The 575,645-nt window shown below is 42.6% G+C and overlaps 3 protein-coding genes across 7 annotated transcripts; 1 reads left to right on the top strand and 2 right to left on the bottom strand.

Annotated features, from left to right (window-relative positions):
* The first annotated feature begins 128,184 nt into the window (after window positions 1–128,184).
* Window positions 128,185–379,366, top strand: ARHGAP6 (Rho GTPase activating protein 6). The gene is given in 15 exon segments (XM_032880204.1): window positions 128,185–129,102; window positions 129,105–129,329; window positions 129,331–129,402; window positions 306,018–306,177; window positions 323,772–323,843; window positions 330,513–330,769; window positions 332,887–333,082; window positions 337,968–338,023; window positions 340,576–340,726; window positions 341,766–341,914; window positions 348,222–348,401; window positions 361,232–361,329; window positions 372,280–372,548; window positions 375,428–375,508; window positions 377,356–379,366. Coding segments are annotated over 15 exon segments (3,582 nt in total). The 5' UTR covers window positions 128,185–128,199; the 3' UTR covers window positions 378,069–379,366.
* AMELX (amelogenin X-linked) lies at window positions 256,599–263,959 on the bottom strand. 2 transcript variants are annotated; one of them, XM_032880206.1, is made up of 6 exons: window positions 263,916–263,959; window positions 262,483–262,548; window positions 260,485–260,532; window positions 259,064–259,108; window positions 258,369–258,794; window positions 256,599–256,764 (listed from the first exon to the last, which is right to left on the bottom strand). In XM_032880206.1, exons 2-6 carry the CDS (start codon window positions 262,534–262,536, stop codon window positions 256,759–256,761), a joined length of 579 nt encoding a protein of 192 aa, XP_032736097.1. In that variant the 5' UTR covers window positions 262,537–262,548; window positions 263,916–263,959; the 3' UTR covers window positions 256,599–256,758. The 2 variants fall into 2 exon arrangements, with proteins under 2 accessions (XP_032736097.1, XP_032736096.1); XM_032880205.1 differs by lacking the exons at window positions 256,599–256,764; window positions 263,916–263,959 and having other exon boundaries at window positions 258,354–258,794; window positions 262,483–262,551.
* A 10,822-nt stretch (window positions 379,367–390,188) lies between the features above and the next one.
* Window positions 390,189–400,724, bottom strand: LOC116880807 (cytochrome c-type heme lyase). Of its 4 annotated transcripts, none has more exons than XM_032880207.1 (7): window positions 400,595–400,723; window positions 399,895–400,038; window positions 397,411–397,562; window positions 394,708–394,856; window positions 393,797–393,916; window positions 390,987–391,073; window positions 390,189–390,464 (listed from the first exon to the last, which is right to left on the bottom strand). In XM_032880207.1, exons 2-7 carry the CDS (start codon window positions 400,004–400,006, stop codon window positions 390,266–390,268), a joined length of 819 nt encoding a protein of 272 aa, XP_032736098.1. In that variant the 5' UTR covers window positions 400,007–400,038; window positions 400,595–400,723; the 3' UTR covers window positions 390,189–390,265. The 4 variants fall into 4 exon arrangements, with proteins under 4 accessions (XP_032736098.1, XP_032736099.1, XP_032736101.1 ...); XM_032880208.1 differs by having other exon boundaries at window positions 400,567–400,702; XM_032880210.1 differs by having other exon boundaries at window positions 400,537–400,702.
* Between the last annotated feature and the right edge of the window lie 174,921 nt (window positions 400,725–575,645).

Here is a 575,645-nt window from a genome sequence, read left to right on the forward strand (position 1 = left end):
AAAATTGTATTAATATGTGGTCTTAAGGAACAATGTATCCCAAGTTCTCAGTAATCATTGTGCTTTTCTAAATAACTTTTATTTGTGGTGGGTTTCCTCCCAAAGCAGAAATTAGTCCAAATACACATCGCCTTGAAATTGAACAATTAGGCCATTAAATTAGAAATATGACAACTGGCATGTGTTCAAAGTAATAAAGTTCCAAAAATAGAAAGTAAATCAAATTAACATAAAGGTGTTAACTTTTTCTGGGTGGCGTGAGTTTGCAAAAGTCTTGAGTAATTAGATTTGCTTATTCTCAAACTAGTCCTCAAACCTTGAGTGACATTGCATTTCAAAGGTGGGAGCCAGAGGGAAGGTCGCTGTTGGTATTGGAGTGGCAAAAAAGGAGAGGCTTCACTTTGAAGTCACCTCAACTAGTACATGCTACTCTACTGTGAAGTTTTTACCCAGTACCCTAAAGAAATTATTTTGTGATTTATAAAATAATCCCTGGATTTGGAACTTTACACAGCTTTTAGAACTTTATCTTTGCATAGTTGTCCTTTTTTTCCAAGAGATTTTGTTTATTAGAGAGAGTGCAAGAGAGCGAGAGTGAGAGAAAACGTGTGTGAGAGTGTGGTGGGGGAAGACTGTGGGGGGGTTGGGGGGAGGGACAGAGGGAAAGGACGACGCAGACTCCTGGCTAAGCAGGGAACCTGACTTGGGGCTCCATCCCAGAACCCTGGGCTCATGACCTGAGCTGAAGGCAGAAGCTTAACCAACTAAACCATCCAGGTGCCCCTTATCTTTGTATAGTTTTCTATGTCATTTATATTCTCCTAATATTCAAGTAATAATAAGGTTGTTTTCATTTTGAAAAGAAACAATTCCAGAGAGCAATCCCATTATGTGCGATCATTGGCTCTAAGCTTTGTGTTTTCTCGATATATTAGTTATATGATTATGGGCTTTTAAAATTTTGTACATAAGTGTTTTAAGAATGTATGAATGAATGAATGATCATGCCATTTCCAATACAAGCTGTGAGACTTGGTGTTTCATGCTGCAAGATTTGTTTCAAATCCAAAGATTTGGAGATCTGTGGGCAGTTCCCCAAAGTACTACAGTAGTTCCACTATTTTGAAAGACAGTTTTCATTTTACATAATTTCTGGCATGTTCTGACAAAGGATTACATACACCCTTTTTTGTTGACTGCCCCAGTGTGGCTGTTTTCCATTTTGTTGTTGGCGTTGTTGTGCAGGTCCAGACCAGTTCTGGGATGACGTATTACCCCTGTTGCCCTTGCTTCCTGACCTTCTGTCAGAGCTCCTGGTCCTTCTCTGGTCCTTAGGGTAGGCAGCATATTTCATGTTGCCCAGAGGTAGCCATGCTGAGTCCCCTGGGCCAGCACCTTTCACGGGAGCTCTTTCCTAGTGCTTCCTTCTTCAGATGGCTCTTGCCACTGGCCTTCATCTGAGTTTGTCTCACCACCCTGGCCATGCGTAGACATCCACATGTTGTGTTCTTGGTTTTCATGTGGGACAACTGGTACTTCTTGATTCCGAGGAGGCTGAGGTCTCTCCTACAGCTTCCTTTCTTTGACATGAAAAATGGATGTGGATGGGGAAGGTTGAAATGGCTAGTCTATTTTTGTCCAGAGCTGGTAGAAAATTTGGGTTGGCCGAGTATAACTATTTCCTTGGGGGCAATAGCTAGCCTTGATTTTATTTAGTGTATTAATTTTGAAAAATACAATTTCAGGGGTGTGTGACTGGCTCAGTTGGTAGAACGTGTGACTCTTTTTTTTTTTTTTTTTTAAGATTTTATTTACTTATTTGACAGACAAGTATGCAGAGAGGCAGGCAGAGACAGAGAGAGGAGGAAGCAGGCTCCCCCCGAGCAGAGAGCCCGATGCGGGGCTCGATCCCAGGACCCTGGGACCACGACCTGAGCCGAAGGCAGAGGCTTTAACCCACTGAGCCACTCAGGCGCCCCGAACGTGTGACTCTTGATCGCAAGGTTGTGAATTCAAGACCCATGTTGGGTATAGAGATTACTTAAAAATAAAATCTTAAAAAAATTATTTCATTTTTGTATACTTATTAATGTTAAACATATCATAAGTGCACATGGTTAAAAAGTTCAGATGGTTCAAAACAGATGTGCCTCCCATCTCAGTCTAAAGTCTAACATTTTACTTACCCTGAGTCAACCACCAAGACTGATTTCTTGCATATATTTTTGTTCTTCCTGTGATATCATATGCATTTGTAAGCAGGCATTTCTCTCTTCCTTTCTCTCCCTCTCACCAACCCCCTACACATGCAGACAAATTGTAGTACACTATTTGCACACAATTTCTTACACGTAACATAGCATGGAGATTCATACCTCTGAGTGTACATATGATTTCTTGTTTTTTAAGGGCTTCCTAGTATTCCATAAGATAAAAATTAATTATAGAACAGCAGTCCCTTATTTTATTTAACCCGCACCCTCCTGATGAACATTTATGTTGTTTTGGGTCCTTTACATTGGATCAGGGGTTGACAGACATTTCTGTAAAGGTCAAATCATAAATCTGTTAGGCTTTGTAGGCCTTGTACTCCCTGTCAGAAGTGCCCGACCATGTCCTTGTATCACAGGAGCAGCCACAGACTGTATGTAAATGAACGGGTGTGGCTGTGTTCCAATAACATTTTATTTATCAGAACAGGCAGCAAGCCAGATTTGGCCCCTGCCTGGATGATTGGACAATTTTGAGAAGTACTGTCATCACACCTAACACTCTGACTGGCCTGTAGTAAGTGTTTGATAGATATTTGTTGATTGATAGGTGGGTTGTGTGGAAATTTGTGTTAGAAATAAGGAGAATGCTGAAGAATGAAAGACCTGAACTGGACGTATTGATACTGGAAACGAGTTAAAAAGAAAATTCATGACCTTCAGAGCCTTCTACTTTTTGGTGTTTAAAAAGATTTTTTTAATGTGGTGCTTTGACTTCTTTTTTAAGTGTGATAAACACAAATGTGAAAATTATGTAATGGAGGAAGGATTGATCGGACTCTTCCTAGCAGTGTTAATTACCCACTGAAATTTTGCTTCTTGCCATATGGGGCCTCAGTCTCATCAGTAAACTCAGAATCACCCATAGAACTGGGTACAGTGACATAGCTCATGGTCATTAAAACCACTTGGTTTTGGACAAAGAGTGTATCTTCTTGAAAATGAGTATCATTTCCATAATATTCCCTTCTGAGTGGCTTTCCTGGCTTTTTCATCTTTGTGACTCTTGATAGGAGTCGGAGATATCACATGACAGGACTTCTCCTTTTATTAGACGCTTAATTCAATACTTTTGAATTATTTGAAGTTGTAGATCATGGATCAGGCCAAATCCAACCTGCTGCTTGTTTTTGGAAATAAAGTTTTATTAGAACACAGCTGTACCCACTTGTTTATGTACTGCCTGGGGCATCCTTCCCATTACAACAGCAGACCTGAACAGTTGAGACAGCAACCATAAAATTCACATGGCCAAAGTATTTACCATGTGGCCCTTTATAGAAAAAAGTTTGCTAATCCCTCTTAGATTGTACTGTTCTTTTCCCAACTTTGAGAATTTGGTGTTCTCTGCTCTGAAGTTACGGGGGTCTATTCCTATTTTTCAAGAGAGACCTTGCAATAGGCCTGTTTCTTGGCTTTTAAGGAGCAGGCATGGTTGTTGTTGTTGTTTTTGATTTGTCTTTATAATACACTGAACTCCTAGTTTTTTGAGCAGACAATTATTGAATACCTGTTCTGTTCAAGCCTGGGCATACAAAGGCAGATATGATTGATTTCCTGTCCTAAAATGCTGGGGCTAATGGTAGGCACAAATAGATCAGTGGTTATAGTGAGTGACAGAGGTTTGAAGAGACTCCTGTGGGAGGAGGAGCTCTCTTTATTATCCTTGAGGACAGTGAAATCTTCTTTATGCAGGGAAGTGAAGCTTGAGCTAAGTTTTGAAGGCTGAGTAGGAGTTGGACAAAGAAAGAAGCAGAGGCGTAGAGGGCAGATCGAGGGTACACGTAACGTGTACAAAGGTGCTGGGGCCTTAAGCCACTTTAAATCACCTGAGATAATGAAAGAGCTGGTGACAGAGGAGGAAAAGAGCCTCATCCTAAAGGACCAAGGATATGGATGCTATAAGAGTAAGGTGAAAGCACTGCCTCCCCTTTCATAGCATGATTCCCACTAGGGGATCATGACCTTGAAAATTGCTGGAAAAGGAAGGACTCTGAAATTCTGGAGGAGCTGTTGTTGTCTCTGACTTCTTCAAAGGAAGGGAGGACGAGGATTTGTCGCTTCAGCTGAAAAGAGACTATGGCCAAAGCAAACAAGTCGCCAGAGGCCGAACAACGGGTCCCAGTAAATGCCCAAAATAGTTCATCTGGAGGTAGAGGGAGTTTTACGTGACTTCACTCTAGAGTTTTCCATGGGGAGGGACATCTTTTTGGGAGTAACAAGTCTCCTTTTCAAACTCTAGCTGAAGCTCTTTATATTGGAGAACAACTAGAGTTGATAAAGTCTTCATGACCCTCTGCAGACCAGTTCAAGTTAAAAGCAAGAGAGGAAAACAAAAGCAAATTAAGCCCTTTCTTTTGCCAAGAAGAAGTGTTATTTGATTTTTATTTGCATCCTGAATGTTCTTTGGAAAAGAACATGCCATTTGGCAATGTCCAAAGGCCTGTTGACAATCCTCCGACATCATTTTCTGTTTCCATTGCCTCACTCGGCACGAGGGCTCTCATAAGCTTTCCAGTCAACGATGAAGCCCAGATGTTGTGGATAAACCACAGCCTTTGGGGGGAAAATAAGCAAATCCTAATAATAAATAATGCCTCAAGGTCGTGCTGTGGCTCTCTCTAAAGTGGCCTGATGATCAGGCTTCATCATTCCCCAGGCAGATTACTTGGATTTTAATCTTGGCAGCAAATAACGTGGAGCATATGGCCTTACGAATGGTAGCTCCATCCCAGTAATTCCTGGTGATGGTTCCATTCCAGCTTTCTTTAACTTGGTGATTTGAGTGTGTATTGTGGTGGGTCAACAAGCCATTTCTGTCTAGAACGATTTAGACAGGCTGCTCCCAATCTGGGCCCTTTTTCATCCAGATAAGTCACTGGAGGCCATATTAGCCTTATGTATAACTTGGGAGTTAAAATTTGCTCAAAAGCAAGCCTGGGTTTGATTAGCAGGTTGGAGGTTAGAAACATCCTTTCTTGTGATTTGACCCCAAATTCCCAAGTTATATTGTGGCACCTGGGGCATTTTTCTAATTAAGGATGACTTGATGGTACCACCATGGGGATGGTTTTTGGATGAAGTTCAGTGTGCTAACAGGTTATTCCATGATAAGTAACACTGGAACAAATCACAAGGCCCATCTTTGGATAAGAGCAGCATCTCTCCAGTTTGTTTGTTTGTTTGTTTGTTTTTTAAAGGATTACCCTGAAATGATGTTGCTTGTGCCTGGGCTTCTTAATGCTATCTCTGTTCGTTTCTTTTGTGAATTGTTTTCTTTGCGTCTTTTTCCATATACTTTTCGCATTGCAGTAAAAGCAAAGAAGAAGCTTAAAATTCAAGAGGTTCTCGGGGCTGTGGGCTAAAACTTGCAGTCTCTCGGTGCCGCTTGTAACCTCTGCAGACTCCTAGAGTTTTACTCCTGTTTCAGCGTTGGGTCTGCTGTCTTCCTCATTGTGAGTAATCTAGCATTCATGCTGCATTCTATTCATAGTTGTCAGTACTATCTCTGACAGCATGATTTCAGAACTTCTGATCTGCTTCCAGAAAGAACTTTTACATGAGTGATAGGATTTAGAGAGGGAACTGTCAACTGAATAACAGGTACTAACTTCCTGGAAGGAGCAAAACACAACGCACTGTCTCCTCCCCCTCTTCTTCCTTTTCTTTCTTCTTCTTTTCTATTAGAGAAGATTGGTGTACAATAACTTGATGTTTCCTTTTTATAACAGTGTCTTTGTATTCTTCAATAGCAATGTCCTAGGGTAGAAAATGTGATTGTTGTGGGGGAAGAAGCAGGAAAAACAACTTACTTCGACAAAGATTTAATGAGTTCTTGCTGTGTGCCAGACTCTGAGCGACTTACTGGAGTACAGCTACAGATAAGACAGCTTCTCTCTCTTTGGGACTTCTAGGACTTAGTAGGGCTACAGTTGCATAAATATTGTACAATATAGGAAGTGATGAGCAGATATTCTAGAAGCACTAAAGACTCTGAAAGCCGAGGCCTTGTCATTTCTTGGAGAAGAAATATAGGTTCTGAGATTAAATTCCTGAAAATAAGGGCAACCCCGGAATCACTGTGGCATGGTTAGCTATAGTTTGTTATCCTGATAGTAACTGAACTCCTTTTCTTTAGTTCTCGAGGAGCCCCACCTTCATGGGAGACCCAAAACAAGGGGTTTTGGGGGTGGGAGGGCGGTGTTAGCTTTGTGAAAAACTCTATTGTTTACAAAGAATGGATCTGTTGCCAGAAGTTGGCCAACTGAGTGTTGGCTAGTCGGATAGCAGCCTTGCTGTGGTGTGGCACAGGCTGGCCAGTTCCACTGGCGCATGGCCTGGCACCTTGGCTCTGCCTTGCAACTCAGATCACCTTGTGAGCTCTGAGAACTATAGGGAAGTCAGACATACCTCTCACTGACCCCATGCACCCAGCTCTCCTACAGAGAAAGGTGTTGTGTCTTGGCCTTTTATGTGGGAAAGCATCCCAAGCAATGGTTGTATAAGAAGTAACATAATTTGGAGGGGGATGAGGAGGAGCAGGGGGAGGGGGAAGAGGAGGAGCATGGTGATGATAGTGATGTCGATGATTCTGGTGCTGAGGATAATGGTGTTGATGGTGCATGCTGCTGCCAATCTGGGTGATAAGGATGTGCAATTGCAATAATAGGCAGGGACTGGTTCTTTTTTTTTTTAAGATTTTGTTTATTTATTAAAGAGAGAGAGAGAATGTACAAGCAGGGGGAGTGTCATGCAGAGGCAGAGGGAGAAACAGGTTTCCTGCGAAGCAAGGAGCCCAAAGTGGGGCTGGATCCCAGGAGCCTGGGATGACGACCTGAGCAGAAGGCAGAAGCTTAACTGACTGAGCCACCCAGGTGCCCCCATTCTTACTTATTATATGCCTATATTTGGTACAGAGTAGGGATTTCAAAATATTTTTTGAAGGATGGGGTGAGGGCTTAGTTTTCCTCCTAAGAGGTGATGCAGAGGGGTGCCCGGCTGGTTCGGGTCGTTGGAGTGTGCCCCTCTAGATCTCAGGGTTGTGAGTTCAAGCCCCATGTCGACTGCAGACATTACTTTTAAAAGAATCTTAAAAGAAAAAAAGGTAATGCAGGGCATGCTACCCCCTTGTTCAACATCCCGCAATGGACTTCCATTTCACCGGCATATACCCTGTTTGTTGCCTTGGCCTCTCTGCACTCTGGCCCTCCTCTGATGTCACTCTAACCTCTACTGTTATCACTACCTAGGCACACTGGGTTCTTCCCTTTTCTTCAAATATTGGTACGTATTTCCATCTCAGACTCTTCCGTCTGCCTGGAATGCATTTCTTCCAAATATGAATGTGGCTCACTCCTTTACTTCCTTAAATGTCTTCTTCTGAGAGAGGTCTCCCTGACTACCATGTATAAAAAAGCATTTCCTCTCTCTCTCTCCCATGTCACTTTATCCGGCATCAAGGGCTGAATGTTTGTGACTGCCCCCAAATTCATATGTCGAAGCCCTAATCCCCCAGTGTGATGATATTTGGAGGTGGGGACTTTGCAGGAGAGTTAGGTCATAAGGTGGAGCCCTCATCGATGGGATTAGTGCCCTTATAAGAAGAGGTGTGAGCAAACCTTTCTCCCTGCCACGGGATGGGGGTGGGGGTAAGTTACAGTAAGAAGGCAGTTGCACACAAACCAGGAAAAGTGCTCTCACACTGAATTCGGTCCTGGAATTCTCAGCCTCCAGAATATGAGAAATAAATGTGTATTGTTTAAGCCCCCCCCCAGTCTATTGTATGTGCTATAGCAGCCCAAAGTGACTAAGATATCCAGCTTTATTTTTCTTTGTCACATTTACGTACGATGCATTATTTATGTTTTTTCATCACCTGCCTTTCTTCTCCCGCACTGTCTCCACGGAATCAAACTGTATGAGGGCAACTGCTTTGTTTCCTTAAAACCATTTCCCCAGAACCGAGAACCGTGCATGGTACATAGGCAAAGAGCCATAAATACTGGTGACTGAATTTGAAATGAGTTGATGAATCATTTATACCATCAAAGGACAGATATATTTCTAGGTATCTTTCTAGGTTTGTCCATTTCCTTAGCCTCCCGGCTCTATGAGCCCTTTCAGTACAGAGATCCCATCAGAAACTTTCGTTGTCCCAAAGAGAGCCCAGCACAGACTCGTTTGCAGAATATTGTTCAGGGAAGACTTCTCAGTAGGCCATCTAAAAGGCCCAGCTGGGGGCACCTGGGTGGCTCAGTGGGTTAAGCCTCTGCCTTCGGCTCAGGTCATAATCTCAGGGTCTTGGGATCGAGTTCCGCATTGGGCTCTCTGCTCAGCGGAGAACCTGCTTCCTCCTCTGTCTCTCTCTCTGCCTGCCTCTCTGCCTGTCACTCTGCCTGCTTGTGATCTCTCTCTGTGAAATAAATAAATAAAACCTAAAATAAAAGGCCCAGCTGATGGGGCTTGATTGCTCTTCCCTGTGGCACTTTTACCACATTTCCCAGTTTCCTTGTTTTCCTTTTTGTGTTTTCACATGTCCTCATACTTTCTTTCATTGTCGATTTCCATGTATACAAAAAGCGTTTATCCCTCTGCTCTTAAATAAATGCAGTGGGCTCAGGCTTCATTTTGTGTTATTCAGACCCTACACCAAAGACCAACTCCCAGGACAATTATAAGAGTCAGAGTATTGTTTCTATTTTTGATGAAACATAGTTTCTCTGTAAAAAAACCAAATTCCTAACTTTAAAAGATCGAGTAGGATGATTCTTAAAAGGGACTTCTGGGGCACCTGGGTGGCTCAGTGGGTTAAGCTGCTGCCTTTGGCTCAGGTCATGATCTCAGGGTCCTGGGATCGAGTTCCGCATTGGGCTCTCTGCTCATCAGGGAGGCTGCTTTCCTCTCTCTCTCTCTGCCTGTCTCTCTGCCTACTTGTGATCTTTCTCTGTCAAATAAACAAATAAAATCTTTAAAAAAAAAAGGGACTTCTAGCTAATTACATTTAGGCCATGCTATTTAGATTTTGCCTTGGTGTTTAGCATTCTTAGGAGCTTCTGAATAGAGCACGTTGTCACAAACTCAGTGCCCTTGAAATGTCTTTCTGAAATAGTTAAGCTCATGTTGCTATTCACACGGAACTCAGTATCACAGCTTCCCTCACCCAAAGGAGCTTGGCCAGTTCCTTGGCCAATTGAAGCTGGCCTGGTACTTGCTGACACATTTTTCAAGAACTGGTTGTGTAATACATGTTGATATTCTGTGTTCTCCCTTGCCTTATTCATCCATTTGGCTCCTTCCTTCTTCCCTGACTCCCTCTCTGTCCTCCCCCTTGGCTTTTTGGAATCTATTATCTGCTTTAGTGAACTTAATGGTAAATTGCCTCAAGGGTAAAAATGCTCTGCATTTCTAATCGGAAAGGACTGTTTTCCATATTTCTTGAGCATCTCACTCTGTCATAACTCTTATTTTAAACAAGTTTCAAGCAAGTATTTTGTTTGTTCAAGATTGGATTTTCTACTCACTTGAGTCTGATTTGTCACAAATAAAGCTTAAAGAACACTTTCTCACATCCTTCCTCACAGGACATATTCTGAACTAATAGTTTTCATTTTCATTGAGAGTGTTGTCTTAATCTTATAGCAAGTCAACTTTCCCCGGTTTTGATCCTGTCTTTGTTGTCCTCCCTTATGGCTCATTGTATTAGTGGGCCTGGGCTGCTGTAACGAGTAGCACACACTGGCAGGCTAAAACAACTGTATGTGATTGTCTGTCAGTTCTCGAGGTCAGAAGTCTGAGATCCAGCCAGCTCTTGGCCTCTTTTGGTTTGTACATGCATCAACCTGTTCTCTGCCTTCATCTTTACATGATGTTCTCCCTGGAGTGTTTCTGTCTCTGTGTCCAAATTTCCTTATTTTATAAGGCCACTACTCATGTTGGAGTAGAACCCACCCCAGTGACTTCACTTTAACTTCATTACCTCTGTAAAGACCCCATCTCCAAATAAGGTCACATTCTGAGACCCTCGTGGTAAGGATTCCAGTATATCTTTGTACAACCCAATAACATGCATCTTCTGTATATCCAGTATGTCCAGTATATCTTTGTATACTGTATACAGTATATCCTTGTATATACTTTGTATACTGTATCCTGTATATCCAGTATATCTTTGTACAACCCAATAACATGCATCTTCTGAACCCTGAAGCTCTGGGGTTAATGAAAGGAACCTGTTTTCTGCTTTATCAAGTCTTTAATTTTTAAATTTGGATTTATTTATTTACTCAAGAGGAAGGAAGGACAAAGAGAGAGGGAGGGAGAAAGAGTCTTAAGCAGACTCTACGCTAAGCACAGAGCTCAAGGCAGGGCTCTGTCTTATGACCCCGGAGATCGCGACCAGAGCTGAAACCAGGAGTTGGCACTCAACTGACTGCGCCATCCATGTGGCCCTCAAGTCTTTAAGTTTGACTCTAGATACAGTTGAACTCCACCTGATTCAGAAGAAATGCTCTAACAGATGGAATTTTCTAATTTACTTCAGAATTAACATGTAAATGGCTTGGTGAGGTGTAGTCTCTGATTCTCCAGTAGAATATACAAAATTGAAATTGTATTTAAAAAATTTTTTTTTTCCAAATCGAAATTTTCGCGATGAACAGTCTTTCAGTTCAGTTCATAGTTTCCCATCCTGACCTCATTACCCTCCCCTAGGCCCACATTTCATTTCACAAACCCACCTGCTTGCCCATTATAGCAAAAATCACAACCTGATGTTGCCTGTGAGTTTTACCTCAGACCCTTCTTCCTTGTTCCAGTCACTCCTCCACCTCCTAAATCTTGCTTCTCTGTCCTTGCGCTTGGGCATTTGCATTTGTTCTCTGGATTTCAGCACTCACCCTCCCCTAAAGAATTTGTCTTCTATGTGCTCTACTGGCTCTCCCTGACTTAAATCCAGTTGTTGGACGGGCCCCCCTAGCCAGCCCTTTGACGTCAGCCACCACAGTCAAGTCTAATCACTGGCATACGGGGTGGGCCCCCTTAGTTTGTCCACCAAGTAGGGAATGTGACGAGAGTCTATATTGTCATCTCCAAGGTAAGTATTATGGTAGCCTTCTAGGTGACTTTGCCCATGGCTCTTCTCTACCTCGTCTGATTCAACTAAGCTGCAATTCCCTGCATCACCTTTCCAATGCATACTTCTGGAAATGCAATTTGCTGCTCCACATCTCTCCGTTGCCCATTCACTGAGTGCAAATTCCTCAGCCTTACCTTTTACCTTCATATATGGGCTAGAGTTCCAAACCAGTGGTTCTCAGCCCTGACTGCTGCACATTGAAACCACCTGGGCAGATTCACACACTGATACCTGCATCCTACTCTCACAGGTTCTGATTTCATTGCTTTGGGGTCTGGTCTATGTGTCAGGGTTTTTAAAATCTCCCTAAGTGATTCTAATATTCGACCAAGGCTGAGAACCACCTACTGAGAGCAGTAGCTCTCCAATTTTAATGTGTATAGCAGGTGCCTTGTTCAAATACAGACTCTGATGTATGGGTCTGCAGCCAGCCAGGATTCTGCATTTCTAGTAATCAGTGATGCTGCTGGCCCACACATTGAGTAACATGGTGATCAACTGAGCTTTCTGAGGTCCAGGACCCCATTTTGCCCAATTTTGTGTCTGCAAAGTATAGTGCAGAGGTTCTCAGCAAATGTTTGAAACCAAGTTCAATGTCAGCCTACCACCAACTGTCTAGCCTTTTGCTCTGCTTATCAAAGTCCATATAAGCTTGGGCCCATCTCCTTTTGGAACCTATGCCTCGCCACAACCAGAAGGCCAGTATTTCATTCAGTCATTCAACTAACATTTGGTCATTATGACCAGGTACTGGGCACTCAACGGATGATAAAATGTGATTCCTGCCCTCAAGTTTACATGTTGGAGGAGGGGATTATCTTCTAGGCTGGTACTTCATAGATTTCCTGTGCAAGGACCAGCTGTTTTGTTTCAATCTCTTTAATTTTGTAAAATACATTATTAGGCACTTAGATGTCTCAGCAGTGTCCAATTGCTATAAAAGTTTCTAAAGTTTCAAAGAGAAGGGACTGGAGGTCAAACTCCACTTAGAACTACCCCATTATCTTCCTCCAACTGTGGCCCATGGACCAGCAGCATGGGCACCACCTAAGTGATCATTAGAGATGCAGAACCTCAGGCCCCAACCCAGACCTGCAGAATCAGCAAGATTCCCCAGGTGATTCCTATGCACATGAAAGTTGGAGAAGCAAGGGCAGTTTTCTTTCTGTAACCTCTTTGCAATTCCCCTGTTCCTTCTGCCCCCATGGGAGATGGACTCACCACAAAGGGAAGACCATCAAGAGTGCAGGCACATTCTTTGCTTGGGAATTCAAACATCTGTGTTCACACTGCAGTGTGACCATTGTGACATGTTCTATTGGAAAGTCACTTACCTAGATGCCATCCATCATGTAGAGCCATAAGCTATTTTTAACTTTTCTGGACAGGCCAAAGATTCTGCTGCCCAGATAACTCCAGAGAACATGAAGCTGATCCGTCTCAGATTTTCCTGTAACCCTTGCTTTTCAAAAAATATCTTGGGTGTTTACTCTTGAGTTCAACCTTGTTTTACTAACTAAAGAAGCCCACACATTCACTATCCCACTTGTCAGGTTGTCCTTTTCCCCCTCTTCATTTACCAAAACATGTTAAGTTTCCTGGCAGTGCTTTATCAGAGAGATAGAACCAGAAATTGATTTGATACGCATAACATTATATCAGATGGTCATGTCCCTCTCAAATTTTTCTGGGGGTTTGAGATAAGGAATATTGGACGTGGAGCTGGAAAAGAGACAGGGTGGTGGAGGTTCGAGTTTCCTCAGTTTTTGTTAGATGAATTTAGACGTTGCTGGGAAGTGATTAACAAATAAGCAGGCAGCCACCTGAGACAGTCCTTAGAGACTGGAAGAGCAAGTATAAAAAAAAAATGGCTACAGGAGAATGAAGTTACTTAAGCCTAACACAATTAGTCGGAAGTGCTTTTCGAATGTGCGCCATTATACCCTGTTTTGTAACCCTCTGAACACCACCCAACACTCATCATGGAACTTGGGAGAAAACAGATGTGAATTTAGGCTTAAAACTTACTTAATCCTCACACTTATATTTTACAGTCTTTTGAAGATTTGTATTTTAAAAAATTCTTGCTGCTGTCATGAAATTCTTCCCACTATAACAATTTAGAAGGGCTCATTGGATGGAGAAAGACATTTACATACAGTAGTCATCTTTTTTTTTTTTTAATTTTATTTATTTATTTGACAGAGATCACAAGTAGGCAGAGAGGCAGGCAGAGAGAGGAAGGGAAGCAGGCTCCCTGCTGAGCAGAGAGCCCGATGCGGGACTCGATCCCAGGACCCCGAGATCATGACCTGAGCCGAAGGCAGAGGCTTAACCCACTGAGCCACCCAGGCGTCCCCAGTAGTCATCTTTTATCACAGACCCAATAAGTGCCAGGCATTAGGGGTATAAATCTGAATATAAATAAGATAATGTCACTAATGTCGCAGCATAAAAAGCACAAACAATATATAAATCAGGAGTGCCACAGGAGACAATGAAATAACCCTTAAATCATAGTTGATTTCTTAATTCTCCCAGTAGGAACAGGCTCATTTTTCATGTTTTTCTTTATTATTTTGAAGGCAGGACTTCAAAAGAAATAAAAACAGAAGGTCAGCTGCAGGGCAAATCACAGTGGCTCCGTTCTCCGATATCCAGATGGGCGTCACCTGTGTTTACCTTCCCAAACTGAGGATTCTTCCATCCCTTCAAAAAAACGCGATCCGTTATTATTTTGTTACTGGTAGGAAACATGTTTTTGATGGTAAGATAGTTTGTGAGTGAAATAAAATTAACATTTCATAGCTGTATTTCAAGGTGCTACCTCAAGCCAACATCAGCTTCTGCAGTCTTCAGAACAACTTTCTGAACTGAAGACTCTTTAATTCCTGTCATAGGGGTGTTGGGACTAGGATTTGAGTGATAATTTTCTCCAAACCTCTAGAAATGAAGGAGAGAGTCAGGGTGTCCACCTGACCCCCACGCTTAATTTTCTAAATGTTACCTTGCACACTGTGTCTTTTGTAATCTAGAAGTGATAATTAATGGGCCATTTTGAAACCCAAATCTAAAAACAAAACAAACCCCAAAACCCAAAAAACCCCACCAAAGTCCAATAGCCTTATCTGAAAGAATTAGCTCCTTTTGTGCAAAAATTGGAAGGAAATAAATTATATAGCTACGTGAATTATTATATTTTAAACTTAAGGGTTATTGAAATTAACAGAACTGTTATCTAATTTCATATTTCCAGATAAGAAGCACGATATCTACTTGAAATCAACATTGTTGCAAAGCATTATTGTTCGGAGAACTGAACATTGGTTTGCCAAATAAGATTTTTCCTGTTCCCGGGAATTATATAATAGGATCAGGGGCCTTTTGTAGTTGCCAAGAGTCACTTCCTGTTTCATGCAGGGCACTTTCCTCCTCCTTCATTTTATAGATGAGTAATTCAGAAGGAAAAGCATTTGCCCCAGGTCACACAGCTTGCTAGTATCTGAGATTAGTGAAACCTGACAGGCTCTCTGATTCACCTTGGGATGGATCTCTAGCTGAACATTAAATGTGATCATGAGCTATCTACTTTTGTTTATAGGGTGTTTCACAGTGACGAGATCATTTCTTCGAAGGTTTTGCTTGTTTGTTGTTTGTTTGAGATAATGTTCTAACTTCTGCCAAATAGCTTCAGCCCTGTTGGAGGACTGGCATAAAATATTTATCATTTTCTTTATTTGTTGAAATGTTTATCTTGTTACCCTTGCATAGGAACAGTCTGGGGTCAGAAAGGCCGATGGAGAATCAAGGTGTTCACAAGACAGAAACCGTACTATTCAAATGGCCAAGATGTCAGTGTAAAATGAAGTTCCACCACAGAACTGATGATACCGGCCTTGGCCCCTGCTTGAAACAAGTAAATAAGATGGACGATAGAATAAGTCCCATTCCAACAGGGCATCAACAACTATAATGGTGACTTAAAAGACACTTGTCCTTGGTGCCAGAGTTTTCAATCTCAAAAGTAAATTGGTCATGAAGCCGGTTTCAAGACTCAGCTTTTAGCATTGGTTAGAACCTTGGCCATATTCTTAAGGCCACTCAAGTTTTGGCATGGCTTAACCATTTGCCGCTTTGCCCCACATATAGTGAATCTCTGACTTCTAACTCAAGTCTTGCCAGTGGAGCTTTCCCCATATGTAGATTCAAACATTTTGTGTTCTCTTAAATAAACATTGACTAGACGTTGATTATGCCCATTGATTATGGGCAATCGCTGTTGACGCGGATCCTCTAGTCGTACACTCGTTTTTTAAATGGTTTCTCTTCATCTCTTACTGAGCATCATCCCTTGCATGGACTGTGCTCTTTTCACATGTTGTATGTTTTGTGTTTCACTTTATATGCCTCATAATAATCCTGAATATCTAAAAGTCTTTAAACTGGTCTATGTACAAAGAAAGAGTTGTTGGAAGCCCTAAGGCTGAAGTTACCTTCTAAATCACTAATGATTAAATTACCCTTGATATGGTTTTAGCATGAAGGCAATTTCCTTGCAAATTGGTAATCCATCTACCAATGTATGCTGCATTGTTCTGTTTCTTAGGGACTCTTGACTTCAACTAAGATTTCAAAAATTAAGCACATTTCCAAAGTTAGCACTAGAAGTTAAAACTCGCCTCTTCCCCTTTTCTCGACACACATGTAATTATTTGCAGGGTTTCTGGGCCGTGCATGTAATGTACTGTTTAGGAGTACATGCTTTGAAATTAGGCAATCTTGGATACAGACTCAGCTTTGTCACACTCACTTTTGACACTGGCAGGCTGCCATCCTCATGTGAGCAACAAAGTGGGGAGGATAATATTCACCTCTTGGAGTTGGTAAGGTTTAGCAAGATAATTTGAGCAAAATACTTTTCCATCTTCTAAACTAGGGTCTCTTACATTCTGCATTAATGACATTTGGCCTGGATAATTCTTTGTTGTGAGGGGCTGTCTTGTGGACTGTAGGGTATTTCCAGCATCCCTGGTGTCTGCCCCCTAGAAGCTCCCCTCCCTCTCTTGCAACAGCCAAGAATGTTTCAAGACTTTGTCAGATGTCCTCTTTAGAGCAAAATTGCCTCAGGATGAGAACCACTGCTCTAAAATGATATGAAATGCCCCCCCTTCTTGATAAAGCAAAGTAATTGTTAAACATTCTCAGACTCCTAAGAAAAGGAACGTTGAAATGCGTCAAACCACTAAGGCCATTTGAACTGAGACGCTGCAGAGAGCAAGTGTGTTCACAAGTGCCTAAATCTAGGAGGTCTGAGCCTCCGCCTGTCTTCCCTGCCCTGCTGAAGTTCCATTAGTATCTGCAGTGAATTATTATGTAAACACTGCCAACTCCATTTCTCAAGTCACTGTTTCATTTCTCATTTGAAATCCCAGGTAGTAAAAGCTTTTCTTTTAGGTTACCCCCAAATATATGATTTTTTTTCCTACCTAAAAGAGACCCTTCCCATCTCATGTCCTAACGTGTCTGTGCATTGACTCTTAGTAAATAAGGCGGTTGATCAAAAAATTAATGTGAACCAGCTGATCCTCGGGTTTTCCCTCCCGCAAGCCCAGAGGGTTTTCTAACTTTGCATGTTAGGTCCATAGACTCTTGAACCTCAAAGAAAGTCTTTCCATAGCATCCTTGACTTAAGGTCCAGGATGTGACAGATGATGCTTGTGGACAGGTGGAAATGAGAGGGGAGGGGAGCAAACAAACCTGTCTCCAGGGAATGGAGTCAGCTCCATGCCCTTCCATCACACCTTTCTGAAGGTTGAGTCTCAGACTCACACTTGAGATTCGGCACATTGCTTGAACTAGGGGATTGAGAGTGAAGCCTGGACATGATCTATCCATAAACCATAGAAGATTACTCGTATCCCTCCCCTCCACTCTCCCCCATTCTCCTTCCTCTGGTTGCATTGGCATGAGGACGCACTCCTAAGGAATGAGCTGACAGGAACAGGATTTATTTGAGCAGAGCGGTCTTCTCCCTTTGGGAGAGAAAGAAAAAGTAAATTAGTGATTTTCCCAACCATTATTTACAGTTCCAAGAAACAAATACAGTTGAAATCTAATGGGAAAAAAACAAGCAGAACCTTAGAGACAGAAGTTGTTCACAAAAAGCTCGCCATTCCCATTCCAGAGTACAGCACTGATATGCCTTCAGTTGAGGTCAATGGACATTTTGAAAACCGAACAATTACATGGGGCTTACAAGGCTTTTTATACATAGTAACCAATTATTCGATTCTCATATCAGTCATATGTGGTTGGTATTATTATTATGATTTCTTCTTCTCATTACACTGAAACAGAAGGAAAGTGAAGGGCAGAGGTAGAAGTAATTTGCCTGAGGTCGTGAAGCTAATAAATGGTGGCTCCAGGAGTCAGATTTATTAAGCAGTTACCAGATGTACTAAATCCTGGACAACAAGGGAAAAAGTCTAGAGTTTTGTGGGGGAAGCCTCGAAATTGTCAGTCCTGGGATGAAGTGGTGAAGTGCTATTAAGTGCGCTTTTTTTAATCTTCTGTGTTTCTGATGATTTGACCTCTGAAGCCTTGCTGACCCTGCAGAGAAATGCCCCTCCTGGGGTTAGCCAACTCCTAGAGATAGTCAACCAGGGACCTGCACACGGACTTTTCATATGTAAACTAGCCAATCTGCAGTCCCTACCCCAACTACCCATTTTTTTTAATAGGGCTCTCATATTCCAGGCCACTGTTCCCCTGCCCTAATTATCCCAGGGCACCAAAACCAGAAACAGCCCCCTTATCCCTGAGCCTGATGAAATTATTCACACTCCCCGATCTGAAGCCTGCTTACCTGCCTCTCCCATTTTTTCCCATGGAAACCACAATAAAAGCTCTTGCCCACGTGTTTTCCGTTGCCCTCTTTGCCTCCTGATTGACCCTAAGTATTTCCCCCATATGGCCCTGCCTGGCATCGTGTGCTCCCTCCTCTTGGAACTGTCAGTCATAAGCTGCCTTTTCAATGGCAGTTGTCTCCTGCTCTGTCGGCCCCACCATATGTGAATAATAATAAAACCAACATTTGAAAACAGTTGTGTGCTCATGTTGTTCCATACGGGCACTGAGGAGAGGAGCACAGCTGGACGCTGTTCGCAGACCACTCACAGCTACGCCATACTGTGCCACCATATGTAGTTCCTGTGCCCTGGCTAGTCCCCAGCAGCTTTTCGATTCCCCCACAGGCCTGGTTTGTGCAAGTGGAACAGATGACTGCGTACTGTTGAGAAACTGCAGCCCGCGCAAACATCACTTTGCTTTAGCAGGACCACTTAGGAACTGCTTCCATCACCACACGACCGCTTTGTCCACTCCTTAGTTAAAGGAGCAGCGTGCCTCATTTAAAGCAACAGTTTTTTGTAGAATTTTCTATGTACACTCTCAGGGCTGTGTTGGTGTCGGTTAGCTATTTCCTCTCAAGCTGGCCTGGCCATTTGGCCGAGGAAAGACAGTTACATGTCAGGTGGGTAATCTAGCCTTTGGAACCTCACTCCTCCCCCAGAAGGTGACCATTTACCATGATTGTTGAAAAAGAAGATTCTAAAACTGGGAGAAAGAATAGGAGGAAACTTGAGGTCTCTTGTAGCAGAGGGTCCCTTAAAGCTATAGTATTGATCCTCATGGAGGTTTTTCTAATTTAATTCCTTTAAATATTACACTTGTTGATTTTTTTTTTTGCCCCTGGCTAGCCAATAAGCTCAGATCTAACTGGTCTACCCTAGTTAGTTATCTCCCTTAAGCTTAGTGGCTTTCATCCTCATAGGTTTACAAGAACTGCTTATAGACTTATAGACTCAGTGGGGCTCAGTGGAACAGAGTGTGGGGATGCATGAAGATACATGGGTACTGTGACTGCAGGTCTGTGTTTTTCTCCAGAGTGAGGATAAAGTCACATTCCTTTTCGTATCCTCAGCACCCAAAAGTGGACAGTGATTGGGCCCCCCTGCTAACATGTATTGGATGAGGGTATTTCCTGATGTTAGATCACTTAGGCTAGTTTCAAAGTGGGAGTTGTGGTCTGGATCTCTGGGAAACATTTCCTGAGAGGATGAAAGAAAGTGTTAACCCCCAAAGGCCAGGGTCTATGTCCATGTGGATGGCTAAGGGGTCATCTGTTCAGCAGGGCAGGCAGCTCAGCACAGAGAGAAATGAACTTTCTTGGAACGGAGGGAATAACTTTAAGTAGACTTCATTGTAATGAAGCAAAGGTCTGGTGTGGATCCTACCAGGAAAGTGTAGAGTCATATTCCTAATTCTGCGAAATTTGCTATGATGAGTAAGTTAGTTTTCTTAGTAACCAATTTATCGCACAGTTGAGTGGTGAATTGGTGGACCTCCCTCAGTGGTTCTCTACTGAGGACGGTTTTGTGATTTCTGGAGACATTTTTGGCTGTCACAACTCAGGGAGTGCTACTGGCATCTGGAGGGTGGAGGTCAGGGTTATTACTGAATATCCCACAATGCATAGGATGCGCCCCCCCCCCCCCGCAACAAAGAATTGCCTGGCTTCAAATGGCAGTAGTCCCAAGTTGGAGAAATCATGATCTTTATTTACACAGAACAACTGGATTAGTTTTTAGGAATCTAGGCTAAAAATCAAGTGTCCAGAATGTTAAGAAATGGAGAAAATGGGGTGCCTGGGTGGCTCAGTGGGTTAAGTGTTGCCTTCAGCTTGGGTCATGATCTCAGGGTCCTGGGATTGAGCCGTATGTTGGGCTCTCTGCCCAGAGGGGATCCTGCTTCTACCTCTTCCTCTGCCACTCCCCCTGCTTGTCCTCTCTCTCTCTGCCAAGTAAATAAAATCTTTGGAAAAAAAAAAGAAATGGAGAAAATGATTGTTTAAAAATGAATTACTTTAATGTTTTAAAAATGAGAAACATTTTCTGAAAAGTCAACTGCTTTCTGTTTACTGATGTCTAGTACTGAGACCATGCATAGCTCTCTCTGTGGGAAATTCTGTCATTCATTATTATTGTATACATTCTGGGAGTTAATTCTTCATCAAATACAGAAAAAAAGTTACAAAAATTTTGAGTTCTGAAATCTTCATGAAGAAAAAAGCCATTCTGGGTCTCTTCTCTGAGCATTTGACATTTTGGGAGGTACAACTTGTGTTGTTCTTCTCCTAGAGATACATTTTATTGGGAAGTGCTCAACCATGAAGGGCTAGGAAAAAAAGTAAAGAAAAATCTAATTCAAGATCTCAGGGTCCCTTTTGTTACCAGATTTGATTGGGCTTGGACCCTTTAAACAGGAAACCGTGATCTTCTGATATTTCCAGATGTCTCAGATAGGAGGAAATTTAGAACAACAGATTCTTTTTCTCAAATGATCTTTGAGACCAGTGAGCCAGTTTACATGTTCAATATTAAAAATATCAAAGGTCACTCTTATGCTATAGTTATTTTTTCTTTCTTCCTCTCATTTGTATATGCTTTGGGCTTTGGAGAAACTATAAGAAAGAATTATCTTAGCTCAAACTTCCAGAATGTGGAGGTCTGGCTACAATGGGGCCAGAACATCCTTAAGAATGACCACCAGGAGGATTTCTGGAAAGTGAAGGAATTCCTGCAGAGCCAGGGGAAGCCAAAATATACCCTTCTGCTGTACCATGTGATGATGGGTGACAGCAAGGTGGCCTAGACCCTTGCCAAGGAGACCTTCATGTCCACTTCCCCCCAGCTCCACTGCAGTCTTGTCAGCTATGTCCAGCAGATCGTGGTACCCAAGGGCAGTTAAAGTCTCCTAGGCCTGACCTCTGCCCCTTCAGACTTTGCAGGTTTTCAGAATACTGTTCCCAAATTCCAGTTCTCCAATCAAATTCCTGAAGTTTACACATCTTCGGGAAAATCTCTTCTCTGGGTTTGCTATCTCTGACTCTTGGGCCTCTGCTCTGGTGGCAGCTTCTCTGGACCAGTGAGTCCAGAGACCAGAGAACCTTCCATAGCTCTCTCAGTGCAGGCTGCTGGCTTTGGTGAGGGCAGGCAGTCTTTTCCCTCCTCCCCACTCTCCGGGAAGAACAGAGGATTTTCATGTTTCTTTTCTTTTCTGATTCTTTTTTTTTTTAAGATTTATTTATTTATGAGAGAGAGAGCGAGAGAGAGCAGGTGAGGTGGGAGAGGGGCAGAGGGAGAGGAGAGAGAGAATCCTAAGCAGACTCCGCACTGAGCATGGAACCCGATGTGGAGCTTGATCCCGTGACCCATGTGATATGACCTGAGCCAAGACTAGGTGTCAGACGCTTAACTGATTGAGCCAGCCACGCACCCCTCTTTTCTGATTTTTGAAGTATTATGCAAGGGGCTGCCTTCTGATAATTCTTTTTTTCAGGTATAATCTCTATTTTAATAAATATTTTTAAGTGAAAAGTAAAAAAAAAAAAGGAAAACTGTCTGTACCTTTTAGAAATGATGAGCATATATTTTACAAGGGGAAATACCCTCTTCTGTCCCAAAGGAAAATAGAATATTAATATCCCAGGGCACCGGGGTGGCTCAGTGGGTTGGGCCTCTGCCTTCGGCTCAGGTCATAGTCTCAGGGTCCTGGGATTGAGCCCCACGTTGGGCTCTCTGCTCAGCGGGGTGCCTGCTCCCCCCCCCTCACCTGCCTCTCTGCCTACTTGTGATCTCAGTCAAATAAATAAATAAAATATTAAAAAAAATTAATATCCACATCTTTAAAGTGAGTTCTTTAGTCCTATGTTTCTCAAAGTATGGTCTGAGGAACCTTTGTGGTCTTAGGAGTTCCTTGATGTTAAAATTATTTTCATAGTAAACTGAAAACATGGTTTGCGTGTTTTCATTCTCACAGCCTCAGGAATGTCTAATAGAATTTTTTCTGAGAGCACATGGTATATGATGGTATCATCCTGCTGATAGCTAATGAAATACATGCTTATGTTCTACAACTTTCTCAGTTTTCATTATTAATTTGATAAGCATCAATACATAAAAACCATAAATGCAAGCATTTGGAATCCTCAGTGATTTGTGAGAGTTTAAAGCGGTCCTAGGGCCAGAAAGTTAGAAGAGCCACTGTTTTAGTGAATGATGGAGAACATTAATCAGGTTAAACAACAAATCAGGACTCAGAATACTTCAAATACCACGGCTAAGGCCTGGGTCAGCACCATCTCTGATTTCTTTGTAGCTATCAGGGAAGCGAAAGGCATTTGGATTCTGTGCAGTGCTTAAAAGAACCAGAAGCAGTTGTCTCTGAGTTCTTGCTTCAAATTCAAAGTCTAATCCAGAGTTTCAAAATCGCAGTGCTGTTGACATTTTGGGCAGGATCATTCTTTGCTGTGAGGACTGACCTGTTCATTGTAGGATGTTTTAATAGCATCGCTGGTCTCTGCCCATTTGATATCAGTAACAACCTTCAGTGTGATCATTAAAAATGTTTTGAGACATTTCCCAGTGTCTGCTGAGTGACAAATCACCATAGTTGAGGAGGACTGTCTCTTAAGTCAGTTTTCTGTTGCTACAGGACATTTCTGCTTTTATCCCACTGTCCGGAATGTAGTCACCTGGCTATCCCTAACTATAAAGGAGGATGGGTAACATAATATTTGTTCCAGCTGGACATATGCCAGCTATAATTGGATTCTTTATTACTGTGGCAGAAGAGGAGAACAAGTACTAGGGAGCCCCAAGTCTCCATCATGTATGAAAAGTCATGCCTGAAACATTTGTGATTGTAATGGCACATTTTACCAACTTGAGACAAAAACAAGTCATTGGAGGGCGCCTGGGTGGCTCAGTGGGTTAAGCCGCTGCCTTCAGCTCAGGTCATGATCTCGGAGTCCTGGGATCGAGCCCCGCATCGGGCTCTCTGCTCAGCGGGGAGCCTGCTTCCTCCTCTCTCTCTGCCTGCCTCTCTGCCTGCTTGTGATCTCTCTGTCAAATAAATAAATAAATAAATAAAATCTTTAAAAAAAAAAAAAAGTCATTGGATTTTACTGATGGATTTAGGTCTAGAAATTTGGAGGTCATTCTATCGAAAAGCTTCTAACTGGCCATTTTCTTTTATGTAAAAATCCTATTCTATTATCTGGGAGAGTTCAAACATACCATTTATCCTTGATAGTTATGGCACAAGGCAAAATTCAACTACCAGAAGGAAATATGAAAATAATTATATGGGCTCTTTGCTTTCTCCCAGTTACGTTGCAGTCCAGAAATTTTTTTGTGTGTGCAGATTTTCGTACTGTAAAGCTAAATTATTTTTCAGCTTTCATTAAGACTTCATCATCTCCCTCAGTGGTTATTGTTCACAGGCAACACAATATTTATCTCCTAATGAAAATTAGTGTGATTTGGGTGGGGTTCTCTAAGAAGTAGGATCTGAGTCTAGGATTCAGGTTCAAGGGGGTGAACTGAGGAACACCAGTAGAGAAGTAGAAAAGAAGTGGGTGAGACCGAGAAGGAAGGAATCCAATAACAAGAGGATTATCAAACAAATTTCCACCTTAACTACTGGGCCACAATCCCATTAGGAGAAAGCAATGTAGACCCTGCCTCAGAGCTATCCTACCCAAGGGCAAGGCTGCGGGGATATTTATCCTCCAACAGGCTTGGGGCTACATCCTGGAGCATGAGCTCCCCAGCACCATCTGGCCTGTGCCACGTTTCCTGGCCGGGAGAAAGTCTTAGGCCCAGAGCTGCACACGGGTGTAGGAGGATGCCATTGTTGTGGACTGGAACAGTGAATGCTCAGAGGATGTGAGGGGCCACCGGCTGCCATCTGCTTCCGCCTGTAAGCTGGTAAGTTGGCTTAGCTCACCCCGCAGGCTCTGGCCAGCCAGCCTTGGTGTGTATGTTCTATTGTGAGGTGACTGGCATTGACTAAGCAAAGGAAAAGCAGCTGAAGCATGACCTCGAAAGCCTTACATAACGAGTCAGTATGCACATTTCACCAACTTGACGCTCAGGAAGACACAGACTTTAACACATGTGCCAAGGTAGTCTGCAAGAGCCCTGGGGATATAGCGTTCAATTCCAGCCCAAAGGAGAATGCAGAGTGACAATGGGAAATTGAATGTTTTTGCCCTTGTTTGACTGGAACATGTCAGACTCATCCTCTCTAGGATGTTAATCAGGGACATCTTTGCGCCATACTTACTGTCAGATGTAAGCCAGGCCTCTGTTAATGAGTGTCGGGAATGCAGCCCTAGGATCAGTGTCTGTTTCAACACAGATGGGCATGCAAATGAGAGGAGGTGGGTGGTTGTGCAATGTGGAAAAACAATATGGTGACCTAAAGAAGGGCAGATGCCCTCAGAGCTTCTTTTTTTAGAGTACATCAAAGCTGTTGACCAGTGCAGAGAAAAGGCCCAAGGTGGGCCTCTGTGGCCTGGCTTCAGCAGGAATGCTTATTATTTGGAACACAAGTAAACCAAAGGGCGTCGTATAAGGATCCAGAGCTTATCCGCAGATGCCGGTTGAGCCCACATCGTTTGCAGAACACTGCATTAAGCCTGCCACCCATTCCATACAAGATTGATGGAATTTGCTCAAGGAGATGGTATAGTTCAAGTCTACATGTGAGCAGGAACGATTCTAGAAAGCGAGTGTTGGTCAGTGAGCCGAGGGACATAATGAAGGAGGCATCAAGACTTCTCTGGATGGTGGGGGAGGGGAGTGCATCAGAGGTACACCAGAAGGAGAGTATCATAATTCAATTTGTGTTTTAGACCAAGGAGGATAGCAGTGGTCAGATAATGAAGAGGCTAGAGGGGCCACTTGTTCATAATTTTATGTCTGTCACCCTTTATTGCAGTAAAAAAGGAGCCACGTGGGGCACCTGGGTGGTTCAGTCGGTGGAGCAGGTGACTCTTGATCTTGGGGTTGTGAGTTCGATCCCCATGTTGGGTGTAGAGATTACTTAAAAATAATAAAATCTTTTTTGAAAAAGGAGCCATGTGATACTTCCAGAACATCTCCAATATGTGGTTAAAAATATAAAACTAAGTTTGAGGGGGTGGAGGGGAAAAAAAGGTGAAGAAACTAAGAGGCCATCAGTATACAGAACTGCACGCTGTGAGATCCTGTACCTGTATGGTCCAGCAAGGTAGCCTCTAGCCACATGTAGCTATCGGGCACTTGAAAAGTGGTTGAGTCCAAATGGAGATGTGCTATAAGGCTCAAGTGGGCACACTGGATTTCAAATACTAACATGGAAAAAATTGTAAAATATATCATTGATAATTTTTATGTAGGTTAACGTGATAATACCTTGGCTATATTGAGTTAAGTAGAATATAGTTTAAAAATTAATTTCATTTCTTTTTCTTTTTAATATGGCTACTAGAAAATTTTAGATTACATGGTGGACCTCACTTGTGGGTTACATTACATTTCTGTTGGATAGGGCTGTTCTATACTGTGTCTTATACCAGTGCCTCTCAACTGGGAGTGATTCCTGTCCTCCAGGAGACATGTGGCAACGTCTGGAAACATTTTTGGTTGTCACAGCTAGAGGGGAGAGGGTGTTGCTGACATCTGGTGGGTAGAGGCTAGGGATGCTATTAAACATCCTACAATACCGAGGACAGCCCCCCCCCCCAACAAAGAATTCTCCAGCTCTGAATGTCAGTAGTGCTGAATTTGAGTGACCCTAGTTTAGCTGATGCAAAACTGTTTTGCTCTTATTATCTCACTAAATCCCAACAACTCCAAGACGTACTGGACAGCCCCCTACAATAAAGAATGATCCAATCCTAAATGTCATTAGCACCAAGGCTGAGAAATCCTGCCCTATGCCATCAGTACAGGAGTGCTGGGACACCTAACAGTGGACTACAGTATCAACAGACGTGTGAGGGTACGAAGGGTTTTCTCCAGAGCAGAGGCAATGGGACCCATAATAACATTCTTTGCCGCTCATTTGTGAATTGCCAGGCAGTACAGCACGCACTTCTGTTGATGTTATTTAACCCCTATGAGAGCATGAGTGAGGTGGGCAGTATCTCCGTTTTACTGGTCAAATTCCCTGCAGTTCATAGGGTTCAAGGAACTTGGCTGAGCTGTTGCGTTCAGGCAGTGGGGAGGTAGACTTGAATCACAGCCATTTCACTCCAGTGCGGGAGCTTTATCCACCCCAGAGACAAGGTCTCAACTGCTTCAAGTTCAGGTCTTCAGATTCCATTTCTTTCTTCCCATGAAAAGGGCCACTACCCTGGTCTGGGCCACCTAACTGGTTTCTGCTATTGACCACTTTAGTCCCCCAGTTCTTTTCTCCACATCACAGTGATCTTTCCAGAAACCCCAGAACTTTAAATAATTCTTTGGTTATACTTAAGATACAGTCCACACTCTTTGTCATGGCTTAGAAACTGTGATTTGGATTCAATAAATTTTTCTTAAGGATGCACAATATATTTTGGGTTAAGTGGTAAGAATCAAAATATAACTGCACGATATTGTGTTAGTGACTGTCAGTAATAGAAATGTAGCTTGGTGATGTCTCTGTCCTCTGTGAACAAAGATTTGGGGGCAATATTTTGCTCGTGTATAGTGGGACCCATGACCATTTGGGTAAAAACATGCTTAGAAAATTTAAATAACTACCAAATCAGAACAAGTTTATTGGAGTGAGAGGACTACTTTGGGAGTTAGGTAGGATGATTTATGTTTTACTTTGAACATTTTTTACTTTTTTTTTTTTTTTTTTTGTTAAGAGAGGAGGGTGGAGAGGGGCAGAGGGAGAGAGAATCTTAAGCAAGCTCCAGGCCCAGCACAGAGCCTGAAGTGGCACACAGTCTCACAGCCCTGAAATCGTGACCTGGGCCACAGTCAAGGGTCAGTCACTTAACCAACTGAACCACCCAGGTGCCCCAGATATTTTTTACTTTATTTTCTTTTATAAATTTTTGTTTATTTGAGAGAGAAAGAAACAGAGATAGCAAGAGAGAGCATGAGCGGGGAGGAGAAGGAGAAGCAGGCTCCCCATTGAGCTGGGAGCCCCCTCCCAGGACCCTGGGATCCTGAGCCCAAGGCAGACACTTAACTGCTTAACCTAACTGAGCCACCAAGGAGCCCCATATTCTTTACTTTAAATCAGCAAATTTGTTTTACTTTAAATGTACAAATGAACGGTACTTTGGGGGGAGAGGCTCTGATTTATATCTTTTTTTCTGTATCTCCAGCAATAATAATGTACAGTAGGCTTTGCTAAATAGCGGCTCTCAGTTAAATAGAATACCTAATGACAATCCGGAAATAGGTTAGTTTTGAAAATATAAAGGCTCCTAAGTGCCACCTAGTGGTAACGAGATGATACCTCACACAATGTATTTAAAACGGTGTTAGTGTAAACTTGTTCTTTTTATCCTGGCAACCCCAGCATGACTTAAGACCTATGAATATAAAGCACAAAAAATAGTGTCTCCTTAAGAATATGCATTCTTACATTTTCCTCATTCGGCTCACCTGAATTAGCATCACTCATCTGTGTGCCCCACCCTTGACTTAGGCATCAAAAAAGAATTTTTTTTCTTATCTATGTTCTTCTTAATGCTTTTATGTGCATTGAGTTTAAAAGCCAAAAGTCTTAAAGTGGAAATGTTCAGGAACGTGTTTTTGTTATTATAATTCCAAAGAAACATGGCTAAGAAATGACATCAACTAATAAAGAATGAATGAGTGGGGGGGATGTGTTTTTAAAGAAAAAGCATGTGCTTGCCTGATGCTTCTGTAATCCTTACTCACTTCTGCACACTGGCTCAGTGCAGATCGGTGCTTTCGTAGGGTCTGAGAGGGGCAGGGCTTCTCAGAGGTGGATGTGCATACACTCCCTTGGGGGATCTTACCAGCACTTGGAGGGGGCCTGCGTTGCTTCGTCTTTAATATCGGTGTTGCTGGTGCTTCTGGTCCGGGAACCCCACTTTGAGTAGTGAGAGAACTGTGCTAATAAGGGCAGGACCTGCTTGTTTGTTTGTTTGTTTGTTTTCTCATCTCCACAACCTTACATGATTTTGGCTTTAATGGCTAGGACCACAGGCAGCTGTCAGGATTTTGGACAAAGCGGGGATGAATAGGGAGTGGCAATTGATACTCAAAGCTTGGGATAGCTATCATTGCGCTTTTTGCCAGAGAAAAATCAGTCCCTTGTTTAAACCTTCTTCATGCTGCCTTGTAGAGTTTTAAGAGCCCGGCCCAACTTAATGCCACTGAAACAGTCAGACAGAAATAATGAGATGCTTTGCTTTTTCTTGGTGTTGTTAGTCCGGGACATTTGGAAATAAAAATTACTTTGCATTGCACTGTTAGCATACCGTGAAATGAGCGTTTTAAATACTTCTCTTATTTTCACAGTTCATTGGTTACCATGATCTGTAATAGATCTTTTCCAAGAATTCTATGATCCTGTATATTAATTATACTTCAATGAAAAAGTAGCAAAAAATGAATTTTACTCTCTCATTGTCATTTTCTTGCTTCTATAATAATTGACTGGGTCTTTGGGGAGATACTTAGGATATTTTTAGTTTAAATAGAGGCATTTTCAGAAGTGCCGAAGAGCCTAATAAATGTCAAAATCCTAACAATATCCAGAGTTTGTCATCTGTTTTTGGAGAATGGTTTTCTCTTGATATTCATCTAAGTGTCTTTACCAATACCTAATAATATTGATGGAAATTAAAAATAATTTCTAGTCAAAAGCTGGAATACCAAAGTCATACTCTGAGCACACGAATAAAGACACACCTGATCGTAGTGGATATGACTTTTATACGCATATGAGGTGTTGGTACATTGTAGACTTATAACTGAAAGAAAAAATTAATATAAGATTTCTTCCATTTAAAAATAGAGTGAAACAAAAACATACGATATTTTATATATTCAAATAATTTTGGATTAAAGCAACAAATGGCAAACAAATGGGAATTAGCTGTCTGATGCAGTTTAGGTTTAAAAATAAATGTTATGGCACAAAAAAGGAACTCCTTTCAGTAGGTATACTTAACAGACATGAATGAAAAGTATATCTGGGAAAGAAAGGAAACCGAGTGACAGGAATGGTGTGGGGTTCAGGTAGGAGGGATACCCTAGACCAACTAGAGAATGCCCCTTTTTATTTCATGTTATTTTTCATGTTGCCAGGAGAGGGCAGCCAGTCCCCAGACTGGAAACAAGCTAACAAATTAAATTTTTCAAGTTTGCACGTACCATTTTCAGAAAGTATTGTGGTACGCAGAGATTTTTTAAAAGCTTACCCCTACTGCCCATTCTGTTGACTATAATTGGAAGTTTGATGCGCATGGAGGGCACAACACCAGGAGTCTTACAAACAGATCTGAATTTGGAATGTCTTTGCCTTAGATCTTAGCAATTCTGTGCCTGCAAACAAGTTCATGAACATCCTAGAAGACTTTTCATCTGTGAAATTGATGTGATAATACCAAACCTGCCTCCTCGAAGAGTGGCAGTTTGCGAGGTCATGTTTGTGAAAGCCCTGTCATTTGTTCGTTCCTTCATTCATTCGTTCATCTGTTCACTTGCTCAGTTACACATTTGAGCCTTAATATGTTGCGATGCTGGATGCCGAAATACAAAGATGAGCATCTCATGGACTTTGCCTTCAAAGAGTGCGTGGCTACCGGGATAGAAACAGGATGCTGGTGCCATGACAGCCCTGCAAGCAAAGTGGAAGGCCAAGGGCGCTTTCTGGGGGCCGCTCTCTCCTTCAGAATCCTGCCATGTTGTCCTTGTCTCCTGTTGCTCTACTCTTTGCTCACTCTGTTTTAGTGCACAGGTCTCGCAGCCCTCCTTCCGACTCACGTTCCCTACTTCTTTGGGAATTTGTTTGCTATTCCTTGCCTGGAAGGCTCCTCCCTTAGTTACCTACAAGGCTCCCTCTGCGGGATTGTTTTTAGGCCTCGGCTCACATGCACGGTCCTTAGAGAGGCAGCTCCGAGCGCATTCTTGAAAGCGGCGGTTTGGTTCCTCTTTATTTCGGTGTCCCTCAGTCTGAGAATTGAGACCTCCCTCCCTAAGGCATCTATTGAGTACTGCATCAGATTCTCTCCTCTGGATCTAAGTTGGTTATCACAATGCATCATCTTTGGGGAAACTGAGAAAATAGTTTCTCAAATCCCTTTCTGTGTTCTGTTGAGGAAAGCAAGTTGAGTGTGTGTTTTAGCTTCTTCATAAAAACTTCCCACTTCCCAGGTACTATATTATAAATACATTTGCTAATTTGTTTTTCTCTCTTTTTTCCTCACTAAAACACAAGCTCCTAGAAGATAGGAGCTATGGCTTGTTCATTGTTATATCTCTGGCATCTCGAAGGGTGCCTGGCAATATGCCCTCATTGGGTGGATGGCTGGATGATGAACGAATGAATGAAATGTTGAGAAGGCACTTGAGAGAGAACGCTTGATCTGGATCTTATAAGCTACGCAGAATTTTACTTGGCAGGCGGGAGTGGGAAAGCTATTCCAAGTAGTAAAATAGCATGGTTTAATGAAACAGGCTTGTAAATTTGAGAGTGCCATATCCAGGTAAAGTGGTGGCTTTCTGAAGGAGTAAATCCATATGCTTTTTAGCCTTTTCTCAGGTTTATTTTCCTTCTTTGAGGAATATTATAGACTGGATACATATTGTATTATTTGCAGTACATTTTTTAAACAAAAATAAATTGTATTCGCTGGGCAGACACCTCCATCTGTTTACAGTCTTAGGTGCTTAGGAAAATATGGGTTTTAACATTGGCCTAAATACTATATATAATCAGAAATTTAACCTACCAGGGAAAATATTGTTAGATAAAATTTCAAATCTAACACATTACTTTGGCTTATCACAGTTATTCTTCTCTCTTTAATAAAAGAACCAAATGTCAACTCATTGATTAAAACAATAATATTCTTGTAGTGGGAGAGAGTGTCTTTTCAGTAATGAAATGTATATGCAGTCACCATTAGGTCTGTGCTACTCAGAGTATGGTCCCTGGACCAGGGCTTGTCCTTGGACAGTCCTTTAAGGTCTGCAGTGAGATAAATCAAGAGAAAGTACACATCTAGAAACTTTCATAGAAATTTAACAGTATAATTTTATATCCATTGAATCTAATTTTAAAAATTAGGTTTATGTACATGACATGATACTATTTATAGAGAATCCTAAAGATGCTGCCGAAAAACTACTAGAACTGATAAGTGAATTCAGTAAAGTCATAGGATACAAAATTGATATACAGAAATCTGTTGCAATTCTATATGCTAATAATCAAGTAGCAGAAAGAAAAATTAAGGAAACAATCCCACTTATAATTGCACCAAAAAGAATAAAATACCAAGGAATTAACTTAACCAAGGAGGTGAAACACCTGTACTCCAAAAACTATAAAACACTGATGAAAGAAATTAGAGACAACACAAGTAAATGGAAAGATATTCTATACTCATGGATCAGAAGAACCAATATTGGTAAAAAGTTCACACTGCCCAATGAAATCTACAGATTTAATTAATGCAGTCCCTCTCAAAATACCAATAGCATTTTTTGCAGAATTAGAACAAATAATCCTGTAATTTGTATGGAACCACAAAAGACAATGAATAGCCAAAGCAGTCTTGAAAAAGAAGAACAAAGCTGGAGGCATCACAATCCCAGGTTTCAAGATATGTTAGAAAGCTATAATAATCAAAACTGTATGGTACTGGCACAAATATAGACACATAGATCAATGGAATAGAATAGAGAGCCCAGAAATAAACCAATGCTTATATGGTCAACTGATCTACGAACAAGGAGGTAAGAATACACGGTGGGGAAAAGACAATCATCTCTTCAACAAATGGTGTTGGGAAAACTGGGCAGCTACACGCAAAAGAATGAAACTAGACCACTTTCTTGCACCATCCACAAAGATAAACCCCAAATGCACTAAAGACCCACACGTGAGACCATAGATCATACAACTATTAGAAGAAAACAGATACAGTAATTTCTTTGATGTTAGCTGTAGAAACATTTTTCTAGATATGTCTCCTCAGGCAAGGGTAATAAAAGTAAAAATAAACAACTGGGACTATAACAAAATGAAAAGCTCTTGCACAGCAAAGGAAACCATCAAAAAAACAATAAGGACATCTACTGAATGGGAGAAGATATTTGCAAATGATGTATCTAACAAAGGGTCTGTATCCAAAACTTGTAAAGAACTTACACAACTCAACACCAGAAAAACAACCTGATTAAAAATGGGCAGAGGACCCGGATAGACACTTTTTCAAAGGAGACATACAGATGGTAAGTAGACACAAGAACAGTTGCTCAACGTCACTCATCATCAGGGAAATGCAAATGAAAACCACAATGAGATATCACCTTAGACCTGTCAGAATGGCTAGACTCAAAAAGACAGGAAATAACAAGTGTTGGCGAAGATGTGGAGAAAAAGGAACACTCATGCACTGTTAGTGGGAATGCAAATTGGTACAGCCACCCTGGAAAATAGTATGGAGGTTCCTCAAAAAAGTTAAAGATAGAATTACCATATGAGCCAGTAATTTCACTACTGAGTATTTACCCAAAGAAAATGAAAAACCTGATTCAAAAAGATATATGCAAAAAGGTGGAATGCACCTAGATTTGTTGCAGCATTATTTACAGTAGCCAAGATATGGATGCAGCCTAAGTGTCCATCGATAGATGACTATAAAGAAGAGGTGGTGTATGTATAGAATGGAATGTTACTCAGCCACAAAAAGAATGGGATCTTGCCATTTGCAACATGGGTGGACTTAGAGGATATAATGCTAAATGAAGTAAGTCAGGTGGAGAAAGATACCATGTGATTTCACGTATATATAGGATTGAAGAAAACAAACAAATGGACAAAAAAGGAGACCAAAAAACACAGACTTAAAAAAAATTATTTATTTGTTTGGCAGACAGTGAGAGAGGGAACACAAGTACGGGGAATGGGAGAGGGAGAAGCAGTCTTCCTGCCGAGCTCGATGTGGGGCTCAATCCCAGGACCCTGGGATCATGACCTGAGCTGAAGGCAGATGCTTCACAACTGAGCCACACAGGCACCCCCCCCTGCCAAAACCCAGACTCTTAAATACAGAAAACAAACTGGTGGCCAGAGAGGAGGTGGGTGGGGTTGGGGTGGGGGAAGTAGATAAAGCGGATTAAGAGTACAGTCATCATGATGAGCATTGAGTTTTGTATAGGGTCAAACCAGCGAATCATTATACTGTGCACCTGAAACTAACATAACACTGTATGTTAATTATATTTTAATTAAAATAAATAAATTAAAAAATAAACTAAAAAATCGGGTTTGTGTTTTCTATGCCTTTCTTCCATTTTTGAGGAATTTATTTTATATTTATTACATTGTACAAAAGTATGAGCCTGCAATGGATCAGAAACAGAAAACAGAACAAAATCCTCGTCTTTCAGGTCCTTTGAGGAATGTTGCTCCAGAATGTGGTTTGTGCTGCCTTTAGTCCCACAAAATTTGAGCTATAAGTTTGCTGATTGGTACATTCATTCTCTTTAATTACTGGGTGGTTTTAGTAACATTTTGAGAACTGGAACCATTACAGTCATACATGGGTGCCGGAAAGCCTATGAGTTTCTGGTTACTTGTTTGTTTGTTTGTTTGTTTGTGCATGCCTTGGAGACCTGTTGGAAAACTCCGAAGTTTAATAGTGACTTTTGCTCTGGGAAGCCTAGCATACTTGACCTAGAGACAAAGCCATTAGTATCCAGAATATGGGTCCTACTGCATGAAGATCTTGCTGTAACTGGTTCAGTTCTAGGTGGGCTAGGGCAGTCTGTTTTTTAGAAGCCCTAGATTTCACAACCGCATTGTCCATTGTAGTCCTTTCAAGGCATCCAAAGAATCTGCACTGATAACATTCTATAGATTAAAAGGGGAGGCAACTTCTTCTATAGTTTCCTATATTTGGAAACCCTGTGGACCATGCTAGGCAACCTTGCTAGTAAAATGCAGGCAGTGCAATGCGAAGATCAGTGGAGCCTACGTCAGAGGTGCGCCTGAACGGAATGAGAGGATGGGCACTAGAGAAGCTGGATCTCACTAGCAGTGTTTCATCTCACTCTGTGCTGAAAGGTTAGCAAATATTTTATATGAACGCGTCACAGGAAGGCACTATAAACATTGTCTGTCACTAGAATAAATAGCTGAATGGACTGTCTCTTCTCAGAATTCTGGGTCCTGGTTCTTCAGTGATTACTCATACAAGAATGTGAATCTTTAGACGAAGTCTCCTGAAAGAAGTCCAGCCATACGTCTTAAAAATTTTAATAGAAATTGTAAAACTTAAAAAAAAAGAAAAAAGAAATTGTAAAACTGAAATGAAACTCGTATCCACAGATCCTTAAATCTTTTGTGCCCTTGTGATCAGGCATATTCATGTGATATAACATTGCCAGATTTTGTAAATAAAAAATACAGGATACCCAGTCAAACAAATTTCAGCAAAACAGTGAATTTTGGGGTGTAAGTATATCCCAATGCAACATTTGGTATTTAGTGTAAGTGTGTCCTATGCAATACTTTTTTTAAAAGACCATAATGGACAATAAGGTTTGAACTACAGGGCTTCTAGAAAGCACATGGACCCCAGTCCATCTAGAATCATGCTTTATTCGGGACATGCTTATACAGAAAATATTCCTTGATTGTTTGAAATTCAAATTTACCTAGCATCATCAATGAAAAGCTGTGGGAACAGCAGCAGAAGAGTGGTTAAGCTGAGCTAACTATCATGCATTAAGTAGTCACTGCATACCCGGTTCTGAATTGCAAGTTTTATATGTATATCTTGTTTAAATTTCTCAGCACTCATAGATGAAAGGCATATCATTAAAAACCTTATTTCACAGATGTGCAACTCGGGCTTGAAGACATTAAGTCACTTGTCTAGGGTCAAATGGCTAGCAAGTCATAGAGCTAGGATTCAAGCTCACATTGAACTTTGCAACACATCAGTGTAGTCCAAGTGGCATTTAATAGCACTTTGGAAGCAGATGGACTAAAAGAACACCCCACCCCCATAATTAGCAAAGCATCATTGAGATGAATTCTTTAGTCTTCTTTAACCACTGAAGTAATGGTTTCTAAAATTTTCATGTGTGAAGACCTCCTCCCCATTTTTACCTCTCATAGTTCAAATTACTAATTGTGATAGTTTTAGTATTTGTTGTCTAAAAAAATCCCACAATGGCAGAAACTGGTAAATTAGGTTGTCCTTTAAAATATATTCATATGATTTTTCACAGAAGCATCAAACCACAAAAAAAAAAAAACAGTAAAATAAATACTTGGAGATAAATTATTTATTCTGGAACTGATGCTTGGTGTGAGAAGAGATTTAAGGATTCCCCACTTCACCTCCAAGCATCTATGTCCTGCTGGTTGGAAATCTCTAAATTAGAGCAATTGAATCTTAGAGATAGACTCCAAACGAATGAACTTCCTATCCCTGAATGCAGAAGTGAGCTCACAGGAAAAGAGACAGAGACTACTGGAGTTGGGGAGAGATGCAAGGGGCAGGGGAGTGCAGGGTCAGTGATTTAATTCTGGACCATAGCAGGTGCTTCTGGTTCCCTTCCCACATGCTGCCCACATCCACCCAAGGACTTTATACTGTGAACACCTGAAACTCTTTACCAGTAAGCTTCCTCTTCCACCCCTCCCGACTTGTGTGTTCAGCCAATAACAAGGCAATCTGGAAACAGCAGGGAGATCCGCCCCCCCCTCCCCCCGGAAGCAACCCTTGACACAGCCAGCTTCTTTGCCTCTTAAGTGGGAGGACTCTGAGTCAAGCTCTACACAGTCTCCCAGGGGGCCCAGCAGGCTTGAGCCCCAGTTGTCCACAGTAATCACCTGCTCATTAATGTGCTCTGAATTGGCTGCCTTCTCCTCCCTTCCAAATGCTTCTTGGGAGCTCTTCCCAATTGAACTACTTGCGTGCACATTCTCATTATACTGTCTGCTTCTGGGATAACCTAAGGTTAAGATAAGGATGAAGAAGCATTTCTTTTTTATATATATATTTTCAAAATCTACCATGGGTACCAGTACTGGAAAAGATTAACTCTCAGTTCTTTTTTCTAGTATTCAGTGCCTTGAGAATGAGTCTAGTCTTTTGAGAGTTAAATTTGTGATCCTGGTTAATATCAATTCTCGATGGGGAGGGGGTGCTATGTAGCTACTAACAAGATGTATAAATAGAGCTTGGTGTCAGTTAATCATTCTTGCATAGATTCTTTTCCTCTGTAAATTTTGGTCACCGTACATAAAGAATTAACAGATTTTTATATACAGCACATGGTGAATAACTGGTATCCTTCCTTGCCTCCCTCTTAGCATCTTTTTGAGGCATTTTCCTTGAACTAAACTGTGAGGGATAAATTAGATTGTTTTATTTGGTGAGAAAGTTGTGTAAGAAAACAGATGTATCCATTCAGTCTCATGCCTGGCAGGATGGGGTAGTGAAAGTGAAATTAAACTGGGAATTGGGATTCTTGATTTCTGCATCACCTTGGAAAATCCTCTGACATCTCCAGATTTCCCCTTTTCCTTGGGGACCAAATTATCTAAGAATCCATCCACCAGGGGCACCTGGCTGGCTCAGTGGGTTAAAGCCCCCACCTTTGGCTCAGGTCATGGTCTCAGGGTCCTGGGATCGAGCCCCACATCGGGCTCTCTGCTTGGCAGGGAGCCTGCTTTCCACGCCTTCCCACCTCTCTGCCTGCCTCTCTGCCTACTTGTGATCTCTGTCTGTCAAATAAGTAAATAAAATCTTTAAAAAAAAAAAGGAATCCATCCACCAGTAACTGGGTATGATCTTTTCCACCAACAAAATCCCTGGTGTAAATTGCAAAATCGAAAGGGATGCTGGATTAAGGACAGACTTCAGCATCTCAGACTTTTTTCTGCTCAACCACCCTTGGAAGGAGGCCATGCCTGCAGCATCTTGAATACCTGTGAAGATGGGTATATGGTTAGGATAGGCTAGAGGAGTGGTTCTTAGCCAGGGCTATTTATTCTCCCCAGGGTACATTTGGCAAAATCTGGAGACAATTTAGGTTGTCACAGCTGGGGAGGCGGAGTGCTTTTGGCTCCTAGTAGGGGTGCAAGACAGCCCTCCACAACCAAGAATTATTCAGCTCCAAGTATCATTGGTACCAAAGTTGAGAAATCCTTGGCTAGAATAAGGCAGCAAATAGACCAAAGCATCTAATGGCTCCAAACAATAGAAATTACTTTTTTTTCTTCTGTGACCACGTAGGATGCTTCAAGCTAGACAGTTGGAGTTGTGAGAGTCGAGGGGGATAGAATCAGCTCTTCTCCATGCACAGATAACCGTCTGATGGTGCTCTTCTCATTTTCATGTATTATCTCCAGGGCCACTCTAGGGTCCCTCCATTCCAGCTGCTGGAATAGCAAGACCATATGGACCAGCATGTGTGGGAGGTTTATATGCGCCAAATCTGGCAGCAACACAGAACTCTTACTGTCATAGTCCATTGGCTAGAAACCAATCAATGGCCACTCCTAACTGCAAGGAAAGTTGGGAAATGTGAACTAGTCATTTACTCAGAAAAAAGAGGAAAAGATATTGCTGACGACTTATCCCTCTTTGCCCTAATTGGGTAGCTGCATCACTTTCTTTATTCTAAAAACGAGAGTGGTAATAATACCTTAGGTGTTGAATACCACTCATATGCTTTATGAATTTGCATACATTTTGCATGGGTTAATTCATTTAATTCTCCCAGTTGCCTAATGGGATACATCCTGTTATTATTTTTGTTTTGCGTTTCAGGCAGCAGAGGCATGAGAGGTTAAATAATTTCTCCAAAGTCTGCAACTAGTAATGTCCATGCCCAGCTATGAACCCGGGCTATCTGATGCTAAAACCCGAACTCTACTCACTGTACTATCATTCGTTATTTTCTCCTTGAGTGTTCCTATTCCTTCTACTAAATCCAAATCCGCCTTTCTGTCCATCTCCCCCGCCCCCACCTCCGCCGCCCAACACACACACTTGCTGGTTGTTCTTTTGTCATTGGAGAGAAATAGACCAATCATTTTTTTTAAGTTTTTAATTTTAATTCCAATATAGTTACCATGGAGTGTTCTATTAGTTTCAGGTATACAATATAGTGATTCAGTGATTCTGTACATTACTCAGTGCTCATCACGATAAATGTACTCGTTAATCCCCATCATGTATTTCACTTATGCCCCTTCCCCCCTCCCCTCTGGTAACTAACACAGGGAAGTAGAGATGTGAAGGTAAGAGATGTAGGGCCAGGGTGATATAGCAGCAGGGATGGGAAAGAAGCAGACAGGCTAAGAGATGCAGCATTCACAGGAGAGCACCTCACCCAGAGAGTGTTAGATCTGAGACACAGTAGGTACTCCGTAGCTGTTGTCTTTGCAAATGAAAATGTGAGTGTGGAGAGAGTTCAGAGTTCCCCAGAAACAGGTTTAGAAATAGTCATATAAGATTGACAGGAAACCTGGGTGGTCTGTGTCTCCTCACAAACGACCAACTTGAATAGGGAAGACATTTCCTTTCCACTGGAGGTTCCATGTTTGGGGGTGGTTTGGCAGTGCAGAGGCTCGAGTGGTCGTTTGACTCTGTCTCTGTAGTTTAGTTTTCATTTCTTATTTTGGAACTACCAGTAAAATTTCATCAGTCATATGAAATATTGAGATAAAGCTCAACTAAATTTTAGAGAAGGTTTTGAGCAAATAAATTGTTTACTGCTCCTGGAACAGGACGGATTTCTTCCATTACTAATTTGTATGAATCACTTTTTACTAAACAAGATGATTTTGTGCTCTCAACAATGGAACATTTGGTTCTTTTAATACAAAATATGTTTTAAAAGAAAAATAACAGTGAAACATGTAGAAGGCAAATGTCCCCAAAATATCCGAAAAGGTATGCATTTTCCTGGCTTAAGAGCTGTTATCCAGGTTCAGATACTTGGCCAAGATTGAGAGGAAGCTTTGGTTATCAAAAAAAAAAAAAAAAAAAAAGAGGAGGTATACTTTTAATGCCCCAGCAAGTATATGGTATATAGCTACTACTCAAACTGATAATTTGAAGAAGTCATAATAGAGCTCCCTAATATGACAGTGTGATTAACACAGACCCTAGGGAATGGCTGCAGCAGGATACAACTTTTCCTTCTTGATTAATATATTAGTAAAAGGTTTAGGAATAACTTCAAAAGTTCTCTGTACCCTTAGGGACCTATAAACTAACATTTTCTTGTCCGAGTATCTGAGAGAGTTTTTCTTCCTGTATAAAGCATGGGTCCTGTGTTTAAGGAAATGATAATGGAAGAAGGAAAAGTCAACCGAGCACCATGTAAACCAGACTCTCTGGGATGGCGTGGGCACCACCGTTCTGTTCCAGGTCCTCGGCAGACCTTAGTAGTTCACAACACGCTGCTGCTGAGCCTGGATGACAGCTTCGCCTTCTTATTGCCATGCTGTAAGCAGCCACTGTGAATTAGTTATTGTTTACCCACGAGATAAAACTCATTGTTTACTTCATACCTATGCACCTATGGGAGTTTTCAGAGGAGAGAGATCTGTGACGGTGGGATTGAAAGTCTCATGGGAATGGGCCATAGGAACAAATACACGGAAATGGAAGTGCATGTGGTGAGCGTGTGAGTGTGTGCCGTGCGTGCACAAAGGAGAAGAAAGCAGCATTACAGAGACTCAGCTGATGTGTTGGGTGGTAAATGTCAAGAGCTTTAATGGAGAGGAGTATGGAGGTTTCTCAAGAAATTAAAAATAGAACTACCATATTATCCCAGCAATCCCACTTCTGGGTACTTATCCAAAGGAAATGAAACGGATATCTCAAAGAGATAGCTGTACTCCCATTTTCATTGGAACAGTATTCACAAAGTCAAGGTATGGAAACAACCTAAGTACCCACAAATAGATAAATGGATCAAGAACTTGTGTTTATATATATATAAACTACACACACACACACACACACACACACACACACACACAGGAATATTATTTGGCCTTTAAAAAGAAGGAGATTCTTCAGTTGTGACAGCATGGATGAACCTAGAGGGCATTATGCTAAGGAAAATAAGCCATACAGAGAAGGACGATACTGCATGTATCACTTATATGGAATCTTACAAAAAAATAATTTCGGAAAATAGGTTTGACTTGGTCAAATTAAGAAGTTAATGAAAATCACACAGAGGACTTCGGATTTCCAGTGATAAGAATGAAGAACTGTTTGATATACTAAAAAAGAGAAGCCTGGGACGTCTGGGTGGCTCAGTTGGTTAAGTGGCTGCCTTCGGCTCAGGTCATGATCCCAGCATCCTGGGATCGAGTCCCACATCGGGCTCCTTGCTCAGAGGGGAGCCTGCTTCTCCCTCTGCCTCTGCTGCCACTCTGCCTGCCTGTGCTCACTCACTCACTCTCTCTCTCTCTCTCTCTATCTCAAATAAATAAATAAATAAATAATCTTTTAAAAAAAAAATAAGTAAAATGAAAAAGAGAAGCCTGTGCACACCGGATAGGTCAGAAATAGGGTATATCCAGCATATCAGATAGTGGGTCTCAAATGGAGGCAATTTGGCCATGCAGGGGACATTTGTCATTTCTGAACACATTGTTGGGTTGTCCCAATTAGTGGAGGAGGTGGTTCTACTGGTTTTTGGTGGTAGAGGCCAGAGATGCTGCTAAACATCGTACAATGCATAGTATGATTCCCCCACAACAATGAATTTTCCAGCCCAAAATGTCAGTAGTTGTGCTGAGGTTGGAAACACTGGTAGAAGCTAATTGCAATGAGAAATAACCCCACATCTCAGAGACTTAACTCAGCAAATATCTGTCTTGCTCATGCAAAGACCAAAGTAATGTTAGCTGGAAATCCTGGGAGTTCTCCTTGAAGTAGTCATTTGGATCCTGGCACCTTCCATCATGTAAACCCGCCATCTTTAATACATAGGTGCCAAGGTAGCCATGGAAGGGAGAGGAGACTGTGTTTGTAGAGAAGTCACACTTGCTCTTATGTGCCTTGGACCAGAGGTGACCCATCATTTCTATTTGCATCTCTTTGGTAAGAACTAGTCCTATGCCCCAGCTAAGTGCGTGGCGGCTGCAAAATATCATTTGGTGCTGTGCCTAAGTCAGTCTCCTTGAAGGTGGTCTTGAGTCTTAATCTTTTTTGAAGTCTGAACTCACTTGGGCAGTTCATGTTCCGCATTTCCTGCATGAAAGAATGGACGTGTAGAGATAAAGGAGATGGGAACAAAATCTTTGTTGTTGTCATTGTTGGTTTGTTTGGTTTTTGTTTGCTGGGGGATCCTGGGGTAGAGAAAAATGATTTAAGATTTAGAACATGATGAGTTTTCAGTGATGATAAAACATTCTGATAGAACTGGCCCCTAAAACATTAGGTAAGAATACAGCATTAGAGGGGCACCTGGGTGGCTCAGTCGGTTAAGCGTCTGCCTTTAGCTCAGGTCATGATCCCAGGGTCCTGGGATCAAGCCCCACAGGGGGCTCCCTGCTCAGCAGGGAGCCTGCTTCTCCTTCTCCCACCAACTGTCCCCGCTTGTATTCCCTCTCTCGCTGTCTCACTCTCTGTCAGATAAATAAAATCTTTTAAAAAAGAAAAAAAAGAGCACAGCATTAGAGATGTGGTTGCAGGAACAGTGATCAGGGGAGTGGATTTCATGGTTATATCCCTGGAACCCAGTTCAGAAGCTGATACAAAATAGATAACTAATCATATTTTGTTGAATGCATAGATCAGTGTATATTTGAATATTAGAAATGAGGACAAGAATAATTTCCCCTTTCATTAGAATGGAAGAAACCTGATGCTAATATATCTGTGTATCAGCTATTGCTGCATAACAAACCACCCCAAACCTTAGTGTCTTCCAACGCTAAACATTCATTATGGGTCAGATACCTATGAGTCCGCTCAGTGGTCTTTCTGGTCTTGCCTAGGCAACCTCATGCCTCTGTAGTCAGCTGTGGGTCCTGAAGATGGCTCTGCTGATGGCTGCCTCTCTCCCATGTTTGGAAGTTGGCTGGTCTAGGGTGAGAAAACTGGGCTCATTTTTTATCATCTTGGATCTCCCATCACACTCTCCTGGGCTTTTCTCATGATGTGGGCAAGGATCTGAGAGGGAATGGAAGCATTCAAGACGTCTTAAGGTCTAGGCTCAAAACGGAAGTCCATTACTTCTGCCACCGCTGAGGAAGCAAAGCAGTGTATGGGGCCAGCTTATATTCAAAGGTGGGGAGATGGAGCCAACTCTTGATGGGTGTAGTTGCCAAGTCACATTTGAAAGGGTGTGGATTTGGAGAGATGATTAGTTGGTTTCATCAAATAAAATCAGTCCATCACAGTCTGGAAGGAGGTTATTACATAGCATGGAAAGAGAGAACATTAAGCTTGATTTATTCACTTCTGGGCATCCTGATCTCTAGAGTAATTAATGCGATCTTTAGGATAATTTCAAGGTCATTTTTATACTCTTGATTAGTGAAGAATCAACTAGGAAAGCCCAGCATATTCCCTGCAGTTGAAAAATAAATAGTTGTCAGACTAAACGGATCTCCTGATATGTTAAATCCTGGCTCAATTTGCCTTGAGTGTAACCGAACCGTTTTCATGTTCTGGTATATGGAGGAAACAATTCTAATTTTGTGGCACTCTAGGGTTAAAAGAGCAAGGCCGCTTGTAGTCAGGGCACTTGGTTTGTGGACTCTGACTCCCCCCAGGTCTCATCTGGCTGGCCTGAGGGCTTCCCACCTCCATATTCCTATAACCCACCAGCAGGGCGGGTTAGGATGTTGTGCAATGGATTGAATTAATAATGGGTCCAGTGACTCCCACCACTTAGTTGCAGGATCAGGCACAGAAGCCTCTTAACTCAATCCCAGGCTTTCCATGAAGCCCGTATTGTGTTCAAAGATGTGTGGTCAATCAATGCACGTTTATCAAGTACCCACTGTTTGTCTTGAAATCTGCAAAACCCTGAGGATAACGCACAGGACATAGAAGGCCTGGCCTCTGTCCTCCCAGGGGTTAGGGAAGGAACTCTCGTCCACCTCTTTTGATCTCTTCTCTGTGCCAAGTATAAGCCCCTGTAAGGAGGCAAGAGCATCTCTTCTGGAACTACAAGCATTGCATGGTCATCTTCCTAGGTTTCAGTCACTGCGTTGAACACAGCATAATCCACAGAAGTGCAGAAAATAGAATCTGCTTAAAAATCCCTGACCATGTGAAGCAGTATGAGCAATGTGAGGCTTGGAGACCTCATTCTGGTGGATCCTCTGGTTCTGCTACTTAAACGTTATTTTAAATATGATCACTCCCTTTGATACAATTACTACTAATTATTTACTAGTTTATTGTGTGTTGGGGGGGACTCACTTGCATATGTATTGCTACAAAACTCCATGGCTTCAAGTAGGGTCGAAAACCTTTTCCTGGGAAGGGCCAGCTAGTATTTTCAGCCCGTGGGCCACATGGTCTCCATCCCCACTATTCCTTCGCGCTGCTCTAGTCCTGAAGCAGCTACAGGCAATACAGACATGGATGAGAGTGGCTGTGTTCCAAGCAAACTTTATTCACAGACACTGCGTTTTGAATTTCATGTAATTTTTATGTGTGCAAAAATCTTCTTTTTTTTTTTCCTACCCTGGAAAATAGCTGGCTATTTTAATTAATTACTCACTGGCTGGGGGGCGACTTAGGTGGCAGCTGCATTTGGTCTGCGGGCCATAGTGTGTGGTCTCCTGGCTTCAAAGGACCATCATTGTCGCTTGCTGGTCTTCAGGTAGGGGCAGGGCTTTGAAGGGTGGGGGTGGGGTGTGACAGACTGGTGTCAGCTTGGGCCAGGTGACTTTGCTTCAGGCTCTGGATCCAGCTGGTCTTGGCTTTTCACCAGGTGGAGGATAACGCCTTCATATGCATGTTTGTTCTAGGGCTTGGGCTGAGTGGCTGCAGCTCCTGGGGGAGGCTATTTTCATGGCACGAGAGAGCCAGCAAGCCCAGTCACCAAGTGCAGCAGGTGCATCATGCAAGCTAACATCCCATTGGCCAGAGCAAGTCACGCGGTAAACTCCAAAATCATCAGGCAGGAGAATCTACTCTTTAGCGAGAGAAACTCCGTACAGTATGAATTGCGTACAGTAGGAACTGCGAAGAACTGGGGCCGTTATTGCCATTTGCCACACCCACTGTCCCCTTCCTGTACTGAAGAATGCAATGGTCTCCATCTTTCCTTTCCTCCAACCTTCTTCAAGACAGAAAAGAAGGGAATAAGGAATCCATTTTATATTCTTTCTGGAGAGAATCACTTCCTGTGACCATTATTCTTAGTCATTTGCAGGAAAATGCCATGTATAATTTTGCCCTCCTTGCGCTATCTCTTTTACTGGAAAGTACACATTGCATGCTTTTGACAGGGCATTCCACAGCCTAATCTGATACACAAAAGGTCAACCAAATGTCTTCTGTGAGAGCATTTCAAAGCATCACCTTCTGTCTGTGAATAGCCTTTGTTTAGCTTCTGAAGTTTCCGCGTTACCCAAGAGGTCCTGTTGTCCTGCACGCGGGTAGGTGAGAGGACTTTATTCCTGGAAGCGGGGCCTATGAAACCACTGGACCTTTTCCTACAAGGGCTGTACCCACGTCACTGACTGCGGACTGTTTAGCATAGCATTTTTTTTTCTTGCCTTTAGCCACATTCCTTCCACTTTACCATTTGTTCATGCAACTTTTTAACACAGGACAAAGTGTCTTATGTTTTTCTAACCTTTCTTACTTTCTGGATTTCTTTCCTGATAACCTTTTGGGTTTTTAGAGATATGAATTTGAATTCCTGAATAGAACATTTCTCAAAACACCACCACTTTTTTTTAGCATGCACCCTGATTTTTAAAAATAATAAATCAATGAACACAAAGCATCAAGGAGGACGGAGAATGTGGAGTTTCCTTATCAGGCTAGAAGAACCCATGTGGCTTTGCAGGACCTGCTTCTGCATCTCAAAATAAAAGTGACTTGCAACTCGGAAATTACATGATTCTGGGGTGCCACAAAAAGCACAAAACTGGAATCCTGTATAACATTTGAGGTAAAGTTCCAATAAGTTACTTTTATCACCTGGCTATCGGCTATATATTAGACAGAAAAACAGTATTCTTGAGAACCTCAGTTCTCCCTTCCTTTTCCTGACTCTCCCCAACCCTTCCTGGTCCTAGGTACCAAAATCTTAAATTTAATTTTATTTCCCTAGTTAAGATGATAGGAATCTTTAAGGAGTTTCTCGTAGACTGAATGTGTCTCCCCTAGAGTCATACACTGAGGCCCTAACTCTCAGTGGGGCTATAGTTGGAGTATGGAAGTAGTTAAGGTGAAATGAGATTGTGAGGGTGAGACTTGATCTGAGAGGATTAGCATCCTTGTAAGAAGAGACACAAGAGAGGTTGCTCGTTCCCTTCATGCATAAGAACAGAGGACAGGCGACATTCCCCTAACTTGATCATTTCCGCAATTACATTCATACACGTTCACGTACACAAATACCTTCATGAACATTATCCTGGTCTGTCACACTCAGAACAAATCAAGCAGAGAGTATGTAGATAATATTTACAGCTACAACTATGGTAAGACTCCTTGACATACATTAAAAACCTTCAAGAGAGGCAGTACAGTGGTTGAGAAGGGGAAGCCTGGAGCCAGAGCCCAGGGTCGTTAGCTCCCTGATCTCCCTCCCACTGACCACATAATATTGGCAAGCTGTCCTAACTCTCTGTGCCTGGTCTGTAAATATGAAAAGGAGGGAGGAATAATCACACCTACCTCGTAGGGTTGTTATGTGGAGTAAGTGCATTAGTATTTGGAAAGCACCTAGAACAGCATCTGACACACAATGACCGTGATCTCGGTGTTCAAGAAATAGAATAATAGTAAGCATAGAGAGCCATGAAATGCATTCATCAGTACAGACAAAATTAGAAAAAAGTGGGGGCATTTGAGTTTTTGTGGGAACTTGTATATGAGATGGGGGATTCTGTGAAAATCTTGTTATTTCTCCCACAAAGATAGGAACGGTGACACCATAGGAGAGGCAAGGGAGGGGCAGAGTGGGTGGCATAGATGTCTGGGTCTCAGCTCTTCCTTTGCCACTGGATGCCCTTGGACAGCAAGTCGCCTTCCCTCCCAGGGGCCTGTCTCTACATCTGTCTAGAAACAGCTGGACTAGATCTGTATAGTAGTTGATTCCAGGAGTAGAAAGGAAGGATCCTTTGTGATCCCAAAAGCACATTGGGCAATACTGCTAGGTCTCGTTGGCTATGGTTTAAAATAAAGGGGTTAAATGGGAGGCAAAGAATCAAGGATCCCAAATATTTTCAGAGGGAAGGAGAGTGAAAAATGTGAGAAAATGCAGAGATATTGGTAATCAGAAGCTTGACGTATTGGATGGTTTCAGTGCTGAGCGTGAGCACTGAGTGAATAATTTTCAAGTCCTTGAAATTTGTCTAATGACATCTTTATAGCTGCTCTTGGTAGAGAAATATTCCTGACCTTACTCTACCTATTCAAAGATTTGAAGTCTGGGAAGATGGTGGCCATTATCATAGGATGAAAGAATTTGAGAAGCTTTTAGGTTATTATTGGTAAACACCCCTGTTTATTCTGTGCTCTCAGCTTCACGTGGTAGCCAGCATTGGGTGGGGGGCCAGACAGCCTGAAGACTGACTCTGGATTTGTGGGTTTTCCAGGTGACTGTACAGGCTGTGGTTGCAACAGTGGATTGTATTGTGGCCCAGGTGGCTTAGATGATACAGATATCCATTCTGCAGCTGGATTCTGAGTGTGTGTGTGTGTGTGTGTGTGTGTGTGTGTGTGTGTGAGGGAGAGGGAGAGACATTGAGATTGGGATTGAGATCTAGACCAAGGTTGCTGACCATCAATGCTCTTGAATCTCAGGGCCAGATATATCTTTTATGCAGGACTGCTCTGTGCGCTGTAGGGCATTTTGCAGCATCTCTGCCCTCTACCAACAAGATACCAGTAGCACTCCCTCTTCCCATACCAGTTGTGGCAACCCAAACTATCTTTAGACATTGCCACGTGTCTCCGAAGAGCATAATTGCCCCTAGTGGAGACACATTGCCCTCTACTAAGAATCAGATGGCCTGCTCTGTCATTGTCTGAGTGACTTTAGGAAAGTCCTCAAACTTTTATAAGCCTCAGTTTCTCATCTATAAAATGGGTATTCAAATCCCTAACACATGGGCACTCTGAAGGATTGAAAATTCATTTAAGTGCAAGTGTGTACGGAAATAACTATGCTGTGATTTTTAAAGACAGAAATGCAAATTTCCATGTCATAAAAATAGTGGCAACCCATCTGAACAGATATCCCTGGTTTTAGTGATGTGTAGAGTGAGATGTAGAATCCTTCGCACTCAAGTGTGTCCTTTAACTGCTTAGAAGCTGTGCTGCCACGTACATACCGTATGCTATGCTAAAGTCACTTTGTGGAGAGGGTAGGTGAGGCGTTCACCCTGGAAAGAGCAGCTATCACCTCCCTGTCCCTGACCATAAACATTCATGTTCCTTTGTAGTGGGTCACTGAGTCACAGACTTCCAGATATGTCTCAGGAAATCCTTCCCGCTTTAGGATGAGGCTTTTATCCTTTCACTACTAAATAACTTGTAGGGATTCAGGAGTGTATTAATAGATCATGTACAAGTAAACAAATATTTTTGCCTTATATTTTATAAGGCTCTGTGCTCTGTGCTCAGTAAAAAGTAGTGGAGAATACAAAGGTGATTAAGACACAGTACTGAAGTAAGAAAAAAACCTTCAGATAGACAACACTAATAAAGACACAGGCAAAATAGAGGAACTGGATCTTCTGACTGAGGGCTGGGGGGAACCAGGGGAGAGTTATGGGAGGAAGAGCCATTGGATTGGGGTTTTGCAGGTTGCATAAAATTAAATAAGCCCTGCTCAAGCTCTTCTGTATTCTCAATTTCATGACTCTGTGTCATTTATATATTTGACTTACTCAAGTGTAAAGTGAGGGTCATCCAACCTAACCTGTCCGGGCTGCCTAAGCAAGGCAGATGGGACCTTGTAGGAGGGAGTGGAAGGCGCTACACTGGGGGGCAGTGTTCCTGTTGAGCGGCTTGTCACCTCCGTCGATCCTTCGCTCGTATGTTACTCTGGGGGGAAAATTTCAGGGAAACTTCCAGGTTTTTTGAATAAAAGCCATCTGGATTTTCTACTTTGGAAAACAAAAAACACCTTCCTCCAGATATCTTAATTTACCATGGCCAGGGACAGGTACAGAAAGAACACCCACTAACTTTTGGGTTTCCTCTTCCTACTAGGACTGTCCTAGTGTAGCATCTGAAATATCTTTTGAACATTGTCTGTGGCTGTTAACTACTTCCACTCATTTTCATTTCTGTGTGTTTACCTCCAGGAAACCACCATCCTCCATTCCATGACCTTCGCTGAGCTTCTCTTCAGCCTTGTGTTTCCCAAGTAAACCAATGAAGGGGTGTGTCTGTGTGTTTTCCTAATTTGACTAAAGACCTCCTTGTAAAGCACTTAGGGTAGGAGGTGAAAGATGTAGTTGGATTTTAATCAATACTCTGCATTTCATCTTATTTAATAGATACTTGGTGAGAAAGTTTAGATACAAGGACTTAAAAGTGTTCTAGAATATTTATTTATATATAAAACAGTAGTTCTTAACGGAGAGCTGTTTTGTCCAGCAGGGGATATTTGACAATATCTGGAGACATTTTTGGTGGTCACAGCCGCGATGGGGGTGCTATTGTCATGTAGTGGATAGATGTCGTGGGTGCTGCTTAACATCCTACAGTGCCCAGAGCGGCCCCACAACAACTAATTATCTAGCTCCAAACGTACATAGTACTGAGACTGAGAAACCTGATTTAAGACTTATACTCTACCTGGGTTTGTCAAATTAAACATAATAAGGAGCCATTACAAATAAAAGTAGAACTGAAACAAAATAAAAGGAGCAAGAGCATAGATGTCACCAAGGTCCTGAAGTGACTTAAGCATTAAGGTTGAACATTTGATTTGAGTTTGGAATTTCCTGACAAATTTTAAAAAAAGAAGAAGAAAGCATAGGTATAGGTATAGGTATAGGTATATGTATGTTTATTAGTAAAACTACCCTTCCCATCACTGAATTCAAAGAGAACTAGATCTTTCAGGGATTTATATGTGGGAGGGGTGTTGTGTAATAAAATAGACATATTTTCAACTATGGTTTTTGCAAGAGACACAGGTGTGTGTGCACATGCGTGTGCATGCGCCCGCCCGCACGCACACACTCCTGCATGCAAATGGGTATTTCTGGTCTCAACCCTTTACCAAAAAGTAGCAGAGAGTATAACATTAGATCTCGTGAGATTAAAGGCATTTCTTTGAGGAGCTGAACAAATATGATCCGGGTATTGTCTTTGCTTGTGATACAACAAATAAGGAATAGAGTTTCTGAGGATCTGGGAGAGAGGTGGTTGACATTTCCATCAGACTCTGGAACTCTTTCTGGATTAACAATGATTTCAGTGGGTCTTTATCAAGGGCTAAAGAGTAATCAGTTCACAGAGGAGTTGTCTGATGAGCTCCCCAAGTGCTTGCTAAAGCTCATTCTGTAGCATTTACCTCTGCTCTACTTTGGATCATCCGCTGTGTTTGTCTTAGTGCTCCCTGTTCTCAAGCAGCAGAAAGCCTCGCCCTTGCAAGAAGATATATAAATAATCACGAATTAGTACACATAGTAATGTACAGTGTGCCATGGGAACTCAGAGGAGGAAGTGATTAATTCTGTCCCATGGCTACAAGGAAGGATTCAGTGAGGAAGTGAGTTTTGAACTGTGTGGGTTATTAGAGAAGTCTTCACAGGTTTTATCTGTAAGCATTTTATTGGTGTTTAAGATACATGCAGAAAAGTGTTTAAATCATAATGCATCCCTGGCTCTATTTTTACAAAGTGGACCCACCTGTGTAACCAGCACCCAATCAAGAAAATCAAGCACCAGCAGAAATAGAACCTTAAAACCCCCTCATACTCCGTTATCTACCCCCATTTGCCAAAGGTAACCACTGTTCCAACTTCTAACCACGTAGGCTAGTTTTGTGCTCTATAGAGATGTAATCACACATTGTAGGTTATTTTGAGTCTGACTTTACCATTGTTTTTGTGAGATTATCCAGGTTGTCACATGTAGTTGTAATTCATTGGTTTTCCCTGCTGGGTACTATTCCATTGTAGGAATATACCGCAATCTATCTGTTCAACTCTTGAACATTTGTCTTATTTCTGGCTTTTGACTATTTTAAGTTGTGCTTTCATGCACATTTTTTATACATGCCTTTTAGTGAACACATTTTTGTACTTCTGTGTGTATATATCTAGAGATGGAATAGCTGAGGAGTATATAGTATGTATATAGAATCATATATATAGTGTAATATCTAGAAAAAAATTTGTATATGATATAAGATGGAATATGTACATTGTAATATGCAGTATGTATATGTAATATGTATTATACTATTATATGCATGTATATATTCAGCCTTATAGACTGCTTGTACTAATTTACATTTTTTTTTAAATGAATTTTTTAAAAGATTTTTATTATTATTTATTTATTTGACAGAGAGACCTCCAGTAGGCAGAGAGGCAGGCAGAGAGAGAGGAGGAAGCAGGCTCCCTGCGGAGCAGAGAGCCCGATGTGGGCCTCGATCCCAGGACCCTGGGACCATGACCTGAGCTGAAGGCAGAGGCTTTAACCCACTGAGCCACCCAGGCACCCCCAATTTACATTATTGCTGACAATATATTAGAGGAGAATCTACAATCTATGGCCTGAAGGCCTGTTTTTGGAGGTAAACTTATTCACACACAACCTCACTCATTTGTTACATATTGTCTGGGTCCATTTTTGTGTAGTCAGATCAGAGTTGAGTAGTTGTGAAAGAGGCTGCATGGCCCGCAAAGCTGGAAATATTTACTATGTGGCCCTCTATAGAAAAAGTTTTCTAACTCCTATCTTGGATTTCCAAGAGTTTCACAACCTTGCCAACACTTGCACCATCTGTTGTTTCCCGTTAGCTATTCCCGCGAGCGTTCTGGTGGGTATCACGTATCACGTTATGGTATTAACGTGCATTTGCTTGCTCACCCCTCTGTATACATTACACTTCAGGCCTGTAGGAGAGAGCTGCCATTGCGGTTAAATGTTGAGCCCAGCTTGAGGTTCTGTAAATGTCCTCTCCACAAGACCAAAAAAAGACCTGATTATTCTATATGATTTTTCTAAATGATACACTATAAAAATCTGATTTTGAAAAAAAAAATTCTTCTCTTTGCTTCTGGATCTTAAGTTGTGGGATGTCATGAAAAGTGTTTCCCGGTGTGCCTGGGGAAAGACTTTTCTTCTCATGGGGTGCAGCGTGGTAAGCCGTCAGTCAGGTGATGGGGAGAGGCACAGACACAGAGAAGGAGCACCCACAGATGAGGCAGGTTTCGGCTGCAACAGTGATGAGGGAGCCTCTTGGGAAGTACCCTCCAAAGAAAGAAAGGGCCCAATAAATATTTCTTATCTGAATAAAAAGAAAAAAAGGTGGACCAGGTGATTCTTAATGCCCTTTCAAATTCTTTCATTTTATAAAATCATACACAGGGACTTGGCAGTTTTCTCCCTTCTTGAGATATGTTCCTATCTTAAAGACTTTGCTGGAAAAGTGTTACCCTTTCAATGAGAAGATGCAGCAAATAGAACAACTCATGACAACCTAGGTCCGAACCCATCTTTCAGAAGAAGGCCAGTGTGCACCACACACACACAAACTGTGGAATTGTGCTCAGGAAGTCTTCCTGATTCAAGATTGTTTCCGGCTGAAGTCACGCTTGGCAAAGCCTGATGCCTCAGAATGTAAAGATGGCCTTTGTCCAGTGGCAGACCTTCACTGTGCTCCTTCCTCTTCCCGTTTGCACCCAGCGGTGCTTGGGAATGGCTGAGATCAGAGTTCCTTCAGGCAGCAAGAATGAGATGGATGAAAAAAAAAAAAAAGAATGAGATGGATGAAGAATGAGGACGTTAACATTGGGAACCAGAGGTCAGGGAACCTGGAGCCCAGGGCTGCAAGGAGATGTGAGAAAACAAGTCATTTTGTGAATACCTGAACATCAGAGAAACACTTGCTCTCTGGAGAGGGGTTACTGGAAAAAGATTCAGAAGCTCTGTGCTCTTGGAGGACACCCCCCCCCCCCACACACACACCCATGCTCTTGGAAGACATTGAGGAGGAAAATGAGGAGACACCATTTTGTTTAAAAAAGAAAAGAAGTAGAGAAGCACAGGACTACTATTTTGAAGATAAACAGATTAATAGAAAAAGAGAGACCTACGATGTGTTTAGAAGGAATAAAAACTACCAGAGGAGGTTGAGAAAACATTTTCATAAATGTAAATAAACTTCAGAAATGTCTTCAGATCAAATGCGTGACTGACTAGAAGAAAGATGAGTGACCCTGCATTCATCCATAAACGCCAGGGTTATGTCTACACACAGAAGTCGGCTTAACTCAATGCATTAGGGGGAGAAAAGATTAAGTCAATAAAACAACCAATTCTTAAAGTGCCAAGTACCTGCTTTGTGCTTTGCCTGAATGTTTTAGTTTTGGGTTGTTTTGGCATCCTGTAGACACAACCAGAAAATATTACAACAACAGAAATATCTCATTCCAGGATGTTGTTTTAGTTACTGGCACAAGGAAAGGGACAATTGCTTTCCTAGTGTTACTCAGTTGATGGGTGCCCCTGGTTCGTAAAATCATTATCAGAAATTGCTAAGATCCTGAACAAATGTAGCTACGTATGTTCATTTTAAAATGCTTCCAGAAAATGCTCTTTTACCAATTGGCTTTAAAACACAGCCAGAAATAATTGGGGTCACCTTTTCTATGTATATATAGCTTTATTTCAACAACAACACAATGGTCTTTGAAAGCTGGGACAATATATTATCCTTTTTAAAGCTGTACCCTCCCCCAGATGCTTCAGTATAACTTCAGTTCAAACTTTGGTTTACTTTTTACCCTTTATTCGGTGAGGTGACTGTTAACCCACTATATGGTTGTGATGAAATTGAAGTTCAGAGAGGTGAAATGAGTAGTAAGGTCTTGAGGCAGGTCTTGAATTGAGTCTTTTGGTTTTTCTACCCTGACACCCCCACTGGACTTGGAGCCAGTTCTTTGCTTTGATTTCAGTAACACAAATGGAGAAGCTGTCTGTTTGCATAAGAATGCTGTAAAATGATATTAATAACTATAATAATTTTTTTGCTAGTTCAAGATAATCAGAAGGCATTTAACCAAAATGAATCACCCTCAAATGTCAGTGCTAATGAAGAACACATGATAAGTCTGTGAATCTCACTCATTCGTTTGAATATAAAGTTAGCACAGTAGCTTTTTGGAATGTTATAATAGATATAGCATAATAAATCTTATAATAAGCAATCACTTGTTATTATGCTAATGAAATTTAAAAGTGCAAAAAGACAGGATCTGCACAAGAAATTTCCCTGTGCATCAGGCAGGCTGCTTTTGGCCACGTGAAACAGAAGACATGACTGAAAATTGCCGAGGCAGGAAGGATATTTTTTTTTAAATCTCACATAGGCGTTGTATTAGTTATCTATTACTGTATAACCAATCACCACTAATTCAGTGGCCTTATTACCTCACAGTCCAGACACAGCTTAGTCCAGTCCTCTACTATAGGGTCTTTTACGAGGCTGCAGTCAGGGTGAAAGCCTAAGCTAGGGTCTCATCTGAAGGCTCAGACTGGAGAAGGGCCCATTTACAAGCTCCCTCTGACCATTGGCAGAATTCAGTTTCTCAAGGGATGTTGGAGTGAGGGCCTCAGTTTCTCACTGGCAATCGGCCAGAGGTCACCCTCAGTTCCTTAACCTATGGGTCTCTCAGGACACATTCTCAGTGAATAAAAGAGGGCATTCCGTGTTTGTTATTTTTAAAGAAAGACTTTCCCAGAAGTCTCCTGACAGACTTCCCCTGGGGTCTCATTTGTCAGCATGGGGTCACGTGCCCGTATTTACATTGCAAAGGAGGCTGGGAAAGTACGTGTGAGGATCTGGCATTTTGCCCTTAGTAGGAGGCAAGTCTCTGCCAGCAAGGGAAGGCAAACAGAGGGTGGGAGTTGGGAACTTGCTGTTGAGGAAGCAATGCGTATCTATTGCAGGCACATGTGATAAGGGACAGACTCCTTCAGGGCAGGTGTCTGTACTCCCTTACATCACATGATGGCTGAATCTGTTGTCTCTTTTATCTGTTCTCCTTGCTTGAGAGATTTATTCTTATAGTGAGCTATGATGTCATTCAGTTTGTAGTTGACTCAAACATCCTTATACAAACAAATGCAAATACAGGTTCTGAAGCTGCCCAAAGTTCCCTATTATCATTATGCTTATTTTTATTCCAGTGTTTACTAAATAAATTAAAATTACTAAGCTACTTATAAAATCTTTATTCTCAGGTCTCTTACCTGTAAACATTTGTCTATTTTTTCTTTACTTCACACAAAAGTTACTGGTCCTTTAACGGACCATTAACTTGTAATCATTGAAGTCATTTCTTTAGACATGCAAAGATAATTATTAAAAGAAAAATAGTGGTACGAGCCTTTGATCTACCCTCCAACTCCTACCTCTTTAGCACAAGGCCCCAGATAAATACACAAATGGTGGGTTGGTTACAAAACAATCTCTTCTGTAATCACAGCTGGAGACTGTGACCACAGCAGCTTAGGTTACGAAGCTTCCAGACCCTCTCGTGAGTCCCTCAAAGCCTGGTCACTGTCCCCCAACAGGTGAGCCTGTGACCAGCCAACTTAGACAACTGTCAGGAATTTGCACAAAATGACTCCTGAGAACCACTCCTTTGGGTAGTCATGTTAGAGTTTGCTCTAGCAGAACTTCTTTTCACAGTTGCAGAAGCTAAATCATGTCTCTCTCCATCCTATAATTTGCTGTTGGTGGTCTGGACTCAAGTGAATAAGCTTGTATTTATTCTGTTGGAATGGAGTCATATTTATTAGGCCCATTTGCTGTGACCTTTTGAATCCTTCTTCTTTAATCTCCCATAATTACTGTAATGCTCAGTGTTGTGTCATACACGTATTTTAAAAAAAGCATGTCCGGGCATACTAATTGACTGGGCCAGTTTGCAGTTATTTCCTAAATGGTCTGACCATTTTGTGGGATTTTAAAAGAAAAGGTAGAGGGAAAGTGATGATTTTTATTAGTTCACTTAAGGCAGTGGTTCTCAACCTGGGTGGGAGGAATGGATTCCGTGCCCCCCACCAGGGTATATGTGCTAATGTGGGGAGACATTTTCTCATTGTCACAATGGGGGAGGGAGGGCATGCCATTGACGTCTAGTAGATAGATGCCAGGGATGCTGGTAAATATTCTGCAGTCCCTGCCACAAAAGATGATCTGACTCCAGAGGTTTATACCATTGAGAAATTCTGGTTTAATATAAGAAATGCTATATAGTTTTGTATGGGAAAATTTATATAGCCTTTTCTGTCAATTTGATGTGAATTTCTGTTAATTTTTAAAATATTTGAATGTAGAGCCCAGGTCTCACAATATTTGCCCACATCTTTGTCTTGTTTTTCTATTGAACAGTTCTTGCTATGACATCTGGATGCCGCAGCTGAACTCTATCCCAATCTCCCAACCTGTCTGGGGCTCAGACACCCTCAGGAATACGATCCTACTCTTCATACTCCCTGCCATTGGTAGTTTAGAACACAACCAAGGTCACACCAAATGGTCAGGTCAGGAAGCTTCCCTAGGGACGCTTGCCGCCACTCCTGTTAGACTCAGTGCCACTGTCATCAGCATGAATAATCTCTCATTGTCCTGTGACCCTGTGTCACTCTCTACAGATTCAAAGTGTTAGTCAGGTGCATCTAACTGGCTAAGTCCGTGACCAAATCTGAGCTTTTGGGGTGGTCTGTGGACCAGAGGATTCAAATGTATTAATCTTTTTTTTTAAGATTTTATTTATTTATTTGACAGAGAGAAACACAGTGAGAGAGGGAACACAAGCAGGGGGAGAGGGAGAGGAAGAAGCAGGCTTCCCGCTGAGCAGGGAGTCCAAATGTGGGGCTCGATCCCAGAACCTGGGATCATGCCCTGAGCCGAAGGCAGACACCCAATGACTGAGCCACCCAGATGCCCCTAATCTTTTAATCCACTGAGTAATTCTCATTCCTCATCACCATGTTGATTCTCCAGAATCAACTGTTAACAGTTTGTGGAATATCTTTGCAAACATTTTCAGTGCGTATATAGACACATGTCTTGTGTGATGTACTCTTCACATTATAATCTGCACGTAAGTTAGGGTTGGCTAAGATGTGATGAGACTACCCTAGTTAAGCAGTTTAAAGAATAATGAGATTCATTTCTCCTTCATGTCCAGGTTTGATGTCTGTAGTCTAGGTTGGAGGGCAGCTCTAATTAGAGAGTCAGTCATTTGGAAACCCCAGTTACTGTGTCTTTGCCATCTTCAGTGCCTGGTCCTCCAGGTCACTCTGGTGGTCACCATTCCACCTAGTGAGAGAGAATGAGACACAGCATGAAGAAGGCACATACCCCGGCTTAAAGGGCAGGTTTGAGCAAGAACTGAGTTGCATGGCCCTACCTAACGGTCAGAAGGGCCAGGAATTGAAATGTGGGGAGGCAGCCACATACCTTGCTACAATTCTACTCTATGTGGAAGTGGAGAACAAATTTTGATGGATAGCTGCCCAATTGTAGGGAGTCTCTCCTCTCTATCTCAGTTTCTTTCAACATAAATAGGACCACATTAAACAAAAACTGTGCTTCACAATTGTCCATATCCATGAGGCATCCACAAAGATGCCTCTTTTTAAAACAACTATAATAACTTAAATGCATGGATTATATATTCTTGACTCTCATGAGGCAAGTGCATACTTTCTTTCCCCATAAAGTTACTCTTTTGAGCCTTCCCATCTGTTTAACTGGCCTTCCCATCTGTTTAACTGTTAATCGAACGTTCAGCATATATAGAACTTGGCCAATATATATTAGCGCTTTTTTTTTTTTAAAGAGTTTATTTGTTTATTTGACAAAGAGAGAGATCACAAGTAGGCAGAAAAGCAGGCAGAGAGAGAGGGGGAAGTAGGCTCCCTGCTGAGCAGAGAGCCCAATGCAGGGCTCGATCCCAGGACCCTGAGATCATGACCTGAGCCGAAGGCAGACGCTTAACGCACTGAGCCACCCAGGTGCCCCTGTATTAGTGCTTTTTGAGTGACTGGTTAGGGTTTCTTTTTTTTAGCCTTTCTTTTCTAGTACAGAAACTTGGATTCTGATGCACAATGTTTGGTTTGTAATTCTCCAAAATCATAGATGAAGGAACTGTTCATTTGTCCTGTTTTTGTTATGCTGTTAAATAACAAGGGTAATTAGGATGATACACAGTACATTGTATTCCATTTTCCAAGAACTGGAGAAAAGTCTAAATTCCTCTGAAGTCTGTTGCTGGCTTGCTTTTACACTGTTGACATACCTCAGAAGAGAGGGGATGGCTGAAGAATAACATGATACCCATTTCGGTTCTGACCCTGATGGCTTCCTTCTCACACTTCGCTCTTCTTCTTTGGCATTACAGTTTCAACATGAGATATTTTTCTTTTTGAAAAATTGTTGGGGTTTTTCGGTCTGTGGTCTCCATTTTGATAGACTAGAAATAGTCTTCCTGTCCACAGTTAAGTCAAATTTGAGCGTCAGTAAAACAATTTTGCTATGGTTTCTGTCTACCTCCCACCTGTGATTTGAAAAGCAAGAAGAAAATGTAAAAAGCTAGTAATATCTGAGGCATTTCTGCATTGGAGTCTTCTAAAGACTATGAATAGACATAAACTGGTGACCAGTACCAGATCTGGACACGAGCGGCCATCTGAAACACCACCAATGTCTGGGACACCCTGTTCCTAATCATTTATAGTCATTTCCTATCGCTGCATCACATATTAACATGGAGCTAGAGGCTTAACCTGCCACATATTTATTAGTTCACAGTTCTGCTAGGTCAGGAGTTCAGGCACAGCTTGACTGGGTCCCCTGCTCAGGGTTTCACAAGGCTCTAATCAAGGTGTCAGCCTAGCGGTGTTCCTTTCTGGGGCTTTCTTCTAAGTTTTCTTCTAACTCATGTGGCTTTTGGCACAATTCAATTCCATGTAACTCTCTGATTTTTGACTTCAGGTGACTTGAGGAATGGCCAGACCACTGAAATGAGGAGAAAAGCCAGAAGGAGGCGGTATTCACCATAACACTATTGGTTTCATTTCACCCATGTTGCATCTGACTGGACCAGGAGATTTTCCTTTGCTGGCTTTAAAAAAGTTCTGTGGATCAGAGCCCCCAACCAGGGGTCAGCAAACTCTGGCCTATGGGCCAAATCTGACCCACCTGCTCGTTATTATAAATAAAGTTTTATGGGAGCACAGCCATGCCTGTTTTTTTAAGTATAGTGTATGGTTGCTCTTCCAGAACAAAGGCAGAGTTCAGTAGTTGCTATGGAGACTGTCTGACCTACAAAGCTGCAAATATTTATTAGCTGGCTCTTTACAGAAGGCATTTGCTGACCTGTGCTCTAGACTAAAGAGGACCAAGCTTGTTGTTGTTGTTGTTGTTTTTTCCATTTAAACTTCTGGTAGCCTCCATTCTCTCCATTTTATTCCTTCTGCCACTACTCACCCTAGTTGACTCTCTTGTCCTCATACACCTGGATAGACACAGTCATCTCCTAATTGGGACCCAGCAGCTAATTAGGGCTGCTCTCCTTTGAGACTTTTGATTGCTGTTGTTTTTGCATCTTAGGCTCTTCCCTGTCTGGTTTCAAATTCTTTTTTTTCCTCTCTCTTTCCCTATGTTCTTCAGTAGAAACCCATCTTTGCCACGCAAAGTATTTGAAAGCAAATACTAGCTCAAAGACTTTATCCAGTTTTGTCTCTGTCGAGCGTGGGACTCACTTAGCACTGCTCATAAATTGTTTAGATTCGGTAGTTTTCTCTCACCGTGCATGAGCCCTAGATCCTTTGTAGAGGATAAGATCATAGCACACGCACATGGGCTGTGTCATACATTTTGCATCTGATAAAATGATCAAGTGGTAGGTTGAGCTGGACGAAGAGGTATAGAAAGTATGCACTATTGATAGGCCTGTGTGGCAAACTGCTTTACTATTTAAAAAAATAAAGCCTCTGCTTCATTTTATGTTACTTTAGATGGTGGTGACTTTAAAAAAAAAATCCTTTAAATTCAGACGTAAGAACAAGTTGCCAATGTGATGCTCCATCACTCTTAGCACTTTAGTGTGTCATTCCTGCAAACAATGACCACAACATAAGCCCCCAGATTAGGAAATTAGCATTGATACATTACTTCTAGTTAGTCCCCAGGCCCTTTGCAGGTTTTACCAACTGCCCCAATAATCTCCCTTATAGCAAAGATCCCATCCAGACCATGAGATGGATTTAGTTGTCAGGTTTCTTTAATCTCGTTCAATCTAAAACAACTGCTCAGTCTTTTTGACTTGCAAGACCTTGATATTTTCTGAAAATATTTTATTTATTCATTTGAGAGAGAGACTAAGAGAAAGAACACGAGCAGGGGGAGAGGCAGAGAGAGAAGGAGAAGCAGACTCCCCACCGAGCGGGGAGCCTGACATGGGGCTTGATCCCAGGGCTCTGGGATCATGACCTAAGCTGAAGGCAGGCTCTTAACGACTGAGCCACCCAGGTGCCCCCAGGACCTTGATATTTTTGAAGAATATAGGCCAGTTGTTTTGTATGACGTCCCTAAATTTCTATTTGTCTGATGATTCCTCATGACTAGATTCGGGTCATTCATTTTCATCAGGAACATCGCATTTGAGGAGCTGTGAATATCCCATTCCTCATCAAACTTTTACCCACTAGTTTCAGCCTCCATTGACATTCCTTGGCTAAATTATTACTGTGATAATTGCCAGATGATAATTTTCTACTCCATGAAACCTTCAACAAATACTATTTGGTATTCCACCATAGGGAAATGCTTTGTACTCTTACCATTTATTTACATCATGATGGTCTTACGGATTCCCATTCTATTCAGTGGGTTGTAATCCATTACTCTCATTCATTCATTCATTCGTAGAGGAAGAAAGAGAGGGAGAGGAGGGGTAGAGGAAGACGGAGAGAGGAGAGGATCTTAAGCAGGTTCCATGTCTAGTGTGGAGCCCAATGGGGAACTCGATTTCACAACCCTGAGATCATGACCTGAGCCAAAATCAAGAGTCCGACACGTAACCACTTAACCAACTGAGCCACCCAGGCGCCCCCATTACTCTCATTTATTTTGATGCTCAAAGAGTCCCTACACTTAGCAGTAGGATGGGGTTGTCAGATAAGAAACAGCACACTTAGCCAAATTTCTATTTCAGATAAACAATGAATAATTTTTCAATATAAGCATATCTGCAATATTGCATGGGCGTACTAGAATTAGTCACTGTTTAGCTGAATTCAAATTTAACCAGGTGTTCTCTGATTTGATTTGCTGAATCTGACAAACCTATAATGGGAGTCCCTTCAAGACCCTTTTGGTGTCCTTCCAGTAGTCCCCATCATTCTTTGAACACTTACTTGCTTTTTGGCCCAACAAGATGTTCCAGGATCATCATGTACTTTTCCTGCTCTAGCACTCGAATAAGCCCCTGGTTCTATTAGTATAAAATGGTATTTAGAAACCAAGATCTCAGGGGTGCCTGGGTGGCTCAGTCGTTTACACAGCTGCCTTCGGCTCAGGTCATGATCCCAGGGTCCTGGGACCAAGCCCCAAATCAGGCTCCCTGCTCAGTGGAGAGTCTGCTTCTCCCTTTCTCTCTCCCTCTGCCTCTCCCCCGCACGTGTTCTTTCTCCCTCTCTCAAATAAATAAATAAAATCTTTAAAAAAATAAGAAAGAAACCAAGATCTCAACACAAGGTATACTCATTGCTATTAAGAGTCATAACTCCTAGGCCTCTTCAGTGGACAGACCCAGGGGAATATATGTATGATTCTATGTATGTGTATACGTACACCAACTTACATTTACATATGCATTTACTTCTCTGTCTAGTCTTCTCCCAGTTTTATTGAGAAATAATTTACCTACATTACTGGATAAGTTCAAGGCATAGAGCATGATGGTTTGATTTACATATATTGTGAAATGATTACCATAATAGGTTCAGCTAGCATACATCTTTTCATATAGGTACAATAAAAAGAAGAGAGAGAAAAGGCATTTTTTTCCTTATGATGAGAACTCTTAGGATTTAATCCCTTAACAACTTTCCTGTACATCATACAAGTGTTATAGTCATCATTTGTACATTACATTCCTAGTACTTACGTATCTTATAACTGAAAGTCTGTATCTTTTGGCCGTCTTCCTCCAATTCCCTGTCCCTCTCCCTTCCACCTCTGAAAATCACAAGTCTGATCTCTTTTTCTATAACTTTGGAGGGTTTTGTTTGTTTTTATTTTTAGATTATACATAAAAGTGAGAACATACAGTATTTGTCTCTCTGACTTATTTCACTTAGCATAATGCTTTCAGGGTCCATCTATGTTGTCACAAATGGTAGGATTTCCTTTTTTATGGATAAATAATATTCGTGTGTGTGTGTGTGTGTGTGTGTGTGTGTACAAATGCTTTATCCATTCATCCATCAATGGACACTTAAGTCGTTTCCGTGTGTTTGCTGTTGTAAACAATGCTGATATGAACATGAGGGTACAGATATCTTTTTAAGTTAGTGTTTTTGTTTCCTTTGGATATATTCTCAGAAGTGGAATTGTTGGATTAAATGGTAGTTCTGTTTTTAATTTTTTGAGGACCCTCCATTCTGTTTTCCATAATGGCTGTACCAATTTCCAGTCCTACCAATAGTGCACAGGTGTTCCCTTTTCTCCACAACCAAACCAGCATTTGTTATCTCTTATCTTTTGGATGATGATCATTACAACAGGTGTAAGATATCACATTGTGGTTTTAATTTGTATTTTCCTAATGACTATTTACGTTGAGCATATTTTCATGTACCAGTTGGCCTCTCAGAGATCTTTGAGGAAATCTCTGTTTAGGTCCTTTGGCCACTTTTTATTTGGGTTATTATTATCATTTTTCTATTGAGTTGTACAAGTTCTTTATATATATTGGATATTAACCTTCTATCAGATAAAGATTTGCAGATATTTTTTCCTATTCCATAGGTCTTTTTTTCACTTTGCTGATGGGTTCTTCTGCTGTGCAGCAGCTCTCAGTTTAATGTAGTCCCACTTGTTTTTGATTCTGTTGCTTGTGCTTCAGGTGTCATATCCAAAAAATCATTACCAAGACCCATGTCAAAGAGCTTTATTCCTATGTTTTCTTCTAAAAGCTGCATGCTCTCAAGTCTTACATTTAAGTCTTTGATCCATTTGGAGGTAGTTTTTGTGAGTGGTGGTGTAAGAGGAGTCCAGTTGCATTCTTTTACAAGTGACTATTCAATTATCCCAGCACTATTGTTTGAAAAGACTGTCTTTTCTCCATTGAGTGTTCTTAGCTCCCTTGTCAAATAGTAGTTGACCATATATGCTTGGATTTATTTCTGGCCTCCTGATTCTATTCTCTTGGTCTATTTGACTGTTTTTATGGCAATACTATACTGCTTTATGGTATAGCTTGAAATCAGGAAGTGTGATGCCTCTTGCCTTGTTGTTGTTTGTCAGGATTTCTTTGGCTATTTGGGGTCTTTTGTGGTTCCATATGAATTTTAAGAGTGTTTTTTCCTACTTCTCTAAAAAAATGCCATTGGAATCTTGACATTCCTGTCAATCCTTGCATTGAAACTATAAATGGCTTTTGGTAGTATTTATAGATTCTAAAATCCAAAATCCTAAATTTTAATAATATTAGTTCTTCCAATTCCAGAACATAGGATACCTTTTCATTTATTTGTGTCTTTCAGTTTCTTTCATCAATGCGTGGTAGTTTTCAGAGTAGAGATCTTTCTCCTCTTTAGTTACATTTATTCCTAAGTGTTTTATTACTTTTGGTGCTATTGTAAATGGGGGTCAATTTATTTCTTTTTCAGAAAATTTGTTGTTAATGTATACATCAACTTTTTATATTAAAAATCATGGCTACACACCTGTATTTCCAATTCCAATCCAATACTACATGGGTAATTCTAGTTTTCTCCCCTCACTTCTCTGACTGTGAGGAATTTGGTCCTCCCCCCATCAATATAACCATAATGGATCAGTCAGTCCCCCCTGTATGTATCCATTTCTCCACTGTCACCACCAACTCTTACACCTGTATGTGGATATCTTTCTCATTTCTCTTGGGCTCCCACATCCCATGCCGGCCTGCCTTTTTCTGTCTCAGGCTCCAAAACACCACATCAAGCTGCTGCCACTGTCACTTCCTACGTGTGGCACATGGACATTCTATTCGCCCCTTTCAGGTGCCACAGGCCTATACCAGGCTAGTACCATTGCCTCTCTGTGTGGATGCCTTCCTCATGCCACTTGGGCTCTAACCTCCAGCAGCAGGCCACCCTGAGCAATGTCCTTCTTACTGTAACTACTTGTGTTCTGCTGTGCTGGGTTACCACCACTTCCCAGCCCTGTGCAGATTCATCCCTATCCTGCACAGACCACCTCATGGCTCTTGTATTAGATTATTTTGAAAGAAAGAAAGGAGGAAAGGAAGCTCTTCATGCATTTCTCATTATGTGAAATTATAATTGATTTACTTTTCCATTGTTTGTTTCCTGCTCTTAACCTGGTTCGTTCACTGGTATTTTACCAAGACCTAGAAAAATTTCTTCTCTGTAATGGACACTCAAAGATTGTCTATTGAATGGATACATGAGTGAATGAATGAACAATGAATATGTGGAGACCTAAGGTTTGTTCATCCCTCCAAAATAAATCCCAACACCCTTAAAAATTTCTTCGTCTCTTGAACTCACTTGACTTTTGATGTAGAATTCACCCATGGTAACCCACTGATTGTTTTGGGTTTCCTACTTGACCTAACATAACATCTGGGCAAGTTTATTTTCAGGTCACTATAACCCAGCCTTTTTATCCTTGCAAGGGAACGGCCAAAGCATCATTTTTCCTTATTAGGAGGTATCTTGTATGTTTATGTTGGGCTCACATTTCATGCCTCCCAAGACTTCTGCCCGCATCCCCTATGCAGACTTAATAGTATGCCTAATGGTGATTTCAATGTACGGAGATCAAAATCAATTGGTACTTCTGTCTGTGAATCAGAATGCTAACAAATAAGACATCTGCTCAGTAGAGCTACTTCTACTCATAAACAGAAAGAACTGAGGACCGCTTCTGTGATTGGTATGAGTGAGTTGGAGAGAAGAGGCAGTAAGGCACCAACCAGATGCACCTGGGGGGTCAGGAGATGGTATTCTCATCCTTCACCAGCTAGGTATATTCTTGTGGGAAAATCCCTTCCTCTCAAACCTGCAAACTGGAGAGATGTAGCAGCTGGCCCATTGCCTCCACCCTAGGTCATCAGAAGGAACGCGAGCAATGTAAACAGGCATTGCAGTTTATGAAATTCTATTTTCTTTTAGGTTTATCATAACTAGTTTCCTTTAAAATCAGATAAAAATATTACAAAATATTGCACAGTTTCCAAGTTTATTTTACTTATGTACGTGGAAAAGAGAGAAGGTATATGGATCTTTAAAAATAATATTTATTTCATGACTAAGAATTGCCTCAGGGGCTGAGAAGGAAGACTAACATTGCGTAGTCAGAATATTTTTAGAAGTTAAATGGCATTTTGTACAATTTTACTTCTAATGCATTCAGCTGCTCACCTCTTTCAAGACACCTTGTGCCTTGCATGCCTTTTTGGAAGGCTTCATTCTTCTTTCCCCCTTCTTTTCTAAGACCTTTCCCTGATAAATCATCACTCATCCTATAATGAAGAACATTTTCTCTATGAAACTTCCAGTGGCTGTCTCATGAGTTTATTTAGACCAATTACCATGCACTGAAATTATATATATATGTTCTCTCTCCACCATAGCCTGTGAACTTTCAGACAAGGAGATGTTGCATTTCATTTTGTTTTATTTTGTTTATGTTAAGGATTTCAAGTGTACAGAATTGAGGTAAATTTCACTGGCTCACTCGTGCCACTCTAAATGATGTGTTATGTTTCTTTTCATTTTTAGTACCTGGCCTTCAGTGGCATTTAGTGTAAAAATGGCTAAGAGCAGGACTATAGACTTGGATGCACCTGGACTGAATCCCTGTTCACCTACTCCGCTGTGTGACTTTGGGCAATTTACATAATCTTTCTGAGCCTCTGTTTTCTCAAATGTAAAATATAAATAATAAAGAGACACATGAAAAAATGCTCCCCATCACTTGCCGTCAGGGAAATACAAATCAAAACCATAATGAGATCCCACCTTACACCAGTTAGAATGGCTAAAATGAACAAGACGGGGAGCAACAAATGTTGGAGAGGATGCGGAGAAAGGGGAACACTCTTACACCATTGGTGGGAATGCAAACTGGTGCAGCCACTCTAGAAAACACTATGGAGGTCTTGTAAGACGTTAAAAATAGAGCTACCCTGTGACCCAGCGATTGCACTACTGGGTATTTACCCCAAAGATACAGATGTAGTGAAAATAAGGGGCACATGCACCCCAATGTTCATAGCAGCAATGTCCACAAAAACAAAACTGTGGAAGGAGCTGAGGTGTCCTTCAACCGATGAATGGATAAAGAAGGTGCGGTTCCTATATACAATGGACTCTCAGTCAGCCATCAGAAAGGAGGAAAATACCTACCATTTACATCGATGTGGATGGAACTGGAGGGTATTATGCTAAGTGAAATAAGTCAATCAGAGAAAGACAATTATATGGTTTCACTCATATGTGGAGTATAAGGGATAGTGCAGAGGATTATAGGGAGAGAAAAGTGGATGGGAAGAAATCAGAGAGGGAGACAAACCATGATGGACTCTTGACTCCAGGAAACAAATTGAGGGTTGTGGAAAGGGAGGTGGGCAGGGGGATGGGGTGTGTGAGAGAGTGCACACACAGAAGACTGGGTGATGGGCATTAAGGAGGGCACGCGATCTGATAAGCACTGGGTGTTCTATGCAAATAATGAATCATTGAGCACAACATCATAAACTAATGATGTACTATATGTTGGCTAATTGAATTTAAATTTTAAAAAAAGATGTGGAATTTAAGAAAACAAATGAACATGTGGGGAGGAAAAAAAAAGAGAGAGGGAAGTAAACATGTAACTGTTAACAATAGAGAACAAGCAGGGTTGATGGAGGGAGCTGGGCGTGGGGTGGTCTAAATGGGTGTTGGGTGGACACTTGTTATGATGAGCACCGGGTGTTGTATGTAAGGGAAGAATCACTGAATTCTACTCCTGGGACCAGTATTACACTATATGTTAGTTAGCTAGAATTTAAATAACCCAAAACTTCCTATTTAATATTTTTTTCTTTTTGAGTGTTAAATGTAATATAGAAAATTAAATGCTGAAGAAGGTTTATATGATAGGAAGCAGTTATAAATTTTAGCGCTTTTTTTAATGGATTGGAGCCCAACAGATCCTTGAATTAAAGATCTATAAAATTTTTTTGGAATTCTAATCAAGTATACAACTGCCTCCCAACTTGTCCTTCTCCCTATTCTTTTTCTCCCACTTATCTCTTTCTCCTTTCCTTCCTTCTTCCCTCCTCCCCAGCCCTTTTGCCATCTCTGAGCACAGATGCTGCACAAACCAAGGCAAAGTTGGATCAGGTACCAAAGTCTTTTTCAAGGAAAGCCAGTTTTCAAGCTCAGGCACATGGACTTCTAGGATGCAACCCAGACACTATCAAATAACAGTATTAAGCTTCTTTGCAGATAATGCTGGAATACCTCATTATCCAAGGGTTTTAAATTTAGGGAAGTGGAACCAGGCACTTCACAAATGTTAGTTCAAATCATTCTCTTTTAACAGTCCTGCATGGTAGGAATCATTATCTTGCCTTTATGGATAAGGAAGTTGAAGCTAATGTCACTACAAGAATTAACTTTTTTATAATTGCAGTCTTTCAGCTCTGTTTCCTTCCCTGATTGGTCTGCTTTCTCCTACTACAGAAGTCTTTCTCCCTGTAGCCATAGAAAGTGATCATTGGCCAACAGAAACTTCTATGCTTAGAGCTCATAGTCCCAAAGGAAGTGGAGCTCTATGAAAGCATCCGATTTCCTAACCAATCTTATGGGAGGCCCGTGATTGGGTTTCATCTCAGGACTTTTTCATTGGTAAGCTAAAGAGTCATCAGCAGTGGCTTAAGGGGAAACAAAATGTTTGGTTGTTTCACAGATCTAGAAATCTAAAGGTGAGGGGCTCTCAAGTTGCTTTGGTGACTCAGTGAAATCACGAACTGGACAGCATGTTATGAATCTGTTGAGTTTATGCTCCTCGTTGCAGATGGCTGTTGGTGTTTCAGGCATCACTTCTTTACCTCAGTGCCAGAGGGAGACGGGAAGGATAGTAAAGGGGTTTTTCTTTCCACAACACTGTTATTTTTGGGGAGTAAGAAATCTCTACTCTATAAAACCTTAGCAGTACATAGCTGATGAACCACTAAATTCTACCTCTGAGACTAATAAGAAGTAAATTAATAATAATAATTTTAAAAACCTCAGCAGACTTATTTTTATATTCCACTGGCCAGAAATGGGTCACGTGTCCACTCTGAGAGCAGTCACTGGCATGGAAAGTTGGGGTTGCCACGAGTAGCTGGAGCAGTGGTGACTCACATTGTGAGGCTAAGGGAAAGGACAGCTTTCCCTGAGATAAGGGGTCTTGGCTTGCCGCCCAAATACATTGCAGGTTCTGTCGGCGGGGCAGGAGGGGTCATATGTACAGAAGGTTGTTGGTAAGGTGATGGCTGAAGTCTGCCATGGCCCATTTGGGTCACATGTTCATCCCTCAGATCTGTTGAGGACACTGGTAAGTTTTGCTTGTAGTCACATTCCTGAGTTGCGGAGTCCGAGACTAGGACTAGTATGAAAGGGATGGATTGGGAAATATTCTTGGGAAAAAATGGTAAGGGAGGCGAGTCGAAGAAGGGAAGTGGGCTCCACAAGGATTCAAGGTTTCGCCAAGTCCTCTTCAGAGAGTAACTGAAGTTCAGTCCCATAGAGGAACACTGGGGCCAGTGTAGGTCCCACTCAGTGCCGCTCTCCCCATTAGGACTGCCGCCGCTACCTTGTAGGGAAGGAATGTAAATTTCTAGGTGCTTCATGCTCTCCACATGTGCAGGCAGAAATGGTTCTGGAAACCTGAATGTGGTCTTCCAGCCAGGAGATACAAACTGGCTGTTTGGAGTAAGAGCACTCCAGAGCTACCGAGGAAATACTGGGAAAGGGATGGGAGTGGATAAGAGCAGAGCCCAGAGAACATCTCTTACAGGACATTACTTGGTGGTTGCCAAGCAAACTAGGACAGTATGGGTGTGAGGGATAGCTCCAACAGAAGGGTAAGTGCTAGGAGGTGAACTTCTTGCATACCCCCTCGCTGGCCCTCTGCACATTCCCTCAGCTTGTTAGGGCCCCTTCAGGAGGGGTGTTATATGTGAACAGGCATAGTGGTTGCACAGGAACTTTCTGGAGTCAGCCCAACTCTCATCTTGCAACCCAGCAGCTGCTGGCATACCCCCTGTCAGTGATGACCTCTAGTGTGGTTCCTCTCCGCCAAATTTGGTTCCTCCGACTCTCTTTAGCTGAGAGTAGGGTTTCCTTTTTTTTAAATTTATGTATTAGAGAGAGAGAGAGAGTGCATGCACACAGAAGAGTGAGAGAGAGGGAAGGAGCAGGGGGAGAGGGAGAAGCAGACTCCCTGCAGAGCAAGGAGCCTGATGTGGAGCTCGATTCCAGGACTGTGGGACCATGACCTGAGCCAAAGGAAGATGCTTAACTGACCGAGCCACCCAGGCGCCCAGAGAGTAGGGTTTCTCAGCCCCAAGCACTATTGGTAGTTGAGGCCAGACATATCTTCATTGTGGGGATCAGTCCTGTGAAGTGCAGGATAGTTAGCAGCGTTGCTGGCCTCTGCCCACTTGATGCCAGTGCCACCCCTACCTCCTCCCCCATTGTGACAGATGTCTTCCAGACTCTGCCAAAATTGTCCCTAGTTGAGAACTTCTGGCTTAGAACAATGGCCTCCTGGAACTCTGGGTTTTAGGTTTTCACCTGCTAAACTTCAGAAAATGTCTTCCAGGTGGTGGAACTCTATGACCTTTGTGGGAATTTGTCAGATCTAACGCAACAATTCTTTTATTCTAGAATTATTACTTATTGAGTTAATTTAGTATTTGCGTCTCATTTTTCCTGTGCTAGGGGAAGAATACTGTGGCCTATTCAGACTCTCCTCTGCCCTCTCACCCTTATTTGGCATTACTCTAGCTGAGACTTTCTTCCTTTGGAATTAGGGTTGCCAGATTTATCAAGTAAATTTGAATTTCGAGAACAAGTAAAAAAGAAAAAAGGAAAACAATTTTTAAATATAAATATATCCTGTGTAATATTTGGGATATACTTATACTGCCAAAATATGTGTTCTTTATCTGAAATTCAAATCTAAGTAGGCATCTTGTATTTTGTCTGGCAGCTGTACCCGGACCCCACCAAGGAAATGCCCACCGTTACTAATGGCCAGTGCGCTCAGCTTCTGCTTCCACCATGGAATCCCTGCTCTGCTGGCTGATCAGTTTCTACTCTACTCCCCACAGCCCCACCACTCAGACTGTCCCCATCACAGTGCTTTTAGCACTGCTGCTACTCCCACCACCCTCGGAACCTTCTTTTCTCCAGCTTTTGTGTCTTTCCCCAGCTTCATCCTATGGGCATGGACTTTCAAGGCCTGATGCAGTTGCGTGTGGATGTGCCTGGGTGTGAGAACAAAACCGTTACTGTCCCTAAGAGAAGCTCATGGGAATGGAATAATTGAGTAATACAGCCGCAGAGGATCTTGGGGAAGGAATTCTCCAGCATTCCACAGTAGCCCCTGTTCTGAAAGCCTCCAGTCAGCACAGCCATGAAAATATTAGAGGCAGAGGAAAAAAATCCTCTGTAAATAATAACACTCCAGGGGATGTCCTAGTAGTTTGTATTTTTAAAGACCAGATGCAGTTAACCTTTGATATGTTGTTCATTCTTTGGATGATTTTTCTCAGAGTTTGGTCACTAATACTATTGTGGCTTAAAAGAACAGTTGAATCTTGAGTTGTTTGAATAAAGCCAGTCAAAAAATAAAAAAAAATATTGCTTATCATCTTTTGAAAATGTGTTTCCGCTGTGTTAGAAAAGACAGTGGGGAGTGTTAAGTGCCTAGGGGAGCTACAGCTGGGGGCAGAGATGTAGGAGGCAGCATCACGGGAAGCCACTGCTATTCAAGAGACTCGGATAATTCACATTTCTGTTTATGTAATGGCTGAGGGGAGTTTGGGCATGGGTTATAGCGTATGTACTGCTGATTTCTTTTTGAGTGTCCTGCTTCATTTAATTAAAAAATAAAAAGAAGGAAGGAAAAAAAAAGCAGCTGTCATGCTAAAACTTTAATAATTCCTTGACATTATTTTTAAAAAATCAGCTTTGCTGAGACATAACTCACACAACCATTAAATTCACCCATTGAAAATGCACAATTAAATGGGTTTTAGTATATTCACAGAGTAGTACAATCATCACCACAATAAACCGGAACATTTTTATCACACCAAAAAACACCTCACACCCTTAATCATTACTTCCCATGCCCCCCTACCCCTACCCCCACCCCCGCTTTCACCTTGCCTCAGGCAACCTTTAATCTACTGTCTGTCTCTGTGGACTTGCCCATTCTGGATATGTCATATAAATGGAATCACGCAATATATGATTTTTTTGTATCTGGATTCTTTCATTTTGCATAATGTTTTCAAGGTTCACCCGTGCTGTAGCATGTATCAGTACTTCATGATTTTTATTGCTGGGTGATATTTTATTATGTATGCCACAATTTGCTTACACAATCATCAGCTGATGGCCATTTGTGTTGTTTCCACTTCGGGGCTGTTACGAATAATGCTACTGTGAACATTCACAGAAGGGTTTTTGTGTAGGTATCTGTTTTCATTTCTCTTGGGTGGATAGCCAGGAATGGGATTGCTGAATCATGGGGTGACTTTATGTTTACTATTTTCTGAGGAACTATCAAGCCATTTTCCAAAGTGACCGCTCCATTTATGTTCTCATTAGCAGTGTATAAGGGAGGGTTCCAATTTGCCCACCTTCCTACAAACACTTGCTGTTATCTAACTTTTTGATTTTAGCCCTCTTAGTAAGGGTGATATGATATCTCATTGTGGTTTTGATTTGCATTTCCTTGATGGCTAATGATACTGAGAATCTATTCATAAGTTTATTGACCACTTGTACATCTCTGAGGACAAATGTCCATTAGATCCTTTGCACATTTGTAAATTGGGTTGTCTTTATTATAGCATTGCTAGAATTCTTTATATTCTGAACAGAGGTTCTTTATCAGATATATGATTACAGATATTTTTATCCCATTATTTAGGTTGTATTTCTTTCACTTTCTTGATGGTGTCTTCTGAAGCATAGAAGTTTTTAATTTTGTTGAAGTCCAGTATATTTTTTCTTTTGTTTCTTATGCTTTTGGTGTTCTTTTTATTTATTTTAAAGATTTTACATATTTATTTGACAGAGAGAGAGAGATCACAAGTAGGCAGAGAGGCAGGCAGATAGAGAGTGGGAAGCAGGCTCCCCACTGAGCAGAGAGCCCGATGCGGGCCTCGATCCCAGGACCCTGAGATCATGACCTGAGCTGAAGGCAGAGGCTTAACCCACTGAGCCACCCAGGCGCCCTGCTTTTGGTGTTCTATCTAGGATGGCTTTGCCTAACCCAAGGTTATAAAAATTCGCTCTTAGGTTTTCTGCTAAGGGTTTTACAGTTTTAGCTCTTACATTTATGTCTATGATCCCTTTGGTGTTGAATTGCCTTGGGCCCGGCTCAAAATAAAAACACCAGACCCCTTTGGAAGAAATTGTTAAGAATCTCGAGATGGTAACAGCTGAGCGGCATTCAGCCGAGTTCAGAGCCCTTCGGAGTGCGGAGCCCTGTGCACAGGTTGTGCCCCCGGGAAGCTGGCCCTGAATTGAGTTTCTCTAGATTTGAGAATTTATCGATTACGCCTGCTGCTCAGTACCTGCCTATAATCTAAATTACACATCTGCAGATGCTTCCTCAGCAACACAAGTTACCCCTGGACCTGTAGATCTGAGGGACGCTGCCCCGCCCAGACGAGCATGTGACCACGCGTCTCCAGTTTGAGATCTCTTTGGCTGAATCTTCGCGGGGGTGGCATGACGAGCTGGGCTGTGAGGTTGCCCTCGTTTGGGAGGGCCCTTGCTCATTGTGCGGTCACGCAGCTTTGCCTTTCACAACAGAAACAGCCAAACGCCACGGGCGATGCATTGCTTCTTGTGTGGCGAGCACTGTTTGTCCAACGGCGTATGAGAGACCCTCTGACACACAGGGCTCTCCAGCTCGGGACTCCCCAAGTCAGATTAACCGTGACCGCAGAGTGCACGGGTTGTTATGAGTAACTCTGGGAGAAAGCTGCATTTGTTTAAAGTGGGCACTGAGTTGATTCTGAATGCATTTTAAGACCTCTGTGATGGCCAGACTGCTGTGTCAGTAGCCTCATTGCCTGCCTGAAGCTCTTTGCGTGCGTGTGTGTTTCTGCTAGGAAACAGAAAATGTTTGGCTTCTCAATTTAGAATCCCTTCTTCTGTGAGTTCAAAGATTCTGGGCTTCCACATCTCAGCAGCCTTCTGTTTTTGTTTCTTCAGGCCCTCAGAGGACTAGAGCTCCGTGTCACTTTGCTCTCAGAGGAATTTTGTTGTTGGTAAAGACTAGTCTTGAGATGTAGCATCTTGGGAATCTCTAAGAAAACACGAAAATAAGTACAAATGAACATAAGCTCTGAAGAACTCTCCAGACCCCAAATCTTTCTGGCTTTAGATTTTATTTTGGGTTTTTCTTTTCCATGCTTTGTCAAGATATAATTTATATGCAGTAAAATGCACCAATCTTACTCACCTTGATGAATTTTGAGACACGCACACACCCATTTCCCAGATTAAGATAGAAAACATCGTCAACCCAGAAAATGTCCTCGTGCTCTTCTAGTAATTTCCCCTGTCCAAGGGCAATCACCATTCTGATCTATCCATGTAGATTGGTGCTGTGTGTTTTTGCAAATCCATATAAATGGAGTCATAGTATATGTGCTTTTCTGTGCCTTTCACTTAACGCGTGCTTTTGAGATTTGTCCAAGTCGTTGTGAGCAGTGTTAGTTTGTCCCTTTATTGCCAAGGCCTTTTCCATTTTTTTAAAAAATTTTATTTTTTTTTAATTTCTTTTCAGTGTTCCAGAATTCATTGTTTATGCACCACACCCAGTGCTCTGTGTAATACGTGCCCTCCACAATACCCACCACCAGGCTCCCCCAATCGTTTATCACTTCTCCTGTTGATGGATCTTTGGGTAGTTCCCAATATTCGGCTGTTGCAAATAAAGCTTCTGTGAACATTCTTGTACAAATCTTTTTGTGGACATATGCATTCATTGCTTTTGAATATAAAGCTAGGAGTGGAATTGCTGGGTCACAAGCAAGCTGTTTATTTAATTTTAACTGCCAAAAAAGTTTTCCATCAAGGCACAAGAGTTCCAATTGCTTCATATTTTTGTTGACACTTGGTCGTGCCAGCCTGTGTACTGTAAGTCATACTGGTGGGTGTGAAATTGTAGCTTATTCTGTATTTGTCTTAAAATCAACTTTATTGAAGTATGGTTAGTGTTCAAGAAAATATGCCATTTTTAACTGTATACGTTGATGAGATGTGACACACATATATATGTATATATCTATATCTACACACACAGATACACAGATGCCCACCCATGTAGCCACCCCAACAATCAAGATATTAAATATTTCCATCACCACAAAGAGTCCCTTTCTGGCCCTTCTCAGTCAGTGCTCCTCCCCTTGTACCAGGCAACTGCTGATCTATTTTCTGACCCTGTAGACTAGTCTTATTTTGTTCCACAATAGGAACCATATGGTATGTGCACCTTTTTTTGGCCTGGCTTCTTTTGCTTAATGCATTTTTGAGATTTACATATATTCTTTTTTTTTTTTAAGATTTTATTTATTGATTTGACAGAGAGAGATCACAAGTAGACAGAGAGGCAGGCAGAGAGAGAGAGAGGGAAGCAGGCTCCCTGCTGAGCAGAGAGCCCGATGCGGGACTCGATCCCAGGACCCCGAGATCATGACCTGAGCCGAAGGCAGCGGCCTAACCCACTGAGCCACCCAGGCACCCGAGATTCACATATATTCTTGTGTATATCAGTAGTTTGTTTCTTTTTATTGTTGAGTCATATTCAGTTGTGTGGACATATCCCAATAGTCGGTTGATGAACATTTGAGTTGTTTTCAGTTGGGGCTGTTATGAATATAGCTACTATAAACATCGTGTACAATTCTTTTGGGGGCATATTTTTTCATTTCTCTTGGGTAAATATTGAGAAGTAAAATGGCCAGAAGTGTGTATTTGATTTTTTAAGAAACTACCATGCAGTTCTCTAAAAGGTTGTCACATTTTTACACTCCCACTGGCAAAGTATGAGAGTTCCACTTGTTTAAACCGTCTTGTCAACATTTGTTTTTCATACCCCAATCATACAATGTTTCAATTCTAGTAGGTTTATAGTGGTACCTCATTATGGTTTAATGAGCATTTCCCTGATGACTAATGATGATAAATATCTTCTCATGTGCTTACCAATCATTTAAAAATTTAAAAATTGGATAATTTGTCATTTTTATTTTTGAGTTGTAAGAACTCTTGTTATATCCTAGGAACAGATATAAGTACTATGGACATTTCCTTCTAGTCTGTGTCTTGCCTTTTCATTTCTTAACAATACCTTTCAAAGAACTGGGATTTTTAATTTTGATGGAGTCCAATTTTTACTATTTTCGTCTATGCTTGTGACTTTTTATATCCTAAATCTCTTGACCACAAGATCACAGATTGTATTCTGCATTTTCTTCAAAATGTTTTATAGTTTTAACATTTACACTTAGGTCTTTGATTCCATTGCGCACGTGCATGTGTGTGTGTGTGTGGCGTGAAGGGGGCTAGTTTCATTTTTTTTTAAAATGTTGTTCTGCCAACATCTTTTGAAATTCTATTCTTGCCTACTGAATTACCTTTTGATACTTTTGTTGAAAATCAACTGATTATGAGTGTCTGAGAATTTTCTATTCTGATTCATTGTTCTATATATCTTTCTTTATGCAATAGCACTCTGCTTGATTGCTATAGCTTTATGGTAAATCTTTAAATAAGGTAATATAAGCCCTATAATTTTGTTTTTCATTTTCAAAATGTATTAGCTAATTTGTATCCATTCCTACACAATTTTAGAATAAGTTTGTCAGTTTCTGCAAAAACTGATGCTAGAATTTTTATTTGGATTGCACTGAATTTACAGATCGATGTATTATTTCTTTTTTCTTTTCTCCATAATATTTTTTGATTTTCAGTTTTTTGGTTGTACATTATATTTTATTACATTCGTCCCTGAGTGCTTTATGTATCTTGATTAAATTCTAGATTATATTGCTTTTCTAATTTTATGTTTCCCCTTCTTCATTGATAGCAAATAGAAATGTAATTATTTTTGTATATTGACCTTGCGTCCTGAGACTTTGCTAAATCCACTTATAGTTCTAGTAGCTTTGGGGGGTATATTTCTGGATTTTCTTTCCACATAATTAATACATGACTGTGGTTTCTGGGAATAAGTTGAATTTGTCTTCTTTGTTTCCTGTGGATATGTCCTTTATTTCTTTTTCTTGTCTTGTGGCACTGTCTAGGATCTTTTAGTTAATCTCACTATGGCTTTATATGCATTTCCTTGTTGAACACCTTTTTATATGTTCATTGACCATTTGAGTATTTTATTTTGAGACTTTCCTGTTCTTATCTTTTTTTCATTTGTTATTGGGCTGTTTCTTTTCATTATTTATCAGTAGTACTATTAAAACATGTATCTGAATACAAGTCCTCTTTTAGATATATGTTTCATACATATTTCTCCTAGTCTTTGGCTTGTCTTTTTCACTTCCGCAATGGGGTCTTTTCCTTTTTTTTCCAATGTGATGAAATCAAATTTATCAAATTTTATGTCCTAGGAAATGTTTGTCTACTCCCAAATCAGAAACATATTCTCTGATGTTTTCTTCTAGAAGCTTTTAAGTTTTAGTTTTTATAATTAGATCTATCATTCTTTGTGTGTGTGTGTGTGTGTGTGTGTGTGTGTGTAGTTTCTTTCACACAATATACAAATGCTTTGTCACCATTTTTCATTGGTAAATTTGAGAAAGATGAACGATGTGTAATATATGATGTTGGTGATTGGGTAGGGATATGCTGAGATATGCTGCTGGAGGTGCTTATGTATGCAGTCTTTTGGTGTGGGTGGGGGACAGTTCTGTAGTAGAAATCAAAAAAGTTTTAAAAAATGTGAATTCCCAAGACCACATGGGTCCACATCCAGAAATATATTCTGTGGAAATAATCCTGGGTGTGTGCCAAAATTCAGCTTCAAGGATGTGTTTTCACAGATTTTTTTTATTAAGACAAAGGAAGAATCAAAACAGTCTACAATAATAGATTATTTAAATTATATATGCCACTGTTATGGAACACTGTTTAACCAATCAAGATAGTGCTGTAGAATATTTAGTACCATAGATGGTATTCATAAACATTTTCAAGTGAAAGACAAGTCCTAAAATTGAGCTTATGGGTTGATTGCCTTTTGATCTGTGTGCACACACGTAAATGCCTATATTCTTACCCTACGATTTTGTGCTTATTTGTGTTTCTAAAGTTCTTAACAGTGCACACATATTCCAGGAAAAGCTATATATTTAAAATTTTGACTCTGGAAGAGTATAAAGTATGAGGGAGGGGGAGGTGTTGAGGTAAATGATACCTGGAAGGGAATGTGTTACAATGAGAACTTTTATATCATGCTATAAAATGTCTTAAAATGGACATATCTTGACTGGTTTTATGCTATAAATTTTTTCCTTTCAGTCTATGTCTATTCTTCTGTATGACTAAGGAAAGGGGCCTGCCTAGTCCCTTGGCTATGAGTTGAAAGCTTGACAGAGAAGTGTTACTGGCTAAACGTTTCTCTTATGGTCCTGTGTTCTGTCACTGGAGCTACAGTGCCTTGAGTCAGTTATGATTTGGGGAGATGTATCTGTTTAAATTCCCACTGGATGAAGATGGAAATAGACTTAAACAAGAAACACTTACCTGACGTAGGGATAGAGGTATGCAGACCCAGAGAAGCACCAGTAGGTAAGGCTGTAGATAGACTTGGGCAAGAAACCCTGGTATACCTCTGGGCATTTAGCCAAGGCTGACTCAGGGGCGGTGCAAAGGTGACACTTCTAGAAGACTGTGCTCAGGTCTTTTTGGAGAGGTGTGGGACTATGTCAAGCTTATGGCTTGTGGGAAAGAGTAATCAGAATGTGCAAAGGCTTGTCCAACCTTTCCTGAGGCACTTTCACCCACAGTACTAGGGCTTCCGGGCCCTGAGGATACACATCGAATTTCACTGTACAAAGAACCCAGCACGAGAGCCCTGGGCCCCAGGAGCCTGCATCTAGCAAAGCAGTTGTGCAGCTAAAGGCAGTTTAATCAGGCCACAGGTGTACAGAGCCAACCAAACTCTGAAGGTCAAACTCTGCCGGAGTTCTTGATCTCATTAACCTTCATCTTTGAAATACTCTTTACAGCTTTGCAGCAGAAAATTCATTTGTAGACAAAATGCACCTTTTGGCCTAAATTGTCCAAATGAGCATTTTATTAGTTTTTTAGGGCTGCCAAGAAAAATGACCACAAACTGTGTGGTTAAAACAACAGAAATCTATTCTTTTCAGCTCTGGAGTACAGAAGTCAAAAATCAAAGTGTCAGCAGAGCTGTGCTCCCTCTAAAGGCCAGAGGGGAAGATCCTTTCTTGCCTCTACAAGCTTCCAGTGGCTTTCAGCGATCCTTGGTGTTCCTTCGCTTGTGGAACTATCACTCCAGTCTCTGCCTCCTATGTCCCATGGCCGCCTTCCCTGTGTGTATCTGTGTCTGTATAGATCGGTTCCTCTTTTTATAAAAACACTGGTCACTGATTATCTTAACTAATCACACCTGCAAAGACCCTATTTCCAGATAAGGTCACAGTCACAGGCACTGGGGGTCAGGACTTGAATATATTCTTGGCGAGATGGGGGGAGGACACAATGCAACCCATCATCAGCATATGCAGTAGAAAAATCACCATTGAAATCTCCTTCCTTGGCTGCTATGTCTGCTAAGCTGAAAATCATTCCTCTTTTTTTGCATTTCTGACCCCTACCTGTACCATGTCTGTCATTCATAAGATGACTCCGAGAAACTTCTAGGCCCTTCTGTGGCATTCATAATGGACATAGTGGGTTTTTATAGTCACAGAAATAGAATGTTCAGCTTTAGCTTTTTTTTGTATTTTTTAAAATTTATTTTCAGTGTTCCAGAATTCATTGTTTATGCACCAAACCCAGTGCTCCACACTGGCAGTGTTTGGAAGGAAAGTGGGTGTGAGGGAATGGCAGGGAGACTAAGGAACGATGAGGGCCCAGACATGGAGCTGACCTGTGCAGGCGTCAGGGACGACCTGCTAGAAGATGAGGGTAGAGAGAGGGATGAAGAACCAGAGACTGAGCCCAAGCAAACAGAAATGTCACAAGCCTGGCCCAGTTGGACGCAGGGGTGGACTTCCAGGAACATGGAAAATGGGGCACATCTTGGCAGACACACAAAGAGTGAGGGAGCTTATGGTTCCCACGCGGTCCACCCACCACGCCTCTCAGCGCTATACTCCATGTGCCAGATTCGTCCGATGTCTTCTCATTCCCTCCACTAAAACCCTTTTCCAGCCCTTCCTGTCTCTCTCCTAGATAGTTCTCTTCCTTCTCCTGCAATCCCACACTGCTCTCCACAGAGCAACTGCATTTTTAAAACGTGAACCCAAGTGACTGTATGACCCAGGCCCTGCGCACCCATCCTCTGTCATTTCACAGCAGCCGCTCTGCTTTCGCTGCGCTCCTGAGCATAGTATCCTTATACCTCACAGCCTTGGCGCATGCTGTGCCCACTGCCTAGAACTTTCTGTACCCACTTGTCCGCTACTTGGCCACTTCTCCTTGGAATAAGCTTCTGTGACCCTCCAGGATAAAGTGGTGCCTCCCATCACTCTCTAGCCGTCGTCCGATTTGATTTGATTTTACGTATCCTTATTACTACCCGCGAAGTTCGCTGGTTTCAGTACTTCTCAGGCTGGAGCCGTGTGGCCTCCTGGGCACATTCGGCGCCACTGGAGCCGTTTTGGGCGCTCATAGCTTGGGAGTAGGACTGCTGCTACTGCCTTTAGGGACTAGAGGCCGGGGTGCTGCTGAACATCCTGTCGGCACAGGGCAGCCCCCAAAACGAAGCTTTATGGGGCCCTTAAATGCCAAGAGTGCCAAGGTTGAGAAACTGATTTATCTGTTGCTTTTCTGTTCTCTCTCTGTGCTTAACCTCCTCTTCAGATGTCCACTCCGTGAAAGCAGAGACCTGTCCTGGCGTCCGTTTTCTTCCCTGCTCTATCTCTGGTCCCCAGAACAATGCCCAAGCCATGGTTGATGCTCAAAAAAATCACCGATGGAGAAATAAATGAATGAATAAATGGCTTCAAGCCCTGCATCTGCCCTTTGCCAGCTTCTTGAGCCTGGGAACATTGCTTAACTGTTCGAAGCTCCGGTTGCTCCCTCTGTCAAATAGGGACCCCAGGGTGCCGACTTCAGAGTTATGTGTTCTGAAGTCATCGACAAGCACCCTTGGTGAGTAGCAAGCCTGCAGTTCACAGTCGCTCTTCCGGCTGCCACATGCCCCTTGCCCTAAACTTTTGCTCCCATGTTCTTTCTCTTTTTCCATGTTTAGAAAAGAATACGTTCTTCTTCCAGCCAGCTTGGCTTGAGATGGCCATCTCAGCTCTGTACTCTCCCTTTGCCTTACCCCTCTCGCCATGGTCAAATTCTTTCCCCTGCTCAATGTGCACTTCTTGGACACAGGACAGGGAATAATATTCTTGCTGTACGCTGTAACGCCTTTCTTACCGTGTGCTCACACAAGAGACCCTCACATGTTTCTAAGTGAATTAAGCTACTATTGACCTGGTTCAGCCCTAGTCTTAGGTGGGCTCTGTGTCCCTGGATCTCAAGGGTCACACTGTGACCTTTTCCTTCCCCTTGGGGATGCTTTCCTGCCCCACCTTGTGGGGACAGAAAGATTTTTCTTTTCCTTATATTTTCTTTCTTTCTCTTTCTTTCTTGCAGGAAGAATTTATTTTTATGTATTAATTTGGGGAAGACTGATGTCTTTATAAAAAAATTTTAAGATTTTATTTATTTGAGAGTGAGAAAGAGAGAGCATGAGAGGGGAGAGGGTCAGAGGGAGAAGCAGACTTCCTGCCAAGCAGGGAGCTCGATGCCGGACTCGGTCCTGGGACTCCGTCCTGGGACTCCAGGATCATGACCTGAATCGAAGGCAGGCGTTTAACCAGCTGAGCCACCCAGGCATCCCTGATGTCTTTACAAAATTAAATCTTTCCATCCAGAAACAGAAAATGGTTTTTCATTTCTTCCGGTCATCTTTAGCATCCTTTAAGAAAATTTTATAGCCCATTCGCACACATGTATATTACTAATGCAAATGTCTTACTGAATTGATTCATAGCTCTTTTTTAGAAATAAAAAAATGTAAAGCTTTATTGACGTCATAATTTGCATACCATACAATTCACCTGTGGTAAGTGTGCAAATCAATGATGTTTAGTAAGTTTATGCAGTCATTGCCACAAACCAGTTTGGAACACTTCCACCACACCAAGAATTTCCCTCCTACTAGTTTGCTGTTGGTCCCCCCGCCTATGCCCAGACCCAGGCCCTGCACTTACCTGTCTGCCTTCTGTCTCTATAGATTTACCTTTGCTAGGAATTTCATGCAAATCCAGTAGGGTCTTTTTAAATTGTTTTTGTGTGTGTGTGTGTGTGGCAATAGCAAAGAGGATTTTAATTCTTGCTATTATTGCTGGTTTGAAAGTAAACTATTGATAGTTGAACATAGTTTTGCTATGCTAAACATTTTATTTAAATCCTTTAATACTAAAAATAACAGCAGCATTGCATTATCAGGTTTATAATTTGCATTTTTAATTTTTCTTTGATCCAGTAATTTTTTAAGAATGCTGTTTCTGTTTCATTTTTAATTTTCTGGTGTAAGGGGCTTGTTTTTTGTTTTGGATTTTGATTGTTTACTAATTTTAGGGGGACCTGGGTGGCTCAGTTGGTTAAACGTCCAACTCTTGATCTCAGCTCAGGTCTTGATCTCAGGGTCATTGAGTTCAAGCCCCACACTGGGCTGCATGCTGGGCCTGGACCCTGCATGGAACACTGGGTGGGATGCATAAACAATGAATCTTGGAACACTGAAAAAATAAAATTAAATAAAAAAATAAAAAATAAAAATTAAAAAATCAAATAAAATACTGATTTAACTTTGTAAGTTTATGATGACCTGGCCTTTGCCCTTTTGGAATTAGCTTAGATCTACAGAAGAGTTGCGTAGATTGTACAGAGTTCCTGTAGACTTCAGACCCAGCTTCCATCACCTCTGATGCTATCTTTTCCTATTACTGTTCTCTGATCCTTTTTCTCATCCTTCTGGCGGGCCAGACCCTCCAGCTGCTAAAAACTAAAATTTTAATTTAGTATAAACAGCCAGTATCATACGTGCAAACAATAAGGAAGAAAGAGGTCTAGGGAGGGGGTAAAAGTAAGGTCGCACTGCTGTCTCCAGGATTGTCACATACTTTGGGAGGCCCAGCGCAAAATGAAAATGCAGAGCCCCTTGCTCAAGACTTAAGAATTTTGAGACGGCGACAGCAGAGTATTAAACTAATTGTGGGGAAGTTTGTACTCAGCCATGAAGGCCTGGTGACTGCCCAGGTTGCACACCCATGAAGCCAGCACTTGCTGCCTCTACCAATATTTCAACTCTCCCCATGATCCAAATACCTAGTGAGTTAAGGGAAAGTCTTCTGCATGACCTAGCCAGATCTACTCCTGTGTGAGTTTTTCTGGAGCCACACTCAGAGTCACAAGATTTGCAGCTTGCTCACCTCCTAAATCTCAGTTCAAAAGCTTTGAGGTGAGGACAATGGTATTAGCTACTCTGAAATGGCAGCAAAGCTAATTCTAAAATAACATCCACATTAGCTCACACAGGCCAATGTTTTCTTTGCTGAAGATCAGGCAAATGGAGTATTGGTTTTGAGTGCCTTCCAATAGTACTTACAAGTAGCCAAGAATGCCTGGGCTCTTGGAAATCGTACCTTATGCCCAGAGGCTCTTGATGAATATATTTTTTTAACCAGGTTTACTCATTTAACTTGTCCAAATGGGGCACTTTCACAAAGGAACCCATCAGCCAGTCATTTCTGATGAAGTCACAAAAGTACCTGTGAGGAAATGAACTGTGAAAGCTCTCGGTAAGCTGGGGGTTTGAAAGTATCTGGGAAAAACACACGGCTGGAAATTGGGTGAGCCTCATCATTTCTTTATCAACCTTCTGCAGCGTTGTATTTTGGAATCTGAAAGCATGAAGTCCACTTGTAGTATTTGCTTGGCCGAGCTGGTCAGACAGCTGTGTGCCCAGGTTGACCTACAGTGTGAGCTACACACCTGCGGTGTGGCACACGCTCCCTTCTGCCCTCAGGGCCCCTGTTCATCCTGTCAGAGGAGGATTCTGGTTCTGGGGCTGCTTTCTTCGGTTTCTCTAACACAGGCACTGGCTCCCATCACATAGGAGAGATGCTCCCTTCTCTCTCTCCCGTCTCTTGTGAGGCATGGGTGGTGCTGCACTGGCTTCTGGGAACTGACATCCACTGAGAGCAAATGGCAGATGACTGCCGAGAATGACTTTGGGAGAAGCCTTTTGCTCACCGCCATTCCGTTCCCCGTGTGTCTGTGCAGCTGGTGTGCAGACCTCACGTGTTGCATCGTACCACCCTTGGACCTTAATTCCTGGTGTGCTAACAGGTCGCTCGCTCAGAATTTCAGGCTGTGTTCTAGGGGATTAGAATTGCCAGAAGTCTGCAAGAGATTTGAAGCGAGAGACTGCTTCAGAGGCTCTATAACCACTCTATGGAGAGGCTAGGAGCATAAGGTAAATATATATATATCTGTAATTATATATATGATTATGTGACATCATTTTAGTTATATAGCTAAAGATACATAACTATATAAAACTAAATATATGTAATTATATATAGCTATATAAATAAATTTACAGTTGAAATTATATATACTTGGTTCCTGGGTGGCTCAGTCAGTTAAGCGTCTACCTTGGGCTCAGGTCATGATCCCAGGGTCCTGGGATCCAGTCCCGCATTGGGCTCCCTGCTCAGCGGGAAGCCTGCTTCTCCCTTTTCCCCCTGCTCATGCTTTCTTCCTTGCTCTCTCTCTCTCTCTCTAATAAATAAAATCTTAAAAAAAGAAATATATACTCATAATTACTATGTAATATATATAAACACACACGTATCTGAAGAAATGCTACAAGTGGACAGACATCCTGCTCTCACATTTCAAAACACACGCTTGTTTATAGCTTGCTAAGTAGCCGTGGTCTCTAAGCCAGCCTCTCCAAGGGCGGTGGATTGCTTTGACTTCTCTCTCTATAGATGAGCTGCTCTCATCTTTGTACTTTATGTAAATAGAATTACACAGCGTGTGCCTTTTTGTGTCTGATTCTTTTGCTTGTCATTATATGTGAGTTCACCCCGCAATGTTGCATCCATCTGTTGTGTTGTTTCCAGTTGCTCTGTCGCGTGTCCTTCTGTGTATATCCCACAAGGTACCCATTTTCCTGGCAGTGTGCACTGGAGAAACAGCTGGAGTTGTTCCCCCGGTGAAGTCTGAGGCAGGAAATTTTCCTGCTTATGGCTGGAGGGAGGAGTATCCCTCCTTATTGCAAGGATTTATCCTGTTAGAGTTCCAGCTTTATGGGATGTCCTGTTCAACTTGCCAACTTGTTTTCATGACTGCAATTTGCATTTCGTCCCCTAAATCCTATAAGGCCAGAAAACTAGAATTTAGGTTTACCTGGTTCAGCAGATGCCTTCCAAGTAACCCCTGGCTATAGGGCTGCAATGTCCTTTCTGATTATTTTGAGATCTAAGTGTTTCTTACTTTCTTGCCTACTCGTACCTACAGTTAATAGTCTTAAAATATGCTACCCAACATTCCTAGTTGTTTTCCGTGGAAGGTTGTCTGGAGAGTACTCTGACTTTCTGTAAGAAACCTATGTAAATCGGTACTTTCATAATGCCCCTTGCTTTGTGAGATGCATGTGTCTGTTATAAAACTTTCAAAAGATGATGTACGCTAATATTTCTCAACTTATATAAGGACACCAAAGAGACTGTAGTGCTTTACTAAAGTTATTTTCCTCTTTTTTTTTCTTTTTTTTTTTTTTTTTTTGGTGGAGAGTAAATAGGTCCACTGTAGGGATTTAGACTTATTTCTTTTTAATATTTCCTTCACAGTCATTTTGGATGATTCAGGCAAAAAAAATTTTTGAGAAGCTGCTTTTTACGCAATTTTGAGGTAAGCCAAAGATGGTAGTATGAGAAAGGAGCGAAGGGAAGTGCCAGTTAGACAAAGGGAAATGTGAAGGTTGCCATTCAGGAGTTGTCCAAGGTTGGAGGAGGAGTGGAGTTCTGGATGCTTTGTGAGTGCATCAGAGAAGCGTCAGTGTAGGAGGAGGACCTGAGCTGTCCTCGTGGCAGAGGAGCGGATATCCGCAGCACGTGAGCTTGGACGGGGATGTGTAGTTGAGTTGCTCGTGAGGACATTCATTAACCTAGATCTGCACTGTCCCCGTGACAGCCACGGACTCCATGCAGCTCATGAGCACTTGACCCTTGACACATAACATGGCTAGTGCGACTGACAACTGATTTTAATTGTACGTAACTATCATGACATTAAATTTAAACTATACACGAATATTATGTTCAGTTTTTGGAAAACCTTTAAATATGTTCGGGACAATTTGGGTATGTGAGTGTACTTTTCCATCTGTATATTCTGTGAAATCTAAATCCAGATCAAGTAGTTCTAATGAAAATTTGTTGTCCCAACTGAGATATACTATGACAATGTAGAATGTCTCATTAATAATTATTTTTACATTGACCGCCTGTTGACAATGATACTACCTGGGGTATTGGGGTGAGCTAAAATACAGAGTTGGTTATAATCAGTTTTATCTGTTTATTTATTTTTACTTTTTTAATCTGGCTACCAAAACACTGAAGATTACATATGTGGTTGCACCATGTTTCTATTGGGCAGTGGTGCTCTAGGCACAGGAAGCTTAGCGTATCAAGTGGATGTGTCTTGGCAGCTTTAGCAAGTTAACTTCTCCGCAGTTTTGACCTTGTCCAGGTAGTATGAGGGCCAGAGTAGATTTGCTCTGCAGAGCCCATATCAACATAGGAGCACCTGGTTCAGTAATTGGGTGTCCTAATTCTTATCTTTAAAGAGATAAAGAGGAGAGGCGACTGGGTGGCTCAGTCAGTTAAGAGTCTTGATTCCTGATATCGGCTCAGGTTATGATCTCAGGGTCTTGAGGCCGAGCCCCCCATCCGGCTCCCTGCTCAGTGGGGAGTCTGCTTCTCTCCCTCTCCCCCTGTCCATCCCCCTGCCCATGCATGCTCTCTCTCTGTCTCTATAAAATAAATAAATCAATCTTTAAAAAAAAAAGACATAAAATGGCAGAAAACCAAGTTCTGCAGAAAAGGGAGGAAACTCCAAGACTGCCTGCCTTTATAAAAGGTATGATATGATGGCATGAGTGGTTCTAAGGCTCAAAACCCAGCGATCAGTGGGTAACGAAGAGTGCCCTGCAGCAGAATAGCAAAGGGGATTGGGAGCACTGGAAAGAGATGGCAGGTGAGCGGTGCACGTGGTGGAACCTGAAGGTTGTTCTGGCTTTGACTTTGCCATGAACAGCCGGGGGTGAAGGGGGTCAGTGAGACCAGCTCACCTGCCATGGCTCTTTTCAGCATCTGCAGAATGATATTCCTTTTGGGCCAGTTTAATTTGGTGAAAAGGAGGAGAAATAACTTGTTCATGACCGTTGGTTTTGCTTTGCACATGAGGCTCATCGTGGTTAAGTAAAAAGAGGCAATTTATCACAAGCAAGGTCTAAGGAACGTCTGATGAAAGACTGAAGAAAATGAACAGTGTGTGCAAAGGGGAATTAACTTGTGGAAGAAGGGGTTGGCAAATTCTTTAGCTTTGCAGTTGAACTTGCTTGGCAATTACTGGAGATAAAGAAAAGGAAGAGGATTTGGCTAAGATTCATTAACTTTTATAAACAGGTAGGAACATCCTGTGCCTTTTCCCCTCTAATTATAGTTGATGAATAATTTTTTGGGTGTTAGGACACCTGTCTCTTGGCCTTTTAACGTATTGTTGCATGTCCTCCTTGTTTATCTGTGATTTTGTTTCAGTTTTCATGTCTGTGCGCTTTTAGCCTGTCAGTAAAATTAATCACACGGGCTTCAAATGTTGAACGAGAAAAGCTCAGCTGGGAACATTTGAATTGAATGCACAGTGATTTCTTTTAAAATAAAAGTAAATTATCTTGAACTTACCTGGAGGGCAAGCAGTCATTTTGTAAATGTTCCTCTTTGCAAGACGGTTCCCCTGCGGTCTAACCTTGGCCAGGGAGAGGGCGTGATTTTATATCTCAAGGTGGAATTCATTTTACGTGTAAACAGTGTATAAATAAGGATGAGAGATTTAGCTGCATATATGAGAAAATGGGAAAAAAAAAGCTACAGCTTTCAAAGAGAAGAGGTTATGATTTTCTTATTTAAAGGAGGCTGGGATGGCGGCTTCACCTGTGCCTGGGACCCAGGTTCCTCCAGTCTCCCTCCTCCAGCTTCCCAGCACCTGTGTTTCTCCTCAAGGGTGCTTCGTGGTTCAAGATGAGTACCACTGGTCAAAGTCCGAAAACTGAAAAATGCCAGGTGTCGCCGAGGACATCGGGATCTGGGACTCTTCTGCACTGTCGGGACTGAAGCTGGTGCAGCCATTCTGGAAGCAGGTCTTGAACCGCTTGGTCAAATGGAAGCACCCTCATCCAATGACCCAGAGCTTCTGCCCCTGAGCAGATACAGCCCAGAGAAGTTCTTACATGGGTCCATAAAGGGCCACGCAGGAGACATTCATCGCAGCCCCTCGTGGCAGTAGGGAATCACAGGTGGTCAAGGGTCCGTCCCTGGGGGAAAGATAAGCAACGTGCGGTAGATGAGCGCTGTGAGAGGTTGGGGAGGGGAACAGAGGGCGAGGAGAATCCGTATTTAAGTGACGATTGTGCCTTCTTGTGCCTTTTATTCCTTCGTTCTCTCCCTCCTTGGTCTCCACATGCTTCACTCCCATCACGAAGAGCACGCGTAGTTGAACTCAAGGCAAATACACGGGCCTGTGACGTCACTCCTGCTTGTCTCGCCTCCTCCCACACTACCTTCCACGTTGCTCGGGTGTCTCGTGGGCGCTGCAGTCCTGAACTTAGTGTAGGGAGAAAGGAGTCTACCAAGGCCACCGAGGAGAGACACATGAAATGCTGTCATAACGCAGTAGAGGGTTGGCTGCCCAGATCTCTAGCGGCGGCAGACTGAACTTCTGAGTGATGGCACAGACAGGAAGTGAGAGATGGAAGAAGGGTCTTAGATCCTTTAAAAGGTCTCACCACTACATTTAAAAAGCCATTCAGTCAACCATGGTAGTAGAAGCACATGTGAGGCCCAGCTCTTGGCATGGCCGTGTGTTCTCTTATGTTGTGTCACCGTGGGATTCTAGTTAGAGAGTGAATGAAAATGCCTCGTCAGGTGCTCGCCACTCAAAATTGTAACTTTGAATACCATCCTGCCACAGCCTTTATGGGAAGAAGAAATGACTGCTTTCTAAGATTTGGGAGATCAGAATGTCACCATAAATCTCTTAAAAATGTGATGAATCAGTTTGGAATGAATTTCCAAACACAGTGTGGTGAGGATGTTCCTTTCTTTTCTTTTTCTTTCTTTTTTTTTTTTTTTTGACTGAGTCACTAAAACAATACAATTACTGCTATATTCCTATTGTGTTGCTCCTTGACCAGAGCTGAAATGAATTCAGAAGGTGTTTTCAGAGGGTTGGGAAGGAGGAAACACAAGGATACCATTACTGCGCCACACAAATAAAGCGAAAGGTCACTTTCCCACATCATCTTCAGGTTTGATGTTAATCTAAGACAAACATGGTTTGATATATATATATATATATTTTATGGAGAGGGCACTGTTGTGGGTGGAGGAGAGATGGGGCAGTTCCCTTTGACTCAGATGTAACTCAGCTCAGGTCATATCTCTTGGCCTAAATTTCACGGAGAATTAGATGTGTGCGATTTTACAAGTTGGACTCTTTTTCAGCCATTTTTAAAAGCACAAGAAGGACATGTGCAGCCTACCATGTGCTAAAAAGCCAGTAGACACTTCTGCTTTCTGTATGCCTCTGATTCCTTTCGCGTCTCATAAATAAAAGATTTCTACCAAAATATGGAAAATATCCTTGCCCTAAATTAGGAAAGCAGCTTTGCTTTAATTTCCTTCCCTGCAAGTTGGCAACTGGGTAAAAGAAAATATTTTGACTTCCAGAGATGCTGTAGTCCCTCCTCCAGCCTCCCTCCTAGCTCTGGCTTATGGGCAGGGTACAGGGCATCCTATCTGGCCAGTTCCTGGTCAGACTGGTCTGTTTCTCCTTGACAGGGCCCCCTGGTTCTTAGCCACCAGAGCCTTCAGCAGGGAAGCTTCACTGCCTGGAAGGAGTCTGAACTTCAGACATCTCTTTTGGCTCCATCCTTAGCCTCCAAGATAGGAATATATTTTCCTTGATAACGTTCTGCTGAGCTCTCCCCGTACACAAGAAGAATTTTTTTATCCTTCTTGAGATGTGTTTCCAAAGCCTGGTTGTGATGGTTAAGAAAAAACCGCTCTCTCCCCTCCCCTGAACTTCCTCTCTTGCTTTTTCTCAATGGTTTTTTAAACAGCTTTTTTGAGGCAGAACTTGCCTACCATAAAATTTGCTCATTTTAAGTGCACAATTCAACAATTTTTAGTAAAGTTGTAGAATTGTGTAACCATCACCACGTTTCAATTTTAAGAGCATTTCCCTCTGCCCAGTACCACCCCTCATGCTCATCAGCTGTCACTCCCCATTCCCTCCGTCCACCCCTTGCCAGCCGTTGCTACCACTAATCTTTGTCTCTAAATGAGAGAGCTTTGCCTATTCTGGACGTTTTCTATAGAAATGGAATACTACGCCATGTGGTCCTTTTTTGTCTGGCTTCTTCTCCCACTTCCCATAAGTTTTGAGTTTGTATTTTGATTGCTGTAGTTTGTATCAGTACTTCATTCCTTTTTGTTCTTGACTAGAATTTCATTGTATGGATATGATGCATTTTGTTTATCCATTGACCGGTTGGGGGACATTTGGATGTTTCTGTCTTTTGGCTTTTACGAATAATGCTGTTGTGAACATTTGTGTACCAGTCTTTGGGAGGGCATGCATTTTAATTTATCATATAGATACCCAGAAGTGGGATTGCTAGGTGAAACACAGATATTTAAGCAAGTACTTACAACAAAGTGAGTTAAGAGCAGGAAGATTGAATCTAGAAGTCATGCTCTATTTTATTTCCTCTAGTCATGGAGTAGAGGATGAGCACTGATCTGCAGATTTGAAAATCTAAGCTCAAAGTCTTTGTTGTTGTTTTTTTTTTTTCAAATTCTTTTTCTCTCCTTAGTAATTGTATAAACTTGGAGCAAATGGCTTTACCTCTCAAGAGCTCTGTTTCCTTACCTATAGCATGGGGATGGTAATATCTATAGTGAATATTATCATGAGAATGAATTTAAGTAATTTATCAGTCACCCGGCCCATATATAGTATTTAAGGATTTAATGTACTGCATCGTGACTATAGTTAACACTGTGTTGCATATTTGAAAGTAATTAAGAGAATAGATCTTAAAAGTTCTCATCACAAGAAAAAGATTATAACTGTGGTGATGGATGTTAAGTAGACTTACTGTGGTGATCATTTCACAGTATATACAAATATCAAAACATTATGTTGTCTACCTGAAACGAATATGTTATATGTCAGTTATAGCCTAATAAACAAGAAAACCTACTTGAACAAAAATAAAAGTATATGAGAGTTTCAGAAAAAGATTTTTAAAGATATTTAATAAAATATCTTTGGAATATACATATATGTTATTTGACTCCAGGAAAGTGAATGTAAACTAAGGCGATCCTAGGCCACCTGGCTTTATTCCGGCTGCTCTCAGTTTGAAAGGCTTCAGGAGAAGAAAGTTTGGGTTTCCAGATAGTCTAGGGAGTTGGGTCTACTTTTTGTTGAGGGCAGGCCTGCCTGAGGATGGATGTGGCTTCCAGAACTGTTTTCGTCCTCAGAGATCCTCCGTACTACGTATTGTTAGGGACCACTGATAGAAAGAGCGAAGGGACACTCCTATGCAGGCCCGTTTCTTGACCTGGACTGGAAGCACTGTGGTTTTCAGGGGTCAGATGTGGCTGTATTTCCTGCTGTCTGCTCCAATGAGGAACTGATGCTCCTTCTGGTGACTGAGTCTTGCAGGATCTAAATGGAAATTGCTCTTGGAATGGTCTTTGAAGCAGGCAACGCGTGCCTTAACTGAACTCATCAGATCTGGTGTGTAGAAGGAAAGCCAAACACATATTCAATTTGTTCATTCATTCAGTCGGTCAACAAGCGTTTACTAAGTTTATCAGTGCATCTACCATACTAGATGTTGGAGGTACAGTGGGGAAGGTGGGGATTTCTGCCTCTAGTACAGGAGACTGGGGGAGTAATAATACATACACGATACAATTCCATGTAAGTACAATGAGGAAGTTAGAATTGGCTAAGGAGTGGGGGGGTGACTAGAGAAAGGGGGATGCCGTTTTAGATAGGACAGTCAACAAACACTCTTGGAGGTGGAGATTTGCTTCTGAAGCCTGAACGGATCCGTGTGCATCTTGGTGAGACCCTGCCTGATCTCACTCCTTCCTGCCTCTATAGTGGTTTCTTCTGCACTGCTTGTCCTTGGTCACCACACAGCTGCCGCAGTGGCCTTCTTACTCCTTGACTATGTCGGTCATTCCTTCCTCAGAGCCTGTCTCTTCTCTCTACCTGGAAAGATTTCCACATGGTGGGCTTCTTTTTAGGTCAAGTCTCTTCCCGAACAACTGGAGTTAGGTGGGGCTATGACTGGTCTCAACACGTGCACTGTGAGCAGAAGTAATGGGTGTTCCTTCATGGCCAGGGTGGTAAATGCCCTTCAGCTCTCTCTCGGCCGTGGTCAGACGCTGGCATCTCAATTTGGAGGATCTGCCACCTGCTGGAGTCCATGAGTAACGATAAGATGCAGGGCACCTTAAAACCCACGTTGAACACCTAGCATGAGTGAGAAACATGTCCTGATTGCATGAAACCATGTGGGTCCATGGTTAATTTGTGGCCCCAGTGTAACCTAACCTACTCTATCTAATGCAACCCATTCGAATGGAGTAGAAACTATTACCTGCCATTAGAAATGAGGAAACTGAGGCACAAAGAAGTAATAATTTCCCCAAGTTCACAGCCAGCAAGCAGAACTGAGATTTGAGCCAGGGAGTTTGACTCCCAGGACTGTGCTCTAACCCCCAGTGATAAGCTGCATGAGGAACACAGAGAAAAACACCTAAACAGAAATTTCTGGCCGGAGGGAGCTGTTCTGGGGTAATACATGTAGCAGGGGCCCAATACATGTTACATGAATGAGTGAGTCTTTTTAAGGAGCAGTACATTCAGTTTCTGTGACCGGGTCACAAAGTGCTGCGAAGGCGCCATCTTGGAATAGCACTCCTTGGTTGTCTCATCATGAGGTTGCTGGGGGTTGGGGGTCCAGGCACATCTGACAGGAACTGCCACTCGGGATCATACACAGCTGCAGAGAAGATGTCACCTGGACCTCAGGATCCTCTTCCATGCTCATGTTTCTTGGCAGAATCTAGTTTCTTGTTATTGTAGAACAAAGATCCCTCTTTCTTACAGGCTGTAGCCAGGGGCTCCTGTCAGTTTCTAGAGGCTTCCCCACTGTTCCTTGCCATGTGGCCTTGTCACAGGCCCCTTCCCAATATGGCAGCCTACTTCTTTAAAACCAGCAAGGGGATGTCTTTCTCCAGTCAGCTACTCTGGAGTCTTACATCGTGTGATGTAATCACAGGAGTGACATCCTGTCATCTTTGATGGCAAAGCTTACCTTATATTCCACATTTATATTCCTGCCTGCCCCCAAGGAGAGAAGGTTATACAGCATGCAATTACCGGGTGGTACGAGACTCGCGTGCCATCTTAGAATTCTGCCTACCACAGCAAGGAACAAAGAGAAACTGGTAAACTTCTGGGAGGTCAATCAAATCCATTGGCTACTCACTCTTTAAATGTCGAACCCAGTCCTGGAGTCTGTAGAGAGATTCAAAGCTAATAGTACATGTAAGTCATACTTCAAGGAAAAGACAAGAGAGTTAAGAGAAAACACAGAAATCACGCTTAGCCCATACATTAGAGACACGGCTAAATGGAAATGTTCTGTAGGGTAACTGGGGTGAATGGAACTGATGATTTCAAGATATGCAATGCAGATTTTCCAGCGCCCCCCCTTTTTTCAAGGATTTATTTATTTCAGAGAGAGAGCGAGCGAGTGAGCAGGGAGAGGGGCAGAGGGAGAGGGGAGGCAGACTCCCCACTGAGGGGGGAGCCCGACTCAGGGCTTGATCTCACGATCCTGAGATCATGACCTGAGCCGAGACCAAGAGTTGGGTCCTCGACTGACTGAGCCACCCAGGCGGCCCAACCCAATGCTCTTTAAAGCCAATTTTATTGAGGAATAATTTAAGCATAATAAATTGTATGCATTTTCAGTATAAGTTTGATAAGCTTTGACAGTTACTGTGAAACGGCCACCACTGAAAAATAGCAAAATATTTCCATCAGCCCCAAGAGACCCCCTCATGACCCTTTGCAGTCCCAACCTCCCTCTACCCCCTCAACTTTCACCCCAGGCAATCAGTCCAGCACCCCTTAACTGTCCCTTTAGTTGAAGGGCAGTATGGTATAGTGGCTGAGTGCTCAGTATTTCTGTCAGAATACTTGGATTTCCTTCTTCCTCACTTACTTGCTGTGTGACCTTGAAAAGTTTACTAATTTTTCCATGCCTCAGATTTATTAGCTCAAAATAGAAGAGTACCTCTCTCAAAGATGGTGCCTACACCAAGAGTTGCTGTGAGAATCAGTTTAGTTAATGTACGAGAAGCCCAAATAACACTTGGCACACACTAGGTAAATGTTTGTCACGTTTCTTTTATTGTTATTGTCAATATTGTTTAATTCAGTTAAAAAGCCGCTATGAAGATGGCTAGTGGAAGATATTTAATATACACTAAAGTATATTTATGCCTCTGCCTAGGGCACTCTTTCTGTAAATATCAATATTTCAACTTCCTCCTGTCCTTCTAGTATTTTCTCTGATGTCAGCCTCTTGCTGAGAACTCTCACCAACCTTATCTGATACTACACGCTGACCCACCCCACTCCTTCCCTCCTGCTGTTTTTCGACCCTGCTGTACTCTTCATTTTTTTCACTAGCCAAATACCTAGGAAACACCATCTAAGATCCTAAGTGGTTTAGTTGTGTATCATGTTTCCTATTTAGTGTCTATCATTTCTTGCTAGAATGTAAGTTCCTCTAGGACAGGTTTGCTGATGTACCCCAGCCTTTTAGAACAATGCCAGGCACATAAACAACACTTCGTAAATGCTTGCTGAATGAAAGAAATGGGCATGCGTATTGTGAGTTTTATATATATTCACATATAATTATCACGACAGAACTATGAGACGTTGATGTTGTCACCACATTTAATAAATGAAGAAAGCAGACACTAGAGAGGTGTAGTGGCTTGCCAAAAGATGCACAGTTTAGTTGGTACACCTCCCAAATATACTCTTTCAGCCGTAGTATTCCGGATGAAGGAAGGGGCGTGGAGGAGCCCCGAGGGCAGATGTGATGAGTCAGGCATTATGGCCCAGCTCTAGGAACCCACGAGCAATTTGTATGTTTGTACACATTGGGTTTTAGATACACTGGCTTATGCCAAGCCGATTCTTTATCCCTGCCCTGCCACATTTTAAAATACTGGAGTGGCAAGAGGCAGAGGCATATTTCTGAAGGATTAGCTCATACCCTGGCCTGCAACCCTGCCAAAGTTTTCAGTAAATCCATGGCAGAAGGTTGGACTCCATAAAGCTTAGGATTATCTTGCTTTACTACAACTGGGACCTCAGGAAAGTCAATATTTGAGTCATCATGGTAACTCCATGAATCAAAAGCCATCCTATTAGAGGAAAGAATTTGTTTTCATGCTAAGATGTTTCAAGTATGACTTCCTTCCATTTTTGAGGCCATGTCTAGCCATCCCAAAGCAAAGATGTCAGTTATGGACCCAGACATTCACTGTGCATTTATTTCTTTGCTCTGTGTGACTGTGTGCTTTCTAAAACCAGACTCTGAGACCAGGGGTTAAGTGAAAGTAATTTATTTGGGAGGTGATCCTAGGAGCCCAGTGAGGGAGTAGGAAGGTGGTAGAGGGAAAAGAGGCAAGCCAGCAGATGGGGTGTTCGCGAGCTGATTACTGCTGTGGGGACCTGGGGCTGAATTCTGCTGAGACACTGTGGAGAACACACCTGAGAAATGTCCCGGTGGGAGGTGATGGAGCAGAAGTTTGTGTGTCAACATCTGGACTCTTCCCTGGCCCTTCAACCTCTCTGCACTTCCGGTATGCCCTGGACAAGTGATTCAGGACACCTGCATGGCCAGAAACTGCTCTGAGGCAGACACAGGAAGCTACCTGAACGTGGGGAACTGTCGGTCGGTGACCCCTGCTGAACGATGAATCTCTGTGTGTCTGTCACATTCCATAGATTCTGAGTGCACTAAATATTGTCTTACAATTGTAAGTTGTGCATCTCTTAATGTTATAGTTGTTAACTGCTGACTGCAAGCTTATCAAAATGCAATTTGTCTTTGTATGTTGAAATTATCACAGCCACTTTGCTGAACCCACCCATTCATTCTAATTATCTGTAGAGTCTTTGCAGTTACCTATGTAGGCAGCTATGTCATCTGTAGATTATGACAGCAGGCTAGAATGTGCAAACACTTTCATGTGTATTGTGCCAGCTGATTCTCCCAGAGTAAGTTTTACTCTCCCTATCTTAGAAATGAGAAAATAGACCCAAAGATTTCAAGAGACTGACCATAGGTACCGAATGACTGAAGTGGAACATTCTCGACCCTTGTCCTCTTATTTCAGTGTACTAGGATGCGTCCCAATCACTTATCATGAGAAGGCGTTGAAAATTACAATAAGATAGAGGTCACAGATAGTGAAGGTAGATGAGAAAGAGGAAAATAATTTTAGCTACCACGGGGACATCAAAATACCATGAATTTGCCACGTCTTGCTTTATTGACCAGAGAGGGACTTACAAATTCTTCTTCTCCACGCCCCCCCCCACCAGTTTGTAAGGTTTAGTATCACTGCTATCTTTATAAACTTCGACGTCTCCATTCTGTCCCAGCGCTACTGAGGTCATGAAGTCCATGGCTAAAGTCACACAAATGGCGAGGCAAGATGAGGCCTCTCTAGGTTCACATGATCACCTTGTAAATGGTAGGGACTGGGCTCACTAACTGTGCCACCTTTCACAATGCTTTAGACAATGACAAAGATGTCACCAGTGAGTCTACCCATGTTTATACCCTCCTAACCATTATTCCAAGTAAAAGGTCACAGCTTCTTCTTTTGTCTTCCTTCTGCAGAATCTGCAAAAGTACTTTAAAGTCTGGATTCGGTAAGAGTAGATCCCATTTCTTCCCATGGTTTTTTTCAAAAGAGGCCTGGAAAGTAAGTGGAGGAATTTCCATTTGGTAAATATAATAATTTCTTCCACTGTCTTGGAGAATATGTTTCCTCTCCAGTGTCAAGTAGATATATTGGAATCTGCCCATTGAATAATAAGGAAATAGAGTCCGGGAAAACTCACGAAAGATTAAGTATTGGTTTCCATGTTTCTAATAAAGATCTGGCATCTCCCCAAGTTGTGCTTGGAAAAAAAATGTGTTTTGTTATAAAGCCAAATAGCTCCTATCCCAAGGTAGTACAGTATTGGTCCCTAGTCAGCAGTAATTCCAGTCATGAGGCCAAACTCGATTGAGGTGCATGTACCGAATAACAAATATTTTGCATAGTAAATGGCCTGTGTCATAATGTCCTCCCCATGCCAAATGCTATCTGAAGTGCCCAGCGTGGGTCAGGGACTCCATCATAAGTACCCCACATGAACCATGGAAGTGTAAAGTGAGGGTTTGTAAGCGGGACTCGCAGCTGTGACTCATAAAATGCAAGGCTGGACCGGCTGTACAGTCAGTAAGCAGGCCGCAGCGTAAACCTAATCATCTCCAAGACCTTGAAAACCACACTCCTCGGTGCCTGCCAATGCAGCTCCGTATGGAAACTTACTATAGGAAATACTCCAGTGAACTCAAATGCCAGATTGTTGGAAAGCCTCCTGGAGAAACAGTAAGCCCCTCTTAGCCACTTACTTTCTTTACAGAAGATACCCTGGGGTTTATTTCAGGGGCTGCAAATGAGGCATCCTTGCTCTCTTTCTGTACTCTGCATGCTTCAAGGAGAGTATTTTAGGGCTTATTATCTCAGAAGTGTGATTTTCTCAAAAAGGAACTTCACCATGGAGGGTTCTTTGAGAGCCCACTCATTTCAGAAGTGAACCTTCAAGAAACAGCTCACCTATGAGATGGACCCTTTTTCTGGTTTCTGGAATAACATGAGACAAAGCCAAGGAAAGACAGTGAAAAACACGCCTGAAATGCAGAACCTCACTAGATAGCTCTGGAGGAGAGGTTAATAAAGCATATTAATTTGGAATAATACAAAAAAATGAGAGTTGACGTGAATGTTCTACATGCTACTTTGCCTACGTTTCTTTGGGGGGGGATATTAAAACAAAAGTCTAGATTAACGAGCTTTCATGAGCTGAGCAATAATATACCTTCAGAGGCCTGGAATATGTCATGTAACTGATGTTTGGCTTAGCTTTGGAAGAGTCAAAAGAATACTGTTCTTATCACCAGAAATCATTGTGAAATAACCCTGTTAACTTACATGAACTTCTTGGAAATCATCAAATAGTCAGTATTCAGAACTGCTGCTTGCCTCTCCCATCCACCGTCCTCAAGCATGATCGCCAGATCCACACCACTCTCAATTGCTCAAAAGCTCAAGAACCATTTCTGTGAGACTGAGTCCCCTTGGAAGCCAAGGCAGGTGCATACAGAAGCTGGACAAGCCAGAAGATCTTTAGCATGTTGGAGACGGGAGTATATAAGAACAGTCTTAAAATTTTGTAAAACACAAACAGGCAAACGTAGCCTGTCCCAAATACATCCAAAATGAAATTACAGCTTGCCCATTTCTTTGGTTCTGTGTCACCCAAGTGGGTCTGATCATATCTGGGTTTTCAGAGCCCACGCTAGCATTACCTTATTTTGAATCGGGACTTTTTATAAATAAACGCCCATGTAAAGGTGTCTGTAGGTCAACTTTTCTGAGTATCCTGGTGAGGAATAGTTTTGGAAACTTGGCTGTGGCAACTTTCAAGGCTAAGAAAAATTGTAGAAATCATCGAGCTTCGGCTTGATGTCCCTCCGCTATTTATCTTAATAACTAAGTGAGCTTCCTGCCTTTGGACAAAGCCCAGAGGACTTTACCACAGAGAGAGATTCTTGTGTGATGCTGCTGTGGCGGATCTCCTTGGACTAAAACCCTGATTCACTAGTTGAGTGTTGAAATTTGAAGATTGGGAACTTTTAATTATTTGTTTGTTGCGAAGCGTAAAGTTCTTCAGAGGTGTTATTCTCAATGGAGGTGGTCATCAAAAGAGCTCCAAGTGTAATATCGGTCAGGAGAGGTGGATCTCTCATGCATATGATCTTAGGAAAACACAGCCAGTGAGTTTCTGAATATTACTCTGATTCGATTGTGTGGCTTAAACTCTTTATAGACCATAAAGCCTTAGAGCGGTATAAAACCTTATTATTTTCACCTGTCAACCACCTAGCATGTAGTGGACATTCCGTGGATAGTCCTTGAATGAATGACATACTCTCAAGGCATTGATGGAAAATTTAGAATTTTAGATTGCATCCGTACTCCCCCAAAGTCTTCTGCCAGATGCCTTGATCTGGGGTATTTGTTCATAATTGTGCTCTTTCTTAGTTTTCCAAATTATTTTATGAGTTTCTTTTGTTATCCATTGGTTTTCATCTTTTCTTAAGTGCCAAACATAAAAGAGCCCTCTCGATTCAGTAGACATTTATGAAAATCTTTTGTTAAGTGCCAGAGACGATACCATCTCTACCTTCCAGGGGTCTCCAGTCTCACAGTGACTTCAGACATGTCACTAAAATGGAGCAGATTAGGAACAGGTGCTGTGGTGACGGAGAAAGGGCATCATCTCAGCTGGGGAACTGGGGGCGGGGTGACATCTGTGCAGGGTGTGGGAGGCAGTGTGGGCAGAGGTACCAACAAAAGCAGAGCTGGGGGGGTTGGGAGTGGCCAGAATTTTGTACTTCAGATCATTTACTCATGCTCCCCATTTCTGCGTTCACTTAGAAGTGGAGTCAGTAGTCTAGAAGAGCCTTCAGGATTTGTGTTTCCCCTAGGAATATTCTCCAGAAAAAAGCCCCATGACCGCTAGAAGAACCATGTATGTGGATGCTCGTCCTCACTGTGACTGAGGTTCTATTTCTTGAACTGTAACGTGTGAGTGTACCGATTCCTATCTTATCGCAGTTAGAAAATCCAGTCTGTAATGAATGGATAAAGAAGATGCGGGGTGTGTGTGTGTGTGTGTGTGTGTGTGTGTGTGTGTACACAAGAATATTACTCAGCCATCAAGAAGAATGAAATCTTGCCATTTGCAACAGCGCGGGTGGAGTTAGAGTGTATTTATGCTGAGTGAAATAAGTCAGTCAGAAAAAGACAAATGTGATATGATTTCACTCATATGTGGAATTTAGGAAACAAAACAGATGGGCCTATGGGAAGGAGTGGGGGAAGAGAGGGAAACAAACTGTAAGGGACTCTGATGATAGAGAACGAGCTGGGGGCTGCTGGAGGGGAGGTGGGTGGGGCGATACGCTAGATGGGGGATAGGCATTAAGGCAGGCACTGGCTGGGATGAGCACCAGGTGTGATACGTAAGTGATGAATCACTAAATTCTACTCCTGAAACCTGTATTGTACTATATGTTCACTAACTAGAATTTAAATAAAAGTTTGGGAGGAAAAAGAAGACAATGCAGTCAGCTGGCACTGGGAGCCTGCTCTGCGAACTCAAAGGGTTACAGGAAATGCACCTTGGCTCTGTTGCTATGGCAACAAGTAGCTCCAATTTTGGGTTCCAACCAAGCCACACGGATAACATTTTCTCTTGGGGGCAATTACGAAAAAAAGAATTGGAGAAAGATACAAAGGCAATGGCTTGGCATTTGTCTTTGCATTTAGCAGCTGAGATAGGTTCCCGCAACTACTAAAGGTATCAGAATGAACTTTTGAAGAGATGATTACTGTCGATAACTCTCCTGAGGCTCCCTGTGACAGTGGCTTCAGGAAGAATTTTAATGTACCTGGGGCTGAGCTGTGTTGCACAGCTGGGTCTGCAAAGAGGGTGTTGGAACCTGTCACCTGGGGTCCCTACGGACTGCCCCCTTGATTCCCCAGCAAGATGCTGTCCTTTGGACCAGGGGTTCTCCATAGGGGAGGGGGCAGGGGATTCGCCTCCCCCACCAGGAGACATTGGGCAGTGTCCGGAGACATTTTTGATGGTCACATCTTGGGGGCAGGGTGTGCGAATGGCACCTGGGGGGTTGGAAGCCCACGGGTGCTGCTCACCTTCCTGCAATGCACAGGACGGGCCCCGCAAATACCCATGGTACTGAGGCGGAGAAAGCCCGCTTTTGAGCTGAAATTTCAGGATTTGGGAATGGCTGGAGTTCAGGAAGGAGCAGCAGGGTCGGGGTGTAAATCTCATGCCGTGAATCAGATTTCTTCAGGGTGAGTTTTCCGTGGCTTCTCAGAGCACTATCGGCGACGCCCCACCTTGGGAGAACATGCGTTACTCGGGGCGGCCTCGTGAGAGCCTCCCAGTCAAGTGTTCATCTTGAAGCTCACATGACTCAGAAGCCTGGGAGGCTCAGGTGCTCAATTCCAGAAATAAACTCCCTCCCGCCTCACACTGCATTCCTTGTTTAGAATTTCATGTAGGTAGCAGAGCACATGGGAATGACACGTTTGTTGTACTTCGATTGAGCACCATATGTTGAAACGGCTGCAGGAACAGTAAGCTGTTTTCCAGAGAATTTCACTCACCCATCACCCCTCTCATCAATCTAGGATCGAACACCCAGGAGACAGCAAAAGAAAACACACACACACACACACCCACGAACGCTCACACACATACACACCGGCTCGTTCTTTGCTCTAGAAAGGGGATTTCCAGTGAAAATCATGTGTCAAGCTCTGGGTGGATATCAACTCTGTGTTGGCCTACTTCTTGTTCTGGAAACCTTTTCTTAAAGGAGCAAGAACAGACTACCTTGTTGGTATCTGGGGACTGTTCTGATAACAGCTGCGCATATACATGGCTCTGGAAGGTGCTCACTCCTCGGCCATCGCTGTGGGGGTGACTGCCACCCCTGTTGCCGGGAAATAACATCATATTTGTAGAAGCGTCTTCGAGTGTTCCCAGCAGCCCCGTGGAAGTTTACAGCCTGTTACTTTTTTTCCAGGCCAGTACTTTCTACACAGGTCAGTCTGCGAGCCTTTGGGCCTTTGGGCTCACTGAGGGCCGTCAGCTACAAATCGTCCTGGAGTCCTGCTGAATCCTTGGACTTCCTCGTATTAGTTCCTAAGCCTTTATGACCACATTTCCTGCAGCTCCTGCTAGAGCCTGGGCTCGAGGATGCAAATCTAGAAATCAGGGAAGTGTGGCTCGTGCATTCAGGAGAAGTGGGCCTGGGGGGAGGTGCATGTGGGAAGTCGATGATGGCTGCTCAGATGTTTGTCTTCCATTGCTAACAGGAGGTGACTGATCTATCTGGCATTTTAGAAAGGCCATTCTAGAAGTGGAGAGGGGCATGTATGGATTGGGACTTGGGAAAGCCCAGGGAGACCAATGAAGAGACTATTAAATGGACTCAAGAGAGATCTCTGATGTGGAGCCAACTGGCCTGGGAGCCTGTTGGGTTGGTGGTAGGGGGTGGCAGCTCAGCCAGCAGGGGCAAAGAAAGGCTAGTGGAAGATCTGGACTCTCATGATCTTCACAAGCATCCTGTTCCCAACCACCCCACGTCAACATAGAAACCAGGTCAAAACAGCTTGTTCCCAGCTTCCACCCACCCAAACCAAAGTGCTGTGTATAAAATTCTGGAGGCATCACTAGCCCCTGTCTTGGAAAATTGAGTAAACGTAAGGCTTTTACCTGAAACAGACACTTTAAGGTGGGAGAGGGGAGTGAGTCATGTTTGGTGTTTCATGACAAATTTGAGATGCCTGTGGAATGTCCATGTGTGGGTGACCAGGGAACTTTGCGGTAGGTCGCTGGAACTCAGCAGAGAGGGCTAGGATGAACATGTCCATCTTGGAGGAATTACGGTCTACGTCAGTGGTTCCCAGCCCTGATCACATCACCTAGGGAGCTTTGAGAATCCTGATGCCCAGGCCAGCCCCTAGACCAATTATGACAGATTCAGACACGAGTTTACGTTAAGGAAAGGTGGAAGAGTTCCCAGCAACAGGTGAGTTCTCAGTGAGAGGTAACCTCAAGTGATGCAAGTCTGGGGACAAACTGGAGAAAGGGAGTGGATATAGACTGAGAGCTGAAGGGACCAGAGAAGGGAGGAATGCAACAGACTGATGGCCACACATGCTTTGGGTCCCCTGAGAGGAGAACCACAGATTTGTGTCCAGTCTGTACATGGTTTTTAATGGAGGTAGAGACATGCAACGTTATGTTCATTTCAGGTGTACAGCATAATGATTCGGTATTTGTGTACCTTGCAAAATGATCACCACAGTCTGGCTAACACTGGTCACCACACATAGTTACAGAATTGGTTTTTTCCTGTGATGAGAACTTTTAAGATTTACTTTCTTGGCAATTTCAAATATGCAATAAAGTATTATTAACTATAGTTGCCACGCTGTAGATGACATCTCCATAGCTTATTTGTTTCGTAACTGGAAGTTTGCACATTTTGACTATCTTTACCCAGTTCACTCATCCTCCGCCCCCATCCCTGGCCACCACCGATCTGTTCTCACAATCTATGAGCTCAGTTTGGGGTTTCTTAGATTCCACATATAAGTGAGATCATACAGCATTTGTCTTTCTGTCCAACTTTTTGCACTTAGCATGATGCAGTCTGCACATTTGTGCAGTTTTTTTCTCCACGCACTTAATGTCCAGATTGGGGGAGGGGGCGTGGTCCTGCTGATCAGGAGTGGACTTTGCTGAAAGGGCAAGAATTTCTGCAGCCAACCCTGGAATCCAGGCTGGATAAGGAAGATGCTGAAGTTGAGAGGGGGCTGCTTATCTGGAAGCAGCTCAGAAGTGGAGAAAGGATTAGAGGCAGTGCTCAAAGACTAGAGCAGTGCAATTGGGGGGGCATGTGAGAGAGGGTGGCTGGATTTTCTGGGAAGTGGAAGCCATTGAAGTTGAGGTGGAAGTTGTAAGTGTGGAGAAATTTGTGTTCACTCCTCTTGTAATCCTTTCCTCTGTGGTTTCTTCTCCTTCTCCTCCTTCTCCTTGTTCTTTTTTTTCTTCTTCTTCTTGCTTATTGCCAATTTCCTTGACCTAGGGGCTATCTCACAGTGACTGTGGAGTGTTTTAGTACAGCTGTGTTCTACAAAGTAGATATATTATATCTCTGTTACTTAAAAACACCCACCACAACAAATCAAAAACTCTCACCCTTACATCAACCACTGTTTATGTCCATCACTAATCATTTATGGAAATTGCATTGCCTTAAGCAATGCTTTCAGAGTCAGCATCTTTTAGAAACACCTACCTTTTGTTCTTGATTTGTAATTGTTTGCATAGTTTGTTACTTAGTCTGTAGATGATATTCTTTCTTAAAGATTATCAAAGGAGGAGGAGGAGGCTACTCTATTTGGTTGTGTAATTTTGTGGGAAAGTCTATTCAAGTTCATATTTTAATTGGATCAACTTTCCAATTTTGGCTTTCTAAAAACATACCATAGTTTGTTATGACTTTATAGAAATGAAATAACTTGTAAATGATGATGACACATGTAAGGTTTTCTGACTACAGATGGGTTTGTGGAAACCTAATAGGTCATGACAGTCTGATGTAGACAGTCACTGGGTTTGTCATCTTAAGGTACTTCCTAGAACACTCACACATGTCCTGACTGGTCTTGAAGGAACATGGGCATCCCCTTCAACTGGGTAATTGATTGGCACAAGTGAAACTATAATTCAGCATTTGCTGTACTAATGCCTGTCTTCTAAAATATTTCCTCGTGGAAATTCAGTGTCTTCTAGGAAAACTAACACTGGACTGAGAATCTGTTCCTAGCTTCTAGAAACTCTTCATTAATAAGCACCTTTTTTTGGATAGTGAAATATGGCTTGGCCAAAAATATCTCTGACAAAATGTCAAGACTCAATGTTGCTCTTGCGATTTAGAAGACTGACTGACGTGAGAGGATGCTTCTCCACAAATAAGTATTTCTTAGAATCTCAGCCAGAGTTACATGGTTTCATGGTATCATTAAAGGAGTTAAAGACTTGCTATTAAGGCTTGGTAAATATTTATGACTATGGTTGCCACTCTCTAAGGTGGTTTGATGTTTCAGTCATGGCTCAGAAGGGCTGCTTTCCATCAGCCATTCTTTGGAGTTAAATGTGTACATGTTGGTAGGACAGGAAAGGAATAGAATGTCAACTTTCTGCCAATGATTCTTCTGGCCGAAAGGAAATTTCTCAATTTCTTTCTTGTCAGTGTGAGTCACATGGAGAATTTATCTGAGGAGGACATCAAAAGAAGGAGTGAAGGCAATTAAGGAAAAAAAAAAACAAAACCAACTCCTGACATTGATGTTGGTCTTATTCCTATTGGAAAATGGGTACAAAGTAGGATTGCTGTTACCATTTTGTTTTTCTTTTTCAAGCATAATTACTGAATTTCTCATTTGGGTTGTGCCCAGATGGAATAGGCTTTATTCAAACCTCATTCTGAAAGAAGAGATATGGAAATTCTCATTAGAATGGCCAGTTGAAGGGCACCTGCTGGCACAGTCAAATATCCTTCTCCTACTCTTGGTTTCGGCTTGGGTCATGATCTCAGGGTCTTGAGTTCAAGCCCCGGATCGACGTCAGGCTCTGTGCTTGACAGGAAGTCTGCTTGAAATTCTTTCCTCCTGCCCCCTCCCCTCGCTCATTCACTCTTTCAATCTCAAATAAGTGAATCCTAAAAAAAATTCTTAAAAAATTAAAAATAAAAAAAATAATGGCCATTTGAGGCAACTTCAAGGAATGCTATCTGAAGAGATTCTTTTATTTCAGATGGTAGAGCAAAAACAAAGAATTCATTAAGAATGATTAACCTCAGGTGCCTGGGTGGCTCAGTGCGTTAAGCCTCTGCCTTCAGCTCAGGTCATGATCTCAGGGTCCTGGGATCGAGCCCTGCATCGGGCTCTCAACTTAGCAAGGAGCCTGCTTTCTCTCTCTCTCTCTCTCTCTCTCTCTGCCTGTTATATCTCTCTGTCAAATAAATAAATAAAATCTTTTAAAAAAAAGATGGGATGGGATAGATTAGATTTTATTAGATTTTTATTTATATATATATAAATATATATAATATAATAAATATATATATTTATTAGATTATATTAGATTATCCCTGGATAGGATATATTAGATTTACAGTTTATTTAGAAGTGTTGCTTGAACATACACATACGATAACCAGAGTCTGACACTAACTTCCAATCCCTCTGTATGAAGCAGCTAGTGAGCGCATATGGCACTGTGACAGACAGTTAGCTCTGCCCAGCTTGTGACTGATCTCCCTTCTGGACCACTCATTGAGCATAGCAGGTAGTGCATGTGCTTGAAATCTCACACCTGTGTGCTTTGAAATGTCCACGCCCCATCCTAGGTATTGTTCTAGCTTTCACTTGCTTTAACTCAGGGTTTCTCAACCTTAGCACTCTTGTTGTTTCTGGATGATTCTTTGCCATGACAGCTGTCATATGGGTGATGTCCATATGCTGTCAGGATATAGAGGATTCTCAATGGAGGATGTCACCCATCACGTGGTTCCTGGCCTCCACCCATCACGTGGCTCCTCCACTTCTCACATCCTACCCGCTTCCCATTGTGACAACCAAAATGTCTTCAGACATTGCCCAGTGTCCCCTGGGAGGCAAAATTGCCCTGTTTGAATCCCATGGCTCTAATCTGATACTGCCCAGCCCTGGGTTTGACATCAAAGTGATGCTCCAAAAAGCATTGGCTACATCCCCATGCCACCCTGGGTTTCTCTCTGTACATTCGATCCCAGCTTTGCAGTAAATGGTGGAAGAAAGGGGCTACATGGGTAGGGTGTCCACACATCCAGATTTGTCTAGGACAATCAGGTTTTTGTCTGTTGTCTGGACGTAATTATTAAGTAGCACCACCATGAAGAGTGTCGGAGTAGGGTCGAAAGATATCCAGCCCCCTTTCAATCAGGGCATTTTGGCCCTGGAGAGTGGGGAAGAGTTTTAAGGGCTCCTGCAGTCTCAAAAGGCTTTTCTCCTCTGCAGAGGTCTTAGACTCCTTCCTGTCTGTTTTCAGGAGCCTAGAAATTGAACCATTTCATGTCCATGTGGACCGCATACTCAAACCTCGAGTCTTAACTCCCAAGCACTTCAGTTTTTGACCAAGTAGGCAAAGTGAGCTCAGACAATAGGGAAAAGAACAGTGCCCTTATGAAATTGTTCTTTGCCCTATAGAAACAGAGTTTAAGGTTCTAAGTAAGAAGGAGTTGCTACTGAATTTATAATGGCTTTTATATTGGCTTTTGCAATTACACTTTTATTGGGGTCAGGCTTCCTGCTTGGAAAAGTGCTGTGCAGTACTTCAGACAGAAGAGAACAAGTTTCAAACAAACTGGGCTACAATAGAAAAGAGTTGAAATAAAATCAGCGGTGGTTTGAAAAGCAATCATTCCTTTGGTCTTAAGAATAAGGAAAAAAGATTTTTTTTCTCCCTTAGTAAACACTGTCACGTGTAGAGCAGAATTCTTGTTAATGCCTTGAGTGGACGTTCGGATTGTTTGGTTCCTGGCATGTACCTTCGCTAGAACACACACACACACACACACACACACACACACACACACACACACAATCTGCACATGTTAATACGCACTCTAACCTGTAATCAGAATCAGCCTCTTGCCTGGAAATATGAAGACAAGATTTTTAGCCCATAATGAAGGCAAAATAATGATGTGAAACCACTCTGTTGAAAAGGTCAGCATTAATTCGGTCATCTGCAACTCAGTACCAGTTGAGATGTGATTTCTAAAGTGATGCACATTCATGGCATCCTCGAGATATTAGACACACAATCTCCCTTCTTCCCCATACGTTCCTTCTTTGTCAGCCTCCTAGTGCTTTATCTTCTCTTTAACTCAGATAAAATCCAGTAGGTCCGGAGGCCTGAAGCTGCAGGTCTCTGACAAAGAATGGCGAGGCTGGCTGCTTTCACGCACCGAAGACTCTTTGTCCCAATTTCCTTATCTTCACGTTATGATGTTTTCTCTCTGGGTATAGCTGGCATAAAACTTGTAATAGATGCCATCTCTAACACTTTAGCAAAGGTCGTGTCTTTACCTTCATTGGATTTCGGGAGATTTTTTGGTATTTCCTGGGTCTTGTTGCTCTTCCATGTGCCTGGCTGTGAAATAGGAGTGGGCAGATGTGCTGTATTTCTCTGTGGTTCTCAGCCGGGTAGGTGTCCATTGAAACAGTCAACTCCCAAACTGGTTGTTAGCCCCAGATGGTAGCCCCTTGTAAACTAAGGGAAACCAACTATACAGAATATGATAGAAGTGACTGTCTGAAAATTGCTGAATGGGATTTTGCTTTGGAACATGTTTCATAGTTTTCTAATGATACAGAATGCTGTCTTAGGATGTAATATTTTAGGAAGGTGTGAGTGTGCCTCTCTGCAACTACAAGGGGCAGCAGTCTCTACTCTGCCTCGTGAGGAAGTCTTATATGATCACCTGAACCTCAGCTCGAATGCACTCCAAACATAAGAAACGGATCTCTCGCTAGTACGCCTGAAGGCTCAACAGTGCCCCAAAGAGTATAATTTTGATTTGCCTAAAGTTAGAGTGTCAGTATTGCAGAACGGCGTGCCTCCGAAGAGCCTACCCAGCCCTGCCCTTTGACTTTAGAGCCCAAGGTCGCCTTTCTTTCACTGTCTTTTGAACCAAAAATATGATGTCCTTTTGCCGAAAGACGTATGTTCTTCACCATTTGAACATAAACATCATCATCACAAAGAATTGTTTTTTGAAGCTGACTACATGTGATGGAAGTACTACTTACTGTGGACACAGAGTATGAGACGTTTCTTCTCCATCGAAAAAGTATGTGCCCAAGGGGAGCAAACAGGACAGAAACACACAGAGAAAGCCCAAAAAGATAAAAAGGCATGTGCTGTTTCACGACGATGGATGAGATAGCTAAACAATAAAACAAAGCTAAAATTTCAGTCAGGAGTTAGGAGGGATACAAATATAATCCAACAGGATGGGAGTGTTCTTTTATCCATTACAAATTACCCCTGAGTTGCCAGTGACAGAACTAAGAGTGTCTTAAACAGGTGGGTGGGAATTTTCCTTGCACATAGAACACATGAAAGAATTGGGCTAGTATAGCAGTTCAACAGTCACGAGTGTCTCTCGTTCTTTTTGTTTCCATTTTCAGCGCCAGCTTTCATATTCTAGGTTGTCTCATGGTGACAAGATAGCCGCTAGACATCCAGCCATTGTGCACATGTCTTAGACAGAAAAAATAAGGACGAGGGGAGCTCTAAGGGTCATCCTTTCTGAGACAGCTTCCCTGTTACAGTTTCCTAGAAGCGTACACACGCTTGGTCTCTGGCCGCTCCAGTTTCTTTCCGCCAGGTCTTAATGTTGCCCCCTCCAGTGTTACGATACCAGGAAGAACAGTAGATAGCAGATAAACAATAATCAAGCCCTGGGATGTGGCTCAGTTTTTGCTAATATTTAATATTTATTTAAATATTTAAATATTTAAAAATCAAAACCACCTAGGTCTTAAAAAGTAGAGGTGACCAAACCATGCGTGAGCTAAATTCCACCCACTGACTGTTTTAGTCAGTAAAACTTTACTGGGACTCAGTGACACCCTTTCATTAACATACAACCCATGGCTGCTTTTGTGCCGTCACAGCAGAGTTGAGCGAAGCTGTGACAGAAACCGTCTGGCCTGCAAAGTGAAAAATACTTTCCATGTGGCCCTTTACGTGAAAATGTTGCCAACCCCATTCTGGACAGACAACTCAGTGGGAAAATGGGCAACAGACTAGAAACAGACACTTTGCAAAAAGCATATCCAAAGATCAATACACATAGGAAAAGCGCTCCAACTCCTCAGTCCCCAGGAAACGTTATTTTTTTTTTAAGATTTTATTTATTTGACACAGATCACAAGTAGGCAGAGAGAGAGAGGAAGGGAAGCAGGCTCCCCGCTGAGCAGAGAGCCCGATGCGGGGCTCGATCCCAGGACCCTGAGATCATGACCTGAGCCGAAGGCAGAGGCTTTAACCCACTGAGCCACCCAGGCGCACCGCCCCCCAAGGAAACGTTATTAAAGCCGCAGTGCACATCGCCCCTTGCCCATCGGAATGGCTCTCACGAGGCAAGGGAGAACGTGCGGACCTCGCCACGGATGGCACTGAGGTGGGACAGCCGGACTTCTCGAGCATTGCCGGTGGCAGAGAGAACTGCACCCGGGCTTTGGAAGACCGTCAGGTGGCAGCTACTGAAGCAGAGCATGTGTTCCCCGGGAGTGCAGCGCTTCTACTCCCAGGTGTAAACCTGACAGAAATGCCTACCTACGCTTACTAAAAGGCATGTACTAGAAGGTTCCTGTGAGCACTGTTCTGGTAAAATGTCTCTCAGCAGTAGAAGTGGGAGACGATCGTCTTTTATTCCTGCCATGGAATGCTTCTCAGCGAAGAAGACAAAGGGCCACTAACATGCATTAACAGGCAACAGCGATGGAAGAGGCCGGCCGGAAGACTAGATGGTCCACCGTGGGATCGTATGAGGGGAAGTTCAGAAACAGGCAAACGAAACAAAACCTCTAGGGTCACTGGTCAGGCTAGGGGTTCCTTTGGGGGATAAGACGTAGAAGGGGGCTTTTCTTGATCTGGGCAGTCATTATTCAGGGCTCTTCACTGTGGCAAAATGCGCTGAATTGTGCACTTACAAATTCAGTACAGTTTGGCTCATATTTTGTAGTTCGATAAGGAGTCCCCCTCCCCGCCCCAAGAAGGAAAAAGAACACACATCTCTTTAAAGCTGGAAACCTAGCAGTGCTACTCTCAGCCAGTTTTCTATTAAAAACGTTGCCCATTATGCTAAGTGAAATAAGTCAAAGACAAATACCGTATGATTTCACTTATACGTGGAATCTACAAAAGCCAAACGAATGAACCGCAACACCAACACCAACGATCACGACAACAAACCAAAACAGAAGCAGACTTGTAGGTACGGAGAATTATCCGGTGGTCGTTGGGGGGTGGGGTGGGGCAAAATCGGGGCAGGGGACTCAAAGGGACAAACTCCCAGTTATAAAAAAAATAAGACAAGGGGATTCCAGGTACAGCCCAGAGAACATAGTTAATAACACCGGACAACTTTGTACGCTGACAGATTTATTGGGGGATCACTTTATCATGCACACAAATATTGAATCACTATGTTGTATCCCCGAAACTAATGTCATACCGTATGTCAACTACACGTCAGCGAAAAAGATGAAATGTGTATGGAATCAACACTTTGGACCCCTTAAACTTACACAGTGTTGTATGTCAGTTACATGTCAATAAGGCTGGTGAAAGAAAGAAAAATCTTTTTTAGAAAAATGTCTCCTATGGTGATGTGTTCCTCATAAGACGACTGCACAAGGCTCCCCAACTGGCCGTGCCCTTTGTCTGAGACTTTGTCTGCATTCTAGTCTCAGGAACAAATGGAACACATTTCCTCCGCACAGCTTTTCTGCATCAGACGGCAGCCACCCTGACAGCGTGGCCCTCTGGGGGCTCGGAGCTCTGCGGGCCCCGCCACGCAGCGGGGACGGGATGGCTGTGTCTAGCTGCGGTGGCTTGACTGCTTGATGGGCGGAGCGGCCCCCGTGTTCCTGGGCTTGCCGGCCAAAGGAGCAAGCGAAGGCTGAGAGGCCAGGGGAATGTGGAATTTATGGATCCTAAGAAGGCAATTTGGAAGGAGGGATTTTTTTTCATTTATGTTTAGTCTTAACTCTGTGAGGTTGTAAAGAGGCGCTGGAGACGGAGGGAACTGTTTGTATGCTAAGTGTTGTCTGCCTCAACTGCACTCTTGTGTTTGGGCCGGCTGCCCAGTCTTGTGTGGGAGGCTGCTTGAGATATGTGCACGTCTCCAGAACATCAATTTTCGATTTTAAAAAGGATTAAAGTGTTATTTCTCTAAAGCCATGGAGCTGAGGCAGGTTTTAAAGGAGAAGGACAGAAGAGGGGTGCCTGGGTGGCTCAGTTGGTTGGGCATCTGACTCTTGGTTTTGGCTCAGGTCGTGATCTCGGGGTCTTGGGATCGAGCCCCGTGTTGGGCTCTGTGCTCAGTGGAGAGTCAGCTTCTCCTTCCCCTTCTCAAATAAATAAATAAATAAATAAAATCTTGAAAAAATGAAGGAGAAGGTCAGAAGAAAGAGCCAGGTCTTTTTAAAGAATCATCCAAATTTTTGGCTGGTAGATTGTGTTAAATTTGTTTCTCTCCTGGAGGCAAGTGAGGAATTCTAAAAGAAAGAAAAACATTAAATGCTAAGAATGAATAAAAGGGAAATAATAACCCAAGCATTAATTGATGGCCAGACTTAAAAAAAAAAAGGCACTCCTATAAACTAAGTTTAAACAATTGGATAATAGTTAATAGGTGTAGCTGTTCAATCCAGAAGTTCTGGTACATACATCAGATGTACTTCTCACATTTCGTAACTATCCAGGATCTTTAATCTAAAAATATCATGTTTATGGATTTTATACGACTTGTGACTATATATATATATGTGTGTATAAAGATATATATTACCACGTGTGTGTATATATTTGAGTACATATGTGTAGACATTCACGAGATTTTTAAAATTACCATCCTCTAAAAGAAAGAAAACAACTGGCAAGTCATGAGAAGGAACCAGAGCTGACTGTTTATAGGAATCTCAGAAGATTTAGATTATGTTGCTGCGGCCTCCCAGGTCTGGTATAGCACCAGAAAGGACAATTTTTTGAGAAAAAAAAATCCAAATACCAGTTGAAGAGAAGCCACTGAAAACTGCCTGACTTGCATTTTTGTGGAAATGGAGATCTGGCTGTAGAAAGCCAAGTGACGCCCACCGCCTCAGCCTCAGTGTTTGGGTTACTCCTGATCAGGGAGGTAACTTCCCTGTTCCTTCTGTTTTTTCCCTTAGCAGTGTCCGGAGGAGAGCGCAGTTGGGGACTGGGGGCTTTGGAACAAGGGTGCCGTTGCCAAGCTCCTGTGGTCAGAAGCCAAGCGGGCTCCTTGATTTGTGAGCCTAAACATTTGGAGAGCCCCATCTTAGGAGAAGCAAATTGTCCTGCCCCATGGTGGCCCCTCAGTGTTAGCCCATCATGCAGTTCGGTCTCAGTGTCTGATTCCAGAGATGAACAGAGATAAATCTGTCAAGATGGGATGGGCTGTTATCAAAACTCGGCCTTTTGGCAGGATTTGGAGTGGATTCCCCTTGTTGCGTGAGAAACCGAAGCAGAGATCCCTGCCTACTAATCCCTGCGTGGACTGATATGTCCTTAGGAAGCTCTCCTGTTCTGTGAGCCGCATCTGCCTCTTGCTCATGCTGAATTCCTTTATGGGGGGCCCTTGAATGTAGCTACTCTATAACCTAAAATGGTGACCCTGAGGTTGGACAATGTCCCTGGAAGTTCCAGGGGACTCAACTTTTCTAGAGAAGTGGCAAATTCCTTCCTAAAAACCAGGATTATGATTTTAAAGGCTTTTGCTCTTCAGTCACTCGTCACAGTGTCCTAATGATAATTGAGAGCTGTCTGCAGCATGGACCATGAGGGCAGGGGAAGTCCAAACTGGAACCAAGTAAAACAATTGTGTTGGATAAATGACCAGATTACTCCAGAGAGCAGTTACTGCCATCGTAGCGGATTCTGGTTCATGTTCCTTGTAGACTTGCTGGTACTGTCATCACCAAATGCCAATTGTTCTCATCTCGTGGACTCATACATAATAACAGTACTCAACAGATAGTTCTCCAGTGGTTGCTGTATGGTAGGCACAGGACCAGGCTCTGGAGGTAAGAAGATGACAAGGACAGCCCCTGCCTTCAAGGAGAACAGTGTTTTAGGAGGAAACAGACAAGATGAGTGGGCTAGCAGAGGTCCGACCAAAAGGCCTGCAGTGCCTCCTATTGGAGGGTGTTGGGATGGGTCCGTAAGGTCCTGGGGAGCCAGAGAAGCTAGTGGGAGGTGTACAGGCAAAGGGGAAATGGAAAGGTGGGGGGAGGGAGGTGGTGGATGTGATGCGGGCAGAAGGGTGTTACAGGCAGAAGGGTTCACCCCTTGAAAACAAAGGACTCATGTCTAATGTGTGACCTAGAATTTCAAAGGGCACCTCCCCTGGCCAGAAGCCAAGAAGGTGGATGGTCACATCTTGGAATGTTCAGAATGTGAAAAGGGTGCTACTGGCATTGGGCTGGTTGTAAAAAAATTGGTTGGGTTCTAATGACCTTCCAGAATCTTGGCTAGTCTGAAAATTTTATATGCATGCACATTTGTCTTTACGGTATGGCATGACCTAAAAGTCACAGCCTGATACAACGTTTAGGTCATAAAAATAAATAACAATCTGAGGTTACTTCCTGTGAGCGGCCTAGGGTTTTTAAGGCAGGGCAAAACGGCCCGACTCTGAGGGCCAAATATAGACATGTTTGTTTTAGAATCTTCTGCTTTTCTGGTCTCAGAACGCGTGGCATGGCATGTAACTGAATCCAGTGCAGATGGGTGTGAATCCAGTTCAGTTTTGGAGGGAGGGATATCAAGGAGCAGCATGTGTCTAAGATCAGGATTAAACTTGCCAGATGAGGGCACAGGGAAAACTTTCTTTTTGATGAGACCGCAAATCCCAGTCGGTGGGAGGGACAGATGATTGGAGAATAGTAAATACAAATGAAATAAGGGAATGTTTGTTTTTAGTTATGGTGTATATTATTCTAAAAGAAATGGGGGTGGGATGCCTTCTGCAGACTGAACGAATCCCACATACATTTACCTGAGACTTCTAAGAATAGCATCGATGTGTCTCCAAAAGCTCAGATGCGTGGAGAGCAGAATCCAATCTGGAAGTCTGCCTCACCTAAACGGGCTGGCTTATTTTTGGCAATTCTCTGCTTCAAGACTATAAATGAAATAGAATAATCAAAATGTTAATAGAAAGGAATATGTAGAAGATATATTTTTTCTTTGGGCTTGTAAAACTCCAGAAGGGAGAAAATGAAAGCCAAAGTGGACCAAAAAAAATCAAACAAACCAAAGTTCTATTTTAGTTTTCTAAGTCAGAGGTCAGTGAACATTTTGGGGAAAAGACCAGGTATGTTAGGGCATTGAAAGCGGCCATAGACAAATGTGTACATGAGCAGGCGTGACTATGCTCCAGTGAGACCTTATTGATGATGAATGCTGAAATTGGAGATTTTTGTCATTTGCACATGTCATGAAACCTAATACTCCTTTTGATTTTCCTTTCAGAAAAATAAAAACCATTTTTACTGACTCCTATGCCAGATTGGAGACAAACATCTCCCCTCATTTGTTCCTTTCGAACTAACCAAACCAAGGAAAACCAAACCAAACTGAACAAATAACGTTGAAGAGCAACATGCTTTCTCTTCAGGCTTTTGTAAATTCATTGAGTGATAATTTTTCACCTTTGGTATTTTCTGGGATTTTCTGGAATGCTTTATGCTCCTGCTAGAATGGTTTGGGCCCTTGTAACACTTCCTAACATCAGTCATCATGCATTTATTAAGTGCTCACCATCAAGAGAGATGCTGGGGACAGACGTCAGAGGAAAAGAAAATATTAGCAATAGAAAGTGGTCCAGAAGCTCCTCTATTTATGGAATTTCACCTTGTGCACTTTCACAGATACAAACAAAACCAAACTCTGGAGTAAAGCCCTCTGGCTGTCTCCTCACTGCCAAAAATATGCATTAAGAGTTTCTGGGAGCTCGTTTTGTTTCTGCCCTACCCCCCTCCTTTTGTTTTTCAGTCTACCTAATATTTACTCCCTTTCTATTCGGTACTGAGGAGTTTTATCATTAACCCCATCTTGTATGGTAACCTCAGAGGAAGTGGGAGAAGAAAGTGCTAGTAGGAAGTATCAGAGGGGAAGGTGAAACAGAAGCCATTTTTCAAAATTGAAATAGGTAAACAAAATTGTTGCATGTTCTTTGGCAGAAGAACAGTTTTTTAAAAGATTTTATTTATTTATTTGACAGAGAGAGAAAGAGAGAGCACAAGCAGGGAGGAGCGGTCGGCAGAGGGAGAGGGAGAGGGAGAAGCAGACTCCTGCTGAGCAGGGAGAGGGACGCAGGGCTCAATCCTAGGACACTGGGATCATGACCTGAATTGAAGGCAGATGCTCAACCAACCGAACCATCCAGGGACCCCAGCAGAAGGACAATTTTGAGGACAAAGACCTCACCATATAACCTGACTGTACCTGTGTGATGACAGTAAACATTGATATAGAGTTTATATATATGCCTGTTCTAACCTCTCTCTCTCTCTCTCTCTCTTTCTCTGTCTCCACACACATACACATGCACACAGGCACATGCAGGGATGCACACACTCATTCGTATAATCTCCACACACCCCCCACAAAAGATGGTAACCAACCAGTGATGTCATAAAATGATTGATGAAACAGAGAACATCTAACTGTGTTGTTAGGAATCAACAGCTTAAATATGTTTGTGATGATCTATAATTTGGCAAAAGGAAATCAATCCAGTAAGTAAGGTAACCCAGTCCTGGATGGTTCTGTGGACTGGCAGCTTGGGGAATCTGCCCAAACTCAGTAAGTGGCGAAATGACAACTGGGGATAGCGAAGCTGCTGAGAAATTCCCTGGGATGCTTGTGCTTTATGAGCAAGAAAGAGGATGAGCTGGAGTGCCAAGCCTTGGAAAACTGGCTCATACTTCACCTTGCTGGAAATACTTTGGAGGCTACAAGTTTCCACCCTGCTCAGGACCTCTGCGCATAGGAACAGAGTCCTAAACAGCCTTTAGGGCTTAACAAGTTTTCAACCAGCATGTGCAGTGGATACTCGCTCTTGGTGCTTTGCCCAGAATATCACAGATCTGTTATCAGTTTTGTGTGCCTGACCCATCCCCCAGCTTCTTTGTGGTTTGCTTCTAATGACCAACATCTGTGAACTTCAGAGGACATCCCTTGGGATTCTCGAGCAGTTTCCCGCACCCACAAAGAACAGGAAGTGCCTGAGACTTTACATCACCCTGGGGCATCCCATAGCCCATGGCTGGCAGGTGTGAGAATGTTAAAGCTCAGCTCCTTCGGTTTGAGATGAGACGACTCTGAGATGGAATCGACACTCCGGAACTCCCCCTCCCCCTGCCCCCCAGGACCAGGCTGAGATGGGGACTTTGCCAGAAATCACACCGTTACTTGGCTTCCTCCCCTGTCTTACCCTGTTACGCTTGCCCCTTACCCACTTCTTCTGGGAACGTGTCCTTAATAAATCACTTGCACATGAATCCTTATCTTAGTGTCTGTTTCTGGGGAACTCTGCCTCAGGCAAGAAGCAACTCTTACTGAGACAAGTCCCACAAGGCCTTGCGTTCAGTTAGCGTTGAAAGACTGGGTGAGAGAGTGGGCTGAAAAAACTAATAGAAACCCATCTTTAGCTTGGAGCCACTCGTGTCGTAGTCAGGGAAACAGGAAAGGGATGAAATGTCGCAGGTGCAACAGTGAAACTTCTCACGTAGCGCAGCTCTCCAGCTGAGGCTCTCCGGGCTAGGCTTATTAAATGTTGTCCCGGAGAAGAAACCACCACGTCCTGGGATAGCTGCCTGTCTTCTCTGGCACCACTCAATTTATTATGAAGACCTCCTCCTTCCCTCCCTCCTTTCCTTCTTTTTATTAAAAATATTTATTTAGGGGCGCCTGGGTGGCTCAGTGGATTAAGCCGCTGCCTTCGGCTCGGGTCATGATCTCAGGGTCCTGGGATCGAGCCCCGCGTCGGGCTCTTTGCTCAGGGGGGAGCCTGCTTCTCTCTCTCTCTCTGTCTGACTCTCTGCCTACTTGTGATCTCTCTCTCTGTGAAATAAATAAATAAAATATTTAAAAAAAAAGAATTAAAAAAAGTATTTATTTACCTGAGAGTGTGCACACATATACATGCAAGATGGGGGAGGGCGGGGGGTGGGAGAGAGAAAGCGAGTGCCCAGCAGACTCCCCGCTGAGCATGGGGCCTGATGCAGGGCTTGGTGTCATGACGCTGAGATCATGATCTGAGCTGAAATCAAGAGTCAGATACTTAACTGACTGTGCCACCCAGGTGCCCCTTTCTTTCTTTCCAGTAGCTTTATGGAGATCAGATTCACGTTTCATCCAACTGGAGTTCAGTATACTCAAGATTCGTGCAACCATCCGCACAATCAGTTTTAGACCATTTTCCTCACCCTGCAAAGAAACCCTGTACTTCTTGGCTATCGTCTCTTCATCTCCCCATCCTTTCATCTCCCCAGCCCTAGACAACCACAGACCTGCTTTTGGTCTTTGCGGATTTGTCTATTCTGGGGATATTTCTAATAAATGGAATCATGTGATCTATGTGGTCTTTTGTGACTGGCTTCTTTCACTTAGCATCATGTTTTTAAGGTTCATCCATGGTTTATCATATAACAGTATTTCATCCCTTTTTATGGTCAAATAATCTTCCATTGTATGGAATGTGGATAGACCACATTTTGTTTATCCATCAGTCAGTTGATGGACATTTGAATGGTTTCCATTTTAGGCTATTATAAATAATGGCTCTATGAACACAAGTGTACAAGTTTTTGTGCAGACGTATGTTTTAATTCCTTTTTGTTATATACCTGGGAGTGGAATTGCCAGGTTAAATGTAGAAAGTTTTTTCTTATGTTGAGCCAAAATCCAAGTCTTCTTAATTTCCACTCTCGAGCCTTGTCCAGCCTTCTGGAGAAAACTGACAAGGCTTTCCTTTCTTACACATGATGTCCCTTCAAATCATTCATCATTGTCTCCATGGCCTTCTTCAGCTCTCACAGACTGAATTTTCATTGTTCTTTTGATCATTCCACTGTAAAAATGGGAGTTACAGAAATGCAAACTGAGAGCCTTGAAGTTGTCACACAGTCTGTTATGATGTACAAACCAGCTTTCCTTTGGTCCAAATCTCAAACTCTCCCGTCAACCATAGGAGAATAGTGGCTGGCAACTTTATTTAGCTAAGATGGGAAACGGAATTGTTTCTAGGTGGGAAGGTTTTTCAGTAGACTCTGAAGGGATTTTCCCATTGGAAAATCTAAAAGGACTAATAATTTGTGTGATTTATACACATTTGTCATTTTTTTGACATGTTCATCTGAGAAAAAGGAATTCCATGGTTTTGAAAAATTAAAGTTTAATGGAGATCAGTTATCCTAAGAGCTTTGAAAGAAGTCATGTGTAGCATTCTTTTTACTGTTAGTCACAAAGACAGTGGGGAGAAAACTTGACAAAACCACAGGAAAAATGAAGCAACTCACTTAGCAGGCTCTAGGTTGTCGTGAACTGGGCCAAATGTTATGTTCATTTACTCGTTAATAACTACAAATGGATCTGATTCTGGCTTGTTAGTCATGGAGTTAGGAACGTTTTCTACATTCCTCTAACATTCAATCCAGAGGGCTAGATGGGTTCTGATGTTGTCTCGTGCTAGCTGCATGACCTTGAACAAGTCATTTGCCCTTTCTAGGCATTAGTTTCTGCATTTTACTGCCATGGAATCAGTGGCTTTCCAACTGTGTTGTTGTACGTGATAACAGTCAAAGGATCTTGGTAAAAATGTCAGTCCCGAGGTGGTGCTTCGAGAGATTCTGAATCATTGTGTTTTGGGGAGGTCCTCACAATCTTTTTTTTTTTTTTTAAATATCCCCTGCCAAGTGATTTTAATGTATGTAGTCCTAAAGACCATACTCTCAGAAACACTGATTAGCCATTTATTTCTAATCTCTTTTCCTCTTGTCCTGTGTTCTGCTCAAAGGGAGAAGAAATCTTATAATCCCTCCAGGTCATATCTGTCCCTATATGCTGTGTTTATGAACGTGAAGAAGGATGGCAACTAAAATTGAAATAATGAAAAAGCCTTAGTCCAATGCTTAAATTCTGCTGTATTAAAATTATTTTGGCTGGAACAACTTTATCTATAATGTAGGGTTTCCTCAACCTTGGCCCTACCGGTATTGAGGGCCAGGACATTCTTGGCTGTGAATGTGTGTGTTTGCGGGGCGGGAGTCGGTGTGTGTGTGTGTGGGGGGGTGCATCTGGTTTGTTGTGGGATGTCTGGCAGCATCCCTGGCATCTATCCAATAAATACTAGTAGCACGTCATGTCCCTACCCCCACGTGTGACCGCCCCCCCCTCAAAAAAAATCTCCAGACGTTGCCAAGTATGCCCTGAGGGACAAAATTGCCTTGCCCCTAGTTGAGAACCGCTTTTATAAAGCATGGTCCCAAAGAAAACAAATCAAGAAATTAAGCTTGGAACAGCTTTCTTTGGTTGGCTCTGACTGTACAGTAAGGTGGTAAAGGCCCCGTTGAATTGTTGGTGCTCAATCTTTCTGATTCAAGCACTTCTTGGAGATCAGGAACTCTCTGGCCCATCCTCCCTGTTTGGTGGATTAATGGGCTACAAACAGGTTTAGGTGACTTGGCAAGCGAAGGGCATTCTGTCTCCTCATTTTATTACACTTCTGGCAACATATTCTTAATATTTGCCTTATATGTCCCGCTCCCTATGAAAAATGAAAATCATAATCGCAAAATAGGTTAAGGAGGAGGACAGACACTGTTCCATGTGGAATTGCTTTGAAAGTTCTAGGGACGAGAGTAATGCCAGGTGCCATCATTCCTAATATTGCGGAGCCTCTGAAATGAGGGGTTTTTGAGGTTTTAACAATGGTTTCATTGCATGACTCATCAAGTGCTCCAAAGGACCCTGTAGCTGTCTGTTTGGGTCACACAAATAGCCAGTTTTTACTCTACCTGCTAGCCTTTCAACATGCCATGTTGCCTGGAGAGCCACTTGTGGGTAAGTCCCGTTGCTCAGCCCTACTCTTCTGCTCTCCGGATATTTCTTCTTGTTTTCTTGGGGGAAATGTTACCCACTCCACTGAGAGAAAAGTTGTTGGTGGTGTGGGATGCGCTACTAAGTATAAATTATTAAAGGATGGGTTTCTTAGGTCTGTGGAAGGTTTAACAACCTTGGCACTCTTGACATTTTTGGCAAGATAGTTCTTTGTTTGGGGGGAGGGCATTCTACACCTTGTAGGACGGTTGGCAACAGCCCCGGCTTCTCCCCACTGGCCACAAGTGGCAACCCCCACCCACATACACGTTTTGTGACAACCAAAAATCTCTCCAGACATTGCCAAGTGTCCCTTTGGGGGGAAAAAGAACTACTGGCTTCAGAGATATGGCTGGGGCACTGGTGGTGTCCGACCCCGTTTTGCAAGAATCCCCCATAGTAATCTCATAGATGAGTCTGACTTATCAACGAGAGTCTCTACTTGGAAATGTACCGGAATGGTCTGCAAAGAGATATGGACCCATCTTTCATTTACATCTCAACTCCGCCATTTACCAGATGTGCAGAGCAAGTTAATCACCCTCATGAATAAAATGGGGGATAATCATACTTTCCTCATACTGTGATTCCAAGGATCCAGATTTGCTATTTGCAAAGCATCCAGTTGAACAAAGGACCAGTGACGTGTGAGCTCAATAATTAGTGGGATTGTTATCGCTCCAAATAGTAACCCCCACACCTGCAGCCCTGGGGCAGCCAGGAGCGTCCTGCGGGCTTTCCGTGCTGCGGCACCACGCAGGGAGAGGGCATCCTAATGGGTCGAGCAAAGGCAATAGACTAACATTAGATGATGGATATAATGAAAAGCAGTTTCCTTAATCTCACACTCTTTTTTGGGGGAACCCATAACCAGAGGGATTGCAGCCTCCTCTTTTTGCCTACTGACGCTTGAATAGAAAATTCATTTTAGAAATGTCTCTCTGTGGATACTGTTGAAGGGCACTTTCCCTGGCTCCCTGATACCGAATACAGCAGTTCTTCAGGGAAAATGCCAAAATGGCAGGAAAAGGACAAACCAGTCATACCAAGCTGAACCTATTTTAATGATCACTTTATCCTCACCGTCCCTCCCTTGGCTTTCCCCCCTACGTTCACAAATCATCACATTGTCAGTTCTGGCTGATATATAACTTCTTTTTTTTAACTTTTAAAATTTAAATTCAATTGGCCACTACACTCAGTACATCATTAGTTTTTGATGTAATGTTCAATGATTCATCAGTTGCATATAACACCCAGTGCTCATCACGATGTATAACTTCTTTATATTCTTTGTAGGAGGGATCAAGGCTGAACGCAATAGGAGGAGGGGATGCCAGGGCACTCTTCTCTTTCTTCTCTGTCCTTTGTCATCACAGCTCCAGGCACCATTCCCAGCACCCCCAGGAATTCCTCATTCACTGTTCTTCGGACAGGGTGTGTCTTTAGGCTGGGGGTTGTCTCTCTCTAGCTTACCTGGAGCAAGGAATGGGATCCTTTATTCTTCCTTGGATCCCTCCCATCTACACATCCATGTTAGAGTTAAGAAGAAGGGGAGAAATGGTGGCCATGGAACAAAATGGTAATTCTATAAGTGGCACTTATGTTTACAGTTGGGTTGCTGAGATACTGTGCCACCCCTCCCCGCCCCCAGTATACTGAACTTCTGCAAAATAAAATGTCTTTCCCCAAAGGCATAGCTGATGTATCCATCGCTTTAACTGTATGTGTGGACAGAGTCAGCAATGGCATGACGTGAGCAGGGCTAGTAAAGTCTTCACTTATGGGATACATGTGATTTGGGACAAAGAGAACCTTAAGCTTCTTCCCCATCTCTCCTTCCTGGTCCGGGAGTTTGATTTCCTGAATTGTATCTTTGTAGCCCCATGAGAAAACCTAGAAGAGAGACAACTCTAAACTATGTTCAGTCTTTATATAAACTATGTTCAGTCTATTTATACTGTAGTGTAAATAAAGATTCGAATTGGTACAATGAGTTCAGAAAATTATTGGGCACTGTCCAATAAAGTTAAAGACATGCATACCTATGACCTAGCAAGTCCGTTTCTAGATCTGCACCCTATACAAATGCATGTGCTTGTGCCCAAGGAGGTTTGTGGAAGGATATACAAGCAGTATGGTTTTCAGTAGTCCCAGACTGGGAAGGACACAAATGTCCATCACAGTTGGAAAGATGAACAGTGGTAAACACATACAGTGAGATCCTGAACAGCAGTGGGTATGAATCAACTATGTCTACCTACGCCATGGAAGAGCCTTAAAACAATATTGAGTGAAAGAAGCCACATGTAATAAAGTATACATAGGAATCCTTTATATAAAGTAAGAAAACCGGCCACGCTGAGCTCTAATATTTATGGATGCTCAACTTCCTAAGAAGCAGTAGTTCTCAAAACAGGGGTGATCTTGCTCCCCACCCCAGGGAGTATTAGTCAATATCTGGGGACAGTTGTGGTTGTCACAGTTGGTGGAGGGAGATAATGCTGGCGTCTAGTGGGTAGAAGACAGCCTCCACAGTCAAGAACTGTCAGTATAATACCAAAGCTACAAGAAAAAAAAGCAAAAATAAACATGTGGGATAACATCAAAGTAAAAAGCTTCTGCCCAGCAAAAGAAGCAATCAACAAAATGAAAAGGAAGAAGGAATGGGAGAAAATATCTACAAACCATGTATCTGATGAAGGGTTAACAGCGAAATAACTCAAGAACAAAACCAAAACCAAAACAAACCCAAGCAGTCCAGTGTAAAAACAGGCGAAGGACTGGAATAGACATTTTTCCAGGGAAGACGGACCGATGGCCAAGAGACACATGAAAAAGTGGTCAGCATCACTCATCATCAGGGAAACACAAATCAAAACCACACGAAGATACCATGTCACCTGTCAGGGTGGCTTTTATCAAAAAGACACATGATAGCAAGCGTTGGTGAGGATGTGGAGAAAGGGGACCCTAGCACACTGTTGGTAGGAATGGAAATTGCTGTAGCCCCTGTGGAAAATGGATGGAGGTTCGTTAGCTACTGTATGATCCAGCAATCCCACTTCTGGATGTCGACCCAAAAGGATTGGAGTTAGGATCTCAAAGAGATATCTGCCCTCCCATGTTTATTGTAGTATTATTTACAATAGCCAAGATACGAACACAGCCTAAGTATATGTCTGCAGCTAAATGGATAAGGAAAGTGTGACAGCTCTCCCTGACCCCCATCTCTCCCTGTCTCTTTCTCTGTCTCTCTTTCTCTCTCCCTCTCGTGTGTGTGTGTGTGTGTGTGTGTGTGTGTGTGTGTGTACATACACATATTTCGGCCACAGCAAAGGGAAATCCTACCACTGGCAACAACATGGATGGACCTCGAGGCCATTATGCTAAGTGAGATAAGTCAGAGAAAGACAAATACTGGTGATCTCACTTATATGTGGAATCTAAAAAAAGACAAGCAAATTCATACAAACACAGAGTACGAGGAGATGATGGTCAAATGGTACAAATTTCCTTCCAGTTATAAGATGAAGAAGTTCTAGGGATCCAGTGTGTGGTGCGGTGACTGTAATTAACAATACTATGTTGTATACTTGAAAGTTTCTAAGAGAATAGGTCTTAAATGTTCTCAATACACACACAAGATATGGTAACCATGTGAAGTGATAGAAGTATGAACTCCTCTTTTTCTGGTAATTATTTAAATAAATATTTAAACTTAAATAATGTTATATGTTAATTATATCTCAATAAAGCTGGTGGGGGAGTGGAAGATTATTGGTTCCCAAATGTCAACAGTGCTAGGATTGAGAAAACCTGCTGTAAAAGGGAAGCAAAGAAGTCAAGTCCATAAAATATAGGGCAGTGTCTGCCACTGGGGGAGGGTGTTCCAATATAGCTGAGGGACTTGGGACTCTCTGTTGACTTCAGTGATGGTGATGATGGGCATATGTTTTGCAAAAATTCATTAAGCTACACATTGTATGTTATCAATTTTTTTAATTCAAAATTTGGAAAGTACTCTAGCAGGTGGATTGACAAGACAGTAGGATGGAAGAGTATAGGCACTGGGTTTTAGGGAAGGGGTCCCTCCACCCAAGACGGTCTCAGAGCTACTCTGCGACAGGGCTGGGCCTCCAAGGGGGGCCTTATCCTGCTAGCCTACATAGGTTTTAGTGCTCAGATAGCCCTTAGCTCCTCTTAAACTCTGAAGCTGAATTTGCTTCCATGGGTTTGGGTGAAGTTTTCCTGAAAAACTAATCACCCCTGGGCTGGCACCAAGTGTGGAAAATGTCAACTCAGCTTATAGGCAGGCGGAGTAAAGGCAAACAGGGGTTTTAATTTCAATGCTGTGGTGGCAAGGACAGCCCTTAGTCCTGAAAATGCTGTAATGTTCAGGGGGCAGGAAGACAAGGAAATTCCACTGTGAGGATGACACATGTTTATCTTAAAAGTGACGCTGGTAAAGGAAGTCCTAGAGATTATTTCTGAGTCCTCTCTGGGGGAAATGATAAACATCAGAGAAATGTATTATTTTTTGAAAAAGTGACTAACCAAAAGAGAACATTAGCCACACAGGCTCTTAACGTAACGAGCGAGAGGCATGAACTTCAGCCTCCGCTAGGGGAGGGTTCGTGTGCTTGGGGTCATCTCCCATGGTCACCCAACAGACAAAAACCGGAATTTTGAAACCACCTGCCGTGTTAAAATGTAGTTTAAATGACCTAGGACAATACCGGCAAATTGTATGCCCTTAAAAATATTTACTGAATGAGTGACCGAGTGAATAAATAAACACCATGGAGAGGATACTTAGGAGCAGAGATGTGCAAATAAGACTTTTTGATTGGAGCGGTGTTTAAACTATGCCTTGAACTATATTCAAATAGAAATAATGTGTGGAATTCAAATTGTTTAAGACTTAATAGGACTTTTCAAGTTTGGCACAATCTTCTAGGTCCCTTCTTGAGTCTTGAACGAGCAGACTGAGAACTGAAAAGGTGTGGGATTCCCTCTGAGGTGAATTTGGTGTCTTACAGCATGAATCGATCATTTCCTTTCTCAAATGCTTTGTCTTATCTCCCCAGACCTTTCAAACACGGAAAAACAGCCCTGTTGCACTTAAGAATTTAACTCTGACTTAGCAATGACAATTTAGCAAGAAATATGCCAGCAGGCAGAAGTCATTCCTAGAATGTAAGCACACAGTTCGGGAATGATGGATTTTTTTCTGGCTTACGATAATGCTGTTTCGTGACAACACATTTTTCAAAGGTGGCACACCAACAATGTGAGGTGAGCCAATTTAACATGGGGGTGGCTTACTGAGGGGTAATGATCAAAGCACTGTTGTTAAGGTGATTTTAAAAATTTTATTTATTTCTTTGAAAGAGAGCATGCACGAGTTGGGGGAGGGGCAGAGAAAGAGAAAAGCAGACTCCCTGCTGAGCAGGGAGCCCCATGCAGGGCTCAATCGATTCCAGAACCCCAGGATCATGATCTGAGCTGAAGGCAGAGGCTTAACTGATTGAGCCACCCAGGTGTCCCACGGTTCAGGTTTTTAAATCCAGGGACACACCTTGTGTTGTTTATGTATATTAATAATGAACCCGTTTCTGTAGGGCAAAGGATTTTTTGCTTTGGAGGTTCGATGGCCAGTATGACAGAGAGAGAAATCCTAAAGCTGGAGAGTTCAGCTTTCTAAATGGACCACGGTGAAGCGAAGGTCCCTAAATGGGTCCGGGCTTCATTCTCTGAAAGATGCCTCGTGGCGAAGCCGATGCTAGTTCTCTGCCTTATCCTACGGGTCTTCCCTGCCAGAGCTCTAACGGCTGCTTTCTGCAGCAGAGCAGAGCCGAAGTGAAGAGGGGACTTGAGCATATCGTTTTTCCAGCTCTGCCTGGAGGTGTGAGGAAGCAGGGAGGGCCTCCAAGGTGAGCAGGCGAGCTCTGGTCTCCCAGGCAGCAGAGGGGTAGGAGACCTGTGCAGCGCAGGCTGCAGGGGGACCGGGGTGAATGGTGACGTGGACTTTCTCTCAAGACAGGTGGCAACACGCTGGTCATAAGTTCCCGTTTGGGACAGGGCACTGGTTTTAAGCTTATTTTTATGTTACTGCAGTATAAAATACACATAGCAAAGGGTGTAAATTACAGGAATCTGAACTGGAGTGCTCAATGAGATTTTCCATGTGGGTGTCCTCGGGTAAGGTGTCTAACCGATCAAGATACAGAACGTCTCCAGCACCCCATAAGGTTCCCTTGTGCCCCCTTCCCAGTCAGTACCAACTCCCTATCTTGGTAATAGATACTCATTTGTTTATATTTATTTCCTTGTTTATTTATCCCTGTTGTGGCTTCTGTAACCATAAGTTGGTCACAGCTGCCTATTTCAGTTCAACATTTGAATTTCAATTCTGGAATAAGTAAGTAGAATCATACATTGTGTCCTATTTTGTGTATGATTTCTTTCAACATTTGTGAGAATAATCCATGTCATTGTGTGTGTGTCAGTATTCTCTTCTGTTCATTGCTGAGTAATATCCCATTGTTGAACAGACCACCATTGGTCCATTGAGAAGCTGTTGATGGGCATCTCGATTGTTTTCATTTTAGCGAATCTACCTAAAGATTTTAAATATCCTCCTACGTGAGGAAGCTGTTGGTACCCACTTTTCTCTACGCATCTGGGAGTGGAATTCCTGGATCAGAGGGCAAGCGTGTAATCAGCTTTAGCGAATGTAATCTTAGAGCTTTCCAGAAAGATGAATGGTCATGGGATTATCTATTCCTCAGGATACCTGTGCCCCTGGCTTCACATTCCCGGTTGTTGTTGTTGTTTTTACAATGTCCATATTTACAATTATGATGCCATTGTTTTCAAAATATTATTAGTTGGGTGGTTCATCCAACTGAATTGTAAGGGTTCAAACACGGGGGACACGTGTTATTTCCCTTATTCCCACCCGGTGCACCCACACAGAGTGCAGGAAGTGCTCCTGGCCAAGTGCAGTACCGTGGGAACCCTGAAGAATGGAGACAGGCCACCCAGAAACCCGCCTTCCCCTGGGTAGCTCCCCGTCTTGGGCTTTGATTGATGGATTTCACCGGGTCTGGAGACTCCACACTGGCCCCAGACCCTGCCTTTGTCTGGACTTAGCTTGTGGGAAACCTCAGGTAAATCACAGAATGCCAGGCCGAGGGAGGGACCTCTCGGGTGTTTCCAAGTGCACACTTCCACAAAGGATTGTACAGCGGAGGCCAGTTTTCAGTGGTGTTGTGAACCTCCAGTGTGTGCTAAAAATTATTTGGTTCATCTGGCAGCATTTGCAAGGAGTATACGTTTCTTCTGTTTCCAGATTCTTGCTGTGCCCTCTTCTGATGCGCCCCTCAGAACTAAGGCACAGAAAGCAGCGACCCCAGCCCCCAACTCCGATGCAACCTGGCACCAACACCAGCCGTTGCGTGGTGGCAGATTCTTACGCGACTCCCGCTTCCAGCTGGGTTCCTCAGACGTGCCCAGGTCCCGCAAGCTCTCTGGGACTCAGTTTACCCAAAGTGGCGCGGTCAGGCCGGCATCCGGCCGGGCCTTCCTCAGGCCTTCCTCAGCTCCCCCGGGCTGCACTACTTGGCCCCTCTCAGGCCTGCCCTCTCCCGGGGTTCCCGCCGTCGAGACTCTCGAAAAGGAGGGCTTTCCGAACACCAAAACTCCGCCCTCGCCGGAGCGGGTTCCGAATCGCCTTCCAGCGTCAGGCCCACACCCCTTTCAAAGTTAGCGAAAGTCGCTCTTTCTTGGAAACCCAAGCTCGCCCTCTCGCTGGTGTTGAGGGCTTCAGCAGCCCCAGCGCTGGCAGCGCGGCTCCCACGGGCCTGGCAGGGGTGGAGGGGCAGGAGGTAGGAGCGCCGGCCGCCCTGACACCTGTCGTGGGCGCGCTCCGTCGCTGCAGCCCCCAGCAGCTGGCGGCGGCGGCAGCAGCGACAGGAGCCCGCCAGGAGCGGAAGGAATTAAGCACCCGCCCATCCCATCTGACTCGGCCGCTCCCCTCTCCTCCTCCCCCACCTCCTCCCCCTCCTCTCCTCCTCCTCCTCCTCCTCTCCTCCTCCTCGCCCTCCTCCTCCTCCACCTCCCTCTCCTTCCTCTACGCCGCGGCCGCCACCTCCTCCCGGCCCCTGTCAGCCTCTCGGCGGGACGCTGGTGCCTGCGGGCTTTGCGGCGCGCTGGGGGCGCGGGGCGCGGGGCTCGCGTCTGGGGGCTGGCCCGGGATGGCGGTGAAATAGGGGGACCTCGGAGAGGCGCCGCGACCCCAAGCTGTGCTCAGGGGCCTGTCACTCCTTCTCAGTGGCGACATGGGGGACCCGGTACACCGCCAGAAACCACAGCTGCACTACGCGGTGAGTGTCCCGGCGCGCACACGGGCGACAGGGGGCGCCACTTGGCCGGCCTGGGAGGGGACAGCTTGGGGTTTACGGGACCAGTGTCTCCCCAGAGGTCCTCGGTCGGGGGTTAGGGTGTTGGAAGGCGTCCTGGGCGTCACCCCCGAGTGTCACCTGCTTAGAAACTCGGCTGCACCCTAGAATGGGAGCCCCCAGCCCTGAAGCCCGCGTTCCTTTGCCCCGCGCGGTGGACACCGCGTTCGCGGCCAGAGGCTGAGTCCTGCCGCCGCCTCGCCGGCCAGGTCTGAGAAACGGGGCTCCTGGGGCCCAGGTTCGCCCGCTCAACCTTCGGTCAGATATGCGGCAAGAAGGAGAATGGAACTGGCCGGGAGGCAGGGCTGCTCCGCGATCTGAGCGTGGGGCTAGTGGATTCTCATGAGAAAACGCTGCAGGGCACTTTGGGGTGCAGCCGGTTTGCTTCTGGAAAAGAGGGTGTGCATCTCCCTCAGAGTTTGTGGCGGGACAGAATGTCGCACATTATCCGATTAACACAAGGTGACGCCAGGGGGTCTTCTGCCAGTGGCTTCTCTCCTCCCTGTTGACTCAAATACTCCTCAGATATTTACCGGGGACTTTGGGCAAACTGAGCGCCAGGCACTGCGTGGACTCTGCACGGGGGTCGGCAGGACACCACAGACTAAAAGCTCAAGGGCTTTTCCTCTTTTAAAGTAGGAGTCAAGGTTTCAAGGTGAATGACGGACCGGCAAATCCAGATTCCAGATTGAGTTTATTTTTGAGAGAGAGAGAGAGAGAGAGAGAAAAGAGGTGTTTTTGAGGAATGAGTACTACTCCTGGAGGTTCTGAATGCCGCCTGCGGCAGGCAGCCGCCTTAGCTCACCGCGGTCTTCGGACATTTATTTTCCAGTTGTAAGATGCGGTGTTTTGAGATGGGCCATTGCAGCCGTCCTGCCATCTGCTACTTTACTGAGTTGTCTTTGACGTGATGTTCACTGCTGAAATTACACATGCTACTTTAAAATCGGAGAGAAGCAGGCACAAAGTTAAGAATCATCAGTATTTATAATTAGTCTGACAGTTACCTGTCTGGAATTCCTGTCCTCCAAAATGCACTCTCCACGTTAAAAAAAAAAAAAAAAACTAAAAAAATATATTTTATTTAAAGAAAGGAGTGGAGAGTGGACAGGAATTGTAAATACAGAGGTCCTGGTTCTTGTTGCCAGGGTGGGTCCTGGATCAGCTGGGGGCCACTGGGCTAATCTGGAAGCCCTACCCTTTCATGCTGATGCGTTGGGAGGAAAAAAAAAATGAGGACCTGAATTAGAAAATCATCAGGGTCCCTACCGGTGAACATTCTAGGAATCTTATGATGGCTTTCTCTAGTTTTGCCATTAACTTGCCTTGAAATGACAACTGAAACACTAGTAAGTTACTAATGCTCGTTTTTGGAGACACGCGTGGCACAGTGATTTTCCTTTTAAAGTGATATTAAGGGTAACCCAGTTTTGGCAGAGGTTTCCTTGCACTGAAGGTTCTGGAGTCTGTGCTCATTACTCCCAGTCGACATTTTACCCCACCACCTTTTCCAGATTTTGAACTGTGTGCTGATGCCCTTTGATTTGCAATCTGAGGTCTCTATGCCATTTCCAAGGTGGAGGAGGAAAGGTGAGAACTGCTTCCTTACTTAAAAAAGAAAAATCTATCCATTCCATGAATGATTATTGCCTCAGTTAGGCAGATGCATCCCCAAACAATTTAAAAACTATTTTCATTCAGCTGTCTCATCCTGCTAAAAGCATAAACTTAGAGTCAAGCTAATGCTGACATTTCCTCTTGTGCTCTGAAGATTCGCTGATGAACTAGCCTTTTATTCAAGCACAGACCACCACATGCCTATTTTCTGATTTAGGGCTATAAAAAAGAAGATTCCAGAGGGAATTTGTTGGCTTTCAGGTTGGAAGAAATCACCCGGGGTCCTCTAGAAGTTTCTCATGCATACTTAAGGGTGATAAAGCAGCAGCATTCAGCAGCTCTGTATCAGTCACAAGTCAAAAGAATGTTCTTTATTAAGTGTGACCCATTGCTTTTCATATCAACATAACCCTCTAAGGCTTAACATCTCTTCTAACACTGCTCTCTTCGTCTGCTTCCCCCATCCTGGTTTAAGTAATTCCAAAAGCTCATTTTGCCTTTTAGCACGAAGAATCCACTTCCTTTGCGCCACGTGGTTCTGCCCCACTATGTATTACCGTATCTTAGTACCTCCTGTCTACCCTGAGACGTAATCCAGGGGGCAAGTATTTAATGTTCTTCCTTCGGTTCTTTTTCATTTGCCCAAGGCGAGACTTCCCGTGAGAAATCAGTGGCTCACATTTTATTCATTCAACAAACATTTGTGAAGTGCCTATCGTGCGCCTGCCATTTGGTCTGTTTTCTAAAGGGACGATTGAGTAGTGAAAATGCTAAGAGTTGCCACAACACTTGCTCATGTTTTTACACGGTCATAATGGTCTTAAGTAGACAAGAGCATTCTCCATTTGTATAATGTGACAGTTTTCCAAAGTATAGCACCACGGTCTTCTTGTTTTTATCATCAGAACAAAAATGTCCTGTAGCAGCTAATGCTCTCCTCCCAACCTTTCCTCCCACGGTTTTCCCACATTTGGTTTATGGTGTGACTCCATCCTTCCAGCTGGGTGTTGTCCTTAACGCCTTCTGGTGACTTGGTCGGATTTGCATTCCATCTATGTGGAGCCCAGGATGGAGTTGAGGGTGAGCAGGAGGCAGAGTGCATCCTGGTGGTGGGGCCAGGGAGAGATGAGAGAAGAATGACCTGCATATGATGGCAGCTGGACCGGAGGTGGAGAGCAGTTAGCGTGTTCAAGAGATACTCAAGGTAGCGAACCAGCCGGTCTTCGTTTGGATGGGCTATCAAGATGCTGGAGTATGATGGTCACGGACGGTGTGCATGAATCCGTGATTGCCTGACAACACTTTCAGAGAAACGGCAGGTCATAATAAATACCTCCTTATTATCGTCTTATACAACTTGTGAAGTGTTTGGGTACGGTCTCTGTCAAATCCAACTGGTGGGTTAGACAGGAGTTCTATTTTGTGTTCCTTGGAAACCCAAGCCTCAGTCGTGGGGTTCAAGGTGGCACAGCTGTAGCTGGTGACAGAGTGGAGTGCTCTCTCCCAAGTGCCCTGATTTCGCACAGCTCATCTGACTTCATTTAGACGGTCGAGATAGATGAGCCGAGTTGTCCTTCCTCCTCCCTGTTCTGTCACTGTAATAAACCAACAATCAAATATTGTACCTTCGTTGACTTCCTGTGACCATCTGTGTTGTTGAATTGCATGGCCAAATGGCTCTTTAATTGGACAGGCATAGACAAAAATCCCAATTTTAAGATACCTGTTGAGTTCAGTGCTGTGTCTTTATGTCTTTCTTGGGGTTTCTTAGCCTCAGCAAAGTGAACATTTGGGGCAGGATGATTTTTTGTGGTAGGAGCTGCCCTGCACACTGTAAGATGGTGAGTGGCCTCCCCGGGTTCTAGTCATTAGATGCCAGTAGCACTCCTCCCCCCAAGCTATGACAACCAGAAATGTCTCCAGACATTGCCACATGTCCCCTGGGGGACAAAATCGCTCCCACTTGAGACCCACTGGTGTGTGTGATTTTCATGCATGCTTTTGAGAAGAGGTGACAATTACCACATAATAAGAAGATCTGAAAAGAGGAAACCTGGTAAATGTTATGAGTCTTATGTATGTTCTTCAGGGAACATCCAGAACTTGAGTGACAGGCTGACACAGAGGCTCAGAGAGAGGCTCAGACCCTGGGGGCAGAGTAATGGGTCACCTAGTTTCAGCAATCATGGCTTTAACAGTGTCCTCCTGCTCTTGCTGACCCTGAAAAGTTAGGTTGCTTGGCCTGGGTTAAAGAGTAGGTTGATCTGCGTTCGTCCGTTAAACACAAACAGAATATCACAAGCCTTGATTGTCTGCCAAGATCATGTCACATAGGTCTAATTTCCTGACCACTCACGCAGTTAAGTACAGTGACTCCTCCAGCAGAATGACCGCGCTGAGCCGTAGTTTTAGAACAAGGTATCCGAGGCACTTTCGAGCGGCTCCTGAACAGCGTCTCCGAAGCAGCTCCCCGGACTCACGCTCTTCCTTTCACCCCCTCCTACGAAGGGGAAACAAGGGGCTTGCAGGAGGCTCTGGCTGAGATAAATCAACCCGTAGGGTGATGTGTGTTCTGTTCACCGAGCTGTGCCAAAAAAAAAAAAAAAAAAAAAAAAAAAAGCGGGGCATTGGACTCTGACTTGACACCAGTCCCTGGGGAGTCCAGCTGTCAAGGTGTAGCCGTTCCCATCCCTCGGACGGTCCGCTGCTGAGCTCCTGCGTCGCTCCCTCACTTCCTCTTTGGTGCGATTGCCCCAGCGTCTGTGCTCTCGACCACAACCTCGACGGTAAAGGCGGACTCTTCCCTGGCTCTGCGTGACCACTTCTTAAGGAAGCCACCGGAAGGGCTAAGCTGCCTACCCCGAGCGGGAGCCTCTCTTTATCACAAACGGTTAAGATCTCACTCTGCAAATTGCTAGATTTGCTCTCTGTGAACATTCGATTTCCGAAGACTTGGAAGCTGTGGAGTTCACTTAATAACTCAGTGATGCCGATTACAGGACATTCTTTGGTAATTCTGAAGACACCCTGAACTGTTGCAGGGCCGAGCTGATACGAATTGGTTATCACCCATCAGCACCGTGGGTGTAGACATCTTAAGAAATTGAGCAGGACTGCTACTGACCTGCTACATGGCCCAGAATTCACCTTTGTAGCTCTCTGCTTGTTGTCTGTCTCCTCACAAAAGCTAATGTTTTGCTCGTTACAAGTAAATGGGAAATTATCGAACCCCCTTAATTCACAGCTCTATTAATTGTGGATACCTTTTCCAGCCTCACCCCAACCCCACAACGTGCTCTCTTTTCAGTTGCTCTGAGAGCTTTTCCTCTATGTGGTCCCTTTGCTGTGGAATGCCCATCACCTTAGGAAACCATGCCTCCCACCCTTGAAGACGCTTTTTTTTTTAAGTTTCTGATTTTTTAATTTAATTTTTAAATTAACATATAATGTATTACTTGCTCCAGGGGTACAGGTCTGTGAATCGTCAGGCTTACACACTTCATAGCACTCACCATAGCACATACCCTCCCCAATGACAGTTGGGTAATGGACATTAACCCAACCATCCTATCGCAACCCCCTCCCCCCCAGCAACCCTCAGTTTGTTTTGTGAGATTAAGAGTCTCTTATGGTTTGTCTCCCTCCGGATCCCATCTTGTTTCATTTTTTCCTTCCCTACCGCCCAAACCCCCCACTCTGCCTTTCAAATTCCTCGAGTCAGGGAGATCATATGATAATTGTCTTTCTCTGATTGACTTATTTCGCTCAGCATAATACTCTCTAGTTCCTTCCATGTCATTGCAAATGGCAAGATTTCACTTCTTTTGATGGCTGCATAGTATTCCACTGTGTGTGTGTGTGTGTGTGTGTGTGTGTGTGTGTGTGTATACCACCTCTTCTTTATCCATTCATCTGTTGACGGACATCTAGGTTCCTTCCATAGTTTGGCTATGGTGGACATTGCTGCTCTAAACATTCGGGTGCACGTGCCCCTTCGGATCACTACATTTGTATCTTTAGGGTAAATACCCAGTCATGCGATTGCTGGGTCATAGAGTAGCTCTATTTTCAACTTATTGAGGATCCTCCATACTGTTTTCCAGAGTGGCTGCACCAGCTTGCATTCCCACTAACAGTGTAGGAAGGTTCCCCTTTCTCCACATCCTCTCCAACATCTGTCGTTTCCTGATTTTTAAATTTTAGCCATTCTGACTGCTGTGACATGGTTATCTCATTGTGGTTTTGATTTGTATTTCCCTGATGTCAAGTGATGTGGAGTACTTTTCATGTGTCTGTTGGCCATCTGGATGTCTTCTTTGCAGAAATGTTTGTTCATGTTCTCTGCCCATTTCTTGATTGGATTATTTGTTCTTTGGGTGTTGAGTTTGATAAGTACTGTATACATTTTAGATACTAGCCCTTTATGTGATATGTCATTTGCGAATGTCTTCTCCCATTCTGTCAGGTGTCTTTTGGTTTTGTTGACTGTTCCCTTTGCTGTGCAAAAGCTTTTGATCTTGATGAAGCCCCCAATAGTTCATTTTTGCCCTTGCTTCCCTTGCCTTTGGCGATGTTTCTAGGAAGAAGTGGTTGCAGCCGAGGTCGAAGAGGTTGCTGCCTGTGTTCTCCTCAAGGATTTGGACAGATTCCTGTCTCACATTGAGGTCTTTCATCCATTTTGAGTCCATTTTTGTCTGTGGTATAAGGAAATGGTCCAGTTTCATTCTTCTGCATGTAGCTGTCCAATTTTCCCAACACCATTTGTTGAAGAGACTGTCTTTTTCCATTGGACATTCTTTCCTGCTTTGTCAAAAATTAGTTGACCATAGCGTTAAGGGTCCATTTCTGGGCTCTCTCTTCTGTTCCATTGATCTATGTGTCTGTTTTTGTGCCAGTACCATACTGTCTTGATGATTACACCTTTGTTATAGAGCCTGAAGTCTGGAATTGTGATGCCACCAACTTTGGCTTCCTTTTTCAACATTCCTCTGGCTATTTGGGGTCTTTTCTGGTTCCATATAAATTTTAGGATTATTTGTTCCATTTCTTTGAAAAAATGAATGGTATTTTGATAGGGATTGCATTAAATGTGTAGATAGCTTTAGGTAGCATAGACATTTTCACAATATTTGTTCTTCCAATCCCTGAGCATGGAACGTTTTTACATTTCTTTGTGTCTTCCTCAATTTCTTTCATGAGTACTTTATAGTTTTCTGAGTACAGAGTCTTTGCCTCCTTGGTTAGGCTTATTCCTAGGTATCTTTTGGTTTTGGGTGCAATTGTAAATGGGATCAACTCCTTAATTTCTCTTTCTTCTGTCTTGCTGTAGTTGTATAGAAACGCAACTGATTTCTGTGCGTTGATTTTATATCCTGACACTTTACTGAGTTCCTGTATGAGTTCTAGCTGTGTTGGAGTGGTGTCTTTTGGGTTTTCCACATAAAGTATCATATCATCGGCAAAGAGTGACAGTTTGACTTCTTCTTTGCCGATTTGGATGCCTTTTATTTCTTTTTGTTGTCTGATTGCTGAGGCTAGGACTCCTAGTACTATGTTGAATAGCAGTGGTAATAGTGGACATCCCTACTGTGTTCCTGACCTTAGGGGAAAAGGTCTCAGTTTTTCCCCATTGAGAATGATATTCACTATGGGTTTTTCATAGATGGCTTTGATGATATTGAGGTAGGTACCCTCTATCCCTACACTTTGAAGGGTTTTGATCAAGAAAGGATGCTTTGTCAAATGCTTTTTTGGCATGTTTTGAGAGTATCATATGGTTCTTGTTCTTTCTTTTATTAATATATTGTATCAGGGATTGATTTGCAGATGTTGAACCAAACTTGCAGCCCAGGAATAAATCCCACTTGGTAGTGGTGAATAATCCTTTTAATGTACTGTTGGATCTTATTGGCTAGTATTTTGGTGAGAATTTTCGCATATGTGTTCATCAAGGATATTGGTCTGTAATTCTCCTTTTTGATGAGGTCTTTGTCTGGTTTTTGGATCAAGGTAATGCTGGCCTCATAAAATGAGTTTGGAAGTTTTCCTTCCACTTCTATTTTTTGGAACAATTTCAGGAGAAGAGGTATTAATTCTTCTTTAAATGTTTGGTAGGATTCCCCTGGGAAGCCGTCTAGCCCTGCACTCTTGTTTGTTGGGAGATTTTTGATGACTGCTTCAGTCTCCTTTATTGGTTATGGGTCTGTTCAGGTTTTCTGTTTCTTCCTGGTTCAGTTTTGGTAATTTATATGTCTCTAGGAATGCATCCTTTTCTTCCAGATTCTCAAATTTGCTGGTGTATTGTTGCTCATAATATGTTCTTATAATTGTTTGTATTTCTTTGGTGTTGTTTGTACTCCTCTTTCATTCATTATTTTATTTATTTGAGTCCTTTTTCTTTTCTTTTGGATAAGTCTGGCCAGGGGTTTATCAACCTTATTAATTCTTTCAAAGAACCAGCTCCTAGTTTCGTTGATTTATTCTGCTGTTCTTTTGGTTTCTATTTCATTGATTTCTGCTCTGATATTTATTATTTCTCTTCTCCTGCTGGGTTTAGGCTTTCTTTGCTGTTCTTTCTCCAGCTCCTTTAGGTGTAGGGTTAGGTTGTGTACTTGAGACCTTTCTTGTTTCTTGAGAAAGGTTTGTATTGCTATATACTTTTCTCTCAGGACTGCCTTTGCTGTGTCCCGCAGTTTGAACAGTTGTGTTTTCATTTTCATTTGTTTCCGTGAATTTTTTCAGTTCTTCTTCAATTTCCTGGTTGATCCATTCATTCTTTAGTAGGATGCTCTTTAGCCTCCATGTATTTGAGTTCTTTCCAACTTTCCTCTTCTGATTGAGTTCTAGCTGCAGAGCGTTGTGGTCTGAAAATATGCAGGGAATGATCCCAATCTTCTGATAGCAGTTGAGACCTGATTTGTGACCCAGGATGTGATCTATTCTGGAGAATGTTCCATGCACACTAGAGAAGAATGTGTATTCTGTTGCTCTGGGTTGGAATGTTCTGAATATATTTGTGATGTCCATCTGGTCTAGTGTGTCATTTAAGGTCTTTATTTCCTTGTTGATCTTTTGCTTGGATGATCTGTCCATTTCAGTGAGGGGGGTGTTAAAGTCCCTACTATTATTGTATTATTGTCAATGTGTTCCTTTGATTTGTTATTAATTGGTTTATATAGTTGGCTGCTCCCATGTTAGTGGCATAGATATTTAAAATTGTTAGATCTTCTTGTTGGAGAGACACTTTAAGTATGATATAGTGTCCTTCCTCATCTCTTATTATAGTCTTTGGCTTAAAATCTAATTTATCTGATAGAAGGATTGCCACCCCAGCTTTCTTTTGATGTCCATTAGCATGGTAAATTGTTTTCCACCCCCTCACTTTCAATCTGGAGGAGTCTGTGGGTCTAAAGTGAGTTTCTTGTAGACAGCATATTGATGGGTTTTGTTTTTTTATCCATTCTGATACCCTTTGTCTTTTGATTGGGGCATTTAGCCCATTTACATCCAGGGTAACTACTGAAAGATATGAATTTAGTGCCGTTGTATTGCCTGTAAGGTGACTGTCACTGTATATTGTCTCTGTTCCTTTCTGGTCTACTACTTTTAGGCTCTCTCTTTGCTAAGAGGACCCCTTTCAATATTGCTTGTAGGGCTGGGTTTGCTGTTTGCAAATTCTTTTGATTTTTGTTTGTCCTGGAAGCTTTTTATCTCTCCTTCTATTTTCAATGACAGCCTAGCTGGATATAGTATTCTTGGCTGTGTATTTTCCTCATTTAGTGCTTTGAATATATCCTGCCAGTTCTTTCTGGCCTGCCAGGTCTCTTTGGATAAGTCTGCTGCCCATCTAATATTTCTACCATTGTATGTTACAGACTTCTTGTCCCAAGCTACTTTCAGGATTTTCTCTTTGTCACTAAGACTTGTAAGTTTTACTATTAGATGATGGGGTATGGACCTATTTTTATTGATTTTGAGGGGACTTCTCTGTGCCTCCTGGATTTTGATGCTTGTTCCCTTTGCCATATTAGGGAAATTCTCCACTATAATTTGCTCCAATACACCTTCTACCCTCTCTCTCTTTCTTCTTCTTCTGGAATCCCAATTATTCTAATATTGTTTCATCTGATGGCATCACTTATCTCTCTAATTCTCCTCTCATGGTCCAGTAGTTGTTTGTCCCTCTTTTGCTCAGCTTCTTTATTCTCTGTCTTTGGTCTTCTATATCACTAGTTCTGTCTTCTGCCTCATTTATCCTAGCAGTAAGAGCCTCCATTTTTTTTTATTGTACCTCATTAATAGCTTTTTTGATTTCAAGTTGGTTAGATTTTAGTTTTTTTAATTTATCCAGAAAGGTATTTTGTTTCTCCAGAGGGGGTTTCTCTAATATCTTCCATGCCTTTTTTGAGCCCAGCTAGCACCTTGAGAATCATCATTCTGAACTCTAGATCTGACATATTACCAATGTCCATATTGATTAGGTCCTTAGCCTTCAGTACTGCCTCTTGTTCTTTTTTGTGTGTTGATTTTTTTCCACCTTGTCATTTTATTCAGATAAGAATATATGAACAAGAAAATAAAATACTTAAAGGGTGGCAAGGACCCCAGAAAAATGTATGCTAACCAAATCAGAAGAGACCCAAAACCAGGGGGAGAATAAAGGGAGAAAAAAGAAATTAAATATATATATATATATATTTAGAAATTAAATATATATATATATATATAAATATATAAACATATATAAATATATGTATATTTACATATATATATATACACACACACACTCATACACATACTGGTAAAGAGAACAGTGCCACCCCACTTGATTTTGGGTATATTTTGGTCTCTTAAAAGAAACTACCTCCCAAAATTTTAGAGAAAAAAATCTTATATATATACAAAAATAAGGGTAAACACAGCGAAGGGATGGGCTATGACTGTAAAGATGAAAATTAGAAACAAATTCTAAAAAGGGAATTGATGAGATAAGTTGGTTGGAAAAAGAAAAAAAAAAGAATGTGCTCAGGCTGGAGACTAAAACAAAGCCATGTGCTAGATTTAGGGTATATTTTGATCTATTAGAAGAAATTGTATTCCAAAAATTTCTAGAAAGAAAAAAACACTATATGTATATAAAAAATAAGGTTAAATACAATGAAGATATAAAATATGACTATAACAATAAAGGTTTAAAAAGATTTTTTTTAGAAAGGTATTGTTAAGATAAACTAGTTTAAAAATGTTAAAAGCAGAAAGAGGAAAAGTTAAAAAAATAGAATGAGAAAAAAAAATTTTTTAAACTTAACTTTGAAAGACTATCGGATCATGGGGAAAAAGCCATGAATTCTATGAGTTGTTTTCCCCTCCTCTGGAGTTCTGGTGTTCTTCTTGATCGGTGAGCTTGGTCTTGGCTGGATGTTCTTGCTGATCTTCTGCGGGAGGGGCCTGTTGCAGTGATTCTCAAGTGTCTTGGCCCCAGGTGGAATTATACCACCCTTGCCAGGGGCCAGGCTAAGAAATCTGCTCGAGGTCGCTCTCTGCGCAGTTTTGGTCTCGGGAGGTTTTGTTCCCTGAACGCTTTTCGTAGAGTTCCAGAGGACGGGAATGAAAATGGCGGCCTCCCAGTCTCTGGCCCGGAGGAGCCGAGAGCTCAGGGCCCCACTCCTCAGTGCGGCCTCAGAGAAAAGCGCTCAATCACTCCTGTCTCCCTGGTTTCCAGCCATGCTCCATGCTCACCTTGCCTGTGACCAAGTGTTTCTATCTCTGGCGCACAGTCCCGTTTGGAGTCTCCAAACCCAGCAGATTTCTGCTGCACTTCTCCTCCTGGAGGAGAAAGGTGAGTCTCCCCAGATCTGCCCACTTGTGGGGTCTCTGCTCAAAGACCAGTGGTCTGACTGTGCCTTGGATCATGGTTTAAGGTAACCCCGAGCTGAGAGCTCATTCCTCAGCTCTGTCTCTGTAGTTGGCTTCCCCACTCTGATACCTGGGAGCTCTGCCACACTCAGATGCCCCCGATCTCTCTGTGACCCCGCAGGACCTGAGACCACGCTGTCCCCACGAGGGCTCCACCCCTGCTTAGCTTCTGGAGTGACGTCCCTCGCTGGAGCGGACTTCCAGAAGTTCGGATTTTGTGCTCTGCCGCTCTGCCAATTGCTGGGAGCCAGCCCCTCCCCCTGTGGTCTATCTTCCTGTCGCTTCGGATTCACTTCTCCGCACGTCCTGCCTTCTAGAAAGTGGTCAGTTTTCTGTTCCTAGAATTCCTGCTCTTCTTGTATCTCTTGTTGAGTTTGTAGGTGTTCGGAATGGTTTGATAACTGTCTAGCTGGACTCTGGGACCTGATGTCATTTCAGTCCACTACTCCTCCGCCATCTTGCAACTTCCTTGAAGACACTTCTTAAGCACCACTGTGAACGCATAAATAATCTGACTCCTGTTGCGTGTTCCACTGCATCTCTGCCAATCATGGGAAAACAAATACTACTCTTTGCCGCATCCTTTCTGGTAATGAACTCCTGTGATTTACTTCTCCCGTTCCCCACCCTGTGGTAACCCTGGACCAAGTGCTCTTGATTCTCAACTTGGCTGCGATGTTATTGTCTCGTCCCAGGCAGCCCTTGCTGGCTTGCCAATTTCTCACTCGCCTTGTGCCCATGTTACCCTCAGTCTTTGCCGTCTCAGTAGGTGGCTGGTCACTGGGGGAGCCGCACAGGCCCAAGCACCTTGGGAGCAGCCCCGCTGGATCTGTTTTGCAGTGCTCTCCAAATGCATCATCTTCTTTGCATCTCCATTGCTGTCACCTAAATCCAAGCACCCAGCTGTCCACACTAGGACAATGCGGTAACCCTATATCCCAATAGTGGGAGCAGCGAGATCTTTGAAAAAGATAAGGCGCTTGTGACATTTCAGCACTTAATGCAGCACTTAAGGCTTCCACTACGCTTAGGCTGATATCTTTGTTTGTGACTGTGGCCTTCCAAGTCCTCCCCAATGATCCTACCCTGCTCCCTAAAACCCTCCCTCACCTTTCCACTGCCCGGCCACCTGAGTGTTACTTCCAGTCTTCAAGTGCAACCAGAGAGATCCCACCCGAGGCTTTTGTACTCAATCTCCCTTCTATCTAAGATGGTCCTTGTGCGGCAGGCATCCTTCCAAACTGCAGGGGAAAATGTCATCTTCCCTGAGTGCTCTTCCAATGTGCTTCTGATCTCACTCAGTAACCTGTGATTAGATCATGCTGGCTGCTGTCTTCAGGTTTGCCTCACTCCTTGGTTTTCTGTCACACATTTCACCGTTTGTCTGTCTCTCCCTACTGATGTGGAAGTGTGTTCAGGGCAGTGACCCAGTCATTCTTTTCCCAGGGTAGCCCTACTGCCTCCAGGGTGCCCAGCCCAGGGTAGGCACCCAGCAAATAGTAAGGAGTAGAGGCCCTTTGTAATCTTGGGCCTTAGTTTTTAAATATTTCCTGTCTGCTCTCCTGTGTCAGAGTGTAACTGACTTCTTAATTTATTAGTGTCTAATAGCCTTGTCTAAATTTGCTACCTCTATTCCAATGGATCTGGGGTACCAGTTTATTAAATCCGTTAGTCCTAGCTCTAAAATTAGGTATCATAATCTCTGAACTCGCATAGGAGCGATTCTCAGAAGGCCTGTGTGCATAGACATGGGATCCGTGACTATGTGAGTAAGGAGCTAAGGTCCACTTCCTTTCTGCAACCACCCCTCGAGGATGTGATATGGACAGGCCTGCTCCAGGGAAAAATGCAAAGGCACTGAACAAAGAGTAAAAGGAAAGAGGAGGGAGACAGCTCCCCCTTTGCTTTTTGCTCTCAGTCCCATCCACGTTAGAGGTCTCCTGGGCAGCCCAGCCTGGTGGGTATGTCGGTGGTCTGTCTAGCTTGCCATCAACAAGGACTGCAGGGCCCTTTCTTAAGTCCTGGCCATGTGACTGAGTGGAAATTACACAACCTGTTTTAGATTGTAAGCTCCAAAATGATGGGAGTAAATGGATTTCAAGGTCTTAGGTGCTTGTAAAACATTGGACTAAGATCCACCAGGGTTTACAAATGAATGCAATTAATTTTTTTTAATTTTTTAATTTTTTTATAAACATATAATGTATTATTAGCCCCAGGGGTACAAGTCTGTGAATCGCCAGGTTTACACACTTCATAGCACTCACCATAGCACATACCCTCCCCAGTGTCCATAACCCCACCACCCTCTCCCTACTTCCCTCCCCCCGGCCCCCTCAGTTTGTTTTGTGAGATTAAGAGTCTCTTATGGTTTGTCTTCCTCCCGATCCCATCTTGTTTCATTTTGAATGCAATTAATTTCATATCTTTTAACATAGCCTCTCAGATTTTCTGGTTCTAACATTATTTTCAAGAGACCTGCCTCTCTGATTTCTTTTATTCTCAACTACATTCTGAGTACCTAGAAACTTGAAAGATCAAGCAAAACAGCATGGACTCCTACAAGTCATTCTAGGGTATGGCTTTCTCTGACTTGATGGCAATGACTTGGACACAAATACGGGATATGTCTCAATTTGGATGAGTTGTACACGAAGTATAAGACTAATTTGTTCACTCAAATATGATCATCATTACTAAAGGCTTTTTCCTTGATGGATGTCATGACCGTTTGAAATGCAAACAGATCAGGATTTTCTCTCCTTCTCTCTGGTTACTTGACACATTCTTCAAACTCTTCTAACTTAAAAATTTTTCATAGTACAATTTGATTGTTTGAAGTGTCAGCTAAATTGAATTTCTGAAATGAAGTTTTCAGAAGAATTTGGAGTTGTGGCTTTAGGGAAGAGTTTCCATGGAAACAGCAGAAGATGGTCGGATGAATAAACTTTAAAAATATTTTTGAATGACCCCTTTCTGCAGCCGACTGAAATATCTGGTAAAGAAACATATAAGACCGTCCAAGTGAAATAAAGAGCCGACAGGCCTCCCGCCAGCACGTGGAACCCCTACCCCTCGGCTGCGCATCAGCAGAGCTCCCCTGTGCCAGGTGGGGGCTGCTCTGCATGGGCAGAGCACCCCGACATCGCTCTAGATTTCTTACTTGGCAGCACCAGCACCGTTTTCATTAGCTCCACAGGATAATAATAGTTTAGCGAGAGAATGGAATCTCGAGTTTGCTAGAAGACTTTGCAGACGGTAACGTGTAGTATTACTTTTGTAAGTATTTATGCGCAGGACCTTCAACAGTCCCATTATGATGTCACTTTGATGGTCTAGGCAAAATGTAAAACACCGATCTCAAAAGATGAGGCATTCCCCCCACCTTAGCTACTGACTCACAGCAGCAGGAGGATGGCACACCCCAAAAGCCTTTGCTTCAGGAATGAACTCTCCCTGATGTGCCAGTACTTTTAAGGGAACCCAAAAGGGATGGGGGCAGCACGGAGCATTAGCAACATGGGGAAGCTGTTACCATGTGGGCACAGGGAGGGACCGGGGTCACCAGAAGCCAGTGATTTACAATCTCAGCTGAAGGGACCCCGGAAATGTGCCCAGGGAGGATTGCAGCAAGGGCAGAATATGGAGAAGCAGGGATGGGGTGGGAGGAGCAATACTCTGAGCTCTTGGGTCTTATTCTCTCCTCTCCCCTTTCTAGTACTGAGCCCAGCCCATCCACCAAGGGGCAGTCCATGGGGATCAGCCTCACAGGGTGCAGGCCAGCGCAGAGATGGGCGGAAGTGTTTCTTTTGTTTTGGCAGAAGTGGAGTGGGAGAGTTTGCACACATGAAAGTCACCCTACTCATGTTCAGTTTTCTTTGGGGTTTACTTGCATTATGCAATACCCTAAATTCCCAAGCAGGTACAGGATTTTTGGTTTGCTTAGAATGTCTCTTTTCTCTCCCCAGGGGTTGTTTCAATGACCACATTTAAACTAGTAATGTGTTACGCCAGCTCCATCCATATGAGATGAGCATGTCTTTAAAAATCTTCATATTACAAGCCTATTAAAAGTACTTACTCTTCACTTATGATGCCATGATATATTTTACGTATGTATTGTAATGAATTTCATATTGAGAAGCTCCATACTTCATTCAAAAATACTTTGGTATTTTTAATATAAGCTTAAACTATAATTAATTTTTCCCCTATATGCCCACTGAAATAGGCTAATATAATTTAGTTTCCAGACAATGAAAAAGGAAGAATTGGTGTGGCTCTTTTTCTGGCCGATGGCTATAGAGTTTGAATCCTTGACATTATACATCGACACAAAGTGGGTTGACCCGTGCTTTCATGAAAAGTTATTCTCATTTCTCTGTGGTGGTTAAGGAGTGGTTGCAAGTGAGGTCTACGGTTTAATCACCCTATTAACTCCAGTTAACTTAGCAGAGAGAAAACTACTGTTTCAGCCCTGACTACAGAAAGTGCCTCTCATTCCTGAGTTAGTTCCCTCTCGAGGCCCATGTATCCACTTTTGTAATACCTATCCTGCTTGTAATTGCTTCTTTAAATGCCCTATTCACTACAGAACTGAAAAATCCAAAGGGGCAGAGGCCAGGACCAGGGGCGTATCTGGACTCCACATCCTTGGCCACAGGTAGCAGGGACCCGACACTGGTATGTGCTTGAATGCCAGCAAAATTAATGACTTAGGACTCTTAGAAATAATTAGGCAGATATGTTAAGAAAAAAAAGAAAAGAAACAATTAGGTAGACTTACAGTAATAATACCAGCCAATATTTATTGAATGCTTCCCATGAGCCCTTGACATTCTACATTATTTAATCCTTAAAAGAACCCTGTGAGGTAGGTCCTAAATCTGTTTAAAAGAGGAGGAAACTGAGGGACTGAGTTGAGATGTTTCAGGGTCACACAGCTAGTAAGTTGAGTAGTGAGACTGGTTCTCAAATCCTTGTCTCTCCGACTGCCGAGCCTCAGTGCTTGAACCACTACACAGTGGCCGATGGTTAAAATGCGATGGGCTTATCTTTGAGTTGATAGTTTCAAAACCCTCATTTTGTAATGATTGTAGACTCAAAGGAAATTGCAAAAATGCTACCAAGATATCCCGTGTCCCCTTGACCCAGCTTCCGTCAGTGATAGCTTCCTACATAAGTAGAGTACAATATCAAACCAGGACATCGATGCCGGCGCATTACTATTAACTTGTCTGCAGACCTTGTTCACATCTCACCGCCAGTTTTTTACGTGCATTCCTTTGTACACATGAGTGAGTGAGAGAAAGAGAGGGGGGGAGAGAGAATAGTACCATGCAGTTGTTTCCCATGTATAGATGGGCATATCTGCCCCTCAAGATACAGAACTGTTCCACTGCCACAGAAGAACTCCATGCTCCCCCTTTGTAGTAACAGCCATACTGTGTCTTACCCCGTCTCTGATCCAGGCAACTGCTCACCTGTTCTCCATAAAATGACACCTTTTAAGTGACCCCCATCTCTCCTTCCTGCACAATGGCAACATTCCTTTCTTCTTCTTCTTCTTCTTCTTCTTCTTCTTCTTCTTCTTCTTCTTCTTCTTCTTCTTCTTCTTCTTCTTCTTCTTCTTCTTCTTCCTCTTCTTCTTCTTCTTCTTCTTCTTCTTCTTCTTCTTCTTCTTTTTAGAGGGGGGTGGTGAGGGGAGGGGCACAGGAAGAGGGAGACAGAGAATCCCAAGCAGGCTTTATACCCAGTGAGGAGCCTGACGCAGGGCTCGATCTCACGACCCTGAGATCATGACCTGAGCCAAAACCAAGAGTCGGATGCTCAACCGATTGAGCCATCCAGGTGCCCCACAATGGCAGCATGCCTCTGTTCACTCATCGTTTATGCCCAAACCATCCAGAAACGTAACAGAAGAAAGTAAAATGAATAGATAATGAGATCAGAGAGGATTTTTGTATTCTTGTTGTTAGTAACATATACAACCGCAAATAAAGAACATCCTGTTTGGTATTTTTAGCTGAGTGTGGTGGTAATTTTGTCATTCCAACTCTTGTGTTTTCTCTCGCAAAGGGCTTTTGATCAAAACACCACAGGCTTTTTTAGCTCCTGCACGGAGGCCCCGTGCCCCCTCTCTGCATGGCTGTTCTGATGGGACATCCATTTCAGGAATGACAGCCGCATGGGTGAACTCACAGCAGCCTGGAAAAGGTACATGAGACCTGGCACTCTGCCCTCCACAAGGCTCTATGAGCAAGGAGAAGCACACGTCCCACGTGTACTTGCTGCAGCCATGACCCACTTGTGCTCTGGGCAGCCCAAGGGTTATGTAAACCCTGGCATTCAGGAGACACATGCATTTTTACTCATTCACTTCAGAGGGAGTGGTGGTTCATAGACCTCTCTTGGGGAAAAGTTTGAACCTTATCAAGATTAGCTGTTTCAAAAAAACAAAAAAAACCTTAATAGCTGTTTTTATCCAGGATGGCTGCAGAGTGAAACCTTATCATCGGGACACAGTTATAAAGACTTCCTGCACTTATTTGGTTCCCACTATTTAAAAAAAGGTGTAAAAAGTGCTGATGCTCTGTGATTCTGCAAACACAGGCATACTCTTCTTGGATGCTTCAATTACTGCAGAGTTTTACTATGTCATTTGCCTTGATCTTTATTGGAAAAGGAGACTTTTTTTTTTTTAATTTAGACATTCTTACACCAAGCTCTGGCTTTTAATTAGGTAGGCATGCAGTGCCATCATTTCCATGGTGGTTCCTCCTATCACCCTTGTAGGGAGTCTCAGGAGAACCTGGATGTAAAGAAGTGTAAGGCCTTCTACGGGATTTCTGCACTGGGGGACACTTTTTATTTTATGTATCTTTCAAAAGAAAAGTCTAGAACCCCTGGCATGCAGATACATACAGACACCCAAAATGGTGCTTGGCTGTGTAGTTCTGTTGACCAAAATGTAGAACTGTCTCTTCCTGTTGGTTAGCTAGTGCCACACTATTGCATATGACAAGCTACTTTGACATTCAGTGTCTTAAAACAGCCATCACTTATTTTCCTGAGTCTGTGGGTCAGCTGGGATCGGCTTACTGGGGCAGAGCTCAGCTGTTTGACCTGAGGCCAGGCTGCTAGTCCCACAGGGCTTGGCTCCTCGATTAGTTGTGCTCCATGTCTGTTTATTCGGGGGTGTGGGTTTGTGGGCAGTACCCGCCTGGGGAAGTGCAGAAATATGACCAGCAGAATGGACTGAGGATTCTTAACGCATAGGTGGGACCCTGGAACACACTCATCTCTACCTACCCGCCATTGGCCCAGGCGAGTCACGTATCCACGCCTAATGTCAGAGGATAGGGAAAGAACACTCCCTCCGTGATGGAGCCATGGCAAGTTTGTGAGTGCAGTGAGGGGTGAGAAGTAGGGGCAAATCGATATGTAATCAGATACATTTGAACATGCTGATGTTTTGAAGAAGGCACAGATCTATCTCATTTTTTTCCATTTGGTCAATGGGCTGTCTCTACCGAGGGTGTGACTGTATCCTTCCTTATGACCTAAATAGATGACAAAGGCAAGATGATGGGGCTATCCCACTGACACCAGTCCCCACAAATCCACATTGATTAAATATAAACTGAACAGATAGCAAGGGAGTTTCTAGAAATAGGATGAATAATATTAACCTTTAAACAGAATTATTGTAGTCTCCCCCTGGTTCCTTGTCTGTAGCAGCTCTGGTTCCTCAATCTGTCAGAAGGAAAACATTCGGAATCACCTCCTGGGAGATTTTTTTAATCTGCTTTGATTTACTGGTGTCACTTTAAAAAGATTTGTAAATTTAGCTCCTGTTTTAAAACCCAGAAGAATTGTAGATGAGGTCATGTATAATTGGAAGAAAAATACACTTAATCCTTTAGTTCAAACAAATTGGAGCCAACCTTTGGAAATTAGATGGTTAATTTGATCAATTTTGACATGTAAATGGATAAGCTAAATTAAAAATAATGCACGCACACACAAAATCTCCTCTCTGAAGTTTAAAACCTTTGCCTTGTCTTCTTCCATTATATCAATTGGTTGAACAGTTGCCAAATCCTGGTGGTTTCTGTTTTTGTCCCCCAGTTTGCTCTGTAGTTGATTTTACCTAGCAGAGCACCTGCTGTATTTTAGTCACTCAGTTGTCTAAATTAGGGGTCAGCAAAGTGTGGCCCATGGACCAAATCCAGACTGCCACCTGCTTTTTTATAGCCCACAAAGCACAGAATAAGCATTAGGTTTTTAAACAGTGGGGGAAAAATCAAAAGAAGACGATTTTATGATATGTGCAAATTATATGCATACAAATTTTAGCATCCATAAATCCAGTTTTATTGGAAACAGCCACGCCCATCGTTACGTGTTGGCTATGGCTGCTTTCAGGCTAACACCAGAGTTGAGTGGTTACAATAGAGCGGTTGGCGGGAAAGCCTACACTGTGTGTTATCTGGCCATTTACTGACACACTTTGTGAATCTCTGGTCTAAAACTCTGCCTCGCGTTCCCACAGACACGGTAGACAGGTCTACTGCTGATATAAGAGCAAAGGCCAAAGAAAGGGGGCACACATCCTTTGAGTGGAAGAGAATTCTGGGAACATTTGGATAAGGGCAAAATAAGATCAAACATTCATGTATCTGCCAGTATGTGTGGAGAACTGGGTATGTGTCCAGTGCTCAAAGAAAATTTCAAAAAAGGATAATATCTGGTTTCTACTCTCAGGCTTCCTCTTGAATAAAAAGCACGACGTGTCCCCATTATAGGTCATAGAGTCTGAAACCTCTCTGCCTTGTCTAATTCTCTAAGTCACCAGAAAACCCTTTGGAGTTTTTAAGTTGAACGTGATATTTTTTTTCATGGCTTATCTTGTAAATATTCTTGGCAGAATCATTTTCATGAGCCTTACTGTTCTTACCAGTTCAAAGCTGAGGACCGAACTCTGGAAAAATGTCATTTACTCATTGGTTTAAAATGCTGGCCCCTCTTGTTTTGCATTGGAGATTTTTACATTAGCGTGTCCAGAACTCCCTCAGAGGAAAGAATGTAAAGGGCCTCGGAGGGCTGACCCTTAAAACACCATAGTCTGCAGCGCTCGCTGCGCGCTTAGTCACAAGAGGTGTGTGGGGAGAGAGCTCTCAGTCCTGCCAGTGCAGCCTGTGTTTTGCCAAGGGATGTGGCCCCCTCTTATGCTTTGTGATGTTTCTCTTGGCTGACTCTTCCACATTCTTGTGACCCTTTGAATGGAGATGGCTTTACAGCGTTAGCCCCTACAACATGGCCTCCCGCTATCATTTCCTGCAGGTCTTGTCTTAGATCTCAGCAGCTTCCTGAGTAAATGTCACCTTGGTGTCTCCTCAGAGGAGCTTGGGAGGCTCACAAAACCTGGTTCCCACCAGATATGAAGCCTAACGTCTGTGAGTCGTCTTCTCATTAGACTTTGCAAGAGGATGAGCTTGGAATTCTCTTCAGTTTGAAAGTGAGGGGCAAGGTATGGCACCAAACAGGGAACCAGGAAAATGCCACACAAGGTGGGGATCAAGTGACCCCCAGAGGAGGAAATTCCAGTTGAAAATAGAAAGCCGGTCAGCACCCTTGTGAGAGCCAGTGTACTAGACTCTGAAACTGGCCACCTGTGGCCTGTGGAGACTGCCATCAGAAGGTCATGGATTGGCCTGAAGAAGGGTGTTGTGTTTCAGGGCAGTAATTGGGTGGTACAAACCCAAAAAGAAACATTATTTATCTACTTGCACAGTTGTGCTGGGCTGGAGAGTTATGCGGAAATGACTCAATTTCTTATATTTGACATGTTGACCAATGGTCAATTCATTAATAGAGAAAGGCAATTTGGGAACAATATTTCCTTCAGGACTATAGCGTACGTATTACATGAGGGGGCAGAATTCTAACTCCCCATGATAAGAATTTTGTTATTTTGTTAATTAAATTAAAATATCTCAGTAAGTGTTCCTTAAAATGACAAATCTATGATCGACTGTGAACTGCTTACATTATGGGGTTGCTAAGAAAGCTGGTGGCTCTTTGACTAGTCAGAACTTTACAGAAAATCTTTAAAGAGAGTTTAATGTCTTGAAACTTTACCAAAGCCCTGAGGAAGCTGTGGAACTGGGTGTCATTTGGGAAAGTTTTGTTTGTTTGATTCAACCTATGATCCAAATTTGGAGGAGATGAAACCTCTTCAGGGTTTCTAATGCAGATAAAATAAAGAATATGTGCCATAAACAGTTTTAACCTGTTTAACTTGGTGCTTTTTTTGTGGGAGAGGAATGCTGGAAGGGGGCAAAATGGACCCTTTTGATTTTAATGAGGAAATCTTACACGATGGAAAAGTGCTGTCTGTTGGTCAGTTGTCACAGGCTTTTTATTTTTCAGTGGAGAAAACAGGTTTGTAGGACTGGTTTTCAGAGATTTCTTGGCAACCTTTGATTTATTCGTTACTTAAAAATTGTAAATATTAGAGATACCAAGTCCTCTGTCTAGAATTAGGATTTTGTTAATGGAGAGAGATTTTTAAAATCTGTATTTTGTGTATGTGTATGAAAATAAAATGATTTCCACAAATCTGTAGCAATAGAGGGTAGATGAGTGGTTGTCTGGGGCTTGAGGGTAGGAGAGGGGTGTGACCGCAAATGGGCACCAGGGACGTTATTAAGGTGATGGAAATGTTCTGATACTGGATTGCGAAGATGTTGCAAAGTTCGGTAAATTTACAGGTAAATTTTAGGGTATGTAAATAGCATCTCAATAAAGTTGTTTTTAAAGAGGATGCACTGATTAGAGAATCAAAAAGTGTTTATTTGCAAATGAATTGAAAGCAATGTTATACAACTGAAGTTGAAGTACATGAGTAGCATTACAGCCTTTCTTTTTCACTTCTAACCCGCCCTCTTAGAAAAACCAAATGTAATAAATGAGAAAAAGCATCATTTTTTACTACTTATTCAAGATTCACAGTAATCTGACAAAGCATACGTTTCTGGGTAATGCAGGGACATCACACTGAACTAATTACCAGCTTGGTAAGAAATTGGACTTTCTCAAATCAAAAGCCAAAAAGGATCTGAGCTACCATCAGAATTGTCTATGTAATTTGTTGAAAATGTTTTAAGACTGGATTTTAGTTATGGTTGCACAATTTGGGCATTGGCTGAAAATCATGGATCCGTACATTTAAAGCGGGTGACTTTGACGATGTATAAATCATACTGTGATGAAGTGAACATAGAAGACTTCCTGGTGACGCAGGCCCAATGCCTGAATTCCATATAATGAAGTCACTGCCTCCAGGCCATGGTCTTGTCTTCCTCATCTTATTTGCAGCATTTTGGCCATGACCACGTGATCATGAAGTTTGCTTGGGGCTGTTAAAATTATTCCCTTTGCTTAAAGAGATTCTACAGGAAACAACTTTTCACTTATTTTTTTCCTTTACTTGATTATTTTGTGCAGTGGAAAGATCTCATTCCAACATTAGCTTGTTTCCTCTCCTCCTCCTTTTTTTCCCCCTAATTTCTCTTTATCATTCCCTTACTCTTGTGGTCAAGGTCATTCAGACCCTGTGGTTCCATTGGTATGGGCTTTCATTTTTCTAGCATTTGGTAAGACTGTCCTGTGATAGCTGGAGATGTGTGCATTAGCCTGACGGATGAGCGTGTTACGTGGTCTAGCATAGACACACTGAGGTTGGGTAGGGATACCCTCCTCTCTAAACTCAAGGGATAACTTTGTTTGTTTCACACGTGTAAATAACAGCTCATACACTGAGAGTGTACAGTTTGGTAGGTTTTAAGTATATCTGCAGGATTTCATAGTGATTGCCAAGAGCTAGTTTTAGAATATTGTGTCTCCCCTAAAGAAAAGCCCATTCGCACTGGCAGTCAGATTCCATTCACTTCTGTCACCCTCCATGTCCTGACTGCCACCCATCTCCTTTCTGTCACCATGGATTTGCTTATCCTGGATATTTCATATGAATGGAATCATATGCTATGTGGTCCTTTGCGACCATCTCCTTTCGCTTAAAGTGTTCAGGGTTCACTCCTGTTGTGGGATGTATCAACACTTCATTACTTTTTATTGCCGTATGATGTTTCCTCATATGGAAACACATTTTGTTTATCCATTTGTGAGTTGATGGACATTTGGATGGTTTCCACTTTTTTGCTCTTATGAATAATGCTGCTGTGGGCATTCATGTAGAAGTTTTGTATGGCTGTGTATTTTCGTTTCTCTTGGGTATATGCCTAGGAGTGGAATTTATGGGTCACTACTTAACTCTAAGTTTAATCACTGGAGGAACGTTCAGGTTGCTTTCAAAGTGACCATGCCATTTTCCAGTCCCACCAGAAGTGCACGAAGGTTCCAATTTCTCCACATCCTCATCAACAGTATTATCGCCTGTCTTTTTGATCTTTGCCATCCTAGTCAGTGTGGAGTGCTATCTCAGTTTTGTTATGATTTTCAGTTTTAAGCAAAGGCATGATAGAAGGTGGTTATTTGCTTTACAACACTCTTTGCTGTAGTGCTCTAAAATTGCCTATATATTTAAAACAGTGTCCTTTAAAAGAAATAGCTCACTGCAGTCTGCACACTCCGGCACTATCCATTACAAAAAACAAAGTGCACACAAAGGGCTCCCTCCTTCTCTCCTTGCCTCGGCCTGTGTGTCTCCTTGAGTGTGGAGGCCATATAGTATCTTTGCGGTGCTCCTGGGAAGACATGGCAGGGCTCCTCCAGCTCAGCAGTCCCCAGCCCTGGCGCACTTGGCAGGCAGCAGGACTCTGAGAAGGCCAGAGGGCGTGTGTTCCCAGGTTCCTGCCTGTGCTCCTAGTGAACAACTTGACACAGATATCCAGCGAACCATGGGGTACAATCCAGAGACCTCCCTCCCCCTTCTCGGAGGGCTGTGGAACCAGATCGACCTGACTGTGGCACTTGTTGTATCTGTCACAGTTTGACCTAAACATCAAGACGTCCAGGCTGAAGAGGCATTAGGTGGCAAAGAGAAGGAGAAAACACTCCAGAAAGAAGGAGTCTTTGTGCAAAGACCCCAGGGAATAAGGAGGCAGAGCAGGTTCGAGGAAGTGAGGGAAGGAAGTGCAAAGTGAGTGAGAGGAGGAATGGCACGAGAGGCATTTGGAGAAATGGGTGGGGGTGGGCAGGAGGAATTGCTGGGTCTTGTAAGCCACAGAGTAAGGATATTGGATTGTAACCCAGGAGCAAGAGAGAGCCATTAAAACATTTTAAGCACTGTGAGGGTTGTGGATTTCGTGTGTGTGTGTGTGTGTGTGTGTGTGTTATGATTGATGTCCTCATCTGTGAAAAGGACATGATGAAATTGTGTTATAGCCTTTTGAACGCTGAGGATAGGAGGTCCTTTATCACCAGGACACCCATAGGATCTCCAGTCCCAGGTTTTGGTCAACCCTGGTAGGAAGAATTCAGGGATGACTGCTGTGGGATCCTCCTATGTTAAAATCTGCTTCACTCTGTTCCCGGCTTCTTCTGCCCTGACACCCACTGAACACCAGTGACCACATCTGTCAGCTAACTAGCACCAGAGAAAGTCCCATTGGTTCAGTTAGGGCAGTGGCATGCATGCTGGGAAGGCTCTCTCACTACGCCTCCTCACAGGTTTCTGCAGATTGGGTGGCTGCTGGGTTGCCACCCCGGGGCCAATTAGCCAGGGCTCAGGGCTGGTCTGTAGGATCTGGATGGACTTTTATGCTTAAGGAGCCTCCAGTGGCTGCTCACCTCAGGAGGAGGTAACTGTGGGCAGGAAAGGACTTTGCTGCCCTTCTCTGTAACAAGCAAACCACTGCCAAGGGCAACAGTAAAAAATAATCTTGTAGGATTGGGGCAAGGATAACAGATACTGTAGGTGAACTACAACGCTTGCCACACTCTTGACAACAATGCTTGTCACATAGTGTACCTTGAGAACTTGGTTGCCCTTTTTGTTACTGACCATCCCATTCCACCCAACCTCTCCCACATACACACATCACCTCATAGACTGCGTGACAGGCTACCAGGCTGGGGTCTTAATATTTGACACAGGAGCCAATGATAACACCTTTGACCAATGGATGGATGACTTATAGTTCTATTTTCATAGCTTTTTTTTAAAGTTACAGTATTGAAGTCATTTGTTTTTTTTTAGTTATTAATCTTACTGCTTCTTCCAACGTTTTGTTGAATAGTATTTCATCGTGTTTTGGTTAAGTGATTTATGGCTGGCTCACAAATTCCAGTCTTAAGATTACAGTTACTTACAAATTCCTCAGGACGCTCATTGTGCTAGCAGAAATTAAAAAAAAAAAAAAAGAACTGTAGGATAACATTCCTGTATCTGATTCCTCCACAACTCTGTTGGAAGTTCTACCTCCTACTCCACTCCGTTCACCTCCAAACGGCCAGTAAGCATATGTAACATACATACAGTTGACCAATAAGGAGATGAAAAATGCTCAAAATCAGCAGCCATCAGAGAAATGCCAATCAAAACTACAAGGAAATACCACTTCATACCCTCTAGGGTGGTAACAATCAACACGTCAGATAATAACGACTGTTGCCAAGAAGACGGGAAAACTGGAACCCTCATACACGGCTAGTGGGAACATAAAATGGTGCAGACACTTTGGCAAAAATCTGGCGGTTCCTCACAGAGTTAAACAGACAGTTTTCCTGTGACTCAACAATTCCACTTCTAGGTATACACCTAAGAGAAAGGAAATATGTGCCTGCATACGAACTTTATATGAACGTTCATAGGAGCCTGATTTATAATAGTCCAGGGGTAGAAATAGTCCATTAACTGATGAATGGGTAAATGAAATGGGATAGACCCATACAGTGGAATATTATTTGGCATTTAAAAGGATGAAGTGTTGATACATGCTACAGCATGGATGAACCTTGAAAACACTGTGCTAAGTGAAAGAAGCCTACCACAGAAGGTCACATATTGGGTGATTTTTATGTAGGTGAAATGTCCAGAATAGGCAAACCCATAGGGAGAGAGTCGACTGGTGGTTCCCTAGTGCTGGGGCTGGGGGAGGGGGAGTGACTGCTACTAGGTGTGGGTGTCTCTCTGAAATGATTAAAATGTTCTAAAATTGGTTGTGGTGGTGGCTACAAAACGCTGTGAATATACCAGAAGCCTTTGAGTTGAACATCTTAAATGCATAAATTGTAGAGTATGTGAATTATATCTCAATGAAGTGGGTATAAAAAAAATAACCAAAGAAAGCCAACCAATGCGCGACAGGAATGGCGCACTCCACTGTATGGTAATTGTCTAGGCCTATTTACTCATGAAACAAGACTCCTCGGTTCTCTATTTATGTGTTACTTTGCCATATATGTACTTAAGAAACTTCTCAGTTTACTTACAATATATATGTGACAGCCAGTTTATTTTATGTCATGGGAAACAGAAACAGAATGAGCAGAGGACTGTTTATGTGAGCGTAGTCTGGCCTTTTGCTGGAGACTGAGATATATTTCAATGCCCCAAACCACCCACATACCCCACACATTAATCAGGGCCAACATGCTGGGAGCAGCCATGACTGCCGACCACAGGAAACTAGGATGCGTTTTATGTGGACATTTGTAGGCAAAGGTAGCGTAATCTATTTAACCGGTGCTGTTGTGGTGGTGGGGTGTGTGTGTGTGTGTGTGTGTGTGTGTGTGTGTGTTTACATTGCGTATGCGTGTGTGTTTACAGCAAGCTCAGTCAGAATGCCCTAGGCCAAAGAGTACTGTGAGCTTATAAAAAGGAAGAAAGATCAGTATCTTTGAAAATGTACTCTTGCACTCTCTCTGTTGTTCAAGGATTGCTTTTCCCAGCTGAGGCCCAGGTCAGTCTTCTGTAGCCAGAGAATCAGGAATGGGAAAAAGAAGTTTCCCTCTAATATCTACTCCCTGTCATTTTACTCGATGCCTTGTATGTGTACTTTCTAACCCTTGGAACACTTTTCTAGTGAAGTTAATTTATCCCATTTTTTTGGATGAGAAAACTGGGGCTTGCCGAGACTAAGTAATTTTCTCAAGGTCACAAAGATGTTGAATGGTGGGATTGGGTTTTGAACTCATGCTAGCTGATATGAAAGACCACCTTCCTCCTCCTTCATGGTAAGCTGTTTTCCATCTCCCAAGGAGAAACAAGACCCTTTATTCTCTTGCTGTTGACTTAATTATACTCATTAATAAAACTGAAGCAGAAATTAATTATTTGAGTAGAGATGAATTATACAGCAATTCAGTCTTTATACCAGGAACCAAGGATTTCCAATTTCCATGCCAGACCTTAGCAATTCAAATTCTAAAATTAGTTGTTTTTTTTTCCCCTGGGAAAATATAAAATCATAGAGCAAACCCTAGTTTTTAGGATAGCAGCCTGCAGGAATTACTAAGGATTTAAGGAAAAAAAAGAAACAAATTAACAAACTCTCCTGAGAAGGAAAGCTGGGGTCCAGAGAGCACCTGCTTTTACCCAGTGATGTCATCCTTCATGGATCTGTCTTACAGAAGGAAAGAGATGTGGCAGCCCATTGGTGATAAGTACATGAGAAGCTCGTCTTCAGAACCGGAAAGCCTGGAGAAGCCACTGTAGATAATGAAGGGAAAAGCAAAGAGACATATAGGAGTAGAGCTGGCCTGGTAGCAGCCAGCTGGCCACCTGGGACTTGCGTGGGCACCCATGGTCCCTTGGTGGTAGAGACGAAAAGCAGCAGTGGGGTAGCAATTTGCCCATACTGTTGCCAGTGGGCACGAGAGAGGGCAGTGAAGAGGTAGAACCAAGAACTGCTCTGACATTCAGAGGAGAGGCAGCCAGCAGTCCCTCACATGGGGCCCAGGAGGAGGCTGAGCTGAGTGCCACATTAAAGAGACATTATCACTCATAATGGGTTGTCACTGGGGATGGCTGGAAACATATTCGCTTCATGTGGTCCTATTGTGATGGGCTCATTCAGCTCTGAATTCGAGCTATATTTTCACCTATAAGTATGCCTATAAGACTAAGTGGTTCAGTGGTTCAAAAAGACAAGGAAATGTCTCCATTACAAAAATAAAAACTTAGAATAAGATGGTTAGCACGTAAACTTTGGGCTCTCCGGGATGTGTGCTTATCTAGAGTGACTCATTCCTAGACGATCCAGGGTCGCCCGAGGATTTGCTGTACCGGCCCTGAAGAACTGCAACCTGCTGTTTTTTAAAAAAAAAAAAAAAAAAACAAAAACCAACTGGAGACATTTTTCCTTCCTGAGGTTACTCACAGCAGTATCCTTAGACCACACTTTCTTTGAGCTTTAGATTAGAGGGAAAAAAAAATCCGTAGCCACCCACAAATACAAAATTTCTTAAGATGAGGCTTTGAGGGGCATAACAGTTATGAACTGAAAAGAAAATGTGGTTCCCGTTGGCCGGCACTGTTACTTTCATTGAGTTCTAATTACATGGAATAGTTTCTAGGTGAATTAAAGGCAAAGCAAGAGGATTATTTTTATATTTGCATTTATATGTTGAATTAAGGAGACTGAAGATTGACTTGGATAGATTGGAAGACTTGACAGTTACCGAGCCTAACACTCATCTTTGGAATCTTGCTCCAGTGAGTTATATGGATTTTAAGGCTTTGATGCATGGCTGACATTATTCGCCACCTGAAGTCTCCTTGCCATTATGGTAGTCTCTGGAGCCAAAGGTTAGAACGGCTCACAGTGGCAGAGTAAGTGCAAGACAGATCAGCAGTGGGAGATGCAAAGGGTGGAGAGGCTCATGAGAGTGATGAGGAAGACGGCTTTTGCCTCTGACCCCAGCGTGACTCAGTCAGGTGGTGGTGGTAGGGACAGAGAGGAGACAAGGAAAAGCCAGTGGTACCAGCAAAGCATAGAGCGGTGGAGCTCGACTCTCTCCGTGTACCGATCGCGAATATGGTATTCAACCTTCTCTCTTGCCTGGTGCAGGCCTGGCCTCTGTCCATCAGCGTGTCTTTTGGAAGCACTGCGGGATATTCAACATCAGCACCTAATCATGAGCCTGTTCCAATGTTGGAGCCTGTCTCATCTCCGCCTTAACATGGTTTAAGTATGTCTGCAAAGGAAGAACATTTACTTACATTGTTAACCATCCCTTTTCATGTCTCAAAACAGCAGATTTGTTTACCCAACAGATGTTGCCAAGAAGGCAGTGAATGAAATTTCAGTTTTCAAGTACGTTTGAAGTTAACATTTTGTGATAGAGAGCCAAGCTCAGTCAAGCAACACTTTGTTACGAAAGCATCTTTGAGCTTGACATAAATCATGACTTAAAGTAACATTTCAGCCTTCAGACCGGCGCTGTCCAATAGAAATGCAGTCCAAGCCATATAGATAATTTTAAATGTTCTAATAGCCATGTTTAAGTAAGTTCAAAAAGTAGAAAGAGTGATCTGTTTTCCCCGATATATCTGAAATAGTAACATTTTGATACACAATCAGAAACATTAGTAAGGAGATGTATTATCAGGGATGGTTCTCATTCCAATTCTTTGAAACGTGGCATGTATTTTGTGCTCCTGTGAATCTCACACATCTTAATTTCAACTGGCCACATTTCAAGCACTGGAGAGCCGCAACACCTAGTGGCTACCATCTTTGACACCAGGGCTTTAGAGGACTGGATTAGGAGACAAAAGACAACAGATCTGATGCGGTTTCCCTGCCGAGGAAGTTTTTAAATCCATTGGTGGGAATTTCCACTCTCCCCCATGCCTGTATCCCAGCCCCAGGCACTCCAGGACCACACTTCCCACTGACATAGTCAGTATTTGGCATCTCCGTAGGCCATCTGGGTACAGAGCCTTGTTTTCTTGTTGCATGCTAAGATCTAGCAGCTGTTCTCTGCTGGGGTGCTACTCAGCTTTGAATTTCAGCCCCTTGGCTTTCCCACACTGAACGGCCAACGCAAACTATTGTTTGCCATGATACCTGTTCGTTTCTAAGAAGATGAAGGCAGTAATCAGATTTGCACTTAGTACAAGGTGTTCAAGTGAAATTACCTACTGGTTTTGGCAATCCTCCCTCCCAAATTGCTGGGGTGTTATCTTCATTGGGGTTATATAAATAGGAATTGCCCACCTCCTAAATAGAGTGTGTAATCCTGGAGGTAACCTAGGCATCCTCCCACACGCTGCCACAGTTGATGCCCAATTATTCCCAAGAACACCTAAGCCTTTATGTAATAGGGTCCTGGAAAGAAAGGAAGTGGCAGGCAAAAGTGGAATAGATATTTCAAACATCGCCCATGTGGGAAACGTTCAGATCTGGCATTTTCGGTGCAAGACTCCTTTTGCTTCCCGTCTCAGGGTTTGTTCCATCGCAAGCATGCTGGGTGCTGCCAGGGCATCTTGGAGCTGATACATACAGAGAGCCCGCGATTTACTGTGCCTCTTGATAGAAGCACGATTATGGCCAAAGCCATCCCAGAAGAGGAGATAAATCTCGAGTCGTTACAGTGCATTTCCTCATGCAAAATGGAGAGCACAGTCTTCTATTTATTAATGAATCTGCTGTATAAAGCTTTGCTGAAATTGGTGATGGGCTCAAAGCATGACTCACTGACAGTCTTTAATGTTTGGAGAATGTTCAAAGAAGATGGAACCAAAATGGATGGAAAAATTTATACGCTCATTGGAGCTGTTCTTGTATGTTAGTATTTGTCATTTTTCTTCAAAATGAAACAGTCTTAAGCCATTTAGGTATGGTGTAATCATGTGGCCAGGAGCTTGGGAATCAGACCCTAAATTTCTGGGCAGTGTCATCCTTTGGGTTTGTATTTGGAGTCGGGCATGGCTTCCAATCCTGAGTCTGGAACTTACTAACTGGGTGACTTTGAGCAAGTTCTTTGTGACCCTCAGTATTATTTCACAGTCGGGTCAGCAAAATTATCTCATAGGGCTGGAGTCAGAACTAAGTAGAATGATGTATGTAAAGTGCTTGGATAGGGATCAGGACAAAGTAACCCCCAAAATAAATGGTAACTACTCAGTTTTAAAAGTTAACGTGTTACCAGATGTCTTTCAGTTATATGTGTGTATGTCTGTATATGTGTATGTGTGTGTGTGTATATTTATATGAAATGAGAACATACAATGTACTAGCTTTTAAACCCAATTATTTTATTTTTATTCGAAAGCAGAAAATATGTCCAGTTGTGTTTCTATTAGTCAAACAACTTAGTCAAAAGTCAACAAACATTTGCTGAGTTTGGGTTACGTCAAAGAATTTACTGGCGGGTGATGAGGTGTACATTATTGTCAGGTGTTGAGTCTCTGAACATCCTGTACATATGAATGGCTGTTAGATCACAGCTTCCTTCCTGTAGCTCTTAGAACGTAACACAGGTTGCCCTGTGGTCCTCAGCCAGGGACCACTTTTGCCCTCCCCCCACCAGGGACTTTTGGCAATGTCTGGAGACATTTTTGGTTGACATGACTGGGGGAAGGGGGCAACCGGCCTCTAGTGCGTAGAAGCCAGGGATGTTGTCCAACATCCTACAATTCGTGGGAGACCTCCCACCATGAAGATTTGTCCCGCTCTAAAGGTCAATAATACCAAGGTTAAGAAGGCCTGGGTTCGGCCTACCCTGATCTACCCCCATTCCTGTTCTACACAGTCACACACTCCCGCTGCCCACTGGGCAGCACCCCTTGACAACCAGTGAGGGCAAATGTCTCCCACATGTAAAGCCCCACTGCCTCTCCTGTTCCTTCCTGCCTTCCCCTTCTAAATGTTGGCAACTTATTTTTAAAAATGTGTGTTGTTTGACTCCTGCTCTTTCTGTTTTATATTTAGAAAAAAAATGACTTTGTTTATCATCAAAGGTATGCTGCTAGTGAAATACCATATTAAGACCAATTTCCATCAGCTTTTAAGCCCTTGAAATTGTCCGAAACTGCCTTTTGGAGCTCTATCACCCCAGTTTTAGATGCCTTTCCTGGTCTTTCTCTTGTTAAATCCCTTTGTCCTGAGGCTTCGGGTTTCAGGATAGGCACAGTTGTCTTAATCGGTGTCGTTCTACTGTTTCAGGTAACTAAGTAGCATTATTGCCTTCTGTGGGTCTTCACTACCTGTGTATAAATTCCCATGGAAATGTGGGTTAAGTAGATTTCTTTAAGTTAAGCCTAGCACAGTGGTCATCTTTTATGTCATGGTTTTTAAGAGAAAATGTTTATTGAGTTTCTTAAGAACTGGCTGACAAATTAATTTAGAAAAAGAAAATTTTATTTTTAAAACATTATCCATCTATCAGTGGGGGTTGCCTGCTTGTTGTCATCTTATTCATAGTGACTACCGTCGTGTCAGCATTCATGTGTGCAGAGGGAACAAAAAAACATGATAACAATTTCACCATGTGTCATTTTTTTTTCACCATGTGTAGGTTTAAATGTTTATTGCTTTGCCTTTTTGCAGCTGGGGCAGTTTTTTTGTTTTGTTTTATTTTTGTTTTTTGTTTTGTTTTGTTTATAGAAACAGTTTCTGGTTGCAGTCTGAGAGAGCACTGCGTAGTATGCCAGCTTGTAAAGAAATGCCCTGAACAACCACTAAAAAATGTAAAGTGTCAGAATCATCAGTTGAGTATCAGTAATACATGCCTAATAGTTAGGCGCTGGTGAATCTGCTTCCCGGATGTCATTTACGCTCTAGACCATAGGTCTCACCCAGGCAGCTTTGGTCCCAGGGGACATTTGGTGAGGTCTGGAGACAGTTTTGGGTTTCACAAAGAGGGTCGGGGTACGTACTACTGGCATCTAGTGGGCAGACACAGTGATACTCCCAAACACCTACGTTTTACAGGACAGCTCCCACCCCAAAGTATTAACACAGCCCTAAATGTCAGTAGAGTTAGACTGAGAACCTTCCCTAGAGGTTATGTGTTTAGGAGTTTATATCTTCTCTCTTCATTCCAGGTTTCGACCAGACTATTCAGGCTGTGGAGGTAAAAACCAGCCTCTCTCAGGCTAGCTGGACATAAAGCCATGAGGGTTAAGGTCAAGGTGATACCTACCCATAAGGGTTGTCAGAGGGAATTTGTTTATCAGGTGGGGGCCTGGATTAGCTCCCCTTGGATGTCTTTCTGATCCCAAGATCCTCTGTGCCCTTCTTTTGCCCCACCGAGCTGTGTTTTAGCAAGAATCCTTCCTAAAGTTTGTGGTCATCATGACCAGCCTGTTCTCAGATCCCGCCATTAGAGCCAAGCAGAGTATTTTTGGAATGTTGATGAATGTGCTGAGAATGTTATTTTTAAATAGCATTCTGCTATGCAACACCATGATACAGTCTCTTGAATGGAACTGATTCCAAGTGGAGGCATGACCTCTAATGTCTAATAGTAAACGATCGAAAACCTATGAAGACAAACAGCGCTAGGGGTTTCCAAATCTATTCAAATGACCAGCTGCTGCCGCTGTCATCCATCCCCCTAGACACATAGACAACCCTGTCCTTGAAATTCAGGACCTTAGATATTGGGAAAGAAACAGAAGACTGCCCAGTCCTAGGACGTGTGTCATGGTACAGTGGAAGGTTAAGCTAGGTGAAGGTTAATCAAGAGTCTGACACTGAAATATTTCTGGATGAAATGATAGGATGTCTGGGACTCCTTTTGATAGGATCTGCTGGGGTAGAAACCTACAAGTCAGTGTTTTTAAGGGCAAATGGTGAGCCACAGGAGTGAACGTAGAGGCTTAGATGGTTTGCGTTTTGGCTGCCCATTCTTCTGGTGACTTCCTCTGGAAGCAGAGGCAGATGTGCTTTGTAGCAGGGGAGGGCACACATTTATGGATGGTACCGCCACAGCGGGCGTTAGCCTTTCTTTTTGTGCCTGGAACAGCAAGCAGCCTCACTCTGTCCTCTTTTTCCTCTCACCTGAAGTGCCTTCTCTCCTCACCCAGATCCAGTGTATGTTCCTGAAGACCTGGCTTGGTCCTCATGGCCTTCTTGAAGCCGTGGAAGGTCTTTAAACATCAGCCATATTTCCCTCTCGGTTGAATTCCTGCACACATGCCTCTTGGGCATCTTTTTGTAAACGTCGAGATAGAACTCATAGAACATACAATTCACCATTCTAAAAAGTGCACAGTTCAGTGGGTTTTAGTACATTCACCGGGTTGTGCCTCTGTGACATGGTTTAGAATAGCTTTCAACACCTCAAGAGGAAATGCTGCATCCACAGCCATGGCCCCTCTACCATTTGCCTTCGACACCCCCTCCCCTGACATCCAGTAATCACCTTTCAGCCTTGCCTTTTCTGCCTTTTTCCCCTTAGTGAGTTTTCAAGGGTCATCCCCGTTGTGTCATGCGTCGGAGCTTCACTCCTTTTTAGGACCAAATAACCTTCCATTGCACAGATAGACCACATTTTGTTTATCCATTTATCGGTCGATGGACATTTGGGTTGTTTCCACTTTTTGGCTGTCAGGAATAATGCTGCCATGAATGTTCATGTGCAAGGTTGTTATAGACACATGTTTTCATTTCTCTTGAAATGAAACATGACTAGGAGTGGACTTGCTGGATCCGGTGGTAACTCTGTGTTGATCTGTGCCTTCCCACCAGCAGCGTAGCAGGGTTCTCCTTTGCTCCCATCCTCTTTGACATTTTGAATGGCCCGAGTCTGTTACTATGATTATTTGTCTTCAGGATGTATGATCTCACATGCGTTACTCTCACTTCCCCAATTCAAGGGCAAGTTACTGCAGGCGGCAGTCCATCGGTTCAGTCTTTATGGTTCAGCAAGTGTTTCTCGATTGCCTTCTGTGTGCCAGGAACTAAGGAGTGAGGCTATGAAAATGAAAAAGTTCTCTTTAGTAGGGGAGGTACCTACAATCAAGGCAGCCCATTTCTGGGTGACAGGTGCAGTAATGAACACCTATTCAAGGAACAGCCTTTGCTTCCCAGAATTCATGTTGATTGTCTCCCTCCCACAATGTCATACTTATAACAAACACCAGTTAAACCTACCATTTCATACATTCTATTTCAGAGAAGGAACAGATCTCTGTGTGTGTCCTCCTTTTAGTCCAAATGTAGGAGCTCTGATCTTTCCCTTGGGCATTTGCATTTCAGTACCACTTAACAAATATGCTTAAGGAAGTAAATGCCAGCAATATTTCTAGCAGTCACTTTGGAAGTACAATGTGAGTTATTTTGAAACAGTGAATCATCAAGAATGTTAATCTGTTGACTTGTAAGTATAAAAGCTGCTTGAGACTCTCGGCTAAAGAGAGAAAAGGAACCTTCTAAAATTTTAATTCCTTGGGACTCCAAAATAGGTTGTCCATATGTTGCTTTCACCTGCAGTCAGTCTGGTTTTGTGTTTGTCTTCCTTCAACTACAAGTCAGGGGTCAAGAGATGTTAAGATATTGGTGTCGAGATAAATGGTGTCAAGAATGAAGGGCATCAAACTACAAACTGCTGAAATGAAAGACGTGTTAGGCTATAGAAAGGTACAATTGTCCAAATATAGAGACACGATCATTAAAGTGCATTTTATATTGTGCCTTTTGGTGACTTCACAATAGTATCAAATGGTTTTCATCTGAGTTGTTAATTACCTAATTAAAAATGTCATTGTTCGCAGTGCCGGAGCAGTGACATAAAGGCATTTCTTGAATTTAGGAAAAAGTTATTGATCATCCGGTGCATTCGAGGAAAGAGAACGGCACTTTTATTCCAGTTTGTAAATCACATTGATTTTAACAGTGACTGACAAATTCTTCTGTGATTTATTCGAACTCTGAAAAGAAGTTTGTTTGTGGTAAAGAAAACTAAGACGTTAAGAGTGAATTGTGTGTTCATATTGAATATAGATGAGTGAAATCCGTACTGACTCCTTGCACATAGAAGAACAGTATGATTCTCCCATAGGTTCAATATTTTATAAGCACTTACACAGCACTCAGTATTTACCAAGCACTGGGTTAGGATTTTTACAAATACTAACTTCTTTAATCTTCATAATAATCCTAGAGAATGTGTATGATTATTATCCCCACTTTGCAGATAAGGGAACTGAGAAATTCGGTGACCTGCATAAGGCCACCCAAGTAGTTAATGTAACCCCATGCAATTTGGCACCAGATTGTCTGCTCTGGCCTGTCTCTCAAAGAATGCAATCACTGAGTTAATACCAATGTGGGGGTTCTGTTGGCTTCACAGCATTCCAGGTTTTGGAGGGCAGTTGGCTGCAGGTTTTTTCAAAAGCCCAGGAGAGCACTGAACTAAGTGTGGGAGAGAAAATATACCGTACATTGTAACCTGTATTTCCTGTGGTCTAGATGATGCATTATCCATGCCATGTATTATACATTACAGAGTCGATGGCTTACATTGCATTTCCCTATCACATATATGAATGTCATATGTTGTACCTATATGCATGTGTATGTGCCTCCATGGCCTAGATAACCATGTGGGTTCTCCATCCTTGCTCCTCCCTTCTCAGACTTCCAAGAACTGTGGACTGCTCGACTTCTCGAAAGTTATTACTCTTCCTTCTTGGTGAGGAGTATAGTGAGAATTGACAATGTCCATCTGTCTTCGGACACCAAGGTTAGATCACGGAAGAGATGTCTGAAGACTTTGGGCCTGTCTACAGCTTGGTGGCCTGACACGAGTTTTTCTGGTATGGGGCAGCTTTCACAACAATGAGTTTCTTGTCACCATTCCTTCATATGGGAACATCTCGTGGCAGTTGCTTGTGATATCAGCTACTTCCAAGAATGACAAACCTGCATTTCATCTTCTGGGCCGTGGCTTCTCAAAGATGGGCCCCATTTACCAGCAACTCCTATTGGCAGTAACTCTCCCATGTCTAATCATTTAGGGTGTGTGTGTGTCTATGTGTGTGTGTGTATGTACGTGTTTTAAAAGGCCAAAATAGGGTGCCTGGGTGGCTCAGGGGGTTAAGCCTCTGCTTTCGGCTCAGGTCGTGATCTTGGGGTCCTGGGATCAAGGCCCACATTGGGCTCTCTGCTCAGCGGGGAGCCTGCTTCCCTCTCTCTCTCTCTCTCTGCCTGCCTCTCTGCCTACTTGTGACCTCTCTCTCTGTGTCAAATAAATAAAATAAAATCTTTTTTTTAAAAAGGCAAAAGTAATGAATGTTAACAAACCTATTATTCCAGGCCAAGAGGATCTCAAATTAAGTAGGACTTTGCAGGTGCTCATAACAGCAAGTTCATTGTAAAGGCAAGGAAGACACTCAGTTAAAACCGATAATCTCCATATAGGCTCTGAGATTCCTTTGTAAAAAATAGAGCTTACATTGAACAGATATAATGAGGAGAGTCATAGTTACATAGGCTTCTTTAACTTAAGTCCGTGTTTCTCATCTTGGCATTCGTTCCAGAACTTATTTTTAAATGGGCTGCTGTGTGCACAGCATATTGCCTTGCCTTCCAAGTACTGTGTCACAGTTTGGACCGGTACCCAACAAGAATAATGAAATTATGAGTCCCAGAACAGTGCCTACCTATAATAAGCATTTGATAAATATTTGGGTGGAAAAAGTGGATTAGCGACAGTTGTAGCAGGTGACAGAAGAAGGTAACTTTAACTCCTGACCACCTAGGAGGAGGGAGCAGCTACTTGAAGAGGGGCAATCGCCCCAGCCCACGCTGGGTACAAGTCACCTCTGGGCACAAGAAGGGCATCAGAGGAGGGGTGGGGAAATTTGGGCCTGCTGGGTAGCAAGATGGCTCCTACCTTACACACCGTCTGGGAAGTGTCTCCTGTAGTATCATGCCCAGAGCCAGAATTTGGGTGACCGCCTGACTTTTTTTTTTTTTTTAATTTCTTTTCAGCGTAACAGAATTCATTGTTTATGCAGCACACCCAGTGCTCCATGCAATACGTGCCCTCCCTAATACCTACCACCTGGCTCCCCCAACCTCCCACCCCCCACCCCTTCAAAACCCTCAGATTGTTTTTCAGAGTCTATAGTCTCTCATGGTTCATTTCCTCTTCCAATTTCCCTCAACTCCCTTCTCCTCTCCATCTCCCCATGTCCTCCATGTTATTTGTTATGCTCCACAAATAAGTGAAACCATATGATAATTGACTCTCTCTGCTTGACTTATTTCACTCAGCATAATCTCTTCCAGTCCCGTCCATGTTGCTACAAAAGTTGGGGATTCATCCTTTCTGATGGAGGAAGAATACTCCATAGTGTGTAGGGACCACATCTTCCTTATCCATTTGTCTATAGAAGGGCATCTTGGTTCTTTCCACAGTTTGGCGACCGTGGCCATTGCTGCTATAAACATTGGGGTACAGATGGCCCTTCTTTCCACTACATCTGTATCTTTGGGGTAAATACCCAGTAGTGCAATGGCAGGGTCATAGGAAAGCTCTATTTTTAATTTCTTGAGGAATCTCCACACTGTTCTCCAAAGTGGCTGCACCAACTTGCATTCCCACCAACAGTGTAAGAGGGTTCCCCTTTCTCCACATCCTCTCCAACACACGTTGTTTCCTGTCTTGCTAATTTTGGCCATTCTGACTGGTGTAAGGTGCTATCTCAATGTGGTTTTAACTTGAATCTCCCTGATGGCTAGTGATGTTAGAATGGCCAAAATTAGCAAGACTGCCTGACTTTCAAGAGGTTTTGGAGTTCTCCTGAGGTGGGCGCTCTGGGGTGGACTAGTGATTCTCGACGTAGCCTGTGGTGACTTGAAGTGCTTACGTTTCAACCTGCCATGCCATCTACCCTCATTTCTACTGGAAACAACTAAAACGGATAGTGAAGTCTTCATGCTTTCGCTCTAAAAAGTACGAGTTGCATGTGTCTGGTATGATAGTACTCCTACAGGGTGATTCATAGGTTAAATCATTAGAACAGAAAAGAGGAAATATTTTTACTTGGCTAAGCCCTCCTTTTTAAAAACAAATATTGCTCTTAAAAAAAAAACCCATATCACTGGCATGGTTTTCAGTTCCTTTCACAATTGGTTACTCTTTAAGCATACAATCTTTAACTATGAAATCATTTGGAGATAATTACTTTTGGAAGGAAAATGACAAGGGAAATAGTTATGTAGTCGATTTTTGATTATCCATGAGGATTTTGCCACTGGAATTAAAATTGCATTTGAACAAATAGCAACAGTTACCTTCTGTCTTTGCTCACTCCTGGAACAGAATGTTTTATTAGGAAACAGGACTGAATTTTATTTCTCCTCCTGAGCCCTGGGCCTGTCCTGTTTTCGCTGCCTGTGCTACCGAATGTTTTCCCCAACTCAGCCGCGGGCTGGAGCTGGCTAGCCCTGGAGAGAGGACTGCTTGGGTGCCTCTCTTTCCAGCCCCATGTTCCATTTCCCACCTTGGTCCCTTGGAAGCAGCCACAGTGGGAGCATTTACACCATGGAAATTGGCGAAGGCTGCAAATCGGGGCTTTTCTCCAGAGGGTCAGCTGTTAAGCATTTCCCCAGCACACAGCTGCCCTGTTCAGTCTTTACTCCTCTTGATACATACCCTCTAAAATAGATGGTAGGCTGCCCTCCTTGCAAACATATAATGTTTGTAATGGAAAAGGCCACTCTTTCTTTGCTCGTTGTAGTAATTCATATACCTGGGTCTAATTTTCTAGTGTCCCTTTCTCCACGTTTCAATCACAAGGAGGCATCTTCCTTCTGAAAACCTTTGCTCACTTCTCATTAGCTCACTGTGATTGCCCACACGGCCCAGGATTTAGAGAGCCAAGGCATCTAGGTGTGCATATAAAAGAAAAACAAACGAGAGTTTGAGGAGTCCTATGATAGAAGAAAGTTCTCGAATAAAGTGCATAATCTTGGCCCAGGCCTTTTGTGGCAGCCGGTTTGGGTGCCAGGATTGACTTTCTGGGCATTAGCCATGGCCAGTCACTCATGGCCCTGGGCTCAGAAGGGCTTCACGCATGGTTTCCTGCTCTGCTGTCACATATCTTGAAATTCTGAATTCTTTTCGAACAAGAGGTCCTGCATTTTCATTTTGCTCAGGGCCCCATAAATTATGTAGCGATCCTGAGAGTTGTTCAGATGTCTTCTTTGCTTCTAATTTTAGAAAGTCAAATTTCTTAGAAGTCTGGTGTCTAGATCAGTGGGATGTTTCTATGTTAACCACAGATGATGCTTGGTCAGATCCCTCTTGAATCCTGAGTAAGTAGTTTGAAAAAAATGGTGTTTGTTCTCCCTTATTTTTATTTTTCTAAGGCGGTGGCCCAGTTTGAGTGTATGAGATTGGTTTCAGTCCTTCATTTGCAAGTAACTATTTTTAATTTTTTTCTTAATGCGTACTTTTGAAATAATGTTACCGATGTATTTATTACCCATCATAAGATTCATCCAGCTGAAGTACACGATTCAGTGCTTTTTCATGAATTTACACAGTGGTACAGACCTCCCCACAATCCATCTTAGAATATTTCGGTCACCCAACGGGATTACTTATGCCCATTTGCAGTTACTCCCTGTTCCCATCCCTAGCCCCTGGCAACCGCTCATCTCCTTTGTTTCTCAAGCCTTTTGCCTTTTATGGACATTTTGTATAAATGGAACTACACAGTCCGTGACCTTTCACGACTTGCTTCCTTCACTCAGCATCACGTTTTTAAGGTTCATCCACGGTGTGGCAGGTAAATGCACACTTTTCGGCAAGGATTCACAGCATGGGTGACATTTGTGCAGGACGAATAATAATCATCCCCTTATCTGTGAGTGCACACTCACTGTACCTCAAATTCTGTTTAGATTGAAAAGCTAGCCCCGATGAGTTCTAAAGTAACAGCATCTGCCCGTATACCATTTTGGCACCTTCCAGATCAACCATGTACCCCCACATCCAGAGAAAACTTAGCTGCTGTTTCTGAAGGTCTACGCGAGCTTGGTATTTGAATTCAGTCATTACCAAGTATACTTTCTATGCTTTCTAGAATTACCACTCGATTACAACGATACTCTGACAGTTGCAAAGAAGCTTTTCAGAGTCGATGCTCATTAAAAACATATTTTTTCACGGCATAAAAGCAAATACAGTAAAAATTCCATGGATTCAAATTCAAGCTCAGTCACTCAGGCAGCCCTCGGTTGAAATCCTAGCTCTAGCCCTCAAAGCTGCTACCTTAAAAATAGGCTACTGTAGCTCTCCAAGATTCAGTTTCCTACAACTAGGTTATGAAATAATGTTAGACCCTACCTCCGAGAATTGGCATGAATTCAAGAAGCCACGTCTTGCCTCTAATGTAGCACTTGGCGCAGTCAGTGTTCGCTGCATGTTAACTGTGAGGCTGATGGGTGTGATGATTCTGTCTGTCCTGTGAAGTTATCCACCACTCTTCCAAAGGGGTACCTGGCATTGTTTGGGTCCACATTGGAATTTGTTCACTTTGGAAAAATCTGGCCTTTTCTTTTGCTTTTGAAAGTTAAGACAAAGATATGTGGATTGCATGACCTGAAAGCTCTGATTTAGGATCGAGTAATTCCTTATTTGAGGAATGCTTTTTCACACTTTCTATTTCATTTCTATGCCCACCTAGCACCCAACACAAAGCCAGGGGTTCAACCGTTGATGGTTCCCAATGCCAGCTACACATTAGAATCGTCCAGGAAGCTTTTGACACTCAGTATTCAAAGTGTGACTCTTAGGCCAGCACCGTTGGTATCAAGAAATGCAAAATCGCAGGCACACCCAGACGCACTTGATCGGAATCTGCATTTTAGAAAGAACACGGGGGAATCTGTATGCACATTAAAGTTTCAGATGTGCTATACAGTATCATATCAGAGGCCAGGCCCCTCCCCTGGAGATTCTGATTAATTTGGTCTGGGGAGGAGCCTAGGCATCATTAAATAAAAGCCCCCAACCCCCAGTTGATCAGAGGAAAATGTATAGCCAGGTTAGACAGCCCTTGGCATGGTCCTTCTCGCTCACAGGCCGTCGATAACCGGCTCACTATCTAGCAAGCACTTGGAAGTGGGTTTCATCACTGATTTAAATTGCCTGTTTTAGAACTCCCAGTCATGTTTTAATGTGTTTGGGCCTCTAATAAATAATCTTAATGATTTGTAAATCTTCCCCTAAAGTAGTCTTCTTGTTTCCATTTAACATTACTCTTATCACAGATCTGAGGCTGGAGATGAAGGATTAGTTTTCTTTGTCTTTCAGCCAAAAAAGGCTCTTTCTCCAGCTTTAACCACACCTGGGTTCTCATATTTGAGGGTCATATCATTTCTCACTGTCCACATGCTTTGCAATCCTATAAAACATCTTAATATGCCACTTTCATTATGATCTCCATAAAATGAATAAATTTACTTAATGGTTTGGGAGAAATGAATATAAGTGCATTGCTTCCAAACCCTTTATTTTTCTACAAATCCATAATTTGGGGAGTTGAAAGTATCATATTCCATATGAATATTTAATTTTAGGCATCACTTACTAAATATTGATGATAAAGCAGGCTCTTTAGAAGTCTTCAATTTGAAAAAAAAGTCTCAGTTTGTCTGAGTGTAAAGTCAACTCCAATAATCAGATCCCATTTGAAATTCAGTTTTCACTTCAGTGTACTGGTTGGCCAAGGTTCTGTCCTCCAGTCCTTAATCTCTCATTGTGATAAACCCACGGAATAATTTTGTTTGCGGTTCAGTTTTCTGCGGTTGGCCTTTTTGTTTTTCTTTAATTTGGCATATAATGTGTACACACTGAAACTTATTTTATTTGCATTGAGATGGGAAGATACCGGAATATTACCCATTATTTGTGGAAACGTGAACTGTGTTGTTTAGAGCAGGATTTCTCCAGCCCAGCACCACTGGGCCAGATTTGGGGCCAGATGGTTCTGCGTTGCCCTGGGGGCTGTCCTGCTCACTGCAGGCTGCCTCTCAGCCTCCCTGCACCCCGCTCAGTGGATGCCAGTAGCATGGTCCCCAGTTAGGACAATCAGAAATGTCTGAGACATTGCCAGATGTCCCCTAAGGAGACCAAACTGCCCCAAAGTTGAGAATTTGTAGACACTTTCTGATTTAAATAAGACTTTCTCAGTGTTGCTAGTTTCCACTCGTGTGTTTGGGTGAATTGTTACCAGTGTGAAGAGCGCTGGTGTATTGGATTTCTAGCTTGAGATGATTGCAAATATTTAAGATGATTAGTTGAGAAAACTTTCTTACTTTCCTCCCTCTGGATTTTAAAGCTCCTTAAGCCAAGTGGAAAATCAAGTCATTCATCTGCCAAGGTCAAAGAAGGAAATGACTTTGGACACAGTTACTGGAGGGCTTCAGGTGCAAGTGGCTATTCTGGCCTGGTGATCTAGAGACACGGGGACGCTACACTTTTGCTCGATATGTACAGAACAGTGGGTCTCAACCCTGGTTGCACACTGGAATCACGTGGCAGTTGTAGAAATTTCAGGCCCCAAGCCCCAGAGAGATTCCAGCTCTGTGTTTGAGGGTGGGGCATATGTATGTCTTCAAGCCGCCCAGGTGATTCTAGGGTGCGGCCAAGGTTGACAGCCACGGTGGGGGGCGGATATAACCGCTTCACGGCCTTTCTCCTTCATCAGGCACTTTCCCACATTCGCCTGGGCCTGGCTTTCTTCCTCTCTGCCAAGTGCCAGCCCAACTCTATTGTCCATGTATTATTATTCTTTTGTGACCAAACGGTCTGTTGCAAGTATTTTTCCTTTGCTCAGACTTGCAAGGAAACCGCTGGCTCAGCCTAGTCCCCTTAAATCTATGAGCTTCCTCTGACTGCTGCCTTCGCTTCAACTGTGCACCTCATGGCACCTGAAAAACCTTTTTTTTTTTTTTAAACGATTTTATTTGTTTGACAGAGATCATAGGCAGAGAGGCAGGCAGAGAGAGGGGGGAAGCAGGCTCCCTGCTGAGCAGAGAGCCCAATGCGGGGCTCAATCCCAGGACTCTGAGATCATAACCTGAGCCAAAGGCAGAAGCTTAACCCTCTGAGCCACCCAGGTGCCCCCTGTTTTGGGTTTTAAAGGTGTGTTCCTGCTTCTGCAAGCAGTTCATGATCCCAGTTCCCGTGGTATCTTTTCCATCACCACCTGCATCGATTTTCTGCCCTCTGTAGCTTTTTCCTTTCTGCCCTCTGTAGCTTACGTTTCTTTCTTTCCTTTGTGGTCCCTCATACTCCCTTTTCTCATCCTTAGATGACATGCCCACATTTTGCAAATTCTTCAGTGTGTTTCAAGATGCCGAGAGAGTGTCCTCGCTTGGCTGTTTTGATCTTCACCTGCCTGTTATTTTTAGCTCAAGACCAGTGTGTTTTGTTTGCACATTGGTTATTTAAAATGTATGCTTTTATGTCCCCGTTTGCCCCACCTGAGCTCTTAAATGTGACACCTCATGTCTGCAGGGCTCCCAGGTTCCTATTATGGCTAGTGGCTCCGGGCCAGGCCAGCCCTCCCAGGCCTCAGGCATCACGTCACGTCTAGATCCACCTCTCCCCTTCCCGCAGGACCTGCTCACCTGCCTTTAGGGAGCGTGTGGCCCGCATCTCCCCCAACCCCTGTAGTCTGTCGAGGCTGTTGCACTTCTAAATGGGATCAAAACAGTCTTTATCCTTGCTTGGCTTGCCTGGAAGTACTTCTGCTCAGTCCCACCAGCAGCTTTCATCTTGTTTCTTCGGCTAGTTCTTCCAAAATAAATCAGCTGTGGCCTCATCGCTAAAACTTATGTCACATGCTCTCTCGACTCTGGTGGCTGAATCACTCCACAAAGGCCTCTTGGATTCATCTCAGTAGTTTTGCAGTGGAGTCTCCCAAGGTACAGTGAATGTGGGGGCCCCTTTCGGCCTCCTTGTTCAAGCATAGGAACAGACTCATGGTGCCCGGTCTGTCCTGTTCCCTTTCCTAATTTTCGAGGAATTGGCTTTGTTTTCTTATCTCCTTTAGGACCCCAGTAACATACCTGTTCCAGAAACATCACTCCACCTGTGGTTTTTTGCCTGAGCTTCTGTTTGTGTCTACACAGGGACAAGACTAGTACCGTTGAGCCTGCTTTGTATAATTTCTCAGTATATCCACATCAAGTTACACTTTTAAAAGCACCTTTCATAAACTTTCAAACTCAACTTGCAAATCTTTTACTTGTAAATCTTTAACATGCTTGCATTAATGTTAAACACACAGACAGACACGAACATACTTTTCTGTTGAGCTTTCAAATACCAGCCAATTAGATTTTTTTTCCCCCAAGTCTAACCCTTAAAACTTCACTGAGCGTCTAAATATTCCTGAGAGGTCTAAATTTCCGGGGTTTTTTTTTTTTTTTTTTTTAGAGATTTTATTTTTGTGTGATCTCTACACCCAATATGGGCCTCAAACCCTCACTCGACCCCAAGATCAAGAGTCGCACGCGCCACCGAAATTTCCGGGTTACGTACATCAGATTTGAATAGCAGTTACAAAGGTAAATCACTAAGTCCCAAGTATGTTAATGAAAATGATAAATTTAATAAGTCAGATTCTCCTAGTGCTGAAAGCGGAAAAGGACCCAGGATGGCAGGGCCCCCTCCAGTCTAGAGCACTGGTTGTCAGCTCTCTCTAGAATGGTCTGGGAAACTTTCGAATATCCCAGGCCTGAGTTCCAGCTTCAGAGATCCTGACTTCATTGATCTGGAGTAGTGTGCAAGCACCGATATGTAAAAAACAGAACAAAACAAAAACCACCTCTCCGAGCGATTTTCACGTGTAGCCAGGGTTGCGAACCACTTTTCTGTACTCCTTACCTCACCTAAAACACCTTGTGCAACATTTTACTGCTCACTTTGACCTCAGGGAATTCAGCAGATCTCAAATTGGACGGGCATGGGTAACATTTCCAGGAAATATCCCCAAGGGAAATAAAGGACACCTTTCTTGCGTAGATCATGTTGTTTGTTGTTTTGGAGTCTCGTCGTGTTCTTGTGGGTTTCTGCAGAATTCTTTTTTCCCTTTTTTGATGTTTAACTTGGCATCTGTTCATCAATGTGAAACCCTTGAAGCTCATTTGTCCATGTTGCGCCATCCTTGAGAGCACTCGTGCTTCCTGGTGGTGACGAAGTGTACCAGGTCAATTCTGATGCTTCTGCCACAGCTGTGGATTTGATTACTCTCCAAGGATCCGTGGCTCCTTTTAGTGGGGAGAGCTGGAGACACAAAATCTTGGCTATTGGGGTGCATGTCAGGGTGTTCTACGTAAGTACTAATAGCAGGTGGGTCTTGGACCCATGAGCACATCTCCAGCTGAAATCCTTGATTCTCTCAACGCGGTTTCTGTGCATCTTGTTGATCATCTTATAATTTTTGTATCTCTCTCTTATCTACTTTTCCCCCCTGCAACTGATATTACAGTGTTCTCTGTAGATTTTTGAGCATTAAGATGCTCTCCCTTCTTAATTTACTCTCTTTCCAATTTCTGTTGTGTTTGAATCAGGAAAAATATGTGAGCGGTCTTTGTGTATTTTCTGGGTTATGTTCAGAGGCCAGGGGAAACACACTGTTCTCTTTTCCAGGCCCAAATTCTATTTCCTTTTATAGTTTGATAATTTCTCCCTTCTCCAGTCTTCGTATTTCCTGAAGTTTCGTCACTTCTTAGCCGATTTGTTCATAAGCCATAACCAAGTAAGTTTTATGCACCAACTGGAAAGTGGATTTTCCTCCGCAGTGAGAGGAAGTCACTGTTTTGATACTATTTTAAGAAGTGGAGATGTGTGAGCAGAACTACTCTCCCAGTCATCACCCTGGCTGGTAATTTGTATCTGAGGTTGTAGATTCAGGATATGGGTCAGAAATTTGGGATTAGAACAGCACAGACACAAATGGCAGGGACCACAGGCAAACGATTAATAATAAAATTCACCTACGTGTTATTTTTGGTGTCATGTATACTCCGTCTGGGTTGTTTTGTAAGGAAGGTGAAAGAAGAGCGAGGTAACTTCCAGCAAGGCCCGAAAGCAGTCTTCTTGACTTGATCTTAGAATAAGTCTTAACTTTAGAATTCACTCTGAGAAGACAGGAGGCAAACCCTCACTATCCAAAGGACTGCCCTCATTTGGGATCCTGAGTTTCGTCAAGTAACTTTAGATCAGCAATAAAATCCTGTTGAGAGTTTCCAGATTTTTCTCCACAAGGAACCATGAAGCAGGCTGTTTATTTGTGGAACTCCCAGTTCTGGTTCTTTAGAACTCCTTTCTCTGCCGACCTAAAGATAACCAGCAAAGAAAAAAAAAGAGGCACTTAAAAATACATGCCTTATTGATTTTGGAATGTTCTGGTAAATGCCAATCTGACTGATGTCCTTTATGTAGGAGTGGCTTTGGTACAAGACCCAGGATGATTATAGCCAAGAGGAAATACAGTATCTAACAAATGATGTAAAGTTTGCGTATATACGTAAATGTTACATATACATAACACAAAATAACAGTTATGGTTGCTAATAATAGGGCTACAGGCACCATGCCCATCTCTCCATTTAGGTATGTTTTTAGTAGATGAATCCCAGTGAAATTTGACGTACACGTAAGCTTCTTTGGACTTAATTATTTTTTGATTTTGTTACAGGTACATTTTCAATTATGTTTTGTTGTTGTTGGTTTCATCTGTACTTTGACTTGTTTGGGGCAAAAACTTGGTGACTTTTTAGTGACTTAGGAAACAGTTTAATAAATGTGCACACCCATGTTTCCGACTCATAAATGCAAGTGATTTTTCTGAGAATATCCTCAGAAACTACACCTTCTGATTGTTCTAAGATGGCATAGCTCTATTGATTTTGGTTGTACATATAACACATCCTCATTGTAAAGATGTCACAACTGTAGGGAAAATTTTAAAGAGCAGATTGCAGTAAGAAAAAAGTTCTGTGTATATGGCAGACTCCCTATAGTATGTGTATTTTTGCTTTTATATGGACGTAAATGAAAATGGACCAAAAAGTCATCACATGAAGAGCCAGCCTTTTACAAATACAGCTCTATGGGGTTTTATCTGAACACAAAAGCATTCTCTATGGAATAATCATTAATTTAGCATTTATTTAACAATAACCTTTAAATCTATTTGCTTATTAATCTCTGTGTTTGGGGGCCTTGAAAGGTTTTCCAGAAGGATACGGATGCCCTGACTTTAAAACAAGTAAATGAAGGGGCACCTGGGTAGCTCAGTCAGTTAAGCATCAGGGTCCTGGGACCGAGTCCCTCCTGCTCCTTGCTCAGCAGGGAGCCTGCTTCTCCTTCTGCCTCTGCCCCAGCTCCTGCTCTCTCTCTCTTGCTCTCTCTCAAATAATATATAAAATCTTAAAAAATAATAAAACAAGTAAATGAAAAAGCTAGGGTTGGGGAGAGGCTTTAATTAGCTACTCATATAAATTGCTTAGTCCAGTGTTTGTCCTATGGGGGCAGGCTTTCACGAAATTTAGCTAAAATCTCCAACACCTTTGCCACTGTTAGCATCTTCCTGGCAACCGCCATCACTACTACGGCAAGCGCCACCACCACCATCGCCGTCATCGGCAGCATCACCAACCTTACTACATTATCTTTAGCAGGCAGAGACAACACAGGCCATTTCAAATTATCCTATGGACATGGGAACAATCTGAAAACTATCTGGGTTACTCTGTTTGCAAGTTTCTTCTTATATCATGGAGGACTTCATTATCAGTTGAAAAGCCACACCAGTTACATTCAAATATGCTATAAAAAGAAAGGTCTTAAAAATTGCACACACAGGGGCACCTGGGTGGCTCAATCATTAAGCGTCTGCCTTCAGCTCAGGTCGTGATCCCAGGGTCCTGGGATGGAGCCCTGTGTCTGGCTCCCTGCTCAGCGGGAAGCCTGCTTCTCCCTCTCCCACTACCCCTGCTTAAAAAAAAAAAAAAAGAAGAAGAAGAAGAATTGCACACACAGAATTATCAAGACAGGGATAGCGTATACACTGCTTGCTGATGGAGTAGATGAAAATGCAAACAAGTGGGTAGGGATGTGAATGGCACCGCCTTTTAATACTTGATTCAGGGATGCTAAAGGACGGCCATTTCTCTCCACATTCTTTCAACAACTCACTTCTTCCGTAAAATAACTTTGCCGGCCTCTGGTCATGCACTTTCTCATCTCCAAGGCACAGAACTTTCTCTTCAGTAGCATTAATTTTTACATGTCTTATTCCTAATGCTTTATCTTAACTGTAGAGAAGAAAGAGCACCAAGAGACAGTTAAGTTTGTCAACTCTTGCCTCCTGGAAACAAAAATAGCTATTGCTATGGTGTTTGGAGTAGAAAAGCTTCAAAGAACCTTATATACAGAAGTGGTTCGTACAGACTTCTCTGCTGAATCCATGCCAGGAGGTATTTTTATCCCATTAGGAAGTAACTGAATTTATTCAACTCTGGCCCGCCAGCCTCTGCCCCGGCGCATCTGACGAATGCTTGAGTGGTGAGAAAGTGTGGTACTCCTCCTGGTGGCGAAAGAGAAAAACTAAGGACAGTGCTCCTTCTGGGGGACCTTTGATAGGATCTGAGATATGTAAATGTTGCTTTACTCTGTTAGCCAGTCTCTTGTGCAATTCTTATCTCAACTCCTTTGGTTGCTTTTGTTCTTTGGACAACAGCTGATTTTATCTTCTAAGGTCATTGAGATGCAAGGGACTTGACAAGCTAGCAGAGCGTTCTAGAGACGACTTGAGAAACACAGCTATGTATTCAATCAGGATTATTTCAGAATCACAACAGTATGTTCAGCATATTAGTCACAGAACCAGGTTTTGAGCCTCGTGACCACAGAAATAGATCTTGGGCTTCTTTTCTGGTTACTGCCTCCAAACGCTGTGATTTCTCGAACTCAGTAGACAGAAACTGAGCCTTCTGCGATCAACAGAGTTTGGAGGGGGTTGGAACATACAAACAAAGCCACTCACTACCCCTTCTTGAGGCCTGCTTCTGGGCCAGCCCCAGGCTACAAGATCAAATACATTCTCCTTCAGTTGGTCCCTCATGACAGCTCTATGGGAGAGGCGAAACCATCCTCTTGATTAATGATTTGGACCCTGCTACCCTGAATCACGTGGGTAGTAAAAGGGTGCACCCAGAATCCAATTCTGATCTTTTCTATTCAGAACATACCCTCCAAGCCAGTGGTTCTCATGGGGGACAGTTTAGCAATCTGAGGACAAGTAGCAACGCCTGGAGACATTTTTGCCTCTCACTCCTGGGGAGGTGCTGCTGGAATCAAGTAAGCATAGACCAAGGATGCTGCTTGATGTCCTACAGTGCATACAGCAACCCCTACCTCGAAGAGTTATCTGCCTTTAAATGTCAGTAGTGGTGAGGCGGAGAAAATTTGCTCTAAACCAGCGCTACTCAAAAGGTGGTCCATGGACCAGCAGCATCCACATCACCTGGAAGCTTGTTAGAATGCAGACTCGTGGACCCCATCCCAGACCTAGTGACTGGAAGCTTTGGGGCTGGAGGGTGGGGTCCAGGAATGTGTGTTTTAACAAGCCCCCTAGGCCCTTCTTACACACTCAACTGGGAGAAGCTGTGCTTTAAAACACCAGGACAGGGCTTCCTGGGTGCCTCAATGGGTTAAGCCTCTGCCTTCAGCTCGGGTCGTGATCTCAGGGTCCTGGGATCGAGTCCCACATCGGGCTCTCTGCTAGGCAGTGAGCCTGCTTCCTCCTCTCTCTCTCTCTCTACTTGTGATCTCTCTCTGTCAAATAAATAAAATCTTAAAAAAAATAAAAATAAAACACCAGGCCATTCTCTGTCTTATTGAGCTGGACACAGTTGTATGGTTTCCTCATCACTTTCCAGCGTTCCATTGTCGAATAGAAGTTTCTCTTGAGGCATCCAAAAGGGGAAAGTCTGGCATACACAGGAACAAGTGTGACTCATGGGGAAATCAGCGCAATTGCAAATTCAGGAACCGTGCCCAGCTGAAAATCTAAAGGGGCTTTTTTTTTTTTTTTTCCTTTTCTTTTTCTCTCTGCTTCAGGAGAGAAGTCTTGGAGACTCAGCCCAGGTTTAAAAAAAAAAAAGTCAACATATATGCTGGTTTGGTTTGAGGTTTGATTATCTAAAATTAAACTTACCTCAATTTAATAAAACCACTTTTGGAGAGAGTAAGAGCCACAGAATTCTGAATTGCAAATGACTTTGAGTTTCTGCTTTACTGACAGTCCTCAAATAAATCTTGCTCTCTGTATGTGCAATTTTTTTTGAATCATGAATTGTCTTTTGGAGAACCCATGGGATAATCATTTTGATCCGGGCCTCTCTTCAAAAATTGCTATCACTTGGTACTTACTTTATGTGATTGTTGTGGGAAATACATTATGGGCGAGGACGAACTGTAAAGAAGAGAGCTGTCAGAACACAGGTTTGCCGTGGTGCCGTACCATTCTCTGCCTCACTCCTTAACGCTGCTGGAACCTGAAAAATTAAAATATTTTTAAAATCTGAAAAAAAATCCTTTAATTTAGGGCCATTTTACTCATTGACTCCTTTGAGTTTGGGAGGTTAAACTTTTTATAAAATCTAAAGAAGATTTTCTAACTTGTCTGTTTTTTTTTTTTTTCCGCCATCTATATTATGGCTAGAAAAAAAAAAAAGAGTCTTCTTCTAAAGTATTCTACACAAGGATGACTGCATTAAAATCACCTGGCATGATAGACAAATTCCCTGATCTCCTTCTGCTGGGATCCAGATTCAGGAGCTGAGATGCTCAGGAACAATATTTTTTTTAAAAAACAGCCAAATTTAGCAATTAGCACCCTAGCGTGAGTTTCCAGCATCAATAATTTCCTAACGGACGGGAATCATACTGATGCGTTTTAGTTACGCTTTCATGATTTTGGTGGCAGAGTGTTTACTGTAAATATTTTATCCTGTTATTAAGTAGTCAGAAATATAAATTAGTGGTCCCACCGGCTAACAGAGATCTAGAAATTCAATAATAATTTAAACAAATAATTCACGAAGCCATTTGTATCCCCTCTGTGTAAAGTTGCTATGACTTTGTTAGGGAGGGGAAAAGGCCCAACCTTGTTGCAGGCGGAGGAATTAGGGATCGCAGCATCACTGATGAATTGAATCTAGAATGATCCTCCATCGACCAGGCATTGCAGAGATAGGCCTGGGAAATATCTTGCAGGAGTTTTCCAGATAATTGAAGTTTTACCCTTTCATTTTCCTCAAAATTATTAGCGTGAAAACCTAAAACCGAGGAATGTCTGCTTAAGAAGTATGAATTGCACATTCATCGTGTACCCCAAGCCAGGTAGAGCCACGGCTCAGGACACACACTTTGACCCCTCAAGAGGTCCCGCTCCTGAGGAGGAGAGTGGGCCGGGAGCCACTCATGGCCAAGCAGCAGCCTGTGGGATGGTGCTTGCCACAGGTGAGCATGAAGGGCAAGGAGGCAGCACAGGTGGCCTCTGGAGGTCGCGTTTCTTGTTTCCATGCATCTGACCTCCACCATGGGTGTTACCTGCACAGAAACTCTGCGGAAATGGGGAGGCCTTCAGGGAGCCTCGAGATGTGTCGGAATGTTTGCCTAGTTCCAGTGACTCCAGACACTCCAGCTACTCTAACTGGTTTTCTTCTTTGCCTTCATCCATCACTGTCCTCCAACCTCTTGGCTCCGACGGCTGAATTTAAGGCTGTCACAGGAAACCAGATAACCGGGCTCGTTAAATAACTGTCGTGGTAAACACAGTATGAAACTCGTCAACCCTGGCCAGAGCGGGGGAAAGGGTCTCAGAACTTCCCTATCTTGAGAGGAAAGTTCATTGGAAAGCCTCGGGTCTACTTCCAGATTTAAGATTATATTCTGGATAATTCAGGCCCCTAAATGACAGACAAATAAGTGGAGGCATTTCTGTTATGTTGCTCTCAAGGACCCAAAGGAATAAACATTGCCATTTGTTGTTAAAGGATTTGATTTGGTGCATCTCACGGCGTGTATTTTTTTAAATTTTTTAAGTTTTTATTAACCTAGAATGTATTATTTGCCCCAGAGGTACAGGCCTGTGAACCGTCAGGCTCATACATTTCACAGCGCTCACCATAGCCCATACCCTCGCCATGTGCATCCCCCAGCAACCCTCAGTTTGTTTGTGAGATTGAGAGTCTCTTACGGTTTATCTCCCTCCTGATCCCATCTTGTTTCATTTTTTCCTTAATTCTGGTGAGAATTCAGAGAATTGTATGCTCTTCAAGAAGGTAATTTGTTTGCAGGTTCCTCCTTGTCATCTTTGAAGGCTTCCGGTAGCCTTTGGATTCTGGGATAATTTATCTTTTCCTATGCCAAACGCAACGGCCACTAAGGGTCAGTGCCAGGGAGCACAAGTGATAGCTTAAAGAAAAACACGGAATATTGTTAAGAGCTCTTGTCTGCGTAGGTCCTGGCTCCAATGTCAAAACAGCACATTGGGTGGGAGGTATATCGTGTGAATGAAACAGGACTTCTCCACAAGGTTTTTAGTGTTTTATACATTCAAAGGTTCTCCAACATGAAAAATGAAATTTATCATGAGCACCAGGATAGGAGACATTGTTTTAGGTTACTTGTATTCAGATGGGACCTGTTTTAAGAAAGATAATTCATGGAATCCCAAATGTATTAGAAAGATAAATGGATGTTTTCTTATTTGACTAAAAAGAATCACTGACTTTTTTTTTTTTTTTTAAATCGAAGACACATTTCCGTTTCAATCCTTAAGTAATTCGCTGGAGATGAACAACTTGTTTGTGTCGAGTTTGGAAGGCAGGAATATTAGCCATGCTTCGTGATTTCCAGCAAAGGTATAACGGCTCTGACTATTATAATTTAAGACAATAGGATGTTGAATAATTGAGACCCAATGATTAGTAACAAGGTTTTACATTTGTCCAGGGCTGTAGAGTTTATAGACTCTGTTATATAACAATCATATTAGCTATTCCTGCCCTGTGAGGTGGGGAGAGCATTATTAGCGTTGGTTTATAGAAGAAAGAGATGGAAGGATTTACCAAGATCACACCACCTAGTAGGTGACAAGGCCAAAATAAGAAGGGAGGCCTTTGATTCCTTTTTATGCTCACTTTCAGGATCCTCCGCAACAAAAAGCATGCTTCAGCATACTTTCAATTCTCTGATCAACTGGTTTTGTTTTTGTTTTTGTTTTCGTTTCTGAGATTTTGGGTGTTTCTAGTATTTGTTTCCTTCTTTTCACTCTTAAATGAAGATGGTCTTAACATGATTTTAGTGCTGGAGGTGGGAGCTTCCGGTAAGGCAGGGATCAAGGTCGAAGGCAAGGCAGGAAGTGGGAGAAGGTAACAGGAATTTGGGGTTCAGAGTCAGCAAGGTGACACTGTTACATCTCTCTCCCTCTCTGACAGACCCCGGCTGGGGAAGGTTCTCGCTCTAAAGACCCATGGGATGAGAGTAGGCCCATTTGGATAATCCCAGATACCCTCTCGCCATCTTCAGGTCCATATGCATAATCGCCTTTGTAAAGTCCCCTTCCTTGTGTAGGGAGGGTGACTTGGTCACAGGCTCCAAGGGTTAGTGGGTGGGCCTTTTTGCAGGGCTACTATTCACCATACCATGGCAGTCAGTCAGTGAGTTTTGGGTATGGCTCTCCCCTGACTCCACTCTACCGTGTTCGTGAGTGTGTGTGCCCAATTGTCTCTTTATTTTCTCCCTTCTCTACTTATATCCTCGTTTTGTTTTCTCTTTTCATGATATATCCTTGTTTATCCCATTTATACATTCTCTGTGACCTTTGCTACGGGTTTCTTTTTTCCTTCATTATTACAGTTCTTGCTCCCCCCGCTCCTTACCATTTTGCTTGTGTTTCTTAGTCATTTAACTATTTAGGGCTGTTTTGAGCCTGTTTTATCTTCCTATTCCTTTCTAATTTAATTTTCTTATCACTTGCTTTCCTTTGAGCCCACTTGGTCTCCAGTTTTAGACGCATTGACCCAATCTCTCTCTCCGTCCTTCTTCAACTTCCCCTCCTAACCCTCGCTCTCATCCAGAATTCTTATCTCCATGTATACACATGGTTTCACTTTTGTGGCTCCTTCAGCCCTGGCCGTGCAGTTCCTATCTTAGAAAACAAGGGAAGAGGGGAAGCAGGCAAAACAGGGCAAAGTCATCTGTGCTGTTACGCACAACCTAGGCTTGTACACGTCTGCCTTGGAATGCCCCAAGCGCTGCATCCAAACTTGACCTTCTGGAACTCTTGCTCAGATCTCTTAGGAAAACCTTGACGGACAAAATGCATGCAGTCATTGATGACACATATGTAAATATAAACATATGTCCAGTAAGAAGGGTCAGGATAGAGTTTAGAATGACCTAAATGCTTTAAGTATGGGTTCAGTTCTTCTGGGTTGCAAATCTTACTACATTTACAACAGCAAGCCTTTAAAATATAAACATTCCCCATGTCGTTGCTTTCTCAGTTTGTGCTTATCTATTTTATACAATTCTAGTACAGTGAGCATTTTATCAGTCGCAGAACTTTCAGTTGTGGATGTTGCCAGTAACAGTGTTACAGATAATGGAATGACTTTACACACACACGTGCAACTGAAGTTCGTAGTCTTATCAGGCCCCAGACGGAATCCATATGGAATAAGATCTGAACTGTGCCTTTTGTCTCCAGAGAATGGCACACATACAAAATTTTATATCCATTTTCAGAAGGTTCTGTTGATAAATTCGTTCTAAAAGTATTTACTGAGCACATACAAAGTAAACAAAACAGAAAGACTGTTCTGGGCACGATGGATGCATCAGTTAGTAAAATAGAAGACTTCTTTCTCTGGAGATGACATTGTGGAATGGGGAGTGACCGTGGATCAGTAAGTTTTAAGCGTGCCAGGTCCGAATAAGTAAGATAAAAGGACCACAGGCTGCAGCTGCTCAGAGGGTAAGGGAAGCTCTCTCACAAGGTGATCTTTAAGCAGAGATATGACATAATGGGGGAGCTGATATTTAGAGGATGAGTCAACCACCGTAACAGCTTGCTATCACTTAGGTTCCTGTGTGGGAAGGCAGTTGAGATAGTCAGACAAAGCCCCCTTTGTCTGTTAATGTGAAAAACAGGTTTTAGTTTAAATTCCTACACATAGCCATGAGTAGGTAGAAATGAACACATTCCAGGGAAGACGTGCTGTTTCCAATTTGTTTGGTTTTGCAGTTTGACTAAGCAAACATGTGATTATCCATTGAAACCGTAGCTCCAAAGCTAGGATTAGGTTGCCCACTTCTGGGGAATTGAGAGATCATCGCAGATCAGTTTTGAAAAGGAAAGTTTAAAAAGCTGACACTTTCCATTTCTATAGCGTCTAGATAGGCAGCAAGTGGTCCATTTTTGTGATGCTGGAAATCTTTTATAGGTGTTCTCCGCGCCCCCCCGCCCAAGCCCCTGTGGAATGCCCCGAGGGCCACAGAGACTGACTGTCCGCCTGGAGACTGGCCTCCTTAAGGTCTGAACAGTGGCCCCCAGGCACCTGGTCAACTAAGCTACGGTCCTCCTGGAGCCGGTTTCGAGTTTTCAGACTGCTCCGTCTTCGGTCGCCCCCTGCCTGGTACCACAGACATCAAGGCTGTGGTGATCCTGTGAAGGAGGGAGGGCCCCTGGTGTGACCCCGCTTCTTGGCCTCAGCAGGCCAAGCTGTAGAGATCGCTCCTCGGGCTTGTGTTTCTGTCTTTGGATCATTTCCATGGGTCGTGGGGCTTGATTCGGTTCTTTTCTTTCTTTTCCATCTTCTGAGAGGCAGGTAATTGCTCAGTCTCGGGCAACAACAAGAAATGGCTTCCACACTGGGAGAGTCATCAAAAGGATGGGTGCGGCCTCTGTAGGACGCCAGTCTGCACAAATGTGGCTCCTCCAGGAAGGGGAAGTTTGGGTGCAAAGACTGGGCTTTATTTGCCATCATTCAGAGCCCCACTCCAAGAGAAATATGTCACAAATCCAGTGCACCTCATGGGCACCAGTGGTGCCCATGTTCCTGAAGCATGTTCCCCACCGTTCGGTGGTCACGGTCCAGGGCGGCCCAGCTGAGAAAAGCTGGTGAAGTTGAATCTGTGCCCTTTGCTTCAATTTCATCCTCAAATGTGCCCTTCAGGATGTCACTGCATTGGTGTGTGTGTCAATAACTTTTCAAAGTGAAGGCACAATTCCTTTGTTATTTATATGCTCGAAATGCACACTTCCTATTTTCCAAATCCACAGATGCAATAATTGAATTTTCAAAAATTAGGAAGTTGGGGTCAGATTTTAGCCCTCATGCTTTAGAGAGTTGGGTAAACATTATCATTTTCTTTTCTTTCTCTTTGTTTCTTGCTTGCTTGCTTGCTCTGTGTGTGTGTGTGTGTGTGTGTGTGTGTTATAAACATGAGAGGAATAGTGATTTTCTTTTCCTCCCAAAATAAAACAGAGTCCCTTGTTTTACATTTTACTTTTTATTTGACTTACCAAGCAGAAATTTGTTGGGTTGGTTTCTTACCTACTGACATATAACATCTGTGTGTCCTGGGGTTGAGGGTTGGCTATGACATGCTCTTTAAAAGGCTGGTACTGATGGGCAGAGATTTAGTATTCTTGTCTTTTTTATTTTAAAGATTTTATTTATTAATTTGACAGACAGAGATCACAAGCAGGCAGAGAGGCAGGCAGAGAGAGAGGAGGGAGCAGGCTCCCTGCTGAGCAGAGAGCCCGATGTGGGGCTCGATCCCAGGACCCTGAGATCATGATTGGAGCCGAAGGCAGAGGCTTAACCCACTGAGCCACCCAGGTGCCCCGTTCTTGTCTTTTTTAAAAAAGATATTTATTTATTTATTTATTTGAGAGAGAATGAGAAAGAGAGCATGAGATGCAAGAGGGGCAGAGGGAGAGGGAGAAGCAGGCTCTCAGCTGAGCACTAAGCCTGACTTGGGGTTCCATCCCAGGACCCGGAGATCATGACCTGAGCTGAAAGCAGATGCTTAACCGACTGAGCTACCCAGACACCCCAGAGATTTAGTATTCTAATTACAAGAAATATTTAGAAGCGTTGATGAAGTCAATAATACACTACATGTTAATAGATGGAATTTAAATAAAAGTATATAGTACTGAAAATTATAAAGCATTCATGTAAAAATTTGGCATTATTTGAACATATTAGTTTCGTGTTTAGGAATTTGTATGATTTTTTAAAATAATTTTTATTTTAATATCTCCATATAGTAAGCATTTCTTGAGAAATTTCTTTGTACCTGATAAGGAAGGAAGGAATAAAGCAACATGAATTGTCTTGGCATTTGAATTTCCAAAGTCTTTCCTTAGCCTTTCAGAATAATCAGAATTGTAAGCCATTGTTCCAGTTATTAATAACTTCTTAATTATTATTTATGATGCACATGAAGTGAGGACTAGGAGGTCAGTACTCTAAAGTGAAGGTGGAGATTTTTAAAAATAAAATCATTCTTTATCACTACCCACTTAGTTAATCACTGATTCACTGATCAGAGAGTATTTGCAATATGAAAAATATATAATTTCACATATTGACTTCAAGTAATAAAAGGCTGATAATAAATATAGATATTAATTATGTACTTCATTTTCTGAGAAAAATAATTTTGTTGAATTTTTATCTGATTATCATGACACATCTAGAAACTGTGAAAATAAAACCACAGCAGGTACTTGAGGGTCTTTGAAAGGAGAGATAGACTCTATTTCAAAAGTAGCCTAAGTGTCCATTAACAGATGAATGGAGAAAGAAAATGTGAAGTGCAATGGGATATGACTCAGCCATAAAAAAGAAGGAAATCTTGCCATTTGCAATGACATGGATGGAGCTAGAGAGTATTATGCTAAGCGAAATAAGTCTGTCAGAGAAAGAAAAACACCATATGATTTCACTCATATGTGGAATTTAAGAAAGAAAACAAATGAACATAGGAGGGGAAAAGAGAGAGGCAAACCATAAAACAGACTCAGCTATACAGAACAAACTTATGGTTACCAGAGGGGAGGGAGGGAGGATGGGTTAAATGGGTGATGGGGGTTAAGGAGCGTATTTGTTGTGATGAGCACCGGGTGTTGTATGTAACTGATGAATCACTAAGTTGATGAATCACTGAGTTCTACACCTGAAACTATTATTACACTGTATGTTAACTAACCGGAACTTAGGTAAAAAGAAGAAAATTAATGAAAAAAATACATTGGCTATTTCTAAAAAACAAACAAAATGTTCCCTAGACCTGAGTTGCAAATTATTCATGTCAGATGGTTTTGTCTCTCCTTTTTTTTTTTTTTCTTGTGGAATATAAGTATTCATGCCTTATAATTAACTGAAGCAGGATGCAGGGATAACACTGTTCTTCATTTAAATATAATTTCCCCTTATTAGCTCTAGGTTCTCAAATAATTACACGTTTGCATTGAGGTGCATTAAATCTAAATTAAGATGATACTATATTTTTATAGGGACATTTCCGATATAACTCACAGAGGAGTCTTTTGGATGAACTTGTCTATTCCCAGTTAGCGTATCCTAAGTTAGGCTTGGGATATGAGCATAACCTCAAATACTAGTTTTTATTGACCATATATTTGTAGAAGTCAAAGATATTGAATATGTTATTCATATATATGTAACATATCTTTCTATGTTATTACCTGCCTTTTCCCACTTGAATTCTAATATGTAAAACTTTATTATCTTTAATAATGATATTATAGTAATAATTATTATTACTAAAGAGGCATATTTTTCTCACCAATAATATTTGGTTCATTTGTTAGTGACTAACTATATACCAAAGAGATATTGGTATAGAAATTTTTAGTAAAAACTTCTTCATGGTAGCTTTTTAATATCTTTAGGAAGGCTTATAATTATTTTAAATTATTAAAGAGATATATGAATTCTTCAAACCAAATCAGTACATCAATTATTAATCAGGGAGAGCTTGGTTTTTTGGTTTTTTATTGTGTGTGTGTGTGTGTGTGTGTGTGTGTGTGTGTGTGTGTGTGTGTGAAGTACATAGTATTTTAGTTAGGGCCAGATTGTAAATATTTTAGGTTTTGCTGGCCGTATGGTCTATGTTACAACTCTGCTGTCTTAGCACAAAAATAGACATAAACAATGCATCAATGAACATACATGGTTGGTTCCAATAAAACTTTATTTCCACTAACAGGCAATGGGCTGGATTTGGTCTGTGGGTCATAGTTTGCCAACTTCTGGCTTAGAGGAGAAACAGCTGTGTGCCTATAGAACCAGTCTGGTGCGAGAAACACTTGAGTGGCCATGTTCATGTTGCTGCTGCCCGTGTCCTGGCTGCCCGTTGTCTAGGAAACAGCCATCTCTCCAATGACATAATGGAAATGTGCTGGAGATTTCTCTCTCTGTCTTCATGGAGATCATCTTAAGGAATTTTTGAGATTTATGCACCAAATGAGATCTGTCAGTGCCAAGGGGGAAAATATGAATTGTTATCTACTTATTTTCTCAATAAGCAGGCCCTCTTTTGCAGCCTGATAGTTGGGCTAATCTTATGTTATGAACATATTTTCTATTGTACTTTGAATGTACTTAGATGTACTCTGAAAATGGATGTCATCCACCTGCCATCCAGGTGCCAGGCTAGCTGTTGCAGGAGGGAGCTGGGTTAGCCTGTACATAGTGGTGGGCCTCAGGCAGCATGTTCTGGTAGTTCTGTGAGTGCTCAGTGTGAGAGCCACCTTCTTCTTTTTTTTTTTAAGATTTTATTTATTTCTTTGAGAGAGAGCGAGCGAGAGTGAGGAAGAGAGAGCACGAGAGGGGAGAAGGACAGAGGGAGAAGCAGACTCCGCGTGAAGCTGGAAGCCTGATGTGGGACTCAATCCTGGGACTCTGGTATAATGACCTGAGCAGAAGGCAGTTGCTTAACCAACTGAGCCACCCAGGTGCCCGAGAGTGATCTTCTTATGTTCTTCATGCTATAGGTACTGTGGTCAAATCAGATGTGAAATTGATAAGTTATTAAGTGAATTGATGGAAAGTTATAATCTATAGTGAGCTTTGAATTGTAGGAGGTAAAAATAGAGCATGTTGTGACTCTAAACTCAACGTTTCATTTTACAATGTCTAAATTAGAGATTAATTTTCCAGTGAGAAAATTATCCAAGTTTCTGTTCTCATTTTTCCCCTTCCATTGTTGACTCTGCCCAGATGGAGAACTCTGGTCCTGCTTTAGGACTGACATCAGAGGAAAGAGAAATGTTTCTAGCTTCAGATGAGGAAGAGGAGAATAATTTTGATGACCACAACAATGATGGCGACCCCATAGATTTAAATAGCAAGTCTTATTTGCAGATTGCTATTTCAATCCTGTCCATTCATGATAGTTAAAACAAGTGTTCTGCTTATGTGGCTTTTGAAAGCCTAAAGGAATGAAAGTAAAACTGAAAGACTTGAAATTTTGCCTCCTGGTACCCAGTTAGGAAAAATAGGAGACAAAGCTTAAAATGAGACCCAGTTTTAAAAATTTGAAAAAAAATGAGACCCAGTTTGAAGAGGTCTTTTGTTCAAACTGCCTATTTTTCTAATAGCACCCCCGCTGGTTCTTCTGCCAGTAGGACTGGGTTTTAGAAGAGTGCATGCAGTTGAACGGTACCTGCTCCTGGCTGCTCTTATAGACGCTCGAGAACTCGGGGAGACAGCCAGAGCCCTGAAAACTCAATTTGCCCAAGTGACAATGGAACATCTGTGAACTGGGGTTAATCACCATCTTTCAACCAAATGTTTGTTCCTGCTTTTCCTGTGGCTCTGTTCAAACCCTGATTGCAAGTCTTGCACGTGCTGACCACTGGATAATCTGGCATGCCCGTGTCCTTTTTTACAGCACTGTTCAAAATACAGCTCGTTACCCTCTGATGTTTCCTTGAACGAGTACCCTGTGATGTTAAGCTTTGAATAGAACGGGAGAAGTAGCAGGAAGTGCTACACAGAGTGGACGGGAGAAGAATGTGAGCTGTAGTTTAATGACTATGATGATGACAGTTTTAACTACCACCATTTTTGAACATGCACAATGGATGAGAGATAGTATTGTTTCATAGTTATTATGTCCTTTCATCCTCACATTAATCCCCTGAGATGGATATGCTCTCTATCTCATATATAAGAAGATTGAGCCTTAGAGAGATCAAATACTTTGTTAGATCTTGAAGTCATACAGGTAGTAAGTGATAGAGGCAGGACTTGACCTCAGTGCTATGGCGTCTAAAGCGCACACTCATAAGTACTAAGTGGAACCTCCTCCTAATGGCTGCTCTTTACATTTGTGGCTAATTAGGAACACTTGCAGACCCTTGACTCTCCAAGTGTGGCCTTCAGCCCAACAGTACCAGTAGCATCCAGGAGCCAGTTAAAAATGCAAAATCTGGGAGCACCTGGGTGGTTGAGTCGTTAAGCGCCTGCCTTTGGCTCAGGTCATGATCCCAGGGTCCTGGGATTGAGCCGGGCATCTCGGGCTCCTTGCTCAGCAGGAAGCCTGCTTCTCCCTCTCCCACCCACCACCCCCCAGCCGCTTGCGTTCCCTCTCTCACTGTGTCTCTCTCTGTCAAATAAATAAATAAAATCTTTCAAAAACAATGCACAGTCTGTGTTCCCATTCCAGACCTGCTGAGCACAATTGGAATTTTCACAGCAGCCCTAGGTGATACATACACATATTAAAATTGAAAAGCGCTGGCCTAGATTTTTCTTAGACATCTACTACCCAATACCCAGTGGTCTAAAGGTCCACGGAAATGCTTTATCATCAGGAAGGGGACTGGGGAACAAAACAAACAGAAACTACTGCAATGTACAGGAAAGTGTTCACTGGAGGCCCCTGAAGTCCACATATAGAATATTGTAGAGGGGCTCAAGTGAGTCCAGGGGAGTAGTGGACACAGGTTCATTCGGACCAGGATACTTTTGAAAGGGAAAGGGTCACTAGTAATAATGACACTGGGACATTAGGCATAAACTAACACTTCCTTGAGGAAACTGGGACATACGGTCAACTCTATTACAGTACCTAAGCCTTATTTGGTGAGAATCCATGAAAATATTAGGATTCTCTAGTCTGTAAAAAATGAGGGTGGAGAGATGGGAAGTTTAAAACCTGCAGATTAAAAGGGGGTGAAAAGAACTTGTTTGTTAAACTATTTTATTTCATCCCAAATATTTATTAAGCCCTCTCCTTCTTTGTCAGGTATTTTATAGGCTGTGGAGATAACAAAGGTGGACATAATACAGTAGAACCTAACAGGACTAGATAATACCCTTTACGCAACATTAAGAAACATGGTTATAGAATAAGAGTTAAGCTTGTGGGAGTTGTAAATGGAAAACATGTTTGTTCTATTTTTAAACCTGTATTTTAAGAAAGTGATATAGCCTAACACTTTTAAATGCAGAAATTCTAAAACAAGTTTAGATGAAACCATGGAAGATGAATCCAATAGTGATCATCAAGGCAAGTTAGGACGTTAGTATTGGAGGAGGGATAAGAATGCCATTTGAGATGATAACGAAATGAACTTGCCCTCTCTAATACGTCACGTGGGTCTTCTGACACATACGGAACCCGGGGCCAAATGTGCCATGATGAAACTTGAACACATATAAGTTTTGGAGTTCATCCTCTTTTGTGGGTCCTAGAATGGAGTATTTATCTTAAGGGTTTGTCTGCCCTGAGCTGTACCTCATAAATGCAGAGTACGGCATGTGCGTCTCCCATGCTGAAAAATAAACAGCAACCTCGTCTTTCGTAAACAGTAATGCAATATGCTTAGTGAGATTTACAGATGCATCCGTTTAGATAAACAGTAAGAATCCTTATTAATAATTAGACCTTATGCAAGACCCATGGCCATGTATACTACATGGGAAAATTATTTCATGACCACCCCTCCTCTCCAGTGCCTACAACAGATTCTAGCACATAGTAGGAAATCATTTAAAATTTGTGGGACGAGTAGATGAATCCAATAGCATTTCAGAGATGCTGAGAGAGGAGAGCAGTGTTACTGGTTCCTATTTCAGTTCTTTTCTCAGAGTGCTGTAATGCTCCAAGGCAGCTCACGTCGATTGTCCTAGCTCAGCACAGGAAACCGGGTAGGAGAGGGCAAGGATTGACCTTGTGGCCTCGCCAACTGTCTCTTCTATTCTGGTTTTGTTTCCTTCATTGGGAGAAGTAGATGTGCCTGCCCGATAGGGCGGAAGCCTGGAAGCCCCAGGATCTGGAGGTAACAATGTCCTGGTCTCTCAGACTTCCTGGGTGATTCATTGGCCAGCCACAACTATAAGAATTGTCACTTCCAGAAACCCAACCCCATTGGTGCTCTTGTAAGATGGGCTTATATCCAGAGCAAGTAATAATAACTGGCAAATTACAGACAGCTCTGTTGTTTACATATACTACTTTGTGAGCTTAAAGCAAACAAATTTAAAACTTGATATATTCTGGTTGCCTGGGTGGCTCAGTCAGTTAAGCCTCTGCCTTCAGCTCAGGTCATGATCCCAGGGTCCTGGCATCGAGTCCCGTGTGGGGCTCCCTGCTCAGTGGGGAGCCTGCTTCTCCCTCTCCTTCTGCCCCTCCCCCGGCTTGTGCTCTCTTGCATGCATGCGTGCTCTTTCTCCCAAATAAATAAAATCTTTTAAAAAAATAAAAATAAACATGAAATCTTTAAGAAAAACCTTGAAATATTCCTTTCTTTTTTAATTATTTATATATCCATTCTTTTTTTAAAAATTTTTTATTTCTTTTCAGCATAACGGTATTCATTGTTTTTGCACCACACCCAGTGCTCTGTGCAATCCGTGCCCTCCCTAACACCCACCACCTGGTTCCCCCAACCTCCCACCCCCCGCCCCTTCAAAGCCCTCAGATTGTTTTTCAGAGTCCATAGTCTCTCATGGTTCACCTCCCCTTCCAATTTCCCTCAACTCCCTTCTCCTCTTCATCTCCCCTTGTCCTCCATGTTATTTGTTATGCTCCACAAATAAGTGAAACCATATGATAATTGACTCTCTCTGCTTGACTTATTTCACTCAGCATAATCTCTTCCAGTCCCGTCCATGTTGCTACAAAAGTTGGGGATTCATCCTTTCTGATGGAGGCATCATACTCCATAGTGTATATGGACCACATCTTCCTTATCCATTCATCCGTTGAAGGGCATCTTGGTTCTTTCCACAGTTTGGCGACCGTGGCCATTGCTGCTATAAACATTGGGGTACAGATGGCCCTTCTTTCCACTACATCTGTATCTTTGGGATAAATACCCAGTAGTGCAATGGCAGGGTCATAGGGAAGCTCTATTTTTAATTTCTTGAGGAATCTCCACACTGTTCTCCAAAGTGGCTGCACCAACTTGCATTCCCACCAACAGTGTAAGAGGGTTCCCCTTTCTCCACATCCTCTCCAACACATATTGTTTCCTGTCTTGCTAATTTTGGCCATTCTAACTGGTGTAAGGTGGTATCTCAATGTGGTTTTAATTTGAATCTCCCTGAGGGCTAGTGATGATGAACATACTTTTAATGCCATTCCGATCAAAATTCCACTGGTATTTTTCGAAGAGCTGGAGCAAATAATCCTAAAATTTGTATGGAATCAGAAGAGACCCCGAATCGCTAAGGAAATGTTGAAAAACAAAAACAAAACTGGGGGCATCATGTTACCTGATTTCAAGCTTTACTACAAAGCTGTGATCACCAAGACAGCATGGTACTGGTATAAAAACAGACACATAGAGCAGTGGAACAGAGTAGAGAGCCCAGATATGGACCCTCAACTCTATGGTCAAATAATCTTCGACAAAACAGGAAAAAATATACAGTGGAAAAAGGACAGTCTCTTCAATAGATGGTGCTGGGAAAACTGGACAGCTATATGTAGAAGAATGAAACTCAACCATTCTCTTACACCATACACAAAGAAATATTCCTTTCTTTTAGGTAGTTCCCTGTGAAAGTGCTGTGTCAGTTTGTTCTGTGGTAAAAGATCTGTCCAAATGAAAGTCAAATAAGCAGCACAGACCCCTCTTCTTCCCATCTGTGAGGTAAAGACATCTGTCTTTCTAACCAAATCCCATGCAGTCTTGCTTCCTCAGGGTCCACTCCAAATAGTATCATCTCACTCTCCTCCAGCTTCAACTTCTCTACATCCTCAGTGATCTCCTCATGTCAGAAAACCCTCTTGAGCAAACCCCTCCTGAAAGGCCTCTCTTCTTTTTCAGCTAAACCTCACATAAGGATAATTTACACTCAAAGCTACTTTACATTCTCATCTCTATTCACTTGTCAACCTTCGGCCAGCTGACTTTCACACTATGATTCTTGAATCTCCTTTATTCAAGGTTATAGAAGACCTCATCACCAAGTTCAGAAAGATGAACCCTTACTGCATTTAAATTTGGAGGCCTTTGAATCCAACTCTGTTTCTTCCTCGCAACCTCTTTTCCTCCATTCCCTACAGCTCCTTTATTTCTCTGGATTTCTCTGAGTAATATCACTTGATCTCCTCTGCAGGCATCTATCTTTTCCTTCTTCTACTCTTTATCTTCTTCTATCTCAACTTTCTTCCCTTATCACTGTATACACATTCTTTTCACCCTGTTTCCAATTCCATGGCTTTAGCTACCATTGACTTGGTTTTAAGATCTTTTTTAAACTATTTTTTATTATGTTATGTTAGTCACCACACAGTACATCATTAGTTTTTGATGTAGTGTTCAAAAGTCATTGTTGGTGTATAATAACCAGTGCCCCATGCAATCCATGCTCTCCTTAATACCTACCACCGGGCCAACCCATCCTCCCACACCCTTCCACTCGAAAACCCTCAATCTGTTTCTCAGAATCCACAGCCTCTCATGGTTCATCTCTTTTGTGTTGCAAGGAACAGAGACATGCTTGATTATTTCAAATAGGAAGAATTCATTATAAAGTTACAAGGGAAGGAATGTGAAGAGGAGAGAAGCATCTTAGTCCTTGGGAGAACCGGCACCCTACTCCAGGCAAGACTCAGAAAGAACTCATCACTGTGCAAAACATGAGTCTTCAGCAATGCTAGACATTTACCAGACTAGAGACTCAACTTGGCTCATTGTCTTTTTCAGTCTCTCTCCTCCCCACCCCTGGCCCACGTCATACCTTCCTCCCTTAATCCTGCCTCTCTTCTTTACCCATTCCTTCTCTCTAATCTTAAATACTTTCTGTTTCCCACATGGCTTCTGCTCTTTGTGTTGTCTTTTGCCTTCTGGTTTCTGCTTTTTCTCTGACTACTCATAATTCCTTGGTATATACACTTTATTCTAGAACTTAAAATATTGCTGTGGTGTTTCCGTTTGCCTTCTGGCTGCTTTCAGTGCCTTCTGGGAGTAGATGGAATATGTACTTATACATGTATAAATGAATGAAGGAAAGAAAGAAATGAAGGAATGCAGCTTTGAACCAGATCCGATTTCATCTTTGTGTCTTCAGTGGCTGCCCATGACATTGATAGTTTCCAGTTACTGAGCACCTAGTATATATCTGACATTATATCATTTACATACATTTCTGAACTTCACACACTTTAAAAAGGGATGGTATTTTTCCTTTCTTTTCATATAAGGAAACCATGGCTCTCACAGATTAAGATACTTGTACCAGATCACAGTACCAGAAGTGGTGTACCCAGGATTTTAAAACCATTATGCTTTTCAGTAAATACTCGAATATCTGAGTAAATGATTGTGCAGTATGGTTTTGTTCTTTTCTTTTTTTTTTTGCATTCCTTTTTAAATAAAACCAATAGTAACCACAGTATAGTTTGATAATAGTGAATAAAACAATAACTGGTTGGTCTCTTATGTCTCTAGAATTCTTAGCTTGTGAAAATACAAACCAAGAGGAGAAATAACTGTCTTCAACTTTGGGAGTCCTGTTGGATGGGTGGGATGGATAAGGAAGCATTCAGCTACAAGTAACAGAATTCTCCCCCTCCAACAGAATTAAAGAGCAATGAAATTGCAGTCTAACATCATAAGAAATCCAGAGTGGCATAAGATCCATGTGCAAAATATTAGGGTGGCAGGTCTTTCTCTGTGCAGACTCTGTCCTGCTCTCTTTGTTGGCTTTCAAGATGGCTTATTGTAACAAGATGGCCGCATCAGTTCTAGACATCACATTGCTATCTGACAGGGACCAGGGAGAGAAGTACAGGCCACGTCTTCCTTCCTCCTCCTTAGCAGGGGACTTTCCTGGAATCTCCTTCATAGCTCATTGGCTGGGATTGGGTTGCGTGCTGTGCCAGTAACTATCGGTCGCTGCCCCTCTCCCCGGCTGCCCTGCACTGCCTCCCATACAGCTAATTGTGGCCATGTGACCAATGAGGGCTTCCTGTTGGCTGGAAGACAGATAGTTTTCTGGAGCTCAAGCAGCCATGTTGGGCCTGAGGTAGCACAGCAAACTGACAGGCAAGTAAGCTGGTGGGAGCCTCCTCCCTGATGGCGTTGGGTGCTCCAGGACGCCTGACACCCAGCTTCTCTCTCCACCAGGGAATTCTACTTGCATCTTATTTGAAGCCACTGTTACTTTTATTTCTCGCTCTTTTTGTTGTTGTTATGCAACTGAACTTAATCTGATGTCCATTTCCCTCCTGAAAACAGCCCTGGCAAATGTAAGGGCATAACCACAACCGACTAAAAATAATGCGGCTCTAGCATTGGAACCAGAGATGGGTCACGTACCCTTCATCACCCGGGGGAAGGTTGAAAGGCTTACAAATGTCAGACTTCTGGAAGGAGGAGGGAAGGAGAATTGACTGCTGGAGAGACAACTAACAGAGGCTGCTCACCAAGTTAACTAGCTTTCCCAAGGTCATATGGCTAATTATTGGTAGAAGAGAAATTCTGGCTCAGGTTGTCTACGAGCAAGTTCGGTGGACTTACCTTTACAAGCTGAGTTTAGTTGACACTTCGTCGTTGATATTACAAAGGAAATTCATACAAATCTGGGAGATGGCACCCCAGCTCTTAAACATCTCTTGCTTCCTGGATTCCTTCCTATTAAGATACAAATTGTTAGCAGTCCCTTCTGCACTGGTGGGGATCATCGGCCTATAGACGCTCACATGGAAAAATAGCAGGTAGGCAGACCACTTTAGACACTAGGCCGTGGGTAGTAATGTAAGAAAAACTTGCCTTGCTCATGTTGTGTGCCTGAGCCAAATGTTGAAATGGCATGTATTTGCCTAGCACGTGAGCGGGGAGGCAGTGGGGTCGGGGGTGGGGTGAACTGGGATTGTTTCAAGCGGTAGGAGGAAGCCAACCCAGTTGTATGTTTGTGGGCTTTTTAAAGATTGAGGTCATTTGGAAAACAGTCTGCACTGCATCGTGCACATGGGTTTCTTTGTCGGTACTATCCCTGTGCTGACCCTAGAAGTTTCACTTCCCTTCCCATACTGTGGCTCCATTTGGGGATACTGTGTGGCGCATGGATTTCAAGGGTGGGGGCCTTGTTAGCAATTTGTAGAACTCAGTAGCCATCTCAAACAAGCAAAACTGTAAGAATGATACTGCTGGAAAATCCTATAACTCAGCTTTCTTGTGTATGGTTTTATCTTTTCCTTCTTGTTTTAAGAGGGCCTTCAAAGTGAAGTAGCCAAGGGCAATAGTGCCTTTGTTATTATATGTCTATATCTAGATCGATTTCTCTTATTCAACTGAAAAGGTGGGAAAAACATTTTGTGTTTGTGGACAGTGTTTGCATAAGATCCAAAGGCAAATTTGATCTATGTGACTGATGGATATGTTGTGAATCACCTTCTGTCCCAGTGGATTTTACAAAATGAACTCGCTGTTACCGAGCGAGGCAGGAGAAAGAAAGCAAATCTGAAATCTGCAAGATCCCCGGAGAACTATCTTCTCAGAAGACAAGGGAAGGGATATTTTTCTAAGTGTGAAGCAATACAGTATAAAATTATAGTGTTTAATGATGTTTGTGCCAAGATGATTAGGAATTTTGAATACACTGGAATCTGGTGGTAGGAGGTTTGGTACTGATTGGACTAATCTTTTATTATAGGTTTAAATATGATTCGGAGGTTTTATTGACAGGACTTAAGGGCAAGACTGATTATATTTAATCTTCCTTTAGGGGCTCTTTACAGAATTAATTTGTTAATTTTAAGTAAGTTCCTCTTATTACCGAATGACATTTATTCTTCTGTTATTCTGAGTAATTAAGTGTTCCTGGATGTAAAAAAAAAAAAAGTTGCATATAAAAAGTGAGGTTTTTCTGGCATCACTAATTCAGGTTGGGTCAGTTGTCTCATGGAAGATGGATGTGACCCTATGAGATTTCTCTTTAGATGGATGTCATTACCCCTTGAAAGACTCGACCCTCATAGAAGGAAGAAATGGATCATACTGAGTACCAGGAATATTTGTTCTTTTGAGGAAATGCTATGGCAGATACTACTATAAGAAGGTATTATTAATAAGTGGAGAATTTACCCATTCTATTATCTATAGCATTCTTCTAAATAAGATGTTATTTATTTTTAAGAAGATAAAAGCCTCAAATTTAATTTTGACTTTCTGTAGGTCTTTGCATTAAATTATTCATAGACACAAACGGATGGCCTTTAGAACAGAATTCTACGACCCAGAAATTCCATTCCTAGATGTCTTCCTAATAGAAATGAAAACCTATATCCACACAGAGATGTGTACAGGAATGTTTATGGCAACATTATTTGTAGTAGCCAAAAAGTGGAAACAATCAAAATGTCCATCAACCGATGAATAGATAAGCAAACATGATATAGGTAAACAATGCAATATTCTTCAGCTATAAAAAGCAATGGTAAGTGCTACAACATGGACGAGCCTTGACAACATTATGCTAAGTACAGCATGCAGACGCAGGAGGCCCATGCTGTACGATTGCTTTTATATGAAGTACCCAGAACGGGCTAATGCATAGGGACAGAAAGGAAATTTCATGATTGCAGGGACTGGGGAAAAGCAGAATGGGGAGCAACTGTTACTGGGTATGGGTTTCTTTTTGGAATGATGAAAATGTTGTAAAATTGATTGTGGTGATGGTTGCACAGCTCTCTGAATATATTTAAACCCTCTGGACTGCAGACTTTAAGATGGTGAATTTAATGATATGTGAATTATATCTCGGTTTTTTTAAAGTGATAGTTAAGACACAAGTTTGAGCAAAAGCAGACCTGGTTGGTAATCCTAGCTCCTCCCTCTACACAGCAGAGATTTATTAAGAAAATTGCTATGTCCCTAGCACACCACTAGTCATGACTTACAGGCTACCCAAGATGATCCCTGGGCTGCAGGTGACTTCTTAGCACAGAGGAAAGACGCTGTGTGTCACTCAGGCAGATCTGTGCAGCCAGCTAGAGAGGCCCCATATTTGAAAAGTGCTGTGACATTGGGGGAAGAAAGCAAAAAAAAAAAAAAAAAATAACGTAGCTGTTTGAATGCAATGGCTAGAATTAGGAGTCTGATCAACTGACCAAGAAACATATCAGATTTGGAGACCAGTAAAGGCAGGAGCCCAATCATGAGAGTGTAGGATACAGATTTCTCCAACTCCACCCCTAACTTAAAAAGAGAAAGAATTTCCCACCAACTGAATGGGAGAAAAGCCAGGAATCCTGTGAATCAGAGCCCCTTGGATTTCATCCATCTGCATTGCTCTGGAAGTGATTAAGTCCAATGATGAACCAGTGTCTGTAAAGAATGACGCATTGTGTATGTGTCTGTCATTTTGATATTAATTAAAAAGGTAACCAGAAGAAAATGACTTCCCAGTTTAGCACAGTTTGGGGGTGGTTCATAAGCACGACACCATGGTAATCAAAACCCACAGTGAAATGCTCCGAGACTGCAGGAGCGAAAGCCATGGCATTCTCAGTTGACCCAGAGAGTCATCTGCTGGCAGGTCATAGGGCTGTGGTGAAATTCCCCAGCAATACAAGGTGAAAATGAATTAGCGGGAGCCGCAGACTCAGTTAGGACTAAGTGCATGGCCAAGAGCGATGAAGAGGTAAAGCAGATATTTGAAAATGTACTCCTTCAGCAAGTGTGCCCTACAATCATGTTCTAGCCTTGCTTTAGCTCTGTAGCATCATTGTCTTCATTTCTGGGTCAAGGCAATGTGGACGTTTTGTGTTATTTAATGATGTGATAGATTCTCAAGTTGCTTTGGTGTAATTTAACTGTATAGCGATTAGATGGTTGTAAATCTTCTAGAGAGTTTTGTTAGTTATTAAAAGGTACCTATATTATATTAAAACACAGTGTATGCTATGATATTGAACCGTTAGAGTACTGAAGTGCAGACTAACAAAATTGTTAGTGTCCCATCAGACACACAAAAAGTATATTTTTGAAAAGACAAGAAGGGAGTTGAGGGAAATTGGAAGGGGAGGTGAACCATGAGAGACTATGGACTCTGAAAAACAATATGAGAGTTTTAAATGGGTGGGGGGTGGGAGGTTGGGGGAACCAGGTGGTGGGTATTAGAGAGAGCACGGATTGCATGGAGCACTGGGTGTGGTGCAAAAACAATGAATACTGTTATGCTGAAAAGAAATTAAAAATTAAAAAAAAAAGACAAGTTAAAAAAAAAATGACCAGCCATCAGAAAATTTAAGGAAAAAAAAATACCTGTGTTGACAGACTACTATGATATTTTGCCACAAAACAGCCCAAACCATGTTTTTATCACTCCAATGTCCAAACACTTCCAATTAGGTTAGGATCGTTTACCCTAGTGAAAGCAGTCAAGCAAAGAGCCCCTTGGCCTAACTAGACTTGACACTGTGGGTGAGTCATTCCTCATTCTTTAACCTGAATCCTCTGGAGAAAAAGCCAAAGGTAACTGAGCAGCAAGGGGCTGGGGAGCTCTGGACCTAAGCTGTTGGGAGGAAGTGAAAAAGCATGAGGCAACATCCCATCCTTCCGAGGGCATAGATAGCACATAGGGTGCTGGCAAACTGTCTTCCCCACATTGTCTTCAGGATAGGATCAACCTTAAGTGAACTTCTGAAGCTTGGTTCAGGCCTTTATTATTTAATTAGCATGGATCTATGAAGGAGGCCACCTGCTACACCCCTTAGCCACCCAGAACCACTGGTAGACTTCGTGTCTCCAGTTTCTAAGCATCTCCTTCTCCCTTAACGAAACCACAGCATCTTCTTCCTGGCTGTCGTCAAAAGTCACGTAGGAAAATTGAATGACAGTGGTGGGACCTCTAAGGTCATATGTTTGGCCTTTCCCCCAAAGCAGAAATCCTTTTCTCCACGTTGAGAATGGGAGAGCCCATGGTTATCTGCACAAACCTCTTGAGTGTTGAGTCCCCTTACCCCTAAGTCACTTCTTGGGTAAATGTTTTCTTTAGAAAGGATCTCCTTGGGAAAGGCCAGACCTACTCCCTGGAATTCCAGCCATTTGAAATCTTCTCTCTTGAGAGATAGGCCTGATCTACTACTGAATTTACCTGCTGGCCAGTCAGCATTTCTGTTATCCCAACGCCAGGCAGACTACACAGCCTTAATGCCTTTCGTGGACTTCAAAGTTTTGTTAAATGGCTTTCCAGAAACTCCCCCTCCTAGCCACACTGCCCTATTCAGGGCTTGCTGGATTGCATCAATGTCTTTCAAAGCTATGCCCCTCCAGCACGGTTTGCTGCTCCTGGAGTATTGTAGTCTGGGTGGATCGCAGGGCATTATCACTTTTCTTGAGTTGGATTCTCAAGTTCTTTTCATGCAGCCTAAGTTTCCTTTACCTGGTTTAGCCCTTTTGTCAGCTTTCCTTTGCACATAGTGGACAATCACAGAGCTCTACCTATTCCTCAAGTCACTTCTCTATCTCTGATTAATTTTTTTATAATTTAAATGCAAACTTCTCTCTAATTTTTTTGAATCTTTTTGTTTTAGCCTCATTCTAAACATGCAGATCTAATTAAATTATTATATGTAAAGTTAAGCTATATTTTAAAACCCTAATTCTCTCTTATTAGCTATTTTTCCTGGCTTAGTGCCACCCGCAAATTTGATAAGCAGGATCTATACTTCTGTCAGTTTTTGATGAAGTTGTTGAGCAAGGTGGAGCCAAGTGTCTACCATTGTAGTCTTACCCTCTTTGTTAATTAGCTCTTTCCTATTTTTTTAGACAGAGAAGGGGGGTTGCAGGGAGGGGCAGAGGGAGAAGGAGAGAGAATCTTAAGCAGGTTCCCCACTCAGTGTGGGGCCTAACTTGGGGCTCAATCTCACAACCCTGAGATCATGACCTGAGCAGAAATCAAGAGTCAGACGCTTAAATGGCTGAGCCCCCTGGTGCCCGGGTTAATTAGTTCTTAAGTTCACATGAATGTACAACCATTTCTGCTACATTTTACTGTCTGGTCCACAGATGTTCCAGAAAGATTTGTCCAGTACTTCACTGAAATTGGTCATTTATGTAAACCTTCAGGCTTCTGGGTAATGTGAGAAAAGCGGAGATAGACAGTCCGTTGAGGCAAAGTATATTGAGGCTGATGAACTGTTGGGACATTCTTCTATATAAAAGAACTGTAGATTACCGTGTTCACCTTTGAGTTTACTCTACGGTAGATCACATTCCCTTCCTAACTAAAACTCTATAATGAGTAGTCCTTCTTTTCACACTGAAGGATGATGATAATACCAATGGCGATGGTAGTCGTGGTGGTGACAATGATGGCGATGGTGATGATGATCATGATGATGGTGGTGAAAACATATGTGTATGTATTTCATTTAATCATGACAATGAGCTTGTAGGATAGATGTTGCACACTGACCCTGGACCATGACTAGTTTGGACATTCACAACTATTAGGTTCTCTTGTAATGGAAACCATTAAGGAAGTGCAAGGTGGTAGTTAACCTTTAACTACTGCTCTACTGTACCCCTATCAGGTTTTATGAAAGATCAAATTCTTCCATACATATAACCATTTATTAGCCATCGGGCACCCAAAATCTTGTTAGCCTGGCAACAACAAAAAGTTAGCTTCTCTATCCTTTCAGGTAATCTGAGCGTCTCTTTGCATGAAAAGTTTGCCTGCTGCAGTCACAGAAGACTGTTGGCTCATTACAAATCCCAGGCGATGACTTGTCTAGAATATGACTGCACCCACTTTACGGACACACCCTTTCCAATGATGGGGTCAGGGAGGGTGACCAGAAAGTGCTCAGAGGAAGCCAAGCAATTAGGGAAGAAGGAATTGAGACAAGGAGGGACCTGGCAAAAACTCAGTTGGGCCACTTGCCACGTATTCTAACTCCTTATCCTAAGCTGGATTTGATCAACTACCAAGAAATAGGTATCGCCCTTGGGTCAACTTAGCCCAGATTAGCATGTCTGCCATCATTTTTTTTTAATTCTTTTTATGGTGTTTTATTTTGTTTTGTTTCATTTTGAGTATAGTATAGCCTTCCTGTTGAGCAAGACAGATGGCTTCTGGTCAGGCAACTATACCCCAGCAAGTGTATCAGCACCCAAGACTCGTAAACACTGGTCAAGTCTGGTCAACTCCCTGAAAGGAAGAAGTTTAGTTCTCAGGGTGACTGGAAATTAGGACTTTTTCAAAAAAGTTATTTTTCTTTTAAAATGCTTTTGCCTGGGAGAAAGTCCTATGTGGAATTAATACCTTTTTCTGATTCCACAGCACCATCCAGGTCTACCTAATGTGGATGGGGAAGTTATTTTTTTGCCTTCTTTCCAAATGCCCATGAAGGAACACTTTCTTTCTGGGGCTTCCCTCTGTGTATCAATCAGACTGAGCCATCCAAGGAGCTATGGCTGCTCCAGAGGATGGACTCGTGTTGACGCTTCTATAATAGTATAAAGGATAATACTTTTAACAACCAATGCAGATGTACAAACTTGCATCTTACTTTCGGTTTGGAAGCCTGTTAGTGAGACAGTAATTTCTAATTAGCAACCCACAGATAGATGTAGTCCTAAGTACACTTGAACTCAAGAGTACAATTTCAAAGCATTTTTAAAGGTCACTTAGCATCCATATTGTATGAAAAAGCAGTATGTATATATATACATATGCACAGTGTATATAGATCAATCTAGGTGAACACAGTCTATGTCCATAATATATGTCCATAATATAAAATATTTATTTATGTTTATATATATTCTGTGCCAACTAAAAGATCATTCTTAGGCATTTATTTTAAGAATAAGCCCAAATCTGCTCTTTCTTCATTTCAGATTCCCTGTGGAAGTGAGAATATTTTATCCTTGGGGATGATTAAGTAAGAAAGATGGTGGTGGGTATGACACGGATTGCATGGGGCACTCAGTGTTATATGTAACACTTGTAACACTTGTAGCACTACATCAAAAACTAATGACATACTGTATGGTAACTAACCATAACATAATAAAAAAGTAAAATAAATTGAGATATGATTAAAATACCATAAAATTGGGCACCTGGTGGCTCAGTTCATTAAGCAACTGCCTTTGGCTCAGGTCATGATCCTGGAGTCCCAGGATCAAGTCCAACATCAGGCTCCCTGCTCAGCAGGGAGTCTGCTTCTCCCACTGACTCCCCTCTCTCTCATTCTCTCTCTCTCTCTCTCTCTCTCTCTCTCAAATAAATAAATAAAATCTTTTGAAAAATACCATAAAATTAAAAAAAAAGATATAACAGCAAAGCTGAAATATCATTACTGGCTCTGTACTGGAGATCATTCATGTGTGCTGAAATCTCTTCTGGTCCCCTCCCTGGAGGACAGGCCACCACACTGAACTTGGTCCTTGTCTCTGCCCTTGCCCTTTGATGAAAGACTGATCAACTGACTTAAGAAGATAGCAGATTTGGCAAACCCTCGGCTCTTCCATGGACCACTGTGGTCTTCAGTGGTTCCTGTGCTGTCTTTAAGTAAATAATGCAGCTTGGGCTTTCTTGGGCTGCAAAGACTGAAGGTATGTTGAATGTACTTACTTCAGCATCACCATTGTCTCCCTTGGACAGGTTAAGAGTGTGCATTTTTAAGGCTCCTAGGCAGTGAATATTTTTCATCTCCTAGCAGATTATAATCTGCTGATAAAATCATCCACCATCTCCTCTCTGGCACTGTTAGCTCTGTGTATGTGTGTTGAAACGATTTGGATTTGCAATTCATCAACTTTTACCAAAGTCTCTTTGCCGTTGATGAGAACGGGATCCTTTGCACATGTAAGTTTCACTAATCCAAGAGGACTGTTATGTAAGAGAGAGTCTCTCAGTTGATTTGAACATGATGTTATTCAGATCCCAGGTCTAATCTTGATTACAGCTCTTTCACTTTCTGTCCCATGGCTGAGCATCTCCATGCTTTGGCTGGTTGTCCTATAGTTGTCTTTTTGGCCTGGGGAGGAGCCAGTTGATGTAGATGAACAAATACAGATCAATCCCCGGAGCAAGAAAACAACAGGTAGAGTACTCATAGTTCAAGCCTGGATCATGGTTTATTCTTTTTCCAAGAAAAGACAAAGATACTTCTTTGTAGACGAAAACATGTTCACATGGAACATAGCACGGTGGAGTGTGTGCATGCATGTGATGGGTCTCAAGTGTCCTAATGAGTGTGTACATATGTATGTGTGTCAGGGGAGAGGCAGATCTGTTACTGTATTAATGAGGCAGCAAAATATTCCTATTAGTTACCATGGTCAGGTGCCGAGTGTTGAACCTGCCGTATGTTTATCTGCAACGTTTTACTCTAGCGATCACCCAAGCACTTCCAGAAAGGAAAGGTGAGGGTTGATTTGTCAGTGCCTAAGGGTCTCCCAACATGTGGTCTACAACCATGTTTGTCAGTGAGTTGTTTGGGCCTCAGCAGGAATTTTCCCACAGAAAGGATGTTCTAACTGGCAGGCTCCCAGGACCGCCCACAAATCCATTTAACCATAACAGAGCTGATGAACACTGTCAAGGCTGGAGTTGGCTTCCAAGTGGGAAGTCAGCCTAGTATTAATAGCACAGTTCCAGCTGTACTGTGGGCCCAGCGGACTTCTGATGGACCTGCCTGGGAACCAAGGCGCTCTTTGTAACATTTATGGGAAATGGATTCCTTGGTGAGCATGGTGGGAAGGCAATACTGTGGTGGCATGAGAACCATGGCTTCCCATTTCTCCGTTCTACTCTAATCACTGCCAACACCGGTGTCCAGCAGGAAGAGACCAAGGGGAATCTTTCTCCCGCCTGCAGACCTGGGGAGAGCCTGCCCTAGTCCTGGTCCAACTCACTTGGGTTGGCTGTTCCCACATACAGGATATTTGTAAGTTGGGTGTTTCTAGGTCACCTGTATTTAATTATGTGATATAGATATTTTATTTTAACATGGTAGCTGTTGATCCAGGCAAAGTTATAGAATTTAAGGTTTATTTTTGTCTTAAAAACCTTTATTCATTTTGACTAATTTCAGCCCTGATTATGTTCTTTGTGCTTCTTTCTTGGTTAAAACCATTATTTTTTATGCAAATTGAAGGATGTGCATGGTTGCTGTAAACCGTTCCATTTTCTGGTTACAGGAAGAAACGGGGGAGGTGGCTGGTACAGAGTGTGTGTGCATGTGTGTGTACGATTGGAATATGTCCCAAAGGTGTGTGATTTGAATATGACCTGAAAGTATGTTGTTCAAACCAAGACATGCTTTAAGGAATTAAAAATTGTGGTTGTACTCAAGGGAGCTTTTTTTCACTAGCATATTTAGAAATATTTCAGACCATTTTTTTTCTTTGGGCAAAGGTATTAGAATTAAAAGACTTTTCTCCCCTGGGAACTCTTTGAATAGGTTACTTTTTAAAAAGGACTTTTAAAGACTGGATGGCAACCAGTAAATTATTTTCCGCTAATCCTAAGTAAATTTTTCTGTGATGTCAGTGCTGTATTCAAGGTATCTTATGGGGTGCATGTGACCCAAAGGGAAAATAATTTGTGTGGTAACTTGATTTTCTTCCTTTTTTCGTTATTCACAGGTTGTCACATTCATCCTGTTTGGGTAGTATAAATGTGGGAACTTGTAAATGAGGAACAATTTTAAAGCATAAATCAACTGAAATGCATATGAAACCTTGATGGATTCTTAAGAGGTCTCTTGGTATTTCTGAACCACACTTCTCTTTTCTAGGATTCTCTTTTGGGACACAGTCATAAATGCAAAAGGAAGATTTCAGCACCAAATTTTCATCTTTAAAATATTGGGCCTCTTCAGCCCCTCCCAAACATTGAAAAACTCTCTAGAGTTTGAACTGCTGAGACATGGACTGTAACTCTTCTTCCAGAAGACTTGTTCAGGAAAAATTACATTTTAGGGTTATGAGTCTAGAATTACAACACACACAATTCACAATACTTAATAATCCTCTGTAGATATGTCTAGATTATAAGATCTCTTTAATTCATCCAGCCCCATAATTACATACTTGGGGAGGTAAAAGTGAGTGCACAGGATTTTCAGAGGGGAAGATCTATTTGGAATCATTCTAACACAATTGTTCATCTTCTAGGAGCAGGAAGTGGAGACAAGGGGTTCAGTGACTTGGGCAACCTGTTGCTATTGGGGGCAAAGCTGGGAGGGTGATGGGAAGCAATGGTGAGAAAGTCATCACCTGTTGAAAGTTCTCTGCCTCCTGGGTTTACTTATATCTTTTCATTTCACCCTCACAACAACTTCAAAAGGCAGTGGGCCATCTTCCAGTTTTAGAAAGGAGAAAACTGAAAGATGGAAGGTTCTCTAACCGCTCAAAGTCATTAAGACATTAAGGCATTAAGAGGCAGAGCAGGAACTCAAAGGCACACCTACCCATGCTGATGGTCTTGTTTCTCCGTTATATTGGGCTAGCTCCCAGGCCTCAGGGTAGCCTCAAGTCCAACAGTAGCCCTTCTTTATACATGTTTATAGATAAGCAAGAGCATCTGTATTTAAGCAACCACTCCAGTTACTGAATTTGCTGGGTAGTAGTCTGGGGTACTAGGTCTCCTTACCTTAATTTTTCTGACCAAAAATGATTGTCCTTCTCCTCCTAGATTTAATAAGATTCCAAGATTTGTCTTCCATTAATGCTTCCTTTTCTTTTTTGGAAAGTCTGTACTTTGAGATATCTAGCTCCTCTATTTAGATCTAAAGCAGAGTATACTCCTTTCTCTCATTCAATTATTCATATGTTCAGTAAATATGTGTGGAATGCCTACTATGAGCAGACACTGCTCTGGGTTTTAGAGCTACAGCTCTGAATGAAATAGATGCACACCTCTACCATGTCAGGGGATAGCCACTAAATGGCAGAAAATAGACTAAGTGAGAAGGGATCTCTGTCCCAGAAACAAAAAAATAAAGAAATAGGGTAAAATATCAGGGAAAGGAGACACCAGAAAGGTGAGGTGGGCGTTATTCAAAAAGGGCTTCCCAGAGAGGATGAATTTGTGAAGTGTTTGTTATCACATTATTGCTTCAGAGAAAAATGCTACTAGGTGTCTCTATATTCAGGAAATTCCTTTCCAAAACCATGATTCTCCTATCCACGCCAGTGGTTTCTGTCTCCATCCTAGTGATACGTCTTTCCAGCCACCACTTGTGGCAACCATTGTTATATCTATGGTGGAAAAAACAGGAATAAAATGGGTTACCCACCAAGCTGAGGGGAGATGAATAGAGAGCAAGACAAGCATAGCGCCTGGTCTACTCAAGCATCTAATTCAGATTCACAGGGAAGGAGACTAAACCTCAAAGATGGTCGAGTGACTAGCCCAGAATCATACTGTGCTCATTATTTCATTTAACCAGCAAGTTCTGGATGGAGATCCTACGGCGGGTGAGGCAGGCTACTGACATGGACCCAGGAGATTCCACAGGACTCACAGGAGATGGTCTCTGGTCTAAAGCCACAGAAAGGGACCTCTGACCCCAACCCAGTGCTCTTTCTCCTATACCGTGATGGAGGACGCCTCTTCTTACCAGGGTCTGAGATGAATGAGAATTGTGTTCCCATTTATTTTTATACTTCCCACTCTGCACTTCAGGTTTGTTGTGCGTTAAATGAGACCACATCAGGTGGCCCGAGAACCCAAATCACTATGCATATGATTGTTTCTATGGGAAAACACCAACCATCTTTACAGACCTTCAAATTGCCAAGTGCCTAAGTTGGATAATATGAACAAAGATTGTTTAGGGCTCCCCAGCCTCCAAGATATTGACCATCTCCTGGAGTAAACAACTTCCTCTTCAGTCCTGAAGGCAGCATCAAATGAGATACAAATGAGTAGTAATGGCTTCCTGACAATTGTATGGAAACATTTTTCTTCTCTCCACTATGAAGGCAAACGGATGTTTATAAATATTTTCCTTTAAGAAAAAGGCCCCCAAATGCTAATCTGTGGAGTGTGCCTACTAGCCATTCTGTACTTTCTCATAGTTCTCTAGGGCCGTGGGGATCTACGAGGCAATTGCAGCTCATTTTAGTCTCTGCTTAGTGCATTGTCTAGGGGTGGGGCTCACGTCCCCATCCATGGTGAGTACCGCACATGCTTGTCGAATGGAGTGGAGTGGGGACAAATATTCTCTTGGCCATTGGGTATGCTAGCAAGTGGCAAGTGTTGTTTTCCCAGCTTTTCCCCATGAGAGGAGTGCCATGGGCATTTCAGTTCCTGTTCTTCACTCTTGTCATCACTTGCTTGATTAGAATGATACTGCTGTAGATAATAAGGACTTTGAATTTATATAAGCTTCCTAAGGAAACATGAACTTGGATTGAACTACAGTGGATGCTCCACCGAAGTTCAAAGGAAATATGATTACGGTTGCCTTGGCAACCATAGCTCTGCACTCTGTTTTATTTCTTCCTATTTTCCTATTCTGTGATCATTTTGAGGAGAAATAAAGGGATATCAGTGGGGTCTTATTTTCAATTTATGAGGCTGCTGGGAATGATACAACTTTTTGTAGCTGCAAAAGCTCCTTTTCTTAAAATTTCCCCAAACACTGGAAAGGCCAGGCCTGTTATGTTGAAACATAAATGTCATCTTTACTCTTTATAAAGGTAATTATTTTTAAAGGGCTGGAAAGGAGATCATCTTTCTGTTTCTCTCTAGCATACAACTATGACTTCTGTATTTCTTTAAAAAGGGAAGGGTTCTTGGTTAATAAATTTTCATGAGTAGTTTTACATGTAATGCAGTTATTCAGCTCCAAATAACTGTACAATTAAAATAGTTTTACGCTAGGAAAGCACCAGTTTGAGAGATTGTCAACATGTTAAATTATTAATCATCAACACACATCCTCCAGTAGGTTTCCTTTGTAGGCCACATCAATTTTTTTTTAAGGAGAAAATATGGTACTTAGTATTTGAATCTTTTATAATTGGTTTGTGAGTATTAAAAGAAAAATAGAGAAGAAATGTCTATTATCACATGACAATAGTACAAAAAGTCATTAAATTTTTCCTTTTGTCTAATCTCTTATTATTAAGTTTCTATGGGAAAATTTCATATGTTAAGGAGTTCAGAAAGCTTTTTATAAAGGGCCAGATGGTAAATATTTTAGGCTTTTGGCCGGGGTTTGTTATAGCTACTCAACTCTGATGTTGTAGCTGAAAACATCCAGAGATAATATGTAAAGGAACAGAGCAGGCCATGTAAAATTACTACTGTATTTACAGAAACAGACAGCAGACTGGATTTGGCCTCCGGGTTGTAGTTTGCCAACTCCTACTCCAGGAGAAACACTGTTCTGCTTACGTATCTGATCACAGCCCACACTCGAGTGTAATGCTTCCAGCAAATTGGTTCTTTTAATTAATTAATTAATTTTTAAAGTATGCTCCACACCCGGCGTGGAGCCCAGTGCAGGGCTTGAATTCATGACCCTGAGATCAAGACCTGAGCTGAGATCAAGAGTCAGACGCTTAACCAACTGAGCCACCCAGGTGCCCCCAAAATTAGTTCTTTTAAAAGATGTACCTAAAGGGCTGTCCTCTTACTCCCTTTTTTGTAAAATGTCACAATTACCACCATATTGCTTTCTAGAAATAGAGACGAGTACAGGGGAGGGGAGAAGCAGATATTTCATAACATGTTGCTTAGTGTAAAAGCCGGTAGAACATGTGACAAAAATAAACTCCTTCCATGCAGGGCAAGTTCAACACTGATCTTGAACGTCAAAGGCCTGATGTCTGCTACCTGCATATGCCGGCGGTGGAAACAGAGCCAGGCAGTCTGAGGTGGAGCCCCTTTGCCTCCAGCTGGCCTCCCATCCCTCTGGGGGTCTCCTTGGTCACCTGATACCAACTAAAACATGTCTTCTTTATTGTTCCTTCAGAGTATTCTCGGATGCTTTGTTCAAACTGATCTTAACATATTCTTTTAGTTTTAATCAAATATTTCAAACATATAGAAAAGTTTAAAAAAATAAAAACCTATGTATCTGTTGTTCAAATTTAATAACTGTTAATATTTGGTATTGTTTGCTTCAGATACTTTGATCTTTTAAATTTTTATTATTTATTTTAAGGATTTATTTATTATTATTTTTTTTTTTTTAGAAAGAAAGCATGAGCAGGGGGAGGGACTGAGGGAGAGGGAGAGAGGATCTCAAGCAGCAGTGAGCATGGAGCCTGACTCAGGGCTCTATCTCATGACCCTGAGATCACGATCTGAGCCAAAATCAAGAGTCGGGTGCTTAACTGACCGAGTCACCCAGGCACCACATGATCTATTTGTTTTTCTAAAGAAATCATACATATGGACACAGTTGAAGCCTATACCAGACTTCTAATATATATGATTTTTCTACTTTGTAACAATTTTTAAAGAGGTTTTAACAATGTTTATTCTTCCAATCCAAGAGCATGAAATGGTCTTCCATCTTTTTGTGTCTTCTTCAATTTCTTTCATGAGTGTTCTGTAGTTCCTTGAGTACAGATCCTTTACCTCTTTGGTTAGGTTTATTCCCAGGTATCTTATGGTTCTTGGTGCTATAGTACATGGAATCGATTCTCTAATTTCCCTTTCTGTATTTTCATTGTTAGTGTGTAAGAAAGCCACTGATTTCTGTACATTGACTTTGTAACCTGCCACGTTGCTGAATTGTTGTATGAGTTCTAGTAGTTTGGGGTGGAGTCTTTTGAGTTTTCCATATAAAGAATCACGTCATCTGTGAAGAGAGAGAGTTTGACTTCTTCATTGCCAATTTGGATACCTTTTATTTCTTTTTGTTGTCTGATAGCTGTTGCTAGGACTTCTAATACTATGTTGAACAAGAGTGGTAGAAGTGGGCATCCTTGTTGTGTTCCTGATCTCAACGGGAAGGCTGCATGCTTTTTCCCATTGAGGATGATATTTGCTGTGGGTCTTTCATAGATAGATTTTATGAAGTTCAGGAATGTCCCCTCTATCCCTATACTTTGAAGCGTTTTAATCAGGAACGGATGCTGGATTTTGTCAAATGCTTTTTCTGCATCAATTGAGAGGACCATGTGGTTCTTCTCTCTTCTCTTATTAATTTGTTCTATCACATTGATTGATTTTTACCTTCAGATTAATTTGAATCCTCTCCTACTTATTCAGATGAGTTATTGAGAGCCAAGAGGGTAGAAAGATTAGGGATTTGATTTTGGATGTGCACATTATTGTTGGTGAACATTATGACAGTTTGATCTGATCTAATACGTTTTTCTAGGACTAAATAACACTACCAGTTTACTCCTAAGAAACACTTTGCAAATTCCCAACATCTCTTTCCTACTGTAAATGAGGTGTGCATCCAAGAGACAGTAAATATAAATCGTCCTAGTTCGTTTCAGAGGGCTGGATACAGCTTTTGCACGGCATCTTTTTCCAATCCATTATTTCTCCCTGCCGCCCTTAGCATTGTGTTTGGTGGAACACTTGCTTTTACAGGTGATCTCTCATTCGATCCTTGGGACATTCTGTGTGATAGCTAGAGAACAGATAGCATTGCACCCATCTCCCAGGTAAGGAAATTAAGGAACAGGGATGTCAATACAGTGTTTGGAGGTCTTGGCCGCACCTCACCAACACCTGGCGAACTTTGAGAGAGTACCTATGGATTCCTGAGCCTACCCCAAGATCTGCTACAACCCGGCTGGGATGGACTGTGGGCATCAGCATTTTTAATGGAATCCACTGTGCAGCCAAAGTTGAGAATTCCTGGTGGACCAATAGAAATGGGACATTTTATTATTGCCACAGCTTGGGGGCGGGGGGCATTGCTCCTAGCACCTAGTGGATGGAGACCTGGGAGGCTACTTAAACATCCTGCAGCTTCCCTCCCACAGAGAATTATCTGGCCCCACATGTAAATAGCACTGAGGTTGAGAAACCCCCACTTAACCCGTACAATGCTGGAGTAAAGTCTCTCTGACTTTAAGCCATTGATGTTTCTTCAGACCCAAGCTGCTAGGTGATTCAAATTAGTCATCCTCTTATTATTGCTGCTAATAGCTTATATTTTAAATAGGTAATTCTGGGGCGCCTGGGTGGCTCAGTCATAAAGCGTCTGCCTTCGGCTCAGGTCATGATCCCTGGGTCCTGGGATCAAGCCCCATGTCAGGCTCTCTGCTCTGCGGGAAGCCTGCTTCTCCCTCTCCCGCTCCCCCTGCTTGTGTACCGTCTCTCGCTGTGTCTCTGTCAAATAAATAAAATCTTTAAAAATAAATAAATAGGTAATTCTTTGAAGCTGAAATGTGCACAATGACTTTTTAGTTCATCAGGAACTAGGTGAATTTGCGTCATAACCACACTAGGATAGGCAGAAACCCCACTTTTGTCAGAATACCAAAAGAACACAAAACAAGTGAATAGGCAAGAACAAACAAACAAACAAACAAAAAACCCCAAACCTCATAGCATCAAAAAGAAGAAAGGAGCTATTTCTCAGCTTCAGTGTATATATGTCTGATCCTAAATGAGAAACATGTATTGTGTAAAGTTGTGGTTCTCACACCTGAGCACGCACTGAAGCTCGCTGGAGGGTGTGTGGGAACACAGACTGCCAGACCCCACCCAGAGTGTCCGATTCTGTAGGTCTGGGGTGCGGGGCAGGCACTTGCATTTCTAAGAAGTTCTCTTCTGAGGCTGGCCCCGGGAACCAACTCCTTGTGGCTTACTGATGGGAAATATGTTTCCACAGTAGCTTTTCAAAGGAATATTAACCTTGGGGGTCTCTATTGAAGTCACAAGTTAATACTTCTAAAAATGCCAAACTCACTTCTTCATAACGTACAAATAACTTAGAAATGTGATTCATTAGGAACGACAAGGGCCTTCTACCTCTAGAATTATGATCCAGACAGACCTATGGAATGGAGGCTTTTGCTCCCTCCTCTGAGAGCAGCAGGGGCTAGCTACGGTGGGCTTTATGGAAAGAACATGTGTAGTGTGAAGAATGCGCGCTCTCCACCTGATCAGAAATGAAAAGACGCCAGTTTGCTGAGACATTTAAGAAGGCATCTGGTCCATGAGAGAGTCGATGTGTCCTCCGGTACCTGATACACGTTCTTCAAATTAGAAGTAGGTGCTCGGCTGAAAAGTGACTGGAGCCGGATTGTTTCCTCACTCTGGGTATGTCAACATATGATTGTGGAAGGGTGGTTAGATACCTAAACTTTCAGCAAAATGTATCCCCTATGTATAAGAAGACATACACATTTCCTGCACTAATTAGAACATTAGCCCAGGCAGCTGAATAATTTTGAAGTAGGGAATTGGAAACCTGTTTTGGGTGTTTTCAGGAACAAGCCGGTTATTCTTTCAGTCCATCGGCCAGTGACACTTTACAGATAGTGATTGAGATGGTGTGTTCTGTGATTGTCCTACGCTAGCCTAAAGTGAGATGTTACAGCATATTTTGTAGGTGAAAAATCAAAACCCCAAAGTGGCAGAATTCAAGAGTACCCGTACCTTATTTTCTACAGCAAGAGCTCAAAGAAGAATATCCCCTTATCTCTGCTTCTTGGTTGTTTTCCGAATCCCTTGATAGTGAAGATTTTGCTACTTCTTTCTAGAGCCTGGCACGCTTCCTAGTACATACCAAGTGATAATTACACATTCATTGAATTTACTTAAATAGGTATATGAGAAGTCTGTGTAGTCCTCTATTTCATGAATTTCAAAGAATATATTTCAGTCCCATTTAAACTTAGGATCCTCATAAAGAAAATCCTAAAGTGGATCCAGCCTATACTGTCCAAAGTGCAAACTTTTAATGGGGAGCAAAGGATTAAGATGAATAAAGGGCAACCATGGGTGAATTTTCCAAGAAGTAAACACTTCTCTTGTGCTGGTCTTGATGATATCTATGGCGGTCAGCAGTGATAAGACTCCCAAAGGAGAACTAAATAACCCTGTACTATAAAATATGGTATCAAGTTAAAACTGCTAAGAGAACATATAAAATCTAAGGATTGGGAAAAAAAAAACCCATACCTATTAGCATCACTCTGCTGTTGTGTGTTTAAGGGCAATTTGGGAGGTTGCTATGACATCGACTCATGCGTGCATAGCAACAGAGCGAGCTCAGTGATTCAGCTTGATAAAAGAGGAAATTAGCTCACTATTTCCCTTTCCCCAAATCAGAGTCAGATATCCAAATATTTCATTTAGAAATGGTATATCCATCAACATGTTCTAATGGATAAAAGTCAGTAGTGGGGGCTGGGGGGAAAGGTCACAAGATGAAATTCATATGCCATGGGCTTACTTTAGAGAATGCAACTCATGTCTAAAGAATCTATTAATATCTGTGAATCCTGCTTTCTCCCGATAGAATGGAGTTTCTCAGTGGCATATGTTGGGTGACTATACCATGATGAGTAATAATTTGGCAAAAGAGAGCAATTTTTCAGCCCATATAACTTTGTTCTAATGAAAGTTGATCATGATAATATTTTGAGAAAGAAACATTGTTCAGCTGTGAGACTATAATTCTCTGTGGGTAACAGCCCTCCAGGGAAGGGGTAGATTTTGCCAGGGTAATATGTGAAGTTTAGTCATTATCTGCTGCACAAAGCAGAGGTCAGCCGTGGGTGTGTATGTGGGAGGCACCATTGTGAAATCAGCCCACAGCCACTGCACCCGTGGGGTGAGCCAATACAAACAGAGCCAAGTGTCCCAAATGCTGACATTTTATCACATGATTATTTTAAATATTATTTTAACCACTGTCTTTTCTTGTATTGTTTATCCTCCACATCTTGAGTTTGTTTCCGGTTTCCTTTCTTTAAACTGATAAATGAGAAATGAGGAAGTATGGTTTGAGTCAGTACTTGACCACGAACATGGGGAGTTAATTGACCCCCCCCTTCCCAAAAGAGCCCCAAGCCTATGAAGCCTGGATTCTTTGATTTGCTGAGTTGACTTGGGTTTTGGAAACACCACAATTTTATTCATTTGTTTTTTAATTTATATACAGTAAAATGCATCTTGTCAGGGGGGGCAGTACTATGAGTTTCGATAAATGCATGATGTTGCATAACCACCACCACAATCAGGATGTAGAAGAGTTCTGTCACACTCCCCCAGGCTCCTGCAAACTCCTTCACGCTGCCTCTTTATTGTCAACCCCTCCCCGTACCTCCAGGTCTAGCAACCACAAATCTGTTGAAGTCGTTCTGTTTTATCTGTTCTTCTCTTCTTTGTTCATTCATGCAACAACCATTTATTTCGAGAACTATGTTCTGGGCTTTGAGGTGTGGGGATTAAATGGCCAACAAGACTGACATGGAGCTTTTCAATGCAAAAACAAGACAATGAACAATGGTACATCAGTAATTCCAAGTTGTTGTAGATGCTGTGTAGAAAATAGATTTCTGTGATAACAGATATCAGAAGATGGACTCTAATTTTAGATAGAGTGCTAGAGAATGTTGCTCTGAGAAGCTGACATTTAATCTGAGGGCCAAAAAGAGAAGGAGCCAGCTTTGCAAAATGGGCAGGGGGTGAAGGCACACAGGGCAGTCATTCCAGGCAGAAGGAACAGCATGTGCGAAGCAGGTTCTGGTAAGGGAAGAGAAGATGAGGGACTGTGGATAGGTAGGCAGGGCCTAGCTAAAGAGTATGTACTTTATTCCATTGCAGACGGAAGCCATTGAATTGGGATGTATCTTTTTTTAGGGATGATTTGATTGATGTTTTGAGTTCTGTGTAGAACATGGATTATTATTAGAGAGCGAGAATGGATGCACGGTGGTCATTGGGCCACGACAACCATCCACTTGACTGTTGAGGGGGCGATTGGGCTTGTGTAGCAGCTGTGGAGATGGAGAAGGGATGGATTTGCAATGTATTTTAGAGGTAGATGAAAACAAGACTGGGTGTTTAATTGGCTATGGGATAGGAGACTGATGAAGGAAAAGAAGGAACCAAATGCAACTCCCAAGTTCTTGCTTGAGCAGCCAGGTTGGTCATGCTATCTACCCACATGAGGGAGATACTGAGAGAGAAACAAGATTGTGGGGTGGGAGGAGTTAAGTTTGGTCTCTGCACAGTTTTAAGGAGAGAAACCCACTAGATATCCACGTGGAGACTCGAGGCCTCTAGATGGATATATACCTTTAGAATTCAGAGGAGAGCTTGGAGCTAGAGAGAGAAATTTATGCCATCATTTAATAATTATTTATTATATCATTAATATAACATTTAAATATATTTAGTGTGTGTATTATTAATACACTTTTGATGTATTAATATTAACATAATATTAATCCATATCATACGTATTAATTTAGTCACTGATATTTCTTGAGGGCTTACTATGAATAAGGCTTAGGTGAAGAAATGGGAATACGAGAAGCCTACATGATCTGAGGCAGGCTGGCAGGAGAGAGGACTTCGTTAAATAGTTGCACATGTGTGTATAAAATTAAAGTGACAATAATTTCCACAAATAAATTCCCCTTCTGTGAAGGGGCCCAATAGAGAGAGACTTACTTTGGGGTTCAGGAAAGACATCTCCCAGCATGGAGGATGAGGAAGAGGGGAGGGTATTGGGTCAAAGAAAGAGCATGGATGAAAGGTCATGTGACGGAAGACCAGAGATTTTGGTTCTCAGATGTCAGATTGACTGTGATTCCGATTTAGAAGTCCAGGGGTGTACCCCAGATTTTCACAAGCACCTCAGGCAATTCATTGCTTCAACAAATATGTCTTGAGCACCAAGGAATGCCTGGGACTCTTTCAGATTCTGGGAATTCAGCAATCGATGTTAAAGGTTTCCTTCCCTGATGGAGCTTATTTCTGGTGAGCCTGAGTCAAGAGATCCATAGATACTGAGCACCTCTTGAGAAGGTTGGACTGAAGAGATACCAGCCAAGGACAGAGCGATGAGGTGCGCCGTCATTTAAAGCTTGAAAAAAGGAAGAGCAGCAGCAAAGAAACAAAACCAAGTGGCTAGTGAAGGCAGAAGTGAGGAAAGTGATGTATTTAGCAAAAGCTAGGAGAGGAAACAGGTGCAAGATGACTGGGTGAGTGGCCAGCTCAGCCTAATGCTGCTGTGGAATCAGGTGGAATGAAGGCAGAACAATTTCTCCCCTCACCCCTGCCCTGAAATTTACAATATGGTATCATAGGCGATCTTCACCAAACCAGTTTCATCTGAATAGTGGAAGCAGAAAACAGACTGAATTGTATTAAAGAGCACCTGGGAAGTGAAAAATTGTAAAGTGAGAAGACATGGACAATTAGAAAATAAAAACATGCTGATGAGTCTCAAAAAATTTGCCTGCAGCTTGGGGCTTCATCATTGTCCTGTAGGAAAGAGTCTTATGGCAGTAGTGAGGTTTATTTTATTGAAAAATAAACACACTAATAATAAAACACAAGGAAGCAAATGAAATTCACCAATTATTGTTAGGTGTCTATATATATATATATATATATAGAGAGAGAGAGAGAGAGAGACATATATTTATATATCTATAGATATATATATATGTCTCTCTATATATATAAATATCAAATATATCCAATCCTGGTGTATTTTTTTCCCTCCAGTAGAAATACTGTGATTATCAGTAGAAAGTACCAGTAGGAAGATTACCCAGAGGGCCAGAGATCAGGAAGCATTCTCAGGACTCATTAAGGAGCCTAAAGACGGTGGGCTCTAGGAGTCTCGCAGAAAGCTTGAAAGGTGTCTATCACCTATTGAAAGAGAAGACTTAAGGAAAGTAGACTTACTCTGTGCATGTCTCCCTGGGATCTTACTTATGGGCTCAGAGGAACAGTCTAGAAAAAACATGTGGAGAAAGCCCAGTGACATTGGACCCAGTTCTTGGTTCCATTATTGCCCTGAAGTGGCAAGAGTGATCTGTAGAAGCTCTGCTTTCTGGGCCATCTCTATGGTCTGTGTGAGTGTTGCCTGGGAACTAGAGAAGGGAAATGGAGCCAGACCACCCCCTGGATTCCTTCCCAAATCTCTTGGGTTGGGTCACTTGAAACTGCCATCTTTATAGGTCCAAAATTGTCAACTATTAACCGTGTCATGAAGTTCAACCAATAAGTATGATCCTGATATCGTAAGTGAAGAGGTATGGATGGAGGGAGACCTTGTTGGTTTAAAGTTGGATCAGTGGGTAGAAGCCTGGAGCCAGATATTAAGGCCTCTCAATTCTGTTAGCCAGAGCCAAGGCATTTTTGTTCCCAGCTCTATTTGAATAGCATCTTGGATGAGAGAATGCCAACATCATCTATTTATTACCTTCCATGCTCAGATTATTTGAAAAGAAAGGAAAAGACCTTTAAAGCTGGAGTGATTGTCTAGACAGTCCTAAAATAGCTGCTCCCAGGTGCAAAGGAAGCAGTAAAATGCAGACAAAGCATGAGGGTCCTTTGCCAAAAATACGGTGATTGAACTTTCATAAGCTCCCTGTAAATTCCAAAGGAGAGAATGGCCAGGAGACTAAATCCCAATAATTACAGTCATTAGTTACTTGAAATTACCACCACTTACTTCAGACAGAGGCATTCTATGCAAACTAAATTAAATGAAATATTTTTTGAGATAATCATTTGGATAATTCAGAGCTAAAATAGTCCCAGCTAAAATATTTAGCTGACTGAAACACCTGTGCAAGCTTTAATTTAAAATATGCAGAAAATTGACTGCATTTTCACTTCACTGTGGGGGTATTGTAATAAAAAACAAGGTGGTTTATGTAATTCCCCACAAAGTCATATTACATTATATAGCATGGGTGCAAATAAGAAAATTGCATTGAATCAAAAATGCGTTTCTGGCAAAACAAACCATGGTGTGGTCATACCACAGAACACAGTTTGATCATAAAAAGAAATGAACTATTGATGCACTCAGCAACTTGGATGGATCTCAAAGACATTATGCTGAGTGAATAAAGCTGGTCAAAAAAGGCTACATGCCATATGATTCCATTTATATAACATTTTTGAAATGACAAAATTATAGAAATGGAAAACAGTTTAGTGGTTGCCAGATTTAAGAAGGTGTTAGGTTGAGAGGGAGGTGAGAGTAGTTATAAAGGGGTAGCATGAGGGATCCTTGTGACAATGGAATGTTCTGTGTTGACTGTTGTGATAGTCCCATAAATCTACCCATGTGATAGAATTGCATAGAATTAGATACACACACATTCACACACACAAATGAGTGCTTGCAAGATTGGTGAAATCCCAGCAGAGTGGTTGGATGGTATCAATGTCAGTTTCCTGGCTCTGACATTGTACTACAGTTGCAGAAGGAGGTCTCCCTGGGGGCAGCTGGGTGACGGGTACAAGAGAGTGCTCTGTATTATTTCTTACAGCCGAATAGGAATCTACAATTATCTCGAAATAAAAAGTTTAATTTAAAAAAATGCGTTTTCTCAAAATTGTTTAAATTGGGTCAGACTCTGGGTCTTAATGTTGGAAGAGAGGCTCCTTTATGTATTCAGTCCACTAGATAGCAGATGGAAGACCCTCTGATATCACCAGCAAGCCAAACCACACGTATACCAGTGGGTGGGGTTTCTGCGCTGTGGACAAGGGAATGCATGTACCCTGTAGAACGTTTTAGTTGGCTTTGGGTTTGCATCATTAAAATCTGCAAATGAAGGTGAATATATGTGTAGATCTCTACGATTCATCAGCACTCAAATATAGGAATAGACCAGATGTCATGGGGAGGCTCTGTAATGGGAAGTACGGGAAACAACTGGATAATTGGAATTTATTCAGACAAGGCATATTTCTAGGGGACAGATCTAAGAGGAGCTTGTTAATGAAAATAGTGGTAGTGGAAAGGGTCAGCAAGTTTAAGCAATGGTTCTTAGGAGAACACATTCGCTAAACCTTTAGGGACTAAAATGAATAGACTAGAATGGGAAGTAGACACATTATTGGGAAATATACTTGGGTACTTTGTTCTCATTGATTGATCAATATGCTCAGTTTTGTTTGTTGTTGTATGTAGCTTCACAGTTAGTCTTTTTTTTTTTTAAAAAGATTTTATTTATTTATTTGACAGACAGGATCACAAGTAGGCAGAGAGGCAGGCAGAGAGAGAGAGAGGAGGAAGCAGGCTCCCTGCAGAGCAGAGAGCCCGATGTGGGGCTCCATCCCAGGACCTTGGGATCATGACCTGAGCTGAAGGCAGAGGCTTTAACCCACTGAGCCACCCAGGTGCCCCCACAGTTAGTCTTAAAGTAAGCTATAACCAGATATGGCTCTGATTTCTCTATGATCAGTTCTATTTGCCCAGGGAAGTCTAATCAACAAAGAGTTATTAGTTACTTTACCCATGACAACCTTGGGTGAGGTGACATATCAGGATTAGACCAAAAGTGCTTCTCTATGTTGGCCTCAGACCTTCAAACCAATAAAGCAGAAGAAAAACACGTGGTAAATCAATTACAGATACATAGCATTTGAATTCACATGGATGGTTTGGTTAGTGCGCCTGATTAAATAGCTTCCCTTTGCAGCTCAAAGAACCTTGTATTCACTCTGCCTGCCTGTCTCCATCACAGTTCTGTCATTTAGAGCATAAGCAGTTGGCTTATTCTTTTACTTAATTTTATTTAATAAACTCTTCTAAAATGCGGACCATGTGCCAGGAACCATTCTAAGAGCTTCATAAATAGTAGTTCATTTTAATAGTCAAAGCAAAGCTAGTTTATTTGCAATTTGCAAATGAGGAAGCCAAGGCACAGAAAGGCTAAGAAAGTTGGCCCACAGTCACACAGCCAGTCCAGTATGATTTCCTTTTGGGATTCACCTCTTGACATCAATCTCTATGATCAAGCCATTAGTACGTGTTCGGCTAGAGTCCTAGGTGGGCCTAATTGATGAAGCTGATTGAGAAAGCAGGGAGGATGCTCCCACCTGATAAGCCACGGTCTGTCCATTCCCTTGTTCAACTTCATCCCTTCATTCCTTCATTTGGTTCTTCCTCAAGTGTTTTTCAAATGCCAACTGTGGTCAAAGCATTATGATGGGCAACGTAGATAAAAGTCTGATTTTGGTTCTCATAGAATTTACATGCTGTGTGGGAGATGAGACTTGTTACACAAGTTTTTTTGGATGAAAGGCCTTCGGGGGCAAATGTTCTGACAATGGCCCGGATAAAATGTCTAGCTGGGAGCAGATAAAGCAGAGATCGTCTCCAGCTGGGGAAGGAAGGGAACATCATGGAAGCTGGCCTGGAAGAGATAGCATTTGAGTGGATCTCCAGAAGAGGCAGCATGTTGATACGCGGGAGGCTACTTCAGCCAGCCAGTCTACTAGGGACGTGTTCCTGAAAGGGCGTGAAAGCCCTAGGGCTGGAGATTCTGTAGTGGTAGAGGGGAGGGGAAGGGAGGATAGGGAAATCTCAGGAAAATGGGGACTACACCGAGGGGTAGGTTGAGGCCAGCATGGTTGGACCAGACCATGTGGGCTGTCCGAAGCCTTGAGGAGTCGCTGGTTGTCCTTTTACAGTATGGGAAGCTGTTGAAAGTGTCGAGGCAGGGGCGCCTGGGTGGCTCCGTGGGTTAAAGCCTCTGCCTTCTGATCAGGTCATGATCCCAGAGTCCTGGGATCGAGCCCCGCATTGGGCTCTCTGCTCTGCAGGGAGCCTGCTTCCTCCTCTCTCTTTGCCTGCCTCTCTGCCTCCTTGTGATCTCTGTCTATCAAATAAATAAAATCTTTAAAAAAAAAAAAAAGAAAAGAAAAGAAAGTGTCGAGGCAGTGGAGTGCCATCAGTAGATTTCTGCCGGCAGTGAACAGGAGGGATTAGAGAAGGAGAGGCTTTGGGCAGGAAGACCATCCTGCCATGTGAGTCCAAGCAGAAGCGTATGAGGGGTTCATCGAACATTTAAATAGAAGCACCACACAACCCAACAATCCAACTCCTAGGTGCACACTCCAGAGAAGCAATTCTACTCCTAGGTATGTGTTTCAAAAGAATTGAAAACAGGTATTCAAAAAAAAAAAATACTCATATGCGAGTGTTCATTGCAGCTCTATCCACAGTAGCCAGAAAGTGAAAACAACCCAGGTATCCATCAACAGATGAATGGGTAAAGTGGGCAAACAAATGCGGTCTGTCTTCACCATGGATTATTGTTTGGCCATAAAGAGGAAAGAAGCACTGATTCATGCTACAGAAGGGGTGAATCCCCAAAATGTTAGGACACGTAATGTATGGTTCCATTTATAGGAACCATTGAGAACAGGCAAATCCATAGAGACAAAAAGATACATGAGTGATTTTCAGGGGTTGAAGGAGGGAGATTGGGGAGGCACTACTTAGTGGCCCCTGGCTTTCCTTTAGGGATAGTAAAAGTGTTTTAGAGCTAGACAGAGTGGATGCTTGCACAATACGGTGCGTGTCTTGAATGCCAGTGAACAATACACTTACAAATGACTGATTTTATGTTAGGTGAATTTCACCTCAATAAGAAACAAAACAAAACAAGAAAGCCTCTGTGGACCTGGGCCAAGATTGTGGGAATGGAGGGGAAAGAGGGAGAGGTCTAAGAAGACCCTCAAGAGAATTGGCCAGTCTCGGGGAGGCAAGGAGGGGAGAGATCCTGAAGTTTCTACCGTGAGTGCTGAGATGAGTGGGGACGCCATTTGCCAAGTGTCCCACATGATTAACCAAATCTATTCTCTTCATGTTGACTCTGCCACTTCCTAGCTCTGGGTCTGTGGGCAAGTTTGTGTACTCGTCTGCCTGTAAACTGGGGACAGTGGTGGTATTGTGATGATGAAGTGGGTGACTATACCTAGAGCATAGAGTTCAGTGCCTCGCACATAGGAGGCGCTCAATTAATATTTGTGAAATACCTACAGGACCACGTTTGTTTTTCAACGTAAGACAGTTCTATGTAAAGATGCCAAGAGGGTAGTTGCCATGCTTTCTGGAATTCTAACACCCTCGCGTATCTCATTAACCCTTGAGAAGTTCGCTCTGTTCCCCCAGGACTTTGAAGCAGCATGATGGAGTTCCCAGTGTGATGGAGTTCCCATAATGCTTTTGGGATTTGTGCTTAGAGCAGTGGCCGGCCCACAGGAAGTGCTAAGGAATTGTTAGCTTTTGTTGTTGTCATTGGGGTTGTTGTGTGGTTCTAAACTGATGGCCAGAGTCTGCTTGGGAATGTACTTTAACACAGACACAACTCTCAAACACCTTGTCATGGAAGGAGCTGGGATAGGTAACAGAACTAAGGGTTAGCTGGTTGGGCTCTTTAATTATGAAACGCATCAATTCATTAAAACACCTGTCTATGTCAGTACTTAAGTTGAGGTACGTGAGGGGGAAAATGGCTTCAGTTTTCCAATTTGTCATCCTTCCTAGATGAACAAATAGCTGCTGCTGGTAAGAATGTTAGATTATTGAATACTCAAGCCAGACTTGTGAAATATTGAAAAGTGACTACTCCAGCGTTCACCCATAACATCCTTACCATCAGGGAGAAAACGAATGACTCATTCCCCTGACATCAGCTCCAGGAACTTCCTGTAATGATCTCCTAACCCCGGTGTCCGCCTTGCCCTGTGTTGTCAGCCTTCAGGAAGTCCATTATTGAAGGAGAAACCTGTTTTTGTGTAGGTGTGATGGGGTCAGTTGCATTACAAAGATGCTAGAGCATCTTTGTCCATTTAGAGGAAAAGCCTGCGTCTACCCCTTGCCTGATTTAATGAGTCACCATAATGCTTTTGGGATTATAGAGATGGTTTCCTTTCACAGAATTGGCCATTTTGCAGCCTTGGGAGAATTTGATGAGAACATTCCATCATTCAGTCTGAGGAACAACCTGGCTATGGGTTAATATTCTTTGGATTAAATGTGTTGAAAATTAAATGAAAATTAGAATTTTTGTACACCAAAGCCTCAGGTGACTTTTGGCGACTCCAGGCACCAAAATAACTCTAGATTTGGACACAAGTTGTACTAAAACTACTTCATACTGCTTCCCACCCCATCCAGTCAACCCATCCAGCCTTAAGCTGCCCCATTAAGTCGCTGGGATGTGTTCCTATAAAATAGCTAATCCTGCCACATGGACTAAGGCTCCGATGTTTGGGGATAAAGGTACAAGGTATGGAAATGATTTTGGACACTCTTATTCTTCCTTCAGTAAAATGAGAACATTATCACTAAGCTAATACCAAAACAACCGCATTTACAAAACAAAAATGATTTTCTTATAGTGTTAAGAAATTCTGTATAAACTGTTACTGAATGCTGTCTGAATGGGTGCCACTTTGATGCATGTCCAGAGAAGCAGGCCAGACTAAATCAGCAGGGGCTGTGTTGCTGCACTTGGCCATCCCTCTAAAGGGCTTTTCAAAAGGAGCAGGTTAAGCAAAGATTTGAGGGGACTTCTGCAGTCGCAGAGCCCGTCGCAAATGAAGATCCAGTCTTTTTTATTTTGATAAACCCAGCCTATTTCCCTCTCTAGCACAAGATCACACTCAAAAGCAGGCTCTGTTTGACTCCACATTCTTAGGTACCCTTGTAAAGTCAGGCTCAGATTCAACTATTTAGATCTTTATATCCCAGCACCCACTTTCCTGGCACTGAGAGGGTTTGGTAGGTAGTCACTAAATGAACTTACGGTATCCATGTTTTGGCTGAGGGATGTTTCTTGCTTTTCTTTCGGTTTCCAAATGCCTCTCTACTCCCCAGTAGTGGCCCTCTGGATTATGGTGCTCACTTGCCGTGCCCGTCCCAGAGGGGTTTACCATTTTAGAACTATTTGGTTCTATGTAAAGCATCCAGTAATATTAAGTCTCTCCCAACCTTTTTTTAAAAAAGATTTATTTATTTAGAGAGAAAGAGCAAGCAAGGGAGGGGCAGAAGGAGAGGGAGAGAATCCCAAGCAGACTCCATGCTGACCTCGGAGCCTGATGCGGGGCTCGATCTCAGGACCTTGAGATCATGACCTGAGCCAGAATCAAGAGTCAGACGCTTAGCCAGCTGAGCCACCCAGACACCCCTCTCCCAGTCTTTAAAGGGCTGAACTCAGTTTGGCCTTAAAAGAAGTGGATTACGGTCATGTAATCTACGGTGATACAACATAGTGATGTATTTTGTCCTGAACTATTTAAAATTCAAGAGGAACTTTTGTTTTTCATTTCAAGTCTTTGAATGGAGGGTGTAAGCAAGATTTCAAGATTTCTAAGATTTCTTAGATGGAGTGAATGCCAGATGCCCTTTGCTTGCCTCAGTTTCTCACCCCTTACCCATTCAGAAACTTGAGACCTGTTTCCTGAGATGTTGATTACCTGTGTTAGCTAAAGAATACCATAGGCACTCGAGAAAAGTAAACACACAGGAAACATTTCTCTTCCTTCCTAGTGTGAAGTTTTCTATTTTTCTTTCCTGTGGGTGGGGTAAAACATGAGTAATTTACACAGTGCTAGTCCCTAATGTAAAATTATAAAGTAATTTGTATTTAGGAACATGTTTTTCCTTTTTTTAAATTACTGTGTATTAATTGTGTAATCAACTAATTATTTGTGTCAGGTCTATCCTGTGACTTAATCAAAGGGTCTTCCGTGGCATTCTTTATTGAATTAAAAAATGGTTTTATTTGGAAAAGATACACTGACCCACTGAAGAGAAATTGTAGTCAAAGTCGGACAAGTGCTTCGTTCGCAACGAGGCATTTGCAGCTGTAAGCAATCATATTACTCTGCCATCACTTCAGTTTCGTGAAAAATGAAGATGTTTACTTAGGGCTGTTAAAAGTTTGATTTTAATAACAATTCCCAAGCGCAGAATATCCCTTATGCTGACATCAGGGGGGAAAGGACAGTGATTTAAACTGGTTGCTTATGCTGTAGCTTGTATTGATTTTTATGATGTGTTTTTTTTAGCATGTCAAGTGAGTCCTGTTTTACAGGGAAGACATTGCTTCGACTCAGTATCCAAGTGCATCCTTGTGGCTCATAGAAGATAGATTCAATTAGAGAACAGCATCAGGAGGACTGCCCACTGCCCACTTAGGGTTGTTTCTGCTGTCCCCTCAACCTTCCATTTTCTTTCCTGCTCCATCAGATGCCAACAGTAATAGCAAGAAGGGATAGTTAAAATTCCACCAGCCACGGAAGGAGAAAAATCTCTTTGGTAAAATACTGCGTGCTCTCCAAAAAGGGATTATCATCACAATATATTGAATTTGGTGCTTCTTGCTTTTTTGTGCTGATTACACCAGGCTTTCCCAGCCTCAGCCCTTACTGATTGACATTTGGGACCAATCTTTTTTTTTTTCAAACTGAAATGTAGTTGACATACAATGTTAGATTCGTTTCAGGTGTACAGCATAGTGATTCAAAAGCTGTGTACATTACACAGGCTCCCCACTTGTGAAGGGCTGTCCAATACATTGTAGGCTGTTCAACAACATCCCTGGTCTCTACCCAGTGGTGCCCTCCCCCCGCGTTGTGACATCCATAAATGTCTCCATATATTTCCATCTGTCCTGTGAGGTGCAAGGCACCCCAGCTGAGAACCACTAATCTAGCAAGAGCAATATAGCTTTTTCTTTTTATCTTCTTAGTTTAAAATTTTTTTTTCTTTTTTTTAGTTATGTTCAGTTAGCCGGCATATAGTACCTCATTAGTTTTTGATATAGTGTTCAATGATTCATTAGTTGTGTAAAACACCCAGTGCTCATCACCACAAGGATCTAGGATGTTTGATCTAAGATGTTTTTCTCCTTCAAATGAGGTATCCTTTAGACCATTATAATTTCAACAATAGGTGTCAAATAATTACAGAAGTCAGAATTTAGGTTTGAGATGTTTATCTGTGTGGGAATGTGAGTAACGTAGTGACAGTATTTCCTGAAGGAATAGTTTATATGTACAGACTAACAGATATTTTTCTGACTTGTGCATTTAATTATATGAAATGTCTTTTGGTGAGATGATAATGTGATTATATTTAGTGATAAATGAATCATCTTCGTGAGAAAATTATAAAAGGAAATGAGGAAGAAATGAACAATTTAGAAAAAAATTATAGCTTTCATATTTTTCCCTTTATTATTGAAGTAGGCATGTTGTCACCACTTGCTCAAAAAACAAAACACATAGATACAGAGAACAGAATGGTGGTTGTCGGTGGGAGGGAGGAGCTTTGTATGGTGATGGATATTAACTAGACTTATTGTGGTGATCATTTGCAGTGTATACAAATATCAGATCATTACATTACATCGTACACTTGAAGCTAATACAGTGTTATATGGCAATTATACCTCAATAAAAAACTATTCTTAAAAATTCCCAGTAGGAGCACCTGGGTGGATCAGTTGGCTGGACATCTGACCCTGGATCTCAGCTCAGATCTTGAGCTCAGCATCATGAGTTCAAGCACAAGTGTGGAGGCTACTTAAAAAAAAATTCCAATATTTCTTGTCAAATTTGAGTAATTCCTCTGCATTGCCACTGAACGTATTATAATTTTAGTAGTTATTGATAAGCATTTTGATCTCCAGATTTATCACCACTAAACAATGTAGTCACATATTTTAAAATAGACTTAGCCAAGAAAATGTGCATATTTTCTTTATTTGGAATATTAATTTCTCAGGTTAAAAAACTAAGAGTCAACAACCTTTGGCTTAATATACTTTGTCTTTGTTCGTTTTACTAGCAAGTTCTACTAAGACAAATTTTAAGGACAAAAATCTCCCTTAAATGGTTATTATGATTGAGGATTTCTATAATAATTTCACTGGGGAGGTTCCCCCCTACCACCACCACTGATTACTTTCAATATTTATCTAAGATAGATCTGATAACAATAACAAAATCTTTAGAATTTCAGGGTGTACCATCCTCAGGAATATTACTCTGAGATTCTCTTTAAATAGGGGAAACAGACTGTTTTCCTTCATCTAAAGTATAACAATAAGCAACACGGTTCTTCTTACACAGTTTCCAATGCTAACACAGTCTGTGCTTCCATTTTGAAGAGAGCATTATGTAAAACAGTGATAACGTTTTGACTTAAGCCCAAACTCACAAATTCTGGATGAGAATCCTTGGGTATTTTCATAAAATCATCAGAAGTATTTTAGTGTATTTCTTTAAATGTTTATACCTAAGAAACAGTCACTCCATATTTGTCAGTCTGTTGTGATTAAATATGAAAATTTGTATACAACACTTTGGCAAAATTTGCAGAATGACTTCTGCATGAATGTAGGATTTTGGAGAGTTTTATAATATTTATGATGTCAATTGATCAGCTAAGTTTATGTAAACATGTGCTCCCAGTGCTTTTCACAGGGTCGGGGGGAGAGTTTTGCCCCCCAGGACACTTTTGCCAATGTCCAGAGACATTTTTGTTGTCACAGTTGGGAGGGGATGGTTTGCTACTTGTATCTAGTGGGTGAAGACCAGGAATGGTGCTAAACATCCTTCAATGCTCAGGACAGTCCTCTACAGCCAAGAATGATCTGGCCCCAAATGTCAAGAATACCAAGGCTGAGAAACTCTGTACTACAGATGATTCATGAAAATATTTTTCTTTATTCTCCAGTAAACTCTTGAGATGTTTCTCAGACCTGAGACATTTTGTGACTCTAAAGTTGGCATCCGTGTCTCCGTGGGTGTGCCGACTGTCTTACTCATGTAGGTCCCATCACAATACAAAGACGAGATAATCTTTTAATAGGTCCCTTATCTCGTTTTCCAGAGCGGTCATTTTAACTGCAGTCCCTTCACAATGATTTCTCAGTCAGATATGGGCAACTTTGATATTTATGGTCCGTTTATAGTAATGATGGGAGTTGAAGGTTTTACTCTATTCCTGGGACAAATGTTTTTGAATTTCTGATGCAAGCTTGTTTTGAGTATCTGCTTTGTGTTTTGTCTGGGCACAAGTCTGTTTTTAACAGGATTAAATTTAATTTGAAAATGAGTGTGTGTGTGTGTGTGTGTGTGTGTGTGTGAGAGAGAGAGAGAGAGAGAGAGAGAAAAGAGAAGGATGGATGGAGTGAGGGAGAGAGAGAGAGGGAGGTAGCTAAGAGGGAGCTAAGACTTGAAAACCAACAGATTTTTAAAATGCATTCTTTTTTCATTCATTTAGTTTATTACAGTTATTTGTGAGGAGCATTTATTTTGCTATTTTATATATAAAATATTACATTTCTTTAGAAAAGATATTAATTTTGGAAAGTGTTTGATTTTCCTGTCTTATACTGATTTTTACTTCACAATACCATTTTGCAACTCAATTTGTGCCTAATCAAACACATTTTTAAACAAATTGAAACTACAGGCCAATTTCTACATCTAGATACTCTTAGGAACAGCCTATCTCTTCTACTGCAGTGATTCCAATCAGTTCTCTCCACAGCACAATCTGCGACAAATTACCTTTTATTTTGGACGTATCTTTAGCACCAAAAAAAGAAAGAACGAAGCACCACTTAAACGTATCTACAGCTGTAGATACTAAAATGGAGATTTTTTAAATCACAAAATCTGAGAGTGTGTGTACACACATCAGTCTGTCCATCCGTCTATCAGTATGTTAAGGGAGAAAAAGATATTTTCCCTGAACTGGCCAGAGCACACATCTTCCTTTTCTCTTTCAGGGCACAAGTTCTGTTCCTATTCTTCCATCTCTCGTGTTGTCCTGAAGTCACAGACATCTGCGGCAGGTCGCAGGTGGCCATCATTAATGGTCATTTCAGTAGCGAAATCCATCATTCTCGGGATCGTTCCCTGTCATTGCACATCACCTCCTCGCCCCAGACAGTCTTTGCTTTGACCTCGTCTGTAAACACGTACCTCCCTTTTCCGTGTCGGCATTTCACCTCCTGAAGAAGTAACCTTTGTTTCTCAAGGATTTGAACAAATGCAGTACGAAGTTTTTCCTGACTGCACCAGTACGGAGTGACTGGCTTTTTTCCCCTCAGTCTTGCAGCTGTTTACCCACTAGAATTACCAATTACATGTCCTTGTGTACATGTCTTGTCTCCCACTAATTAGTACCCACGGAGGTCTGAGGCAGCACAGCCCATATTCTTTTAACTTGACCCTGAGGAGATGCAGGCCTAGCTTTTATTTAGGTTAAGGTTGGCATCCGGGGAACTGTGTTCCCATTACACGCTGCAAACATGAGCCAATACAACCCTTAGATCCAGCGCTCTGAAACTAACACAAGGAAGCAGGCTTTGTTCTTCTTTGTTCTTCGAACCACACCTCGAATATGGCTAACTAACAGGGTTGACATCCAGCAAAGCCAAAATTGACTTGAAGTGATGTGGTTGGTTTGGGACTTAGACGATGACTTGTAGACCTGGAAAAAAGAAGTTAGGAGAATAACATCTGCTTTTCTGTGTGATATTTTCTCGCCGTTGTTTAGAGAATTATAAATTGCTTTGTCAAGCGCTTGTTTACAAAAGCTTGGCCAATTTCAAAACGAAGCTGCCTTTGAGTCGTCCCTGTTTCATCTCACTGTTTGGAAAAGAAACCTGAATTGTTAAAATGTAAATACATCAAGTTAAAAGCCAAAGGCAGTGAAAACCAAGTCAAAGCAAGAAGTGTACCGCAATCGAACCATTCTCCTGGGAGGAAGAAGATACCTGGCAATCATTTTTATATCTGACAATGTTTGTTAGTTAAGTGGAAAGAATTGGAAAGCACCATAATATCTGTTTTCTCTTGTGTGTGACGCTACGGTTTATATCGACAAGTGGTGATAATGGAAATTAAAGTATGTGAGGGTGGCCATATGTTCCCTAAAACACAGTCTGGTGATGAGATAGAGGTGAAGGTGGAGACGTAAGTGTAGGCGACGCTTCTAGAAGCATAGTCTCCACACCCACGGCAGCTTCAGCGCCTGGGAGCTGATTAGAAATGCAGTCCGTGATGGGCATTAAGGAGGCACGTGTTGTGATGAGCACCGGGTGTTAAACACAACTGAGGAATCACTGAACACTACATCAGACACTAATGATGTACTGTAACAGTGGCTAACTGAACATAATAATAAAAAAATTTTTTTATTAAAAAAAAAAAAAGAAAAGAAATGCAGATCATGTGCCGGGGCAGAGACATGCTGAATCAGAAACTCTGGGGATGGGGGTGTGCGAGTCTTGTTTGAACAAACTGTCCCGGGGATTCTGGTACATGTTCAAGTTTGAGAGCCACCGACCTATAAATGGATGGATGGGTATAGAGATACAGTTACAGGTACAGATGTGGGTACAGACATACGAACAGGTGTAAATACAGACACGAATACAAACATAGATACTGATAGACCTGCAGATGCGTGGATATACATTTAACTATAGATATCTGGAATCGCCACCACAGGATTTCTGCAGGGGAGCAGATTACTTTTTTGTACTAAGGATCTGGCTGGGTAAAGCCTGTTTTTTTCCTAGGGAATGGCGCTGTGACTTAAAGTGAGAAAATGTGAACTTGTTGAACATTGCTCTGTGCTGTTTATTTAGTGCCCGCCCCGTCATGTCCGTCGCTGGGGCGGCTCCATCCCTGAGAGACTGGATTGCCCTTGCCTCCTTTTTGTCCCCTTCGAGGTTGCTTTCTGAGATTGGATTGGCAAGGGAATGGTAACAGAATTTCGAAGCCAGTGGTATCCTACGCAGCAGTCTACTTTTCAGATTTCTTTTGTGCTTGTGTTCGTCCCTCCCGTTTTTGGTTTTGAGCAGAGTCTAACTGATTTTCAGTCGGCCGTTCATATGAAGCACTGTCTGCAGTACGGGTGAATTAGAAACAACATAAAGAGTGATAGAAGGGAACTTAAACATACATTACAATAGATTTCAAAATAGTAATGATACCATTTGGGAAGAAAAATCTCAATATGCAAGAAAAATATTTGGGAGAATAGTCACGAAGACATAATCGGTGATTCTTGGATTATAGATTATTTTAATATTATCTGATTTGCTTATTTCTGTAGTTCTGGTGTTTTTGGTTAGAAGCTTGCATTGCCTTTATAATAGGCAAAGGTAATATGATAAATTCATATATATATAATATTATAAATTCATATAAATTCATATACATAATAAAAGGAAGGGATTACGATTTTATCTTCTTCCCCTCCCCACTGCACCATGAATTACGTGTCAGCTCTATTTGTTCTTCAGTTTTCACATTAAAAAAATTACTGCTGGATGGTACAATTAAATGACAACTCTGCCTGTGGAAATGACAGGAAGTCCGCTCCAAGTAGATCACTGAGTCATTAAAACCATGTAGAATTCCTGTTTAGGGAGAAGGGAATATTTAAGTGTATGTGGTCATAAGAAAATGTCTCCCTTTGCTTTTTATGCAAGATGTATGGTGACTTGTCCTACTCAGGAAGTGTTTTGAAGTGGCTAATGGCTCTTTTCCTGATATTCGGAGTCACGTGGCTTAATCCTCTTTTGAAAGCCTTCCTTTGAAGATAAACATAGGCATTGGTCTTTGCTTAATTCTCCTTCCCTAAAATCCCTTTCTGCTCTAAAATTCGACAGTTCCATAATGAGTGTGGATAAGCGGCAATTAACAAATGGGAAAACGAGCCATTTTATTTTTGTCCCGCACATGAAACTGAACCCATAGGATCTTGTCCCAAGGTGGGACCTAGGTTATTTGACCAAGCCGTAGGATAGTCCAGGATAAAGCTGTGTACTATGTATGAACTGTGATGGCGGACCCCAGGTCCCTTTGATGCCCCTGGCTGATAGTAACAGCAAAATCCACTTAAATCAGCTTACATAGTTGGGAATTAGAGATAATCACAGGTATGGTGGGTTTCATGTAGACACTCTGGATCTTTTTCCTGCCATTTTCTTCACTTTCTGTTGCTCGAAGCATCTCTAAGCCAGTACAGAGAGAACCTGTGGCAGGCAGTCGAGATGAAGCTGACAATGTTTAGGCCAGTGGTCCCCAGCTTGGGGTCATCCCCACCACCACGACCACCAAGGGACACCTGGCAATTTCTGGAGCCATTTTTGTTTGTCACAACTGAAGAGCTGCTGCTGGCATCTAGTGGGGAGAGACCTGAGTCACTGCTAAACTCCTGCAGTGCCCGGGACAGTCCCCTACAACTGAGTGACCCAATGCAGAATGTCCGTAGTGCTGTGGTTGAGAAACCTCGGCATACAGGAAGAAAATGTTCCCTTTTCCTGCGTCTCTTCCTTACATTTAAACAAACATTTTGCAGAAGACCCCAGCCACCTCTTCCTCAAGTGCCTCTGGCTGTAAGGAAGGCTGATGGCTTTAGGGCTGGGTTCCAGAATCAGTCATGGGCAGGAGGGGGCGGTATCCCCAAGATCAGCTCACTCATCCCCAAAATATGTGGGAATGGCCGCTCTACCCACTGTTTGTGTGAGTGACAAATGCACATCGGGGTTGGTACTATTGCATTATGAGCAAGAAAGTGTAATTCAGGGCTCATTAAGAATCCTGCGAGCTGCTAAGGAGTAAACACCTCCACAGCGATTCAAGTTCTCCCTGTGGGATTTGGGGCAGTTCTTCTGCACCTGTATTTTTTTTTCCCTGGGTCATCTGCATTAATACCTTTTTAAGAAGAAGATATGACTGGAAGTGACCCATTGACTATCCAAAGATTGTTTCAAGAAGTTGTCTTCATCAAGGAGAAGTGACTGTTTTAGAGACGGTTTTGTAAAACCAGATTTTATTATTTTTATTTATTTCTTAAAAGTTTTAGTTTTGTAAGTAATCTCTACACCTCTGGGGGGGGCTCGAACTCACAGTTCCGAGATCAAGAGTCGGATATGCTTCTGACCGAGCCAGCCAGGCACCCCAGCAATCTTATTATTAATTGAGGTGAGACACGATGTTAGCTTGGATGAGGAGGGAACAGTGGAAATGAGTAGAATAGGTCAGATTCAGGCATGCTTTGAAGATAGAGCCAACAGGCTTTTACTAATGGGTTGGCCGTGGACTACGATATGGAGTCAGAGGGAACAGGGAGTCAAGGTTTTGGCCTGAGTCACTGGAAGGATGAACTTGCCATTGACTTAGCAGGGGAAGACCAGAGAGGAACAGGTTGGGAGGAAGTTGAAGAACTCAGAGAATTCAGGAAAAAACAGCCACTTTTGTCATTTGAGCAAGCCAGGAAGCTCTTCCTGCCTTCAATTTTAGTTTTCTTACCACTATCCACTTATAGCCTAAAATGTAGTCAAGTTACAGGCTAAAGCACTTACCTTACTATCCTTTTTATCTGGCTAAATGGTTCATCCTTCCCCTCCAAGGTGAGAAATGTCTGTTTCTTTCTTTCCAGGTGGATATGCAGGCTATGAAAGACATTTACCAGAGATGACTTACCAAAAAAGGCTACTGATAATGTGCATTTATGGGCCTTTAGTGAGCTGAATATAGTTAATAGTGTATGTTTTTCCTTTAGGTGAAATGCTATCTTGGATTGCTCAGAATTAAACCATACATTTAAAGAGTGGACACTGGATCTCTGTGGTATATTTTTCTAAAACAATCCATATAGTCTAGATAGAAGTAACAGCTCTCAAATTTTATTTGCATAACAATTTCCTGGAAAGTTTCTTAGAAATACAGATTCCTGAGCCCCAGAAGACCTACTGTGCTCAGTTCAGGACTGGACTCCAGCTGGCCCATGCCATCCATTACACATCATTATCTGATTACAGGGCCCAAGAACCCCAAGCTTTCCAGGAGCCCACACAAATGTCTGCAAGCTGAAAAGGAAATTATTGGCTCCCAAGGCAATTATGCAAATGCTTACCTAAATATCTAAAAGCATAGCACATATCAATTTCATTGCCAGTGTTTCGAAACAGTCTTATCTCATATGAAAGCAATTTATAATATACACTTTTCTCTCTTAGCGAATGTTCCTGAAAGTGTACACTGATTACTTAAAAATCACAGCCAAACCAGTCTTCTAGGAGTTAGTCATTGCCAAATCATGTCAACATCAAAATTACAAAAATTCTTTAGAAAACTAGGTGATAGGCCTCAAAAGTAGGTGTTTAGGGACACCTGGGTGGCTCGGTTGGTTAAGCCACTGCCTTTGGCTCGGGTCGTGATCCCAGCATCCTGGGGTCGAGTCCCGCATCAGGCTCCTTGCTCAGTGGGGAGCCTGCAGCCTTGCTCTGTCTGCTTGTGCTCTCTCTCTCTCCCTGACAAATACATAAATAAATAAAATCTTAAAAAAAAAACAATTAGGTGTTTAACACAGAGTCCGTGGGACTCTACTCTTGATTAAAAAAAAAAAAGTCATCCTCAGGTGAATCTAATTCTGATCCTGCACTCACACTCAGAGTTCTGGATGGGTGTTTAATATCACCAAAAAATTCTTGCCTGTAGCCAATCGTTTATTAGATTTTTGCAGCATCTACTATGTACAGGCGTGATGCTAGATGCTGGAAATACAGTGGTGAACAGTATTTATCATTGTTCAACTTCCATGCCAGTGAGAGAGACCATCAGTAGACCCATGGACAAGCATATGAAAGCAAATACAAGTTCAGATAGATGCTGAGAAGAAAACCAGCAGGGTGTTGACATCAAGAAGCCAGGCGACATTGACTTCAGACTGGGAAAGCGGGAGAGGGCTTCTCTGAGGGCCTGGGAGTACAGAATAAAGAAGGATGAGCCAGCCCTGGGAAGAGCAGGGAACAGCATGAGCAAAGATCCCTACCCTGGACCAAGCTTGCTTTGTCCTAGAGTGTCAGGAGAATGGGAGGAAAGAGGGAGAGGCAGAGAGGGGAAGGAGGAAGTTGGCCAAGGCCCTTTGGCGCAGGGACTTCCTGTGCAGATGGATTTTACTCTAGGTGCAGTGCAAGTGAAGTGACAGTCTTTGCTTGCTTGTCTGTTATTCGATAAAGCTTGGGTATGGCATGGTATTTTGTGTAGCAGTGCTTGGCCCTGGAGTGCGAATTCTAGCTTTTCCTCTTAGAGGCAGAGTGACCTTGGACATGTTCCAGCCTGTCTTCACTCAAGTCCTCACCTGCAGAGCGGAAGTAACGGCACCACCTGCCACCGAGGTAGTTAGGCATATGAATGAGTCCATGATAAGCACTATATACATCTCAGTAAGGAAGCCGCATGTGTCTCAGAGCATTCTGGTTTCCGACATGGACAATTAACTGGGCAAGGGCAAGAGCAGACACCTTTAGGTTGGCTGGGAGTCTGTTAAATTTGTTTGGGAGAAATGTGATGGAGGCGGGAGGTGGGGTGATGAGAGCAGAGTTGGAGAGGAGGGCTCAGATTCCTGATTTGTGTGGAGGGCAGAGTTGATGGAACCCCTGGGAACGGTTTAAACATGGGACACAAGGTGAAGGCAAGAATAAAGAAAAGCTGTTCCGTTTCTGGCTTCACGAAGTGGGTGCATGAAGATCACGGTCATCAGTCATCATCAGTATCAGCAGCAGCGACATTTATTGAGCGGGTGTGCCTGCCAAGCACGGAGATAAATGCTTTATAAACACCTCTTAAGATGTGGGAGGCTTAGGTACAAAGACATTTGCCAGAAGGGAAAGTCAAGAGTTCAGCATTGGTTGAGGGAAGCTCGAGATGACCCTGAGATACCAGCTGGAAGGGTCAAGAAGGCAGTTGGATAGCCGACTCCATAAAACTCAGAGATGATTGGTTTGGAGATGATATTCACGAGTCATGAACTTTGCAACGGAATTCACCACAGTGTTCTTTTATGTAATGATCTGGGCTATCTCAATAACGTTTTATTTCTTTTGGCTGAAGCCTTTTTTGAGTTCAAGGCTTGCTTCTTAACAACCTTCATGTCAATGGACTTTTCAGTCGATTGTCTATAGTGTGACATAAAGTATCACATTAATGTTTCTGACTCCAAAACAGAACTCTACTGACTCAACTTGTCTAATTTGAAGTTCACGTTCCCTGTGAAACATGTCCGAATTAAAACCCAAAGACACTTTAGTTCAAGTTATGGTCTGAAGTCGACAGAATTATATTAGTTCATATGGGTATAGAAAATCACGTATTTACAGTCTTCCAATTGACATTTAAATTGACATTTGAACGGTTTTTCCAATCCCACACAGTTAGTGGCATAAGGTCTTGAGAAAGCATGAAACATTTGTTTATCAGCCTCATATTTCATCGGGCTTGCCAAACACAGTTCATTTTCCATAGAAATTCACAAACCTGAGCAGTGGCCAAATTGTCAGAGTCGCTGAATGTAAGCCAGTGAATAAAATTGTTAAACCCTTTGATTTCCCCCACTTTTTTCCCTTAAAAAGTAACATAGCGTGTGCCTCTGAGTTTTATTATTTAACATCTATTACCCACAGCACCCAAGTGTATTTGAGAAAAAGCCTGTATGAACATTCTAGCACAGAGCAAACACTTGCAGGGTCTTATGGAAACATTCACTTGCAGCCTTGCTCACCCTCCAATGAGAAAGACTATTCCTTCGTAGTCACACGGACATCCTTCTGAGGGCAATGGTACCCACTTGGAAGAACAAATAATTTTAAGGACTTTTAAGGGTTGAAAAATTGTAAGGCAAATTCAGAAGAGGCAAAACTTACATACTGGTGCAAAATGCGATACATTCCGGACACTGCAGTGTAGTTAACTGGGGTCACTAGCAAACCTTTCTCTCTCTCTCTCTCTCTTTTTAATCAGAGAGGGAGAGAGAGAAAGAGAGCAAGCAAGCACAAGCAGGGGAAGTGGCGGGCAGAGGGAGAAGCAAGCTCGCCACGTAGCAAGGAGCCTAATGAGGTACTCGATTCTAGGACCTTAGGATCGTGACCTGAGCAGAAGGCAGCCGCTTAACCTGCTGAACCACCCAGGTGTCCTGCAAACCTTTCTCTTAAGACTTTAGATCTGGGGCGCCTGGGTGGCTCAGTCAGTTAAGTGTCTGCCTTCAGCTTAGGTCATGATCCCAGAGTCCCAGGGTCAAGTCCCACATCAAGGGACTCACCAAGCAGGGAGCCTGTTTCTCTCTCTCTCTCTCTCTCTCTGTCACTCCTGAATAAATAAATAAATAATCTTTAAAAAAAGATAGATTTTAGTTCTAATAGCAGAATGCACTGATTCAAGTAACATCTTGAGCATGGGGCAGGTTGGAACTAGTTCTCATGAAGGAAATAATATTCATGGGAATTGGTCCATTGTGCCCCCAGAATAGTTTGGAGAAATAAAGGATATGTAAATGAATAATAATAATCATGAATATTAATAGTTAGAATGTGTCCATAACTCTAATGTCATTTTCTTAGTGGATAATAAAATTATCTAAGAATGTTGGATTTTTTTTTTAACTCAGTCACCGCTATGGTATTCTCTTCATTGAATCACTTCCTTCATTGGCATCACCTGCTAATTTCGTTTTTACTTATCATAGTGAAAATGCACAGTAGCACCTAGAGGCAATACCCTTATTTTAAAATTGCTGGGAAAAAAATCCTTTCCCTTCATAAAAGGTGAAGGGTAACAATTAACCTCTGAATTTCAGCTTTAAGAAAGTCACTGAGCTGTGAGGCCCACAGTGCAGAAGTCACATGGAATCTATTCGGGGAGGGCAGCCATATGGGACAAGAGCAACTGTGTTCAAAAGGACTGTCACAAATGGGGACCACAGGCATGTTGGAAAGGGAGTCACCACTTGGGAGTGGGGGTGTCATATAGGAGCGGGGCTAAACCATGAAGCTGGAGCAGGACTCTTGTCATCAGTGGCCTAGAAACGAAGTTGAAGAGAAGGGTCCCAATGTGCTAGAGGCCAGGATTTGTCACTCTGTGCTTGCTGGAAGCCCCCTCTCCCCAAGACCCCTGCCGAGCCCCACTGGTGAATCAACAGGCACAATCATGACCTCAGAAGAGCCCAGTGTAATTGGGGAAGGGTTGGGACAACAGCATGAGAGCCAGCATTTCATTTTTAATGTAACCGTTTGGTTGAGATATAGTTCACATGCCATATAATTCAGTCACTTAAAGTGTATACCTTAATAGTATATTCATAGAGTTGTACAGCCATCACCACTGTCAATTTTAGAACAGTTTCATCTGCCCCAAAAGAAACCCCGTGTGCCCCCTAGTCATTACCGCCCGTGATCTTCCCATCCCCCAGAACCCTTGACAACCACTCGTATTCTGCCACTCTACAGGTTTGCCTATTCATGGACTCCTACAACATGTGGTCTTTTATGATTGCTTTCTTTACCTTAGTAAAGTACTTAGTTTACTGTTTTCAAAGATTGTCCATGTTGTAACATGTACCGGGACTTCATTCCTTTTCATGGGTGCATAATATTCCATGGTGTGGATTTGCCACATTTCATTTAGCCATTCATCAGTTGATGGACATCTGGCTTACTTCCACCTGTTGGCTATCATGAATAATGCTGCTGTGAACACGCTTGTGGCCAAGTGTCATGTGAACATCTGTTGTCAGTTCTCAGGGATATAGGTAGCCGTGGAATTGCTGGAGCATATGGTAACTCTGGTTATAATATTTTGAGAAACTGCCAAACTGTTTTCCAAAGCATTTTACATTCTCATCAATGGTTCTAATTTCTCTAATTAGAGAGGAGAGTTCTAATTTCTCTACATCCTTGTCAACCTTTCTTTTATCCATCCTAGTAAGTGTGATGTGCTATCTCATTGTGGTTTTGATTTTGCATTTCCCTGGTGGCTGATGATGTCAAGAATTTTTTTTTTTTTTTTTGAGAGAGAGAGAGTAGGGAAAGGGGCAGTGGGAGAGGGAGAGAGAATCCCAAGCAGGCTCCATGCCCAGTGTGGAATCCAACGCCAGGCCAGATCTCACGGCCCTGAAGTCATGACCCTGGTCAAAATCAAGAGTCAGACACCCAGCCGACTGAGGTACCCAGGCGCCCCCTCAAGAATCTTTGTATGCTTACGATCTTCAGAGAAATGTCCCTCCAGAGCCTTTGCCCACTTTTCAATCAGGTTGTCTTTTTATTATTGAATTTTAAGAGTCCTTTAGATATCTGGATACAAGTCCCCTATCACATATGTGGGTTGGCATCTCATTTAAATGAGTTGTTGCCTCCAGCATGCCTGTTGCCTCTCTACTGCTTACTGTCAACTGACATAGGTCTACAGAACCTTTTACCTCTGCTTCCTGACTTTAGAGTCTTCTCCCTGTAAGTGCTTGGTGCCTCTCTGCTTCGTGTGCTGAAGGAGGCCTTCCAGAGCTGACAGCTCCCCAGGGTGTCTGACTCAGAGGATCACAGTGACCCCCCAGGCCTTCTCCCTCCCAGGGCCTCTAGCTGCACATTCCAGCCGGGGAGCCTGCCTGCCTGACTCCTCTAGCTCTTTCAGCAGGCTCCCTGTCTCCAGCCTCCTCTTCTGTTCCCAAACTGGCCGGGGGCTCTGCGTGGAGAGGATGGGGGGTCAGTTCTGCCTGGAGCTGCTGTTGCTGCTGAGGTGTAAGGACCCTGGAGAGGTAAGAAGATGCGGCGCGTGCATTTCAGGCTCTGTGCCTCGCACCTCCTGCTTCGGGCGAGGCAGATGTGAAAGCCTTCACGGGTTCGTGATTCTGGAGCCGCGGTGGGGGCAGGTGGACATGAGCAAGCAAGAGCCAGAGAGGCAGTAGCTTTGGAGGGCTTTGCTCCACGTGCTCCAGCACTCGGGTCTCTTTTAACCTCAAAGTTTAGATGGTTCAGATGACACTTACGACGTCTCTGCCTGTTGCTTTAGGAGAAAGCTCAGAGCCTCTGAGCCAGGGTGACTGGAATGTTGTGAATCATCACGAAGACACTAATGTTTTTATTGCAAGCTCCAAGCACATCTCAGTAAGACCGTCGTTTCTCTGCACCTTTCCTTTTGGCTCTTTATTCAGGACTTCTGAATCGATGCATTTCGACTACGCATATGGACGTATGCTGTCGCTGCATAGTTCTTGGTGGCCTTCTAGTGTGGTGTTTATCTGTGATGGGTGACAAAAAGGAGGGTGAATGCGGACCACGTTGTGTGAGGCAGGGTCAGCTGGCTAGTCTGTGACAGAAATGAGACTAAACAGCATGACTCTGTAGCCTCTCTCTGGGTCTGGTTTATTGGATTCCGTATAATGACAGACATTTGGGACAAGGGCAAATGTCCTTCCCCTCAGTATGATAAAGGAGCAGGATTCAGTGACAATGACAAGCAATATGGGTACTGATGTGAAACCACAAAATGTGGTCAGCCTCTTCCCTTGTGGCCATTCTGTGCAGCAAAGATAGATGATCGTTCCAGAAAATCAGAAAACCTTGGTTCTGCTGCCTGTAGCTTCTGGTACAAATCTTATTTTTTTTAATGCTTCCAGTTTTTCATGATTTCAGAGAAAGAATCTCAAAATCCATCTTTTCTTATTATTAATTTAGAATATTACCAAAGTATTTACAGAGCTTAGGTACGTGCTGGTTTCGGATAGCTCCGAGTGAAAGTTTCTTTGAATCCTTCCTTAAGGAACAAGATGGTATCACATTAAACATTGCTTTATTTGGTGAGTTAAAAAAACCAACAACAACAAAACAAAACCACACACCAAGGTGAAATCACAAGCTTTGTCACAGATTGGCTATGTATAAAGCAATGTAAACATGTATTAATTAATTTGTTAAAAAACAAAAAAGCTTTTGGAGAAAAATTACTGCTCTAGATCACCATCCTTTACAATCTGTTGAATGATTCTGTTTTGAAGGAGGGCAAAGAATATTGTGATTCTAATTATTTACAGTAATAGCAACTAGAAAATAAATTAACTCAGGTTGCCATCATGGCAGGTTCCTGGATAGTGCCCATTGTTCCTTGAGAGACTCTGTGTTCTTTTGTGGGGAAGTGAGCCACAGAGGCAGTAAATCCCCTTCTGTTTTCCAGCTGTCTTTGTAAATCCCACTGATAGGAACTGCACATTTAAGCACTGTTCAGTAAGTGCTTTCAAAAGCCACCACTGTATTTGTTTTTTATTTTTATTTTTTAAAAGATTTTAATTACTTAGAGAGGAAGAGAGCATGAGCAGGGGTTGGGGCAGAGAGAGAAGGAGAAGCAGACGCCCCGCTGAGCAGGGAGCCTGATGCCAGGCTCCATCCCAGGACCCTGGGATCATGGCCTGAGCCAGAGACAGATGCCTAACCGACTGAGCCACTCAGGTGCCCCCTCACCACTATCTTTAAAAAGAAATAGATTTGGACATTGCTCTGCTGTGCCCATCTTGAGATGAAGAAACAAATCACTTGTGGAAACCTGAGTGAGCCCAAGTTCCACATCCAGGGTGCAGTTAGGACTTTGTCAAGGCTCCAAGCCTTCATCCGTTCTTGCCTGTGGCTGTGCGAGGTCTTGAGCATCTCCTCTTCTAGCGGGGTCCCTGCAGCGGCAGCTAGTCCTTGGCCACCTCCATAGTGAACGTTCAGGGAAGCTTTTTGTATCTTTAATCTGGATGTCAAGGGCCAGCGAGAGAGTCAGTGTCCCACAAGAGATAGAGCAGCCACCCTCCTATTGTGGCCACCCTCGGCGAGCTTCCGAATGTCACTTGAGACGGGCTCCCTGCAGGTGCCGACTGCGCGTTTCACGGGCTACTTGGCAAGGAAGGTCATAGAGGGCTGGGGCTGGCCTTTTCTAACAGGACATTGTTAGTTCCTGCTGAACGAATCAGGGGGAAAGACAGCACCTTGCGGTTCCTGCGAGGACTGGACTTGGTTGGTTGGTTTTCAGTCCGTCTTTGGGAACTAAGGAAAGAGAGTGAGGGCCGCTCATGTTCAGGCGCGCACCTGCCACTGGGATGGACGGATATCTCCTGTTTCCAAGGCAGCGCTGCCTTGGTGTGCTGAAATTGCCCATATTTACAGAAGTTTCTTCCCCATCCGTGGGGGTTGACCACAATGGCACAGAAGTTACTGGACGGGGACCTCTTCAGTTTTCTTTGCCATTAGCTCCTCAGCACGCCCTTGGGAGCTCAAATAGACAGGAAAGACTAAGTGACAAGGGAGACGAGCTTCATGACTCTGGTCGAGCTGAATTCATACGTACTGTTTAGAAATAGAGGTGGTTTTAGTTAGGATCCTAGAGGCAGATGACAGATTAGTTTGCCTATCAAACCGCAGTGATCAAAAATGGGAGAGTCTGTGTGTGTGTGCTAAGGAGTGCATTCCTTTTTAAAGCTGGACGTTTAGATGACTCCTCAACTGTAAATTGGGATAGAGACAGCATTTCCTCTAAAGGTTGTGAGCATTAAGTAAGCTAATATGTGTCATACGCTTAGAACAAGTCCAAGAATATAATAAGAGCCCAATAAGTGTTCGATGTTACTACTAACATTAGTTTTATATTACAGTATGGTGGCTTTTTTATGCTAATGATGGTTCCTTGAGCAGATACTAAGCACCCTGACCAGTTTCTACGGATTTTTCTAAATCTCCTCAAGGAGGTTACGGGCTAGTGGAGAGACCAAAGTAGAAACAAGTAGTTGCTTGAAATAGAAGCGTGCCCAACATATCCTGGGAAAGCTAGAGGCCTGAACACTCCAGTCCACATGGACCAGTAGAAGAAGGTCCCTAAATGAGCCGGCTTTGACCTGATGTTCATTTATGGCCCTTCTGCTATGAGGTATACGGGGGACAGATGGAGGGGTTCATGTCACATAGAGGAGTGTCTTGACTTTGCCATTTGGACAGATAGAATGTCTCGTGTTCTGAGTTTGTCATATATTGTAGGTTGCCCAAAGTCTGCCCTCCAGCAAAGTGGGTCTCCTCTACTTACAGCACACTGTTTATATTCTCCATGGCTGTCAGAGGTTTTCTGGTAATAATGTAACAAAAACTTTGTCATACTTATCAAAGAATACTTGCACAGAGTGATGGTTCTGAAAATCATGAGCATTATGGCGTCTTAAATCCCTACCCACTTATTTCTCATTATTATGCCAAATTCAAGTAAATCCCAGAACAGGACTCTTCCCAGACAAACTAAATGAGTTCTAATTCAGTAGTTATACCAATGGCTAATAGTCTGGTTATTTTTCTCCTCATTATCACTGAGGCAACACAACTATTTTTTTAAAGATTTTTTTAATAGATTTTATTTATTTATTTGACAGACAGAGATCTCAAGTTGGGGGAGAGGCAGGCAGAGAGAGAGAGAGGAGGAAGCAGTCTCCCCACTGAGCAGAGAGCCCAGTGTGGGGCTTGATCCCAGGACCCTGGGATCATGACCTGAGCCGAAGGCAGAGGCTTTAACCCACTGAGCCACCCAGGTGCCCCAACTTTTAAGTAACCTCCCAAGAAACAATGAACACACTTTTAAGTAACTTTTATTTTAAATATTTTATTTATTTATTTGACACGGAGAGAGAGAGAGAATGAGGGCGGGGGCAGAGGCAGAGGGAGAAGCAGGCTCCCTGCCGAGCAGGAAGCCTGATATGGGCCTCGATCCCAGGACCCTGAGATCATGACCTGAGCCAAAGGCAGCTGCTTAACCGACTGAGTCACCAAGATGTCTCTAAGTCACTTCTGAAGAAACGAATAACTATTTTAATTTCTGCAGAATGGTTTTGACTTAGAGACCCCAGCTCCTTTAATCCTGGTGCAGCTCTTTTCTTTTGCAAATTTTCTTTTTTTTTAAGATTTTATTTATTTATCTGAGAGAGAGAGAAAGAGAGAGAGCGAGCACAAGCAGGCAGAGTGGTAGGCAGAGAGAGAGGGAGAAGCAGACTCCCCACTGAGCAGGGAGACCAATGCGGGACTCGATTCCAGGACCCTGGAATCATGACCTGAGCCGAAGGCAGCTGCTTAACTGACCGAACCATCCAGGCATCCCTCTCTTGCAAATTTTCTTTAACATCCTGGCCACTCCCCAAGCTGTTTGGATTTTGCTGATAGAATTAATGGAGGAAGTGAAAACCCTACTATATGAGGTCCTGCATCAAATTTACCAACATTAAGATTCAAGCTTCTGGGTTTTGCTTTCTCAGTTACATTTAAGAAATGTACACAGACTTCTACATTTGTTCGCTGTTACTGTATGTTAAGTTCTGAACACACAGCATGGTTCAATATTGGCCTCGTTTTCTAGAGCAGTGTTCCCATCTTCAGCAGTGTTGACATTCAAGGCTGGGTCATTGGTTGCTGTGGGCCCGGTCCCGTGCACTGTTGGATAATTAGCAGCATCTCTGGTCTCTGGCCACTAGGCACCAATAGTAGCAGCTCAACCCTCATTCCCAGCCCATCATTGTGACTCTGGGCATTACCAAATGTCCTCTAGGGGGCACAGCTGCCCTGGTTGAGAACCACCGCCCTAGAGAAAGAGTTTGGTAAGAAATCCCTAAAGTGGAGTTAGCTGACCTGTGACCAAAGCCAGAGCAACAAGGGAAGGGTTGGAGTTGGCAGTCACTATACATGGCAGCTGGGCCTTATAAAGAAGGTCAACAGAAGACAGGGAGGAGGTCTAATGCTGTGGCCTCTAATGAGCCCTGTGCAGCCCACGATACCCTACTGGTGGCTTTAGTTTCATATCACCCTCAGGGTGACCTTAGGAATGGCAAAGAACTGCCTCTGGGGGTGTCGGGTACAAGGGGGGGGTCATGTAGGGTAGTGATCAGTAAGGAAGGCGTTCAGGGGCTGTGCGTCAGAGATGGCACATTGGTAAGCGACATGTGTTTGGAGCCTTCGGCATAGAAAACTTCCATGTTGTGTCCAAATTTTACATCATTTCCGATTCCAGCTGTGTAGTGTTCCCTTTGCAGGGGTGGAGGCAGGCAGAGAGCCCAGAGAAGACTTCCTTTCACACTAGAAGAACGATGGCCAGCATTTGTGGAGCTTGGGGCTCGTTGATGTGAAAGGATGCAGAGATAGTACATTTTATAGATGAGAAGACTGACGTACATGGAAACTGAAAAACTGGTCCAGATTTGCACAGGAGATTGGCAGAGGTCCTGCTTGTGAAGCCGGATGGTCTGGTTGTGAAGTCTGCGTAGCGCGCCAGCACGCTGGGAAGCCGTCTTTGCCCTTATGCGTAAACGTAACTGACCGCAGAGCCCACACGTTCCACAGACTAGAAGCATAGAAAATTTGGGGGAGAGGAAGACAAGATTTGGTGGTTTTGAGGAAGGTATTTAACATTGTCTAACACTTTTTATTATTTATAAAAAGAAAGTAAAGGCTGGACCCTGGGCTATTTTTTGTTGACCAGAGGGAAATGTTATTTGTAAGGGGGCTTTATTGATCTTGTTGTTTGTTTTGCTTTGTTTTGTTTTGTTTTTATAGATTATTCAGGTGCAATTTATCAAGGCAGATGTTTTGGGACCCAAAGGATCATTCCTGTCCTCACTCCTCACCACCACTTCTAGCCCGATCTTATTCCTCAAGTATTATTTATCTTCTAGAAGAGTCAGGTGTTTCAGATGAGGCCAAGATGAATTCTTCCCAGCAGGGAAGTATTTTTGGATAACTAAATGTCAGCCAATGATCCCTGCTGATAAGGCTCTAGACCAGTGAGGGCAAAAGGAATTATAAGCCAAATCACCAAACAATAAGTAAAAAGTCCAATTAATAAGAATTTCACAACAAACATAGGCTGATGACTATTTTATTAAAGCAATATGGAACACTACTAGAGATCGCTATGTTCTGGAAATGTGGGAATTGGTTGAAACTATTTTTCTCTTGTGATTCCCATATTAAGCTGTTCACAGTCGGATCTCTTTTGGTTTTTTTTCCTAATTAATAGAGTTGTTAGCTCTTTTATATTCTTTTTAAAGTCTTGGTCTTAAACTCAAGCTTGGTATTTTCAGCAGTTGTTTACTACTAAGAGGCAATGTTCAGGTTTATGGGAGAAGCCAATGTTTTCATTTTAGAGGAGTTGAGAGAGGAGGTAGTCAACTTGACATTGCATATAAATAAGATAAGCAACTTGACCTTTCTTTCTTGATAGAATTTTATCTTGGAAGAGGTGTAGTGTGCCATAATGATGATAATTGATACAATAGCCGTATCTAAATGATTAGAATGGAAAGAAGCTTTATGGAACACTGCAAGGTTCTCAGATGGTCTGTGTCTCCGCATGTGTCCTTTTACTACAGGTAAACTCAGTGGACAGTATACACGCACATACGTGTGTGCGCATGTGTGCGTGTGTGTGTTTGTCTGTGCACCCATTTGTCCTATGTCACACTGTTGCTTTGAACCACAAAAGAGAAAAGAATGTAAATATTTTTTGTTGTTTCCAGGCAGTCAGCCACCCTTAGGGATGGACAAAAGTTTGCGTTTTTTTCTTACTTTTATCTTTCCATCAGCTTAAACTTTGGCCTGTTCCCAGGGCAGCCCTAGGTCAAGGGCAGCCCCAGCCTTCTACCTCCAGCGTGGATGTGGCTGGTAGAGGTCTGAAAAATGAATGACTATTCCTTTGGAACCAAAATAGTTTTTCTGATGAGGAGAAAAAATAGTGTAGTTGAACTCCGAATTCATCTGTTTTAAAAGAGAACTGGAGGGAAAACCATTTTGGTGTGTGCGATTTGACCTGCGGAATAGAAGGGCGCTTCTACAGTTCTTCGAAAATTTCCGTACAAGATCAGGACTCCTGGAATGCTTGGGAAATGACTTGTTATGGATAGTTGAGATGTTCAGCTCTAACCAGCAAGTCTGTTTTGTTTCATCTTTTGTTTAAAATCTTTGAATTAACAGGATTTGCTCTTCTACCTCAGGAAATAGTGTATAGAGCAGTACTGTCCAATAAAACTCCTGGCAGTGATGGAAATGTTCTGTGTCCGCGCTGTCCAATATGGTAGCCACTAGTCCCACGTGACCTTTTAGCACTTAAAATGTGTCTCGTGTGGCTGAGGAAGTGAAGTTCCAATTTTATTTCATTTTAATTCTTTTAAATTTGAATAGCCATGTGGGGATACATACTGAATAGGGCAAGTATAGAGTGTAATTACCAGTTAGTATATATCTCTGATTTCAAGTATTCTATCGTATTATCTCCCTACGTATCTGAATTTTTATTTGGAAAATGCTGCCAACTAGTCACTGTCTCTGTCAAAGTGAAGATTACTTGCGGCTAACCCTTTGAACCTCTGTCTTCAAAGCATACCATCAAGGTACGTGGTCGTATGCTATCAGGGTAGGTGGTTCTGGAAATCCAGGCCAAAACCCAAGTTTGTGAGGTTACATTTTCCTCTGCCCTTTCTAATGCGTGAGCTGGAAGCATTTTCTGATGATTCAGACCTAATGCCATTAAACATAGAAGAGGAAAAAGCACATTGTAGCAAATTGAAGCCCAAAAGTGAAATTAGATAATTGATGAGTTTTAAGGCATTATTTCAATCAGAGGAGAACCCACTTAATGTGAGAAGTCACTGCGCACCCAGCTCTTTAAGAGTTTAGGGGTTAGATGTTGTGTTTGACCTCTCACCGGAATTTCAGAATTTCAGCAGGAGCTGCTTTGACGGTCATTTCTCTATTTTATTTTATTCATGCTGTTTCTAGTTCTTCTTTCTTCATCCTATAATGCTCATCTCTTTTTTGTTCTTTGATCTTGTTGCTCATTTTTGTTCCTGCTAAAGCCAGTAGTTCCTTTCCCTTAGCCCTTCTTCAGTCAAAATGTTTCTCTGAAAATCAAGTACGTGTGAAGTCGTTTCTACTTGAAATTTACCTGCAGGGGACCCACCAAGAACCAAAACTCACATCACAGGGAACTGAAGGAAAGAGCTGTGTCTGCACTGAGGTAGAAGAAAGGGAGAACAAACTTTTAAATAAATAATTTAATGATTCTAGTTTACAGAAGCAACTTACATTGATTGTGGGAAAAATTGTGTCTTTGTACAAACAGCTGCATCTCATTCCAAGTTTTTGCCAGTGCACATTTATGTGTATTTATGTGTAAGTAAATTAGTTACATGTTAAGATCATGTGTAATAGTACGTAGGATAGGTGGTTTTGGTCTTAAGTTTTAGTTTGTCACATTTTCTCCACTAATAAATTTTCTTCTAAAGCATACTTTTTTTATCACATTACTCCTTCAGCTAGAGGTAAGAAAATTGAAATTTCTCATAGTATAAATAATGTTGTGACCAACACCTCTGCGTGTATCTTTTCGTGCATTTTGATGGCTCTCTTAAGGTAATTCCCGCACACACACCCCCAAAAGGATGCATATTGAAGTCCTCACCAACAGAGAGTGAACAAGGGCAGAGTAGATTTCAGATTTATTAGTGACATGAGAGTGGTTCTGATTGACTTATTTTGCTCAGCATAATACCCTCCAGTTCCATGCATGTCGATGTAAATGGTAAATATTCATCATTTATTAGTGACATGAGAGTGACATGAGAGTGGTTCTGGTGAGAAGGGAGTTTCCTTGAGGTGGTTTCCTCAACTTCATCTGTCTCTTCAGCTGAATTTCAAAGACATAGTACAGCTTCGTAAATAGTCTACTTTTGTTTGTTCCCTGATTTAAGAATTCTTCGGGTGAAAGTTTGGGTTTATTAGTGCACTTATGGCCAGTCCTGCTATTTATTTCAGCCTGTGCTTTGAGGCTCGGTCATTAGTATCTAGTGATTTTCTTCCATATTTTACTCAAGTACAGTGTTGGGCAGCTGGCTCTGCCTGAGTTGTAATGAATCAGAAATGCTCTGTTTATTCATTTTACATCAGATACGTTCTGCTATGTGGTGACGGCCACATCCATGTCAGAATTCTGTCGGTTGCAGCCATCTGCCACAGTTGGGGAGTCAGGAAATAAAATAGTCTCAGAAGCACGGTGGAACTTCTGAAGTAACAATCCCAAGGCCAATGTACTTAATTTTGTTAGGGAGAATATGTTTACAAATAAGCTACACGTTACAAGATGTAAATATACATGAACGAAAAGAAGTGATAGCCAAGAGCCGAAAGGAACAAGTACAGTGAAAAGGAAATTTAGAACAGGCGTTAAGAGCTTCGAGATCTCTGAAATGCCAAGGCAACACACCTCACTGACAGGTGTTCCTATGTCTCATTCTAGATCATCAGAGAGGTACTGTGTTGTGGTTAATAGACATTGTTTAATGCAGTAGAATAATGTCCGTTGTAGCCTACCATGAAAATGATTATATTAAAACACATGTTTGGCCATTGAATACACAAGTTTCTGTTTCTCATAAAATTAACTTATGCAGTACATCTCATTCCATAGTGAATAGTTTTCAGAGTCCAAGACCTGACTTTTTCCCTGTAATTCAAAATGTGATTTGAATGTGTGTGTGTGTGTGTGTGTGTGTATAAGTTGAATCATTATAAAAGAAGAATTATTTTGTCAATGACTTTTCCAAATAGAGAGTCCTCTTACATCATAAAAATTGAAAGCAACTCCAGTCTCACTCCAGAGTTTCTGTTTTTTTCCAGTGTCACACATAGTCTCCCAAGTAACATCAGCCCTTATACCCTCCAAATGTTTCTCAGCAGAAATGAATGTAATGACAATATTTTCATCAACTGTGAAAGGCAGTGTGTGGGGAGGCATATGTTTTCTGGAATATACCAGGATATATATCTCTATCTATCCACTGGCTTTTTTTCCCCCCAGGAAATGCATTGACAAAATAATTCTTAGTTCTGGCCAAATAAGCTTTAAATTATTGAAAGAGACAGCTTGCTGGCATGACACAAATGCCAGGGCTCCTGGTATTGATGTCATGACCCACAATTGAAAAATACTCTTATGGAAATAGAGTGTTTTATCCATCTAGGAGTAGATGGTTCCAGGGTAGGTTAATTCAGGGACACAATGATGCCACCAAAGACTTAGGTCCTTCCTGGTCATAATATGGTAGATACAGCTCCAGGCGTCATATCCTCAAACAAATAGATCCAAAGACAGAACAGCACTCTTTCCTAGCATGAGGGTGTGTGTGTGTGTGTGTGTGTGTGTGTGTGTGTACTTTTTCTTTTTTTTTTTAAATTCAGTTAGCCAGCATATAGTACATCATTAGTTTCAGATGTAGAGTTCAATAATTCATCAGTTGCATGTAACAACACCCAGTGCTCATCACATCACGTGCCCGCCTTAATGCCCATCACCCAATTACCCCATCCCCCCACCTGCTTCCCCTCAGTTTGTTTCCTGTAGTTAAGAGTCTCTCATGGTTTGTCTCCTTCTCTGATGACTTCCCATTCAGTTTCCCCTCCCTTCCCCTATGGTCCTCTGCGTTGTTTCTTATATTCCAGGTACAAGTGAAACCATATGATAATTGTCCTTGTCTGATTGACTTATTTTGCTCAGCATAATACCCTCCAGTTCCGTGCATGTCAATGTAAATGGTAAATATTCATCCTTTCTGATGGCTGAGTAATATTCTGCTGTGTTTATGTACCACATCTTCTTTATCCATTCATCTGTTGATGGACATAAGGGCTCTTTCCATAGTTTGTCTATTGTGGCCATTGCTGCTATAAACATTGGGGTGCATATGGCCCTTCTTTTCACTACATCTGTATCTTTGGAGTAAATACCCAGTAGTGCAATTGCTGAGTTTTAGAGTAGCTCTATTTTTAACTTCTTGAGGAACCTCCATACTGTTTTCCAGTTGTGTGTGTATTTTTTAATTGGAAAGTACTCTTGCCCCTCAGAAACTCCTCCTCTCCTAGGAAATATTCCTTGTGGCCTCCTCATTCATTGTTCAGGTTCCACCTCAACCCGTCCCTCAACTAGTCACTAGCAAAGGGAATAGATTGCATATTTGGTATGGATATGGTGTGTTATGGTAATTGATGCCATAATTGGCATGGAGAAGTGAACATTCATTCCCTGGGACAGGGGAGGGGCTCATCTGTCCTGGGTTTGTGGAAGGCCAGATGCTGGGAGCAATTCCAGCTCTGCCAACACAGAACGAGTGGTGAGGAAAGCTGTCGTGCAGCGAGCTAAGGAAGTTGGCCGTATTTGCCAGGGTGTCTTGACCATACTCCTGTCATAGTGGTAATGGTGCTAGGCCTTCTCTTGTCAGTATTTCTTAGCTCATGTCATCCCTTTGGTATGTTCTAGATTTCTCAAGGATGGGAACTTACTGCTTTCACCAGGGCATGGAATAGTGCCTTACCCTAAGGGGTTATAAATATATATTTTATAAATTGATCAGGATTGGTTCGTGCAAATTGATTAAAAGATTTCTTACATTTTTATGGGATCCTAGTTCTTTTAAATCAAGTTATTTGTTTAAATATCAAGACCCTCCCTGTAAAGTTATGTTTATTCATGCCAGAAAATGATTAAGGAGCCTTGATCATAAAGGTACTGTGGGTGCTGTGTAATGTAAACCCTAAAAGGACTGTTTACAATTTTGTGTGGGCGTAGGAGGAAAAAAATATGCGAATATAAATACGAGTGGGAAAGAAAAGTTGTGTTGGGTCCATTTTATGCATGTGTTAACATTTGGAAGACTATACAGTACAGTTTATCATCTTAAAAATTATTAAGTGAAAGAAATGACTTGTGTACAAAACCACTGTGAGTCTCTGTTTGAAGCTCCATTTAATAAAGGTTTTCTTAGGAAAACTGATTACCCCAATAATTTAAAATTCAACACATTGTTATACATATCACATAATTTCAGTTAAAATCCTTTTCAGTAGAATGAGATCAAAAGATTGGATTTTGGTTACTAATGTGGTACAAGGTATAAAGCCCGTGTTCCAAGTCTGAACTTGTTTCGTAATATAAACATTTCCCAAGGGCTTATTTTTTTCAATTTAAAGAACTCTTCGTATAAACTTCCCTTCATTTGATTTAGGTTCAGTGACTATACATGTTCATAATTTTTCACTTCATCTATTATTATCACTACTGCATAAACTTCTGGTTTTTTTTTAAATGTTTTGAGATGCTATCCATTTTCTCCATAAGGAAAAATAGTCCTCATTTGCCTGCAAAATGGTCAGTTTTGCAGGTGTGTGAGCAGTTCCTACCTTATCCGAGAAAGGCCATTTATAATACCTTCTCTGAAGTGACACGAAATTGTAAGCTTCAAACAACACAAAGACGTGAGTGATTATTAAACCATTTTATTGTTTGCTAATGGTACTGATCTTTAGTTACAGAATTTACTAAGTGAAGTGATGGCAGGCAAAACGCGTCGTGTTCTTGTGTCATTCTGAAAGCACCTGAAGTATTTACTTCAGTTCTCTTCTCATTTCCTGATGTCTTAATCCTTAAAATAATAACAAAAGGAAGAATTAAAATAATTTACAGATATTCCTAGTGAGTGTCATTTACAATCACACGTGTGGCTTCCGTTTTGCCAGAATGATGTACAGCCGTTTAAGTCGAACTCTGTAATTTTCCAAACTTCTTTGTTATCTCATTGTCATTGGAGAGGAGGTATCCAGAGTGAATGTTCCTGCCTTCAGGACACTTCCAACTCTTCCGTAATAATAAAGTAACAGTAGCTGCCCTTTCCCTGAGGACTTCCTGCGTGCCAGGCTCTGAGCTCGTCACTTGATTTTTATTTTCTGCAAAACAACTCTAAGAAGCTACCAGTATTGATACTCTGATTTTACATAAGAGTTTTTTGGGGTTTTTTTGTTTTAAAGAGTTCAAACTACCTGCCCAAAGTCACCTTTCCAGAAATAGCTCTGGCAGGATGTGAGCACATTATAAAGTTCATGGCCTTAATCATTAATGAAGCAATGAATGAATGCACATTCTATATAGAGGGAACAGTACCTTAGACTAGAAGAATTGATGAGAGACACCAAATTCTTTGGGATACGATTTCCAAAATTCTGCCTCATATTCTCCACAGACATGCTCATAATTATGAAGCCATATATGGCAGATACTGTAATTTTTTGTTGGGAAACTATGGTATTTGTACTTGGACAGAGGCTGGAAGTTATCGGAGGTAGTCACTTTTTCTTCTTTTAAAAAAGAGAAAACACCCATAAATTTGAAGTAACTTGTACAGTATCATTTTCTCTTTGGAGGCAAAGCCAAAATTGGAACCTGGGTATCCTATAGCTCCCCATCCAGGTCATTTCCATCTCGGCCCTCACTGCTTCTCAGTAGAAAAGTCATCAGTAGTGTTTGTAACTTGGAATTACACATGCAGTAGAATTACATAATCTCATATACACAGAATAAGGATTTGTGGATATGGATATGAGTCATTTATTTTATTGGCTACTTCCCACTCATTTGGAAGAACTTTCTGTAACGCAGTTAATTTTGTGCTTGTGGAAACTTCTTGCTGAGAGTTTAATCTATAGAACCCAATACTGAGAATGAATCTAATAAACCGTCTAGCTTCCTCCAAGTTAGATTAAAATCCTCTCTAGACTGGTAATCTTCCTTTAAAGAGATTAAAGAGGTCTTCAAAGAGATTTCCCACCTACCTTTTGTAGCCTGTTCAAATATTTACATCCCCCTCCACTTTCAAAAATTACTTTTTTTTAAATCTTCAGTGCAATTCTAGCCTATTCTTCCTAGTCAAACCCTTGAAATATAAGGAGAACTGATATTCCCTTATACTGCTCTCCTTAAAATTAATGGGTTTCAGTAATACGTATTCTGGGAAAAATTCAAAATAATCGTAGAATTTAAACCCACCATAAAAACTATGTTCATAATTCCTAAGCTTCACTGATAAACTTATTTATAATATGAAGTTACAACACATGCTTGGACTCATCGAATCACTGACCTGTGTAGCTCCTGAAACTCTAGACCCTGGATTGTTTGAGAACTTAGGACTCTGGGGGTCAGTTTTGCTTTACCATTTTCCCAGGCACCGCAGTGGCTTCAAGCGCTACTCACCACTTCCTCCCGCTTGGTCTTGTCAGTTGCTGGCCAGGCTTCCAGAGGCAGGTCAGGAAGCATGGGGGGCAGGGGCTGTATGGGGAACATCGGAGGCAGAGGTGGCTGTGGCGGCAGGGGCTGGATGGGGTGCACGGGTGGCTGGGGCTGGATGGGCTGGTGAGCCTGTGGCTGGACGGGCTGGGGCTGGAAGGGCTGCTGGGCTGGCAGAGGGAGGTTTGGCTGGTGGTGTTGGGTTGGAGTCATGGAGTGTTGGCCAGGAACTGGCATCATTGGTTGCTGGGGGACCACGGGCTGCTGAGCTGGCATCATGGGGATGTGGTGATGAGGCTGTAGGGCGTGGTTCGGGGGATTCTGCTGGGACAGCACGGGAATGATTTGGTGGTGCAGCCATCCACCCATGGGTTCGTAACCATAGGAAGGGTACTGGTGAGAAACAAAGAGTCAGGTTTACCATTGGCTCCGTTGACTTCCAGCCGGAGAAGTAGTCATGTTTTCTTTGTCATTATTACTATGAGTATTTATTCATTTTTTTTCCTGTGCAAGAATTTCTGACTGTGTACACAGATAGGACCTTTTTACAGGCTAGATTTTCCGTTAGTGTCTGTGTGTGGCATAGATATGTTATTTCATTTAAAGGGGAATTGAAACGCATGCTTATATTTTAAGGGAAAAAAGAAAAAAAATCTACATACCGGATGCCTTATCATGTTCTGGTACCACTTCAGGGGGGTAAGCACCTTAAGAAAAAGAGACATTAGAATACATTTGCTTTAATTTCGTTGCATGAAATGCAGACTCACTGTTGCAGTCCTGTCAATACTGATAGCCTGAAAGCGGGAGTTCTACAGAACAAGAATAAAGTTAACATTTCTCAGGAGCTTCCTAAGTGCTGGGCACTACATTACCTCCATCACACACATGTTTCATGTGTTCTCACATACCCTGAGGCAAGTATTCTCACCCTCACTATTACAGACGAGGTCATGGGGAGTTCAAGAGGTTCATGGGCTTGATCAAAGTCACAAAAGTAGTAATTCTGGTCAACTCCACAGCACCTGCTCTTGTTTGCAAGAGCAAAACAAAACAAAACAAAACAAATGAATGTGCCATAACATTAGTCATATCCTTTTTTGATTTGCTGTCACAATGAAAAAATAAAGAAGCCAGAAAATCTGTCCCTCAACCTAGAAACTCAGGTTTTCTGGTCAAATATGTCAACCTTTTAAGGTTTCCCAGGAAATCTTGCCTCTAAGTGTTACTCAGAATTTCCTCAGCTTGTATGAGTAAACAGATTCACAGAATGTCATCTGAACCTTGGAAAGAAGTAAGAGTTTATTCCTCCCTAAATGGTATATACTTGGTTAACCTCAGTTCTGGGGATTTCGTGGTGTAGTAGTACAGCATTTGATATCAATACAACAATTACTAACCTTGCTCAAATTGTACTTGACAAAGCACCTGTTATATTGCTTAACTATTTTGCTCCTCAAGCCATATTTTGAAGTGTGGGTATTATAATTATTTCCCTTCTCCAGATGAGGAAACCAAAGTTTTAGAGAGAGAAAATGATTTGCCTATGGTCGCGTGATTTGTATGGGGTTGGGAAGAGCCTCAAACCTGATTTCCAGAAATCTCTTGCTTTCCATTGTTCTGCAGAATGTCTCACAGACCCCTTGGTCACTGATCACTGATCTTTCAGTAAAGACGACAAAGGCAACGCATAGAGTGTGAACATCTTAGAATCAAGAAAGGATCTTAAATAGCGTCTTACCTGACCCCCCCACCTTCCCCAGGCTGGAATAGAACAAAGCTGTTCAGCCAGAGTTCACTTTCTGCACTACCATGCAGCCCCACCCTGAGTGGTAGCTCACGATGAATAGCTTTATAGCCATGTAAGGAGGAGAAACTAAGTCAGAGAGGCCAAGTAGGAGTGTGCTGGGGCAGTACAGGCTTGAGGCAACCCACCAGGGCTTAAACCAGGAAGCTGGTAATGGGAACTGAAAAAAGCAGGACTGAGAAACATCTTGAATAAAGAATCAACACACTATTCTTTACAGAGCCCAGGGCATTGTTAACTTAAACAATGGTCAAAATTAGTAAAGAGAAAAATTACCTCATAGCTGAAGTTGATATAACCAGGGTGCCCAGGATGAGGTGGTAGCTTTTATAGAAGGGAAAGGAGGAGAAAAAGAAAGAGGGAGAGGGAGAGAAGAGGGAAGGGGGAGAGAGAGAGGAGAGGGAGCGGGGGAGAGAGAGAGAGAGGAAGAGATTAAGTCAATATGCAATTGTTCACATTAAGAGAGACTGAAGCTACTTTAAAAAAAATCTATATGGTGCTGAATATATTTAAGGTCCACTTTTCGTTTGAGCATGTATGCAGTGTAGGACAGGAGTCCTCTTATTTTAAAGTGGTCCAGAGGAACTAAATGACTTTCCCAAGACCTAGAAGCAAAAACCAGCACACATTTGTCCTCCAGTGATCTTCGGACACCCCCTTCCCCCATCCGTGTGGTCAACTAATCCTGCTCTCTCCCGTCTGCCATTTTATGTCTTCATGCGGCTCGCTCCATGTTGGAAAGAGAGATGGGTTTCTCTTACACAATTATGAGATACCAACAGGAAGAGAACTAGCTCACAAACCTTCCCTTATAGATCAGGAGGCAGCTAAGTGCTTCAGTATGGAAGACAGTCCTCACAACGGACATGCAAAGCACATGCACAACAACAGAAGCGACAACTACCTGTGAATTCTTGATGAGTGTGCGGGGATGGGTATGGTCAGGTGGAAACGTTACGAGTCCCATGGAAAGTGAAAGAGTTGATTTATGAAATTTACTCTGATTCTTTTTATGATTCTGTCCAAGTTTTTATGGCAGAAAAAAAAATTTAAGTTAAAAAAAAAAAACAGCCTGAATCATTATCTACACAAGGACTGTCTGTCCCATCAAAAGGGAGGCCATGTGACGGATGCCTGCATTGTGCAATGCTGGTTGGCCCTGGACAGGGGAGAGGAAGAGGAGAAGGGACGGTGCAGAGCCTCTACCTTGGACACTGAGCTGATTAACGCTCTGTTATTTTTAAATGCTTGCATTTTATAAGAGGGTTTGTTTGCTCTCATCTGAATGTGAATTCTTCTAGTCAGATAACTGCCTTTCCTATGCCTTCTTGATAGAAGCCCTTAGGGAGTAGGGTTATTCAATGGAGGAGTGGGAAAAGGGCTCAATTTGTAATGCCCCTCAGGGGCCTAGAAATTGCCCCAATGCAGGATTTCAGGAAGGCAGAGCACAGAATCTTGGTCTTGTGGGCAAGAGAGGAAGAGAGGAGGCAGATAAACAAGTTTGCTGGCTTCTGGTTGTATCAACTGCTCTCTATGCCACCGAAAGGCAGCTGGGTCCTGCTTTGCCTGCGTGGGATCTGAGCTCTCTAACCTTATGTATCTGTGTCTAAAGAGAATGGGTCAGACTTCCTGGTCCTTGGTACATTCGAATGGAGAAACTATCCGCACAAATTGGGCACAGGTAGGATCCTGGACGACTGCACGGAAGCCCCCATGTGCCGAGCATGTGTGCGCAAGGGGATGAGGCCTCTGACAATCAGGAGATGGTTCAAGAAGGAAATTCCTGACATAGAAACCTTACCCTCTGAAGGATAACAGACAGTAGGGTTTGGAGGGCAGGAAGAGAGCGGGACATTTGTGAGAAATTGGGCTTTACAGAGAACTGGCATTTCTGTAGTATTTGCCTAAGGCTGATTGAGCACTTTCTCTGGAGGCCTTTCGAGGGTCCCTTTCAAAAGTTTCCTCCATCTAGAGATGGGCAATGGTATTTACAAACAACTTGTTTGCATAGACTCTCCTGAGGTGCTTGTTAAAATGCAGAGTCCTGGGCACTGCCCCGACTTCAGCTGTCCCCAATCAGAAAGAGGCTTGGGTGGAGGCCTCTGAGAGTACTTTTTCTAACAACCTCTTCCAAGTGTTTCTTAAATGCAGAGACATTTGAGGACATCTGATCTCGTACTGTCTTAAACCCGCAAGTTGGCCAACTGTGGGCCAGATTTTTATTTCTAAACTTGTGAAATTGGATATTGACATCTGCAGGGGTGTTTTACTCACGGGCATAGCAAAGGCTGCTCCCAAGAGGCAGGCAAACAAAATCCAGGTCCCCATGTCTTGATGGCCCTGAAATAGAAGTTGACACTTTTCAAAAAAATGTTTTTGCAAATATGGACATAATTAATGCTCCCTAAAACCCACATAGCCCATATTAGTCCATTGCCAGTAAAAGAGGATGGGGGCACATTTTGTGAGGTGACTTCATTCACATGTAATTTCTAGTGCGGAGCTCATTCCATTGCTTTTGGAATCCCAATAGCGGTGAGGATGCTTCTCATTTCATCAGAGAGCAGAACAAACTGTAGCCATGTGAAGCCACCATTATGTGATCTGCTGTGCTATTTTCCTACACATCTGCAGCCTGGGGAGTCCTAGAAACTAGCTGTAGCTTATAATTAATGAACCCAAGGGTGGAGTGGGCTCTAAAAGCTGTGCAGATCTTCAGGGCACACAGATTTGATACTTCTAGAACCAGGAGGGCACAAAAATGGTGGTGTTGTTGGTTTTGTTTTGTTTTGTACAGTCCACCTGACCATTGCTACTGTTAAAAACAAAGACTAATCATCTGAGAAGAGGCATTAAAATAATCTTCCAAAATAGAGTAAGGAAGAAGTAAAGTGGAGTTCTAGGTATTTCAACTACTAGGACTTCCAGCAGGACCTGCAGGAGACACTTCTAGAGCTCTAGATACGGAACAACAGGTGTGGTTGAATGGAAGGGAGAAGACAGTGCCAATACTTTGTGGTCATTCCATGAATTGTGAATGACAGCTCCTTGAAATTTGCCATATTTAGTCAATGACATCTTCCTTTTTGTTTGGCCCAGCACTGTAATTATACACTTTATGACCCTTGGGACATGAAGCAAAACAGGCCATCCTAAAATATGCACATTGCTCTGTGGTAGGAATTGTTGACTATGAAAGCTGTCAGAAGTATCTTAAATTTTGCAGAGAAAGTAAGTAGCTTGTGTAATCATGTTGGCTATAAAAAGCACACCGATGTTTTCTACCTCCCAAATCTGTTTGAATTAATGAGAAAACACCACATTTTGTTGATGGTTCTATTTGATGTAATTAAACAAAATGGATTTCAAAGTAGTAGATGACAGCCTGTGAAAAAGATCATTTTTATCTTAATTGATAAGTAATTAAAATAAATATTTTGCTGTGAGATTTGGCCCTGAAAAGTGCTTTGGGATGCTGGAAGTAAAATTAAAAAAAATAATACAGAGAAACATTTTGCTGCATTAGAAGGTAAAATAATTCATCTAAGTAATCAGTCTAATTGAATTATGGTCCAACTGAAGAAGTAACCAAATATGACAGCATGAAGTATTAGAAATGCAGAATACATTTGTATCTTTTATACATGAAATGCAGAAAAAGAAGTAAGCACAATAGAAAGGGTACCAAAGGAATAAAATCCACATACCTTTGAATATGCGTATTCCAAGGAAGTTTCTGTCTGAAACTCAGGGATGCTTGATCCTGTAGCTTCCTTCCAACTAAGAGCTCAATTTATATCATTCACAGCATCTAGGGCAGCCAATCAGATTTCTGAAGGAAAATATGTTGAGTATAACTAAAAACCCCTGTATCATGAAGTTTTACAAACTGTGATCAAGCAGAAGGCTGCATGTTGTCATTAGTGCATATACAGTCTTTCATTATGGGCAATAATAGGTTTAACAGGCAAAAAAATTTCATCAGACTGTTTTTAAGTCCACTTTTAAGTCAGCAAATAAGTTGGCTGCACATGCTGATACATTCAAAGTTACTTTTAAGAAGTAGCTGTGTCATTGTCTGGCCCCTGGTTCCAGCAAACACAACATTGTTCTTTACCCAAAAAAGCTAGATTGTTGAATTTCTGTAGTGTAATCAACATGTCCCCTACAGTTCCCCAGCTCTTTTAGATTGGGAGACGTTGATTCAAACTCCCATTCTGGTTAACCCCCAAGGTTCTCCCCAGTATTTCTCTGAGGGATTCTAAGTTCGGGATCACCACTGCTCTGTGTTCTACTTTCATTGGAAGTATTTTCTCTGTTCCCTGTGGCCATTCCTTTATTAGCAATCTGGTGTCCCCTGAAAGAGGGGACAAATGCCCTTTCTCCATAGCCCCATCTCACCACCCATCTGCCACGCAAGCAACCATGAACCCAAGATGATCACAGTAGCAAAACTTGGGCTGATGATCTGAAGGACAAGGCAGGAGAGGATGTCCTACATCCCACAGAACAGCTCAGCCTCTCTCTGTATGATGGTCCTCCTTTGCTCACATCCTTCTGGCCCAATCCCTCTTTCTCTTATGAACAAATCCAAATCCCTCTCTTTCTTTCTCAGGGCCTCTGAACGTCCCTGGTAGGCACGTTGTCCCCATGTTCTCAGCAGCCTCTCCTTTGCCTAAACGACAGCAACCAAAGCTCTTCCCTCACTGAGAGGACCTCTGATCTAGCTGCTCAATCCATATGTCTTTTACTCTCCTACCATAGTAAAGCATATGGATTCTTTTTCCTGTTGTTCTAGCGTCTCATCAGTTAAAAAGCAAATCTGTAACTGCTGATGAGAGGCGGCTGCTGAGCTGTTTATGAATATTAGTTCAGTAAAGGGAATACTGAATTTATATATACTCAGACACTAGTGGTGGTATAGCCAGATCTCGTTTACTACTTAAGTAATATTTTTTTTTAATTTTAAAAGATTTTATTTATTTATTTGAGAGAAAGAGAGCAAAAGTGGGGAGCAGCAGGCAGAGGGAGAGGAAAGGTCATGGTCCCCTGAGCAGGGAGCCCAATGCGGGACTCGATCCCCAGACTCCAGGATGGTGACCTGAGCGGAAGGCAGACGCTTAACCAACTGAGCTGCCCAGGTGCCCCAGCTTAAGTAGTATTTTTAGAGTTTATACAGGTACATATATTTTTATATACATGCTTCACATTGGCTGAATTAAATTCAAGGAGAAAAAACCCATGAAAGGCAATGTAGTACTATTAAGAACTAGAGCTTAGACTTATGTGGTTCCTGACCCCAGCTTCACCACACTTGGCACACAGTAAGGGTATAAAAAATGCTAATAAATAAGATTACAAGTTGATCTTTGTGGATGAATTCGTAGGGAACAAATAACCATGGTGAAGAAAGGTGGATCTCTCAAGCACAGAGCGAGAGACAGATCGCAGAGAGGAAAGTGGAAGATGATAACAGACAAAAGGTATGAGTGAGAGTGAAGGTAGACTATGGTTCTAAAAGCCAGCTGTGTCCAGGGTTTGCATTTATTCCTGAGTATGTTAGTGGTGAGTTGTATATCAGAGGTAAGAAGGATTCCTTCCCTTTGAAGGAAATTATGAAATGGATTTTAAGAGAATTGGCATCAGCTTACTTAGAGGAGGAGGAGGTGGGGGGTGTGACACAAAGTGGCATGGGAAAGGAGAAGGGAGAGGAACAGCAATGTGGATCACATCATATTCTTTTTCAATCTTTTTTTCTGTTTTATTTAATTACGTATAATGGTGTCTAAAAAGATTCAGGACATATATTTCTTTCAAAGTCATGGTTCATCTCTACTAACAAAGTCACTGGTGAACTATTAGTAGCTTGTAGCATTACAGAATTTACCTCATTACTTTATGTCCCACTTCAAGAATGAGAGACTCATGTATTTGTCCATAAGAATCAACAGAAAGATCCCGCATTGTGGCATTAATTTCTCCGGCCCACTGGCTAGTGAGTTATTGCCATTTCACCATGGACAGTTGTTCAGGCTTTGAAGGTGAATACAATAGTAACGATGTGGTTCTTTCCGTTTATTTTCTCCCAGTGTGTGTTCTGAGTCATAGGGTATTAAAATATGGATCTCTCTGCTGAAATGTCTTCCGCTAATTTAGGTCCCACATATGCAGTTTGAAAGTTAATGTTTGGGGGGAAAAAAACCAAAATTTCAATTGAAAATCTTTTGCTGTAGGCAATTATTTCATTTATGAATACATTGAGTTTATAAAAGAAAACAGAATTTACTGGATCGGCTGCTTACTTTGTTCTGTAGAGGCTGTAACATTTCCAAAGTGTTTGTGTTCTTGTTCTTCTTGCTCTTTGATGTCAGATACTGTCTTCTCTTTTTAAAAAGAATTGCTATTTTAAAAAAATGGATCATAAGTGTAAAATATTTTTCTCTCTGGCATTATCCCTGGAACAACTGCGACAAGATGACCCGAGAAGGTGTCTTCGTTTACTTAGGCTTTCATTCCATATACGGATGCTGAATACGGAAGAACCTGAGACCATTCGTATTACTGTAGCAGACAAATACATCCTGAATTGATTATCATCTCTAGAAGCTTTTCTCCAAAATGATGAATGAATAAACACCCTTATGGATTACAGGTTCCCATTCTTGCTTAATGGGAAGAAAGAGCGTCTAAGAAAGGGTTATTAAAAAAAAAAAATCACACTTGGGACACCTTTTCGCCCAGAAACATTTGCTCTCAAGTCCTTCCTGAGACCTATAGGATCAAGCAGGACTGCAAAAGATGCAGCTCATGTGGAAGGGCCTCAGGCTGGGAAGCCTTCTACTGTTTTTTGGCACAAATCAAAACCCAGATGGTTCCCTCCCATAGTCAGAGTTGAGGGAAAGCACGGGTTAATCCTGGGCGGTGGGAATCTGACCCACCGCCATTATGTCTCCTCACGTGGGCCTCATGGGATCCATTTAATGGAAGGAGGCCATGGCAGTCAAGAGCCGAAGCAGTCTGGAGCTCTGAGAGGAAGCATGTCTTAAATGTCTTCACCTCCCGCAATGCCTGGCTTCAAACAGTAAGCTCTCAACAACAACAACGGATTTTATGGTTATTCTTTTCCTTGACTCACAACTCATCGTATTCTGCTGTGTCCATGTTGCTCATGCCAACAGCTTCTCCCCTCCTAGTTGGCTGCTTCTAATTTACAGCATGCCGGGAAAATCTGATGGCCAAGCTTGTTAGAATTTTGTGTGGACTGCAAGTGAAGAGATGCCCTAAGCGGTATTGGTGCTGGAGGCTCGCTTGTGAGAAAAGCTCAAACGTTTCAGTCTTGAGGCCTTGCTTTTTGACTGCCAGGAAGAGGTATTGTTTTGTTTTGGAGGTTTCCCCCTTTGCTTAACTTCCTGGGTTCGAGCAGTGATTGAGGCATACAGGGGACCTTCAGATAAGTCGGGTGTTAGGAGTTCCAGATGCCTTTCTTATCTCCTAGGGGAGCTCAACTCTCAAGTCTTTTTTTTTAAAGCAGGTCCAAGATTGTCCAATATTCTGGAATAATCTCAAGAGTGAGTATTCTTAAGTAGCTGGAGCCAAAGTCAGCTTTTAAATGTTTCTTCTGTGGATATTTATTTACAAGAAAATCTTGTTCTCTAGGCTGCTGTTTTAGTTTGGTTTGGTTTGGTTTGGTTTGGTTTGGTTTGGTTTTTTGCTGGAGTGGAGTTGTACCCTCTTGAGAACTCAGGTACACTGCTGCTAAGTGATTCCAGTCAACGCGGTGACTTCCCTTTGCAACCCATGGAGGTCAGATATTGTGTCTTATACGTCCTTGGAAGCTCTTCGTTATCTAGAAAAATCTCTTTTACAAGCTAGGTGCTGGATGAATGTGTTGATTAATTGAAGAAAATGTAGAGAAATTATCTGTGACACTATGAAAATGCATAAAGAAAGTCCTTGATCTATGTGGCTTTTCCATAGACAAAGAAATCTTGATATCTTGATATCTTGATTCACCAAGATGACAGATAACTCAGCATCACTGTCAAGTCTTCCAATGGACTTTCAGGCAAATGGCTTCTAATAAGAACCTTCAAAGGGAGATACTATAAAAGGTTTCCAGTCCATTATCCCAACATCCTTATTATGTTTGGCTCTGATCTGTTAGTTCAAACTATTATTTACTATGAACAAATATACTATGATAGATCCACTTGATCTTTTCTTATTTGTGACTAAGTTTGTTTGCTTAAGATAATAAAGCTTTATTATTGTTGTTGTTATTATTATTATTATTATTATTATTTTCTTGGGCTTCTAGAATCACTTCAGCCCAAGGAGTAATATGAAAAGAGTAACAACAAAAAACCCTCTCTCACTCGCATTCACATACTTCATTGATTGCAAACCATCAGTATCTATTCCAGAATACCCTGAAAATATCCATGTTTTAGGACTGGTTGTTTGAAGCTATGAAAAAAAGGAGGGATTGTTTACTGGCTAACAGCATTTAATAAGTGAGTAGACTTGGGACAGGGAGCATAAGAAAAGCAGTAACAGAAGTAAGGAAACAGAAAGAAAAAAGGCGCAAGTTAAGAAGAGGGAAATGTAGTGATATTTCGAAGTGGTGATCAAAGATGGGAACAGGCTTATTAGCAAGCCACCAGTGTCCTGAAAAGAAAAGATAAAACTTATTAATGAGGAGTGCCTGGGTGGCTCAGTGGGTTAAAGCCTCTGCCTTTGGCTCAGGTCATGATCTCAGGGTCCTGGGATCAAGCCCCGCATCAGGCTCTCTGCTTGGAGGGGAGCCTGCCTCTCTGCCTACTTGTGATCTCTCTCCCTGTCAATTAAATAAATAAAATCTTTTAAAAAAACTTATTAATGAAGCAATAGGAGATAATACAGCTACACGGAAAAGGGAGAGGGCCCTTGGTCACAAGCTCTGAACATATTCCTTAGAGGCCAAAATCGTGATGTGACTTCAGCAGCCATTATGGAGCACATGGTATATGCCTAATGCAGTCGTCAGCCTTGGTGTATAAATGTGAAGACGACAGTGGTCCAATTCTCAAGCTCCTCATGGCCTCTAGAAGATTTCTCCACTCTGAGTTGGAGGGGAGAATGCTGGGTGTGCTGTTGGAGCAAATCATCCTTCTCGCCTTCAGGAAGCTAACACACTCTATGTCTCTGTCTGTGTTTGTGGATGAGAAAGGGGTGAGGAGGGAGCAGAGGGAGAGTAGTGACACCAAAAGGCAGCAGAGGCTATGGCGAAGGCAGGCCTTCTGGAGCATTCCAGTTGTTCTTTGGGTGGGTTGGGAAGGGGCATATTAATTATAATAGGACCACTTCTGTCTTTCAGCCTGAAGTCCTTTACTTTCTGCTTCTGCATGATTGAGCATTAACTGATACAGACACACTGAGTCGGTCGGGGGAAGAGTTAGTTATAGCCAGCGCCTGCTGTTTCCATTACGAACTAACACCGAAAACAAAATGTCTGCCAGTAGGGGGCTGGCTCAAATCACCTATGGCATGTGTAATATTCAAAGTGAGAGTGTTAATGTGTATTGGCTGACACAAAAAAATGTCTGTGACACATAGTCTGGTGAAAAAAGGTTGATGCTTAAAGTTCTCTTTATCTAAAATGATTCTTCCTCCTCCTCTTCCTTCTTTTCCCTCCCTCCCCCACTCTCTCCCTTTCTCTCCATTTGAGGAGAGAGTCACCAAAATATTAACAGTCATTATCTAAGACACTCATTTCTGAAAGTCTCTGGGAAGCCAGGACTTTATTTTATTTATTCTAAATAATCCATGAATGGAGCAAATGCAGGGGAGAGACAAGAAGTTCGGGGCATAATTTCTCAATCATGTTCAGTAAGAGTGATGAGTGAGTGACAGTGCTATGTCTCCCATAGGCCCTGGGTTTATAGAATATTCATTCTCGGAGGGGGGAGGAAAAGCTGAACAGAAAATCAAAGACAAAAAAAAAAAGATTGTTTTAAAGCAATAGGCTCCCTTTTAGATCAGTAGTAGAAAATATCCTAATAATATAAGCATTCACAGAAGGAGTTCATACAAGCTTGTAATTTGAAAGATCTGTAAGCATTTGCTAAATATCTGGTGGAGCGATTTTCAATAAGGGAAATTATATGCAGATGGATCATGTGTTGTTTGGGTTATAATTGGTCACTGTCAGGAGTGAAAATGTTACATCTGTGTTAACAGAGATACCACAGTAATGTAAAAACAAGCATTCCTACTTCTGCTTGTCGGTCAAAGTACTCCAAAGTAAGCTGCACTTACCTCCTGGGGTTCAGCACACAAATGCACAGACTGGTATTTTCTGAACAAAAGCAACATGCCATGGTGGAGAGAACTTGACTTTGGCAGGACAGCCTAGGTCAGAACTGTGGCTGGGCCACTGACCCACCATGCCTGACTTTCACCAATGTTCTTGATTCTTTGGTACACTTACCTTACTGCCTGGAAAATGGGAAGACACCAGCAAGGGAAAGCTAGATGTCCTTCAATACACATTTGACTCTTCGCAATCATGATTTCCAATATCAAGAGTGGCAATTTTAGTCATCGCTCAAGGGGCAGAGGGAGCAAATTGAAAGAAACAAAGGAAATAGTTGATCACTTTAAAGGTTGGAAATGATCCTTCTCATGTATTTCCTCTGCAGAGTTTCTTCCATTCTTGGACAGAACATTCTTAGATTGTTAACAGTTTGGTGGCATACTTTCCATCTTCATCTCTTAAGGAACTGCCCACAGGGAGACAAATATAAAATGTCAGAATACGATTTTCCTACGATCTGCTCATTCTACAGAGGACAGGAAATCGGCGGCGAGACCTAAGTATCAGCGATGTGTTGTCACTGTTGGTATCCATTCCAGTCATTGTTTTAGCTAATGGCCCTTCCAACGTGCACAGAGCCCTGAGCAGCTCTCCCGCTAGCATCCTCTTCTTCATATCCCTAACTTATGTAAGATCCGGTGGTAGCAGTTAAGAATCATTTCCAAACCTCTGTTACAAAATCACATCACGAGTGGTATGTCTGCTTGGAGTATTAACTAGATTTGAAGCTGATACAATCCTGAAGAATGAAATGAATCAGGAAGAAGACCAGCAATTAATTTAATTCTACGCACATACATTTTATTATAGGGAATTTTTACTTGAAATGAAATTAGACAAATGTAATTGTCCATCACAGATATCTGTGGAGTGACTGCAAGGTTGTTCTAATTGTAGGCAATGTTTCCCCCAGTATAATGCTAACGTAGCTTTAAAATAATAATAAAATCTCCATTCTGGGGTCTTTCCTAGTGCATCGTCTTTATCATCCTCATGCTTTTAGGAGAATCATAGTCATGTGCTAAGTTTTTTTTCTCAATAGCATTTCATGTATCTCCCTACTTTCCAAATCATTAGTATAAAATATTCATCGAGTATCTGTAATATCCAAGGCATAGGGATATGTGGCCTGATAGCCATACGATGAAATGATATTAGCCATACAAAGGAATGAAGCACTGATACACGTCACAATGTGGATAAATCTTAAAAACGTGCTGAGTGAAAGAAGCCAAACACAAAGGACCGTATATCATAGGATTCCATTTTTAGGAAATGCCCAGACTGGGCAAATCCATAGAGACAGAAAGCAGATTTGTGATCGCCAGGGGCTGGGGAGAGAGGAATGGGGAGTGACTGCTAATGGGTTTGGGTTTGGGGGCAGGCAGTGATAGAAGCGTTCTGGAAGTAGTGGTGGTTAGTTGCATAACCTTGTAACTGTACCAAAAGCCACTCTGTTGTACACTTCAAAGTGGTGAATTTTATGGTGTTTGAATTATATCTCAATCTAAAAAAAAAAGACCTATCAAAAATATATACATGTCAGTCTCTACCCTCAGAAAATTCAGTCTTTATACAAAATAAAGAGAGGCACCTGAGTTGTTCAGTCAGTTAAGCATCTGACTCTTGATTTTCAGCTCAGGTCTTGATCTCAGGGTCATGAGCTCGAGCCCCACTTTGGGCTTCATGCTGGGCATGGAGTCTACTTAAAGAAAAATTAAAATAAAGAAACATGAAATACTAAACACAGTGCAACAATGAAGAATAATAGTACAAGAGTTGCCACATCATGGTACACTTATTGATGATCATGACCGTGATGGTGGAGCTTATCATTTATTGAGTGCCAACCAGTGTTCTGGCACTATACATGTTTATTTTTTTTAACTTTTTTCATTTTCTTTTCAGTGTTCCAAAAGTCATTGTTTATGCACCACACCCAGTGCTCCAAGCAATATGTGCCCTCCACAATACCCACCACCAGGTTCACCCAACCCACCACCTCCCTCCTCTCCAAAACCCTCAGGTTGTTTCTCAGAGTCCACAGTCTCTCATGGTTGGTCTCCCTCTCCGATTTCCCCCAACTCACTTCTCCTCTCCATCTCCCCATGTCCTCCATGTTATTCCTTATGCTCCACCAGTAAGAGAAACCAATTGACACTCTCTGCTTGACTTATTTCACTCAGCATAATCTCTTCCAGTCCCGGCCATGTTGATACAAAAGTTGGGTATTCATCCTTTCTGATGGAGGCATAATACTCCATAGTATATGTGAACCATATCTTCTTTATCCATTTGTCCGTTGAAGGGCATCTTGGTTCTTTCCACATTTGGGTGACTGTGGCCATTGCTGCTATGAACATTGGGGTACAGATGGCCCTTCTTTTCACTACATCTGTATCTTTGAGGTAAATATCCGGTAGTACAATTGCAGGGTCATAGGGTAGTTCTATTTTTAATTTCTTGAGGAATCTCCACACTCTTTTCCAAAGTGGCCACACCAACTTGCATTCCCACCAACAGTGTAAGAGGGTTCCCCTTTCTCTGCATCCTCTCCAACACTTTCTGTTTACTGTCTTGTTAATTTTGGCCATTCTAACTAATGTAAGGTGGTATCTCAATGTGGTTTTGATTTGAATCTCCCTGATGGCTAATGATGATGAACATTTTTTCATGTGTCTGTTAGCCATTTGTATGTCTTCTTTGGAGAAGTGTCTGTTCATGTCTTCTGCCCATTTTTTTGATGTGATTATTTGTTTTGTGTGTGTTGAGTTTGAGGAGTTCTTTATAGATCCTGGATATCAGCCCTTTGACTGTAGTGTAATTTGCAAATATCTTCTCCCATTCTATGGGTGGCCTCTTTGTTTTGTTGACTGTTTCCTTTGCTGTTGAGAAGCTTTTGATATTGATGAAGTCTGAGAAGTTCACTTTCTCTTTTGTTTCCTTTGCCTTTGGAGACATATCTTGAAAGAAGTTGCTGTGGCCCATGTTGAAGAGGTTACTGTCTAAGTTCTCCTCTAGGATTTTGATAGATTCCTGCTTCACATTGAGGTCTTTTATCCATTTTGAGTTTATCTTTGTGTATGGTGTAAGAGAATGGTCAAGTTTCATTCTTCTATACATAGTTGTCCAATTTTGCCTGCACCTTTTATTGAAGAGACTGTCTTTTTTTCCACTGAATATTTTTTCCTCCTTTGTCGAAGATTATTTGACCATAGAGTTGAGGGTCCATATCTGGGCTTCCTACTGTGTTCCACTGGTCTATGTGTCTGTTTTTGTGCCAGTACCATGCTATCTTGGTGATCACAGCTTCGTAGTAAAGCTTGAAATCAGGCAACGTGATGCCCCCAGTTTTGTTTTTCTTTTTCAACATTTCCTTAGCAATTTGGCATCTCTTCTGGTTCCATACAAATTTTAGGATTGTTCGTTCCATCTCTTTGAAAAATGCCAGTGGAATTTTGATCAGGATGGCATTGGAAGTATAGATTGCTCTAGGCAGTGTAAACATTTTAAGAATGTTTATTCTTCCGATCCATGAGCATGGAATGGTCTTCCATCTTTTTGTGTCTTCTTCAGTTTCTTTCATGAGTGTTCTATAGTTCCTTGAGTATAGATCCTTTACCTCTTTGGTTAGGTATCTTACGGTTCTTGAAGCTGTAGTAAATGGAATTGATTCTCTAATTTCCCTTTCTGTATTTTCATTGTTAGTGTATAAGAAAGCAACTGATTTCTGTACATTGATTTTGTATCCTGCCACATTACTGAATTGCTGTATGAGTTCTAGTAGTTTGGGGATAGAGGCTTTTGGGTTTTGCATATAAAGTATCATGTCATCTGCTAAGAGAGTTTGACTTCTTCTTTGCCAATTTGAATACCTTTTATTTCTCTTTGTTGTCTGATTGCTTTTGCTAGGACTTCTAGTACTATGTTGAACAACACACAGTACATATTTAAAAAATTATTGATTGTGCTCCCCGTGCAGCCATGTTCTAAATTCATCTACTACATCAGGGAGGAAAATACAGAGATCCCTGCTCACAATCCTGCAGAGAGCAACGATGAACAATAGATGTAATAAATAATGGTGCATTAGAAGGTGGAAGGGCTAAGGAAAAGGAAAAAGTTGGGCTGGCTAAGGGGGATTTGAAGTGCCGAGTGGCAGGTTTCAATAAGGCAGTTATTTATCAACAAACCCTTCGAGGAGATGAAGCATCTCCTGGGCATCCCTAAGGTCAGTACAGGCCAGTATGAAGGCATCAATATGGAGGTGCTCTTGGTATGTGGGAGAACCGGCCGGAAGCTGGTGCTCCTGGCATGCGATGAGGTTGAGGGCATGCGTAGTACGAGATGATGTCCAAGAGGTGACATCTTGCCATGCTTCTATGGGCTTAGCAATTAAATGTCCAATTTCTTACCTACAATAACTGCTGTCAGTGCTCTGGGGAGAGGCGGAACAGTGTCTGGGCTTCAGGGATACAAAGGATTTGGATGGACGTAGAGGCAGTTCCATCACAGGGCTTTGTCATTGGAAAGATCCAAAATGGAAAAATGCAGAGCATGTTTGGGTGTGCCAAAGGAGACCAGCTGGGTGGGAGCAGAGGTTTTAGATGGAAAAAGAGCAATAGAGAGGGCCCAGAAGAGAGAGGGCCCAAATGGCAGGCAAGGAGTGAGTCATGTACAATAGGCAGTGGTGAAGCTGTGAGCATTTGCTTTCCCCATCCTTGCTTTCTTGGGTTTCTAACAAAAAAGTTAATCAGGAAGCTTAGACTTGTGGCAGGAATGAGGAAGTTGAGGCACAAAGTGGTCCGATGACTGGGCCATCTTCGCACTGCAGTGAGAACCAGAGCAGAGGCGAGACCCTTGGGTTTCTGCCCTGTCCCAGTCACTCCTGACCTATTTGCTTACAGATGAATGAACTGTATTTCAGTGACCCAGATCAAACAATAACATTATGGGAACAATTGGAAATTAAGCTATTTTGGCAGTATAGAAAATCTTGAAGTCTCTCCTTTAAGACACAGGGTTGCATTTAAAAAGTGTTGCCAGAGAATATTCTCCACTCAAAACTAAAGCTGCTCAAAAATGCTCTCCAGTATTAGTTCTTGCACAGTAAGAATAGAAATTACTGCATGAAAGACCTCTCAAAAGAATTTTAATAACTTTATCGATGTAGAATTTACATACCTTGAAGTTCCCATTTAGAATGTATAATTGAGTGAGATTTAGTGTATGTTTTTTGTATCTTTAGAAAGCTTGCCACCTTCAACCGCAATTTAATTTTCATCACCTGAAATGAAATCCCATCCTCATTAGCAGTCATTTCACATTTCCCTTTCCCCAAGCCCAAGGCCACCACCAATCTATTTTCTATCTCTATGGATTGGCCTGTTCTAGACATTTTGTTTCAGTGGAATCATATAACGTGTTTGGAAAATGGGTCTCTGAGAATCTGTCCTGGAGGTTTTGTCAACATTGGCATTCTTGGCATTCGGGGCTAGGTAATCACGGTGGGGGGCCGTTCGGCATGCTGTGGGTTGTTGAGCAGTATTGCCAGCCTCTGCCCACTACGTGCCAGGAGCTCCCCCTCCCAGTTGTGATAGCCGATACTGTCTCTAGACATGGCCACATGTTCCCTAAGGGTGAAGGGGGACAAAATTGCTCCCAGTAGAGTACCACAGATCTACGGTTACCAGACAACTGAGCTGGGCATAGAGGCGGAGGATGTGGGGTTGGTACCTGGACCCAGTGCACTATTGTGGAAAGACCACTGTTTCAGGGTCCTTGAAGGGTCAAATATTGAAGCCCAAGTTCTAATGTTCTGTGATTCCTTTTAGATAATGGTGGAAAGATGAATAGGGGAAAGAAAGCACCATAGTTATTTGGATGAAATGATCGTTCAAAAAATATCCGGCAGGAAAAATCACCCATTTTTCAGATTATTTCAAAAAGATTGAAATTGTTATTTTAAAAAATAAAATAAAGCCGAAAATGCCAGCGGCCTTTTACCTTCATTATAAAGGATTGGCACCACACGTGGTGCCGGTAATTCAAAAAGCATATAAATTTAAATTTGGCATGTTCTGTGTTAGAACCATAGAGGTGTATTGTTGGTTCCCAAGGACTTTTGTTTAACTCAGCATTAAAACTGACCCCGTGAGCAAGCAAAAAGAAGCATGAGATTTGATTTATACTGTGGCCAACGAAAACAAGTGGGCAGTCACAGGTTAGTTGTATCTTACTAATCTAACCTTGTCTCAGGAATGGAGGAGAGGAAGTGTGTGGGCTTTAGAAATACGTACATTTCAGGGAAAAAAATCAGTTTATAAGCATGACCTCTTTTCTATTCAGAAATGCATGAGTGGGGGCGCCTGAGTGGCTCAGTGGGTTAAAGCCTCTGCCTTCGGCTCAGGTCATGATCCCAGGGTCGTGGGATCAAGCCCCACATCGGGCTCTCTGCTCAGTAGGGAACCTGCTTCCCTTCCTCTCTCTCTCTGCCTGCCTTCCTGCCTACTTGTGATCTCTTTCAAATAAATAAATAAAATCTAAAAAAAAAAAAAAAAGAAATACACGAGTGGAGGAGGCCCTCATCCTCCGCTAACTCATTTCTAGATGGATGAGCGAAAGGAGATCATGCCTGTGGTCCATTCCCTTTCTCAGGCTGTGCCCTCCTCAGGGTGGGGACCTTCCAGTCATTGAGGTAATAACTGACATGTTTCCTGCTCTCAATCTGAAGGGAGGGTTTGGTCGGTCTGCCTTGGTCTGTGTGACCTTGACCATCTGGGAGGTCAATACCCTGTGTATGGCACTGCCATCAGACTAGTTAGTAAACTCGAATTGTGTTTATGAGTAGGTTACCTTTCCACAGTGGCTTCTCTGTAAATACAATCACAGAATGTTCTTCTTAGCTTTTGTTTCTATTAGGGATATTATCAAGTGCCTTAAAGTCATGCTGACTTAAATTTATTTCAGAAGCCATGTTCTGAAGATGTTTTCAAGATTTTGAGTGTGCATATTTATATAGTGTTTTGTTGTTTTTTTTTTTTTTCCCTTAATCTCTTCTCTCACTCTGTCAGTTAGGTGATAGAATAGGTAAGAGTGTCCAAAAGAGCCTGGGTCTACCCGATCAGCGATAAAATTGGGTGAGAGCAAAACTTCTAGAAAAACCTATCTGTGTGGTGGTTCATCTGGAAAGATCCATTGCCACTCCGTTCTTTATAGAATTATTGTGGGGACCAAACAAAATGGTTGAAATCAAGCCCACAGAACAGCGTTTAACCAGAGGGAGCCCTTCCCAGACCAGGAGCAGGCTTCTCTCTGTGTAAGCTGAAACATCTGACATCATCACGTGGTACAGTTTCACCCAGTGATCAGTGTCCTAGCGGCCCTGCGCAGGCTGAGACCGAGGCATGTGGGGTCTGTCTGCAAAAATGCTTCTTGAAAGGCCACTTCGGACTTCTTTAATAATCTTAATTTAGAGGAAATTGAACTCAGTGCAGGCTGTACTTTAGAACCACTTGTGTAGCTTTTAAATAACACTCCTGCCTGGGTCCCATTCCACCTGGCTGCCGATTCAGCTGGTTGGAGCCAGGGCTCTGGCTCCTAGTGTGTTTTTTAATCACCCCGGGAGCTTTCAAAAGTATCATTGACGGCCAGGCACATCTCCGGATATTCTGTTTCAGTTGAATTTACGGTGAGCCGAGGTTGAGAGGCACGGGACACAGTCTATCCACCCATCGCGTACGGGTGTTAGACCTTTACTGTACTTGAAAAGTTGTGGTTTTATCCACTTTGCCCAAATCAGTGGGGCTTTTTTTGCTTTTAAGGGAACTTCCATCCTGGGCCACGGGTGGAATGAAGAACACTGAACGCAGTGACACTGGCAATTGATTATAAAGTAGTAGACTCAGACCCACCCTTTCATCATGACGGCAGACCCGCAGTGAGCATTCAACAAACGTTTGCTGGTGATGGGCAAAAATAAGCAAACAAACGAACAAATAAATACGTAAGAAGTGTTTCTTATGGTCTCTTGGTTTATTCGTGAGTATTTCATTTCAAACGGGATCTTTCACAGAATATGCATGAGGCCGGTAAAATGTGGATTCGGTGGATGGGCACATTTCATGAGCCGCCACCCATCCAAGCAGGTTACTTTGGGTGCAGGTGTTTGGATTTTTCCTTCCTCCGAATGTATGTTTTTGTTCATTTAATCAAACAAATCCAGTTGTTGTGCCGTTTTGCAGACACATTCTTGGTGTGGCCAAGAATCCTGTTTGCAGTGGCCACACCATAACTAAATTTGAATGTGGAGCAGCCCAGCAAACAAGTGCTAATTTGAATCAACTGGTAAGATTGCCGGCAACAAACCCACGTGACCTCCACCACTGGGTTCTGTTCGCTACCCTCCAGGCAGGGAACTAGGTTTATTTCGTTACCATTTCCTTCACCCATGAGAAACCCTCATCTTTACTGAATGATGAAATAATAATGATCTCAAACTTAAGGCATATTTTGTTCATCTTAACTTCCTATAGATGCTTTTTTCTGAGTACGAACATAATACATATTTGTTAATAAATTCAACAATATAGGTATTAAGCAGAATGCCAAAGTCCCTAAGAATCCCATCCTAAAGTGACAGGTACTATTAACCATTTGAGGGTATAATTTCTGGACTTTCTGTGTTTACACTAACATGTATTTCCAGTAGAAATTATAGTAGACATGTTATCATACTGTTCTGAAACTTTCTTGTTTAAGTTTATATATAGTGGACATCTTTCCAGGTTTGTAGAGAGATAGCTACTTCATTTTTTCTTAATGACGGCACAGAATTCTATTGAGTAGACCCATTTTGTAGTAAATATAGCTTGTCACCCACCGATGGACATTTAGGTTGTTAATGTTTATATAGTCACACATATATATATATAAAATGTGTATGTGTGTGTGTGTGTGTGTATATATATATATATATATATATATATAATATGCATATAGAAAGATGCACAAGCTTACAATTTAATCAGCTTCCACAAAGCAAACACACCTATGGCAGATGAGGAAGCAACATGACCAGCATCCAAGAGGCCCCCTTGACTTCCTTCCAGTTACTTCTCCCCAAGAGTAACTTCTTACTGCTTTTCCTAACACGGATTGGTTTTGCCTGATTTTATACTTTTTATTAATGGTTTCACACAGTATATTCTCTTTTGTGTCAGACTTCTTTTGCTCAAAGGGACGTCTGTGGGATGCATTCATCTTATTGTAGGCGGTCAGTTGGTTTATTTTTTCCCATTGCTGTGTGGATATACCACAATGTATCCATTCTCTTCGGGTGGGTGTTTGGGTGGTTGACAGACTTTGGCTGTTGCAAATAACACTATTGTGAACGTTCTAGCACACGTCTTGTGGTGAACATACGCATGCATTTCTACTGTTTTTCTTTGCTATTAGAGATGGTGTTGAAATGAACATCTGTGACTGTATCGTGCATATTTCGTAAGTATTTCTGTAAAATGCATTCTTAGCAATAGAATTGCTGGGTCAAATGATATGAGCAATCACATTTTAAGTCGATATGGCAGATCTGTTCTCTGAGAATATTTTGATTTTTAAGCTTGGTCTGCACCCCAAGCAATCCATTGTGGCTGTATCCCTTTGCTATTGCCATTATCTGTGACGCAGATGCTGCTGTTGTGTCTTCTGGACTACAAGGCAAAGCTAATGAAAACCAGAATCTTCTTTCCGGCCCCTCTCAGGCACTCCCTAGTGGGCTAAGGCCTCTCTCGTGTGTTAAGTGAAAGACAGAAAGTAAAATGACCTAATGTCCCAGGGTGTCAGGGCATACTGTGTGACTACCGGCTGAAATGATTGAGTAAACCCATGCTGCGAGAAGGTGCACCAAATGGACACCATGGCTCTACGTGCCCTCCACCCCAGGGTGAGAGGACCTCATGTCCTAGGCTGAGACAGAGATTTCTAACTTGGAAATGAGAATCACATATCTTACCCACAAATGGCCCATTCAAAATGCCTGGCCTTTGGGAGGTGTTAGGCTAAGGTAGTGTTTCCTAGCCTTGGAACTCTTGACAGTGTGGGATCATTCTCTGCTGTGGGGATCTGTTGTGTGCACTGTAGGATGCTCGGTGGCCCCCTCGGCCTCCTCTCACTAGATACCAGGGGGGCTCCGCCTTTCGTTTTTGATGACAGAAGATGCCTCCGGGCATTGCCCATGTTCCCTGGGAGGTAGAATCACCCCTAGCTGAGGGCTCGCTGGGCTGCTGCCTATGGGAGACTGGCTCTAAATCAGATTACATTCAGGTTTTGGCTCCATTGCTTCTTGCTGCATGACCCTGGGTGAGGTAGCTAAATTCCCTGTACCTCAGTTGGCGTATATATACTGTACAGATGTTAATAGTGATACTTTCCTTAATCGTTTCTTAATAAAGATTAAATGAGAGTCCTTGTGTGATGCATGTAGTACAGTATTTGGCATAAAATAAGCATTCGACGTTATTAGCTCTAATAGTTGAAGTCTTTATTTTTATTTGTGTTATTATTATCTAAAAGCTGAGGTGGTGGGAAAAAAGTATTCACTTTCTGGAAAAGGATGTGGATAATGTGTATTTGAAAAACATCAAAGCACCGTGGGTTCACAGCCCTTGGAACAGGCAGTGGGAAATGTGGAGAAAGCATTATTTAAGTGCTACAAAGGAAAACAACGGCATTTGGTTGTACCTCTGTTCTTTCTCAAATTAGCATTTATGGAAACCAGAATTTGTGGAAAAGGGACTTTGGCAGCAGAATTAGGCACTTTTAGGAACATGCAAAATCACTGTGGGGAAATATTGCATTCTTCTCATTAATATGAAATTAGTAAATTTTCAATAGTTTATTGAATGCTTTTATTTTAAATAATAAGATATGTTGAGTGCTAAAGTAGCCATGTTGTTTTTGATATTATTGAGTAGAGAATTTGATCTGTTATGAACTTTGTTGGGTTGCTTCTCACCTGATATCCTTTCCTCCCACCAGAGGTTTAACTTAGAACTTGAGTGCCAGAAAAATGGTGTCCCCTTCTCAGTGGTACAGAGTGGCATCCTAGACAGGTTTCCAGATGAGGAGGGTAAAGCCAAGGTTGTGTCTTTGTGTTGCCAAAGTGCCACCTTGGTGAGTCATTTCTTCCCTTTTGGTCTCAAATTCTCAGTTGAACAGGTAGGATTAGTTCAGCGGTTCCCAACTATGTTCCGAGAACTCTGAGGGATGTGAAGACATATTCTGAAAAGAAAAAAAAAGGAAACAGAGGTGAGATTATAGCAAATGTATTTAGAAGATACTCTGAGTCACAGTTCTCCCTCTGCAGAACAATTTTTCTTTAGTTATTGTTTAACATGACTATTTAAGATGAGACTAACATGAACCCCTTTCTCGTGAAAGCTAACATGAACTAACCTGATCATGGAGCAATTTAGGAAGTTTTGCCTTAAATGATTTATGAGTCCAGGGATGCCTGAATGGCTCAGTCTGTTAAGCATCTGCCTTCAGCTCAGGTCATGATCCCAGGGTCCTGAAATCAAATCCTGTATTGGGCTCCTTGCTCAGTGGGGAGCCTGCTTCTCCCTCTGCTTATGCTCTCACATGTTCTGTCTCTGTCTCTCTCTCTCTCTCTCAAATAAATAAATAAAATCTTTAAAAATAATAATAAATGATTTATGAGTCCCTTGTAGACATAGAAATTTCCTGATTCCTTCTGTATTCATTTTCTATCACTGGTATGACAAACTACCATAAACTTAGTGGCTTAGAACACCACATACCTATGATCTTACAGCTCTAGGTTAGAGATCTGATGCAGGTCTCACTGGAGTGAGATGAAGGTGACAACAGCACTGCATTCCTTCTGGAGGCTCTAGGGGAGAATCCATTTCTTTGCCTTTTCTTGCTTTTGGAAGCCACTTACATTCCTTGGCTCATGGCACCCCATCTCCATCTTTAAAGCCAGAAATGTTGCATTTCTCTGACTACTTTGCTATAGTCATCTCCCTCTCACTGTGAACTCTACTAGAAAAGGGTCTTCTGGAGCGCCTGGGTGGCTCAGTGGGTTAAAGCCTCTGTCTTCAGCTCAGGTCATGATCCCAGGGTTCTGGGATCGAGCCCCACATCAGGCTCTCTGCTCGGCGGTGAGCCTGCTTCCCCCTCTCTCTCTCTGCCTACTTGTGATCTCTGTCAAATAAATAAAAAATCTAAAAAAAAAAAAAAAAAAGAAAAGGGTCTTCTATTTTAAGGACCCATGTGTTTATATTGGGTCCACCTTGATAATCCAGGAGACTCTCTCCATCTCAGAGTCATTAACTTAACTATATCAGCAAAATCCCTTTTTCTATGTGAGGCAACATATTTCCAGGTTCCAGAAATTAGAGTGTGAACATCTTTGGAGGCCTTTTATTCTGCCGACCACTTTATCTTTTTCAGTGGCTTCTCTATTTCTCAATCGTGGAGGAGGGTGATGTGTAGTGTTCTGTAGAGCCAGAAAGAAGCTCAGGTGATTATCCTCCTCATTTATTTGCTTCCTAGCAACTCTTATGGCACAGAATGACTGTCTTGCAAGAGGTAGTAAGTTCTTCTGGCTCCCCCCACCAGGAGCAATAAAATCAAAGAACAAAAGAGCAATTAAAACAAGGCTATTGATCTAATCAGTGCAACATTTTTATTTTTAGCTTCTCTCCTGATGTAGACAAGAATATTTCCTTGAAATGAACTAGGCTCCAAACTGTAATTTGTTTTATGTGAAATTACCAGACTAGATATTAACAGTTAGTCTTTAAAATTAAAATATGAACATAAAGGGATTAAAGACTTTATTTGCTTTTTTTTTTTTTTTGGTATAGCCATTACCTGGTTAATTTCTTAAAAAAAAAAAAAAAGAAGGCTTTAAATAAAAGCTTAAAAAATGAACGCCACCACAGTGTTTAAATTTTTCAAGCTACTCATGACCCTCAGCTTGGGAAAAAAAAAGAAACTGAAGGATGTGTTTCTTCTCACTGCTGGGTAAAAGCTCTGATGGCCGGTCTGTATGGATTGGAAACACAGTATGGGTTTGCTGGAGGTTGTTGATATTTTATCTCTCACGAAAGGAATGAGGTGGAAAATGAGTTTTACACTACAAAATATTTTTAGGTCTTGGTGTTTCAACCCATGTTGCTTAAGTTTTTGTTGTTCTTTTTGTTGGGCTATTTGAGTTATCGTAGGACCCAGCAATTCCATTCCTAGGCATATACCCAAGAGAATGGAAAACATGTTCACATGCAAATTTGTATCTGAATATTCACAGCTGCTTTATTCATAATGGCCAAAATGTGGAAGCAATCCAAATATCCATCAACTAATAAATGAGAAAACAAAATTTGGCATATCTATACAGTGAATATTATTCGACCATAGAAAGGACCATGCTCCAATGGGGATGAACCCTGAAAACATGCTAAGGAGAAAGAAAGTGGAAACAAAAGGCCACACATTATGTAATTCTACTTATATTTAAAGTAAAAAATAGGCAAGTCTGTAGAGACATAGATTAGATTAAAAGTGGTCAGGGCCTGGGATGACAAGAGAATGGAGAGTGACTGCCAATGCATTTAGGGTTTCTTTTTGGGGTGATTAACGTATTCTGAAATTCGATAATGGTAATGTTTGCATATATCTGTGAATATACTAAAAAAGTTGAATCATATACTTTAAAGTAGTAAATTTTATGGTATGTAAATTTTATCTAAAAATAATTGCATCAGAACTTTGGATATTTTGTCTGGAACATAAGAAGCCTAGAAGCCACCACTTCAAGTATAAGTCTGAACAAACTGAAAAATCAACAACTCTTCTTAGATCTGTAGGAGAAGTGAGTTCATAGGGCAAACTGCTAACTCTAAAAATTAGAGAGACCGACAGATCAATATAGAGAATCAAACTTATTGGAGCAGCAATCTCCAAGGGAACCAGTGCTGGGGTAGGGACACCTGAACTGTAATTGATAAATTACTGGAGGCTCAGTGTGGACAACTCTGACAGTTAAAAAGTCCAGGGAGACCCAGTCATCAGGAGGCCCTTACAGTTTTGTGGGCTAATTTAACGCTTGGATCTCCACTAGGTTCACAGATGATTGATTAGCTATGTAAAAAATATGAAAAAAAATCAGCAAAAAAACCTCTTGGAGCTGATAAGTAATTATTGCATGGTTGTGGGATACAAAGTTAGTATACAAAAATCCAATTGCTTTCCTACATACCAGCAATGAACAAGTAGAATTTGAAATTAAAACTACATTGCTATTTACATTGGCACCCCTGAAAATGAAATACTTTGGCAAAAATGTATTAAAATATGTACAACATCTATATGAGGAAAACCACAAAACTCTGATGAATAAAGACAAAGAGCTAAATTAATGGAGAGATATTCCATGTTTATGGATAGAAAGAGTCAATATTGTCAAGATGTCTGTAGATTCAAGGCAATTCCAATCAAAATCCCTGCAAGCTATTATGCGGATATTGGCAAACTGATTTCTAAAGTTTACATGAGGAGGCAAAAGACCCGGAATTGCCAGCACAGTACTGAAGGAGAAAAATAGAGTTGGAGCATTGACACTGCCTGACTTCAAGACTTAGTATAAAATGGCAGGCATCAAGGCAATGTGGTATTGGCAAGAGAAGAGATAGATAGATCAATGGAACAGAATAGGAAGCCCAGAAATAGACCCACATAAATATAGTCACTTATCTTTGACAAAGGAACAAAGGCAATACAATGGAGCAAAGACCGTCTTTCCAACAAGTGGTGCTGTAACAACTGGACATCCACATACAAAAAAAAAAAAAAAAAAAGAAAGAAAGAAAAAAGGATCTCGACATAAACCTGTACCCTTCACAAAAATTAACTCAAAATGGATCACAGACCTGAATGTAAAATGCAAAAGTATAAAATTCCTGGAATGTAACACAGGAAAAAACCCAGATGACCTTGGGTATGGTGATGACTTTCTACATACAGTACCAAAGGCACAGTATAACAAAAGCACAAATAACTCATCAGCTGGCCTTGACTAAAACCAAAATCTTCTGCTAAATCTCTGACATCAAAAGACAATGTCAAAGAATAAGAAGACAAGTCACAGACAGGGAGAAACTATTCACAAAATAGACATCTGATAAAGAACTATTGTCCAAAATATACAACTCTTAAAACTCTCTCAAAACTCTCAATAAGAAAACAAACAACAGGATAAAATGTGGGCCAAATACTTTAACAGACAACTCACCAAAGAAGATATACAGATGCCAAGTAAGCACATGAAAAGTAATTGTGATTATGGAGATGCCATTTAAAATAACGAGATACGACTGCATACTTAGTATAATGGTCCAAATCCTGGAACACCGATGACGTCAAGTGCTGAGAGGATATGGAGCCCAGGCTCTCTGGCACATCGCTGGTGAGCATACAAAATGGCGCAGCCCCTTTGGAAGACAGTTGGGCAGTTTCTACAAAACTAAGTATACTTTTATCGTTCCATCCAGCAATTACGCTCCTAGGTATTTACCCAAAAGAACTGAAAACTTATGTGCATACAAAAAGCTGCACAGAGATGTTTATTCACCATGGCCCAAACCTGGAAGCAGCCGACATGTCCTTCAGTAGACGAATGGATAAATGAACCGTGGCCCGTCCAGACAATGGACTCTTATTTGGCACGAAAAAGAAATGAGCTATCGAGCCATGAAAAACCATGGGAGAACCTTCCATGCACATTACTGAGGGAAAGACGCCAGTCTGAAAAGGCTGCATGCTGTATGATTCCAACTACCTGACATTCTGGAAAAGGCAAAACTAGGGAGACCATAAAAAGAGCAGTGGTTGCCAGGTGTTCGAAGGGAGAGAGGGATGAATGGGTAGAGCATGAAGGATTTTAAGGGCAATGAAAACACTCCGTGTGATACTATGATTATAAATGCATGGCATCATTCATATCTCCAGGGCGATAGAACATAGAACACCAAGCATGAACCCTAATGTAAACTGTGCAGTCTGGGTGATGATGGCGGGTCAGTGTAGGCTCATCAGTTCTAACAAATTTCCCCGCAGGGGAGGACGTTGATAGTGGGGGAGGCCATGCAGGTGTGGGGCAAGGGATAGTTGGGAAATACCTGTATCTTCTACTCAAGTTTGCTGTGAAACTGAAACTGCCCTAAAAACTCAAGTCTTATTAAAAATGCACCCATGAATGATAACTCTCCAAGCTGCTGTAATAGATGACTGTATTTAGTTTGGGAAAAACTTCAGTTCCTGTACCTTTCGTTGCTCAAAGGAAGCGTTGTTTTCCTCGTGCAAACACATTTAGCCAGGTCTGGGAAACACTTTTTAATTTATCATTTTAAAAGTAGTATATGTAGTAGTATATTCCAGAAAAAAAGAGTCTGAAACATGGTAACTAAAACCTCGGATCTGTTCCAGTAAGTTCAGATGGTTGGTTTTTATGTTGTTTTTTTTTTATGTCATACCTGGCATTTTGTATCATTCTGCGAATTGATTTCTCTCTGTTCATGTGTCCCTCTTACATGTTTTGACACTTGATAGTAAAAGCCAGGAAGCAAGATTTTTTTTTCATTTTTACTGGAAGTGATTTTAGCTACTTTAGAACAAATGTCGTCGATATAAATATGGCCCACTGGTCTTGTTTCCGTGCTAATAGACACAGATAGCTTTCTGTATAGATGCTGCAGCTCTTTCCCAAGAGCTTTCTTTCAACCAACAGATATGCAAAAGCACAAACCTCAAGTGCTATTTCTTCTGATTGCTGCATTTGTCCTTCCAGAATGTACAGTCGAGCGAGGGAGAAAAGGCACAAATGCAGAGAATTGATGTTCAAATCAGGGTCAAGAAAATAGCCGAAATGTGTGTGTGGGGTGTGTGTGTGTGTGTGTGTGTGTGTGTGTGTGTGTGTGTGTTGGGGGAAATGAGTGTGATGATTAGATAGGAGGGAGGTATCTTAGGAAGTTAGAGTTTTCTGGAAAAATAAGTAACATTGAAACATTCCCAGTCCTCTTGCTTCTCTCCGTGAGACTTGGCATGGACATTCCCTACACATCTTAAGCATCTAGGTCATTTGGATTCTTAAAAGAAACATGTAGGAAAAAATAAGCTGTTGAGCGATCTCTGTGGACCCATCTCCTCATCCATACATATGTATATGTTGTAATGATGTTTGTAAAAAGAGGCAGTTCCCTTGTTGTTTGACACAGTGAAACGCCCTAGGAAACTCCATCATTTCCTGTACTAAGTGTCTGGTGATTTTTCAGCCGGTCGAGAACAAGGTCAGCAAACGTTTTCTGTGAAGGGCCAGATCGTACATATTATAGGCATTAGGAGTCCTACATCTCTAACCTTTCTGCTCTGCTGTCGTATCAGGACACAGCCCCACACAAGACGGAAATGAATGGGTCTGCCTGGGCTCTAGTTATTAAACAGGCGAGGGCTGGATGCGGCTGGGGCTGGTCCACCCCTGCTATAGATCAACAGTTGGCACCTCAAGGTCAGCTCCTGCCTCAATCAATGTGTTAGGAGTAGTATCGCCCGTAATAGATCATTTACGGACTTCAGAATTTTACATTGTGGGGAAATGAAATGAGAATGGATTTCATTCTAACGTACTTTCTTGAGTCATACCTTGCCACTCCTTGAGAGAAAGTTATGGTACTCACGGGGAGGTCGCATGGGGTGATGGTTAAGACCCTAAACCCTGGGGTTAAGGCCTATGACTTTGAACCCCAGCTCTGTTACTTGCCTCTGTTACCTTGGGCGAGTTACTCAACCTCCTGGCCCTTGATTTCTTCACCTGTGAGATGGGTGTGTATCAATAGACCTTTTACGTCCTAAAGTTACTTAACAATTAAGGCAGGGAGTACATAATTTGGGCTAGGAATAGTGATGGGTACGTATGTACATTCACAAGAAATGTTAGTTATTCCTCGAATTTCTAAATGCCCTGGGGATGGAGCATAGCTGCCGGCTTAGCTTATCTGTGCCGTGAGTCACGATGAGCATGACTTACCATTAATAGTTTTGTTGACTCCAAACTCTCATGGTGCTAATGGCTGTAATTTTGTATTTTCTTACATTAAAAAGTTGCTCTACCCATAGATGGATATTTAATAAGGAAGAAGGCAGCAAAACTCACTGTAGAAAATGTGAACATAAATCAACAGTGCCTGTGAGTGAAAACAGCATTGGTCCATGTCAGGCTATGGCTGTTCAGATTTGCGGAAAGGTTGGCAAACTGATATGTGCCTGGAAATTGTGTGGTATGCTCTTCCGTTGCTATCAGTGAGCTCTGGAATTCTGAGTCTTAACCATTTTTAGGAATAAGGTGATGTGTATTAGCACACCCTTCCTTGTTCCATTAATATTAACCAGTAATGAGTCAATAAAAATGAAGACACGCAACAATAAATAAGTTGAATATTTTGTAAAAATCACATTAGCATATTCTTTTTTTCCTCATTAACCACTTTCCAAATGGCCTTTCTATTGACACGTTAATTAATCATGTGCTTAGAGGATGCTTTCACGAATTCTGCGACTTCCTCCGGAAAAGTTTCCTCTGCTATTTGTTTTAATCACCACAAAACTGTGTGTCTGTGTGGCACGGTTGGGTGGGGGAGGGAATAAAAATCTGGCTCTCGGGCAGTGGGTGTGTCACCCATGTCTCATTTATCATGCAAATGACATGCGTCACTCCACCTTCCCAACAGGATCCTTCTTTATCTCCCCTTCCCAGAGGGTAAGTGAGACTGAGAAGGGTTAGACACCCACGTGGCTAGTTGTGGGCTGAGATAGACTTTCAAGGCAGTCAGACTATGGAAACCTCCGAGCGGCCATGGTGCTGTAACACTGTGTCCTGCGGGGAGGAAGCAGCTGCAAATGAGCACGTGAGACCTGCTTATCACACTGCCCCCAAACCCCACGACCATTAGCACTATTCCCCGTGGCATCTGTGGCGGAAATCATAGAGAGTGGCATCTGGATCAAGCCTGAAGAAAGGAAAAACAGTTTTAAATTATGGGTGCCCAAGTTGAGGGATTTAATTCCCAATCGGTAGTATTATTAGGTTTTTATTTCTGCTGCCAGTGGAAGAGAAGGGGAAAGGGTAAGAATCTGCCCTTGGTGTCAGAGAAATCTGGCAGGGGCAGTGGGTGAAGGAATACAGAGCTATAGCGCCCCTGTCACTGGGGAGTATGGAGGGGGTGCGAGAGGGGAGGCGTGGAAGGAGAGAGGCAGAGGTGTGTGGCAAATGCTTCGTGGAATTTGGAGAAAAAGGAAAAAGAGCAAGGAATTTGCCACCCCACTGGTTTCCTAAAACCCCGGCCATTGCAGTGGTTCTCATCTTGGACTGTTCACGAGAATCCCCCAGAGGGCTTTGTAGACCTACCAAAGCCCGAGCCCCAGCCCTAAAGAGTCTAGCTGTTCGGCTCTGTACCTGCGCAGTCCAATACCACTAGCCACTGTGGCTATTTACATTTAAATCAATGAAGATTTAGAAAACTAAAAATTAAATGGTTCCATTCCACTAGACACATCTCAAGTACTCATCAGCCGCAGGTCGCCAGTGGCCGCCATATTAGACAGTACAGTCATCGTAGAAAGGTCTGTTGGATCTCACTGGTCTGGAGGGGTGCATGGGCGTGGGTATTTTTTGAAAACCGCACCAAGTAATTGTTTTCCTTTTTTTTTTTAATTGAGGTATGCACCAAGTACTTCTTTTTTTAAAGATTTTATTTATTTATTTGACAGGCAGAGATCACAAGTAGGCAGAGAGGCAAGCAGAGAGAGAGGGAAGCAGGCTCCCTGCTGAGCAGAGATCCTGATGTAGGGCTCGATCCCAGGACCCTGAGATCATGACCTGAGCCAAAAGGCAGAGGCTTAACCCAATGAGCCACTCAGGTGCCCCGACAAGTACTTCTAATGTGCAACCAGTTTAGAGACCTGCTGGTCCTTAATACAGTTTATTCTGACATTTATTGCCACTTGTACCTGAACTCATTTTGCTTTTGAAGCAAATACTCCAAGAGTATTATTAAAGCTGGACTCTTCGTGCAGTCTAGCAGTGCAGATGCATATATTTTCATTTCAAATAGCTTACTCGCTCGTCACTCAGCAACTCAAGGTTAAGTTAGATGAGTTAACTACCAGCCTTCTGCTGGAATGTATTAGTTGTTTTTTCCCATTGAGGTTGAAGAATTACAGCAATTCATGCTGATTTGGAAGTACTTATTGGGGGAGTTTAAGAAGATAAGGTATCTTAAACTGAAACCCAGAGGCTGACCAGCCACAGCTCACACTTGGGGCCCAGATTAGAGGTGACCGATGTTCACACACTTGGTGATACTCGAAACTAATTCATTTGGGTAATGAGTTTATTAAGTCTAACATCAACCGTAGGAAGTTGTTTTCCTTTCCTGTTGGACAAAAACCTCGGTGAGGGGAGACTTTGCGGGGTGATAGGTGCAGCTGATGAAACAAAACGTGGACAAGTGTGGCGTTGAAATGAGAAACCAAAACGGAATTCACTCTGCCATTTGCCGATTTTGTCTTGCCTACGAGTTTCCAGTGCAGATCTTTCCCTCTCCTGAGTATGATAGTCATCTCTCTTCAAGGCTTGCTTTACTTCCTGCTGCTTTAGAAATACCTGATGGGGAATCGAGTTCTCCAGTTTGGGTAACATTACTTCAGCATCCCGAATGTTTCAGTGAGCAGTGGACCCCCCACCCCCAGCCCGGGTCTGAATAAATGACCTGTTCTGCAGAGCCTCCCCACGACATCTTCCCCAGAACCCGCGTCCTCTCATCTGAGGGGCCTTTCCTGGGTGAAACCTACAGCCTTCATTCTTAGAACTCAGCTTTCCTCGCAATGTGGGTAGAAGGAGCCGCCTGAGAAAGGAAGGCCACTCTGTGCTGTGTATGAAAGCCAGTGACATCATGTCCATGTGTCTCTGTGAGAACGGGAAGAGCATGGTCTTTCCTAGGTCTACCCTGCCCGACCCACAAAATGACGTTCGGATTTCTCACTCTCCCCCCCGCCACCCCCGAGGGCTCTTCTCCCAGTAGCATACTGGGCCCGGCCTCCCTGGGGATCCACATTTCTTGGAAGAGTTGAGGGACTGTCCTAAAGAAAGCATCCCTAAGGGGTGCCTCAGTTATGGCTGCCAAAAGCCTCGTTTCGTCAGTCGGTGTCGTGCGTGGGGCCTCCATTTACTGATCACGCTGCAGACCTGAAGGTCAGCTCGTCCTCTCTATCCCCTTCCTATCCGCTCTGCAGCACTCTGCCTCATTCAGCTTTCCTCAAACGCCCCTTTCCTCGTGTTACATCTCTACCCAAAAACGTAGGGTGCATATTCCTACTCGCAAAGGATGGGACACTCTGGAAGTTTTCTAAAATGCCTGCTCCTCCTTCCTGAAAACAAACCTCAGGCCCTCCCCTTGCTCCTGGAGGCAGTTGCCTCAACAGCTTTTCTTTTCTTTTTTCTTTTTTTTTCCCCCCTCTGGGCACTCAGTCCATAAGGGATTCATTGAAAAAAGGTCACTGGCTTAGCTGGGATGTACCCTAAGGGTTAAACCTGTTGCATTTGGAAACAGACCCCCTACGTTTGAACTCCTTACTCCCTAGTTAGTTAAGTTCCCTTTGTCTCCGTCTTCTCAGCTGCAAAACGGGGATAATCCTAGTATCTGCCTCCTAGACCATAGCAAATATCCATGGAGGCAATGAGCACTAAGTATTAGATGTTCTTTACTATGGTTTTGACTGTTTCAGATCCGTGGCCTTAAGTAACTTTCCAGTTACCTAATACTTTGCTTTGATGGTAAGTTTTTAGATATTAAGGATCTAAAATTCACTCTCTCTGCAAATGGGTCACAGTGGTAGCAGGAGGATGCTAGAGATAAGACCAAGGTCAAGTACTGGGGCAGGGCGAGGACAGAGAGAGCTATGGTTAAAGAAGCAAAGGACAAGAGCAAGAGAATGCAGAGTCCTCATTCTGTGCTTGTACTTGGCACCCCACTTCCGCAAGTTCTGATCAATCCAAAGGTAGGGTCCAATAGGTAATTAAAATAAAAGATACCACATTTTCGCTGCATGCTTTATGGTAGCAGGAGAACTAAAATGTCCTTCACAATTTGCATTTTTAATGTATAATCAGAAAGCATCAAGACCTTATGTGCCAGTTCTGTAGCATTGGCCAAAAGAGGTTAATTGAACCAATTCATCAGTAATGAATGTATCTAAATGAAATTTTGCTATGCCATTTTATCAGATGGAGTCGTAATTCTGAAACATAGAAGCATCACCTGTTTCTAAATATTGACTACATATTATTTAAAAACTGAAGGATGCCATTAGATACGCATTTATCTTCTTGCTCATAAGACTTTCTAAATTGTCTGCAAAGTGATTTACTAAGGTTAGCTTTTATTTTATTATCCGGTTCACCAGCCACTTTCTTTCCATGAGAACATGTAGAAAGTCAAGGAACGAGCTGTTAGGCGGTTCAGTAGGGAGACGTACGGGAGAGAGTCCAGGGGCTGGTTTAGGTTAAGGGAGGTGAGGTTAGCTGCTATGTCACATGCATCCCCAAATCCCACCGAGCAGGTGTATTCCTCCCTTAAGTCGTCCCCGTGTCCACGGCTGCTGGGATGGCTAAGCCCCAAGCATGGAGTCAAGGGCCGGGGCTCTGCTCTCTTCCACACGGGAAGATGTTGATTTGCTTATCCGTGGCTGCATCACACACTATCCCAAGACCTTGGTGCTTAAAACAACCACGATTTTATTTGCTAGTGGCTCTGCGGTCCAACCTGGGCTCAGCTCTGCTTTTCTGCTGACCTTGACACTGGTCGCTCAGGAGGCTTTATTCAACCTGGAGGTTGGCAGGAGGATGGATCTCGCTGGAACGTTGGGACAGCTGAACTTTACACTCTCTCTCCACATGGTCTCTCCAGTACAGTAGCCAGACTTAAGACATGGTGGTGGGAGGGTCCCAAGGACGCAAAAGCAGCATTCTCCAGGCCCTCCATAGTCTGAGGTCCAGAATCATCTCAGCATCATTTCTTCCACAGTTGATTGCTTCGAGCAAACGACAGGGCCGGCTGGGACTGCAGGGCAGCAGACGCTAGGACGTGAATACTGAGAAGTGTGGTTTCTGCCTGGAACGGCCGCGTGTAGCTCTGAGAACTCTTGTCTCCAGGTTGTCATGGGCTAGAAGCGAAGCTCATCGCTTTCTCCCACAGTCCATTGGCTAGAGCCTAGTCACGTGGCTCCTAATACCTGCGAGGGCCTGGGGGCAGTGGCTAGGAAAGAGTGAGAGTCTGTGCGCAGCCCATCGGTCTTTTCCTCTGTTTCTGTGCATCCCCTCCTCTGTATCAGAGAGTTGTGGCAGGGAGTGAACACATGACCCACGTACACTGCTTAGTACTTAATACATGCTTCATTCCTTTTCTATTATGATCATTATTGTTGTTACTTGTTATTATGCAGTGACTACTTGACTTTACGCCATTTAAATCAACACACATGGATGGCAGTGGAGGCCATGAGGAGGAGACGTCCAAGGGTTTTAAGCAAAAACAGTGTTGTCATTGGAAATGTACTCACCCCAAGAGTTGGACAGAGTGGTTGTGTAATATTTTTGCCCTGAATGTGCAAAATGTCCCCAGTGGCCTATGCAGGAATAATCCAGAAGAGCCAAAGAAGAAGGTGGAGTGAATACTTAGGGGCATAGATTCTGAAGCTGTAGGCTGGTGTGTGGCGCCCTTGCCTCGTGAAGAGTCAAGTAGATAAAGGATTGCTGTCGTGTTCTAGGCGCTTCCCCTGAGCAGGCCCTTCCGCAGATTGGACCTTTTCGTTGCTTCCCAGAATTTATTTCTAAGGCCATCTGGGTGTTTTTTTGGCCTCTTGTGGGTTCTATGTAAAGAGCTGATATTTAATAAAGAGAAGATTCTTTATCTTCACCCTTCGTTTTTCTGGCTTGACCGCATTTTTCCAAAGAATGCCAGGGATACACAACTCCATTATTTCTGCATTTCCTCTCCTGGCCAGACTCGGTTCCACTCTTAAAACAGACTAGGAATTCCCCAAGACGTTGTCTCTTGAGATTATTGGAGATTGTTCACTTAAAGAAATAGCCACTTTCTTATGAAACATTTGTTAACCTGACCATTAAATAATTGATTTCACAGGCCACTCCAGTCTTAGGTAATGATTCTTATTAAGTTACTGTGTCTAGTTCTCATTAGACATTTATGACATGGCGCTGACTAGTGTGGGCTGAGGACTGTGGCTTTGTCATCCAGTTAATTTGTAAGCCACATAGTGGTTGGGATCATAGCTGCGGTACTTACAAGCTGCGGATCTTTGGGCAAGTTACTTAACCTCTCTGAACCTCTGTTTCCTCATCTGTAACATGGGATATAATGTAACCCACGCCTTATAATTCTTTTAGCAGTTAATGAATCAACACCCATAAAATGCTTAGAGAAAGCGTTGGGAGCACTTAGAAAGCTCACAACGAGAACTACATGTTGTTTTCATGTATTCATAATCTAAGAGATGACTTGCCTAGCAATGACAAATGAATTGCATATTTATCAATTTCGTGTGAAGTAGTATACAAAATACATTTAAATGAGCGTCTCAATTCCATTAGCCAGTGTTCACATTGCATGAACCACTCTCTGCTGGAACGATGACTATTTTCCACATCTGAGTTTTTGGGATAGTAGATGGAGGTGGAGCTATATGAGGAGACAGGTAGATTTTGACTCAGAATTTCTCTTTAAGTGTAACTGTCCTAGTAAAGAAAACCATCTGATGTATTTTATTGTTTCTGAATTCCTTTCTCTTGCTAAATAAATACCAGCAGCAACAGAAGCTGTGTGTGGCTTATATCAAGTGATGATTAACCTCACAGAATCCTAGTAAAAAACATACCAGAATCTCTAAGTTTTGAGTAAGATGTTCCATGAAATCATTTCTCAGTTTGTCAGTTATCATCACAGTGAGAGCTGGAATTCATTTGAGACCACAAAAGAACTATAACTTCATATCGACTAGAAAACAAAAATGACTTTTTGAATTGTTTTTTGCCTCAGTGCCATGTGGCATACATGGAACTCAAGGTAATTAGGGATCAGGAGATGTTTTGAATCTTTCATCTTTCCTTTTCTTTCCGCTCTTTCTGGATTACTCCCCGCCACCCCCAACTCCCACCTGCACCCTCTTAAACATGGCCACGTGATGAACATCCACGCTGCCCTCCACACCCCTGTTCAGGAAATGAACAACTTCTCAAGGACTGTTGTTCCACAAAGAGCATAAAATTCAGAGCATGTGTTATGCTTCAGTTTAAAAGAGAATGAAATCTTTTCCTTTTTCAATGTTTTTTTTTCCTGGTGTTAGAAAAACGAAGACGCCTGTGGTTTTAAAATACAATTTAGAGTTGAGAATTGGCCCTACACAAGGAAAGCATCCTGTGTGCTTTATCATGCCCTCAGGGGTTTTACCCGAGGCTTCCAACATTCTTTGGTTGATTCCTAATAAGGACAGTTTGCACAGTTACAATCCAATTACCATTTGTAGATCCCTCTGGAAAAGGGGATTTTTTTTTTAAGAGGAATCTTTTCCTAACTCCAGAATATCTCTTCAAAATAGTCTTATTAAAATAAAAATCAGGAAATCCAGTTTCAATTTCTCTGCATTCTTTTCATCCCTCCCCCCTCCCCCATTCTCTTTCACACACACACACACACACACTGACTCACTCACACACTCTCTCAGTGACACAGCCTGCCTCCGTTCTGAAGGGACAGGAACTTCTCAATAGTCCAATGACAAGATTGCCTTTTTTTTTTTTTTTTTTTGGTCCCAAGATTCACAGTAGCAGAGATCTCTGGCACCAAAAGGTACTGTGGGAGAGTGACTGCCCTGCCAGCTGGGCCATTTCTCAGACACTCTTGTAATCTGCCATTGCACGCTGCATTTTTCACCAAAAGAATATATATATATATATTTTTTTTTTTAAAGAACAGACTCAAGTTCCTACTCCAAGCTTAGCTCGGTTAAATTAGGACAGAAAGACCCGGCCGAATAGAATTCATGGGTAAGCGATATCAGTATCTCTGCTTATGCTTCTTTCCGAGAAGATTACTGTGCTAAAATGTTGTGCTTCTTACGCATCTATCTTGTAATTTGGGAAGAAAAGTGGATTGATCAGTGTCTGAGCTGTGCGACAGCCCAAGTACTGTCTGTGCCAGGAGAGATTTATGAGCACGTTATTTTTAGATCAGTTGATAATGTTAAAGCAGCTTGAACTGAGCAAAGCGGAGCCGAGAGGAGCCTGCCGTGATGACATGGGACAGCATTTACTGGGCTGCTTTCTGCGAAAGCTTCGGCACAGGTCGTTTTGAGTTCTGAAAGAATAAAGTGGCTTATCTCCTGGGCTTCTTGAACTCGCTGCAACATTTTCGTTGCTGTGCATATGATAAATAAGGCTCATAAAAAAAATTCTAATGTGCTCTATTTTACCAAAGAGGAAAATCTTAAGCTCCTGGATTTTTAAACACTGTCTGGCTTGCCCTGCTGTAGGGCTGTGTCCCGTAATGAAAAGACTCGGTGGGGGAAATAGGCAGAATGGAACCCTTATGTCCCTGCTTAGCTCCTGCTCTGTCATTGTAGGAGCCGTCTAACCCCTTTGGACCCTGCTTTCTTCCTTTGTAAACGGAGGGGCTTGGATCGGTTTATCATGGGAAGTGGTGAAATGCGTAGAGTGGGTTGGGGTCTGGATTCTGGAGCCCATAGCCTGGCTTCAGATCCCAGCTCTGTCACTTACTAGTCACTTCAGACTCATGTATATGTTTCCTCATCTGTAGTATGGGAATGATGATGGTAACATAGTCCTTAGGGTTGCTGTAAGAAGGAAACGAGCTACCACAATAAAGGCTCAGAGCAGTCACTAGCAGAGAGTGAGCTGTCCATGAGTGTTAGCGGTATCTTCAAGGCCCAGTCCATGCCCAGAGGTCAGCCATTTCTACTGTCCGTGAACTAAATCAAATTACAGAAAGATAAGCAAAACCATCAGCTGCTGGTCCTGTCACTGAGAATTTCTCATTCGTGCAAACGTTTCAATTGTCCACACTCTGGGATCAGTGCAGGCTGTGTTACCTCCTCTCCATCCAAGATGCAAGTGAAACTTAAAACTCAGAATTAAATTGGTGGTGGGTAGACCAGTCCATGATCTAACTGAGGATATCCAGAAATGGAATTAGCCTTTTGTTCTGATGGTTTTGCCTTTGGGGACTCCCAACCTATTGCTATATCCCCTCGATACTAACCGTTAGAAAGATTCTTTCCACCGGAAACGAGATGTGAGGGACATTTTATTTTTTTGAATGCTAGTAGTGCCGTCCTCGCTCAACAATGTTCATTTCTACTTCTTTGGTTTATCAGTAATTTAGATGAGTAGGTCATTTGCAGATAATCACTTTTATATCACCCTGACTTTTACATCCTTTCCAATATCCCCAATTCTTACTACATTATGTGATTACTTTGTAGGCTCTTTGGGATGTTGCCCAGAGAAAATCTTAGGGGAGGAGGAAAATGTTGATCCCAAAGACAAATCCAAATCATAGAGGTGCCTTTGCTTTTAGTCTGGTCCAGGGATCAGCAGGTTTTCTCTGTGAAGTGTCAGATAATAAATATTTTCAGCTTTGCAGGCCAATGAAAGCAGCAGTAGACAATACCTAAGTGAATGAGTGGCTGTGTTCCAATAAAACTTTATTTACAAAAGCAATCAGTAGGCGGGGTTCAGTTCACAGGCACTTGCTTGCCAAACCCTGGCTAGTCATCATTCCCATGCCATAGTTTAGGAAAACAAAGCATAGGAGGGAGAAATAGCTTCCTAAAAGCCACAAGGCTGGAAGGTGGCAGAAGTGGAGTTTAAGCCCTGGAAGCCTAGCTTGCCAGCCCTTGTTTTTAGGCACTTCCCCAACTGCTCGTGTGTCAGTTCATCTCCTCTCCTGGAAGCTGCCTGGCTCATCACCTCACCTCCCTACATAAGGGTTGACTCAAATATCATGTTCTTCATAAGGTTGCCCTGAACCCCCCTCCCCTACCCCAGCACGCCTGATTCCTCTCAGCCTGCTCTACCTTTTTTTCTCCTAGGGTTTTAGCACCTTGTAGCCTGCTATGTAATTTACTTGCTATGTAAATTACTATGCTCTGTAATTTACTCATTTATTATGTTCATTTCTTATCAGTTTCCTTCACTAAACAGGAAGCTTCTTGAATGCAAGGTGCTTTGTTTTGTTTACCGATGAATCCACAGATTTATTATTAGATGTAAGAACAGTGCCTGGCCCTTAGAAGGTGCTCATTTAATACTTGCTGAATGAGTGAAGTGCACATTTCCATTACGCTACGGTGACTTTTTTTGATACTCTTTGTATAGCAATAAAGAGCTACTACCCCAAAGGAAAAAAAAATGGACTGCATACCTACTAACTGTTCAGAATTTTCTAAAATTCTTTCTTTAATTTAAAAAAAACAGACTAGAATAGATTAATAAAGCATAAATATTATGCCCGATGTAACAGAAGTATTAAATTTTCTTAAAGATCTTTTCAGAAGGTGTGACTGACACATTAAGAGAAGAATTAGCCAATGTTATTCTATTGAGTTCCTCAAGGAGAACTTCTTTTAAGAGTCCAAACAGGGGTGTGACAGCTACACAGATACGGTTGGCTTTGCCCAGAAGCTCATGAAGAAGGGAATTCCTTTGTCATTGGTGATGTGTTTATTTTGGAGTTATAAAGAACCAGGCAGCCCTTTTCAGAAATGCTGGTTGCAAGCCTGGTATTTAAACTTGTGCCATACTTCAGCAACACATTGTGATTATCTGAGAACCTTGGCTGTGCAGATGACAGCTGGCCACAGCAGAAAACAGTTAAAAAGACATTTATCCCCTGGTATGGTTTATCTAAATGGCATGCCATTTTTCAGGCCTCAACGGACTCATCTGATCTGTTCTTCTGTTCCTCACCCATGGGGAGCCACAAGCCAGGTGGAGAGCTTGTAAACACCTAGAGAAGGCATCTGACACACAGTGGAGCCATTTATTACTGAATTCAGTGCAAATTTCTTAAGAGTTTTTGGTGTCCCTAACCCTGCCAGCTTTAAAAAGGGGATGCAAATGTAGAGTCATGATGATTAATATTATAACATGATTACCATGTATTCAGAGCTTGCAGGGAGCTAATAAGCCCTCTCCAAGAAATTCCCTTGCATTGTTTCATATGATCACTACAAACCCATGAGCGGTCTTGTTCTTTGCTCCATCTTACTGATGAAGGCAGCGAGGCTCGGGGATGTTCTGCCTCTTGCCAAAAATCTCATCTCCGTCATAACCCAAGTCTTCACCACCATACCAGTGGGTCTCAACCTTCATTGTGCAAAAATAAGAATCATCTGGGTTTATGATGAAGGTGCTGGAGCCCTACATCAGCCTTACAGCCCAGAAACCTGCATGTTTAACAAGATGATTTAACAATCATCTGCCCAGGTAATTGCATGGCCCTAGGTCTGCAGCCATATTTGGAGCAGCCCTGCCCCACTCCTTGCTGGCTCCCTCGGCCTTGGGAAGTTTACAGTTGGATGAGGTTAAAGAAATGCCACAATTAGAGACTAGTCTTGAGGACATAAGAAAACAATGTGGTATAGACCAAAACCAAAGTTATTTCAATCAATTTTATTTCATGGGAAAATCAAGTCTGTTTGTAAAGATGCAATTTAGCTCAAAAGAATGACCTTTCAGAATAAATCACAGATATTAGATTGTTGGTTTTTCAGTTTGTCTTTTGCTTCTTTTTTTTTTTGAAATGTGGAGACATGCACTTCTGGTGGAAAGGAAGTCTCTTTAGTTAATGCTTTCGGTGAATTATTCTCCAGTTGATCCAGATTCTGTCATATGGAGACCTTTCTTTGGTTTGTTTGTTCCACTTAAATTGGTTTGTGCTGTTTGTGTTTCTTAATGCTAGTCTTAAATAACTTCCATAATTCTGTTTATTTATGTAATACGCAGAATAATACATGTGTAATTATAGAATGATGCATCATATACTTAAGAATACATAGTGCATGCATTTAGTGTTAAACCAAACTCATCAATGATTGTTAATAGCTCCTGACACCATCATTTTAAGGAGATTCTGAGTAATCTGGGCCTAACAGCAGACCTAAACGTATGCCATGCCAGGGTTTCTCAGCCTCTGGACTACGAACATTTTGGGCCAGACATTTCTTTATTGTGGGGGGCTGTCCTATGTGTTGGAGGATGTCGAACAGATCACTGACCTTTACCCACTAGATGCCAGTAGCAAAGCCATCCCCAGACTTATGACAGCCAAAAATGTTTCCAGACATTGCCAAAAGTCCCCCGAGGGGGCAAAAATCACCCTCAGAGACCACTGCACAATATCTTTTTGTATCATATCGTTACCCTTTGTTAACACTGTCCAATAGTACTCCAGATTTAAAAGATATTTTTACAACTGTCACAGCCTTTAGTCTATCCTGAAACATGGGGTCAGTTTCAACTTTACCTTACACTTACGATATTTAAACAAATTTGAAGTCATCCACTCTCAACCTCGAAAGAAAAAATCCTATGGCAACCACTCAAAAGACTAGAGCCAGAGAGCCTTGAAATGAATCATCCATTTATGAGATGAATGGCCACCAAAGAAACATGCTGGCCTGGAACACAATTTGGGGGTCGAGGAAAAGCCAAAAGCACATCCTAGGCTGCTCTGGTGGGCCTTGGCACTCTTCTGGCTGCTTGTCATGAGGATCGCAGAGCAGTATCGACCTTTGTGTTCATGTCTTCCTGCTCGTGAGAGGTCTGATGGGTGAGGTCTGATTCATTATTCTTCAGTTCTGATATTATAATGTTTATTTTCTGCCCTCATATGCTGCCATTTTTTGGCTCATCCACAGAGTCTGTTTAAAAAGACTGTTTCTTTTTTGTTTTTGAGAGAGAGAGAGTACATTATATGTTAATTAATTGAATTTAAATAAAAGAGAGAGAGAGAGGGAGAGGGAGAATCTTAAGCAGGCTCCATGCCCAGCGTGGAGCCCGAAAGACTGTTTCTTAGCAGTTTATTCAAATCCACAGGACATCTCCCATGTAGATAAAACATTACATGGGTGCTTTGTTTCCAATTTATTACTGAACTCATGATGTACCTGATTCATTTAGTCCATAGATTGACAAATATTTATTCAGTGACAGTTAAGAGCCAGGTACTGTCTTGGGTACTAGGAACATCAAGGTGAGTAAACCAGGTGAGTTTCTTCCTTGAGCGTCTGCCTTTGGCTCAGTGCATGATCCTGAAGTCCTGGGATCAAGCCCCACATCGAGCTTCCCGCTCATTGGGGAGCCTGCTTCTCCCTGCCCCACCGCCCCTGCTCATGCTCACTCTCTCTCTTTCAAATAAATAAATTAAATCTTTTTTAAAAAAATAAGCAGAAGAGTAGGACACAGACATGTCCTGAGAGAAGACCATGTGAAAACAGAAAAGATGCCATTAAAAACCCAAAAGATCCTAATCTCTTTGTATCAGGGGTTGGCAAACTCTAGCCAGTGGGCCAAATCCAGCTTGCTGGCTGTCTTTGCACCACCAAGCCAAGAGCAGTTTTTACATTTTTGAATGGTTGAAAAAAATCACAGAAAGAATAATATATGGTTCTAGGTGTCTTTCTTAGAGGCTTAGAGAGTGTAACTCTCTACTCATTCAAATTTGACTCAGCAGCATACCTAACCTGGCACCTTTGCTGATCTCTACATGTGGGATGTGCTCCCTCCCTCAGTTTCTTTCAAAATCTGTTTCCAGTCATCTTTCCCATATGTAGATGTAATCAGGCTCCGCTAGCAGTCAAGGTTCCTTAATGTCTAGCCATCACCTACTGAGTAAAGTCCAATCTACTTTGCAATGCCCGCCGAAGAAGCCCTATAGGATCTGGCCTTGACTTCTGCATGGCTTCGCCTCCCGCTATTTCCCTCCCTCCAACCTTGTAACTTCCCCAGACAAGCTCGTTCTCTCCAGTTCCTTTGCCTTAGCACCCACTGTTGTTTCCAATTTTGCATTTCTACTAGGCAAACCCTCCCTCCTCTTACCCAACCTTCCGGTCTTCATTGAAACACCACCTTCTCTAGAAAGCTTTCCTTGATCCCCCAGACAGATGTCTGAGCCTTTTCTCCTAGGCACCCCATTGCATCTGGTACTGACTTCCAGTATCACAGTCTCTATGTTTGATGGATCAAATGTGCTTTTCCTTATTCAAGTTTAACTCCTTAGGGACAAGGACTGTGTTGTCACTTTGATAACCACAAGCCTAGTACTGTTCTCAGCATATAATAGGTGCTCATTAAATTTTTAAAAAAATAATTAACCAAGGGGACATAGCAAATAAAAATAAAACATATCTCATAGGGGTTGGTTTATTTCCATGATAGGCTATGGTTCAGACCTTGGCCAGCTATAGCCCAGTGGACAAATCCAGCCTTCCACCTGTTCTTATTAATGAGGTTTTATTGGAACACAGCCACACTCATTCATTTCTGAATTGTCTATGGCTGCTTTCTGCCACAAAGGCAGATTTGACAGAGACCACATGGCCTGCAAAGCCTGAAATATTTACTGTCTTGCTTTTTACAGAAGAACATAGTCTAGATATAATTGAGCCAATTGGAGGTCATATTCTTAAATGCTTTTTAAATGAATAAGCATGTAATCCCATTTTGACACTTCAGATAGCAGTGGGCTTTCCTGGATACCTAAACTTCATATTTAAAAGTCACCGACTCATCTGGAACTTTCATTTGGGAGGAAAACACTGCAATTCACTGATACTGTACCTTGTGGTACCCTAAGCCTAAAGGGTGTGAGTGAGAGGTACACCCAAGGCATGAGTCCCAAGCTCCTGTCTAAACTTGGGTTTCCTCTGATTATACCAAAAAACAGGGAAAAGAAAGAAAAAATGCAAAACATACTGGGCCTGGAAGAATTCATTTTTCAATTCGCCAAATGCGATGGCCATTACCCACTTTGCCTAGATTTGCTCACTCACTTCCCTGCCCAGACTGTCCTCACCTCATGCCCCTGAACCCAGCCTGGGCTCCTGTTACTTCTCACCATTACCCACTGGACACAAACTCAGACATGTGAAGACAAGCAAAAAGCCCTCACTTGCTTTAACTCCTTCCCGGTCATGGCGTTCCCTGTGTGGCCTTTCCTGGCCACTCTCTCTGAAACATAAGTCGTGTCCTCTCCTCACACTGCCAGTCCCTTCCCTGCTTTTTAGTCCATCCTTGGCCGTTACCATATTTAACACACTATACCCTTTACTTACCCTGTTGATTGTCTGCCCCTACCTGAGGATAACCTCTCCATCTGTTAAATGCATGCCACCCTACATAAGAGGGGGGCAATACCAAAGAATGAACAGAGTGCCATTTACTGTCAGAATGAACATTCTAGGCAGGAATTTGCTACCACGAGGGAGTGCAGGTGTTTTAATAGCTGCTGGGGCCAGCCTTTCTTGTCTCTCTTCTGTGAGGTGAGCGGTGAGGACAGTGAGGTCTTAGGGGACTTCTTAAGGGTTCCTCAGGTCCCCAGCAGCTCCCGAGCACTGCCCTTGGGGGCCAGCACTGTCCCTTCCTCCTGGAACTTCTTTTGATGGTCAAGGCACTGCTAGCAGGTCTTCCAAACTCTTGGGTGGTGGCTTTCTGTGGGTCACAGGAAGTCCTCAGTAAGGGGACGTCAGGCTTCAGAGGATCATGAGGACTTATTTCTCGGGGCATCACATCCTCACTGTCTGCAGGGAGGGCAGAGCTATTCACTCTGTGGATGTGTGCGTGCACACGAACATACTCACGACTGGGGGAGTCTTGCCTTTCCTTCTTCAATGTGGAGGATTTTAACATCAGATGTCTCTGTAATTATACATAGTTCTTATAGATCACATCTCTGTACCTCTCGTGATCAAAGCAGCTCAGAGTGCTGGAAATAGAAACTTCACTGGTTACAATTTAGCAGAGTTTGAGGGCACGTATTCTTAGCTTGAGTTCTGATTGGTTCCCAGTCTTGTGAAGTTTTACAATTTGGGGAAAAGTACTTAACTTCTGCAAGCCTCAGTTTCATCTGCACTATAATATATTCACATATACTGAATATTACTATAATATTACTATAATGTATCATACACATATATTATAATCATGTGTCATAAGTATATATTTGTATCTAATAATATATGTTATATAGTAGAAATATACTAGATTGTATTATTATATAGCGTACTGTATTATTAAATACTATGCAGTTTACTCTTGAACATTGTGGAAGTTGGGGCACCAACACCCCCATGCAGTCAAAATTCCATGTTTAATTTTTGACTTGCCCCAATTTAACTACTAATAGGCTACTACTTGACTGGAAGTCTTACCAATAACATAAAGTCCGTTAACACATAATTTGTCTGTTACATGTATTGTAGACTACATTCTTCCAATAGAGTAAGCTAGAGAAAAGAAGATGTGATTAAGAAAATCATAAGGGGGGCGCCTGGGTGGCTCAGTCAGTTGGGCGTCTTCCTTCAGCTCAGGTCACGATCAGGTCCCAGGATCAAGCTCCGTGTCTGGCTCTCTGCTCAGCGAGGAGTCCACTTATCCCTCTGCCCCTTCCCCACTCCACTCATGGTTGTGCTCCGTCTCTCTCTGTCTCTGAAATAAATAAACAAATATCTTTTTTAAAAAAGAAAGACATAAGGAAGAGCAAATATATTTACCGTACTGTACAGTATTTATCCAAAAATATCCAAGTATAAAGTGAGCGGACTTGTGTAGTTCAAACCTGTGTCGTTCAAGGGTAAAGCAAAAATGGTAACCACCTCATAAGGGTGTTGGTAGGCTGTCCATACACGCTTGCCCTCGCGGATGTAGCACACACGAAGGCAACTAGCAGCGATTGTTGCTGTTTCTGAGATATGTAACCGCAAAGATCCCGTGCATTCCTGGAGAAGAGAGGCAGTAGGACCCTCGAAGTATCTTTTCCAGAGCTTCCTTTGGCCTCTGTGTGAATTGTTATATGGGATCACGTGATCCAACAGCTCCTAGAGATTTGGACGTTTGCGACAGACTGAGAAAATTCCCAGTTAACTGAGAGTAGACTTGATTGGAGGGATGGAGAGACAATTTTGGAACCGAAAGAGGAAGTTTGCTTGACTCTGTGACTAAGAGGAAGGATGATCTTTGTGAGACCTAGACGAGCTGTGTAACGCCTGGTGTGTTCTTGCTCTGCAGGGTGATTTCACCTGGAACAGCATGTCGGGCCGTAGTGTGCGGCTGAGATCTGTCCCCATCCAGAGTCTCTCAGAGCTGGAGCGAGCCCGGCTGCAGGAAGTGGCTTTTTATCAGTTGCAGCAGGACTGTGACCTGAGCTGTCCCATCACCATTCCCAAAGGTAAGGCCGTGTGTGCTGTTCCACCAGGGAAAGCTGTGAGTCAGACGTCTGTTTTGCCAAAGCTGCAGACTTATCTCACACCTGACATTAACACAGGAAGGAAGTGACAGCTTCTCGGTTGTTGGCTGGCATTAGTGTCCACTTTGAAAGACATGTTCAAGGAGGACAATTGACATGTCGGCCAATATGTTTATTGAAAGGGAAGGTCAGCTTGAGGTATTAAAAGGGAAAGCCATGTGTATCTCACTAGTCTACATAACTTCAGAACAGTCCATTGAAAAGAACTTTCCAAAAGGTCCACTTCAAGAACTCACGCTAAAACCGTGTCTATTTCAGCAGGATTTCAAAATAATCCGTTGAAAAGAATGTTTTCGCAATCTATTAAACGTGTCATTTGACCTTGTGCTAACCCAGAATCAGGGATTATACTCAGGTTAACTCGTTTTTATGGTCTTTCACCTGGCGTGTCCATGCTGAGCCATCCAGACCTGGTCAGCTGAGGTTTTCACAGATACAGGTCCTGATTCTGGTAAAGATAAGACTCATGTATTTGAAATCTTGTCATCTATGAAGTTGTGTTTTTGAATGTTTACCCTCTTCTATGAGGGTCCTTTATACTTGGTGGAAGCGTGTAGCACAAAGGTGACTTCTTCTTTTAGTTTCTCAACAAAACAGAAATGTTGTTGGCAAACCTGATTTGTAGTGAAGGGAATGAGGACTCTAAAAAGTTCTACGAAACCGAGATTGGATGCACATCAGATAAGATACCAGGGAACAAACATTCTTTGTAGCTTTGTTTTTCAATCCGGTTAATTTGATGTTTCTCTTTGTTCCTGCTTTTTAAAGACTGCACTAAATAAATAACCTTTACCAAACAGACAGTTTTATAAAAATTGTCTACTGGAAGCTCTGTCTCCATTACTCGTTTCCGAGACTTGTGGTTCCCAGCATATTCACGGAAATATTTGCTCTGTTGAGATGTTCAAAGATGTTTGGGCTATCGGAGTTATTTTGATACTTTATATCAAAATAGGAACAATGATTTACAAATAATTTCTTACTGATGGAGGAGAGAAGGAATCGTGTGGCTGGGTAGAGGGAAACAGGCATCAACCCACCCGAGAGTTCTGAAGCTCTTGATTGAGTTAGACAATTGTAGACATCAACCGAGGTCCTTCAAATCCAGGACAAGTGCTGAGTGCCATGATGGCAGCTTTGGTCCAAGGGTGGCCACTTGGTTCCATGTGAACCCCCAAGTCTGACCCGAAATGGGGTCAGACTCACTCTGTGAATAACTTATTCAGGAAAAAGCAGTACAGTGGCCACAGCCTAGAACCTAAAGAAATGATGACAAGCCTAACGAGACAGTGGGTATGATGAAAATGGAAACATTCTCGAGCTCACGTTTCTGTTCTTTGTCACTCTAGGAGGATTGTAGGGATTTGCTTATGGGTATCTGTTTGGAGACCCCTCTTCCTCCGGGATACTGGTGCTTCCAGGGTTCAGATGAATGAAGCCTGGCATATTCATCAGCTACTTGGGTTCCCTGTAGAAAGGGAAGAATCGAGGAGTGGATGGTGGGGGAGTGACCGAAGTGACTCCCCAGAGTGACTGCAGGAATGGGGTCCAGAGCACCAGCAGAGTCTGACCTCTCGAGCTATAATGAGAGGTGGACATCGGCGATAGGGGCACAGAGGCAGGCCGATTAAAAGACGCTGTCAGCGAAGTAAGAAGCAGTGCCATCTTCTAGGAGTGAGGGTGGTAAGGAGGTCCTGGAGGCTTGAGGAAAGAGAAGAGGAGGGGAAGAGAGGGCAGCTGATGGCCCTGCGGTGTTGCAGGATTGCAAAGCAACCCGAAAGGTCCATTTGAGGCTAGTGGCTGGGAATTCAAATTACAAAATAAACATCCTGGCAGTAAACATAGCTAAACCGGGACATACCACTTTGCGCTTTAAATTCCCAGCCCCGGAGAATCCAATCTCTCCCCAAACTTAGGATTTTCTAGTTGAGCTCAGTGATGGTGGAGAGGGACAAGGCCATTGTAAGGACATCAGCGGTAGGCAAAAAACTGCACTGCCAAAGATGGCCACGTCCTCCTCCCTGGAGGCCAACAGTGTTCCCTCGTAGGCCCCCAAATCTTTGCAGATGTGATCAGTCAAGGTCCTTGAGATAGCAAGACGATCCTGGTTTATCTGGGATGGCCAAGGCTAAGCAGTACAGGGTTACTGGAAAGCAGAGAAACTTTCCCAGCTATGGCTGAGTCTGAGAGAGCCAGGATTGTTGGAGGAACAGTCAGAGCGAGGAAACGGATTGTCCTGAGAGCCCTGGAAGGGATACAAGCTGCTGGCACCTTGATTTTAGCCCAGCGAGACCTGTTCCAGACTTCTGACCTCCAGAAATGTGAAATGATAAAATTGAGTTGTTTAAGCCACTAAGTTGATGGTTGTTTGTTACAGAAGTGGTAGGAGACTAGTTAATACAGTGTCCACAGGAGTGATGAGAATTCCAGACCATGGGATCTCAGTTGGATAAGAAGAGGAGTTAGGAATAAATACAGAAGTCTGTATTTTTCTTGAATAAGAAGAATCCGTAAAGCAAAGATGTCAATTATGTCATTGATGAGCTATAAACTGATTGTGATTCCAAAAACCACACCAGAACAATTTGCTTTTGGAGCATCACTAAATTGTTCTAAACATCTAGACAAATAACTGTGTACAAGTAGGCAGGGGAAATCTGAGAAAGAGGTCAAGTGGAGAGTGTCCCTGCCCATTTATTAAAGTGTCATACGACTAGAGCAATTAAGAGTATTATACTGCTGCCCCATGGGCAGATCAATAGAAAGCAGCAGAGCCCAGAAATGAGCAAAAATAAATACAGCAACTTACGATGTGATAAATACTACTTTTTTTTGATCAAGGGGAAAATGATGGATTATTATTAAGTATTAGTGACAGTGAGACAACCGTTGAGGAGAAAAGGTTGGACTCTAACCTTAGTCCTTACGTCAAAGTAAGTTGATATGCAAGAATTATTAGAGGATTTTTTAAAGATTTTATTTATTTATTTGACAGACAGAGATCACAAGTAGGCAGAGAGGCAGGCAGAGAGGGAGAGGGGGAAGCAGGCTTCCCGCCGAGCAGAGAGCCCGATGCGGGGCTCGATTCCAGGACCCTGAGATCATGACCTGAGCCGAAGGCAGAGGCTTTAACCCACTGAGCCACCCAGGCACCCCTAGAGGATGTTTTTAATGAAACTGTAAGTGTGCCAAAACAAACCATAAGTGGATATTTATTTATTTTTACATTGGAGAAGGCATTACCCAGAAAACGTAAAGAAAGAGAATGACATGTATCACTATGTTGAAGAAGAAAAGATAGAATCATTTGTGTGGCAAACAAATAAATAGAAATTCACAGCACATCTGACCAACTAAAGGCTAACTTCTGTACTGTATAAGGCCTTTATGACAAATTAATCTGGAAAAGACAAATAATTAAAATATACGCACATTATGGGCAGCACACAGAAAAAGTAACACAAATGGCTGAGAGATACTGAAAAAGGTGCTCACCCTCCTATGTACAAAAGACATGCAAGCGAACCACCAAGGTGGGTTTTTTTTCCCTCTTAGATTGGGATGGCTCCAGAAGTTGGGTGATAAACTTGATGGGAGGACAGACACTCTCATACTATTGTAGGGGCCACTCTTACGGTAACTTACAAGGCAAATGGGCAACAGCTAACTTTTAAATGGCTCAGCTATCTTACCTCACAGATACACCCTTGTGTTAGCTGAGGTAGGCTAACCCTCCGCGCCTTAGCATGACAGAAGTTCCTTACTCAGACATGTGTCCCAGGCAGGGTGGCAGTGGGAGTGGGGAGAGGGACCAAACCGCATGCAATTATTCGGGGCCCTAGGCTTCTCATGTCTTGTGACAGCTTCCTCCTCGAGATCCATTCAGCCAGGAGACAATGCAAACTAAAAACTGATACTTACATAAATGTTATAAAATGACTGATAAGCTTAATTCTCTATCCCTTCTAATCTTAAGCTGCTTCAAAAAAGGACTTTTTTTCAGATTATAGTTTTAATATCTGTAGCGTTAGTTGCATTTAAATTCCTTAAATAAAAATTCCACTACTGAATTTCTATAACTAGTCACATGTCTGGAAATGGTTTAAGGGACTAGAGAACCTAGAGAAATCTGATGGTAGCGATCGGGAGGTCTTTCGGTGGGAGGGATGCTATCTGTGACTTCCGTGTGAGCCTGAGTTTGCCCCGCGTGGTATGTTTTTCCTCCTGATCAAAGGCTGCTCTCGGCATAGGCTTTGGAATCAGACTTCCTAGTCTGTAAACGGCCCAATCCTGAATAGCAGAACCAGGAAAACAGATGCTGGGAACGGGGTCACGAAATTCAACAAGACCTCAGGCCTGCGTGAACTCTTCATTTATTCACAACACATCAACAGAGTACTACTTACCTATCAGATAGCGGGTTAGGCTCAGTTGACATGCATCTGGTAGCTTTTCAATACAAATGGTCTAAGGCGGGGGTTAGCCACTGGCCTGCTGGTCCCACCCAGCTCCCCAACTGTTTTCTGTAACTGAAGTCTCCCGGGAACGCCGCCGTGCCGTTCCGCGTACATCTTGTCTCTGGGGCTTTCAGGCAGCAAAGGCAGACTTAAGCAGTGACAGCCCCTATGTCTCACGGGCTCAAGCGTTTACTCTCTGGGCCCTAGCAGGAAAACTTTGCTGTCGACGGTAAGATGAAAGGAAATGACTGATTTCTGCCACAGTCAGAAAAGCATGTTTCTGCGGGCGCTGTGGCATCCCCTCATTCTGTCAAAAACGAAGTATTTGAAGCCGAGTAGTTGTTCCACAAGACAGAAATGCTTAACACATGTTGTCTGTAGTGCTCCCCCCGCCCCCCGCGTCATTCAGCCGATTTCTGATAGCACATTCGAGAAAGGCTCAGTTGATGTATTTTGAGAACAGTGTCATGGGCTGGGGAATTGCTGACGGTCTCAGAAAAGGTGGGTAATAGTCTCATAAAAGAGTACCCTGATGCGTCAAAATTGCTATCACACCACTTCCTTGTAACATGGTCCCTCACCCTTGTCACCGGTATAAAACCCAAGTAAACAACTCACTGAAAATCAAGAAAATGGTATTTTTGGTGGGGTAACACTCAAGGTGTCTTTGGGATTTCAGTGTGGTTTGTGATTTAAGTGTTGATTTGAAAAAATAAGGGCAACCTGACGGACAAGGAAACGGACCTTGGGTGTTCACGTGCCAGCCCTGGACGGGAGATCTGACTACCCTCTTCCCACGTCGTTCTTGCTGGCAGAGTCCAGGGGGAGAAGCGATGTGCTGGAACTGTTTGTCAAAGCCTTCTGTGTAAGTAAAAATGAAATTGAGAACTGGGGTAAAATCCACAGACTCCCCTAGAAGTGGAAATGTGGAAAGCAAGTCAATGCCGCCCAACAGGGCGATCAGAGAATAATGGCACCACTGGGCTTCGAGGTGCTCAACGCGGATCTCCGTGGCGTGAGCTGCCAAGCTAGGTGTGTCTTTCATGTGTCCACACTCACCTTTGCTGAGGCCTCCCGGAGGACTGTGATTCCCCTAGGGTCAGCCTCTATCTTAGTTCTCTTTGAATCTGGAACACCAGGTAAACCACTCACTTCCTCTGCCCGATTCCACCGCCCCTCTGCAAATCTTCGAGAGGTGAATGAACGCACACAGGCACCTCTCCTTTCAAATGAAGCTCCTTCCTCTCCTCTTCCCTAACTCTCCAAAGGGCATCGCCCACACCTTTCTCTCCTTTCCCCCAGGAGCCCCAGGAATGATTCTGAGACACAAGTGTTTCCCTGTTGCTTCACCCCATGCCCAGTTTCCGACTTTGGTTGATGGTCTCATAGGACTGATGTGAGGTTCAAAAGAAGTAAGAACCATGGTGATGCTTCACACATCTCCTGAAACTGTACACACTCTCAGGGAAAGTTACCTGTCCCCATCTCCGGCATCATTGTTGTCACCACCAGGTCGCTTTGTCTTGCATCTGCCCTCAGCTTGTCTTTATATCTCATCTAAACTACAGCCAGAGGTCCCCCACCTGCTTCCCTAAATTCGGGGCTTCTCCCTTAATCTGCCCACCACACCTGGAACCATTAGAGTGGTCTTCAACCACAGAATCTACTCCTTTCTTGGGGAAAAAACAAACAAACAAACAAGATGAAACAAAACTCCTGGGCCTCCTGTTGCCAACTAATGTCATGATCCAAGCCATTTACCGCACTGTTGCATAGAAAAGAAAAATCCATTTTGCTTGCAGCCTCTTGTGGGAAAGCACCGCAGATTTATGCGCATTTGTCTCAGAGCACTAGGTTTCAAACTCTTTGTCCACCATCTACCAGTGAGGGATACATTTTACTCCTCAGTCCAGGAAACACATGAACCAAATGGTGCTCATGTTTATCAGAGCTACACTTCGATGTCTCTAATGTTCTGTCCTATCCTCTTCTATATGATTCTTTATCCTTTTCTAAAACACACTCATGGGACCCACTAAATTTTCCTTGAGATTCACTAAGGGTTTGTGACCCACAGTTTGAATAATGCAGCCTTGGAAGGAAGATGGAATAGAGGAAGGGGCAATAAGGAAGGAAAGAACAAAAATGTCAATGTAGAAAACTTGTAGTTGTTCTTTGCTTTGGCTCCTAGGGCCCTGGGAAGGTAGATGGGGCATTGTTTCTGTAGGGCCACAGAAAGGAACCAAGGTTGACCTTGGCCTAGGCACCTAGTCCCTTCTCAGTCCAGAGCCCAACTGTGGACGGCCAGCCAGGAGACTTCCTTGTGCTGATTCACTGCTCTCTCTCTCTCTCAATACCAAGCTAGGCATACAGCCCAGAGGAGGTAGATATGTGGGGCTTTTGCTTCTCAAGAGGTAGAAGCCTTTAACAAAGGCTACAATATCATGTCAGAGGTAGCCCATGTCCTCTAGGATCTCCTAGTCAGTCAATAGAGAAAACACAGATCCATCAGTTACATGGAAAGAAAGAACAGTGGATGGCATTTATCCACGATACCATTGGTAACACTTAGAGATACGAGCTGTCTCGTCTACCTAGTCCAGCAAAAGCTGGGAATGACAGAGCGGCTTCTCTGCAGGCTCCTCTGTAATGTTCTTCTTGGATGCTCTCCTCCGCACCCCCGGGCTTAGACCATGTCAAGTTCTCCCGTGTAGGCTGCTGTATGATTCTGTTCTACTGCTGAGTGACCAGCCCGTATGATAGCAAGTGGTTCTTCAAGCCATAGGCTCTGTGCCTTTGTAGTCATAAGTGGTTTCCTTTATGTTCTCAGACCATAGTTTTCTATCCAAGGTCTTGTCCCTACTGGTCACATATACACGTGACCACGTTTTATATATCTTTTATATATATCTTTGTTGGAGCGGCAACTGTCGTTACACAGGGCTTTGGCATCTTGAACAAAACTTTTGTCACTGCAGTTTCTGAAATACTCTGGCACCTTTCAAGGGTTTGCAGACTACACTATTCTTTCTGTTGGGATCATGACCCGAAAGTAAACCTGATAATTACAAAGAATGTCTCATCCCTGAAATATGAATAGGAGCTCCCATTTTTGCTCTTTTTGTTGGTTTCCCCTGGGGGAAACAAAGGCAGGTAAGTATTAACTGAAATTAAATACTAAGTGCTTTTAAACCAATCAGGCTTTCCAGATCATTTGAAATGAAGTCCTCAGGATGATTTCCAAATTGAATTAGTAGGTGTTTATAAAATTGTTACACAGGCAAAGCTCTGAAAAAGTAGTTTCAGGGGTCTTCGCTTAAGATAGGAGTGAACAGACTGCAGCCCAAAGGCCAAATCTAGTCCACTGTCTGTTTTTATAAATAAAAAAAGTTTTATTAAAACACAGCCACCCCCATTTGTCGCTGTATTGTCTAAGGTTGTTTCAGTGCTACTGCAGAAGAGTGGAATAGTTTTGGCAGAGACCGTATGGCCCACAAAGCTGAAAATATTTACAATCTAGACCTTTACAGAAATGGCTTGTTGGCCTCTGAGTTAGGAGATTAATATTAATTTGATATAGTAATTTATAGTTACTATATATGTAGTTGATCAAGCATACCATTCTCTTCATTTCAGTGTCTTCACTATCTTTATTTTGCAAGTGTTTTTTTAATGATCAGACCTATGCAACTCTCGATGTTTTGAGGGTTTGTTGTGTTTATGCCTTTTTAAAAAAGATTTTATTTATTTATTTATTTGAGAGAAAGAGAGAGTGAGGGAGAGCGTGAGCAGGGGAGAGGGGCAGAAGGAGAGGGAGAAGCAGGCTGCCTGCTGAGAAGGGAGCCCGATGCAGGGCTCAAACCCAGGACCCTGAGATCCTGACCCGAGCCAAAGACAGATGCTTAACTGACTGAGCCACCCAGGTGCCCTTAAGCGTTATATATTATATGTATATTTTATTTCTATTATGAACACTCATATATAATATAAGCCATATTATATTCATATTATATTATACAATATAATTCTATTATATTCACTTATAATTCTCTTATAATTCAATTACCCTCCTTATCATAGATCCCACCCAATGTACAAACATTCTGACTTCCCATGGACGTCTTTTTTAGGGATGCCTGGCAATACCTGTCAAGGCTGGTGCTAATATAAGTAGAAAAACACATCCCACAGCAGAGTTTTGGATTATCCACTGTTAAGATGCTTTGGCTGCAAATTACAGAAACCCAATCCAAAGTGGCTTAACTAATAAAGAGATTGATTATATTACTTTACAAGGAGCCCATAGATAGACTAGTTTTAGGACTCGGGAATTTCTTCTTGGCCATCATCACTGGGTCACTCTGTTCTTTGGCTGGCTTCGCTTGTCACAAAATGACTGCAGCAGCCCCCAATATCCCAGCCTCTATAGCAGCACAAAGAAGCAGAGAAGTAGGGACTCTCCATCAGGTATCTTTTTAATAATAGAGGAGTGTTTCCCCCCTGCTTCCCAGTAGACTTCCCTCCCTTCTCCATCCCCAGAATGGCAACGTCTGCCAGTGTCCAAATCCACAGTAGCAAGCAGAAAGAAATCACTGGAATTGGTTTGACCTCAGATTCCTTTCCTGAGCCTGGACTCAGTACTCACCCCAGGCTGCGTATGTGACCACTGGGAGGGTGAGCACCTAGCAAATCAGGGAAAGAAAAAAATTGGTCGGGACATAGTAGGGTAAAGGTGGATTTAGATTAGAAACTATCGGTATACATAATGGCAACGTCGTCCGTCATTGCAAAGAAGCAATAGGGAGGAAACCATTCTTCGGTCACATTTATTTGCTTTGGTGTCTAGCATGGGCCTTGGCATAGATCTGTGGCTCAGGAAATACGTGAGAAATTGAAGGCAATGGATTTAGAATTCAATCAGAGCACATTTATTTATACAGTGTTTTCTGTGTTGTGAAGAATTATTTCCCATGTCTCAAAGAATAATCAAAAGCAAGAATGGAAAAGGAAAGGATGAAGACCCTAATACTTTTCCTCTAATTATGTCATTGTTCCAGTAACTGCCTTTGTGAGAGCTGTTTTCATGGGAGCAACTGGCAGAAATTTGGAAGCATTCCCAAGGCTTAAAGTTCATGACTTAAAGATATTTGATTCCCTTCTTACTTGTTCACTATAAAACAACAGCTGTCAAAAGAAAGTCTGTAGCATTGGCCCCTACACTGATCAAAAATCAGACCATGTGTAGACCCTTGTCTGTTTAGCTTTTCAACTTGAACTACAAGCTTTGGCTTTAAAACAAGTAATGATGAAACTTCTTTAATTTGGAGTTTAATTTCCTTAACAATCCAGGGCATTCCTTTGGGATAAGTGATCTTTGTCTTTTAGTTTTCCTAACTGCTTTCTTTCCCTTATGCTCTAGGAAAGAAACATGGCTTAAGGAAAAGACCTGCCAAAAGCCATTTCTCTTGCTCTGATATTTGGAAACTTCTGTCTCTGCAAATATAATGCCTACCTAGGCTAAGTTAAAAGCATTGTTTTTGATTTAAGGAATATGCTGTAAGAAATGCAAGTTAGGATGCCTGGAGAGACAAAAGAACAGCAGGGCTGCTCCTTTGGAACATGGGCTTATAGCTTTTTATTTTCTTTACTCACAGCATTTGAATATGGAAAAATGACAGCAAGTAAAAGTTCCTTCTAGGGCATAATTTGATCATGACTGGTTATTACAGCAAGCAGTGATTATCAAGAATGCCTGGTTAAGGAGAAACCATCGTTGAGCTTTTCAAACCCATGACCTCCCAGCCATGAGATGAGCTTCCCTACCTTGTGTTTTGATAGAATAAGACATGATCAACAAATATCTCAATGATTTTCTGTAATAGAAAAACACCTGCTTTGAGGCTCAAAAATCTACAAGGTGATTTTTTTCCTCTTAAGGAAAAATTTCAGAACAGATTACTTTGCCAAAATAATTTACACAAAGCAGAGAAGGCTTCTTAGCATTTAATTTAACGGGAAGCATGGTCACCTCCAAGAGCTGACTCCCTTTACAACAGTGAGAGAGACTCACAGAATGTTCTTGTTTTCTGACCGCAGCTTTGCTAATTTCACCACCACTTCAACATGTAAACTGCGAGGATTAGTACATTTCACAAGTACTTTGTGGAGCCTCCGCTCTGAGAGGCATCTGTATTGCTTAAGAATGCCATAAATATTTTCTTCCCTGAAAAACATAGACACTTTGGAAACAGATTTTGAAAAATCTAACCCACAGGGTGCTAGCAGGCTAAAGAAACAATGCTTAATTCATTGGGGTTCACACCAAGAAAAATTACTCAATCGCTGTGTTTCTACTTGCCTCCTATTACAATCAAGGTTAATGGAAGAACTGCTAGGGAGAAGGTGATATATAAACGGAAACATTGACCTTTGAACTTGATTAAATAACCAACAGTCTATAGCATGGAAGATTTCTTAAAACATGAAAAAATATATAGTGAGATCCAAACTTGACCAAACAGTGGGACACGTTTGGGCTTGAATACGTTGTTTGCCATGATTTCCATGTAGACTGTTTTCTTCCAGAATTCTAACTTGTCACTCTCTTGAGCCCTAGATCCCACTAAAGAAACTATGGGGGTTAACAATCTTCTCATCTTTTTTCCCCAATAGAATGCTTGCTTGATAAAGGGTTGGATTATCAGGAATAAGAGGCTTAGGATAAGAAAGGACCTCCTAGACTAAATAGTCACCATGTGATTTAGTGGAGGGAACCCCCACCAAAATTTAAAGGCCCCTGAGAGGCCTCACCTCGTCCTTTAAGACTGAACATGAACGTTAGCCTTCTCAAGCAGAGTTGGAGACAGCCTTCTCACTTCTGACCTCCCACTTGCTAGATGCCTCCACTGAAATGTTTCTTCATTTCGCTTTAGTGAGTTTTCCATGTATCTGTCTTTGGCACTAAACTCTGTGTCTGTTCACCTGGGTTCATAGCGCCAAGCTCCATCTCCCCTACAGAATGGGCTGTATCGGTGTTGGACGGAGGGATGGATGGAGCAGGGATGGATCAATGTATGGGGGACGAGCCCACTTTCTGGGGGGACGACGCTGTTTCAACAGATAACTTGTATAGTATAAATCGTATTCCCACGCCAAGGAGATCCGTCACATTCTGTGGCACAGTATCCGGGGACAGAGAATATTTGTTTGCACACCGAGGCCAGAACGCTGTTTCAGCTCCTCTCCTGAACCTCTACAGTGAATCCCAGTTCAGCTTTCAGACTGAAGCATCACACTGGTCACATCGGGTCCCCTATCCTGGGCTCGCTGCCACATTTCCTGCCAAGAAGTAGAGGTGTCCGTTTTCCTGCTAACTACCTCCCCCTTTTTATCAGGACTACCCTCCTTTCTGTTTCTCCAGATGGACTTTGAAAAGGCAACTCAAATCAGTAGGGACAATTTCAAGTCCATTCCACTGAGGATGGCGATGGCAATAACAACTGTCCCCAACCTACCCAGGCGCCTTTTCCTGGGATGGGTCTTTGCCTGGCGTTTTGTCCTCAGTCCTGCCAGGTTTTCAGTGTTGACTTAAACACACCAGATGAACTTATACCACTGAGATGAATCACTGGAAAACACGAGATGTGGAGTATGGGTGCAAGGAATGGCCCTCAGGTGCCAGGACCACTAATAATAACGTAACTTCTTTGACAAACCTTCCTGTCCCAAACTGGAAAGAAAGTATCTGATTTAGTCTTTTTCTTGCTTTCGGTTTAGAAGTTTGTGGCTTGAGAGCCCTCAAAAGGGGAGGTGGATGAGACTAAAGGATGAGTTTGAGTTTTAGTGAGCGATAAAATATAGTTTTAGTAAACATTTTGATAAGACATCCGCATCCATTGTATAGCTCGCCTTATCCACATTCATTCTTGTAATTTAAACACTGTATTTTGGTTCATCAGAACAGTCATGGGGACTTGAAAAGGAAACAGATTTATATATGTATCTGTGTTCTTGGAGGCAAACAATCAAGCAACAAGTCTGGATAACTTACACAGAAAAGGGATTTAGGGAACCTAAGAAATAGGAGGGATCATCGGACACTCTAATCAGCCGCCTATGAAAACATCACCAGCGCCATAACAACAAATCTGGTCGAACCTCTCATCTGTCCACTCCCTTTCCAGGAAACATGCTACACCAGAATGGCAGGCATAACAGATGCTTTACATTGGCCCAGACCCCTGGTTTCTTCCAGATCAGGGAGATGTGACTAGGAAGATTATTTCAGGAGTTTCCAGCCAGGTCAGAAACTCTGACTTGTGAGTCACCTTCTCGCCATGAAGTTGAGCTCCACGGTCTGTGTGTTTCCGAGGAACCCAGTGAGCCGTGAGAGCCTCCACCTTCTCGCGTGCGTGACAGATGAGGCCTCAGCCTTTGCTTGAATACGTGCAGTACCGGGGCGAAAGGGTTTTTTAAAACAACAACACAACTGCTTTATTCTAGAATAATTTTAGATTTATAGAAAAGTTATAAAGACAGTTACAGAGTTCCCTTATACACCCCTCAGCCAGTCTTCTTTAATGACCTTGTGCCCTATGTAACCTTGGTACACTTATCACCACAAAGGACCCAACATCGATACGTTGCTATCAGCCAAACTGCAGACTTTGATCCGATTTTACCAGTTTCCCCACGAAATATCCTTTCTCTGACCCAACATCCTATCTATGATACACCAGGCATTTGGCCGGGCATCTTTTTTGTTTTTCTTTTCTTTTCTCTTGTTTTTGAAAATAGTAAACATTTCTGATCGCACACAGTTTCTGGGACTATCACAGCCCGGCTGCTCTGGTTTAGGTTCTGGTGTGTGAGGTTTGCCGTCAAGCTCAGCTGGGGCTGCAGTCATCTGAAGGGTTGACTGGGGCAGGAGAATCGGTGGCCCGGCCCACTCACAGGGCTGCTGGCTAGAGACCCCAGGTCCCCACCGCATAGCCCTTTTCATAGCACTGCTCATGATGTGGCTTCCCCCAGAGTGAGGGATTCAAGACAGAAAGAGCAGCGGAGACAGAAGCCACTGTGAGCAGTGCTTTCTTTTTTCTTTTCTTTTCTTTTTTTTGGGGGGGTGGGTGGGGTGAGGCAGCTCATTCCATTGCTGAACAGCTCCATTTGCCGAGAAAATGGCCTTCCTGTAATCTCCTCCTGGATCCTTGTTCTGGCCAGCGGAGGGCTGGCCAGGAAGTCTCCCCATCCACCATGTTTAGTCCTCAAAAGAAGGAAAGAAAGAAAAAGAAAAAAGAACTAGTGTCCCCTGAGTCTTCCCCACCTGCCAAAGACACGCTCATGTATCCATTCAGACAGCCGTTCATCACCAAATGCGGTTCCGCACCTGACCTAAACAAGGGTGAGATGCTTCATACAGAGAAATGGAAGGCTGTTTATTCAAAGAACCTGCTCTATTCCTATTAGACAGGAATCTGGTAGAAAGATAGCCATAGGCAGACTCGCATTTCTTTCCAAATTGAAAGAAATTGTTATTCAACCGGATACGTAAAAGCTCAACAATTTATAAACATTTTTTATTGTTCTGCCTCAAACAGAAACCGAGATTGGGTATGGGTCGAGCATTGTGATAATTAGGAAAATGTGACTCTTCTGGAGTTGGGTGTCACATGGTTTGAGCCTATAGCTGCCCTCTAGGTAGAGTTATGCACAGACCAGGGCTTCTCAACCAGAGTGATTTTGTCCCCGCCGGACGTTTGGTGACATCCAGAGACATTACTGGTTGTCACCACAGGGACTGGGTGGGCTCTCTGGCATCCCGGAAATTGAGCCCAAGGATGCTGCTAGATATCCTACTGTGCACAGGACAGTTCCTCCCAGCAAAGAGTTACCAGTTCCCAGCATCGCTAGACTCAAGTCTAGTCGTTAGGTGCCATCTCTAAAGGGCCACTTCCCGTTCTGCCACCAAGTGTCTCTTTTATAGCATTTTCCCTTCCCTTTTCACTGAGCTCCCCTCGCTGCCTGTGAACTCCTTCAGTTTGCCTTCTCTGAGAATCTAGGTTTCTGGTCTGAGTCAACAGCAAGGCAGCTGTGGTTGGGAAAAGTAAGGGAGGTGGCGCCAAAAGGCATTCTTTCAAACTTCCCTCAGCAGGAATTTTCTGGAGGTTGGAAACAAGCTAGAACCTTCCTTTGAGGCTAGGATGAAGTGCAAACTCCAAGACTTGCCAGGTGTGCTGTGGCCCAGGGTCACTTATCCATGCTGACCTGCGGTGAGTGTGAGGACTGTCTCATGAAGTGAAAAAGAGAATGTTTGTATCCGTTGTAAATAGCTAAGCATTTTTAAAATTGTAGGCCACTATTCACAAAGATCACATTTTTTTTTCCCCATAAGGAGGCTTCGAGATATTGTTTGGAATCTTGGAATTTGAAGTACACATTATCCTTGTGGGACTGTGTGAACTCTCATGCTGGCGGGAATACAAATGAGCGATCCTACCTGGAAAATGTTTGATGTTACCTAGTAGAGGCCAAGATTGCATACGTGCTAGCCTGACAACGCAGCTTGTACATATCTCTCCCAGAACAGTGGTTCTTAGATTTCAGCGGGAACTAGCCCCTGGTGGGCTGGGGAAAGCACACATTGTGGGGCCCCGCCCCAGAGTTCCTGAGTCAGTAGTTTTGGGGCAGGACCATAGAATTTGCAGCTCTACATACAGAGTTTCCAGGCACTACCGATGCCAGTGGTCCCAGAGCCACATTCCAAGAACCACTGTCTGAGAGAGGGTCTTGGACATGACATAGCAAGACATGCACAACATTTCTCAAAAACACTGGTCCTGAGAGTCTCAAGCTAAAAGCAATTCAAATTTCCAGTGAACCGTGGTATATTTGTACCAGAAAGCAGTATACAGCCACTTGATTGAGTGATCCACAGCCACCCGCCTCCACGGGACGAATTTCCAAAGTGTTGATGAATGGCATAAAAGAGGCAGGAGAGAATACCTACAGTGTGACTCCATCTAGGGGAGCCCAAAAGTTGGAAAACAAACTGTATTCTTTATAAATGCATCTGTAGATGGTAAAACTACGAAGAAAAACAAATGCTTGATTATTGCAAAAACCAGACCAGTGATCACCTGGGGGGGAAAGGAGGGAGACACACAGGGGGCTTGGGCATGAGCAGTAGTCTACCTCTGAACTTGGCTGTTGCGGTGTGGGATTTGGCCTCCTATTATTTATTTAAACTGCACATTTGTAGTTATACACATCTTTATATATGCTACAGCTTCCAATTAAAAAGAAGTTTTAAAAAAAACTATCTTTAAAGAAAATGTCCCCTATCCTATCTATCTGTGTGCTGGTTCTTTGATAACTTGCTTGAATTTTAGGATCTGTGCACTGGTTATGAAAACTAAGTCTCTTTAGCTTTACTATATAGTTTAGTTGTTCTTCTGGGTCAGCGATTAAAATGAAGGAATGATAGAATGTTGTTAAAGAAATAGACCCTTGTTACAGTCAGAGACACATGGAGATGTGAAATGATGAACAGCGTTAACAAAGTAAAAGTCCTGTTTGGAGAATGGATTTGAGTCTTGTGTTGTTAGTATGTTTATTGTCATATATTTTATAATAAGTTGTGGGTAGGCCATATAAGTAATCATCATCTAGACACTGGAGATAAGAACATACCCATAGTGAGAGGTGGCTGTCTCTTCACTGCATTACAAGTGTCTTACTCTTGTCCCCCCGTACAAACCTCACAGCTGCAAGGGTGCAGGCTCTTACGAACTGTGTCCATTTTGTGGGAGGAGAGGCATTCTTGCAATATTTCTTTGCTTTTTGAAAGAAGAGGGATTGACTGTGTCTGTTGGTTATACCATGATATCTTTTGCCTCCAAAAATCCGGAGAGAAGGAATTGGGAACATCTGCAGCCCCACGAGGATCCCGGGAATGCTCATCTCTGGTTAAGAACGTGCATGCTGTCTTTTTCTGATATCAGCGTTTGGCTTTGAAATTTTATTGGGCTGAGTCTCCTTCTGGACTACAATTTTGAGTGTATCCTGTAAAAAAAAAATTCTAAATCCTCCTTTTAAACCCAAGTTTCCTTGCAGCACGGGCTGCATTTCCCCTACCTGACCTCGGTGTGGATTCCCGAGGTGTGCCTCCCACACGTTAGGTTGACGGTTGTGTCATCTTGAAACGCATTCTTGCCATGATGACTGGCAACGGTTTCTGATGACATCCCAGGAATTTGATTGCAGCTGCCTACTGATATGAGTGGTATCTTTATTATTTGGAGAGTAGACATGCTACATACGTTTGTTGCAAGTACAAGATGCTGGAAGGGGGTATATCCTTTACTTATTGTAGGGAAAACTTTGAAATGACCCAAATGTCCATTTAGTGGGGGAATGGTTAATAAAACTACAGTACAGCCACAGAGATCTACAGAGAAAGTAAATCTGAATTCATGCCCATGAGGCATTTGATGTACAATGTTTCATTAAATCTCACAACAACCTCATGAGATTCCCATTTTATAGATGAGGACGCTGAGACTTGTCCCAAGTCACACAGTTAGTAAATGGTGCAGCAATAGTTAGATCTGACTTCTCTAGACTCCCAAATTCATCTCCTTATCCAGTTACACTCTACCAGCTTATAAATGTCAAAATCATATGTCCCGTTGACTTTCCTCTCGTGGAGATTTGATTCAAGATGACATTGGTTTGCATAAATATGAAAAATAGGAAGAGACCCATTTAATAGGAACAGCAGACATATCTCAGTGTCAACACTCAATTAATTCTGAAGGAGGTAAGTTTTCTGTACTTTCATGATTGAAACAAAATTTGAGAGCATACGTCAAGGTTCTTGTTGCGTGTACTATCCAAGTCGGGGATTTCTGTGTATTTTCAGAGCCATTATTCTGCCTAAAATGTCAAATTAGGAGCAAAGTAAGTGAGAAGTCGTGCTTTTGTTCAAATGTACGTATTGATGGTATAAGATACCACATGTATGCTTCTGTTCACGACTTTTCTTTCTTTTAATACTTACAGATGGACAGAAGAGAAAGAAATCTTTGCGAAAGAAACTGGATTCACTAGGAAAGGAGAAAAACAAAGACAGAGGTAAGGGACAGCATGAACTAGAGCCGAGGCATCTTCCGTGGAGCATAATGGTTGAATTTGGTGGAGTTTTTGAATTGCATAGATTTATGCGGTTCGACTCTATTATGCAAACTGGATTTCTACAATGGAATGTCATTAAAGCCTGTTTTGGTCTACTCTTTTGTGTTTGAGTGGCCCTGTACTGAATTGATGAATTCAACTGGTTTGAGCAAAGTGTGACTTGGGCCAAGTTTATGGTTCCAATTATGATGCTGGCCAATCAGCAGCGCATAAGAAGACCCTGGGTTGAGTAGCCATGGACAGCATCTCTAACGCTAACCAGCTGTCTGGCAAGGCCAGATCGTTAGGCAGGGCTAGTTGAATGAGAAAAAGTTTGGATTTGCCTACTATGGCTACTGGAAAGAAACAGTCTCATCTTCATGGGCTACAGGAGATGGGCCATTCTCAGCATTTTTCTGTCCAATCACAGCATGCTTATTTTTTGCCCTATATGTTTTGGGAATTGTTGACTCTCTCCATACTGGTTTGTGTCCCCCTCTATGTCTATTTAGGGAACTGACACATTAGCCACTCTTTCAGAGGTATTTATGGTCATTTTAAACTAATACTCATTGAGCCTGCATAATGGGCACCTGGGCCCCATTAGCGCAGTACAATTCTCTGTGGCTTGTTTGTATGGTCCCATATGAAATGACTGCTGAGTGGTGTGGTTGTGTGAATGTATTTCCATTTTATGTGACATAATGAATGAGTGTTGAGTGAGCCAAGCCATATGTCTCACCTTGAAGTTCTTTTCTATAATGATTGAATTTCTGCTTGAAAAATGATGAAAGGCAGTCAAACCGAAGGTATAAAAATAAATGCACTATGGTCAGTACTGGACAAGACCTAGTCCACACCATTGATTCCCGACTCTGCACCCATGTCGTGAACTGTGCCTAAAGTGTCATGACATTTGGTTCTTTGGACTAAAAGGAGATAAAGAATTTGAAAGAATGGGAAGCCAACGTTTTACTTCCCTTAGAGCATGATTTCTCAACGTGGGTCTATTGACATTTTAGACCGGATAATTCTTTTTTTTTAAAAAGTTATGTATTCATGAGAGAGAGAGAGAGAATGAGTGGGAAGAGGGGCAGAAGGAGAAGGAGAGAAAATCCTCAAGCAGATTCTCCACCGACCACAGAGCACCACGCAGGGCTCCATCCCAGGACCCCAAGATCATAACCTGAGTCAAAATCAAGAGTCAGCTGCTTGACTGACTGAGCCACCCAGGCACCCCCAGACTGGATAATTCTTTGTTATGGAGGCTGTCCTGTTCACCGTGTGAGATGGTTAGTGGCATCTCTGGCCGCTACCACTGGATGCCAGTAGCACCGCACCCAACCAGAATATCTCCACACATTTCAAGTGTATGCCTCGGACTAGAGAAAGGGAGTTGAAAATGTGAATGATCCCTGCCTCTCGCTGCTGAATCTACTGCCGGAATGATCAAGGCAAAGGGCATTAGCTCTTGTCCAGCTACCTATCGCTGTGTGATTGATTGTATTCTAGTTCATCGGTCCATATGTTCTTATCCTTCTTTGTAAATGAAAATTAGCAACCAGGGTAGCTTTTTTACATGAGACCCTTACTCGTCCTATTCCTGCCATCCATCACGTTTACCTTGCTAGATTAGAGAAATTCTTAGTGTTTATTGAGAGGATTAAAGGAGCCACTCGGACTGGCATTAGTAATGTGTATCTTTGAAGTTGGTTTACTCTAGGATGATGTTACTGATCTGAGGACTGAAACCTCATAATGGAGACTTGTGGTGATTCTTCCGAACTGCCCATTTAGGCTAGACCAAGCAGAACGAGATGATTGAATTTCCCCAGCAGAGAGAGATGCGTGTGTGCTTGCTTAGGTTACAAAACAACAGGAAGTAAGGATGTGAATGAGCAGAGAAGGGTGGGCCAGGGGAAGTGATTGACCAATGTGTACTGGGCCATTATACATTTTTCAGAACTTATTGTATTTGCATATTACATAAGCTCAGGGAAAACTTGGTGGTGTTCTGGAAGGCTAGGAAAAAGGAAGGCAGGTTCTGGTGGTCCAGAGAAAAGACACATCGCCCAACCAACTAAATTAGAGAAAAATATCAGTCTTCGGGGCGTCTGGGTGACTCAGTAGGTTAAGCCTCTGCCTTCAGCTCGGGTCATGATCTCAGGGTCCTGGGATCAAGCCTTGCATCAGGCTCTCTGCTCAGCGGGGAGCCTGCTTCCCCCATCTCTCTGCTTGCCTCTCTGCCTTACCTGTGATCTCTCTCTCTCTCTCTCTGTCAAATAAATAAATAAAATCTTTAAAAAAATATATCGGGCTTCATGGCAAAAGAGGTTTTTCTTTTTTTTTTTTTTTCTCTTTTAAAGTAGCTCTGATGTTTAAAAAGATGTCCTGGGCCTAAGTGAAACTTAATCACAGGGCATCTCTTCGGAACAGAGAGTCCTGTCCGTGCGCTCACATCCATTCCATGGCCACCCTGGGAAGCAAGGCAGGAGGGGTCAGCGTGCTGGTCTTGCTGAGCTGTAATGGTTCACATGATTTTCTTGCACTTGAACATTAACATTGGGGTTCCTAACAGCTGCACATGTGGAAAATGATAATCACTGGAGTCCAAAAGTAAAAGAAGGAAAACAGGAAGCTCTCAGTGACCTCTTGGGTTAGGTCATCTAAAAATAAGTAGGAGCAGCTTTTTAGAATCCAATTGGTCTCCCAATAAAGAGTGATTCATTAAGTGTTTGATATGCAGCTGGATTAATTGATTCAATCAGAATGAATCACGTCCTGTATTTTATTTAATTGCCTTGACATCAGACACAGCAAATCACGTGACACTTCCGTGTCCCCCCCGCCCGCCACTTAAGCCAGTGCCCGCATGACTCTTGAATTCCGAATGGAAACAAATTCAAGATGGATGCTGGGTGGGAAAACATATTTTCATCCAGAAGAGTTCCAAGCCCTTAATTTCTCTTAGTTAAATTACTTGGCAACCAAAAGCACTTTTTAAACTTCTAGAACTTCAGCAAATTTCTTTCATGGGTCCAAAAGAAATCACTTTTGGGGAAGCGATTTTAAAATAGCCACTTCATTCCAGTTCATGTGGTTCCTAGTCGGAGTGCAGGGGGATTAGGTTCCACTGCGGCATATGTCTGGGAGATAGGTCCCCACTTCACAGGACATTTCAGACTAATGTATCTGCCATCTATTTATTGACATGAAACCTGGGGATAATTCAGGTCTGGCACATTCCTTTAGGTGGGAATAGTATCATGCCATGTTTTATTGTTCCTCTGCATCCGAGTATGTTACTACACGCCAGCTATGACTTAGCGCTGGATAGGAATAGTTGATACAACTTTATTTTGCATCACATTAAATAGCAGGATACAAATCAAGTATCAGTTATCACTATGTAGAAATTCTCAAAGAGAATGCATCGAATGCTGTCTTTGGGTGCTGTTAGTAGAGACGAGAGAATCCTGGGGAGTGCGATCCCAAGAGAGAATAGGAAGGGGCCACCTCACGCAGGACTGTGTGAGCCCCGCCACGGTGTTTGGTCTATATGCTGAGAACGTTGAGACACCATCAAAGTGCACTAAGGAGGGCGCCTCCTAGTGGTGTGTTTTAAGAGATCGCTACCCTGCAGTGTGGAACATGAACTTGTGGCCAGGGGGTAAGATAAGAGTGGAGGGAGGAAGCCTGATTCCTGAGGTGAATCCCTTCTGGAGAGGACAAAGCCCAGGATGGGACCAAGGGAGTGAGTGGAAAAGGTGGCATGCAGGAGAAAAGTAAGGGAGAGGAGACGGTCAAGGCGATGGGAGATGGGGAATTAGATGGGCCATTTAGGTAGCCATCCAAGCTGCCAAGAGTGATGGTAGCTTGGGGGTCTGACTGCCGGTCAGTCAGTGCCAAGAGAAGAGAGCGATGGGCAGGAGACAAAGGAGCCTTGTGATAGCTGGTTTCTGCCACACGGTGGGAAGGTGCAGATCTAGAAATGGCAGTAGGGAGCAGAGGATGGCATGCCACCTCCTGACCCTGCCATTCACGGGCTGGGAGAGTGCACAGTTGCTGCTGATGAGTGCAGCAGGGGAAGCAGTCTCCTCGGTGAACACGTACTGTAGATTAGAACACGATACACACTGTCCCCAGCCCCAGAACACTGAGTCTTGGGAAATGTCCATCTGGTTTTAAAAACCTATTATCAACTGTATTAGCCACTATCAACACGGAGTCTCCAGGGTTATTTTCCTCCGAGAGAAGAGCTTTGAACCCACAGATAAGCATGTATGCCCAATGTTTTATTTACACATGAGGAGGGTTTTGCTATATAGACTTGCAATGATTCCTCAATTTCACAATAGCCACATTTTGAGAAGCAGTCACAGTCAAGGAATCCGGCCTAGAATTTTCCAGAGTCTAGACACTGCAACACAAGTTTAGGGCATAGGGAGGCCTCCTTTCTGAAGCTTGGAAGGGTTCTCGAGAGAAAGCAACAAGAAACAAGTGACCACATCAAAACTCTAACCCCGAGAGAAACAATAAACTCAGCTAGGAAAGAAAGCCCATTAGGGAAAAATAAAAATCTGTTAGCAGGTCATCTCTTGAGTGAGAATCAAAGAGAAAGAAAAGTCAGAAAGAACGACTTAATCTGTCCCATCTATTTGATTTGTGTCAGTTATTCCCATTTGCAGGGAGAGTGGCAGATTTTGGGATGTTGAAAATGACAGGTACCAAAGGACACCAGTTTTCTTCTTTTTTCTAGGGATATTAGAAACTCTAAATGAGTGCAGTTGGTTTTCCTCACATGGCAAAACTGGCTAAGAGAAGAGTCAGTAGCCCCCATCTCCTATGACAACCCTGAAGTGAGCGTGCCTACGTGAGCAGACAAGTGTCACTCAATACATTTATCATTGTACTTTCTGATGTTGTCACCCACCCCCCACAGTTTTTATGTAGTCCCCATAGCTGTCAGCCTTGGCACCTGCATGTTTCTAGACTCTCCCCGGGTTTTCTGAAGCAAGACTCTTTGCTTATTCCCATACACAAGAAAGCACTGACTTACACCATACATCCTGGGGTGTGTGGCTCGTGGACTGCTATTCCAATTGTGCTAGTAGAGAAGATGGCCTTTTATCAATAGTGAGTATCAGATCTTGCTACGCCGTCTACACCGATCACTCAAAAACATGCCGAAATTTTGGTTTGCGTTATTGTATGCCACCTAGTTTGTCGATCAAGAATGGTAAGCATCTTCTGAAAATCCCCAAATGCTGACGTTTTGATTTTTCACTTCAAAACAGACTGCATGTTGTGATGGAACCTGAGGTTCAGACTTCCTAAGTGACATTTCTGCTTTTAACATAGACTTGGCCATTAACCCAGTGATGGTACCATGTTGCATGGACCAAGGAGGAAAGCCTTTTAAAGGCTCTTTCCACCTGATTTGAAGTTAGCCTTTTCTTTCCAAAGAACAGACCCTTAGAATTGTTTCCCCGTGATCATTCTGGTTCTATTCATAGGGTTATAAAAACAAGGGAGAAGCTAGACTCCCATATTCTGCTGCTAGATGTAATTTTGAGTCTAAAAGAAATAATGCATTGAATTTCATTATGAGTGCTTTTTGGCATAAATCTAAAATAATGCCCAAGAGGTGGCCAGCCCTAAGGATCAGTGTGCTTATTACAGTATATGTGTATGAATGTGGAAACAAAGCAACTGGTGTCCATCTCCAAATGAAGCAGTAGATTTCTGTGATATGCTCCTTCCCCCAGATTGTCCTTACTGGAGGATTTAACGCATTGTATCTTGAGCCCTTCACTGGTTCCTTAGTGAGGAGAGTCTATTGCACAGGGCCCTGCAGAACGGCTTGAGTACATAGATCATGAGAGCGACAGCCCCAGCCCAGCAACTGGAGGCAGCCGGTGGGGACAACAAACACAGAGGGAAAAAGCAGACTTCCCCCGAGCTGCTTCCCTGCCTCTCGGGTCCTCACTCACCTATCTGGCTCTTTTACTGGGAACCCCAAAGTGTATCCACTTCACGAAACTTCAGTCTTTGCTCCATGCACCTGAGAGACACCTGTGTAATTCTTTACATATCTGACTCCCGCTGCCCCACACGCCCCTTGCTCTGGACCCTTCAGGAGCGAGCACTACACCTCTGGTGAGCTTTGCCCTCCCATCGTGGTACCTGTTCTGTGAGTCCCTGTGGACTAAGCAGATGTACCTAGACCTCTCACGCCTTGTAAATTCTGGGGGTTCTTGAGACACATAAACCCAAGACTAATGGTTTGTAAAATGGTATCCTTGTGAGGATAAAGCATCGTGTACATTCTGTCAAAAATGTCACATTTCTCCATACAGTTCTTTACTTTAAGACATACTTGAGATATGTGGAGGGAAAACTAGCAGCCTAGATTTCTGAAAACCCATGTTCTTTACCCATACTGGCCTCCTTGACAGTAATAGAAACTTGGGCCGCTCTGATACACGCCAAAGTCCTCCCTGTATTTGACTGGAGAATCAGTCCTTCAGGAAACAGTCATTTGAATGCGGCTGCGCTTGGGTCTGAAGCGTGGGTGCGAGCCTTCCCTAGCCCAGCCATGTCTGAAAGTGTTTTGTTTTTTGATTCCAGAATTCATCCCGCAGGCATTTGGAATGCCCTTATCCCAAGTCATTGCAAACGACCGGGCCTATAAGCTCAAGCAGGACTCGCAGAGGGACGAGCAGAAGGATGCGTCTGATTTCGTGGCTTCCCTCCTCCCGTTTGGAAATAAAAGACAAAACAAAGAACTCTCAAGCAGTAACTCATCTCTCAGCTCCACCTCGGAAACACCAAATGAGTCAACGTCCCCGAACACCCCAGAACCGGCTCCTCGGGCCAGGAGGAGGGTGAGTTGGCCAGGACTTTCTCTGACACTACTGCTGAAACAACCGAAGCGTTACTAGGTTATTCTCTGAGTCTCTCCGCTCTTGTGAAAACTGGAAAGGGAGCCCAGGGATCTGTCCAGGACCCCATGCGGGGACAGCGTGCCCTGGGCCATGTGGCATGTGACACAACCCCAGAGCCTTTTCCTGACCACTCTCAGAGCTGCTGGGTGCCCCTCCTTGGATCCCCATGTGTGTGCCCCGTGATGTCCTAAACATTCTAGAGCATCACTGTTGATCGTGCTGTAGCGTAATCTTCTGTCGTTCTTTGGACTTGCCCTGGAGACTCTACGAGTTGGGGGCGGGGCCTCAGAGTTGGGGGCGGGGCCAAGGTGGTTCGTTAGTCTCTTCATCTCTAATCCAAGAACCACGCCTGGCCCCCCAGCGACCTGACTACCAGTCTTCATAAGCAAGAATATTTTTTTTAATCAATGGAACTTTTTTCCCCACAAGAAACCTACATATATATCATATATCATCTATCATCTATCTGATATAGCATATCATATATCGTATATATATATATATAGAGAGAGAGAGAGAGAGAGAGAGAGGGCACATATGTCCTCTTTCTTTCTTTCTTTCTTTCTTCCTTCCTTTTTTAAATTTACATCCTCTTTCAAATCAATTCTGTAACAGAATCAATTTCTTGTTTCAGGTTTCCTGTTTCAATCCAGGAAAGCTGAGTTCTCAGGCAAACTGGTTGGTGATGAGCTGAGTCGGTTGAGAAGCATCTCTAAAATTTCCCAGGTCCCTGGGAAATCTTCTCTCCTTCTCCTCTTGCCCAGAGACCCCCCAGATCTTTGCCGCCTCTACCCACTCACTACTGCTCTAGTCAAAACCCCAAACGCTTCTCACTTAAAATCCACACTCAAGACATCTCCAAGATAAAGGGGTACCTGAGCCACTGCTCTTTTTCAAGGCGTTGGCTATGTTTAAAAGCAGAGAAGTGCCGACTTCCCAGGGTATTTAAATGGACGTGACGGAACTGTTCTATAGTCCTGTCATCGTTTGCGTGTCATAAGGCCATAACACCCAGACTCACTTGTGCGCTTTCTGGGAATCAGGGGCCCAGGCAGCAGGCCTCCCAGATGCCCTCCCCTCTGTCCAGGCCTTGCTAAGACATGGGCAGTGAACCCCTTCCTCTCTGCTTCATCAGCCGGTGGGTGGGGGTGGCTGTGCAGACATGGCTGGTGCCCTGCTCCCCTCCACTCGGCCTTTACCAGTCCCAGGACACCAGAGCCCTCCTTCCACCTGCCAGCACCTCGCCCCTACCAAGGGCTTTCTCCGACGGTCAGAGGCACCAACCCATGCAGGTGATAGGCTGCAAGGGCCGAGACATTGAATGTCACCTCCCTGCCCCGACCAGAGTTGCTCTTAATCAGTGACTCTTGAGGCTTGTGGTTTAAATAGCCCAGCACCCTTGCTCCTGACCACAGTTGGCTCTGAGCTCCTTGACCCACACTGTCTCCCAGAGGTGCCGGGGGCTTGGGCATGAGCTGCATACAGGCTCATCATAGACTGGGTGATGCTCTCCATCCGCTGCCCTCCCTCCCCTTTCTCGACCCCCTACCCCCTAGAGCTGTCTCCCAGGACCACGTCCCTGATCAAGTTCTTGGTGCCAGTTCTGGGGGGAAGCCCAACTAGGGCTGTTCCATGGAATCCAATGTTAAAAATCTACTTCCCCGAGTCCCAGTAGAGATTTTTGGTTTTTATTCACGAGGCTTCTCTGACTTTACCTCATTCATCTAGCATGTGATCTTTTTCTTGTTTCAAGAAACGAAGTGGTTGGGTCAAAATACAACAATGCAACAGCCGCCCTCTCCCGTCTTCCATTTGGCGAATGCTGTTTGTGGAAACTGTAACTGTCATTCCCTTACCCTGTTGTGGTAGTTTCCTGACTTCTTCGAGAGGTGTTTGCCGTGTTCCTTTTACGGAACGAACAACATGATTCGATGAAGTGGCGTGGTTTCAGGGGGATGCACAGTCCTGGGCAAAAGCGTTACCGGCTGGCATGCGAGGGAACTTGCTCTTGTTTTCTCCATCCGCGCCCTTCATTCATGCCTATGTGTGGTTTGCAGGGCGCGATGTCAGTGGACTCTATCACAGATCTTGATGACAATCAGTCGCGACTGCTAGAAGCTTTGCAACTGTCCTTGCCTGCCGAGGCTCAGAGTAAAAAAGAAAAAGCCAGAGATAAGAAACTCAGTCTGAATCCCATTTACAGACAGGTCCCCAGGCTGGTGGACAGCTGCTGTCAGCATCTTGAAAAACATGGTAAGCAGATTTGTCTGTCGGTGATGGAGTATGAGAGATTCTCGGTTATTCAAGCTTCGTGGATTTAAGCACCCAGTTCAATGCTTTGTTCATCTCCTCAGACTCTGGGCTGAAATTTCCCTTGTGAAGAAAGTTTACAGATCTGACATTGGCTTTATAGAGAGTACTGGGCTATACATGATTATGGGAGAAAAAAATCAACTTGATGGTGTTCAGGCCACCCAGCACCCAAGGGTCCTCAGACATGAGCCTGGAGGCCAAGATCTATTGGGCTGGGTCTGTCCCCAAGCCTCTCGTCAAACACAGCCCAGCCACTTTTATCTTTTTTTATGCATTGATGCTGCTAGCAAGGCTTCCTTTAAAAAATAAGAATCTAGCTACTTTAAAAAAAAAAGATTTACAAACCATTCTTTGAGTAGAAAATGCATGGTTTCTGACAACAATTTTCTATATTGCTATTTGCATTTTTGTGGAAAGATGTTCACTTCAAACTTCTTCACAATGACCCTTTGGCAACTCTATACCAATTAATATGTGACTTAAAAATATACTTCTTAAAAAATTTTTCTGAAGTGTAGACTTACTGGCTCATCAAACTGCTATTTCCATAACCTGAGTGTGTTTCCTGTAGTGTTAGCATGTATTTTATGGACACGAGAAAAGTTAATTGCTTTTTTGCTATAAAATAATATGTTCATTGTAATCAAGAGAAAAAGAAACAGAAAAGCAAAGAAAATTCTGAGGCTATCATGGAGACATAACTACTGTTAATATTCTCATCTCAGTTTTCCTCGTGTAAGTGGAACTTTGTAAAAAATGATTAAGGAGATACCTAATTGTCTTAATCACTAGATAACATGTGGATGACTTAACAAAATGAGTACACAATTTTTTTTTAACGATTTGTTTGAGAAAGAGAGAGAGCACGAGTGTGGGGAGGGTGAGAGGGAAAGAGAGAGAAAGCCAAGCAGATTCCTGCTGAGCCTGGAACCCGATGTGGGCGGAAACCAAGAGTCAGATGCTCAACTGACTGCGATACCCAGGAGCCCCTCTGTACGAAATTTTTATATGTACCTGTGTGTATGTGTGTATCTGTCTATCTCTGCTCCTAGGAAAGCACACTGGGAGTCAAGGAAAATGCCTTCGTATTTTGAATTCCCAACAGTTAGTATCATGATTAATATAATGTAGGTGTTCAATAAATATTACTTGCACAGAATTATTTTCTAAAATAGCTTAACAACAAAAGTGTTCAGTACCATGAATATGTAAATTCAGCCTAAATTCCACCGTGAGGCAGAAAAAGATACTCATGCTTTTACAATTATAGTTTTTCTCCATAAAGAATGTAGAGAGTGAATTGTAAGCAGTTTGAAGAGTCCTAAGTGAGAAAATTCTACTCCAGTCCTGCAAAAATCCATTGCCAGGCTGAGTAACTCTTTACGTGAAAGAAAACTTGATATGTCTTTCTATTTTCTTTTTCAAAATGAATTTCATGAATTATAATTTGTAAAATAGAATTTCCTTGAAGCTTACTAAGAAACTGGACAGTTCTTTCTTATTTTGGCATGGTTAACATGCAGTGTAGGGCCTAAAAGAAAGAATATTATCCTGTCAAGGACCTGATTCTGCTCCTGGTTTCCATGGTGTTTAGCTCTAGAAAAATACAAGACATATTCAAATGCAAACAGATATTCATCCTGGTTACCTGAAACCAATGCAAAAAAAGCAAGCCTCAAAAACAATTCTCTCATAAGACTTTATTTGCCCATGTGGGAAATGGGTAAGACAGAGTCATAGTCACTGTATCCTTGTAATCATTTGTCAGAGATCTTTTCATTCCCTCCACAACTGGTCTCGGACAGTTAAATTGACTCTTGTCTGTGTCTGTGTATAACACCCTTCCCTACTTATATTTCACCCAGATGCTTTCTGTACTATTAGCTCAAAATTTCTTAAGCATCCTCTATTTCCCAGAAACATAAATTAAAAAAAAACAAACAAACACCACCACCACCACCACCACCAACAACAACAACACTACCACCAAGCACCACCAACAACACCACCACCAAGAACAACAAAACCAGACAATACAATGGAGGCTCAAGCCCTATTACATTTCTGGGATTGGGGCTGATTTTAGGGTGGGGCATCCTGCTTATTCTGCCTGCCTGCTTTAGTTGAATTCCCTAAGCTTGAGACCCAGGTGCTCTGGGGTCATGTTTCCATTCCAATTTCTGCTGAAAAGGAGAGAAAGATGATCATGTCAATTTCTGGGACAGGCCACTCAAAGTCACGTTCCTTTGCCAGGTCAGTGCCTTTTTGGATGTACGCTTGTTTTTATCAATGACGGTCTTAAGTCAAGGTTACTAAATGCCTAGACTGTATCTCCTCTTTGAGGAAAATCACCATATAGCTCGTGGGAGAGAATGGCATTGGCCTTCTGATGGCTGTCAGTTGCTCTCCCTAGAAACAAGCAAACAAGATATATTTCAAAAACTTGAAACAGATTCTAACCAACTGAGATATATAGGAATTCTAGCACTTGATCACTAACTCGTTCTTTTTTCAATTACAGTCATTTTTGCTGAGCGAAAAAGTAATCTAATTGGGGAAAATAATGTCATCAAAATGGGCATTTCCGAAGGCTGGAGAGATTCAGCCGAATGAACAGTCCTGCCTGTGTAGAAAATGCCCTTATGCTATTTCACTTCTGTAGAAAATTCAGCTTTCCGGAAACCATCAAAAAACTAAGAAAAAATGCAGCCAACATTAAAATTGCTAACACCTGCTATTAAAGTTTTCTCTCTTGTGCAAAGGAGGCTCATTCCGTTCAGTCGGGGTCTGTTTCTCTCTCTATAAGAGATGCCAGATACGATTGGAAGAACTCTATATGCATTAATTAATTGAATCCTTCCATAACTCTTCAGACGGATACTCACTGTGCTCCCTTTGCAGGTGAAAAAGTCTAATTCTGGAGTGACTCTAAATAGCTCGATTATCCTGTTCACAAGCTCCCATCGAGGTAGAAGCAATAGATTAGGCTAGGGGTTGGCCTCACTTGTGGGGAAGACAGACTGAGAGCAGCAACAAGGAAGGTATGGAAGTCTTTTGGAAAAGAGATGCAGGGGCGCCTGGGTGGCTCAGTGGGTTAAGCCTCTGCCTTCGGCTCAGGTCATGATCTCAGGATCCTGGGATCGAGCCCCGCATCGGGCTCTCGGCTCGGCAGGGAGCCTGCTTCCCCTTCTCTCTCTGCCTGCCTCTACCCCTACTTGTGATCTCTTTCTCTGTCAAATAAATAAATAGAATCTTAAGGAAAAAAAAAAGAAAAGAAAATAGATGCAGAGCAAAATCCTACCCAAGGGCAGTCACCAACAAGTGATTATGCAAATCAGCAAGAATTAGCCTCTCAAATTATTCCGGAAGTTCAGGATACCATTTGTAGGCTATAGAACTGATAAACAGGGTTTATGGATTCATAATTATATTTATAAATGAGTTGGTAATAATAGATACTAATCTTTTCTAACTAAAAAGCCCTGGGAATCCAGCCAAAAAGGGATTATACTTAATACATAAAGTGGCAAAACCATAAAATAAATATACAAAAAGATATCTATTTCCTATGTAAGAGCAGTAATCAGTTATATACTCTAACCATAAAATAGTTCATTCGTATTAATATCAAAAACATACCCAGAGTATCTATAAGCAGCAGCAAGGAACTTCTATAAAGAAAACTGTAAAGTTCTACCAAGAAATCTAAAACATGACTTAAACAAATTAAGATGTTGACTTTGGTTCTGGATGAAAAGGAATAATGTTATAAAGATTGTAATTCTTTCCAATTTAATGATATGTTGTACTACTCCGAACTCTTTCAGTGGCAAGAGAGAGGAACCCATATACAATTAGATTAAGGAAAGCACCCCCCCAAAGATCCTATTTACAAACTGGAAGTCTCAGTATTATATCGAGATTGAGACACAGCTGGAGCCAGGATTGAAATGATGGTAGGAGAGCATGAGTCTGTCCGCTGGCTTTCCTCTCAGGCCAGCTCTCTCCACGTGGCTACAGAATGTCCATGGGCGGCTCCAAACCAGCATCACCCTCATAACGGATTATCCCAAATGAAGAGAAAATGAGCCACCGGTGAAAAAATAAATGTAGGCGATGACCGTCGGTGATGATGATTAATGGCTTGCGCAGGAAAAGGAGAGCTGCTCAGACAGTCCGTGTCCCACCGCAGGAAGGAAGTACATAATACTTCTTAGGAAGTGTTCTGCTGCCGCCTCCCCCCGCCCCAGAATCAAACCTGAATCAGAGAAAACTCTGGCTCAACTATGTAAAAAGAACAAATACACACACATAGAGACATACATGGAGAAAGGACTGAACAGAAAAAAAACAGAATATTAAGAGTGGTTATTTCTGCATCAGGTATTTTTAAAAACATTCTCTTTTACATTTGTGTGCATTTTATAGATTTTAATATGTACTTGTTTTAATTCTAACCAGTGAAACAGTAAATGTCTATTTTTAACATCGGTAAAGAACTAAGACTTCATATAAAATGCGTGTTTAAGTAATGAATCTGAATGATGAAGAAAACGGTACTTTTTTCATATGGGGAAGGTATGGAAATACACAGTATCATAGGAAAAGTTTTTCATCAAAAACGTTTAACATGATGGGTGCCTGGTATTTAGAGGGCTAAGCTTCAGGTACCTGCAGAGGCTGCTGGGGGTAACTAAGCAAGCACTCGTGGACGCTGTTGTGATGTTGCTGTTGCGCATGTTGCTTGCGTTCTGTTCTGTGTCCACGGTGATTTCCTCCAATTTCAAGCCACAAAACGGGACCGTTGACTTTGTCTTCTTTGCAGGCCTCCAGACGGTGGGGATATTCCGAGTTGGAAGCTCAAAAAAGAGAGTGAGACAGGTAAGTGAAAAGCGAAGACTGTCTTCGACGTTTCTTGACTTTCAATTGAATTACCTTGCACGAAGCTCTAGCTTCTGCAAATTCATTTCAGAGTAGCTCTTCTGGATCCTCCCACCAGTTACAGGATAATCGACTCCCAAGAGGTAAAAGGCAACAACTCAGAAGCTCAGAAAGGTTGTGATGGAGTTCGGATCAAACCTTTGAAATCAAAATGTTTGGATGTGTTCATGGTGTGTCCAGCCAAACAAAGATAATTTATAAACATCTTATTGAAGCTGTAAAAGCAGGAGATTCCAAGAGCACCTAATTAGGAAGGGATAATAAAGAGAAGACAATTGTCTAGCACTTGTTTTTACTAAAACATAATGAAATGATGCCCTTGACATTTCCTTCATATAAGATGCTGTATTTATAGTTTTACTTTCTCAAAAAGAAATCATTCTTACTACATTTCCGTGGAACCACTGGCACCCCCACCCCCAACTCATTGTACACACGGGGACCGTGCCCCTTGCTCCTTCCTTCGGCATTGTACAGCATTCCCGCGACAGAAGTTTGATGCTAGACCTTCAGGAATAGGTTCCTGTGAGCGGGCAGGTAATTGTGCTCATGAGGGCTTCACAAAAGGCAAACGGCCCTTTGAAAAAAGAATTCGTTTGTTGCCTAAAAGAAAATTAAAACGTGACGTTTCCTCCATTGGTCCCAACAGACCAGTAAGCAGTAAGGAACACAGCAACTCAAAAGTGAAGCCAAATGAAAATAATTTTCAGCTGATAAAGCTGAAGGAATCATTGTTCATAGTATTGAAACTAACTGAAATCAACACCCCCTGATACTTCTTTTTTGTCAAGATAAAAGGGGCTTCCAAAAGGAGTCCTTTTTCTGTTTATTTGGTGGGTGCCTTTATTTGTAATAGCCACACAAGGGACTACGGAACATACAACACTTTGCCACAGGGCTTGCAAGAAGGAAGGTAGCATGATAACATTCTGGGGCCCTCTCGCCTGGGCAGAGCAGCAGAATATTTTCAAAACATTATCTTACTGACTCCAGCCACCGGCTGTGAGAGGGGCCCCTTCGCCCACTTCTTTCGAGGCTTAGAAAATTAATTCAAGATCACACAGTTTGCCCCAGGTTCGGTTCAAGCTCAGGGTTAAACTCAAGATCCCACAATTTAGATTAAGCCTCTTCCCACGGTCCATTCTTTCTGCATGTGCGTGTGCTGGGGAGAGAACCTGGCGGGTTTGAGTGATCACAGGAAGGAGTGGTGCCAAAGGGGCGACTTCCGTTCCGGCCGCCTGCTGCACACTGCTGATGAGTTGGCTGGCATCAGTGGGCAGCTGGGGACGGGAATGGCATTCTCACCAAGCGGAGAGGCGGCTAGTCTCAGAAATTATTCCTCGCTTACATCGGGACCCACCAAAGGGAAAACCTTTGGATAGAGATTTACGTAAAGACTATCCAATCAGAATATAATTTGTGGTTATGGAGGCTTCGATTCCCAGGGTGACGTATCCCCTAATCCACCATTTTACTCTTGAACATCACTTCTTAGCACCCTACACTTCCTAATTCACAAAAGTTGTTCCGAATAACAATATGAACAGCGAATTAATCGTCTGTGGGATTACCGGTTGCTCACCAGTCTCTCCAGCAGCCTGAGAGCTGGGGAGGGGATAGGGACATTGCCTCTTTGTTCCCTAGCATACTTGGAGAGCCTAGACCTCGGCCCGGTACACGGGAAATCCAGTGAATGGATGAATGAGTAAGTGAACCCATGAACTCTCTTACAGAAGCGTATTACATAGAGGAGATTCAGGTACTCACGGAATTATTTCTACAGCAGAAAACAATACACAGGAGAAGTTGAGCCATCGGTCATGGAAGTTGGCTGCAGAGTTATGACTCCCTTCCTCTTGCTATTTTGCTTTCATGTTGTCATAAACGCTAATGAACCCAGGATAACGAATAAGGCAGGGACTCCCTTTGGGAATTGTTAATAAGGCTCCTTTGACTAATCTAAGGCAGCTTTTATTTAGCAATTGTCATCTTTTGAGGCTTAGTCACAAATGGCTTATCAGGGTTTTTAATTTCATCGTGCGCAGCAAAAAACCTTGCTTTCTTGTTGAGTATTTCTGTAAAATGTCAAAATTCCAACCTGGTAGGATCGCTGACATGCAGAACTGCTGTGTGATAGATGAATTCCTCCCTCCCACATTCACCCTTGACCTAACCCCCTCAGCTCTTTCCTCCCAACCTTCTGGATGTCATTCTCCAGCCCTTCTGCTTGCATTATTAACTGTAAACCTACAGATACATTCATTTAATAATGCGTTTATTTAATAATGCATAATGATGCATATATATATGCATGTGAAAAATATATTCATGGTTAGACTCTATAGATCAAGGCAACACGTTGTTTTCTTCTCCTTTCTGGTGTCTGTGTAAGCTTAAGACCAGATACTGCATGTCCCCGCACTTCGTTTGCTGGGCTCTGAACATTGAGGTATGGTGTCGTGAGACTGCCATTTGAACCATTATTTTTCCAGTTACGTGAGGAATTCGACCGTGGGGTTGATGTCTCTCTGGAGGAAGAGCACAGCGTTCACGATGTGGCTGCCTTGCTGAAGGAGTTTCTGAGGGACATGCCGGACCCCCTTCTCACCAGGGAGCTGTACACAGCCTTCATCAATACTCTCTGTGCGTAACACGGCCATTTGCAGGAACGTGTCCAGGGATTTACTGGGATGGCCGACTCACTCATGGACCTTGTACATGTATTTCCCAATGACTTTTTTTTGCTTCTTATTTATTGGTCTCTAATGAGTGGCCTATTAGGGGAATTTTCTGAGATTTACCCTGGGGAGCATTAGCAAGAAGAAAGTTACCATAAAACAAAGAGGAATTTGGGATGCTTTCAGATGACCCCAGCCCAGTAGAAAGTGCTATAAACTGATGCTTTGGAGGAACAGCAAGAGCTCACAGTGAGTCTGTGCCTTAAAAATGAGTTTGCGTTTCTGTTATGAGGAAGGAGGGAGCCATAGAAACCCAGAGTGAGGAAAGAGGGCAGGCAACATTCTGGAGAAAGCAGAATGGCATAGCCCAGTGGCAGGGCTTTCAGTATGGCTGCTTGAGGGCTATCAACCCAGATCCCATGGAGGAGAAAAGGAGGAGGGGAGGGGAGAAACAGTCCAGAACTGTGACAGCCTCCATATTTTTCTTCCTCCGATGCCACAATTAAAACAGGATCACGGAAGAGCGTGAAGACACTGCCATTGTGCCCTGGCTGTGGTTATTGCCAACCAAAAGTCAATTCCTTGTGGATTCCTCAACAGAAAAGGGCCTCAGATCTGCTATAAACTCAACTTTTAGAATGTTCACCAACTCCCAGTCACTGTTAGTAAATATTTACTGAAAATGAAAGACTGCAGTCTACAAAGTAAATGATGAGAATGGCAGGGAAGGGAGAGAGAAGAAAGTAAGGGAATTGAAGCTACCTTTCTTCCCCGGGATGGTAATGCTCGCTCCAGCTGGTTATTTCCCCAGGTCTGCTTTATCTTTACGCCCTTCATAGGACCTTGTGCTAAATTGCTAGGCCAGCGGGAGAATGGGTGCGGTGGAACGTGACTGGACTGGCTCATCCCTTTCTGAAAGGGGTTGAGAGGCCTCTTCTTGGGACCTGAATAGTGGGAGTTCCCCCCTTTAACTTACTCAGAATGCCTCCCTTTGCCTTGCTTAGTGTTGGAACCAGAGGAACAGCTGGGCACCTTGCAGCTCCTCATCTATCTTCTACCTCCCTGCAACTGTGACACCCTGCACCGCCTCCTCCAGTTCCTCTCCATGGTGGCCATGCATGCCAATGACAACGTCAGCAAAGATGGGCAAGAGGTATGACGTGCCCCCAGCGGCCCTAGATGCTGTGACTCTTCCTTTTTCCAGTTGCAGAAGAGCGGGCCATCAGTGTGATGATCTGTTTCACCTGGTGGAAATGGCACCTGCCCCTTCCTGACCCAGCTGTTGATGTAGGAGAACTAGTGCAGGCTTTTTTCAGGAGGGACAGTTCCTAGGAGCACACAGGCCACTGACGTCCTGTGTTTCCAGAATGCTTCTAAACGAGGCTGCCATTTTCCCTGATGATGTTTTATGCAAGACCTTGAATTTCCATTTGTGTGAAGAAGATGAGCGATGAGCCGTGGAGGTGTTTACAGCTGTGAAAAAATGGAGTAACGGGGGCAGGGGGAGATTGCTGTCATTGTGATTAATTTGATCTGCTTCTTTAACTTGGGGCCCCACTATGTCGTCACCTTGTGATTCTTCCAGATTGTCCCTCAAGCTCCCATGTGCCCTATGGCTAAAGGTGTGTTATCCTCCTTTTAAGAGGTTCTTTCTCTCTTTAAACCCTTCCCCCCAAATCGACTGGCTTAAAGCCATGGAGAGTCGGTCCTGCTTCCAAACCTGGTAGAGAAGGAAGTAGAAGGATCTAGAAGGCCTGATCTACCATCGCCATGCATCTCGATGCCACAGCATGTCAGCTACTGAACAGATTCTACACAGTCCCATGGGCCCTCGTGGGATGTTCTTGTTGAACCTAGTCCCCACTCGGGCCCTAGGGTGACTCCATCCCCTGCCCATCTGAGGTCCTGGGGTCCGGTTCTCTTTGGTTCATATGCAGCCATATGCTTCAAGGTGGTTTTGGTTTCACCCTCGGACAAAGGAGATGCTGGCTTCAATTTTAGGTGACCAGTTAACAAGCCTATTCAGTCTTCATCCTAACAAGAGATCTGTTTCCCTTTTTGGTACGATCCAGTCATACTTCTCCTTGACCTTGGCCTCCCCAGGTGATCTCAGACCCTTTCCTGTGCTAATAACACTCATTACAAATCAAACACGAAGATGCCAAAGGCATTCCAAACTTATTCCACTGCAGAACCTTTTTTTTTTTTTTTCAATCCTTGTTAAGCAGAACTCAGCCCTATGGTAGATTCGGTTCTATATTTATCACATTTCTTTCCTAAAAATCCTGGTCCTATTTTTTTTCCCACTTTAATCTGGAAAGGGAGTTCTGCATTTCTTGAGGTCATCCTCGCTGTTGGTGCGAGAATGGAACTTTCCTGACTTAGCCATGTCTCTCTATCGTAGTTATAATTAGTGAACCCTCTGCTGGCTTCAGGCTTCATAATATGGTACCGACACCTTATTTTAGCAGACACAGCTCTCCCCGGGATATACTGTAATTCTCATAATTGTTAAGTGGTAGTTGGACTCCCCGCCTGGGTGTCATCCCTTATCAGCTACGGATGCAACGCAAACTGTGGAATCACCTGCCAAATCACTGGGTGGAGGCAGGGCACTGTCTGCGTTCCTAGGCGCGCCAACCCCTTCTCTGATGCTCCTGCAGTAGCGTGGGAGCAGACGGTCAGGTCTTAGGTGACGAAGAAGAAGGCATCGATGAAAGCAGGAAGTCCGATCGAAGCAACTCTTGCTTTTTTAGAATCCTTTGCAGACACTCTCTCAGTCCAAATGCTGAACGAAACCCCATCATCTAGGCCCAAAGGAAGAAAAGATTCCGGGCTTGGGACCGACACCCCTTGGCCTGTTGGCACTGAAGCTGTCATCGCCCTCTCTCTGACCTCATGCCAGCTGCATGCCTGAGGCTTTATACGTTACAGTCAGTCCTCCACTGCACAAGGCCGCTGTCACTGCCTCCGCATTTCAGAGGTGGAAACCGAGACCTAGAGGGGTTAAGTAACTCCGCCAGGATCCCACAGGGGCACAACTCTGGGGGAAGCACCCTGCACCCCATAGACACAGTAGATTTGCAGAGCATGACAGGACCCTAGAAGATGGCAGGAGAAAATGTGGAGGGAGGGGCTCATCATTCTCATTCCACAACCTTCTCGTATGGAATAGTGGTCGGAGCCATCCAGTGACCAGTAAAGTCGCAGCTGTGGCTCAAACTGGTCTAGCTTACTAAGAAGACAGGAATCTAGGAATTAGGGGGAAAAAAACCCATGGGTCTAGCTGGGGCTTTTCCACCCTCCGTATGATTGGTATTTGGGACCAAGTAATTGCAGGGCTGCCCTGTGCATTCTGATGTTTTAGCAGCATCCTGGGCCTTTATCCTAAATGCTTGATGTCGGTAGCGGCTCCCTACCGTGCCCCCGTTGTGACAACCAAAAGCATCTCTAATTGCCTAGTACCCTGTGAGGTACTAGGGAGAGGGAGAGTCACACCTGGTTGAGAGCTCTGGGTGGCTTTATAACTAGCTGACCAGGTGTTCTTGGAGAAATCTATTAACCTCCCTAAACCTGAAGTGTGGGGATACAGAGTCTCCACCCGGCACGGCACGGTGGTTGCGAAGACTGCTTTACTCTAATGTGACAGTGTCCCGGGAACAGCAAAGCTGTACGGGGAAGCACGAGTTTGCAAGTGCTCCTGCGCACTCTCCACCTGAACCTTGAGTCAAAATGGAGCCCTAGCAACCAAATGTTAAAGCGGCCGGGGAAAGAGGAGGAGAGGTTTGCTTCTGTGGAATGGTGAGATGTCCCAGGCGAACGGGCAGCCCACGCAGCCATCTCGGTTGGAGGAGAGGCTCTGGAGTGGGACGGTCCCGAGGACGTATGAGGGGAATTGGGCTGTGTTCATGGAGTGCCGAATGCCTTTGTAAGGGGGTAGGTGCTGCATTCCTTTCAGCCCTGAACGTTTGGAAGGATTCTGCTTAAGGCTGTATGACCCAGGCTGTAGATTGGTAGAGGCGGGGAGAGAGAGCGTTGGGAAGCCTCTGTGTGACTAGCGATGTGGAAAACAGCAGTTCGCGTCGTCAGTGTCGCCATGGAACAGTGGCCTTGGTGTTCGAATCACAGACATCCTGGGCCCCGATCTGAGTGTTCTTCCAAAATTGTCCAGTTGCTGTTCCTGCGATGCTGCGGCCCCTAGGAGGTGGGGGAGGTGAGGACACGAGGCAAGCGTGGAATTAGGGGAGGCAGTGCAGAGCCAGCCCAGAGTCTCGGGAGAAAGGTGGCGAACACGGGCCAGGAAAGTTAGGAGTGGCTTCCTGGAGGAGACGTCTTGAGGGGCTCAAGTGAACGGACCATGTAAGCCCTGCGCGGGGATGGGGGTTAGCCGAGAGCCCCTCCGGTCGGAGTTCAGAGTGGAGGGAGAGGAACTGGCGGTTGTTTGTGAATATTCTGTTGGTGGTGGTTTGGCACGAGTACGTACAGGCTACGGGATGGGCGCACTGCGGCGAGGCAGGACTCCAGCTGTCAAATATGGTCCAGAAACAGAGCAGCCTTCAGCTTTTCCTCTTGCCCGTTCGGTGCTCGGGCTTAGACAGGTTCTGTCTCTGCTGGGTAGTGATTGTGGCTTGCAACGTGCAGAGCTGCGGTCAGAGAGCATCGAGGAGCTTGGAGGTTCCCATGCTCTACCAGTGCCTTGCTGCACGACCTGGTTTCTATGACCTAGAGGAAGAGGGAAGAGAACAGAGTTGGGCAGGGGGGAAGGTCTCAGCTTCCTCCTCTATGAGACGAGCATAATATTCCCTTTCTAATCGGCACTAACAGTGTCCTGCATCATTAACTAATAGGATCTTAATGATTTTGACAAGAAGGACGTGAGAACATTTGTTGGCTGGGAAATTGGGGGGAAATGATAATGGCATTTCGCTATCTATGTTCACTTTGTCTGATTCCATTTTATTTGCTTTGCTCCTTGGGGAAAAGAGAAATTCCCAAAGGGAAGAACGACTTCCTTTCTTTAAGAAAGAATACTGCAGGAACATCACTGAAACCTCTTGAGCCTGGGAAAAAAAAAACCAAAACCTAGTGGTTTTTCAGGTTGTCTAAGATTGCTCTGGTATTGCAGAAAATGTGGTGTGGATATGCTCATTTTTGGTGGGAGAGTCTGTAGCTGGCCTTCAGTTCTTCACAAAGTCCGCGAGGCAGAAAAGACCTTATGAGCCACCGGCATAAAACCAGGATTACTGATCTCTGAGGAGGTGTAGACCTTCAGGAAGTGGGAGGTTGGGTTTGGAACTGGAGCAGGACCAGTGTCTCGCCCTCCCCACCCCAATCCCAGCCCTTGCTTTAAAGTTTAGTTTTCCCATTGCCCCATGCTGTGACCAGGGGGAGGTGCCGGCTCATGAGGAAGACTGGGGCTGGCTTCTCCGCTCCTCCCCGCTCCTGGCTCCCCGCTCTGGGCATCACTTCCCTGGGTGTAAAAAAAAAAAAAAAAAAAAAAAAAAGGACAACAGCCCAGCTGCTTCCCCAGCTTATAGCACAAAAGAACTGAAACAGCCTGTGGAAAGTTCCTAGTCCGGTGACCGTGCATGCCAGACTGATAATCAATGCAAGCGATTCCTGTTAGGTTTAGAAAGGCTCTGGGATGCTTATTTAGTGAAGATAAAATCGGTCGTTTAATTGGCTGGCTCATAATTAGCTCATGAGCTGCCCCCAAGGGCACGTGTTGTAACCTAGACCCCCGTAGAGGTAGATGCTTACCACGGGCTGCAAGGCTGGAGGCTGTCTTCGAGCGAGTCCCCTTTCCAGTCTCAAGCACAATGAAACAAAAACAAATCACAAACCAACAAATAAAGCATTAACAAGCCACAGCAGCATGGTCTACAGCTGGAATCTCTGTGCCATTTTACGGACGGATTGGATTGCGTTCCCAGAATAGCAACAGGCGAAGGAGGGAACGGAAATAGAGTTTTGGACTGTCCTTGTGCTAAACATTCTTTTAAAGGAAAACAAAATCTCCTATTTGTTAATGTTGAAAAAAAAATAGGAAAACCCTGATACGACTTTAAGGGGGTAGAGGGAAGCGCTCCAAAAGCCTAAGTTCCAAAGGGATGAATTTGAACATGACACATAGTTGATTTTATCCTCAGCCATAAATTTCCAGGAAGAGAAAGGAAAAAGCAAATGAAAAAATGGCAACTTTTATATCTATGAAGTAAAATGCAGAAGAAAAATAATCAAACAGTCCTACGGATAAAGAGTATTTCCGTGAAAATGCCCAGTGTTTACATGTGAAAGCATTTCACTTGGCAGGAGGCCTGAAAAACAGGCTCACCTTCTAAAAATAACACCTGCCGTATGCCATGCCAGGATCGCAGGCCTGGGCGGCCACCAGCTCCAGCTCAGGGCTCCCCAGGACAAGGGTGGGACCAGGAGTCTTTCTTGTGGCTGTGAATCAGGACTCTTGAATTCTATGCTGGGCACCCAGGTGCCTCTCAAAGGCTCTGCACGTCTTCCCAGACCAAGGAGCCCCACCGAGCAGCCACAGTCCCCACACGTATCCCTGTGTTCCTAGATTTACAACTAATATCGACAAGAGAAAGAAAAATTTGCCTAGCCTAGTCGTTCTCAACCAGGGTCAGTTTTGCCCACAGGGGACACGTCGCCATGGCCCTTGCCTGCCTTTCCCACAGAACACCCTGTGACGCTGTTGGGGGGTGGTGTTGGGGGTGCCTGGATGTAGTTTACGTGTTTCTGTTTTTGCATACGGTGTTCCTCCTACTGTGAAATAGTCCCTTGCCTCAGCTCCCCTGCTTTTTGGCCTAACCAACTCCATTCTTCTTTCGTGGTTTTGTGCAAATATCACCATGTCTTTGAAGTGTCCCTGGGGCCGCCAGAGTTGATAGCTTCATACTTTGTACCCAGTCCCTCTAACTGATATGTTTACTTCCCCTCTAGAAAGTGACCTCTTTAAAATAAGGACTGTACTGTGGTCATTGTTGGGAAAATTTTAAATAATTCAAATCCATGAAAATGGTATAGTCTGTGGTAGGCCCTGAGTGGGTGATTTAATAGAGGGGTGATGGGCTGATAGATGCCAGGATAGGCGGAAGGCTGGCTGGCTCGGATGGAGGGACGAGTGGTTGGTTGGATGGATGGGTGTGCAGATGCAGACAGGGAAGACATTTTATATAGTACCAGTTTCACAACGGATAACTTAGAGATGTAAAATTGTACTTAAGATGCTATTGAAATGACCACTGAGCTATGAGAGTCAATCCAAGATATGAAACAAAAAGGAAGTGATGGTGCTCCTCATGGATTCTACCAAAGGTGATATAGTCCTTGCAGGGGGAAAAAAAAAAAAAAAAGGAAAGGAAAAAGGTCCCTTTGATTACCAACCCACCCAGCAGTTTGAAAAGCAAAAATAACACCAATCCTTGTGTTGTCCACTCTTACAGGTCACTGGGAACAAAATGACCTCTCTGAACTTGGCCACCATATTTGGACCCAACCTGCTGCACAAGCAGAAATCATCGGACAAAGAATTCTCTGTCCAGAGCTCAGCCCGGGCTGAGGAGAGCACAGCCATCATCGCTGTGGTGCAGAAAATGATTGAAAATTACGAAGCCCTGTTCATGGTAAGTGGCTCTCCTTAGGCAGGACACCTCGGTAAGCTACCTCGTGGGGTTGCTGGGCTGCAGACCAAAACTCACACACACCATCTCTGGTCTCCAGGGCCAGTCGTTGCCCGAATCACTAGAAGCCAGGCAGTTTCAATAGAACTAGAAATATACAGAGCTGTGGTGTCACTGGAAGTTTGTGATCCCACATTTAAACAAACATACCCAAGTTATAAGCGTATTTTGTTGTCCCCTAGACCATGGCCACATTTTGGAGTGATTTAATTATCCAAATAGAGAGGTCCTTGCTCAAAATATTGTTAACATCCTTCTTTTGGGAGTTATCTGTGGCCCTCCTGAATTCACATAATCCATAACCACCCCCTGTCGACGGCATCTCCTCCAAGGTCAACGCTGACATCTTACCTCCTCCATGAAGCTTCACCTCTCTCTCCCATGTCCTTCTCATGTCACTTCTTTGTCCCTTAAAACCCATCACTGTTCTTATTGATGTTTATCGTACTCAACATTGTGTTACATCTTTTATGACTAGTTCCCTTAGTGGTTTCTAAATGCATCTGAAACATGGGCTGTGCCCTTGTTATCTTCTCCCTGTATCCTCTGTACACTTTTGGAAGGCCCTCCATCTGGCAGGCATTCAATAAATATTTTTTGTATTTGTATTGAATTACCAGTTCCTGTTTTCCTTCAAAAAACTGCACTGCTTGCTCCAACTTCCCTTGAAACATTAGAACAGATGCCAAGCCTCTTCTATTTCTGTTCACCGCTCATATCGCATGTCAGAATTTACAGGAACTTTCTCCATGTTTCCTCTCCCATTTCTCCTGTCAATTTGCAAACGCTCACCATAAATCTTCCCCTATTCTGCTAGAGCCTCGTGTGGCCGCTTCAGCCGAGCGTGTCAGTTCCCTCTTTTGCAACCCCTTAGTATTGTGTCTGCATTGATCAGATTCCCTGCGTGAGATTTACTTCCACACCCATGGTATTTTTGTCAGTTTGAGAGCCGGCGCTTTACACTCTGCCCTCTGCGTCTTAACCTGTGTGATCATGACCAAGGACTTCAGCGCTCAACAAACATTGATTTCGGCTTTTCTGAAATGGAAAGGTTAAAAGTACACCCTGTTTCCCAGGGTGCTTCCCAGAATCATTTGATACGTGAAAGCTTTCTGCAGGCTCTAAGGGTCTATGTAAATGTTCATTAAGAATCTCGTTGGTTGGGCAACATGAGCTGGTCCAAATCTCAGGACTTTGGCACAAACAGACGTCAAGATCTTGTTGATGTGAAGTGTAATCAGATGCGTGTCAGACAGCTTTGCAACTAATGATTTAGGGTCTTGAACTCCTGGCATCTTAAGACACTGCAATCCCTTAGGATGTTATGGGCCGTACCTAGAAGGGCCATCCATCACGTCCACTCAAATCCCATTACACAGGCCATGCTTAACGACAAGGGAAGCTGGGAAAATGGATTCCTGCTGGATGCCCAGGAAGAAGACAAAATGGATTTACACACAGTGGGAAAGTTCACTGAGGTAGAATGGTGTCTTGCTCCCCTCTGAGTCTCTGAAGCGCTGTTCTGTTTGCAAACAACGAACTCTCAAAAAATATGGAATTAGTCATTGCCTGCGTGTAAGTTTCACACTTTAGCCAAAACGCTCATAATTAACTACATATTAGGATGAATCAAATAACTGAACTTTTCACCATTTTCTTCAAGTTTTAAGTCCCATGTCATCTTGCCAAGTAGTCTTGGCATGATTTCATGCTCTCTGGATTTTTTTTTTAACAAAATAATACCTCTCACCAATCTGAATTCTATTCTCTAAATTCCATATTCTAAGCAAAGTTCTTTAGATGAGACCACAAATCATCAGGCATTTCTTTTCCATGCGTATACCAACACAGCCTTTCCTGGCCGCTGTATCCTGCTGCCCGGACTATGGAAAACAGCAGAAGAACATCAGTCCATCGGTTCCACCTTTTCCAGCATTTTCTTCACTTGCTGTTCTTGGGAGACGTTGATGCCTGGGGTCTCTGGGGTAGTAGCTTACATTGTGCTCCACAACCTAATTGTGGTCTTTACTTCTCAGTGAGGCCTTTCCTGGCCACCTGGTCTAAAATACACCCCCGCTGCCACGCCCATGTGCACACCCCCTCACTTCCTATTCCCTCTCCCTGCTTTTTCCCCATGGCACTCATCACTACGAATATAGGATTTTACTAAGTTCTCTCGTTTGTTGTTTGTTTCACCACTGGAACGCGAGCTCTGCGACAGGATGAATTTGTGCCCGTTTCCACCTACTTTCTTTACTGCATCCCCCCTGTGCCTGGCACACGGTAGAAACACAAGAAATATTGGTTGAATTAGTGAATGATTTGGTGGTAGTTCTGGAACATACGATTTCCGTATTGTTGATTTTTACTCTGTATACATATGAAAAAGTTTAGACGTGGAGGAATTAAGGACGCCTTTCCAGAGTAAGTTAAAATTAATACAAGCATTCTTGATTTCCTAGACAGATAATGGGAATTACGTATGGAGGGGAAAAAAGGGAGGAGAGGTGAGATGAAGATCCCAAGCCAAGGTCAGTAAAAAGCAAACCGGCTCTGGAATCAGGAAGCTTTGCTCTAGTCCTTTCTTTGCTCCACATCAACTTTCTGAGATGTCTGCTTCTTTAGGTATCAGAGGACAAGGTTAGAACGAGTGAAAACCAAGATCCCTTCTAGTTCTAAAATCTACACGGTCCTGTGCCCTCGCCCCGACTTTACCTCTTTTATTTCTAGAAAGCACAAAAGAAAATGAACCTTATCACTGGTGGCTTCTCTTGGCATATTTGGCATCTCAGAATCTAGTTGGTTATCCTCAAGCTGCTGGCTGGTTGGCAAAGCCGGTGCACGTGGGTGGACAAAAATTCAGTGGTGTATGTCGCTGTTTCGTTTTGTTTCTTAAAGAAGCTTTCCGAGTGAGCACAGTAATCCCAAGCAAGGATGGCTGAAGCCCGATGGTGAAAGGTTGTTAGCCATCGTGCCATTTCATGGATTTGCGGGGAGGCGGAGTTGATGAGCTCCGAAAGGGAGGCCTTGCTCCCCACTGGCATTAGAAAGGCAGACTTGTCAGGAAAGGTAGCAGAATGGATGGAGAGGTCATGCAAACCCCCAGAGGCCCGGCGACCACTCAGACGTTTGTTCTGAGTGCTAATAATGTCCTCCACGTCCTAGTGTAGAGACTGCCTCTCCCGTGCAGGAGAGGCATCTGAGTTAGTGAGAGAGGCCCGACAAGAGCCTGACTTTGTCCCATCATCAGGAGAGGGGCCTACATTCAGAGGCTGGCACAGGCTTTGAGAGGCTGGCTAGGGTCGGCTTTCACACTGGTTGTTTGCTTTTCAGCCACTGGGTTGGAAATCCTAGAGCTGGAGACAGGTCCTGATAACAGCCCTTGTGATCCCTCTGTGGAAAACCGAGGCAGCAGATTGTAAGAGTCACTCTCAAGCTTGAGCTTGCAGCAGAGGAGCAAGGAAACCACATCTTGGGAAACCCCCAAGGTGCAGGAAAGACCATGAGCTTTGGAACACGCTTGCAGAGTTCACATCCTTGTTCGGCCGTGTATTTGCTATGTGACCTTGGGCCCATGCTCAGCTTCCATGAGCCTTGAGTTTCCTGTTGTACCAAAATGAGATGAGGTTATCTCCTCTTTAGGATTATTTTGAGAATAAGAAGTAACATTTTAAGGTCCTTGGGACAAAAACTGACATATACTAAGCACACAGAAATGATCGCTGGTATTACTGCGTGAAATTGATAAGGAGCTCCGCTATCACGCACTTCCAAACGTGTCAGCTGTGTGGGGATGCCCACCGTGCCCGCTCTGTCCCACGCGCCCACACGCCTCCTTCTTTCCCCACTCTTCGGTTTCCTCTCACCCTTCAGCTCACTGTATAATAAATATATTTACTTAGGATGCATATTGAAACCTAATAGAATGTAAACTTCTTGAAGACACGGAATTTCACCTGGTTTATACAGTTCGTCGATGTCCCATAAAGCAAATGGGTGCCCAATAATGATTGGTTGAAATGCGTTCCTGTTTGTTTGTGCTTGCTTCCGTGCCCATGCCCCTCACTCCCTCACCTTTTAATCCTGACCCTGCATTTGTGCTATCAACAGTTTCAAAACCAGATAACATAAAATGACATGTGCGGGGAACACTGGAAATAAAAGAGAAGGCTCATGCCTATCTAGAAACCCTCCCCGGTATCATTGGAAGGTAGAAAACATTCCCTGATGAAACCGTTAGCGCGCACCTTGTCCCACAAGCTGTTGCTTCCGTAACTGCTGTCGGCAATCCCAGAGAAAGCTCATCATTGCTCCTGGAATTAATAAGAGCTTCAGAGCAGAGTGGGGAAAACTGTCAGCTCGTTCTGAGGGCCGATTCTAAATGATCCCTACCAGGGTTCCTTTTTTGGAGAGAGGGAAAGAGGAGAAGGCGCTACCCTTCCAGGCTGATGAACAGCCCCGGGAGCATTGGAGACGTGGGAACGCTGGCGAGCTCCCAGCCCGCCGGGTCGTCAGCCCGAGCTGGGGACCAGCACCGCGCACATGGGAATTTTCATGAGAACCACTGGGAGCAGGGGTCAGAGGCCGATGTGAGGATTCCAAGCTCGGAAGCCAAGCTTCGTTCCATGTTCCCTTCATTCCCTGACACAAACTGCAGGTTCTTAAAACGGCTTTTGCACGCCAAATCAAAGGGAGTCAAGCTGTGATCCAGGTCCTGGCACAAGGAACCAGCCAGATCATTATATATCATGTCCATTTCCTTTGCTTATATAATCGCTGTTTTTTAAAAGGACCACTGTTTACGGACCAGGGGTCAGGCCGGTCGTGATGAACAGCACCAGCTCATCTAAATGTCACCACCGTGTCGTGAGAGCAAACCAAGGTGGTTTGCCCAAGTGATGCAGCAACTGAGTGAATTATTTCTACAGCATGATGCCGCCCCGCCCGGGAGACAAGGTGCTTTAATGTGGTGTCTCGGCTATGGAGTCCGTTTGCAGGGGAGAAAGAGACTGTGTTAGCCAGTTTGAAAATGGGGAGCAAAGAAGACGTTAACCAGCATTCATCTCTCTGGACTAATCCTAACACCGACCCACTTGACGTTCAGGCCAGCGGGTGGCTGCAGGAGCGGGTACGTGTTCCTGCTGGAGCCTGCTCACCTTGTCCCTGCCTTCAGCGACAGAACACAGGTGTGCTGGTGACACAGGCAGAGAGGGGCAGAAGCAGGCACCTGCACAGTGTCTGTCGCCTTCAGCCTGACATGGTGGAGCGAGGACTGCTTGTTTTTTCTTCGTCTTCCTTCCTCCCGTTTTCCTCCAACCACAGCTCCACGAGTCCTGGGCTCCCTGACTGTATCTGTTCCCTCACGTGCCCCAGTTGCCAAACATGCTGCCTGGCATGTATCAGGCACTTGAGAAAAATGTGTTGAATTTCATGCGTACCGACCCTCCGGATACGCCCAGAGCCCCTTCCCATAATGTGAAGCCATCCCCGGCAACAGTCACATGGAAGGTTCTAGGTTGGGCCTCCTCGTGTTTGAGCTTATACTCCCGTAAACAACCCAAGAAATTAGTGATTTCTGTCAGCGCGTGTGTTGAGTTACAGAAATGTCATCATGACTTCCGGTGCCACTTGCTTTGGCTGGAAAGTGGTAGAGTTTGCAATGCTGAAGCCTCCTTCCTGGTCCTCTGCAAGGGGATGGGTTGGTATGGAACACTTGGAGTAACTAACGTTTGTAAATGGAGAAAACGTGAGCCATTTTGCCCTCTCTGTGGGTTATAGAATAAGCTACACCGTTAAGTGTTACACCCTAGGCGACCGTTCAAGGTTTCATTTTTAATTTGATAGGGTGGATTTTTATTGTGACAGTTTTATTCCTTCGTATGTGCAGTGTTTACATTTTTTCTCTGAAGCAGGAGCGTCCAAAGTTCTTTTGATTTTTGAAATAGCATTCTGCTTTGAAGGAACACATGAAAATCTAAGGAGTTGAGTCTCCAGAGAAACACAGCCATAAATGGTACCCTTGGAAAATATCTAAACTTACTACATAGTTGACCAAAACCCAGTAGAGATTTTGATGTGAGACAATAAATTGTAAGTGAAGAAGGCGCTGGGGCTGGGTTTTGTTTCTTCACTCCGACGTGCAGAATTGGTTGATTTTTTTAAAACTAGTGTGTTTTTCACAGTCCTCCTTAGTTTCTATTTTGCTATGTACAGAATCCCAGAAGAAAAAAGATAATAAAATGTGTTTGGTCATGGAGTTATACTTTTCGGTTTTTTCTCTTTTTTTAAGTAATCTCTCTGCCCAACGTGGGGCTCAAACTCATGACCCTGAGATCGAGAATCACATGCTCCACTGACTGAGCCAGCCAAGCTGCCCTCATTTCTCATTTTTTAAAAAAGATTTTATGTATTTATGTATGTATGTATGTATGTATGTATTTGACAGAGAGAGGATGCACACGTGAGTTGTGGGGGATGGGGCAGAGGCAGAGGGAAAGGGAGGGAGAGGTCGGGAAAAAAATCTCAAAGCAGACTCCACACTGAGCTAGGACCCCAATGCAGGGCTTGATCTCACAACCCTGAGATCATGACCTGAGCTGAAACCAAGAGGCGGTTAACCCACCAAGCCACCCAGGTACCCCTCATTTTTCATTTTTCTATTAATGAGACAATAGTTTATGAACATGTCAGAAAATTTCTGATGATCCTCAGTTGGGAAAGGAAATTTATTTTCCAACTCTAAAAATTAATAGGAAGGAGATTTTGCTAGAGCATGACACTGGTACTATTTACAAGCAGAGAGAAGCATCTACATAAAGGTAGCAGAACCAGTGTACATATGCCATGAAGACCAGTAATTCTGGGTTCTTCTTGATTATTATTTGTTGCCATTCTGACAACATTTTTTTGAGCACCCATTGGGTTGGAAAGGGCCCCTAGCTTGTGTTCTAGAAGAACACAGTTTTGACCTGCGAGAGTAAGTGGGTGAAGGGTCATTGGTGTGCAGGTAGGAGCTTCCGGAGAGAAAAGAGCAGGGAGCAAAGAGGAAGAAGAGGCATAATGGAGAAAGCATTTGACTGACTGTTGGGAGGAGAAAACTCAACTGCTGATGGCTGCAAGCAGCGGGATTATTGCGTCACAGAAACAGCCTAAGGGGCGGGGCTTTAGTGGCTCACCTGCACTTCAACTTCAAGACACTCCAGTTATCTCCAGCATCTCTTGCGGCCATCATCACATCCACTGATGAGAAGAGAGGTTTCAGGAACCCCACGAGGGGCACCCGGGCCAGGATTGGCACTCATGAGCTTGCCCGTGCTGCAAAAGAGGCTAGCTGACGGAGAACTACAACCTTAGGAGCCCCTATCACTTCTGGGCAGACAAGTCAGGTCGTCCCTGCCCTCTGGCAATTTCCCTTCCACGGATGTGACCAACGGAAGACTCGGGGTCTGGCGGAAGAGAAGGAACCAGAAGGGGGAAGCTACATGGGGTTGGTCAAGACCATTGCAGCTGAGGGGCCAAGAGATCACAAACTTCAACTCTAGAAATTCAGGCAGAGGTCAGGAGCAGAGACATATCAAGAGGATATCCCACAGCTTAGTTACCCACCCAAAGTGTTAAGCAAAGGAGAAGAGAATGATTCTTCTCTAGGAGCGCACAGGATACGAGGCAGAGACGGACGACTGAGTCAAGAAAAAAGTCGTGGAATAAATATTGGCCATCTCCATGTTACCTGCTTTTATTTGGTTAAGTATTTGATTTATTAATTATTTTGTCTATTTCTAACAAAATTTCTTATTCTGAACCTCTTTGCAATTGGTAAGGTACTTTCAAAACTGTTGGTCCTTTTGATCCTCATCACACTTAAATAAAAGTAAATGGGACAGATAGGATATGCCTGGATTTTCAGATGCAGGAACAGAATCCTAAAGAAGACCGTTGATGTTTCCAAGTTTACATTAAGGAATTATTTTCAGCAAAGCTGATAAAACCTGGACCTCGGGGGCTATCAACTCTTAATCAGAAATTCTTTTGACAGCATCCTGATTCCCACAGAGGAGCATATATAGGAATGATCCATCTGGATATTTCTGACTTACCCTAAGCTCCTGTTTCCTGTCAGTTCATTCCCTTGACTTGTGTTTTCTCTGTTACATACCCAACTTCACAGAAAATGAATGCTCATCCAATTGAACTGAGCCAGTAGTATGAAATTTGTATTAATAGGAAATGAAACATGCAAATAGGGACAAAGATTGGAGGGATTGTTGGGGAGACAGCACTGGAGGCCGTTATACGAATATTACAAGTCAGTTCTAGGCATCGTTTCAAATTCTCTACTCTCATTTTCCCACTGGCCCCAATTTTCTGTACCATTCCTTAACAATAAACAAACAAATGTGGTTTTATCATATGAATTTTTAAAGCTGCTTTAAGTCATTTTGTAATAAGATGGGATATAAATAAACTAATTAGAATAAATGGATTATGTACACTGGAGTCAGTCTTAGCTAATACAGAGGAAAATATTACCTACCCTTCCTGTAGTACATGAATCCACATTTTGAAGCTATAGCTTTATACTTATTTTTAAAGAGCGTTTCCAAGCCAGAATGGCATCATGGGTCTTTTAAAAAGAAACTATAGATCGATTTATAGCACTGACCCTTTCTGTTTGCATTTGTTAGCAAGTAAAAGTCATGTATGCTACATAAAATAAACCTCAATGATTATAATTGGTTGGGAACCGAGCCGAGTTGAGAGAGTAAAAACTCTGAATTATGGAATAATTTAACAGAACATTATGGAATGTTATGTTTTAAATAATGATACTTCCTGTAACCTATTCTAATAGTGTACCCAAGTTAATAATTTATTGTTAGACACACTGTCTACTCTCACAGAATTAATACCATGATACCCCACTCCAAAGGATACGCATGAGGGTTGTTTATTCTTCAGTGGGAATGGATTAGTGCTTGGAACAAAATTTTTTATTATGTGTCTAAGCATAGAAAATTTTAAATTAAACTAACTGGATGAAAAACAAATATTTTTCCTCATTTGCTCATGGAAGTTTCTTTTACAAAGTGTTCAGGATATACGTTTTTGGCTTATATTGTTTTTTGCTTTCTGTTCATTTTTCACAAATGAGTTCTCTCCTCATTTTTACCCTTCAGGCATTACTTTTTTTTTTTTTTTTACAGATTGGTACAATAGTGTGTGTATCTGTTGGGTCGTGTTGCTCAAAAAAAATCGCTCAAAAAAATAAAAGTTATCAGTCTTTTGATGTTTAATTTAGTCAGTAGAGTAGAGAATCGAACCCCTTAGCCTTGACCTAAAAACCCTGCCCCTTCTCTTTTCCTTCCCATTCTCATTCCCGGGGCCACTGGATTTGGGCACAGAGCTTTAAATGCCATCTATACGCATCTCCCAAATTTCTCTGTCCAGCCCAGTCCTCTCTCTTGAACCTCAGAGCCTTATTCCCAGTTGCCTCCTACATCTCTCTTTCATTTGGATGTCCCACAGGCTCCCCACCCCCCTTACCCTAGCGAAGCCACCCTCCCAGCTGTGACCTTCCACCTCCTGCACCTGCAACTTCTCTGTACAGGTCAGTGTTAGGGGCAACCCTGTGCTTCCAGGTGCCTGCCGGCTCCAAACGTTGAAGGCGTCTTTCCTCTTCACCTCCTCCCTCTCCCTCTTTCTTTCTCTCTCCAGCCAGCAGATTAGCTAACTCGATCATGTCTATCTTCACTGTCTCCAGGATCCACAGATACCTCATTGGCTCACCAGCCTGGTCCAGCCCTCTGCCATCTGTCTTCTGGACATAGCAGCAGCCCCTCTTGGCGCTCCTTGCATCACCCCTTGCTTCCCTGTGATCTGCTATCAGTGCAGCAGCCAGCGATGCCAATTCATGTTAGTCTTTGGCTCAAACCCCCCCCCCCCAGTGGCTCCCCAGCCACCTAGATTGAGAGCAGATGTCCTTATCCTGACCCGCAAGACTCCACAACATCTGGCTTTGTCTACCCGACCCACTTCCTACTGCTCGCCTCCTTCCTCATTCCTTCTAGCCTCACTGGCCTCCTCTCTGCTCCTGACTCATGATCTTGCTGATTTTTGCTTCCTTCTGCTTGGAATTATTTTCTCCAGTTCCTTCATCAACTTCAGTTCTCTGTTCAAGTGGCAGTTTCTCTGTGACCTGCCATCCTACTTAAATGGCACTTCCCTGCCCCGCCCCTTCCCCCCCAATCATAGTCCTTTGTCCCTTCTCTGTTTTGTTCATCTCCATCTCCGTGTGAGCCCCGCTATGTTTGCTTTATTTGTTTAATGCCAGTCTTCCCATAGCGATTGTCAGTTTCAAGGACACAAGGGTTCTCGTCTGTTTGGTTTATAGCTGAATCCCCACATCCAGTGCCTGGCAGCCGATAAGCAGTCACCAGATGTTTATCTAATGAATGAAAAGAATGAGGTGGGAAAAGGCCAGAGTGAGAAGCACAGTGGTTGCTGAAGTAGAGAGCAGGAGAGGGTGGCCACCAGGGGACAAGATGGCAAACACACGCTGGCGAGTGGGGGGCCTCCACTGTAGGGATAAAAAGGTGTCTGAGAAAACGTCTTGATCAGGGCACTCGAACAACCATGGAGAGAAGAAATTAGACACCGGTGGTGAAGGAAATAGCCAGTTGTCTAAGTTAGCAAGCAGTTGCATCAAAGGCCCATGAAGGATGTATCTTTCTTTTCAACCAAAATATCAAAGTAGTTTAAGGAATTTGAGATCCACAGGCAAACACGGCCTCGGGCATAGGTTTACCTAGGACTCATGCTATCCAAAGATCCTTTCCTTTTCTTGTTGTAGTTTCTTCCAGCGTCAGCACAATCCTCAGGCCCCATGTGGCTTCTGGCCCTGTGTTGTCTCTTCTCAGATGCCTCGGGGATACTCCCCCAGCTGTTCATGACCTTGAATGGAGTCCCATGCCCGTGGCACAGGCAGCCCGGGAATCCGGGAGGGGCATGATGGCAGCCTTCAACCAGCTTACACATCACCCTTGAGCTAAGGGTTAGGGAGCACTTGATTCTTTAGAGGGAACTTGGGGCAGAACTGTTAGAACAAGAGGGAAATGGAAGCTGGTAATGGCCAACAGATGCCACTACAAAGGGGTAACAAGGGCTTGAACTTGGATCAGTGTGGTCAGAGTGGAAGATAGAGGAAAGAAGGAACAAGCCTCACAGAGCTGAAGTCAAGTAGGTCTCCCGGTTCTGAACAGGGAGGGGAGAGGACACAGAGAAGCTTGAATGCAACCCAGACTTTGAGTTTGTGTGAGTAGGGTTTGGCGATGTCATTAATGAAGACACAGGATTAAGTGGGAGGAGCAGATTTATGGGGGAAGGAAAGTTTGGTTGTTGCTTTCTCATCCCTGTTTTTATTAATAAAATTGTTTCCAGCTTCTCAGAGCTCAAGAAGAACTGAGTTCTGCAAGAGGCAGGAGGCAGATTCTTCTACCTGCTGCTTATTCTCCGAAGACTTGTCCCTGCATGTTTTAAGAGCCTGGTCTCTGAGCCCTTCTGTGAGAGAATCAGACACAAATGTTGTTTCCTCTCAATAATTGGAATTTCCTTTACTTGAGCTACCAGCATCTGTAGAGTAGAAAGCCTGTTGGAGCTGAGGTCATTCTTTTCTCATAGAACATTTTCACACAATATTGTGGCTCAGGATTATGAGGCCATCTTCTAATACGCTGCGGGTGAGCCTAGGGAAATGTGACACTCAGCTCCAAAACTCAAGCAAATGCCTTGTCAAATGCTGAAGCAAGAAACCTTTTTCACTGTCATTGGAGCAGGACGCAAGGACAGAGTGAGGGCGAGCACCCAGTGATAAACTGACATGGGCAAATGCAGTAGTCAGCAAGTTTTTTCAAGCATTGACTATCTGCCGGCTACTGTTCTAAGTTTGCAATGGGTACTAAGTCATTTGATCACCACAGCAACCCCTTGTGGTGAGGCCTATCATTCTCTCCACTTTACAGATGAGGAAACTGAGACCGAAAAAGGTCACATGCCTTGCCGAAGGTCCTACAGCTAATAAATGGAATGGGGACTCAAACACAGTCTGGCTCAAGGGCCTGTTCTCTTTTTTTTCTTTTTTAAGAGACAGAGAGGGGGGTGCGTGGTGCCGAAGGGGAGGGTGAGAGAGAATCTTAAGCAGGCTCCACCCACAATGTGGAGCCTGACATAGGCCTCGATCTCACGACCCTGAGAGCATGACCTGAGCCAAATTTAAGAGTTGAACGCTTAACCGAATGAGCCATCCAGGCATCCCAAGGGCCCGTCCTCTTAATAAACTAATCTTATGTTCCAGAACTGCCCAAGACAGTTACAATTTATGCCTATCGTCTTGGCTGAATTATAAATAGGAACTCTAGAAAGTGTCCCCATCTGGACAGTAAATGACGAGCCCTGCCCCTCGTAACCATGATACTTTGCTTATTCAAAGCCAGGAAAACCTCATCTGAGCAATAGAAGAATCAAGTGATGAGGCTACCTCTCCGGTCATAAGAGGGGTGACAGTTCGGACTGAATACGACGTTTCAGTCATCATCCACTTTTTCCTGAGAATTAAAATGGCTGAATGAGTTGGTGTACGTTTGATTTTAACTGGCAAATCACTCTGTCCTGTTACGACTTTTAACGCTCTGTTTTATGTTACCGTAGAGTTTCCCATGACCATATTTTTCCTCTTCCCGGAATGGTTTGATTTATGCCTCAACATTTGGTCCCTCCAGGTTTCGCCAGATCTCCAGAACGAAGTCCTGATCAGCCTGTTGGAGACCGACCCCGACGTGGTGGACTATTTACTCAGAAGAAAGGCCTCCCAGTCCTCGTGAGTAGACCAATTGCTCGTCTTCTAAAGCTGCCATGGGGATTCCTCCTTTCATTTCTTAAGAATTAGGGAAGTTTACATAATTCCACACAGGGTGACTGGAAGTGGACATGTGGCAACTTTCTGGCAAATCTTGTCAGTCCACCTGCCTGGAAAATGCTTCACGTTTCCTACTCCACTTACTGAATTAGAAAGTGCTTTATGGAGGTTTGTTGTTTCATTTTTGGCTTTTTCTAGCCCCTTGAGTTCGCTTTGACTGTGTTTATGGGGTGGGGGGGACTAAATCCCTGGCAAGAAGCACAAAGGAGTTTGATGCACACCAGTGATCCTTCTTCTAGAGTCCTTATTAGCTGTACTTCTGGGTCCCTTAGGCTGCACCTGGTTGCATCTGACTTGTGTAACTTACTAGCCCAAGTGACGCATCACCAAAACCACAAGACTAGCCTCTACCAAAGCCTAGGTGCCCATTTGAAATTGGAGGGGCGCGCCCTCCTGACTCTTCTGCTCTTTGTAATTAGCATCCTTTTGGTAAAAATGCACGCTGGGCTCCTCACACAGCCACGTTTGCAATGAATAAAATGCAAGCCGGGCTGTAGGCTGTGCTTAGCCACCATTTTGCCCTGAAAGGAAGACCACTGGATTTTGCTTTATCCAGATTTTAGGATTAATCTCAAACATTTGGTACACAGGCAGCGTGTATGGGGGCACTGAGCACTTGGCAAAGCCAACGACGAGGGTATTATTGTGTTATTAACCAGGAGCGATGTTGCCACCGTGACGCCAAACCTTAAATTTGGCCAAAGAGTTGTTGTCCTTCTCTCACGAAAGCATCGTTTATGTCATGCTTTTAATTTACTGAATGTCAACAACTCTAAGACACATTTTGCCCCATATTTTATCATCTCTGAAATTGAGAGTCATCTTTGTAATCAATGACATGTCCTAATATAAATCACGACATTTTTTTGTCTTTCTTAGCTGTACGTAGGATAATGGTATGTCTTATTCCACGGTGTCTCAGAAATATTGATGCGTGTTGAATTGTTCCTTTATATTGATGTGGAACTTGAGAGACTGATGTTCATTTGAAACTATTTCAGATATAAAAATCTTTTATATTCTTTAGAGAAATGTAGTGAAAGGAATTCACGTTGCTCAGACCTCCTTCTTTCCTGCACCATTGCATGAGTAGCACCGCAAGACCTAGCTTCAGTCCATTTCCCGCAGAGCAGGAAAGAATTTTTAAGTGGTTCATCTTTTCAAATGCACTCTTTCAAAAGTTCATCTTTGTGCCAATTATCATCAGACCAGATCCTGGCTCAAGTAAGGCGTTTCGCCTGGATTCTGGCCCTAAGAGCCACGAGTGAATAAGAATATGATCAAATTGTCTAAATGGGCTGACATTTCATGGTCTCGCTTTTCATTTCAGATAATTGGGCTCCCTTAAATTTTCCCAAGATTTCTAACTGTCGTCAAGGTATAAATTCTAGTTTAAACTAATGCAAATGGCTTCTCTTCACAGCAGACCTTATATCACCAGAATTTTAATGAACTAGCTTCTTTCCCTCCCCATGCAAGAAGACAGACACAGTGGCATTTCTGTTTGTGAATCCCTTGTTAAGCTGCATTTATGACATTTTATGGGTATTCTGTGGAAAAGCTGGAAAACACACACCTGAAAAAAACACTGGTGTTGACTTGCCAAATTTCCGCTTTGATATGGCATGTTGAAATACAGAAATAGTGTGCTTTGAAGAATAGTTGATAGAAGTTATTTTTATGTGGTTTTCAGGTATGCTCTGTGCATATAAATACCAAGAAGGGAACCTTTTTTTGCTACTCTTAGGAAAAAGAAGGAGCTTACAAACTAAGATCATCCGAAGCTGTACAGTTGTCTAGCCTCTCCCATTCTCTATCCCTGTAAGATTAAGAATTGTAAGGTCAAAGCAAGCTGGCCCTAGACCAGGGTCATAGGTGAGTGTCAGGACCTCAGGGGAAGGGAAGTGAGCTCCCAGGTTCTCTGTGGATGTCAGAGACTAGCATCATTGGACAGAAAACATTTGGAGAAGACTTTGTCTGTTTTCCTCTAGGTACAGGCCAAGGAGCAGCCAAGAAGGGTTGATAATGATGCCGTGAAGTAAAAATACATAAGTAAATGCATATTTAATTTGAGTTGCTTTTGAGGCTTGAGAGTCCTACCCCTTGAGCTGTAGATAGTGCCTTCATACCTTAAGCCCATGCTTCTCAAAGCTTGCTATGTCTACAGATCACCAGGAGATCTTGTTAAAAACAAAAACCCTCTGTCAATCAGGAGGTCTGCGGCAGAGAGTCTGAAAATCTGCATTTCTAGCAAGCTCCTAGGTATTGCTGTGATGCTGCTGGTCCGTGATTCACACTTTGAGTAGTGGAAGTTTAAAATCTGAAGGCATGTTCTTGACTCCCAGAGCTTGCAGACTTGTTGAAGGAGGCCTTCCAGGATAAAAATAATACGAAGCCTGTTATTAAGTGTGTCGCAGAGGGCAGAGTGGTTTGTGCTGGGCCATTGGTTCTCAGACGTGAATCCCCTGGGGAGCTTGAAGAATGACCATGCCTGAGTGCCTCCCCTAGAGATTGTGATTCATTTGTTTTAGGGCACAGTGTGGACAGTAGGAATTGTTAAACCCCACCATGAGTGTACTGAGCAGCCCCAGGAAAGAACCTTCAGCTTAGATCCGCCATGTTAGATATCACAGATTTGCCATCACCAATCACTCTATTTGAGGTGGGTGATTCTTGACATTTAAAAGGAGTCTTCGTGTTGACAAAGGGAGGAAACCAGCACTCCAGACCAGAAATTGGAGAAGAGAAAGAGATGTGACCTGTAGTCTCAGGGATGGCTTGTGAGGAGAGCAAGGATCTGCAGTGGTTTTTGAAGACTGGAGAGGGGTCCACAGGCCTGGACATTTGGGAAGATTGAAGCAGGGCCTAGACAGAGTAACAACTGTGTCAGCTAGCCATGGGCATGATGAAGGGGTCGGCCAGCACAGAGGGCAGAAGCCCTTAAATGGCAGGCTTCGGGGTGGCACTTGTGTTGAGAAGCAGTGGTCCCTGGTCCTGACAGATGACAGGGATGACAAATCACAAACTGCCGGACCTTGCGGGCTGCATCGCTATGTCAGTTGCACGTCAGTTGCCTGTCAGTAGCACGCTCCTGCAGAGCTGAGCACGCGGGTTCTGATGTTGGGATCCAGAGCCAGATCCCCTGTGTCGGAATTCCTTTTCCACAGCTCTTCGAGCTGTGATCTTGGGTAAATAGATTCATCCCTCTCTGTCTTGGTTCCCTCACCTCAAACCAGAGATTAAAAAGCAGCACCAACTTTACAGAGTTGTTGTGCTGTGAGAAGAGTATCCAGTCTCTAATAACTGCTTAACGGAGGTCAGTGATTTACTTACTATCATGTTATTTCAAACCTCACCATTTTGTTCATTTACAACCACTTAGCAAAGGCTTTGGAGTCACTACTTTCTACCTTTCTATGAAGGCAATATGACACGAAGAGAACCTGTCCACCTTAAACTGTGGCAGTGTCTGAAGGCAAAGCCCACCTGTATGGGCCTGGTCCCACTAGCAGCAGGAGGGTGGCATTGATTCTAGAACGGAGAGAGGGTGAGGACAAAAAGACACAGATGTGGAAAGGCAACCTGCTCACGTGAGGCTGGGGAGAACTGGGGAGGATGGGAGGCCATCGTGTGTTTGCAGGAAGTGAGGGAGAGGCCTGGACAAGCCATGCCACTGCGGTCATGGACAGAGTTCTTGTTTTGAAGTCTTGAGTGAAGACTCAGCTACAAGGTGGAGAGTAGGGCTAAGAGAAGTAAAGACTATGGTGGCAGGACAACCGCTGAGCGGGAAGCAGCAGTCGTCTGCTAAAGGCCATCGTCAACGGTTCAGGTCATCTCCTAAAACACCTACCTGAGTGCAGTGATGCATGGTTGGTTTTCTTTGTGATTCTCCTCCGACCCTTCGGGTTTTTTCCTGAAGCTTCTGTTCTTTGCCATCAGTTTACATACCTAGATAAAGCATTCGATTCCTGTGTCACATGTGGCAACGGCACAAGACTGAATCGGGAGTGGAAACATGAGTTTTCAGAAGGGTGAGAACCAAGAACAAGAACATATTTATGATAATTTCTGTCTTGAAAGAGCAAACAATTCGTGATATTTGGGAATTTAATGTTTTGTTTTCATTTGACTTTTTCTCTTGTGCGACAAAGAATCAGGGCGATGGTGAGAGGAGGATTCGTTATTTTTTCTTGTGTTTGTCCACTGACATTTTTGGCTTCAACCAAAACGCAATACCAAAGGGAGATTAGAAGAGATTTATATTCCTGACAATGCAAGACTTCCAGTTTTTTCATTGCTTGTCTGGAATATTTATTAGAGTCTATGCTCCTTTCTTCACACACACTCAAAATAGATCCCCCTCCCTTGATTTAGAGATGGAAGGAGATAGGGGATGAGAGCGCAAGGCAAATCAAAAAGGACAAGGCATGTTGAGCACGGGTATTTGCAAAAAAAGCAAGGCCCTGTGGCAGGGCGGGGAGTAGGTAGAGGAGAGTGAGGAGCTCATGTAGGTGCCAGAGGGAAGGGATCAAAATTAACAACGTCGACATGTCATATTTTTAAAAATCAAAGTTAGCACCAAAAATCTATGCTGAACAAAATAGTTCTAAAAATTTAAAAGACTAGTACCATGCCCAGCCATTCTGGAGCCTTCCTGTACGTCCTGTATGTCTCCCCCTGTCCTAAGGCAAAATGTATACTCTGCCCTCCACGGAAACAAACCCATCAGTGATGCTTTGAAAATGTACCACTTTGCTTATCTTATTTTTCAACCAAGAGAACTGCTGTGTTTGACAATTTCTCCTGACCAAGTAACAACCCTTAACTAAGTTAACCTGAACTAAATGATACAATTCTGTTTGGGCACGAAGGAAGCATCTAAACCGAATATAACTGTTGTAAGTTCCAATGTGCCAGCTTTGGGATTTTCAGTAGTTTTCAACTGCTTTAATGTTCTGGGGAAAAGCCTAACCATTAAAAATTACATAAAACCAGGTCTACCTATACAGTATCCCCACATGGTATACAAGGCTCGGTAGAGCATTTTCCTTCCTGTATTCTGGAAATACAATCAAAGTACATTAAACTGCACTTCGGGAGAAAGCCAATATGGATGAACCAAACCTATAGGTGTACATTTGTGAATTTCATTGTATTTAATTCTGTTTGTGGCCTTCACACGGTTTTTACTGAACTTGCCCCCCAACATAGCAAAACTGGTGACCAGGTGATCAAAACCATGGAAGAAGACTCATTCATAGCTGTCTCGAAGGATAACATTTCAGAACTGAAAAGTATTGTTTTATTGAACTGGATTCTCCTCCCAGTGAATTAAAAAAGTCCACCTTCTCATTGATGGAGGATAAGGCTTTCTCATAATTTCAAGGCACCATATTTAAATTATCCAATAAATATCATGTAGATAATTTATTTTAACCTTTCAAAAACTGTCATGGAAAATGTCTTCTTCCACAAAACCATGGAGCGTTACAAGATGAATTGTAATTTTGATTTTCCTTTCACTAGGATTTGTAAAATCAAAAAGTTCTCAGGAAATTTTAAGAGATAAGAAATCAGACTTCATCGGTGTAGTATGACAGCCATGAATCCATTGACTGGCAGTAACTATGGCCTCAACTGTCATTCTGCTCCGGCATCTTGGAAATTAATGAAGCATTAACACCTGTGTCCCCCACCCCCAACACACACACTGTTCAAGAAAGCCTTTTTTTTTTCAGCCAGTTTTAGGAAAAATGTATGTAGAATAGGGAATCCATAATGAAAAATTCCAAAAAGTCTTGAATGTGCCTTCTAGGAAAAGCCGATTCAAAATGGAGGGAGAATTTATCACATCATCTCTTTCTTCCAAAGTCTTTGTGGTTCACAGCTTCTTTATAAACTTGGAAAATATTAACTTGAACATGTTTTATCAGGCATAGTGTACAAAAAGAGAATAAGGTCAGCATCGTTTTCTCTTCCCTGTCCTAAATGCCTTCACAGGCCATGGCTATTAGGAGGGAATTCATAAGCGCTGAAAGGGAGGGGAGACATTTCACCAAAGCCATGAGTAAGTCCTAATGTCCAGGGTGCTGACCTCATCTCCTGTGGGGAGTTTGGCTCCATCGTCAGCTTCTTCTTGGAAGGGGGTGCCTTTGTCTGCATAAGGGCTGCTTTGCAGAGCCGAGCATGACTCATGTGAGAGTCCTCCATAAATCCATAAATCCTGTCATGTCCGTGGATTCCGTTCCCTCTACACCGAATCGTGTCTGAAACGGTTATGTGCTTTGCGTTCCAACAGACGGAGGTTTATCAGTTGAACGATAAAGGCAAGGATGAAGCCAACACAAGCTTGTCGTCTCCGAGGATGTTTCTCACTGGGGTGGTTCAGCAAGGGGCTGGGCCGCCACACCCGGTGGTTGAACCCCAGTTTTCCATTTATCCGCAGAACAAGTTCTGTGCGGCCGGCGGCAGGGCAGGCTTGCCCACAGTACCCTGCCGGCAGCGTCCTAACCCCCTGACCTGGAAGGACCAGCGAAGGGTGAGAAAGTGATTCGCTCTCCATGTCCATCTCATGCTTGTTTTGTTAGCTGAGATTGGCCACGCCTGTGTGGATGGTCCTGGGGTTTTCAGGTCTCATGGAGAAAAGCCCTCCATTCGCGGAGGCAAACCCTTGCCAACTGGTTACCTCTCCACTCACCATTCCCGACCTCCCTCTGCTAAATTCCAAGACATAGAGAGCCCACTACCTGCCTCCAGACTAGTCCTCATCTAGTGAATCACTATTTTCTGTAGAGAAACACAGATCTTTTATTACGTTGACTTGCAGCACTGAACTGAAAATTGTCTTCACAGAGTTGAATCATCCTCGAGGCGAATGTGAATGAAGGCAGTGGTGGCCGCTTGTCCCGTCTTTCAGCGATACCCAAAATAGGAGTTCTGGTTTTGTTTCTAGTAGATTTAATGATAAAGCCATGGAATGCCACCCATTTTGTTTTTAACCTTGGTTGTCAATGAAAAGTCCCAAGAAGTGAATAAAATAGTTTGGTTTCGTTGACCAACTGGCGGGCTCCCATGCGGAAAGGCGGTTCTGGGATGTGGGTTCTTAGCCAAATGTGGCCACAGCCTGACGGACCTGGGCTGAGAAAATGGAATGACAGATAGGAAATAGCTCCAGCATTTAAGAGGGCCATTAACTCAAGGTGTAACACATGGCATTTTCCTAGCGATATTTAATAAGACTGACTGCCGTTTTTCACATAAGTTTGAGAAGTGTCTCAAGCCCTGCCGTCCTGGCTGCTAGAAAGACACGCAATCGCCTCGTGTCTTCCGCTCACCTCTGGACCGTGATCAAGGGCCAGGAGAGTTGTTGGCCGGCCATGCCGCCTGAGGTCGGGGTCAACACCAGCCCTCACCCTTCTTACAGGCCACGGGGCTGTCTCACATTCGTGCATTTCACAAGCCGCTTACCATGTGCTCGCAAACCGTAGCCTCGTCCGTCACTGAGCTGTGCCGGGTGGCTGGGAGAGGAAGGCATCCCCTCTCCCCCGTCCCTCTGTTCCTGTCCTGGGCTGCAAGCCCAGCCACCCCAGCAGGGGGCGTGTCCTCTGGTTTGTCCCCTGATTGGCGCCCCAGATGTCGTCACTTTGGTGGCTTGACTTCAGAGAATGAACCAGAAGAGCAGAGTAAGGCAGGTTGGCCTCTCCTGCTCCCTCTCGCCTTAACTCGTTCGGACCCACAACCAAGCTACATTCAGTGACCTGGGTCCGGCGGACTGGAGCGGGTAGGCTGGACACACACACCCTTTCTTCATATCCCCGCACCCCCACCGTCAGCCGGTGCTGAGGTTTGGGCCACTATCTGCCGTTTCCTTCCCGATTTGACTCAGTGGAGCCTTAGCCCGCTGTCCTCTCTATAGATGAGGGAGGGAAGGCAGGTTCCGCATTGACGATCTCAAACTTGCCCACGTAGCACACTTCCCCGGAGGGGTTTCTGAAGCACAGTTTGCCAGCCTGGTGCCCAGATGCCCTTTCAACAGGCAAAGCCGGCTTCTCAGTCTGTGACCCGGGCAGGTGCATGGGACCTCCACGGACCAGAAGCCCGAATTTGGCTTGATGATCTGCGGTCACCACCTTGAAATTCTTAATAGTTCCCCCACCCCCCGGGGGTCCCAGCTGTTACAGCCAGTCCCTTCAGCAGGCTCGGAATGGAGCTGGAGAATTGGCTTTTCCAGCAAGTTCCCAGGTGGTGTTCCCCAAAGAGCAGAGGAGAGGGACCCTGGCCTTCCACCTCCTCCTCTCCCGCCTCTCCTCCACCAGAGCCAGTCACAGGCATGAGCGTGGAAGGGAAATCGTGTGGCAGCTTCGATTATTTTTGTTACCGTTGTGATTGTTCTTTGTTTTATTCTGTTTGGGTTAAGCACACTCAATGTTCTCATGAAGCCTTTTCGGTACCCGCAATAATTCATGTGCGTGCGATTTCCTTGTCTGTACACCAGTCCACAAAGAGTTTGTGGAAGCAGCTTGCCGAAGTATGTAAGTGGAACAATGTCGTAGTGAATAATTTGAGAGCCGAGGGAAAGGAAAGGGGGAGAGCGAGCGATAAGGGAAGATGAGGTTGGGGCGGGAGCGCCCCGCGGCGCCCACAGGCTTCCTGTGTCCCGACCCCCCGAGTGGAGCCCGGCGCCTGGGAGCCCTTCGCAGCCTTTGCCGAGAGACGTGCATGACTTATGACGTCACGCATGCTTCCCTGGGGGTGGAGGGGCGTCACCTACTTGCTCTGCAGGAACCCAGATAGATGTTGCTGGTACTGAGACTCGATACAGTTAGGGGACCTTTCTTTATGCACGTCACTGTTAGCAGAATCTGCAACTTGTCACATTTTGCTGACTGTATTCTCTGTTTTTTAAGACAGATGAACGAGACATGACACAGAATAATTGGGGTCTCCGTGAGTGAAAATACCACCTTTCTGACATTTTTCCTCCCAGTGGGAGGGACCAAGAAAGCCTTCCTCGCCCCGATGGGTATTCTGTGTTGGCTAATGAATTGACTTGGCTCTCTTTAAAACATCCCATAAAGGAAGGCTTTCTGGCCCCGCTGGTACTGATAGAGTACAGTGACTTACTCTCGCGGAGTAGACAGAAGACATTTTCATTAATAACTGGGGAAAACCCGTCAACTAAACGGGAAGAACAAACAGAAAGGGGCCCAGTCATAGAATTTCTAGCCCTGGTCTGAACCCTGATTCTAAGCTGAGCAACCTGATCGACACATTCAGTTTTTCTTATTTTCATAGTAAAGTTTCCTCAAGCAGAGTCAAATTCATGACAGACAAGCATCCATTTGTTTTGCTCTGTGTTTCCCCCACTAGAATTAGGGAGGAACCCCCCCCGCTTTAATTAGAAGTGGAGGTTAAGTAGTTCCCCCCCCACACACACACACCCTTCCAGCAGAAAATAGTAAGTTCTTTTGAGTTCTCCTTCATTCGCTGGAGGCCTAACTAGTTTCTGGAAAAACATCCTCATGGTGGTTCTCTGGCTCTTTCCCATAAGATTGTCTGTCACCGGTTTAAAGAGGAGGCAAGGAAAGGACTTATTTATTCCATGTGGGTAAGAAATTGCCTCAGCAAAAAGTGCTAGGGCCCTGGCTGCGTCAGTGACAGGCGAGGCATGTCACAGATGCTGAAATGCTTTTCTCCTGGACGACAACCCCCGCTGGAAACCCGAGACAAAGCTAGGTCCCCTGTGAGTGCGGGTCCTCCATCGTCCGGGCTGTGTGCACACAGCCAGCTCGTTAGGAAAAGATTACTCAGGCATGTGTTTACCTTTAAGATCCCAGAGGATTTGTTTTGAGGAATTAAACCAGAAGAAAGCAAAGACTAGTAAAGAGGAGTGAAGCAGGGTTGGCAGGGAGAGATGGAAGGAGGTTCTGGAACTTTTAATCATTCTGTGATCATTTCCCTTTAAGATGTCAGGGCCACTTGTTTTGAGGAAGGTAGAAAATACAGATGTTCCCAGGTAAGACTTCCAACACTCGTTTCACATTCCTGACGTTCTCATTTTCCTGTTCCTCTCGCATTTTCACTGTTGTTTCTGTTGGTGTGACAACCCATGCACATAGAAAACATCACGGACATGCTAATCAGCCTGTTTTATATCAGTTTAGGAAAGCACTAGAGCCTGGTAGAATCATTTCAGGAGTATTAAAATACAGTGAACTCTGGTGATGGTCATATATTTATCTCGTTGGCCTGTACATGAAACTGTTACTCCCACCTGAAGCATCACCACCACCATCACCACCATCATCATTGCCGTCGTCATCATCACAGGAAAGATGGGTTCACGCACATGAAGTATTTGGGGGGGGGGAGGAGACATTATCTATAAAGCCATCATGAACTTCTTATACAGTTTCAATCATAGTTTTATTCGAATTATTTTTAAATTCAGGATATGGAGGAACGTAAGAGAGTTATCTGCCAGTTTCGCCTTCCTTAACAGATAAGGAGCATCAGACTCTCATTTCCCAATGGCAGTGGGAGTAACACACCAGGCATTTCAGCGCTACACAGTGGGGAACACAGGGATCCATGTCTGTCCCATCATCCCGCACCCCCGCCCCCCAGTTCCCCTGCCAACTGTGGGGTTTCACTGCCCTCTGCCGGCCATGTCATGGAAACGCTTTCACATTCTTGCTGTACAAGTCTTGGAACCTTGCTCCCAAGGTCTTCTTGTTTCGGCCCCTGTGGCCATGCGTTCTCCTCCTGTCATTTGTGTAACGGTCATATTGTTTGCGTCTGGTCGCTAAGTGTTAACACGCTCACACACTTGCCATTGTCTCCTTACACCAGAAGCCCTGACATGTTACGATCGGAAGTTTCCTTTTCTGTGGGAGGAAGGCACTCGTCCACCGACTCCAACAAGGCCTCCAGCGGAGACCTCTCCCCTTATGACAACAACTCCCCAGTGCTGTCTGCACGCTCCTTGCTGGCTATGCAAGAGGATGCGGCCCCGGGGGGCTCAGAGAAGCTTTACAAAGGGCCGGAGCAGTATGTGCTGGTGAGCCACTTGCCATCGTCGAAATCAAGGGAGAGTTCTCCTGGAGCAAGGCTTGGCAAAGGTAACTGGAACCTGGCTGGCACTGGCCAGATCAGTGACTCTCATTACAGGTGGCGTGGTAAGGACCCTCGGACCTCCTCTTCGTCTCTTTCTCTTTCTTGCTTTCTTTCTTTCTTTTTTTTTTTTATAGCAGACTAAGGGTTCCATGGTCAAATACATTTGGGGAATGCTGGGCTAACTAAGCTAATAGTTTCTCTATCGTACAATTTCTCAAACTCTGTAAAGTGCTAATGGGCACCATTAATTCGCACAATGGAAGGGAAGTGGTTTGCAGTTTTTCCCGAATTTCTTTGACCACCGAATGTGTGGCTCTGTTCTTTCCCTCCACAGAATAATTCCTCAGTGCCAGGACTCAGCAGGGCAGTCTGAGAAATAAGTGGAAGACACAAATTCTTGCTCTCTTATCCTACATGTACCACTTAATCCAAAGAGACCCCCTGAAAGGGCTCTGGTTTTTGATGGGTTTTGGTTTTTTTTTGTTTGTTTTTTTGGGGGGTTTTTTTGGTGGTTTAAATCATAGCACATTTATTTTTATTTTACAAATAGTCATGTCAAAAATAATTTTTAAAAATTGTAATGAAAACAGTAACCCATGTCCCCTTCAAGCATAAAATTTGTTTTTAAAATGTGAAACTTCATTTTTTCTAATCCTTGTCCAGATGCATTCTCTAATTTGATATATTTGTTTTCAAAGCGTAGCTACTTTTGAATTAAGCTTATTCTACTTAAAATTGTATCATTAACATTTTCCATTTTGCTATTATTCCTCATGCCCACTATATATTACCATTAAGTCGGTGTATTGTACATTTCTAACTATTTCCTTTCTAATGCATATAGATGAGCTCTCATTTTTGCTCTTTCCAATTAGTGACAAATTTTCTATATGTGGTATTCTCTACAATGACAAAAAGAGATTTTTGCTCTGATGAAAGGCATGGTGTATTTGGGTTTCTAAATACAAATTCAAGGGGAGATTAATAGACAACTTACCACCAAGAAAGCTTGATTCTTTCTTCCCAGGATCCGTGTGTTTGCTTCGTAGTTTCTTAGCACGTTGGCTAAGATACACATTCACTCCGATTCGCAGGTGGACTAAAGCGCGTGTCCATGCTTTCTGTGCATTCGTCTCAGCCAGCTCTAACACTTCTGCCCTCAATTCTGTGTCCCCAGAGACATCTGACAATGTCGGGAGGTATTTGGGGTTGACACAGCCTAGGACCGGGAGCTGCTGATGTGTAGACGGTGAAGCCCAGGGCTGCTGCTCAGCATTCCACCTCACACAGAACGGCCCCACACAGGGAAAGTTCTGGCCCCAAATATCACTGCAGCGGGGCTTAGCAATCCTGCCTAACTGCAACTTTCTCCCTGGAAATAACTGCACCCTGAGGGAACTCGAAACAAGTCGTGGGCACCTGGGTGGCTCAGTCGGTTAATCATTTGCCTTTGGCTGAGGTCATGATCTCGGGGTCCTGGGATCGAGCCCCGAGTCAGTCTCCCTGCTCAGAGGAGAGCCTGCTTCTTCCTCTCCTTCTTCCTCCCCTTGCCCTCTGCTTGTGCTCTCTCTCTCTCTTTAATAAATAAATAAAATCTTAAAAAACAAAACAAAACAAAAGAAACAAGTCGCGTTAGGGATGCCTGGGTGGCTCAGTCACTAAGCATCTGCCTTTAGCTCAGGTCATGATCCTGGAGTCCTGGGATGGAGCCCTACTTTGGCGGGGGGGGGGGGGGTCCCTGCTCAGCGGGGAGCCTGCTTCTCCGTCTGCCTGCTGCTCCCCCTGCTTGTGCTCTCTCATGCTTGCTCACTCTCTCTCTGTCAAATAAATAAAATCTTAAAAAAAAAAAAAAAAGAAAGAAAGCAGTCATGTTAGAACCCTATGGGGGTAAGAGCCCTCGATCTGGATTCAGTAACCGTCCTGGTACTTTGGATCTGCAGGATCTCGTGTGAAAGGCTGAGTTCTTCGGAGTCCCCATTCTTCCTCGCATGAGAACTAGGAAAGACAGACGTATTGATTCATAGAGTTTAACCAGCTAATCCATGTAAAGTCCTCAACACAGACCGTGGCATGTAGGAAGCACTCGACAGTCCCCTCCCCGTGCCCGCGGCCTGTTCTTAGCCACTCCTTCTGCTGCCAGCCTCACCTCTAAAGCAGACTCAGGCCATTGCCTGGGAATTCAAGGAGAGGCTGCATTTGCAACGCCTGGTAGACGTTTGCTTCGAGAAATACTTACAATCACATCCCAGGCTCTCACACACTCTCCCTCTTTCTCTGAAATAAATAAATAAAATTCTTTTAAAAAAAGATAAAACAACGCAGGCATTTATTATCTTACAGTTCGGGACCTCAGGAATCCAAAATGGCCCCACAGGGCTGCATTCCTTGAGGACACTCTAAGGACCAATCTCTTTCCTTGCCTTTTCCAGCTTCTAGAGGCTGCTTGTGTTCTTTGGCTCTTGGCCCTTCCTCCGCCATTAAAGCTAGCACTGTACCATCTTCTCTTCTGCCTCCCCCTTGTAAGGACCCTTGTGATTGCCTCGGACCCACCCAGATAAGCCAGGATCATCTTCTCGGCTCAAGACCCATCATTTCATCACATCTGTAAAGTCCCTTTGGTATATAACACCTTTACAGGTTCCGAGGATCATGGCGCAGACATCTTTGTGGGGCCTGATTCTGGGTACCACAACCATCATAGAGAGAACCTTTCTATAAATCGCAAATGGGCTAAGCCCCCGAAGGGCAAGCATCCATGATATTCTGTCTTGTATCCACCACAGCCTTGAATGTGGTGCTATGTTACCAGAATATTTGTTTCTTGGTTTTTGCCCTTCGCTTTTCATTGTGAGTGACGTGCCTTTCTCTATACACTTTCTCCTAGATATGTCAAAGGAGCCTTTCAATATCTGGGGAACTTGGCATTCAACATTAAAAAGTGGTTCCAAAGACCCAGGAATGACAGGTGACATATTATCTTTTAAAGACCGTTTATTGCATTTACTTTTTAAATTAATTTTCTTTGATTTTTGCCTTACTCTCATATTACAAACTTGTCAGGCATTATTTGGAAAATGCTGAAAATAGAGGGGAAGACAGATCAAGCTGTACTTAGCCTTTCCGCCAAAATACATCAGTCTTTCACTATATTTCATTTTACTTCCTTTGCAAGAGTTTTTAAACATGGCTACCATCATTCTGTCCATGCAACTTGATATTATCTGTTTAACTTCCATTTCCCGCTTACTTGTCATTTTTATTGTTAAGGGCCACGTAGTATTCCAGAGGACGTAGTCATATTTTACAACCCATATTTTTGGTCATTGTTGCAGTAAGTTATGCTGTCAGGAACCTCTTTCATGTACTTTTTGTTTTGTATTTTCAATGATTAATAGATTCACAAAATTTTGGAAAGCAAGTTATACATCCAGAATAGGACAGTGGAAATTACACAGCTTTCCAAGCAGTCCTGTCAGCATTGCACATCATTGGGTTTGCATTTTTGCCAATTTGAAAACCAGACTGGGGGCACCTGCATGGCTCAGTGGGTTAAGCATCTGCCTTCGGCTCAGGTCATGGTCCCAGGGTCCTGGGAACGAGTCCCGCATCGGGCTCTCCCTGCTCAGCAGGGATCCTGCTTCTCTCTCCCCCTCTGCCCCTCCCCCTGCTTGTGCTCTCTCTCTCTCAAATAAATAAATAAAATCTTATAAAAAATAAAGCAAAATTTTATTTATCATTTTCATTTGCATTTGCTTCTCACCATTATTTTCCAGTTTTTCTCTTAATCAGCTGAACCTCCCCAAGCTGATGTTTTGTATTTTTTAATTTTTAATTTTTATTTTTAAAAGTTTTTATTTATTTATATTTTGTGGGGAAAGAGAGCAAGCAGGGGGAGGGCCAGAGGGAAGAGGGGGAGAAAGAGAGAATCCCAAGCGGACTCCAGGCCGAGCTCAGAACCTGGTGCCAGGCTCAATCTCACAGCCCTGGGATCGTGACCGAAGCCGAAATCAGGGGTCGGCAGCTTAACTGACTGAGCCACCCAGGCGCCCCCTCCCATATTCCATTTTTAAAGCTCAGTGCCTCTTTAATCTAGTGGCCTCTAAGCTAGCTGAGTTTAGTACCGATCCATTATCTAACCACATCGCGTTGTACCCTATGAAGTGATTTACTGCCTTTTCCCCCAAGGAGAAAGACTTCCAAGATGTTCCGCTCCATTTCCTTCTGCTATTTCAACTCTGATCAGTCCCTGTGCAAATGCTCATGCCTCTTGCCCAAAATGATCTTTCTTTCCCTGCCTGCTTTTGAATAAGCGAGAGGACTAGGCCGATCTTGCCCACAATGGTGGTCGTGACGTCCACACAGCAACTGCTGTCTTTATTACCTTCTGGCCCGAGATGGGGCATTTAGCTTCAAGTCATTCATTCCAACACCTTTTACTGACACGGTGGGAACATCAGAGCATTGTCCTTGGTTTCTCCTCAGGACTGCAACTCGCACCGAATGAGAAGAGAACACTTTCTTTCCCTTCCAGGTTCAGAAGCCATGTGGAAGGGGCCTTTCTCGAAACAAGTCAGTGCCAAGGACATGGGATCTCGTGTGACATCTGCAGCTGGAGCTGATCCCCGGGGTGTGCCAATAACCAAAGTGTTACTTACTTCCTTTCCCAGGATGCGTCTTACTTTAGCCAGTAGCAGGAGTGCCCTGTGCTTCCACGATTTTTGAAGTCGGCTGTGGGAAGGAAAGTAGCAGGACACATCCCAACAGGGATTCTACAAACTAATTCCATTTCTTGCCCTTCTCTCCGGCTTCCAGGTTCCTATGGAGACATTTTTGAAAGCAGCTCCCTACGACCGGGGCCCTGCTCCCTTTCGCAAGGGAACCTGTCCCCGAATTGGCCCCGGTGGCAGGGGAGCCCCACAGAACTGGAAAGTGGCCCACAGGTCATTCGGAGGACTCAGACCACGGCCACCATCATGGAGTGCAGGGCCTGCCCTCCCGTGTCCCGTGTCTGCAGCACGCCCCACATCCAGGGCGGCGGCAGAAGGTCTGAGCAGGCCACAGCGAAGTCAGAGCAATATTTGACTCTGAACAGCGCCGAAGACCTCACGGAGAGCGAGCTCGATGTGGCCTGGCGGCAGGGCAGGCGAGCCAAGCCTTTGCACCAGAGAACTCGGGAGAGTGAGAAGCATGACAAGAGGCCTCCTCCTCCTTACCCTGGTCCAGGGAAACAAGCTGGGGTGTCATCCCACCAGCCAGCAGAGCCGCTGCTGTGGAGGCCTCAGAGGCCAGAAAAAGGTTCCAGAACAGCTTTGGAAGAGGGAGGTCAAACAGCCGAGCAAGAGCGAGAGCGAGAGCAGCAGGCCGCTGAGCAAACACGGAGCAGCGCCTACTCCACCTCCGCCAGTGATCAGAACAGTGAGACTTTGGGGGATGCCACGTGGCTCGAGTGGCAGAGGGAGCGGTGGCAGATCTGGGAGCTCTTATCACCCGACAACCCCGATGCCCTCCCGGAGACGCTGGTATGAGCCCGCCCAAGCTCACGCCCCTATGGCCCAAACACCCTCCTTTCACTCCGCAGGGAAAAGTTGGTGTTGGACAGTTGGACGCGGACTGATTTTTCTTCTTTGACACTTAAAAAAAAAATAACACGAGAGAAACCCGGTTCACTTAAAGATATAGAGCACTAGTACCCTTGCCATTTATAATAAACTTCTGTTGCATAGCCAGCCTTAGGAGAAAACGAAAACAAAAATAGATGGTGATACCCAACCTAAAAACTACTCCCACTGGCTTTGTAGAAGATAAAATCCCTTGCTTTGGTATAGCTTAATTGTATTTATGTAACTTAGTTTTAACTGTTGTATATTCTGTAACAGATTATGTATGATAATCATATATGATATATTCACAGAAACGGAACAATTTTAAAAAATCACTTCACTTAAACTAAGTAAGGAGATTCTATAGAATGTTCTAGAATATGCACAAGCAGGTTTCTGTGCTTTTGCCATAGCTTTTTAGCTGGGGACAGCCCTTCCTTCAACACCGAGGAGAAACACTAACAAAACAGATTATGCCAAGCCATATTTTTATATAGTAGTGAGATACAAAAGAAAACGTAGTCACTGAATGCTTTTTCGTATTGAATGTGTTTTAAGGAAGATATTAAATTTGATACATTATGGAATATATTTTTAGAATCTGTTTAGAAAGGATTCAGTAACTCAAACAAGAGAAAGGCCGTGCCTAACAAAGAATAACTAAGAAGTTGTCCTTCCCATTTCAGATCAAATTCAATTTTATATAGACCCTATATAATATATATTTATAATGTATACTTTTTATGTGTTTTTCAAAAGTACAAACTGGAATCCAACTATAAAGCGTTTAAACACCCAAACAGAGTATTCAAATCACAGGACAAAGTTTTTCCTTTTGCCCCCTAATCAGTATTAACCCAATTATATGCAAAGCTTTGTAAAGTAAGTCGTGTTTGGACAAAATCCTCAGCCTTGTAGTTACATCGTGCCAAAGGCTGAGGACATGTTTTCTTCGGTAATTTTGTGTGTATCGTAAATACTCCTACCGTACTTCAGTAGTTTCAAGTTTTTCAACCGCAAAACCATTTTTGACCAGCAGGTGGCAATTCGCTTCAGTATTTTATGAGATTTTTTTTTTTTCACTTCGTAAGGGAATGTGTCTTATAGAAAAGGAATTTTTTATGAAACGTGCTACTCTTAGTTTTCATGTCAGCAGTGACATTTTCCGTGGTGTTTCGTAAAGTTCTATCTTGTGCCATGATGAATAAAAAGTTAAACAAAGGCTTTGCTCTCTGGCATTCAGTGTGATGAATGAACTCGCCACTCCCGGTCCAGGCATCCGCTTCGCTTGCCCCGAGTCCGGCGCCATCAATAGCAGCGACGCCATGCGTGCACAGCTCAAGGCTAGTGAAGGCTACCTGGTGGTTTGGGGACACTGACACACTTAGGACGTTGTACTAATTATGTGTTGCAAGTGAAGGCTGAGGGTCGCTCAGTTGAAACTCGGTTGTTGGTGAGGAAGGGTTTGGTGCAACGCAGTCCCTGTACATTACATCTGTCCTAAAAGCCTTGGATGCTTCTAGACGTGGTGTCTGCCGTTTCGTACTGGGCACAGGATCAGGCTATCTTCAGGCTCTTCCACTGGGACTCGGGAAGGATTTGCCCACAGGTCTCCGGGTCTTCCTGGCTGCCCACACGCAGCCAGAAGTTGTACCCAAGACTCCGAGCAAATGCTACCTGACTGTGACTCCCCAGTTGCTCTTCTGGGTCACCCACCCCCATTCGTGCTCACCGTGTGTCCTCTGGGCTTTGAGTCCGATCGGGAGCTGCCGTTCTGGACTGAACCGCCCCATGTCTGGGACCCTCTGTCCACCCAGCTCCTGCTCTAACAGTTCTATTTCATCAAACTCTGAGGTTGATGTCTGTGACACAAAGGTCCATCCATCTGTTGACAGTCAGGTCTAGAATAGCCGGTCCAAAAACCAGGGCTTGGATGTGTTTTAAATAATTAAGCTGTGTGTGTGTGTGTCTGTGATGAACGATATCCACAGCATCACTTTCCCTTTCTCTTTGTGTGGCTTAAGCCCAGTGGCCAAATCTTTTAGCTGAATGAGTGAAAGCTAGGTATTTAGATGCCCTTATCACATTGAAAATAAGCTGTTTTAAAACACACACATGGGGCACCAGGGTGGCTCAGTTGTTAAGCATCTGCCTTCAGTTCAGGTCATGATCCCGGGGTCCTGGGATCGAGCCCCACATCGAGCTCCCTGCTCAGCGGGAAGCCTGCTTCTCCCTCTCCCACTCCCTCTGCTTGTGTTCTCTCTCTCGCTGTGTCTCTCTCTGTCAAATAAAATCTTAAAAAAAAAAAAAAGAGTAAACACACACGCAAGACTCACGGACCTGAGCAGAAATGAAAAAAATTTATAACACCTGGTCAATGATACAATAGCCGACAAGAAGAAAATGAAATCCAAGCTTTTTCAAGTTGGACAAAACCATTTGAGAGATTGTTCAAGCCCGTGGTTCCTGTGAGCAGAGAGCAACTCCAAGCGAGAAGAGAGCTCGCGCTGTGCCAGTGGAGCTGGTGCAAACGATGGAAGCTTTTAAATTTAAAGCCCAGCTTACTGCTTTCCTCGGGTGCATTTTACCACCCCTGGGCTCGACAGAGGGGCAGAGGAAGGGCATGGGGAGTCATTGTCAGGAGCCATGGGGACAAAGTCCAGGCCCTTGGCATGTTGGCTGATAAGCTGGCCGTGGCGGGCGGACTCCACAGAGCAGAGAGGAAGGAAGGGCAGCGACAGGAAAAAGGGCACACGGAGACGAAGACAGGACCACAGCTCGACCAGACCGAATTTTAAAACAGGACTAAATCAGCAGCAAGAAAAGCAAACAAAAAATCCAAAAAAACAAATGCAAAGCAAAGGAAAATTCTAGTAAGGGTTGAGAATCTTCGGCACAGCCGAAGCATCAGACAGCGTGGTGCAGAGGGGAGGCTGCCGAGAGGGTTGGCTGGGGTGGGCACCCCTGGCCCACTGAGGCCCCCAGGGCATCCGGCCGCAACCGAGGGCCCCCTGCCCCCCACCCCGGGAGATGGCCGAAGGTCAAAAGATTCCCCAAATACAGTTCAGGCGACATCTGTTCAGCCTAGAGTGAGCCGGTCGCCCCAGTTCGCCTGCAACATCCCAGGTTTAGTAATCAAAACTCCATGTCCGGGGGCACATGCCATGCTATGAGCCAGCAGGCAGGGGGAAGGTGGGTCGGGGGTGTGGAGCCCTCTACCTTGGCACCTCTCAGGTAGAGTCACCAGAGCAGATAGAGGACACCCAGTCCAACAGTCAGATAAATGAATGTCCGTGTTTTAGTATGAGTATGTCCCGTGCTATATCTGAGATGTAATTCTACTATTTTATTATGTTAGTCACCATACAGTACATCATTAGTTTTTGATGTCGTGTTCCATGATTCATTATTTGCGTATAACACCCAGTGCTCCATGCAATCCATGCCCTCCTTAATACCCATCACCAGGCTCACCCATCCCCCCAGCCCCCTCCCCTCCGAAACCTTCAGTTTGATTTCCAGAGTCCACAGTCTCTCATGGCTCATCTCCCCCTCTGATTTCTCCCCCTTCATTTTTCCCTTCCTTCTCCTAATGTCCTCCCTGCTATTCCTTATGCTCCACAAATAAGTGAAACCATATGATAATTGACTTTCTCTGCTTGACTTATTTCACTCGGCGTAATCTCCTCCAGTTCCATCCATGTTGATGCAAAAGTTGGGTATTCGTCCTTTCTGATGGCTGAGTAATACTCCATTGTATATATGGACCACATCTTCCTTATCCATTCATCTGTTGAAGGGCATCTCAGTTCTTTCCACAATTTGGCTATTGTGACCATTGCTGCTATGAACATTGGAGTACAGATGGCCCTTCTTTTCACTACATCTGTACCTTTGGGGTAAATACCCAGTAGTGCGATTGCTGGGTCATAGGGAAGCTCTATTTTCAACTTTTTTAGGAACCTCCACACTATTTTCCAAAGTAGCTGCCCCAGCTTGTATTCCCACCAACAGTGTAGGAAGGTTCCCCTTTCTCCGCATCCTCTCCAACACTTGTTTCCTGCCTTGTTAATTTTGGCCATTCTGACTGGTGAGGTGGTATCTCAATGTGGTTTTGATTTGAATCTCCCTGATGGCTAGTGATGATGAACATTTTTTCATATGTCTGTTAGTCATTTGTATGTCTTCTTTGGAGAAGTGTCTGTTCATGTCTTCTGCCCATTTTTTGACTTCGTTATTTGGTTTTGGGGTATAATTCTATTAAAAAAAAAAAGATTTCTTGCCCCAGATATGGCACAGGACATGCCTACCATCAAAAGTATTTAAAAGTCATTCACTGGTTAGCAAGTGTCTGTTGGCTAAGTCTGACATCCCCAGTCTCCAGCCTAGATAGCCCACTCGGTCCCCAGTGGCATGATATCTTCACTGAGTGTCGCACAGAGCCCCTCAGTCCTGAAGGACCAGCTGCACACCTCGACTTCCATGTGGAGCCACATTCCCTGCTGCCTCCAGCCACCTGCCCCCCCCCAACTGCCCAGGCATCTTACCCCAGCCTCCCTGGGGTCCCAGCCTTGCCACCTCTCTCGCATGTGTCTCCCGTGTGTCTGCCCTCATCCTCTTAGCCTCCGGTTCTTGGGTTCCCTTCTGTCTCCTTCCTCCCCGCTCCTGCACACCAGAGCCCTTTACACACACCTCGTCCCGGGCACGTCCCTGCCGCCAAGCCACTGATGCCCTCCTCCCCCTCTGGCCCACAAGACGAAATCCACACTCCTCGTGATAACCTCAGAACACTCCACAATCCAGCCTCCACTGACCTTCCTCCTGTCGTCTCTCCCCAACACCATCCCCCCTACGCTGGCCTCTCCGGGAAACACCCCTTTCCCACACGTGGGAGGCACTTTCGCACTCCTGTCCCAAGGGCCTCGAGTGCTCCTCCCTGTTTTTCCTAGTCATGCAAAAGCTATCTTCCTTGTCAAGTTAGCTTGATTCTTCCCCTCCCATAAACGTGCGTGTTCATAACTTATTCAGACACTTGGCTCACGTGGCGGTGGTGAGGAGCGTTGCTGGGCGTTATCGGGAAGGCAGCGAGTCTTATCTCGAGGTCATTCCCACCCTGTCCTTGATGGCGGGGACTGTGTGCTCAGGACTGGGCAGAGACCCAGCATATGGCCGGCATTTGATGAATGCTGGCCGAACGGATGCATATGGACACAATCCGGTGGTTTCCCGTGTAATGGAGAAAAAAATACACAAGACCGTTGACCTCCCGCCAGAGCTTTGTGTATAAAACCCACTGCTCCATGCAATGCAGAGCTCGAGGTACGTTTGCCAAATAAAAAGGCTTTTGAGGAAATGGGGACACAGTCTGGGGAGAAGCTGAAGGCAAGCGCGGAGACCCTGTCTCCTAACCAGCCAGGCCACACAAACACGCGTTGCCCAGCTCTGTAATATCTGGGACAGAGAGGGCAGGTGGCTTGGATGTGGTACCTTTCCATTCTTAAGAGGAAAAATTTACTAGTAAACATGGCAAGTAAATGCATATTTACACACTTCCTGGTCGGTGCTCACTTCAGATTGAAGGAACAATGACCTTTCCAAGTGTGGGCTTCAGGGTGAAAGAGGGTGGGAGTTTGAGTCCTGGCTTTGTCATTCATGAGCTGCGTGACCCCCGCCCAGGCCCGTTCACCTCGCTGACTTGACTCTCCATCTGCTCCGGTAGTCAGGGCATAACAACACCTCGCCTTCAGGATTGTTCTGAGGGTTAAGGCAGAAACAAGCTAGAGCAGTGCTGAATGAGGAGTCAACAACCAGCAGCGAAGTGGGGTTCTACGTGCGGTCACTTTCGAAGAAACAAATTGGGACCGTCCGCTGCCAAAGGCCTGTACTGTTAACTCACGCTAACAGCATCTGCTCAAACCCAGGTGTTTTACTCTGACACTCATTTAACCCCCACAAGCAAAAGACAGGAGCCCCAACCTTCCTCTCTTGCCAGAGGGCAGAGAGGACTCCGAGTGACAATCAAACGGGTTGCCCCGGGTCACACAACTACAGGGTGGCAGAAGCAGCCGTCCAGGTGGGCCAGCCTGCCATCTGGATAATTCAGAGTGACGTGCACAAAGCTCTGTGGTTCCCAGGGCCCTGGTCTCTTTCAGGAAGGAGAGGGGCTCACCCAGAACCCCGCGTGAGGAGCTCCTGCCTCTGGAATGACAACTGAATCAAAAGGAGGACAGAACTTCCAGTGTCCCCTGGGGGTGCTGGGAGGAGGCTGTTAATTGTTTCCCTACAAATAAGCTGCCCGAATTTGCTCAGAGGCTGTAGAGGAGGGGAAAAACTCCAAAGCCTTTCCTCCTACCCTTTTAAGTGTCTTAACCAGGGCCTGTGAATTAAACCAGCAAAAGATAGCTTGACAGGAGAAAAGGGTTTGTTTCATATGCATAATAGGAGCCAACAAAAGAGTTGCTGGTTCCTTAAACGGTTCACGTTAAAGGTTTGGATATCTAACTTAGGAGAGGAAAGGGAGCTGGGAGAAACATCTTTTTTTTTTTATATTTGGTTGATATGCATTTTATTTATTGTTTTAAATATAAGATTAATTAACATATAATGTATTATTAGTTTCAGGGTACAGGTCTATGATTCTTCAGTCTTATGTAATACCCAGTGCTCATTACAACACATACCCTCCCCAATGCCCATCCCCCCCCATTACCCCACCCTCCATCTCCCTCCCCTCCGGCAACGCTCACTTTTGTTTCCTATGATTAAGGGTCTCTTACGGTTTGTCTCCCTCTCTAGCTGCGTCTTGGGAGAAACAGCTTCCATGAGAAAAACAAATGGGTTTTTAGGAGAGCAGAGGGGAGAAAAGGAAGTTTGTGAGAGTGATTGTACAGGTGGGCGTGATTTCCCTATCTCCTTCAGGACCATAAAACTCCACCAGAGAAGGGATTTTTGGTGGCTTCATTTCCCGGGAAGTTGCTGCTCTTAGATACGGGAAACTCTGAGAAGGTCTTTATCAACAACAGTTGAATCTCAAATGTGTTCAGCTTAAAGTCGTCTTGATGCCAGCTCTGGGGTTCTGAGTGGGTCTCCGCAAGGGTAAAATGAATGAGAGAAGGAATTAGAAACATGCTTCTTCCTTCAGGAGGGAAACGGGGCAAGTCAGTGTTCAGGAGCCTTGTCAATTACTTTGCTTGGTCCAAGATCAAGGATCCGGGTCCAGAATCTGTTTGGGAAAGTCAGTCTCGAGAGGAACACCAGGGCAGATGAGCCACCTGGCTCTTGTCCTTCCTCCTGTGTTGCCGGACTCTTTGCATCTGGTTGTCTTGCCCTCCCCACCACCCCAAGAGATTTCCATCAGCTGCTTAGCTGGCTGGGGAAGGCTGGGTGGCACTGTGGCCGTGAGCACATCCAAGCTTGGCAGAAGGGCGTATACTTTCGAGAGACCAAGCCAGTGCTGGCTCTCAAGGTCACTGCTGAGCCAAGTGTGCAAACAAAGGCAGTGGAGCACTTCAGCGGTGACAGAGCTGGGAAGCCAGAGGGACAAGCTGGACCAGCCCTGGGTGAGGTTTTTCATAGCCATCCCGCAAACGGCCATGTTTTGTGTGGAATTGTGTCTGCCGAAAAGATGTTGAAGTCACAGTACTTGTGGATGTGATCTTATTTGGAAAAAGGTTCTTTGCAAATGATCCACTTCAGATGAGGTCATTAGGGTGGGCGCTAATCCCATGTGGCTCGTGTCCTAATAAAAAGGGGAAATTGGGATGTAGACACAGACACACATTCATATGAGGACTGGAGTTCTGCTACCCCAAGCCAAGGAACTACCAGAAGCTAGGAGGGAGACCTGGCACAGAGTTCCCCTAGCACCTTCAGCGGCCTGGTTCTATGTACACTCTGATCTTACTCAGAGCTACCAGAACTGCAAGAGAATCACTTTCTGTTGTTTAAACCACTCCGCTGCCGGTGCTTCATTGTGCCCCAGCGAACTGACACTGTGACCGGGTTCAAGGACGCACGCAGGTTCAAGGACGCGCAAGGAAGTGCCGCTCACATCACAGCATCCCCCCCCCCCGCCAGCATCCGTCGTGTCTCCTGGGAGCTCTGTTAGGAAAGCAAGTCCTCTCTGACCTGCCCAATCAGGGACCCTGGGGGTGCCCTCACCATCTGTGTTCTAACAAGCCTTCCAGGGCATTCTGCTCTACACAAAAATTTGAGAAGCATCGAGCTGGGGAAACCACAAAAGGGAGAGAAGTGGACGGGGGCAGGACAGGCGGCAAGAGCCAAGATGCGGCTCTAATGCAACACTTTGCCCAACCGATATTGGATCATATATATATTTTTTAGAGTCAGTTGAAACAGGAAATCATAAAATGATTACCTGCTACATTTTAATCGAAAAACACGTAAACATATATCATTTGTTCATCGGCCATAGTCGCGGCCGCCTCTCCGTGTGTGGGGTGGGGGGTGGAGGGGTGGACCTCATCCATCTATCGGTCCCCTTCCAGTTTCTCCAGCGCAACTCAAAAAGAATGCTGCGAGGCCATGAACGGAGCATGTTCTGGAGTTTTACAAATGTTTTCCCGACCCTTTCCAAGTTCAGGGAAATATTTTTTGTGATTCTCCTTCTGCATTTACACGGACTTGTCTTGTCTTTCACTTCATTAAAATGAAGTTAGTGGCTCTTGGAAAGCTGACATTCGATCACTCGCGCGGGGCTCGGTCACTGTAGGGATCAGCCAGCACAAGTTCTTCTTTCTTAAAAATAGCTTCAGGGAGCTGTCATTACATACCGTGGGGGTCGCCCATTTGCAGTTGCTGGTCAAGTCACCGAGGGCTCCAAGGAGCAATTTCAGAACATTTCGTCACCCCTGAGAGAAAGCCCTGCACCCTTGGCAGTCGAATCCCATTACCCTCTTGCCCTGGCAGCGGCTGCCGCTAACCTATGCTCTGCCTCTATAGCTTTGCCTGTTCTGGGCATCTCTATAAATGGAATCATACGGCGTGTGGCCCTCGGTCTTTGGCTTCCTTTGCTTAGCGTGATGTTTTCAAGATTCCTCCGGGTTGTAACGGGCCTTGGTGTGTCTTTCCTTTCTACGGGTGGGTAGGACTCTAGTCTAGTCCAGTGCTAGGTGGGTAGGACTCTAGTCTAGTACGGCTAGACTACCACTTATCTATTGGTTCGTCGGTTGATGAACATTTGGGTTATTTCTAAGCCAGCACATTTGACAGAAGGAAAGCGGTGGCTGGCTAGGAATCAGCCCAAGTGTAGGCCAAGTGAGTCTACTGATGTTCTTTCTGTGAAACCTTGTTCGAAGCAGGCTTTCGAACCACATTATTTTCCTTCGCTTGTGCATCCTCAGCCCCAAACATGGCACGACCCAGCCTGTGTGAATGTGAGGGAAGCAGGCCGCATGAACCCTAGCAATCTGGTGTGGAAGATCATCTGAGGAAGGTGAGTTTTCCAGATCTAAAGCGACTGTCCACATAACCCACCCGGCAAACGCCGAGAACCATCACACAACGAAGATTCTCTTCCGCCTTCCGCTGTCACGCTAGCCACCTGCTCCAGATTTGAAACCCTGGCATCAGAAAGGGGCCCCAGTGAAGGAAAAATACCGTAATGAAATGATGATTAAGTGTGGGATTTAAAAATCCATAGTGAGATAATCCTCCGGTGGGCAGCACAGTTTATTCTAAATGATTCATCGGATAAGGCTAAGCACGAGACTCTCTCCTAGGAACGGACAATGGAAGGGGATGGCAGGACACAGACCTGATGCTGAACTGGCCCAGTGAGCTTGCAGAGGCGGAAGCTTACTGTCCATGGTTGCGGGAGCCGCCCTCCTGCCCCACGTCACACCTAGTGGCCATCAACAAGCATTGTGAAGCTCCGGCAGCAGGTAGGAGCCGTCTGAGGATGCTGGAAGGAATCCACCCTCTCGGGACCAAGCTCACATCAGGCATGAAGGGAACAGCATGAGAGAGCTGGAATCGACCAGGCGTACACCCAACCTCGCACTGTAGTGAGGAGTCCCAGCAAGGGCTCTGAACTTGCACCCCCTGGACTACTGCAGGCTGTCTTTAAGTTGGAATTCCAGAACTTACCACCATTTCATTTACAGAGCATCCCTTGAAAGACCGAGTACCTCTCTGGTCAGGGCTGCCCCTTTCGCATTTCATATCCCCGGGACGCGGCAGAGGGCATAGCTCCCTAGACAACAGGGAACTGCTAGGAACGGTCCAGTTTAATACATGAGCCCAGTTCCAACCCCACCTTGTCCACCGATACCTGGCCTCATGACAGGAGTTTGTTCTGATTCTGAATGGGGCTAACGCCACAGAGAGAAGACTTAGCCTAAAATCCCGGACATCTGAAATGAATTCCAAGTTCTAAATGAGACTTCCTGTCAGAGCAGGGGAGTACTTACCCCCGGACATGAGCAAGCATGATCTGGCCCCCCAGGAGCTCCGAAACCCAGTAGGCTGTCTTCTCCAGGAGTGCTGGAAGGTGGAGCGACCGTTGACCTTGTCCTTGGCTTTGCTTGACAGTTTCCCGCGGGCCTGGTTCTTCTCAGGAACTAACTAGTCCGGCTCTTTAGAACCGCAGTGACCCGCCCATGGCTCAAGTTCCAGCTTCCAGTTACACCACTTTCCCATTATGATGCCCCATCCTATACTTATCCAGCAGCACTGAGCACCACCACCCCCGCCCCCCGCCAATATGGCAACAGTAATTCCTTTTCTCAGCCATTTGAACCATGATGAGAATGGCCGCCAGAAGGGAGACTACAGCCTGACTTCTGCAAAGATCATCTCTGTAGAAATGACTGCGACACGTAAAGTAACTCTTAAAGTCCAAACCTGTCAACTATCAGCTTTATTTTATTTTAAAATATACAAATATTTTGACATGTAGAAGAGCTTCAAGTTGTTGGATTTTGAAACCAGCACACAAAACTGACACAACAAAGAAATCGGTACCAACCGAATCACTCCAGACTGCCAGTTCCTTCTGCTAACCTAACGCTAGACTCCAAGGAAATCCAAATATTATTGACACTTAAGAAAAACCCCAACAGTCGTCGGGAACATGCTGCTGTAAGGAGAATAACCAGTTTATGAATCACTGGTAGAGAGAATTTCAACGGCAAACTTAGAGCTCTTTTAAAAAAGAAAATCTGCACCGAGAGAGCGAGTTGATACAAACACCGTGTATCTGGGAAAAATACTCTTCTTCTGAACCCTAACATTCAACAGAACGGAATCCCATTTTCGAGAGGGACCGTCCTGGTGCTGTGATGCACACCCAGCCTTCAAGGCTCCGGTGAGGCCAGTGGGGGCGGCAGGGGGGGGCGGGCTTCGGGCAGGAGGAGAAATGGGCTCACGCGTGGGGGAAACGGGTCAGGGGCCGTGGGCAATGAGACGCGCTTGCTGGGAGCTGCGGTTCGTAGCAGGATAGTGGGAATTAAAGTCCTTAAAAAGTGAAAACACAGATCTCAATGCACATGCATCCTCAAACCAAGGGGGAGTTGAACTATTCTAGAACAAAGTCCAGCCTGAGAAATTCTCACCGCTGAGAACTTGGAGCCAAGATGCGCCTCCATTTGCGGAGTCTGTTGCCGGCGGGTAGCTCTGCGTTTTCTTAAGGGCGCGCTACTCCTGCAGGGACAGCGAGACGCTGGTGACTTTTCCCAAAGCAGAACCACTTATCTGTGACGCACAGTGTTGGTGCGAACACCCGGCCGGCTGAGCTCCTCCGCAGAACACGGGCTTCCAGGTGTGCGTCTCACATACCCCAGAGAGACGGGAAGGGAAAAGCAACTCTCTTCACATGACAAACGTTCTCAGACGTTGTTCACTTTTCTAGATTAAATACACAGGCAATACCACGGCCGAAGGAGAAACCAAGGGACTGCTTCCCACTTAGGCCAAGTGGGAAGGAAGCCTGCAAGGACCCGCTAGAAACCGGGCAAACTAAAAACCAGAGAACACGGTGCGGGGCGGCCTCGCTCGCTTGCCGCCCCCCTTACATCACAAGAGCGATTCAGTTTGGGGAAATAGTTTAATGTATTGCTCGGAAAAAAATAGTTTCTATTTCCCCATCTCTGAAGAAGCAGCGGCTAGGACGTCCAGCGCCACCACGCGACCTTCATCCTGTCCCACACGGCCGACAGTGAGTCGAAGGCGGGCCGCACATCCAGGACGGTGAACTGGTAGTCCTGGTTGACCTCCCCGCCGTCGTAGTAGTCAATGACGTACCGCACTTCCGTCCCGCAGCGGTTGATGATCCAGTCGTGCCTGTCGAAAGGCAACTCGTACCTGAAATGAAACGTTTTCGAGTGTGAAATGCCTGTTCCCGGGCCCTGGACCCCCCCCGCTGGCCGGTGAGGCTCGGGGGGAAAACGGGGCCGCGGAACCGTGCGGAGCCCAGGTCAGGCGACGGCTCATCTGTCTGCAAAGGCAACGTGGTCAGTGGGGAAGAGCCCCAGGCCGGGGAGGTCACGGAGATGCTGCAGAGCTCCAAGTGCGAGCTGAGAACCGGCCTAGGTGGGAAGGAAAGGGGACCACTAAGTGCCCGGACGCGGAGAGACCACGGGAGGAGGGAAAGGGCAGTTCCAAGAACAAGGCAGGCAACTCAACTCAGGGCTACGACAATCAGACAGGAACGACGCACGACACCCAGAGAAGCCTGCCCACCGACGGCAAACTTGAGGGAGAGCAAGGACTCTCCGGCTGAGCGCCGGTTAACGTTCTGGAAGGTGGCCCCGCAGTCCTGAGACTGCTTGGCCTGGGTGTCACGAGTGGAGGACGGGCCGGGAACATTTCTGCAGCGCCACTCACCCCATCCAGGACCGAATTCTCGCCCTCGGTGAATACTCTTTCGCTTTACCTCCGAACCGGATCAATGATGGACCACAAGGACACTCCCTAGAAAGTCCCAAACAAGAAAAGCCTATTAAAATACTTCCTCTCCGTTGAGAAAGGTGGCACTGCCGTCTCTTAACAACACCGTTTTCTGCATGCATTTTACGTAATTTCATGTTGACAGAGTGAGGGAACTTTCTGGACAACTCAAAGAAATATCCCTATTCAGTAAAAATGCTGCTCTTTGCTCCTGGATCGAGTGCATTCCACCCCTCCCCGGCATTCCGAGCATCTGCGGTCTACCCAGGAGGCAGAAGTGCACTTCGCGTCTGCTGGGGGATAGAGGCGTATTCTCAGGGGAAAAAAAGAAAACAAATGTGAAGTACTGAGCATCACACCCTGCAGCTGGATGTTTTAAAACAAATAAATGAAAATCTTCTACTTTTTTTTCATTTGAAACCAATGAACAAGGCTTCATGAAGAAAAATGCTGCAAGAATCCCTAAGAACAAATGAAATTCGTGCCGCACCGGCTCTTTTAGTAAGTAAATACGGGACAGGGGCCGATCGCGTCAGCTGCTGTCACGGTTAGGACAGACTTCTGCGTTGCCCGGCCTAAGGACGTGGGCAGGAGAGAACAGGCCCGACGGTGCCTGAGCCCTACGTGAGGCCCATCGGAGTCACTTTGCTTCCTGCTTTATCAACGACTCACTAGCATCTCTTCTCAAGAGGGTCCCGGGAAGCTGCAGCAGGTGTCTTTAAAAGGCTGACCTAATTTTGAGGGACCCTGGAAAACGACTAGAAGGGGGGCTGAAAACTGTCAAAGTGGCATGTCCTCGTCTGTCTGCTCTGCTCTGTCCCGTTACAAGTGGTTGGCAGGGGCTGTCGCTCGGGCACACGTTCCCACCCTGGCAGCTCACATCACTAGCGAGCTAGAGGGAGGACAGATCGGAGTCGGGCTGCTCCCGCGTTACCGAGAAGGGAGTCCTGCTTGCTGCGGCATTCCCTCCTCACAAGGACCCCTTTTGGGCTTGGTGCCTGGCCACCGACACCCAGCAAGTGCTACTAATGAAACTCAGAGTCCAAGTGTTTAAAAAAAACAACAGGACATCTACACCAAATCGTTCCGTGGACTTTTGCCAAGAAGTTAACCACATTTTATCATAAATTTAGTTTTTTAAAGATTTTACTTATTTGACAGAGAAAGACACAGCAAAAGAGGGACTACATGCAGGGGGAGTGGGAGAGGGAAAAGCAGGCTTCCTGCCGAGCAGGGAACCTGATGCGGGGCTCAAACCCAAGACCCTGGGATCATGACCTGAGCTGAAGGCAGAGGCTTAACCCACCGAGTCACTGAGGTGGCCCTATTTTTATTTTTAAAGATTTTATTCATTTACTTGAGAGAGCAAGTACCACCAGGGGGAGGAGCCGAGGGAGAGGGAGCAGACTCCCTACTGAGCAGGGAGCCGGATGTGGGGCTCCATCCTGGGACTCCACCATCATGACCTGAGCCGAAGGCCGACGTTTAACCAACTGAGCTACCCAGGCGCCTCCTATCAGGAAGTTAAAATGTAATCCGCCTGTGATAATATAATCTGGCTATTTGTGCTGACATTCCCCACCCCTTCTCAAAGTGGCCTCCTCAAACCAGGAGCATCTATGTTGTTCTGGAAATGTCAAGTTTGGGCCTCAGCCCAGATCTACTGAATCAGAAACCCTGGGGTGGGGGCCCGGCACTCAGTGTTTCAGTAAACCCGGAGGCGAGGCCGACGCAGCTCAAGTGCAAGGACCACCGCTCGAACAGACTGACGGCCCATCGCTGCCGACACACTCTGCTGCATTCACCGAGGCCCTCCAAGAAGGCCCGCGGGCTAAGACTACTCTTGATGTTTAATCCTACTGGGGAGTCAGTACCGCTAAGGGAACAGAACTGGTTTTCTCCTCAGCCCTGGGGCGGAGAGCACTGTGCCATCTCCCATCCCACATGCGGCGCCTTCGATGCACCGCAGGATTCCTCCCACTGAGAGGTGCACTGCACGTCCACGGTCCCTCCCCTCGAACCTGGGCAGGCTTGCGGGACAGCTGAAGCCAGGTCATCAAGAGAGATGCAGCTTCCCTGGAGCTTTCTGGAATTCTAGCCCTGGCAACCCAGCCACCATGGTGTGAGGAAGCCGAAGCAGCCACAGTGAGAGGCTGGGGGAAGGCGTCCTGGCAGATAGCTGGCACCAATCAGCAGACGAGCGAACCGTCCAGCCTTCAGAGGATTCCAGCCCTCTGCTGCCAAGCCGTCCCTGATCAGAAGCTGGATGAGGCCCGAGCCACTGGAAGCAGAGACAAGCCATCCGTGCTCTGTACCTTCTGCACTTGGAACCCACCGAATCCACGAGCACGATGAAATGCTTGCCTCTCACATAGCTGCGTGGGAGCGGTCTACCCCACCAGTCACTGAAGCGGGCCTGCTGCCCAAAACGCTGTATGAGAGGGATGCCGGGGGCTCCGTCAGTTACGCCGCTGCCTTCGGCTCGGGTCATGATCAGGATCCTGGGATCGAGCCCCACATCGGGCTCCCTGCTCAGCGGGGAACCTGCTTCTCTCTCTGCCTCTGCCTGCCACTCTGCCTGCTCGTGTGCTCTGACAAATGAATAAAATCTTTTAAAAATAACTAACTAAATAAAATGTATTAGAGTAACGTTGTTTGAATAAAAGGTTTAAACTCTAGAAAGCAGAGATGAAGTAAGAAAGATGCTGGAAGGATGGTTTTTTTTAGAAGATCTCAAACACACTTACGCAGCATGAAGGGCTTCCCACTTCAAAATCTCCTTCCAAGCTTGCTCGTTATTCTGATTGTGAATTCTGATGATGTTATACATATCTTTCTGACTAATATCATCATCCTTCCACTTCCACCTAGGAAAGAATGTCTGGTAAAACCTAATAAAACCTTACTGAGAATGCCATAAAACCAACCCACATATTCATTTCACCAAGTGACCAAAAACCACTCACCCATGTATCAAGGAACCGTAAGATGACACTTTTTCAGTCAGTACCACTGATTAGTGATTGCTCAGCTTTTTCTAAGTATTTTATGTAACTGTATTTTTAAAAACGGCTACTGGCTATGATGGGTTAATCTTCTGTGTCAACTTGACTAGGCCGTAGAGGGGTAGGTATTTGGTCAAACGTTATTCTGGGTGTGTCTGAGGGTGTTGTGGACGAGAGTAACACTGAAACGGGGAAAACGGAGGGCTCTCCGAGGCGTGGGCGGCCTCATCTGATCAGCTGAAGCTCTAAACAAAACAGGAATGAACCTCCCGCGCGAGAGAACTCTGCCTGCCTGATTGCCTTCCAGCCGGGGCCCTGGTTTCTCCTGCCTCTGGATGGGAATGAAAACATCAGTTCCTCCTGGGTCGCCAGGTTGACTGCAGACCGTGGGACTTCTCAGCCTCCATAATTACGTGAGTCGATTCCTTAAAATAAATCTCTTTCTATGTATAAGGACACACACATCCTCTTAGTTGTGTTTCTCTGGAGAATCCCAGCTGATACACTGGCCTTGCATTTAAATTCTTTTAAGTCTGAAAAATCAGTTGAATATTATATACTGATGGGCGTTTGGGGATGAAAACGTCTTTAACATTTAATTCTTGGATGAATTTGATGAGCAAATTTATACCCTCGGTAAGACGCTCACTCACCCTTTCCGTAACATGGCATTCCAGAACATCTGTTCGGAAGGATACACCCAGTTTTTCTCCGAATCTGCTCTCGGAATGGACGACTCCTCTCTCACAGTAGACAGTGCAAACGGCTGATCGGGGGCTGGCATCTGATTGGGCGGTGGCATCTAAAGAAATTAAGCAGATTTTTTAAAATGTTGGAAACAGGACATAAAGTAGAAACAAACAATACTAATCAACGACTTTCTGGAAAGCAGTGCATCACACACAGGGTACAGGTCCCGATGACGCCAGTGACGGCAAAAGTTCAGCTCTCCCAGATAACCTGGCCGCTTTGAAGAGCCAGAGTTCCAAAGTTTCTCCTTCTTGTTGAAGTTCTCACAGATGGTAAATTCACACTGTGCTTAAGTTTTCTGTCTCTTTCTCCCCAAGGATTAAGAAGTAAAAACTAATACCGTGACTGCCGACGTTTCTGTAAACACTTCTACGATGAGCTTTTCAAAAATGACTGTTCACTCTTCTGAGGGAAAGCATCATAAAGTATAGGTGCGCCCCCACTTTCTTTTTAGATATTCTTTACCTTTTAGGCTCCGGCTGATGCTTTCAGTCTCTGGGCTGAATGCAAGACAGATGAGCAGCGACACCGCACCGGTGGACTGGAAGGGGGGCAAGAACCCTTCCTCCCAGACACCAGGGGCAGCAACACTGTTGTGCGAACACATTCCCTGGACCAGAGTTCTCACCCCAGGCCTTGACGCCATTTGGGGATGGACAACTTTCAGTGATGGGGGTGTGTTCTGAGCACTGTAGGATTTTCAGCAACCTCCCCGGTCGCTACCATATAGTATCCCTCCTCCCAGGCTGTGACAACCCATGTCCTCCCAGGGGCAAAATCATCCCTGGCTGAGAACCCCGGGTCTAGAGCTTCTTCTGTGTTTCCCGGTTGAAGATCTAGCAGATGCCTGTTTACTATTAAGTCACGCTATGGCCCCAGCTCGAATGGTGGCAGCGGGAGAACTGGGTATGCCAGGCGCCACAGCGAGCACGTGACCTGCATCGTCACCACAGGGGGCTGACGGACAGGTCAGAGGCAGCTGGGATTCAATGGGGGCCGCCGCTTCCCCGCTGAGCGATGTGGGGCGAACTGCACCCTCGCTCATTCTCGGTGGCTTCAGCTCTGAACATGGGGACATTAACACCCCTGGCTTCCGACGGGCATGAGGATAACTGGAGAGTGTGTGGAGCCCAGTGCAAGGGCTACAGATAACTCCAGAAGCAATGCTGGCTAGTATTCATTAATATTCTTGCTACAGGTAACAATCCCATGAGTAAGAGTCTAGGTCTGTGGGATTCCAAAAGGCCCATGTTCTGACCCACTAGGCTATGAGAGATTATCTAGAACAGTAGTCCTACGGTGGCACTTCCGGCAATGTCTGGAGACACATTAGGTGGTCGGGACTGAGGAAAGAGGGAATCATGGCATTTGCGGGTGACGACCACGGATGCTGCTAATATCCTGCAGAGCACAGGACAGTGCCCCACCTCACGGAACTGCCCAGCCTCGAATCTCAACAGTGCTAAAGGTGGGGAGACCCTGATCTCGTCCGTCAACACAACAGTTTCCTTATAGCTTGGCAAGGTCATTACTGACTGTTGCGGCTGAATGTTTGTGTCCCTCCAAATTTACTGAAACTGCCAACACCTTCCAATAGGACTTCTCGGCCTCTGGAACTTTGAGAATGGCATGTCTGTTGTTTACAAACCACCCAGCTGATGGTACTGTTGTATGTGTGTGTGCATGCATGTACATATATATATATAACATGTATGTATGTTGTCATACACAAACACAATCCCACCGCCCTTCTCTTCCAGACTAAGTATATCTGGTTCCTTCAAATGTTAGCCAAGGATTCTAAATACTTCACATAACCCTGGCCTTTTTTTTTTTTAAAGATTCTATTTATTTATTTGACAGAAAGAGACAGTGAGAGAGGGAATACAAGCATGGGGAGTGAGAGAGGGAGAAGTACACTTCCAGCTGAGCAGAGAGCCTGACGCGGGGCTCGATCCCAGGACCCTGGGATCATGAACTGAGCCAAAAGCAGACACTTAACGACTGAGCCACCCAGGCGCCCCAACTCTGGCCTTCAAAGAACCCTGTTCTGGCCTTCCAGGGTACAGATCTGAACATGTCTGTCTCTCCATTAAAATGGGTTCCCTACACTATCACAAAACATGCTGAGGTCATGCTTGTCTCGTCTTTGCTTTCTCAGTGGCATTCCACTGGTGGCCGCCACTTGACGCTGTGCCACAGCAGTGACTCTCACACAGGCTGGCACCTGGCTGTGCCAGCAAACAGAGCCCTAACCAGGCATCGTGCCTGTGAGGTTTCCCAGGACCAGAAATACCTTTACCCAGTGCAGCAGAACCCCTAACGGCACTTCCCTGCCTTCTATTATCCCTAAAGGAAAATCCCTTTGCGGTGGCTTCTTTCCAGTCAACCTATTCTGGCACTTCGTGATCAGTGTTTCCTTTACGAGGCACTCTCTGCAGCTACGATTAGTGATGCGTTCAGGAGTTTCAATGTGGACGGAATATCAGACTTCTTTATTTTAAAAGGAAAGAAGAATGAATCCTAGCAGTCGGCAGTCTGCCTTGGGAGGCCATAAAAACATCTCCGCAGAAAAAGTTCCGGAAGAGGGGCTAAGTGTGAATTACCAGATTAGAAGGATCTAGGTTCTCCTTATTCTTAGCCACAGCGCCCGTCACAGGACATTCCACATACTCGTACGCACGATCCTGGTGGGCAGGCACGGCGTTCGTTTTGTTCTCACAAGCAGGTTTAGATGGCTCTGCGCTCACTGGACAGCCTGAAATAAATCAAGTCAAAAACAGTGTCACCACAAAGGCAGGACATTTGGCGCTCTCAGTCCCGGCCCTGAAGAGCCGGCTTTCTGACCAGTGGTCACCGTCAAAGGCAAAGCCAGCTTCCTCCTGTTCCACGCTGCCGAGGGCTAAACCAGCTAACATTCTAATACCCTATAGACCAGGGGAAGATTCTATAAATTTACTTTCCCCTTGAAAGAGAAATGGGTACCCATTCCCTTATCATGTCATGCCTGTAGCAAAACTAAACCAAAACCAAACAAACAAAAAAACCCCAACATTTGCAAGAGAAATGTACTGTTCATTGCACGGTTTTAGCGATGGGCGAGAAGGTACCCGTGTGGGTCCCTGGCAGCGAGCTGTCACCGAACAGACTAAGCAGAGGCCCAGCCATGCTTTACTGGGTCTCCCTGACTTTCAATTCAGAGTCCAGACAAGGCCCGGCCTGACCAGGACACAGGACGCCGGGCTTACCAACACCCTCCCCCAGGAACTGGAGACGGGAGATGGAATTGAGCAGAGGAGCCTTCAAAAAGGCTCCCGGAGAGAAGTCTGGATGGCGCCCTGCTTGTGCTTTGCTCCAGGACAGAAACAAGGCACAGAAAACTACCCCTTGATTCCGTTCTATTCCCCATCAGTGAATAGCAAGCATTTAGCAAGGAAAGGCACATATTAAAGAAAATGGTCCATCGTCCATGTGGGACCCAGCTGCCACTTAAGAGGGAAGGTGTGAAGCTACAAGGGCCCAGCACGAGGGGCAGCTGACACCCAAGAATCCAGGGTGCTCCTGGAAGCAAGTGTGGGGACTGAGAAACAGGTCTTCCGCTATTGAGAAGGGGCAGGCACCGGGAGAGCCATGACCCAGAAGACAGCTGCCCAAGTAAGGGATCCTTGCGTTAGGCAGCAGCAGTGACACCAAGAATGTGCTAGATGCCCATACACACCAAAGACAAATTTCTATTCACTTCCATTCCTCCGTTCTTCCTCGCTGACCCTCATTCCCTAGGAACCTGTACGGCTATCTGCTTGAAGGGTGAAGGGACTTTTCCACCAGCTTTCCACTCCACCATTCAAAATGCCCATCTCTCCAGGACCACTGATCCCAGCTGGGTGTGAGAAAATACTGTTACATTTTCCATATAACCATGAGCCCCATTAGTCGCCTACAAATATCCATATTCTTTACTTTTGCAAACAAATCTGACTGACAGCACTTCTGGATACATAGTAAATGAAATCAAACCACATTCAGGGCTCTATGATCTATCCCGGGACACTCAGCACAGATACACAACCGCTCTGTCCAACTCTGTCTCCATTCTTCCTGTACAGAGGGAACCCTGGAAGAGCACTGGGTCTGTCCTTGTCCAAGGTCACAGTTTTTGCTGGCTTTGCCACTTACTAACCATGTGGTTTTAAGTTTCGTGAATATAAAATAGAAAACCTAACCAAACTGGAGGACGAGGATGAGAATGCGTACTCTACCAGGCAAAAGATTTCTGTGTTCTATGCACTGCTGTCTCTCGGTGCAGAAACAAAACCAGCCGGTGCTTGGCACAGAGTGGGCAGTGGGTAAATTCTTGCTGAATGACCAAGGGAATCAAAGACTACAACACAAGAAAGTGTTTTTCAGGTCATACTTTTATATAAAGCATCTAAAGCAAATGTGGACCAGTGAGGAATGAAAGACAGCTTTTCCATTCTCGCCTCTGCAGCTAAGGAAACAGCAGGAAGGCCATAAGCGATGACTTACTTTTACAAAGATGAATAATGCACCGGGTGTAAAGTTGCCTTAACAGATAAAGACAGATCTAGACCAAGGTTTTTCAACCTTGGCACTGCTAATATTTGGGGCCAGGAGATCTTTGTTGCAGAGGTACATTGTGCACTACAGGATGTTTACCAGAGCTCCTGGTTTCTACTTGCTGGATGCACCAGCTCCTCTCAGTTTTGACCAACAAAAATGTTTCCAGACATTTCCGAATGTCTGCCCCTGGGGGGGATGGGCGTGGCCACCCAGGTTGAGAACCTCTGATTGCAAACTTTAAGGGGTAAGGGCTAATGTATGAAGCCACCACTCCACTCTCGTGCACTGTTTTAATTATCACAACAGCCCTGTGAAATATTATTATATCCTCACCTTTCAGATGGCAGGTTATGACTTAGAAAAGTAACTTGTTTATAGTCACATACCTTGAAAGTAGCACCATAAGGACAGAACTCACTTTGCCCCACTAGCGTGCTGTGCTGCCTCTTCCTTAAAACCCTTTTGAGAATTCTTTTTTGTTTTTATTTGCTAGACAAAGGGTCAATTACCTTTCATTTTCCCTTCATGCATGGGACATCCGGAAGGCGGAGATGCTGTCTGATGATCTGAAGCATTTGAGGTCTGAACGGCAACAGCAGGGGTAGATGCAGACAAACCCATGGCTGGAACCAACGTGCTGAATCCAAATAATTCTAAACTCAATCGTGCCAAAGCAGAAAGACAGGTTAATGCTGATGCCTGGGCCCCGACAACTCCCTCGGTCTTCTTAATCTGTCCAACCCTCCTTAATCTACCCAACGGCCGTCTTTCCTCGTCATTCTGATGTAAATCTACAGGGCAGGGTATCCACTTCGAGAGACAGCTTTAATGTATTATAACCCCTTTGGGAACTATCAGTGTGAAATCTAAACCACACCATTCTTTAGAGTCACGTTTCTAAGATGCGCGGATTTTCCGGGTGAGGTGATGGGGTCCCCGAAAAACTATGTCACGAATAGAAAGTGTGGGTCTGGGGAACAGGGAGCCCTAAACGTGGTGACCCAGAGACTAAACCCTCAGACCCAGGCTTAGAAAAGAATTGGGAATCAGGGCAGGGTACCGCGCGAAAACGAATTCGAGGAAGGAAGGAAAGGACCTCCGAGGGGGAAACGCGGCCAAAGTTGTCTTCACACGGTCCCTCCGCGTCCCACCTGTTCCAGTCCCGGGACCCCGAAACCCACCGACCTCAGCCAGCCTCCTCCTCCGCACCTGACTCCTGTCCCGAACCGCTCCGAGGAGCCGGCTTCGCCTCTAACCGCCAAACCGTGGTCGCCTTCTCCTCTCTCGGTCACCGCTATCGTCGCGGTCACCGCCGGCGCCCTAGTGCACCGCTACTTCCTTTTCCGAAGGCGGGACTTCCGGGCGCACAGGAGGCGGGGCGTGGACTGAAAAGGAAGGGCTTCCGTCCAGCCCGAAGAAGTGGGCCCGCCCCCTCCCGCCTCGACCTATAAGTGCGAGTGCCGGTCCCTGGCCCCGCCCCTCCAAGCCAGCGCGGGCAGGGAGTGTTTGGGCTGAGCCCGAGACTTCCACAGAACGAGGCTGTCCACTCTGGCTCTTTTAAGCCATAGAAGGGTTGCTTTGGAGGTGTTAGTTTTAAAAGTCTTTATCTTTTAAGCTGTATCCCATCAGCTTTACTTATAGCAATGACTCAAGTACTATCAGTAGGTGTCCAGAACTGTGGCCCACTCTGGAGATCCCAAAATGAACAAATCAAGGATCCGGCTCCCAAGGCCTTCTTAACTGGGTGTGCGGACTTGAAGGTCTGTATTTTCACTTACCTCTAACAGAAATCTAGTATTTTTTCCACCAGGAATGCAGGCAACAAATCCTAGTAGTGTTAGCAATATGCAGTACTAATAGAAATCACAGAGAAATTGTCACAAATGATGGTTGTTTCTGTCTTAAGATAATTTTATCTTGTTAAGTGTTACTAAGAAGCATATGCCTTTCTGTATCTGTGATACCCTGTGATGGAACTGTGAAGCATGCCCAGATGGCCCTTTAGGACCTGCACGCCATCTCCAGGGTGCTGGGGGCTGTTAGCCGCTGACACCGCTGAGTCTCTCCCCAGGAATTGTCCTCTGCCAAAGAGAACTGCATCAGGCAAAATCAATCCCCTCCCTGAGCACAGGCTGCTGCCTCCAAATGGCCTCTGCAAGGGCGCATAACCCCCGGGCCCTCGACTCAAGGAGGTCACCTCAGAAGGGCCCTCCCAGTGTCAGTGGCTGAGACTTCCACGGTGACTGCATCACAGTTTGACTTCTCCCGTTGCCTAGACCTCCCGTCACTCTCATTGCTGTGTATGAGAGCACTGTGCTGCACATTTCTTGGAGTCTCAACCATTTTAATAAGTTTAATTATTAATTATTATTTAGATTTGGTGAGGTCAACGAATCAGGAAACAACTGCCATTGAATAAACAGTTGATTATACTCACAGATCCCAAGAGAGGGGTATACATCACACGGTGGGGTGCCACACGCAGGGGCCCTGGAGTCCATGAGCCAGCGGGCGAGGGGGAAGAAACAGGAGAGGCAGGCTCTGGGGCAGGTGCACAGCGTATAGTGGTTCAGAGTATGAGAGCCCAACATGGGAGGTGGTTGGCAAGTGCGGACTTAGCTGCTCAAAAAAGGGAACGGACCAGCCACTAGGCAGGGCCTTCAAACTGGATCAAGACAGCATTTTAAAATCTATGTTATATCAGTGTATATCTCCTGGGGAACCTGACCTTTAATGATCAAAATCTGTTCTTCTAAAATATGTGGATAATTTCTTTTCAATCTATTAATTTTTTTAGTGATTTCTTGTATTTTGTTTTATGCACGTAAAAATATTATTCTGAGAAGATACTCAGAGATTTCACCACAGTCCACAGGGGCACATGGCACAGAAAGGCCCCACACCCTCTGGTGATGGGAGAGACAGGCATGCAAACAAATAACCATATTTACATGCGAGAGTATGTACGTGCAGACTCTTGGAGGCAAAAGGGAAGACGTGATTGTTTCGAGGGTCATGTGCCAAAAGTGGATAGGAAGGAAGGAGGTAACAAGGGTGCTTTATAAAAGAGCTACCAAACAGGGTGTTAAAGGAGAGCTGGACATGGCTAGGGAGACTGGGAGGACACTTCACCCTCAATTCCCACTCTACCCAAAGACTTACTGCCCCTTAACTGTTTCTTCTACTTTTCCTTCATGTTCCAAACAACATGGTAACACAAACACATGTGTCCCTCTCCTGTGCCAATAGCTACACAGTTTTGGATACATCACAGTTTAGTATTCCTATTATTGTGACTGTGAAAATATTTGTTATGACCAAAGATGGATTTTTTTTTCAATAGAATTTAATACTTGCCTTTTCCCCCTTTGTCTAGATTTTTAGGTTATCCCTAAGCTTTCTGTCTGCATTGTAAGATTCCTCCCAATGCATTTAAATATGTCAACTACTGTGTATGTTCCCTTTTTTCCCTTGAGACCTCACTCAGATAAGCACCTCACTTCGGCCACTGCCTAATTCTAAACTGTTTGGAAGTGACTTATGCTCGTCATCTTCTAGGACTTCCTTTTGACCTTTTCCCATCTTGTGTTGGAGCTCTGGTTCTTGGATATCCTGTATCCTTCTTTGCATTGTTTCAGGAGCACATCAGTTTTCCAGGTCTTGAAAATCAGAAACTGTTTTTGATTTACCCTCCCATGTGATTGGTAGGTGGGATATATAATTCCAGGTTTAGAAACATTTCTCTCAGAATTGTTAAGTGGTTGCTTCATTGTCTTTTAGTTTCCATTGCAGATGTTGAAAAGTCAAGTGTTGTTTCTTTTTTTTCCCTCAACAATATTTTTAACTTCTCTTTCTTCTAGTAGCTTGGAAAGATGCCTGATACAGACCTCTTTGCTTTCATAGGCTGGGCACCTGATGGGACCATTCATTCTAGAAACCTGTAACCTTCCCATTGGGGATATTTTCTTGTATTATTAGTTTTCTTGGTAACTTGCTCTAGTCCCTCTTTCTCTTTTAAGGAACCTCTCTTCCTCAAATGTTGGATTTCTTGACTGACACTCTAATTTTCTTCTATTATTCTGTCACCTTTTCATCTTGTTTTATTTTTTCCGAGATTTTAAAAATTTCCCAACCATTTTATTAGTTTATTTCTGTGATCATGTTTGAAATTTCCAAGACATGTGTGCGTATATATTTGTATGTGTGTGTGTTTGTGTGTGTACATGCACACACACGTGTGTGTGTCAGTCTATGTGAGTATGTTTACGTATATGTCTATCTGCCTAGACAAGGCAGTGTGTGTGGGTTTGCGAATCTTTGGTAATGTGATATGAACTCTTGCTGTCAGACCCAAGGGTTTAGCAGAGAGGAAAATTTGAAGCTCTTTTGTAATTACAAACTGAATTTATGACTGGTCCTTGTAAAATAAGTCTCCTTTCCAAACCTTTGGTTACTTATGTTTATAAAGTGCTGCTTTTGTACTTCTTAGAGCTCCCACAATTCCATGTCTTGTGCCTGACTCTCCTTTCCCCCCCATAATTCCTTGTTTCTTTTATAATTCCCCATCTCTCCCCAATTCTCCACTCTCTTTCACAATTCTCTGCTTTCTCATAATATTCCTCCCTTTATAGTTCCCCGGTTTTCCCACAATTCCCCTTCCAACAATTCTCTGTCCTTTCCCAGAATTCCCCATGTCTCCCACCATTTTTTATGATCTCCCACAGTTCCCTGTCTCACACAATTCTCTGTTGTTTCCTGTGATTCTCTGTTTCTTCCATAACTCCCTGTCTTTCCCATAACTTTTGTGGTGGGTTTTAGAAATACTTTTTATTTTTTTATTTTTTTTAAAACATTTTATTTATTTGACAGAATACAAGTAGGCAGAGAGGCAGGCAGAGAGAGAGAGGAAGGGAAGCAGGCTCCCCAATGAGCAGAGAGCCCGATGTGGGGCTCGATCCCAGGACCCTGGGATCATGACCTGAGCTGAAGGCAGAGGCTTTAACCCACTGAGCCACCCAGGCGCCCCTAGAAATACTTTTTAAATTGAGTTTTGATTGACATATAATTGTTGATTAGTTTTAGGTGTACAACATAATGATTGGATATATGTAAATACTGCAAAATGATCACCCCAATAAGTCTAATTAACATCTGTCACCACACAGTTAATAATTTTTTTTCCTTCCAATGAGAACTTTTAAGATCTGCTGTCTTAGCAACTTCAGATGACTCAGACAGCATTGTTAACAATTGTTGCCATGTTGTGCTTTATATCCGCAGGACTTAATTTATTTTACAACTGGAAGTTTGTACCTTTTGACCACTTCCATCTATTTTACCCCATCTCCACCTCCAGCCTCTGACAACTACCAGTATGTTCTATCTATGAGTTTGGTTTTTTGTTGTTGTTGTTGTTGTTGTTTTGTTTTTAGATTCCACATGTAAGTGAGATCATACAGTGTCTTTCTCTGTCTGACTTATTTCGCTTAGCAAAATGCCCTCAAAGTCTGTCCATGTCACCAAGGACAGGATTGCCTTCTTTTATACGGCCAAATAATATTACATTGTGTGTTACCTTTTTTTATCCATTTGTCCATCAGTGGACATTTAGTTTACTTCCGTGTTTTGGCTATTGTCAATAATGGTGCAGAGAACACAGGGGTGCATGTGTCTTTTTGAGTTAGTCGTTTCCTTTGGATAATTACCCAGTGAAATTGCTGGATCATAGGGAAGTTCTATTTTTAAGTTTTTGGGGAATTTTTAAAAAGGATTTTACTTATTTATTTGATAGATCGAGAACACAGGTAGGCAGAGCAGCAGGCAGAGGTAGAGGGAGAGCAAGCTCTGTGCTGAGCAGGGACCCTGACGTGGGGCTCGATCCCATGGCCCTGGGATCAGGACCTGAGCCGAAGGCAGCCGCTTAACTGACTGAGCCACCCAGGCACCCCTGTTTTTAATTTTTTGAGGCACCCCCATAATTTTTCCATACTGGCTATGTCAATTTACATTCACACCAATAGTTCACAAGGTTTCCCTTTTCTCCATAGCCAACTTGCTATTTATTGTCTTTTTGAGAGTAGTCATTCCAACAACTGTCCAGTGAAATCTCAGTTGGGTTGATTTGCATTTCCCTGATGATTAATAATGTTCAGCACCGTTTTAAAAAAGATTTATTGATTGCTTTGAGAGAGAGAGTGAGAGTGTGCAAGTGCACCTGAGCAAGGAGAAGGGTAGAGGGAAAGGGCAAGTATCCTCTAGCAGGCTTCCCCCTGACGGCAGGGCCTAAATGTGGGGCTGGATCCCAGGACACCGAGACCATGAACTGAGTTGAAACCAAGAGTCGAAGCTTAGCTGACTGAGCTACCCAGGCGTCCCTGTTCTGCACATTTTGTGTAGCTATTTGCCATCTAGGTCTTCTTTGGGAAAATGTCTACTCAGTTTTTCATTGGACTTTTTTTTTTTTTTTTTGCTTTTGAGTTGTATGAGCTATTTATATATTTTGGCTCTTAATGCCTTACCGGATATCTGATTTGTAAATGTTTTTGCCCATTTTGTAGGTTGCCTTTGTATTTTGTTGGTGCTTTCCTTTGTCGTGCAGAAGCCATTTAGGTTGATGTTCATTTGTACTTGTTTACTTGTTTATTTTTGCTTTTGTTGCCTTTGCTTATGGTGTCAAATCCAAGAAAATTTTCTCCAAGACTGATGTCAAGGAGCGGACTACTGGTGTTTTCTCCTAGGAGTTTTATAGTTTCAGGTCTCATGTTCATGTCTTCCATCCATTTTGAGTTAATTTTTGTGTCTGGTGTAAGATGGGGTCCAGTTTCATTCTTCTGCACGTGGCTGGCCAGTTTTACCAACACCATGTATTCAAGAGATTGTCTTTTCCCCATTGTATAGTCTTAGGTCTTTTGTTGTAAGTCAGTTGGGCATGCCTTCATAGGTTTATTAAGGGGTTCACGATTCTTTTCCATTTTTTCTATGTCTGTATTTATGCCAGTACCATACTGTTTTTTAGTGCTAAAGCTTTGCAACATGGTTTGAAATCAGAAAATGAAGTGCCTCCAGCTTTATTCTTTCTCAGGATTGCTTTGGCTTTTCAAGTTCTCATGTGGATCCATACAAACTTTAGGATTGTTCTATTTCTGTCAAAAATGCCCTTGGAATTTTGTTAGGGATTGCACTGAGTCTGTAGAATGCTTTGGGTAGTATGGATTCTTCAATATGGATTCTTCCAATCCATGAGTATGGAATGTCTTTCCATTTATTTGTGTCCTCCTCTATGTCTTTCATTAACATCTTACAGTTTTCAATATGCAGGCCTTACAGCTTTTTGGTGGAATTTATTTCTAGGTATTTTGTTCTCTTTGATGCAATTATAAATGGGATTATTTTCTTATTTTCTTTTACTGATAGTTCAATATTAGTGTATGGAAATGCAACTGATTGCCCACAATTTCCTGTCTCAAGCACAGTTCTCTATTTTTTCCATGATTTCCTGTTCTCTCCTACAATTCTACATCACTCCAACTATTCTGTTATTTCCCAAAATTCCCCTTATCTTCCACGTTTCTGTTTTTTCTCCACAATGATACCCTCGCCCACAATTCTCCATGTCTCCCACAATTCTCTGCTCCCTCTCATAATTCCATGTGCCTCCCCAAATTTTCTATCACACCCACAATTCCCTGATGCTTTACAGAATTCCCCATTCTTTCCCAGAATTTCTCTTGTCTCCTATACTTCCCTATTCTTTCCAACAATTCTTTGTTCCTCAGAATTCCTCTTTTCTCCTACAATTCTATTTCCCCCCACAATTCTCTACTTGCTGCCACAATTATCCCTTCCCTTTCTCACTTCCCTATGACTCCCACAGTTCCTTGTCACTTCAACAATTCCCTTTTGTCCCACATTCCCTGTTCTTTTCCACAGTTCCCTCTCTCAAGTATAATTCTCTGTTCTCTCCAATTTCTTTATTCTCTCCCACCATTTTCTATCCTCTTTCAGAATTCCACATCTCCTGCAGTTCCCTTTTAAGCACAATTCTGTATTCACTCCCACAATTGTCTCTTCTTTCCCACAGTTTTTCCCCTTATCTCCCACAGTTGTTTCTCTCACAATTCCCTTTATTTCTAACATTCTTTATTCTCTTACCCAGTACACCATTATCTCTCACAATTCTCTCTTCTCCCATAATATTCTTTTCTCTGACAATTCTTGTTTTATCTCACAATTGTCTTTTTTTCTTCTTACAATTTTCTATTCTCTCCCGCAACTCCCTGTCTCCCACAATTCTTCCCTTTTTCCACAATTTCCTAGTCTCCACAATTTTGTTCCTTCCTACAATTTATTGTTTCCCACAACTCTTTGTTCTCTCCCACAATTCTTGTTTCCCACAATTCCCTGTTCTTTCTGAAAATTTCCCTTGTTCCCCACCATTCTCTATTCTCTCCCACACTCACTCTGGACCCCCACTACTCTGTTCTCTCCTACAGTTCCCTTTGTTTCTCACAATTCTCTATATTCTCCAACAACACCTCTGGTCCCGCACAATTCTGTTCTCTCCCACAGTTCCTTGTTCTCTCCCACAGGCTCTCTTGCTTCCCACAATTCTCTATTATCTCTTACAATTTGCTTTGTTTCCCACAATTCTCCATGCTTTCCCACAATTCCACTGGTCCCTCATAATTCTGTTCTCTCCCACAATTCCTCTGCTCCCCCATAATTCCTGCTTTCTCCCATAATGCCCTTTGTTTCCCATAAGTCTCCATGCTTTCCCACAATTCTCTGTTCTACCCCATAATTCTCCTAAATTTCTCCTAAAATTCCTCTGGTCTCCCTGTAATTCCTCTGCTTCCCCACAATTTCTCTGGTCCCCCACAATACCTTGTTCTCTCTCACAAGTCCTCTTGTTTCCCACAATTCCCTATTTTATCTGACAATTCCTTTTGTCTCCCATGATTCACCATGCTCTCCCACAATTCCTGCTGTTTCCCACAATTCCACTGGTCCCCCATAATTCTGTTCTTTCCCACAATTCCCTTTGTCTCCCATAAGTCTCCAGGCTTTCCCACCATTCTCTGTCCTCTCCCATAGTCCTTTTCTCTCCCACAGTTCCACTGGTCACCCATAATTCCTTGTTCTCTCCCACAGGTCTGCTTACTTCCCACAATTCCCTATATTCTCCCACAATTCCATTTGTCTACCATGATTCTCCATGCGCTCCCACAATTCCTGTTTCCCACAATTCTACTGGTCCCCCACAATTCTGTTCTTTCCCACAATTCCTGTCATTTCCCATAAGTCTCCAGGCTTTCCCACAATTCTCTGTCCTCTCCCATAGTCCTCTTCTCCCCCACAATTCCACTGGTCACTCACAATCCCTTGTTTTCTCCCACAAGTGTACTTATTTCCCACAATTCCCTATTTTCTCCCATAATTCCTTTTGTCTCCCATAAGTCTCTATGCTTTTTCATAATTCCTGTTGTTTCCCAGAATTCCCTGTTCTCTTCCACAATCCTGTTCTTTCCTAATATTCCTCTGCTCCCCCACAATTCTGTTCTCTCACATAACTCCTTAGCTCCCCTGCACTTCTCTATTCTCTCCCATAATTCCCATTGTTTTTTCACAATTCCTGGTTGTCTCTCACAATTTCTCCACTTCCCTATCATTGTCTTTTCTCGTCCCCCACAATACTCTTTTCTTTCACAATGCCTCTCATATCCTGCAGTTCCCTGTTCACTCCCACAACTCCCTTTGTTTCCCACCATTCTCTACTCTTTCCCACAATTCCCTTTCTCTCCCACAAGTATCCATGCTTTCCCACAAATCTCTGTTCTCTCCCATAATTCTGTATTCTCCCACAATTCCTCTGGTTCACCAGGATTGTATGCTCTCTCCCACAAGTCTCCTTGTTTCCCACAAACCCCTATTATCTCCCACAATTCCCTTCGTCTCCCATAAGTCTCCATGCTTTCCCACAATTCTCTGTCCTCTCCCACAGTCCTCTTCTCTCCCACAATTCCTGCTGTTTCCCACAATTCCACTGTTCCCCCACAATTCTGTTCTTTCCCACAATTCCCTTTGACTCCCATAAGTCTCCATGCTTTCCCACAAATCTTGTTGTTTCCTAGAATTCCCTGTTCTCTCCCACAGTCCTGTTCTCTCCTAAAATTCCTCCATTCCCCCAATTCTGTTCTCTCCCATAATTCTTTAGCTCCTCTGTACTTCTCTATTCTCTCCCATAATTCCCATTGTTTCGCACAATTCTATGTTCTCACCCACTAGTCTGCTTGTTTCCCATAATTCCTGTTGTTGTCCACAATTCCACTGGTCCCCCACAATTCCCTGTTCTCTCCCACAAGTCTCCTTGTTTCCCAACATTCTCTGTTCCCTCCCACATTCCCTGTAGTCCACTAGTTCTGTTCTTTCCCACAACTTCTCTACTCCCATACCACTGTCTATTCTGACAGTTCCTCTGGTGCCCCACAGTTCTGCTTTCTATCACAATTTTCCTTGTTTCCCACAATTCTATGTACTTTCCCACAATTATTCTTTTATACACTTCCTTTGTCTCCCACAATCCTCCATGCTTTCCAACAGTTCCTGTATTTCCCAGAATTCTTTGTTCTCTCCCACAGTTCCCTTGATCCCCCATGATTCTCAATGCCTTCCCACAATTCTCTGTTCTCTCCCAGAATTCCTTGTTCTCTCCCGTAGTTCCCTTTATCTCCCATGATTCTCCATGCTTTCCCACAATTCTCTGTTCTCTCCCAGAATTCTGTTCATTCTGTTCATTCCCACAATTCCCTGTTCTCACCCATAATACCTCTGGTCCCCCCCACAATTCCCCCATCCCCCACAATTCTATGTTTTCTCCCACAAGTCCCCTTGTTTCCCACAAATACCTATTATCTCCCACAGTTCCCTTTGTCTCCCATAATTCTCCATGCTTTCCCACAATTCTTGTTGTTGCCCACAATTCCTCTGGTTCCCCACAATTCTGTTTTCTTTCACCATTCCCCTTAGTCCCATAATTCTCTGTTCTCGCCTACAATTCCTTTACTCACTCATAGGTCTCTGTTCTTTCCCACAATCCCTTTGTTTGTTTCCCACAGTTCTGTATTCTCTCCCACAGTTCCCCCATTCTCTCCCACAATTCTTTCTTCTCTCCCACAGTTACCCTTGTTTCCCCCAATTCTGTGTTCTCCTTCACAATTCCTCTTGTTCCCCACCATTCTCTAGTTTCTCCCACAATTCTTCTGTTCCCCCACAATTCTATCCTTTGCCAAAATTTGTCCAGTCCCCCACAATTCCCTATTCTCTCCCAAAATTCCTTTTGTCCCCCACAATTCCCTGTTCTCTCCCACAATTTCTCTTGTCCCCTACAATTCCATGTTCTCTCCCACAATTTGCCTTGTTTCCCACATTTCTCTGTTCTTTTCCACAATTCCTCTGGTCCCCCACAATTCCATTTTCTTTCATATACCACAGATACGCTTGAAAACGTGAGAAATGATGTAAGTACATTTTTATTCATTGTAGTGTTGCTTGTAATAGGAATGTATTAGAAACCATCCAAATTTTTATAATTAATGAAAGACCAGTTACATAAATTATATTAATCCAGACAGTGGAATAGTATACAACTGTATACTATGTTTTATGTAACTATATGGAAATCCTCCAAGATATTTTAGGTAAAGAAAAACACAGGTAAAAACACTCTGTGAGGTATGATGCCATTTGTGTAAGAAAAAATGGAGGTTGGGAGAGAAGCGCTCTCCTGTAGCATGTGACAGTGTCTGCTAAACTGGAGTAAGACCTCCTTAGCCATTAAAGTCAATTCTGGGTGATGGTTGCCCAATACTGTAAATGTGCTTAATGCCACTGAGTTGTACATTTAAAAATAAAGTGGGTGGGGGGAGTCAATTCAGAGGTCATCTCCTCTAGAGTAAGGGCCATGGCTAAATATATTTTCTTTATATTCCCACAATAACTTTATAAATTAGCCACAATCAATGAAATTGTCTGAACATCTGTCTGTCTTACCCTCTAGTGTATTGGTGAGACTGTCGGTGGGGACCATGTCCCCCCCCCCATTATATGGACTCTGAGACTGGCTCCACGTGCACCATATGGTAGGTGTTCAGGCAATGTTTCCCAGACAGCCCATCCTACAGATTTCAGACTCAGGACTGCTTTGGCAACTTCTGCTGAGTTTTGTATTTGCATATACTATAGAGCGATCACCCCAAAAAGTAGTTCCCATCCATTATCATACAGGTGGCTTCCTTCACCCTTTTTTGCCCACCCCCATTCCCGTTTTCCCCCTGATAAGCACCAGTCTGTTCTCTGTATCTATGAGTTTTGTTTGTTTTGTTTTTCATATTTCACATATAAGTGAATTCATATGGTTTTTGTCTAATTCCTTATGATTTTTTTAACTTTATTTTTTATTTTTTTTAAGATTTTATTTATTTATTTGACACACACACAGAGAGAGAGATCACAAGTAAGCAGAGAGGCAGGCAGAGAGAGAGGGTGAAGCAGGCTCCCTGCTGAGCAGAGAGCCCGATGCAGGGCTCGATCCCAGGACCCTGAGATCATGACCTGAGCCGAAGGCAGAGGCTTTAACCCACTGAGCCACCCAGGTGCCCCATTTTCTTTTAACTTTAATTACCTCCCTGAAGATTATTAGCCTTAAAGTAATATTTGGGATTAAGGCTTCAACATGTGAATTTTGAGTAGGACGTAGTAAGTTCATAACAGTAAGTCAGACATATTTTCTGTTTATCGTTTTTCTTGGGTTTTTTTTTTTCTTATGGTGAGTTTTGCTTTAAGTAAATTTTATGAACCTTAATTTGCACATTTTTTTTTTTTTTACAGTTTCTGGGTATTAGTAACATAGTCAGAAGTACTTTCTTTTTAAGTTCTAAATAAATTCTTATTTTTTCAAGTTTTTCAAAGTTTTTACTTTTTATTTTTAAAACATTAATATATTTGAAATTTCTCCTGGTGTAAGGAATAAGTTATAGCTCTAGCCCCCCTCTGTATTTTTGAAATTTTTACTCAGTTGTCCCAAGATGATTTATCCAATGTTCTATCCGCCCAGACACTCCTTCACCCATACTTAGATTTGATATATCTCCTCGTTATTAAGACATTAAGTCCCCATGTATTCTTGGGCCTATTTTTGGATTTTTTACTCTGCGCCATTGTCGTATTCAAGAACACACTAATGCCAGATTCACTGAAGTATTGGGACCATCTGGCAAATCACTAACCTCTCATTACACTTCTTTTTCAGAATTCTTCTTGGTACTTTTGCTTATTTATATTTCTGAATGAAATTTGTAGTTGGCTGGTCAAGTTTTGTTTTTTTTTTTTTTAAACCTGGATGGCAATTTCACTGAGGTTATGTTAAATTTATATGTTAGTTTAAAAAGAAGGGCCATATGGACCCCAAAGTTCATAGCAGCAATGGCCACAATTGCCAAACTATGGAAGGAGCCAAGATGCCCTTCAACAGACAAATGGATAAAGAAGGTGTGATCTATATACACTATGGAGTATTACACCTCCATCAGAAAGGATGAAAACCCAACTTTTGTATCAACATGGACAGGACTGGAGGAGGTTATGCTGAGTGAAGTAAGCCAAGCAGAGAGAGTCAATTATCATATGGTTTCACTTACTTGTGGAGCATAAGGAATAACACGGAGGACACTGGGAGATGGAGAGGAGAAGTGAATTGGGGGAAATCAGAGGGCGAGACAAACCATGAGAGACTGTGGACTCTGAGAAACAAACTGAGGGTTTTGGAGGGGAGGGGGATGGGGGAATGGGTGAGCCTGGTGGTGGGTATTAAGGAGGACACGTATTGCATGGAGCACTGGGTGTGGTGCATCAACAATGAGTCTTGGAACGCTGAAAAAATAAAATTAAAAAAAATTATATGTTAATTTAAGAAGACTAAAACTCTTTAGAAAAATTAGTCAACCTATACAACAATATGCAGGACCCTCCCAAATGTTTAGTCCTTCTTTTGTGTTCCTCAATATCATTTTTAAGTGTTTCTTCAAATCTTAGATATTTTTTGATGAGTTATTGGTATTTAAACTTTGTTGTTGCAGTGGAAGGGAAATCCTTTCTTTTCCTATGTCTTCAAACTTACTGTTGGCATATTTATGAAAGCTATTGTCCACATTCACTCTATGTTCTACAATGTTTTGAATTTTTTTATTGTCTTTGGTCTTATTTTCTGTTTATATTGGGTTTTCCAGGGATTCTTCCATATCATCTCAACTAATAAGAACTTTATTTCCTTGTTTCTCATTCCGATGCCTAAAATTTCTTTGTGCTGCTAATTGCATGGGCTAGGGACTTCCAGCAAAATATTAAATAATAGAAGTGGTGGTGGGCATTTCAAAATTTTTGGGAATGTTTCTAGTGTTATTTATCCATGGAACATTGTATTAACTTTTAGATTGGCTTAGATGTAGTTTTCCTTTTTTTTTAAAGATTTTATTTATTTATTTGACAGAGAGAGAGAGAGATCACAAGTAGGCAGAGAGGCAGGCAGAGAGAGAGGGGCTATGCAGGCTCCCCGCTGAGCAGAGAGCCCGATGCGGGGCTTGATCCTAGGACCCTGAGACCATGACCTGAGCTGAAGGCAGAGGCTTAACCCATTGAGCCACCCAGGCGCCCCTAGATGTAGTTTTTTTAAATCATGTTCAGAAAGTCTCCGTATGTCTCTGTTTTATTATGAGTTGTAACAAAATCAACAAATGCTTTGGTGAATGGACTTCCATAGAAGATGATAAAGGGGTTGTTTGCTGTCTGAGTTAACACAAACTGAGCCAGCACAGGCCGAAGGAGGAGTCCACAGGCAGAGGTGACCATGAGAATGTGAGTCCTTGGAAAGTATCATGTAACTCAGGGAAACTTGATCTCCCATAGATCTGGAGATTTGAGTAAAGCAGATCGTGTGCTCCAGGGGATAGGGAGACCAGGCCCAGCTGACAGTGGCTTAAACTTTGCTTAAGGGTGAATTTATTAAATACCTATTATATAAAATATGGTGAGTTGATCATAAAACATTGTGTGGTCTTAAAGTTATATGCGTATGTCTGCATGCCTGTACAGTTGCTTTTGATATTATAGTTCGGGCCGATGCTTCTCATCCTTGAACGTGCACACATGTCCCTCCAGGGGCGTGTTAAAACGTGGAGTCTGATTCAGCGAGTGTAGCTGGAGGATGAGTGTCTGTGTCCTCACGAGTGCCCCGGTGACGCGAGCGCTGCTGCTCTGAGGGCCATACTCTGGATGGCAAGGTTTTAGAGTAGCCTGTGTGTTTTTCGTACAAAAACATACAGAGATCCAGAGCAAGTATTTGGAGAGTTTCGCAGCAGTGTAAGTGATTTTATATCTGGCGAATCCGAACTTAGGCTGGCGTTTTGTATGTTTGCTTTTTATTCCATCTGCAATTTTTTTTGTTTTTCTTGTTGTTTTACAAAAATACTGGTCTGTAATTAGAAATTTTTAAAAACCCTAGTCCTTCACTGTAGATAGCTCAAGAAGCTCTACTTTAAACTACCATGTAGTGGGAGAAAACTGCTTCTTTCTGTTTTCTCACGTGGAAGCAAGAGCATTTCTCTGAAGTCTTCAGTTACCCCAAATGAATTCATCTTTGTAATATATTTAGCGACTAGCAGAGATGAGTATGACTGTGCCACTATTTACAATAATAACGTAATTTGCCCCACCTTTATTTATGTAACAGTTTTAATAATAATAATATACTTGGTTTATTTTTAAAAATTGCTTTATGATTGCTCCAAGTGGTCTTATTCTTTAATTCACTGCTTTTTGCAGTATTGCCGGCTGAGCAGTGAGCCACGCGAGGTGAGAGAGGAGCGCGTGCGCTGATGTGGTTTGAGGCCCACCTTCAAGAGCCCCCCTGTCTGAACCCCTTTATCCCCAGGTGAGCCTGCCGTGGGGTTGGAATTCCTCACACTGAGGAATGGCTGCTAAAATGGGGACATCATGCAATGCATATTTACTGCGTCAGGTGAAATAGAAACAATTGGTTGCGTTTGATATTTACAAGAAATTCCATTTCTGGGAACTCCGCTTGACTTTTTTGTTATCGTTGTTGTGTGTTCATCTGCTTCGTTCTCACAACATGAGAATTCCACCTCCATGTATGCTGGAGAAAGGGTGAAAATTAAGAATGTTCTTCTATCTGTTCATTTCAAGATTTCCTTTAAATCTTTAAGGAAGATTATTGTCTGTGTCACTGTGTGTGGTTACTGTGTGTGTTATTGTGTGTGTGTGTTTGCATGTGGCTATTATTTTATTATACTGGTGACCACGTCAGTCTTGTCCCCAGAGTATGAGAAAACTCTGAGAACCATCACTTTGAACCATTAACTCTAATAGATTAATTTGTCGTGAAAGTTATGTCCCTGAAAAGAAATCTCAACAGCATGCTTAGATCATTTGCTAAGGAGGACAAGGGGTATTTCATTATTGGGTGGTGGTTATTAGCAGGAATGTCGGGTCTTTATAAAATAATTTTTTTCTCTACCTTTCCTTTCTATATTATTCCCTCTTTTCCCTCACTCCTTTCATTCCGTCCTTCCTCCTTCCTTCCATCCTTCTCTCCCCTTTCCCTTGCTTTTATTTTTAAAAAAATTTTGTATTTATTTCTTTGTCAGAAAGAGAGAGCACAAGCAAGGGGAGAGGCAGGCAGAGGGAGAAGCAGGCTCCCTGCTGAGCAAGGAGCCCGATGCGGGGCTCGATCCCAGGACCCTGGGATCATGACCTGAGCTAAAGGCAGATGCTTAACCGACCGAGCCACTCAGGCGTCCCTCCCTTGCTTTTAACAAATTATTGAGGACCTACTATGTGCAAGATATTATGCTAGGCATGCACAAGAAGATGTGCTTTGGCACTAATAATGAGGCTCCCCAGACCACTGGGATTTAAAATGAGATTTGATGAACTTTACCCTTCAAAGTGGGGGTCATCCCTGTCCAGAGGAGAAGAATGTTCTGTCTGGAAAGGAAATAAGATCCGAGTAAAGGAAGCTGAGGGACGTGCACTTCCACTCAGGACTTCGGAGTGGCAGGAATGCTTGGCATGTAGGAGGTTAGCAGCAGGTTAATATCATTTACAGGATGATGAGCCTGGCCTCCAAGCCAGAAGGAGCGTGGGGGCGAAGCCTAGCAGGTGGCAAAGCAAAAGAATTCACCGTAATCTGAAAACTGTTGAAATACAGACTCCAAGGCAAGAGCCTTCCCTGTTCTGAGCTGAAGGTAAGCTTCTCCAGTCTGGACTTGCTTTCTTCAGTACTAGTTCTTCCCTTTCTAGAAAATGAGGCGAAATGCTTTATACCAACCACAGAAAGCACTGACTGTGTATAATGCAAATTTGTGAGCTTATTATGCTAAACAAGTGTTCCTTGGCTGCTTCACGTGTAATATTTGTTCTCTCCCACAAAATAGTTCGTATTTTTGGAATCCCAAGGAGCCCACCACTTGTTTTTCAGAGAAAACATTTGGTGGCTGTCGCTAGATGAGTTCTCTCCTCTACTCTATGCAGCCAAGGCCAACTAGGTCTCTAGGCCATCTAGGTGCCACCCACCGAGAGCCTTTTCTGGGCTTAGGGATTTGGTACTGGTTGTTTCCACCTTCTCTGAGAAAGGAGCCTCAGAGTAGAGACCAAATTGGAAAGTCTGATCACTCTCTTTTGCTTCTGGAACCATGAAAGCAAGTACTGTATCTTACCTATCCTTTCTCCCTGGCACCTCACACAGTGTCTGGCACCTGCCTCACGTAGGGATGGGCGGAGACAGGTCATCAGGGAAGAGAAACGGAGCCCACAGCATACTACTAAGTAGCCTGCGAAGTCGTCCCTGCACCCAAGACCCACTCCTTCTCCTTCGTTTTCCGTAGGGTGCCTTTCTCAGCCTCAGCGGGTAGATGGGAGCACAGGCTGATTGGTGGATGAGGAGCGGATGGGGTAGTAGGTGGGCGGAGGGGTGGGCGGTGGATTAAATCTCGTATGTCAGTCCCTACTGACTGTTGAGACTGCTTGGTGCCCTTACACTATAGGACTCAGGGCACCTGTGTCACCTGTTTTCGGGTCTCATCTGCTTGCAGGTTGAAGTCACTAAAACTTTTATTCATTTCGTTCTGCCATTTCATGTATAATCCGCCCAAAGCTTTGCCAACCTGACAGTGATATTTCTGTGTGCTTTGTGTGCGTTTGATGTCGGCTTTTGCAAAGTTACACATATATGGTTTATAAACCTTCACTTTTATTGGTCTGAATATTTTCTCACCTCCTTGGACAATGTTACAGAACATTTTATGGTGGAAAAGTTTACAAAGGGATAGCACAAGTCCCCAAAAGTCATAGTAATTACTAACGGTTTAATTGGACCAGAAACAATGGAAACCCAGGTCTGGATCCTCTAAATAAAAAAAAAAAACCTCATTTGAGGTAATTGCTTTAATACTGGACTTTGCAGCTATGGTAGGTAGGAGTTTTTTTTAAGGGGCACCCCAATTGGTGAGATCCATCCAATTGTCTATTTCTTGTCCGTCGCATGAATCTGTGACCCCATGACCCAGCAGCTATTAGTATGACGTTACTAATACATGTCCACACAAGCTTTTCATAATCTTCAGTGTGAGAATTAAAAAAAATTTTTTTTTTAAAACACAGCTTCGTAAGGATGAATCCTAAGCCTTTTGAAGTAAGACTATCCCTGACCAAAAAAAAAAAAAAACCAAAACTTTGCCACTGGGGGGCGATGGAGGTTCAGAAACCGCCCTGCTATTCCCTGAGGCAACCGAGCACTTTAGCTGGTTTATTTATTCAAAGCTGGAATTTGGACGTGCGAACCACCAAGCTCAGAGAAATTCCTGGACGAGGAGCACAGTCCTGGGAAAAACCTACCAAAGATGGAATTAGCACCTTGGCGGACCGCCTTTAACACAAAGATCTTTCCTTCCTTGTGGGTCATAAGAATTGACTTCGGCTCCCATCAGCGTGAAACGGAGGGAGCCAAGTTAAACTGCAAAGACCTGAGACAGCACAGAAGCATGCTTATTTATCCGTACCTGCAAACACTCTTGAGTGTGCCGTTCACGTGGCCTTAAGGCCTCTCCCAGTCGCTTGGCTCAGAGTTCTGGCTGGTGTGGGCAGGCCTCAGTCAGGTCCTCTCCTCTGCAGAGCGGGGAGACGTCGTAGAGTTTCTTGCAGGAAACTCTGAGTCATAGCTAACACTAGAGGTGACAGCTGTAGAATCCAGCAAGGCAGAGTTTGGACAGGTTCAGAGAGGTGTCGGCCATGCTGGGCCCACTGGTAGGTTTGGGGTCCAACCCTGGCACCAGACTGTGTCTATCTCACTCTGTCAAGCATTATCAATGTGTGGGCCCAGCCGTAAATCCTACTTGGTCTTCTTCTTTTCCCCAGATTGATTCCATCAGTGTCCCAGCCTAAGGTTTTTGTCTTGCTTCTACTCCAAGATGGGCCAAAGGACAGGGAGATGCAGAACTCAGGAATACATATCCAAGAAATGATGTTAAGTCCCGTGTCCCATAGGCTGTCCATTTCTAAGACCCTCTGGCCTGGCAGAGGGCTGGCCTAGGAGTTCTAGGAGTGCCACTAGGAGGGGGGCCCCTGTGGATCCCAGTGCCCTGTGCCCTATGCTGATGCATATTTCTGAGAACACTTGGAAAATCTGGAAGTTTGTTATATTGGTGAGGATCTCTTGGGTTTTGAGTGAGAAGTCTGACTTGGATTAGTTAAGGAGACAAACGAATGTGTTGGTTTACATGCCCAGGAAGGCCAGGGGTGGGTAAGAGCTCAGGAAGGGCTTGATGCGGGGGGGGCTCCACCTCCCTCCCTCAGCACAGCGTCCCTTTGTTGGATGGCCTCTTTCCCAACTTCTTTCACATGCTGGGGACTTGGCTCCCATCGGGTCACATAGTTTCCCTTGTGTCAGCTGCTGTGTCTCAGGGTAGAACGGGGCGATATGATTTGCAGGACCCTGGAATGTTGTACCTAGGACCCCATGAAGTGGGCACGAGGCCGCTCCTCGGAGGAAACGATGTGGATACATGAAAGCACAATACTCCGCAGAGCATTCTTCTGTGCGCACGGGAAGATCAAGAAGCCAAGTCCTGGGAAGAGTCCTTCAGCCAACAGTAAAAGTCAGCCCAGTTGCCGTTTTGCTTCCTTAAATTCCACCGTAGGCCTAGTGAAAAGGCTGTGGATTCACATGTGAGGAACGCCTCCATGAATTCAAAGAGGATCTGAGAACTGTTTCCCATTGACAAATGCGTCCATAAACAGGAGCCCCAGTTGTAATAGAGACAACGAGGACAGCAGCCTGAGTTCAGTGTTGGATGCTGAAAAGGGAACATACTGGCTAGTAATGAAGAGGACCAGCGATTGCATTTAGGACTAACAGTCCCAAAATTATCCCTGGAAACCCCTTAAGGTCTACATAATTATTTGCAAGGCTCCCTTAATGCGCTTTCTATGTAAACGCTAATCATACAAAACACATGCCCTGGCACAAAACAAAGTGAAAGAAAATAAAATTTCTAGAAACCGAGGACCTAAAATAGCTGTAAGCAAAAACTGGTCAGGTGTGGATGGGGACAGCGGGACATTCGGGCCTGAGTGACAACAGTCTGGGAGGCTGAGAGGGAAAGCCATGGTGCTGGCGGGACCATTCACCCAGGCCACAGGCGATTCCAAGGTCTAGGAGAAAAGCCCTAGGTCCTGTGGTGCGGTGGCCTGGAAAGGGCTCCCTTCCGATTGTTCGAGATCTTCTCCAGGCTTGCCGGCTCTGAATGTGGCAGTCACTTCTCGTTGTAGAGCCTCCACCGCCTCATGGGTGACGTGGCAAGCAAGAATGCAACCTAGGGAGTCTTCCTGCGGAGGAAACAAGCTGTCCTCTGTTGGCCCAGAAGGGCTGAAGAGGAGTGGTCGGGGGCTCCGTGAGCCAGACTGGCGGCCGCTCGGCTCTGCCTCCTCGCAGAAGCCTGGGCCGTGTGTCCGTGGTGGCGGCGGCCATGCAGCAGGAGAAGTTGATTTACAAAATCCAGGTGGCCTTCCGAGCAGGCCTGCAGGCCCTTGTTTGCTGTCCTCCCGTCCGCCCGCCTCTTCGTCCCTGCTCGTCCTCTTAACCCTCTTGCCCCTTGTCAGAGAACGTCTTTGTGTGGACTCACTCGTGCCCCCCACCAAGTTCTGAGTTGAAGCCTTCACCTGAGATGTGACTGTCTTTGGAGACGGGCCTTTAAGGAGGTAATTCAAGTTCAATGAGGCCCTGAGAGTGGGGTGTCAGCCTGGAAGGGCTGCTGTCCTTGTAAGAGGGAGAGACACCACAGCGCCCTCTCTCCACGAGATGAGGACACAGCAAGGCAGCACCCCCGGGTGACACCTGCAGCTCAGGCTCCCCGACTTAGGAACTGTGGGAAAATAAATGTCTGTCACTTAAGCCACCCCATCTGCGTCTGCCCATTAATTAACTGTACGAGGGCGTGGCACCTTACGGCTCTTCTTCTCTTACGCTCTCCCTCCTCCCGTCTTCCTCCTTTCCTCCCTTTCTTCCTTCCTTTCCAAAAATGTTTACGTCTCTCCAAAGGAGCTAAAAAACACCTGTCCTGCTTATCTAACCAAATCTGTGTGAGGCTTAAATTAATAGAAGACGTGAGGTACCATAGAGGACGGGCGGTCACTGCAGTATTTCTGCTTAAGCTCCATCCCCTATCGTTGCAGATAGAAACTACCCCACGGGACAGCTGACCTGGGCCCAAATGTCAGGGCCCCCGCACCCAGCCCCCACCCGAAGTTACACGGACATGGAGTGTGTGTGCCCACAGGCAGAAGGGGAGAGGAGGTCGGGCTCAAAACAGAGGACAGTTGAATGAAGGAAATAATGACAAAGACTCCGAAGAAAACCAGCTGGGTCCCGTGTCAGACGTTACAGAGGTGGGTCTGCTTGAGACAAAACCCACAGTGTCCGTGGTCTCTTCAGCTCCCCTTTGTCCTCTTCTCCTCTCTTCCCTCAACCCCAGTCTCCAAGAACAGCTCCTAGTTCCTCCCAAAAATGTTGAATCAAGATGACAGTCTTCTTGTTGGGATCATTCCTCACATGATTTACATATGCAGGTCCCAGTAATAGTAACAGCTATTATTAATAGGTACTTCTGGCCTGGGCACTACTCCACTAGGCACTTTTTGGTAATAAACTTTTAGTTTTAGAATAGTTTTATTTTTAGAGGGAAGTTTTCCAGACGTGCAGAGTTTCTGCACACCCCACACTCAGTTTGTCCTATTATGAACATCTTACCTGAGTATGGTACATTTGTTGTAAGCGCTAAGCCGGTTTTGATACGTTAATATTAACTAACATCCATTCTTTACTTATATTTCATCCATTTTTATTCTAATGTCCTTTCTCCGTTCCAGGATCTCTTACAGGATGCCACAGTACAGTTGATGGTCATGTGTCCTCTTGGCTGTGACAGTTACTCAGACTTTCCCTATTTTTGATGACCTTCACAGTTTTGAGGACTACTGGTCAGGTATGTTGTAATGTTCCTCAACTGGGATTTGTCTGATGCAATGCATTGTTTCTTATTCTCATGGCTAACCTTCGGTGTCAGTATAAGTTACTCATTTCATCCTTACAGACGAAAGCACTGAGGCACAGAGAAGTTAAGGAGTTTCCCTAAAGTTGCACAGCTAGCAAATGACAGGAACAATGACTCAAACTCAAGACTGATACGACTTCATGCCATACGTTTACTTTTCCTCCCCAGCCCCTCTCTGCTGAATTCCTGACAATGGAAGAGGTCCCTTCAAGGCTGTCAGGGTGATTTCTTTGGTAATTGTTCCTTCCAAATAGTTTTAGATGATTTACTATGTTAAATTAACTTAGAGCAATTTCCCCAATCGGTTATTTGCTGAACTGATTATTTGTGTAACTTCAGTGGCTGTCTTCTCAGGACAGTTGATTAATCCAGAAAGAACTTCACGAAGAAGTATTCAGGTGTCTGTGTTTCTCCAAGTGGCTCTAAAAGTGTGCTCACCTGGAAGACATGAGTATCACCTGGACTGCTTGTTAAATGCCCGCTTCCCTGGGGTGGGATGACCAGCTGGCCCAGTTTGCCCGAAACTGGGCAGTTCCCAGGATGTGGGATTTTCTGGCTAAAACCAAACCCAGGATGGTCCCAGGCAAACCACGATGCTTGGTCAGCCTACCACAGAGCTGCCATTAATGCTGGGGCCCAGCAACCTCCTTGTAAGCAAACCACCCAGGAGATTGTTCTAAACACACACAAGTAGGAGATCCCCTATGTCAGATACGGGAATGAATTCCCGGAAGAACTGGTGGTGGATTTCTGGAAATGCTGAGAAAGTATGAGTTTCACCTGGGTATGATTCTGCCTGAAGTCGAGGTAGAAAATTGTCACCAAGCGTCCGGCCCAGATGACATCAGTGGGGATGCTTTTTCACTCTTTAGGTAAGAAATGGGCACTACTTTTCCAGCTCTACAATTTTGTCGAGGGATGATGGGAGCGCCCAAAATATCCTTCTGGTCTTTCTGAGGCCGTTATTTATCAGTGGGGATCCATGACTCTGTGTTAAGCTGGGGCAGTGTTTCCCTACCTGGCAGATGAATAGAATCAGCGGGGAGAGTTTAAAAACGCTACTGCTCAGGCTCACCCCAGACCAGTTTCATCAGACTCCCTGGAACTGGGAGCCAGGCACCGGTAGTTTCCTGACGTGGATCGAAAGCAGCCCTGTCCAGTAGAAATAATATGTGAGCTGTCCTTTTCTAGTAGTCACATTTCAGAAAGTAAAAACAGCACATGAATTTTAAGAATATATTAAATTTAACATAGTATATCTGAAATTTTATCTTTTTAACCTCTAATCTTTATAAAAATGATCAATTACACATTTTATGTACATTTTTTCATCCTGTGTCTTTGAGATCTACTTCACAGTACTTATACTTCACAGTACTTTGCAGTTCAGATGCTGAGTTTTCATCAGAAATATGATCTGGATTTAGATTCATACATACCCCAGTTGTTCCAAACATGTTTAGCTCAGAAGTAGTCCAATCACAGCATCAGGCATTATTTTACAAATTTTAATTTTAATTAAAATGAAAAAATGCAGTTTCTTGGTCTCACTGATCACATTTCAATTACCCGATAGACACGGGCAGCTAGTAGCTTTGGAGATGGTTACCATGGATCCAGGGCAGTGTTTCACAGACGAATCACCTGTAGTCAGTCTGGTTAAAAGCTTCGTTCTGATTCAGGAGATCTGGGGTGAAGCTTCAGAGTCTGCATTTTTTAAAAATTTTTTTAAAGATTTTATTTATTTGACAGAGAGAGAGAGATCACATGTAGGCGGGGTGGGGGGCAGGCTCCCTGCCGAGCAGAGAGCCCAATGTGGGGCTCAATCCCAGGACCCTGAGTCCAGACCTGGACAGAAGGCAGAGGCCTAACCCACTGAGCCACCCAGGCGCCCCAAGAGTCTGCATTTTGAACAGGCTTCTAGGTGATGCTGATGCTGCTGGTCTAGGGGCCAAATTCTGAGCGGCAACAGATTAGAATTATCTTGAATGAAGGGTGCCTTGACTCTGATTTCTCTACCTGCTCATGGGTATTCTCTCATTGTAAAGGCTGGGAAAGGTGCGTGCGATCTTGTGAATATATATAAATTACACATGTATACATACGTACATGCAAATGTATGTTATGTGGCTGATTACGCTGAACTTGTGTTTTATCTGAATTTGGTGTAGACCCCTAAGTTAGCCTGCAAATATAGAGAACGGTTCATTCTTACATGTGTTCTTTGCCTTCTTCACTTTATAATTCAACTTACTCTTCTTTGGTCACTGGAACTGAACAATAGCTGACTGTTTAACCTGGATTTAAGTCCCTCTATGTATTTGTTTGCTTTTTTTTTTTTAACTGAGTGCAATAGGTTCCTGTATTGTATTTCAGTATTTGAAGATATTTAAAAAGCATTTGATGACCCAGCCTCTCTGCGGTTTTGTGTATAGTGCAGAGTAACCTCCAGTTCCATCTGGTTCCCTTGTACTTGTGCGTGGAAATATTATGCCCCAGTGTCTGTGTTTCTTTCTGTAGGTGGTTTCTCATTCTTCTTTAGATGTCAGTATGGAAAGGTTGTGAATTACTTCTAAAGTGTCCCAACATTTACCGCCCCCCCAAACCAAACAACAAAAACTAAAATTGACTTGAGTTCTCTTTTTCAGGATTTATAATCTGAGAAAATTATTGGAACATCAACAGCAACCAAAGTCCTAGTGAAGTTAGAGAAATTGGTCATGCTTGTCCTTTTATTATCCTTTAGTTTCTTTTAAGGGACAAGTTTTCCATGGGAAAACACCATTATTTTTGGCAGTTACTGGAATCAGACAAAGGATGAGATGAAGGACATAGCTATTATGTACTTTGGGGGAAAAAACGGGGAATAACACTTCCTTCCACTAAAATGGAAGGAAATAAAATGAGGGATTACAACTGGGTATATCAAAGCAGGATGGAGGGTAAAAATATTATTTTTTACTCTAAACCAAGTTTCCATTTTATTTTCTGTTATAGGCCATGTGTGGTGGAAAAAATTACATATCTTTCTGAGACACAATACTTACTCTGTGTATTGTTACAGATCCCAATAATTACAAGATTTGGCATCATCTATGAAAATGGCTATTAATTCAAAAGCTTAGTTCATTGGGCTGCATTCTGGAGAATTCAAAAATCTCCAGGGAAATCAAGCTAGAGCTCAGTGTGACTAGTCTCTTAATTTTATTTCTTTTGATTTGGCAAATGGGTGTCTCTGGGTGAAGTTTTGGATATGTTACATTTTCTATTTCCTGTGGATCATGCTGTATTTAATTATAGCTAATAATAATATCTAACATTCATTAACTGTTTAATATGTATCAGGGCCTTATTAATTACTTTATTTGCTTTATTTTATTTAATTCTCATCACTACTTCATAAGATAGGTACTGTCAAAAGTGTAATTTTTAAAGAACTAAAAACATAGTCTCGTACAAATACAGAATGAACACCTGTCAAGAATTTATTCAACTCATTAATGATCAGAACTGTAAATGGGTTAAGCTGATTCTAAGAGCATTATGAGAAACTTGGTATTTATAGGCATTTTGAGGGGGGAAAAGGTGTTGCAGTAAGATTTCTAGGGTAGATTCAAAGCTGATTACTGTCCTACAGGGCAATAAAACCACAACCTTTGGGGTTGTCTTTTCTATTGGACAGAAGTCTATGAATTAATATGTAACTTCAGAGCATCTGAACTCTAGTCAAGTAAAAAAACAGAAAGTCAAACACAAGTGCATTCCCAAGGTAACGAGGTAAGTCATAGGTAGGCAGGTTGGTGCCTCATTAAGATTTTGAAAGGTCATGCCACAGCCCATTTCACCTCACTTAAAGTTTGGGAATAGTTTGCTTAAGAAAATTATACGTATCCTCATTGTACCAGTGAGGATGCTTAGAGATGTTAAACAGTATGATAAAGGAGTCACAGAGTGAAACTGAAACCTACTCCCTTACACTAGGTGAAATCCATCTGACCTGGTTTACGGAAGTCTCTCTGTGTGTGTGTGTGTACGTGTACATGTACATGTGGCAGGAAAGAGGATTTGGAAACTGGCATTCTAACCTGGGTATTTCGGGGGCTTTGACTGGCAAAACTTATTCAGATGATACTAACATTTGACCATTTCTTCCTTTTTCTGAAAAAAGAAAAATCTCATCCCTTGCCCACTAAAACATCGGTCATTAGAGGAGGAGTCTAATCTCTTGGTTTCTTAGGAATGGGGGAGGGGGAGGGCTTGCACTGAACCATCACACGTGTTATCCTTGCCCTTGACCACCAGCACACGTTTGAGAACTAGCTGGCTATGGGGGGGATTAGACTTTGAAGTTCTGAAACAGGCTTTTCCTTGGTATGAAGCAAACTGTGTTCATGAACCCCAGTCTGTAATCAACACAGCTACCTAGCTTTAATCCAAGAGAGTTAATACATGCCTTTTAGGTGTAATTTGAGTGAAAACCAGTCTAAAATCTACTGGATTTCAGACAGAGGGAGAGAGAGAGAATGAGAGATTACATTAATTGAAGGCAAAGTTGAATTTTGTACCCATTGGGGGGATCAGAGGCCGGATTGAAAGGCTAAAATGGGGAGTGTGTGGATTTGGGAATTTGGCAGTACGGCAAACTCCATACCCTTTCTTGGGTCTCCCACCTCTAATCTGTTTGCTTCCCATGAGCCAGGCAGCTGCCACAAGGTAGGGGGGAGGTAATTAGAGCAGGTGAGGACTTGGGCTCTGCTAGGGCTCTTGGGAGTTGGAGAGACCTGGGTTAGACTACTGCACAGAGGGGTCGCCTGATGATGACCAGAGGATGGCAGATCCCAGCTCGGGGCTGGATGACGATCCCACCTGAGTGTGCTGGGTGTCTGTGATCCACACAAACAGTAGAAAATGAAAGGTGTAAAAACTACACCAAAAAAACACAACTGGTCCTGTGGCCAGTTGTAAACATGAGGATGGCAATGGGCATATTTTCTTCCTGTTGTGATATGGATGTGTCTGTACATATAATAAAATTTGGTCTTCTTCCCTCTGCCTATTATGTAATATAAGGAATGAGTTTGGGAGGTATGGGGGATAGTTGACTCAAGTAGGATGGAAGCATTATGTTGTTCACTTATTTGGAAGTTGAAAATGGGTGAAAGGAGAGTGTTGGGACACTGCGCTAGCCAAGGGGTGGAATGTGCTGGACTGTCCGTGGCCAAGGAGGCATCACCACCACCCCTTCGGAGATGTCTTCTGAATTCCTGAAGAGAGGCAGGGCACTGCGTCTCCTACGGTGTCTGTCCCCATACTGTCCCGCGTTAGGGTTGCCAATGTGGTCACGTCTGCTGTTTTTCAGGTGAAAGAGAAGTAGAAGCTGATGTGCTCAGGGGTGCTTGCAGCTAGATGTTGGGCAGACAGGAGGCTCGTGGTGGCTTTGCAGGGGGAGCTCGAGAAGCAGTGGCTTTTGCTGGAGCATGCTGAGAGGCAATGCAAGGTTTCGCAGATGATCTTATGGATTGGAGATTTCCGTAGAGCTTTGGATGGGCGCCTACATCGCTATGCCAGGCTGCGAGATAGCCAGCGTCTGCTTCCCAGGCCTTTACTAGTGACTTTCTTGACCCAACTGTCCCAGTGTATTCCAGCATTGACATAAGCCCTACTTAACATATTAAGTCCTTTATTCCTGGAATGTTTAGAATGACTTGATTTTCTTGACCGAATCTAAGCTCATGCCAATAGTTGGATAAAAGATGTGCATCTCAATGCATTTAAAGAAAATGCTATTAGCAAGCAGACACCATAAGATCACACAGGAATCAGGGGTACTGCTAAGCGCATTTTAAAATACAGCGAATTAATGGGGTGCCTGGGTGGCTCAGTTGGTTAAGTGACTGCTTTCAGCTCAGGTCATGATCCTGGAGTCCCGGGATCGAGTCCCGCATCAGGCTCCCAGCTCCATGGGGAGTCTGCTTCTCTCTCTGACCTTCTCCTCGCTCATACTCTCTTTCACTGTCTCTCTCTCAAATAAATAAAGTATTAAAAAAATACAGCGAATTAAGAAGCACTATAGTTTTCAATTTGACCTTGCGATCTGCAGCTTTCCATAGGTTTCAGTCTGTTGGAGAGCCATCTACATATTATTTGAGGGGTTGACAGACTACGGGCTATGAGTCAAACCCAGCCCGTCACCTGCTTTCATAAATGCAGTTTGGCTGGAACACAGCTCCGCCCATCGGTTTACATCCCACTGATGGCCACTTTCAGCACAGCAGCGGAGCTGAACGTTTGCGAGAGAGACCGTGTGGCCCACGAGGCCAAGGACGCTGGCTTTTGGTCTTTGACAGCAAACCTTTGCCGAGCCCTGTATTATCCTAATTCCTGCTTCCTTCCAAAAGGAAAGCCTTTTCCTCTGTCTTCAGCTTGGCTCGCTCAGTGGGATTAGGCTAAAACATTAAGGCTTTTTGGCAGAGCAGTCGCAGATGTAAGTACCCACTTACCAACCCTTCTAACTTGGCATGGCAACATGTCATTTTTAAGTTGTGGAATTCCTCCTTAATCATTTTGGCTACCTTTGCGGTGTCTTGCTCCCTGCATGGCTCAAGGCGGACCAATCTACCCAGCCCAGCTCGTGTGCTCCAAGTGCAGTCCCCACGCGGGCTTTTCCGAGGAGCGGCTCTGTTCTCTAACTGGATTTGGAGCGTTAGCAACGCGGGAGGTGTTCATGTCTGTCCTCATCTTCACACACTACAAAGAAAGGTTTAGTAGAACCGTGGAGCCTTACTGCATCCTAAATTCAACATTTTAGAAGCTACTGACGAGCTGTTATATACATTACCAGAAATGCAGACGAATAGTGATTAAGATGCTTTAGAAGCAAAACCTTCGTCGGTGAGTCTGTTTGGACTTTTATTTTTTTTTTTCATCACTTGGCTATGCTTATCTTTCTTTGTTAGTAACAAAATGGAGCTTGCCCTCTCCTCTAAGCAGTGACAATTGAAGAGAAACTCCAGAAAGGTATAGTTCAGGACATGTAATAGCCAAGTTGAGACATCCAGAGAGAATTCTTCAGCTTTTGGTTCTGATACTGCATCTGCCACCATCCAGTGAGCCCACAGATACATAAGATGATGACTCCTTTGATAAATCCTTTGATAAAGGTTTTCCATCCCTGTGCACGTCGTTAAGTCCAGCCACTGTTTACTGAACTCATGTAAAAAGTATGTGTGTATATATGTGTATGTATGTACATATTTGGATCCTACTATAGGCCAGGCCCCGCTTTTGTTTTGGGGTGTATGAGCACAGGAGGTAAATAATGAGAGAAAGGAAAGTTCTGGAAACCTCTCCGTCACTCATCTTATTTTGGAGAAGTAGCTCAGTTACATGAACCCTTTATTTGTGGCTGTGAAGCTGAAGGGCTCTAGAGTGGCTCAGGCAGGCAGCCCCCTCCACGCTCACTCCTGGCTTGTGTCCTCTTGCTGTGTGAGCTCTGCTCACCGAGCAACTGAAAAAAAAAAAAAAAAACATAGGATCATTTTAAATGGATGTTTTTGTGAAGAGTCAACTATAAAGTTTGTATTGGACCGAAGTTAACACGGAGCAGCAGGAAGCCTCTTGCACTCCCCCTTCCAACTCCATAGTCTGAGATTTATTCTTCTCGACAGGAAGATAGACTGCCAACTTTGTTTTTAATTATTTGAATAAAATTACATACATCATTCTCCCTTTTCTTGTGCCTCCCTCTGAAATCCCATCTTCTGTGTAGCTGATGCTGATGAAATTGCCGGTTTTGGCATTAGTGCTTCTGTCAGCCAAGTGAGATGAACTGAGTTAATATCCACACCCTGAACTGAAGCCAGGAACATTTACCCCCAGGTTACTCCCCTCCCTCTCTGCCTTCCCTCCGCTCTTTACCTGCCACCCTGCAGACATACCACACGTCTCCACGCATCTAACCTGGCACCTGAATAAACATTTTCCAAGTATTTTCTAATGCCCCTCTTCCCCCATCATCCTCTTTTCATCCTTTCCTTTCCTTTCTTTTCTTTTTTCTTTCCTTTTTTTTTCTTCTCCTTTCCTTTCCTTTTCTTTTTTTTTTCTTTCCTTTCCTCTTTCTTTCTTTCTTTCTCAAAATGGTCGGACCCTCCTTTTTTGTATTCCAGTATAAACATGGAACAAATGTGTAGCTCATCATAATGGACATCTGTTACATGAATAGTGGCAAACTCATATCTCTCAGATTAATCACTGTTTCTATTCATTTGGAATTAGCAACCTGTGACTTCAAGTAACTCCCTGATGAAACAGAACACACATTCTTTTCACAGATGTATAGAAACAGGAATAAATCTACAATTTGGCAAGTGCGCCAGATGCAGAACACAGTGCATGCTTGTAATAAGAAAATATAATAACTGTCCTAGACTAAGACATGGTAACTCTGACAAAGAGGAATTTATATAGTCGAAACTTCTTGAAAACAGCCTCACCTGCGTAAGTGTTTTCTAAACTCTGGCCCTGAGGGCCTGTCGTTTCCTGACAAACTTTTCTCCTGTTATTTGTCCTCCTTGGAGACTCGAAATTCTTCATCACTTAGAAGCAGATAGAAATTTGGAAGCTATGAAGCATAACAGAATTATCGTCTGTAGGAACCAGGGTCTTACTGGCTACCCTTCTTTGTCAAGGTATGTTTTCAGAAAGACTGCATTTCTGTGGGCTAGGACTGGGGATCCAAGACATCTATCATATACGGACCATTGACTAGAAGTCCGCAGAAGCTAATGATTCACAGTTGTATCCCATTGTACAGTCACACAGAATATTGCCCTTGAACCCAAATAAGGAGTGTCCAGCATGAAGTATTTGTTGAATTTGTTTGTGCTGTGAATAATGCCAGCTTTTACAACGAGGTCGTTCATTCATTTAGCAATGGCTTATCAATCCCGTTTTATCAGAACCTACTGGTCCTATCCTGGGGCCGTTCTGATTTGGGGGATGAACACATGAACTTTTTTCCTAAAAAAAAGATTGTCTCATGAAGGAGCTAGGTGTGTGTACACGTAAAGCCAATACTGTGACAGAACTTCTGAGGGGCATCTGGGCTGCAGAATGATCAGTCTCTTTTCAGTGGGCTACAGGCAGCAAGAAGAAATCCAGAAAAGGCTAGAAGGAGAGGATAGTGTCTTAGCAGAGTCTTGAAAGAAAGTTATTGATCTGGGGCCTTGGAAAGAGTGTTGGACGCAGGGTGGGGACAGAGGTGGACTGTTACTGATGGTCTTCCTTAGGTTGCATCCTGTTTCTATTCTGCTTCCAGAAACAAACTTAGAGCGTAAGAGATGGTAGTACGAAAATTATATAGCAGGGTCAGGGTTTGAGAGGCCGAGATAAGGGACAGTTGGGGTCACTTACAGTGATTATCATCTGATGGTAGGACAAACATCAAGTAGTCCACCTCTGGTTTCCTTTAAACAACTATGCTGAGGGTAGACAAGGTAATAAGAAAACTGTGCATCAAAAGTGGTCAAATATCGGGTCGCCTGGCTGGCTCAGTCGGGAGAGCGTGTGACTCTTGATCTCAAGGGTTCTCAGTTTGAGCCCCACGTTGAGTGTGAGGTTACTTAAAAATAAAATCCTGAAAACAATTTTCTTAAATGGTCAAATATTGGTAATTCCATAAGGTTCGGTCTAATACGTATGACATACATGTACATGGTGCAAAATCCCCAAAGCACAAAAAACCGTGAAAAGCACATCTCAGTCCTTTCCCTCTCCCCGGCTCATCTGTTTCCCTCCTCAGAGAAGACCACTGCTAGAGTTCTTCCAAAAGATATTCGTGCCACATCCAAGCATTTCCATAATGTAAAATGTTGTTAAAATGGGGCTCTTCTAGGTCAGTTTTGGCTGAGGAATGAAGACGATGGCCACTGCATTCCAAGATACCACCGGGACAGTAATTCTCAGTTGACCACGGAAAACCTGAAGAGAGGAGTCACTGACATGGGAGGTAAGAGTTAAGAGGCGTTTGTACGTGTATGTGTCTTTGGGGGGGCTTCTTGGAGGAACTGGCACCGAGAGTCCCACTACTCCTTACCCGTCGGAATGAGGGCAGGGGACTCTTGCCTCTAGCCCCTGGCCGCCTGAGGGGCGCATCTTTGGGATCAAGCTGAGACACATGAGGTCTGTTCCTTGCATCTGAGAAGCCCAGAGGGCTGGTGCCTGGCTCATCTGATGGGCCTGAGCGGCTTATGATCAGAGGAAGGGGGCTGTGTCTGGAAGGAAGCTGCCCTCCCTCCCCAGTTGTATGGATTCAGGAGATCGTATGTGGAGTTCGTGATGGGAATCTGGGCCCACCGTTGTTCTAACAGGGATCTGCTGGCAGGGTGTTGCAAGTCAGGTGCTCCCGGAAGCATACCATGAGAGGGTCAGTGCGCACATGTCTATAAGGGGTCAACACCTGAAAGGGGAGAAGAAGGAAACCATGCTGGATAGAGGGAGAAGCTGAGCGGCAGTGGAGGCCAAATCAGCCTTGGCCACACCCCTGGATAGCTCTGGCATGAAATGGCCCATCATAATGATCCCACTTGGGGCCAAATAGCGCAGATTTTATACCTTTACTTTGACCGACCATCACTGGGTGTAGGCCACCCTGGGAAGGATGCATCCTTGACTTTGACAGCCGTCTGCCGCTCAGTTGCTGCCAGCAGAAGGCTGTCTGTCTACCTGCAGCCCTCCCAACAGCTGGGGCGACTGGCCGTCCCTGGAAGGGGGACCTGGACAACACATCTCAGTGTCCATCAGACAAGGTCAGGGTACCTCAGCTTTTGGGGGCGAGTGTGTGTAGTGCTGCGGGCAGGAGCCAAGAGGGGACTGGGAACAGTGAGTCAGAGGAAGGACCTATGAGATTTGAGCCGCAGGAGAAAAGGACACCAGTGTTGAAGTTTCTGTGATTTAGTCCGTTGCTTAGAGATGGATGCTTGATTCTGCTCTGAGGGCGATTGCTCTTCAGCTGTGGGAACTAACAATGACCAAAGCAGACCTTTTTGTTTTGCCAAAGAGAAGCTGTAACTTGTGCCATCTGCATAATTCCTCACTGAAGGCCTGAGTCTTACCATCCCAGGAGGGGGAACCCAGGGCTGGTGTTGGAGGATAGACTGCTGTTTCCTCTCTCTAGGTCCCAGGAGAGTTTGGGAAGTGGGGGAGACAACCCCTCCCAGGGTGAGAGGATAGTGGGGGGCAGGCTCAGTGTCCCTGCATGGGTGTGGGCAGAGTTCTGGGCAGAGTTCATGGGGCCTGCTGGCCGAGGCTGTGAGGCAGGAAGTGCTGAAGTCCCATAGCCTCAGGGCGCGAGGGGGAGCCGAAGGAATAATCTGGGAATTTCTGTAGCAGAGAGAGCGGGGGTAGAGAACACACAGTGGCCGGAGGTGGGGCTTTGCCACTATTACAGGGACCTGAAAGGCAAGGACCACCAGGAGGGAGGAGCACTTGGCCCATTGGAACACAAGTGCTGGCGGACCTTTCGTGGTCTCGCTGAAGGCCATCTTGTGCAGCCACTGTGTGGGTGTCCATGGCTCTGGTTTTGTGTCGTTGGCCGGGGCCACTTCCTAGAAAATCCTTTGCAGTGAAAATTAAATTCAGGTTTGCTTACCTGCTTCTTCCTAGCTGTCTCTTTATTCTGCTCCCTTCTGCACGTTTCAGTTCAGCCCTGCTTTGATCAAGAGGCATGGCGTATAGTAGAAGCATTGCTTTGGAGTCATGAAAACTCCTTTTCAACATTGACTACTTCTTCCTGGCGGCCAGTACTGGCACAGATGACTTAGCTTCCCCCAGCCCGAGTCGGTACAGCTATGACTTAGCAACTTGGCTGCACTTACTCTATTTGCTGCTCAGATTGTCACAGATTTGACTAATAGGGGCCTCTTTAAGTTACTTCCAATGTCCTTCTGAAATGACCGTATCTTTGAGATCTTCCCTGATTCCTGGCACTACGTGACGTCTCAGGCTCATCTTATATCTTCTCTGCCACTGAGCGAGATCTGGAATTGGCCATTTTCCCAAGAAACTCTGATACCTTTCAGTGGGGATTGGAGTTGGAGACCAAAATCTGGGGGCTTGGTCATTTATTTCTACTGGTCGTTTTAGTTGACCTTATGTGACTAGGAAAATGGAATGACTGTTTTCATGTATTAATCAGAAGAACATCCGTGATGTATTGGTCAATGATAAAAGCAAATTGTGGAGTAATATAATACTATTTTGGAAAGAAGTTTAAAGGAAATAGGCACATATTACAATGAGTCTAAGAAAGATGTAGAAGGATATGTAGAAACTGCTAACAAAATTGTGGGATTTGGGAAGAGTTAGGATATCTTTATATTATATGATTTCCTACAATGATTGTGTATTACCTTCTTTTATATTCTGAGATCTGTTAAAATAATTTAAATCACTCACACACAAATACAGAGGGATGAATTCGGGCCTACATTAAAAAAAACTTCATTCCATTTTATTTTGTCTACTGTAAGCTCTATGTGTTGCTACAGATGATCTCTGGGGCTCTATCAGTGGGAAACATGCTTGATGGAACCCGTAACAAACCTTCATTCTTAGATTTATGTAAGTCACTATACCTTTAGAGAGTCTTGTTTCAAATATGTGTTACTCTCTGGCAAAAAGACACCATGTTGTATTCCAATGATAATTACTGTTTCAGTCACATAAGAAAAAGTTATTTGTATGTATTTTCATATCTCCTTGTTCAGTAAAAATCGATTTTTGTCGGATTTTTAAGTGGTTATACAAGTCCTCTCCTCTTCTCCCATGTCTGGTTCAAGGCCATCTCAGTTTCACTTTTGACCTCTGTGAAATACCAGAAGGAAGGGTCAGTAGCTAATTCAGGACCTATGAGTTGGTGATCCAGTGTAGCCATTTTAGGTAACTCAGCTGAAATGGTCCCTGTCACTCCCCTTGGATGTCATTTGGTTTGCTGGACAGTGGTGGCAGGAGTGTGATTTATGCTCAGGTTGAAGGTTACTCCTCCTCTTTCTCTATATTTTGTCCTGTGATAAATTGCCAAGGTTTCTCAGCAGGACAGAGGAAAACAGGCACAAGGATGATGAGAATGTGACCAATTTCTGATAGAAAATAGTCCTTAAATCCAATATGAAGATTTTATTGAGAAACTAAAGTTTGTAGATGCTTTGAACTTTTATTAACAAGTTTTAAATGCTGTATTTATGAAGATGCCCCCACCCCTTAATTAGGATCTAAAACAATAAGCATTCAATCTTCAAAAATTTAAATATAAATAATCGAGTAATAGTAATGATTTAGGATTAATTGGATGTAGTTTTAGAACATTCTTTCAAGCTCTTGTGGCTAATATTTTGGGAAAGATATTTTGTCCCATATAGTTTGTTCTATATATCCTCAGTGAACATTTAGTTGGTATTTTAATATATTTCCCTTTATGATCTTTCTGCCAGCTTCTTTCGGTCAGAGACAGCATAGCGTAGTGAAAACTGCACAGGCTACAGTGGTAGGTCTGAGTTTGAATGCAGCCTTGGTCCAGTTAGCCAACCCTTCAGGAACTTGGCTTTCTCGGCTGTGAAATGGAGATGAAAATGTTGTCTCTAGGGTTAAATTATGAAATATATAAAGGAACTAGGATGCCTGTTTAATAAATGATAGTCATTAATATATGGAAGTAAACATTTTATAGCTCTGCATTTCTGAGGAGTGAGCCAATGAATGGATGCAGGGAACACCTGCAGAAATGAGGAAGGGATGAGAAACTGCACGAAGGACATGAAGACGTGGGCTAGAGGGTATTGTGCTAAGTGAAAGAAGTCAGGCAGAGAGAGAGAAATGCCGTAGGATTTCAGTCATATGGGGGATTTAAGAAACAGCACAAGCAAAGGGGAGAGAGAGAGAAAACACCAAACAATAGACTCTGAACTGCAGAGAATAAAGTGATGGTCACCAGTTGGCGGGGGGGGGGGGGGGGGGGGTAGGGGAACTAGGCGATGGAGGTGAAGGAGCACACTTGTCATGGTGAGCACCGGGTGACGGGTGGAAATATTGAATCACTGTATTTTACACCTGAAACTAATATAACGCTGTATGTTGACTAACTGGAATGAAAATAAACACTAAAAACAAGAATACTCCCTGTGATACATTGAATTCTGGTGGCCTAATGTTACAGAGAATATGTCAGTATTTAAGCGAGCCCTCAAATTTATCATAGGACTGCATTGTGTTATGAATTATTTATAACCGTGGTTCCTATTTTCACCAAAACAGCATAGATTTTCCTCGAGAAGATTCAGCGCAAACGTATCCTTCTCAAAATTTATCGTATTTCCTTCAATCCAATTAAACTAATTGTTGCCAATTCACAGGAAATTCGGTTCGAAGAAAACGTTTATAATTTTGGGATATCATTCATTGGAACGCCACAAAAGTAGAGCACAGATTAATAGAGAAACTGTTTCCAAACCAATGTCTGGGATTTTATTTGGAATTATCCTCAAAACCCCAGTTCTGGAGCTTAACTGGTAATATCAGATGACTTTCCATGTCAATTACTCCTCCTAGTCCCTCCTTGTCCCTCCTTTCTGCCAAATAATTTTCCCCTCTAACTATGGTATTAATTCATTCAACTGAACCCCCTTGAATACAAAGCAGACTGAAAAACTCACATGGTGTCAGAGATGGAAATATCAGCTCATGTTTTTGATCGTGCTATAATGAGATCTAGACTATACACCGTAGTCATTCGTGTTGCGTCCTTTTGGAAGGTCTTGTGTACCACTGACACATGCAGTCAATTGTGCCTTCCCGGAGCTGGAAGTGTTACATATTTCAAGAAGCAGTTCTCTGTGCTAGTATTTGAAACGCAAGCTCCTTTGTGTGCTATTCTATCCCACCCCCTTACTGGTATGAAGCTGTATATTTCAAAAATGTCTTGCTTATGAATACCAGGCAGAGAGAGCACCCATGTAAGCGTTTAGAAAGGAGAAAAGCAGACTAAACTAGACGAAGAGAAGCATAGTGAATTTTGGAAACCTCGCTTGTTTTTCCGAAAGAGATTCCCTGGTTCCTTTGCCACTCCCCTCCTCCCAATCCTTATGGAGCCATTTTAGAGCCAAAAAGAAAAAAGGAAAAGAAAAGAAAAAAGAACAAGAAAGAAAAAAAAAAGAAGAGAAAAAGGAAGGAAACAGAGAAGAAAAATGGTGTTTCAACTTTCATAATGTTGTAGTATTCCTTTCCTATCTTTGTGCTTTTCCTTTCATGTTGAACAAATAATACATTTCTCTTTGTCTTTTGCCGAATTTCCTGATGAATTTGCATTTGTAGCACTTGGCCACTGGGGAAACATTTATAAAACAATTTAACCCATTACTGATGTTTGGATTTTGCCTGTCGCTGTCACTAGTGTCTGCCAATTTCCTGTCGGGTGCGCCTTCCCTTGCCCTGCTCCATACAAGCAGATCCCTTCCAGCTTTCTTGCCTGTCCTAAGACCATTGCGCATCTGGGATTTTTGTCGCTCTTATTACTGATTTTGGGACCTTTCACAATTTTGTTGCCCACCATTCATATTTCAGTCCTTAAGGAAATTCTACAATAAGTAATACTTTTGATCCTATAGCCTCTCTCTTGGCAAATGGATTCATTTTATTTTATTTTATTATTTTTAAAATTAAATTAATTTCATTTTTTAAATTTTGGGATTTTATTTTTAAAATCTTATTATTTTATTATTTTATTTTACTTTTTAAATTTTTAAAAAATTTTTATGCTTCATTTTGAATCATATTATGTGCAAGATTACAGGCAAATCAGCCGCGCCTGCCATAGATAGAATTCCTGAGAGAGGAGAAACCGTTGGATTCAAAGTATAATTGTTCACATGAATTTATTAAGGACTAGAATTACCCATGTCGCTTTGTACACCTTCAGCTATTTACATCCAGCTGAATTTATATTGTCTATTGCTAAATTTATGCAAAGACCAAAACATCAAGTGCAATGGAGAGAAGAATTAAGGAGAAGCAGTCCCCTTCCTCTCTGAGCCTTCTCTTTTGTCACGTAGGCTTTGCCGGGTCCATTACTAAAGGGCAGGTAATATCAAGACAGGAATCTTTAGCTCCCTTTATAAAAAAGGAGGGGGCTCCTAGTTCCTCTGAGAAGAGAGGGTGACTCTCTGAGAGCACCCACTCTCCAGATCAGTATAAATGCTTAAAATGTGATCATTGCTTTTGCCTTAGGATTTTGGATCATTTCTCTTTTCTTTTTGTGCTTTACAATTTGTTTATTTGAGCCTCCAAACAACCCTATTGAGCAGATAACATGAGAATTATTTTATGTTGTTTTATTTTTTTTTAATTATGTTCTGTTTGGTAGTAGAGTAAAAGCATCACTTTTAATATCCATCTTCTCATTACTGTGGACTCTTTCTTTTCTGTCCTCTTCAGCATGTCCCTTAATTCTCTTTAGCACCTTAACTGAGGAGAAATGTATCTGGAAAAAATTTAGTTGGGATAGACCTTGTATCAAGCATCAAAATGAAATTAGGGGATTATGATTATCATGTTTATTTAAACTATTACCAGCTCCTAATAACACACACACATACTCAATTGGAGTGAGATTTGACTGACTGCTCACGAACAGCAGAGGTTTGAATAAAATGTTTAGAACCTAAGTGGATGTTAAGATCACATTGTTTTCCTTCCTGATTATATGCTGTTACGCCTGATTTAGGATTATTTCATTTCCTAGCAGTAGAGAGCCAATTCAAACTATTTAAAGAAAGAAATAGAATATATTGATTTATGTAACTAAGGAAAGAATTAGTTCCGACTTCAGGCGTGGTAGGATCCAGGGACTCAAATGATGTCATTAGAAGATGTGTGTGTGTGTGTGTGTGTGTGTGTGTGTGTGTCTTTGTTTTCGCCTATCTAATCTTTTTTTTCATTTTTAATGGTCTTGGGATTTTTAATAATTTTTATTGTGATAAAATATGTATAACATAAAATATGCCCTTTTAACCAATTTAAATGTATAAGTCAATGGCATTCACTACGTTAACAGTGTTGTGCGGCCATCACCACTACCTGTTTCCAAATTTCTATCACCCTAAACAGAATCTCTGTAACCAGTCATTAAGCAGTAACTACCCATTCCCCTCTCCCCCCAGCCCCTGGAAACCTCTAATCTTCTTTCTGTCTTCATCAACTTGCCCATTCTAGAAATCTCATGTAAGTGGAATCGTATGATATTTGTCCTTTGGTTTCTGGCTTATTTCAATTTGCATAATGTTTTCAAGTTTCATCCATGTCATAGCAGGTGTCAGTATTTTATTTCTACTTATGGCCAAATAATATTCCATCATATGGATAGATCACATTTTATTTATCCATTCCTCTGTGGATGGACATGTGGACTGTTTCCATCTTTTGGCTGTTGCGAGTACTGCTGCAACAAACATTGTATACAAATATCTCTTGGAGTCCCTGTTCTCAGTTCTTCTGGAATATACCTGGGAGTAGAATTTCTGTCTGGTCTTGATTCCTCCTTCCTCTCTGCGGTTTCATTCTCAGGTAGACAGAGGCAGTTTGTTCCTTATTCCTCAAGTTCCTGAAAGATGGGAGAGATTTTCTCTCCCATTGCCTATATTAACCCCCGAAGAGCAATTCTGATTGTCCATATTCAGATCTCTACCTCTGGGTGGGTCACTAGATCTAGGAAGAAACTTCTTTATGACTGTGTGACTAACAACCCACTGGGTTGAAGGGCAGTTCTCTATAGAAAAGGGAGGCTCAGCTTCTAGATATTTCTAGATGCCAGTGGGTAGAGTAAGAGATGTCCACTGCAGTCCCATTCCTGGTGTAGGCAAAAAACTTATCTTTGCTGTTTATCAGGGACCCTTGGATGAGAGAGACAATTTAAGAATGACACAGTTGGAGTTTGACAAGAATGAGGGAAAACCATCTGTCAGGGCTGCTGATTGGAATACTAATGCTATTACCTCTTGGGAGAACATTTCAATGATATCTAGCATGGCTGAAAATGTGCAAACATTATGACCCAGCAGCTCTGCCTCCATCTAGTCCCAGGAAAACCTCTTCCACCGAAGCCTCTGGAAACAGGGACAAGACTCTTCTTTGTGGCATTGTTTGTAATCGTGAAAAATGTAAAAACCCCGAAGGTTTCATCAGCTGGCTAAAAGAGAAATTGTGGTGTATTTATAGAAGGGAATGTGATGCCACATTAAAAATGATCTAGGGGCCCCTGGGTGGCTCAGTGGGTTAAAGCCTCTGCCTTCGGCTCAGGTCATGATCCCAGGGTCCTGGGATCCAGCCCTGCATGGGGCTCTCTGCTCAGCAGGGAGCCTGCTTCCTCCTCTCTCTCTGCCTGCCTCTCTGCCTACTTGTGATCTGTCAAATAAATAAATGAAATCTTAAAAAAATGATCTAGATCTATAGGTATTGGAATAGATAGGCCCAAAAGCGTAACAGGGAATGAATAAAATCAAGTTGTGTTATCATAGGTGCTGATTTGATAGCATTTATTTACATATCAGAAAACATACAAGACCCTGTTCTGCATTTTTGAAGCCACATTTAAGATATATGTGTATAAAATAAAAGTATAAAACCATGTCATGGAAGGGTTCTCAGCCAATTAAATAGTTATAGGCAAATGGGACAAGGAGGGGAAAATCAAAGGGATTTCAGTGTTTTCTATATTGCTCCTTTTTTTTTCATTTAAAAAAAAAAGATTTATTTACTTATTTAAGTAACCTCTATGCTCAGCGTGGGGCACAAACTCATAAGATCAAGAGTCACATGCTCCACCAACTAAGCCAGCCAGACGTCCCCCCCTTTTTTATTATTTTAAAATTAGCTCAGTTAAAATGGCTAAATGTAATCAATTGTTAATTTAGTCTGGTTGGTATTGCATTGTTTTTTCTTCACCATTCTATATTTTTCCAAGCTTTTCACAATTAAAAAAAGTAGCACATTATTAGAGTTCAAATGCAAATCTGATTTTTCCCCTTTAATCTTAAATATTTGGGGTATGTATGCAGATAGATGAAAAAGGTAGATGGATAGATAGATAGATAGATGGCATATTACAATTCTTTTACTTCGTATTTTTCCCAAGTAATTATAAGAAGAGGCTCTCGCCAGACTCTCCCTGCTGTGCTGGACTACTTCACGCCATTTTGTGTCATTTTTGTGTTAGAGTACATTTTGTCCTTAATCTTGCCTGTGCCCCAGTATTTCTCTAACTAGCAAGATACCCAGTGTGTTTCCCATTAACCTCAAAATTCCTACCAGGATTTAGTCTTCGAGCCCTGAAGTGCCTCCTATCGTTTTAGCAAACAATCAGACTGCTCCCCAAACGTTAAAAGCTGGCAAAAATCAACTACCCAAATCAGTATTCCTAAGAGAACAAAGTCCTGGGAGGTGAAGATGGATTTCAGAAACCCTATTCCTACCATAAGGGAAAGGTCATTAAATAATTGTGCTTGAGGCAGTCGGTGACAGCCGTGTCTCTTTCGGTTTTGCAAAAACGCTAACAGAAAGATTTGCAACATCTTGCCTGATTCTGAAGTGGTTAAAATTTTATAATAGGAACCTTAATGGCAAGAAAAAATATCGCAGCGAGAGCATTGCTCGCTGAGCACTGACATCACCGCATGGGAATGAAGATTGTCTTACACAATGGAATGCGCTCTATCCCTCCTCCGAGAGGGAATTTGGCTTGGTATGCAAATTAAAATATTGTTTTGAAAAATCTGTTGCATCAAATGACAGAAACACTTTTTTTCTAATCTGGCTCTTCGGTGCATTATTGGCAAAGCAGTTGACAACGCGCTCATGTAGCTGCTTCGTCTGGGCCACGCTCTTGGATTTTGTAATGGAGCCCAATCAAGCAGGATTGTCCTTTGGTGACGATGTCAAAGAGCCCTAAATTCTTGGTGTCTCTCTTCCAATAGTTTTATTGGGCATAAAGGAAAGGAAGGATCATTTACTTGAAATGCTTGCAAACCCTTAAAAGCATTTCGAATGTGAGTGTTATTTTGTTTTCCTTTTGTTGGGAAGTTGGCAGGTGAGGGAGGGGCGCGGGCTTGTTTGGGTAGGCGGCCTTCCTCTCCTCCTCTCAAGCTTCCTCAAACGGGTCTCTCCCCAAATGAAGTCTTCCAGTCTCAAGTTCTGCAACCTGGAAATAATTTGAAACGACTCAGAAATGTTACCCATTTCACGGCTCTGCTCTGCAACGTCATTTGACTGGGGTTGAGCCTAAGTTTACAGGTGGGGATTCGGGGAGTGACCGAGGCCATCACTCATGCTCACGGCTCCTGCGTCACTCCAGCCCACTGGTTCCCCGACGGTGGTCCTCAACAGCCTCAGTGGTGTCCCCTGGGAGCTGGTTATAACTGGAGATTCTTAGAGCCAACCCTAGACCTCCTGGGGCCGGGACCCAGCGATCTGATTTGACCAGCCCTCCGGGTGATTTGGATACACGCACAAGTGTGAGAACCTCTGCTCCAGGGAAATCTGTCTACTTGGGTGTAGAGAAGCCCAAGTCTGAGTCCTCTTTACTCTTCCTCCTCCTACCATGGCTGAAGTCCATATACCAAACCTGCCATCAAATAGTTTGTGATGGAATAATTTTAAACGGATTGCCATCACACGCAAGGGACTTCTGGGGTTACCTGGAATTTGCAGGGCCATGTTTTTCCACAAGGAGGTAAATGTAGTCATCCTTAGTTGTAAAGAGGGGACTGTTAGTCTGGGACTAGTCCCCTTATAAAAGAGGCCCCAGAGAGGTTCCTCTGTCCTTCCGCCATGGTAGGTTATACAGTCCGATTAGTGTCTATCCGGATCCCTTTTTTCTTCAAGAGATAAACTTGAAATTAAAATGGAAAGAGTCTTTCCCTGAGATTGTATCACCCCTAATGACTCCTTTCACTTGTTTCTTGGTACAGGACTCTTTTCAGAAATGAATTTGTCATCTTGGGTAAGAGTCCTCAGACAGACAGTGATACTTTTGGTTGCTGGATGTAAGTGTATTATGTATATCATAATACCTAAGTGCAAGGAATGGAAAACTATATCTAGATGATTCACCTTCTAGTTTGCTTGGTGTCTAGTTTTAAAAAATCTCCTTAAGGAAAAAAAAATAAAAAATAAAAAATAAAAATCTCTTCAGGGGAATAATGCTATAATTATTGATGGGGGATGTTGAGGAAAAAATTGACATTTATCGAGCAGCTAGTATAAGCCAAGTGTGCTTGCCATATGCTATCTTATTTTTTAAATATTTATTTATTTGAAAGAGAGAGGGAGAAAGAGAAGCAGACTCCCCACTGATCAGGGAGTCCTGTGTGGGGCTCGATCCCAGAACCACAGGATCATGACCTGAGCCGAAGGCAGAGGCTTAACCGACTGAGCCACCCAGGCGTCCCCATACACTATCTCACTTAGTGTTTCAAACAATTATGAGAATAGATTATTTTGCCCAATTTACAGATAAACAAACTGAACCTTTAATTACTTATTATAGCCATTCATTGGCTGCCCAGTGGTGACTTCTTTTTTATCTTTTGTTAAGAGAGGAACTCAGAATTACTGTGGGTATCAGGTAAAGTTATGTGCTCAGGTAGGAGGGTTCAGTCTCGGGATATGAAATATGATTGAGCTCAAGTTGAGCTTGATTATTCTACCTCCTTTCCAGTAATTGAGTTGAGGGTGGTCATGTGACCTGGTTCTGACCAATTAAATGGAACAGAAAATTTGTGGGAGAATGCTGTGAAAACCTATCCTCCCTGATAAAGTGAGACCGGTACAAATAAAAGACCTCATTCCTTCTTACATTGGACTGCTGTCTTGTAAGGATGTGGTGCTTTGTTGGAGCTGCAGCAGCCATCTTGCAACTATGAGGAAAAGGCCAAGGGAGAGAGCTGTAGGGGTTGTCGTGCCTGGCGTTGTTCTGCTTTTGGATTTCTGGTTGTCTTAGTTAACAAGTCTCTATTGTTTAAGCCACTTTTTGTTAGACATCCCATTGCTTGCTATTAAAAGTATGTATTCTGAGAACAAACATGTTTATCAGATACCAGATTAGGGACTCAAACCCAAGTTTAACTGATGGTAAACACCCACCTGGTTTGGTCTCTCTCTTACCCACCTGCCTTCCAGTCTTTTCTTTTAACAAAAGTAAACTTCATCTATCATTAGCCTACAGAATTTGAAGTCATGGGAAGTGACCAACAAAAATGAGACGGTCGGGGCGCCTGGGTGGCTCAGAGGGTTAAAGCTTCTGCCTTCAGCTCAAGTCATGATCCCAGGGTCCTGGGATCGAGCCCCACATCGGGCTCTCTCCTTGGTGGGGAGCCTGCTTCCTCCTCTCTCTCTCTGCCTGCCTCTCTGCCTACTTGTGATCTCTCTCTGTCGAATGAATACATAAAATCTTAAAAAAAAAATGAGACAGTCTTTGGAAACATTCTTTTAAGTACAGTATATTCTAGGCCAGATCGTGACAAGGAATGCTTCATCAGTATTTTTCAAGTAACCTGATACATTTTAGGCATGTATGTGATAAACACATTCTTCTTGTAAAAATCCAGATATTACACCAGGCCAAAATTGTCCAAGATTTATTCAGTCCTGTTTTCCCTTCCAGAAGTAATCATCCATTGGCTCTTAGTCAGATATCTCCGTAAATTATTTTCTATGCATTTATATATTTACATACTCAGAGATGAATTTTAGAACACAGGTAGTGTTACATGGCCTGTATCGTTCCATTATTTTTTTTAAAAACTTCACAGTATGTCTTGTAGATTCTACCGCATCAGTTGATTAGGTGTATTTTATCCTTATTGTATGTAGCCCAGTGTTCTATAGAGCAGTGAAAAGTTTTATCTGCTTATCCCTTTGGCTAAAATAATACCTGGCATATAATAGGCATTTAGTAAATATTTGTTAAACAGATTTGTCCTTGAAGTTCCTTAGGGTGTTCATAATTTTTCCTTGTTTCAAACACTGTTTCTACTTAAATTGGAGAGTCCGTTTTTCTCTTTGCCCAAAATTAATCCGATTGGGACTTTGATTGGAATTTTATTGGCAGGAATTGACATTTTTGTCATACTGAGCTTTTTCCATGCATTTTTTTTTTGCATAAGTATCTCTGCAGGACAAATACCTTCGAGAGAAATTGATGATTCTAACGGAATAGAAATTTTTAAGATTTAATAGTTACTGCCAAAATTATTTCTAATAAAGCTTCTATGGTTGTCTGTACTACCAACAGTATAGGGCGGTGGCAGTCATGGTGGTGATGGTGGGAATGGTGGTGACAGCAGTGGCGTAGTGGTGGTGTTGGTGATGGTGGGAATGGTGTCCTGGTGAGTGTGGTGGCGACTGGGAGGGCAGTGGCGATGGTGGTTTCTGTCACAGTTCAGTTTAGCTGCGATTATCCTCAGATTCCTGATCACTTTTAAATTTTATGGCTCCTCAGCGGTGCCTGAGGCAGTTGAGCTCAGGTCATGTTCCCGGGGTCCTGGGATCGAGCCCTGCATCGGGCTCCCTGCTCATCGGGGAGTCTGCTTCTTCCTCTGCCCCTCCCCCTGCACATGATCCCTCTATCTCTCTCTCTCAAATAAATGAATAAAATCTTAAAAAAAAAATTTCATCGCTCCTCCCTTCAAGTGTGGAGAGAAGTACTGATTCTTCAGCTAAACCCACATCTGGAAACTTAGGCTTGCCTGAGAGTACACATTTTACAGTTGCTGCCAAAATACTGGGCCAGTCCTAGGTGAATGCCCACATTGCTGCATTTCGTTTTAGGAGTGGGAACTCCCACAATCTCCAGCAGCTGTCGTAAAGCGTCCCAGGACGGCAAAGGAAGACTTCCAGCAGGAAAGGGAGCAGTGAAAATTAAGTAGTTGACTGTGGGTTCATGCCCATGTGCCAGGACTCTCAGCCAAACTGCTGCGTGTCCCCATTTCCTAGTAAATACCCAGACCCTGTATGGAGGCGGATCCCGGGACCTCGGAGGGAGCACAGCTGCCTGCTTCCATTTAGACCTTGTTTGCACGAGGTCTAAAGCTGAGCTGCCTGTGCAAGAACCTAGTACTCCTGACCTTCATCTCACGGTGACTGGCTCATCTTCCGGAACTCGCAGAACTACAGGCAGACGAAAGACTGCTTTTGCCGCCATGTTTGGTGTGTGTGTGTGTGTGTGTCTGTTGTAGTTGTGTGTGTTTCTTCGACAAAGTATTTTTGTGCCCAAGGATTAATGCCACTAATCTAGTTAGCAATAAGCCAGATCAGTTGCTCTAACTTGAATATCATGCCACATTCAGTATTGGTATTTCTGGTTTTACATATACAGTTTCATTCTGAATGACAAGTTAAATGCTGAAGTAAAATGGTTGGAGAAATTATGAATATTCTGAATTATTGAGATTCGGTGATTCAAGTGTATTTCTAAAGAGGGTCTGGAACACTTGCATAGAGATAATATTTTAACTTAAATACTCTATTTTTAAAAAGATTTTATTTATTCATTTGAGAGAGAGAGAGTGAGACACAGAGGGAGGGACAGAGAGAGGGGGAGAAGCAGGCTGCCCGCCTAGCAGGAAGACAACCGTGGGGCTCGATCCCGGGACCCTGAGATCATGACCTGAGCCAAAATCAAGAGTCGGATGCTAAACTGACTAAGCCACCCAGACACCACTTAACTTAAATACTTAAAAAAAAACAACTTAAGACTCAAAATATGTCCCCACGGGATGCCAAATATACTGTCACTATGATTTTACTGTCTCTTATCTCATATATATATGATATATATGTATGATATATATATATGTATGATATATATATACCTTATCTTATTCTTATATATATATAATATATATATATATCGTATATATATCTTATCTTCCTTACTATCTCTTATAATCCTTATAATCCAAAGGTCCCTTTGGGGCAAAATCTGTTTCCTTTATATCTGCCTGAGGAGCAACGTTGTACCCAGCAGTCACAAGGACAAGAGTCCCCACCTGATTATGGAAGCAGGCTCTGGCCTGTTTTAGGGAGGGACTCACTGACCTGCATTCTTCCCTCCCTGGCTGTCAGGCAGAGTGTTCCTGCCAAACAATGTGAGCTGAAGTGTTGGTGAGATGTTGCCTGCGGTCCGTTGCTCTGGTCCCAGATGATTCTGGAAGGTCTGCTGCCTACTCTGTGGCAGCTGCAGGTCAGTAGGAGTCCTACAGATTGGTGATGGGAATACACCAGAGAAGATGCATGATTTTGATTTAATACAATGATTTTGAGCTAAGACATGAAAATTAGAATGCCTTTCCAGAAAGCTTCTTTTCAGTTCTGAAAGCTACCCTTTGTCCGTTGCTGGGACGCTGGCTTGTATGTTTTGACCCTAAAGCAGTCAAATGTTGAAGCCTGGACTGAGAATGCACACAAGGAGAGAGGTGCCTTCTAGAAACAGAGAACATAACCATAGAGAAAACAATACCTGCCCCTGACAACTCAAAGTGTGGACCACGGACTAGCAACACCTTGTAACCTGTAAGCTTGTTAGAAATGCGGACCGTACCTTGGGTGCCTGGGTGGCTCAGTTGGTTAAGCAACTGCCTTCAGCTCAGGTCATGATCCCAGGGTCCTGGGATCGAGTCCTGCGTCCGGCTCCCTGCTCAGCGGGAAACTGCTTCTCCCTCTCCCACTCCCCCCTGCCTGTGTTCCCTCTCTGTCAAATAAATAAATAAAATCTTTAAAAAAAAAAAAGAAAAGAAATGTGGACCCGTGGGCTCCACCCCAGACCTACTGAAATCAGAATCTGCATTTTAACAATATGCCCTGGTGATTCCTATGCATGGTCAAGTGTGAAAGGTGCTATTTTAGGCAGTATTGAGACTGTTTTAGGCATGATTGATTGCCTCTGGAGTCACCCCACCGCATAATACCACTTGCCACCACTATGCCCCAAGTTGCTTCTGAGCGTTTCAAAGTCGCTTCCCAGGAAAGCATTCGCACGGACTTGTACAGAGTTCAGATCAGAAATGGTAATGACGAGATCATCAGGTAGTTAATGGTAGAGCTCTAGCAAGCCATGCAGTCGATAAGCTCTGTGTGGTTAGAATGGGAATCCCCGGTGCTTTAAGGGCTGACCCTGAACAATTATAGGCTGACACAGAGATTAGGGCCATGACACATTGGCAGGTTTTGGGTGAATCAGCATAAGATAACGCTGGCTAGAGACAGATGAAAGGATACGATCACTCATTAGGTGTGGGGTTGTGCCTTTCTTTTAATAGCAAGTCCTGTCGTGTCTGCACCGGGTTGTTAAATGCTATGAATAAGAGAAGTGCTGGGATTGTTTTATGCTGACCTTGGGTGGCCTGCAGGACTTGGCTTTTAACGCTTGTATCCTGGACTCACTTTGGAGCTGACTCATTCTCAATATTCAGAAATGGTGACATTTGACCTTGTACATTTTAAAAGTGAGGTATAATTAAGCTACAATAAATTGCACACATCTTCATTTCAATTACATTTTGACAACTGTATGTATTAACTGACCAGAACACAATATAGACCATTTCCATCATCCCGGAAAGCTCCCTTATGCCCCTTTCTGGTTAATTCAGCTACCGTTTTGATTTTCATTGCCACACATTACTTTGCCTGCTTTAGAACTTCATACAAATGGATTCACGCCTGCCTGGCCTCATGCTTGGCTTCTTCAGCACAGTATTTTCAAGCATCATCTGTGTTGTGGATCATTGTGTCTAGTGCTGAGTAGCGTTTTGTTGTGCGAACGTACAGAGTTTAACCGCTTCCGTGCTGATGAACAGATACAGGTAGTCTCCAGTTTGGAACTTCTCTATGTTCTCTCCATCTCAGCTAGTTGCATAGCAGTGGAATTGCTGGTTCTTAGGACAGCCATATGTGGACCTGTTGGAAACTGCCGAACAGTGCTTTAGGCTCTGACTGGAAATGTCTGAGAGCTCTGGTTGCGCCATGTCCTCACCAATATTTGATGTCAGTCTCTTTGGTTTGGGTGTAATTTGCATTTCCTCGGCAGCTAATGACATGGGACACTAGGTCACAAGCTTTTGCCTTTCATATCATCTTCTTTCCCAGTGGGTGGGTCTGTTCAGGCAACTCTTTTGCTCATTTGTATTGAGATGTTTGTTTGTTTGTTTCTTGTCAACTTGTGGGAGTTGTCCCAGATGGATTTCTTTTAACTTACCTGACAAGCCCCCTGCCTTCAGGACCTCAGAGCCCAGAGTGCCCCTGATGCCTTTTCCTTGGTTCTGCTTGTGGAGAATGGCGGCTTTGCCCCTGGGAAAGGACCTCTTCATCTCAGGGGAAAATCCTTCTGCTGCCCTGTTCCAGTGTTTGGCACGATAGCCCTGAACACTTCGTGATGATCCGTGGGAATGACCCATCAGGGTCAGTGCTGACGTGTTCGGTGGCTGAGGTCCTTGGCATCCTCCTCTTGTCCTGCTGGACCGTGGGCAGCCGTTAACTTTCACTGCGATCCTGACGAACTTCTCCTTAGCCTTTTCATGTGGCTTGCTTCTCAACCCATCACTCTGCTCTGAATGGGAACAGTCATGGCTCTCTTCTCCCCTACGAAGGGCTCATTGTTCTCTGGAAATCTGTTCATGCACGTTGCTTTGCACTCCCCATCCTGAGATAGATTTGATAAAACTTTGGTCTTTTAGCTAATCAGGCTTCTCTGGGTGGTTAGGTGAGAATGATGCCCTCTTGGGACACCTGGGTGGCTCAGTGGGTTAAGCCTCTGCCTTTGGTCCGGGTCATGGTCTCAGGGTCCTGGGATCGAGCCCTGCATCAGGCTCTCTGCTCAGCAGGAAGCCTGCTTCCCCCTCTCTCTCTGCCTGCCTCTCTGCCTACTTGTTATTTCTCTCTGTCTCTCTGTCAAATAAATACATAAAGTCTTAAAAAAAAAAAAAGAATGATGCCCTCTTGACTTTTCTACACTCTAGCCAGAAGTGAAGTCCTGTACATTCCCCACACTCCATCCCTTCCTACAATGTGCCAGAAATGCTCTCTGGACTAAAACCTAGAGAGAGAGATTGCCTTAGACATAGGAAGCCAGAAGGTTCACCATAACCCAGTGTGGAAACCCTGGAGTTCGTAGAAGACCCAGACTATGTGACAGCAGTCGACATCACTGTGACTCAGTTTACAGTGATGTCCATGAAAAGGGAATAAAAAGAGTCCTTGCATCACAGGGTTATTGGAGGACTAAAGAAATGTATGTAAAGAGTTTAGAATCATACTTCTATTTTAAAGATATTTATTTACTTATTTATTTGAGAGAGAGAGAATGAGTCGGGGGCAGAGGCAGAGAAAGAGGGAGAAGCAGACTCCCTGCTGAGCAGGGAGCCCAATGAGGGGCTTGATCCCAGGACCTCTGGATCACAACCCGAGCCGAAGTCAGACACCCAACCGACTGAGTCACCCAGGTGTCCCTGGAAGCATACTTCTAAGGCACATAGTAAATACCTGATAAATGAAACAGCTGTTATTAATAATATGGTACTACTGGGCCTCCCGGGTAGCTCAGTCAGTTAAGACTCTTGATTTTTGGCTCGGATCATCATCTCAGGTTATGAGATCAAGCCCCGAGTCAGGTCTGTGCCCAGTGGGGAGTCGGCTTGAGATTCTGTCTCTTCCTCTCCCTCTGCCTCTCCCCCATCTCTCTCTAAAATAAATAAATCTTTAAAAAAACAAGCTATGTTAGCACAAATGACAGTAGTTAGAGCCTAAAAAGTTCCTTTAATCAAGGACCTACGACTTCTCTGTCAGTCCCTTTCATGTGCTAATTGAACTTGAAGTTAGAGCCTTCTCTTGGGATTAGTGAGGGTTTGCGGATGCGGTCAAGCAACACTAGTCAGTGTTCCAGTTCCGCGAACAAACGGATCAGAAAACCGTGGCTTAAAACGTGGTCCCCATGTTGATAGTTAATATTACTTAGCAATATCTTCGGTCCTCCTGCTTTTGGGTGGGATTGTATCTCTGTGCCTCCTTGATATGGGGCAGGGCTGTATGACTTGCATCGGGCAACGAAATGTGCCCGAAACGTATCACTTCCGGGCAAGCCTTGAGAGCCGCTTTGCAGTGCAACGAGCTCTGTTCACCCAGACACCAGAACTCGCACAAGTGGCACAGCTTCTGAGTGAGGGTGACTTGGAGCAGACTCATGGCAGGCCCACGGCAAATATGCAGAATAGGCCCCAAAATGAACATTTGCCTTAGAACACAGAGAATTTGAGGCTGTTCCTGACAGCAGCATCACCACGCCTATCTTGATGGACTGTGGTCCACACTGCGCTTTGCTCTGCATGGGCAGGACTGAGTCTGGTGGATGCACCGGCCAAGCAGAGGACTCCCAGAGACCACACTTTGGCTGGAGGGGTAGCGAAAGGCACGGGTGCCAGAGAGCGAGTTCGAACCGTATCTAAGACCAAGTGCCAAATAGTCAAGTGTCCAAATCTGTCCAGAGCACAGGTGTGGGCCTGGCAGCAGGAGACAGGAAGAGAGCCGAAAAGTCTGGAGCTGAGTAAAGGCAGGGAGGGAGCAGGAACTGACGAACAAACCCTGGAACCGAATAAGAGGGTCTGCCCGTGTTGTTTTGCTGGGGAGCAAAGGGAGAGCCAAGGCGCGGTGTTATCGGGTGCAGCTGTTTGGTGTGTGGCGGGCTGGCTGGCGGGCTGAGAGTCACAAGGTCAAGTGGGCAGCGCCTTGGGGCTGTTTCTCTTTGGATGCGTCAGTCTTTATACCAGCAAGATTCCTTGGTACCCCAAGGTTCGAAGAACACCACAGACATTCACTGTTCTGGACAGTGTTTGTGCTCGTTCTCTTTCTTACGCTGAGAATCTCCCAATCCGGATTTAAAGAGGGATCCCTCTCTGATTAGCTCAAGAGTCTGACTCACTCTGCCAGGGTCACTTCTGAAACATCAAAACATGTACTCTGGCTCCCTTTTAAGGTACCATGTCATGTAAATCGTGTAAAATGTTGCCAACACAGAGCTGTCCGTGTATGTTTCTAATTGGGTCAGTGGAGTTAACACAGCAGAGAATTTAAAAAATTTTCCCCAATCCTTTTGGAATTCAGCTCTTGGGCTGAACAGACATGTATTGACATAACTAACTTGTTCAACATGTCTTTCTATAAGTTATAAGTGAGGAGAAAGTAAAGCTTTGCATTAAACTAACAGATGAGATTTTTGTATTAGGAATAATATACTAATAAGATACACGCTAATAGGGTACATGTCCCAAAGTGCAGTTTCATCACTTAATGCAAAGTTACCTCTTACTAGGAACTGAAGATTATTTTACAGACAATATAAATAACGGAAAGCCTTTCTTCACACTCAGCAACAACCTGGGATGTGAAAGAATTTACTGTGTACCATTGGCCATGTGCGCTCTTCTCACATTGAAGACGATCAGTGGTGAATGGCTTGTCAGGGCTGGAGGGTGGGCAATTCCCGTTATGACAACCAGGGACCAAAAGCTTGTTTTTGTTCTCACTTGTCCCGTTAACGAACTACAAAGGTAGAAAATGGTTGCGCGGATCTGTTTCTATTTGCAACTGTGAAGTTGTTTAGCATTATTACTTACTGGTTAAAGCTGTGTGAGTTTTTGAGGTAGTCGACTTGTGGGTAATCATTCGAAGTGATATTCACTAGTACACCCATCTCAGCAGAGTAGACATTTAATGAGTGGTAAGAGTGATTTTATTTGTACATTTATGAAGTTTGAAGTCTACATGGTCAGAAAGTCAAAAAGAACCCTCCGGTTAAAAAAAAAAATCAAAGCAATCTGAAACATTTGAATAGTTTGTAATATATGTGCATGTGACATGTGTTAGACATATAAATATGGAAATATTTGACAGGAGATATCTCTGAAGAAATAGGAGCAGATAATCTCTTGGTGTTTAGAGGAAGACTTGTATGAGGAGGACAGATTCAAGGTAGAAGAGCTGCCTGAACTTATTTTATTGCTTCTTTGCTAAAGGTATTTACTCAGGACATCAGAAGTAAAGCTTTAAAGTCAAATGTCTGGAGAAATTTAAATATATGTGAATGCATGTGTTTAAATTGAAGAAGAATGTTGACAGAAATAAATCACTTTTAGAGAGAATTCCCAGGACCTAGTCCCTTTTAGGAAAGCTCTCTTGGTCCTTGTGCAAATACACGGTCCTTTAAAGTACTGGCACACGTAATTTATGGGTTTATGTCTGTACGCCTCTGTTTATTTTTGGCATAAAAATCCTTGCTTATAAAAGGGGTAGTTAAGTACGGTACTACATAACTGTGATCCCTTTTGCCTGACTTCAGAATTTGTACTTGAGGAACACAAACGAGAGTCGAAGGTAATTCAATGAACATTCTGAACACACAAAAGTATGCTTGCTTCTCAGCTTTAGGGCACGGAGCAGAGCCATCAGATTAGAGCAGTAATTACAGCGTGTGTCCACATTCTTCAAAGTTTCACGAATTGCAGGGCCAAGCTCTAATTTCTGATGTTTGTCTGTCTGTCTCTGGAGAATCAACTGAAACAGAAATCTTAAAACCAGAGAGCTCAACTCCTTGTCTAACCTCACAAAACAAAAAATCACCACCTTTGTTCACAGACACGTACCCAGGTCCCCCTGTTTTCCTACCGCTCACGCTAATTCATTACCAAACTCCGTGGACACCAGGTCTGAAATAGCTCTTGAACCTGGCTACTCCTGCCCGCTTTCTTTGCCATGGTCCTGCGGCGGATGCCATCTTCTCTTGCCCATGTCAATGTCCGTGATCTTGTACATGTTCTCCCTGCCCCCATACTGTCTCCTCCAGCCTCTCCTCCACTTTGCACAGGGCCATGCTTGTGATAAATAAAATTGTACCGAGAAGAACGCTGTGAGTCTCAGCTTAGACAGACTTCCCTGGGGCCATCCCTGGTCTCAGCTCCCTTCCTCTGCCCTCCCAAAACCTCTGTAATTTCTCTGTTGTGACAAGTGTTACTCTTGATTGTGACTCCCGGTCTAGTCACCAATTTCAGGAAATCACAAGCTCTGTGAGGGTAGGGACTATGCTCGTCTCGTTTACCTCTGAGTCCTTGGATTCCAGCCCAGGATGGACTTTCACATTACAAGAAGTTTATCAGAGCTCTATAACATGAGAGCAGTCCTTGAGCCAAGGCGTGTACCAACACTCTCTCACATACCAGTATGTTCTTTGTCTCGTGCAAGAACATTTATGTCTCTCAAGGAAAATTCCCCAAACTGGTGTATCCCCACAGGCTTTATTTTAACTAGTGAGGATAGTAAAATCTTATAAATTTCTCCTTGAACAAAGGGTACCGAATTAAATTCCTTCTCTTGACTTTGGCTAAAATGCTAAGAAGGGCGGTTCCAAAGACTTTTATTTTAGGCATGCTTTATGACATGTTAATATGGAATTACATACAACTATGTTGTAAAATGTACGAAAATCTGCACATGTGTGGAAGGCGGTGTAGCATTGTTTCCCTTAACTGTTAACATGTTAGACGACTTTTCGTGCGTTTTTCTGATTTCTTCCTCTAACGCCTTATTTACGGGTTTTTTCCCCCATGACTGAAAAATCTGGTTTAGTTTAGGCTAGAAGAATGTGATATAGGAAGAAAAATTACATGTGTCTCTGTGTGTGTATTTGTATGTATGTATATATGATGATGGATTAATGACTATTATGAGCAATAAGAAAAATGGAACGTGTGGGAGTTCGTGGAGCAGAAGTTCTTTCGTGGCTCTACTGCGAAGGAAAGGTCACTGTCAGTTCAAATGAGATCCTTTTCCCCCCACCTTTATTGAGATATAATTGACATATAACACTGTGTAGGTTTAAGGTCAAAGGAAATCTTGTCTTCGTTATAAATGTTAAAAATGAGTAGCATTGAACAGACTTGGTCCCTGTTCTGAAAATAGTAGAAGTAAATGTAATTCTCCTTGCAGAAATAAAAAATACTCATTTAGTTACGGCCATTGATAAATTTGGCATAAAATCTCACACAAGAAATATAAACGTTAAACGTATACGTACATATAGAAATAGTGATAGGTGAAATGGTATAGTCTGGGGTAAGTGGGGTGGGGGTGGGAAGGGGGTAGGGGTACGGAGAAAATAAGAAGGCCCTGAGTTGATAGTTGCTCAAACGGAGTGTTGCGTACATAGTGGGTTGTTAGATATTCTGACTTCTGCCTGTGTTTGAAAGTTTCCATAATGAGATATGTTTACAAAGAGAAAAAGAAATCCTTTATGTAGAAGTAGAAACATCCTAAAGCTGATAAAACTTAAGCCTGAGGACCCACCACTGAATGGGTCCCTTCTGGAAAGTGGGAGTAGCCCCTGCGGTGTTTTCTAATGTTTATGTGGTTTTGTTTTGGAAAATTTGCACAAATGAGATAATTTAACCACAGTGGGCTAAGACAGCTGTCTCTTCCCATTTCAGAATCCCCTCCATTACACTTCCCTTTGTGGTGAGAGGTGTTTGAGAGGCTGTGGGCTTTGGAAGGATCTAGCGAAGGGGAAGTTGAGTTGGGGACACAAAGAGCCACGTTTGGCTATTTTTACTCATGGATGAAAGATACAGATTTCAGATTCCCAGCAGAGACATGCATGTTGGCACCCCCATAATTATTGGTGGGAATATTGATTTATTATCCGTCTCTTCTGTGTGTTTTGGCACTAGTTCGTCGTGCTCATGTAGGGATGGCTTCTAGCAAGGCTCCTGTCCAGGCTGCTGACTGTTGTGACTTGAGGCGCAGGACTGCAGACTGTATTGGAGTGTGAATATGCCCCACGGTGCTTGGCACGAAAGCATCTAGGCAGGAGAGGAGAAACGAGGCCGGAAGTGTGCGAAGCCAGAAGCCAGTCTATGGATGATTTTTCCGCCTGACCGATGTGTCAAGTTACAAGCTTCAGAGTTGGCTCCTCCTGATAACTGGTTAAACTAGGAATCCTTTGGAGTTAGATGTACTAAAAAAGGCTGCAAATACAGTTATAAAGGCATCATACTTCTTTTGCACTTCTGTAGACATTAAGAGAGAGATAATTCAGCAAAATGTTGTGTTGATAGTGTACAGACCTCCACCAGCGGAAACATAAACTTGAGTTTGACTCCGCATAGCTGCTTAAATATCCACTCATTGTGTATTAGCTTATCGAATGCATTTTCCCCCTGAAGTAGTGTGGGATTGCAAATTTGAAGAAACACAAAACTGCCTCTGATGCAACAGAATGACCTGCAGCACACATGTGTGCTTGCAAAGACATGCGCGCGCGCACACACACACACGCACGCACACACTCGCTAGATTGAACTGGCAGTTTGAATGTGACAGGCATTCAGACATGAGTAAGTGGATGAAAATGTCGCAGTCTAGTGAATATTCCTATGAACTGAAAGATTTTTGGAAGCCCCCTTCCACAGTGACTTAAAATACGTAATGTGCTCCTTGAGGATAAAATTTAAAATAAAATGAAATCAGATGCGTTTCTAGGTTTGAAACCAAAGTTCCTTACTACTTTAAATTTGAGCCTTTTGTGAAGATGGTTTCAAAGATAACAATCTAAGTCTTTTTAAAAAGAACTGAAGTACAGCCAAATCCCTCAACATAGAATAGAACAGTCACTTAAAAGAGAAAAGCAAGTCATCCTGTTTCACTTGGTTATTTTCTCTTCCAAATAACGGAATCTAGGCATCTCAAAAGGGCAACAGCAAGTTAATATTCATCATGTTTTGTTTGTCTTGGCTTTTAAAATACCATTTCTTAAATTTCTGCTTTCTATAATTTCCCTATTTACCCAAACCGCCTTCTATCTTTCCAAGTTTTCACTTTAGAGTGAAGATCTTAGTCCCTTTTCCTCAGGTTTTCCTTCTTTCTTCCCAGACATTGTTCATCATTTTTTTCTCAGTCTGCTTCCTCAGAGCATGGCGGCAGGATATTTTGTCTCTGAAACAAGATTTAAACACGTTAGCACACAATCGGTGCTATGTCTAGTATGTATGGGTGAGCGCAATTACATGATCCACTGATCTCTTCCATAGCTAAGCACAGGTTAGCTGGTTCTTGGTTTGTAAGTGGTTATGCCTTTGATTAAATTATCTCAACTAGCTATGCCTATAACAGCACAGAAGTCTTTCTTTTTCTTCGCTGAATTTTCTAGGATATTGTTATGGATAGGGCCTCTCTGAGACAGGGTTCCTCAAATATCAAGGCATTTTCTCACAAACGTAGCTCTCAGAGCTGCATGCAAATACAACAGCCGTCAAAGTGTTAAGGTACGGAACATTCTGCAGTGACAAGTGACCTACGGATCTCCATGCCACAACCCAAGCATGATTGACATTGCGTGGGGAAAGGCTTTATTAAGTACAGATATTTGGGGACCCAGATTCCATAAGTTTTATGGCTCTACCCTTGCCCACAGGCTCAGGATTTGCTGGGATCATCTGCGACCAAATGGAAGAAGAAAGAAGAGAGAATGCATGGAGGCCTGTGTAGGGTGGGGGGTGGAGCGGGGCGATTCGGGATTCAGGGACCTGGCCTAGTAGTAGCAGACATCACATGCACCGAAATCCTGTGGGCCAGAATTCAGCCGTGTGCCTGGTGGCATCGCAGGGAAGGCTGGGCAAATGTGTAACGGGGAGGCTGGGTGGGCAAGAACCAGAGTTTGGTGAGTTCACAGCATTGTCTCTGCACCATTCAGGTCAACCTGCTGTGATTTCAGTGGCCTGGGCTTCATGGATGTTTAGCAATATCCCTGGCTTCTACCCGCTAGACGCCAGTAGTGCTCCTCAGATCTGATGACCAAAAAGAAATTTCTAGATGTTGCCAAATGTCCACCAGGGGTCCAAGTCATTCCCAGTTGAGAACAACTTGGTTAGAAACTTCAGCGAGAGGCAGCACTTGCCATGACAACAGCTTCTCTGTGAGCAAGGGACATTACTTTTGTGAGGTGAAAAAGTTAGGAGTGTGTTTGATGCCGATGGAAGTCCAGATGCTGACTCTCTCTCTTGGGAATACTACACTTGCGGTGGGCATTTTATTATCTATTCTTGACAATCTGTCCACTTCACAAAATATCTCTGCAGTTGAGATCTGGTACATGGACCCGATTTTTCCCAAAGTTAATAGTTCAGCTTTTTCAAGTGTTTCTTATGGAATATATAGTCATGGAATAAAAAGATCATAGTTAATAATCATTTGTTTATTATTTTTTGGAAACTTTGACCAGCAGGGAAGTATGAGGATTTTTAGAAATCACCAGGGTACAGTGAAAGTTGCCAATAAAAATGTAAAATAATACAGATGTTGTTATGAAGCAGAAACATGTTATGTTTTAAATAAATCAGTATCCTTAACTATTAGCAAGAGATCTTGAGTTTTTAAAAAAGAACAATGGTATTATAATTTTATTATCTTTTTCCTACACATCTGGAATTTTGAAAACTTTTTGAATAAAAAAAAAATCCCATTAGATTATTTAAGTCATTTTTGAGTTTAATTGTAGTTTTGAGAGTAGATGGAGAAGTTCTGTTTCAAATCTCTTACAGAATCTTTTTAACATTTTCAAAGAATTTATCTGTGAGTTATTGCCTAATATATGTAGGGGAAATTCAGAGAGAGTCTACAGATTTTGTTTTAAAGTCACACTACTTTTCCTACAAAACTATAAAATTTGAAAAATAGAAACAAATAAAGAAAGTAAATGTGATTTATAATATTTTTATATAATTTTATAGCTTTATTCTTTGCTTATATTTTAGTGCTTCCCCAGCTTTAATGTGCATAAGAATCGTAGGGAGAATTTGTTTAAAAACCATGTTCTACGTTCACTGCAAAAGAAGGGTACGGTGTGGGGCCTGGGAAACAGCATTTTAACAGATACGCCAGAGGATTATGATTCAAATGATCTCTAAGAAGCGCTCGGGAAAATCTGATGTATGTTCTTATGTTGCCATAATATCAGGACCATTCATTGACTGGCTAGGGGCGCTCCCCACTCCTTATAAATACCAATTCTTTCTACAACAGTTAGCTTCTATTTAAAGACACAGCATTCATTTTAGTGTTTTAGTAGCTTTTTTTAGGTTATTTTCCATGAATTGATAATCACTCAGTGTTTTTTGTTGTTGGTTTGTTTTGCCTTATGTTACTTGGAAGATACATGATTAATCCATTTAAGAGTTAATAATCTCCCCTGAACAACTATAACACTTGACTTGTATTTCTCTTGACATGTGTCAGTTCTCGGCAGGAGATAACAGGGGGTGAGGAGTGTGAAACACACATTGTCAGTGTGCAGGGAGAGGAGTGGCATAGACCTGAGTGGATTGGGGGGTGGGGGTGGGCATGGAAATCTGTAGTAATTAGCACCTGTTAAAGTGCAAGGGCAAATGAGAAGGAGGTGTCTAGATGACCTCAAGTTTGTGAGTCTGAGCAGCAAAGAGGAGCTGTGTGGAGGAATTTGGGATTATGGGAGCAAGGAATATAGAAAGGGAAGGATGATGCAAAGTTTCAGGGGCCAACGGATCACCTATCAGGAATGTGTATAAGCAGTTTAGAAATTTTGAACCATGCTGAAGAAGTCAATCAAGGATTGACATAGAGAAGTAGGAGCTGCAAAGTCAGTCTTCATTTAGAAGCCTGAAGAAGGAGGGCGGCCTGGGTGGTGCAGTCAGTTAAGCGTCCAACCCTTGGTTTCCACTGACCTGGTGACTCAGGGTTGTGGGATCGAGCCCTGCTTCAGGCTCCACACTCAGTGTGGAGTCTGCTTGGGCCTCTCTCCTTCTGCCCCTCCACCCTGCACCTCCCCAGTGCACTCTCTTTCTCTAAGATAAACAAATACATTTTTCTAAAGAAGCCTAGGGAGGGGAGGGAGAAAGGAATAAAACAGATAAGAAATGGCCAGAGAGGAAGTAGGAACACCAGAAAAAAAGCCTGTCCTGGAATCAAGGGAATGCATCGGCAAGGAAGATGTGTCCAGCAGGGACAAAGCCAGTAGAACTGAAAGACTGAAACAAAGTAGTTGAACTTGGTGGCCCGATTTCATTGGTGACCTCTGATGGAAGTTCTGTTCTTTAAGTAGATTTAAATTATTGAAAAGCCAAGAGCTTACAAAAGAACTTAAAACTCGGAATCGCTGCGAACATTTGACTCCTCCATCTACTCATCGCAACTTCCTTACTTTGCTGTTGACTTCGGCCTGCAGGAGAAGCACTCCCCTGCATTTTTGCCTTGGTGACCCCTTCGATGTAATCAGTTTAGTATTCATGGTGCTCTTCCGTGACCCTCCTCTGAGGCTCTCTCAGCTAGGTGGGACGCTTCAGTGGAGTTAACTGGTTCAACTGGCAATTCATGCCCAAGGCAGCTTGTCATCCCCTGACTGAGCTCCTGATGGGGTATGCCGGGACATGAGGGAAGACTTGAACTAATTTTCTCTAACCCTTTCACTTAAGGGTTACATCACTCTCCCTTTTGCTTAGCTATTTCACCCTCAAATACTAAAACCACTCAATTCAACTTATCAAATCCCTGAAACAACTTAATACAATGATGTAATTCAGACATTTGGAAAAGGCCTATAGTGGGGGTTGATACGTACCCGCTCCCATTCTTCTCTGAGATTCAAAATGCATATTTAAGAAACCATTCAGTTTTCTTCAGTGAGTCCTATTTCACTGTAGTAGCTTCTCTACTGGGAACTATATCTAGTGTGGTAATATGGCCATGAACCTATACATAGCTTTGGAAAGCTAAATAACCTGGAAGTTGCAGAGTTGAATTTGACTTCAGTTTGGTCTGACTCCATTGCCAATAATATTTCTGCCATACCATGCTACCTTGGCAAGTCATTTTTCTCTTCAAATTTTGCTTTATAAGAATGGATAGTTGACATATTTTCTTTTTGCTGCCTCCTATAGAGTACATAAATACAAGTAAGAAATAAAACCAAGAAAATGCATTATCAAATTGATTATGTATGACCCAAATGCTTAGGAATGAAACATTTAACCTTATACTTATTCATTATGCATTAGCAGCCAAGAACAAGTCCTAGTTTTCTAATGTACCTCTTGATGGGCTAAAAAAGGACCATAATGAGCTCATCTTCCATAACACATCTCTAATGTTTATAAATATTTTATATAAAGTCGATTCATGGAGTTAAACTTGTACCAGATTATGGGACCTGACAGATCCCATCTTTTTAGGGCAAAGTTGAAAACCTCTAATTCAAAGCCATCATAAATTCTTTATATGTAAATTAAAACTTTTAAAGTCTCATTTTTGGCTTGTCCTCATTTTTAGAGAAGGAATGGGTTGTTCTCGAAATGATAACAAGCTGTAAGTATAGTTATATGAGATGTCAACTTATTTCCAGATATTGGGTTGAATACCCCATAAAGCATGCTGGGGAGCTGTGTATCTTATTTCTGGATTTGAACACTCAGAGGCATGGGCTAGGGTGAGCTTGAGGACACCGCATCGAGGAAAGATGTGGGTTTGGTTCTGAATGGTGGATGTGTCTAAGGTAATATGATCTGGCTGCTGAGTCAGGGTGTCACTCACTGGAAGGACAGACTTTGTGGTCATAGATGATGAGTCCGGCAGAGGACCACCCCAAGCAGTAGCTGTGGGTCTAGGGGAAAGAGTACCTCTCACTCAGGGGACAAAGTTGGCAAGAGTTGGGAAAGGTAGGGATCGTAGGGAGAGCTCCAGGCCATCCCTGTGGAGAACCCAGAGGATAAGGATGAACGCTACAATGGGAATTATGGAAATTATGATGGCCAGCACTTAGGTAGCACTGTCTCCTCCTGATGGGAGCATGTGGTATTCCATCGCCACATTGTCTCAAACTCGAAGGCCTTCAGTCTGCAGTGATAAGCTCAGTTACAAAGGGCTGAGAAAGAGGAAAGCTGACATCTTCCAATCTGTTGGTCTTTAATCCTACAGTTCCATGATCTTAAATACTTTATTTTTATTTTTATTTATTTTTTGAGAAAGAGAGAGAGAGGTCAGAGGGAGAGGGAGAAAGAGAATCCCAAGCTGGGTGTAGATCCCAACACGCGCAGGGCTTGATCTCATGACTCTGAGATCATGACCTGAGCTGAAGTCAAGAGTTGGACATTTAACCAACTGAGCCCCCTCGGCACCACCCACATGCCCTTTAAATACTTGATTTAAAAAAAAAAAAGATTTTATTTATTTATTTGACCGAGAATGAGAGAGAGAGAGAGAAAGAGAAAGAGAGTGAGAGAGAGACAGCACAAGTGAGAAGGAGGGGAGAGGGAGAAGCAGGCTCCTTGCTTGCAGCTCGATCCCAGAACCCTGGGATCGTGATCCAAACTGAAGGCAGATGCGTAACCAACTGAGCCACCCAGGCGCCTTAACTACTTGATGTTTATGTGTGTGTGATTAAGCTTCTCAAAAGTCAGCAAAGCATAGTGGATATGAGCACAGACTCTGGAGCCAGACTGCCTGGGTTCAGCTGTGGGCCCTTGGACGAGTTCCTTAACCTCTTCATGGTTTAGTTTCCTCATCTGTAAGTTGCGAACAAGAGTCCTACATTGTTAGTTTGTTATGAGGATTAAATGAGTTAATATTTATAAAGCATTTGGAACTGTAGCTGGCAGAGAGTAGGAGTTCTTGATTACATTGCGAAATCCAAAAATAAAACTTCATCTAGCTTAGTGGGGCCATTTGTAGCAGTCTTTAATAGGGACATTATTTAAAATGCAGACTCTGGGGTGTCACCCCAGACTTACTCAAATTCTTAAGGGTGACCCTAGGAATCTGTATTTCTCAAGAAATTCTTTTGGTCCAAGTCAGATTTGGAAATTAAATAAGCCATGTCTCCAGTTCACAATAGATTTGAGGGCATTAGCAAATTATTTTTTGACTGATTTATTAAGAAAGACCCTTAATACATGGGACAAGCCTGGATTACTTATTTGGAACACAAAGGATATAAGCAAATCAGACTTTCTTCCTCTTCTAACTCCAGGTACAAATATATTACCTTTGAGTTATAGAAGCCACTCTCAGTCATCTTTTTGGTATGTCATTTAGTAAGACTAACCTGGAATTTGGTTTGGATTATCAAGTATTTATAATACAATATAAAGACAATGAAGTTGTTCCAAATGTTAAGTATCCTAAGGAGAGTGCTCAATTTCTAAAGGAAAAAAAACAACACTGTGATAGGCAATCGCCAACTGTTCATGGATACAATTTTTAATAGTGCAGTCATGATAGAAAACCAAACAAAGAGCCTCCACAAAGATTTAACCAGCTGTAGCTGCCAAGACAGTAATGTTGCATTTTAGCAGTAACATGACTTGATCATCTCAGTTAAAACAAAAACAAAAACAGAAATGTGATCTGGTCCTCTGTAAACAAGTTCAGGAGAACAGTAATATACAAATGATTTATTTGAAAAGAAAACAGAAAATATAAATTTTTTTTTTTTACTCCTGTCCTAAGTGTTTATGGGCGGCCTCATTTGGGCAAAGAAGTCCCCATGTATCTTCAGCAGATCCTGTGCTAGAGGAAATGGATTTACACTGAGCCATTCTTTTTTGTTGTTGGCTGTGTTCGGTTTGGTTGTCCTTGTTAGCAGTATCACTAATTTTCAAGGTGATTGGCTCCAGTTAAGGACCCATTTCATGACCTCGAAGCAAAGCAAAGTTAATTAACGTAGCAAAAGATTCTGTTAGCACTTGTATCTCAACCATGAAACCAAATGGGCAAGGTAACCTAACTGAGAAATTAACTGTATCTTTTCTTGCCTGTGGGCTTTTAACATGCACAAATTAAAAAAAAAAAATCTTTCTTCCTCTTGTTTTTAATGTAGGAAACTAGGTGTGGCAGATTATATTTTCTGCAAATTGCCTCAGCAATATATCCAGTCCCACATGTTCCCCCAGGACCATGCCACACTCCTACCAAGAGGTGGAATCTATTTCTCCTCCTTTGAACTTGAGTAGAACTTGGAGACCGGCTCACCTAGTAGAATGCAGTGGAAATGACACTGCATGACGTCTGAGGCCAGATCATAAAAATACTGCTACATCTGTATCTGGCTGTTTCTTTGGGGACACTCACTAGGCTATGAGGAAGCCTCAGGCACATGAGGAGACCATGTGTTCATTCCTGAATGATAACATTAGCTGAAGTTCCCTATTGGCAGCTAGTATCAGCTGCCAGAAATGTTAGTGTGCTAGCTTCCAGATAATTCCATATCCCAGTCCTTATCCTGTGAGCAGCCCCAAATTGCAGAGTTTTGAGCAAAATAAGTGTTGCCGTTGCTTAAGCTGCAAAGTTTTGGGATGACTTCTTGTGTATATCCTTTTTTTTTTCTTTTTTCTTCAGGAGACAGATTAGAGGCCCTCGTTTTCAAAAGCCAGGGAGAACAAGATCAGGGCTCAAAGAATTCAAGAAGTAAAGCAGCAGTCCAGCCCTTAAAAGTAAAATTCCTAAGCCCCATGGATAAGATCTGGGAGTTCTGAGAAGAGTGCACATGGTGTTCTAGTCCCAACTGGGTGCTGAAGAAGGGGCAGGACCTCTGACATGGCTGGCGGTGTGGGGGCCTGTGGACCAAATACTAAGCTCAGTGATCTTGGGAATAATGGTAAAGGCTGTCATAATCCCAAGTGGGGTGTGGGGTGGAGGGGGGAGATGGTGTCAGAAAAGCCAGCTGTCTTCAGATGTGCCATGAAGAGCCAGAGCAAAGAGAGGTGGCAGAGTTATAACCACATACTAAAGGACATCCTTGGAATCCTTGTCAGCCCCTGGGATCCTTGTCTGATCCTGGGAAGAGAACGGGACTTTCAGAATTTATTCTGATAAAGATTTTATATCTATGTATATGAAAATTGCTAGTCATTTGTTATAATATCATTTATCAACTGGCTAGTTTTCTGGTTAATCCTTTTCTTACCAGTTTAAACTATTATATTAACATACACCAAATATTTTTATATATTTGGTTTTGCTTTTTTGTTCCATTAATCTGTCTATAACTACCATATGATTCCATTTTAATAATTTTATATTTACATTTTAATATCTTGTAGAGAAATGTCTCATCTTTGTTTTTTTCCCAGAAGTTTCTTGGGTTTCTCACAAGTGTATTCCTCCAAACAGGCTCTCAAAACTCCCAAAACTCACTGGGGCTTTGATTTTGATTGTCTTACATATAAATAGTTAAGAATGGCAGATTGAACACACAGGTACCTTAACTCCTCTTCCTCTCACAATCCCACTAAATGAGAGTAAAGGAATGTTTAAGGAAGATATGAATACACAAGGACAAAGAACGATATAGGAGATAATAGTAACAAAATTTTGGAAGTTGGTAGGTGGATAGATGGGAGTTAAACAACTTAGCAGATGGGAGAAAGCTGAATCCTAAACTGGAAGTTGGAAAAAGGGGAGAAATAACCTAATGTACATTGCAGAATCCTCCAAAGGAGTAGGATTTGGCAGGTGGAGAGTTGGTTGAAAGTCTGTTTAAGGATTTAGTACCTCATATCTCCATTCCAAATTTAGGCACCTGAGCAAACATCCTTCCCCCATTCTGGCAGGAGACTCGAGGCTTATTCTGTAAAGAGGATAAGCAGATGATCTTTGAACACAATACCAGGCACCACTAAGATGGAGAGACCAAGTAGAAAACATAGGGATTAAGATAAACCTTATATATGGGACTTGAGATCTTTAGCCTTCTTCCTTCATATGACTCAAGAATTTTGGCAGCCAGATATGTACCTCCTAGGCAAGAGGTCAGAAGCTTCTTTTCTGGAAACCTAATGTCCCAGGGAAATGAGCACAAAATATTCAAATCTGAGATCTTCCAAATATTACCCTGGAGAGAAAAACACTGTTGTCAGGCATCTTCCCCCAAGAGCTCTCAGTCATCTTTTTTAGTGCCCCACTCTTAAATATGACCAGATGGCTAAGGACTGCCAGACATTTATTTTTTTTAAGTGGAAATACCAATATAATGGAAAGAAAAATGTCTATAATAACTATTATTATCTTCAGAGAAGATATGAATCTATGAAACAAGAAGTGGATACTGTAAAAAAGAAATAGTGAACACAAAACGTTAGAAATTAAAAATATGATAGCACAAACTATTGGAAGATATACTGCAGGGAAGCCCCTAGAAAGTAGAATAAATGCCAGAGAGGAAAAGAGGAAATACACAATTTAAAAAAATAGAGACCCATCTAGAATGTTCTAGGATAATTGAAGTTCTATGAATAGAGGATAGAGATAACAAAGGTAAGGAAACCATCAATAAAATCATTCAAAACAGATTTCCCAGAATTGAAGAACATGAGTGTCCTGATTGAAAGAGATAGTAAGTGTCCAGAACGATGGATGAAATACCAACACCAAAGCACATTATCAAGAGATTTCAGTAAGCTGGGGACAGAAAATAGATTCTGCAAGCTCTCAGGGAGAAAAAAAAAAAAAACAAACCCAAGTTCGTCCGAAGTATCAAGTGTTAGAGGACATCAGACTTAGCAATAGTGGAAGCTAGAAAACAATGGAGAAACAGCACACTCGGAATTCTGAGGAAAAACAACTTCAAACATAGAATCCCATATTCAGCTCCTAAGAAACAAAACTTAATTCCCATGTAGCCCTTTTCGGGAAGCTGAAATGTGCTTCTACAAAATTATGGAGTTAGTCAAGAAAGAAGAAACATAGGGTTCAGGAAACAGGGACTCCAGTCTAAGAGAAAGGCTAAGGGGATTCCCATGGTGGTAATGAAGGGAGATTTCTGGATGACTTCTAGGTATTGGGTACAGTGGTGGACAGAATTATTCTAAGATGGTTCCCAAGAGTCCCACCCCCTGATAAATGTATCCTGAATAATCCCCTCCCCTGAGTCTGGGCAAGACCCGTGAACAGGATGGGCTATCAGTCCCATGATTATGTTATGTTGATGATGAAGGCAAAGAAGTTTTAGAGATGTCGAAGGCCCCTAACCAGTTGAATTTAAATTAATCAAAAAGGAGATTATCCCGGGTGAATCTGACCTAATTGGGTGAGTCCTTTAAAAGAGGAAGTAGAGATAACAGAGTAAAGAAATCAGAGAGATTTGAAGCAGCAGAGTTTCTCTCCTGTTGGCCTTCAAGAAGTAGACAGCCATTGTGTGGAGAGCATCACCTGTCAGGGAATGGTAGGTGGCCCAGTTCTATGACCAAAAGCAACTGAAGAGCCACAGGAGTTTGGAAGAAGATTCTGTGCCTCAGATGAGAGCACAGCCCTGGCTATCACCTTGATTTTAGCCCAGTGAGAACCTGATTAGAGAACAAGTTTTGCCAAGCCTAGACCTCTGACCCAGGGAAACAGTGGGATAATAAATATGTATTGTTTTCAGCCACTAAATTTGTATCAGTAGGTAACTAATGAAGCTTCCAGATGGGAGCAGCACAGGACATTGAAGGGATTTATCCAAAGTTGTAAAATTGTCCCAGTGTTCTGAAAGATGTCCACACCTTGAGGATAATTAGAAGGTATATTGGTAGTAAGTATACACAAAACTAAGCAATCAAACAGAGGACCATTGATAACTTTAAGAAAAAGACAAATTTTTCATGAGAAAATAGTCCTAGTATATAAACTGACTCAGTTATAAATACGATTTATGGAGTCATAATAATGTAAAACCCAAATTACAACCTAAACAAAATTACATGATAAATACCGTAGAGGAGGGAAAAGTTCCTTGATCCTTTTCGGGTCCCTGGCTGGGTCAGAAAATTAGATTGACAAAGATACATAAACAGAACAACTTACAAATTTATTTAATGTAAGTTTTATGAGACACCGGGACCTTCATCAGGAAATGAAGACCCAAAGAAATGGCCGAACCTGAGTGTTTCCATGCTAGGTTTGGCGAAGCCGTGGAAAAATGTGATAGGACTTAAAGGGGTATGTGCTAAATGTGTTATCTGAGAAAAAGCATAGCAAGTCCTCTTGGTTCAGATTCCTCTCCCTGGTCCTTTGTCTTCAGAGATAAAGCTACTCCTTTCCTCCAGGTATGGGAAGGACACCTGTCACAGGTTTCTCTGACCAGCTGCTGGGTAAGTTCAGAGAGTTATCCCTGCGCATGCCTTTTCTCAGGTTCCTTCAGCTGGAAATATTCATTATGGCAAGGTACCATATTTTCGGGTAGCATGTCCTAAACTCTGCTAATACATTGGAGGGTTGGAGATGGAAGTCGTATGTGGGAGTAGGCATGACAGTGAGACGGAGCAAGATCAAAAATCATCATCATCCCTGGCGGAAGTCATAGCTAATGACCAGGACTGAAAAATTGAAGAGTAGCAATATATATCTACCCCAGTGGCTGTGGGAAGGGAAAAATTGGAGTCGACGAGGCAGGTTACTTTTGTAATCAACTGTTATTATGGACCTTGCTAAAACCTTGGGGAAGTACTTGACTTTTTATTTATTTTTTAAAGATTATTTATTTATTTATTTGACAGACGAGATCACAAGTAGGCAGAGAAGCAGGCAGAGAGAGAGGAGGAAGCAGGCTCCCCGCTGAGCAAGGAGCCCAATGCGGGGCTCCATCCCAGGACCCTGGGATCATGACCTGAGCCGAAGGCAGAGGCTTTAACCCACTGAACCACCCAGGCGCCCCAGTACCTGACTTTTTAAAAAATTGAACATAATATAGTAATTTAAAAAAACAGACTGCAAGTTACAACACAATTAAAAATGAGACAGAAGAAGAAAGAAAAGTAAATAAATAAATTATGTGAATATATATATTGGACAAAAGTGAAAAGGAATCTAAAGCAAAGAAGTGAATGTTCAATAGAATAAAGATAACTAAGATTGGTTCTTGAAATGACATTTTCACTTAATTGCATTTTCAAATTCCTCCCGTTTATGGGTTCTTTATAAATGAACGAGATTATAAATGGTAAAATTCAATTAGGTTATTCCATGTGTGAACAAATGCCACAAAAGAAAAGACTTTGTTTTCATGGTCACCTACATTTCCCTTGAAAAATACCTTCAGGAAGCTGACCAGAGCAAATAAATAAGAGCTGCTGCTTGTCAATTTTTAGCACATCACCGAGTGAAAGGATTGTTTCTGTTTACCCTTCTGTTTCTGAGAGTAATTAAAATATTTGATAGGGGCACCTGGGTGGCTCAGTCAGTTGAGCATCTGACTCTTGGTTTCAGCTCAGCTCATGATCCTAGGGTCGTGGGATCGAGCCTCACGTCAGGCTCCCTGCCCAGCATGGAGTCTGCTTGGAATCCTTACCTCCTTCCTCTCCCTCCCCCTCTGTTCCTCCCCTGCTCATGCATGTGCATGTGTATGCACGCATGGTCTCTTTTAAAACTTTAAAATACTTGTGATATATTAACACCCTCAGTCTGGTGAAGGATTAAACATTTCAGTGTTTGTTTCTTCAGTAATCAATTTCTCATTTGGAATAGTGGGAATCTAATTCTTGTTTCTCACACTTTCCACTCTCCAGAAGCTATGATTTGGCTGGATCAAGAAAGAGATGTATTGTGCTGGTTTCTATATTTTCTCTTGAAAAGTATTCACTAGCTGTGTACCAGAACTTGGCGTGCGCCGGCGTTGTGCATCATTTGCCAGTACAGGCACTCACTGTGCAAGCTCCTAAACCTTGTTAAGCAGCTGTTTCCATCTCTGTACAAAGGATCACTTAAATGAGATAAGTAGGTGAAGGGCTTAGCACAATGTCTAGCACAAAGTGAGAAATCAACAAGCATTAGCTGTTGTAATTATTCAAGAGAACACAATTGCCAATAACAAGCATTTATAGTTAATGTTTCATAAATGTAATAACAAAATTCTAACTTTAACCCAATAGGAGCTTTTCAGTTCTGTGTATGGAATTTTCTCCTCCACTCCAAGAGGTAAATGGAAAGTTGATCCATTTCTACCCTCTTTCTGAAACTCAGACTTCATAAAGCATAGTGATTCATATACTCCTTTTTTATCCATTTAAATCTGTGCAGTTGAAAGGAACTTTTGGTCGCAGGGGCAGGTATATCCATGAATTTTACGATCATTTTTACCCATTTATTTCTTGCTGAAAAACAAATTTTAAAGCACAAATATCTGTGCTTTCATTTTTCTGAATGATAAATTTTTAAAAATTGCTTTTTGCAAAATGGTCATCATTTCTCAGGAAAAATTCTCAACATAAATGTAAAGACTAAAAGCCCATAAAGACAATAATCTTTTGTTCTGTGTTTTTTTTTTCTGTTGTTACCTTGCATTCCCTTAAAGACAAATGAATTAAGAACTTTGGAGTAGGGACTACTGAGTTGAAAATTTCCCTAGAATGCTTTCTTCCTTTAATAAGCCCATGGAACTAAACGCAAATTCTGTTACCATACGATCTATGCGCAAAGTCCAAATTTTAGAACAGTTGTCAGGAAATTCCAAAGGTTCTACAGCCCAATTATGTGGGTGTTGTGGCCTGAATGTAATTTTTCTATCCCTCCTTCCCTTGAAAATTTATACCTTCAATGCAGTTCTGTTCATGTGGTAAAAACTGTGTCAGAATTTGCCCAGGGTATGTAATTTGGCCAAGTTCTCATTGCTCCCCAAATCCTTAACTAGGCATTTCCTGACTTTTGATTTTTCACCCTTTAAACAATTTTGCATTAATGCGTACCATACAGAATACCCACTTGACAGAATAGGAAGAAGCTGAGGATTAGGATATTTATAAACACATGACATGGCATTCGCAGAACACAGTTCCAATAAAGCCAGGCTTGCTGTGTGAATAAATACATTTTTTAACACAGTCAGCTTGTCCTTTAAAGCATGACGACAGAAAGAGAAAGATACATCTTGATTTTGTATTTTGTATAAAAGCTGTGCTGGGCTTGCCTCATTCATCATTCGGCTACAAAATGGAAACTTGGCCTTTGTTCACTCACAACTCTAATTTTTCAAGAAAGCGTGCACAGATTTGAACAACTCCCACTTCTTGTGAACAGTCAACTTGAAACCCTCAGTTTTTCGAACTTGGGGAAAATTTTTTTCACAAGAAAAGGAAACAGTTCACCTTGGAGATTCAAACCCTTAGGTACTGGAGACCTATAGGGGGAATTGCGAATCAAGAGAGACCCGAGATTTCCACAAACCACAGTTAAAATAAAATTAGTTCCAATGTGGTACACAGTGAAATTACTGTTAACATAATTAGTTAATATCATAATGCATCTAAGGGATATCTTTTCTGTACAACCATAGGAAACCGTGACTGCTATCTAATAGAGTGGTTTTTTTTTCTTCCTGTTTCTTAGCTGAGTTCTGTTCCCACCTCCCCATTCCCTGACCCTCTTGCCTACTCACCTTTCTCCCTATTTCATTTTGCCAAGTGGGACAAAGTTGGCTGGAGATGGGGGTCACAGCTGCAAGTACCTTCTGCCCTCTTTTTTTTTTTCCTTGTCTAAATCTTCCTATTTCAGAACCCCAACTCTGTGGGTTCACATTCTCTTGGCACCTGGGTTCTCCCTTGCCTCTGCCACATGGCTATCCAGCTTCTGTGTGCTCTCTGATGGGGCAGCTGGCAAAAAGAGCCAATAAGAATTTATTGCATATAACCGTGTATCTGGCATGTGGATTGCAGTCACTCTGATGGCTGGTGTTTTTTCAACTTAAGCTAAGACTCTACCTACAGCTACCTCCTTGGGGCCCCATGCCACAGCCTGACATGGTGAGCACGCTGTCACTCATTTTTGGTGATCCTGGACTCCCAATTTTGTTCCCTTAGCCTTAGGAAACTGTCAGATGTTCTGCTCAACTTCTCAGCCTTTTAGTCCCTTCTTTTGGACTTGACAGATGTCCCTAAGGGAGAAGGAAACCCCAAATGACAGGCTTACCTCTATGCAGTTCTGTTTCTAGTTCCTTGACCTTAAAATTCTTTACTCCTTTGTAAGCTGCTTAATGCCTTAAGTCAGCTGTTTTTATACCATGTCCAGTAGCTCATAGGGGGATGGGTGGTTCCAGTGATCTAGTCTGTCATTATTGGAACCCTTGACCTTTTAAGATTCATTTCCACATTCTTCCTCTATGAGATTATATCTCTGATACCCCGTCCTTCTAGGCAGAATTCATCATGTCATCCTCTGTGCCAGCAAACTCCTGGGCGTATGCCTGATTAGAGAGGGTATTCATTTCAAAATAACTTAATTTAGCATCCATTGTTCCCAATAGACAGTTCACACGTAAAGGGCATCAGTTATATCTAACCCATTTTTGTATTCCCAGTGCCTAATGTTGATGCATATAGTAGATGTTCAGTAAGTGTTTACTAGCAGAGATGGTTGGCATTTCATGTAAATTTCATGTGTGTAAATTCAGTGTCTTGAACAAAAATCATGTAACAGCTACTGTCCTAGAAGAAGGAAAACAAAAGAAAGAGCAAAGCTTCTGTGTCTCTTTTAGCATACTTGAGACAGGGAAATTTTTTTTTAAATAAATTTTATTTCATTTTTTTTTAAACATATAATATATTTTTATCCCCAGGGGTGCAGGTCTGTGAATCGCCAGGTTTACACATTTCACAGCACTCACCATAGCACATACCCTCCCCAATGTCCATAACCCCACCCCCCCAACCCCCCTCCCCCCATCAACCCTCAGTTTGTTTTGTGAGATTAAGAGTCACTTATGGTTTGTCTCCCTCCCAATCCCAACTTGTTTCATTTACTCTTCTCCTACCCCATTAACCCCCCATGTTGCATCTCCTGAGACAGGGAAATTTTTAAAAGCAGGTGTCTTCTTTGGTTTTGTCAAAAGAAAGATGGGGAAATAGGCAAGGAGAAGTACAGTAAACATAAAACAGTGCATTTTTGGCATAAGCTATAGGTGGGAAATAATTAAGGAAATACTAATTTTTACTAATTTTTACTCTCAGTCGAAATTCTTTTATAAGATAAAAATTGCCTCTTCACCATACATTAATTACTGCACACGGCATAAGCAGATGGAATTTGTGTGGAATGCTTAATTAATCAAATAATATGAAGACGTTTATCCACAAACAGAATGTTGCCGTGACAAACCATTGCCAGATGTGATATTTTATTTCTTCAGCTCCTAGACTATGAATCAAGTAGAAAACAAATATAATAAGGGTAAAAGGATGAGAATTTGTCTCTTTTTTTGAAGATTTTATTTATTTATTTTGAGAGAGGGAGAGTGTGCAAGCAGGGGGAGGGGCAGAGGCAGAGAGGGAGAGAGAGAATCTCAAGCAGATTGTATACAGAGCATGGAGCCTGATACGGGGCTTGATCTCACGACCCTGAGACCGTGACCTGAGCCTAGATCAAGAGTTAGATGCTTAACTGGCTGAGCCATCCAGGTACCCCAAGAATTTGTCTTTATAATAAAAATTTTAAAGTATCAGAGGATTCATACCAATTGTACTGTTCTCTATTATAAAATACATAAAGGAATATAGTATATGACACTCATTTTTACCATTTCATTCTTGTTCCCCTTCTCATTTTTTGTCTCTATACCTTCTCTATACCTCTAAGAAAATTGGCACATGGACAATTTTCCTCTGTTCTTTAAGGAGGTCCCATTTTTAGAATAGTACCATCCCACAATAATGTTTCTAAAGTCAAATTTTACAGTAAAAAAAAAAAAAAGAAAATGAACCTGCCATTCATATAGGATCAGTAGGCCACAGAAATCATGCTGTGACAGTCTCTGAAGTTGCTTTTCGAATAATGAGGGACGCAAGCTTCACCATCATCTATTCATTCAGCGAACTTCTAGTGTTAAGAAAAAAACTAGAAGGAAGCCTATATAATAAGCATTATGAACCTTAACACACCAATCTTGTATTCTTCCCAACGAGCCTGAGAGGTAGGTAATATTACCTTCTTAGAACCAAGGAAGCAAGCCTTCTGATAAATGTGAGATCTTATCCAAAGCAAGGAAGTGAACGAAGAGAATCAGAGCACAGACATCTAGAATCTCTGCTCTGTCCACTTGACCACACTGGCTTCAGTCTTGGGGCAGGGCATGAATGGGTCATGGTCCTAACACATGAAAAGTTCAAATCCTCCAATATAATGCAAAATAAAATAATGCCAAACTCTAAAATAAGGACAAAAATGTCCCACAATGTTTTATATTTTCCCCAAGGTAATGATTTTGTTTGGTTATGGAAATATCAGTAACCATGTATTTTCCAAGAAACCATACTCCTCTACACACACTTTTCCCCTCCCTCCCTCCCTCTCTGTCTTGCTTTGGTGTTGTCATAAGCACAGGTTTTGTTTTCCATTTGTGTAGTCTGTTACCAGGCAAGATAGGAAAGCCTTTTCTCTGGAGCAGAGGTTCTGAGGTAGTATATGGACAACTAAGTGCCCAACAGATGAACTAGCAGTGTTGATGAGAGCCAGGGAATGTGTGCATGGGCACTAGTCTGGAGTGAAGGCCAGAGCTTTTGTTGCCATCCCAATAGACGAAGAGCTACTGCTCTAAACAAGTTGGGGACTCTAGGAATTCATTGAGAACAGGAGAGGAAACGGAAGAACAATTAAAGAGAAGATTATGCAGACTGCTTTTATCAGAGAAATGCTAGACATTTCACTCATCTGCTTTTATTTTTTAAAAATTTTCATTCAAATCCCAGTCAGTTACCATACAGCATTATATTAGTTTTGGCCGTATGCTCTAGTGCCACCACACTGCCATCCATCACCTGGTGCTCGTCCTGACAGGTGCCCTCCTTCATCCCCATCATCCATTGAACACTCAGCTGCTTTTCCATCAAGAGCAAGGATTAAATTTTATGCAGTATCTGCCAAAAATTAAGGTAATTGTTCTACCTTTCATGTATGCATCTTTTTTTTATTATGTTACATTAGTCACCATACAGTACATCATTAGTTTTTGATGCAGTGTTCTATGATTCATTGTTTGTGTATAACATCCAGTGCTCCATGCAATCTGTGCCCTCCTTAATAACCACCACCGGGCTCACCCGTCCCCCTTCCCTCTCCCCACTAAAACCCTCAGTTTGTTTCCCCGGAGTCTCTCATCATTCGTCTCCCACTCCAATTTTCCCCTCTTCATTTTCCCCTTCCTTCTCCTAATGTCCTCCATGCTGTTCCTTATGTTCCACAAATAAGTGAAACCATATGATAATTGACTTCCTCTGCTTGACTTATTTCATTCAGCATAATCCCCTCCAGTTCCATCTAGGTTGATGCAAAAGTTGGGTATGAGCAATATTCCTTTGTGTATATGGACCACATCTTCTTTATCCATTTGTCTGTTGAAGGGCATCTTGGCTCTTTCCACAGTTTGGCGAATATGGCCATTGCTGCTGTGAACACTGGGGTGCATATGGCCTTTCCTTTCACTACATCTATATCTTTGGGGCAAATATCCCCGTCATGCAATTGCTGGGTCATAGGGAAGCTCTATTTTTAATTTTTTGAGGTATCTCCACACTGTTTTTCGAAGTGGCTGCACCAACTTGCATTCCCATCAGCACTGTAGGAAGGTTCCCCTTTCTCTACATCCTCTCCAACACTTGTTGTTTCTTGCCTTGTTAATTTTTGCCATTCTGACTGGTGTGAGGTGGTATCTCAATGTGGTTTTGATTTTCTCCATACCCAGCATGGTTCCAAGCATTTCACACATATCCTCACAAGAACCCAGTGAAGTTAATATTATCATTTCCATTTTATTTAAGATATTTCATAAATAAAAATATATCCTAGCTCTATATTACTACAGTCCATAATGGAGAAAGACAGAACAGGGGAAGGGAAACAAAGAGAAATAGGAAGGAAAAATAGAGCAGAGGACGGGTGATGGATGAAAGGGCGAGGGGGAGAAATCTAATACCAAAATGCTATAGGAAGAAAGAGAAGTCCTAACTGTGTAGAGACTGGCGTGACCAGAGCTGTAAAAACACAATTCTGCTGCTTGCCAAAGCCACATGCACGAACAGATTAATCATTTTAGAAGAAAAAATATATATAAACGATTAGATTAAAAACATGTATAAACACTGTCAAAATTTATTAGAAGCAGTGTTTGAATTTCAGCCTAATATTTGGAATTACAGACATTTCTGAAATGTTCTCTTTTCTTCATCTGATGGTGAAAATCCTCATTCACATGCTGTAGGAACAGCCTGAGAAAATAGTAGTTTCACTGAATAAACATTTGTCTCCCACCTGGTCTTTTGGACTTTTAATTAATGGCCCGTCGTAGCTCGCCCTGTGCATTGGTGAACTTAAGCCAAGAACTGAATGGAGACCACAGGTGAATGCTAGTCCATCCTTCCTTGCTGGCCAAGTCTACCATGAAATTAAACCCGGGCTGTCGTAATTGGAAAGTAAATGATCTTTATTGTACTCTAGTGCTCTCAATATGTTTAAAGTAGCCCGTATACTACTACGATAATAAACATCCTACTGTAGCAATTTCAACTGGTTTCAAAGAAAAATTAACCAGGAAATTTTATTAAGAATTTATAAAACGTTAAACTCCACTCTTTTGTTTTCTTTATTTTTTTTTATGAAGTGTAGTTGACATACAATGTTACATTAGGTTCAGCTCTTCAACTTGGATTTGGCCGCTCGATACACTGTGCTGTGTTTACTTCAAGTACAGCTACTGCAGTGAACACATTTAGCACAAAGAAGTTTGCAGGATTTTCCTATGAAATTAGAAGAGGTTTGTTATGCAAGGGGAGATGGATGATTCAGTGTCAAGCTTCTCATTGTATGTTTTCATCTTTAGAAATATGGAGAGAAGAATGGATTTAAATATTAAAACTGACTTTGTTTTTCTACCTTTGTTCTCAGTGATCAGAGTGGCCCAAGGATGTATCTTTTCTGAGTGTTTTCTAATAGACTTTGTCTTTGTTGCCCAGAAGCCTGCCCTACCTCATTCCCATTGCCTGCATACACCATCTACTCTCCACGACTGCAGGACCATGGTATTGCACAACTTGGGGGACAGGACTGGGAGGCCACAATTTGGGCCCTACATGAATTGTCTCACTCGCGGAACTAACTGACACATAACAAATAATTTTGACTAAGTGGTTATCAAAGATCTATGTTAAATACCTAGAATTGGCTCCAAATGACCAATTTTTTTAAAAAAATTTAAGCATATGTATTTCAAAGAAAGAAGGGAAACTTGCTTATTTACTATTCTCTTAATGTTCACTTATATAAATACGTACTCCCTACTTGCCTATTCCCTCTCATTGGACATAGACTGTCGTCACAATCAGCTCATGAAGCTGTCAGCAGGTCCGTGGAGACCACTTTATGATGTCAAAGTGAAGGCACAGTAACATCGATGCAAATCCCATGGTTATTAACAAAACAAACAGAACTCATTTTAAATGACTTTTACAGTTGAGGCCCCCTCTCTGGACTCTTCCCCACTACTATGTTTCCATTTTAAAGTCACATCTCTGTTAATAATATCATGGGATTCTGAATTCAGATTGCTTGTGCTTTGCTAAATCTTAGGGAAGATTCATGCTAGAGTTCCGATTTCCCTTGGGCATATTAGAAAACCACAAACTATTTAAAAGTTTGTTTTTAATATTGGTTAGACACATTGTTCATTATAATGCTATATTATTGCATCAGACTTTAAAATAGTCCCTGGAATTGGGCGTATTGAGTAAAAGAGAATTCAGCTAAATTGCTAAAATGTTTGCAGATAAAGAACATTTGAATGAGGACTTCTCCAGTTTTTACTCTTTCTCCCCAAAAGAACATTTATTAAGTGCTTACCTTATGCCAGACTTTGGCTACATGTTAAATAGGGGGAAGAGACTAATGCAAAAAAGGAACAAGCACGCCCACGACACTCAAGGGTTTTATGGAGTTTAGGAGTGAGGGAAACACAAACACACAATTCCAGTATGGCGTGCCATGGCACGGGTATGCTCTGTGAAATTGGGAGCCCAATGCCTAAGGGAATGTGGTGATGAGTCTTGGAAGGAGAACATGAATTTGGCCATCAAAGAGGAAGGATGTAGCGGATGGTTGCTGCCTAGATCCATTTACACACTCGCCTAATAACTGAGAAACTCTTGGCCTCCCGAAATAGAAGGCAAAAAAAACCTCTCCCTAGCCTCATTTGAAGCTAGACACTTGCCCATGACCTAGATTTCAGCAGTCAGAGGTGCTTGTAGGAGACGTTGCTGTAGAAGTGAGCAAGAGAAGTAGTAAGTATGTGGAATTTATCCTCTGGAGCCAGAAGTAAAGTTTTGGGGTGAGCTCTACAGGAAAGGGGAAAGTTGTGATGTGTCAGTTGGAGGAGAGTGGAGCAGTTGGTATTGTTTTTGGCTTCAGAGTAAACAAGTTGGCCCCTGGTTTTCCTGAAGATTCTGTAAGTTTCCCCATACCACTCAGAAGATGGTATGAGTGACTAATATCCTATTAAAAATCTTTTTTTGCTAGAGAAGTTATGGTGTGGACCCAAGGATCTTTAACCCGCTGAGCCACCCAGGTGCCCCAGGACCCCAGGATCTCGACTGATAGAAATATGTATATATTTATGGTCCAGACAAGGTGGAGGGAAAAGGATGTTCAAAGAAAAGGAGTTAAAAGAAATAGACCAAGTTGGGTATATGACAAAGGTGGTAAGGCTGGAGTGGGAGAAATACAAGATGAAATAAAAGGAAGTTGATAGCAGACTTTGGGGGAATGAGGATATAGTTCCTCTTAATCCAGACTTTGCCTCAGAGAAAACGGAACCTCTAGAAGATTTTAATTGGAAAAGTGACAAAGATATTTTTGATATATTTTCAAGCGAGAATCCTGGTGGCAGTGAGAGGAGGCCGAAGTGAAGAATTGTTCATGATGGGGAAACTGGTTTGGAAGTTGATAGCATAGTTCACATAGGAGATAAGGAGGCCCTCATGTGATAGTTATAATGAAGAATAGAATGGGGGGCGGGGCTGTGAAGTCTTTAGGGGGAGAATTGTAGAGCTTTTTGACATTGAAAGTGGTGGATAATGAGGAAAATAAAGATAACTCAAGTTTTCTCATTTAAGTTACTAGAGGAATGGTAATGAAATTTATTGAGATGGGAAGTATAGTGGAAGAGGCAAGTCCTAAGATGAATTTGCTTTTAGACATAGTGAATTTTAAGTACTTGAAAGAGAAGCGTAGTTGGGAGACCTTTAGAGTAGTCAGTGTTGCAGCTAAAATTTGGAATCATTAGTAGTTCAGTGGTAGTTGGAGTCATGGACTTGGGTACAGTAAACATGGGAGAGTATGCAGGGACCGAGGAGCAGAGATCTGAGTGGGGGGCTGGGGAGGTGTCATATTAAGGGGCAGAAGGAAATCAATAAAGGAGACAGAAAACTGGAGAAGGCTCATCAGTGAGTCTTAATTAATTAATTATTATTAATTTAAAGATTTTGTTTATTTGAGAGAGAGAGAGGGAGCAGGGGAAGGGAGAGGGAGAGAGAGAATCCCTAGCAGACTCTGTGCTGAGCACAGAGCCCAACGATCCCACGACCCCGAGGTCAGGACCTGAGCCAAAACCAAGAATCAGAAAGAAAACCAGAAGAGATGCTCAAACAGACTTGAGTCTTTTAATTGTTCGAAATCCATGGCTTTATTTTTATCTGACCCACATGAAGGCTGCATTATCTCATAAAATATTTTCTTTTCACTGGAATATTCCCCACAGCATACATCGGAATGTCAGCTACTAATTCATCTTGCAAACATTGTAGTCAAGGTTGGAGAAGGTGTGGTGTGCATTAAATAAATACAACAGAGCAAACGTGAAGCACGAGGGGTGGGTGTCCTGAGACTGGCGGTTGGCATTAACTTAGCTTTTTGACTGCAAGGAACTGAGCCTCTTTAATTTACCTTAGGCATACCCCACATGGTCCTCTCCTCATGAAGTCTCCCCTCACTCTGGATTTCTATTCCCTTCACGACTCATTGACCAGTGGTGTACCAAAGTCTGGGGCAGGGGAGTTGGTAGTATTTTATCACTGACCTTTAGAATCAGAAGTGCATGGTAACAACGAAAACAAGACCAGCTTTTAGCCAGTTTTATTATTCTTTTCAGATTATCCATAGATAATGTACCCCCTTTTATCTGCATTCAGGGTGGACTGGTCCCCTGTAGCCACTGTGGCTGGTTCATTCTTTTCCCCCAGCTCATCTATCTTTTCCTTACCTCATAGCTTCAGCTTACTTATGACTCGTGTATCCTCCTAACCACAGCTTCTGTGTTCATGGCCAAGGTTGCCAAGAATGGCTACCTAGGTTATGCACTACACAACTATGGGGATCCTGCTTGTGGCCCTTCTTCTGCCTCACCGCCTTTTAGCTGAGGCTTTGGATCATTCTAAAGAGCAGGAAAGAGAATCTACAATTTCTTTTTGCATTTGCTAATTTAAATTTCCAGGGTATAGGAATCTGGTTGGCTTGACTCTTTTTCGTGGTAGGCCACATGGAAGGATTAACTCCATTGAATCATGGACCCATCTTGGATCTAGTAGGTGATCACCCTGCTGTGTCTTAGACCGAGTCCCATGAGGGGAAGCTTCCACTTACAAAAAAGAGAGTTAGACATGCCTTGGCATACTAGTGGCAACTTTTTTGTTACTTAGTTTTTCATTTATGATATAAATTTCCTACCAAGAGAATTCTTTTAACGTATAATGTATTGTTTCAGGGGTACAGGTCTGTGATTCCTCAGTCTTACACAATTAACAGCACTCACCATAGCATATACCCTCCCCAATGTCCATCACCCAGCCACTTTATCCCTTCCCCCTACCCACCAGCAACCCTCAGTTTGTTTCCTGACACGAAGAGTCTCTTATGGTTTGTCTCCCTCTCTGGTTTCATCTTGTTTCATTTTTCCCTCCCTTCCCCTATGATCCTCTGTTTTATTTCTCAAATTCCTCACATCAGAGAGATCATATGATAATTGTCTTTCTCTGATTGACCTATTTTGCTCAGCATAATACCCTCTAGTTCTGTCCACGTCATTGCAAATGGCAAGATTTCGTTTCTTTTGATGGCTGCATAGTATTCCATTGTATATATATATACCACATCTTCTTTATTCATTCATCTGTTGATGGACATCTAGGCTCTTTCCATAGTTTGGCTATTGTGGACCTTGCTGCTATAAATACTGGGGTGCATGTGCCCCTTTGGATCACTACACCACCAAGAGAATTTTTGTAGAGGATCTTCTCTGCAGAAAACAGGCAGTCTTCATTTCTGTTTACAGATTTCTAAACAGTTAAACCCACAAACAATTCCTTATGGTAAATGACAGCAGACAATCTGGGGAGTTTCCTTATGTAATTACTACCCTCAAGGATTTTTGGAAAGGCAACCACACCAGCATAATACTGATAATCCAGACACCTTAGTTTGACCTCTCAACAGATGATCTAAATAAGAACAAGTCTACATATTCACAGGATTTGAAACATTCAGCGCATCTACAGAAACCTTTCTTTACAGAACTTGATTGAAGTTAGCAATCATGTGTTCTTTTCTTTTTTAATATTTTATTTATTTGAGAGAGAGAGAAAGAACAGGAGAAGGGGGAGGGGTAGAAGGAGAAGGAGAAGCAGGCTCCCCACTGAGTAGGGAGCCCGACATGGAGCATGAACCCAGAACTCCAGGATTACGACCTGAGCTGAAGGCAGTTGCTTAACCAACTGAGCCACCCAGGCACTCCCATGCTGTTTTCTGTTTTGGCCTACGTGAAACCTTCTCTCCCAGATTCGTATTATAATGAGCATGCCACTCAATTAAGAAGAAAAACATCAGTTATAGTAGAAACCAGTCTGCTGAGGAGAGAGGGAACAGAGTGGGTGTGACAAGGAAAAGAAGGAAGAGAAAAGGGGTAATGAAGACAGAAACAAAAAGAAAAAAGAAGTTTGGAAAAGCTTGACACAAGAAATTAGAGGAATTAATTTTGGCTGAAAGGCTATGGGGAGAGGTCATTAGGAAGTCTTTAAGATTTTAAAAATGATAGTATCTAAATCTGGAGGGGTGAAGAGGGCATTAAGCATTGCTGGAGGTGGTATGAATTAGTATGGCTCTTTTGGCAAGAATCTAGAGTTTGGCAAGAACCTTAAAGATGTTTGTACTGTTTGGCTCGATATTATGCTTCTTGGAATATGACCTTTAAAATACTTCTAAATCTTGAAGGAAAAAAGAACTTTTTGTAGAAAAATTTCTTCTCGGTAATGTTTGCGTAAGTAGTGACAACTAGTATGACTAACAATAGATGCATGATTAGATAGTTTTAACTATTAAATAATTCCTGTCACTTGATTGAATATTAGGTAGCCAATGAAAATGGTGATTTTGAAGACCATGTGATAGAGAAAATGCTTCTGTTGTCATAAAAACAGGCTATAAAAAGGCCATATGATCCCAATCATGTTTACAAATGAAAAAATGTCTACGATAAACGTTGAGAAACACACCAATGTGTTAATAGTGGTTGTGTCTGAGTAGTGAGACTACCAGGCTGCTTATGTGGTTGTCTTTCTTTTTAACAAATAAATTTCTAAATGGTATTATTTAGATCTGATAAAATTTACCCATGTTTAGTATGCAGTATAATGAATTGTGTGGTATTATATATAATTAGTTGTCACCACCTTAATAAAAAAGTTTCCCAATGCCCTTTCAGAGCGAATGCCTTCTCCCCACCCCTGGCTCCAGACAACAGATCTGTCATGAAAATTTTGCCTTTTCTAGAATTTCACATAAATGGTATCATATAGAATATGAGATTATAGTTTTTGAGTTTTAATCTCCTTTTAAAGTGTTTCTTCAGTGAGCGCATTGAAACATGATTTGAACCTAAAACATAGAGATTTTACCTGCGCTTTCTTGGTGGGTAAAATAAGTCACAAAGTAAAAATTTTCCCTCTCAGTGGGAATAGCTGTAAGTATTGCTTTCATGTCTTAGTACATGGGCTACAGCGTCTATGACAATTTTAGAAAGTGTGGTGCTATTGAGAATGCATTTGTACTTACAGTTAAGCGTGAGACTGTTTTCCTAACAGAGATGTTAATTATTATGTTACAGAAATAGTCCTAGATTCTAGGACTTTTAAAAATTGGAAACAAGTATTGAATTTAACAAAATCGCCCCTTAACATCTATTTGAAATAATATTTTTCTCCTTGGATATATTCAAATGTTTAATCAAAATAATAAAATTACTAGTAATAAATCTAAGATAAATCCCATGTTTTTAAGGTGTGTCATTCAAATAATATACAGCAGTTGTTTTAGTACTCTTGATTTGCTTTTATTCGATGTTGATTTCTACTTATGGACTTAAAATATTTTAGGCTATAAATTTCTCTGTAATGTATTCTTGTCAGATTTTTTTATCAGCCTTATGTTTACTTATTTCTTTTGGACTGAAATGTTCCTAGAACAGCAGTATTCCATCTCTTGAAGATTTGGTAGAACTCATTTGTAGAACTCTGTAGACATGGTGGAACTTTGGGGAGATAATTCTTGAAACCATAGAAGAAATTTTAAAAGTTTTTATTATAGTCAGAGCTTTTCTCTATCTTCTGTCAGTTTGGTAATTTATAGTTTGCTAGAAATAACCCATTTATTATGACTTTTAAATATGTTGGCATATAATTATAATAATATTTTAATATTTAAAAAAATCTCTGTGACTGTTATATACTATTATATATATCCCTTTCTCTCATTCACATTTTTGTGTTGGATACTTAATATTTTTTTACTAAAACTTGACTGAGGGTTTTCCCTCTATTTTTTAATTTTTTCAATTAGTCAAGTATTTCATTTTATAATTACTTTATTCTATTTCCTTTCCCTGACTTTTCTTATTATCTTGCTTCCTTCCTTTTTTTTTAAAGTTTTTATTTAAATTTCAGTTAGTTAACATACAGCATAATATTAGTTTCACATGTACAATATAGAGAATCATCACTTGATACAACACTCAGTGCTCATCACAAGTGCTCTTCTTAATCCCTATCACCCCTATCAACCTCCCTTCTTGTTTATTTGTTAATTGAGTTAGCTCATTCATTTCCATTGTCTTCTTCTATTAATATCAACAAAATCTGTGAAATTACCTTTGCGTATAATTTTGACCCAGCGTGTATATTATGGTATGTTGTAATTAGCTTTAATTGTAGAGCTTATTTTCCATTATAAATATGATACAAATTGAGATTAATGCTTTAAAATTTGTGACTTGTTAAATTTTGTGTGTATTTAACTAAAATTTTGTTATGAATTTCTAGTTTGTTGCATTGTAGCCAGGAAAATGTCCACTTTGGGGGAATCTAAAAATAGTTTTGTTTTTTTGTGACTGATAATTTGTTTTTTTTTAATTATTTTTATTAACATATAATGTATTATTTGCCCCAGGTGTACAGGTCTGTGAATCATCAGGCTTACACATTTCACAGCACTCACCATAGCACATATCCTCCCCAATGTCCATCACCCAGCCACCCTATCCCTACCTCCCCATTCCCCAGCAACCCTGTTTGTTTCATGAGATTAAGTGTCTCTTATGGTTTGTCTCCCTCCCGATTCCACCTTGTTTCATTTTTTTCCTTCCCTACTCCCCAAGCCCCCTGTCCTGCCTCTCAAATTCCTCATATCAGAGAGATCATATGATAATTGTCTTTATCTGATTGATTTATTTCACTCAGCATAATACCCTCTAGTTCCATCCATGTCGTTGCAAATGGCAATAATTCATTTCTTTTGATAGCTGCATAGTATTCCATTGTGTGTGTGTGTCTGTGTGTGTGTGTGTGTGTGTGTGTGTATATATATATATATATATATATATATATATATATATATACACCACATCTTCTTTATCCATTTATCTGTTGACGGACATCTAGGTTCTTTCCATAGTTTGGTTTTTGTGGACATTGCTGCTATGAACACTTGGGTGCACATGCCCCTTTGGATCACTACATTTGTATCTTTAGGGTAAATACCCAGTAGTATGATTGCTGGGTCATAGGGTAGCTCTATTTTCAACTTTTTGAGGAACCTCCATGCTGTTTTCCAGAGTGGCTGCACCAGCTTGCATTCCCACCAACAGTGTAGGAGGGTTCCCCTTTCTCCACATCCTCGCCAGCATCTATCGTTTCCTGGCTTGTTAATTTTAGCCATTCTGACTGGTGTGAGGTGGTATCTCACTGTGGTTTTGATTTGTATTTCCCTCATGTCGAGTCATGTTGAGCACTTTTTCATGTGTCTGTTGGCCATCTGGATGTCTTCTTTGCATGATATTTATAAACATTCATTAATGTGGATACACATTCTTTGTATAGGGCAAAGTTCTTTGTGTAACTATTAGGTAATTTTGGCAATTAAATTGTTCAGATTATCTATATTCTTACTTTTGTTCTATTTAATATTTCAAGATGGTTTTATTTATTTTTTTTAAGAATTATTTTAGATAGAGAGCATGCATGCACATGGGGGGAGGGGCAGAGGGAGAGAGTGAAAGAGAATCTCAAGCAGACTCTGCACTGAGCACAGAACCTAATGTGGGGCTCGATCCCACAACCTTGAGATCACAACCTGAGCCAAAACCAAGAGTAGGATGCTTAACTGACTGAGTCACCTAGATGCCCCTCAAGATTTAACATTAACACATACACCTTCTAAGCTCTCCTTTTAATTTTAGTAACGTCTACTACATATATACTGATGCCCAAACATGTGCTGTTCAATATAATAGTCACTCAGCACATGTGGCTTTTTTTTCCTTTTTTTTTTTAATTTATTTTCAGCATAACAGTATTCATTGTTTTTGCACCACACCCAGTGCTCCATGCAGTCCGTATCCTCTCTAATACCCACCACCTGGTTCCCCCAACCTCCCACCCCCCCCCTCTTCAAACCCTTCAGATTGTTTTTCAGAGTCCATAGTCTCTCATTGTTCACCTCCCCTTCCAATTTCCCCCAAATGCCTTCTCCTAACTCCCCATGTTTAATTTAAATTTTAATTAATTAAAAATAATTCAGTCCATCTGCTACTCTGGCTGTATTTCAAGGGCTCAATAGCCACTATTGGCTAGAGTCCACCATATTGGACAGCACAAGTATAGAATATTTCCATTGTCCTGGAAAGTTCTATCAGGACTGATCTGGACTATTATATTTTATTGTGGATTATGCTTTTGGTCAGTATAATATTATTATTTTTGTTATATTCTGTTATATTCTGAATTTAGTATTTTCTTTTTTAAATTTAATTTAATTATTTTTTATTATGTTCAGTTAGCCAGCATATAGTATAAGTTTTCACTGTAGTGCTCAATGATTCATTTGTTGCATGTAACACCTAGTGCTCATCCCATCATGTGCCCTCCTTAATGTTTTCTATTTTTTCTTTTAATCACTTGACACATGTTTGCTATCCTTTTATTTTTAACATTTTATATATTTTTATTTTTTTAATATGTCAATATCTTATTCTATATATCCTCTTATAAATAACCTGCAGTTCTATTATTTAAATTTTTTAAATGAGTCTAACAAATTTATGCTTATTTTTATACTTTTTTTTAAGATCTTATTTATTAATTTGATGGAGAGAGAGAGAGAGAGAGAGAGATCACAAGTAGGTAGAGAGAGAGGGGGAAACAGGCTCCCTGCTGAGCAGAGAGCCCAATGCGGGGCTCGACCCCAGGAGCCTGAGACCATGACCTGAGCCAAAGGCAGAGGTTTAACCCACTGAGCCACCCAGGCGCTACTATTTTTATACTTTCATTTTTGATCTTCTAACATCTTGGTTTATGCTTTTTGAAGAGTGTTTTTTCCATTGTTCCTGTTGGTTTCCACCTTTTGATGCATGTGTAGAGTGTTAAGACCACTAGCTCAGGCATATGCTTGCCTGAGCTTGGATCCATTTCAACATTTCAAGAATCAATAATGCTTACATTCTTTTTTTTAAAGGTTTATTTATTTGGGCACCTGGGTGCTCAGTGGGTTGGGCCTCTACCTTCGGCTCAGGTCATGATCTCAGGGTCCTGGGATCGAGCCCCACATCGGGCTCTCTGCTCAGCAGGGAGCCTGCTTCCCCCTCTCTGTCTGCCAGCCTCTCTGCCTACTTGTGATCTCTCTGTCAAATAAATAAATAAAATCTTAAAAAAAGGATTTATTTATTTATTAGAGAGGAGGGGCAGAGGGAAAGAAAGAATCCTCAAGCAGACTTCCTGTTGAACATGGATCCCAGCTCAGGGCTCAGTCCCAGGACCCTGAGATCATGACCTGAGCCAAAATCAAGAATAGACCACTTAACCAACCAGGCCACCCAGGTGCCCCAGCTCTTAAATTCTTTTTACCTAACTGTCCTCATTATAAAATGTATAAAATGGGCATAAAATCGTACCCAATTCACAGTATTATTAAGAGGGATCTAGAAATGAGTATCTTGAATGTGCCTGGTACATAGTAAGTGTTCATAACTATTAGTAGTTCATTCCTGGGCTGTTTTCCTCTAGAAACACTGAATATATTTTCATTATAATAGTTCACATTAAATTAAAAAAACATAGCTATCGCTAATTTTTGATTTCATGGAGGAAATACGATTATTTGAATCCCACATAAGATGAGGTCATTAGCTTGTTTTTATGTCTCCCTCCTCTTTGTATACGCATTTCATGATCTTTTGTTGGAAAATCTTGTGATTCTAGAGCCACATTATTTAATATTGAAACGATTTTAACCCATAGGTGTATGTTTTCAAGAATGATCAATTGTTTTTGCAAATCTGTAGTATATAAGTATTTGATTCATCTCAGATCGAGTGTTTTCAGTGCTTACCAGCAAACCTTTTAAACCTTTCTTATATTCTTTTTCGTTTATATATTTACAGTTTTTAGCCAAGCAGTATCACACTGTATACATTTTGAATCTGCCTTTATTTCCTTAGCAATTTTTGAAAAGCAGAGTCATCCCAAGGGTAAAAAATAATTAGAGTTCAGCTGATATGCCAAAACACGTGAAATACAAACATCCAACTTTCTCTACTTATTCACATGGTTTGGACTGTAGAGTTATCTGTGCTTGGGTGGCGTCCATTTGGCCATTTCATTATGGGTGTGTCACTCTCTACATGCTTTGCTTGGAGGCTGAAATGCATCTCTTCCCTCTGCTAGGGCAAAGTGTATCATCATATATGATTTCAATTACTGCATGAGCCTAGACCACTCCAAAATCTGCGTGTCCATTTCTGGACTCTCTTCCTCTTTCTAGTACAATAACTCCAGTTTTAATGCGTTATTTCCACAGGTCTGTTGTCCGTAAGATATGTATTTCTTTATCCGTAAATAATGAGGTTAGAGTAAATGATCTCAAAGGTTTATTCCAGGAATAAACACCTATGATCTGTAAGCTGCCATTCCTTGATTATGCCACCAAGAGTGTTCTTTAAAATACTTTTAAACTCCTCCCTCTGAATTTGTTCTTTTTTCACTGTTGGTCTGGAAGGTAGTCATTATTTCTCTAACAAATTGAGCCCTACTTCTACTGGGGTAAACAGCGTTGGTAAAACACCCACAATATTTGATCCCCTCAAACCTGCTCCGTTACATTTAGGGGCTCCAGTATCCAGCTGCTCACCAGTTCCTTCTTGTTTACTCATCCACACGTGTTCTCAACTCTTCAAGTCACCTAATAAGTCACATTTGGGTCCTGCTCAAAAAATGGTATCCTAAGAGCCAGTACTAGGGGTATGAGGGATCAGCTCAACGGATGGTGGCTTTCCCTCTGTTTCTATTTCTCCTCCTCTTAAAGACTTTTGGTAGCCCCTTACCACCTCTCACTGCCTTATTTCTTTTAGCTGGTACTCATTTCAGTCAGTTTAAACCATACCCTTTACCTCAGGAGTACTGGCACCATTTTAGTCCAATGGATGGGACACATGCCACATGCTAGGAGCACCCAAGAGAGACAGGTAGACCTCAGAGGCTCAGAGGGTCACTTCCGTCAAAGGATGATTACATTTGGGCCATGATCTCCAATGATGGTTTTTGGTTCCAATTTACTTGGCTAGTCAGAACACCTCTCTCACTCACTCACACACTTTCCCTCGCTCTCTTTAGCATGACTTTTGGCCTCTAGACCATACCAGAAAGATTTCAGGTCTATGTCCTTAAACAACTGCTGCTACTAGTACTATTGTGCAGGCTTCTGTTACGGCCACAGCCACAGTTGTCATTCTTGTAGCTCTTACTCTGTGACAGGAAATGGGCAAAATTCTTTACACACATTATCTCATTTAACCTTTACAATAGCCCTTTTCGATAGTTTTACTATGAGCCCTACTCAAGAGAAGAGGAAACGATCTTAGGGCGGTTGAGTACATTTCCCAATGTGTCTGAGCCTGTGCTTTTCAGCTGAGGTCTGGTTGATTACAGAGCCCACTCTCCTAACTGCTACCAAGCCCCAAGCTGGAAAATTTCTGCTCGTGAGCTGACACCCTCTCATTCTGGAGTACTGGCAAGTGTTGTGAATAGTCTCTTACCTTCTGTCTGCCTAAACCCAGACACCATCTCAGAATCCTTCAGAAAGGGCCTAGGCAGCTACTAGGGAAACGCCATCAGATTTGGCATATGAGCCAAATCTGAGTAAAGCCTGTTTGTGAGCCCTGTCGTGCTTGGCACAAAATGGTGTCTCCCCTCTGCTTTCCATTCCGTGGTTCTCCTCTGGAATTGAGATGACAGAGACTAAATTCAAAGCACAATCACTTGAGAGACACAATAATATGGAGCCACAGGCAGAAATAGAAACTGTCGCCACAGTATACTCCTGTCCCTTTTCTTGAATGACACATATTGATCACGGCTGCATATGCTTGAACACTGGCATTGAGTTGTGCAGTCAAAAGTAACCCAAATATTTTGTATATATTCTTCCTTAATATTTTTAAAGTGTGGACAGCTCTGTAATTCCCACATCATTGACCACATCATCTCTCCTCCCTGGAATCCATTTTTGTTATTTGAAGAATGGGATTTATAGTACTGAGACCTTTCTATAACTAGAAAGCTTTCAAATAATGAAATGTACATGTATGAGAATCACCTGGAAGTTGAAGACAATTGTAATTGCTGCAGTGAAGCAAAATGAAGCTAAAAATGCATATCCGTATGACAGTACTCTTAGAAAAATGTCCATTTTTTCTTTGTGTTGGTGTAAAATGTGTCAATCCAAGGAGAAGAAGAGATTTCTTCCTGTTATTATGAAGCATTGCCAAGAAGAAAAGATCAATTATTCTCAAGACACATTTAGTTGAGCCTTCTTCCCACATCCTAAATGCTTATGTTTATGGGAGGTATACATTTGTACAATGCAGCGATTGTTTCATCTTTCCCAAACTAATAGAGATGCTAGAAACATCTGGTAGTTGATAGTTAATTCATTTTTTCATTGCACCTTTTCATAGGAAGCAGGGAACGCAATTCAATATATCCCCTGAGAGCGTCTTGCATTTATGACAGGTGTATATTTCTTAGCAAGTCGTTGTTTGACACCATTGCTTCTCCTAAGTCCAGCTGGAAGTACATTCATCTGGCAAAAAAAGAGAGGGGAGGAAAAGCGAAATTTGAAAGGAAGTTGGAGTGTCAGGTGGTGGTTGCATAAAGCATCCAGTTCACTCCGGTCGTATTTATTCTGCTTATTTTGTGCAATTTCCTGCAACTGCCTTTTACAAGTCTGTCAAGATGATGACTTTCTCTGTTTTGAGTGTTATTTAGGTACATGCTACTAATTTATTTGAGACAGTAAAATGAGGTTTCTTTTCAGCATGGAACCAGGAATTGATTTGATGTAAGGCTTGACCACCAACCGCCCCCTCCCCCAATCCCAGCATAGCATCCCAGCCCCCTCTGAGGGTCAGAAAGAACAGAAGGATATAAGATGAGTCATTACATCCTGAATTTTCTGACCCCTTCTCAGCGTACCTCTTTGATCTCTAAAGACTTTTATAGCTCCTTGTGACCTCACTGAGATTATCTCTATCCTCCCTAGCAGTTACGATTAGCTAAGGTTATTTTTACTGAAAACATCTCAGGGCTTGAAGTGGGAGGGCAAGGATACTGCATTCTTGGTGGAGGGCCCAGTGTTTGGAATTCTTCCCTTGATGTGACATAATGAATCTTAATTGGCCTGCCCTTGGGCCATGGCACAGCAACCCCAGCTGGCTAAGCCTAAAGGACCGAAGCTGTTTAGGGAGAGGTTCAGAGGTAGCTCCAAGAAGTGCCATTAGTAGGCAGACAGTGACCACAGGGCTACCTCGATGGCCAAGAACATGGCATCTACCCTACTAGCTCAGCGACTTCCTCATTTGAAGACTTAGCTTACTAGATAGCTACAGAATATTTATTCAAACAGAATCAATGCTGATGGTGTTTATGTCACTCTTGCTTATTTCAGACTTCTCAGACTCCTAGGTTCTATTGACACTCCAGCCTTGTAGTTTTGTAGTTGGCTTAAAGTATTCTTTCCTAGACACACACGTGCATGCGCGCGTGTGTGTGTGCACACACACACTAAATGCAGGAAAGCTCTTGCGTTAATAGAAATATTTGATTGGTCTACTTTTAATGTTCAATGTTAGGCAAAATATGATGCTTGTCTACTGACTCAGTGACTTCCTTATTTGATTTCAGTGATGGGAGCTTGGAATATGGACTATTTCTAATTTGTTCTTGAAGGTAAAAATTAAAATACGTAGAAAATTATAGAACACAGTACAGAAGTGCCCAACTCTTGTCATCCATTTCTTTCAGGAGTCATCCAGTAATGAGTTGGTGATACTATTCCCACTGGGCTCATGAGGTCACTGGAGCAATAAGGGATTTCATAATTTGACCACGGTCAATGCTAATGAACAAAGTGACCGTGCCTCCACACTGACTTGCCCAGCTAGTCCTAGCCATATAATTTCACTTAGCACGTGAAATTATTTTGAGTTCCTTAAAGCATCTGTTGTAAGGTGGCAGAGCTAATGCAAATAAGCAGGTGGTAGGGTGGCTGGTTGAGCTCAGATGACCTCAGTGCCCAGGCATCTCCATCCCCTTGAAGTCTTCTCCTGCTGATAAGTTTAAGAAGGAGTTTGCTCAGTTCATGCTCTTCCATTATTAGCCGACATGCCCTCCCTTATCCTTACTGTCACTTAGTGGCTATAAAGAAATGTGTTTTCCTGAGATATCCACTTGGAAGTGGCTTTAATAATTGCTGTTTGTGCCTCCAGTCGGTCTTCTTTTCTTTGTCGTTAGGGGTGGTCTGATGGCCTCAAGAATGCTACAAATGTGAGGAATGTGCACAAGTCTGGGGCTCTGATTTCAAGGCAATTTCACCTGAACTCCTCTCCCCTTCCTTTGTGACTGGAATAAAGAGAACTTTAGTAATTAGGTTAATCTCTTTAGGAAAAATTTCTTGATAGAAGGTGTGTGACAGCACTGGAAAAATCACTGCAGAAAGGTATTCTGATTCATCTTGGCCACTCTGTCTTAAAAGTTTTCTTTGTCTTAGAAACCAATGTAATAGATTTTGGAATGACCTAATGAGTGTTATATTTCTTCCATAGCAGGAAAGAGAGAAATTTCTTTTCCCAAGTATGGTCTTCTATTCCTCTTTTCTTTAAGTCCCAAGAGTGGTATTTAATCTTTGAGAACATTATGCTTTGCATATGGTAAAGATTGTTAAAACCAATGGGGAAATTTACCAGGAAATTGGCGCATTTTTTCATTCTTCCTTTTCTTCGTAGAACTAACAATGATCCTAACACTGTTTTCTGTGATCTAAGACTCACAGAAACAGGGTGAGTTTTAAGGATTCCACCAGAATCTCTACAAACTGGCTTTGCCCATATCTGCTTGGCCATGTGATTGGCGATGGAGCTCCATCTGAGGGAGATGCACCAGAATCACCCAGAGAGTTTGTTTGTTTGTTTTCAACTTAGAGTATTTTTTTTGTGATATAACTGACACACAATAATATATTAGTTTTGGATATATAGCACAATGATTCAGTATTTTTTATGGACATTCAGCTAGCCAACTTACAGTTTGTTAAGACTTAGATTACTGCCTACTACTTGCACGGTCTCTGATTCATTATGTCTGGAGTGAGTCCCAAAAATTTGCCTGTAACAAGTTCCCTGGTGATACTGATGTTGCTGGTCCCTGGACCACAGTTTCTGAGAACCGTTGGAGAAGGAGATGAGAGTACGTAACAAATGCCCCATAGCCAATATCCAAAACGAGTCTTCCCTATGCTAGGGTAACTTGTGGACTTGCTCTGTTGGAAGAGTTAGAACAACCTATGCTACTGCCAGGAACTTGCTAATTCTGTTATTGCCCTGTTAGGATGCTTGAAAAATGGGCCAGGGATATATTTGCAAAATTTGACTCTAGCTTCTTAAGAGATACGCAAGATACCATTATTTTTGTTGTTTTTTGTTCCACTCCTTGTCTTGGAATTGTTGTGTTGTGAAAAAAATGGCTATAAAAGCCACCAGGAAAGTAAGGTCTTAGTATGATTTCAGTTTAACACCTCTTGGAGAAGGACTTGTTTTTCTGTGTCACATGGCTTAAAAGGTTAGTTAACCAGGACAAGCCTTGATGTGTCTGGATTGAGCTAATGACTAATTGAACAGTTTACCCAGAAGTGCGGAGTAATCCTCATGACCATATGATATAACATGGAAAGTAATCAACAGTTTCAGAAACTGACATCACCCATCCTATTGTTTTCATTTGACTTAACTGATAGCTCCTACGTGCCTTCAAGGGAGAACTGGACTAATTAGTAGAGGAGGGAGAAACCACCTGGCAAAGAGGCGCAACTCTAATTACATAAGCAAGCCCAGCCACAGTTTTTCAGTTACAGCATGTGGAGATGGGTGAGAATACAGGGCAGTAAGAAGCCAGTGCCCGGCAAAGATTAGAGGTAGATCCTGCTGCCAACGGACTTACTGACAAGTTCCAACAATATCACAGATGCTTTGTGAAAGGAACAACCAGATTATAATAAGCCAACAGGTATAAATGAGGTTAATGATGTCTTCCTCTTCTAAGTGACCTCTTGAGAGATGTATATATATATCGAGAGATCTATCTATATCTGTATCTATCTATCACTCCTGACAACTTAGTGATAAATCAGTAATCTCTAAATGCAGAAGTATATTTGGTGCAATTGTAAATAAGATTGCTTCCTTAATTTCTCTATTTCTTCATTATTGGTGTATGGAGATACCTAGGAAGAAACCTAACCAAAGTGGTGAAAGACCTGTACTGTGAAAACTCTAAAACACTGATGAAAGAAATTGAAGGTGACACAAAGAAATGGAAAGACATTCCACGCTCATGGATTGGAAGAAAAATATTCTTAAAATGTCTATTCTACCCAAAGCAATCCATGCACTTAATGCAATCCCTATCAAAATACCAACAGCATTTTTCACAGAGCTAGAACAAACAATCCTAAAATTTTTATGGAGCCACGAAAGACCCTGAATAGCCAAGGCAACCTTGAAAAAGAAAAAATTGGAAGCATCACACTTCCAGACTTCAAGTTATATTACAAAGCTGTACTGATCAAGACAGTATGGTACTGGCACAAAAACAGACATGTAGGTCGATGGAACAGAATACAGAGCCCAGAAATAAATCCATAACTATTTGGTCAATTAATCTTCAACAAAGCAGGAAAGAATATCCAATGGGAAAAAAAGAATGTCTCTTCGACAAATGGTGTTGGGAAAACTGGACCACTTTCTTACACCAAACACAAAAAAATAAATTCAAAATGGATTAAAGACCTAAATGTGAGACCTGAAACCATAAAAATTCTAGAGGAAGACACAGGCAGTAACCTCTTTGACATTGGCTATAGCATCCTCTTTCTGGATATGCTCCTGAGGCAAGGGGGAAAAAGGCAAAAATAAACTATTGGGACTTTACCAAAATAAAAACTTTCTGCACAGTGAACAAAATAATCAACCAAACTAAAAGGCAATCTACAGAACGGGGAAGATATTTGCAGATGATGTATCTGATAAAGGGTTAGTATCTAAAATATATAAAGAACTTATCAAACTCAACACCCAGAAAATAATCCAACTAAAAATGGGCAGAAGACACAAATAGACATTTCTCCAAAGAAGACGTCCAGATGGCCAACAGACACATGAGAAGATGCTCAGGATCACTGATCATCAGGGAAATGCAGATCAAAACTGATGGAATTTGAGTTTTTGGGTTTGTGAGCAAATGGCCAAGAAAGAATTCTTGACATGTTCTTGGTACAAAGAGGTGATTTCATTATAGCGTGGGGACAAGACCCGTGGGCAGAAAGAGCTGCACGGGGATTGTGAGGAGTGACTAATAATATACTTTTTAATTAGTGGGAGTTAGGGAGAGCGTAAGTCTCTGAGGAATTTGGAAGCAAGGCTTTCAGGACCCTGATGGGCTAGCTGCTCTTAAGATAAGGCTACTTTTAGTCTTTAATAAAACATAAATCTTAAGGCACTAAGGCAGCCATGAGTTCCTTGAGGAAGGTCACGCCCTGCATGGTTCAGGTGTCTATCAGTGGGTACAAACTGTAAGGAGATTTAATTTAAGATGCATTTCTCTTGCCTTTGTTTCCCTCATCAAAAACCACAATGAGGTCTCACTTCCCACCTGTCAGAATGGCTAAAATCCACAATACAAGAAACAACAGGTGTGGTAGAGGATGTGGAGAAAGGGGAACCCTCATGCACTGTTAGTGGGCATGCAAACTGGTGCAGCCACTGTGGAGAAGAGCATGGAGGGTTCTCAGAAAATGATAAAGAACTACGCTACAATGCAGGAATCGTGGTACTAAGTATTTACCCAAAGAATATAAAAATACTAATTCAAAGGGATACATGCACCCCAATGTTTAAGGCAGCATTATCTACAAGAGCTTAACTATGGAAACAGCCCAAGTGTCCATCAACTGATGAATGGATAAAGAAGATGTGGTGTATATATATATAATGGAATATTACTCAGCCATGAAAAGAATGAAATCCTGCCATTTGCAATGATGTGGATGGAGCTAGAGAGTATTACACTAAGCAAAATAAGTCAGAGGAAGAAAAATACCATACGATTACACTCTTGTGTGGAATTTAAGGAAGAAAACAGATGATCAAAGGGGAAAAAGAGAGAGAGGCAAGCCAAGAAACAAACTCTTAACTCTAGAGAAGAAACTGATGGTTACCAGAGGGGAGGTGGGTAGGGGCGGTGGGTTACAAAGGTGGTGGGATTAAGGAGTGCCCTTGTGATGAGCACTGGGTATTGTATGGAAGGGTTAAATCACTATATTGTGCACTTGGAATTAACATTACGTAGTATATTAACTACTGGAATTTACTATTTTTTTCCTTAGAGAGAGTGGGAGAAGGGGCCAAGGGAGGAGGAGAGAGAGAATCTTAAGCAGGCCCACACCCAGTGCAGAGCCCGACACGGGGCTCAGTCTCATGACCCTGAGATCATGACCTAAGCCAAAATCCAGAGTGGGACCCTTAACTGACTGAGCCACCCAGGTGCCCCAACTAACTGGAATTTAAATAAAAACTTTTAAAAATGCAGAAGTTTAAAGCTTTTTACAATTTTAGGCAAAAATTAGTTTCTGATATTTAATGGCAGGAAATGGTACAAGACTATAAAGCAAGAATAATAGGCTAACAAGTGACTTATTGATGGATAAACTTACTTTTTGAACTAGCAGCTCCATGCGTCTGTGTTGTCCAATGAGGATTTCACTGACGAGTTAAAGAACTGGGGACAGCTATACAGGTTCGGGCTGTGGATGCCTCCAGTCATGGGGCACTTTCTATTCTGTTCTCCAGAAGGCACCTGAAAAGGAAAGCCTAGAGACATCTGACCAGGGAGGCTTTGTCTCCCTCAATGACCCTTGTCTCCTAGCATTCCCCATATCTGCTCTTTGACTGCTGTTCCGTCATTCTGTCACCCTCCTTGTGGTACTGGTTTCCCCCCGCCCCCCCCGCCTTCTGTCTTCTCCCTTGCTGCCACTGCCCACACCAGTCAGAGAATGTGGCGAATCCCAAGCGAGTCTTGTCTGGCCTATAAATGATCTTTTGGGTGCTCCCAACCAAAGAAATTTTTGCTATTTCAGTTTTTGTCAATTGCCTCAGATGAGGCTGAAGAACCTTGGTGTGCCCTGGAACTTACAAAAACAACTCCCTCCTGGTCCCTGCCCAATTAATGGAGAGCCAATACAATAAAAGTCCTGTCTGACCTAGATTGAGTACTTGGTGTGGTGGGTATTTTTCCAAGCGCTTGAATCCATTGACTTGTTTTAGCTGTATGCAGTTATCCTAATATGTAGTTACCCAAACTGTTCCCATTTTACAGATGAGGGGACTAGGCACCATGTAAAGTAACTTACGTAAGTTTCCCCAGCTAGTTGCGGCAGAGCTAGGATTTAACTCCACATGCTGAGATTCTTGGTCCCGAGTAGTGAATTCTCCCTCCTGCAAGGGTATCCACCATCTCCCTTGAGCACTGTCCTGCTCCCACTAAAATCCAGGCGATCTCATCTTTCTACTCCCTGCTAGTTGGACAGGATCATTTCCGGCTTCCCCATACACAGGAAGCACTAAGCACAGAGACCTCTGGGGGAAGAGGGGTGAGGCCATAGAGGAGCATTCTCAATCTTGATAATTCACTGAAAAAAATGATTGAGATATTTCTATATCAATAGTGAGAGAGCTCTCCTCAATACTCCCCGCTCTTTAACAAGATCCCAGTCCTTTCAAGTAAAAATAGTCCTGATTAATCCGAATGGACTAAACAGGTAAACTGGGATAGGAGGTGTTCCTTTATAAGATGACTCCATTCCATTTGAGTTGCTGAGTACAATTAAGATAGAAACTAATTGTCACATACTCGAAACATATACAATTTTATAGGAATATATTCGTACCTATATAGCGCTTTATTCTTAGAAAAATAGAGATAAGTGGATGGCTGGGTTTTATGGACATTGGGGAGGGTGTGTGCTATGGTGAGTGCTGTGAAATGTGTAAGCCTGATGATTCACAGATGTGTACCCCGGGGCAAATAATATGTTGATTTAAAAATAGAGATAAGAACTCAGGATTTAAGAATTGACTTTCTTAAGTGTGAGAAAAGTGAATTTGACTTGCTTTGATAAATGAATAGATATACTAGTTCTGGGGAAAAAATCCTTAAAAATGAAACTTTCGGTTTCCATATAAATTTTGAGCTCATTCATGTCTTCGTCTAACAAGTATTTATTGAGTTCCTTCTGTATGCTCAGCAGTGGGGAGACAGCCCTGAACAGGAGAGATGTTTTTTGTCCTAGTGGAGTTTAAAGTCTACTGGGAAAAACAAATACTGAAGTGATTATGGTAAAATCTGTTGTGAATAATGGTGGTGGATGATAGATGGCCTATGAAGCTTTCGGTAGGCGACCTAACCATGGTAGAAGTGAAGGCCTTCCAGAATATTTATCATTTATGCTAAGATCTGAAGGATTTGGAGGGTCAGCCTGGTGATGAGTGAGGGACAAGCATTCTTTCCAAGTAGAAGCAAAAATCTGAGATGAAAATGTATGTAGTATATTCAAATAACTGAAAGATCTCCAGAACCAAATTTCATTCAGTCAGTGAGGACATTCGGACCTAGAAGGGTGAAGAAAACTGTCCAGTGGGGCCAAGTGTAGAGCGCAGGTCACCTGATTTTAGCAGCTAGCATCCTGCCATATGCCCATGGCCTTCTGTGGACTGAGTAGGCCTTTTGGGAGGGGCCGCTGCTAGCTCATATGGCACCTTCACATGAATTAGGAATATAACCTATTTCTAGATCATCGTGATACAAAAATATTGCTAAAAGAAGTCTGTCAGAACATTATGGCAATAAATATCTAAACCTATAGCATCTGCCTTCTTAATGGTTCCCCTTAGATATACAACAGGCGTAATGGTATTGGCCTCTGTGGATTCCTATCAAACCTGAAGTAATAATCTCTGAAGGTTCTGTTGGGGAAGAGTCTATAACCATCTCATACCAGTGGCTTTTTAATGGTTTCTGATGGGCTGCCTAGAGTGGAACCATTGACCTTGACCTCGTCCCAGGCATTTGTGTTCTCTGTTTCTGATTTATAACCCATTGCCTGCTGTGACCTTCAACATTTCCTGTCTCTTCTCCCACCTGCTTGCCTTCTAGTTTCTGATTTATTACTTGTTCCACTATCAGGTTAACTTTTTCTGTCCAAGAGGACCATAACCACCAAATCATAGAATTAGACATTTAATTTTGAGTTTTCCTTCCTTATTGGGTTTCTCTCCTTCTTTTATTCAGTCTCTTTTGTGTGTGTGTGGTTTGTCATAACCCTTAGGGCTTTGTTTGGGAAGTTTACTGAAGTCTTCTTTTATAAGGGGCAAGCTGGAGAGAAGAATGGAAGCTAGACTTTGGTTGGGATAGATTTTCCCAAGTGTATTCCACTTGGAAAACACTAGTTTTGCACAATGTCTACAAGCGTATAGCAAAGAGGGAAGATTCAGTAGTCGAATCATCCTGGACAACTGTGGGATAAAAAAGGGCCACCATCTTTCTGCACGACAGTCTTCAGAGTCATTATTATGCTAACATGTGAATATACATACACATACATACATACATATGAATATGTACATGTGTGCAGCATTTGTAAGATTTATTTGACCCTTTAAATAATGAGGTTCTTGTGCCCCAGGGCCTACCCTTGCCACCTTGGCATGGTGCTCTAATTAGGCCATAGAGGACTTGGTTCAGAAGAAGGAGAGTGTAGCCCAATCCTTGATGCCCATGGAAGCATGGCAAAGGAAGGGCTCCTTCTGGGTGGGCTGTCCATATCCCAGGCAATATTTAGTGGCAAGGAAAGGAGTGGCTGGGGAAGGCCAGAGGCAGAATCCTGCTCAGGGTAGGAGAAATGATAAAGTCTGGTGATCACAGCTTCTGTTAGCTGGTTAGGGCTGGCTTGGAGCCACACTCAGAAATCGGAATGCCCGTCTGGAAACAGGGACTGGAAGAAAATGGTAGGGGACAAGTATGGTGCTCCTAATAACTGCCTCAAGGTCGTGGCAGAGTGGCCAAAAGCCTTGAATCCAGAGTCTTACAGATTTTTGTCTTTCTCTCATCCAAGTCTGAGAGAGAGTCGGTGGTCCTTGGCCATCTTGGGGCACAGGCAATTATATATGCATGCATCCTTTTATTTATTTATTTAATTTACACAAATGGCAACTTATTTATATCGTGTTCTGTACTTGGCAATCTATCAGTGAAATCACTCTATATAATGCTGCTTCAATTTTAAAATAATGACAGAATTCTCATGCATGGGTGTGTCATAATTTACTTAGTCTTACATTGGCGGCATGGGTATGATTTGTAGCTGAGATATGCCCCGGGATATGGCCTGCTGGTCCTGAAATCTCGGGAGATTTGGATAGTTCTACCGAGATTTGGACAGATATCCCGAGACATGTGACCTGAATCTCCCAGCCACGGCCGAGATCTGATGAGATTTGGATCAGGTGTCCCCATATCTGAACTGCAGTCCGACTAGATTTGCCCCTCGATCTCACTGATCGGGCCCAAGGTCTCAGGAGAGATGGATGAGATCTCCCAAGATGTAGACTACAATCAGGAGTGATTTGCCCCTGGATCTTGCAGAAGGGGTCCAAGATTTCACAAGATGTAGTTTCTTCTTCCGAGATTCGGACTGAAAGTGCACAGGTTTTTACCCTGGTTCTTGCTGTCTGGACTTGAGAACTCAGTGACTTTGGGTGAGTTCTCCTGAAAACTGGCTTTAGGTCACCTGAGATTTGCCCCCTAGATCTCATTGACTGGGCCCAAGATGACCTGAGATTTGGACTGAGGTTACATGAAGTTAGATGCTGGCTTCTCACAGAATGGCCTTAGATCCCAGGAGATTTGAGTGAGTTCTTCCGACGCTTGGACTAAGATCACATGAGATTTGTGGGTGAATCTCCCTGCTGGGCCCGAGATCTCAGGATCTTTTGATGAGTTCTGACCAGATTAGGACTTAGATCCTGCAAGACTGGCCCCTGGATCTCGCTGAGTGGGCCAGAGATTTCATAAGATTTGGAGAGTGCTAGCGAGATTTTTAGAATCTGAACTTTTAGAAAAGGAAGATTTAAATTAGAAGATCAGCTTTTTAAATTTAATTTTATTTTTTCAGTGTTCCGGGATTCACTGTTTATGCACCACACCCAGTTCTCCATGCAATCTGTGCCCTCCTTAATACCCACCACCAGGCTCACCCAACTCCCCACCCACCCCCGCTCCAAAACCCTCAGTTTGTTTCTCAGAGTCCACAGTCTCTCATGGCTCCTCTCCCCCTCCGATTTACTGCAATTCACTTTTCAAAACTAAGCATTTTAGATAAGAGAGGAAAAAAATAATGGTACAAATTAAAAAAAAGAAAATCAGGTTTTATATTTTCTTGAAAAACTTGACCTTGGCCCCACAAACCCACAAGTGTCAGTCAGCTAGGATCAGTAGTGGCTGTCTTCCTTAGGTGGGCAGTGAGCACTCAGGGTGATCATAGTCTCCTGTATTTCTTATCACATCCCAACACTGAGCCATACTTTAGATGCCATTTACCATCATGTATTTATAAAATGTATGTGTGTATAGGCGAATTGTACATTTATACATATATACATACAGGAGAGTTAAGAGGAAAGTGAAACATTTCTTGTCTGCAGTAAAGAGGGAAATGTGTGTTGATTATGGTCATATTACATACAGAGCCCAAACAACTCTTTGCCCAGTGCCCCCAGCAAATAGGAAGCACTTAATGAAAATATGTGTATTAATGGTTGGAGGCTGGATTAACTGGGGTTGGTCTAGAGTGGGCTTGCCTCTTGGGGGCCTTCAGTACGTGCAAATGAATGGAGTTGGAGACTCCAGGGCTGATATTCAATACATGTTTATTGAATCAAATTGAAAAATCTAATTTTAAAAATGATTCTTAAACCCTGGGATCCTTTTGCTAAGCATGCATATATTTTAAATGGTTTAGTTTTACAATCTTGATTTAGGATTAACATCCTGTCCAAAAAAAAAAAAAAAAGACATAAAGAACAAGAAAAGGAGCTTCAAATACCAATAATGGAATGTGAGAGACTCAATACAAATGCCTTAGGTCTAATATTTTGCATTCCTCTAATATATCATAGAGAGCTAGGCTTTGATTTCCTCCTTAGGTCTTTATTTACACTGTATATGTTCCAGGCCGTCTCCAGGGGAGACTTCGCGTGGTGATCGTCTGGGTAAGGGAAGGATCCTGGGTCCCCCTTTGTCTCCTAGTGCGCTTCAAGGAAGGCAAGCTATCTTGGCTTTACTTTCCCTCATCCTAAGGGAAAAGACTTGAACTTAATATGTTTTCGTAACTGAGGTGGGGAAGTAGGATACAGTGACCTCTAAGTATCAATTAGGAGCCAGCTTAAGTTATAAGAATAGTAACTTCTCCCTCCACCCCTCACGGAGCTGGGTGCGCAGCGGTCATGGCAAGTCTTCTTGTAACATCAACTTCTTGGACGACCTCAATGTGAGCTGGAAAAAAGACAGACATGGAAGTGGACATCCAGCATGTTCCCAACAATGTAAAAATATCCATAACACAGAGAAGACTGAAGGAAATGCACTGCAACTCCAGCAGTGGTCAGCTCTGAACAGTCGCATGAGTGACAGTCGTCTTTCCTTTTTGTTGTTGTTGAGGTTTCCAACCTTTCTAAAGGAAGTTTTACTTCTATCATCAGAAAATTATCAAACTATATTTATATATCTGAAAAAGAGGAAAAAGACACCAGTGACAACCCAAAGATACCAAGCGAGTGTTTGGCTGGCTGGCCTGTTCCCGCTGCTTGAGTCATCTCTCCAGAGTGCTGGGCCTTCCAGGGCACATGCCCCCGGCCTCTCGTCCTGCTGGTGCCCCTCTGGTGCTGTGGGAGTGCGTGCCATCTCTCTCCTCTCCTGCTCTGGGGCTCTGTGGGGAGGAATGTGATTGCCATCAGAGACCCCCACAGGAACTCTTTCCACCGCTGCTGTCTCTCGAGGGCACTGCTGCTGGAGTAGCAACCAATGCCGTCTGTCAAGAGTGTGGATGGGGGCCGCCATGTCACCCCCATGATCACCGGAATGAAGCAGCCATGGCCATCAGCGCCTCTGCTAATGCCAGCTTCTCTTTCACAGTCACAGAACCTCCAATCCTTTGTACTTTCAGTAGCCTTTGGAAATTTCACAGAAACAATTGTGGTTTATTAGAGTCTCTTTGTGTGGAGACGCAGGGTGAATCCACAATGACTGAATACGGGAACAGTTCTGAAGCAGGATGTGTGCTGTGCTCAGAATGACCCCTCCTTTCAAAGCTCACCTGTTACCTTTGAAACACACTTTTGCTGTTGACTCTTTGTTCTCCTGGGATGAGTAATTTTCCAAGAGGCTTCTGCGTTTCTTTTGTGCAGAGATCCCTGGTGATTTCACTCTGCTCTATCTTCTTGAGTCACAAGGTGAGAAAATAGTGGTAGCCCAAGCCCCTGCCTGAGTCTGGGATCGCCGATGGATGGGAAATCTCAATTCTCAAAAGGAAGTAGAAAAGAAAGAAAAAAGAAAAGAAGAGAAGGAGGATCGAGGAACCCTGAAAATGTTGGGCTGTGAGGAGAGGATCAGACTATCTCCTTCCTCCCTCTGCCTCTATGATATTCATTCCAGAAACCACCCAGAGTAAGAAAAAAGGGAAAAGAAGGAATGGCTTTTTGTTGAGTGCCTGTGGGGAGGGGTTCATGTTTAATATCTTCTTTAACCCTTACATATTCCTGTAGAGCAGATATTAGGACGCTGAACTTGTAGGTGAAGAAATTGAGATGGAGAAACATTTAGTAATTGCCCGAGCTCATGTGACTGGGAAGAGGTGGGCTCTGGATTCTGACTACGAAGACCTTAACATTTCAGTGAGTTCCTGTTTGTTCATCACCCTGAGTTAGAAGTTTTTCCAAAGTCCAGAGATGCCCCATGCCTGGCTCTACCCAATGATGTCCTCCTTGACCACATAATCTGGCTGCTTGTGCCTCACCAAGGTGACCATTAGGAGTGCCTTCTTTTAGGCCAAGGTTTCTCAATCACTGTGCTAGCGACATCTGGGGTCACATCATTCTTGGCTATGGGAGGCTGACCTATGCATTATAGGATGTTTAGCAACATCCTGGCTTCTCTTCACTAGCAACCAGCAGCCTTCTTGTCCCCAGTTGTGACAACCAAAAGTGTCTTCAGACATTGCCCAGTGTTGCCGGTGGGGGAGGAGATGGTGGGGGACAAAACTGCCCCTGGTTGAGAACCACTAATTTAGAGGTTCCAGTTGTAAGGCATCAGTTCTTAGATGACTCAGCTTCTCTGCTCAGCTCCCGTAACATTTCCTCATGACTCACTCTAGCCGCATTTGCCATACTAATGGCTGGCTCTTCTTAGATGAGGACACAGAGACCTGTGCATAAGGTCAGCTGGGCTGAGTGGACCACCTGGGCTCCAAACAGAGCCTGGGTGAAAATGATGGCCCTGAAAGATAAGAAATGGGCCAGGTGGGGATGAATGGAGAAAGTCTCTGAGTAGGACAGACTGATGCTTCAATGATCTTCAATGCTTTTCTCCCTCCTGAATGGGCAGGAAGTGGGGCGGTATGGCTGAGGCCTTAGCAATGCCTCCACCTCTCCCACTCCCATCCTCAATAGATTTTGAATTTTTATCTCAGGTTGCTGTCTTCTCCTGCCCCGTGTTGTCTGTCCCCTTCACCATTTCCCTGCTTTCTACTCCTTCCACGGAGAGTCTGGGCATTCCAGGTGAAACGGGAGACTGGTCGGGATGAGTTGAAGTCTGTGTATCAAAGGAAGCATCATTTCCTTTACATTGACTTCATTCCCTTCCAATGACAGGGACTCTCTGAACTCAGCAAATTCCACAGCAATACTTGCCAACTGTGATTAGACACATCACAGCACACATGGACACACATGTGCTTTAACACAAACATAGATAACAAGACTTTTGCTCCCCCCTGAAATGGTGTATTTTTGTTCCCCTACTCTATTGTCTTATCTAGACACCTCTTAATGCAGGACAGCTTTAAAAGTCTCCTTACCTTTGATCAGGTCCTCACCCAACTGCAAATAGCACCCCTGTGTCTGCTTGTCTGTCTTTAAAGAACACTAGAGAAGGATGACTCAGTTCCGATAAGTGGTCTTGGTGGAGGACAGATGGAAGGGCATATGAGTGCTTACTGGTTGGCCTGAAGAATACAGACGACCAGTGTTTCTAGCTTGGCTTCGGGTATCTTCCCGTGTCGTGGCTGTGTCTGAAGTCCTTGGTGTTGGGGTGAGCTGTGCAAACCGTTGTGTTATGGTGGCTTCTTACTTCCTGTCTCTAGTCGCTAGATGGAGAGTTGTACACGCCATGGGAGCTACAGTCCAGATTTTAATTTGCTGGTCTTGAGAAATGCATGTACCCTTCCTGCTCAAATTCAGTGTCAATCAGATGCCTCCTGTTTACATCCTGGTCCAGCCACTACAGGTTTTGTAATCCCTTCTTTGTCGTCACCTGCAAGTTGACCTGCATCTTCACTTCACACCTCTCATTAGTCATCTGAGCCCTCTCTAGTGCGCTCTTTACCCTCTTGTCCCCAACCTCTTCTTTCCCTTTCCTTTTTGCCCTCTGCTCTGCTTTCCCCACTTTATAGTTATTTTTTCCTTTGCGAAATTGTTTGCATCTGTGTCCCAATAAGAGACAACATTTGTTGGTGCTGAATTTGGACAAGACTTTGTGTTGAAGTATCGTGGAAAATAGAAATACAGACGTGAATCGTGCCCTACCCTCCAGGAAATCCATAATTTGAATTATACTACAAGACAAATTATAAAACTATATTTTTTCAATCCATTAATTTGGCAAAAATGTCCTGAGTAAAATATGTCTGAGGCAATGTTTGGGACAGGTGATGCACCCTGGAGAACAAAATAGACCCCCATTGTCCGTATGTAGCTTATAGTCTTAGAATCATAAGCTATGTCTTGAATTATAAGGTGCAACATCTGTTTAATAATACATTTTTCAGGAATAAAAGCTGCGTTAAATGTTTGTATCAATTGTAAGATACTGCTTGACTTCAGGACAATTTTAATGTGGGGAGAAGAAGTTTGTTTTCAGTTTGGTCCCCAGAAACACTGAAATGAGGATTTACTTGTGAGTGACGAAGAAAATGCTTCCAGGTGGAGCTGGTTAAGGAAGGAGAACAGGCAGCAGGACCCAGCGAAAGCCAAGGTTGAGCAACATCCCATCCTCCCCCTGAGACCCCACAGAGGAGCTCAGGGAAAGCAAGTTATACCTCAGAGATCACCACCCGCTCTGGTGCCAGGGAGCTTCCTTTTCAGGCTCCCATCTCGTTAGTCCTGAGCTAAGGTCACCTCCCAAGTAGGTCAGGATGTTGGTGCAGCCAGAGTTGCTCCCATAGCCAAGGGCGGTGCCAGCTCAAGTCCCTGGAGGCCAAAATATACCCCAAGCAGGGGAGGTGGCCGGTGGAGAGTGAGAAGGACCTCAGGGGATCTGGAAGGAGCAGAAGTGTCTATTACAAGGTCATCTCAGATCAAGGACCCGTGGGAAGCATTACCATTTATGGGTGTGTTTGCACACCTATGTGTACACACATAGGTACATACGTGTGTGCACATGGATAAATTTTAAAAATGGATTAAATTTATAAGTGACATTGAAAATGTAAAAAATATATGAGTAACCAGCTTCCTCATAATTTGAACATCCAGTTACAAGTTCCCTTGAAGATTTAGGTGTGTGCCATTTCAGCCTTGCCTCCTTTCAGTTCATGCCATTTTGATGACAAGAATTAGACTTTCCAGGGAAGTTTGGTGTAATATTTTCTCTTACGTTTCTGACCACTTGTTGGCATTCGAGAAGGCTGGGCTAGGTTTGCCTGCTCCCAAGTAGCTGTATACCGTGAGAGAAGAGCAGGCCCGTGACAGCAGGCGACTTCTGCTGTCTCTTCTTCCAAGGAAATGCCTGGGTTTCTAGTTCGCAGTAACGAGGATTACTTCTGTATAATTATCATCCATAGTTTTGCCATTGTTGCTCTTTTTTTTTTAATCAAATGGGCAATTAGTTGAACAGTGAGTGTAAAACCCATGCGTTATAGTTACAGACTTCGGTGCACAATACACAAGTGCTAGGCAAGAGCAGAAATGTACAGATAGACAACCCTGTTAGGGAGGAATTAAAAGGCAGTTCCTTGTTCTGTCACGTGATAACAACCCGTGTTAAATATTGATATGATCGGGTTCATTTTAATATGACTTGGTGTTGCTTTCGCATAAATAACATCAATTTGATTGTCAGAAATACATCAAAACTTTTCCCTTTGCTATTAATGATGATTTTGAGTTTTGCTCATGAAGTATTATCTTAGGAAGGTTTTTTATTTCTGGGAGGTAATGTCCCTCAAAAGATAGGTGGCAAGGGGTGCCTGGGTGGCTCCGTGGGTTAAAGCCTCTGCCTTCGGCTCAGGTCATGATCCCGGGGTCCTGGGATCGAGCCCCACATCGGGCTCTCTGCTCAGCAGAGATCCTGCTTTCCCCTCTCTCTCTCTCTGCCTGCCTCTCTGCCTACTTGTGATCTCTGTCTGTCAAATAAATAATAAATAAAATCTTAAAAAAAAAAGATAGGCGGCAAGACTCATGTGTGTATGTTTCGATAGCGATGTGGCTTTCGCTTTTTGAAAATGCTTTTACTTTGAAATAATTCGATTTGCAGGCAGCTATAAATAATACAGATACTCTATGTGCTGCATTCCCAGTTTCCTGCAGTGGTTAGGTAACCACCACCACAGTCGAGATACAAAACTGTTCTGTGACCACAGGTCTCCTTCATGCTACCCACTCAGTGACACCCACTCCCCGTCCCCATCTCTAAACTTTGGCTACCACTAATCCATTCTCCATCTCTATAATTTTGCTGTTTTGATAATTTTATATAAATGGAATCATATAGTATGTGGCCTTTTGAGATTAGCTTTCCTTCCACTTGGAATAGTTATCTGGGATCCATCCAAATTGTTGCACGTATCAGGAGTTTGGTTTTTTCTGTTGCTAAGTCGTATTCCGTGGTATGGCTTTCCTAGTTTCTAGTGTATACATCAGTTGATGATGTTGGGTTGTTTATACTTTTGACTATTAGAAATAAAGTTGCTGTGTATATTGCATAGAGCTCTGTGGACATGAATTTTCATTTCTCTGGGATAGATGCCTAGAAGTATGATTACTGGGTTATGTTAGTATAGATATAGTTTTTTTTTAATATAAAAACTACAACCACACTGGTTAATTTTTAGATGTCAGCTAGAAGGTATGGACTCAGCCAAACATGTGTTATACTTTCTTAGAAAAGATGAACTTAGCATTAACATAATGGTGATTTTATAAAAGAAGGGCTTTGTCCACAGGGAATTCACATTGTAAATATTGTAGTTTTCTGCTGTCGTGCTATATTTCTAGTCCTTGTTCTAACCTATAATTTTAGAACAGGCTGTGACTCCCAGTGAATTCAACTGGAATGGCTTCTCTCTGCAGTAAGGGACACTGTTCTTAATATCAGATCATCATTATTCCACTTAACTTTACTCTTTCTATGCAACTAATTGTTTCAGTCCAGTGCAGTGCCTCTGAGCCTGATGTAAACGTAGCCAGCATATATTGTTTCTCCTTTCAAGGAAAACTATTTTAGCTTCCAATTTTCTACCTGTTTGTTTTTTTTTTTTTTTTGGACACATGCAGTTTCAAATGCCTGTGAAACTGGCAGCCCCTTGTATTTCAAAAGGCATTGCTACTTTGTTGTCTCGTGTTGTTTTCAAACTTTTAAACCTGGTAGAAATAAAGTGTCATTGTTCCCTCACATAAGCCCCTAAGCCCGAGCAAGCCGGAGCACATCAGCTTCCACAGCGTAAGGCCGACCCCCTTCCGCCCGATGTTGAGTTAGCTTGATGAAGCAATTTCACGGTATTCAACTTAGTGAAGATTTCAGGCGCTGTCACACTAGGCTTCTGGGATTCTCATCACACAGTAAGTCCAGTGACTGAAGCATGGAGAAGAAAGATATTTGCCAAATGTGTCGCAACAGTTAATGTAATTTGCAGTTCATTTTGGGTGAAATACCATGGGGCATATGTGGCTGGCCTAAACTTATTTTTAAGTCAGGATGTATTGAGAAGTGAAGAGAAACTGAAAGGGAAGAGAGAAGCTCATGAATTAATTGAGTGGCCCTTTAGATGCGGGCGTAGCTAAGCTCTTGAAAGCGTATGTCTCAACCCTGGCTGTCTGTGTTCCAGCCCTCCGTCCTCCCTCAACAACAGCTGTATTGCACTGGATGTTTATGATTTATGACTTGCCACTTACAGAGTATTTATAACATTTTGGGGGAGAAGAGTCTGACCAATGTCCTGACTACAAGACGAGGGTTTAAACGAGTCAGCCTAAATCCAAAAGGAAGTAAATTCTGATGTTGGCATTAGATATTGGCCCAAGAGAGTCCATTTTCCCAGGAAAGTCCAGGTTAAATGGTCCCACTGCAAATACTAACAGTGCCTCTTAATTCGCCATGTTTCTCACTTTTAGGACAAATTCTGTGTTCACTCTGCTGGTAGTTGCATTAGTATATTTTTCCTGATTTCCTAATTTTAAAAGATTCATCTCTTTTTCCATTATGCAAGATAAATAGGTGACACTCATTGCGTCCTTTAAGTCTTTCCACTGATAGAAAAACTTCAGTTTGATGATTGATATATTCTGCTGGTTAATATTAGAATTTCATTCCTTGTTACACACCCAGGGGAAACAAGTTCATATATCCACAGTGTTATCAGTAATTGTCCCCAACTATTTTTTAACCCCACAAATATCTATTAACAGGGTCTGTGGTATATTTACATGATGGAATACTATGTAGCAACAAAAAAGAACAAACTGCTGACATACAAATTTATACGCATGAACTTTAGAAAAATATTGCATGATAAAAAGTCACAAAGAATACCTATTATGCAATTTAACTTATAGGCTAAAAAAAAAACAACATAGACAAGGCCAACCTTCATTGACAGAAATCAGAATAGTGCTTGTTTTGAAAGGTGAGGGATAGGTATTAACTGGGTGGAGGCAGGGAAGCCTTCTAGAGTAATGGAAATATTCTGTATCTTTGTCTGGGAGGCAGTTGCATGAATGTATACATATGTAAAAATTCATAGAGCCTTAATACTTTACATTCGAGCATTTTATTATTTATATCTCATTCTATAAAAAGCCAGAGAAGAAATTTTGTAAGAACCACATCTATTAAGGGGCGCCTGGGTGGCTCAATCAGTTAAGCGTCTGTCTTTGGCTTAGGTCATGGTCTTGGGGTCCTGGGATAGAGCCTGCTCAGTGAGGAATCTGCTTGTCCCTCTCCCTCTGCCCCTCCCCTTATTCATACGCTTTCTCTCTCCCTCTCTCTCAAATAAATAAATAAAAATCCTTTTTTAAAAAGAAGAACATCTATTAAACATTTCTATTAAATTTCTGCAGCATGGCTGTCTTTGACATATTCAGAGAAGTAACCCAACCTGTGAGTAAAAAAATCATAACTCATTTTGATTAAGAATGAATATCTATACCTCACACCAGTCAGAATGGCTAAAAAGTCAGGAAACGCCAGATGTTGGTGAGGATGCAGAGAAAGGGGAACCCTCCTACACTGTTGGTGGGAATGCAAGCAGGTGCGGCCACTCTGGAAAACAATATGGAGGTTCCTCAAAAAGTTGGAAATAGAGCTACCCTACAACCCAGCAATCGCACTACTGGGTATTTACCCTAAAGATACAGATGTAGGGACCTGAAGGGGCATGTGCACCCGAGTGTTTTTAGCAGCAATGTCCACAATAGCCAAACTATGGAAAGAGCCTAGATGTCACCAACAGATAAATGGATAAAGAAGATGTGGTATATATATACAATGGAATACTATGCAGCCATCAAAAAACTGAAATCTTGCCATCTGCAATGATGTGGATGGAGCTAGAAGGTATTATGCTGAGCAAAATAAGTCAATCAGAGAAAGACAGTGATCTCTCTGATATGAGGAATTTGAGAAACAAGACAGAATTATAGAGGAAGGGATGGAAAAAGGAAACAAGACAAAACTAGAGAGGGAGACAAACCATAAGAGACTGTTAATCTCAGGAACAAGTTGAAGGTTGCTGGAGTAGAGGGCGGTGAGAAGGCTGGAGTGGCTGGGTGTTGGACACTGAGGAGGGTGTGTGCTATGGTGCGCACTGTGAATTGTGTAAGACTGATGATTCACAGACCTGTACCCCTGAAACAAATAATACATTATATGCTAATAAAACAAAAAACAAACGAACGAAAAGAGTGGGTATCTACTTCTCTCCTCCCTCCCTTCACCACATCACCCTTGTTGGGTCTTGACCATCTCTCACGAAAGTTTGTGGTCTTGGGTGAAAAAGCTGAGCGAATGAGACCCTTTCTATGGCCTTATGACATTGGGGGCAGGGCCTAGGTGGTGTTCGAAGGTTTGGTTGGCAGGTTCTAGAAACCTGAGAGGTCGGTGCTGAGTGTGGGCATCAGAATGAGGTCAGAAACGAGCACATGAGGCACTCTTCTCTCATTCCTTCCCTTTCTCCAAACTCCGGGCTAAGGAAGGGAGAAGAGGAGAGAGAGAATTTGAGGTTGGAAGTGCACCAATTGGTTCTTTCCAAAATTCGCTACAGAATTATATCATAATTACAAACAGGCAGACTCTGTTTTCATGGCAACAAAAACACACTTGAAGGCAAAAGGGTGGTGGGAGTGAGGGAAGGCATATGGTTCATTAAAACAACTTTCCTATTTCTTTTTTTTCTTCACCAAAACATTTCAATGGCTTTAGAGCTAAGGAAGGTTCATAGTCAGAAGTGCCAGTGAGTTCCTTTTTATCCCACTTTTCATCTGTGCTTTTGTTCCTGTGTTGTGTCCGGGTTTATATATAGGTGCTGAAGGATTTAGACCAGTGGTTCTGAGTCTGGGGTAATTTCGCCCCACAGGGACAGCTGGAATGTCTGACGACATTTGTGGTTATCACAGCTCAGGGGTTGGAGTGCTGCCGGCATCTAGTGGGTAGAAGCCAGGGATGCCGCCGAGCAGGATGGCATGGGACAGCAAAGAACCATCCAGCCCCAGAAGTCAATAGTGCTGAGGTTGAGAAATCCTGGTTTAGACCGAACCCCACATCTGGGATTAAGGGTGAAGGTGAAGGTGGAGTGTGTTAGGATCCAGAATCCCACCACAGAACTCGTGTCTTAGGGATCTTTTCATTTTACAATAGCATTACTTAGATACAAATTGTTATCAAAGGGTTTGGGTAGATCCAATCCTTAGAGCATTTCTCAGTGACTTTGTGGGGCATTGAGAGAAGCGGAGCCCCAAGAGTGAGTTTGTTCTTACTATTTTGATTCAAGATACATCAAAGCAAACTGCAGTGGGGTTACAGTGGGGGAGCAAGTTAATACTATACAGTAATAAAACAGTCTGGTAGAGGAGAGGGACAATGACAAATGAGAAGATCATTGGATGAGTCATCAGAAGACCAAGGTCCTAGGCCTGAATTGTCCTGGATCTCTAGTTTTGTGATAGTACACAGCTCAGAGGTCCTTTCTAGATCTTGTTTTCTTCATCCATAAAATGAAGAGGCCAAAGTAGATCATTTCAAAATCCCTTTTAGCACCAACATTCAATGATTTGATGGGAAACGACATGTCCCTAACTCAAAAAAAAGTGATGCCATTCTCTTTATAATTTCTTCCAACAATGAAATGACTAGAGGAATATAAAAGTTGTTATGCAAGAAACTCTCCTTTAAAATAATTGATCTTATTATGCCTGTCACATAGACAGAGTTCCTTTGTCTCTGTAACATGAAGATGTGTCTTTTTAGCTTGTCAGTTTAACTGTTTGGCAAAATGTGTTCAGGTAAAGAAAAATAACTGTGCAGAGCTGTTTAACATTTGTTCCTAATGTTAACTTTTAAACTCTGCTTAGAAAAATAATTCTGTTCAGAAATTTGATCTCTCTGCCTTCCTTTTGTATTGCTTTTGGCTCTTCCAGAACTCAGAAATGTCAATTTGTTATTCATGTTTGCCTTCACTAATCCTTCCAAAAGAATGTGAAAAGGCCCACAGTCTTTTATGTTAGGAAATAACGGAGATTAAAACGGATTAAGTCTGAGCTCTTCTTTTGCTCTGTATTAATGTAATGAGTGTTATCGCAGCATTTATGAAAGTGATGGGGTTTTTCATACGAAACTATAATTTCATTGTATGAGCTTTCAGTAGGGGCATTGATACAGTTAGGCCTGGTGACTTTTCACAAATGTCAAGATCCTGCAGCGTCCTTCTGAAATGTTGGACAAGGTGATGGATAGGGAGGGGTTAGAGAGACAGAAGTACGTGTCAAGTCAAAGTCTTGAAGAGGGGGCAGAGGGGAATGGATAGACAGACTGAGGGTTGTTGACTTGGAAAACCAGTGGGAGATCATAGCATGGTGGGAGCATTCATCTACTCATGAATTGGAAGTAGAATTGTTCATGCAACTGTCTTCTATCTATCTACTTTTATCACCAAGAATAATAGAATCTTTTCCCTTTACATGGAAGACACTATAGGTCTCACATCAGGAGGATGATGTCTTTATTTTCCAGTAGTTACAACAAATATGCTGATCTGTCCACACCCCTTCATACAGACCTATTTAGGATGAGACACTGTACCACAGGGCACAGGTAAGCAACCTACAGAGGCTGAAATGCACATGGAGTTGGGCTTCCATTCTAGTCCCCCAACTAGCATGTCAGAAATTTTATAAAGACAATGAATGAGTTTTTGGATTTGTTAGATCTTACGCAGCTAGATTCTCTAACTAAAAGCTAAGAGAATGCTAGATCCAAATTATATCAAGGGTCTGGGCAAAAGTGTTCCCATTTTAGAGATTGCATGAGAAAGTTCCCTTCCAGAAATGTGAACCCTATTATTGTTCCCGGTAGTTGTACTTTCCAAAAAGGAGAAGTTATTGTGTGAGCAGCTTATGTCTGCTGCCCTGTACTGACCACCCAGCTCTCAGATTATTCCAAAGAGCCACAGAGCACACCTCCCCAGAGCTGTATGGGACCTCAGGAGTCGCCCAGGTTCCGTCTGAAGGAATGGCTTCTCAGGCTGGCCATGACAGTCCAGCGTCCAGTATGGGGAACCAGCAGTCCAGGAGGGAGGAGACAAACAGTTAAATAAATTATTTTTTTATAGTTTAGTCAAGGAAATAGTTGTGATGTCAAATCCATTTTGGTTTCAAATGGGTAACAGACTTAAGCTCTTTACACCATTCAGAAAAAAAATATCTGAAAAGTGAAAGAAAAAAAGAAAATTTACCAATGGATTCAATCCATGCTAGAGAATTTAATGACAAGTCTTCATTCCACCTTCCCGTCAGCTCAGTTGACTAATTGTTTAGACTGGATTGCCTTTTGTTTTTTGTATATTTCATGTATTGGATTTTACAACTGGACATAAGGAACAGTGAGAGAAGGATGTCTTCATCGTACTAAATTATTTTTTTCTGATTTATTTATTTGAGAGAGAGGGGGGAAGGGGGGAGTGGCAGAGGGAGAAGAAGACAGAGTCCCAAGCAGACTCCGTGCGCTGAGCGTGGAGCCCAACACAAGGCTCGATATCACCACCCTGGGATCCCGACCTGAGCCAAAACCAGGAGTCGGGTGCTTAACCAACTGTGCCACCCGGGCGCCCCATTTCTTTTTTTAGGACATGGCTCATACCTGACTTTAAATGTCATATGTGATAAATGCTTCTTTAAATGTGATTGCTTGAAATTGTGAACATTTCCTAAAATTATTATTTGAAATTCTCATTATTTCAGAGGAGAATTTTTTGCACAGTGGTATTTTTGAGACTGCCTGGTGGTCATTTTATCACTATAACCACATTCTCCATTTTTCCTGTCATGAACAAAAAAAAATTAAGAAATTAAACAAATAAAACAAACATAAATAAATAAAAACAAAAATCTGTTCCCTCAAGCCTTGAAATCATCCTCAACGCTCATCTGTTTACTTAAAGCTTACATCTCGAAGATCACCCATGATATACTACAATGAAAGTCATGGCCTTTCCTTAGTGATCACTCAATGTATCTGCTCCATAGTGGTCAGCCTTGCTGACTAAGGCTTCCTTATCCTCTCATCTCTTTGATCACTTGATTTTGCCTCCTCTTTCCATTTGCTTAATGTAGGCACTTGTCCATCCCTCCCTCCCTTCCTTCCCATGTATTAAATGTAATCTGTGTCCCAGGAATATTGTCTGATTTCATATTCCCAACCTGGTAGTCACTTGTCATGTGTGGCTTCTGATCCCTTGAAATGTGGATCCTGTGACTGAGAAACTGAACTTTAAATTTTACTTTTCTTTTAATAAATTGACATCTCAAAATGATACTCAATTCAGTTATCGGGAAACTTATAAAGAAGGGACTTCCTTCCTTTCCTTCTTTCCTTCTCCCTTTCGTAACAATACTATACTAACATGGCTTTCACTACTTCTCCTAATTGGAGAACTTCACATATTTTAATTCATTACTGACCCATCCTTTGAGTTCCATCTAGACCAGAGTTTCTCAGCATGGGCACTATTGACATTTGGGTGCCAGAAAGTTCTCTGTCGTAGGGTTGTTTTGTGCACCATAGGGTGTTCAGCTATACCCTGTGGGCATCTGCCCACTAAATGCTAGGAGCACTTCCCTAGTTGCGACAACCCAGAATATCTCCAGCTGTTGCCCCATAAGGCAAAGACACCCCCACCTGAGAACCGCTGAGATAAGTATTGACCAGCAGTAAGCAGCAGGGAGTGCACACAGGTCTTGGAAAGAGGAAAGATGGTATTGAAAGGAATGAGATTTTCAACAGTGAGATTAATTGAACTTTTCTGATGAATTAGAAGGGAAACACATGTTTGCTTTTTCTCACAGAAGATAGTTAATTTTGGAAGGTTTCTGTTTTCATACAGTTTTTTAGCTGTAAGTAGCTAAATGACAATAAAGAGAAATGGTATCCTTAGAACTTTCATTTTAATTCTGTATTAAAGATCACTTCTTTGACCATTTTTTTCCACGTAAGAACAATAAACGCCTTTTGCAAAGCTCTGGAACATACCCAATAACAAAGAGAAGAATCGTGTAGTTAAAGGTTAGACAAAGTACAGGCTTAACCTTTAGACATTTCAATTAGACAAGGCAAACATTCTCCTTGAAGCCAAGCGTCTGTCTCTTTAGTGTCTATCAATTTAATTTTATCAGTTTTAACTAACTTTCTAAGAATTAAATAAACTGTGTTTATATCTTTAGAGAAGACTCTAAATTTAGGACACAGAGAGCCTTGGGAAAACAAGCCAGTCATTCAGCTTTTACAAGACAGACTTCGCTTCCCAGGGGATCTTTATCCAAAATTGCAATTTTCAGACGAAAATTATTTAAGTGTAGGCCTACAAAACAAAGAAAACTACCATGAACTTTTGACTAGATAGTTATGCTCCCGGAGAAGTAACCTTATTTGCAATGATCTCAGCGAGGTCTGTTTGGATTTCCATTGACTTTAAATCTTCATTTAGATTAAAAAGACAAGCAATGCAGCCATATACGAATTAGTTTTCTACTGCTCCTATAACATATTGCCACAAACACAGCAGCTTCTAACAGCACAGACTCTCACAGCTCTTTTGGTGAGGAGTGTCAGTTGGCGTGGTAGGTTCCTCTGCTCAGGGGCTCACAAGCCTGAAAGTTATGTGTCAGTCACCTGGACTCTTGTCAGGAGGCCATGAGGAAAATCAGCTTCCAAGCTCCTTCAGGTCATCGGGGCTCATGGGATACCACTGGCCCACTCAGACATCCGGGAAGCTCTCCTACTTTAAGAAGAGCTGGTTCACAACCTTCATTCCATCTGCAGACCCTTTCACAGCAGTAGGTAGGTTAGTGCTTGAGTGGGTAACCAGGACACAGGAAGCTTGAAGGGACACCGTAGAATTTTGCCTACCACAGCCTAGGCACCTATATGTGCAGCAGAAGTCTTTCCCAACGAATGTCCTCACCTCTTCCACCAAACAGGTAAGCAGTATTACTAATTTCTTGTTATCCTTCCAGAGTTTCTTTATGCATATAAATAAAGTATAAATATATACATTCTACTTTCCTCCCTTCTTTTACAAAACATAGCCTTCTACAGGTAGCATTTTTCATCTTACTCTTTCAGGTATGGCCGTATCTTCGAGAACTTTCCATATTGGTATGTATAGAACTTCCTCATTCTCTTTCACTGCTTTAGGGTAGTCAACCATCATTTATTTAGCCAGCTCACTAGTAGTATACTGTAGGGTGGTTTCCTGCCTTTTGCTACAACAAATGGTGTTGAAACCAATGCATTATCTCATTTATGTGCTGATGTGTTTATAGAATGAATTTCCAGAAAGGGAATTTATAATTTCAATAGGTATCACCAAATTGCCCTCAATAATGAATGAACCAGCCTACCCTCCTTGTCGCAGAAGCGCTTGAGTGGTACTTTTGTACAACCTCGTGAGCACAGAGTGTTGGAAGACTTTTAGACTGGGGCCAATCTGGGAGTTGTAAACTTGTGTTTCCATTTGCATACTGTGCTGCGACATACTTGAACTTCATGACCACAAACATGTTTTGTCAAACCATGTAATGCTTTAAAAGGCTATTTTTCCTTCACGTCCCACCAGAGTCCCCAAAAGCAGTATATTTTTCTTAGAATAGAATATTATTTGGCTAGAAAAAAAGGAACAGAGTACTGATATGTGCTACAACATGAATGAACCTTGAAAACATTATGCTAAGTGAAAGAAGCCAGGCACAAAGGACCACATGTTATATGAGTCCCTTTATATGAAAAGTACAGGATAGGCAAATCTGTAGAGACAAAAAGCACATTAGTGGTTGCCTAGGGCTGGAGGGAGGGTGAGAAGTGCCTACTAATGTGTATGGGGTTTCTTTTTAGGGGAATAAAAACATTCTCAAATTAGATAGTGGGGATGGTTGCACAGCATTGTAAAAATCTGCTGAAAACCACTGACTTGTACTTTGAAAGGGTGGATTTTGTGGTGTGTAAGTCATATCTTTGAAAAAACAGGTCTGGTCCTTACCGTGTGTGTATGACATGGGTATATGAATTACTGAAACTGTATGAACCACAAATGCCTCTCTTCTATAAAACAAAGGAGGGTTCCCTCCAGGGATGTTGGAGGGATGAAAGTTGATGGTGTTGGTGGAGCTCCTGCCCATGGCCTGCCCTTGACACATGGGAGGGCACTGCCTCCTCCCCTCCCTGCCCAAATTCCAAACAGGGGCCCCATGAGGACACTAAGGAACTGGTACCCACAGGGGAATAGGAGCACCAAGGAAAAGAACTGAGAACTGGTCACCCTAACCTGACTGGACTCTCTTTTCATGAACTGGTTTTGGTCTCAGAAATCCCACGCTGGACTGGAATCAGGAATAGCTCTTTGGAGAGATGACACATTCATCAAAGGTCAAGTGTATGAAATCTTCTGTGGCAATAGCATGACTGAAATGATACGCTTTACTCTTTCTTAAATTTTGGCATCTGTTTTCTTTTTAGCCATGTGGTTGCCAACCATATAAGACAAATAATTTAAGAGAAACTCTTAGTAACTCAAAATGTAAGATTCTCCAAAAGAAATTGAGACACAGTTTTCATGTGAAGGGAAATGATTAACTTGATTGATTTGGGTGGGGCTGGGGGGGTTCTTTCTCAGTGTGGAGGAAAGCAGGTAATAAACCTCGTTAAATGATTTCCAAGACATTGATCTACTTAGCAAACATTTACTGAATGTCTGCTTTGTTCAAAGCATTTTGTTAGGCGCTTTTGGGGAATAAAGAATTAGATACAGGTTTGAAGGGGCGGGGGGGGTGGGAGGTTGGGGGAACCAGGTGGTGGGTATTGGAGAGGGCACGTATTGCATGGAGCACTGGGTGTGGTGCAAAAACAATGAATACTGTTACGCTGAAAATAAATTTTTAAAAAATTAGATACAGTCCTTGAACAGAAGGAAGAAGGGAAACCTACGTTTTTGGAGAGGCTGTGACTTATTTAAGCCCTACAATAGCCCTGGGAGGTGAGAATTACATTATTATTTTCCCAAGTTTTTAAAAAATTTTATTTCTTTATTTCCAAATTATATATACCTTTTTTTCTCTTCAAATACCATATGGTACTGACAGAGTTTGATATTAAAAGGTACTCATGTTTCACTTTGGGAATGCATCTTCCTTTTTAGGCCAAATTATTTTAAGGCAAACACATTAAAAATCTATATTTTACATCTGTAACACTATAGACCTAGTCATTTCAATCCATTTTCCGGTTATGTTGGAGTTTCACTAGGAGTTCTTTATTTTCCAGACATTGTGCATCTCCTGAACAATCATCTTTGCTCTTTGATTTATAACCGTGGTGAGATACATTTACAAGTCTTCTTGATATCGAAGATTTGGATATTAACCCTACTGAATGAGGCCTATCATTCATATTGTCTGAATTTGTGATACCAAATTTTTTGGTATTAAGGGAATTAAACTTTTATAAAAATTGTATAGTGAGCAACAAGGATTCCAACCTAGATCCTCCTGACTCATACATGTACTTTCTTTTTATTACTCCATATTGTTTCTCTTATTCTAACATTTTTGTAATTTCTTTAAGATATTTTCATAAACTGGGACTTTAAATGTAATCTGACAATATCATTGAAATAGTCTGTGTATTTCACATACATGTAAATTCATAGATTGAAAATACAATTTTTGAGGTTAATATATTTAATGTTTTTAAAATACAGATCTGTGTACTTTATATACACATGCAATTAATTTAAACAAAAAGTAAATAGTTATGTGAAAAAAAAATCTATCTTTTCCACAAGAATTATATTTCTACAGGAGTATAGTTCTGTATTTATTTGGCTAGAATAATGTTAAACATTTTTAAATAGACAGGATTTTCCCCCCAAAAAATGTTGACATCTCTACCATCTACACCAAGTCAGTTATTTTTTAATAACTTTTCCCTTTCATGCCTCTTTCTCTTCATCCATGAACCTCAATTGGCAGCAAAAATTGTTGGGACTATTTTGTGAGGTTTTTGAAGCCTGTAACAAGAATATATTAGTGTCAGCACTAGAAGGCACATAATTCTGTTTTCAATAATGGGAAACCATATGATAAAGTTTATACATTGATGAAAGTAATACTTTGTAACCAACTTATGGAGACAGAGATGGAGAGATGATTACCTGAAGGCAGATCCAGCTCTTTGGGGTAAGAGTTCCAGGGCCTGTGATGATCAACTCGTGAAAAGCTTTCATTTCAACGAGCTGCTTAGACCATTGAATTCAGTAAACATTTAGCGAGTGCCTGTTACATAAATGACACAGTTCTTTAGGACTTACAAGCAGAGTAACTTTATTTTCCAAAATGAAACAAAGAATATTTTATATTTATGAAGACATTGGTGTAGAGTATTTGAGGTTAGGGAAGATAATGATCTCAGGGAATTCCTGTTAATGTCATTATATCTATTATGTCTCCTGTGTGTCTCTGAAAGACAGAACAATCGAATATTCTCTCTCACTTGAGAACTTCTTGATTTTGAAGGCAGGGAAACACGGTAAGAGGAACTAAGGAGACAGGGATTTCTAGCTTTAGAGATCTAAAGATCTAAAGGGAAAAAACTAGAGAATGGTTTGTCCTGGGTGGCTTAGATGGTGCTTACTGGCATGCAGGCGTGGAGCTTATGAACCCTCCTATATGCTTCAATGACAGAAACCAATAGATTGACGTAGAGGAATATGCAGAGGGCATGGGATCCAGGGGACATGGAGAGGATGTGGATTTGAGAAGGACAAAGGGTACTGATTTTGAATCAAGAGGAAATAACTAAGGTAGCTGAAGATGAAAGACAAGGTGAATGGCTGTAGATGATCCCAGTCTTCTCAGCAAAGGTAGCCTCGTTCAAGGGTGAAGTGGGTGGAGATAGGTTTGGAATTCCAGACAGAGTAGAAATATTTGTAGCATCTACTACTGAGCCACTGGTGAGAAATCTTCAAGGAAAAAAAAGTAGAAAATTCAGAGACTTATAAATGTTCCTAACTAGTTTGGGATCTGCTCCAACATCATTCAGAAACTGATGAGCAGGAATGAGAAAGTCCACTATTGGGACAGAAGTCAATCAAGGTTGGGGACTGGCAAGGTAGAAGTCCAGATAGGTCTCTAATGAGAGGAATTCTAGGGTGAAGCAATGGGCAAAACTGAAATTATTGACTGTTGGCATGCTCAGAACTGGGTCAAAAGGCCATTCAGCTGCATGAGTGATAGATTGGTTTCCTATCACTGCTGTAGCAAATTACCACAAACTCAGTGAATCAAATAAAAACTAATGTGTTATCTTACAGTTTTGGAGCTCAGAAGTCCAGAATGAGTTTCACTGGGCTGACATCATGGTGTCAGCAGGGCTGGTTCTTCAGGATGCTCCAAGGGATCATCTGTTTCCTGCCTCTTCCAGCTTCCAGTGGCTTCTAACATTCGATGGCTCGTGGTTATAGCACTCTAATCTCTGACTGTGGTCCTCCCACTTCTCTCTTAGTCTGAGAACTTCATGAGTACACTGGGCCTACTGGGATAATTCGGGATCCTTCTTCCACCTCAAAATCCTAAATTTAATCACATCTGCAATTCTATTTTGCCATTTGGGAGGCCACTGTCCATCTGAGCACAGATGATCCACTGGGAAAGCAGGGAGAAATCAAGGATCAAAGAAATGGATGTCATGATAGGGAAGGAGTTTGAGATCACAGTTTGAGATCTTAGTAGCAATAAATGGTCAAGTGTATTATGATGCTTCCTTAGAGGGTTAGTGCTGAAGAATTGCGTACTTACTGCTATGAAGGACAAGGATCTATGAGGTGTGGTATCAGAAAGGGCTTCGGTAGGTTTTAGAGCCTTAAAGGATGATAGCCACTGAAAGGGAAGACAATGCTAAATGCCCTGTTTCTTAAAGGACCTGGTGAAGGATCCTAGGATGGAACAAAGGTGAGTGGCAAAGAAGAGTTGTGCAAGAATATGGAAAAAGGCTTAAAAACTAGGAATATTATTACATATTGATGGTGGAGCAAGAACCTAGACACTGCGGAGGAGAGTAGGGAATGTTCCTTTGCCTTCCAGTCATTCTCCCGATCCCTAAGTCATGGGAGGTACGACAAAGAGCAACCTATCTTCCTTTGGAAAGGTCAGGAAGGGAGTTGAAGTTTTAGGGACATGTTATCAGTAGACTGTGGGTCCCACAATGATAGGGGTAGAGTAATCTTTTGGGGACTGGGACTAGAATGCTTCTGGATGGTCAGGAGAATTCTGCGGCAATTACAGTGGGAAGACATTTCACTTTATAGTACTGAGTGCTGATACATGAGACAGTGCCTTTTCCTCCTAGAAGGAGAATGCCAACACATTCTTTTGTCAAGTATTTACCGTAACAGAGATACATCTGAATAAAAAATACCTACATCCACCATCTTGATACTTACAAGGCTTCTTCACAAACTACCATTTCTGTGAAGCCTCTACTTGTGCTCTAGCTATTGGTGTCATTCTTTTCCAGATAAGGCCCCTGGGCTCGGAGGGATTTCAGGACCAGCCACAGTCCATGTAGCTAAAAAAAAAAAAAAAAAAAAAAAAAGGCAAAATTGGGTTGATTCCCCACTTCTTCTAATCCAAGTCTAATCTTTCTTTCTTTTTTAAAATCTGCTTCTAGAAAGGAGAGTGGCCTGAAAAAGACTCCCACAATTGAAAGGAGTGTGAGAAAAATAAGGGAAGTTTATTAAACCACCAGATAATTTAAAAATTGCTGTTCAACAAAAAAGGGAAGGGGTGGTTAAGAGAATTTTTTAAACTTAGAAGTAAATATGAAAATGATACCGCAAAATCTTAGAGGAAAAATGTATTGCCCTGTGAACCATGGTTGTATTGACTTGTTGTTCATTTTGTGGTGAATCCTGAAACAGTTGGCCTAAAAATTTTTCGTGTGGTGTGGACACTGCAGTTCTGGCTTCCAAGATGACTGTATCATTTTGGAATTTCAAGTGACAGAAAGGACAAACTCCCAAGCAAAGCAGAGTTAAGGTCATTCTTCCAAGTTCTTGAATGGGAAAAACTGCAGAGTGATTGAGTGGGGTGTGTGTGTGTGTGTGTGTGTGTGTGTGTGTGTGTATGGTGTGTTCCTCCAGGCTATTTATTTGGGGGCCCAGAAATCACTTTTCTTCCAAATTAAAGTGCCCTGCTTATAAAGTCTTTGGGATATTTGAGTCTGTTTTGGGGCCAACTAAAATGAAAATCAGATAGAATGGAAATATAACACTCCTTCTTTCTAGAATTTTAATTTAAAAGTTGTGAATACTGTGTAATTTCTTTAAGCCAGATCTTGAGAGGCTATCATTTAGCTAAAAGTTTAAACATTTTCCTAATGTTTTTATTTCCAGTTTCTGGTAAAGATATAGCAAAGGAAGGGAGGCAAAGAAGAGTTGAAAGAAGAGAGGTTTTTACACACAAGTGAAATTTTTTCTGTAATTATCGTGAAAAGAAAATTAAACATTGTCAGAGATTAGAAAAACAAATTCTTTCAGGTGACTTTTTTTGGGGGGGCCTTTCAACAAAATATTTTACCTCAACTCAATTATTCTGCTGATGTTTATGTGAAGTACTGTGGAGGAATTTTTAATTTTATTTCTGCCAGTAATTTAATTATATGTCATGAGAGTTAGTTTATTTTAGCTCAACTAGTGATGAATACTTTCAGCTTAGGAATAAATCAGAGTTAAAAGATTGCAGGGTAGGGGGATTATTCATTTAGGACATTTTTAACTTTTTCCTGTGTCACACTTAGGAGAGGTACCTCCAAAGGAGACCAAATCCAGTAAGCACCTGTAATGGCTTTTAAGCATGGGGAGGAAAATCACTCTGTTGCTGGAGGAAATGAGGAACCCAGTGAAAGGGTTGCAAATCATATTAATGTTGCATTTTCATGTTCAGATAGAGATTCTGCTTGACAAGCAACCAGAGATCATTACCAAACACTTTAAACCTGCAACTCTTCGTGAAGGCATGAGCACTCTCTTTAATGGAAAAATGATGCATCAATTGCCAAGAGACTGGCTTCCAGAAATGCATTTCCCAATTGCTGAAGGGATGAAACAGTATATATCACAGAAGACAGGTTGCTAGAAGGAAGGGAGGGATATCATGCTACACATTCTGAAAGGAATATGGAACTATTACATGGGGAATAGGTTTTCAGGCTAGGAAATGAGAAGACTACATAAAATATTGTCAGACACTCAGCTCAACCCAAACGATTATGCTAGTCTCTGGAAAAAGTGAGCAAAAGGCTTTCTCGGTTCAGTGAGTAAACACAATAACATGAAAAAGTCATGTAAACCAATTGGTTCTCTTTTAATTTGTGAATAGGGACACTGGTGTTGACTATCTTTGTCTTGCAGAATTACCTCTTCCTCTCTCCTCCTGGCCTTCCCCTCACCATCATCGTCTTAGCTCAAAAGTTAGTCCACTGTGGAGATCCCATCTGTTGCCTCCACTCCTGTTTTCCCACACTGTAGCAGTAGCTAGACAAGCCCAGGTTCCAAGGGCCCCTTTTTTCTTATCCTATGTGTCGCAGCTTTGGCATCATACGTAAAACACTTCAGTGCTGACTTATTTTTTCTAAAGAGAAGGAAGACATTGACTTTGCAGGACTATTGTGAGCAGAAGATAAGGTAAAGGCAAGTAAAGTGCCGACCGTTTGATCAATAATATATGTTGATAGTAAAATTTTGAATGCCACCCGTCTTCCCCTTGCAAGGCTTACAGCCTTTCTTCCACTCTTTCTTACCTTCACTCTTTGGTCCTTTTGAGGACATTCCCAGCCCACTTGTCTGCCAGTTTCTCAACCTCCAGCACGGGCCTCTGCCTTTACCTCGCCTCTCGCGCCTGGCCCTGCCCCCGCCGGCACTCCAAGCTGCCCAGCTCTGAATACATCACCTGCCTCCTTCTGTGTCTTCCATGTCGTCCATATGTTGCTTGACTCAGTCGTCACAGTAATGTCCAAAGGGCGCTCTTGCAATTGCTATTTTAGAGAAGGAAACCGTGACGCAGAAAGATGATATGATTGGGCCAAGGTCACACTAGCAGGAAGTGGCAGAGTCCAGATTCCAAAACAGCATTAATGGAGGCAGGGGCTGTGGCCTTAGTCACTGTATCCCGCTTCCTCTCGTGGAGTAACGCACACTTGGGGCATAGTCTCCAATGTTCAGTGGGAACCTGAGACCTGTGCTTCCTCATCCATCTCCCCTACAGGCTTCCCTCTACTCTAGCCAACTCATTTGGTACCTTCTCCTGGACCTCACAGACCTCTTCCAAGGCCTGGAAACCTCCGAGAGCATCAGTTTATGTTCGTGGCTGCTCCCTCTCCAGTCTCTTGGCCTCACTGTCCTCTTCTTTCCATCTCTGAAGTCTCTCAGGGACATGACGTCTCTGAATTCTGTATCACTGGCCTTCCCCTTTGCATTTCCCACAGCCCACTGCTCCTAACATCCAACAGCACCCCACCCCACCCCTTAAAGAAGCCACCTCTGCCACCACATTTTTTACACCAATGGCTACACTATTTGTCCAGCCTCCTCCTTGAAAGCCTTGGTCATCTTGGTTCTCTGGTATTCCATGTGTTCCCAACCTGATAGTTCTACCTCTGGTTGTCTCCTCACCTCGGCCTCGGGCTGTTCCATTCGTGCTGCTATCACCTGGTTCCAACACTTACTAATTCCCCATTTCCCCATTGTTAGGACCTCCCAGTGTTTGTGCTTCTCAAACAGCAGGGTCTCCACCCCCATCTGTCTTCATCCCTTCCCCGGTCAGTCCCCATTACCCTTCTAAAGCCTACTGTACTCAGAAACTCAGAAATTCCCCACTCCTCCCCTTTGAGAGAGACAGAAGCTTGTTTTTAGGGAACATGGAGGGCATGATAGTACCTGAAATCAATTCACAGAGATTGGCACTCTGTGTTAATCCAGAAGGCAAGTGGGCCTTATAGCTTCAGAAAAAGCTGAAGGGTCAAAAGCAACTATCTCAGTGAACTACAGGCTACAGGAAGTAAAATGAATCTCCACATACTTACTGTTTATATAACTGGAGATATAATTTTGCCAAATACGTATTTTGAATAGTAAATTGAAAATCAATCTTTAGAAAAGCTGGAAGAGCAGAACACACATAGAGTGGGGTCACATAAAATTATTTTGGTAGTTTTCACTTAGCGGTAAGTTAGATATCCAATTCAAACCAGCACGTGGGTGTTTTTGTATCACATATTTAACATAAAAATGTTGAATCTAAATCCCTCTGGATCAAATGTAGAGTGATTCAGGAAAGCTCTGTATGTACAGTGAATATGACTGATACAAGGAAATAAATGTGTGATGTGAACTAGTGAACCAGGAATGGTTAGATTGCTAAAATGGAGTGTTAATTTCATGACAAAGTAGATTATCCTAATAAAAATTTTAACATCAGAGAAACAGAAAGTGGACTGTCATTAACTTCTCTTTGTCCTGTAGGACTCCATTCAAGGGTTAACTTACCTTGGATATATCTTCTTCTCCTGCTTTCTAGCCCCAGGCTGAATTACGTGAGAGTTCTTCTCCTGGAGACCTACCTTTGTAGAACTATGTGCATCTTTTTGTACTACTGATCACAGTCTTTTATCACTTTTTATTTTCTTGGCTGCTTTACCTTCTAGACTTGCACCATACAATATGGTAGCCTCTAGGTCCATGAGGCTATGTCAGTTTAAATTAATTAAAATTAAATGAAGAATTCTGTCACCAAGTTGCAATAGCCACATTTCAAGTACTCATTAGCCACAAATGGCTAGTGGCTACTGTATTGGACAGTACAGATATAGAACATTCTCATCATTACAGAAAGTTGTCCGACACGGTGATAGCCTCTGATCCCCTGAAGGGATTGATTTTGCCCTTTTTATTTCTATATTCCCTATACCTAGTACATATCAGGAACTCAATAAATATTTGTGAGATGAATAAGTACAGGAAATTCAAACACTGAGATGAGAGAAAATAATTATAATCTGTTATTATTTTGAAGCTGTATTTTCAAGTTTCTGTCATTTGTTAGGTTGCTCTGGTGAACATCTGATTGTAATTAGAAATGATGGATTAAAGACAAAATTTCCTGAATTGTGTGCAAGATTGGCAAATATGTGTGCATTCAAGTGGCCTGAGCTGCAAAGGCATTGCTTTCCCCAAGGATTAATGGATATCATCTTTGGTTATATTGCCATCCAGCTGTGAGGTTTGCCTGCAGAAATAATAAAGGACATCTCTCTTCTCAGATCTTCAGAATGTAAGCCTGTTTGCTTTCCTTTTGGAGCATCAGGTTACCAAGTGTAGCAGTACAGTTACCCTATGATTTTTTTTTTTTTTGGAAGGAATACTTTGAAAACAGATCTTGGAAGAAATGGGAAATAAATGCATCCAGGAAGTAGCATCAGATAAGAGGTTTTAATGGCATGCATTCAGAAGCAGGACATCTCAGCTGGGCTGACTTAAACCACAGAGAGAAATATTAGCTCACATAAGGAAACTTCCATAGATGTAGCATGTTCAGGGTGTTTGATTCTGTGACTTTGTGATGTCAACAAGGGTCCAGGTTCTCAGCACTACTTGCCTGGGTCATCCTAACGACTGGTTGTACTTCAAGCAAGATGGCAGCAGCGGTTCTAGGCGTCACCTACAGACACAGAGCTTTCTAAAGAAAACAGAGAGACAGTTTCATCTGTCGCTCTTCCAGAAGAATTAGGAAACCTTTCCCAGAAGCATCTACCTGATTTCCTCTCATCTCTCATTAGCTATAATAAGGTCATATACCCATTCTCTAGCCAGTCACTGGGAGTGAGGACTAATGTATTACCCAGGATCAATCAGGTCTGTGAGTGGAGCTAAAAAAGAGATTCAGCTTCCCTCGCATGAAACACATGGTGGCCCGAGAGTAAGGGATGTTTGAATGAGATGGTGCTCCCTTAGCAAGCAAGGAAGGAAAACATGTTGAAGAGGTTAACAAATAATTTCTACTAGTAGATCATCCCCGTATTTTAGAATATATGACATAGGACCCCTTATACCTCAGTGGAAAAATAGTCCACTGATGGTCACCCCAGAATCTTTTGGAAAGTCAGTCAATTCACTACTAGTGTCAGTAGAAATCAATCTTATCATGCCAACTAAATCCTGAATTCATAATTTGGCTAATACTGTCTCTTATATTCAATGGAAAGTAATGAGTTATGAGATTTAGGTTCATATTCAAGCAACCACGTTTAGGAAGATGGCATGAACAAACCCACACCCCATTGCTTGTATCTCCAATTTAAAAAATATAATCACACTCTCTTCTTCTCGACTCAACTTCTGGAATTGTGGAAATTATTCAGAATTTAGGCTAATGATTCTCAGTTGCTGGTATGGTTGGACAGGACCATGACGATCAAAATCTCTTTGGGGAACTTCTTTACATACCTCCCTTACCTTTCTTCCCACCCCTTTTAACTATGTTCCTGCTCTTCTCTCTGATGGTGAAAGTAAATTTTGGTGAAACATTTATTTTTGCTTTTGTTTCCTTTGCCTTTGGAGATGTATCTTGAAACAAGTTGCTGTGGCCGATGTCGAAGAGGTTACTGCCTATGTTCTCTTCTAGGATTTCGATAGATTTCTGCCTCACATTTAGATCTTTTACCCATTTCAAGTTTATCTTTGTGTATGGTGTAAGAGAATGGTCGAGTTTCATTCTTCTATACATATCTGTCCAATTTTCTCAGCACAGTTTATTGAAGAGACTTTTTTCCACTATATATTTTTTCCTGCTTTGTCAAAGATTATTTGACCATAGAGTTGACGGTCCATATCTGGGCTCTCTACTCTGTTCCACTGGTCTTTTTGTCTGTTTTTTGTGCCAGTACCATGCTGTCTTGGTGATCACAGCTTTGTAGTAAAAGTTGAAATCAGGCAATGTGATGCCCCCAGTTTTGTTTTTCTTTTTCAACATTTCCTTAGCAATTCAGGGTCTCTTCTGGTTCCATACAAATTTTAGGATTGTTTGTTCCAGCTCTTTGAAAAATGCTGGTGGAATTTTGATCAGGATGGCATTGAAAGTATAGATTGCTCTAGGCAGTATAGACATTTTAACACTGTTTATTTTTCTGATCCACGAGCATGGAATGGTCTTCCATCTTTTTGTGTCTTCTTCAATTTCTTTCATGAGTGTTCTGTAGTTCCTTGAATACAGATCCTTTACCTCTTTGGTTAGGTTTATTCCCAGGTATCTTCTGGTTCTTGGTGCTATGATAAATGGAATCAATTCTCTAATTTCCCTTTTTATATTTTCATTGTTAGTGTATAACAAAGCAACTGATTTCTATACATTGATTTTGTATCCTACCACATTACTGAATTGCTGTGTCCTCTTACACTGTTGGTGGGAATGAAAGTTGGTGCAGTCACTTTGAAAAACAGTGTGGAGATTCCTCAAAAAATTAAAAATAGAGCTACCCTATGATCCTGCAATTGCACTACTGGGTATTTACCCCAAAGATACAGATGTAGTGAAAAGAAGGGCCATCTGTACCCCAATGTTCATAGCAGCAATGGCCACAGTCGCCAAACTATGGAAAGAACCAAGATGCCTGTCAGTGGATGAGTGGATAAAGAAGATATGGTCCATATATACAATGGAGTGTTATGCCTCCACCAGAAAGGATGAATACCCAACTTTTATATCAACATGGATGGAACTGAGAGAGATTAGGCTGAGTGAAATAAGTCAAACAGAGAGAGTCAATCATCATATGGTTTCTGTTACTTGTGGAGCATAAGGAATAACACAGAGGACATAGGGAGATGGAGAGAAATGAAATGGGGGAAACTGGAGGGGGAGACAAACCATGAGAGACTGTGAACTCTGAGAAACAAACAGAGGGTTTTGAAGGGGAGGAGGGGGGGTGGGGTGAGCCTGGTCGTGGGTATTATGGAGGGCACGTATTGCATGGAGCACTGAGTGTGGTGCATAAACAATGAATTTTGGAACACTGAAAAAAAAATAAAATGGAAAAAAAACCCACAAAGGGATGTCAACTGTAAAAAAAAAAAAAAAAGAAAGAAACATTTTTCTTTCCCTAATATTCTAGTTCTTTCAAAAAATTTCCACAACATGTAAAAAAATGAATCTTAAAACAGTAGATGAAAAAAAAACAGTAAATGTCCACAGATTGTGAGATCATTACTTATTGAGCACTTACTGTGTACCAAGTGTGATGCCAGGTCATTTAGTACTCCTTTAATCCACGTAGAAATTCTCTGTGGAGCAACTCATCCCTGGTTATAACTTAGGCACTCAGACTCAAAGTTTGAGAGAATTGCTGGAGGGTTCCCCTGCTAGTAAGTAAAAGAGCTGGGACTCAAAACCACAGCTCTCTCTATCCAAAGACAGCCCTCTTCCCACTGAATCATTGATACGCTATTCTGAGAGTGATGTTTTAAGCTTGTGAAAAGTGAAGCATAACATTCCCAAGGTCATGGTTTGAGAGCTGGTAGTGAGATCATAGTAGGCCAGTGGTCGAAGCCCAGCCTTGAGTTTGTTATTGATGAAATATGAGGCCATGGGCAAAATACTTAAAATATTTAAATATTTAACATCCCCAGATCTCTCTTCCACACCAAGGCTCTACTAGATCAGGGGTTGGCAAACCATGGCCCTTGAACCAAATCTGGCCCATCACCTGTTTATGTTTTGTTTTGTTTCTATAAAGTTTTTGTAAATAAAGTTTTATTGGAACACCGCTATGCCCATTTGTTTACATATTGTCTGTCGCTGCTTTTACCTTGCAATGATGGGGTTAAGTAGACTATCCAGCCCTTTACAGAGAACATTTGCTGACCTCTGTACTAGACCAGTGATCCTCAACTTTGGTTCTATTACCTTAGAACATTTAAAGATCACTGATGTCTGAATCCCACTCCCAGAAATTTATTTTTTATTTTTTATTTCTTTTCAGCGTAACAGTATTCATTGTTTTTGCACCACACCCAGTGCTCCATGCAATATGTGCCCTCCCTAATACCCACCACCTGGTTCCCCCAACCTCCCACCCCCTGCCCCTTCAAAACCCTCAGATTGTTTTTCAGAGTCCATAGTCTCTCATGGTACACCTCCCCTTCCAATTTCCCTCAACTCCCTTCTCCTCTCCATCTCCCCTTGTCCTCCATGTTATTTGTTATGCTCCACAAATAAGTGAAACCATATGATAATTGACTCTCTCTGCTTAACTTAATTCACTCAGCCTAATCTCTTCCAGTCCCATCCATGTTGATACAAAAGTTGGGTACTCATCCTTTCTGATGGAGACTTAATACTCCCTAGTATATATGGACCATATCTTCTTAATCCGTTCGTCCGTTGAATGGCATCTTGGTTCTTTCCACAGTTTGGCAACCGTGGCCATTGCTGCTATAAACATTGGGGTGCATATGGCCCTTCTTTTCACTACATCTGTATCTTTGGGGTAAATACCCTGTAGTGCAATTGCAGGGTCATAAGGAAGCTCTATTTTTAATTTCTTGAGGAATCTCCACACTGTTCTCCAAAGTGGCTACATCAACTTGCATTCCCACCAACAGTGTAAGAGGGTTCCCCTTTCTCCACCTCCTCTCCAACACATGTTGTTTCCTGTCTTGCTAATTTTGGCCATTCTAACTGGTGTAAGGTGGTATCTCAATGTGGTTTTAATTTGAATCTCCCTGATGGCTCGTGATGATGAACATTTTTTCATGTGTCTGATAGCCATTTGTATGTCTTCATTGGAGAAGTGTCTGTTCATATCTTCTGCCCATTTCTTGATATGATTATCTGTTTTGTGTGTGTTGAGTTTGAGGAGTTCTTTATAGATCCTGGATATCAACCTTTTGTCTGTACTGTCGTTTGTGATTATCTTCTCCCATTCCATGGGTTGCCTCTTTGTTTTGTTGACTGTTTCCTTTGCTGTGCAGAAGCTTTTGATCTTGATGAAGTCCCAAAAGTTCATTTTCGCTTTTGTTTCCTTTGTCTTTGGAGACATATCTTGAAAGAAGTTGCTGTGGCTGATATCGAAGAGGTTACTGCCTATGTTCTCCTCTAGGATTCTGATGGATTCCTGTCTCACGTTGAGGTCTTTTATCCATTTTGAGTTTATCTTTGTGTACGGTGTAAGAGAATGGTCGAGTTTCATTCTTCTACATATAGCTGTCCAGTTTTCCCAGCACCATTTATTGAAGAGACTGTGTTTTTACTTAGTTGATCTGGATGGGGCACAGGCATTGCTAGATTTTTTTTAAAAAATCACCCCCAGGGGGCATCTGGGTGGCTCAGTGGGTTAAGCCTCTGCCTTCAGTTCAGGTCATGATCTCAGGGTCCTGGGATCAAGCCCCACATCGGGCTTTCTGCTCAGCGGGGAGCCTGCTTTCCCCCTCTCTCTCTGCCTGCCTCTCTGCCTACTTGTGATCTCTGTCTGTCAAATAAACAAACAAAATCTTTAAAAAAAAAAAATCACCCCCCGGTTAAATCTAATGTATAGCCAGAAATTCTCCAGGTGGAACATTCTGAGTCCATGAAGATGTAGATGTTCAGAGAACATTCTTACTTAAACTAGTAAATAGCCAAATCATGATTTGAATAATTTGAATTCAGATCTCCAACACATGGGCTTTTTACCACCACTTACTAGCTAGTTGCTAACTTCTGTGAACTTCTGTCTCTTCATCTACAAAATGGAGATAATAGAATTTTTCCTGCCTGTCTCAACGATCAAATTAGAATGGAGTGTCCAAATGTAACTTGAAAACTGTCAAGTGTTAAATAAATCTAAATACCTAAATTTTGGGAAACAATTTTTAGAATCACTAGAAGAGATTTTAAAAGTATGGACTTTAATATTTTTGTTCTAAACTCTGGTAGGCAAAATATGGCTTAAATATGTATTTTCCAAGTTTCATTCTTTTTTTTTAAAGATTTTATTCATTTGACAGACATAGATCACAAGTAGGCAGAGAGGCAGGCAGAGAAAGAGGGTGAAGCAGGCTCCCCGCTGAGCAGAGAGCCTGATGTGGGGCTCAATCCCAGGACGCCAAGACCATGATCTGAGCTGAAGGCAGAGGCCTAACCCACTGAGCCACCCAGGTGGCCCCCAAGTTTTATTCTATTTCATGTTTTCAAATCTCCAAATGGATGAACAGCATATTCCCCTTTTTTCTAGAGTACTTGTAGTATTCCTACATGAATACTTTGCATGGCCTTGGTAGTCTTCATTTATCCTGCCTTGTTACCTTTCATGGGGTCTTTCTAATCATTCTCTAACCATTAGCTTCCCAAGCCTTCTTTCTGGCCCTGTGCCTTAGGACACATACCAGTGACTATGAAACCTTTCCAATGGTTTGGACATTTCTTCCCATTTTCTCCTTCATGAAGTACCTGGACCTGTCTATGTTTTTCCAAGCATGATCTCATTGGCATCTTCTGGAGAGAGGGTCATCTCTTCACAACCATGATGAGTATGGCCTAAACCATAATGTGGCCATTGGCATTGCTATGATTTGATATTTCTTCCTTATCCTTAACCAAGAATTTACTTATTTCTTGGTTTCATTTTTTCCTAGACATAAACATTCTCACTGCAGTGTTAGTGGATTTTTTTAACATTGAATTTTTGTTTGTTTTCACTCTTAACAGTAACTATAGTTTTCCCGATACTAATTGTGATCTACATATTGTATCTGCAGCTGGCAAACTATGGCCTCTGGGCCAAATCCAACAACCATCTAATTTTTTTTTTGAATTTGAGTGTAGTGGACACATAATGTTACATTAATTTCAGGGGTACAGCTTAGTGACTTAACAAGTTTATACATCATGCTATGTCCACCACAAGTATAGCTACCATCTGTCCTATTACATCACTATTACAGTATCATTGACTATATTCCTCATGCTGTGCCTTTTATTCCCATGGCTTATTTATTCTATAACTGGAAGCCTGGAGCTCCCTCTCCCTTTTGCCCATTTTTTCCCATCCCCCTCACCTCCTTCCCCTCTGGCAACCACCAGTTTGTTCTCTGTATTTATAGGTCTGATTCTACTTTTTGATTGTTTATTCATTTTTTATTCATTAGGGTGTTTTTAGATTCCACTTATGAGTGAAATTATATGATATTTGTCTTTTTCAGTCTGACTTATTTCACTTGGCATACTAGGTCCATCCATGGTGTCTCAATGCAAAAAAAAAAAAAAAAAACAAAACTCATCCTTTTCCTGGCTGTATAATATTCCATAGTGTGTATCTACTACATTTCCTTTATGCATTTGTCTACAATGGACACTTAGGTTCCTTCCATATCTTGGCCATTGTAAATAAGCCTGCAATAAACAGAGGTGCATATATCTTTTTGAGTTAGTGTTTTTTTCTTTGGGTAAATACCCAGTAGTGGAAATATTGGATCATATGGTATTTCTATTTTTAATTTTTTGGGGAACATCCATACTGTTTTCCACAATGGCTGCACCAACATTCCCATGAATGGTGTACAAGGGTTCCTTTTTCTCCACATCCTCACCAACACTTGCTGTTTCTTGTCATTTTTATTTTAACCATTCTGATAGGTGTAAGGTGATATTTCATTGTGGTTTTGATTTGCATTTCCCTGATGATTAGTGATGAACATCTTTTCCTGTGTCTGTTGGCCATCTGTATGTCTTCTTTGGGAAAATGTCTGTTCAGTTTCTCTGCCCATTTTTTTAATCAAGACCTTTGTTTTTTTGGTGTTGAGTTACATAAGTTCTTTATAGATTTTGGATATTAACCCCTTATCAGAAATGTCATTTACAAATATCTTCTCCCATTCAGTAGGTTCTCTTTTGTTGATGGTTTTCGTTACTGTTCAAAAGTTTTTTTTTTTTAATGTAGTCCCAATAGTTTATTTTTGCTTTTGTTTTTCTTACCTTAGAAGATATTATCTAGAAAAATGTTGCTATGGCTAATGTCATAAAAATTACTGCCTGTACTATCTTCTAGGGATTTTATGATTTCTGGTCTCACATTTAAGTCTTTAATCCATTTTGAGATTCTTTTTGTGTGTGGTGTTAGAAAGTAGTCCGGTTTCCTTCTTTTGTGAGTGGCTGTCCAGTTTTCCCAGTACCATTTGTTGAAGAGATTGTCTTTTCCCCATTGTATATTCTTGCCTCCTTTCTCATAGATTAATTGACCATATAAACATGACTTTATTTCTGGGCTCTCTATCCTTTTCCATTGTTTTATGCATCTCTTTCTGTGGCAATACCGTACTGTTTTGATTTGTACAGCCTTGTAGTATATGTTGCATTCTGGAATTGTCATACTTACATCTTTGTTCTTCTTTCTCAAGGTCGCTTTGGCTATTTGGGGTCTTCTGTGGTTTCATACAAATTTTACTATTATTTGTTCTACTTTTGTGAAAAATACTGTTGGTATTTTTATAGAGGTTGCTTTTAATCTGTAGGTTTCTTTGGGTAATGTGAACATTTTAACAATATTAATTCTTCCAATCCATGAGCATGAATATCATTCCATTTTTGTGTGCACCATCTTTAATTTCTCGCATCAATGTCTTACAGTTTTGGGAGTATAGTTCTTTCACCTCTTTGGTTATTTTATTCCTAGGTATTTTATTCTTTTGGTGCACTTATAAATGGTATTGTTTTCTTAATTACTTTTCCTGTTGCTTTGTTATTAGCGTGTAGAAATACTACCAATTTCTAGGTATTAATTTTGTATCCTTCCACTTTACTGAATTCTTTGATTACTTCTAGTAGATTTTTGGTGACGTCTCTAGGATTTTCTTTGCATAGAATCATGTAATCTGTGAATAGTGGTGGTTTAACTTCTTTACCAATAGAGATGCCTCTTATTTCTTTTTGTTGTTTGATAGCTGTGGCTAAGGTTTCCAGTATTGTGTTGAGTAAAGGTGGCAAGAGTGGACATCTTTATCTTGTTCCTGGTCTTGGAGCCAAAGCTCTCAGTTTTTCACCGTTGAGTATGTTAACAGCTGCCTATTTCTGTAAACAAAGTTTTATTTATTTATTTTTATTTTATTGTGTTACGTTAGTCACCATACAGTACGTCACTAGTTTCTGATGTCATGTTCCATGATTCATTGTTTGCATATAATACCCAGTGGTCCATGCAATCCGTGCCGGCCTTAATACCCACCACTGGCTTAACCCATCCCCCCACTCCCCTCCCCTCTGAAATCCTCAGTTCATTTCCTGGAGTCCACAGTCTCTCATAGTTCATCTCCCTCTGTGATTTCCCCCTTCGTTTTCCCCTTCCTTCTCTCTTTTTTTAAAGATTTTATTTATTTATTTGACAGAGAGAAAGAGATCACAAGTAGGCAGAGAAAGGGGGAAGCAGGCTCCCTGCTGAGCAGAGAGCCTGATGCGGGGCTCGATCCCAGGACCCTGGGATCATGACCTGAGCCGAAGGCAGAGGCTTCAACCCACCGAGCCACCCAGGCACCCCTCCCTTCCTTCTTTTAATGTCCTTCATGCTATTCCTTATGTTTCACATATAAGTGTAACTGTATGATAGTTGTCTCTCTCTGCTTGATGTATTTCACTTAGCATAATCCCTTCCAGTCCCATCCGTGTCAATGCAAATGTTGGGTATTGATCCTTTCTGATGGCTAAGTAATATTCCATTGTATATATGGACCATATCTTCTTTATCCATTCATCTGTTGATGGGCATCTTTACTCCTTCCACAGGACATTGCTGCTATGAACATTGGGGTGCATATAACCCTTCTTTTCACTACATCTGTATCTTTCGGGGTAAATACCCAGTAGTGCAATTGCTGGGTCATAAGGGTAGCTCTATTTCTAACTTTTTGAGGAATCTCCACACTGTTCCAAAATGGCTGCACCAACTTGCAATCCCACTAACAGTATAAGAGGGTTCTCCTTTCTCCACAGCCTCTCCAACATTTGTTGTTTCCTGCCTTGTCAATTTTTGCCATTCTAACTGGTATAAGGTGGTATCTCAATGTGGTTTTGATTTGAATTTCCCTGGTGGCTAATGATGATAAACATTTTTTAATGTGTCTGTTAGCCATTTGTATGTCTTCCTTGGAGAAGTATCTGTTCATGTCTTCTTCCCATTTTTTGATTATTTGTTTTTTGGGTGTTGAGTTTAAGAAGTTCTTTATAGATATTGGATACCAGCCCTTTATCTGTAGTGTCATTTGCAAGATAAACTCTAAATGGATGGAAGACCTCACTGTGAGACAAGAATCCACCAAAATCCTGGAGGAAAACATAGGCAGTAACCTCTTTGACATTGGCCACAGCAACTTCCTTTAAGACATGTCTCCAAAGTCAAGGGAAACAACAGAGAAAGTGAACTTTTAGGACTTCATCAGAGCGCCTGCATGGCTCAGTTGTTAAGCGTCTGCCTTCGGCTCAGGTCCTGATCCCAGGGTCCTGGGATCGAGCCCTGCATTGGGCTCTCTGCTCAGCAGGACACCTGCTTCTTCCTCTCCCACTCTCCCTGCTGTGTTCCCTCTCTTGCTGTATCTCTCTCTGTCAAATAAATAAATAAAATCTTAAAAAAAAAAAAAAGCTCTGCACAGCAAAGGAAACAGTCAACAAAACAAAGAGGCAACCCATGGAATGGGAGAAGATATTTGCAAATGTAAAAAGTTTAAAAGGAGCACGGCCACATCCATTTTGTTTATGTGCAATGTATGGTGGGTTTATGCTATAAGGACAGAGTTGCCTAGTCGAGACATAGACTGTAGGTCCCACAAAACCTAAAATATTTACTCTCTGCTCCTTACAGAAAAGTTTGCTGACCTCTGCATTAGATGAATACACTGATTTGGACTTTAACTAGATAGTTTGAGAAGGGAATTAGCTGTGATATTTTTATATTTCTCTTCCATTTTATACATTTTTTAAAAGATTTTATTTATTTGTCAGAGAGAGAGAGCAAGAGAGAGTGAGAGCACAAGCAGGCAGAGTGGAAGGCAGAGGTAGAGAGAGAAGCAGGCTCCCTGCTGAGCAAGTAACCCAATTCAGGACTCAATCCCAGGACCCTGTGATCAGGACCTGAGCCGAAGGCAGCGGTTTAACCAACTGAGTCACCCAGGTGTCCCCATTTTATAAATTTTATTTTTTTTAAGATTTTATTTATTTATTTGACAGAGAGAGAGAGAGATCACAAGTAGGCAGAAGCAGGCAGAGAAAGAGGGGGAAGCAGGCTCCCCGCCGAGCAGAGAGCCCAATGCGGGGCCCGATCCCAGGACCCCGAGATCATGACCTGAGTGGAAGGCAGAGGCTTAACCCACTGAGCCACCCAGGTGCCCCTATACATTTTTATAATAAAGCCAGTTTATAGTATACTAGCTCTTGTATATTGATTCATTCATCACACCATGTGCCATGCGTGGCCCTGAGCTTTGAGTATGGAGAGGGAAGTAAGATACACAGGCTTCTTTTGTGGACTTCCGTGCTCATATGATGACACAGATGAAAAAGCAAAGAAAGGCAAGCACCAGGATGTCTTCAGATGGTAGGTGTGGTGAAGAAAGTAAGACCTAGTGACGTGTTAAAAATTGATGTGCAGACTGGTTCTGTGACGGTCAGGGAAGTGCTTCCCGAGATTTTAACATTGGCATGAAATGTGAATGAAGGAAGAGGCAAGTATGTGAAAATCAAGGGAAAGAACTTTCCAGGCAGGGGGAATAGCAAGAGCTAAGACCCCGAGGAGGATATGTTCCAGAAAGAGACAACCATTGTGCTCCAAGCAGAATTGAAGGAGGGGAAGGAAGGTGGGAGCTGAGGCAGCGTATAGACCTTTTAAGGCTGTGAGCATCAGAGTACAGGAGTCCAGACTATGCTTAAATGTGGCTGAAAGCTTTGGGACAATGGCGAGCACACAAGACACAGGTCTTGATATGTTTGGAGGGCTCACTCTAACTGTTCTCTGAAGAATTGATGACAAGGGGTCAGGAAGGAAGGAAGGCATCCCAGTTATAAGCTATTAACATAATACTATCTTCAGTTATAGAGGAAATCTAGTAAAATTTGATGGATCCCATACCTCCACTTGGAAAGGCAGATCCAATTGAACAAACTGGGAGGCAAAGATGACGACACTACCATCCAATCCCTGACTGAGGAGTTCAGCCCAGGAGAAGACAGATATATGCGGTCCATTCTGCTATGAAGAACTCGGTTACTGGTCATTATTCCCTTTTAGCCTTGGCCAACAGGAAGCTCAGAAGTATACTTGTTTAGTTCTATCAGATACGAGTCACATTTTCTCTCTCCTTCCTTCCATAACCTCAATTTCCGATTTTTATTTGGAATTTATGTACTTACTTGAAATCCATCTCAAATCCTGCTTTGAAAGAATTGACCAAGACATAACGGAATAATGGAGTCTGTAATTTCTAGGATCCACTGAAAGTTCTGGAATTTGTTTTCCCTTTGTTCCCTTAGTTTCTCTTTGTTTTTCTTAGTGTACTGTGTTACACTGGCTGTGGAAAGAGGCCCTCAGAGGAGTTTATCATCCAAGTGATGACCTGACAATTATGATTAGCACCAAAGCACTGAAACAATGATTTCGTAATTGTTCAAGGATGCTGTGGACCTTTCTCATCAGTGCTGAACTCAGTATACTTTGCAAAGTGAACTCGCTCTTGTATATAAATACAAACATTAAAGAGAGTTCTAATTAGTTCAATTAGTGGGAAAGAACTCTGGCTGTGACAGATTTCTCCATGACTGTTACGAGTCTGAGCTGCATAATTAAGAGAAGAATTCAGGGAGAAATGGCATGTCTAAGCAACACTTTCATTGGTTCATGGAATGCTGGGCTCATGTAAGGGATACCTGTTTCTCAGTAGAAGCACTGTTGTGTTTGACACGCAGGCCGCTCTTCGAGGCTGAATGCAAGGCTGAAATGCATGATTTCTCTATGATGACGTCACAGCTAGGATCTACCAGAGAGGTAGAAGAGTACACAGCACTCCATCAACTGGAGTCTGCGCTCGGACGCACCAGACCAGTCACAGCAGCGCTGTTCCCTGATACATGTGCTCGCACAAGATTGCACTCTGGGAGCAGAATTTATTTCTTATTACTCTCTCTGTTTTCAAAGCCCAGAGTAGTGCTTGGTGTGGTAGCTACACTGAAAGGCTATTTGTTGAGTCAGTGAATGAATGAATGAATGAATGATTCTCTAAGGGTGGAGGACCCGTACCTAGATAACCATGATGTAGGCTAGAATCCGATGAACACCCTAGGGAGAGTTACAGACAGCAATCAGGGTAGCAGAGAAAGCTTGGGGGTGGGAGAGGCATATGAACTGGGGCGTAAAGTCTGGGCGGGTGCGCAGATTGGGGATACTGGAAAGTCATCTGTGCTGGGAGAGAAGCATAGACAAATACACCGGACACACCGAACAAATAGTTCGCCTTGGCAAGATCCACAATTCCCAACAATTAGGGAATACCAAAACCCTTGTGTGGCAATACATCTTTTTTCCCCTGCCCTTATGAATTAACAAAAACGTATCTCATTTTTTCGTAGTGTAAATAAACTAGTTTTAAGTAGAATGTATTTAATTTTGATGAGTAAATACTTGTTTTAAGGTTTTCATGGTTATTAACTTTATTAATGGTATATAAAGACAAATTTGTTTTCCCCATTTAGTAAGTTCCCATTAAGCAGTCTTTTAAATTTTATTTTTTTAATTGTGTTTTATAAAAAATATCTAAGGTCCATGGGGGAAAAAATGAGGGTGAGGGGAAGCATGACTTGTTGACAAATAAATTAGGGGCTGTTGGATACTGAGCCAATTGTTTACCATTCACCATGACCTTGTCTGCACACACAAGTCACTGTGCCTGGTCCACAAATTGTTACAAGCATTAAAAAACATATTGGAAGACAGTTAGCAGTTATAATGGGCCACACAAATGCAGTACTGGATGGGGAGTTTGGAAATATCTCTCTACTAGTTTGGAGCCTACCGTACAGCCTAAATGAAAGAGAAGGAAGGCAGGAACTCTAATGGTAGAAATTTGGAGAGGATCCAACGCAAGTGTCATTTCAGGAACAGCATGGATCAAATTCAGTGGCTAATTAAATGAACAAAGTTCATAGGAGAAAGACATGAAAATGGCTAAAGTCTTGAACCTATATAATTAGGCAGATATCAGTACACTTAAACACACATCCAAATATATTTGTGTGTGTGTATTTTTTTTAAGATGAGACTAGAAATGAGATTCTAGAGAATGTCTTTCATCTATTTATACAGCAAGAAAAGTCTTGCTCTTTGGTGGTTTTGCCAAAGTGTTTAGGGCAAAGTAGGGTTGAACTTGACACTGCCAGGGAAATGGCCACCATCCCTCCAGTACATTCTAGACGGTTGCACAAGATGGAATATGTGATTGCAGAGGATTTCTTTTAGCCATGAGTGTCATGCAGCTCTGGAACAGAGTGATAAGGATGCCTTAAAGCCAGTTTTACTAGAGTTTTTCAATACCAGAGAGCTGATCATGCACCTAACGTAGCTAGCTTTCAGACTGGGGACGAACAACGACTGGATGTCCTCTATGGTTCCTGTATCTGTAGAGTCCCATGATCATCTGTAAAAATGGGGATTGGAATTGCAGAAGGGGAAGGAGAAATACAAAAAGTGAGCAGAATGTCTGAATTTAGTCATCTCTGAATCGCTGGGTCACTCTGAGGGCACAGATGTGCCTGACCTCGTATCAGTAGCGCCCAGGGCAACAACTGGGTACAGCCCGGTCCCTCTCTCAAGGTAATCATCACATAGTGGGGGACAAAAAGGCCAAAGGGATTGTCGGGTTGCCACTATTTGTAATTCATAAACCCCAAATGACACAGTTTAAACTTTCTATCTACTTTCTGCATTGCCTGTCATGTCTCATCATCCCTGAAATCATTGCTGTCACTCCTAGATGTGTGACAATGTGACCATATCACAGGGGAGTACATTATCAGGGCTCAAATAGGCAACCACTTGTGTGGTGGGTCCTGACATGTACCAATAGTTCCACTTATTTAAAAATAGCCTCCCCAGCAGCCACGTGGGAGGCCTGCCTGCCCTACTTGGAACATAGGATTAGACCTTCAGAAGTTCCTTTAAGCTGTTAACATTAGTAATAGTTCCCAAAATGAGTTCTGTGGACACTGCAGAGAAAAGGAAGAGTTCCATATTTAAACACATTGCAAAAACGATCTGTACTGCTCGGACACACCTACGATATTTACAATGAACATTACCATGGAAAGCTCTGGAAATCAAAGGTTTTGAAAAGTTTTGACTCCCCACATCTCCGCCACGGGACTCTTCTTTTCATGGGACTCTTGCTAACAGCCTGTAAGGCATATGGCTTTGGGAAATGCTGCTTCATTAGATTGGGTGGCATCTGCAGAAGCAGCAAGTTGGGCCTTGAAGGAATGGAATGGCAGATGAGCACGTCTGAAGGGAAGTGGGGGAGAAGATTCTGGCCCATGCGTTCTCCTGGCGACCTGCCTGCAGTGTTGGCCATCCCACACTGCCGGCCTGAATGCTGACCCGCACAAATGTAGCAAAGTCCCATTCTCAGCTGCTTGTTACTCAAGGAATTTTTAAGAGACGAGGGTGAAGATTCCAACTGCAAACATGTATACGTGTGGGTGTAAGAAACATAAACAGAAAAGAGCACTTATGGGGAACAGAAGTGCCAGCTGGGACTTTAGAACTGGGTGGTTTGTGTTTGCACAGTTGTTTTTTTTTTTTTTTTCAGTCCAGAGTAGTTCTTAGAGTACATAATCCATATGGTGTGTTTAAAATAGACCACATAGTCTGAAAATGGAGCTCCTGAGAAATTCACAGATAAAAATCTCAACTGTTATTTTCATATGTAAAAGCTGGAATCATCTTGTAAAGATAATTCAGGATGAAATATTTCCATTTCCATTTGAACACAGAATTATTTGGTTTTCATTGCAAAAAGCTCCAGCCGGAGCCCCCTATTAAAGTCACATGCCTGGCCCCAGGCATTTCTGAAGTGTCTGTTACAACACTTCAGTATTTATCTGGCAGGAAAAGATATAAAGAGAAGATAGGCGAAGAGAAAATCTGGAATCAGCTGTTCTCATAATTAATTCTACTGGGAAACAGGGAAAGGTGACTTGTAGAATTAGAGGTATGGAGAGTGCTTGACTACTCGGCTTTATGATAAAAAGCCCAAATCACTCTCAACTCTGTTCTTTGCTTGAACTGCTTTAATTCGTTTCTGAAAATCATTAAATGAAAAAGTTTCCATTAATTAGCTGAAATAGATGCTACGGAGACAAATACATAAGCAGACCTTTTACCTAAAGTATAATGTTGGGGAGGTTTGTTGTTTTTTTATTTTTTTCTGACCCATTTTCCTGACCAGTTTTTCAGTGCTTCGGGGCTGATGGCTGCATTATACTCATGACAGACATACAAGTAAAATCGTAGTGCAGAAATATACTTTCGGGGAAACATTAAGGTTAACTATGACTGTGTTTCAAATGTGGAAATGGCACGTATGGCCGATAGCCATTGAGCTGGCCATCCCTCTTGGTTGGTGTAAGGACCAAGCAAAATTCTTTAGGTTTATTCACACATGGTATACATGAAATCTGTTCCATATTATTGTATTCTCTGACTAAAAATTGTTGTGTCAAGTAAATTGGTGAGTGTGTCATTGCCTAAATTAGTAATGTTGACATATCACTTCTTAAAGTTTATTTATTTAGTGTGTTTTGGGGTGAAAAAATTGGTGTTCCAAGGGGAAAAAAAGAATTGTCCTCAAAGTGATAAAACTTTTCAAAAGCTGCTATGGCAAAGAAAAAAAAACTCATTAACTGCACAGTTATTGCATATTAAGCATTATTTATTATATTTATTAAGTCTGTGTTACAGTAATTTTCAGCTCACTTTAAAGAAGAATTGTGCTGCATGCTTAGTGGAAGGATTTTAATTTGAGATAAAAGGATGGGAATAAATAACTTGCTCGGGGACTTATATCAAGTTTATAATAAATTTAAAAAGTTTACAATAAATTAAATTAAAAGTTTATAATAAGTTAAAAACTTTACACAGCTATTCTGGAACATTCAATTCCCAAAAAGTCAAGCAAAGAAAGATTAGTCTGTTGGGAAGATCCCAAGCAGAGCTTTTGTTCCGGATTGGCCACTAACCAGCTCTGTGGCCTTGGAAAAGTCTTTTAACATCCGGGAGCTTCCATTTCCTCATTTGTAATAAAGGAGGTAGTGGCTGTACTAGATATTATTAGTCCTTCAAGTATTTATGTTCCGGAAGCCAATGATCTTTTAGTTTGCCTCTGAAAGCAGAGAACGCAATACACGTGGGATTTCCAATTTAAGATGTCCCGGGTGCTTATGGAATTATAGCTATTCCTGTTCATATGCCTACACTGGCAATACAAAGAGATCGATTTGAATGCTTTGGAATAAAATCTAAGTCATCTCACACCACCTTCCTTTATAGAAATTGTGGGACCCTCCGAGGTCCAAAAGGATTTGAATACGACACCAGGTTGATAAATGGAGACACTAACAAACTACCCAGAAACTTGAAGTGCAAACACATTCTGAATTGGAGTCGGTAAATCACTAGATAATTGTCAACACCTACTACGTGCAGAGCACTTTGCTTCATGCTTTTGTATTCATCTCTGGGGTAGCAGTTCGGTGCCAGAGCAGTGTTTTGGGGAATTAGTTGCTACTGAGTTTTTCTCAGTATTTCCAGAAGTTGGTTTAGTGCCTCATGGGTGACCATACAGGTGACATATTGCTACTTTATGTAGTCATGAAAATATAAAAGGTGTGCCTTCAATGAAAGGCACCAAAGTCTGAAAACCAAAAATCTGCTGATAAGATTTGTATCTTTTTAAAATTGGATTTATACTCCTTTGGTCCCATGGGATGACAAATATTTTAAGTCTAAATCGGAGTGTCTCAAACTTGGCACTCTTGACATTTGGGGCCAGGTAATTCTTTGTTGCGAGGGGCTATCCAGTGCGCTGTAGTACATTGAGCAGTGTCCCCAGCCTCTACACGCTAGATGCCTGTAGCATGCCCTTCCCCATTGTGACAACCAAAAACATTTCTGCACGTTGCCAGATGTCCCCTGGGGGGCAAAATTGCCCTCAGTTGAAAGCGACAGCTTTTAAGATACATTGGCAGTGATATTATACCACAAGTTTTGTCTTCTTAAAAATAACACTAGAGTTATTATACATTTGACGAGTAAAAATAATTTGATGCTAATCGAACCCTGCTTTAAGTTATCAGTGCTGCTGTGCTGTCCTCTACTTTTGAATAAGGTTCAATAGAGTTAATTTGCTGCCCTTTTAAATTGTTAGGCAACATGGAATTAATTCACTTATGTGGAATTGAAGCTGGGCAGGGAATAGGGAGTTAGTCCATATATTAAAATGGGTGGAGGGAGATTACCCTAAAAATCGCACAAAGAAGAACTTGTTTCTTTCCCTTGGAGTGGACCTAAGAAACTTAATTTATGTTGATGTTTTTCTCCCTGAGAGTTAGCAACAAAGAAAATAAAGCCAAAACACAAGAACATTGAAAAGTGAATAAATCAGTTGTTTCTCGCATACTTATTTCAGTTAAGAATGTTCTCACCAGATGATAATGGATGGACTTAAACTTCTCCTGGAAGATCATTATGCTTTTGCCCAAGAAACTTACTATAATCAGATGCAGGCTAGCATTTTGTGAAAACAATCAAAAAGGGAGAGTCCTGAGGAGTTGATGTTCATATGTATAATTGTGTGTGTGTGTGTGTGTGTGTGTGTGTGTGTGTGTGTGTGTGTCTGTATAACCCAGTTTTGTCAGAAGCTGAGAGAGCAGCCAGGGGACCACTGTAATAACTTAGGAGAGACCAGACCGGGTAATTTGCACCTCCATAGTCAAAGTGGAGTTGATGAGAGCCAGTGATCGGATTTGCTGATGGGAGGAGTCGAGGATGTCCCCAAGCTCTTTGGCTAGAAAACAGAGATGGGTGGAGTTGGCAGTAACTGAGATGGAAAGACCAGGAGGAGCAGAATTGGCAGCAAATGACAGGTTGGGGAATAGTAAAAGCTCCGCGTTGGCCAGGGGACATTTGACATGCCTGTTAGACACCCACCAACACATGTTGAGCAGGCAGTTCGGGGATAAAAGTACCGAGTTAGGGAGAGAAGTCTGAGTTGGAGAGGTACTGCATCTGCACAGTACCTGAGGCCGCATGACTAGAAGAAACCCACTGAAGAGTGAGGTAGGAAGGAGGAAAAAGTGAAGAGGCAGGAGGACTCAGTCCCAGGGCACTCTGATAACAAAAAAGATCAGGTACACAATAACCCAAAGGTATAAGCAACCCAAATGTCCATCACCAGAAGCAACAAGCCGTGACGTATCCATACAATGGAGTATTGGTAAGCCATAAAAAGAAATTAAGTACTGACATGCTTCAAAACATTATGCTGAGTCCAAGAAGGCAAAACCAAAAGGTCATCCACTGAATAGTTAAATCCGCAGAGACAGAAAGCAGATGAATGGTTAGCAGGGACTAGGGGGAGGCGGAAGGAGAGTGACTGCTCAGGGGCTGTGGGTTTTTCTTTTGCAGATGGAAATGTTTTGGAACTAGATAGAGGAGGTCGATGCCCAACATGGGGACAGGACTAAAGGCCATTGAGTTGTTCATTTTAAAATGGTTCACTTTAAGTTATGTGAATTTCACTCCAGTTTTTCAAAGAAGTCAGGGAGAGAAGAGACCAACAGAGGAGGCTGAGAAGAAGCAGTCAGAGGGGCAGAAGGAAAACTAGAAGAATGCGGTGTCCTGGCCGCCGGGCATCAGGTGTTTCAAGGACAGAGCGGTGAGCTCTGTAACATGGTGCCGAGGAGCCGGGCCAGGAGAGGACTGAGATTCGAGGCTGGATTAGTAACGCGGAAGTAACCAGTGAAACTTCAGCGGAGCAGCCTTGCTGTATGGTGCCTGAAAAAGCGTGATCGGCAGAAATTCCCAAGATCGGGAAGCAGGGAATTAGAAACAGGAAGTAGAGACAAAACTCTGAAGGACTCTTGTTGTAAAAGGAAGTCAAGAAACGGAGCAGTGTCTGGAGAAGGATTGGGTGACGGGAGAAATAACTGCGTGTTTTGAAAGTGATTTTAGAACCTTGACTTATTCCTCTCTCCACCCCGTAATTACTCAAAAGTGGCTGGCAGGGATTACCGTCGGAGAGTGGATGCACTTGCCAACCAAGCCATCACCCTAGCCTCCTATTATCACTTAGGGAAGAAACACATCCAGTGAGCACAATTATAGAAGTGCAAGATGACTGAGTGACATTTGTGTACTTAAAGGGTACACAGCACACACGAGGCAGCACACTCTATTTACTGGCTCTGACTAAAGGGAGCGGAAACACAATATTTTAACTGTGTATCATGATGCTTTTTTTGGCGTTGTACCAGATTGGGATGGGCTTGTTGATTCTACAAAATACGGCTGCTTGCAAATAATAGTTGACAATAGATTAATATTTGTGCTGCAGGATGAAGTTGTAGACAGCATTTTCACTTTAATTTTATTGACCTAAGGACCCACCGTGAAAGAGCGTAGCCATGAGCTAGTACAAGAAGCCAGTCTTGAACTGATGCACAAGCCTAATTAGAACATAGTCCTGGGGCACCTGGGTGGCTCCGTTGGTTAAGTGGCCAACTCTCAATTTCGGCCCAGGTCAAGATCTCAGTGTCCTGGGATCGAGCCCCGAGTCTGGCTCCATGCTCAGTGGGAAGTCAACTTAAGGATTCTCTCTCTCCCTCTGCCCATCCCCGACCTGTGCTCGCGTGCGTGTTTGCTCACTCTCTCTCTCAAATAAATAAATAAGTCTTAAAAAAAAAGATTATTCTGAAATGAGAGTGGAGAATTGGAAAGAAAATGAGATTCAGCGTAGAAGTAGAGATGAATTGTTTTGTGTTTGGGAGGCTTCTGTGTGAATGGATTTTATAGTGAGATAAAGAAATTGAAGTAGCATAAAACACACAGGAAAAGAGATATTGGGCTCGGAGTACAGACAATTCTTCAGTGGAATTGTGTTATAAATGACAGGAAATAAGGGATGGAATAGCTAGAGGGGATTGGAATAAATACGCTTTTATTTAAATAGAACAAACAGTAGGATGTCTGTAAAGGTAAGCTGTAAAAGTTTAACTTATTCCTTTCTTCACTCATAATTTCTCAAAAATTACTCTTAGTATGGGAATGCACCAGCAAATCAATATCCATCACCGTCACCCGATAGCGCCATATTAGGAAAACAACCACGGCCATTTCTTTTCCCCTCCCTTTGGAAGGCTAAGATCACCGACATTTGTTTCTCAAAATAATAAATAAGAACACAGCTTTAAAAATCTGCATTTCACAAGTTCATGAGCTTTCCCATGATCCTTCCTCAACTAAGAAGGGATATAACTGGTGTGTCCATTGGCTGGGACAGTGCCCGGGAGAACGGGGAGACAATATGGGAGGTGACTGGTGGGTTCACTGGATGATCAGCTAATTACAGAGGTTTGTAGAGGAGCAAACCACACGGACATATTGACGAGTGCACAGGCCCAGCATTAGGGACGAGCTAAACCTACTCCCATCTCTCTACGAGGAAAAACACAAAGGGCAGGACCCGTGGGGAATTGACCCGCCAAACATCTGCATTCAATTTGTCGGCAGCAGTGACCACCCAGGGGGCAGGGGCTTCTTCCCAAGGAAACTCGATTACACCAGCACGAGGTGCTTAACATCCTGGAGAAAAACTCCTACCTCTAGTCACACAGCAAAAGCTGCTTTGGAAAGAGTGTCCCAAAGTGTTGTCTCTGCTTTGGTTCGAGAAGGAGTTTTAGAGGATGACCTTGTAAGCTCCGTAGTTTCCCTTCTCCTTTAGTGGCAAGTTCTGGAGAGGGCAGGGGAGATAAGGGGGGTTCACTGTGGTGCAAGTCAGCCGGTTTGGGAGTTGATGAGATGCCCATTCTGCTGAAGTCATTATCACTCGAGACCAGGGCATTCTAAGTGGGTGTGTTCCCAGAAGAATTCAGAACCATATTCCTTTAGGTCGGTGCTTCTTTCGGTCAGCCAGAGAGGTTTTTAAGGCTGGCCCCCAGGCACTGCTGTGTGCTCGAACATCTTCGAATGTTCCAGGAAAAGCCATGATGGATTTGGACGGAGATGCAGGGAATGTTCATGGTGCCTCTGGTGCCACTTTCTGGCCCAACGAACCTGCCTTGCCCTTGCTCAGTTTAACCCTTTATATAGTCGTCATCCCAGTACATTGGCATCAGCTCTTTCTGGACTGTGTTCCTCCCCTTTTGTGTGCAACAGTGTTGTTTACCAATCTTGACCTCCTTGTACATTGTGAGATTTACCTTCATAAGGTCCAAGGCTGAGCCTACATTTCTTTTCATGATTTTGCCTGAATTATTTGCTGGAGTGTTTACTGTTTTTATAGCATTACCTCCTGTTGGACTCTAGCATACATCAGGTAGTGTCTCATTATTTCCTTGCATCTTAATGAAATGGCAGCCCGCCTGCTGCCCTGCTCACCCCGTTGCCCTAAGGATAGACTTCAAGGTCCCTCCCTCTTTTGTCTTCAAGCCTGCCGTCATGCGTGGCATATGGTAGCATTCCATGAATATGTGTTGAATGAATGACTGGATGGAATGAAGTGGCAGTCGTTCAGGACCTGATACATAGTCTGCACGCCAGCCTTCTAGAATTAAACCGTGGACTCTGGCGCCAGGTTATCCTAGCTTCATCCCTTATTGGACACTGTGACCTCACTCTGCCTTAGTTTCCTCATCTCTAAAATGGATAAGTAGTAATACCTACCTCCCAAGCCCTGAAAGGCTTACTAAGAGTAAGTAAGCAGGAAAAACTATGCAGGGTATGTTATTAACACTATGTAAAGATCAACGATTTTTTTTTTATCTCTTCACCATACCCCCAAATCTTTGCTCAGGTCACATGTACTCTCATACCTAATGCTTTGCGGATGCTGTCCTGTCTCCTGGAAGATGGTTGTCCCTCTTCTTTACTTATCATGTCCCCCAACCTCCAGTTAAAAAACTTCTTGGGCTCCCACAGTCGGTGCCAGCTGCCTCAGTCACGGGCATGGACATCAGCACGTATAGACCTCTACTGGAATGCTTATATTATTTTGTAACTGGCTGTTGTCTGTCCGTCCTTCCCACAAAAATATGAGCTCCGGTAGGGTTGGGACACGCTTTCATCTGCAGATCCCTGATGGGGCCCATGAGCAAAATTGGACCTCCCAAAATATCAGACATTGAGGAGTGTCTGGACCACAGTGACATTTCTGAGTAAGAATATATCCGCGTGTTTGACTCTGACTATGTTTTTGAGGCATTAACTGGATAAAACTCTAAAGCAGCTTTTCTCCAGGAGTGCCTAGAAGATTCAAAGAACTGAAAGCTGAAAGATAATATGTGAATTACAAGGATGCGAAAGAATGCGAAAGCTAGCCAGGAACTTATCAAATTCCAAGTGCAGTAAATTAAATAAAACCAGAGGCTACTGCGAGAGACAGTTTTGAAACTGATATGGTTCAGTTGGTGGAAGGAGGCAGCAGCCAGGCTGCACTGTGCCAGTATACTTTTTTAGCAAACTTTTCAACCTTCAGAACTCACCCCCCCACCCACCCCCAGACTCAGGGTGATGTTATCATGTATGGTGCATTATCAGAATCCCATCCTCAGAGCAGAAAAGAAACATTAAATGTGTCCATCACGGGTACAGAGAAAAAACACCATGTGCCCTAGGGTCAGGTACACAAGTTTGGAATCTAGAATGTCTGAAATTTTCTGATATCAGGATTTATTTTCTTAGTACCTTTGGCCAAATTTCAAACTCTTTGGTTCATTTCTCACCAGTGCTGAGGTTTGGGTCGCATAGAGTACCATGTTTGGTGATATTTTTTGCAGTGATTAAGGCGAAGAGATATTCCTTATCATTGTTAAAAGTTGTTTATTAGAACAGAGTCAGTATCTTCACAAAGAGGTTAAGAGTAAGGACTCCAGGGCCAGATGTTCTCCGTTCAAATCCCAGCTCCACCACCTGAGAGCCTTGGATGAGGTGCTCTGACTTCTCCGGCTTCAGAGTTTTCATCTGTAAAACGGGCATCATGGCCGTCACTCTGTCAGAGGGCTACTGTGAGGTTAACAGGCAACAGCGTCTTTCTGGAACTCAAGAAAGGGGGTGTTCGCGGACATCCGTGGATGGACGCTGCGCCCCAAGGGGCCTGTGGGCCTGCTGTGGTCTCGCCATGCTTCTGAGGCACATCTGATCCTCTCTCGGGGACCTATGCGTCTTTATTTACTCTCTTACAGCGTGATGTGGTCAGGAGAGTGGCAACACTTTCCAGGCTGGTTTAGCAAGTCTTTCTCTTTATTAAGAGTAGGGAGGCTAAGCCCCAGCTGAAAGGTCCACAGACCTAGGGTACGTGAAGTGTAATATGGTCGTTCTCACTCTTGTCTTCCAACGAGAATCCACTCTGTTTTAAATAAACACCAGTGTCCAAGCCCCACCCTAGAGCAATTAAGTCAGAATCTCTTGCAGAAAGACACCTGGACTTCAGTACATTTTAAGAGGTCCCCAGGTACCTGAATGTGTTGCAAAGGTTGAGAGAAATTGTGATAATTGCTTGATGCGGTGGGAAGAAACTAAAAGAACCAAAACTTGGCAGTTCCAAACTAGATCTGTTGGTGGTTCCTCAAAAAGTTAAAGACAGCATTTCCATAAGACCCAGCAGTTCAGCTCTGGGGTACATGCCCAACAAAAGTGAAGACTTATATCAACATCAAAACTTGTACATGAATATTATTAATGGCACTATTCATAAAAGTCAAAAAGTGGAAGCCACCCAAATGTCCATCAGTTGATGAGTGGATAGTTAAAATGTGGTCCAGCCATACAATGGAATACTATTCAGCCATAAGGAAGAATGACATGGTGGTTCATGCTATGACATGGATGAACCTTGACAATATTACCCTAAGTGAAAGACGCCAGGCACAAAAGACTACTTATTGTACGACTCCATTTTATGAAATGCCCAAAACAGGCAATTCCATAGAGAAAGAAAGCAGAGCAGCAATTTCCAGGGGCTGGGGGTAGGAGGGAATGAGGAGTGATGGCTATTAGATATGGGGCTTTTTGGTGGGAAGGGGTGATGAAATGTTCCAGAATTTTCTAATAATGATGATTGCACAACTTTGTGAACACACAAAAAACACTGAACCATACACTTTAAAAGGGTGAACTTTGTGGTGTATGAATTGTGTCTTTGAAAAACTAGGTCTATTGCTTGCCATTTGTGTGACATGGGCATATGAATTATTGAAACTCTATGAACCACAAATGTCTCTCTTCTATAAAACAGAGGAGGGCTCCTTCCAGGGATGTTGGAAGGATGAAAGTTAATGATGCTTTTGGAGCCCCTGCCCATGGCCTGACCTCGACACATGGGAGGGCACTGCCGCCTCCCCTCCCTGCCCAAATTCCAGACAGGGGCCCCATGAGGATGCTAAGGGACTGGTGCCCACAGGGGAATAAGGAGCACCAAGGAAAAGATTGAGAACTACCCGGTCACTCTCCCACAACTGGCCTCCTTTTTTATGACCTGGTTGGTGCTAATCTTGGGAAAGCCATGCTGGGTGTTGTAGACTAAATGTTTGTATCCCTCACTACCCCTGAAATTTTTTTGTTCAAGCTCTAAGACCCAGTGTGCCAGTATTTGAGATGGGAGGAAATTAGGCCTGGATGAGGTCATGAGGGCGGGGCACTCATGACGGAAAAAGTGCTTTTACAAGAGACAGCAGGGAGCTTGCTCTCTCTGTCTCTCTCTGCCATGTGAGGACACAGCAAAATGCTCGCCAGCAAGAGAGCCTTCCCCAAGAGCCAAACTGGCTGGCACCTTGATGTTGGACTTCTCAGCCTCCAGAACTATGAGTAATACATGTCTGTTGTTGAAGCCCCCCAGTCTGTGGTATGTTGTTATGACCGTCCAAGCAAAACAAGACATGGAGTAAAATCAACAATAGCTCTTTGGAAAGATGACACCTTCATCGAAGGTCAAGTGTATGAAAACTTCTGCAGCAGGGGCGCCTGGGTGGCTCAGTGGGTTAAAGCCTCTGCCTTCGGCTCAGGTCATGATCCTAGGGTCCTGGGATCAAGCCCCGAATCGGGCTCTCTGCTCCGCAGGGAGCCTGCTTCCTCCTCTCTCTCTCTGCCTGCCTCTCTGCCTATTTGTGATCTCTGTCAAATAAATAAATAAAATCTTCAAAAAAAAAAACTTCTGCAGCAATAGCATAGGTAAAATGACACGATTTCCTTTTTTGTACATGTGGTATATCTTTCCATTTTAGTCACATGCTTCCCAAACCCTATAGAAGACAAATAATTTAAAAGAAAACTGTATTTTCTTTTTCTAAAATGGGAAGATTCCCAACCAAAGCCTGTATGATATGATTATTTTTCTTACTGTGAAGGAGAAAGCAGTTAAATTAGGTTCATAGAGCAGTGAGATTAAAGTCCTGCTTGGCTAAGGCAGTTGAATTCTGAGTGGATAAGGAGAAGGCAGCAAGCTCAAGTTAGTCATCGGCATTTCTCTCCTCAATCGTGGAGAGTTCCCAAGCTTATCTCTCAGTGTTGCCAATCTTCAGGACTTGGAATGAGAAATGAGAATTCTGGGGAATCCCATATGTTATTCTCTATTATGCAATATTGTAAAATACATCGGCATTTTTCAAGGGTTTTATTAGCTATTATGGATATTATAAATTGTTTAGTAAATGAGGAATTCTCAGATTAACATTATTTAAAAAGAGTTGTGGCCTGTGACAAATATTCAAACACTGGAAAATGCTGATGAGTATTATTGGGTAGTATCAGAAACAACCTTACGTTCAGATCTCCTTATAAGACAAACAACATCACTTGAGTCACCCAGGGAAGTGGCCGAGTGAAGGACTTATTTTGCTTCAAACACTTGTAATGTCTTGAACACCAATCATATGCTTTCCATAAGGTGTAGTATGCGTGTCAGCTGATTTCCGTTTCTCCTATTTACAACGAACACACAGGTATCACATGGCAACAGCTGCGGGCAAGGCTGACCGGTGAGCTCATGACCCCCTTTCTGTGCTCCTGTCCCACCTCCGGAGATGCCGACCTTGTTCTTTGGCTCCATGCACGCATCAGAGTTTCCCGTCTTACTTTTGACTTTGTGTCAGCGGCTTTCCTCAAACCAGTTACGTCTCCATGTTGACTGTCCAATTTTCATTCTTGGAGGAGAATTAGAACACCTTTTCTCATTACCTTAATGTGTTCTGAAATTTTTTTAGTGGGTTTGGGTTTAAGAGACACACAGAAGTTCCCTGAGAAATGCCAGGAAGGAATTCATACGTGGAAGTACTAGTCGTGATAAGGCCTGGCCTGGCTGGCTGCTGACTCGGTTGGAGCAGACTGGGAGACAGGAGGTGGAAGTAAAACAGCATGTGCGTGCATGCAGGGTGGGACCAGGGCCTGGGCTCCTGGCCCAGCTGTAGTGGCTGGAAGAAAGTGCCCCCCGACAGGTTGTGAAGGCCATGAGCATGCACCTGGCAGATCTGTGACTGCGGGGGGGTATAACCAGACCAAGGGGCCCAGCGGCTACAGGCTGAAATCCATCACAGGGTTTATGCAGAAGCTCCCTCCCACAGGTTGCTCCATTCCACCGACTAAATGATGACGAGGGACTAAGGCAGACCCCTTCCTGAGACACATAGTACCCCTTTGATGGGTCACCATGGTTGACCTGCTCTCACGACAGCTTCCCGAAACTTTCTAAGACGGAAGGGCAGGCTAGGAGCTTCCACCTTCTCCCTTTCTGTCCTTCACTCTAAGTCCCTGTACATCGTGATCTGAATGGTCTCTCCACCTTCTCCATTGGCCATCCTAGCTCCTTTCACTCAGGCATGTCCCCTAATGAAATCCTTGTGCACTTTATCCTGTGTTAGCCATTGTTTCTCAGAGGAGATGGACTAGCACGCAGGTAGATCACAGAACCCAGCCATCGTGGCTGTAGAAATTAGGGCTTAGGAGATGCAGTGGACTGTCTGACAAATGGGAGAAGGGCACTGGCAGGAAATTCAGGAGCCAGTGGGGATGTTCGGCAATCTCGGCGGCAGCCAGGCAGGAGATTTCAGGTATGTTCTTCCCTGAACTGATGGAGAGCAAGAGAATACAGTCCCCACCACTGTAAGGTACCCAGAAGCGATGAAGACAGTACTCTCCTGAGGAGGCTGAGCTCATTCCAATGACTGAGATAAATACTGGGCCCAAGAGGTGAGCCAGGAGGCCACAGGTGAGGCGACCATTCTGAGAACAAGGAAGAAATCCAGTTACAAGAACTGGGGGTAAGATCAGAAGCAAAATGGCGGCCAAGAAAGTATAAAAGGATGTTCTAGATATTAAACCAGAATTCCTGAAAGCCTCCCAACAAAGATAAAGATTGGTCCTAGAAAGTAACATAGGATCGAATCTTCAAGTATGGAGAAGGTTTTTTTGTAGGAAGGCTGAGGGCTCAGCTATAGGAGAGAGTAGAGCTGCTGAGGGTCTTGAAGAGCACGGTAAACATTCATGTGACCTGAAGAATGGGGCCACCCACTGAGGTGACCCTGGCACGGTCACTTTACTGACTATTCCTGAGAGCTGGGCTGGCCCATGTGAGAGAACATCAGCCTAGGGACTGGCGCAACTGTGGACTGAAAATGCTGGGTGGTTTGAAGTACATTTTGAAATTGGAAGTATGTGTTTGAAAGTTGTCCAAGTCACAGTCTGGCCTTAACATATTTTGGCTGATTGATATGGAGAAATATTTATGGAACTATTTGTTCTTCTCAAAAAATATTCATTGGACAACTCCGTGCAAGGCAAATATGGAAAGATGCTCTATTGTAAAGATACTTGTATCTCTGCTGCAACACGTCAATTATTTGCACCTAAAAAGTGTATTTTCTTTGTTGAAAGTCTCGAGAAACCATGAAAAATTAAGTGTGGAAATAGCCCAATGTAATCCAAGACCAACAGAATTTAAAATAATGAGAATACACCAGTAACAAGAGGGTAATGAGTAACTTTATTCATTTTTATTGAGTATCCCAATAGATGAAATCAAAGATTCTAGCATATTTCCCCCAAGAAATATGGGGTATTGGCAGCATTAAATCTGAATGTGTTCTCCAAAGAAATCTGGAGGCCAATATTTCTCTGACTTATACCACTCTTGTTATGGATGACCAAATTTGGCGTAGCTATTCTGGAACCAGATCTTGTGAGAAATTAAAGTGGTCTAAAAACCAGGAGAAAATTAGAAGTAAAATCTCCTAATTTAAATGCAAGCTGAAAATATAAGCCAAATTATAAAAGCCCACTTTTTTAAGTCACTCAAAAAGTGACCTGTGGCTGGCCACATGATCACTAATCAGAGAAAGGAATGGTGCAGTTGAGTCAGATCAATGCATATATTTACAGTCTAACATATTTTAAAATGTTTAAGCTGAATAAAATAAATTGAGAACTTCCCCCACCTGTCATTGCAAACTTATCAGTGGAGATAGGAAAATATTTTATGAGCTTTCAGAAAAGCTACTCCCCTAGTGTCAAGACAAAGGCTAATCTTGTTAATGGGTTTCAGTCTATCTGTCTCTATGGTCTTCTCCATACCAGGCTAAAAAAAAAAAAAACCCACATGCCATTGTCATGTTCTGGCTTCACCATAAAGCTGCCCTTGGAACATTTGATACATGTGGGTTATGACGATTGCCTTCAGTGTCTCAATGATATTACCAAATGTTATGCCCAAACTGATGGCCTAATGTTGCATTCTGAAAGGCGAGCCTGATTTACTGCTGTGTCTGAAATTTTATTGGAACAGGATACTGTGTTTTCTTTCCAATGACTGCACAAGAACTATATGCTCTCTCAGAATTAGCCCAAGACACCTATAAAGCTACTTTCAAGTGTTTATAAGATTGGAGTCAAAACGTGAGATCATGAGTCTTTTGCTGCAAATATCATTATTTGTTTAAATGTTCTTCTCTGTCATATTACAATATCAGGAAACTACTCTTTATATGTTCACTAATAGCACAACCGAAATCAGAAAAACCAGGTTCACTGTCCACCTGGGTTAAATGTCTTTGTTGGTTTAATGTAATTGAAAGGTTGGAAAAGGGAAAAATAAAATTCCCAAATCCTTATCTCAAATTGATTTACTTTAAGTTAGATGACAGCTTAATTATTTTCTCCTGATATTCATTGGACACCTACCACATGCAGAGACAGAATAACAGGACATTGGGAGCTAAGATCATCTCTGTTCTCAGTGGGCCATCATAGTCGAGTAGGGAGCAAAGTACCCTGATTACTTTCAAACAAAGTGTAGGATCAGAGACAAAGGTCAGCAGATAGAGGCGAAGCATGACTGTCCAGGTGGCTGCATAGAAATGACATCTTTCCCGAGCAGGATTCTTGGCTTGGCTCTGCCTTGGTCTCTTGGACAAGTACACTCAGTTCCAGCAAAACTGACATCAGCAAGTAGCTGATGACTCGGTGTACCACACATTATTCAGTCCTTTGCATGCATAATGTTCTTCCTGGAATGTTCTCTCCTCAGCATCCTCTGCCTCTACCCGATCCCAACTATATCCACTCACTTGGCCTAATTCCTATTCATTGCTAATATTGCAAACTAACCACCAGTTCCTCTAGGAATCTCCCACAACCCCTTTCCAAAAGGGCTCCTTCCTCTTTGCTCCATGGCATCCTTTATTTCTTGTATTACAGTGCTTACAAGTGCTTCCTTAATTATTTGATTCTCCTAATATAGTATTGGCTCCATGAAGACAGAGACTGAGTCAGTCTTGCTCACCTGGGTCTAGTAAAGAACCTGTATGTGATAAGCATCCAATAAGTACTTAATTAAGTGAACAAATAACCTATGATAATTCTATAGAACCTTTCAGCTAAGGATGTTGTGAACAGCTGGGCAGGTACAACTCCCAGGGACACTGTTCACTTTGAAGACTTTGTGAATGACTCTCCCTGGAGTTGAGCAGTGTCCAACCAGTACAGTCTTACATGACGGTCTTGCCTCTCATCTGCTATGTATTGCACCCAAATTTTCCTTTATTGAGTTAGTTGAAACATAGACTTTTAGAGTCTAATAAAAGCCAGAAATTACATTTTAGCCTGCATGTCCAATGAAACTCAATAAAAATTCCTTGGAACAATTGCATATGACTTACAAATCTAACATTTGCATGGCCCTTCACAAGGATTAAAGTCTTGGAATCTGGTATATAGCAGGAAATTGTTTGTCATTAAAGAAGGCTTTCTGGTGGTGGTGACGGGATATGTTCAAACAAAGGAAATTAAGACAGCCTTGAGTGAATCACCATTCTTGTTCTTTACCTGCCTTGTCCTGTTAAGAAAAAGCAATCTCTTTCATCTCCAATTTTTAAAAAATAAAGAAGAAAGAAAGATGGGAAGGAAGTAGGAAGGAAGGGAGGGAGAGAGGGAAGGGAAAAAAAGAAGAAAGGGATGAGTTTGCAATATCCCAGAATAGATGGACAAAAAGAATCCTAGGGTGGGAATGGGAAAGTTAAAGTTATAATACTGATGTGCTTTTTAGGGTATGATAGTATCAAAATCAACTATAAACTTAATGCTCATTTCTCTGGTTTTGCTCAAACACAGGAGTGATGTCCATCTTCCTGTCCCCAGTCAGTCAGCCATTGATGTTAAAGCCATTATTGCCAAGGGATGAGCCAAGAGATATCTATTGACAATGTGGGCTCAGAAAGTTACTGACTGGCTAAGCATCTCAGCATTTTTGCCCTCTAAGTGCAGCAACTTGCAGTATAATATTTGCCACCTACTCACAGCTTTACATATTTCAATCCCCAAGAATGCTTTCCTATATTCCAAAGTTGTTCCATCTATAAAAAGTATGCTCTTCCCTTGAGGATTGCTGATGCTCCTATATTAATTAATAGCTTGATAAATATAATAGATGACTCATCTGTCACCAAAGGGTTGGTTATATTGTCTTCTAGCTTGGCTTAAGGCCTTTGAATAATTCTTATGACTTCAAGACTTTGTTTCCCTATTAATTCCATTCAGGTCTCAATGACTCCTGAGGTCATTTTCCAACTCAAGACTTTAAACTACTCCTTTGGCTTTTGGAGGTTCAAAGACAAATCATGATGGAGACATTTTGACAATAGTCACTAGTTAAATTGCTGAAGTGGTTCGATCAACAACACACAAACATTTGCACCAAAGCTAGTTTATAAATTCTCTGTCTCCTATACTATCTTATCTCTTTGTACCCAAAAGCCATCTTGCAGGTGTCTGCCTCCATGGAGGAGGTACACGTCTGTGGCGAGAAGCCTCTCCCAGAGCCAAAGAATATTGCTCTCTTCAGGTGGGGCTGGAGCATCTGTATTTTTTTTTTATTTTTTAAAGTTTAACTATAGTTGGTACACAATGTTGTATTGGTTTCAGGTGCACAACCTAGTGATTCAGCATGTCCATTCACTGTGCTGTGCTCACCACAAATGTAGCTACCATCTGACACCATACAGTGCTATTACAGTATCATTGACAGTATTCCCTATGTAACTTTTATTTCCCTGACTTACTTATTCCATACTGGAAGCCTGTATCCTCCACTCCCCTTCATCCATTCTTCCCATCCCTCCCTTCCCCCACCCCCATCTCCTTCTGGCAACCATCCGTTTGGACTTAGAGGATGTTATGCTAAATGAAATAAGCCAGACTGAGAAAGACACATACCATATGATTTCACTCATGTGTGGAATCTAAAAAACAAAACAAATGAATAAGCAAACAAACATAAAGCAGAATCGGACCTATAAATACGTAGCATCTGTCTATTATATGCACAGCAACACTGGGGAACCCAAGAAATAGTTTGAACCTCTTCCAACATACCTACTTTTCTCACCTCGTGGTTATATCCTGGTCTTGCGTTTTCTGTCAGATACATCCCTTGGAGAACAGGGACTACATTCTATGCATCTTTACTCTTCAAGTGGTGCCGAGGGCAATGTCTTGCCCAGAGAAGGCATTCAGGTCAGTGTTTGTTTCGTTGAATCAAATAGAATATATCCTTGAGAGACACGTAGACAAATAAATTGGGCCATGTTTGTGTGGAATTTCAGGGAGAATTCTATTTCATCAACAAAGCAAAATTACCTGTGTCCTTGGCCATTTACTTTTTGGTTTTTCCATATTCTATGAATTTAGCTACTCCTGGAAGGATAGGAAAAAGTACAAGTTTGATCTTAGGGCCATCTGTAGAGCAGCACTGTCCAAGAAAACTTTCTAGGATGATGGGAGTGTTCTAATCTATGTGGTTCAATATGATAGCCACATGTGGCTACCAAGCAGCTGAAATGTGGCTTGTATGAGTGAGGCACTAATTTTTTAATTTTGTTTAGTTTCAGTTGCTTTTAATTTAAACAGCCTCATGTACCTACCAACTTCGCTATTGGACAGAACCACTCTAGACTGTCGGTAGATAGCCTTTAGCACTGAGATAGTGAGCATTTTTACCCTTCTCTCTCTCCCCCCCCTTTTTTTTAAGATTTTATTTATTTATTTGAGAGAGAGAGAGAGAGAGAAAGAGCATGAGAAGGGGGAGGGTCAGAGGGAGAAGCAGACTCCCTGCCAAGCAGGGAGCCCGATATGGGACACGATCATGGGACTCTAAGGATCTGAGCCAAAGGCAGTCACCTAACCAACTGAGCCACCCAGGCACCACCCTTCTCTCTTTTCTTCCTCCCCATCATAGTGTCTGGTACATTATCTGTTTATTTATTATTTGTTTTTTTTTGTTTACCTGAATTGAAAATTTTCACTCTTTTTCCTTCCTTTCTTTGGCTCTTCTTGTTTTGTTTCTTATTTGTATTTTGGTTTATTTATACATACATCCACACATACATACCCATTTATTTTTTTATTTTTTATTTTTTTTACACTCTCTACAGCACTCACCATATGCAATCTCCATTTAAAGACATTTTCCTTCATGTGTCATGTTCTGTCCCTTTGGTCCTGTTGGTGACCCTCATGGATAAAATAGAATCTGTCTAAGATACAAGACTTTCATCTCCCTGAACTTGATAGAGTTTTAAGGATACAAAACCTACTTGGGCGAGGGGATCAGCAAATAATCCCTGAAGGTTCTGGATGGTTTCTATGTGGCTCGTCACTGTTCTTGTCCACCTGGAGGCTTTGATCTCCCATCATGAGGTCACACATGGGTTGGCCAGACATTTTAAGTATCACTTCCTCTCCCTTTGGCCAAACCTGAGGCTTAACGCCCTTGCTAATTAAGCTCTCTCACAAAGTACGTTGTCATGCCAAGATAGGTACAGAGATGGGCCCATCTGATTAAAAACCCAGCCATGCAGTTTAAAATGTCAGATCGTTAAAATGTAGAACTAAATGAAGCAAGTAATCCAGTGATTTCCTAGCCAGGAGTACCAGATGCATGCACCTGGACCCCGTTTGTAGATGTCGACAGGGCTGCTCTGCTGTAATCCTTTCCAGCTGAATCCTCTGGTAATGGATTGTGCTGGACGGTCTTTAGCTTGGATGGTTAACTTCAATGGCATCAAGAAGGAGATCATATGGGTCTTGGTTTTCAGGGATGTTTAATAGACATCATCTCCTCCTTCCAAATATGACTTCAGCACTTTGCAGGGAGGGGCATTTCAAATATTAGGGCAGTGGTTCTCAAACTCCAGTGTGTCCTGGAGGGCTTGTTAAATACAGATGTTGGGCTCCCCTCTCAGAGTTTCTGACGGTGGGGAGGTCCTGAGAATTTGCATTTCTGACAAGCTTCCCAGTGATGCTTCTGCTCCAAGGACCAAACTTTGAGAAATGCTGTCATAAGGAATATAGAGCCACCATAAGCGCTGAATTTTCCAGGATGGTTCCAGTGTCTTATCATTTTACTCTTTTTTGCAAAGCTGATTTTTTGGAAGTTGATGGCTTAATTTGTATGCATTTGTCAGATCTTTTATGAATATATACATATAAATTTTTTCATTTGACAGGCGTTCCCACTATGTGCCTACAGGTGTGAACCAGACTGACTGCCTCTTATAGAGACTGTGTTAGTGAGTGAGGGCACAGACTGCACTGCAAAGTAAACAGGGAAATATGGTAGTGACAGGTGCTAGGACGGATAGAGTATCAGGAGCTTTGTTAGCACACAAAGGTGTTTACACGTGATGTGAACTTGTTTGCTTGGGCAGGATGGCGGGGGGGGGGGTCTTCCTGGAAGAGGCAACATTTAAGTTGAGATCTAGTGAGTAATAAGTAATTAGGTGGTGTCAAAGAGAAGTGGGAGGTGGGAGGAGAGGAGACAGAACAGCAATATGAAGGACTGGGGACGAGCTACGTTGCAGTTCCCTGCAGACAGTGACAGAATCTCAGTGTGGCTGGAGCATAGAATTTGAGGAGGAGGGTATTACCTGCCTGCGAGGGATAAGCAGGCTCAGGACCGCACCAGGCATTAGGAGCAGTGGTTAGCACTTTGGGTTCTTTCTCATAGCCTCAAGCCAAACTTCCTATCTGCTATATCCTTCATCACCTTTTTCATTTTGGAAAATATGGCCACCTATGGGGGAAATGAAGTTTATTTCATTAAAACGGCCTGATGCATGTAGATCAAATAAGGACAACGGATGGTGCAATCAAAATGCAACTTTGGGGGCACCTGGGTGGCTCAGTGGGTTAAGCCTCGGCCTTCAGCTCAGGTCATGACCTCAGGGTCCTGAGATCGAGCCCCGCATCGGGCTCTCTGCTCAGCGGGGAGCCTGCTTCCTCCTCTCTCTCTGCCTGCGTCTCTGCCTACTTGTGATCTCTATCAAATGAATAAATAAAATCTTTTTTTTAAAAAAATGCAACTTTATCTCCCACACTTTACTTGGGAAATTTGAATGTCTCCTGCCCCAAGATAAAAACTTTTCTGCTCGTTATTGTAACATGTAGCTTTTATGGTTACAGAGAGTTACATACAGTCTTGGTCTGCAAATCAGTATCCAATCCAGGATATTAATGAAAACTCTGAACTTTGATTTAAAGGCAGCACTTCATCACTTTCCCAGGCTTGAAGCCTCCTGTGGAGAGAGGGGGCACAGACTTGGATTTTTCCCCTTCCCTAGTTCCCCAGCATGTTGGCCAGATGGCTCAAGGATCTGGGCATGAGGACGAACAGCAAAAGGAAGGGGAAAGGAATGCTGCCTTTGCTTTCTCTTTGCCGGGCAGATGTTTAAAAGTGGGTTCTTTGTTTTGTTCTGTTTGTCATGTGGGCCTTTATGAGGGCTTCTTGGGGGATCTCTGCTTGAACCCTCTGACCCTCATGCCCTTGAGTTTGACAGGTGCTTCTCTCTTCTGTTTGGTCACTCATGTCATCTCCTTCTACCAGCCCTGTGCATCGGATCCTCATGGTATTGTTCACTATATGCTCTTAGTCGAAATGATCTCCCTGAGGCTGGGATACACATTCCATACATTCTACCAGCATGCCTCATCTCAGTCTCACCATTGCCTTGTTTGGCTTCTAGGGGATCTTCCAAAGCAGAGAGAAACCCTTTAGGCCTTCAACAGCCACTGCCCTGAAGTGTAAGGGGAATGTGAGTGCTCCCAGAGGTGACCCTTATTACAGAAGGGCAGTGAGAGTCAATAGATAAATTGTTTTATTTCCTATTTCCTTTTTTTTGGGGGGGGGGGCTTTACTTCCATTTCACTTGCTGTGACATTTCTGAGATCTGTTCTACTAATTCCACAGATGGTCTTAACTGGGCTTGTGCCCAGTTGCCTATACTGTTTACCAACTCAGTAACTCATTCTTGTGTGGCTTTTTCTCCCTTCCCTGTTGCACTCTCCCCATTCCCTCATTTCTGCTTTGAATATCACCTCCCAAATTAACTCCACTCACGTCATTAGCTCAGGCTCTGTTTTCAGGAAGACCCAAAGGTGAGATACCCAGATAACCTGGTAATCCAGGTTATCTTTTGCTAGGATCCTACTCAGTAGAAAGACCAACTAGACCCCAAACCACAACCACTTACAATCTCTCTTTTGTTCCTCACATTTTGGCCAAAGGAATTACTAACACATCACTTGAGTTATAAAACTCTGGGAGTGTGTACCACCCCAACTGGCCAACCCAGCTCCACTTCCCCTGGGAGGGGGAAAAACAAAATTCCATTTTCCCTCTTTGTCCATTTGGTATGCTATAACAAAAATACCATAGACTAGGTGATTTCTAAACAGCAGAAATGTATTGCTCACAGTTCTGAAGACTAGAAGTCCAAGATCTGAATACCAGCATGGTCATGTTCTAGGGAAGGCCCTTTTCCAAGCTGCAGACTACCAACTTCTTGCTATGTCTTCCCATGGTAGAAGATGCTAGGTAGCACCCTGGAGCCTGTTTAATAAAGGCAATAATCCCATTCAAACAGACTCTTCTCTCATAACCTAATCACCTCCCAAATGTACCACCTCCTAATATCATCACCTTGGGGGTTAGGATTTCAACGTATGAAAACTGAAGGAACACTGACATTTAGACCATAGCAAAGAGGAGCAATAAAATTCTAATGGGAGTTTACCTGTCTCTGCCACATAATTCAAGAAAAAATTCTAGAACTCAAGTACAAGAATCTCCGGATCAAAAAGACCCACTAAGAGTATAATTCAGAATACAAAAGACCCCCATCACAGTACATCATTGTGAAATTATACACGTAAATGGTATTAAAAAAATCTTAGAATATTCCAGGGAGAAAATATCAGGTCCTAAATGAAAGATCAGGAATGAAAACTATTTTGGACTTAGAAACTTCGATACCTAGAAGGAAATGGAGCAATAACTTCCAAAAATTCTGGGGGAGGATAATTTCCAACTGAGAATGTTATACCAGCCAAACTATTCATTTAAAATGAAGGCAAGACAAAGGTTTTTTAAAAGGTATCTCCAGTGCATCTTCTCTTAGGAAGTTCCTGGAGCATGGTTTGTACTGCAGCAAACCAAGAAAAAAGTGAAGTCTTGGAAGCTGGAGATACAACACAGGAAAGAGGAGAAGGTTGATGTTAAAGAGATATTTCAAAGAAAACAACTGTCAGAAGTCCAAGAAAGTAACTGGTCCTAATGGAACACAAAGATGGAGGGTTCTAGACAGGAAGTCATAAAGGAGAAAAAAGCAACTGATACATGAACTGAGAGATTTGATTGCATGGAAATCTGTGTTGCAGTAGTATGGTATTGGAAGAATTAACTGCAGGCAAAAGGACAACTAAGCAAAGGAAAATAAGACAGTTATTAGCACCAGGAATAAAAAAATTTACAAGAAAGTTAGTTTAATCATAGTAAACATTTGGCTTATATTTACCCAGTGATACTGAAGAACAATTTAGCGGAAAGTTATCATCTACCCATATTTGGATGATGGGTTGAGGGAAATGGGGATGTAAGAGAACTACATAATTATATATCAAAATGGCTAGTAAGTAGATGATGTCACTTAAAAAGAACTGGTTCTGTTATGAAACTAGCTTAATCAGAGCTAATTTTGGATTTTGGAGCTTGCTATCTTATATAAACTATTTCCCGCAAGTGTTTCCAAAACATGTTTAAGAAAGGTTTATATCTTCCATCTAGGTAATCTAGTAAATTCATGCTTTGGTGCACGGTTTCTGTTCTCAGCACATGGCAATGAGATATAGATAAAGATGTGGTCCAAAAAGATTTTTTAAAAAGCACACATAAAAAGAGTAACATTTCCATAGTTCAGAAATATAACAGAAAAGTGAAATATTAGGCAAAGGAAAGCAAGGGACATCTTGGAATCTGGGTTTGATAGCAGAGAGTTGAACTTCTGCAAAGTAAGGGAGACTTGAAGTACTTTCAGGTTCTCCATTTTCCCTTGAGATGTACTAGGTTAGTCTCATTGCTTATAGCTAGGGCTGATATGGGACTTCCTCTCCCCTGACTAATGAAATGAGATTTAAAACTTTTCTGTCACTCACTGCCTAGGGCCATAACTCATAGTTACCTGTGGGCCAAGCCAGTGGAAGAACTCAGGCGTAGCTGGCTAACTAGGAGCTTAACCAAATTACCAAATAGCTTGGGGTCCAGGTCTAGAAAGAGATAGGTGATCGTTGAGAAAGACAGGGAGAGAGCAGAGACATAAAACAAAATCTCCATCTCCAAATAAGCTTGCAAATCAAAATGTAAAAACAAGAGAAAAAAATCCAAAGCAAGGGACATGGCCAAAATAATCATTAAATCAATATTTAAGTTCTTCTCCACTTAAAATTAATTTCTAGAGAAGCCTGACAAAGACTTTTTTAAAAAGGGCATGTGGGTGGCTCAGTTGGTTAAAAATCTGCCTTTAGCTCATGTCATGATCATGGGATTGAGCCCCATGTTGGACTCCCTACTTAGTGGAGAGCCTGCTTCTCCCTCTCCCTCTGCTGTTCCCTTTGCTTGTGAGCGCACGCACACTCTCTCTCTCTCTCTGTCAAATAAATAAAATCTTTAGAAAAAGTAAACACAAATTTACAGAAACAAAGCAGGCATATTAATGTATTATTAAATAGAATTTAAGAAAAACGTATTAAAAGAGAAAAAAGATATTTAAATGGAATGAGTAAGGAAGAAGTAATTAATTAGTAACATTATTAAAGGGTTTTGGTATTGGTGAAATGTGTTTGAGTAGGAGTTGATGATATCAAGAATCTTGAGGATTCCTATTTGTGTTAAGTATTTAATTAACAAATTAGAAGAATTTCTAAGAGAAAGAAAATTGATATCCAGTCTAAGAATCACAATATTGAAAAAGAGGTAGTGCAGTGAGTAATTTACAAAGGGCTAAGACCATGTTTTTATCTATTTTACAAGTTCCTGGTTATCAAAAACTAGGTGATCAGGCTTCACAGTAATGATGCATTTAGATTTATTAAGTTCTTACTCTCAATTTTTATTATCTGTAGAAAAATACAAACCACTTACAAAAGCAATTCAACTTTTTAAAGCTCCAAATAAAATACCAGAATGTGTGAATATTAGAATGTGGGAATATATTAAAAAGGCTACTCACTATGTAATTGATAAGGAAATATTTATCTTGTACAAATATTAAGGTTTTGATATAGATATAATCAGTTTCACCTGGGAGTTGGATATGTCAAGAAGCACATTTTCAGGGATAAATTTCAGAAAAGATATGGCAGGAAATTGACTCTATAGGGAAGGATAATTACATTAGTGTTTTTTTTAAGAATGCTGATACTCCAGTCATATCTGTGCTCATTTCCCCAGTCTACAGTTGTATGTCCTGAAAATAACCAAAGAGAGCCATTCTCATTGCATTATGTGTCACAGAGTTTTTATAACTTTTCATTTTCATATCCAAAGCCTTATACATTATTAGCCCTTACATGTTAATTTGTTGCAGGTTTGATTGCTTTACAAAGCTCCTGTCCTTGTGAGCACAGCCTTAGAAACAGATACTCTTAATCTAACTGTCCTACTGATAGCAGGATGGCTACATCAATTGAGGCAATGTCAACTAGAATATCTAATATCTATATATCTCTATTTATTATATATCTAATATCTAATCACAGAATTAGCAAACACAGAACCACAGTGATAGGATAATATGGAGTGAAAACATTTGGGCAGAATTCTATGCCCTCTGACTGTCAGCATGCAAAATACAATGCTTGTATTAAAAGAGAATAATAGGGATGCCTGGGTGGTTCAGTCATTAAGCATCTGCCTTCAGCTCAGATCATGATCCCAGGGTCCTGGGATCGAGTCCCGCATCAGGCTCCCTGCTCAGCGGGAAGCCTGCTTCTCCCTCTCCTACTCCCCCTGCTTGTGTTCCCTCTCTCACTCGCTCGCTCTCTGTCAAATAAATACATAATCTTTAAAAAAAATAAAATAAAAAATAAAATCTTTTTAAAAAAGAGAATAATGAAGAACTATTGCAGTTGGGCAGCAAGATAAGTGATTTTCTCCTCTTCTTCAAAATTTTTCATACAAATATTATTTTATAATGCAATTATTTTACTTTATATAAACCCAATGCGATTATATTTTTAAATGATTAAAAGTAATTTGAATAAGAGTGGAAAAAGACAAACTTTTGGAAGCTGAAAATATATCAAAGAAAAGAGAATGAAGGCAGCATTAAAAAGGAGGTTCACAATGGCACATTCAGCAGAAAAAGAGCAGGGGGATTCAGGCCAAGGAACAAATCAAATACCAATGCCCAGAAGGAAAAACAACACTTGAGAGTTAAGCACTTCGGATTTTTTATTAGCTCTTAGTAAATAAAGTAAGATTAAAGGAAAGCATCGGAGACAGCCAAGACATCTTCACCCTTCAACCTCCTCTTGTCTTGGCGGTAAGCACGAAGGAATTAAATAAAGACCATATGTTCTGTTATTTTACCTGGTCAGCAGGCTGTAAGGTTTTGAAGGAAAATAAAATGAAGACAAGTTCCCAAAGCATTCAGGTGTGTAGCTCAGCTTAGAAAGCTGAACATTGCCTTCACTTGAAGTGGTCACTTAATGCAACTAAGAGTAGCCCTTGCTAGAACAGAATCGTGCTCACCTTGACTTCTCACAGGGCTTAAGAACTCTGGTCATGACTGCCTGTAGCACTGACTTGGCCTTTTTCTCTCTTCAAAGCATTTTACGCACTCCTACTTTTTCCTTAAGCAAACCCCCATTCTGCCCCAGAAGTTTAATTCATATACAGAGGAGACTAAGACAAACGAGTGTGCGTGTTTCCTAGATTTGAACTGGAAGTGGAATCAGAGCAGTATTTTCTAAGTCGTGTCCCTACTAAAGGTTGACTTTAGTAACTTGTTTTTCATAAGTCCTGAGCTAGTTTTTTAAAAATCTAAGCAAAATATAAGTGAAAAATGAGTGCCTAGTCAAGAATGCTGTGTAGACTCTACTTTCTGTGTGCCACCCATCTTCCCAGCCTAAGCATAAAGACATAGGGCTATTCCAGCAATAAGAGTCACTGACACCCATCCCCTGCCTTGCACAGAGCCCCAGGAAATGGAGCTTCCATCTGGTTCTAGTCCTGAATCTTAACTTCCTAAACTTTTTCTTCTAAGCAGGGATCTAAGAGTACATAATGTCATTCCACTTGAGTGCATAACCACATCACTTTTATTATTTAACACGAAGTCCACCCAGACTCCATGAGAAGCAGTACATCAGTAGCACCCAGGTGAAAGTAATTTTTGATATTCTTTCCCTTAATGACATCAAACCTAACCTTGTGATCAAAGTAAAACTAACCGGATGATCTTCTGCTCCAGCCCCAATTACTGTTTTCCTCATTATCGTGTGAATTTCTTTTTATGTCATTGAAATAAGGTGGGTTCTTAATTCCTGGGCGACCAGGAATGGAAAATGTGTGGAGAAGTTGTGGCATCTACCTTCAGGATCTCTAGTCAGTTTCCCACAATTCTCTTGATTCCTCAAATTCCTGTGGTTAAAAGAATGCCAACTGTGTCAGAGCTTTGCTGCTTTCTCTTCCTGCATAGTCTGCCTCCTGCTCGTGGGTTTGGCTGACCTACATGTTGTCTATTGAATTTACTAATTTAATGCCTACTTGCTGATCTTTAGGCTTTTCCCCTAATCCTACAAAATTGAGCCCCCTTTGACTTATCATTTCCATTCAGCAATTTTTTTTAAATAAAGACTGGCATTATTTAAATCTGGGCCGAGATTTGCAATTGTGAGTTCACTTAAATGTACACTTTTCCTCTCGTTCATTATACAGATTTGGGAATAATATTGGTAAGAATTTATTCTAAAACTACCAACTTTCTTAGTTTCAATAAGCAGTTTTCTTGGTTTCAACAGATAATTATAGGATTTCAATAAGTAAGATAGTTCTGATCTAGAATGAGGTTGATGTTTGTCATGAACTGTTTATCCACTCTCTCTTCTCAGGGATGTCCTTGGAATTTTTAGTAGTCATCACAGAAAAGCAGTAAAATCGCCTTTGACAGTTCTGATCATGTCCAAGAAAATCCAAAGCAAAAAGTGCCACCCAAATTTGCCTGTCACATAGTTCAGCATTTCAAAGGAGGTCTCTTCTAAGAAAAGCAGCTAGAGCCAAAGAAAACTCAGCACTATTATGTCATAAATTCATCATTGCTAAGTTTTTATGGCTAAGAACCATGGCCTCCATGGTCTAGGGAAATATTCTTTAGCGTCTTAAAATTCTCCTACGAATTTTTAAACTTATGTGTTTTTGTGTCAATGATAATCTAACAACAATATAAATATATCCTGGATCACATGTATGATAATATAACCAAGAAGTCAGTCCACAATTATACCAAATCCCTGAAACCAGACGTGTTTTAGAATTCACAGTTTTTCAGGTTTTAGGAAGATTTCATGGTGCATATACTGAGTATTATATAACACCTATAGTGGAGGCTGGAGAAACCCCAGGAAATCAATCGTATGAATATTTCTGTAGTGAAGCATATAAATATTTCTGTAGTGAAACTAAGTATGATAAATGTAGAATAGGAATAGACCCTATTCTGAGCCGTAAAATAAACCTGGACAGATTTAAAGTAATTGAAAATATTAAAATTATGTGTCTGACTAAAAAGTAATTAGACTAGAAATCAATAAGTTATCCGGAAAACACTCAAATATTTAGAAATGAAATAACACACTTCTAAATAACCCATTAGACAAAGAGAAAATCACAAGGAGGTTAGAACATATTTTAATGAATTAAATTAGACAAAATATAAATTGTGTGGAATGCAGCTAAAGCAATATTAAGGGGGAAATGTATAGCTTTAAATGTTTCAAAACAAAGGTCTCAAACCAATTTCCTAAGTTTCTACTTAAGTAAGTTGGAAAAAAAGCAAATTTAACTGAAAGCGAGAAATAAAAGATTAAGCAATAAAGATAAGGCCAGAAATCCAACAGACAAATGAAAAAGTGCTCCACATCACTCGGCATCAGGGAAATACAAATCAAAACCACAATGAGATACCACCTCACCCCAGTCAGAATGGCTAAAATTATCAAGTCAGGAAATGACAGATGCTGGCGAGGATGTGGAAAAAGGGGAACCCTCCTACACTGTTGGGTGGGAATGCAAGCTGGTGCAACCACTCCAGAAAACAGCATGGAGGTGCCTCAAAAAGTTGAAAATAGAGCTACCCTATGACCCAGCAATTGCACTACTGGGTATTTACCCTAAAGATACAAACGTAGTGATCCGAAGGGGCATGTGCACCGGAATGTTTATAGCAGCAATGTCCACAATAGCCAAACTACGGAAAGAACCTGAATGTCCATCAGCAGTTGAATGGATAAAGAAGATGTGGGATATATATACAATAGAATACTATGCAGCCATCAAGAGAAATGAAATCTTGCCATTTGTGATGACATGGATGGAACTAGAGGGTATTATGCTGAGCGACATAAGTCAATCAGAGAAAGACAATTATCATATAATGTCCCTGATATGAGGAAGTTGAGATGCAAGGTGGGGGGTTTGAGGGGTAGGAAAAGAATAAATGAAACAGGATGGGATCGGGAGGGAGACAAACCATAAAAGACTCTTAATCTCACAAAACAAACTGAGGGTTGCTGGGGGGAGGGGGGTCGGGAGAGGGTGGTGAGGTTATGGACACTGGGGAGGCTATGTGCTATGGTGAGTGCTGTGAAGTGTATAAACCTGGCGATTCACAGACCTGTACCCCTGGGGCTAATAATACATTATATGTTAATAAAAAATTAAAAAGTAATAAAAAAATAAATAAGTTAAAAAATAAAAAAGATAAGACCAGAAATCAATCTAATTGAAAATAGAGAAAAGAGAAAATCAATAAACACAAAATCGATTTCTTTGGGGAAAAAAACAATAAAGTTGATAAAATTTTAGCTGAACTGCTAAAGAAAAAAGAGAGAACTCACAATAGTATCCGTGATGAAAAAGGAAACATCACTAAAGATCCTAAGGACATCAAAAAGGAAATAAGGGACTATTTTGAACAATTTTATGCTAATAGAGTTGAAAACTTAGATGCAATGGAAAAAATCGCTCAAATGTTATAAATCTACCACTGAAGCTCACTCAAGATAATGAAATTACATTTGTAGTTAAACATCTTCCAACAAAGAAAACCATGGGCTCTGATAACTTCACTGGCAAATTTTACCAGACAACAAAGGAAGAAATAAGACAATTTTATATAAACTTTTCCTGAAAATAGAGGAACATGAAACACATTCCTGCTCAAATTATGAGGCTAGCATTACCCTGATACTAAGACCAAAGACATTTAAAGGAGAGAAAATTACAGACCAATATGCCTCAGGAGCATAAACACAAAATTTCTTAACAAAATGATAGCAAATAAACGATAATTAAATTATATTATGACCAAGTGGGACTTACCCTAGTAATGCAAGGTTGGTTCAACATTAAAACTTCAATTAAATTTATCATGATCATCTCGATAGATGCAGAAGAATCATTTGACAAAGTTCAACATGTATTCATCAGGCAAATGGTCTTCATTCTGATAAAGGGTATCCAAAAAACAGCTATAGCCAACCTCATACTTTCCTATTCAAAATCAAATATTTTCTTTCCAAGATTAAGAATAAGGCAAGGATTTTTATTTTCACCACTCCAGTGAACATCATACTGGGAGATTCTAGCCAGTGAAATATGGCAATTTTTTTTAAAGGCACAGATTGGAAAGGAGTAAATAAAACTTGGTCTTTTTCTTTAGCAATGTGATTGACTATGTGGAAAGTTCCAAAGATTTTACCAAAAAACAAAAACCATTAGACCTAATAAGTTAGTTTAGCAAGTTTTTAGATGCCAGATAAATTGTTGGTTGGAATATAAAACGGTTACTACCTCCGGTGTAGATTAAAGTTAACCATCCACCTATATTACGATTTAGCAGTTTCACTCTATACTTATCCAAGAGAAATGAAGACATTGAATACATTTCTCTTCATTGGTCCACACCAAAAAACTGAATGTGTGTGATTTAGCGGTTTTATTCTTTTTTTTTCCTTCAAGATTTTATTAAATTCCAGTTGGTGAACATAGAGTGTAATATTTGTTTCGGGTGTGGAATTCAGTGATTCATCACTTACATACAACACCCTTCATCCCTATCACCCGTTTACCTTGTCCCCCTGCCCACCTCCCATCTCCAGTAACCCTTCAGTTTGTTCTCTAGAGTTAAGAGTGTATTTTCTGGTTTGTTTCTCTTTTTCTTTTCCCCCACGTTCATCTGTTTTGTTTCTTAAATTCCACATGAGAAATCATATGGTATTCATCTTTCTCCGCCTTATTTTGCGCAGCATAATACTCTCTCCTCCATCCACATCATTGCAAATGGCAAGATTTCATTGTTTTTATGGCTGAGTAATCTTCCATTGTATACATATACCACATTGCAGTTTTACTCCTAATTTTGGAAACAACTCCCATGTTCACCAGGTGGTGAAAGGATAAAGAAGCGGTGGTATACCCATAAAATAGAATACTACTAAGCAATAAGGAAGAAACTATTGATACAATACAGTTGAATCTCAAAAGCATTATACTGGGTAAAAGAAGACAGTCTGAAATGGCTACACACTATATGATTTGAACTTCATATCCAGCACCTTCTAAAGTTAAATGCCTTCCTCTTCTGGATAACACAAGGGTAGTATTTTCTGACGAATTTGTTTGTTAAAGGTAGGGAAAGCTTAAATGAGGAGTGCTTCATGGAAAGTGTGAACAAGATCAGAGAGCTTATTCTCCAGTTGTGAAAGGATGACTGTGTCAAGATTCAGAGCACAGAGAGATGATAAACAGAGAGCCCTTGACATCCTGCCACAGGGACATTCCAACAGGTTAGAAAAAAATGTTTAAAAACATGATATTTGCACAGATTAGGCAATAAATCAGCTTTTGTGAAAGAAAATTCAAAATATACAACTTGGTTGGATTGTTTAGATATGTGGCTATATTATGCCTTTTTCACCTTTAATTTTTAAATATCTCCCATTTGAAAGAAGACCTCCCCTTGGTCCAACTCCCATCACCATATCTTTGTCCTTTTATACACACCATCTCCATTTCACGCTCTCCAAATCTCTTACACACCCATTCTAATCACTCCACTAAAATGACCTCTTGTCAAAGTCATGAACAATCTACATGTTTCCAAATCCAGTGGTCAGTTCTCTGTTCTTAATCCACCTCAAAGCACCATTCAGTACAGCTGATCACTTACTCCTCGAGCTTCTAGGACACCACACTTTTCTGGTTTTTCTTCTTCTCACTACCTGATTGTTCTCAGCTTCCTTCCTGGATATCTAAGTACTGTAGTGTTTAAGGACTCAGCCCAGCCACTGTCCCTCTTCTCTCCCCAGCTGGCCTCACCCAGTACCAAGTTTACTTATTCAACACTTATTCCAAACTCCTCTAGCTTTCCTTCTAACACTCAAGAGGTTGTAAAACTAAAATGACATATCTTTCTTATAGCTGGCATGGAGACATGTTGCTGAATTTCTTCAACTTATACGCACCAGTGCAAATCTGGGTGCACGTGACTAGGAGAGATAGGGTCACCTTTCATGACTAAGGCACATCTGCTTTGTCTGAAGGAAGTCAGATAGATTTCCAAT

Source organism: Lontra canadensis, unplaced genomic scaffold (assembly GCF_010015895.1).
Source record: "Lontra canadensis isolate GAN:19392208 unplaced genomic scaffold, GSC_riverotter_1.0 scaffold68, whole genome shotgun sequence".
In the NCBI taxonomy this organism is placed as follows: Eukaryota; Metazoa; Chordata; class Mammalia; order Carnivora; family Mustelidae; genus Lontra; species Lontra canadensis.

Excerpts from the sequence above, each read along its gene's own strand:
- AMELX (XM_032880205.1), bottom strand. The coding sequence starts at position 262,536 with ATGGGGACCTGGATTTTGTTTGCCTGCCTCTTGGGAGCAGCCTTTGCT. Across the intron at positions 259,109-260,484 it reads ATATCAACTTCAGCTATGAG|GTGCTTACCCCCCTGAAGTG; the intron begins GTAATTTTTCTC and ends CTTTTTCTTAAG. Across the intron at positions 258,795-259,063 it reads AGAACATGATAAGGCATCCG|TACCCTTCCTATGGTTACGA; the intron begins GTATGTAGATTT and ends GTTTCTCACCAG.
- LOC116880807 (XM_032880207.1), bottom strand. The coding sequence starts at position 400,006 with ATGGGTTTGTCTGCATCTACCCCTGCTGTTGCCGTTCAGACCTCAAAT. Across the intron at positions 397,563-399,894 it reads GCATGAAGGGAAAATGAAAG|GCTGTCCAGTGAGCGCAGAG; the intron begins GTAATTGACCCT and ends GATTTATTTCAG. Across the intron at positions 394,857-397,410 it reads ACCTAGATCCTTCTAATCTG|ATGCCACCGCCCAATCAGAT; the intron begins GTAATTCACACT and ends TAATTTCTTTAG.